The sequence below is a fragment of the Rissa tridactyla genome, chromosome 5 (genome assembly GCF_028500815.1).
Source record: "Rissa tridactyla isolate bRisTri1 chromosome 5, bRisTri1.patW.cur.20221130, whole genome shotgun sequence".
Taxonomy (NCBI): Eukaryota; Metazoa; Chordata; class Aves; order Charadriiformes; family Laridae; genus Rissa; species Rissa tridactyla.
In genome coordinates this window covers 76,199,442-76,765,396 of record NC_071470.1, presented here as the reverse complement: position 1 = coordinate 76,765,396, position 565,955 = coordinate 76,199,442, and the positions used below count along the sequence as shown (strand labels likewise).

The 565,955-nt window shown below is 45.7% G+C and overlaps 16 protein-coding genes across 45 annotated transcripts; 9 read left to right on the top strand and 7 right to left on the bottom strand.

Moving 5' to 3' along the window:
• Positions 1 to 30,566: 30,566 nt before the first annotated feature.
• On the top strand, positions 30,567 to 56,075 carry CCDC158 (coiled-coil domain containing 158). Its single transcript, XM_054203912.1, is given in 20 exon segments — positions 30,567 to 30,655; positions 31,091 to 31,200; positions 31,455 to 31,782; positions 32,123 to 32,199; positions 32,816 to 32,879; positions 34,090 to 34,236; positions 37,634 to 37,753; positions 39,237 to 39,434; positions 40,711 to 41,193; positions 41,947 to 42,136; positions 43,380 to 43,532; positions 43,980 to 44,092; positions 44,350 to 44,508; positions 46,219 to 46,311; positions 47,673 to 47,798; positions 49,847 to 50,010; positions 50,878 to 50,945; positions 52,448 to 52,660; positions 54,546 to 54,647; positions 55,814 to 56,075. Coding segments are annotated over 20 exon segments (3,072 nt in total). The 5' UTR covers positions 30,567 to 30,568; the 3' UTR covers positions 55,891 to 56,075.
• A 4,444-nt stretch (positions 56,076 to 60,519) lies between these two features.
• Positions 60,520 to 62,175, bottom strand: STBD1 (starch binding domain 1). The gene is made up of 2 exons (XM_054203913.1): positions 61,902 to 62,175; positions 60,520 to 61,768 (listed from the first exon to the last, which is right to left on the bottom strand). The coding sequence occupies exons 1-2, from the start codon at positions 62,158 to 62,160 to the stop codon at positions 60,972 to 60,974; spliced, it is 1,056 nt and encodes a 351-aa protein (XP_054059888.1). The 5' UTR covers positions 62,161 to 62,175; the 3' UTR covers positions 60,520 to 60,971.
• Positions 62,176 to 80,400: 18,225 nt separating this feature from the next.
• Positions 80,401 to 103,739, top strand: SCARB2 (scavenger receptor class B member 2). 2 transcript variants are annotated; one of them, XM_054203226.1, is made up of 13 exons: positions 80,401 to 80,620; positions 87,313 to 87,470; positions 91,235 to 91,382; positions 92,874 to 93,062; positions 93,839 to 93,930; positions 94,553 to 94,672; positions 95,597 to 95,775; positions 96,327 to 96,445; positions 98,653 to 98,726; positions 100,183 to 100,234; positions 100,904 to 101,062; positions 101,203 to 101,273; positions 102,621 to 103,739. In XM_054203226.1, the coding sequence occupies exons 1-12, from the start codon at positions 80,504 to 80,506 to the stop codon at positions 101,230 to 101,232; spliced, it is 1,437 nt and encodes a 478-aa protein (XP_054059201.1). In that variant the 5' UTR covers positions 80,401 to 80,503; the 3' UTR covers positions 101,233 to 101,273; positions 102,621 to 103,739. The 2 variants fall into 2 exon arrangements, with proteins under 2 accessions (XP_054059201.1, XP_054059200.1); XM_054203225.1 differs by lacking the exon at positions 101,203 to 101,273.
• A 996-nt stretch (positions 103,740 to 104,735) lies between these two features.
• NUP54 (nucleoporin 54) lies at positions 104,736 to 119,448 on the top strand. Of its 3 annotated transcripts, XM_054202391.1 has the most exons (13): positions 104,736 to 104,866; positions 106,571 to 106,732; positions 109,092 to 109,175; positions 109,282 to 109,416; positions 110,138 to 110,367; positions 112,986 to 113,173; positions 114,035 to 114,231; positions 115,944 to 115,998; positions 116,562 to 116,655; positions 117,169 to 117,276; positions 117,668 to 117,787; positions 118,161 to 118,271; positions 118,613 to 119,448. In XM_054202391.1, the coding sequence occupies exons 1-13, from the start codon at positions 104,815 to 104,817 to the stop codon at positions 118,739 to 118,741; spliced, it is 1,665 nt and encodes a 554-aa protein (XP_054058366.1). In that variant the 5' UTR covers positions 104,736 to 104,814; the 3' UTR covers positions 118,742 to 119,448. The 3 variants fall into 3 exon arrangements, 2 of the variants coding, with proteins under 2 accessions (XP_054058366.1, XP_054058365.1); XM_054202390.1 differs by lacking the exon at positions 106,571 to 106,732; XR_008466552.1 differs by lacking the exons at positions 106,571 to 106,732; positions 118,613 to 119,448 and having other exon boundaries at positions 117,655 to 117,787.
• A 1,362-nt stretch (positions 119,449 to 120,810) lies between these two features.
• PPEF2 (protein phosphatase with EF-hand domain 2) lies at positions 120,811 to 135,801 on the bottom strand. The gene is made up of 16 exons (XM_054202393.1): positions 135,620 to 135,801; positions 131,910 to 132,037; positions 131,362 to 131,419; positions 130,020 to 130,195; positions 128,955 to 129,069; positions 127,606 to 127,652; positions 127,001 to 127,167; positions 126,880 to 126,916; positions 126,641 to 126,790; positions 125,512 to 125,847; positions 124,434 to 124,619; positions 123,609 to 123,751; positions 122,915 to 123,021; positions 122,217 to 122,380; positions 121,680 to 121,767; positions 120,811 to 121,030 (listed from the first exon to the last, which is right to left on the bottom strand). The coding sequence occupies exons 1-16, from the start codon at positions 135,678 to 135,680 to the stop codon at positions 120,852 to 120,854; spliced, it is 2,142 nt and encodes a 713-aa protein (XP_054058368.1). The 5' UTR covers positions 135,681 to 135,801; the 3' UTR covers positions 120,811 to 120,851.
• Positions 135,802 to 140,062: 4,261 nt separating this feature from the next.
• Positions 140,063 to 154,192, bottom strand: NAAA (N-acylethanolamine acid amidase). The gene is made up of 11 exons (XM_054202392.1): positions 153,876 to 154,192; positions 152,912 to 153,076; positions 150,905 to 151,031; positions 150,103 to 150,193; positions 147,111 to 147,187; positions 145,551 to 145,723; positions 144,610 to 144,672; positions 143,952 to 144,018; positions 143,466 to 143,494; positions 142,492 to 142,573; positions 140,063 to 141,650 (listed from the first exon to the last, which is right to left on the bottom strand). Exons 1-10 carry the CDS (start codon positions 154,076 to 154,078, stop codon positions 142,498 to 142,500), a joined length of 1,071 nt encoding a protein of 356 aa, XP_054058367.1. The 5' UTR covers positions 154,079 to 154,192; the 3' UTR covers positions 140,063 to 141,650; positions 142,492 to 142,497.
• Positions 154,193 to 155,427: 1,235 nt separating this feature from the next.
• On the bottom strand, positions 155,428 to 170,993 carry SDAD1 (SDA1 domain containing 1). 2 transcript variants are annotated; one of them, XM_054202389.1, is made up of 22 exons: positions 170,806 to 170,992; positions 170,586 to 170,690; positions 169,819 to 169,917; positions 169,596 to 169,706; positions 168,798 to 168,869; positions 168,605 to 168,705; positions 167,795 to 167,852; positions 167,600 to 167,674; positions 166,712 to 166,813; positions 166,159 to 166,228; positions 165,271 to 165,374; positions 164,481 to 164,538; positions 163,825 to 163,883; positions 163,381 to 163,457; positions 162,218 to 162,315; positions 161,865 to 161,941; positions 161,346 to 161,478; positions 160,194 to 160,291; positions 159,544 to 159,734; positions 158,951 to 159,035; positions 158,382 to 158,543; positions 155,428 to 156,092 (listed from the first exon to the last, which is right to left on the bottom strand). In XM_054202389.1, the coding sequence occupies exons 1-22, from the start codon at positions 170,893 to 170,895 to the stop codon at positions 156,042 to 156,044; spliced, it is 2,076 nt and encodes a 691-aa protein (XP_054058364.1). In that variant the 5' UTR covers positions 170,896 to 170,992; the 3' UTR covers positions 155,428 to 156,041. The 2 variants fall into 2 exon arrangements, 1 of the variants encoding a protein (XP_054058364.1); XR_008466551.1 differs by lacking the exon at positions 155,428 to 156,092 and having other exon boundaries at positions 158,499 to 158,543; positions 158,951 to 159,028; positions 159,540 to 159,734; positions 170,806 to 170,993.
• Positions 170,994 to 182,051: 11,058 nt separating this feature from the next.
• Positions 182,052 to 188,576, top strand: FAM47E (family with sequence similarity 47 member E). Its single transcript, XM_054204248.1, has 7 exons — positions 182,052 to 182,414; positions 183,581 to 183,738; positions 184,430 to 184,583; positions 185,147 to 185,353; positions 186,426 to 186,575; positions 187,800 to 187,877; positions 188,487 to 188,576. Exons 1-7 carry the CDS (start codon positions 182,052 to 182,054, stop codon positions 188,574 to 188,576), a joined length of 1,200 nt encoding a protein of 399 aa, XP_054060223.1.
• A 2,610-nt stretch (positions 188,577 to 191,186) lies between these two features.
• JCHAIN (joining chain of multimeric IgA and IgM) lies at positions 191,187 to 197,652 on the bottom strand. The gene is made up of 4 exons (XM_054203961.1): positions 197,494 to 197,652; positions 193,325 to 193,460; positions 193,131 to 193,211; positions 191,187 to 192,646 (listed from the first exon to the last, which is right to left on the bottom strand). Exons 1-4 carry the CDS (start codon positions 197,555 to 197,557, stop codon positions 192,445 to 192,447), a joined length of 483 nt encoding a protein of 160 aa, XP_054059936.1. The 5' UTR covers positions 197,558 to 197,652; the 3' UTR covers positions 191,187 to 192,444.
• Positions 197,653 to 201,600: 3,948 nt separating this feature from the next.
• On the top strand, positions 201,601 to 203,316 carry UTP3 (UTP3 small subunit processome component). Its single transcript, XM_054203914.1, has one exon. The coding sequence runs from the start codon at positions 201,654 to 201,656 to the stop codon at positions 203,244 to 203,246; it is 1,593 nt and encodes a 530-aa protein (XP_054059889.1). The 5' UTR covers positions 201,601 to 201,653; the 3' UTR covers positions 203,247 to 203,316.
• A 4,648-nt stretch (positions 203,317 to 207,964) lies between these two features.
• On the top strand, positions 207,965 to 259,893 carry RUFY3 (RUN and FYVE domain containing 3). 11 transcript variants are annotated; one of them, XM_054202272.1, is made up of 19 exons: positions 208,189 to 208,294; positions 215,986 to 216,173; positions 234,966 to 235,139; positions 236,468 to 236,585; positions 238,309 to 238,410; positions 239,792 to 239,915; positions 240,574 to 240,635; positions 241,740 to 241,805; positions 241,910 to 241,979; positions 244,020 to 244,112; positions 244,821 to 244,901; positions 245,519 to 245,686; positions 246,419 to 246,516; positions 249,633 to 249,752; positions 252,366 to 252,468; positions 254,187 to 254,266; positions 255,617 to 255,644; positions 256,410 to 256,484; positions 257,421 to 259,893. In XM_054202272.1, the coding sequence occupies exons 2-19, from the start codon at positions 215,996 to 215,998 to the stop codon at positions 257,562 to 257,564; spliced, it is 1,884 nt and encodes a 627-aa protein (XP_054058247.1). In that variant the 5' UTR covers positions 208,189 to 208,294; positions 215,986 to 215,995; the 3' UTR covers positions 257,565 to 259,893. The 11 variants fall into 11 exon arrangements, 9 of the variants coding, with proteins under 9 accessions (XP_054058245.1, XP_054058253.1, XP_054058247.1 ...); XM_054202271.1 differs by lacking the exon at positions 208,189 to 208,294 and adding an exon at positions 214,902 to 215,624 and having other exon boundaries at positions 215,727 to 216,173; XM_054202274.1 differs by lacking the exons at positions 208,189 to 208,294; positions 215,986 to 216,173 and adding exons at positions 227,349 to 227,661; positions 228,093 to 228,204.
• Positions 259,894 to 260,089: 196 nt separating this feature from the next.
• Positions 260,090 to 269,267, bottom strand: GRSF1 (G-rich RNA sequence binding factor 1). The gene is made up of 10 exons (XM_054204313.1): positions 269,073 to 269,267; positions 268,558 to 268,699; positions 267,544 to 267,699; positions 267,060 to 267,200; positions 265,518 to 265,647; positions 263,204 to 263,364; positions 262,927 to 263,051; positions 262,136 to 262,271; positions 261,816 to 261,899; positions 260,090 to 260,364 (listed from the first exon to the last, which is right to left on the bottom strand). Exons 1-9 carry the CDS (start codon positions 269,265 to 269,267, stop codon positions 261,838 to 261,840), a joined length of 1,248 nt encoding a protein of 415 aa, XP_054060288.1. The 3' UTR covers positions 260,090 to 260,364; positions 261,816 to 261,837.
• Positions 268,670 to 315,714, top strand: MOB1B (MOB kinase activator 1B). 2 transcript variants are annotated; one of them, XM_054202281.1, is made up of 6 exons: positions 268,670 to 268,774; positions 297,062 to 297,228; positions 300,413 to 300,506; positions 306,707 to 306,840; positions 308,884 to 309,047; positions 309,631 to 315,714. In XM_054202281.1, exons 2-6 carry the CDS (start codon positions 297,174 to 297,176, stop codon positions 309,706 to 309,708), a joined length of 525 nt encoding a protein of 174 aa, XP_054058256.1. In that variant the 5' UTR covers positions 268,670 to 268,774; positions 297,062 to 297,173; the 3' UTR covers positions 309,709 to 315,714. The 2 variants fall into 2 exon arrangements, with proteins under 2 accessions (XP_054058256.1, XP_054058255.1); XM_054202280.1 differs by lacking the exon at positions 268,670 to 268,774 and adding an exon at positions 274,872 to 275,000.
• A 993-nt stretch (positions 315,715 to 316,707) lies between these two features.
• Positions 316,708 to 327,984, top strand: DCK (deoxycytidine kinase). Its single transcript, XM_054202282.1, has 7 exons — positions 316,708 to 316,936; positions 318,492 to 318,610; positions 320,449 to 320,642; positions 321,362 to 321,509; positions 322,955 to 323,070; positions 323,559 to 323,658; positions 326,684 to 327,984. The coding sequence occupies exons 1-7, from the start codon at positions 316,867 to 316,869 to the stop codon at positions 326,708 to 326,710; spliced, it is 774 nt and encodes a 257-aa protein (XP_054058257.1). The 5' UTR covers positions 316,708 to 316,866; the 3' UTR covers positions 326,711 to 327,984.
• A 3,706-nt stretch (positions 327,985 to 331,690) lies between these two features.
• On the top strand, positions 331,691 to 546,842 carry SLC4A4 (solute carrier family 4 member 4). 15 transcript variants are annotated; one of them, XM_054202257.1, is made up of 27 exons: positions 331,691 to 331,824; positions 342,657 to 342,783; positions 398,162 to 398,235; positions 414,354 to 414,533; positions 460,252 to 460,387; positions 466,066 to 466,226; positions 468,918 to 469,097; positions 479,893 to 479,969; positions 494,015 to 494,172; positions 502,601 to 502,688; positions 504,023 to 504,177; positions 504,621 to 504,734; positions 506,156 to 506,330; positions 510,904 to 511,037; positions 515,550 to 515,821; positions 519,564 to 519,634; positions 520,899 to 521,087; positions 523,152 to 523,265; positions 523,620 to 523,781; positions 528,283 to 528,461; positions 529,826 to 529,898; positions 533,855 to 533,923; positions 535,690 to 535,863; positions 538,242 to 538,403; positions 542,111 to 542,207; positions 544,194 to 544,273; positions 545,719 to 546,842. In XM_054202257.1, the coding sequence occupies exons 2-26, from the start codon at positions 342,773 to 342,775 to the stop codon at positions 544,235 to 544,237; spliced, it is 3,249 nt and encodes a 1,082-aa protein (XP_054058232.1). In that variant the 5' UTR covers positions 331,691 to 331,824; positions 342,657 to 342,772; the 3' UTR covers positions 544,238 to 544,273; positions 545,719 to 546,842. The 15 variants fall into 15 exon arrangements, with proteins under 15 accessions (XP_054058232.1, XP_054058240.1, XP_054058234.1 ...); XM_054202265.1 differs by having other exon boundaries at positions 342,657 to 342,845; XM_054202259.1 differs by having other exon boundaries at positions 331,738 to 331,756.
• Positions 546,843 to 556,523: 9,681 nt separating this feature from the next.
• GC (GC vitamin D binding protein) lies at positions 556,524 to 562,826 on the bottom strand. Its single transcript, XM_054202939.1, has 12 exons — positions 562,717 to 562,826; positions 561,173 to 561,242; positions 560,603 to 560,735; positions 560,278 to 560,489; positions 559,175 to 559,307; positions 558,932 to 559,026; positions 558,502 to 558,631; positions 558,181 to 558,383; positions 557,454 to 557,586; positions 557,245 to 557,342; positions 556,875 to 557,007; positions 556,524 to 556,768 (listed from the first exon to the last, which is right to left on the bottom strand). The coding sequence occupies exons 1-12, from the start codon at positions 562,823 to 562,825 to the stop codon at positions 556,715 to 556,717; spliced, it is 1,503 nt and encodes a 500-aa protein (XP_054058914.1). The 5' UTR covers position 562,826; the 3' UTR covers positions 556,524 to 556,714.
• Positions 562,827 to 565,955: the final 3,129 nt, after the last annotated feature.

Sequence of the window (565,955 nt, the reverse complement as noted above, 5' to 3'; positions counted from 1 at the left end):
CTACCCCAAGATTTAGAGACAAATCTCAGAAGTTATTTGGAATAGTTGAAATAACAAGGTTTTGGCAGCTCAGGCTGTGGGGGGAGGTTAAGCACTAACGTCGAGCGCACAGTCTTTCTTTCTTGGCCTTATCCATTTCTCCACAACCTTTTGCTTAGAGCTCAGCTTCTTAGCTCAGGCAGTAGGAACTTCTGTTCTCCTGTGGAGTGTCGGGGCGGCTAGCGGAGGGCCCCTCACGGGTCCTGGCGATGATGGTCATCACAGCAGAGTAACCTCACAGGACTCTTTTTCCCTGCCTCACTCCGCTGCAGTATCCATGGGCAAAGGGCCACAGTATCCCCTCTGGGTGGAAAGACACCATGGGCGAGAGCATCTGAGAATTAATAAATAAGAGCAGTAGCCAACAGGGAACTTAAGTGAGAAAGTCAGATTTTTTAAGAGTACTCAGTCCTATAACTAAGGACCAGGGAAACCTCTCTGGGCACTAAGTGTTCCTGCAAATCCAGTTCTCGTTTACTTTGCTTTAAAGACTGCTCATCCACTTTCCTAATGTCTATGTGACTTAAGTGATTAAGTCCAACTGGTGATATTTTAGTAGTGGGAACATTTTCCAAACACATATTGATTCTGATAAGATATTCATTATAAAGAAAATACCCTGAAGTTCACCATGTTTAAAACAAAAAGATTCAATTTTCCAGTTTAAATTCAAATTTCATTATCCGATTTGGTTTTGGAAGTTACTTCTGGGAATTGCCAAAACTAAAACTGTTATTGAAACAAACCATCTGGGTCGAGTGCAAATATTTTTTTAACATCCAGTGACCTAAAAATCCATTTTTCACTCAGCTCCCATTACCAATAATAATAAAGAAAGAGAAATATCTTTCTCCCCTACCTTCCCTGCAGATTTTTGGCAGTGCTACTTACTGGCAATGGAATATAGGGACACGACAGGCGTTACATCTGGCCAGTGTTTTACAGATAGCCAAGGAGAGCCTTGGATGACTATGCTACAGAAATAATTTCACGGATGTGTATCAGATAGAGAAGGGCTGATAAAAATGCCTTTCACACACAAGGAAGTGGAATAGGAGCACAGTTGTTTTGCAGTCTTGTGTTTGCTTGATCTTTCCCAAGCACGCCTTGACAATGCCACACTGTTTACAGCCAAAAGGTATATATAGCTGGGTATAAGTCAGTGCATGTTTATCTTCCTTACTCAGGATATAGGAAGAAAAGAGAACAGGACACGCAGATCCTTGCTGCAGTATGTGCCCAGAAGATGCACTCTGAGGGGTGAGAAGTGTAAAAAGCAATCACCTTTAGGTATGATAACACTAACATATGAAGACTGCGGGTCTTTGCTATAGCATTCATTTCCCCATGCAGCAACAAAATCTCTGTTGACTTCAAATAAACGAGGGAACATGGAAAAATTATTTTCATAAGTAATCTTACGTTTTCCGCACCTGTGGCTCATCTAAGACTTCACACAATAGATATTATACCAGTAAGAAGCATAAGGAATCCCAGAGAAAGTTGACTAAATTCACCAGTTCGGATCAGAAGAAGAGGTTATACAGTAACATCAACTCTGTTCAACTCACCAAGCAGCCAAAATGCCCAACACGCAAAGACTGAAAGCGCATCAGTCCTGTATTTAGGTGACAATGCACTTTTGGGATGTGTAACCTCATTTTGTACACCTCACTACATATCGCGCTCTTCTGCATCAGAGACTGTCACAGTCTCCAAAAATGCATTTACTCATTTGTGCCACTGCTCAGTGTTATTTTCAGAGATGTTTTCCTGGGTACTCTTGAAGGGAGAATTGCAAGCCACCGATGCTTGGTAAAAGGCAAAAATAAGTATCTCCCGCATTAAGCGCTCAGTTTCTAAAGAGGGGCTTGGTGTATGGATCTCTGCCAGCAGGTATGCGATTGCAAACATGTCTAAGGATTAGAGAAGGTGACACTGACTGTTTGACATCAAACAAGCCATTTCCAGTCTTTGGCTTGCAATGTGTACATCGCCCAGAGAGGATAACGGCTTCCGGTGTAGAATGTTTTTCTAAGCAGCACACAGCATATACAGCCGGAATGTAAATCAATAAATATTTATCCTGTGAATACTATTATTTATGAATAACATCTGATTACTCATTTATGAATAACATCTGATTACATGGCCAGTACTCATGTGGAGATGCCTTTCTTTCAAATAACGTGCCATGCAGAAGTGCTCAGACTGCCTTTTTCAGAATCACTGGTAATTGAAAAATATTAAAAGTTAGTTGCTCCTTAATGTGAGCGGTACCTCAACTTCACAAGTGCAAGAATAACAAAGGATTCATTCACCTGCATCTCTGACCTGCTGACCAACCCTTGCTTGATTCATGTTACTCCATAGGCTGCAGTGGATCAAGGGGGCCATAAAACATTTTTTGTTATCCACTGTAAAACTGTGACAGTAGCCAAGGATGAAATGAATCGCTATTTCTTGCAAGCAGAAATATGAAGCTCTTAGAGGAAAAAAAAAATAGCTCTTTGTATGAAAGTAACCCACAGTTCTGAATGACTCTGTGTTTTGGGATTCTTCTGCTGACACCTCTCACACTGGAATAACACTAGCAATGCTGCGTAATAAAACCAAGTCTGCATTTGTCAGCAGAACAACGAACGCGTTTGAGAACTGCTCATCTGAGACACATTTCCTCTAGTTCTTGTCTCGGCAACTACTGTTGCTCACACTGTACAGCACAAGGTGATTCCGATCCATCCTTATTGCTCCTATACACAAAAGGAAAAAGAGTAACAGCGCCAATTGGTGGATATCATTGCATAGCCCCATAAAAGATGTGTTTTGAAGCATCACGATTTCATTAGAAATATGAAATGCACCGGAATATTATCCAGGGATATTACCACAACCTTCATGAAAATTCTACCTCAGTACCTAAATTTTCCTAGGAGCTTAATATATCCCTTGTACTATCAAGAAAAGGTCTTAAGGGAGGATTCCGGCAAGTTTCAGCTCTATTTCACCAGAAGACAAAAGGTCAAAATAAGCCACACAGATAATAAGGAATGTCATTCATAGGTTATACAAAGCTTAAATCGCTCCACGTTCAAGCAGAGCATTATTTTGAAAGACATACTCTGACAAGAGCAGGCCATCATTATTTAGCTATAGTGTCATTCTGAGTGGCAAGAACAAGGTTACTTCCACATGCAGTAAATGGTGTTGATCCCTAACAGGCAGGGAAGAAAGAATAATTTAAAAGGGTTGAACTTTGACACTTTTCAAGCAGAATATTTTGGGGTTTGTTTTGGTTATTATTTTCATTTCAAAGTTCACCTGCATTTATTTTACAGGGTCGAACAAAACTCTTCAGTTCAACACAAACCCTGATTTTTTTTCTAGTGTTTTTGTCTTGCCACAATTTTGGTTCAGGGCCCACAAGAGCTAGTCCCTTTATATGGGCCATCAAACCAAGAATATTTCATAGTTCTATGTTCTTTAAGCTTTCCATGTATTAAAAATTAATTTTCATGTCGTGGTCAATATGCTGCAACTAAATAAAACCTGTAAATCCAAGTGAACGACCAAACTCCTGACACCGCCTGCTCCAAATGCATGTCTCCTCCTAAACTCCCCCCAACCCAGCAACACGCATATAGACAGATACACAAAAAGATAAAAGGAATTTCAAAGACCCCAGGCCAACGGAATTCTTCCTCTGGTCTCCTCCTGACCAGGGTCTTTGGGTTTCCAGTGTTTTTCTTCCTGGCTGCTGTTGGTTTTGGCAAAAGCAGTAATACTAGTAAGAATTTACAGACCCTCTGTTCTATTCCAAAACTGATTTAGCTAACACAAACCATCAAAAAAACCCCAACAAACCATCACACCTCCTTGTCAGTTGGAATTTCCACTAGTGCCTGAGGGATAGAGGAAACCAGAGCGCACACTACAAACCAGCAGGAAATATTTCTGACCATGATTAATGCTTCCTTTAGTGGTGCAACAGAATCTTTGCAGATCTTTGTGGATCCTTGGAACTGCTCCATTTACTACTCTCCAGGCCATATTTTGCTGTGAAAACCTTATTACGTAACAGAAGCATTAACAGGTTCAGAATAAAATAAGAAAAGATGTATTATCTGAAAGATCTGGAGAATGGGGGGGGGGGAAAGTTAAGAAAGGCACACACGGTTTTCCTTTCATTCCATGTGATTATGTTGTGATAATGCCCTCTACAGACCTGTCCATCACTTGCGGACTCAGGTCAGAGAAGCTCTCTGACCCGACCAGCTGGGTGAGACAAGCCAAACAATGACAAATTCAGCTTCAGTTGGTCTTGCCAGAAGGATCTCAGAATTGCCTGTTGGGCAGCTATGAGACAACCACACTTTCCTTTTGTCCATCTTCTTTTTTTTTTCCTTCTCTGTTTTTTGGTGGTTTTGTTTTTTGTTTGGGTTTTTTTTTTTTTTGATAAGGAGTTTGCAGGGATATATGCAGCGTTTGGAAAAACACCATCTCGCACGTGCAGAGAGGTGTCTTTCTAACTTTGGCTTCCTTACTTAGCTCCCACATTACCAACTTTTTGAACGTGTATTCATCCCTACCTTGAACTACTTTGTTAGGAAATACTTTACACCCCTGCTCTGGCATGATAAACTTGCCTTGCAGATTCCTAGGTATTGCTACTGAAGATGGCTGACGATATCCCTCAGTTGTAGGGAGCCTCGCAACACCAGCACTTGGATTCAATCGCCATGGGAGTCATTTGTGTCCTTTAGGTCACTTGTGAATGCCACGGGCATGATGGAAGGCAATGCTTTTATTGGAAATGGCAGGATACTACCAGCATTTTCAAATTACCCTAAAGAAAAGCAGATTCACTCTTGAGTGCTGAAGACTCAGCAACTAACCGAGGACATTTGACTGAGTATTCTGCTTGGTCTACAACTGGTCACCAAAAGCACAAGGGCAGACTACAACCCCCTGTGAATTATAAAGAGAGCTTAAAACTGAGATGATTGGATGCACAGATCAGACCTCTTAACTAGCACCATCTGTATGTTGTCACCATCAAAATGTCATAAGCATATTAGACAAGCACTGAATTTTTGTATTTACTTCGTTCCCCCTCACTCTCACATCTCTCATTTTCTGTGTTAATGGCTAGTTCTCTCTCACTGTCTATAAAACACTGATTTAAGCCAAGAGAAGAGTATGCAGTTGGTGTGCAAGGACCCCTCAAAATCCAGTTTCAGTTCAGAACCTTTCAGTTCTATATTCCAGCGTATATTCTGACTCAGCTTAAAAGCATGATTTTTTTTTTGTCCTGGTACTTTATGGGATTACAAACTATACGCACCCTCATCTGACACACACACACACATATGTATACGTAAATACAACCATTGCACTGCAGGCACTGCCATCTGCTACCAAAGCATCTCACAACAGCTACCCACAACTCTTAGCTGCTCTAGAACAAGAAAAAAATTAAGATGATGGTGCTGGTGTTGGTATGCGATTTATCCCAAACAGAATTTGTCTCATCGGATCACATTTTTTTTTCTAGTAAAATATGCCACAGACTGACCTTCTATAATATCTCATCACCAAAGCCAGAACATCTCATGGAGAAGTGCTATCACACCCTCTCCACCTCAAACTCTGATGGGTCAGTGATTCAGCACTGACTGTGAGGGAGCAGGGCTATGGAACTGAACCACTTTGTGTCATTTCTCATTGCATTTCAAAGTCTCACATCCAAGGAGTGACACCGTCGAACCTGTTAAGCTAATGAGAGCTGACAAGATCACAGCCTGAGAATAATAAAGCATATAGAACAATAGATGCTCACCCTGGTTCTCTTGAGCTCCATCCAGCAGAGGAACCTTTTGTTTTAGCAGCTGATGAGATACACAAGAAGTCGTAGAGACACAGAGTCACTCAAGCGCGCTTACTTTTGTTTCTGCTTACTCCTTTCTCCTAAACTCCAACTTCTATTGATGTGCTAGTGGCTCGCTTTCTATCAATCTCCATTAAACATTGTTATAAGATATAGAAAGATCATGTCACTGGTAGACAGGGAAACCTCTAAATGCAGTTCATTATTAACATCTGATGATTGATTAAGTAACAGTAAGTCTTAAGGAAAGCACAGATTAAAGTTCTTCCTAGGCATTTTTCTTATACCACCAGTTTCCTAGACAACTGCTGTATGTACAAGTTTCTGAACTCATACAGCAAGTAGCACAGTCTCCCCACAGTCTTGCTGCATTTCAACACTGGCCACAGGGAAATAGAGACTGAGGCATCTCCAGTTCTTATGTCTGATGTACACAGTTTGCCACCCCAAAGGACTGGACTGCAACTTAGTCTTAATGTAGGTCAGGAAGTCAGACTGCAGTTCTACTGAAAACGCTGTAGAAAAACGAAAAGCTATGATATGCCAAGGAGGAGCGATTTTTCAATCTACCCCTTAGTGAACAGGTGAAGAGGTAGGTGCTGCCTGGTAGGCCAACATCTTTTGCTAAATTAGAGAGACTTGGGAAGAAGCGCGAGGACTCTTCTTCCAAAAGTAAAAGGAACTGTTAATAAATTGGAAATATGAAGTTTTCTGGCAAGTGGGCTTGGGGAAGCGTATTGCTGTGAGTGGCCCCTGCAGAACAGCACTGAGGGGTGGGTGTGTGGGCCCCTGGGCCAAACCCAGTTGCCATTGACTAAAGCAGGAGCGGGAAGAAGGGCCTTGGGCTGGAAAAAGTGGCTGCTTTGCACTTTTGGGCAAGGATAGGCGGGGATACCCCCCCATGTCTGTGGCTGTCTTTCTGGGCTGACAAAAAGGGTAAGTTGCCCCTGATGAAGCTGTGATGGAAACCTAATCCTCTACAACAATAGCCCAGTGCTAAGAAACATCCATAGGTCTGGGCATGAGAGAAGGCGAGGACCCCTTCTATGGGCATTTGTTTCTACATCAGTCTTTTGTTGTGTCTTTCCCCCTCTCCCACCTCCTTCCCTGCTTGCTTATTCCAGCATTAGTTTGCACGGGCTGTTTGCAGAGACAGAACAACAACAGAGGTCTGCTTGGAAAGCCAGCAGAAACCTCTTAGCTTGAAATCAGAAATGTACAGAATCCCAAAAGAACAAAAATGTTTGAACTTGCCTCCCCAAAAGCGTTGTATTCATTGACTTGCAAGCAGGGGGAACAGTAGTAGTAATTTAACCTAGGGAAGAGTGCCAACAACTTATTTAATTGCAGAGTTGGTGCCAACACCACCACAATACAACTATTAATACAAGTCTGCAGTACAAGACTAATTCTACTAACCTTTTGCTGTTGCCTTATAGTCAGGTCAGCGGCTGCATCCCTTCTGTGCTGACACTATTCAACAAACACTGGCAACTGCTTTTAAGCAAACATGAAACGGAGCAGGGCAGGAGGGAGGGGAGTGGGATCATTGATAAAATGAAGATTCCCCGCACGACCCCACCCCTCTCCCTCCAAATGTTTCGCATTTCTTTCTCCATTTCAAGCCTCTCTCTTGAAACTGGCAATGCGTCTTGCCATGTATTTGCTCCTGGAAAACAGCCAGAACTTTGGTCTGAATTCCATCAGCTCATTTCCCAGTTTCTATGAGACTGCATTTGAGAAATGTGGATCTCTCTCAGTCCACTGGCAAGACTGGTCATCAATCAATGTATAAAAACATGAGGTCTGACATAAGGGACCGATCCACTTTTCTAAATGAAGTGTTCATTTAAAGAATGCCTGTTTTTACAGAAAAATAAAAAACCAGCAATAACGTATCTAGCACTACTGCAAGTTTTTAAGGACACGATTATTCCGGTGATTATGTGCCATTGTAAACATCTTAAAACCGAACACTAAATAATGCATAAACTCCATGCAACATCATTATTATATGAGGTAGTAAATTCACCAGCACATGTGCAGACTCACCCTTGCTTCACTCTTCACCCATTACCATATTTGGTTTTTTATATTTACAACTTGTGACTGCATCACAACTATAAATTCCGAACACCCGTAAGCAAATTTTTTTATTATACTCATAAACAGCATAAAGGGGTTGTCGTTTTCAGCTGTGACCTGCTGGCACTGCCATGATAGAAAAAATAAATACCGATTACAAGCTGAACAGAAAACCAAGAAAAATACTTCCGTATGACTGTAGTGAACACACTTTATCAGGAAGTCAGTAGTTCTCTATAGGTGTTAGGAAATTTTCTGCAAAATGTAGAGAACTGTACGCTCTTTCAGTTCTTCTGAAATAAACACCCCTGGCCACAACACGTATCTTCTTTGGGTATCCTGGAGGCCCTTCTGGCCTCCTTCTGCCCCATGAAACTGTTTCCAGTTTTTGAAGTGGATCTATTTGCAATTTCTTTGGCAAATATTTCCATAATGCTTTTATCTCCATTTTTACGTGAATTAACATTTGACATTTATCCATGCCTTTAAAAGGAAAAAAGTCATGAAAACTCTTATAAGTAATAGCAAATGTGAAGATTTGGCATATAGTCAAAAACTTGCCTTCAGTTAAAAGGTGAATAACTTCTAACCGTGCTAATAAAAACTGACCCTGCTGACAATACAAACCAATTCCCCGACAACTTCAGGATCACAAATTGTACCCCTATATGTCAAGTCATGTCCAGAAAATGACCTGCTACTGGTAACGGCTACTAAAACCCAGTATCTCTTCTATCTCTATTGGCTGGTGTTTAAAACATTTTAACTGCTGATACGGACAGGACAAAACTGCTTACAGCATCACTGCAGAATGTGTGACTGAATCCCAGTAGAACATGGAGCTATGACATTTGTCAGCCAAACTCGTCATTCATCCGTGCATTGGAAAATCCCCATTCTTGAGTGAGAATAGGGAATGGCTTTCAGGCTGGCAGATTATCTGGAGAGGTCTGTGGGAACCGCAAAACATTGCACCTGCCTTAAAAATGGCACCAACTCAGCACAAGACGTTTCCAGAGGGGAAAGTTAATATATGGGAGGAATGCACATAAATCCTGTTATTTCTTAATGGGATTTGGGAGCTTATTTCCCACCCCGTGCTTTGAAATGTATCCCACAGCCTATTCTATTACTGAATTTAAGCACAGTGATTTTCTTATCAGCAGGAATCATACTTCATTGGGGTTTCATTTTTTTTTTTGGTGGGATTTTTTAATGCAAGTGTGAAAAATTAATATTATGCTTGAATACCAGTTAGGATGTTAACAAGCTATGTCCTGGATAAGCTGGTCTTGTCTGTTCCTGTTGTCCTTTTCCTAATTTCAATTGACCAAGAAACCTGGAATCATCTAATTGTTTGGGTTTTTTTGAGTTCATGGCAAAGTAACAAGAGTTGTGGAAATAGATTTAGGCAGTGTCTGGCTGAAAATGGGAAGACCTGAACTCTATTTCCAGCTCAGCCACGTGAATGAACCTACACAAGCCCTCTCTTACTTAAAACAAATTCACAACATTTAGGAAGATGTTTTTCCACTTGCAGTGCTAAGTGTGATACACAGACACAGACTTTATTTCCACAGGGGAAAGACGCTTCCTGGCATTTAACAATTTCTGACCTGAGTCTCCTTAAAGTGCTAGGGTTCTGGCAAGTCCATCTGAAGTATACAGGTCAGATTTCCCTAAGAAACAAGGACCAAGTAAGTGAGCCAAAGCTGAGGGTTTTAAGTGGACCTACAAAGAAGGCAGGAACCCTTTGGTTGAGACACAAAACACAGATACGGCAGCCTATGCGAAAGGAGATTATAAAGAAAAGGAGAAACATATTTAGCACACTTAAAATCTAACACTTCCTAAATTATATTCACCTGACACACAGCAATGACCAATATCCTGCTCCAGCCAAGGCAAGTTTTCAGGGACCCTACAAATACCTAGTAATCCTTGCTCCGTCACTGGTGTGTGATAGTCGAGGCTACCCAAGGATCCGATTTCCACATCTCACACGTACTAAGTAGGCTTGGTCCTGTTCAGCACCCACGCTGGCAAGTGTTCAAAATGCAGACCACACTGCTGACTTTACAGAAGGAAACCCAAGATGTGAGGTTGATGTGGCTGTGTGCTAGGCAGGTAGAGGATGCCAAATCTTCCTGCAGACAAGCTAGTCCTGATGCTGAATTGTATTTTTCTATTATTAACTGGATATTCCATTCCAAGCATAAGGGCAGGTTTGTGTCAGACAGGAAAAGAAAGCCTCTCCTAAGTAGGATCAGCAATGCAACCTGAAGACTCTAGAATGATGGCAGAACGCCCGTTCTCTTGCTCATGCTCAAAGGTAAAGTCTGCTATCTCATCTCTCAAGTCGGGGAGAGATTTACCTCCCGGGCTGATGGATACCCGCAGATTTCAGGGTTTTCTGACGCTGGTCTTGGATGCTCTCTGCTGCCACCAGATGGTGATCCGCTCAAGGCTTTGGAAATAACACAAGTAAGTGACAAAGATTTTGTGGTTTAGCAATCTATCTCCAAAGATAGATTTCTTTGACTACCGATGTTTGTTGGCAAGCAAATTACAGTTCATTTCATTTTCATTTTCAAAGATTCCCTCCAAAGTCTGAGTAGTTCACACACAATAGATCCATGCTGGATTCATGCTCCATAGTTCTGAGCCTCATCAAAAGATCGTGAAGGCAAACGCTGATGAAATTTGAGATGAGATTAGCTCAGCTCCAGCTCTATTATCGATGATGGTTTTTCTTCCTATGCCTTGGGCTCCCAAGAAGCGTGGGAAAGGCTGAATGCAGTAGAGCCTTTCACAAGCAATCATCTATTCTGCACAAACACTGATTTAAAGAGTGCATTCTCTGGTTCCCATTCTAGGATCAGTGTAAACCTTAACTCTGGCTATTCCTGCTACAGCCAAGCGAACAAGGATACATGGCATTTTTCTGTCTAATTTATTTCATGTAAGGTAAAGCCAGGGCAGGATTTACAAAGGCTCCATTTATTGACCCTAAGGATTACATGTTGTATTTAATCACCCAGGAATCCTCTTTGTCCAAGAACATAAGAAGAAAATATTTCTTCTATTACATCTTTTTGTGACTTTGAAGGACGTTACACTGCATATGGTCCTCCGTAACTCAGGTGGTTGCCATACAGTGGTGAAGACCTGATCTTTCAGATGAGCTATCTGTGGATTTGTACCAAAACTTCACAGCTTGGGTTGATCTCTGGTAAGGAGGTAACTCTGAAGCATGACTGGTCAAACGGAGAGAGACACCTGTCAGTCATCATCCCCACCCCTTCTCAGCATAGAGGTATGACCTTTTTCAAGGGTAGTTTCCTGCCACACGCACGTTCACAATTGTTGCATCACTGCACCTTGGGATTCATCTGTGCTGATCTTTGTTAATTAGGATAACCAAGGATACCCATCCCGGTAGATGGGCTTATCACGATGCATCACAGACCAACTGGCACTAGCCCTTCATGCAGCCTATTTGCGGTGTGAAAAGCTCCTACTGACTTTGCTGGTGCAGCAGCAATGCCCAGCAAGCCTCTGCTCACGTCAGTCAGTCAGTCAGTCTGCAATTGCTAATTCAGTGCTGTGGAAGTGAACAGAAGTCTTTTTGTGCTAAAGAACGATCTCGGCAGCCTAATGGAGGGGGCTGACAATAGAAGCCTTTTCATCAAGCAACTCCCTAGCTTTAAGAAAAGGTAGACGATCCTGTCCCTTGTGCTGGCATCAGCAGTCTTTCGTGAGGCCCTAATCTGAGCCCTGAAAAACAAGGAAGAATGGTGAGGAACTGCCTCTCTGCTTTCTGAAACAATTACAGGATCAGTTCCCTTCTGTTTCTCTGAAAGCAAAGTTCTGCATCATCCAGATTTCCTTGTTGTCTGGCATCAGGCATCTGCCGTGTGTTTTGCCACAGTCTAGCAACAAGAGTCAGATGCGCAGGCAGATGATTTTGCACAATGAACCCCTTAGCTCCTCAGCAGACAGAGCACACCTTTCTCCAGTGCCAAATCTAAAAGAAGTACTGGGGAGGGGAATCGGGAAGAAATTATTTCTGTTGACCGGTCTGGTTTGGTCCTTGATCTTTTTACTACAACCCAGACAGGACGCCAGTCAGTGCAGGTCCATACTTCTTTTTGCTCACAGGAGTACTTTTTCACCTGCCTTTGGACTGAGACCAAGCACAGGCAATTTCATTGTGCTTTAGTCCTAGATGAATTACTGCCCACTTACTGCTCACTTACTGCTTTCCCCAGTGAATACAAGAAGCGAAGGAATAACGAACCTGCCAACTCTCCATCAGTCCTCTAAGCTGATGTAGTTAAATAGTAAGACATCAGCACTCAGTTTGATTCTTATATACCATTCTTATTCTGTTCTCACACAAGAAAAAAGACATTTCTAAGGAGCTGCCATATTATACACATCATCCATATCTACGGCCCTAATGCATAACCAGTGCAGAAAAAGCTCTGCAAGAAGGCATGAGCATAACAGTGGCTTTGAAATGGAAACCTTCATCAGCACACTCACACTATATTGGAAGATAAATAGTGAAAAGTGGTATTTTTTTTAAACATTAACAACACAGAGGCCCAAGCTACTCTTCAGCAATGAGGGGAAAAATAAAGTCCATATCTAACCAGACACAAACAAGTGTGGAAACTTTCAAAGAAAAATAATTTAAAAAAAGAATAATCACAGAACAAGTCACCATGCCTTTGGCTCAGTTTCATGTCCTCATGCCCAGGCCAGTAAGTCTATCATGACTCTGCCGACTTCAGACAAGCCTCTCTAATGTGAACATTGGCCATCTTTTTTGTGCTTGCAGTCTTACAAAAAGGTTAACAGTTTCGAAATCGCCATTTGCCACACACGGGGATACGGCGAATGGATGCAAAGAAACTTCGCATGTCATTGCGTAAGCTAATTTTATTTTGTTTATGGGGACTCGAGGCACTCGAGTGGCAAAAGCAATGGGCTCCTGGTACTGACCTAATGGGAGAACACTAACTCTTGAGTGTTTTGATCAGAGGCAGAGACAGGGATAAGTATCTGTGGGCCAGCTGGGGTCCAGAATGGCCTTTTGGGCTTTGTTTTCTTGAGAATGGGGGAACAATTCTCATTACACGTCACTAACTGCTCTATGAGCTTGCTCAAGTCAGGTGAACAATACATCATAACCAAAAATATTAGAGAAGTAGCACAGGCACGGGAGCCTCGTGGAAGACAGCCTGATCCAGGCTCCTGTAAGCACCGATTGATAGAGGGCTATTCATTTCAGCAGAAGTTGGATCAGGCTCCTAAGTAAGTTTAAACACCTTACAAGAATTCAGGATTATTTCTCAGGCTCCGTCCCAAGCTATTCCTATTATTATTAAACTTTTATTGCTTCCTACATCCCTGCTGAGAGGTAAACCTCTGAGTTTGTGTCATGCTTCTGGCATGAGGTCCCTGTGAATGACCTACCCTTTCCCTTTTGAATTAAGGGAACCGATGAACTACAGCACAGCATGTGAAAAGTGTTCCCACATAGCCACTACCCGAGAAAGAACGCTTTAGATGCTTTAATTCCTAGGCAAGAGAAACAACTGTTTTGTTAGTATCGTCAACATGGAGCTCAAAATAAAAGGGTATTTCAGAGGCCTACAACACCTAAAACTATTCCAAAGGTTAGTTCGCCTGGTTCCAAAATGGTTGAGACTGAATAATGTTAATTACCTCAAATTAACCTTTTTTACTTTAAATTTAAAATTCTTGCAGGAAATGAAGACGGAATGAACACTTCTGTTACCAGTTTGCCTTTACTGCCTAGAACAGTCAGGGCTTTCCTTTTTGCAATATCGACCTTACAGCTCAGGATGAGCCAAAAAAGAAATATGCAAATGAAAATCTGGGGTTTCTTCTGGGTATTATCGTGGTTTTGAGGCTAAAGGAAATCAGGTTCCAATTAAATGTTCAGCATCCCCTGCAATCACTTTTGCATTTCTCATGGAATTTCTAGTTCCAGGTAAAGAAACCACTTGTTAAATGAAATTTCCACTGTGAGCAAATCTCCCCAAATTTAGGCCAAAGTTACATGGCTCTAAATTACTAAACAGGTATAATAAAAAAAAAATGGAAGTTGAACTATATGAACGAAGATCTGAAAACAGAGAAGCGGAGGTCACTGCAGAGGATTTGACTTGTACCGTTTCTCAAGTATTAGTGACACATTTATGATACCAAGTTACCTTTTAAACACTAACGGACAGAAGAAGAAAGCGGTGATGCTTAAAAAAAGAAAAGTAGTAAAAACTTGAGAATCTTCTTGCCAAAGGAGTATTTGATAACCATGAGTAGCACATTTCTGGAGATGTAGGCTGGATTCTTTGAGGTCTACAAACTTGCAAAGTTCTCTCAGCTCGGAAAAAAATAGCATAACATGCTTGTTCTAGAGACGCTATACTCCTGCCACCAACCTCTTTTTCCTCTTCACCTCCAGAGGACAATTATTTAGTTGAAAACACGGGGAGAAGCTGTGAACAGTTCTAAGTAAAGAATTTGATGAACAGCTATTCTCTAAGCTCATATAAATGAGAAATTCTTTCCCAGGAAGAATGTCAAGACTATAGCTCCCTTTCAGACTCTCACCTACACTCCTCATTGACAACATGTTTTATACCACAGAATCAATACAAAAGGAAAAATATGTTTTGTTAATTTGCAGCCTGTGATTCATCTTTTTGGAAACTGTCCCATTGCTAACCGGTGACATTCTGGTGCCAATTTAGGTACCGGTTTTTGGACATTCCCTTGAGGCGCAGCAGAAAAGGAACGTGCAACAAACTACTTTTGCCCATTCTTCCATTCCTTTCCTTCTGGTACAACGAAAATTAATGTTGGGAAGATTCCACAAAGCTGATTTCTGAGGCTCCCTCACAAGCTTGCGCTTAGGTGGTGGACCAGTATACCACACATGATCCTAAAGCGCTGTGGCCCAAGAGGCAGCTCCAGAACTTCCTTATGTTCCCAAGATGGCTAAGTGTTGCTCTAGACAGTCAACACCCCAAGTTTCCATTTTGCTGACAAACTGTTAGCATTTACAAATTCATTTTTAGTGAAAATGATTATGTTCTTTTAAATGACCTATACAGACAGAATCATAACATATGTGATGAGTTGTATACAGCCAGTCCAGAAACAAGACAGAAAAATGTTCACTAGAGGGAATGTCAAAGCAGCTTCCTTTGTGGAGAAGGGAAAATGTGCATCAGAAGTAATAAATGTCTTTATGGTCTGCCCTCAAAACACTTTATGAAGAGACCTGTGTTGAGGACTTTGAATTAGCTGTCATAAAACTGCTTCAGTATAGGTTTGTCTTTCCACAGGGCAAAAAGAACAGCGTTAGCATAAAAAGGTCATCTGTTTTAACTACCTAAATTCATGTCAGCTGCACAACCAACATTTCTGACAAGTTGATTTAGACTTGGTGGCATGATGTGCTGAGCATCATGGCTGATTCAGCAAAGCATTTACTAGTGTGTTTTAACTGTAAGTGTGCCTAACTGTGCATTCAGCCACACACACACTGAGAAATCAGCCCGTCTTGTTGCACAGAAGCACAGCAATACATCTATACCTTTTACTGAAAGGCGGTAGATAACAACTTCTTATTTTGAAGGCCATACTAAAACTATGGTAATCAGATCTCTAAAACAGCATCTTCTACCAGCTAAGAATATAGGTCTGGTTTTCGCAACCTACGCTCCCAACTGTTGCTCCCACTGCTTTCGGGTGATTTCTTGGTATATTATTGGTGGGATAATCTGTCTTTCCAAAGAAGTGCACAGGGCTGCGAGAACCAGCTTTCATGCATCTGGGCCTTTTGTAAATTGACTTATCTTGGTTTTTAACTTCTATCACAGCCTTTGGTCCGAAGCTGAGACAGGCCAATATGCGTGGGTGCCAAATGAGCATCAGATCCTGATGGCTAGAAAGAACTATTACATTCAAACAGATTTGCTCTCTGTCTAGTATTCTATAACAATACATCTATGTTACTTTGACTGTTTTAAGTCATGTTGCAAGCTTTCATGGGTACCAGCTTAAATATTTGCTGAAATCTAAGTTTTTATTTACACTAAGGCCATTTACACCACTCTGTCAATGCAAACAGACAGTTAAGTAGACATAAATATAATGTATTTGTCAAAGCAAAATAAGGAGCCAAAACAGAAACAAAGCTCCTACCTTAATTATGAACAAACGGAAATGAAAACCTGACATCTACATTTTCTGATATTTATAGGTACTATTATTTAGGGCTGCTACGGGATCATTCCTAGCGCGTACCTGCATAAGTAGTGCAATCTTTAATGGTCCCTTTCAGCTCAAACCATTCTATGATTCCATGAGTACTCTCGTGCAAGTACAGGATTTAATCTGTAAGATGATCCAATTTATCATTTCTCCACAGTTCCTCACTACTTTACAGCACTTACTTCACAAAAGAAGTGTTACACTACCTTAGAGAAGAAAAATACTGAATTAGCTAAATAACTAATCTACAATTAATTCTGAAGAGCGCATAGTGAAATCAAACACAAGAGGAATATCTCAGCTGCAACTGGGAGACAGGAAACAGCTATAGGTGCTGTGTGAATTCCAGAAAGCACAGCTTTCACATGCAAGCAGTTCTCCAGCTCTGCATCACCAATGCATGAGAAAAACAGTGAATTGCTAACGCTGATAGCACAAACCAAGCAGTAGCTACAAGTTTAAAAAAAAGGAAAAAAAGAAAAAGAAAAGAAAAAACACCATATTTTTGCAGTGCTGTTTCACAGAAGGCAGGCACAAGTCATACAGCTCCCAGTGGCACTATGCACACTCCAGGCATGTTTGACATTAAGGGGCCCGGTTGTTGTGGAAACCAAATCCCATAGATTAATTAATGTTCAGCAGCCAGAGCCATCTCTCTTCCTCTCTGCCTCCCTGCCCCCAATTAAAAAAAAAAAAAAAAAAAAGGTGGCGCTTTTTACATCACCGAAGAATGTCAAAGCAAAAAGAAACTTTTTCCTCACAAATGCAGAACGCTGCCAATAGAAGTGAACAACCTGACTGCAATTTCAGTCCCTCACGTTTATAAAATGGAAAAGTATAACACCATTTCAGTGATGCAAGTTTTGCTTTATGTGGCTATGGCAAACTATCTCCAAGAAGGTCCTGCAAGAAAGATGATTATGTGAAATTTCTAAAATCCCTTTATGATGAAAGAACTTTTATGGAAGTCCCCCTTTTTTACCTTCAACTTGTAGATGCACTAATTGCAAATTATTTATTTCAGGTGAACAATTCAAGTGACTGACAGTCTTCCCGTGACCGTGTTTGCACAGTGAGTTGCAGGATTTGAATAACACTGATTTTGAGCATCAGCATTTTCTTTCAGCCGACATTGGTTCCGATCCTTTGAATTCCCCACATACACCCCAGTTTATATGAGGGAGTAGGATTAGACATAAGTACATATATGCACCTAGGAGCTTGCTATATAAATGCATACTATAAACAAGCAGAATGCATTAGACAGATGACACAGAAGAGAAATACGGTTAAGAGGTAAAATTTCAGAATTACCTAAATCCTATTTTCAAAACAGTTTTAGGGCCATAGGTCAAACATATTTTAGATATACATAGATTAAATTTGATGGTTTTGAAAATCCATTGTCTTCAGTATCTGCATCTTGAGGTACCTGGGTACTTTTAATTGGCCAGTTGTTTCTCCCATTATTTTTCCCTCAAAATAGCCTTGTGTGCTATGCTACTAGTTTTCTGTTGACAATATTCAATCATAAATAATTAAAATAATAAATATCTTGAAGGCATACCATACATATAATAGATATTTAGGAAGTAGAGAGTACATAGGGTGAGAAAACTGCTAACATAGCATAACATATACATACCAAATAGGTACAAGTATTTATTATTGTTTCTCCACACACACTTCTCATTAGCCAACATCACATCATGTGACTTAAAGCACTTTCTTTTCTCTTCAGAAAGGGTGGTGATGGATTACTGAACATGCTCTGATATGCTATGACTTTGTGACACGAGATCACCTCATGAGAGTCCCCTACTCACTCCCATTGCTAGTAGTGAAATAAACAGAGCCAATTTCTGCAAGCCAAGATAGTTCCTGTGGGACAAAAAATTGCACTTTGATACTTAAGCAATGCCAGGAGCTCTCATGGGTTGCTCAAATACATAGCTCCTGAGCTAACCTACTGACTTGAATAGGTGCTCGACATTTTTCAAAACCAAGCCAAATACAGTATTAAATATAACATTTCAGTGCTATTTCACAACTCCTGCCCTTTAAATTGGGCACCGCTCCTAACTTGTTCGCATTTCATTTAAAATAAGAAAAATACCTTTGAGATGATTAATGGCTCCCCGTGCTCCAGTCCACCTTTCAGTGTGAATCCCCATGGAGCGCCTCCTTGAAGCAGTGCCTCCAGGTAGATATATCTTCCTTTATGGGTAATGCTGGGCTCTGAAGACGATATGCTGGTGTTAATATTGTCTAACATCCTCAACTGTCCTATCACATACTCAGTCAAATACAAAACCCACTCAGGCAATCACAGAACAATGAAGTTGCAAATTAAACTCCCCGGAAGCCCACTACAAGTCATCCCTGAACACGTGAAACAAGAAGAGTCTGAGACGGAAAATTTTTCTTCAGAGTTGGAGTCCAAGGTGATGGGTTTAAGATGTTTCCCACCAACATTTCAGCATGCTGTTTCTCCTTCAGAATTGCGAGGTTTTACTGGCGTTTCAGCACTGTGCTTTCCGCACCCCCAGGTATTTTGGGCATGATAGCTTTGTAAAGATTTATCTTCCTGTCTTCGGTATATCAAACTTGTGCTTTTAAAGACGTGGGCAAAAAAGGAAAAAAAAAAAAAGTTTATAGATTTAAAAGCCCCTGGCCCGCAAATTGCCAAAATCCAAACAAATCCTTCATTTGTGATTGATTATCAGTCTTTTCTTCCTTTCTGCGTGCAATTTACCATTACAATGGCCTTTTTGCCTCAGCCCACTGCACTAAAAGAATGGAAGCGTCTTCTCCCTCTCCCGCTCTCAGTTACTCTGTCCGCTTACTTCACAATTTTCTGACTTGTCAAAAAAAAAAAAAAGGCTGGGGGAGGAGGAGAGAGAAAGTCCGTTCCTAAAACTATTTAGAGGGGTTTAAAATGTGAAATAACTCCATACATATTGGATTTTAAAGCGCAAAAAAGTCTATCGGGAAAACTGGAGAAGCAGGTGAAATTAATCCTTTGGGAAAAATGTTAAGATGATAGCTGAGCTCTTTTCATCTTCTGTGCTCTCCCCGACGATCTGCCAAAGCTGCAGCAGCTACTGCTGCTATGAGGGAGGGTGAGGAAGTGAGTGAGAGAGAGAGAGAGATGGATTAAGGCAAGGAAGGCAGTGCTGCCTAATTGTGCACATCAAGCATGCAATTATAAAATGCAGTGTGGAAAAGCTGGCGCTCACCCTTTTATTATGCCCCCGGAAACCACCATCTTTCTATTGTACTTGCCAAGGAATCGTAACAATCCAAACTGCCAGTTGCTGAAAATACAATGGACCTGTTCCAAATCAGCACAGTGGAGCGCTGCTAATAATTTTGCTCTCATAAAGTGCTTTTCCTCCACACAGAGCCGACCAGCTTCCCTGGACATATTTCTTTCCCCCATTTACACTGTCATAAAAGGTCAATGTTTTCCCAATATATGGAATAAGGAATAACACTAAGATCTTAGGATACTTTTATTAATGTAGGCAGTCACCAATGTCTACTGTAGAACTTATTGATGTTGATGCATCTGGTCTTGCACATATGCACGCAGGCTTAGGCATTTGACTTGTCGCTTAAACAGGTGTCGACAGCATGTATCACTGAAGGTGTTAAAAAAATTTTCTGTTTTTTATCAGCCCTTGAACAGGATGATAAAGAACATAGACCACAGACCACTCCCTTTCCTGCCGGCATGGCCGAGCAAACATGTAGTTGTGCCTATGCCTCCAAGGTGCCCCCACTTTTGATCTTATAGTGCCTGGGACGTGCGTTATTTCTCCTTCAGGCTTTGAAAGCTGTGAAGATCTTGTGTTAACAAAACCATAATGAACTGTGGGGGAAAAGCTTAGGAGCTGTGACTCTAAAACCAGAAATCTTTACATTTATTCATGCTGCCTTATTCCCATCCCCTTTAAAATGCTACGGTTTCCCCAGAGCCTTCTATTTGCCCCACGTGTCCCAGCTCTGATTCCCAATAGCCATGAAGAGGAATGCAGAAAAGAGGCCCCTCCCTTTATTTTTCATGGTAGACGATTCTCAATCCTTGCTTATATTGAGCTTTGTTCCCTCTGCTTCCCTCGCAGGGGCAGAGTTTTCATTAGCTTCACACCCTGGTCAGGCTCACAGATTGCTTTTATCCCGAACTCACCCTTTAGCCTGACTCAAATCAGATTTCTCTAGTTAAAACTCCTAGTGTTTCACTGTAAAAACCCTCATTCCATGTCATCACAAAGAGCAATTCATTTCTGTCCCTCAACAGGCCTTCTAGAGACGGGCAAAGGCTCCAGGAGCTGTCTCTTGGGGCCATACATCCTGCTATCCATAGCCATCAGGACTATTTAAGACCCCATAAGAACATGCCAACTTGTTAACAAGCCAAAGCACTTCTTCGGATTGTATCAATTTCCAATACAAAATGTTGGTCACTACACCTAATATCTGCAGACACCGGAATTTAAATAAGACCTGTATTTCTCACAGTGCCTACAGTGGCTGATGATTAACAGTTATCAATGTAATTTCTGAACTACAGTTTTAATTCTACTCCGGCACTGCAATTCATTTCAGGTGCTGAATCCAACATCATTTTTGCCAATAACTCCATCAAATTTGTCACCATTGCAAGCACATAATTTCCTCCCCTAATACCTCCAGATTTGCTAGGCCTTTATACTGTTAATCCAGCTCTAAAAAGTCACGTAGAGGTGTCTGCATGTATCAGAGATCCATGACCAGCTAGGGAAAAAGGTCTGATCAATCACCCAAAAAGGGTTACCAGATACTGTGCTGCTTTCTCAGCAGGCTCTTACTCCACACAGGAGTTAAAAATCTGCCAGGTGCTCACAGAACCCCGTTCCCACTTCTGTTACTTACGCATTTCTCATTGAGAAAACTGTCCAACCCTCACAATGCTAACCTCTTGGTGATGCCCAAAGAAACTAAAGGATTTTTGGAACGCTAGAGACAGCAGCACCTCCAGCCCACACAAGTGGGATTTAACTTCCTGCCAGACGCAAAGCAAACAAAACCACTGCAAGATAACTTAATAACATACAGCAACTATTGCAGATGAGCACTGCTGTGCTTTAGCTGAAAACTGATTATTCCAAGAAATAGATTTCAGTGCTGAATACAATTAAAGCAATATTCACCATTCACCTACACATAAACATTTCAAAGTATTAAATACAAACCTTTTTTTCTCATCTTGCCTCTGGCAAGAATCTCAAATAGCACAAGTATCTCAGCACCGTTTGTTGCAAGAAAGGAATTCTTCTACAAGCAGTTCCTATCAGGACAGACTGAGATATGCTTTGTTGGGGCACAGTAGAAGACACCTGTGTTCAGAAAAGTGCTTTCCACACAGAATAATATATTTGAATTAAGATTTTGCACAGTTTCAGTGTAAGAGAAAATACATTTGGAATAGAGTCACGTCATAACCCTTTCCCTCAACTGTCAAGTACTACACTGCTAAAGCAGGAGAAATTACCAAGGATTTTACTCTTCAGAGTCCACGATCAAATCCTATACTTATCATCAATCAAGGCACCACCTCCTTGCTGGTGGCTGCTCTTTTTCTGAATTCCTTCAAATATTCCAAGTTTCTTTTGCAAACGAAGTTCATCAGAGCAATACTGCCCCCATCTGCTGGCAGTATCAGTTGTCACAGTTTATTTAAATGCACGCATTTCACAGTTCAGTTAATAGGCATTTGCTATGCTTTTCCCTTTCAGAAAGGAAGCAGAATCTTTACTAAGTATTCAGAGTGGTGGTGTTGATCTTACCTGGGTCCCTGAGCTGCCAAGTCATTAGGTCGGATTAAAGGTAAACCTAGAAATCAAAAAAAGGAAATTCAGCTCCTAAATTTTGCACACACCTGTTATGGCCTTTTTGGCTGGGAAATTCAACATTATGCTTAGTTCAAATCTATCTGCTGTTTAGTTATATCCTGTAAGTTCAGAGGAAGCAAATTCACAACTTATTTCTAAAAAGAAGTTTTATAAAATAAAGCAGAGCTCATCTGTACTGAAGGGACTTCTGAGGAGGAGTAGTATGCCAGAATGGCTCAGTTGGACATCAAAAGAGCAGAAGTGTAACTTCTTACCCAAAAAGGGTAAAGGGACAAAAGGGGATAGAAATGTGGGTCTTCATACCTTTCAAAGATACAAACAGAGTGAACAGGTGACTTGGTCATGGTCATACACGAAGCATGAAAAGGCTGAAAAATGAAAGCAGCGCCTCTTTTTCCGAGCTCACTGGTTTTATCACAGAACAACTTCTCTTTTTCTTCCAGACAGGGCTCTGTGTAAGCTGAAGAGCTTCAGGAATTTTAAATAATAACAGACGCCTTCAAGCACCAGTGGCCGTCCCAGCTTCTTCCTCTCCACAAATCCTGAAGCCAGTCACCTAAATGAGCAGTAGGACGGAACAAAACACAAGTGTCAAAAGACACAACCCTCCTGAATCAGCCCAGGATCCCTTAAGTGGTGAATCATTCCTGCTTGGGGTAACAATCCCCCTGAAATTTTACTATATAAAAAAATTAGAAACACGTAAATAGAAAGTATGGCTTTTCCATACTTACCTCCAATCAGCTTGACCTGACTGTAACATATCTATCCACTCAACTCTGTAAAATGTCAGTCTTGCATCTAAAAGAAGAAGGAACACACATTAAGACTCTGTATGGTCTCAAAGAGATTGCAATCAACTACCAACGTTCAAAATTTGTTTCTAGACATTCCTAGGGCTAAACAGGGAAGCTCCGCTCAGATTCCAGGTTGGATTTGAGTTGATCTTCCTTCCAGGTCACAGAATAAGCCTGCTTTTCTGGACAGGCCTGAGGTAAAATATGAAAAATCAGACAGAGAAAGGGAAAGACACAGATGTCAGAGCGAAAGTAAAGAACAAAGCTGAGAAACAGAAGCAAGCTGCAAAATCCATGAATCTGCATCCTTTTTGTGTTGCAAAAGGCACTTGTCTTTGAAGTCTGAAACGAAAGAATTTTCTTTGATGAACATAAAAAAGCCTCTCCATATAATATTGCTTCTGGCACAAAATAGCTCTGGGTCCCTCAGCTACTCAAAGCAAACTGAAAAGCAACAAGCCAAGGTGAGGAATAGATCCGTCCCTCTAATGAGAGCACAAGTGCTGCCACAACTGAAGGAGGTGAATTCAGGGTATCTGAATTCAGAAATGAAGACTTTCCCTCTGCATCTGAATTTTCACCTATTTGATGTAAGGCACAGAGAATCACCCTGGTGAAAAAAGAGTTCGAATCAGGAACAAGGAATCAAAAAAAGAGTCATCGCAGTACAACACCAAAACCTTACAACACATAGGTTGTTGTTATACAAGCATTATAACTGTATTATGTTGAGGCAACTGTATTTATATTGCTGAGGCCACTTCAGCAATAACAATTCTTAATTTTCTATATATTACCGTAAACCCTTCCAGAGAAAGGGCCATTTTGCTCTCTAAATGGAATAACTTATCAAGACATACAAAAGCAGGGACATCAAAGATAAGTCCTCATTATAACACTAAATTAATCAAAGATTCCACGATTACCTGGAATTATCCTATATTATTATGCAATACCTAAAGGGGTTTCCCTTGTTGAGACTCGGTTACATGCTTTAAAAAAAAAAAAAAAAAAAAAGGAGAGAAACACAAAATGCTCAGGGCGGCCATCACCTCATTTAATTGAACAGCTATGTAGTATTTATCTCTATCATAGCAGGCTGTGTACACAATTGGACAGCTTTTAGACATACCCATCTGCTGGCATCAGAGGTTTCTGTGCTGAGCTATTTCTTGCAATTGTTTCTTGCAAGATGGATTACAGCTAAAGTCACCTGAGGCACCATGGCCATACGCTCCTATTGTAACGCCAGACGGCCCTGTGTCTGAGCTCATCCTGTAAAGAGCAGGGTAAATTCTATAGACATTTATGTTTGATATCGGGCATATGAAGAAACACAGGAGGTTCAGACAGATTAATTTCCTGACGGATGGGGTCCCCCCCAAAGAAAGATGATTATTTAACAGTTAAAGCCATTGTTAATGCCTTAAACCAAATGTGAAATGGCAGGTGGGAACGGCACGGGTATTTTCGAAGTAGAGCCTCTGTTGGCATAAATTACTCCGTCACCCTCCTCTGAAGCTATATCCCCCTGCACAACTCATAGTCCTCTCTGTGGGAGGAACGGATTATTTTAAACACAAGAAGTTCGTATTTGCATCTTGCTGGCAAACCTGTGGTGATTCTTAGATTTCTCTTCCCAGAGATATTCCCAAAGTAGGAGAAAAGCTAGTCGGGAATTACATCCTAGAAGAGTTACTGCACCCCTAGGGTGTAATTGGTGTTCAGGAGTGGCAGGGGGAAGCGGCGAAGAGGCTGGGGTGCTCAGCACCTGCACTCCCACGAAACACCAGACAAAAAAGACACCTACGGCCAGGAAAGGGAATAATACTCCACAGAAAGCACCCCGCCACAGCCCTGGTGGGGAAAAGCGATCAAGTTTCCCGCTGAAGCCGGACTTTGAATGACACTTTGCGGAGAAATCAAACCCTGGATGCGGCGTTTATTGGCTCTCCCTCACGCACATGATCAGCTCCAGAGGAGGAGTCTGTTCCCAAGGCTACCGAGTCGGGCTAAAGGGCCGGGGGCAGGTGGCTCCCAGCGGCTCCGGAGGGGCTTGGGAGCTGGGTGTGCAGCCCGGCAAAAGCAGGGGTAAGATGTTCGGTGCCCCCTTCCTTTCCCAGCCCCACACCAAGGAGCAGAACCTCGGCGCACCGTCCAAAATACAGGAGAAACAAACCTCACCAGTGTTGTCAGAGGTAGGTGGGGGCCGCCTCCCCCATGGGTTTTCATCCTTTGTGAACACCTGAGACTGTTTGTGCAGTTGAAATCTAGCTTCAGGATATTGTATAGCATATTTACTGTTAAACTCCTCTCTCTTTTTCTCCGGAGAGAAGAAAAATACATCTTTTTGGTGCTGCCTCTTTTTTCCTGCTCTTGCAACAGAAGTCCTTTCCTCGAGCTGTTTTCCATCCTCTGCGTATGTTTTTTGCTGCTGATGTAGTGATAACTCTGGAGCGCAGCGCAGCCAGGAGCGGAGACCAGAGGCCTATTTTCAGCTGGTTAATTCTTACTTCTGTCACTCAGTCTGCAGCGGTCCACATAAAAACACTTTTCGTCCTTTGTCTTTAGGTTTCTCTTTTAGCACTAAGTGAATGGGCTTTTTTTCCTCTTGTAAATTAAAGTGGTGTGTTCTCCATTGAGGAATGGTTATGTGTTTTTCTTCTTAATCAGGTATTTAAATATATAAACATATATGTTTGTCTTCTGAGTTTGCTCCCACTTAGTGTTCTCCGGCTCTCTGATGACTTTGTTTTGGGCCCAGTTCATACTGGAAACTTGTAACATGGTGCGTCTGGTATAAGCTGTTAGCTGTTATTTGGAATAACTTGAAAAGAGGGACAGCCTGTTGACGTCTGCATGTTCACTCTTGAAATAAAAATCCAAAATGGGACAGTCAGCCACATCATTTTCTTTGCTGAAGTGATTGTCTCTTGACCCTCTCTCACAGAGAACTGAAAATACATCGGGCAATCACGTTTGCAAATTCAAGAAAACTTCATCTCTGAAGAAACTGGTGTAAAAATCAAAAGAATTTAATTTTTATTTACAAACGGGATTTTTGGGGAGATGCTTTTGGCCCTGTGCCCTCTGGCAGGAGGAGGCCTCCTCTGCCCACCTTCAGGCAGCTCATGGTCCCGCTCCCAAATGTACTACCTTACTGGCCCAGTACAACGAGGAAGATGACCCAGGCCCTCTCCTACCCCGCTACGAGAGGATTTTTATCTCCAGTCTCAAGCAGGGCATCATTAAATCACCTGCCATCACACTCCAGCGGCCGTGAGGGTGCCTTAACTCCTGTGCCCGCAGCCTGAAGGGGGCACAGGTGAGCCGCCATCTTGGGGCTGAGGGTCGGCGTGGGAAGGGAAGCGGGACGGCACCGAGGCTGCGCGGGGAAGGGACGATGGCTTCCAGGCCGCAGCTTCCCCGAGGCCAGGCTGAGATGAAGCGGGCGGCTCCCAGAGGATCGGGTCCCAGTCGCGGGAGGACCCCTTCCCGGGGAGGAGGCCAGAGAAGGGACGAGAAGGTTCTCCTCGCTGTGAGGAAGCAGCCTCTCTGGGGAGGCAACAGCGGTTCCACGCCCTGATGAGTTAGAAATCCCCTCGGAGCGGAGGTACGAAGGGTTTGTAGAGGCTAAGAGGGACTGTGGGACAAACCTGCGCGGGCGGGAGGGGTCGGTTGGGGCGCTCAGGGTCTCCCTCGTTTCCCGCCACGGAGAGGCAGGTGGCTGCATGCGGCGGACATTTTGTAGGCTGGGCCCTCGCCGCTGTCGCCGCCGGCCTCGCCCTCCTTCGCTGGGCCCGGGGGGAGTGACAGGGGCCGGCCGCTTTGGGGAAAAAGGGCCCGTTGTTGTGGCGCAGTTGAACTTTCAGGGGCTGCTGTGTGAGGGTTGGAGGCAATGTTTTAACGTTATGGAAGCATTTGTGGTACTCAGCGTGTAGGATAAAGGGCTCCTTTTTTCACAGTCACCCAGGAAAATCCACCCTTTTTTGACGAGTCACTCAGGAAAATCCAAATAACACAAATAAAATCCCATCAGATACCATCTGGCTTAAAGCTACTTGCCCTCAGCAATACATTTTTCTTCAATTTCCTTTTTTTTTTCCCTTCCTCCCCTGAGGAAAAGGTTCATGGACTTGTCCCCCAAGGGCTATTAAAAGCAGCCACACTCCCAAAACTTGAGACATACAGGCCTAGACTTGCCCACCTTGGGCTCACCCCAGACTTAAGCTTTTCTTTTTTTTTTTTTTTGGGGGGGTGGCATACCTCCAAAAACCTTTTTGTGAGGAAAAAGTCCATTTGACTTTAATCATGCAGGTTGGGGTAGGCAACATTTGTTGATGAGATAAAGGCAGGTGTTTATAGGAATCATAGAATCATAGGGTTGGAAGAGATCTCTGGAGATCATCTAGTCCAACCCCTGCAATCTCGTCTTAGGTGTTTCTTGTAGAAAAATTCTGTATCTGGAAACATAGGAAAGTGGAAGTGTGTATGATTTGTCACTTAATTGTTGTTGCAAAACTTAATAGCCGATGTGAACAGGTACTTAGAAAAGCCTGAATCTGCATTCATCCTGACAAAACAAAGCATAAGAATTTAAAAAGAGAAACTATCTATCTCCCTCAATGTCCTTTAATTCCTCTTGAAGGTGGGCAAAATTCTTTTTTTTTTGCTCAAAGTCGATTCTTAATATATTAGAAACTAAAGACGGGTCTTTTTCTTCGTAGGCGCTGTTACAATGAGTGAGAATATCCAGGAGTTATGGTAGTACACAGGTTTTGGTTGTAATTAGAAAAATCCTTGTACCTGCTATCTGTCATTAGAGTAAACAGCATGCTTACCGAAAATGGAAGCCAACAGATTCCTAAGGTGTAGTCTGTATACTAATGTGACAAGAAAGTTGTGAACGCAAAATTTAAGGATATGGATGCCCAAGGCACTTGGCAGCGAAGGATGAATTGCACTGATCATTGTAGTTGGTGTGCCAGGATAATAGCTTAATTTCTATCCACGATGGAATGAGTTCTTCCTGCTGGCAATGGGATTTCTGTGCAAATAGCAGGATATAGTACTGCCCTTTGATACTGGATTTGCAGGGGTCCAGGATTCTGCCTACTATTAGATTCAGAATCATTCAGCATTGGAAAAGTGATACTTGTGAATTTAAGTGGCGTTTTAGGTGATTTTTTTTTTTTTTCCCCAGAAGGCAGTGCTTGGATTTAATTATTTTTATATACAGTTGTGTATCTAATATTTGAAAGTTTCTCCCCAAGAAGGCTCATTAATGAGTTTGAAAATTAATGGCCAGCTGAGAAGAATGGAAATGGTATTTTTCTTTCTAAAACTTTGATTTATTTATTCACTCAGACTCTGATGGATCAAATCTAAGTGTCGTGTCACCACTGCGCTTACTGCAACAGTGTGTAGTGGCAGATGTATAGAAAAATGGTCAGGGAAAAGTGGTATTTTTGCTTAGTATCTCAGTGTTCAGGGAAGTAGAATGTAAAGACTTGCTGAGTATGAATGTCTGACCCAGGTGTCAAACTTATTAGTCCTGGGGGTTTGTCTAGTCATTCTTTTAACCTGTTTATGCATTTAGGTTATACTCCACAATAACAGGACAGTGTTGATAGAACCTCCACTCTTGCCTGTAGTTGATGCCCCTTCTTTCCACTTTCAGGGTAGCAAACTCCTCGGGATGCTTTTCCCCATGCTCTGCAGCTCTGTTTGCATCTGCATCCTCTAATCTTTTTTATCAGTTACAGAATGAAAATCCAGGTTTACCAGGATGCATTAATACCAATGCAGGGAGGCAGCATAACAAGTGCAGTGCGCAGACCACAGGGGCTTGTTGCATTGGGGGGGGGGGGGGGGGGGGGGGGAGAAAGTGCTGTGTGGACAGAAGTCAGCTGTGCATGTTGTAATTGGGTCATTTGTGAACGTCGCAGTCCCTCTATGCACGCACAACAGTACTAATGCCGAATGACAGGGAGCTGCTGCCTTGCTGGTCTCATATTCCTCCCTCACCTGTAGACTTGCCTCTTAAAATATTTTACCATAATTTCAGATTCATCGTTGTCCCTTAGCTATTTTTCCTCTGTGCTTCCTCTTAGTTTTTGTCTATTTACAGCTTATAGATGATCTGCCAAAACTTGCCTATTACTCTCACTTAGACTGGATGTCTTCTCTTTCGGTCAGAAGAATTCATTTTGCCTTTTTTTTTCCCCTTATCTGTCTAATTTCTTTGTACATGCACATTCCCTCCTCCGCAGGAATGTAGCAAATGGTCTGTTGCCTGATCAATTCCAATAAAATAAGATGGTATGAATCTTGGCACAGGCTTCCTTTCTTCTGTGCTCGAGGTTTTATATAACCAAACACTTCTCTGATTCTACAAGTTGTCTGAGATGTTTCGTATTGTGCTTGAAAATTAAGTATTTGACAGATTTCTGTGGGTTTGATTGACTATATAGTTACAGTTTTGTGTCAGTAAGGTAGCGTTTTACTAGCCAGCGAGGAGAAAAAATGTGAAAATAAAAGAAAATCCCTTTTCAGAAGATAAACCAGTTTAGTTTTGTTTCTGTGATGAAGTGTTATTTTACTTGTTTGGACTTTTATACATTATGCCTGCTAGTGTCAAAACACAATAGTTCAGTTGACTACAGTGGGCGTGCAGCAATTGAAGATGTGGCGCTGTGTTGCCAAATATAAGTGCAAACCAAGAAAATAGAGTAGCATTACAAAAAAGTTCTTTGGTTTCACTTCTCTTTTCAGTTACTCGTTTCAAGTTGCATTTGTGATGCAATGCAGTGGGATACTCTTCTGTGTTCAGTCCTGCCTTTTCAGCAAATGTTTCTGTGTGCTATTCTACAGGGAGGCACTGGAAAGACAAACAAAAGAGGCTCTGAAACTCCACAAAGCAGCCACCAAATTCCCAGTGGCATCAATGATACGTTCTCTGAGTCATGAGGAATCTTTACTAAGTGGCAGTATGCCTAGCGTGGACAAGTTATTAAACAGATTTCAGAACAAGATTTGGGAGTAAATCACTAAAAACATTGCAGACTATTATGTGACTTAGAAGGACGCTCATAGGTTCATGCTTCGAGTTGAATGCTTTTTGGGCCCTGCATCTTGAACAGCTCTTGTTGACACAGAGCCCGAGGTAAAGGCAGAGCAGTTTTGAAGTGTTCTCTGAACACTGATGTTCCCCACCTAGAATGCAACCCCCTAGAATTCGTTTAGTTTGTTGTCCTTAAAAAAGATGATTCCTAGGTTAGACTATCGATAGATAGGAGCTGAAAAGCACTAATGCCCAGTTTGTACAGATGACTTTTTATTCTCGTGTAAGGACTCCTGTTTCAACACTTAAATTTCTCTGCCTTTCAGGTGCTGCCAGTCCATTTCTCGGCAACCAGAATGTTTTAGCTTCTTCCATTCTCAGCACAGTGATGGAAAACTCAGCCTCTTCTAGTAGTGGTAGCAGTTCACCTCATAGCGTCTTCTGTTCCAAATATGAAATACATACTGGTTCTGAGAAAAAAGACATGAGTGGTGCTGGCAAAGAACACATGGAAAACGTCCTGGAAGAATACTCGCAGAAAGGTAGAGATGTGCAGAAGAAGCTGAATGAAGTGAGTTGCAAATTTGGGGCAGATTTTTAAGTATAGATGAGCTTTTGTTCTTTTTTGGCATTGCTGAGTCTTTGGACAGTTTTGCCAGCGCTATTTTGAGCAGCCTTTTGGCTGCTGTAAATTGTACTTGGCCGTTGTGATTCCCACATGTCATTTGACAGACAGAAATAGGCAATGGGTAATAATGTTGTTGGCACGATCCCTGTAACAGTGTTCCATGCATAATCAGTCTACCACAGCACAATGTGACTATCTGGTTAATTAAGAAATATTTTATAAAAAAAAAAACCAAACCAAAAATAATCTCTTAATTCACATACCCATGCTGCTCTCAGCCTTATTTTTTTTGGGAGGGCAGGGTGGTGGTGTCTGTATTCAGTATTTTGGTTGGTTTATCTTGGTGTGTTTTGGTTTTTGGTTTTTTTTGTCCTTTAGACCACTGAGCTACATGAACAACAGGAAATCAATTTAAGACTGATCATTGCTGATTTGCAGACCAAACTGATGGAAGTGCAATTGGAAAGGGATGTGCTTCAGGATACCAGGTACGACAGCCAAAGCAGATGTATTACGGAGAGTGTGTATATGGCCTTGGAGAGGCACACCACGTCTCCTAAGTGAGAAACTTGCCCTCAGGAATGAAAGCAATGAGGTGATGGGACTTGGTTTAGAAAATGGTTTATTACGTAGTTGTAAAAAACAGCAGTTAATCAATGTAAGCATTACATGTATTGGTCAGGATAAAAATCCATGTTGTGAATCCTGTTTTTTAAATTGTTTCTTTGGTTTCCCAATTCAGACAAAAGGAATCCCAGAGCCAAGAGAATGTGAAAATACAGCTAAAAAATACTATTCAGGAGCTGGAAGCTGCCAACCAGCTGCAGGAAGAGATGCTGAGGGAGGCTGACAGTCAAACTGAGCATCTGAAAAAGATGGTACACAGCCACGAGGAAGTACTTCTGGAACTGCGTGGCATCCTAATGGACTATGAAGACAGCACAGGCAAGAAACTGTGTGCGCATGAGAATATTACTAGCCTACACATCCAGAACCTGAGCACAGCATTTGCTGACGTTCTGCGAGATTTAGACTCAGAGGTGTCATACCTCAAAGAGAAGGTTGTCCTGGTATGTGAAGACAGTGCTACTTTTCTTGCCAACACACTTGTGTTTGTTTTTTAGGAAATATTTTTGAAAACTCTGTGAGCTCCCACCTGAACTGGCCTCAAGGAAATGGTTATGGCATAAAGAGGCACAAATGCTGCTTTGCAGCTGAGGTGGCAGGTGCTGGTACACCAACCTTTTACACGGTCCCCAACTTGAGATTGGGTTTATTGCTGAGATTTTACCTGCATTGTGCATGTTTTCACAGTTCAAGGTGGAAGCATAAGGAAGGAATGACGCTTTGAAAACTACTGTTTAGACCATCTTTTCTTTAGGGGTTAGCATTATTATCTGTTTACAATAGGTGGAAGAAGAACTTGACTCGTTGAAAAAAGATTCACAGACGCAAAACCAACTACTGCTTCAGCAACATCAACATAGGTACATGTTCTCCATTTATTTATTCGTAAAACATAAATAGATATTTTTTTCACATTCCACAGATAATTCTTTTCTGATGATGATGTCTGGGGGGAGTGCCCGGGGGGCAGCAAGCGATGTTTTTGAGGACTTAATAATTGTTCCATTCCAGATGTTTATTTGCTCTAGACTTTGTGCTGCTCTTTCCTTCCACGCTGGCAATTTCATGTTTTATTTGCTGCCTCAAAAAATACTATTTTGGAAGAATCTGTACACCTTACTTTTGTAAGTGTAATTGGTCACTTAAGTGGACATCTAGAATTTGTTGGGAAGCTAGTTCCATTCTTAAAAGACTGAAAGCGGTCACTTTGGTGGTTACATCAGCTTTTTCTTAGTAATTTCATTAACAGCTTTGTCCTTCCTTGTTCAAGTTGTAGTTTCCCCAGCTATCCACCTGCATTATACAGTAATCTGTTCAAAATAAAAGGGTCATTAACTCGATACGTAATATTTCATTCACAATAGAACATCAAAATGATTGCATTTCTGACTACTGGAAAATCTTATTACCTCTTCAGTGGAGAAGTTATTGTTTGCCGAGACTTAAATTATAACCAGTATTTTCTTTTCAAAACAGGATTGGGTAGCTAATAAGTGAGCATGAACAGGAGGTGGCAGCACTGCCTGGTAAAGCTAACAGTGTACGCAGCAATGCAAATAATATCCAAAGCCAGATGGAGATCATTCAGTATGTTTTTTGATGATAGTGTAGAAAACGTTAAGAGTAACCTTAATCGTAGAGAAAGCTTATGCTGCTAGTATATACTCTGCCCTCCACTTTTGGTTTCTTAGTGTCTTTGTCTAAAGAGTTAAGCAGTCCTTTCATAAATTATTGAATGAATTAAAAAAGGGAAAAACCAAAAAATCATGAAACCATGCTATATAGAGTGAAGGCAAAATAGCCATGCGTTAGGCACACTCTGAGAATTGGGAGACTCAGGCCAGTTCTATTCTCAGGCTGCTGCGGTTCAGAAGAGGAGTAAGGCCAGCTAAATCAGTGGAAGCTTAAATTGGCTTGAACCGTCAGATCTGTTCTTGCTACCAGCTTTTGCAATGAGCAGTCTCTGTTATCTGAGTTGTGAACGGTTTCTGTAGAGTATGTGGCTAGAGTTAAGGGATGAAGAGTACATAAGCCACAAGAGCTGTGGCTGAGTGCAGTTTGAGGTGGCTGCATTGCACCGTGACCGTTGCCTTCTAAATGTTCTGTGGGTTTGGATACAAAATTAGTTTCCAGCAGCATTATTGGTTGAATCACAAACAAGAATGGCTAAACAGTTGGGTGGTTTGCATGCGTGTACACATAGTAACGAAGAGTAATTTTAAAGAAAGGGTAATTTTCATTTGGGATAAATAGCTGTGTTGATACTGTTGACTTTGGTAACAACTGTGTGAGAAAAAAAAGACACTAATTCTCAGCAGCCACTTGATGACTCCGATGCTCAATATATTGGTAATGAGGATGTGCCATGCAGTGTTGCAAACGTAAGATGAGATTTAAATGTCAATATGCATTGACATTTGGCTTGCATAGTTGAGGCCGAATAGGTGATAGCAAAATGCTTCTGGGTTCTGCTTGTGGAATAGTCGGGATGCATTTGAAAGCAGCCTTAGCCTTCTTAGAACTTGCTTGAAAATAAATGAGTTACCATCAGGAATAAAGATAATCAAGATTTCACTTTATCTAATTTTATGAGGTAGGTTTCAGAGAGCAGATCTAATCAGTAAGAAGGTGCAATTTTTACGTGATCCCACTGTGAATGTTAATCATGCTTCAAAGCAGTGAGTTTCAGTGGCGATACTGAATGCAGTGGAAACAACCAGAAATGTTTCACACTTTCATGGTTCTTACAGCTTATAATTTCTCCACCTAAAACTCTTCCTAGAGAACAAACTAGAAACCAAAATTCAGTGCACGCACATCAAGTGAGTCACCTGGAATCTACAGTTTCTCAGCTGCGTTCTGAATTACGAGAAGCTAAGAGGATGTATGAAGACAAGGTATGTATGGATTTGCGTGTTAGCATTAGTGCCAGTGAAACTGGATATGTGGATATCTGAAATGTTTTGGATACATAAGGGAAGTCTTTTGATAAGGAATTGCTTCAGAAGAACCTTTTGGACAATAACATAAATTACATTATCCTTAACTCTATTTGTTTGAATTATTTTTAAGAACAGGTTATCTTTCTGTAACACAAAATTGCTTTGCACAACTTATTGAACACAGAATAATTTTTCCGAATGTATAGAGAGCATACCACAAATGATGCCTTCTGGAAATGCATAAAATGATTCTGTACTACATAGATCACTCGCACGTGCAGGACAAGAACCATTGTTTCACTAGACCACTGGAGAATATATCAGCAAAAAAACAGGCAGTAAAAATAGCTTCTTATTTAAGTCTTACTGCCCAGAAGAATGCTTTGGTAACTTTGGTAAGTGGTAGGATGGATGGAAGAACATGGAGATTACAGCAGCGCTTGAGAAGCACTCAGGTGCACAGAGGTACTCCATTGTAAGTTAAGAATCGTTAATGTTTCATTGAAATCGAAAGGCTTCAGGATATAATACAGGCAGAAAAAGACAGGCTGGCCAGCACCTGTGTATTCCAGCCATTTCTTAGCCACACTAGAAAACATTAGTCTTGACAAACTTTTTTTACCACGCTTCTCCCCAAAGGCCGACTTTTTTCCAGGTACTGCAGCAGGGAATTGCTGCAGACAAATGGAGAGAACTTCTTACAGTCCCACCCCAGAATCTCTGCCATGTTACTAACTGCAGCATTTATATCCCGTTTCCATATCACATCTGCTGTGTCTTTTACTTACTTCACTGCTTTGGATTCCAGTTTTATAAACAATTTGAAAATCTTTAAATTCTTTCTGATATTTGGGGAAAGGTAATTCATGTTTTCCTTAGAAAATGACCTGAAAACAGTTGCTATCCATTCCCTTTGAAAATTAGCGGAGCTGACGATGCAGAAATGCTTGATGGATCCAAATCCATCTTAGATTACAAGTCATGAGGATTTAGGCATCCTTCTCTAAATACTATTGGAAAGGGAAAGTTAAGGTCACAGGAGTGCCGTGAAGTTTGGCAGAGCTGATAGTCTCTGATCCAAAAAGGTCTGAGACTGGAATGGCAGGGATGTGCGGGTCAAGCCTTGTGGAGCCATGCTGTACGTGTGCTTGCACCGTAAAGCAGAGCAGGAAAGCCAGTGTGTTTTATCACTTCTGTAGGTTTCCACATTTATCAATTCCATTGATTCACATGTATCAAAACTCACACTAGTCAATTCCAAAAGTGACTTCACAGCATCATAACCGAACTATGGAGAATTTGTAAATTAATCTCCATTACTGTATTTCATGCTTAAGGAAGAGTACAATATACGATATGCTTTTCATGTTAGGTCTATTTACTTGAATTCTTTTGATTTGAATCATGCAGTGCACAGCGTAGGGTCATATCACATGTATAGCGATAATTGTAGTGTATATTCGTTAGGCATATTCCCTTTCATACTGTTTACCTCATAACAGATGTAAAATTGGAAACTGGGGATCAATTTAAGGCTATTTTTCACAGTCTCCCGACTCCAAAAAATGCTGGGTTTGTATATCTATAAGAAAATATACTACTTGGTCCGATAAAAATTTGCTTTTGAACAGAAAGTGTAATACACTGAATTGCTGGGGTAGACATTAGCGAGAGAGAAGCTGGTAGCGGGAGATCATTTGATCTCAGGCCGTTATGTGAAGTCATTCCTGGGAAGGTGTGAGAGAGAATCTAAATAAAGCTTTTACAACTGTATGTCTCTTTTTTTTTTCACAACAAGCGCTCCTCCACAGCTTCTGTGGTAGGAAAACACCTTAGCAACTAAAATTTTCAAGGGAGTAGGTGAAAACTAAGGCCAGTGTAAGTTGTTGGTACCAGATAGTTACAGCAGGCAGAAAATCTGGCACTTGTCTTAGTGGATATAAATGTAAATACGTAAGTGTTCTGTTTGGATATGTCTGTGTTAATATCTTTATTAAAACATGTTGTAGACGGGTCCATCATCTCATACGCTGCCAGAAGTTGCATCCTTTCAGAGAAAGTGATTACTATTTCAAGCAAAACATGTTTTTCTGTAGATTTTTTTTTTTTTAATGTATTCCTAGGGAAGGAATATACCTCCCTGCCTTAGCTACATAAAAACTGCTGTTAGGCCTAGGTGTGTCTGAAGAACTTCACTGTATCATTAAGCACAAAGCGAATATGGCTGAATATATGCTTGGGACCAAATTCTCCCTAAATTAGCTTAGTTGTACAGGAAAGGCCTTGTGTGAGGACAGCTCTTTCTGTCGCTGTCTCTGAAAGCCCTGTTGATAATGTTGTACACAGTCACTGAGCTCCCTAGAGGGTGTACTTCAGGCTTAGATTTTCTGTGGAAATACAGAGTAGTTGTGTAAAGAGGGATTCAGGGAGAAGTGATCTAGGATTTACTGAGATTGCTCCTCCTGATGGAGGGCTCCACAAGATGAGTGAAACCCCTTTCTAAAAGGACCTCGGGCAAATAAGGAAGAAAAGGCCCTGGTAGTGTCCTTCCGCTTAGGCATTCGAGCTCTAGGAAGAGAAGATTACTGATTTTAGTTGATTTTGAGTGAGAAAAACTTCATAAGAACATCTTCAGAGCTTTCCTTGAAAACATCCTGTCATATCATCCTAATGTTCCCAGCCCCCATTTGGTGAAAGACACGAGGTTTTGGGACTAGCCCTGCATAAATGTTCCATTACTAATTGGAAAGAATTAAGCTATCGTTATAATCAGCTGAAGGAAAGAGGGGGTGGGGGGCAGAAGAGGAAGGGAAGAGATTATTGCTTTTGTCACAAACTGAAGAAACATTTTTAAGAAAGTAGAAAGGAAAATGCCCAGGTTTTGGTGTTAGCCAAAAGAGAGATTGCAGATCCTGAAGGGTTTATTAGAAGAGTGCTGTAGGAGATTTTGTGTTTTTTCTCATTGAATGATTACATATAAATTACACTTTACTTATATTGGCTTTTCTAATTAGTAGTACTGCAAATCAAGCAAGGAGCTTGAGCTTTTTTTTCTAAAGTGGCATTTGTCCCATTCCGTTCAATGTTTACCGTGTAGGTAAGGAATTTTTGAAGAGCTGTGTATCAGGGTGGAAGACAGTTCATTCTTGGGAACCTCAATTAGTTCTGCAATGAAATTGAACTTAATCACTAAAAGAAGTCAACGCGATTATAAATACGCCTAGGGAATAACTCTCCTGAGCTAGAAGATTACGTTTGGACTTCTTTCAAGTAGAACCTGAAGAAATTCAATGTACTATTTAAAATAGAATATGTTAAGGTAATTCTTAATGAATATTTGTCTTGATTCTAGGTCAAAGATCTTGAGAAGCAGTTGCACCTAGCTCATTCGGAAATAGCAGAAGCTCAGACAGAACAGGATCAACTCAGCCAAGGATCTGGGAACCTGAATGACCGGATTCATCAATTGTTGGTAAAAACAAGTGATAGTATTGAAAAAAATCTTGCTTTCTAAAAGCCTCTCCTTACTGCTGATGTTCAGATTTGCACATTGCTTGTTTCCAAAGGGCAGCAGCCTCCTTATAATTAAGTTTGAGGAATATTTTTTACTAAAAATTTGAATTAGTTATGAAGAAAGTTTCCCCAAAGGCCTTTGCCGTTAGCAATACTGGCCATTCAGAATTAAGATTAGCTTTGTCATAAATTCAAAATCCTTGAATCCTATGCAAATCATATTAAAGATGCTGAGCCGCCTTCGCTTTAACCTCACAATTTAGATTGCTGTGTTGAGGAACCTTGGTCCTTTAACATATTTTGCAAGACCTGTCCAAGATTTTCTTAACAGCACTAAACATTCCTTTGTAACTGATTGAGAATGTTCACAAAATGAACATACAGTATAAAATAAATAAATAAATAAAATTGCCACACAAGTCTGGTTTCATCACAACTGGCTTAATGTACTATAATTAGCCTTGCCTTTCTTCTTACATAAGATTATTCCTTAATGACTGAAGTTTGGGATACTGGTTTGTGTGGTTTCATTAGATTTGTTGGCCAGTTAGTGTCACGGTGCTTTTGAAGGAGATGTTGAAATGATTTCATTCCTTATGGTGTTCTCCTGTTCAAGAATATGTTAGTGTAAATCTTTTCCTACAGGTTGTACGTAGCTCTAGAGAAGACTGAAGTCAGAATAATCATTGCGTAATTGAAGGTTAGGGATCTAATTTTAGGATTCCTTTTTTTGCTGTGTGGTCGGCTCATGTTTTCATTCAGCCATTCTCTGAGCTTCCTACTTAGTTCTCTACTTTAACAATATGCAGCTAGTTAACAATAGCAAAAGTTAGGATTAGAAGTTAACCTATTGATAATTCAGTTTGGGCACATTTTAAATACATATTTTTTAAATTAGTAGCTCCAAAATGTGTATGTTCATCAGTTTTAATATTATTTACATTTTAAGTTGTCATTTATGATTTAAATTACGTACTGTTACGATTCTGTCTCGTGTGGAAAAGATATAAGCTCTGGAGCAGATGTGACAAATTACTGCATGAAATGAAACGAGCAATGAACAATCGTTAATAGTGGTAAAGAGCAGCTCTCCTTGGCATGTAATGTAGTGCTTCATTGGTTTTCATTTGATGTAGACACAGTATAATCTTTTTTCATTTTCTAGCTTGTACTGATTTTATGATAGATATAAATGACATGAAAGGCTTCAATAGCGTTGTAGCAGCAATATCTAAAGTTGAAAGTTACTGCTTTGTTGGAAGAAAACGTGTAGGAGGTATCAGACTAGTCTAGCCAATGTTCCTCTCTTTTGCTAAGTGTAAATCCACGCAGTAGTCCCTATTCAGATAGGTGACTGTAATTGAATGTTGCGAATGAGAAGAGAAAGAACAAAAAAATCCTGAATGTGATTGAAGGCGGGAGATGACTTTAATGTCTTGTAGACTGAGCTTCATAAAAAAGAGATAGAACTAAGTCTAGAAAAAGAGCAGAACAAGCGATTTTGGGATCGGAACACGGACAGCAGCGTCGCCATTGACCATCTAAGGAGAGAACTGGACAACAAAAACATGCAGTTGCAGCGCATGGAAAACACGGTGAAGGAAATGAGGACTGAATGTCACAGACAAATGGAGTGCCAGGTTGGTGAGCAGCTGCAGCGTGATGGTGTTCAGGATAGAAAATGCGCGTGCTGGGGGCTGTACTTCAGACAGGAATACTTTAACTCCAGTTACCATGGTTGGGTGGCCTCTGGAGCTCATGTGCCAACATTTTTCTTCCAAAGATGCAGATACATGAGACAGTCAGAATTTGTAGATTTTTTTTCTATTAATCTGACCTGTCCAGCCTTCATTTCTCTTTACTGATGAGGAAGTAGAAGCATTATTTTCCATTTTTATTTTTGACATACTAGGCTTAGGAGAAAATGAGTGTTCTGCTGATAGTGCGTTTGATTTTGACTGTAAACCTCCGAAACAACAATTTTGTAAATTTCCAGAAAGTTTGATGCTGCCAGACATAACAAACAAACTATTGAAGGTCCTATTTTCAGTAGCGAGCACCTCTGTAAGAATAATTAGTGAATTAAAGGCCTTCCTAATGCCTTACTTTATGTAGTGCTTAATGAAAACATAATGAAGTTTGTGTTTGTAACCCTAAGCTGAATGCAGTGCTATGTCAGAAAGAACTACTTCTGACAGAGTAGATTGTTAAACAGTGACTTACAGTACATTCCCCTTTCTTTAAGACATCAGCCCCTCAAAAACGAGCTGTAATTAGGTAACCCAGTTTGTATAGTGAGTAAAGATCAAGTTAATTCCTTTACTTTCTAGCAAACCACAGGCTTGTGGTACCTCACACATCATTCTACATTTTGTCAATTCATTCCTTCTTCCTTTAAAATCTTACCATCAGGAAGTTCATTCCTTTCTTCTGTTTCTATTTTGTACTGTCAGTGGTTCTCGAGTCACTGTACTAGGTGCTTTAAATGGCGCACATGGCTGCCTGCAGGAAAATTAGTAATAAATTTTATTCATATACATGTTTATTTTTTTTTTTTTCCAACTTATAGTGCAGTCAGTTGAGTTTTAACACTTGAGTTTATTTAACATCAACTGCTCTACATTTTTTACTAACATTGCCGGTTTGCTCATTTTTTTTTTAACATCAGTTAAACATTTTTAATTTTTTATGATTAGAAAAACAATATTCTAAGCGATACTTCATTTCTTAAAATGGAGACAGAGGAAAGAAAACCAGAAGAATCACACGTTGTTATAGACCAGACCATGCTGACCTAATTTTTCTGTAAAAGTCAGATGTTTAAGATGAGCTATAGAAAACTAGAAACGTGACAGGAAATTCTGAAGGTAGAAATGAACGTTTCTCTTGGTTGATCCTTGTATTGCTGTTATTCAGATGGCTGCAATTCAGGAAAAAAATGAAAGCGTTGGAAGAATCTCATCTTTGACTGTGCAACTGGAGTCAGCCAAGGAAACACTCTGTAAAGTTAAAGAAGATCTTGCAGCCAAACAGATCGATTTGGAGACTGCTGAGAAAACAGCGTCAAATCTGACGGCCCGTCTGCAGGAGAAAGAGAGAGCCCTTGAAGTTACCAGTGAGGAAATCAAGAAGCTGCATTCACAACTCGGCAGTAGGATACAGGAGCTCCAGCATGTAAAGAACGAAGAGGACTGTTTACGCAATGTACAGTCAGAGCGTGAAACGTTGAAACTGCAGCTGTTAGAGAAGGAAAGGATTGTTGAGATCTTCCAAAAGCAAATTGATAACATGACCCAGATCGTGGGCCAGCACAGTCGAACTGCTGGAGCAATGGCAGTTGAGAAATCTCAGCTTATAAAAGACATAAATGACTGGAAACTTAAAGTAGAAGAACTTAAGGTGTGCAAAATGATGCTATATTTATGTCTCTGTAAGACAGTAAATGTTTTCTGTTTTTAAATCTGTACCTTAATGTGCTAGTGCTGTGGTTTTAAAGCAGGTCAGGCAACGCAGCTTGAATCCCAACAGCACTAGAAGAGTTAGTGGTCAGAGAAGAATAATGCTATCACATTACCACCAAAAATGAATAATTCACTGGTGTGAAGCAGTTTCCAAAAGGCTTATGAAAGCTGGAATATAATGTGCGTCCTCAGCGATAGAATTGTCCACACCAGTAACAGAACCAGAAATACGAAGTGTTAGCAAGAAATAACAGAGAGTGAGCACTCGGAATTCCAAGCTGAGCTGGTTATTTCTCAGACAAGAATTACAGGCTGTGGTAGTCTTACACAGGTCAACATCTTCTGAAAAACTTCACTGCAGATAGGGAACTGCATCCTCTTCTGTGAGAAGATAATTCAGCGCTAGGAGTGAACATGGAGGTAGCGCTACAAGAGGATGGAAAGAATTTTTGTGTACACCTGGTAAGGTTAAACAGGCTGTGAAGCCATCGCATCAGATTCTGTTGTGCCCCTTTTTGCCTGGATTAGCAATTTTCACAAAAACGATTTGTTTATTTTAGTCTGTCTCTCTTTCCTGCCCCAAACTCTGGCAACTGAGATTTAAAGTAATGACGATGTCTGCGCATCTTTGTGGTTATTTTATATAATTACGTATATTACACATAATTACTTTTGTTTTTTGTGTAAGTAGATTGCAAAGGATGAGAAGGAAGCCAGAATACGTGAAATGGAGGCCAGACTGAGCGAGCTGGAACTGGAAAAGGTTAAACTGGTCAACACATGCAGTGAGAGACTCCATGCGCTTAATGATATGAAACTGGAAAAAGACCAACTAATGAATGAACTCCAGGCCGGTCGGAGGGAGCTGGCAGGCCTTGCAGGTAGGGAGCCTCAACTTAGCTCAGCTCTGATAGCTGCTAAATTGGGTGGATGTTAAAAATAGAGGAGCAGTTTGCTTGCTGAATCCAAATAAGGTTGCTGATACAGCAGAAGGGTCTCTACCAGCACAGGGCGGTCAGATTGCTTCCCGGAGCTAAGTCATGGTTTGGGATTCTGGCACAGAGTGATGGGAATACAATCTTTATGGCGGCCTCTCACTACACTGAGCAAAAACACTTAAACCTTCTGACTCTGGAGACCAAAGGAGCAGATCTAGTAAATTACAAAATAGAAACTTGACCACTTTTTCATTTAAGAGCACTAGTGGATCCCGTTAACCATCTGTGGTCAAATTACAGTGGAACTTTGTTTGTGTTTTGTTGTAGTTTTGCTACAGCGTTATTTAAAAGTTTATGTTTTAGCTCCTAGCACTGTTTTCCTACCTAATGTGTGGGGAAGCTGATCAAGATAATATTTAAAAAAAAAAAAAAAAAATCAGGGGCTGGACCTAAGGCAACCATGAAAATTCAGGGAGATCCTCTGTGAAATCTGCGCTGCAGACAGACAGATGATACTCTTCACGTCGTTTGCTCTCTACAGCTCCCTGTGCTCTCAGAAAACAGCCATTGGTAACTTTATAACTCAGCTATACTTCTAAAGTCGTGAAGTTTTGTAAGAATTAAACAGATGATACTGTGATTTTACATGGAAGGTCTGTCGTAGTTTTGTATGGTACTGTCAGGGTGAATGAGGTATAAGAAAGGCTTATTGGAGCAGATGACCACAGAATTAGGGCCAAGCTGGCTGGCTTGTAGCGGAGGAGTTGAAGGGAGATCTCAGAAGCGGAGTTGCGGGAGAATGCTTGAGAAATCAGATCAGTTCAGACATAAGTCTGGTTATAAGTGTGGTTGGAGAGAAGAATGACCAGGGCAAAATGCACCTCACTAATACCGTTAACTTTCACAATAGGCAGTTGGTTCTAGCAGCAGGAACGCAGCAATGTGGATTTATATCACTTTCTTGAACTGTTGCTTTGGCAAGCAACCAGAGAACACATTTGGTTTTGGTGAAACAGAAGCTTTTGCTGACATGCATTTGTTATCAGTGGATGTTATTTGCTTTATGTCTTAGCTATCTGCACATCTAATGCTCCTTTAAAGAGAGTAGGCAACAGATCACTAATCTTAGTCTACAAGAATGATGATTTTTGTCACTATAATTTCAATCTTTACTTACTTTCACCAGAGGGTTTGGAAGATTTGAAGAGAGATTACCAGGATAAAATCGAGGAGATGGAAAAGACTGCAAACAGACTGAAAATGCAGTTGAAATCTGCCCAAGCTGAACTAGAACAGACCAGGACTGCTCTAAAGATTATGGAGGGATCTGATGGCCATGGTAATTAGGGATTGCGCTTCCCAAAAATCACACGCGTTTGTCTTTTTAACAAGAGGATTTTTGTGAGTATTGATCCCTCAGTAGATGTATAGTAATACTCCACATATTTTTTTGAAGTAAATAAACAATATTGCAGATGAAAACATAGTTTTATTTTACCATTTACTGCATACTGTAAAACTTAAACCATGAGTTGAGTTTTCTCAGGTGATCTTTATGCATGCTGCCAGGGAATGCTGTCGTCTTGTGTGCGTGATGAGTCTGGTGCCACCACCTTGGACAAAACTCCAGTTGACTCTAATGGGTGGTTTCCAAACATAAGTGACTATGGGATCCTGGTTCAACTTATTCTAATATATTGCTGATAACTGACTTGCAGAGTTTTTTGGCAGAACTCAGAATGCATCATCAATGTTGTTAATTGAGAACTAACCTTGTCTTTTACAGCCATGAAAGTTGCAGTGGGAATGCAGAAGCAGATCACGGCCAAGAGAGGACAGATAGATGCATTACAGATCAAGATCAAGTTCTTGGAAGAGGCAATGACAAATGCAGCTAAGGTCACAAGAGCTCCGTGTAAAAGTATTTAACTGTATCTAGAGAAATTTTTCTTCAGATAAATGCACGCCCAAAAGCACAATTGGCCAAAGAAGGACCAAAGAGAATTTTACTTGACGTAATGGCCACCTTCACTGTCCTCCTGGTAGCATGGGTGATTAATACAAATCTTTCCAAAAAAGTTGCAGAAGACAAGTGCTGATAATGTAGTAGTTACAAATTCTTGACTTGTACTTTGTTGTCCTTATTTTGAATTCAGGAGAAGCATTACCTCAGAGAAAAGAATAGTAAACTAAGTCAAGAATTGAGCTATATTACAGCAGAAAATACCAAGATTGCTGGGGAGCTGGACATCCTGAGATCACAAGACAAACGTCAGAAGGAAAAAATAGCTAAGATGGAGACAGCCCTTGATAAGGTAATTTTAGGTAGCGGGTCAGTTCAGTGACACTTCTGGGTGCTTTCTTCTACAATTGCTGGGGAAGAGAAAATGTCTGACCTCTTACCTAGGTTGTATTTAGTAGGTCCTGTTCACGTGTACTGTAAAATACCTGAAGAGGTGTCTGTAGTTAAGACTGTCTTCTGGTTTTTTAGTGGTAAAATACTTCTATTTTCATTAAGAGAATTCTTGATTTACTCCTTACTAGCTCAGGTAAACACAAACTGCAGGGAATTTAAAGCAGATTGACCTTCCGGACCTTCCTCTGGCTCTTGGCACGGCTCCTTTCTCTGGCAAGAGAGTATTGTTCAATAAAACAGGGACTCCACTGGAAACGAATGTGAGCACACACTGACTCAACACACTTGTCCATGCTCGGTCTTTCTGGGATCTTAGTTAGCCAGCTGTGGGTCCCTCAGGGTGAGGGAAATTTTTAAGAACACGGTGTTGTTTCATTTGCCTTTTTTAGTTGAGGTTTCTGTTGCTGATACACCGGACTCATAAGGCTAGGCTCTACATTTTGGTCTGACTAGTACGTAAATCCCAGGTGCCCTACAGGTATGCTGCTGCTTTTCCGGAAGGAAGAGTCCTTTTCAGCTGCTCAGAATTCTAGTTTTTCAGGATGTAAATCTCCATGTAAGGTGGTGTTCTCAAATTCCTTTATTACTTTAAAAAAAATAATAAAATAAAAGTAATTGCGGTGCCTCCTCCCAAGCGTGGCATTTCTTACTTTAAATGCCTGATGCCGGAAACTTAACTTTGTAATATGTATCATTGTGCACAGTACTAGCTGGCTGACGGAGAAGCTGAGACACAGTGGGGGCAGGTGCTCCCTGAAAACTAGCCCATATGGTACACTAAATAACAATTCTTAGAAATTTGTAAAATTTGTGGTATGTCCTCTCCCAGGATGCTAGTACATTCCATGGCAGAGCATCTATTGTATAAGCATCAAAAAGTGTAATTGGCCATCTTGCTTATCGTGGATTGTTCAGAATTAAGTGTTCAAAAAGCTGCTGCTTGTAACCGTATACCCACAGTGCCTCGGGGAGCCTGCCCGTGCCTCAATGCCAGTCATAAAGAAGCACAGAAAGAGAGTCAGGTTTTTGCTTTAAAACCGAAGAGGAAACTCCTGCTGGAGTGATAAAAGCAGTCCGGTTTGTAAAGATACCTCTCGCTCGTTTTGTGCTCTGGCTTAGGGCTTCCTCTCTTCTTCTTGCTATCTTTCGCTCAGTGTAAAATAGCTACATTATTAGATCTTCTTACACCCTTTCAGAGTAAACTCGTTAAAGAAGAAAGACCATATGACAATTTAACAAAGAGAAGTCAATAAAGTTCCAGCCATCCTTTTTAAAAACATTGAGTATAGTTTTGCCTTGTTAACACAGTTGACTGTGCTAATCCCAGAGGTGTTCGGTAGGTCTAGGACTGTCCCTGACAGGATTAGCTCCCTTCTGTGACATTATGGCGTGCATGTTATGGCTGCGAGGACCGTAGAACCAGTCAGTTGCTTTTGTAAGCCTATCAAGAATGGTCGTCTTGCAGTATTTCTGTACTGATCGTGGTAGATGAATACAGCATCCGTATGAGTACCTTGTTTGTTTCTTTATTGGAAAGAAAACAGGAAAGAGTGTAATCCACAGAAAAGTAAGCAAAATTAATTTATCCCTCTTCGCTCCTCTCTTACAGGCATCTGTGCAGTTTGCAGAATGTCAGTGCATAATCCAGTGTCAGCAACAAGAAGCTATGCGCTTCATACTGCAGCATACTCTAGATGTAAAAGTAAGCACGTTACTGAGAAGCATGGGTATGAAGTTAGATGCCTTTACTTTGCTTTAGGTTTAACCCTGTTTATTGCAAAGTACTGTAAAAAGTTTGTGTTTTGAAACCTTTTGTTGCGTGGAATACCTCATTGCTGCGCAAGTCATGTGCGTAATTTCAGCTACTTTGAAGTAGTATTTACAGTAAGTGCAAAAAAAAAAAAAAACAGCCACAGGAATATTGGACCATACGCTTCAGCTGCTAAGCTTTGATTTCAGCATTTTCTTGCATTTTCTTGCAGCCTTAGACAAATAAAAGCTAGAAATGTTCATGGCATTATTATGAAAAAACTAATTGGAGAGACAAGGTCTGTAGGGATGCCTTTTACTAGCGTAACTGTTAGAGACAGAAAGCACTAGCAAGCTTTCAGGCACCCACATCCTTCTTCAGGCCTGAAATGAAACCAGCAACCTTAAAGGTACAACATACAGTCCGGAAACAAGGGCTCGGAGTTTAATTTGATTATGCTAATTAGTTAGCACAAAAAAAATCATTAATTTTTAAGAAGCAGAGAGAGGTGTTGGCAAGGGGAAAGGAAATACGGTCATGAGGCATCTGGGACAGGAAAAGGAAGACATGTAATTGACATCTGTGGAGCTATGTAGCATTAGTGAAAGACAGGGTACAGAGAAACTAGTGCAGTAATATAGAGCCATTATCTCTATAAAGAGCCCAGAATTTTTATTGCCCAATAGATATAGTCCAAGCTCTATTTTTACTAATGAGTTTAATAGAGAATATTATTTATCTTTGCCTTACGTTATAACCATAGACTAAGGCTGCAATGAAACTACTACTATAAACAAATGGTACGCTTGGAACAGTAGTTGTCATAAGAAATTATCGTTAATTTTAGTGACCCATCCCAGTTGCTAGTTTTGAGTAAAAAGCGATGTTATATTCAAAATACAAGTCTGCATAAGCCATACAAAAATGACTTTATGTGAACAACAGCAAAGGTGGGGAATCTTGTATTCCAAGGAAAGAAATTCTCACCCAAGTGGGGAAAAAAACGTGCAGGAACTGTGGGACAGTTGAATTTTGTAGTGGCCCTGAGATGCCCTCCGCTGGAATGGTTCCAGAGCATATGTTAAAATTCTGGATATAAATGGAACTGCCACTCTTGCACCCAGTTCAGTGACTAAAAGGGTTATGTCTGAGCATACCTAATAAATAACAGGAAGTTTTTTGAGAATTGAATGTTGCATGTTATAAAAGACTTGACTAAAAGAGATCCCCTGCTACAGAGGGCCTGCTGTCTATACCCATTTATTCCGCTTAGCTGTGCTTGGTTATTCTGCTTGGCTAATGTTTTTCTGCAGGAACTGCAGGGCCCGGGCTACTCCTCAGCTTCTGCTTCAGGCAAGCTGCGGCGCATGGTGCCTCTTTCCCACCTGCGCTCTGCTGTTGTGCCACCTTCCTGGAACTCGGCCAGCTGTGCCCCTCCTGTGAGTACTGGCCTCAAAATGGGAAACGGCACGGGAAACGGGGATATTCCAAAAATGAAAAACAACGTGGAATGCCTAAATGGGAGAGCATCTCATTTAGTAGTGTCCAAGAGAGAATTCTTAACACCAAAGACCAAATCATTTTCTGTAGCTTCTCGTACATTATGGCCTTCAGATTTTCTTTTTTTCCGTTTGCAAACTACGTGTAAAAACCAACCAGACAATAAAAAAATCGATAGATCGTAGTAGGAATTTATCTCACTTTTATCACCAATAGCATTTATAAACTATTGAAATGCAAGGTACTGATCTGGAACTAGTTTTGGGTAGTTTTGGGGTTGCTGGGTTTTTTTGGGTTTTTTTTTGCTTGTTGTAAATTACTTGCATTTGGCAGTGACAGTGGACTTGTACATAGTTCCTGATAAATTTCATGATCTGACTGACCTGTAGTAGCTTTCAACGCTTAAATCTTTCTCCAAGCTGGCCTTCACTGATTTTGACCAATTTTATCCTAAAAGACACATAAATGCCCTTCCATCCTTTTGTTTTTGTACATCTACATTTAGATTTAAATTAGATGCTAGTGTCGTTCTAATTTTTCATTACAGAAAACATCAACTCAAATCTCTCGTGCAAAAAAAAAAGTAATCTTTTGGTATTTTCTGTACAGATTTTGTATAGTTCTTCACAAGGCACTAGAGGTCTTTTCATTCATTTTTACCTCAAAATCTGTAGGAGACTACAAGGCAGTGCAGATGTTTTTCAGTAATATTTTCTGGTTTACTTTCTGATGTGGTGACAAACATGTACATCAAGGAACAAAGGACAGCTAATTCTGTGAAATTCCTGCAGCATCAGGCACTCCTATTCTCTTTTCTTTGAGTTCATCAATTTATACTTCTGAAGAGAAAGTAGGAAAAAGGACCGATTTTAATGTCGTGCCACGGTGATGACCTAGCAGGTTGTAGGAGAGCTTGATTCAGGGTCTACTTGAATCTTTTTGGTTCCTACACGATTAGTTATTGTACAAAATGAAGCCGCTCCAACACTTGAGACAGAGACTCTACCTGGTCGGTAGCTTCCTTTCTTAGCTGGGATGTGGGGAAGAAGGATTTGCTCTGACTCAGTATCACATTGACCTATTATGAAGCTGAGGATTTCTTCTCTGTATAAGCTTTGCTGAATCTGGGGTGTTTCCATTGAAAATGACATTTTTTTTTTTTTAAGTGAAAACATGTTAGCTAAATGTTTCTAGCCAGTTCCATCCACGGGTGAAGCCTAAGCCAGTGGGAGCCAGCGCTTTGAACATGTGAAGTGCTGAGTAGTGTGAAAAATCCGGTTCTTCACAGAAGGAATGATTCTCTGAACGAGACCTTTGCCTCAAGTCCTCATCAGTAAAATTAGAATAATATTGCACTTCATCTCAGAGTGTGGCCGTGATAATAAAGTGGTTTATATTTGCAGACAACTCAGCTGTTACAGAAATCAGTGCCTGCAAAACACCCTGATATACAAGTATTTCTGTCTTAGAGCTGTGTTTGTGAACTAAAGAGTAATACCTGGGATCGCAGGTTAAAAAGGAGAAAACAGAGTTGTCACGTAAGCAAAGATTACTGGTTCTGAGTACTGACAAAGGTCATGGTTGTACTGGGTGGGGGGAAGCTTTCGTAATTAAAGGCTTATTTTAATGTTTTTGACCTTGAAACAGTAGTCATAACCTTTTTACATTTATTCAAAACGTAGATGTTAGCTATGTTCTCCCTCAGTCATGTTTAGTTGCTTTACACGTCTGTCACATAACTTTCCAGACAAGAGTGCAATCATATTCAGAGGGTATTTTGACGGTCATCAAGTTATCACGATCTAGCCTCCACCACTTCTTAATTAAAATTACAAAAAATCCGCCCTGTTTCTAACTGGTAAGGCAAGAGTAGAGGGAGGAAAAAACATATGACCTTGGATGAGTATAGGTAAGCATTGAAAAAGAGAGTACCTTTAGAACTATGTGTAACTGAATGATTTTATTTTTTTTTCATTTTTTTTTTCAGATGCCTTCCAAGCCAGGCATTTTGGAAGAGGAACCATTGCAGGATCTAAAGAGGATTGTTCAAGAACTAACAAGCTTAGACAATGACATTCCCGCTGTGGATCTTGGCAAGGAATACAGCGATGGTGGGAGAAAATCGCCTTTAGCAACCAGGAGGAATACAGTGTAAGAGTAATATACTATTACTTCTGTTGTGTGCTGTGTACTTGTATTGCCTTCTAAAACTAGGGTCTGGCCATCGACGTGCTTCAGGAGCAGTATAGGATGTCCTTTTGCAAGAAAGTTGGGGTTCTGAGTTAGCTTGACATAGTCTGAAAGCTTACAAAGCTTCTGCTGTTTGCCGGGTTCCTCAGATGCTTTAGGTGGTAGGGAAATAGAAGGCGATTACACCATTTGCCTTTATTGCTTGTTTTTTGGCGTTTCTGCTTTTTCTTTCATTTAGAATTCTTGGTTTTCTGCCTTATGTAAATTGCTCTAATACACTTTTTTTAGTGAACTGGTATAACAATTTTACAATGCCTTTTCTTCACTATTAGAATGTGGCTGCCATTGCACTCTGCTTAAAAAACAAGCTTATTTTGTAAAAATGTGAAATGCAGCAATCCTACTGGCGTGGCTTTTGCTGTGATTTTGACTGCGATATGTTTTCCCATGCAGGGAGACTGCAGCTAGAGACTCTGCTACTGAAAGCATCGTGGAAAAGGATTCCTTTGGACGGTGAGGAGTGCTTTCACTTGGCTGAGTAACCTGCTTATTAAAGTACTCATTTGCCATTCAGGTTCTAAGGCTTTTTTAATACAGCATCAGTCCTGAGCTTGTTTGTATTGTTTTATTCATAATGCTAAAAGCTTCCTGGGAATTAGAAAACAAAGCTGTGGTCTTACTTTGATCCCTCTAAGAATGAGCTCTGGAACTCTTTTACATTGTTTGCTTTTAATTTACATGTATAAGATCTGGAGGTTACATATGAGAGCTTCACGTTCTTAGCATAACACATCCAGAAGGCAAGTTTTGCCATCGTTTTCTTTGCAGGGATCCTTCATGCTTACACGCTGGAGATTCTCACTTCCAAGATGTTACCCTGCCCTTTGCATCCCTTGGTAAGTTTTCACTGGCCACATTTAAGGATGAATGTGCCCTATCAATGTCAAACTGGAACATTAGAGAATATTACAAAAAAATCTAGTCCAGGTACAGTATATTTTCTTAGGTCATTTACTCAGATACCTCTTAGCAGGTGGTATAACAGTCTCTATTGCACTTCCAGCTCCATGGAGGCTGATAACCAGCACACCTAGAATGGGTATCTTCCATGGTAGTTACTCATGAATAGCAATAGTCTTTTGTAATTAGCATGGATAATATTGTCAAAGTTTGGCACCTAAATTTAAGCTCCTGAATTCTGTATTCAGGTATCTAAATACGGATGTGCTTTTCAGAGGAGTTTCGTTGCAAATTCCCTTGATTTCCTTCCAAGTACTGGGTGGTCCAGTACCTTTTAAAACGTGGTAACATGAATTTAGCAACTTAAACAGAAATATAAGGATATGGCTTTGAGCATCAGGGTTTGAAGTTACTAGTTTTAGCCGCCTTCTGTTTTCTTGACCATAGATTATCCATTCTGTGAATTTTCTGTGAAATTTGCCTTCAGATGCTGATACATTTAATTGTTCTCTGTTATTATTTAATCACTGTGCTTCGGAGATAGGCTGGAACTCCTCTGTTTGTCTTGAGGAGTAAGTGCTACGGGTCCTCTTTTTATATTTCTGAGTATTAAAGAAAATGTCCTGGGTACTTACTGGCAGCTTTCTAGCAAACCTACTGCAACATCCAGGGATTTTTCCTAGCTTCCAAAATAGCTGCAAGTATGATTTTTTTATGTAGAAGATTTGAGAAGTAGTTGAACAAGGGGAGTTCATTAGAAACTCCCTGAGTTATTTTCAAGATGTCTCAGAAGGGGCATTAGGAGTAAGGAAGCAGACTGCAGGAAGAAAAAAAGAATTGTAGTAAATCCTCCCCTCATTTGTGACATTTTTTTTTTTTTTTTTACACACACACATTGTGTGCCATATATGTGAAAATCTGTTACGTAGTCTGATTGCATATTTCTCTGCATATCTTGAGTCTCTTCCTTATGACTCTTTCTGCCAGGAATTCAAAGCCTATCAATCAGTTTTTGGAAAGGAGGGAAATGACAGACCTGCGTAAGCATTGTTTTTTCTGCTTCTTAGACCTAAGTAATGAGATCCAAGTCAGGTGGTGTATGGGGAGTCTTGGGTTGTTAGCAGCTATGATGCTCCCATCACACTGTTTTGGAAGCAAATATAGAGTGAGTAGCCAGCAGAAAAAAAGCTAGCCCTGCTTTCTCCTGGACAGGTTTAGTGGCCATTCTTCACATGACAATCACTTCGACAGAAACAAGCATGTTTTGCAAAGAGGCTGTAGTCTCCTGCTACCTTGACTACTAATAAGGAGTGGAAAGGACGAAAGAGTGCGATGAAGGGAACCCGACTGTTTAACTGTTACAAAACTAACGTCAAAGCTGGTGTGGGGGTTTCTCTTCAGGTGTGCGCTCACTGCTTTTTGCTTGGCTACCTCCTAGGAGGTACATCCACCTTCTCAGCAGCTCCTCGTTATACAGTCTCCCCCAAGAAGGTCTCTCAGGAGGAGAGATACAGAGAAAGGTCTCCAGTACACTTGCTGTTAACTTCTCCGCCCGACGACCTTGCAGCTGGCCCCAGCGCTTCACCAGAGCACAGACCGTCTGCAAAGAAAGTTTTGTCTCCAGAGGGTGCAGCCTCAGTCCCCCAGATAAGTAAGTCTGGTCCCATTCACTGATCCAAAGAGCTTGGCTGGGTCTCTTCCCAGCCAGCACAGTGAGGGAGTGACATACTCCCTTTACAGTCTTTTATAGGTTACGATTGTGGTACCTCTACTTCATACGGCATTTATTTTTTTTATGTACCTTTGTAACACATCACTTACAGAATCCATTCGTGTTGCTGAAGTTAAACACTAGTGATTCTCAAACGTACGGGGCTGACACGGGATTGATCTTCCATTTGTGGTTCCAGCAAGTGTGATTACAGTATGCAGATTTATTGAAACATTATTTACTGATGGTTCATTTTAAAGCACTGCTTTAGTGGTTCTGGCCCACTTACCTAAAAGTAACCTGTTCTTGCTTACATCAGACTGTCTTCGCCTTGTCCCCATTGTCTTCAAGTAGAAGGGTTTTTCTGTGTACACGAATTGTGAGTAAAAATGTTGCAGCTAATGAATGTATCGTACGAAGAGAAGAGAAGATAATTCCATACACCACTAAATTTAAGAACTGGTAAATTGCTTTATTCAGGTAAAGAGACTGTAGGGATGTGTAGCATCAATATTTGCAGTAACAGGCAACGCAGTTGCCAAATATTACAAATATTGCCATATTTGTAATAGTTGTTCCTGTAACACATTTAGAAAAGTTCTGGGGTTCACTGAAAATATTGATGTAAGGCTATGTCTGTGTAGCTCTGAAGTGATAAAAATAAGCTTTCCTGCATCACAAGGTACATGTGATGATGATGAAGGTTTTCAAGGTAGTCTATTAATTACTTGCCAGCGAGCCAGGCTGTCAGGACCGCTTTATTACATGTAAGTGTCAGAAAGACTCCAAAATGAGGAGATGCGGTAGGAAAAATAGGTAAGCAACTACATTTTCAAATAATACTTACCGAATGCTATTTTTAAACAGTATGATTCTCTATTTTGCAAGGTCTGAAAATATGATTTCTCTTAGAGGACAGATGAGCACTGCAGGTAGGAGTGTAATAGAGACGTTGCATGCCTAGCTCTAAGCTAGCTCTGGTACAGGCAAAAATCTAACCGTAGGTCCAAGGAGTTCAAAAGGACTGATGTTTCCTGCTTCTCAGGTGGGAATTTTTTCTGTAATTTCAACCTGAGTCATTGCTCAGTTCAATGAGAAAGGCAAGTGGCATCACTTTTTTTGTTGTTGTCTTTGGGGTTGTTTTTGATTTGTTTGTTAATTTGGTCAGCTAGTTACCTCCTTCTCTGACTCCTCCCCCCCCCCTTTTTTTTTTCTTTGACTCTTTTTATTTGAGAATTGATGCCGTTAGCAAAAATGAAACAGTCCCAAGTTCTGGTTAGAAAAGGCTCCAGGAGACTGATTGTTTGTAAAGTACTGGTGTGACTGTCAGTGTACGGGTGTTAGTGTTCAGTCAGGCAAACACAATGCTTAATAAATTCTGCACTGGTCTGGATCTTCAAAGACTTGGAATTTCTGGTTTTATTCCTGGCTTTAGTTAAGTTACATCTTTCTGTACCTTAGTCTTCCATCTGTAAAATGCAACTGACGCTGCTGCTTTCCTTCGTACAACCCTTGCAGTTTTACTGGCAAAGAGGGACTTGGAGGTTGTGGACATAAATACTATTTTAATAACATAAATCACTTCTTCATTCCCCAAATGGGGTAATTCACAGGCAAAATAGAAATGCGATTGTATTTTCACTTGAACAGAAATACAGCTAAGTTAATAACCTTGTTGTCTTACTCATTTTCTTTGCTATTGGAAGTTTTATTGTTTGAAATCTTGTTTTCTAAGAACTTTACTTTAGATTGAATGTTTAAATAGTTTATAATGACTTTTTTTTTAAATCTGTGATAACATATTGATGAATAATTTTCTCACTAGCTTCTCAGCCCATGGAAACTAGTGAGAATACACCTAGGAGGCTACAGGACAAGATGAAAAGCCTGCAAAACCTGGTGGAATCATTGCAGATAAAAAACCAAGGTGCCAGAATTTACCAAAAATATCCCTATTTTATTTGAAATACCCATACTGTCCAGAAGCTGTTCTTGTTACCTGCCAAAGCGCGCTACCTGTGGTTTTGCATGAGGTCCATTTAGATATGCCTGTTTTACTAGCAGTACCCACTTCTACATTATCCTGCTTCTAGGAGAGTAATTAGATTAACGCCACAATGCACGGTTGCTCAGACCCTTAGCTCTAATAAGCTTCAAGATCCTTAACGTTTCAAATCACGGGTGCCCTCGTGTGCTGTCGTATCCAATTAAATGAAATTTTTAACAAGCTGATCACTCTTTCGTGGGAACTGACAGATACTCTGACAGCAGTAGACTCCAAAAACATAGTTTCCCAGCAGTGCCCTCAGAAGCGTGTCCTTTCTTGCTCTATTTTTTTTTTTTTTTTTTAAATCTGAGATGACCACAGTGACGATGGAGAACTTTCCATGTTCTCCTCCTGCTCTCTTTGAAGTCACTGGTAACATGCTCATGAACTCCTGTGGTGGCAGGATGTCAAGTGGGATCGAATTGCTTTTCTCTGCACTTTTTCTTATTGCACATTCCAGTTGCTTCCACTTTGCCCCTTTAAGTCTTGCTGCGTAGACTTGGGAAATCGTTATTTCCCCAGATCATACAGTGCACACATGTCAGGGACATATAAGTGGCCTGATTGAAGTAAAACTAATAAAATTATTTGGTGTGAGTGTTCTCTTTTTTTTTCTTTGCCATCCATTAATATCTTCAGTTTGCCTGTTTTTTATATCCACATAAAAATATATATTCATATCTGTAATATATCAAGAGTTAGTATATAAAAGAGATTCGTTTCCATGAGAGTCGGACCAAAGGTATTGATTTCACACCGTCCCCTAAGAGAGATTCTGAAATCAATAGCAGCATTGTCCCCCTACTCCAGCATTTGGCGCTTTGGCTTCACAAAGCGGGTGAGGTGGTGCCTGTTTATAACTAGGGTTTCTCTTTTCTGTTAAGCCCCTGCATATAAAGAATTGCAAACTACAGTTGCATTTGTAAGGGCTTGATAAGTATAACGTGCGGGAGGGTATTAGAAAGCTTCGGGTGTCTGCACCTGAGGCCCTAATCATTTTAACGTAAGGTGGTGTTCAGATAATCCATTCTTGCTGCTATTTTCAGCCGTGTCATCGATGACCAGAACTCAGGAAAAGAAGACAGGGAAAGCAAAGGAAAAGAAGAAAAAGCTATCAAAGTGAAGACACCTTATACATTAGTGATTACTTTCACGTATGTACATTGTGTTTAAAATATGTTATATTTTTAAAGATTAATAATAAAAGTTCTTACAGTTTTGTAATTCTTGCCTGGAACCGTGACACTCTTTACATTTTTTTTTTACTTTTAAATGAGTGGTAAGTACAGAGGAGTAGAAATAATTCTAAATACAGACTCTCTCACTGGCATACATTTTCAATAGCTGCGTGCTGTGAGGGACACTGGCCCCAGGGCACCGCTCACTGCTTCACGTTCCAGTACTTCTTCCATGTGTTCTGGATCTTGCACACCATTTCAGGTCCTGTTTTTTAGGAAGTTAGGTTTTGAAATGATTTGTTGGGTTTGTTGTTTGTTTGTTTGTTTCGTTCAACTTGGTTTCCCCTCCCTCCATACTTCATGTTATTACCTCAATAAATTCTGATTCATCTAGATGTCCTGGAACTGCCGCGTATTTGCAATAGACTCAGGAAACCTGCCCGTAGCTCCTGGTAATGTTGAGATAAAGCGTTGAACCGCATACTTGCAACTGCAAGACTGCACCGTTTTCATCCTATACCATGATTCTTTTAAGCAGAATGGACTCATCGAGTGGTATTTTTTCTATAAATTTCACTGCTTATTGGCACGTTTGGCTTGATCCACAGTACAAACGGAGAGTCCACAGTCTGCCTTGGGATTACCTTTGTAAGCATAGCACTCATATTTTGACGAGTATTTTCGTGTTTTTCCTCATGATCTGCTTTTTGAAAAGCAATTATTGCCTTGGATTTGCGGCAGCATGGAATGCCATGCTTGAATTCAAGGAGCTTACCTGGTGATTTTGTCCAAACAGAATGATTTGTAGCTACAGCTACAAGGTGAGCTACAGGCTCAGCAAAAGCAGCTTCATGAGCACAAGCCATGCAGACACAAGCTGGGCTTTATTGACTTTAAAGCAACAGAACTATATTCAGAGTAGATCAAATCGCTGGTGTTTTCTTAGTTTGAGGTGTTGTTGTGGGGGAAGAAGAGATTAGTGAGTTGTTCCTAAGCTGTCTTCAGTTACTATCGACACTGGTTTGGTTTAATTCAGGTAATTGTCTATTTCCTGGCATTTTTTCATACTGATTGTGTCATTTTTTGCAACAGTGTTGCAAACTTAGTCAAAATGTTAATAAAGACATCTCTGCTTTCCTAGGAATTGGTTGCATTGAAACTGACAAGATCATTTCAGGTGGCTTGTGTACCACAGTTTGGACTTGTTATATGTATTTGGCACTACACATATATATGTGTGTGTATATATATATATATGTATATATTTGACTACCAAAGTTTCCATAAGAAAAGGGTGAGGTGTAGAGAATGAGAGTGTGTATTTACCCCATAGCCCAGCAGGGTGGAAAAGGTCAATGAAAAGTGCGCTCTCAGTCGTGTTCAAGGAGCAAAGCTAAAAAGAGTTTCAAAAAACTGTAGCCCTGTGAAAACAGAAGGGAGCAGGTGGAGAGGTACAAATAGCCAAGAGAGAAGAGAGAGCTGCCGAGCAAAAAGGCAGCTTAACATCCTTGTGCTGGAATCCAGCGGGTTTGGGAACAGGTCTGGGCTTCCTCCCTGCCACCAGCAGAAGGGAGGGAATTGGCCTGGGGAGGCAAAAGGGTCTCGTGTCCCTAGAGCAGCTATATACATCCCGGACTTTGCAGCACAAATAGCACTTTGTTATTCCGTGTCACACAGGTGGATGACAGGAGGACTGTTAGGCAAATTTTGACCACAGCAGGACACCACAGGTGGCAGCCAGCCCCCTAGAGAGAAAACCTAACGACAACCTAATATTGTTGTTGAATGGATCACGTTGAGAGACTCTGAACAGTAAGTTTAACTCCCCGAGAGAATGTGGGATGGGCATGGTTTTTGGAAAGGCACCTGCCAAGGGAATAGGAAGCAAACAAGTTGCACTGCAAGTTTCTATATGTGACTTGTAAACTGGTTTATGCCCAGTACCCATTCCAGCCTCGGGCTGTCTGCTCAGCTTAACATCCAGGTGCAGCGTTTAGCATTTGTACACTGAACTACTTCACAAATAGGAGTAGATTGCATTTCACCTAAAAGTAATGAAATTGTCTAATTGGTCAGGAGTTTGTTGTCGGCAGTATGAGCAGGAGAACTTAAAAGGCAGATTTTGCCTTTTGCAGTTTTCTGGCTTTGGCAAGCTGGGAGCGACACGGTTTGTTATTTACTTTTAGATATCCCGAGCTGCTGGCTGCTAGGCTGTTACATCCATGTAGGAGTGTCAACATGAACTTGTTTCTCACATGGAGCTTCACTGGTCTCGCAGCCAGGACACTGCGTTAGACAGATACCAGCCCATTCCAGCATAATCACTTTTATGCATCAAGGCAACTTTGTTTAAATCCACCTTCATGCCTGAGTGAACAGATTGTTGAATAATGAGGAATCACCTCTGTAACCGTAGAGAAAAATCCTAATCAGCCTCTCCAGTAATACTGAAATCCGGAGTTCTTGCTTTCACCGTACAAATAACATTAAATTTACATAGCACAGACCCTGCTGGGCATGCAGTGATGTGAATGGCATAACAATTTAGAGATTATAGCAAAAGCGCAGTGCAGGTCTTTGTAGAAACCTTGGTTGAGCGTTCAGCAAGGTGATGCAATCAGGAGGACTATATGCGTTGTCTGTGGGATTCAAGCGCAGCGTGTTTAATTAAAAAAAAAATTGTTCTTAATTTGAGAGACTTCTCAGGGTTAGCCTGTCTGAAACACGTTGATCATTGTATTAGAGAATCTATTCTGGTGTAGGTTAAGTGGCTTTCTAGTGAACATCTTAATCCAATACCACAGTTAATCTTCTCGGACAATGTGTGTATAAATACACTCAAATGGCAGTGACTGTTGGACAGTTGCTTTTTAAGTTGGCAGTATCTCGCTATTTGAAGGGCTTGCATTAATGGGGAAAAGAATTGTAAACAGCTTGAAATAATATGTTTTGCTTTGACTTCAGTGATTTCTGAAGATCAGCTTCTATTTCAACGGTACCTCTGTCTATTAGGTACATTGTTCACTTAAATTTATTGTTAGAAAAGCTAAGTGCAAAAAAATGTAATTAAGGTACCGAACCATTAGTTCCAGCACAATTTTACCTTTTCAGTTGTTACTGACTGAAACCCACACAAATGCTCAGGGGTGATGGCATGGAGTGAACTTCAGAGCTTTCCGTTTATACGCAGTAAGAACAGTCATAATAGGCAGTAGAATTATTTGTTAGAGTGAAGCAGTAGCCCCTAAAATGAAATGAGCCTCGTGTTAATATTTATTTTTCAGCCCAGGGCATGCTGACTAGGTCCTCTTTTCCTTTTAAGCTCATGTAGTAAGTTAAGTCCCATATTAGTTTCCTGTTGAGAGAATTGAGGACTAGTGTGTGCACGTCTGCCTGTGTTTAATACCATCGAAGAGGCATCAGCCACCTGCGGAGTTGTCAGCTCCGTCCGTCAGGAGAGGATGGAGCTGACATGAGAACACAAAAACTCCGCCTTGGCGATGCACTCATTTGCCTTAGTCTCCCTCTTCACCCTCTCCTTGATGCCCCCCCCCCCCCAAGATTTTCTTTTGCTATTTGGTGGCTATGCCTGCACAAACAGGCACCCCAGCCCACTCTCAGTGGACTCGTTTCACGGAGCAGCTGGTGCTGAAGTCCCAATAACACCTTTTCACACTTGATCTTCGCAGCAGCTCTAGTATTGTCCCACCAACTGGATGTCTGTTAACCATTAGATGCAGGAGGTAAGCCTCTGAAGCTCATCTCCCAGTCCCTCACCAAAACCCATTCTATTTCACATACTCACGACTGCTCCGCTGTGCAAAGCAGGAAGGAATTAGCAGAGGCAATTAGATCGGCGATGTGCTTTTGAAGTAAACGTTCCAAACCAAAGCGCTAAGTTCTGCACTTCCAGAACTACAAAACTGCGCTCTTCAAACTAAGTTGACTCTAGGGAAGTGATATTTGTAAGCTAGAGCTAGGTTCCTCACCATGGAAAGAGGAGCTTGCTGAAGTAGCAGCGTGTACTTGTAACCAAAAATAGGAAAAGCAGAGCAGCTTTCTGCTTCTCTCATATATAAAAATATCAACTGGTTGAAGCTGGAAGTATTCTACTTTATCTGGCTTACCAGAAGGCCACAATTTAAAATAAGTTTCGGGTGAAAAGCCTAGTCTTGAAAAAAACCAACCAACCAAACATACAAATTTAAGCTTAGTAGTTGCCTACAATACTGTGGTATTGTTCCTAGCTAGGAAGAATATACCACCTAACTCGGTTTCAGAAACAATCCTATTCCCTAGTCCAGGTTTTTGTAAAGCCTGATCCCACCCCGACAAAGTAATTCATTAAGCCCAGACAGCCCTTTCTGACCTTTGCTCTCCTCTCAGCAGGATGATCTGACCGAAAACCTGTCTGGTGCTGCCTGGATAGTAGGGGGTAGAGAATGACGTGCTTTTGGGTTAACACTTTGTTATTCCAAAGAGCACCAGCCACTTTTCAGGAATTCTTTAGCACTAAGATCGCAGGTAGGTAACTCGCTTCCATCACAAGTTACTAAAATGAGTCAGTTCGCTGGTCAAGTTGTAACGGACTGTCAGTCTGAAAGTGTTTATTGTTTATTAATACATAAGTTAGAACACTTAAGTTGCTACTACAGTGTAGGTAACCACACTTCCTAGCGTGCTTCAAAAGCCCTAAGCAGTCAGTACAAAGATGCATCCCCCAGCCCCACTCAAAGCAACGCAAACTCACGTCCAGGGTCCAGATCTCCCCGGACAGGCAGCTGTTTGGAATGCTGCTTGTGCCTTCATAGCCTACCTTGCACACGTTTGAAGTTCATTTTTCAGGTGGCCAAATGATTTACTGAAGGGCATGGCAGAGATCTGCTGCGCATGCAGTTTCACCAGGTTTGACAAGGAATTTGGAGAGCCCTGTGTTTGAGGAGGTCTCCTGCCGAAGAAGGGGTAAAGTTTAGGGGCTCTGTGATTAAGCAGGTTTGCCATCAGATAAGCGGCTTCCAAAATCCCATTAATGGTGTCCCCACCACCGATGAACAATTTTATCTTCGTGTTCAGTCACCAGGGTCCTATTACCGCATTCTTCCCAACGTCTGACCTTCCCGTTCTCCACCAAGATAAATTTCCACTCCACTTTGGTGTCTACTGGCAAACTAATGGATTCGGACCAGAAGCCATCCTTGTCGTACTTGAGGGGAACGTAGCTGTGCCACTGGCCAAGACACTCGTGGTCACCAGTAACACCAATCAGCTGAGCGTCAGAGTGGGTGATGTAGTGTACGCGGAAAGTCACGTGGATATTTTGAAACATGGGGGGCACAGCCGCAACTCTCTTTGCTCTCGAGTCCCCATCGGGGCAGTCTCCTTGTTCCCATTCCTTGCTCTCGGGGTCTTCCACGCTGCCGTTCTTGCCAGCCTCCTCCCAGGCCAGGTGCTCCGAAAGAACTTCCCATTCTTCATGGTCCATGCTCTCAGCTGGCTGACCCGGCTGCTCCTCGCTTCTGCCCTTACAAACACCATCAGAGGCTCCTGCCAAGTTCATCATGCACCATCCATCACTTGCCTGTCCCATCGGGCCTCTCAACTTGCCTGCCTGGCAGCCGTGCCCATCGGCTGGATGCTCCCTGGTGTCGGTGGCACCCTGCTTCGGGAGCAGCTGCTCCATCTCCAGAGGTTTGTCTGAGTCTCGGCTGCTTGAAACATGGTTAAGCTCTTTCCTTGGAACAGCCGCCAGATCCTCTCCTGCCTTCCGAGGGCTGGCCACGGCAGCAGCCTTGGTCTCCAGCAGCGCTTGCTCGCCGGTCGCCTCTAAAAACGACATTATTCAAACAGGAATGGTTTAAACAAGGCAGATAAGCCCAGCGGCAGCAAACCAAGCCCTCACTTGCAGGCTCGGGCAGACCCAGACACACCGAACACCCCGCACCACCCCGCCCGGTACCTGTGGCCGCCGCCGCTTCGCCCCTCGCCTGCGGGGACCCCTCGCCGCCTCCCTCCTCGCCTCGCCCGTCACCGTACCACAGCCAGGCGACCAGGGCGGCCAGCAGCCCCACCACCAGCGCCGGCCACAGCCCCGGCCACAGCCAGCCCCAGCCGCGGGCCTCGGCGGGGAGGGAGGCGGAGGCGGCGGCGGCGGCCGGCGGGAAGCGCGGCGGGGCGGCGGGCTGCCGCAGCACGGGAGGGCCGCGGTCGCGGGCCATGGCCGAGCGCTGGCAGCGGGGCCACCGCCGTTCCCGTCCGTCCCCCTCCCCGCCGCCACCACCACGCCCGGAGCCGCTTTAAGGCGGGCCCCGGCCCCGGGGAGGAGCCGCCGCCGGGGCGGGAGGGGGCTCCCCATGGCGCCTGGCTGGTCAGAGTTAAAAGGCAGAGCAAAGGCAGGTCAGAGTTAAAAAAGTCGCAAGTTAGGCGAGAAAAAGTTGAAAGGCTTGCTTTCTCTTCCCTCCGCATCCCCTCCTCTTTGCCGTCTCTCCCTTTTTTCCCTTCTCTGTCCTCATTTTGTCTCTGCACAAGGTCGCTGCGCTGCAAGTGTTTTGAACTACAGATAATGCAAAAATGAAGGGAGGTGACATGCAAAAGTTGAGAACCGAATGCTGGAGTTTCTTAACTATTTTTGTATGAAAGCAAGCATTGGAGCTGTAGTAACTGCGGAGGTTTATGAAGTTTCATCCCAGCAGAACCAGTGGGCTTAGATTTATATGCTCTAACAGGTGTGCTGAGGGTGACTCATTTGCTTGTACTTTTAATGCTTGTGCTGATGAAAATCCAGACTTTCTCTGGTATCCCTGAGAAGTGAGATGAATTTACTACTAATTTTGTAACTTCTGCATCATACTCTAATGACTACAATTGGATTTCTTAACATTGTTCTGCTCTCCTGTCTTCCGTATTATGCTCAGGAAGCTTGTTTGGACTACCGGGACCTCAGAGTCCATTAGCGCGGAGGGTATTTGATGTTTATTTTAATTTACCCTCATTTTACTACCTGAGTTTCCTTTTGAAGAGATGATGTCAAATTCTGTTTCAAAATTAAAAGGTTATACAGATAAATCTTACTAGGAAACAAAGAAATTTAGTAAATGTAGCTTATGACTTTGTATTTTGAATTGGTAATTCTGGAGTGACAAACTGAAAATGTTTATCAGTGTAGACTATTAACACCAAAGATTAACACCAGAGGAGGAGTTAGGGTAGACAGTTCCACTCATTTTTGACTACTGTCTTTTTTCAATCCATTCTTTTTATCTGAACAAAGGTGTTGTCATTACTTGATTTCCAAAGCCCACTGATGAGATTTTATCCGCCATCTCATTAGAAAAGAGAATGGCTAAGTGGATGTCCCAATAAGTCTATTTCCAGTGTGTGAACTTCGTAATCTTTCAGTGTCATTTAGAGCAGTGCTACCTCAGCTTAACAGGACAGTAAATGTCATTCGAATTTATAGAAGCACAAGTGTGCAGTCTCCCTGACTGATGTAGTGCACAGTGGCCTGTGCGAATACACAGAGTTCATGATCTAAATATTTTTCCTTTCTTTGCTTACCACAGTAGCTAAGCCACCTTCTCTGAAGCCCTCCTCCAACAAAGTGCTGAGCTTGTGCTTAAGTAAAAATATCTATTTTGGTACTTTGATGTGTGGGATGCGTTCAGGCATGTGCTAAACATGCCCCGCTCAGATCTTCCGCTCAATAATACAGTGAAAGAGAAGAGCTGAGAATCTAGGACCTGCCTGGGCACTTTCGCAGTGACTGTGGCTTTGGGTGCACTCTCTTTTACCACTGTTGATGCTTCAAGGTGCAGCTTAGCGTTGCCACTTAAAACAGACACTTGACTGTAATGGGTTGTGTTAACTACTGAAATTCTTTGCATAGTATATGATATTTTCGTTTACTTCTAATCCTTTTTTGTCATCTTCAAAACAGAGACAGTCCCATGCTCTGTATTTGTACACCACCTTGCTCAGCCGGGATTATCAATTAAGGCACCTACACGCTGCTGTTCTTTAGGTAGTATGTGTGTACTGCAATTTAAGATTCCTAGTCATCTCCCTGAAGCAGAGCAGACAAAAATCATTAATTATTGTATGATTACGCTAAAAGAGCATCCTTCTGCCAGCCCTCAGCACAGATGAAGAGGTAGTGTTTGGAGCTGCTAACCCCAGTATTTTTTTCCTAAATACGTTTGATGAAACAGCTTAGGAAGGAAAAGACACCAAACTAACACATGTAGAAGTGATTATAACAGAAATCCTGAAGGAACAGTTTATTTTGAAGACACAAAAATGCACACGATGAAAGACAGGGCGCTGCTTTAACGAGCAAGAAAAGAGCAAAGGTCTCCTCTGGTTCTGTTAATCTTCATGCTCATACGTGTCTCTTCTGTTGCCAGACACTTTTTCATCCAGTATCTGCAGAAGAAACTAAAGCAAAGAACAGATTGCTTTGAGTGAGTACTCGGAGAGTAATTGTTGTTGCTAGTAACGCATTTGAATGACTACAAAAAGAGGGAGTCACAAAGGACCCACCAGAGACAAGTTTGCTGCACAGCCAGTCAGGGAAGGACAGTTTTGTAACCCAGATTCCAGCGCAAGTCCTCCATGGTCCCCAGAGGGTATGTGCTATTTTTGCCCAGTCGCTTCCAGGGGCCATCAGCATCCACTGATGCAAATGCACTTTGAGTGCTGTGGGCTCCTAGACCAGGGCCGTCCTTGCAATCATCTGCTGCGGAACAGCCACAGTGTGGAGGTGAGGGAGGTTTTTGTGAGCAAGTAATCAATGATTATGATCGCAGTGGCTGCATGGGGGCGGCCAGACCTTAAATGGCTTCATAATTTGCAAACCTCCTGGTAGGATTGCACTTTAATCCAGCGTAAATCCACACTGTTGCAGAAAAGTTGTCTGACTCTTCGGCTCCCCTGTCCTCACTTTGTGCAGGCCTTCGCTTTCATCCAGCTGATCCAGCTGAAAATTAATGCAGAAAATTTTTAAAAAATGTTTTTTTTCGTCCACACAAATACTTGTGCCAACAGAGGGGAGAAAGCAGGAATGGGTGGCTAAAGGAAAGGCACACCTTTCCCTTTCAGAGGCAATGTGGATTTATGCTGCACGTAACTAGTTTTAGGTGGCTCGGTTAGGATTGTGACAATGACACCCTGTCCCAGTAGCAGTGAATTTGTGCTTTGGAACTCCTTTTAGCATGTCTATAATTTATTTTCTATTTCCCTTTTTAAAAACAGGGTTCTTGGTGAATAGTAAGGCTGAAATTCCGGAGTCACTGATCACTGATCAAGTGTCAGAAGCAGAGATGCTGAACAGAAGTGAGAAGAGTCATGGCCCAAGAGCTCACAGGATGCTGAGGACTGAGGTTCCTGTTCAGAAGCAAATGCAGAGACCATTGCAGACGGTAACTTACCCCTGGTTTTTGGTAGCCCTTCCTCTCTGGGAATTCCTGAAATGCTCACATCCCATAGAACATGGAGACCTCTGCCTCCTAAGAGAACCTCCAAAGCAGATTAACAGAAATGCTTCAAAACGTACCTTGTATTTTTTTAAAGCTTTCATTTGAACCAAACAAAGCAACAGTACAATAAAGGGGCAAGGAAACAGTTTCTCGAAGTCTCAGGGACACTACAGGGACACTCTTTCTAATTAATTCAAAATTTTAGTTTGTTCATGCGGTTGTTTCTGATGTGGCATTAGGTTGGGAGTTAGTGTTCTGTGAACACCAAGGCTTCATTGCACCATTGTTTATTCAGTAAATGTGATAGCAGTTGCTGGACTCTATTTTGAAAAGCTACATGTGACTTTGCAGAACTACCAGCCAGCTGACTAGCCTAAGATCAGGAGCCTCAGACCTGCCCCCTTTTCACATTTCAAAAGCAAAACAGTAGGGTGGGTATTTACTATTACAATTCTGCAAACAACTCTACAGCCGTAGCTGTTTTTAGGAAGTCCTGGCCCTTGTGCGCTATCTCAAATGAACTTTCTGAATTTTATTCTGCAGGCTGTGCCATCTAGCGTGGTGACAGTGAATCTCAGCTGCAGCTTAAGAGCGAGTGAGGAAGGTCCCGCTGAATCAGACCCGTGGTGCGTCTATCCCGCTATTCTGGCTCTGACAGTGGCGGTAGGGGATGCTATTTAGGGAGCGCTTTCGAGCCTGGATCCTGGCCAGGATCCACCTGGATTCGTGGTACTCACAGCTGCTGTATTAGGGATGTTGGTGAGTATTGCTCTTATACAAGCCTTGTGTGTGTACAGTACTTCTTCCAGTTTTACTTTTATAACAGAACAAAATGGAAACATGAACAAGCACGAAAGAAATAATGCAAGTTAAGGAGCCCTGTTATTCCCTGTGGCAGTACTGTCGGGGCACCTGGAAGTTCCACAGCCAACTTGAGAATGAGAGTGTGGCAGGGGAAGCTCTATGGAGGTTTGCAGAGAGCTCTCCCTGAGCGTAAGGACAGCGTGCGTAAAAAGCCCCGTGGTGTTTTTATGAAGCTCTGTTGAGGGGGGAAAGGAGAACAGGTCACAGGTGAGGCTGGAAGCAGGTAGCGGCTTTCTGATAATAGGAGCTGTCGGTGTTTGCTCATGGCCAGACCTTACGCTGTGGATTCTCGCTGTCCCAGAGTGAAAAACCAAGCCTGTTTCTTTCAGAAGTTCGCTTACATTTTGATTTTTCCATGTTTTAGGGTCAAGGTATCAGGCGCCGTATCTGCTCTTAACAACTTTGGGCTGGCGTGATTCCTGAAAAATATAGAATAAATGTGCAGTAACTCTCTCTTAATCATATTTCCTATTGATAGAGTAGACACCAAATACTAGTGCTGCGTTAAGTGTGCTTTGGTAGTTACCCCTTGCAGTAGCAGTAATGTATAATCATGTTCAGCACCATTGATTCTTTCAGTGTGAAGAATACCTGATAGAAGACTTCTGTCCTGTCTGCTATTCTTGTTTTCTAACCCGACCATTTGCTAGTGAGTTGTTTTTTCATTTGCAGCCAAAGGAGTAGGCAATTTAACTGGAAATGGTCAGATTTGCCTGGGAATATATCTCTGTAGTAAAAGTGGATGCACAGTAGAGTGGAGAAGGCAAGGAGGGGATATAGTGGGAAGGGAGAAGCACAGATGGAGCTGTGGAAGCAAGAACAGAAGTAAGCTGTTTTGTTCGTCTCTTCTTCCTGTCCCCAGTGAGAAGATGTGCCCAAAGGCAGAGCTAAAAGGAGATGGCAAAAGGAACTACATCATTTCATAGATATCTTAACCGTAGATCACAAAGCTTAGTCTAGAGTAGCTTTCCCTAGAAGCCAGGTTAAAATCTAAAATTCAAGACTCAGCTGCCCTGGGGATTTTTTTGGCAGTTGCTTGACACTTTCTGCGTTGGGTCCCCACCCAACCAGGTAGAAAAATGGGAGGTGCAAAGTATTCATATACTTCGGACCTGCATCACACTCCGGGAAGAAACCGTAACCCTGACTGCCTTTCTCTACCATCCTCTTCCTTTATTGATTGCGGGTTGCTCGTCTGTGAACGCTGAAGGCTCTTCTCTGTGCAACATTTCACGGGAGCCAGCAGGGGGCACGTGAGGAGTGTGTCTGACAGTAAAAGCTCTTCATTTCCAGACAGGGAAGAGAGGGTTTCTCTCACTTGCTATTAGCTTTTCCATACCTTCTGTCCTAGATTGGTGACCAAGAAGTTGCTTTCTGCAGTAGGACACTGAAGAATGTAGGGAGAGCAGAGAAGCAGGCAGATTAGAACCGATGGGAGTGCTGTCCTCAGAACCGGTCTTCAGAGCGGGTAATAATGAGGATACCTCAGATCCAGACCTGCTTTACATTATCAGCCCTTAAAATCTGGAAGGCAGCCAGGGAAGAGTGGGGAAAGTTGTTTCTCATAGTGAATCAGCGTGTGAGTCCATGTGGCTTACGGTCACGGTGAAGGGAAGTCAGGCATCATCAGAGCCTTTCCTTGTGTCCAAGGAATCAAAGGCACTAGGCTGAAAGGGACCTCAGGAGCCCAGTTTTGGGCTGGTGTCTGCAGGCTGCTGGTGGCCTGGAGGTCATCCACGAATGCATTTATTTTTAACTTCCTCCCCTCCGACACCCACATGGATGGCAAATGTGTTTCTGCCTGTCAGCAGGCACAGGTTCGCAACTGCTGCCAGTTACAAATGTGAATGTTTATAATTCTAATAGTAAAATCAAAGTATTGTAAGACAGTAAAGCTTAGATATCTCTTAAGGGCTTTGTTCTCCATAGCCACCAAAGTAATTGTAAAATACAAGAGGGTCTGTGGATTCTCCTCAAAAAAACTTTTTACCTTAACAATCAAGAAGCGCTGGTCTGTTTTACCCTTCTGCCATAAGACAACATCAATCTGCCGACGAATGTGTAAGCCGATCTTGAAAGACGGAAAAGCCAGAGCCTTCAGGACGATGTATTTCATTATTTAACTGTCCTTTCTGTTAGAAAATCATTGCTAGTTTTTAATCTAAATCTGTCTGCTCCCCCTGAACTCGCTTACTTGTCCCAAAGAAACATGGGAAGCAAAGTATCTCCCGTTTCTTTTTATCACCCTTGTACTTGGTTGGACCTTCTCATGCATGTCCTCAGTTATCTCTTACCTGTTTTAGAAACTCAGTTTGCTCCATCTTGGCATGTTGGTCATCGGCGTGTAATCATCCCTGTAGCTCTCCCCTTTTTCTTTTGAATTTGTTTACATCTTTCTTAAAGAACAGTAACCAAACCTGGACGCAGACATCACCCCCAGAGGTGGTCTTACCCAGACTGAGCAGCACAGGGGGTTGTCTCATGTTCGTCTTTATTCTTATGACAGGATACTTCCTTTTGTTTTTTGCACAACCAGGACGTTGCTGACATTGACAATCTACTAAAATCCCCGTGTCGTTCCCTGGCTGAACTCCTGCCTAGCCAGTTGTTCCTCACTCTGTATTTGCGCAGCTGAGAAGTTCTGCTCGGGAGAAGTCATTTGGCTCTGCTTTTTTCACTTATTTTCCAGGTTTTGTCCAACATGTCAGGGTCATTTTGAATCCACTTGAAGCCCTTCAACACCTTTGTAGTGTTTTCTAACTGTGTGTCATCTGCAAATTGAATAGATTCTTCGGAAGTACATAGGTTTTCAATTAATTTTCAAGGAAACAGTTTGTGATTCTGAGTTTGTTCTACTGTTTTTCCATATTATAATGCATTTCATCCTCGTTTAGCTGACTCAAAACATCTAACAGGTCTAATGCTGTTCTTTCCTACTTACCCATAGTAATCTGACTTGAAATTCCTTCTTGAGGTAGAGCTTATTGCTTGCCCAGGCCGCTCTCTTCCTGCATTTCCTGTGCTTTCTCTGAACTCGTGTACTGTGCCAGTAATATCAAGGAATGACACCTTTCCCTAAATCCCGTTTCCTTGTACATTTGTTTTCTGTGAGCCATTTTTTGCCATTTTTTTCCAGTTTATTGGTCACTCTCTTTGAAAGTCGTGCTTTCTGTTTTGTTGTTCTCCGTTCTCCTTTTCCGTAGCTGGTACAGTTGCATTTCCTATGCCCTTTCATGATTGGTGCCTGATGCTTTTTACCTTCCTCCTAGCTTAGAAGCAAATCCCTTCTAAGGATTTGAAGGAGGAGGGAGAAAAGACCAAGATACTGCGAGGCAGAGAAAAGAAACACCGAACCACTGGAAATCTCCTCTTGGAGCCCAGTAGAAAGGGATCGGAGTTGCAGATCTATAGATCTTGCTCAATTGAGTATTTCCCTGTGCACAATATTTTAATCTCTGCACTCTTTCGAGATAATGTGAAATGCCCCCAAATGCCTTTTTTCTTCTGTGGAAGTTCTGCGTGCGGCAGAGTAGCAGGGCCAGTGTACTGTACAGAAACAGGCTGAAACAATAATAGGACATTATTCTGTTACGTGACATTATTTTGCAAGTGATGGGGAGCAGCACAGAGCCCAAAGCATAAAACATCGTATAATACATTTGCCTAAATTCTGTGAAATGTTAAGTGTCTCAAGCTCATCTCAGGGTTCGCTGAAGTTGTGGTACGCAGTAGCTCGTAGAAATTGAATCGTAAATAAAACGTTCCAGCAAATTCATGCTGCTAGACTGTCATAGTTGTCTAATGTCGTAGAGACATTATGCTTTGACTTCCATGTAGATTCTTTACGTTGTCAGGCCCATAGAAAAATGCAGCATAAAAGACATCCAAATATTTATTTCAAAACAACTTTTAACAGAGAAATTTATCAAAGTTCAAAGTCTGAAGAGCGAAGACAAATACAAGCTCGAGTTTTGTGATAAAAAAAAAAAAAAAGGAGATCTGTGTTTGTAGCTGGCCGGTATTATCTTCTAAGTTGGAGACAGAAAACAGTTGATTCTGAGAAAATACCAGAAATGCGTTTTGAGCTCCTGGGAAAGAACAGCTTTTGAGAGGACACTCAGCAGGGAGCTGCTGTAGAGTGTGGTATCGTTTTACACTCTTTCTTACAGTGCATTACCTGTGTTGGCAAGCTTTACAGGCAAATTACTTTTTTCAGCTGGAGCATCCCACGTGTATTCTCTTAGCCTAGCTGTGATGTTTATTTACTGTGGTGAAATGAAGCTTTTTGTCATAATTGAAGGAGCCTTTAAAGCCATGCCACTGGTGTCATCAGCAGGCTCATAGAAATATGGCTTTTATATAGCGTCTTAAATATTCCCTTGGATTCAGTGCCAGGCATAACAATCTGCATTTCTAAAGAAAGATTTTGTTAAGCTTCGTCTGAAGTTTATCTAAATGAAGTATCCCATGAGCCAAGGACACGTAGGGGAGTGGAACAGAAATAAGTCACAGAGTGCTCCGGGTGAGCTTGCTTTCTTTTGCCGAGCGCTTTTCTCACCCCCAGCCTGGCTATATATTCTTCTACATTTCTTCATGTGTCACTGAGTGCAAGTATTTCATTCTCAGGAGGTTAAGGTATTTTTCGTCTTCAGCAGATGGCCAAACCTTTATAGAATTTCTGAATATGGGTGTTCATGCCCCCTTTGTTTAGATGATGCTTTCCTGAAAGCTGCAAGCGATTAGATCGTTTTATAAATCACATGATCCAATTCAAAATGAAGCTCTCAATTGCCTGAATTTGCCTTTTTTTTTCTTCTGTGCTTGCCTTGCTGCTTACCACACTCTACAGCTCTCTTGGGAAAGGATTGTCCCAAATGGTCTATAAGCTCTGGTGGTAGCCCGACCGGGCTTGATTACAGATCTGGTATCACAGAGTTGCATGGGAGTATCTTCATTGAAATACAGTTTTGCTGACATCAAATCTGCACACCCCATTCTGAAACTGTTCCCGCAAGTTCCTCTTTCCTGAGTTAAATGTTTGAAGGAGGAGGTCATTTGTCCCTTAGTCATGTGCTGCTTTGGTCTGATGACAGGAGAAAGCATGAAGTCCTTTCTCACCCACTCATGTTAGAGGAAAAGGCGAGACATGAGACAGTAATTTGTGCTTAATAAGGCAGCACTTGATGCAGTGACACCATCTTAAGACCCGGGTCACATGCTAGAACCAACCAGGGGTGTGATTTTTTTTTGCTTCCCCAAAGTATTCCCTGCTTTTCCCTGACTGCAGTGTCAAGCGATACAGCTCACCTATACAAGGTATTGCAGACTGCGCTGAAGGTCCAGCTTAATGGTTCCCATCCTAGGGACAAGGGCTACTTTTGGCTACAAGATATTAAATACTCAAAATTGAGGCAGGCAGGCACAACTAAGCGCAACATTGCACGAGGAATGGGGGACAGATGAGCTAGATTCTGCGAGATGCACGGGCCTAGAAATAGCAAAAGTGTGCTGGGTGCTTTGCCTTCCAGAGGAAGGTGGAAGTGGACAGGCAGCGCAGTAGGTTCTTGGGCAGCATTCACTCTCTCCTTCCCCAGCAATGTTTTTTTCTCAGTGCCACTTTTGCGTTGAAGAAATGGTGCAAATAATTGAAGGCAGCATTGCCCTCAACAGCTGTGAACAGCTGCACTCCTAGACCGAGGCTGGCGACCTGCCCATCCAACCAGTTGGTGAACTTTGTTTACTGTACTAGAATAAAATCCTGCTATAAGCGTAGGTGCCGGTCACATCGTGGTGCCAAAACATTGCATTCAGCAGGCGGACGGAGGGGCGGTGATTCTGAGCCACTGATCTTCTGCATGTCTCTGCACCTCCTCTGGTGGGGCTCGGTGACAGCCTACATCCGCCGAAGGGGACAGTTTGTTCCTAAGGGCACCACAGAACGGAGATGCCATAGGCTTCCTTACCAGGATTAAGCCCCGAGGAGCTCCTTCGTTTCTTTACCTCCCTGGTCTGGGCTCTTTGAACATCGTTTCCTCCATCCTTTTCCTGCACTGGTCACATAAGACCTCTGCCGTCCGGCATGTTTCCAGGCAAGCTAGTGCCTATTGTGCCTTCAGCTAGTGTTGCCCTGCCCCGGGACAGGAGCTGAGGGCTGTCACACACAAGGCCTCATTGTATAAGCTGGTAGACACGAGCTGTTTGTATCAAGCCTGACATATAAAGCATTTGTTTACTACAGGCTGCCGCCGACTAGCTGGGAGGAGGGCTGGGGGCTAAGAATGACTCATTCTAGTCTTATTTCTGGCTACCAAGTGTGCATTTAAGTGTGGTAGACACTGGGAATCAGGAAGAGACTCCCAATGTGAGGCATTTTGGTCTCTTTCCTCATCTGTGCCAATAAGTGCAGTGCGCTTAAGGACTGAGACTGCAGGATTTGTGCATGGTAAGACTCCAGAGAGCTCAGCTGTGCTGCTCTCGCTCCACTGACGCCGCCTGCTAAAAGATACTTACATTTCAGCATTTTAATTAGAGTTAGTTGATTGCCTGAGTAAATAATAATGTAATGCAGGCTAGCAAAATCATCTAATTGCAGCCTTCAATACCTATGTTTATTTCAGGAACGAGGGAAGATACCAGCCTGTGACGTAAGACAGGCTCAAAACAAAGCAGACACTGATTGCAGGTCTGCAGCCTCCCTCAAATGCACAGGCACGGTCAGCTGCAGTTGGCAGAGACTGTAAAAATCCCTTGCTTACTGTGCAAGACCTCCACTTTTACTCAGTAAAACAGTACGTAGAGGTAGCGTGCATCTAGGTTTTAATGCAGCAGCATACATTTTAAGCTGCAGAATCTGCTCTTGAGTTCTTTCAGAGCAATAAGAAGTTGAGCGTAGGCTAAGAAAAGAAAAAAACAAGACTCCTAGAGCATTGCAATGGGATTTGCAAAAGTACTGAGTCACCTGGTCCCTCAGAAGTATATGGAAAGTTTGTCTTTGACTTCAGAAGAAGAATGTTGTGGAGTGCTCAGCACGGATGTGGCAACAACACATTCCAAATCCGCTTCCCCAGAGTCTGTCCTGTCATGTTCCAGTGGAACACCCTTCACCTTTGTAATGTCAGAGTGGTGTTCATGTGGAATACGGCTCGCAGGTCATTCAAATGTGTGCCATTGATTTGCTAATTTTAAATGCGCCCTCTGTAGAACAGTTCACTTACTTACTTAAAACTGGGTATGAATCGTTCAACCTGTGCTCAGTCAGGCTGAATCCAAAATAAGGCAAATAAACATAACAGGTCTCTCGCGCTGTCCCTTCCCTTCCCGCCAGCAAATGCCGAAGTAAACTTGGCAGCACTACAAAATAAATTGACTTGTGATTTGCTTTGCACTTCCGCGCTACGTACAAAGCTCCTGTCAAATCAGAGGCCTTGAGTTTTTATCCACTGCTGCGGCATTTGGGCCCTGAAGTCCCACTGACAGTTGTAGACTAATCCTCAGTTTTTTAGGAGCTCTATGTATTGTAATATAGGAAAAAGGGTATGATCACCCTTTAATCTGTTTGAATGTGAGATTCTTCACTACTTCTGTCATGTTCAGGGTTATCATGAGATGTTTTCAAGGCTAGAGGGTAAAGCCTCTGCTCTCTAGTGTCTTGTACTGATGGGAAAGCGTGGGACTAGTAACTGACCCGTGTGACTAATCTGACTGTGTTAGCAAGGTGTCTCAGAAACCTCCCAGCCCCTTATAGCTTTCCCTAGAATAAGATGGGAAATGTATTTTCATGGTGATACAGGCTTTGTTGGCTTTCTGTTTGTAAGTAATAATGAGGGGCAGCAGGTTTATACAGCAAGAGGACACACAGTCCTGGACAGGTTTTGCATTTCAAGTGCTGGATTGATGCTCGCTTCAAGGAAGAACAGTAACTATATTGTCTTTAACTCTGGAAAGATCTCTCTCAAATGAGAGTGAAATAACTGAGAATGGTTCCTCCCTGCGTGCTGCTGCAGTTGTGCTTGTCCCGTGGCACGCAGAGGGTGTTCCCAGGAGTCCAGGGCTGTTTGCAGCGCTCATCAGCAACGGAACAAGCAAACCTGGTTGGTCCTGGAGCTGCTTCAGGACTGTATAGAAAACCGAGGGCTTGGAGAAGTTCTGTCAGTCTCCCTGGGCTCTAGCTGTCTAACCCAGAATGGCTCCTGAGGTGTCCTCGGGGCAGAAAGCGGGTGGAGGGTAGGGTTTAATGCGCAAGAATGTAAGATCAAGCACTTGGTTGTTGGCTGTTGCAATCCGCATTGGAGGAATATGCAGTCTAGCAGCTATAACTTGATTTCAGGTAGTAAAGCTTGGACAGTAGGTGTAGTGATTAGATGGGCTTGGCACTGCAAGCCAGGTCCTCAGCAAACTTGTTACGCTGTTCAGGTTATCCAGACAGTGCCACATGCCAGAGTCTCCCGTACATTCCAGTGTATGCCCTGCAGCTTGTTCTTCTTCCTTTCCTAGCAAGATCTCTGTTTCATAGCTTGGCGCATGTCATAGCCTATTTTACACGGCCTCCAGTAACATTCTCCCACCCCACAACGTATTTCCTCCCTCGCCCACCCCCTAGCATGGTTCCTTAGCAGGTGGCTCAGCAGTGAGGGCTCTAGCATTGCTTTGCGGCAGTGGTGGAAACGAGATGTGTGACTGAGCAAAGAGGACTTGGTGTGGATCCGTGCTCGATGCGGTGTGGAGAAGAGGATGGGGGCTTGTTTAGGTCCAAGGTGAAGCTTGGAAGAGTGGAGTTGAGTGAGGAGAGAAATCTGGGTGAAAAGAACAGTAAGGAAAAGGTGGCCTGAAGCAATGCTGTGTCCTCCTCCGCAGGTGGCACAGTGTAGAGCCTCTGAGTCATGAGGCTCTATATGCAGAAGCAGCTGATGAGTCAGGGAAGCAGCAAACCAAACCAGAAGCAGCTGATGGGCGTGAGTCGCTGCACTTGCTAATTTGGGTATAGGTCAAATTATGAGGAATACGGTATATGTGTCATTTTAAAATGTACTACATGATCTATATCACAGTTATGATGTGCGTGTAGAGGTGTGTGTGTATGTATGGCTTACAGTTCATGAGGACTGCGATTATTTAGCCGGAGAGTGTCAAAAACACGGGAGTCAAGCAGGACCACATTTCAGAAGGAAGAACATTTTTGCTGCTGTTCTCGTAACAGCTAAAAGTAGTAATTTCCTCAGAAGCAAAACCAAGTTCTGTAGACAAATCTCTCATCTCCTAAAAAGTCACTGTCCCAAATCTAGAAGTCAAACGGTGTTCTAAACGCAAATCCCAGCGTGGCCTGTCCGATGCACGCACTTCGTGTGCATCCCTATGCAGCTAAACTAAAAGCAAAGGCTGCCGTCACACACGCAGTAACTTTGTTCACAGGCCTTTCCGAGGTCTGTTAAACCTAGTAATTGTAGAGTAGCTCTGCCCTATAGTGAACTACTTTCCTGCCAGCAGCTAATTTGTACTGTGTGGGAAGAATAAATTAAAGCATGAGTACAGTGAAATTTGATCGCTACCCACTTACAAACCTTTCAGAAATTTCTCAACTCTCAGATGAAATCAGTATCTTATGACTAGCTTATTATTTTATTAATCACGCATGCAGTACTAGAAACATGCGTAGTATGTGTAAATTCATTGACGACAAGTATGTGTATTAGCTGTGCATGAAAGGCAGAAGAGCAAAGTCTCTGAAAACATTTTCTTTGTATATTCCTGATGCGTTTGGGTGTTTCCCAAGAGCTGCTCCTCTAAGGCTGGGAGCGTACTGCAAGTAAAGCTGCTTCTGCTGGCCTCCTTGGCCCATGCTGTGAACCGTCCAGCCAGCAGAGGCTCTTTGTGCTGAGCTGTTGGGAAACTTGATATGTTAAGGACCTGCAAGTTACCTGTTATATGTTTTATGTTGATGAGCTGGGCTGAGTTGAATGGCAGCCAAGGGTTAAATTCCTGACAGTACGCAAAAGAGAGGGATGCCCCACCTTCACAAAAGCACCTTTCTTGATAACTAGAAGATGTCAGTCCCTGTAATACTTACATCTGAATTTCTTATGCACTGTATTCCAGAGGAAAATACAGGTGGGATTCAGAAACATGGCAATGGAGATGGAAGTAAGCAGAGCACCACAGATACACAGACGAAAGACTGCAAACATCATGCAGCAGAAGGAAATGAGCAGACACGTCTACCAGAATTTCAGATAAGACAGAAACTGGTAGAGTATTTATTAAGTAAAACACTTTTCTAGTTACGATTGCATTCTCACTGTTGAGATGAAACTACACTTGGTTCTGGAAAGGCTGTTTCATGTCTCTGCCTTCAGGTCACAGCTCCTAAAGGAGGCAATGCAAGATTTGGATCCAGTTAGACCTGGTGTGAACAGGTCTGTCCACAGTGACAGACGACTGTAGCACCAAAGTCTGAAGTAAGGACAAGCATGATTCCTATCTTGGCTGGCGAAGACCAGAGATCCGTGAAGCGACATGGATGCACACAAGTAGACAGCGAAAAGTATCCTAGCCCTGCTGTCTGCTGTTTCCACCCCTTTATTGTGGCCAACATAAAACATTCACTACAGAAAGGCCTAACAGTTACTGAAACACAGGAGCAGGATTAAGGATTTGTGGGATCTGTTCTGATTTGGTTGATAGTGTGCTGTATGATTTCCTAATTCCTTCCTTGACGAGCCTTTTCCTTCCTTACGTAGACCCCAAGGAGCCAGGTAACTGGTGTTACACAAACTGAAGAAGCCACGTTGAAACCTCAGTAAGTAATGACTTTTTGTATTTCTTGAAGATTTTCCCAGTGCATGGGACAGGACTATTTCATCCATCGTTTAGTTTTTAAAAAAGGTTCTCAAATCATTTTACCACGCGGAAATCATCAGGAGAGGCCCCGAATGTTTCCCCTGAGAGCATGAAGCTTGCCCATTTTCTTGTGAGACACCGCAACATCTAGAGTAGCCCAGCAGCGTATGTGGGTGATGGGGGCAAAACAAGAGACAGCAGCTTTATGTGGCAGACTCCGTGACTGCTTGCTTGGTGTGTTCTCCTACAGTTGGCTTTCTCCAGGCCCTAACAACTCAGCGTTCTCTGATTTACCTGCCCTCTGCACCCCTTGCAACTTTACGTTTCCAAAGGGATCCTGCCGGCTACGTGCATCCATTTTGATGTGCTTCTCTCCTACAGATCCCGACATCGTGCATGGAGGCCTGTCGCGTCTGCCGTCGAGCGTGAGGAATGGCACTCAACGGGGAAGGGACAATCTGTCCCAGCTATCAGTTTGCCTTTTGTTTTTTCGCTAAGCGATTGGCAGTGAAGCCCCAGCAGGGGAGCTGGCACCTGGTACGTTTTACAAAGTAGAATTTGCCCTTTTTTTTCCCTGTATTTGTGGTGTTGGTGCAAGGCGCCCATCACGGCTGGGATCCCAGTTGTGATGGGTTCTGTACAATAACAGAAAAACACTGTGCTAAGACTTTACAATGGAGATAAGACAACAGTGTAGCACATGAGCAGAGTAGCTGTCATGAATTTCTGTAAATACTGTCATTTTAAGGGGTGGAGATTCTTGGGAATGGCCAATTAAACAGTAAAAAAGTGGAAGGAGTGGGGGGAGGGAAAATCAATAGAAGGGGTAAGAAAGGAGAAAAAACGAGGACGTGAAGTCTTTGGGTAAGCGCATTTACATGCTTTCCTGAATGTGGGCCTTATCTGCCTTTTCCCCTTCTAATGTCATCGTGATATTGGAATGGGAAGATATGCCTCTGCTTGTTTCAGGGATTTGTAATTATGACACAGTACTGTGCCTTGAGCCAGCAGTGCACCCACTGCATTCCCATGCTGCACTTCAGAGGTGGAGTCACTCTTCACGGGAATGTTTTAGATGTATCATTGCTAGGAAGCAGTTTCTTGGTTTCCAAAGGTAATTTGCCAAAAAAGAAAATCATTCACACTGAGAATCTGGAAAATCTGTATGGAGAAACGACGTGGTTCTGTGCATCACATGGGTAGATTACTGTGAAAAAATAAATCAAACCACTGAATTAAGCAAAACCAAAGCTCTGCAGAAATTACTGCTTGATCTATAAATATACATGCAGGGGTTCAGCTAACAGAATTTCAGTGGTACCGTGGGCTGCAAGAATCCTTTATCCGTTGAGGCAGCAAACCAAATTTAGCCTTTAAAAAAAATAATCTGCCATTTAAGATGTCTCAGCTTGCTGGAATTCCTTAAATATTCCTGCCTTTCTTTTGATTTTCCAGGGTTTCAGTGCTCAGATAAAACAGCATGTTCTTTAACATCATTAATAAAAAATGCTTCATGGGATAAAAATGGCTTTTGCATAACTAGAGGACTGATATCTATTCTTGTTCTACTGTGTTCATGTCTGATTTAGAGATATGGACCTGGTCGGCTTCTTACTTAAATTGGAGTGCATGTATCAGGGTATCCTCACTAAAAACCAGAAGTCAGAGAGCACCACAGAGCAGTTAAAACTACTTTAGGTGAGACGAGAAAGAGGTCTCCACTCCACTGCCTCAGCAGCCGTGGAAAATATGTTTAATGTGCTGCAGGAGGAGGCATCTGCTTGTAAAAATTGTCGCTACAGCAGGTCCCCACCAAAGGCCAGTATTTTGTGATGTAAGGGAAGGTTCATGGTTTCGGAGAGAGAATTCCCATGAGGATTTTTTTCCAGGGGGAGAATTCTATTGCTGTAGTTAAATTAGCCTTCAAAAAATATATTCTGATTATTTACTCTGTTGCTTGCTTTTTGGAGAGATGACGAAACAGATCTAAGAACGCCACTTCGGAGTGGGAATCTAAATGAAAACAAGCTGCCGGAACAATTTTTTTTTTTTTTTTTTTTTTTATTGCATGGGTGGAACCACAAAAATTCTAGTTTTCCCAAACAACTGTGAAATGTGACCTCGTAACCTTTCATAAGCAAAAGAAAAATGCACATAGTAACATAACACTGTTACTGCAATTACAATTACAGGAAGTAGTATTTATACAGGAATTATGGCGATGGGACAGGAGCCCTGTATCGCAGAGGCTTTCCTGCCTTTTGTGCAACAGGAAGGCCATGATGGAAAGCAATTAGCACACCATCCATCGCTGGGAGAGCCCCGGTTGCAGGTATCTTCCCCTCCTGCTAGCAGTGCACCAGGAGGCGATTATGGGTGGGAAGCTGGAGCAATAGTGCCCACTGTCTTTTAAAGGAGAAATGGGTATGTCAGTTACGTTATTTCTTAGGAGTGGTTTAACTGTGTTAGCGGAAGCTCAACTGTATTATCATATAACCATAGAATGGTTTGGGTTGGAAGGGACCTTTAAAGGCCATCCGGTCCAACCCCCGGCCATGAGCAGGGACATCTTCAACTACATCAGGGCTCAGAGCCCCGTCCAACCTGGCCTGGAATGTTTTCAGGGATGGGGAATTGACTTCTATGGGCAACCTGGGCCAGTGTCTCACCACCCTCATTGTAAAAAACGTGTTCCTCATATCTAGTCTGAATCTTCCCTCTTTTAGTTTAAAGCCATTACCCTTTGTCCTATCGCAACAGGCTCTACTAAAAATTATGGTAAAATCTGATCCCTGCGAAGCTTAATTCGGTCTAGAGGCAGTTTGCATTCCCAACGAGTTTTTCCGTAATCATCTTGCTGAAGAATGACCTTTAAGGTCCCTTCCAACTCTAACCATTCTATGATTCCATGAAGAATAACAGCTGGGTTTCTGCTTCTTTTCCAGAAAACCTTTTAAAAAGATGCCCGCAGCATGGAGAGACGCGCACCAGCGGATCCATCCACAGCAGACGGGAAGATTTCGGCCGTGCCAGCGCCAGCTTGTCTTGCACGCAGGAAAAGAAAATAACCCACCAAATTATTTTTGGGTAGAGTTTCCTCTTTCCTGGTAAGAAGGCTACGGCGACCAAGCCGGTGCCCTGAGCAAGGCCCTGGGTCACCGAACCTCCCTCTGGCAGAGGTGCCGTCCCTCCCCTCGCCCCGGTGCCGCGGAGAAGCGGATCCCCGCCTCCCGGACTCTCCCGTTCTTGCGGGGCGGGCGGCTCCGCGGCGCTGGTGGCTCCTCCCGGCCCGTCGGCAGGCGGGGCCAGGCGGCCGCCCGCCCCCCGAGCCCGGCCCGGAGCCTGGCGGTGGCTGTGGCGCTGGCGACCGTGTCCCTCCTCGGCTGCAGCCATGAAGTCGCTTTGCCTCGTCACCGTGGGGGTCCTTGCCATGACGCTGCTCATCGCCAGCATCTCCTTGTTGGTGGCACACGTCTTCCAGAGGGTGGTGGACCTGCAGGTGAAGCAGGTGAGAGCACGGCCCGATTCCCACCCCAGTCCCTCCCGACCGATTTATTCCCTCTCAAAATAACCCTGAGATGAGAGGGAGGGGGTTGGCGGGTGGTGTTTCTGGCTCGCTGCTTGCACCAGCTGTGGTTGGATGAGGGCAGGAGCATCCCTGGGCAGCGAACCCCCTCCTGCCCTGCACCACCCGGCTAGGCTGGGGCTCCGGGTGGAGCTCAGGCTGCCCTCGGCCTGGGCTGGGTAAAAATTGGGTAAATATGAGTAAAAATCAGTTCTCTTGAGGCAGCTTTAACAGGTGTGGTGCAGAGCCCTCTCCAGAGCAGCAGCACATGAGGTGAGCAGGGAGGACCTAAAGCACCTCTACTGTTTGGACATCCGTGTCATAGATTTCTTGCAGCTTTTGTGCAGCAGCTTGTTCTGCTGCTCCATTTACTGCTGCCTCTGGAGCACAGCCAGAGGTGCTACGGGCTGAAACACGTGGTGGTTTCCCAGTCTGGGTGACGACAGCGAGGCATTTCACCCTGTTGTTAAACGCTGCTTGTAGCACGCTTTGGGGACACCCATCCTGACATTGTTATGAATGTAGAGCCCTTCACTGTTGGCGGCCTGCCTGAGCTTTTGTTCCTCTCTCATACTGGCTCTTCGCATTTGTCCGGTGGTCCAGTGAGAAGGGTCAGCTGTGTTAGTGTTAATAACTCCCTTAAAATGCCTGTGAAGTGTGTAAATGAACAATTATTTACCTAGTCTGAGGAATATCATCCTCTCTGTCGTACTGACAGAGAAACCAAGAGTGCTAACAAATGGAGGGATTTGACCAGTGCTATTGTCTAACGGGTGCACAAAGTCTGCTGATCCCCTGTCATGCCCTAACCAATGCGCTGTTCTTTTCTTCGGGGTATTGACAGGGAGCATTTCCTGACATAGAAGCTGTATTGTCTTAACCTAAGTCAGTTTGGTTTAGCGAGCGCAATTCTAGGTCGGCAGTCAGCTTAAAGCAAGTCATGGCACTTTGAAGCGCGCCTGTAAACTTCAGGGGACAGCCAAAAAAAAAAAGGCTACCATAGGGTAAGCTGTCCTGCAGCCTGCCAGTGTGTCAGCAGCTCTTCAGGAACCGCTCCTACAGCTGCTCCTACAGTGTTTGTTCTCAGGTACGTGCCTCTGCCGTGCTGGAGTGTAGCGTGGGTAATGGATGGTTTATCCTGAAGTCATTTGATCGTCAGCCCATACCTTTCCTAGGCAGTCTGCAAGGCAGGTGAGAAGCGATACGAGTGTTAATGTATGCAAAGTTGTATGCAAACCAAGCCAAATCAGTACGGCTTTGCACAGGCATGTGCAGCTCCGCCGCCCAGATCTTGGGTCTCTTTGGAAAGGAGTCTCGTCGTCCGCCGCATCCCAGCAGAAGTTTGAGTTTCAAGTCTGTTTTCATGCTCTTCACAGAAGAGCAGGGGGGTAAAAAAAAATGGTTTGGCGGGAGAGTGTAGGACTGTCAGGAATTAGGTGTGATCCTCCTTACGCGTATTATCTCTTAGCTACACGCTCCTCACCCTTAATGGTTCATTATGTAAGAGTAAGTTGGTATTCGCTCAGCAGGGCTTTCGGTAATGCAGGATAAAGTTTCCAGAGCTCGGTCTTTTCCTGCTTACGGCTCTTCAGCTCGTGCTAGCGTACATCTGGATTGCACAGAATCAAGCCTTCTGCTCCCTGCACTAGCCACTGTCTCCCTCCTGGCCTTCTCCAGGAGCCACACATACAAGTGCAGAAGTACAGCTTTCGGGCCCAGAGCAGTGTCCTCCCAATCACTCTGCTGATTCGGCTGCTTTCCACATCTGCTTTATCCCACGTGAGCTTTTTCTCATTTGTGTGTAGTCTAGAAAGTCGCTGTCTCTTGTGTAACCACGTACGCAGCTCAGAAAATCTTGTGCAAATAGACAAATCTCAATTTGCCTTTGAAATGTGGCAAGACTTGAGCTTTTCCAGCTCTCTGCAGTCCAGGACAGTGAACATGAAACATTATCTCTGTGCTCTGGCCTGTCTTAGCCTCCTCAACCTCTCTTGTCACTGGAGGAGTTGCAGAAGGGGCAAGAGTTTGCCCTTACGGCAGGTAGTGCACGTTCCTTTGAGGGCTTTCCAGCAGTCCTGAAGCAGCTGACTTGCAGTGAAGAGCTGCCTCTGCTACAGTCTCAGCTACCCCTGAAATGGAAGACCGTGTTTTGGAGCAGCTGGAGCACCCCTGTGTCCAAACCCAGGACCTGTGAACCACTGAGGATGGGTCGGCTTTCAGCAGGGCGTTTGTGTGCTGCATCCTTTCAAGCCAAAGGCAGGGTTCTCGGATACAGAGGGGGTGTGGGAAGAGTGGGGAATCCAGCCCGGCGTCAGTTTTCACATCCCCTTGAAAATCAGCAGGCAGATGTGTAGTGACAAGGACAGTGGGCCCACCTTTCCTGGAAGGCCTTCAAATCTTGTCAATTTGTTCTTTGTCTTATTTGCCAGTCTGACTGGCTTTTTGTGAATTAGAGTGCCATCCCAGATCACGTGTCTAACTTGTCCAAAAGCTGTTCTTTCTCAGGGGCTAGCACCTGAAACGCCATCGAACAAGGGCAAAAAACCTGTAATGAACAAGAATAAATGAGCTACCTGCAGGAGAAGGGCCTTCCTTAGCTGCTAGCAGTATTTGCCTTCTGCTATATGTTAGGTATTTTATTGCCATAAGCGTGCAGTTTATGAATATACCAACCTTTGATTTATGCACCTAATTCCAAACTTGGGCAATCAGTCCTTTACCTCAAGTCTTTTCTTTATGACCCGTACCTTACACTGATCACTTAGTCTTCTAACCCCTTGAAATTTCACTGGGCTTCTGTTCCCAGCCATCTCTAGAGCTGGATTGTCTGGAGTGTTTAGGACGCAAAAGGACAGGGAAGATACCGTGTCCCTTCATTTAGTTTATGTATTGATATTTGTTGTTGTTCTTTGATGTGAAGTACTAGAGCTCCAGCGCAGTTTAGCGTGGAGGCTCAGATGAAGGATCAGTCGAGATGCTCCTTCTGAGCAGACCGTTCCCAAGGTGCAGGGTCAGAGAAGTCTGCTCATGTGTGTCTGAAAGCTTACCCTATCACTTGTCTTCAAAGCTGCAATTAAATTCTGTCATAGATGAATTCATAAAAGTATGTCTTGGAATTAGAACATTTTCAGTTCCAGGGGAAAAAAAAATATATTCATTTTCTGTGTAGGTTCCAAAAATGTTCAGTACCGTTTCCCACCCCCACTATCACTGCCAGGAACAGATACATTTGGGAGGGGAAGCTCACTTTTTATTTCCTTTGTGTGACGTGCGATCAAGACAAGGAAGCACCAAAGAACGACACAGCTGCAGATTCAGGACTGGCATGATAAATAAAGTCAGCGGGAAGGATGCTTTGGTACACTTGAAATGAGCATGGACTCCACTTGGAAAGGAGAACGCCTGCTGTGCTTCCGCATGAAGAGAGGAGGTGATATTGTCTGCTGGTTTTGGGTTGTGATCTTGCAGTAGGTGCAGCCTTGCATCTCTCTGAGGCAGGGTCTCCGAGTCTGAGGCCTCTCTAGGCTACTGCCTGCAAGACGAGTGTCTGACTTGAGGTTTCTGAATTCTTGAAGTTGTGTCTCTTGTTCCTGCATATAAACGTTGCAGAGGAAAGGTCTGGTTCTCTGGCCTTGCGCAGTACAGCAGCAATAAGGACAGCGGAGCTGTGTCTTTTACATATTTTAGATTAAAGAGGAGTCCTGTGATCTAATATCTTGCAGCCCGGCCAGCCTGGTAGCGAACACGAGCTCTGGCAAAAAAACCAAGCAATCCCAATCATGTAACATTGGATCGTGCTCTGGTGTGGAGGAAAGTCAGCAGAGCTGAATTTGAATGCCATCAGCTGAGGGACACGGACATATGTTTTGCCCAAAAATATGTGCTCATATTTTTCTCTCAGGTCCAGGCTGTGTAATATCATGTGATAGACCCAAATATCCCTGGTAACGCTTGGCGAAAAATAGAAGAGAGCTCACTGTATTTTATTATTGGAGAGTTTCCCGTGAGCCTGTCTGCATCCAGCTCAGGAGTTTGTGCATCTGGGTTTACAACTGGGGCTGTCACTGTACAGAGCTATAAATAGACACGCCATTTCTGTGGGAGATCCAAACGGTGTCATGCAGACCCAGGAAAAAAAATCACCAGATGACTCGGTTTCACTACCCTTTTGCTCTGTAGCTCATCTCCCAGAGAATCACTTATGACTTCAGAATCTCAAGAGCCTGTATTTAAAGCAACCTGCCAGAGAAAATATCCTTCATTTCATTTCATTCTTATTAATGCTCTTTGCGTGTAATCTGGTGCGTATGCGTATATAGAGAGCGTGGTAGAAATCTCCCTTAGGTTTAGTGATGCTACATCGAGTTGGGAAGCCTCTTGTTTTCAGTCTAGCTCAGGAGATTGGGGACGTGTCCTCCCTGCACATCGTAAACGTGATCCCTCTGTCATAAAGGATAGACTAGAGCCTAAATCTGGAATGGATATGACCAGGGTGCACTTTTTTCTTCAAACATTGCGCATTTAGGCTGAGTAATAGTCTCGCATTTTAGTTGCCTCATATGAGAGAAGTTTGAGCACTAGATAGGTGTCCTGAAAATGCTTCGTAGTTGTTAAGGAACAGTTCAAATTTCTAGATACGGATGGTTAAGGTCAGGACAGACAATAGTGACTCTGTTCGTCAGTGTCAAGCTTATACTCATTGTGTTACACGCACGTGAGAGTTGTGAGCTTAATGCTACTTAGGAAGGGAGCAGCCATCAGTAGTTCGTTACACCACCTCTGAAATAATTGCCTTTGGAATGTGGTCCTATGCATATGGAGAAAAGCTATCACAGTCATCTGTAGGTGTCTTAAATACATTGCTGTCTCCCTCCCAGCCCTTTATGGTGGCATCATGGAAACGGTATGCCTGATTTTGGGACATTTTCTGTTCCTGATCCTACAAACCGACTTCAGGAGGGCTCTGTCTGCATACGGGGCTGAGCCTCCTTGGCACGGATGGCAAGAAAACAGGATCAGAAGCATTGGGCTGTGTAGGAAATGGTACGTATGAGAGTGCTGGTAGTTCCAAAGAAATGCACAAAGCTCCTGAAGCATATCTAAAATATAGTATTTTTTGTGGTGTGCACAGAATACGTGGTTTGAAATCCTCAGAGGAAAGGAGTCCGCAACTGCAAAGTGCCACCAGCTGGCTTGGCTTTCATTGCCGTTCAGCAGTTCTGCTGCCATTCCCAGCTCCTGCCAATAAGTTTTCCTTTGAAACAGTCTTCTCTTTATCTAATCGTTCAAAATTAAAATCTACACGGAGAGAAAACAGCTCCTTAAGTGGGAAGGCCAAGAATGAGGCCTGAGGCAACTGTGCCCGATAAAGTTAGGACCCCATGAACAGTAACCAAGGAATGGCAGCTGTCCAGTCTGCCCTGCTTTTGAGCTTGCACTTACAATATGTGTCTTGTTTTCTCAGAAGAATAAAAAGAGCAAGTGTTGATGAGACCCATTTAATTGCAAATTACTCCCCCTCCCCCCTTCTTCCGCCTACAGGTGAAACGGTTTTCAAAGATATAGTTTTCTTTGTGCTTTTTCCTGGAAGTTCCGCTCTGCAAGCCCAATTACTCTTTACTACCACAGTAGCAGCACCAGTGTTACAACTATATGAAAAGCCTTGATTTTGGTGGTGGTGATGCTTTTATAGTTGGGGTGAATTTTATCTGAAATGGAATGGGAATAAAATGAGGGGTTGAGACCTGTATTATACGTTACTAATGGAGCTACGTACAGGTATGCTTGTGACTTTCCTTATAACATGTATATGCTCCTAGGTAAAGGAATTACCGATTCATTACGCAAGCGCTTCTGCCATAAAATAATGATTTATAGCTTTCTTCTGTAGATCCGTGTTTTTTCGGTTACAAAGTAGACTGATGTTCCGTGGGTCTGGAGATGCATGCGCTGTCCTTGCTGTAGGAAAGTAATTAAAGACAGAGGGGGAAGAATCTTTGCCCTATTCAGAGACCTCAGAAAGGTGCGAATCCTCATATGCCTACATGAAAGCAATTTCGGTCACTTGCAGGTTTTCCTCCTGGGCCACTGAGAAACAGAGTCTAATTGCTTTGGAGACAGAATCTCACAGCTGTACTGGTATCTGACGTTCTTAGGCAAAGAAATCATAAACACAAGGAATCTAAGCTTCTTTGCTGGCCTTGTTCCTCCTAAGAGGTCTCTCTTGGGACCTCTTGGCCTCCCACTGTTGAGTTTGACTTTTATGTCTAATGTTGGCGTGTTTTGTGGTATCTTACACCAGGTTGGGTTTTTGCTGGCGCGGGAAACGCAAGAGGATCGCTGGGTAATAGCTGATAAGTCTTCCTTGTGAAAAATGTCAGGAAGAAGTGTTTGTGGGAAGAAGTGGAACAACAAACCCAACAAACCTGTGCCCTCAACCTGCGAGCCGTTGTAGCGTGTGTCTGGTCGTGTTGATATTTATTGAGATGCTTCAAAGTAAAAAGTATCTATAAACACTTGTAGAATTGGCATCTCCAATCCTATTGCCTGTGCTTATGCTGAGGGCACAGAATTCCTCTCTTCCCTATAAACGTCATACAGTGTCTGTCATTAACAGCTAATCTGTCTTGTTTCAGGGAACAGTATTGAAAAATGGCACGGAAACCTTTGAAGCCTGGGAGGATCCTCCTCCACCAGTCTACATGCAGTTCTACTTTTTCAACGTGACAAATCCTTTAGAAGTGCTTCAAGGCGATAATCCTCTTGTAGAGGAAATAGGACCATACACCTACCGGTAGGACCATTTCACTATTTTCACATTTCACTAAACCTGTTGTGTATGAGGAAGCCAAAAAGTGGGATCCAGAACGCTTGGGATCGCATTAGCTCTTAATGTGTGAGTAAAAGTTTATTCAAGGGTTCATGGTCATACACCACCCAGACAGTACAACTAGACTGACACTTGGAGGGCCTGCAATCAGCTCCCAGTTAAGCCAGTGACTTCTATCAGATTTTGGGCAAGATTTGGCTTGTGCGCTGCTGTTCCTCAGCTGCTTAACACAGAGGAAGTTGTTTGCATCCTGGCCTACTGTCTTAACGAGAGAAAAAACAGTGACTGGTTGGGTGATGTTTGAGAGTCTGGGGAGAGGAGTGTTGCATAAAAGCGTGATTCATGTGTTCACCCCAAAATTAGTTCCTAGTTGAAGTTGCACAATTTACATCAGTAAAAATGTGGCCAGAAAACCAATTAGAGAGTGCCTCAGCCAGCTCTCACTGTAAAACCTGCTTAGATTCAGACATATCTACCATTTTTACAGACAGCCGCGCTTCCTAAGGCCACACGCAGCGTTGGAGCTTATCCAGCCTCTTGAGTGCTCTCCTTCTGCGTGGTATGGCTACACGCTGAACAGTCTGATTCTGCTGCACGTGGAGAGATTTTAAAGTCACCTTACAAATGAGCTTTCCTTTAGAGCTTCATTCTGCTCTGCTGCGTGCAGCAGTGTAAACCAGGAGCAGTCCTGTGGCAGGAAGCGTTACAGTCTTTGAAGTCAGGGAGGTACGAGAACCACGGCAAAAAGGTTGATTTCTCATTGTCAGTCTCACTTCGGGTCACACACGCTCACTCAGACCGGGCACGGGCTGAGTGCCAGAAGGAGTTGTCTTTGCCGAAGCTGCGAAACGATCAGAATCTGGTTGTTAGTATTTGAAAAAAATACCGTAGAATAAAAGGGAGGACCTTTGTGGTAGCTTTGGTCTCTGCCGTTCTGTTTCTGTCCTCCCACACCTCAGCTTTGCTTCACCCTCTGCCACCAGTCTTCCCGTCTCCTCTGTATTTCAGTACCGTGCCTGTTTACCCTTGGCAAACTACATGTGGTGCTTTGTATTAGATAAACCAGCAGAGCTGGAGAAAAGATGCATAAGCTTTCAAATTCCCAAGCTTTTCTTCAGGTCTCTGCAGTATAATGCTGGTAATTAGTCAGCCGTGCCTTCAGCCTGTCAGGAAGATAGATGGGGCCGGCTCTAGGTGTAATACAGCTACATGAAGCCACATAGGCCCATGCTCTCCTGCACCCTGGTACTCGGTCCCCTTTGCTAGCTTCTTTTTTTCCCTTTCCTTAGCTCAGAGTGTCTTTTGGGTTTGTGAAGCTGCATGTGATCCATGAGAGCGTGTAGTGGGCTGGCCGGGGTTGGTGGCGTGGCTGGCTTGCTCTGTGCCACAGCCTGGCTGGCAGCGGGTCGGCCGACGCAGGCTGTCCCCGAGTTGTTTATTGCCGTGCGAGGGAGGGAGGCTGCGCGTTCCAGCGCTGTGTGTTTCAGTTGCTTCTGGCTTGTTTGGTTAGCCTGGTTTTTGGCATGTCTGAACAGGATTCGGTTGTGCTGTGCTCCGTCTGATAGAAGAAAGAGGAAGGTTGGAGAGTGGAGTGATCTTTTCCCGCAGATTCTTTAATCCTTGCCTTGCTGTCACAGCCGACCGTACCAGACTGTCAGCAGTGGGGGGGGGGAAGAGAGGAGGCGTGTGGGAGGAGAGGGAGAAGGGAGGGATGTTGCAGACATACTGCACACTCGAGCCAGAGAATAAATACCAAGTTTGGCTCACAGGCCCCACGTAGCAAAGCATTAAAGACTCATTTAGGTTTCGCATGTGGCAAAACACCTAAAATGCCTTAACATAAAGTGCGTGGTGCAGTGTTTTTATAAAACAGGATATTGAGGAGAAAGGCTGGAAGTGAACTGGCCCGGACAAGCAGAGGAAAAAAATCTAATGAGCGACAGAGAGGAGATGGGACGGCTAAATGCAATCTCTTCCTGCGTATTCTTCCAACGTCCTGACCAACGTTCAGTGTAAACCCAATTAGCACAGAGGTAGATTCTGTAACAGAAATGTAGTAGTGCTTGTGTTTTCAAATCCTGCAAGCTGAATTTGCAGCATATAAAATAATTAACGATGAAGTGCAAGCTGCTTATCTGCCCCAGCCTGCTCAGTCCCAGAGAACACTTGAATATTGCCTGGTCTTGCACACATTTACAGCTTTTTGCCTTTAACCTCTGAGATCTTCCTGGTCATATCCCTAATTAGGGAGTATTATTTTCCTCTCTGGCCCTTTTAGAGTTGGAGAGGCTTCTCAGGTTAACTCTGGCCTATTTTAGGGAAGGGACTTCACAACTGTCTGTTTCCATCCCCTCATTTCAAGCCCTAGAGTGTAAAGTAGATTGCTGGACAAGAGGCTCTTGCCAACTCAAGCTGGAAGTGTTGCCAGAGCGAAATGTTCCTAGGTGGCAGGGATGCTGAAGAGCGGTAGGCGCGCTGTTTGTGTGAGGAAGATGGGAAATGGTTGGTTTCCAACAAGAATAGTTTCACAGGCCTTTCCAGTGGGCTTTAAATTTGAAGGACTGAACCAGAGTAATACAGCCTGTCACGAAGCTGCATTGACGGGTCTAGTGCAGCCAGGGTAGGATCTCGGACCTGAAATGAATGAAAAACATCATAGCACAGGGTCTTGCAGAATAATTCACCTTCGTATCTTAGGACTTAAAATTTACACGGGAAGCAAAGCGATGTAAACATCAAACCGCTCTTACGTGAATGTAGAGTTATGAAATACGGTGCCTTTCACTTAACGTGTACGTCAAAAGGATCATGCCGTGAGCAGACAACCCGCCGTTTCCCTTTTCAGGTTTGCTGAAGGCACATGCGTAGCTCAATGTGAGCCTGAGCCAGCCAGTTCTGCAGAACTGTATGTTTCTTCTCTGTACAATGGCAGTGGCAATGGACTGAATTATGGTTATGACATGTGTTTCAGGGTAATTAAGATCGGACTTCCTCGTCGGGCAAGCAGGTAGCAGTTGATGTTACTTGCCAATTGCACTTGTTTGTCAGCAATCCTGAGTTTTATGCTGCTCGTCTGAGTGCTTTGACACTAACAGAAGCAACCTCCCAGGCCATGAGAAGCTCATGGCAAAAATTCAGTTAAATTTCTGTCGTGTCTAGGATTCCTGCCTGGGAATTAAAGGAGAAGAGCTAAAATGCGTCTTGTTCTGTGGGCGTGTCACATGTAAGCCCAGAAGTCCTAGTGCAAAGTACTTTGAAGCCAGCAGAAAGATACTGGTAGGTTCTTAGGTCAGGTTAATGAGACTTACATGAAGCCCGCATCTTGTTCTGCCTGGGAGTGAATTTTGCCTGCAGCAAAGAGGCAGAAGTTTTGTTTTCAGATTGTACTTCAAGGGCTGTCCCGTATATAGCGCCTCTAAATCCTGCTGTTCTGTCTGAAATTGTTCTTTTTCCTTGGAGGTTTTTAAAGACGAGGCAAAAATATGAAGTGCAATTAACATGTGGGATGGCATTTTTGGAAGCGCCCTGCGAGGTCTGATTCAGCTGACACTGACACAAAGGGGAGTTCTGTTGCTGACAGCAGCAGTAGCCAAAACGAGTCTGCTCCTAATGAACTGAAAATCCTGCCTTCATGTGCTTAAAGCAGTAGAATAGCCATAAGTTAATTGCAATTAATGTGATGTGTATTTGTTTAACTTGATTAGAGAGCAAACTCTCTTGTTTTGCAGAGAATACAGGCCAAGAGTGCATGTTCAGTTTTTGGACAACGGTACCAAAGTATCTGCTCTGAATCCAAAGACGTATGTATTTGAACCTCAGAAGTCAGTTGGAGACCCTGAAGTGGACCTGATTAGAACAGTTAATATTCCTGCAGTGGTGAGTTCTCTTTCATTTCTGCTTGGAAATCATCCTGACACACTTTGTAACTAGCAGCTTGTTGCTTCATGCTGTCTCTGGCCTTGTGGTAGATAAAGGTGATTGAAGAAGGAGAGAGGCGGCATTACGTCCGGGGCAGGTACCGCATTCGGTTTTGGTTTGGACTGTTGTGGGGTTTTTGTATTTTATTCCTCCCTCGCCATACGCCTCTGTACTGTCAGTGCCTCACCCTTGCGCAGAGAGCTACGCGCTTCAGAGACGAGCAGAAATCAGGCTTGTGGGGTTTTCATGAGTAAGTGAAACCAGGGAATTAGTGACGCCAAACGCATAGGAGGAACTCTGACTTTGGAATGGGAAAGTTTGGAAAGCTTGGGGTTGTTTTGTCCAAATTGCAAAAATTGCCTCCCAAGTCTGCATCTCAAACTGGAAAAAAAAAAATTATAGCAGAAGAGTTTCAGATACAGATGAATGAAAAGGTGCTCTCAGAATAAAATTCAAGTTAAAACACGTGCCCCCAAACTGTGTTAGGTGAAACTTCTCTGCAAAGAAAGTTTCATTTTGGGGATGAGAGTCAGACCATGATATTTGGTCTCATACAGGGATAGTTTGAGAACAAGAGGATCTAAAGCTCATACCCTGCAAAGGAAATGAGACTGTACTAAAATACCTGTTGGTTGTGTAACTAAGCCTTCACTCCCCTTACTAGTTTAGTTGACTTCAATTACAGGGCACATTAATTTCTTACTTTTCCCCCAGCATTTCTAAAAATGTCTTGTCTGACTCTATGAATGAATACATAAATGCACTGTATATAGTAGGCGATAGGACTCGACTTACTAAAAGTTGCCAACAGTAGAGTCACTGTATTGACAATTCCTCCCAGGCATTTGAGTGGTGGTAAGTATTATCTCTCGTTCGGATTTTTGACTGTGATGCACTGTAACAGGCAGTACTAGAACTACAGGTTGGTTCACCCAGGCAATATTCCCTTCTTTTGTTTTTGCTTTTTTAAAGACGTTGTAAAGTCGCTTGTCAGCTAGAAAGGGAATAAATTTTGGTACTGTTTGCATTTTGGAGAAATGGTTATCTTTTAAAAATGGCTTTCAAAAATGTAAACCACAGCTTCCTAAGGGTGAAATTCAAAGCACGTCTTCAGCTGTAATATACTTGTGAAATTCAGGCTGTTTAGAAAGCGGTTTTGCACGTATCAGTTAAAATCCATTCGTAAGACTGTGGAAGTTAATGGCACGGAACTGAGCTGGTTGTGTGCCAGTGCCAGGCTGACTGGGAATCTGCAAGAGCACATCCCTGTGGGAGAAAAGCTGAAGAACCTGTTAGCCAGCACATTACTTGCTGCAAGTGGAAATCATGAAACTGAAAATACAGTTGAAACATGTGCAATGCTGAAATGTGTCTGTGTTTGTATGCCGCTGGTATTATTTATTCTACAGTAAATCAGACCGTTTCTCCCTTATTCCAATCCCCTGGCAGACTGCGATGGAGTGGACCAGGTCAACCCCTCTTCAGTTTGCCACAGAGGTGCTGCTGCTTCTCTACCAAGAATCCCTGTTCACAGTTCACACGGTTCATGAGTTACTGTGGGGCTACAAAGACAGGCTCCTGTCAACCATTCACCTTTTGCATCCTGAGATCGATCCAGTATTTGGCTTCTTTAATAAGGTATACAAGACTTTCTGATGCTTTAGGTGGGGAATGATGTTATTGCTACGGTGTCTGGACTGTCATTGACAGCCACTTGAGAAGGGTGTGCCTGGGCTGAGGCCAGGAGGTAGACTGCAGGGATAGCAAAAGGATGTTCCCTCTTCCATTGGGCCGTATCAAGGCACTCGCTGGTAGCACAGCTGTGAGTTTTATCTGACTTCCCTTTATCAGGTATGGATAAGCTTTCCAAGGGTGGATGCAAACCACTCCAGTGTTGGCTGCGCTCACTTGAATTACATGGGCTTTGTGGGGCCGGTTGTGCAAACTACTAGAAAACAATTCCTGACCAATTTCCTTAGTAATTGATTGAAATTGCATGTTATTTCTGTGCTGGAGCCATTACTGGCTTCCATAGTGTTTCTGGTTGTGTGTCGTTTGGGGCTGCGGGGACTCCTTGTATCTTGGAGATCATCTGCAGCACTCAGGTTATTTTCTGTGGGTTTATTTTTTTTGCTAAGGGCTGCTTCTTCAGTGTCAAATTTCAAAGGAAAAAAGGGCTAATCTAATATTATATTTCCTTCACTCGGGAGGTGTAAGAATCTAGCCCGGTCACTTCCACCTCATTTATATTCAAGGTGGAGTTGAATGAATTGCGCTTACCTCCGGGGGAGTTCTATCACTCCTAGGGAGAATTTGAAGCGATGACAGCTTAAACTCCTGCCACGCTGTTGTAGTTACCAGCCAGGTGTTACAGAATGAGTGGAGTGATGAAAAATTCACGTATCTGTTTGCAGATGAATGGAACCGATGATGGAGAATATGTTTTCCTAAGTGGGGAAACGAACTACCTTAACTTCTCAAGGATTGTGGAATGGAAAGGAAAAGAGTAAGTTTTTCGGCGTGTGGTGGCCTCTGTCAAAATCTGCCCCTTTTCACATTCTGGATGAACGTAAGCATTGTTTACAAAAAAAAGGGTCACAGAGCAGACTGCTGTGAACACTCACCTCTGAACCCCTGGCTGCCCCTTGGCAGAGGTGACCCTCTCTCCACTCCCTCCTCTGGGACACACGTCCCAGCCACCTATGGGGACAGTGTTCCCGCATCTCCACGGCCAGCGTTCCAGAGACCACACTTCCTTACGGCTCTGTACCCAGAGCCAACTTGCGCCTGGGTATCTAACACCTCCTCATGGGCAGCGTGTGTCACAAAGAAGCCAAAGATGAACCATGTAAAACATCCCTCTCCCATTAAAACATCTGCCAGCAGTTACATGTACGGGAGGAACTTGTGCAGACGTATTCTTGCTTGCCTGGCGCAAGCAAGTTTAAAGAGATAACAGATGCAATTTAAACCCGTTTTAATCCCATTTTTTGTTTGCGGAGCTGAAGCAAGAGGATTTAGCACTAGACAGGTCTGATTCTCGTTTGCTCAGACCATGAGCTGGCATTGCCTGACCACCGCTCAAAGATCTTTTAACCCCTACTCTCTCTTTGCTTCTTTTTCTTTAGGTCATTGAGCTGGTGGACAACAGAGGGATGTAACATGATCAATGGGACAGATGGGACATCCTTTCACCCACTGATTAGCAAAGATGAGAACATTTATATCTTTTCTTCTGATTTCTGCAGGTAAGGAGAAGAAAATGTCACTCAGACTTTAAAGCAGAGCAGGTACATCCATTCCTCTTGAGGTTTCATGTTTAGGCTGGTGTTTTTTCTCCCGTGATTTTATTTAAGAGTAAGAGTGTTCTGCATTTATTCATGGTATGAGGGATGAGAGAGTTACACCAAAAAAACCCCAATTTGCATCAAGTTAAGGATGTGCTATTTCAAAATAAAGATAAAGTGAAAATTCGGAAGATGACTGGAAAGAGAGACTGGACTGCCTTGCAAGGAATGGAAGGATTTATTGAACCTTGTCTCAAGCTTCTTTCCTCCAAAATCTTCCTCTGTGCCCTGCTTTTTTAGAGAACGCAGATTGCCCTCTTCAGAGATTCATGACTTGACATAAGGCTGTTTGAAATGCATCAGGATGCAGAATATCTTGATGTTTCCTTCTTCATGTTCCACCTTGTCTCCTCCCTTGCCTATTTCCCTATTTGTGAAGAACAAAACCAATCTGAAATTCTCTGTTTAGATCAATACAGATGCACGTTACACTAAATTCAGGACTTTTCAAATTGTTCTGTCTTGCCCAGCTGTGTTCCTTTCCTTGTTCTTCTCAGTAGCGTGTAACTGTCTCACACGACAGGCAATAGCAACATGGGGACCAGAGTGAGACCCTGAAACGCGGAAGGCAGGCATCAGCGTCCCTGCAGCAGCGCAGCTGGCACAGGATCGTCTATTTTGTGCAGCAGCAGAATGATGAGATGTCTATTTGCCGATCAAAAGCCTGTTAAATTTAATACAGAAGATTGTCGGAGTGGGCTTAAACCAAACCTAGCTTACTGTAAACTTAAGCTGATAGGCAGGCATCAGCAAAGAGTCATCTGCAGCAGGTGTCAGCGTGTGCGCAAGAATAACAAATGTGGGCCTGGCTTTTCTTCCTTGCAGGTCTCTGTACCTGGTGTACGACAGCTCAGGAACTGTTGCAGGCATCCCAACCTACCGCTTTGTGCCCTCTGCTATGGTCTTTGCCAACACGACGGTTAACCCAGACAACGCTGGATTCTGCGTGCCGCCGGGAAACTGCCCTGGCACTGGCGTCCTGAACGTCAGCATCTGCAAGCAAGGTGTGCTGCCAGGCGGTGGGAGCAGACTAGAAGGACATCAGTAGGGAATATATTTCTCCTTTCTATCTGAAACACATGAGGACAGTTTGGTGAGGCCTGTAGGGTTACGTCTGTGCTCAGTGAAATCAGCCAGCAACAAGCAACTGTTTGGTTGTAAAATGCAGTAGTGATCTGAGGGGATGTTCCTGTCGGATGCTGTCGGCTCCAGCAATGATTTAAATCAAGGAATCCGAAGGAAGTACCAGGATCCATACTGAACAGCTTGGGCGTTTAGCCTCTGCTCTTACCCAGGTGGCTGTCACATCTGAGTAGTTGAACAAAAACAGTGCAAAGGACTAGCATGCAAGACATGAAGCCATGCTGGTGCTGCACAAGGGAAAATTTGGCTTGTTCTGAAGCCAGGGAGTCAAGAGTGTTGATTCTGTAGCTCCAGAATGGATGTTTCCTTTCGCTGTAAACGCCACGGTGGGAAGAGTTTTGAGGTCCTCAAAGACTTCCCCAAATCCTGCTCCGCCTTTTTTAGGTGGTGACTTTCTGTTTTCACATTCCAGGTGCTCCAATATTTCTATCAGCTCCACACTTTTACCAAGCAGATCCAAAGTTTGTAGAGGACATAGAGGGCATGAATCCGAAAAAGGAGTATCATGAGACGTTTCTGGACATCAATCCTGTAAGTGCAGCATTTTTTAAAGGGTTATATAGGTGAATTCAAGCACGTGGATTTAGGTCGCCTTCTTGGACGGTGTGTAATCGACACAGTCCCATTGACCTGAAGGAAGCTGTATTAGTTTATGTGGAACTGGTCTATTAGTGTTTGCTTGTATAGAGCAAACTTTGGTGGATAGCAAGAATTAAAATACATTTCCCATTGTGCCTGTGCAATGAGAGATGCCGTCAGACGGGTAATGATGAGATGAAGGGGCTAAAGTATTTCTTAGAAGCCGATGAGGCTACTTTTCCTGTTTACCCTGCCATCCCAACCATTTGAGTATTGTCTTGACTGTGTTTTCCCCAAGTAGAAGCTAGGTATGCGGACCAAGAGAGCAAATCAATAAAGATTCATTGGATGCTGGACTCAATTTAGATGGCATGGAGTCATGAGAGGAGAGATACAGAAGCGTGGTGATTATGTTTTTCATGGAAGTTTACAGAGTTGTTGGTATTCTCACCGTGAAATACCAGAAATAAAGGGAGCTTGGAACTGATGGTCTGTGGTTTTACACTTGTGGTTTAACCCCAGTAGGCAGCTGAGCACCACACAGACGCTCACTTGCTCCCCCCCCGGCAGGATGGGGGAGACTATCAGGGAAAACTCTCTACATCTATCATCACTCTGTACAACTACTTGAAAGGACATTGTAGAGAGGTTGGTGCTGGTCTCTTCTCACAGGTAATTAATGATAGAACAAGAGGGAATGGGTTCAAGCTGCAGCAGGGTAGGCTTAGGCTGGACATTAGGAAAAAATTCTTCACAGAAAGAGCGGTCAGACACTGGAATAGGCTGCCCAGGGAGGTGGTGGAGTCACCATCCCTGGATGTGTTTAAGACTCGTTTAGATGTCGTGTTAAGGGATATGGTGTAGGGGAGAACTTTGTAGAGTGGAGTTGATGGTTGGCCTCGATGATCCCAAGGGTCTTTTCCAACCTAAATGATTCTATGATTCTGTGAAAAGTGAGAAAACTCAGGTTGAGATAAAGACACTTTAATAAGTAAAAAAAGAAAAAAAGAAACAAACAAGATCAAGGAAAACAAGCAATGCAAAAAAATCCCAGTTGATCACCATCACCCAGTCCTCGAGCAACAGGAGCCCTGGCAAACTTCTCCCCAGTTTTTCATCGCTGACCATGACGTCATATGGTAGGGGATATCCCTGATCCCTGGGTCAGCTGTGCTGGCTGTGTCCCCTCCCAGCTTCTTGCCCCCCCCACCCCAGCCTTCTCACTGGCAGGGCAGCATGAGAAACTGTGAGAAACAGAAGAGGCCTTTAGGCTGTGTAAGCGCTGCTCAGCCATACCTAAAACGTCCATCTGTTATAAACACTGTTATCATCACAATTCCAAAACATAGCCTGATGCCAGCTGCTATGAAGGAAAATAATTCTATCCCAGCTAAAACCAGTGCGACACTGATCTCTGCATCCACACATAGGAATGTAGGTCGAGGGAAAGAGCAAAATCATGACCTGCCTAGTTTACAGAAACGGAGTGCTCTGACTCATCAGGCTGTTATGTGTAGCTAAAGCAGGAGGAAATTGCATAGTTCCCCTCTTAAGGTCTAGCGCTTTGGTGCCAGGTTCTTCTTCTTACCCTGCTCCTACTTCCCAGAGTTTTTGTACTACCATAAAACAAGCTCCACGCCTCCCACCCACACTCCAGACTAAATTTTGCTGCTTGAATGAGGAAAATGTTCCTGTGCATCCGATTGCAGCTCTTACTGTAGTGGTGGCGTTACCGTGAGGAGTGTTTCACGCTTGTTATCTCTGTGGCCGTACACTCCCATAGACTGTGGTCAGGACCTGTTTTTCACTCTGTAGAAAAAAAGGTTTGTCTTGTGGTGGCAGCCTTTTCCAAAGCTACAGCTGGATCTGGAAGAAATGGGATCTCTCTGTAGCGCAAGCGTAAGTTTGCACAGCACGATGGCACCCTTATCTCTGCGCAGCCTCTTCACATCTCCTTAATTAAGAGGCAGACTGGAATGTAGGTATATGAGTTAGAAGACTGTCTTGGTGAAGGAACATAAATAATAACGCTAAGTGGGTCTTGTCTTCCCTTATCAAGCCCACACCAGTGTAAATAACAGGTTGTATTTTCCCAGTTCCTATTATTTCATGTTTACTCTTTTTTTTTTTTTGACGTTCTCATTTTTTTCATTCCTCAGCTGACAGGGCTTGTCCTGCAAGCAGCCAAGCGGATGCAGATCAACGTTCATGTCAGAAAATTACCTGAATTTTTGTAAGTGTTCTCTGCTGCCGGGTGGATATCTCAGATCCGATTTGATATTCGTAATTAATTTGTCTGCAGTGTTCAGGTGGAATATTGGGTGGCGAGAGCAAGTGAGAGAGAGAGAGAAATCCAGTCAAATCTCAATTACAAGGGGCAGTACCCTTTTTTCTTACGGAGCGAGTAAATTTTGCAGTTCCATCTGTAGAATAAAGACAGTATTCAAGAAAAGCAAGATCTTACGGACAGGTTCCACGTGGTGCTTGTGGACCAGTCATATCACACTGGTTTGTTTGCTTGGAGAGAAGGTCTGCCACAGTGGAGTGCAGCTAGAACTCGGAGAGTGGCTACCCGCTGCAATGAGGACATGCCATTCTGCTCTTCACATTTTTTAGGAGACAAAAATACTGTAGTTGCCATCATTTCTCAGCACCGGTCACATGAAAACCCAGACAGGGCTGCCCGTGCCTTTCCCCGCCAAGCACAAAATGTAGACCAAGTGGCGTGTCTCCCAGCCGAGGCAAGTCCTGTCTAAAATCGGGAGGGAGGGATCATTCGATCGGCTGGAGGGAAGTACCTTGCCTGTGACTGCGTTGCTGTGATAACGAGAAATCTTTGTACTGCAACTTTGGCACTCAGTACAACCCTGCAAACGGGAACAAGGTACAATCCCAAGTAATATGTGAGTAAAGTGCCCCTTTTCTTCTTTGTTGCAAGTGGATTCTGCTTGGTTTTCTGGGCGTTCCTGTTTGAGGGGGATGTCCCCGAGCTGCAGCTCAACTGTGCAGAAATACCATTCCCTTCATTTCGTGTCTTTCTGATATAGAGTCATAGAATGGTGATTTACTCATCACCAACGCTGTGTGGTAGCTATTCTTCCTCCTTAGCTTCTAAGCTGATGTTTATTGGCACCGCTTTGCTATATATTATAACTAAAAAAGAAGTATTTTACCTGCCCGATGCTCTCGGGAGAGTCGGCGGTATTTCTTCAAAATAGCACCACCGTGTTTTCTAGTGCCCAGGAGCCGTTCCATTAACACAACTTAAGAGTGAGCTGTTCTTTCATGTGTGCCAAATGTTGGGGAGGCTGCTCTGCGCATGTTGCTTGGACAATAGTTGCTGTGTTTTACAAACATGAGTAACTTTCAAGACCAGCTTAGCTTAGCATTCCTGCTGACTGGCACAAATCTGTCATTCAGTCGGTTATTAATGAGCCTCTTCTGGATCCCTCTCTTTCTCTCCCTACTGAGTCCCAAAATACACCATTTTTCCCAAAACAGAATTTAGTATTCGTCTTGGGAGATGGAGCTTGTTCTCTTCCAGCAGGGGGGTGGAAATTGACGATAAAAAGGAACGGCCCAGAGCTTTTTTAGGGGCAATTTCCTTGTTCATTGTTCCATTATAATCTGTCTTCAAAACCCTCCAAGTCACAAACCCATCATTTTTAGTTGTTGTTTCTTTTACACAGTGAAACAGGCAACATCCGAACGCTAATTTTCCCAGTGATGTATATAAATGAGGTAAGTATTTTTGTTATTTCTTTGCAATATTGCGGTATGTTTATGCTTGCAAAAATACCGTCTTTGAGCTAACCAGAAAAGAAAATGCTGTTATTCTTGTTGTTTTATACAGCAATGGGTAGGAAGCTGTCGCTGTTTCTTAACTAACATCCTCCTGCTGCTTGTTGACCATAGTATTAAGTTCAGCCCTGCAAAACCCTCTCAGTCAGACAGTCCTTTTAATTTCAAAGGTGTTGGCTGTGAGGAAAGGGGCTGCTCAGGTGAGGAGGCGAGAGTTCAGAAGATCACATCTTTTTGGTTTTTTTTTTGAGTAGTCTTTTGTGAATATTCCTGGGCTGTAGTTGGGTCACTGAATTCGTTGGACTCAGGGAGGACTCTAGGGGACTAGTTTTGATGATGTACGCCATTATTCCGGCCTATATTATTCCATTCCTGAACTGAGAGTTAAAAATCACTACTTTCTTTTGAAATGCAGACTAGACGATCCCTCTGGCCACACAAGGAGGGCTAAGCATTCTTAGAGGGAAAGTATATCAAGAAGCAATGAAGCAGAGGTGGAGAGTTATGGGAGTGTGGTTTCCCTGCCCTTTACAAAAATAAAGCAGTCTGATATAAAGGAAAAACAGAAATAAATCTTTTTTTTCCTCTTGATCTCTTTCTCTGCTCCAGAGTGTTCTGATTGATGAAGTATCTGCCAGCAAACTCAAGCACGTCCTGCTGGAAGCCAGTGTTGTAACTGGAATCCCCTTCGTTATCATGACTCTTGGAATTGTTTTTGGGATTGTTTTTATTGTGCTCGTGTGCAGGTCCCGGGGAATAAGTGAAGAGGTAAGTAGCATTTGAATTAGACCTTGCTTACTGTACATCTGCCTGTATTTGATTTTCTTTTCATTGATTTTACCTGTTCAGTGTCTTTCTGCACACAAACATTTTTATATGTTGTTTTTGTTTAAAATGACCTTTTCTAGGGAAGGGAAGTTTTAATAGACTCAGAATAAATGCACCAAAACAAAGGAATGGAGCTAATATAAGAAACGTGGTAAGGCAGGTCGTATCTTCTGTGCCTAATTCCCTTGCCAACGGTAGTGAAAATAAAAAAATCAGCCTGTCTAGAGGACCCTGAGAGATAAGATGCAAAAATTCCACCATATTGGATGGACAGATCGAGTCAGTGACAATCTGACAGCGTTCTCAGTAGAAGCAATTGTGTCATGTCAGTGGATTATTTTTCAGAATCATCATGCAAATTGATGACCAAAGAACAGATGAATTTTAGAGACAACAGCATGCAGAAAGTTTTATCCAGGCAGCACCGGTTTCTACATCTATTTATGAAAAGTTCTGTCACAAAATGACGTGCTGACATTACGGTCAAAAGCTGATGCCAAAATTTCACCCTAATAGGAGAGGCAGTCGAGTTCGGACAAGAGAAACTATGGATCCTTTGGCTAGAGAAATCGACTGGGTACTCTAGTAGGCTGTTTGCTCCTTGTAGTTGCTGTGGTCTTAGTGTGGCCTTGCTTGTATGGCGTTTCCTAAATGCTTTCTCACACTGTTGTAAGATAGTGCCCTCACGCCTGCCTCCAGAGCACCCCGCCACGCATGCTTTGTCTTAGGCAGTGGGACCCATCTGGGTCACTACCACCACATCTCCAGTGAGACTAGGGGTGTGATGGTAGCGGCAGCAGTGGCAGCACCTGGGCGGTGCGGTCTGCCGCCTCCTTTCCTCGAGCAGTGGCTTTGAGCAGCTGATCTTTGGCTCTCTTGGCTTCATTCTTGATTTTCTCTCTGGGTACCCATTTCATGAGCAGATGCTCTCAGGACTGTACTTCAGGTTCCTCTACAAGAGAGCCTGGTACTTTTTCCTTTGAGCTTTTGAGCCTGCCTGTGTTCCTGGCAGGCTCAGCTAGAGAGGCAAACCCATCCCATCGCCTCAGGCCCCTGTCCCAGGCCTTCCTGCCCCACCCTACACGTATAGCTTCATACCAGCTCTCTTGGGTGTTCTTGAACACTGCGCAGGGATTAAAATGACCAAGGGACACTAAAATCCGTGTTTTCCCTACATTGTTTTTGTTGCTTTTCCTGCAAACAGAAGTCATTCAGGTAGTTATAGCTCTCCCTGTGACGCCCCTCCCACCAGGGTGGTTATGGCCTGCCATCACCTGTAAGGTGCTACAGTGAGCCCGAGGTCCCTGCCCAAGCTGCCACCCACCTTCTGGCGCTTTTTTAGTGCAGTGCTGGTTCTCTTACAGGAAATTGTACTTAGAAGTAGGAGCCAAGAGCTTTTTCCTTTCCCGTTTGGAGTCTCGGCAATCCAGCTTCCCCACTGGAAGCTCTCTAATGTGCCATATTTAACTTTGCTGTGTTGCGGGTTTTTTTCTTTCAGAGTACTGAAGACGAAAGGTCCCCACTCATCAGGACGTCTTAGGAGATTTTCTTTAAACGTGTGAGCTTGGAGAATAAACTATTAGAGCTGACCTAATACCAACTACCACTACCCAGCATTGTCCACTGTGGAGAAACGATCGTGTCAAGTGTAACTTTTTGTGGTATAGAGATGGAAGAGAATCTGCACTGTCATTAAGGGAGGAGACTTTTCTTACCGGCTAAGTTACAACCTTAAAACTACATTTAAAAACAGCTTGAGATCCTGCTTTTTTCAACCACGCACTCTTTGTACCTGCACTGACAGCCATAGGCTATCATAACCACTGTTATCAGCGAAAATAAAATGGCCTGATTCGTTACAGGAACGACACGGGTAAAATTTTGAAAATGGCCTTAGGAGTGTGGGCTGCAAAGTACCTTTCTGGAAACACAGCAGGCTCCTGTATCGCCCAGGAACAACGGACAATTTTGCTCTAGGCCTAGTATTGTCTTTTCTGTCAAGTGTTGCGCGCTACTTATTACTGGTATGCACTGACTGTTTATTATTAATGTCATTGGTCCTTTCACAAAAATTATTTGTACAATTAGTCCAAAACCCCGAGTGAAAGTTTGTCAAGCCTCTGTAGTTACCAGGCTAAAAGAAGCCGCTGATTTGAAATGCTTTTCCGTACAGACCTCTTAACTGTTCTAACTCTGCACCGGATCCCATTGCATGTTAGCAATGCATCTGTCCATCGGGGTTTTTCCAACTTAAAAAACAAAACACAACACGACATTGTTCTTGATGGTGGAGGGTACAAAAATGGTGTTCTTTTTTCTCTGGTATTTGTGTCACAGTTCCCAGCTCTGTGGTTTAATGCGAGTGCAGACTTGGCAGTTACGTTTACTGTTTAGGGTAAAAGCACACCTCCATCTTAAGGTATGTATAGGGCCTTGAAAAGTCATAACACTTTTTTTACTTGTCAAGTGAAAACTTGTTTTAAAAGTGACAAAAGTATTTTTTCCCCTAATTAAAGGATTATTCTCATTAAGAAGTATTTCCGTTAGATCTAGATAGTGAAACATATTTGAAAAATGTATTACTGTCTTCTAAATAGAAGCACTGGTTTTTGCATTGCGTTGGTTTGGGGTTTTTTTCTTAGCTGGCGATTTGTTCAAGAGTTTTGTTCATCTGGAGACAGTTCCAACCAGGAAGTTTCGTGGTGACTGCAATTATTTATTATCTGGATTAGCTAAAAGCAGATAAAGAGAGCCCTGGGCTCTCACACTTTTGCAGCCTTGCCTCTTCCAGCGTGGTACATGGAAGAGACAGGGCAGGTGCACTAACTTCAGCCAAGCAGCAAAACTATTGCCTGGAGAACCACAAGCGTACGCGGTACGAGAAGGAGAAACTCAACACAGCTTTGCGCAGCCGGTTGCCTCAAAGGAGCCGTTCTGGAGACGCCTCACCATTCCACGGCGGGGGTTCAAACTGCCCCCTCTTCTCAGCGCCCCCCCACAATGCTGTTTTCTGGGCGGATGGGATGAAAGTAACGCTCTGTGGGAACACCTCGGGAGCTTTCTTGGCTCTGGCGGTCCCCGGACTCTCCTCCACAGCCCCTGTCCTGGGAGCCGGGTACCCTGATGGAGGGAGAGCCCCCTCAGCGCCTCTGTGCTGCTCACCTCCTTCCCTGGCCGGCCGCGGGAGAGAACCTGCCTCGCAGGGAAACTCCAGGTTTTTTTTTTTTGTTCCAGCTGGAGTTTTCTCTCCCAACCTGGGGCCAGACCGACGGCGCCGGGAAGGGGACGAGGACAAACCGCCGCTCCCCCGCTGGGCCCCATCCCCGCCAGGGAAGGGCTCCTCCTCAGCGGGGGGGACCCCAGCCCGCCTGGCTGCTGTGCTCAGCCCGGCGCCGCCGCGAAGCTGTGCCGGAGCAGGGCCTTTTCGTCTCCTCCTACAACAAAAACAGCTGTTTAGTCTTCTTTTTCCTTTTTTTGAGTGTCCCCGCGGGTGGAGACTCGCTATCCTTGCCCGTTCCCCCTCCCACCCCCCCGGCCGCGCGTAGTGGTACATCCCGCAGCGCTCGCCTGCCGGCGGGAGGCGGTGTCACCCGGAAGCGCTTCTTCGGCCGCGGCCGGAAGCGGCGGCGGTTTGTTTCTGGTCGGACCCGCCGGGGAGCTGCGCGTGCTTCCCGCCGCCAACCAAGCAGCTCATGGCTTTCAACTTCGGGGCGACGGCGGGCGCCGGTGCCGCCAACCCCACCGGTGAGCGCGGAGGGGCCCGGGCGGGGCGGGGCGGGTGGTGGCGGTGGAGCCTTTTTCCTCTCGCCGACGGCGGCGGGAGGCGCGCGTGCCCCCCCGCCAATGAGATCCGCGTCCCTTCAGCGGCGGGAGGCGCGCGTGCCCCCCCGCCAATGAGATCCGCGTCCCTTCAGCGGCGGGAGGCGCGCGTGCCCCCCCGCCAATGAGATGCGCGGCCCCCTCAGCGGCGGGAGGCACGGGCGGCCCCCCTCAGCGCCATTCGGCGTCTCCTCAGCGGCGGGCGGGAGGCCGGTCCCCGCAGAGCTGCCCTCGGCCGGGCTTTGGTCGCCTCTCGTCGGCGGAGCCGGTGAGACGCGAGCTCCCCGCGCTGCTTTCTCCCGCCCGCCTTCGGTCAAACGCTGTCCCCAGCGGGTTTTGTTCGTGTTTTTGTTGTTTTTTTTTTTTTTCTTTTTCTGGCTTGAACACCTGCGCAGGGGTGGCCTCTGCGTGTCGGGAGGCGTCCAGGGCTTGATCCCGCAGAAAGAGGAGTCGGTCGCTCTTAGGGCGCTTGTGGTGATGCACGGCGGTGCCTGGTTCATGCTGCCAGCTCACTGGGCTCATCGCTTTTAATGGCAGTAGCGTGTCTGCTTGGATGAGATGCGCTTGGAAGTTAATTTTTGAGCAGTGTAAAAGACAATGTTTGATTTGTAAAGGAAGAAAGACATTTTCTCTCCTATTGTTTTATTGCTGTCAGTTGGCTGTCAGTCTTGATGAAATGTGAGCCAGAGCTGTCCTTTTTCTCACTTAGTAAAATAAGTCTTTTGTTGGCTCTTAGAGTAGACCCTCTGAATAAGCCCTTTGGACCGGCCTCATCTTCGCAGCGGTTAGCCTGGGCAATACTGTTTGGGCTTTCCCTCTGATTCTGGATGGTTTAGACGCAGACTTTCTGGCCCCATCTTAAAGTAAAAAGATAATCTTGTGCTGCTTGGACACTGTTATTGGCCAATATAAGAGGGAATTCTGGGATCATACCCCAGGACTTCCCGTTGTCTGTCTGTCTGTCTACCGTGAACATTTTCTCAGCAACTCCTGGGGAGGGAATTGGGGAGCCGCTGTATTAGCCCATTTTTCTTAGCACTGAAAAACGTGGATGCATCAGGTAAGACACCAGCAGGCGCTGGATATGACAGATTTTGTGAATGTAACTCGAATAAGTCAGCCCTAGAGTATTTGAGGCACGCATGGTGCCTCAGCCGCTGGAGTTGTAATTTGTCATTATTTTGCTCTCGCTGCTCGTATGATATTAGCATGAAGATGGTTTATTCTTGCCTTCCTGATAGCTTATGAAATAACTACGCTACTATCAGCTTGATTCAGCTGCATCTGTACTAATGTAACTATCTTAGGCGGCTAAAATTGCTCTTATCAGGAATGTTGAATCACATCAATGTTTTCATCTGTAGCTTTGAATTAAGATGGGAGAAGCATTAGTTGCTTTAGTTGAAAAACGATATGCTTACAGCAGTGATGATGGAAGAGTGGGTTAAACAGAAAGCTTTTAACTGTCTTCCTTGTGTTCAATAAATGGTGTTTAGTATCTTACTCTTGTTTTTAACTATGCCTGTCTCGTCCATGGTGATGGAAAAATATTTTAGCTTTTCTTTCCTGAACCTAGCTTTTACTTAGAACTAATGTTACCTTGCTCTTTTTCTGCTTCCCGCTTGTCAGGATTTGGTGGGCTTGAAACTACAAACTCCACTGCCAGTGGGTTTAATTTTGGGGGTTTCGGATTAACTGCTAATCCTGCAGTGAATTTTAATATTGGGAATTTCAGTGTTTCCACTACCTCAACTCCACCATTCAATTTTGGTAACAGTCTGGCAAGTGCAGGTAGATAATGCATAAATACTTGTTCTGTAATAAATGTTAATAGCAGGGGTCCAAGAATTACATTCCTAACTGAGAATCTATGCTTAGTACTAATCTTCATATCCAGTGAAGCCTGGAGATAAAAGCTCTGGAAGTGCAATGGGTTTGAGAGCCATAGGCTTGTGGGGTTTTTTGCCTATTAAATTTTCAAGAAATAGCTGTTGAGGAAAAATAAAGATGTACCAAATACTCAGTCTCTGAACTGGAAATGAATTGTGGTAACCTACCAGTCTGACCCCGTCTAAAATTGAGCCTAGATTCCCCAGCAAAATGGCAACATCAATTCTCCATTCAGATCCAGGCAATCATGAACAATTGCAGAGCTGGTCCCTAAGGCCACGTTTCCTGACATGAGATTCTTGGACTACTGCAGTCATGTTTTTCATCTTCCCCTGTGTCTCCTCATTGGCCTTCCGTTGGCTGTCATGAATGCACTACACCTCAATAGTTTCTGTGGAGAAACAAATTTTATACGATCAGCACAAAATGAACAGCCCTCGCTGTGATCTCTGTTTCCTAAAGGCCGTTCTGCACCCTGAAGTAGCACACATCCCAGGCTCTCGCTAAGAGATTCTCTTACGCTTCTGGGAGGGTCTTGTGCATGATGTGTGCACTGGGTATCGGTTAAGAAAACCGTTCATGGACCCATGTAGATGCATCAGTTCTGAGCGATCAGCCAATATAATTTCAAGTTAAGTCTTTTCTGTTTCATACAAAAATGCTGAACTGTATGGATTTCTAACGCTTTTACTCGTGTAGAATTAGCCTGTGGGGTCTCGTTGCCGCTGCTCGTATAGGAATTATATTCATTCCACAGTGTCATTGCTCCCTGTGTTAGCGTACTCTTACCTGTTTTGCGCACTCGAGGGTCTGGGTTTGGTTTTATTTGGTATGAACACCATTGGACTGTTTCTTCAGCTGAATTTGAACTACTCCAGAAGAGAACTTGGATACTTGATTTTGTTTAGCAATTTGCACTCTTAGATCCTTTTGCAAGAAAGGATGACTAAAGTTCTGTGAGTACAAAACTACCTAAAAATTGTGTCATCTGATGGTACTCCTGCTAGGGTTTCTCACTTGCTGGTAGGATTGAAACTGTAACGTTAAAGGTAAAAACTTCTTATATCCACTCGCATTAACATGTTTGGTGAATGAAAATAAAATGCAATCGCACGTCAGCTGTGGTTTAAGCTTTTCATTTTGTATGTGTACTAGAGGATGGTAAGCGTAGTAGGTCTAAAGAGACTTTGGTCGGTGGGTTTTTTTTTTCTATTGACATGTGAGTTAGCACTGGCAGCATCTTTTTGATAAATCCTTTATAGCAGTCTTCATTTGAATGCATGTAAAAACAGTTTGAAATGGAGAAAACTTAGTTCTCCCGGGCTAGTCAGATGTCCACAAGGCTGCACCTTGGGCCAGTGGTGCGAACTCTGCACCATAGCAAAGAGGTTGTGGGGTGGCATCCAGCACTTGCACAGCCTCATGCGCTGGAGGGTGTCCAGGCCGGTAGCTGCCCTGTATATCAGAGCACCTCTTCTAAGGGGGCAAATGGGAAGACGGGACTTTCTCTGGCACAGTGGAGCTCAGGTTCTCCCTTAGGTCTCCTGCTAGCCAGTGACCGGTTTTCCTGAAAATCTGTGGAAGACTGAGTGCTTTTGCATCTGTCTTCCTCTGATAGTGGTTGAACCTCAAAATGAGATTTAATGGGGAGGATAATAGGGAAACTAGGCTTAAAGATAACACCTGGTAGAATTTCACCTGTGTGTAGAAGGAAATCTGCTGTGACAGCATTCCCATGTAGGCACAGCAATTGTGTGCACCCTGGCCTCAGGCTTTACTCGATATGTTTCTATTTTTGCTCTTAAGAGGTTAGAAATGTTTAAAAAGCTCACAGAACATCAGATGATTGTTTATTAAACACTTGGCAACAACATTGACTAGAAGTACTCCTGAGAATGAATTTAAAAAATACTATTATTAGTTGTGTCTGTCACTAAGGAAAGCAAGTCCTGCTGGTAGAGAAACAGGATGTTAGTTAACTGCTGCTTTTGGGTTTTTTTGGTTGGTTTTTTTTTTTTTTTTTGCTTTCTTGGCACACCGTAGATGTATTGGCTTTCTGGTTCATGTTTTCTCCCCCATTTCCTCGGACAATGAACTTGATACCCATGATCAATGTGAGCTACATGCTTGTAACATAATACATCCATCTGTCAACATCTCTTCTCATAACACCCCTTGAAGCGTGCAGTTTATTGTCATGTTACGCACAGCTGCCGCTCACAACATGCCATCAGCCTTACTTGCAAACTTTGTTTGTTAGGTGCTTTTGGAGGATTTGGGACAACTACCACCACTGCGGCACCAGCATTCAGTTTTTCTGCTCCCACCAATACAGGCACCAGCGGTAAGAGAGCACAAGCCTGAAAGTATTTGCCCTTCACAATAATGTTTTGCATTTCACAGGTACTATTCTGCTCTTTCTCTCAATAATTCTTTGCTTATTTCCCCAGGGCTCTTTGGTGCTACCCAGAACAAAGGCTTTGGCTTTGGTACTAGTTTTGGCACAGGAACTGGAACTGGCTTGGGTAGTGGGTTGGGAACGGGGCTGGGCTTTGGATGCTTTGGTACCCAGCAGCAACAGACCAGTAAGTATGGCCTTCTCTTCATTTACCCCTTCTTTAGTAATGAAAGCATAAGACTGCAACAGGTGCACAAGTAGTGGGACAGAAGTATATTATGAAAGGAGGCTGTTACACTTAACCTTGACTGATGGAGACTTCTCAGAAATTTGGCTTTTGAAATGCCTACGTTTGCAGCCCATGCCTTTTTCTTAAACTAGAGCTCAAGCAAGTTTCTGAGCTTCACCCCTGAGTTTCCAGCAGCGATATTCACCCTTTTAGTTTGGCAGTGGTAGGAAGAGTAGTTATGGAATTGATGTTGGCAGTCGTGGCATTACTAGAAAGAGGACAAAAACAGTGTTGAATTTAGTTTAAACGTGAGTTGGATAACAGCCAGCTGCAGGCTCGGAGTTCACTGAATTTATAATAACAAATGTACCCTTCAGATTTAGACATTGAAGGGGCCAGATGATGTCGTGGGTGAATATAGACATCTTGTTTAAAGAAAAAAGAATAAATCTTTTCTTCTAACTCAGCATTGGGGAAGTTCCGTTGCTGATGAAGATTGGGTGTAAAAAGACACTTTTAAAAAACATTATCTGATACCGATTTACTTTTTCTGTGCATTTATTTTGCTTCTCAACACGTGCAAAGACATGATACCAATGATACGCAGATGGAACGTGTAAGCAAGCAAGTCTGTCTTGGTTGGTAAAGGAGTTTATTTGTTTTTCTTCATCCAACGCAGCATTAGGAGGCGGCTTGTTCAGCCAGCCTGCTCAGACACCTGCCCAGTCGAACCAGCTCATCAATACGGCCAGTGCCCTCTCGGCTCCGACACTCTTAGGAGATGAGAGAGATGCTATTTTGGCAAAATGGAACCAGCTTCAGGCCTTCTGGGGAACAGGCAAAGGGTACTTCAACAATAACATTGCCCCAGTGGAGTTCACGCAGGAAAACCCCTTTTGCAGGTTTAAGGTACGGAATTGTTCAGCTGCCCGCAAACAGTTCTGAAGCAGTTACTCTGCTTGCTGAGCAACTCGTGAGCGTTAAATCGGATTTTGTTACTGTTAAGAGTATTGTGAAATAGCATTTTTCCAGGCAATGTACACAATTCTGATGTATGCTAATTAAAAGGTTTGAAGATGTATAGTTGCTGGAAATTTGGATGATTTTGAGCTGCTAGATATTGAGTGCATATGTGGATCGTGAAACTAACCTTTTTCTATGATAGCATTCAGACTATTGCGTGTGTAGCTGGAGCCCATCTCTGGAAATGAATTTTAATGTGTATTTGTTCAGGTTACAATATTAGAGAAACTATTTAAAATAACCTTCACATCTGAAATAAATTGTTAACATCTGGAATAAGAACTTCAGGGTCTTGCTTCATTGTTTTGCCTACACGAGAAAAACCCTCTATGAACCGTGCATACTATTTTAAATAGACTGGCCTTCAGCTTTCTTCTGCCTTTATCCTTGCCAGTGCTAAAGCTGACTCTGTTCCTTGTATGATATGGTCAGCAGTTCCAGATCTTGCTTCTCATGTCAGCAAGAATATGTAGCTCTTCATCCTCCGCAAATCTCGTGCCTGCTGACTTTCTTGCTGAGCTTCAGACTTGAAAGTGGATTTGGGTCAGGCCTGGTGATACCCTCCGTTCCCAAGCTGATTCTTTGAAGTGCAAACTTTCTAACCCGAATGTAGGTTAATACCTAATTAAGACTAGTTTTATAAAATCTTTGCAGCAACTGAGTGCCTGCATAACAAACGTTTGGCTTCTGTTGCGTTACCTTTTTAGGTGTTACCTTGAATGTTTTGTTGATAATGCACCTGAAAGCTTACTTCCCTGGAAGTTGTCGCCTGAAAGGGTTTTAGAGTTTTATTTACTAAAAGTATAAGTTTTCCTTTCGAGTTAGGCGATGACACAGGTTTACTTTTGTCCCTGTGGCTTGGATATTACTAATGCCGTTACGAATTCACATACCTTAAGTGAAATACTGGAAAGTTTGATGTATGCCAGCAATGGCGGATGCCAAAGAAAAACAGTGGAGAAGCTGGTAGCGCAGGTACGGGAGCAAAGAGTCATAAGCTGGTTTGGTCTGTTGCCTCTGTAAGCATCAGACATCTGATAAGAATGAAGCATTACCCGTAGGGTTTCGCAGGTGTTCAAGGAATCCACTTGTACACAACTCCAGCTCTAGAACAAATGAGAAGCATGCAGAACCAAGAAAAGTGTACTTCTAGGGTATGTGATACGGGCTGTCATTTGAAGGACCACAGTGAAGTAAAACATCTGTTACAGTTTGAAAATAATTAATTGCATATGGAAATTGTGAAAGATTTATTGATTTATTTTAGACAGAAATACCAGGGGAGCCGTGTTTGTGTGGCCTTAGTACCACTTTGCACATAATGAGATTTAGTCTTCCGTGTACTGGCAAGTCTTTCTCAACAGTGTGGGCCTCTTTGACAATTACGAAAGTGAAAGGGATGTGCTTAAAACCAAATTCTTCCTTAGCTGTCGGTGTTGTGCTCCATGACAGGATGGCCCAACCTCAGAAGGCTGATTCTGCGAGGCTCACCATCACAGGGAATTAACCTCTGCTGACAAAGACCAGGCTCTTGGGCACATCCCCCAGTGATATGTTGGTGCGACAGTTCGGAGGCAAGATGAGATGGAAACTGCCGCTCTGTTTTTTTGCTTAAAATGAGTGAACAGTTTGGGTCTTTCATACAAGTCGTGTGGAGTTTCACGGGAGCTAACAGGGTTTTTTCTGAAATGGGGAAAGCACGCTGTTGCTTAGTACAGGTGGCATCAAGTGTTCCTGTATTAGATTATGATGTTGAATTAAACAGCTAACCTTACTACACCTTTATCACAGCAAGGATAAAGATTAACATTAAACTTTATAAGCAGCTGTACAAAGAAACCGTGACACTTGCTAACACAAGGGAAACCAGCTGTCCCAAATTCTTGTGTGGGGAGCCTTACCTCATTTCTGTCTTAGTAGTAGAAATAGTTCGTGTCCGTATTTTGAGTTGTATTGCCAGGCAAACTGTCCGGATATACAGTAGGAAAATGCTAAGGAATCTGTAAATGTTTACGGTTGCCTTATCTTTCAACAAGGTTATGTCAGTAACAGTTTTTCATTCAGACAGCTGGAAATATAATGTTGTAAAACTCTTCTGGAATTCTAGTAATTTTTCTATATTAAAGTCTGGTCCTCTGGTTCCTTTTGCAACTTAGAAAAAGTGTACATTTGTAAAATGTTGCTGACTGATATCAGCTCTGATGTAGCATAAATGCCCTGCTGAGCTGGCATCTCCCAATCCGTAGCACTTTCTTTTTTTTTTTTTTTTTTTTTTTTAATATGGGGAATGGATATTTACAAAAGTTTTGTAAACACCTGAACTGTTTCAAAAACTACTCTATTGGTGGCCTTGTGAGAGAATGTTTTAAAGTGGGATTGATTTTATGTTTCTCAATCTCTGAATATGTTGTAGCTTAAATTTTGAGCCAGTTGCTCTAAAAATTGAGAGGTTTAGCCTCTTTTGTTAAGTAATATATCCCTGGGTTTTGTTTATTCATTTGCAGGCTGTGGGTTACAGTTTAATGCCCAACAACAAAGATGAAGATGGCCTCGTGGTCTTGGTCTTTAACAGAAAAGAAACAGATATTCGAAGCCAGCAGCAGCAGCTTGTAGAATCGCTACACAAAATTCTGGGGGGAAACCAGACCCTCACTGTCAACGTAGAAGGTGTTAAAACGATGCCAGATGACCAGTATGTGAACTTTACACAGTTTTGTGGTTTTTATCTGGTATTGCTTGTTATAAAGGGTTGGCATTTAGTCTACTCTGTCTTTCTTTCTCCTTGATTTTAGATCTGTTCATCCTGAGTTTGATTTCGTGTCTCTCATTCCTTCGTGTTGCTTTTTCTTAAGGCCTTAAGTCCAGTATCTTTCCTGTGTATGTTACTTAGTTTTGCTGGAGCACACAGCTGAGTACCTCAGCTCGGGTCAGGAAATAAGCTTCTCTAGACCCTGCCCAGCAGCAAAAATTGGAGATAAGGATTTTAACCATGAGGGTGGGATGAATACTGAATGTTTTCGGAGCTGTGAGGTATTCTTCACTTGGCCATGTGTAAGGTGGAAGAGCATTGGGATGTTTAGTAGTAGGATCTTTGCAGTGTTTCCTATCACAAACATTTGTTTCAGTGGGAAAGCTGTTCCGAGGCTGCTGTCTACTTTGACTTGTCTAGGGGCCTCAGCCTAGTCTGAACTTCAGACCTTCAGCCTTCTGCCTCAAGTACTTCAGTACGCTGACATTTCTGCTTCTTACTTTCCCGCAGTTTGTTCATTCTGTTTTAAAAACCAAAGGTTTTAGGTTATTCTTGATGTATCACCATGTAATGTGGTTGTTAAAACTGGCGGGGGAGAGAATGTAATTTTGTAGGGTATTATTTACAGCTTTTCCTCTTCCTTGCTGTGTAAAACCCTGCGTTTACTGGTACTTTATAGGTCAGTTAGCTAAAGGAAGTTAACAGTCAGCTGGGAGAAGGAGTAACTTCGATTTAGGGCTGTTTCTTATTGTGTTAGTTCCTGTACGCTGCTTTTTCTGACAGTATGCGCTTTGTCTTGCACAGGACAGAAGTGATCATTTACGTTGTTGAGCGCTCGCCCAACGGCACTTCAAGGAGAGTTCCCGCAACGACCCTCTACGCCCACTTTGAACAAGCCAACATAAAATCGTCCTTGCAGCAGCTGGGGGTCAGCCTCTCCATGGCCAGGACAGAGCTGTCCCCAGCACAAGTCAAACAGCTCCTGCAGAACCCTCCTGCCGGTATGTGGTCTGGGGCTGCGCAAGGGCACCGCTGGGCCCCTGATGGGACTTTTTTGGGCCTCTGGGGAAAAATACAGGTGTCAGCCCGCTGGAAAACACCTTTTAAAACTGCAAGAGTTTCCAAGGCGCTCTGACAGACATACTAATGTAGTGGTTTTAATTACAGCCAGTCTTCCCACTGAAATGCAATGTAGTTCACCAAGACAGTTAGGGTTTATCAGTAATATGCCGCACAACACCATACTACACGATTTAGTCATCATAAATCGCTTCAACTTGTCCAATTAAAAAAAAAAAGTTAAATATCAGAATAATCATGTCCTATATTCACTTCCTAATTTACAGGGGAGGTCACTTAGCCTGTGTATGGGGCCACAGATAGTATGTATACAGCTTTGTTTTAGAGTTCTTTAGTGCCATTCGTGCCATTTCATAGGATAATTGTGGCTTATTTTCTACGTCTAGAGAGTACCACATGGAGTACTTGCAGTGAACTCCCTGCAGTGGGTCAGGGAAAGCAGCCTGTGGTTTCCAGCAGGCGATATGTAGCATGTTCAGTAAGACCATAGGTTTAAAAACACAGCAAAGGTTGTGATACCTGGATTGCAAAAAGAACTTGGCCTACTCTTGCAAAAAAGTCAGAGACAAGCAGCAGTGTTTTCCAACTGCGTCGGGAAGAAGTAGTTGCTCTGGGCACAAGCGAGCTGGCTTTCCTTAATGTTGGAGGTGTATCACAAGGCCTGTGTAACAGCAGTTGGGCGCAGCTTGACTTGAGAAAGAAGCTGATTTATAGTCTGGCTAATCAAGCAGTAAGATGTGCAAGAAGATGTATTAGTGCTAAGCTCTAGAGAAGCAGTCACGCCTCAAGAGATGAGTTTTGGTATAAAGATAGTAAGTTTTACGAGGAATGATCTGGAGTGTTGTGCAATGAAGAATGTTGTTCTAGCTGACTGTTCTGGTCTCTTTAAATGGGCCTGAAATTGTTAAATTACCAGCCCCCCCTTTTTTTTTTTTTTCCTTTTTTCCTGTCTCTCTCTGGTCAGAAAGTCAATTGTTTCCCTATCAGTGTTGTCTTGTTTTTTTCCTAACATCCCTAGGTATCGGCGTTTTATACAGTGATCTGATTTGTAGTAAGGTTTGGAGAATGTAATAAGTTGCATCATGATGTTGATGTACACATACAATTGGGCTGCTTTTATTTTACATATTTACCTGTTGAAACAGTTCGTGGCAAAGCAAGAAACTGTTCTGTCAACAGATAAAATCCTTACGCGAATCGTGTTAGGAACCATGATAATTCCTACTGGGACTATTTTGCCAACTGGTTTGGTACTTTGATCGCTTAATTACTGATTTTTAATAAAATAAGCAACTTGAAGAGGAAAGATGACCCAAGTGTAGCATACAGTGGAAAAGATGGGAATTTTTCCCCTTGAAGTACGGATTGTCCGATTTGGTCACCTGTGGCTGTTCCTTTCAAAACAGCAGAAGTGCTTGACAGCCTTTTGAACTGAACTTACTGCCACAGTCAAGGACCAAGACTTTTAAGAACTACCCTGTTTTAATTAACCTCAATTTATATAGCAGTTGTTCATGTTAGCAGAGTTCAGAGGGCTTGTGTATTTCCTAGTATTTTTCCTGCTTAATAGCTGTAAGATGTGGTATCTATTCAACTTCCATACTTAAAAACTTGTTTGGTTGTTTTTTTTAAGGTGTCGATCCTATTATATGGGAACAAGCTAAAGTTGACAATCCTGATCCTGACAAGTAAGTCTAGTAGTCTGTCCGAGTATTACAGTAAGACTTGGAAAGGGGAGAAATATTTGATATTGTGTAGTACCCTTCAGGTAAGTTGTAAGAAACTTATTCTGTAATAACTTTGTCAAGTGCCGATCTCATTTGAAGCAGTGAGGATTACTAGAAATGCCTGTCTAATCCCTTTACCCGTTCGGGCGCTTAAGGGTTGTCAGGTTAAAGAGCCTTACTTCCATTATTTCGAGTTGTGGTGTCCTTCATTATACAGACTAGTTGTTGGGACGGGTTTTTTGTAACCATTATGGTTTTTTCTCTTTGTTTCTGCAGCTGAAACTAATGTGCTCTTGTACCCTCCAGTGGTTACAGATAATTTAAGATGATTCCTTTATGAAAAAGGAATAAGTTGTTAGGAATAGTGAGGACCATAGAACTTAACGAATAAGATATGCTTATGTGTTATCTTAATTTATAATAGGTCAAGATCATTTGTAACTTTAGAGTATATTACTAATTATTAATCCATACCACATGTCTAATATAAAAGTGTGTTGAAGGAAATATTTGTATTCTTGTAGGCTTATTCCTGTGCCAATGGTGGGTTTCAAGGAACTGTTGAGAAGATTGAAGGTCCAAGACCAGATGACCAAACAGCATCAAACTCGATTAGATGTAAGGTTTCTCAGCTTTATCGTGTCTGCTTGCTGTTGACAAAGGATGTGCCATTAAATGAGCCTCCCCCTGTGCCTCCTATGTGTAGAAAACTGAAAATGGAACCACGTGCATGGGACTGTGACTCTTTATCACTATTTCTTAATACATTTCTTAATTACATTTTTTGGCCTAAACCTGAGCAGTATGTTTTGGCTTTGGTTTTTTCAGGTTCAAGCTTGCTGTGTTGTTATAAGCTAATTCAAACCAGCTGGATTAAGTTGCACTGGCACAGACTCTAATTTGGGTACCCACTTCTAAGGTGCCTTCTGAAAATCCCAGTTGCATATGAAAATAAATAGAAACCAGAACAGTGGCCGTCTAGCAAAAAGCTTTCTGAAAGCCTCTTTGATGAGGATGCTAAGTTGCTGGACTGAGTACCGTTTTGAAACTCAAGGTTTCAAATTAGGACTAATGTATTCTGTTATCAGAAACTCTTATGACTTGCGGCTGACTCGATCTCCTCCTGTGCAGATAATATCAGAAGATATCAGTGAGCTGCAGAAAAACCAAACGACAACTATGGCAAAAATTGCGCAGTACAAAAGGAAACTGATGGCGCTTTCTCACAGAACATTACAGGTAACACGGATAGTCTAAATAACTCGTTCTGACACACACTCTGGTGCCAGACAGCAAACTGAGACGGGGCAGGATGACCTGTGCCATCTTGTGCATGGCCTATGTTGAAAATGAAATTCTGACTTCATCGAAACGGTATTGCTTTAAGTAGTAGGCAGAGCTGTCACGGAAAGCTTCAAGTGTGCAGCGTGTATTCCTGCTTTGGGAACTTTCTCTCTCACTTACTCAGAAGCCATGGGACCGCGCTAAGGTCTCAGAGCAGCAGACTAAAAGACAGAACTAATCGGATGAGAGACATGCTGGAGGAAGGGCAAAAAGACACGTGGAAGGGCTAGTGGGGAAAGAGGTGGGCAAAGTGTTCTCTAATGAACCTCAAAGGCTTCTTTTGTAGGTGTTAATAAAGCAGGAGATCCAAAGGAAAAGTGGTTATGCCATTCAAGCAGATGAAGAGCAGCTTCGTGTACAGTTAGATACAATTCAGTGTGAACTTAACGCACCTACACAGTTCAAGGTGAGTAGTTTAAAGAACTTTGCCACAACTCTGGTTTTGTTTCCTCACAAAAGAATGTAAGTTTTCTAAACGGTGCATATCTATTTGTTATGGAAGGATTTCAGAAGAGAAGCACAGAAGAGAAGTTACTAAGTTGTAGCATCAGGTTCTTTGCTGCATGACTGATAGGTATTTAAGTATTTTTGAGTTCTTAGAAGTATTGGAGTTGCTTGCTTTTTGCATGTCTTCCAAAAAAAATTAAAGAATTAAAAGTGGATTTAGAGTGGAAGAGTGGCATGTGCTTTCTGCGCTGGTGACTTGAGGAGTGGTACATGCTGGAGCTCTGACAGATGAGAGTGAGTTGCATTTGATTTAAGCCCGTTTGTCTTCTCAGGGCAGACTGAATGAGCTCATGTCCCAGATCAGGATGCAAAACCACTTTGGAACAGTGCGGGCTGAAGAGCGCTATTACATAGATGCAGACCTCTTAAGGGAAATCAAACAAGTAAGTATTACTGGGTAGAATCCTGGGATACTCTTTGAACTTCATAATTTAAGCCAGCTACACGCTGACTTGGGAGCTGTATCTAGATTGTCATGTTTTTGTAATTGTTCAGTGATTAAGTCCTTTTTATTGCTCTCAGTGACAGTGCATCAAGGTGTTTTACAGAGCCATTCTATGCACTTAAGCTATGAGTGCAGAAAATGCTGGTTTTCCTTATTCCAAAGAAATTATGCTAGACTTTTCAATGATGTGCCAAGGCCACCGGCCATGGCACCTTTGGGAAATATTACTTAAAATTTGTGAAGTCTACTTATGCTGCTTTTTGAACTATCTATCTGCAGCATCTGAAGCAGCAGCAAGAAGGCCTGAGTCACCTAATTAGCATTATAAAGGATGATTTGGAGGACATCAAACTTATAGAACATGGGCTGAACGAGAGCATCCCCATCAGAGGAGGAGTCTTCAGTTGACGTGGTGGATGCTGCTGCTGGGCTTATACAGAACATGTTACTCAAGTTCATGGTTCACCTTCCAAGGCTAAAACTGTTGAGGTAAAATAAAACACGTATCTTCTCGGAGCAATGGTATTTTGGCTGTTATCTTTAGAATTAGCAAAGCCTTTTCAAAGCTTTTGAACTTGACCTTTGGAAGGTTTATATTTTATAAAGCTGTATATGCTTTAATAAAAGAAGGAAAACTGAATCTGTTCAGATACTGGTTTACTATAAAACTATATGTACTATTGTACATTTTTTCTTTTTTTTTTTTCCTTTTTTTACAACAGCATAGTGCTAGAAATGCAGTGCTGAGGGAATTGTTCCACTCGTGACTTCAGTTGTGGAAAGCTTAGCCTACTTCCATGTTTTTGTCAAAACAATCAAGTAACATCGTTATGTAAACAGCTAATTTAAATCATTACAGATATGTATGTTGCTGTAACTGTCTCTGTCTCTGCAATACAAGTAGTTTACTGGGGCAAGCTGCAGGAAGTTTATGTTTCCAGTTTCTGTCCTTTCTTTGGCCTGCAACGATCTGAAGGTTATGGTTTTACCACGTTATGTATGTGTATTACACAGAGCTTTGCTGCCTCATAAATAACAACAGAATGTCTAGGTGTTGTCTTCTGCCTTTTTTTTAATTGCCAGAGAGTAATAAATTCAGTCTGACTTTGTAATAACTTGTGGATGGTGTTGGCTCTTTCTCAGCTACATCAGCAAAGAAGGGACACACTCCAGGCACACCAGGTACCAGCTACCACACCTGATAACACAGGTCTGCTTGGTAGCCTCAGTCTTCAAACTAAAATACGAAGTCATGTCCCTTAGATCCTACCTGGGACCAAGTACTGCAGAGCAGGCAGCTACTACGTGTATTGGAGAGAGCACTTCCCCCCCTCCCCCCACTAAAAAAGTCACTGAAAAGAAGATACATTATTCTTTGCAATAGGCATTTGTGAAGCAGAAAGAAACTCAAAGACGTTAGAGACAGAATTCTTTTGTTCTTTAGCCACAAAAAAAATAGATTTCTATTTGTAACATTTGAAAGGTAGAAAAACAGAAATAGAACCTCAGCATGCTAGATCGTGTATTGTTCACTTGAGAGAGTTTACTTTGGGAAATAAGGCTGCAGTACACTTGAAAAAAGTGTACGTGGAATGTTAAGGGGGAAAGGGATTAGTTTATTTTTGGAAACATAAAATACCTTAAACATGCAACACAGGCTCCAGCAGAGGCTCTACTAAGAAATCAAATGAGGCTACAATTCTCTTTTTCAAGGGCCAGGGTCGCAGTCTAAGTGAAGTCTTTTACCAAGATAAATAGGTGGTGTTTTCTTCGCAAACACTTCAATGCCCTTCCTGCTTTTTCAATTGAAAATATCTTTAACGTGCAGCATAGGCATTCTAGCAGGGGGCTACTTCATCTACTACCGTGGCCTTTGAAAAAGAACTAGTCTCAATAGATTTCTTAAAGAAGCCCCCTGCTAGAGACGGTTTTGCATGTTTGAGAGAGAGAGGTGTTTTTTTTTCAAAATGTTGCTCCACTGCACTTAGTAGCATCAACCAGAACAAACTTACCGCAACAGAACAACAGAGGGGATGTAGGTATTATCACTGAAACAGCACTGCTGCTAACAGAGTTGACAAACTCGAGAAGGTATAAACAGCCCAGAACCAGTGATCTAGAAAAAACCTGTTTATTAGAAGGCAAGCTGTGCTCAAGCAGTTGCTACCGGGTTACAATATTAAAACAAATACCTTTTTTTCCATTTTACTACACTTGAATAGACCTCTAACATTTCATGACAAGATAAACTAAGTTGCATCTTCCCTTTGAGCAGGCATTTCTACTTCAAACGCAGCTCCTTTTTAAAAAAGATCAGAACTATTATATCCGTTACCTTCCCCACGTAGATCCCAGCTGTTGGCTACGCCAGTCGCAGTTCAGTGCTACAGGTACCTGCCTTCCCTTTCCCTGCTTCGCATCTACAGGCACGCTCTGCGGTTAGGTAGGAAGCAGTCCCCCCCCCCCAGCTTCGCAGACAGTCAAGGCATTGGACATGGCAACCCTCGCCAGCTTCTCGCTACTGTGACTGTTTGACAAGGCGGAAGGCTTCTAGGAACTCGTTGAAGTCGATGTTTCCATCCTTGTTGAAATCAATGCTGCGAACTAAGTCATTGATGCCATCATCTGTGAGTTCAATGTTCATGTGGGAGCTGAACAACTTCCAGGTTTGGTGGAATTCCTCAAATGAGATGAGACCTGTGGAGAAGGAAGGCACAGCCACCTCAGCACGAGTTTCACCGTGGGCCCTACTGCCAGTCAGTCCCAGCTCAGCATGCAAGGAGGGACCCTTGCTCATGTTTGATCTCTCATCCCACCCCTGCTGCCTGCATACCCTAAAGGAAGGAAGTCACTCGCTTGTAATCTTAATTTCACGTGCTGCAACTAAATTTCCTAGCGTGCAGAACACTAGCTAAAATAAAACTTAAAGCAGTAAAGAGCCATAATACAATTTGGGAGAGTAAAAGAAGGCAAAGACTGTTGTATTTTCTCTTTCACAAGTAATTTTGTGGCAATGACTGCTTGAAAGCAGGTAAAGCTCAAGATCCTAGTATGCTGCGTTACTGTCATTGCTCTCATCACAATTTTTGTTCTGCTGAACTCCTCCCGCTGAACAAATAGTTATTAATTCTCTACGTGGACTGCACACAATCCGTCAAAATACATCACGTTTGTGGAAACTTGCAATGACATTTCAGAAGCTCCTGAGGCAATAACCCCAATTGAGGGAGGAGACGGACCCAAACTATAAACCATTAAATAAAAATGCCTTCATACATACTAAAGGGAGCACAAAAGTAGAATGAACACTATGCAGTGACCAACACCCCTCTTCACGCTTGCTTACCTGAATGATCTCTGTCTATGATCCTGAATATCGTCTCCAAGTTGGATCTGTTTCGATAAATCACTTCCAGCAAGCTTGACTGGATGTGCTGAAAGACAACGTGGTCACATTCCTTCTACCCTTCTGACAGCTCTGTGCTTCCTCTGAGCAGTTACTGCAGACCTTCCCATAAATAAAAGTGTTTACTGCTCTCAAGAGTTTGCCAGCAATGCACTTGGCGTCGTGTGTGACTTAAGAAACAGGTTTGTGATGACTGGGCCCTCTATGCAGCTCTGCATTATAGCACATCAGCAACCTAGCCCTTCCAAACAGCTTTTCCGCGCTAACAGAGAAGACAGTGACTTGGGCTACGTTTTTTAACAGTTGCAGAGTTGGTTTTGCTGGGTGTCATTAATAGACTGCGACTCAGAGAATTATTTTGGATTGTACAGGAACCGGAACCATCCACTCTCCTTCTGTACCATACTCGGTTCCACATGCTGGGGATCTCGTGAGCTGCTTTGCGTCATGCTTTGGTGGAAGGTGGCGAGTCCTTACCTCTTGGCTCCTCTGCTCCATGGCCAAGTCATCCAGCCAGGACTTGTACTCCAGCATGCCGTCTGCCGTACTGCGCACCAGCTGCGGCCTCAGCATTCGCCAGGGCAATCCTAGGTGCAAGACTGACTCCACTGCCGTTGCCCAGTTGCTCAGCGTGATCCTTCCTGTAAAGAAAAGGGAGAGTCATGGAGACCTCTGGGAGACGGGCAGCTGAAAGCACGTGAAGGCAAAGCTACCACCGTGGACAGCCCTCGCTTTCCTCTTCCCAGTGATTCCCATGGAGGTTCCCATCCCTGAGACGCCAGGAATGAAGGGGCTCTAGAGACCCCCCAGCCCTTCCCAAGTGACACGAGACAGACATGTCCCAGGTCATCTTTTCCAACGCTTGATCGATACTTCTGTTCTAATGGGTTCTCCTAGGACCAAGCCTAAATTGCTACACATCAGACTAATGATCTCTTGCTTCTCCGACACCACCTCGTTACAATGCCACTCTGAGGCATTAACAGATTTCCCAACAGAGACACTGAACACAGCAAATGAGACCGACGCTGTGGCAAGGCCTGACGCAGCCTTCCCTGTGACAGTCACTGACAACTATCAGTGCGGAGCCTCCCAACCAGCGACACACTCAACTTAGCTGCTTCAATCCTGTCCTACCAGGGAATTAACCGGAGTGTCCCCCGTCTCAGATTTACCTGTATTGTCCTTATCGTAGGCCTTGAACGCACTGATGAGGGCTGAGGTGTGAGCAAAGAGCTTTTCCCGCAAGGCTCGAAAGGCTGACTCCTCTACTCTGCTGATTCTGGAGGATGCAGAAAAGAGAGAAGCACATTAAGGACTTGCCACAAAGCGCAAGAGAAGCTGCACCTTCCCAGTCCTCTGACCTGTCTATGGATTGCCCAGACCCTCGCACAGCTACTCTGCGCAGCTACAGCTGCATCTCAGTGCTCGTGACAAGGCCCTGCATGCCTGGAACGCAGTTCCCTGCAGCTGATGCGTTGAATGCGGCATCAATTTGTGAAGTAATAAAGCAGAAGAGAACCTCAGCAAGGGTCAAAAGTTAAAACTTGACATTAAAAAGAGAAGCTTGAAAATCAGCAGTCTGTTAAAAAAAAACCAAAAAAAACAAACCAAAAAACCCCAAAAAAACAACCCCACCCCACCCCCCAAAAAAAAAAAAAGAGTCCTCTCCTGATCTTGTAACACTCCCTCCTCAACCCTTGAGCCTCCCTCAGTAATTTCTGCACAAAGTTTGAATCTTCTTCTAGCGCTATTATTTAGTAAATCAAGCTGTGAAAGTTCAGCTCTGGAGACAAACTCTTGAAACTCACAAAGTTTTCCCTTTTAGAATTTTGACTTGGTGAATACAGAGCAACTGGAAAGCCTTGCCTTTGGGTCATTGTGAGATTATGGGCTGTCTTGTTCGCTTGGTACTGAACAAAATGGGGGACAAGGTCCGGTCCCAGCTTCACGTAGGCTCCTCTGTTGCTGCCAATCTCATAGTAGTTTGAGGCTGAAAATATGGTCAGCACCTAACCTCCAGAAAAGAGAGGCGTTTACAGTCGGTACATACATATACGTGCATCGGTGAAAACAACACAACCGATCCCATCTGGAGTCAACAGACTGTGAAAGCGCTATGTTTTAGGTGGAAAAGGAAGAGCAAGGTGGCAGCTGGCCTGGAAACCTTACATTTGTGAATTCCTTGAGGGCAGCACTGGTCATATGTGGACCTGGCCACACACTGGGCTTCTGCGATTTCACCGTACTCCTGACAAGCTTCCACTCTCCACTGCAGTGAGCAGAGTCAAAAGTGCCCCTGTTCAAGTCACTGAAGTGATCCTGAATCTCCTGGGAGCAAAAGTTTGCTGCAGCGGCTTAGTAACACACTTTTGTATGCCACCTTCAGAAACAGCTGCATTAAGTGGGGGTAACGGCACAAACAGGCTCAGTTCTTTTCTCAGCTACCACCCGCAAGGACATACTGCCAACACAACAGATGCCCCCGACAGAGCACGTGGCTCTAGACTGTCCTGACCTAAGACCTCAGCTGGGAACACACTTGAGTTACTCCCACTAAGGCTGTCCAACAATTTTGCGTGTACATAACAGAGCCCCAATGGAAGAAATACAGAGCTGAGACAAGCCCCTGCAGAACCCCCACCCTGGCAGGACGGAAACCCGAGGATCCTTCATGCAATCCCCCTCACCGACCTTCCGGTTGTGGCAGAACTCGTAGCCCTCTTGCTTGCACTCGTGGGAGCGGATGAGGAACTGCAAGTTGTACTTCTCAAGGATCTTCCCTGTCACGTCAGGCCCAAAGTAGCAGCCACCACCTCGCACCGTATTTACCCTGCAGCCCTCTTGAGGCATGGGGTCACTCCAGAGAACGTCTAAAATCTGAAACGATTGGAAGAGTTCACTGAATAAAGTGTACCCAGCAGATACCACCCGTCAAAGTTTACTAAGCAAATACAGCTCTATCTCTGAATCCCTCCCTGGGCTGCTGCCATTACCATAGGGCAGGGGAGCAAATGTTTCCAGCATCCCAGCTGAACCACCACACTGCTTCGCAGGACTGTCGCTTCACTGGTCCACCACAGAGGTGGTGATATTGTTGGCCTGGAGCTAGGGGTGCCTCCGAAGTGCCTGAGGGTGTCCATAAATCAGGCCCGTTACAAGCTTCCCTTTTGCTGCCTCTAAGATTTCCAAGAGCCTTGCCTGTCTTCCTCCATCCCAAAACGCAGGTCCCACGGCAAGAATACCCAGCAGACCCTGAGGCCACGAGCAGGCTTAGTATTAAACTCTTTTGCTCTCTAGCCAGGACATTCTGCAGCCTCCAGTAATGTAAGTACCGACTCAGTAACCACTATTTGGATTAAAGTTTAATCTCTTTAACCCTGACCTCAATATACGGCTTTATGCTGATAAGGTGTGCAGTGCCGGGATGTCATATGCCATGTGAAGTAAGTGACGATGGTTTCAGAGCACACAGAAGGGACTTAAAGACAGTCTGGTCTAACACAAACGGGAAACCAAGTTCCCAGGCTCTGACCTGCCTAGCAGTCTACTCGCAGTGCTCCCCAGCTAAAACTACAAATGCAGTCTGCTCTTACCATACAAGATCACAACTCACTCCTTAACTCCACCGTGCGAAGCAGCAAAAACCTCTCTGCAGAGAGGTCTGTGCACTGACTCACAGACTTTATGCTGAGATTCCTCATAACAGAGAACAAACCTGCAAGAGACACCCACAGCCCACCGAGCTCAGAGCCCCGCTTAGACTACTCGCCTGCTTCCACTCCTCCTGGCGAGTCCAGCACGGCCCATCCAAATCCGTCAAGGAGACTACGCTGGAATAGGTGAGCTCCTCCTCCTCCGACTCACTGATGTCCACCAGCCGTCGGCACCACTCGATTTGCTCCTGCACCGTCTGCCGGACCCACCTGGAGAACTCCAGTTTGTTGGCCATGCTGGGAGCCTCGGTCGGCCGGGGCTGCGGACATAAACTGAGGGCTGCCTCGTTCCCTGCTGGGTCAGCTTCTACTTTGCTCTCCCCATTTATTTCCTGTATTTCCACATTTCTATTTGACTCCTTTCTTTTTTTCCCTCTTAATACAGATATAAACTGAAAGAGGTAAAAAAGAAAAGAGAGATGGTCACCCTACTTGGAAACCTGCATCTCCAGTTCTAATATCTTCCGCTGGCAGACTGTCAAGTGACCCAAACCTCCGAGCCCGAATTCCCTTTGGTGCCATCAAACACCGATTAATCATGTGAGATTACTAGTGCTGTCCTCTCGGATGTGCCATTCTTGGTTTACAGCTGGGGCCCCACGTCCATCCTGACTACAGATCTATCTCTTCTTCATTGACTTTATGCTGCTAGACGTTACACAAAAGGTAGAGTACATGGATTTCATCTGCAATGGGAACCAGGCAGCAGAATGAGGGAAGGAGTAATGAGTAATGCAAGTGCTTGTCAGTACATTTGGAGAAGGGAAGTAGTATTTCTCAACTCGAAAATGAAGCAGAGACAAGTTAAATGACTTATCAAAATCCTTCTGGAAATCTAGGGGGGAAAAACAGGCTAAGGAATTGTGGGACAAAGTCTCATCATCACTGTGTTTTTACAGTCGGCACTAGCACATCTATTTACCCATGCCATTACCCGCCAGTTCCCTGGCTACGATCCGTACATCCTCCAGAAGCCAAGAAAGCTTCTTCCCTTCACACCTCCTGCACACACACACTATTAAACCCAAGCAATCCACGCCAAGCCTGTACTTAAACACAGTTTGTCTAGGAATGCCATCCGTTTGATTTGTCTTGTCAACGGCCAAGCTGACGTGTAGAAATAAGCTCCTCACCGCAAATCAGCAACACTCTTGTCTCTTGCAATATCTAGGAAATAAAACCTACTTTGTTCCTTTGAATTTTCTCAAGCATGTCCAGGTCAGTGGTGTCAGAGATGCCCCCATGTATAACGAGGACTTTCTGATCAATCAGGGTGGCCAGGGGGAGCCAGCAGAAAACATTCTGAATCATCTTCAAGATTTTCTTCCCATGCACCTAGGAGGACAGGTCAGAAAGGAAAAGATGAAGCTTCAAGCCTTCAAAGTCCACGTCTCACGTGGTAAAGGAGACACAAACATGCCTACCTTGTATTTTTGCATTACTTCCTTGGTGAAACCGTAGCTAAAGGGACAGGAGAAAGGAAGTTCAGTGGGATTTCACAGCGACCCCCTTGACATCACTATCATCCCCGCACAGAACCCGTACCGTAAGTTGACCATGTGGTCCTCATGGTTCCCGCGGTTGAGATGAACCTCCTTTGGATAGATCAAGAGGAAGGTAAAGAGGATGATGAGGATCTCGAGGGACTGTTTGCCTCTGTCTACAAAGTCCCCGTTGAACACGTAGGACTTGGAAGGGGAAGGAAGGCCATTCTGTAAAAGCAAGGAACACATGGGTGTTACAAGAGAGGCCTCCCCTTGAGCTCCGTATATCTCCCTGCCCCAACTGCACATTCTCTTACTCCTGTCCCAGGTTACCTGGTAGAGTAGATCCTGACTCTTATTTTTATTCTATAGGCTCCTAGTGGGAGGAATGCACCGAGAAGTGAAAGCTGGCAGTCAGGAAGAGTTGCCAATGGTACAGCACTTAGAAAAACACCCAGTGGCACTTCCGAAATGTCCATGTATATCAGATTTCAAAGTCAGCAAAGGAGCAAGCTGCTGCTTTGTGAAGCCATTTAAAAAAAAAAAATCAAATTGACCTAGAGAATTGCATGTGAAGGGTCCAATTTTGCAAACACTTCTCAGCATGACCCACGCGATACCTCTCACAATGCCTGGCCAGCCTCCCTCTCCAAATACAGTGCCTACCTTATAAAATATGAGGAACAAGTCATCCAGCTGGCCGTGCAAGTCTCCTAACAGGCACAAAAAGACAAGTCACAGTATATTTACCTTTAACTTAAACAGACACCAATAAATCACTTCCTATGAAGTATCTCTATGAATTAATAAGCACTGAAATATTTTGGGAAGTTCAGGGTACGAGTTTCCTTACGCTGAGTCAATGTGCCCGAAGGAAAAGGACACGATGTAAAGGCTTGAATTGAAGCCTCAGAAGGACAGCAAAAAACCTACACCAGCTTATGAAGGCTCTGATTTAGAAGCTTTGTTCAGTTACGATGACACAACATGGCACAAGAAACGGAGTTTACACATTACATGGGAGAAAGCTTTGCATACAAAATAATAATCAAACTAAATTCTCCTTTAACGTGTTATTGGAGAGAGAGATTTGTTTTCCAGAAGCTGAGTGCCTGCAAAAGTCTGTGCTAAGTACATATTTTTCAGGAATATCTCAAAGTTTAAACATCAGTTTTACGGTAGGAAAATAACAGTGAAAAGCTTCGTCTCTTTCAAGTTTACTTGATAGGACTCAAAGACATGTTAGTATTCTGGATCTGAATTCATACACTGCTGCTAATGAAAACAGCCAAAACAGCTCCAGGATTTGGTTGTTTAAATAATCCCAGGCCACGGAACAGGACAGAAAATGACTGAGTTTTGAGGCCAGTCCTCGAGCGGGTGCAGTTTCTGCGATTTAGCTAAATGGCTCCAAGTTTGGGGTGACAAAACAAAGACTGATTTGAATCCAGTTAAAGAATTCGTTAAACCTTTGCTATAATGCGTAACAATTTTAAGAGCCACAGGCTATCATTATCACCCTTCCTCTTCCCTTAAACAAACGTACATCTGTTCATACCTCCTCCTCTCCTTGCATTTTTATAATCACCGCAACAGCACCACTGCTACAGCAGGCTACAGAAGCTGAATGCTACCATCTAGGGGCAGGGTTTGTTAATGATGTATCCCAAAATCTCTCGTGGAAGCCAAATGCAGACTACAGACCGAGAAAACCACCTTCCTCCAACACCCCTATCCCGTTCCGCACCAAGCAGAAATAGGGCCATGCTCCCTCCAGTCTTCAGCCTAGTCTTCCCAGCAGCTCAAATACAGCATCGTAGGGTAAACTGGGATATTTTAGATGGCCCCAGTTGCCTCTCAGTGCAACAGACGTTTTGCTTACGGACTGAATTTATGCTCCACGCTCAGTACAGAGGAGGGCATCATGCTTACGCTACCATTTTATAGCTTTCCCAACCCTTCCACGTGAGCGTTATGCCCCAGAGACTGTGCAGTGCCCTCCCACCCAGACATACCGCACACAGTGACCTCCTCACTATAGCAGGTGGAGACATGACTGATGTTTGGCAACTGCTTGAGGTGCTTCCTGGTCTCGTGAAGAAGGTTTAAGACATAGCGAGCGTGGAGCTGCTACTAGGAGAAAGCGAAGGTATTAAAAGCAGGAAATCAGTGACTTCTGAAGAGCAGCGCAGTTCTGTCTGCAAAGGCCCCAAGGCCCCACCACCATAGCCTGGATGGTAGAAACTGTGACGACAGTCAGTGCTGACCTATGGGCTTAAAAACAAGACAAGGTAAACACCACCTCCTAGAGCAGCAGAAATTCCAGCCCGGTATCACAGGTAAGAAGCTGCTCCTCTAGATCTTTCTTAGCCTTGGTATCACAGGTAAGAAGCTGCTCCTCTAGATCTTTCTTAGCCTTCTCCACATTAAACTAGGCCGCGGGCCGCTGTATGTCCTGCAGAAATACGCTCGCTCAAAGCCAGGGTGTAGGCATTTAATTTTAGTCAAGACACTAGAGATCTTTGTTTTAAAAGTCATTTTTCTTAGAAGAAGGGATATTTTGGCCGATTTTGCAGTTCAGCACCTTGACTGAGGGATGGCAGCAGAGCCCCGCCATTGTACCTACCAGGACTTGTCTCGTTAGCGCTGCTGAATTGGCACTGGTTTGCCTCATCAAAAAAATCACATTTTAAATATGGAGCAAAGTTGCATGGGACAAAACATAATCTTAATCAGCTGTTTCCATCTCGGCCATCCTATATGTTTTTATAAATTGAGGAATTGCAACCAAAAATGACAGAATGTTTTAACACAGACTGTTGTTGGTTTTTTCCCTTTTAAAATGAAATTCAGGTTAATATTGGTACACACCTACGAAAATTTTTCCACTTTGTCAAAACTGCAAAAGCGTTCCTATGGCAGGGGGAAATACCATATTATTTCCATCCCCCTTTGCTTAACAGCCTGCCAGTTTGTTGTACTCCAATCAGCTCAGCTTGTTAGGAGGGCTAAAACTAAATTATCTATCCTGCATCGCTGCACAGAGAATGGGAAAGCGTGGTTCCTTTTCGGATCCTTACTTGTTTCTGTTTGAAAGCTTCCAGCAAGGCGGTCGCGTGGTCAGGAAGGAGTGGGAAAGACAGACGGGGTCCAGTGTACGTGTCTGGCACCTGCATAGATTCATAGTCACAGTATTTTTCCAGCTCTGCCTCTTTGAAGCTTTCCCCACTTATGAACATGCGACTGATAAAATCCCCTGGATGGCAGATTGGTCGGGTTTTTTTAAAAGAGAAAGAGATAAGAAAAAGTTAAGTTGGCTCAATACACTATTATAGTAATTTGCTAAAGCAAAGCTGTTTGGTTAGGCTAGAGCTCACAAGCAATGGCAGCGGCAGAGACTAGGCTCCTTAGTTTGACACCGCTACAGGATTTGCAGTGGGGAAAAGGCGTCGGGGACAAGTTTCCATGCGCTATGTGTCAGGTAGCGCTGGCAGCTACGCTGGTGTCTGCAGAACTCTGGGAGAGCCAGGTGGACATTGGTTGCCATGGCTAATTGAAATCTTATTTTCAATGACATGCAAAAGCAAACTGGATAATAAGGGACTGTCTCCTACGCCCCACTGTTCTTTTCTAAGCTTGTACCTACATTCTCAGTGTTGCACCAAATTTGTATAAATACGCATTACTTTTTATTGCTGTAACGTCTCAGAGCCCAACTCAAGGAACAGGACATTATTGTCCTGTTTTATATAGACACAAAAAAAAATCTTCCCCGACAGAGCTTTACTGTAAAATATGGGGGGGGGGGGTGAGAAAAAGCATAGCAGTTTGAAAGGAAGGAGCGAGGACTTCAGCAGGTTATGATCAGCAAAATAGTTAATTTTGACTTACTACCGTCAGATTTCAGAGCTAAGCTCATTGGCAAGTTCGCAGCACTGAGAAATAAAATATAATGCCCTCTACAGATTCAGGAAGATACTCTATTGGTTCCCACAGCATTTCTCCATCCCCACCATGCCCCACTTATAAGTGAGAGACTAAATATAAATAAAGTAGACACCCTAGAGCACACTTCCCTAAAGATGGATTTTCTTGCTTCAGAAACGGACTCTGCAAAGCCCTGGTTACCAGGGATCACTGAAAAAAAAGGCAGATTTCTAATATTGCTCTTAGCAAACATACTGACTTTTTATTCCCCCCTTCCAGCTCCTAAGGAGCAGGAATTGCCCCACATCCCTCGCACAGCTCTGACAGTCTCCAGACAATTCACTCCCTATCCAAATTCCTGATGCCATGGCTCTTTAGACTCTCTTGGCCCCCGCTTTGGCATCCTGAAGGGCCAGCACCGGGCAGTGAATCAATACAGGGTGCAGCCTTCTGAGCTGCTGGTGCCACATCTACAAACGGCACATAGAAACTTACTCTCTTTACTGCTGCTGGGCGTGAAGTGGTCCATGAGGTAACTGAAGAAGTTGTGAAGCTGCAACAAGAGGGAGAGCCCATCATCATTCACCCTGCAATGAAATTCTGCAGAGCGGCAACTTAAGGTGATCTTCTTTCTGGAAGTAGTGTCTGTGCCCTTCTCATGTTGTCTGGCATGTACAACAAATCGTACCGTACCAATTCTAGTTTTAAATATCTCATGATAAAGTCAAAAAAGCAGCTTTACCTTCAGCCATACAGACAGAAGTAGACCTGTAAGCCCTCCCTCTCCCTGCCTGACAGCAAGGCAACTATATAAGAGAATATTCATCAAATTTTAAGTCTAACAAACCAACTAAGCTTACCTATTGTGTTCAGACGTAAGCAGGCAGGAAATCAATAGGCTAAAAAGGGGGCAGGAAACCCAGTTCTTAGCCCATTGAAGCACTTACAGGGTTACCAGCCAGTAGCCGGAAAGGAGTGAGTCTGCGGCACAAAAACCACCCTTCTATGTGTTTTCCTACATACTCTTTTCTTTGGCCCCTTACCTTGATCTGATCCTGCTCGCAGGCATACTCAATGGATTGAAAAATTCTCCAGGTGCAACGTCGGCGCATTTCCAGCCGAGCAACGTAGCGCCGATACCACTGTTGGATCAAAACGGCTGCCTTGAAAGCTAGAGGACGAAAAGAGAACCAGCCTGCTGAGCTGCAGATACCCTGACACCACTCGTTACCCAACCCTGAAAATTGAAGAGGGACCTTTCTTTTTTAGGAGGAAGTTTTCAGGAAAGGTGTTCTGATACCTAAATATTAAGGATAAAACACACTCACTTCTTTTCACCATATTGCAAGATCCAACCCTGCCTGACCAGAGACCTCTGAAGCAATTCTAAACCATCGCTACTGGCTCCTCAGCACCAGTGTTAACAACAACTTATTAGGGCCTAAAGATCCAAACACATTCTTCAGTAGTAATAGGCAATTTCCTCCCTTTCTGTCTACCTTGATGATTTTCATGTCTGTCTTACAGCCTAGGTACTCGGACTTCAGGAAACTAGAGATTTGACTGAGGCCACACAAGGAGCTGGGGGAAAGCAAGACATTGAGTCCACTTCCAGAGCCTTAAAAATACGGTGTTTGTCTACCTTCGTCTTAGCCAAATAAATACTTCAGCTTTTACAGTTCTGGACAAACTTCAGAAGCTATCTATTCTAGCATAAATGTTAATGTACCATTACCTTGGAATAAAAATAATGACAAAATTAATACCACAGTGAAAAGACAGAGACAGATCTTTGGACACTTAATGGCACAGAAACAACGAAATGCCGGGAATTTCCAGGTGCCTGGTACGGTTCAATGCACAGCCAGCACTGGAATCTTCCCTCCAAGTGATGGTTGTTTATCCTGGTCTTTAAAACATAACCATTCCTCCGCATATCCCCAATTCCAGTGTTCTTCATTAAAAGATTATTTCAGATCGGCTGTATGCGTATTTAAAATGAAGTACATCGGTGCGGTTTCCCATTTCTTTTTTCGTGTTCTGCCAGGGAACTTAATGTACTACTTTTAGAAACTCTTCCATCCTCCTTAGCTGCTCTGGACCCCGTTCGGACCGCCGAGTTACTTTACAGCACTTTGCCAGCCAACTCTGCTACTTGGCATCTCTCTTTTGTCCCTTCCTGTTCGTTTATGGAGCCCTACCCTAGAGCCCTACGTTTAAAACATTTTCTAGCGACGCTTCTCTGTGTCACCTTTAGCTGAGGGAGGGACAACGGCTCTATCTACTGACTGGCCCCAAAATCAAATGGAGATGGCAGAGTTAGAGTTAGGCCCGCTGCAGAAGCTTGTATTCCCTTGGCATCTGGTTTGGGAGAGCACTTCCACGTTGACCAAAACAGGGAGAGCAATGTGGGGTGTGGGGTAGAAAAACTTTATTAAAAAGAAGGAAATTCCCCACGCGTACCCCAAAGGCTGCTGAGTGCTGGCAAGAGACAAAGAGGTGACATTAATTCAATTAGCTGGCATTAATTGTATAACGTAAACCACCCTCCATGTACTTGAGCAGGAAACATTGACCTTTACCTAAAGAAGATATCCTGATGGCTTAGTTATCGAAAATAATAATCCTTCTAAATTACGTTACTGTTACAGCACTAGGAGCAGCAGAACACAAAAAGGGAAGAGCGATCGCTGTTGTGCAGCTGGGGAACAGAGTCGCGGTGAAGTCATGGGCAAGAAGGTAAGACTTGGCTGGCCTTAATTCAAAAATAACTAATGTATTGTTTGCCTCGGCCTTATATCTTGTTGAGATAATGCTTACTGATCTGCTGGGCTACAAAAAAATAAGAGGCTAACTTTTTTTTCTGCATTTTGGTGCTCGCGATGCTACCTCTTCAAGCCTCCTTTGTAACAGACCCAAAAACAGCTGCCTTACTCCCTGTACAGTAATTTGCCTGGCACGTAACCAGAATCACAGTCACAATCATTCTCTAAAATAAACAATTTCTGTATTCCCCTAAGAGCAGACAAACACCCAGTTACTGCGGTAGGAGTCAGATATATTTCAGCTGAATCCCAAGCAGAAATTCACAGTTATGACTCCACATATACCAGTGAAAACTAGGTCCTTTGAAACATGAAAAATAAAATCCATGAAAAGCTCGTTATCAAGCGCACAGCGAGCGTATATACCACCATCCACAGCATTTTAAGCTCCAGTTGGGCAAAGCACTGGGTTTTTTACTTTACTTTTACAGAGACTGACTCTGCAACTGAAAAAGCCGGGTATTCTAATTTACCAGCTTACCCGTGTGAGTTTCATCTGGCAGAGTTTGTACTAGTTTAGGAAAAAATAATAAAAAAGATAAAGAAAGAGATTTATCCACATTTTCTGAGGATCCAAGCAGTAAACCGAATCTTACATCGTGGTACAAGGTACTGAACGCACACCAAAGTGGCAGCACTCAAACCAAAAGATGCCTGTTCGTGCTAGCAGTGTAGTTCACGAATCCGGTTACAGGAGGGAGTCAGCATCCTCTCTCGGGTTCCCCATCCCCTTCTTCACTCAAGTGCGGGGCCGATTTAACACTGGCTACACTTTCCATAGGGAACAGCCTCTGGGCCTTGTACAACAGGGACAGGACACCGCCTGGCACGTTATACTTGGGTGGAAAGTCCTAAGCAGCTCCACATCCGCAGATCGGAAGGATTTTGAGAACCAGATGCAAGAAATTCCAAGAGGTTTTACTGTCATGGGAAACTGTTGATGAGGTATCACATCTAATGCAGAGTTTCAAACAAGAAACTAGTTTTATGTTACACTTGGTTTGTTATAGACAAGCTGTTATCATAAAATAGTCCTGAACTCTTCGTGAAAGTCCACGGTTCTCTGGCGTTCTAGGCAATAGATGAGCCTAACCTACTGTTAAAAAAGGTGGAGTTTTTCAACAAAGAAAATTTACAAACAAAAAAGGCTGAGTCGCAACAGTATCCCTGCTTTCTTCATTTCTAAACGCAATCGCTGTTTTTCATTTCTGTTTACAGTCATCTGTTTGCTTTTTTACACTTCCTTATGTGTAAAGTCTCACTCATAAGCTCCCTTTGCTCCATAGCAGACCTAAGCACACACCCAGAAAACTGATACTGTCATACAGAGGGTTTCATAAAAATAAATCATTACAGCTTTGGGAGCCATAAAAAAGTCTAGATTATTAGCAGAGATCAAGAGCATTGCGCCGAGGTATTTAGAAAAAAAAGCACACTTTTTTGTTTTTCAGCTTTTCTTAGCCACGCCGTCTTACCTTCTTTAGAACCGAATTTATTTTGGCTTTGCTAATGTTTCTGCTTTATCAGCCCTGCGCCACTAACACAGACTTTAAAAACAGAGTCCACCAGAAGCAGCGGGGTGATACCATCTATCTCGCTGTCAGCACATGGCAGGACGCGCATTAGCCAGCAATTGATTAATCCATCGGATGTTAGTTCTAACAGAACTGCTTTTTGCGGCTTCCTTCCTGGTCAGGTTTTGATCGATTTTAATCTAATCCTGGTCTAAATAGCTGTTATTTTCTCAAGCCTGTTAGTCTTCCGCCTGACAGCTGAGACTCCTTGTTGCAGAATGCTGAAAGATACCACCTTCCCTCAATACTATCTAAAGAAACAGGTAACTCAGAAAAGAAACACATCCACTGCAATCTCCCAACAGCATGTGCAGGGGCAGGCAGGAAAAGATTACTTTTCAAAAAATCACTCACCATTTTCAGACTTCTGCAGGGAGTACTTGTAGTTGGCATTCACAGAACTACCAGATCCCATGTTCTCCAACCAGCGCCCCTAGAACGTTGCAGACTGGCCCGGTATCACCAAAACCACGAGAGGGATGCAGGAAAGACCATTCGGCCAGAATCAAAACAGCTGCAACATGTTCCACAGTGACGAGAATCTATAATTAAATATGTTAACACTTAAGATCAACAAGCAGGTGTACATCTTCCACTACCAGTTTTTTTTTTCAGCTACTATTTGTCTTCTAGACAATCCGACATGAAGATTTCTGTCTCACTGTTTCAAATTTCAAGTCAGCTGTATGAATGGGAATCATTTCAGCACCTTTCCTAATTGTATAAAAATAGCAAGAGGTTGCATATCTAGGTACAATAATTGTATGGTAAATGTATAAATCAGGCATTCATGTAGTCTCATAATGCTTCACGTGCCTAATTTTAGGCTCCTGTCTCTTAGCAATACGGCAGTTTTTGAGCCGAGCCTTCATTTCAGATGCTACAATAAAAGGGATCTCCGAATCCTCACGCTACCTCCTCTTTCCTCATGCATACCTGAAGCACCTGGATGAAGGTGCTAAAACACTGCACATGACTGCAGTTGTACGCTGTATAGAAAAAAAAAACAAAAACAACCAACGTTTTTCAATACTGATCAGGAACCGTAAAAGTAATTAAGTCGATTCCTTAACAATCAGCATATGCAGGCAAATATTCGAGCATATAGCCATCTGTGAAGGATAACTCTCATTTATGAGGGTTGAACCCTCAGATGGTATTTAAATCTATTTGCAGTACAACAGCTAGAGATGACCTAAGTCTAAAATAACAATTAGCTATCATAAGAAAATAATCAGCTTTGTTAAACACTGCTTTCCTTCAGCTCGAGGACGTGCTTGAGTGTGGGAGCGTATTGTACCATCAATTGCTTACATCCTGGCCAGTATAAAAGGACAGGACAGACAGACTTTTGTAACCTCACTGCTGCGGAAAGCTCTGGTCAGAGCAAACGGCTCCTATTTCAATATGAGGTCAAACTCTAAAATCTCTCACTTTGAGGACAAACAGAATTTCATCCGCAGTCAGACATCCGCAGTCGTGTACTACTGCCAAAGCAGTCCCAGGCTGCTCGCATAAGAATTATACAGGTTTTTATTCTAACCCAGAACCAGGGGAGGAGAAAGCTGAGCCAGGGAGGGAAGAAAATTAACACCTGTAAAAATGTTAACTCTGGTGCTAGCAAGAGACCACAGCTCAAAGGATTTGGAAGGGCCAGGATAGCATGACTACAGAGGCACTTCTCCCCAGCAGCGGGAAAAGTCCTCCTTTTCTCACTTCCTGCAGTCCTTTTGCCTCCTTCAATCTCTTTCCACCTAACCCACATCTTTCCTCTCAAAATAGCTGCAGATCCGCACAAACGTTAATTGAAGGAACACGTCTGGTGTTGTATAAGGTGCACATGCACAGTGTTTGCTCCGGAAGATGAGCCGTGCTAAGCAGCGTTTCATCGCGGAAAGTTTCTAAGGCAGATGAAATGGTGAAATTCTCTACCTTGACCAGGAAGCCAAATTTCACAATGGCATCTTCACGCTAACTGGGTGACGCAACAGGAGGAAACGTAGCAATGCTCTCAACAAAATACCGGTCGCTCTAGTTTTATTCTAACAACGTTATTTCATATCGGTGTCAAAAATGGCCTGAAATCACTGCTGAATTATGCCCAATTACATCCGGTGCTTTATGGCCTTTGTGATAAAATAATGACAACTTTTGAGATTATCAACTACTCAAATGGACAATTGCACCCAGAAATGAGGATCCCTAGCATTTAAGGCTCTTATTTGTAACCTCCCGTACAAGGCAAACCCCATTTCAAGACAAACAAATTTTCAAGCTCAGAATTCCTCAGTGTATACTTGTAACTCCCATCTGTTTCTATTCAAAGACACAAATCTGAAGATTTCACAAGTATTAGCTATCCAGGAAGCAAGGATACAAACAATTCACTCTTTACCGGGAGCTTGCTTTAGAAACAGTGATCCCCGAGTGTGGTATAACCTGGCAGGGCAGCCTGAAACAGTGTGACGCAGGTTCCTTTCAGCTGAAACGACACGAGAAGGAACACTCCAGCTACTAATGGGGGTTCAGGTCACAGGACCAGATTTAAGCCAGTCCCAAGAAAAAACCCTGAAACGTCGTTAGTGTTAGCAACTGTTCCTCCACGCGGGAGGTCAACACAGCCTGCGTGTCTTCAGCACTGCTTAGGAACCTGACAGCACCGGCTTCAAAGGAAGACGGGTGCTTTGCCTTTTTGGAAGAGGTGAATGCCGCTTAAAACTCATTAAAGGGAAACTTGCACAAATACATTTGTGCCAACCACCCCAAAATAACAACAAAAGCCTAGGTAAGTTTCCTGGCTTACCATAAATCTTATTTTAACCCCTTCAAAACCAAAGCAAGCGACAGCATTAGGAATCAAGTCCTACACGCTCTGTCACATCGCTGAGTTTGTCCACGTAACAGATCCGTGCAGAATTTGGTGTTCCACCCATGCGGATCAAAGGCTTCCTGCAAGGAACACTGAAGCTAACGTGAAGATAACCGCAGAACAGGACTCCTAAGAAAGATGACACACTTCACCTATCACATGCACAATTGAATACCCAGCAACCTGACAATTTTACAGACACTTGGACAACTAAGGGAGGAGCTGAGCCGAATCTGGACAGCAATAAGAGGCTACAAGGCTTACTGAAAAATTACTAGGAAAAAACCTGACAGAAATATCAAAAGAAAACAAATTTTAAGTTCTAAACTAAAACAGCAACAGTTTGTTTAAGAGCTACACATGAATTAAAAAAAAAAAGTTTCAAATACCTCTCCCAAGAATAAAAACACTAGCTAGCACTAGGGAAAGTGTTGATCCTGCCTTGCCCTCCTAGAGTAAATACCTCTGTATGTCCCACGGGTACATCAGACTCGGCATGTCTCATAGCTGGAAACGAGATGGTGAAGCTCATTTTATTTTACACGTGCACTTACCTCTGCACCTGTACAGTTACTGCAATGCCAAAAAGGTGAATTTCAAATAGAAAACTCCCAACTGCAGTTTTATACACCTTGGCATATAAAAAGGATATTTCACCACAAACTGCGGGTGCCGAGTAACTACTTCTGAACACAAAACATTGCTACGGAGAAATGAAAAGAAAAATACAACTTACCTTGCCACCAATTTCTAACTTACGGATTTATTAAGGTAAAGACAAGAGAAGCTCTCCACTTTTTGAATTCTTGTTTCTATTCAGTACCCAAAATGATTAATAATCTCTGAAGTGACTTGCTTGATTACAGCTTCAGAAACTCCTCCTCAGAATCCGAATAATCAAGTAAACTGTTCTCTCAGGAATGCAGAACGTGCCGCATCTTTCAGAACCGGCAGTATAGAACGGGTGCGCTGTTCTGCAACAAGTTCAATTTATTTACTGCACAGTTGTTTTGAGCAACCTTCAGAATCCTCTCCCATGTGATGCTTAAGAAAGGCTACTGATCTGAAATGGATTAGGATTACCAAAAAGGATTACGAGTGAGAAAGACAGTACGTTGGCCTCTCTCATCTTAAGAGTCAGCTCTTACACTCTCTGAAGTTGCCTTTTGCTAAATGCAAATTTCTGGAGGAAAAAGAATTAAAAGTTTCACCCATTCCCAGTATTAGGCTGAGAAACCTTTCGGGCTTTGCAACTAAGGAATCTGCACCACAGAAACAAAAGGGTGGAACAAGCAAGGATAATGTATTTAACTTAGTTCTATTTAATTACTTAGCAATTCTAAGTCATGAATCCGACGGGACTCAAGAAAGCAGAATTGGCTCGAAAAAGCCATTTTACTTCCCCTTCTCTAAAAAGTGGACATGCAAAGCAGATGAAATCTCAAACAGAAGGACAATGAGCAAGCAATTCAAACAACTACAGATGATCTTCCTTTTTTAGAAAACAAATAACATACCACAGAATACCCAAACCCAATCAGCGCTACTTTTTAACGTTTCCAGCGTTGTGAAGACGGTTTTATTTAAAGCATCAACAATCCTGTCTCTCTGTCTTGTTATCAAATTCAAATTCGTACGCAAAAGCAGCTCAACACAGTTCACAGGTTAAACCCTCTAGTTTGTAAGGCATGTCATTTGCTACTTTCTTAGTGTTTATATTATTAGCTTATCATTAAATTAAGACCAGAAAGTTATGTATCCTTCTGGTTAGCAGAAAAAAGGATTCAAGTTGGCACAAATGCTTTATTTTGCTGGCAATCAGGATGTCTGAACGTTTATAAACGGACAAAGTGCAAGGCTTTAAGAAAATACTTAAAAGAAAGAAAGCAAAATAAAATATTAAAAAAGCAAAATAAAAATTAGACTACTTCTAATCGAGTTTCCTTTCTTGTTTAGATATCAGAAAACCCCACATTTCCATAATCTGCTCTCTGTCTGGGCCCGAGCAAGTTTGGAACAGCTGATGAGACAGAAACACAACAGGAGCAGACAATTGTTTCCTCAATATTCACGGATACCAAATATTTATACAATCCAGATCTGCTTGTACACGTTGAAACAAAGGCATTTGATTAAGTTTATAGACCACTGAGAACAGGGGCAGACCACCGCCAGAAGATAATCAGCCTAACGCCGCGGAGGTCAATACAACTGTAAAGTTACACCTGTACGGATGCTTTTGTCAGTACTTGTGGGTGACTTACATAAAGAAAACCTGCTGGGATCAGGAAACAGTGCCTGCCCTGTGACTTAAAGCAACGTAATTCTCAAATCCCAAAGATACCCTGACCACTGTTATTTACATCTTCCTCCAGGAACTCTCTGGTTTTCCGATTTATCGTAACATCGTTGTACGAAGTGGGTCAAGGCAAAGCTTGCAGCGCATTTATCCAGGCAGACAGAGAGGATGCAGGTAAGCAGGTTATGACACTGAGCCAGACTCAGCACAAGGAGATAAAGGGGCCACAGCTCCAGAAGGCGCTCTCAGGAACAGTTTGCATAACCAGTGCACGAATACCATAGGCAACATGGCACATATCTGGAGACGGTGCTCGGATTTAATGCTCCGATCACACCTTCTTCTCCCGGGTAAAATTCTCTCTGGCAGTAGCAGGAAGTTTGTCCAGTGAAGAACAGGAACTCTAAGCTTCACGTGAAGGTAGCCACTGGTCTTGACTCTTTCGGTCCTTCGGTATTTCTGGGGTGCTCCCAAGAAGCGTCTGAATTCAGTGTGCAGTCATAGCACCACCCGACAAACAAAAGAAAGCCCATGCCCTTGCACTACAGAAAATATTCATAATCTTTCCCTTGAAGTCAACTTTCAAACATAGAAAAGGAAAACCATCCTTTCCTAACCTCCCTGCTACCCCATCACAAGCTTCTCTCCTCCACTGGGGGGAAAAGCCTGTGTCAGACCTTCTAAAACAGCTCCTGATTTTTGATGAATAAAACCACCACAGTGTACAGCTACGCGAGCAGCTAACTGCTGCATCTCGCCCTGCGAGGCTCAGCATTAGCACAAGCCCCTCATGCATCAGGCAAAAAGGATGATGACACATTAGGAGTAACACCACAGGTCTTCACAAATCAAGCTAGCAGCTGCATATTTTTTATTTAATTATATTCAGACCCACACAGCCCACGCAAAATCTATGAAGTTTTTATTTATTAGTCAGCACATATGTACATTCAAATTGCACAACTCTTTCCAAAAACAGTAAAAGCAATTTTTAGCCATCAATATCTGCTAGAACATCAATGTAATTACAATCAAATCAATCGAACTTCCATAACAGTTCATTAACGGTATCATCTGCAATGCTTCAAAGAATTAACAAGTTATTATTTCCCGAAAGGTTCACATAATTAATAAGCCAAACCAACTGTACTGCTTGTGAGAGCGATTTTAAAAGCACATGCCACTCTTGGAAAGCTTCAGCTTTTCACTCATTTTGTCTGTTGAAATAAAAAAAAATAAATGGATAAATTAAGACAGCACAGGTTTGTATAGAGTTAAGAAAGAAACAAACTCTTCATATTCTCTAAAAGAAAGGAATTACTCTTGCTAAAATCAAACAGCCGCTATAACTGCTACAAATATACTACTAGTAATAGTTTTAAAAAAAAAAAAAATAAACTGGAACACAGCTTCTCATGCTCCTGCCAAGACCACAGAACCGGAGTTTCTTAGAATAGAAATAAACGTAACTTAATATCCTTCTCTGAACACATTAAGGCTACCACGTGAGGCACCTTCTGAGTTCAAGCACTTGGACTTTTTCTGCAAGTTCCCAGGACAAAACCCTCAAAGGACACTAATGTTCCGTCACCTGTGAGCGACAGTCACAAATTAAGCTTGATCTTTCTCCACACCAAGCACATCAACCCCTCCCCTGCTGAGACTCATTTCACTCTGGTGGGGCTTCCTCTCATAGTCAACCACCCATAGACATGTGAAATGTACCGCGGTAGTGGGACTGGTAAAAAATAACAGCTAAAACGTTCACAGAGGCAACCTCTACCTTTAGGTCACAACGCCACCCACCCCTTCCTCTCCAATAAAGCACTTTTCCTAAGATAATCTCCAAGGGTTTTGCAAAGAAAGTCTACACTTAACTCTATCTCTGAAACCACAAGGGAAGGTATTTACCCAAGGTCGATAAGCAAACCAAGGGGAGAATCAGGAATTCAGACTAGGTCACTCGAGCACCACTGCAGTGCCTTGTCCCTCAATGACTCTTAAGCTGAATTTTTTTATTTAAGTACAAGCAGCTTGGAGTACCAGCACACTACTTACACCTCTTCACTTTGCGGTTCTGATCCACGTCTGGTACTTCTGTGGAAGCGCAGCGCTCATTACTGTGGTATACACCGTGTTTCTCGTAGGGAAAGAGGAAAAGAGTGAGTGAGTGACATTCCAAAGGCAAGAAGATTAATTTATAGAACTAGCAAAGCAGCAGAACAAATTTTAGTGGAAACAAGCGTTCTGCTTCGGTACGGAAGGGTTAGGAAAAGCGGAAAAGAGACAGATAAAAATTAAGGCTGCTGGCACAAATTTTTAGTGGTTTTGTTCCCCACTTAGTAGAGCAAAGGAATTGTACTTCAACATACATTTGATCACCGTATTAAAAAAATTAGTATTGCTAATCTTAGCAGTCACACAGATGCAATCTCCGCCTTTCCAAACTTCCTCCCGTTGATAAGACAGGAGAGCAAGTCCTGGTATTAATTTTGAAGAAGCCATTGCCAAGCTCTAATGCAAAGGTGCGATTTGCAGAACATCGCAGAACAATAATGGTATACTGACATAAATATCTCTTAAAAATCCAGTAAATGGTACCTAAAAGCTACGTCCCAACTTCTTATTGCTTTCCTTTTCACACATCAAGCAGAGGTACATCAGAAACTCCAGCAAAAGCCGTTTTTCAGTGTTAACACAAATGCAACGGTTCCAAGCGCGAAAGGCACAGATGACTCAGCAGGAAGCCCAGCTGCTCCCCTAAGCAGTCACTCGTTTCACTACTACAAAGGAACTTCCCATTGCCAGACCAAGCCTAACAAAGTGTAGTTTCTTGGCTTGAGTGACAGACCAGAGAGGAAGGGTGCTGTGGAAGCGAAAACCGTGTGTCATGTGCACGAGCAGAAATCTAAGCTGGGAAACAAGATATGCAGACAGACACATGGGAAAATCCTAAGGGAATTCGTGATTGACTGAAGTGGCCTGAGGCATGGAGGGAGGCACTGATTAACATCTCTGAGTCTAATACTTACTTGTTTAAGACTGGCTTCACTGACAACACCTGTACAGAAAGTTTGAAGAGTTGTCATTTTGGTAAATGAAGAGGGAATTAAAAGACTATTTCAAAATAGCAGTAGGATGAAGTTATGAAAAGGAATAATGCAAAGTCAAGGATTTGTCTTGCTGGTTGGTTTTCTTTGGGGTTTTTTGTGTTTTTTTGTTTTGTTTTTTTAACATCAGACCTTTTACAAAAATATTTTAAAATATTTTTAAAATGCCCTCTGAAATACACAACATTTAAATTCTCAAAACTAACTGGTAAATATCACTTCTGCCCAACACTTTAGCTGCTGGCTGTAATATTTATAATTGTGCTTGAAATAAGGAACTGCACAAAGATGATGGTGATGGGATTCACAGCTTTCAAAGGCCTGACAAAAATGCAACTGCATTTCTGCTTTGAAAAATATTTTTAAGCCAAAGTCTATGTGCCATAATGCAGAATTTAAAAGGAATACCTTAAAGAGCGTGTCAAAATTGATATGCTGCTGTCCCGTAGCATTGAGAGCTTTGATGGCTGGAGTTCTGCAGGAAAACAACACCGTATTATTAAACACGCTTTAGTGTTCCAAAGGCTACCGAGCACCAATGTGACAACTTTCTCACTAAATGACTTTGCATTAAAATGCTTGCTTTGGCCTAAAATAATCCAGAGTTCTGCGTGACTGACTCTAGTCTCGCATTGCTGAAGGTGCTCTATCAGCGCACCACTGAGGACAGACCAACAGGGAATCTGCCAACAGCTTTTTGCATACTACGCAGCCAAAGGATTGCATGATGTCTGTGAGCACCTTCCTAGCGCTATCAAATACTTTTTCTCTGTGGATCTAAATCCTTTCACTTTTACTAAACTTTGCTTTATAAAGAAACTTTTGGTACGTGCCTTATCCTTGCAATTTCTCATCTTTTATGCCATTCAATGCCACACAGACTTTCCTCTGGCATATGCGAATATTGTTCCTTACCTTATGTGTTCCCTTTTGAGTGGCACTACAGAAACCGAAGGCGGCTCCTGCTCAGCGAGCTAACACGTGCTCAGCAAAGAAAACACCCAAGTCTGTAAGCTTTTTAAAACTAAAAGTGTTACCTCAACACAAAACTCCAAACTAAATTTACCTTCGATCGTCAAAAGGAGGAGGGGTAGTCCAGTGGTCATAGTTTGTCTCCACACGAAACCACCTAGAACACAACACACAAACATAAACGCAAACGAAAGGCGAATCAGTAGGTAACTAATAAAGGCCAAGAATCATTATCTCTGTATGGCCAAAAGGAAAAATAAAAAACAAACCAAAATTCAAAAGCCTCTCTTCCTGCATCTTTTACAAGCCCTGTTGTTTTACAAGATCCTGTGTTGATACACGCGGCAGCCTTTACCATCAACTACCGAACACAAATGCAAAAGGAGTGACCTCTGAAGTGCTGCTGGCATCAGTGACAAAACTACTGCTGACTACAATAAAAGCACGATCAGACCTTTAAAGGGATGATTAGAGAGAAAATTATGGGCGTGCATACGATGCAGCCCGTGGCATTCCGCTTGGAATACGCAAAGCCACGGGCCATCTGGCTGTTACCAAGCCAGTACTCACTGTACGCATTAAGCACTGGTTTTCCCCCACAGGGCAACTATTTCGGATCTCCTTCATATATGAAGCTGCTCATTTCACAAAAACGATAGGAACTGTTATTTTTGAGCCTTCAACCCTTCGACAACATTGGGTCAAAACTAATTTTGAAGTGCTGAACTTACTGGCGCGATACTTGGCAGACTGACAGGAAAAGTCTCGTGTCCTTTGGAATCTGACTAAAAAAATTAACATATACAGATGCTTTTTCCACCCTTGACCCCCTGGACTGCCCCAACCTGACAAGGTGGTGTGATTCCTTCCTTAAAGAGATGGAACTGGGATTCATTTCAGAGGCTTTCAAGCTTCCCCTGTCTAATTAGTAAGACATGCCCTGGATCTCTCAAGAAAGTTGTGTCACTAACCCCACCTATCAGTTACGAGAGAATATGAAAAAAAGTAAATTTTTTTTTTTTTTTTATTACTTACGCTCCACTTAAAGGATCGAGAGGCCAGAGATCTGCTGGCCCTCTTCTATTCCTCGTTATGACCATGCCTTCTTTAGGCGACACACCTCCTACAATATAGTAAACTTCAGCAACGATGGGAATGCCAGCTAGTCTGAGAACAGCTGACTGAAAGTCCTCTGCTCTGCTCAGGGTCTAACGCAAAAAGGAGATCACAGTGAAACAGAGATCATAGAGCACGGTCAAGCACAAAAATGAGCACCGGGACATCTTAAGAAGAAGAAAAGGTCCAGGTTTTTTTTGAAAACAGCAATTGACTGTAAAGCGCTACTTGAAAACATTTCTCTGAAAATGGTTTTCCAAAGCAACTAGCATATAAAATTGAAATATATATTACTAGTAAATGAACTCAATAATCCCATCTTTGCAGATATTCAAAGAAAACAGTAAATATACATATATATAATACACACACATATGTACGCATATCTATATGGTGAAAAGCGAAAAAAGCTGAGAAATCTGCCAGTCACAAGACAGAAGCACGTCCACACTCTGCAAATTCAATCCTCAGCGAAGTCTTTCCATCTGAATGGGACAGATGAAAGTGGATGAAAAGGAGGGAAAAAAAACCAAACCACTCCACGTCTTTGTCTTGCCAATAGTTTAAGAGGATTTAGGTAACAACGGTGAATACCGCAGAAGCATTGCTTACAGCAAGCCTGGCTTCTCCTGCCATAACCAGGTGACAAACTTAGCATAAACTGACAGTTCCACCGCAGCCAATGAAGCTGCCTTTCTCATGGCCACAACCTACTGAAGTACATCTTTAAAAATGAATGCTGTGCAGGAACTAAAAACAAATACGGAAAACATGCAGCAAACAAAATTGTTCAGAAAGATGAGGAAAACCCTGGAGAACGATTAATTATTTCTGACGGGAACACTGCCGCTAGTAGTTTCGAGTCACAGCCTCAAATCACACCTCAAACGCAAAAAAAATAAGAACAGCACAGTATACAGCAGATGTTCCAGTTCTGCAGGGAGTTTACCTGCAAACCCTATAATTCATGTTTACTGTAATTCAAGAATCTGAGAAGCAGCAGACCTGCTTTATCTTAGTAGTACCCTAACACAATATTCATAAAATGCGCTATACAAAATACCAGTCTAACTCCTTCTGCTCATCAGCGAGCTCTGCATTGTTAAAATGGTAACATATCAAATGTAGCGTAAAATAACCACTGGGTCAGATACTGACCATCTAAGAGTACGGCTGTCTTAATTTGTTTAATTACGAATCACAGCTAGCTGAAGCAGTCCCTAGCAAGGAAGTCTTTGCACAGCTTCTCAAAGACTTTTGGCATTGATTAGAGATTGCTCCCCCTGAAGGACTGGAATTGCCTCTCATACACATCACTGACTTTGTGGGGACAAACCTTGTTTCTTTTATGAAATGCATTTACTTATTGATCTATTGACTCTTCTGTGAAACTGGAAGTTGGAACATCGAGTTTACTAGGATTTTTTTAGTACAAATTACATGACTGTGAAATATGAGAAAATACCTCGGTGCACTTACATCTCGGACAAGCCAGCTAACGGGGTAATTCCGATTCAGAAAAGCAGCTATTGCATTTTCCCACCATCTACCACCCGCTGGAAAAAAAAAAAAAAGAAATTATATACATGCACGATATGTACGCTCAGTGTAATCTATCCTCCCACCTTCCTTTCTTCTTCACGTCCCATCTCTAGCTCTGCAGTCTTTCCCTACACTGCATTACAAATAAATAAGCAGTCCAATAAATTCTTTAATTCTCTAACTATACCACTACCATAAATATCAAATTTAGGCAGCTTAAACCAAACTGACAAAAAACACACCACCTGAAAGGAGTCAGAGCCTCTGCACCATCTAGAGTTCATCCACACTGTTTAGAACACTAAACACTGGATAGTGCTCCTTTTTTTTTTTTTTTTTCCCCTTTTTTTCCAGTATTACTTTAAGGTATCTATAGATAGCTCACGTAGCATGTGCTGCATAACCAGGCTAACATACCCTAGCAAGCCCTCATTTCACAAAGCTTGTCTTTCGAATGCTGTTTTCTGTGTCATTAGATTTGGATATTGAAGTACCACAGAAAGCTCGATCACAGAAAGCAGAAAGCTACGTATCTGCATAAAATGCCAACATTTCAGGAGAGGGGCTAACAAAGAACATACCATCTAGCGGAAGCTACAGGTGAAATACAAATAGACAACATAATCCTAACTGAAGTTCACCCAGGGCAGCTGGCTTAACACCCCTGCTTTCCAGAAAGCACCTCAGACCCGTAAGGACAGGAGTGATCGTTATCTTAGCTTTTTGGTGTCTTCTGGAAGGTACGATATTCCTGTGACCAGTGGCCTAAGAGGGTGCCATAAAATGGTAGGGAGTCTGAGGTACAGGACAATAAGACGACAGTGTTCAGCGCTGTACAGAGAATACACGGTATCTCAGAACTCGACAGTGCTAGCCATTTCAATCAAAAACTATCACGTTCCTTTCAGTATCGATAACTTATAGCTGCTCAGTTTTTAAACCATTTCTATTCATAGCCGAAGGATAAGCAATGAAGAGTCAAAGGTGACTGTTAACAGGGACTAGCACTTTGTAACCCGTATTTCCAAGAGGACTGCAAGTCTGTTCATACGATACAGTAGTCTACATCTGTCAGATCTAACACCACCATTAATAACCTCATTATTCATCTTACTGAAATATTACAACAATGGGGAGAATTACACAGAAATCACAAAACAGCTAAAAAAAGACGTAGCGATGGTATTTCTGTGTTACTGGAGAAAATTAGGAGAACTGAGAAAAACAGAAGGTCAAGTTTATAATTATTCATATGCCAAAAACAGAAAAAGCCAACAGAAACAATATGCTTGTCACTTGATAGCCCTTTGCCCTATTTTAAAGTCATCCCCCTTTCCAGCTATAGTTCTCATCATGCTCGTTTCCCTAAATTTTGAGTTCAGTTGTACAGGGACAGATAGAGCAGCAAGCAGTCGGCAACAGCGGATTTACGGGAGCGCAGCATGTGCGGAGTGAACTACTATTGTCTGTAGTTAAGCACATCGGCTCCTCACGGACAAGAGGGGCCCGGCACACACAGAAGTCTGCAGCACTTGATTCCTCCATCGGAATCGGGAGAACAGAATGGGTTTGTGCACGGACTCAACCACCTCACCGCTATCTCTGATGGTCCTTATCCTGAGGGTTGAAGCACACAGCTGAGAAACAGCAGGGAGAACAGGACAGCAGTGGTTCTGTCCCCAGATTGTGCCTGTTCACTGACGCAGACCTTTGGTCCGCAAGATCTCCTAAATCAAGCCTTTTACAAAGACTCAATACATTTAAGACTTCATTTCCAAGCTGCAGTTAGGATGAACTAAAAGCAGTTTGCGTCTCTCAATATCAGTCCGGGACACTCCAGTTTTGAAAGGATTAAATAACTACACTAGCATCAGAAACAGGCTCTTAAAAAAAATGAGTGTAAACTATAGCAAAAATCTAGTGAATGCAACAAGGTAGTATTAACGAAAGAAACAGGAATCAAAAGGTGCCTCCACTCCACAGCGGAACCCCTACTCACAGAGGTAATGAATGTAACATACACAGTGAATAGCGTTTGCGTAACATCTAAAAGTTTTTCGAAAACAAAAGATTGTCTAATTAAAAGAAAAATCGGTTACCACAATCAAGTGAAAAATAAACATTTATTTTAGACGTCGGTTCCAACTCGGACTACGTTGTTTCTGGCTCTAACAAACTGCTAATAAAGAACGGCAAAAACTGCCGCCTCCTTAAAGAGAAAAGAAAAAAGGAACAAAAGAAAGACAGCAGAAGGGATGGAAGAGGCAAACCCAAGCTCCGAGTGGGACGTACCTATCAACACCTGTGAAACTCAAGCGCTGACGGAAAAGGCAGTGACCCTGCCTCTGCCTTCCTGTTACGAGCCCTTCTGTGGTCAAGTTTTAGTTCTCATAGTAACATCTCTCAGCTTTGCTCTACTACCAGATCTCTCCTCAGCCGCCTTTCCAGTCTCTCCCTGCTGCCTTTCCCCTAGATCTCAGTCTTACCCTTCTCTTCCCATCCTCTCTTTCAAGCTGCCTTATGGGGACAGAGAAACACGCAATACAGAGAAAGGAAGAGAGAACTAGCAGAGCAGCTGTTTATTTGCTATACACCACCACATCTTCTTCTCTCAACGCCTGCTCTGCCACCTCCCATCAAGTCTCTTGAACAGACCGCATCAATTTGTCTCTTAAGGCTTTCCCCGAGGTTCTCTGTCTACTTTGACACTTTGGAAGCTCAGGTAACACTGCGCTGACAAACACCAGAAAACTGGCAGCATGTGTGCTTTCATCCCCTGAGGGCCAGAGAAGCCGTTCAATTTCAGCTCCTTCCAGGCAACCTTAGTCATATTTTTCCCTCTGGGAGAAGGTGAGAGAGAAGGGAAAGAGCAGGCAACAATCGACTGAAATAGTGTACGTAACAAGCGTGGCAGACAGATTTATTTTACCTCGCTGATCACCCGAGATCGTGAACTTGTGTGGACTTTGTCCAGTCCATAAGCCTACGTAACCAAGAAACGTGGTGCCTTGGTATGCTACCTGAAACCAGGAAACATACGTTATTTTAGCCTTCTACTACTTAAAATATAGGCAACAGTCTGAAGCGGCATCCTGTACTTTTTCCTTTTCCTTAAATTACAGTAAAACTTACCAAGTAAATGATAAAAAGACTCTAAGGACCAAAATTCACTGCGTTTAATTTATTAATGATCAACGACTGCTATAAAACTTTTGCTCAAGTTAGCGAGTAGCCAAGAAAAAATTCTCCCTTTGCAAAACAGACCAATGAATATTAAGAAAATCAGGCTACCGAGGACTGCACTAGCAACTTGTTCATTTTTGGATTTTTTCATCTAACACACACATATATCGGTCACAGAAATTAACAAGGCCTTAAGAAAAAGCCTGAGAATTGGCCCCTGCCAAAACTAAAGTCTTTTCTATATTCTCCGGTATTTCTTTTCTTTTTTTATCTCAAGATATTCTTCTTCAAAACATCTCCTTCCAAATAACGATCCTGAGATACTAGATTATGCTGATTTATCACCACCAAATGGATGTCCAGAAAGCCAAGAAAACCAGCGTTCATCCCGCATCCCTGGAGAGAGTGACTGTGGTGCTCCAATAATCCAGTAACCTTGCGATGGGATCCGCATTCCTACACTAAATCCCACTACGCCTACGCCGCTGCACGACCATACCCCGTTCCTTCAGGGAATACCCCCCAGCCACAGCAACCACAGATCATACCTGCCCGCTTTTTATAAACCGCACGTCAATTGTAATCTTGCTTAATATATCGACAAAATCGTAATCCAGGTTCCGACCATGGTAAATGTTTCCTTTGTCATCCTGAGCGACAATACTAGTACAGAACCTTCAAAAACAAAAAGGAGAAAGAATTATTTAAGGAAAAGCTATGACAACGCTTTCTATATTATAGTTGAACTCGCTCAACGTTTCAGGAGTAACTAAGTTTATCTTCTGCAAAGTATTTTACTAATTTACTTACTAATGTAAGCATACAAACAAGAGTTTGCATTGCATCATTAGAACTTACACTTCCCAAGCTGAAAGAATACTCTCATCCTATACTTTTTGAAAAAATTTCTTACAGGTTTTATGTTCAAATTGGGGGGGGGGGTGTATGCAGGAGGAGGGATAGGGACAGAATGGTTTGACTGAAGCTCTGCGTAACTACACAATGCTATAATATCTTACATGATTTATGCACTATACCCATATGGGAAAGTCCTTTCCCATGAAGTCTAACATACAAAACTGTACAATACTTAAATCGTCAGGTCCCACCTGGCTCAGAAAGTCAAAAGCTGCACAACTGTCCGTATCAGGACAGATATTACAGACCAGGTAGGAAGCAGCATTTCCACTTGGGAAAAACTGCCTTAGTTCATTTTATTTCTTTTCTAAATCCAGATTAAAATCTGACATCTAAAAACGTCCACAAAGTATCAGTCTGAAACTTTATAGATTTCATTTTGACCGTTACAGATTATTTCATTTCAATTTGGGCCCTGATTATTTTTAATTACAAGTAGATTAAAAAAAAAAATAATCAAGCAAAGTCCTTTCAAACGGAAAACATCAATTGTGATTAAACTGTGAGACATTTCAATAATAGTCTAACCTCTTGAACAGGAAGCGGGCTGAAATGTCATTTTGTAATTACTTTCAGTTTCGATGAAACAGGGGTTTTTGTGAAATATATCAAATTAGCAGGGATTTTTTTTCCTCTGGAGTTACAAGTTTGCCATTCCAGTGATGCATAGCACTGTCTTTCAAAAGCGTAGAGGTAAAAAAAATTTTGCAGACAAGTAGTTTGTTCCCAGTTGATGTTTTTTCTTCAGTACCGTGAGAGCTGAGAAGCTTCAAATTTCACAGGCCTTACCACAGCTAAGAACGATAAGCATCCTCTGTGAAATACTACGAAAGTTAACATTTGAATGACTACATTATCTGATATTAATCCTCATTTAAAAAAAGATCACTTTCACCGGATACCACCCGATAAGAAAATTAACAATCAAAATGGGTAGAAGTGGCTGTATGCACGTTTTTTATTGAAATCTACACAGAGCAGTATCTTTAGGATCCTTACAGGCAACACCAACTGTTCGTTATTCTCCTGCACATGCTTCCAGGGCAAAAAAAGACAGTGAAACTGAGTGGTTTTTTCTACTGAGGTTTTGTTTGTTGTCATAAAGATACTACATCCATTTTCCATTGTGCAAATGAAAAAGTTACATTATAGCCATTGTAAACATTCATCCGGAAAACGGTCTGGAAGCAACTTCATCTCAGACGAACGGTTAAAATAACTAGATCGCAACTAATTCTCCTAGCTTCCTATTTCATTAATAGGACAGTTTAAGTAACAAGAGCACATTACGTGATCTTTGAAGATAAAGGAACCCAAATCCTTTGAACGGATGGCCCTTACTTGTTAGCAGGTATTATTTTTATGCTCTTATACAGGTATACATACAGAAAAACATTACAGCTACATATCGCCCTTATTAACACATAAAAACACTGTTCTACGTTTCTTCTTCAATTCAGGATACAAACCACCTAATGAGAAGAACACCTTCCAGCAGAACGTATGAAACGGTATGAGAATGAACAGAGCGAATCATCTGCCACATGTCACCTGCCTGTCACCAGCTCTCCCGCATGGAACTAAAAAAGCATCTTCGCATCCATTTCTACCAGATTCTGTAAGTACCAGACACTCACACGGTAGACTCGTAGGCAAAGTTAAGCAGGACTCCGTCTCCAAGGCTTATTCCCAGCGCTTTGCAAAGTCCCAGAATTTCCCCCGCGAAGGGTTGCGGCATAAACAACTCCAGTTCTGCTGCTATCGTCCGAATAACTTTGTGGGCCCATTTGGGTACACGTTCACTGCAAAAAACACTCAAGGCATTAGCTGAGAAAGAAACAAGGAGGTTTGCAACTTGCGCCTGGCAGTCAGATGCTGAAGGAGTCTGCCGCTACCCTCATCAGCCTGTCCCAGATGATGCCAACCACCCAGGAGCAGCTTCTCCCATGCTTTATCAGACATCCCTGCATCCCGTCCCTCACCAAATCCCACTGTCTTCTGCGCGACCCCAAAACAGCCTGCGTGACCCCACTAAAACTTTCTGCACAGGCTTCCGATGCTTGAGATTTTTTTTATTCCTAGCTGGGACCTCCCCAATCCAATCTGTCAGGTTCCTAAGGGCATAGGCAACCACAGATGGTTTGGGTGGGAAGGGACCTCAAAAATCACCCAGTGCCACCCCCTGCCCTGGGCAGGGACACCTCCCACCAGCCCAGGTCGCTCCAAGCCCCGTCCAACCTGGCCTCGAACCCCTCCAGGGATGGGGCAGCCACAGCTTCTCTGGGCAACCTGGGCCAGGGTCCCACCGCCCTCACAGCCAAGAATTTCTTCCTCAGATCTCATCTCAATCTCCCCTCTTTCAGTTTAAAACCGTGAATTTTCGAGTTCAGACAAGTTCCGCCGTGCAGCATCCCTTCGCCCTATTCCCTCGGGCCGCGCAGCAGCGGGTCTGCCGGGGGACGACAAGGGCTCCGCGGCGGGGACCGTGGCCGCCCCGCCCGCCGCCCCACCGGGGAGAAGGGCTGCCTGACAGCGCCCCGCCCGCGGCCATTTCACACCCCCCTTTCCCCCGAGGCGGCCCCGCCGCCGCCCCGCACTCACTCGATGACCCGCGCGACGGCGGCCCGCAGGAAGGCGGGATCGAAGTGCCGCAGCACCGGCAGCCACCTCTCCTCGGCGGGGCTGTCCAGGCTCACGTTACACAGAAGCGGGGCCACCGCGGGGGGAACCGGGCTCGCCGCCGCTGCTGCTACCGCCCAGCACAGCAGCGCCAGCAGCCCCCACGGCCGGGACCCCCGCCCCATAGCGCCGGACGCGGCCGCCGGCGGACAGCCAGCCCGCCCGGCCCCAGCCCGCCCCGCCGGCTAAGGGGAAGGGCCGGGACATGGCGGCGGCCCGGGACCGCCCTCCTCAGGCACCCGCCCCGCGGCGACGAACGGCCGGCCTGCAGCCTGCGCCGGGGGAACGGCGTCGCCTCGCGTCAGGGCAGGCGAGTCGGCCGCCGCGCTCCCTCCCTGCCCAGGCTGCCCCCGCCGTAGGGACAGGATGGACAGGCAGTGATGAAATAACAGGGAAAATAAAGGTATAACCGAGCCGTTAACAGCTACGTTTCATTTTGGCAAAGAGGTTAGGAAAGGCAGGCCAAAACTCTCGTTTTTGCAAGTAGGGGAGAGGAGACAAGCCCGGGCCCAGCAGCAACAAGGCCCAGCTCACAGCTTGCTAAACCCCACTGCGAGGATGTCAACAAGGGAGAGAAGGGAAGAGAAATTAAACACTTGTCCTCTATGACAAAAAATTAATTGCTTCTCCTTTTCAGCCTCAGAAGTTACTAGGTTTTGGACACATGCCCATAAAGGGAATAAAAGAAATGGGGGAAAGGGAGTTTTATCCAAGAACATATCATACATCTCCCCTTCCTGTGGTTTCATCCCCATACCACTACTGCTCCTCTGCATCCCTTCACCTGTCCCGCTCCTACATTCTCCACCTGGCAACTCATTGCTATTATTCCAAGTAGCAATCCCTGCCTTTTCCCTCAGCAGAGAATTGAATTTGAAGGTAACATACAAAGCGGTATACAGTTATACTTTGTTCTTCTCGCCTGTCTGAAGCCTCTATAAGCTTTGTTGCTTTAGGAAGCAAGATGCAAGAACACACCACACACACCCCACCACAAATAATAGGAATTAAAATGAATACAATTACATATTCAACATAACAAACATACCTCAGCTGAATACATCCCCACATGGGATATAAACATTAACCTGGTTTCCCACAAAGAAAGGGGAAAACCACCCTCCCAATTGCCTTTCCGTTATACTGTGCCTGTGGCACCTGTTTCCGCCCCACAAGAAAATCCATTTCACACAGAATTCCGTGAGGAGTGGTATAAAAGACTCCCTCAAGTTTCCTTTAAAATAGGTGGTTGGTGAAAGTACAAACCCATTAATGGTCCCAGCAGAGGTCACAGCTGATGCACAAGTTCAACCTCTGACCTTAAGAATCCACAGATCTATGTTACTCTCATGCATACTTCAAAAATCAGACACCTGCAAGTCCCACCACGAGATGCACTGATACAGGAAAATCCCTTAGTTCTGCTACGTGTGACACAACCTTTCTATTTCAACAGCAACATAAAAACAGCCTCTCATATACTAATTTTATTCTTGTTTTCTTCATAAACCATAATGAAATTGTTCTTGCCCCTAACTGTTCACTCGAACCTACCTGTATTACAGAAGTTTGGTTTTTGTATTTAACAAGTAAAAAAACCAGCTGCTTAGAAAATAGCTTACTCGGTCTGTAAAATCACATTCCTAAGACAGGCACAGACATTATATACACACGCTTTATAGGCTGAGCCAGAACATAGTTTTCCCTTCCAATTAGTTATTCATTGATTGCTTCAAGTAAAATGTTTGGGGGTTTTTTTATAATAAGGTTATTTTAATACTTACACATACAAAGTCAGCTCTAAGTAAGTTATATTCAATAAAAGATAATTGCCTTCTTGCCTAAAATGCTTTTAAAAAAAAAAATCAAGATCCCACAAGGGTTTAGGCCTCTTCCATATGACCTATAGATGCAATATCCAACAACTTAGAAGTGTTCAATTTGTAATTCTGAACAGAAAAGAGATAAATCCATAAGGCGTTTCAGTCTTTTTTTTTTTTTTCCTTTGGGGTGGTGGTGGGTGGAAATCAGCATTTCTGGGGCTATTCCTTCACAGGTGATGAAGTACTCCCCTCCATTACTGTTTTGTTATTTCAGCAGCCGCTTTCTCTTTTTCAGAAGTGCATCTCGAAGCGCCAGCTAAATATGAGAGACGAGCGGAATATTCAGGTAAGGAAAATATTAAATAAGGAGACAATACCACTATCACATTAACAACCCCCTTGAATTTCTTCAACCGCAGAGAAAAACGCTAATAGCTTACCAGCTAAATGTGGGAGCAGTAACTGGCAAAGGCCAACTACTACAGTGGCAGAAATGCTGGGGTTATTTAGCTAAACTCAGTATAATACTAAAAGAAAGAGCTGAGCTTCAAAAAGAATGTTTCGGTACATTATTAGCAGACCCTATATAATGAAAAAATATTACAGTAACATAAACTGTTCTTCCACTGACTCATATTCAAGAGATCAAGAAGAAACTTCAGTCCAGCTGAGAGGTAAGTAGGATTAAATGGCATTTTTTCCAAGAGTATTACAAAGCTTCTTTTCAAGGGGGTAAGGAAAGATACTACAATTTTTACAAGTGCCATATCACTCTAAAGAGACTTCGTTGCGTACTTCAGAGGTTTGTTAGTTGGTAAAGGGTTTTAGCTCTGGACTATAGACAAAAGTCCATTTTATTCTACCACCAAAGAGGGCAGCAGAACACGGTATCCTATCTTTTCACAAGTATTTCCAAGTCCTTGTCAACAGAACCGATCCTGTGGCCTAACTTTACACAATCATGGAATACCAGATTGGAAGGGACCTCACGGATCATCTGGTCCAACCTTTCTTGGCAAAAAAAAAACCACTTTGGTAAAAAAATATGAAAAAATACTTCTTTCACTGTTTATCTGTTACATTTAAACTGGAAACATTAATGATGATTTCTCATTTGCAATGTTGTTTGTATGTTTTGAGAGCTGTGTTAATGTGGTCATCCTTATTTGGGGCAAGGCAGAACAATAGCACATAAAAACACTACAGAGGATATTAGTCCAAGTCCTCCTTTTAACTTAAGAGCTGTTCTCCCTACTGAGTCTATGAACAGTTTCAGTCTTGCTGCTCTTAAGGCAACCAATTGCTGACAAACACACATTATCTTTATGACATGATCCTGGAAACAACTCAAAGGAAGGTTTGTAAAAGAAGCATATGAGTATACTCTAGCATAAGACAGAACCTAGCAAGAAAACACAGAAATTAACACCACACGGAAACGAGAACCCTGCACGATTGCATTATTCTACAAGTTTTTCTTGCAACACGTTCAAAGGAGTTCCATTTTGTAACACCTTGTAAAACCTTAGACCGGCCATCTGCCAGGTTAGATAAAGGGATTTTAAGGCAGGTATTTGCTGTTAGCACAGGCTTACCCTGACAAGGTGACATACAGGAGGGCAAGGCAATACGCTTACGCCAGGGCTCTGCCAACAGCTGCCACCCACAGTTCAGGCATTGTCCCCAGCGGATCACAGGAGCAGGGAGGCTCGCTGCCCACACTCCATCCTTGCCAGTCACCTGGGGGAGCTACGTGGGCTCCCTGCCCAACACCTTCAGGAGCAAAGTCATTCCCCTGAAGTTTCTGCCTTGCCTTTTACATATCTCTTCAGCTACCCTTGGCACAGCTGCCTGTGGAAACACATTTGGCAGTAACTGCACTGCCAAATCCATGTTTGTAGCTTGCATATCCTTTCACAAGGCTGTCTTGAATCCCCCGCCAGCCCTGTGGACAGGCTTAGAGCCGAGGGAGCAGCAGAGGGCAGGGGCTTCACCACTGAGACAGCCACTTTGTGGAACTGCTGTGGCAGGCTAAAATGAATCGATTTATTTTTTTTCTGAACAGTTTCAAATAGATAACAAATTGCGTTTATGTCTGTGCTTTAAGTACCTTTGTGACAAGCTATTAGATGACCTTAAAGCCAGGACGGACAAGTCCGTAATATGACAGTAACAGGAGAAAGGTCAAAGGAAGAATATGGAGAGCAAAGAAGCACACTAAAAGCTTGACCTGAAAACCACTTCCTTCATATCAAGGAAATAGTTCTTCTGTCACAGGATTACAGCCAGGGTTCTAATATGATCTTACTTAATTTATATAAAGGAAAGCAAACCACATTATCGTCGCCTTCCTAACCTACACATGACTTCGCAACAGGGCTTGGTCTTCAATGCATATTAGAGAGAAGAGACCGCCAAAAGCATTCGTGCAATCCGATAGGATCCTCTGGGTAGGAATCAAGGGAAGCCACATAGCCCACAGACCTCGTCAGCAGTTAAACCAAAGTAAACAGCAACAACTGAGGGCACAGGATACATAGCATTCGACCTGCATTCTAAATTTATTGCTCAGACTGTCCCATCTGTTTTTAACAGTAAATGTTACCTGTTTTTCCCTGAAAGAACGCTTATTTTTTGTCCGGACGCTATGGCTGTATCTCATCATCATGAAGTTCTTGTGCTTTTGCTTTTCTTTGTTGGAAGAGCTGGCAAACGGGTTAATTCGTGTCTTCTTTTTCACAAACTCTTTTCTGTCTGTTTTTCCAGCCTAGAATAGAAAACGTAATGTAATAACAGGGGGTCATGTTCCTTTCCGTACGGTTAACATCAGCTGCTAAGATGACAGGTTCTATGGCAGTAACAATAAACACAGGCTGAATATGACTTTCTGCATGTGTCACACGTATTCTTCCATGCTGGCTCTAACTCTTAACTCACCGTGAAAACTGGGTCTGTATTTTCATTGTCACCCGGGACCAGCAGGAGGCTGTGGATTTGTTACAACCAAGATGCAGCAGCAAAAAAACTACACAAAACATTTCTCAAGAGGCAGGTGGCAGCTGGGCACCCGTCTTACAGGTGCGAACGAACGCACCACCATCTCCTTCTGCAGGAGACAAACGCAAGCCTAAATCTACGAAGACAGAGGATATATGAAATGGCCAAGTTCCTCACCATTGCAGTTGCCAATCTGGTCTCCTTGTCCGATTTAGGCTTCTTATGCAGATGTTCAATATCTCTGAGCGAAAGCAACTCTCCCCTACGCACACAAAAATATGACTTAAGGCCATCACACACAAAACTTCATCTATCAAGAAAAATAAAATGCCCTCCTGACCCTTAGTCTCTCACCCATCTCTTAGGCCATTGTTTTCCTATAAACTTTCACACAAGCTCTTTCTCTCAGACTACTCCTCACGTTTGGGACAACCCATACCAAAATCTCTCATTACTGTTTTTCAAGTCCTGCTTTAACCACAAAGTTTAAGAATCTCTGGAGATATAACCATGCCACTACTACTACAAAACCCACGCCTGTTGTTCTGAACAAGCAAAGCAGTCCCTTAGTTCCCATCCGTTCCTCGTGTCTTTTTGCCCAGCTATGAAGAAATCCCCCAGGCCAGGATCCATTCCAGGCCGCGCGGCTGTTTGCTGTCTGTCACCAGGGGATACAGGCCAACAGTAGAGCTCTGCGCCCTGATGCAATTAAAAGCTGTATCACCAAATTATAGGGAAGAGAATATGCTCCTCAACAGTCCATAACCTACCTGCCCTCCTCCTCTTCATCTATTTCAATATTCTTCCTCTTGGCAGCTTTGCCAGGGGCAGAATTAAGTTCCTTGGAAAGCTGGGCAAGACGTATTTTGTGGAATTCTTCTTGAGTTAGCAGCCTGCTTGTACTGACTGCTGCAGCTTTGGCTTTTCGTTCCTCCACAGGCATGCTTTTCACCTTCTCTGCCTTTTGGAAAAAAAAGTACAAAAGAAAAATCATCCACAGCTTTACAAACCATTTCTGTGCCGCAGTCCACAACCCTTGCCTCCCAAATACTTATGTACGGGCAATATTGTTGGGAAATGCTACAACCAGCTGTTAGGATTCTTCATAGTCTTATACCCAATATGCAGTATTAGCATGAAGAAGCAAATCCATTCCATATTTCAGAGTGAATAAAAGATCACAGCTTTGAAGCTATTTCGCACCAGGACAGAATTCCCCCATCTCTCCCCTCACCCTAACACCACACATACTTCAGCCCAGGTGCTAAACAGTACTTCAACCTCACTGATTCTGGTGAAGTTACACCACAGACCTATACATAGTTATTTATGAGCTGCCACATAAAGGTACAGAGCAAGAGAATCTTATCTGCTATAAACAAGACCGTTGTGTTTGGGGTAGAAGACACTTAGAACTCACTACTTCTTGCTGCTCCTCGTCTGAGGAGTGATGCACATCAATCCATTCTCCATCTTCGTCATCTTCTTCCTCACTCAGGCTAGCGCTTTCCCATCCGTCTGCTCAGGGGACAAAGTGCACAGAGCTGTTAACACAGATTCAGCTTAGCTACTTGAGTTTGAAATTATTTAAGATTGTATTGTAAGCTCTCACTGCCTTTCATTACCTGTCAGCTAACTGCATTTATGCCCAGGGACTTGCTTACCAAAGCTGTAGGGTCTCGGCATCCCAGCCTTAGACATTACAAAGACAGAAGATACTTCATACTTCTGATCAATATTTGTTAATGATTTTTAGAAGACAGCCACAGCTGAACAGACCAGCAGCTCCCATGCTTCCCCACTGGCAAGTTCGGCTCCCAAATTTGATCCTGCTTGCAACTGATTCAAGCTGCACGAAAACCATCACCTTTCATTTCTTAGCGCACCCACATCACAAGCACGTTCAGTTACGGACACCAATTTTTATAACTGCATATGGCAGCAACAGCTTTGTAAGCACACACTCACTCCTACAACAGACTGCTTAAAACAGCTGGTGCATTTCTCCATTACCATGTGCTGCCATCGCCTTAACACATATCAGGGCGCTTACTCCTCCAGTATGTCTCCACTGCAATATCCCCAGCTACCTCAGGCTTGATTTGCCAAACTCTTACAGCTTGATTTTCAAGTCCCTCCCAATCTTTTTTTTCCTCCCCAGTCCAGGCAGAGGTTCCAGGTTGCATGGAACATTTACACAGGAAGCAAATTAGGGAAGCCAAATGCTATTTCCAAGTAATAGTTCAGTGTTTCGTAATACACAACATGATCTTTTCTTTAGAAAGAGCTCAATACGTGAGGTTGCATAGCTGTACAATGTTCGTTCCTCTGCTTTCCCACACCTCAGTGGCTGCCATACAAACCAACAGGCAGCAACAGACTCCACTGGATAAATTGCACTTACCCAAGGGTACTATCAGTGCTTCTTAGTGGAGAAATACAAATATGTGCAAGCCATGCAGCACGTGACAGCAGCAAGCAAAATGCATCAACACTAAGTTTAGCGTCCGAATAAAATCTTAGTGACCACGATGCCCAAAATTTAAGCGGTAAAGAAAAAAAAAAGGCCAACCTTCCTCTCTGTTTCCTCCCTTTTCCTTTTGACTCTCCACATCCAGTACTTCTGCTCCTGGAATATAATCTTTGGCATCCAGTTCTCCATATTCATGGATCCTGGCTTCCAACGAGGCCTCAGTAGGCTTACCCTGTAAAGTTAACAAAAAACACATTAAGCAGGCTATTTTAGTGCACACAAATCCATGAAAAAAAGTTTGTGGGACGGGAAGGCGTGGGTGGAAAAGATAAATTATGCCTGATGAAATAAGAAAATATCTCAAATGACTAATAAGTTGAACGAACTCCAGGAAAACAGTCAAGCTTCTGTAGCACCCTCCTTCCGTCAATGCATTTGATCAGTTTGCACTAAGGAAACCTTGAAATAAGAGCACACCACATCAAAAGCAAGGGAGCAGGGGAACAACACAGATGTGATTCCACCTCATTCTCAAGAGGCATGAGCCTACTTCTCACCATCATTTTTGAGCACATGAGCCTAGGTTTATGGTGAATGTAATGCACGTAAAACGCTTACCCTGAATTTCTTCTGCAGCATCTCTGGATTCAGAGAACGGAAAAGGTGTATCAGAGTTCTTGCAGACATCATCACATCTACACAAAGAAAAAAGGAGTCAGGAATCAGTACAGGAAAGCAGAATTCTGAGCAAACTGATCAGTTTCATCAATTAGCTTCCCTGCATAACTACCCTTGACTGTTTTGTCTCCTGAGCATATACACTCAAAATACAGAGAAATGAACAGACATTGAAACAGACACCTCTCAGCTCCATATAAAAAACAATTAAGACATCACTATTATGAAGGCTGGGAGGATCAGATGGTACAGGAGAAAAAAAGATTTAAGTCACACGCATGTAACACACTTACTTTTATTTTTATGAGTCTTGTACTGAACAAGGTCTTGGAGCAGATCTTCAGTCATGGCTAACGGACATCTCGCAGTGATTTCTTTTATGGCATTGATTCTAAAAAATTGGAAGTTCATTATTTTCTGAACACCACAGTTGGGAGAGACTCCCACCGGCCCAGTAATAGACTGAGTTACCTGGAGCTTGAAGAACCTTATACAGTATTTATACAACAGTTAGCATAACAGAGAACACCACCACAAAGAGCTCTCCGTGCCATGGTTCTCCAAAATCCTCCATCTTTAGCCCACACTCTACTCTCCAGCTATTATTTAGCAGAATCCTGAGGCCTAGGATGAGACAAGTGAAGTCAGGGTCCATGCAGGCAGGAAAAGCAGTCAAACAATCACCAGGAAAAAAAATAGCCATGAATCAGTTCTGGAGTCAGCCATGAGCAGGCTAAGGACAATATAACAGAAGTCTGTGGGCTCACACAAGTTCCCTTTTAAACCATCTTCATGCACACACTTAGTACACTAAATACCCGGATTAAAACCATGCCAAGAGGAAAAGGAATAGCTCACAAAATATTCACAACGTGTCTACACACAATAGCCTGCCCCTGTGGAGCGCTTCATCCTCAAGGAGAGTTCTGCTCTCTCCTACATTCACTGACCAGAGCTTTCACAAATACCTCTCTCAACTAGTCAAAGACAGTCCATTACAGTTTCAGTAACAGCAACAGTTAAGTTTCTCATCAGCAGTGAAACTTCATTCACAAAACAAAGAGTCCTGAACTATGATGCTAGCCGCTCACTGAGTACATACAAACATATTAATTCCCAGACAAGAGCTCTGCCCTCAAAGTAGAAATAATAACATCCAGGAGGAAGAAAAATACAAGACCAAATGACAAAGCAAGAAGAAAAAAACACCATCACAAAATCCAGAAAACTTCAGTCACAGCACAAAGCACAGAAACCCGTTGTTCTGGGGAATTTAAAAACCACTGCCAACAAAAACAAGGGTAGTGTGTGATGAGATACTGTCCTAAGTCGTTTTTATTCAAGCAGGTTCTTGAAAGCATAGTTCAAGTAACAGGAACAAGTCACAGGTGGTTTAAAAAAGAAAAATGTTGTTCTACGTTAGAGAGTTTTCATTTTTGTAAGATTTTGTACCCACCCTACGGTCATGACTTCCCCAGAATTCTTGTCAGTGACAAAGTTGTTGGCAATGGTCATTAACACTGACTGGATAATCTGAAAATAAGAAAAGAGGTTAAAGAAACTTAATGCCTATTTAATCTAATTGTGAAAACTACTACATATTATTAGCAGACAACAGGGCCCTTTTCACAGGAAGACAGAGTTCAGGACTTATCACTATAGCCTGCAAGCATTCCAGACAAATTCTCTTGCAGAAATTAAGACAGACACAGGTGTTTATCTCACCTTTATACAAAACAATCCCTTGGAACTTGCAGAAGCAGCCAAAATTACCTAAGCTTTTCGAGACAAAGGGTCTGACCGGCTTCATTTTCCCCCTCCCCAGAAATGCACTCAGTTATATTCCCGTGCTGGCCTCCTGTCCCTTGTTAACATCACCAACAACAGGTGAAGTACTGACCTCAGGTGGTACGAGCTGATGCGAAGCTTGTGCAGCAAACAGAAGAATCTTTGTCACTTCTGGAAGAAAAGAAGAGTGGGAAGAAGACGCCAAAGCACACTGCTGCAGCTTACTCAGGCCAATAAACACATGCACCAAACCTGCTAACTCAACGAGCAGCTCAGTCTACATCTCAAAGCCATTTATTTCAGTCTGAAGTTATTTAGGACAACTATTTCTCCTCTCTCACCAAGCATTAGGAACTCATCCGCTCTCTACCCCAGGAGCAGTGCAGGCCCTTAACAGCCAGCAAAGACAGAAGAAACGCTCTAGACCTAGAGTGAAAGACCTGTAAAAGCAGCAAAAGGCAGTCACCCTTCGCTCAGCTACTCAGGATTTGCAAAGAACTGGGGACTCGGCAGGTTCATTTTATTCCATTGCCGGAGCTTCTCAAGTGCTCAGGTAAGGAGCATTGAGTGCACACAGCTTCCATACAAGTCCGAAGCACTCTGCGCTTCTGGCATTCGGGGCCTTTTACTTCCTTCATCCACATTTTCTGGACTACTTGTACTTCCTACCAAGCTACTGCCACCTACTCATTTACAGCATCACCTCTAAGAACTGACTGTACAATGTGACTTGACGGACAAGCAGTGTTATCTACTATTACTACTTACCTCTCTGATGGGGCTGTAGGAATCTCTGAACGAAGGGGTAGAAGTTAAAGAGAAAAAGCTGCAGAAAATAAATAAGTTGTAACAGATTAGCTTCTTGTCTTTTAACTTGAGATCACCTTCATAGACTGATATGTTGTAAAACAATGATTCTCCACAGCTTGCTCTCTAAATGCCTTGGATTTTATTGCGTGACACATTCTCCTCTCTGGAGCCTGACATACATGGAGAAAACAAAGTGACTTGCACAAAGGAAATACAAGGCTCAACCCCAAGCTCTATGAAATCCGGAGAACATTTCTTGTTAGACTGTACAGAATTCAAATTGGGGCACTATGCTGCACAATCCTACGATGTGCCGCTTCCCTTGGCCTCAGGGACACAGTCTTCTCTCCCAAACTGGAAAGACTCCAATGATTTTGATCACACTTTGGCTGTACCTCAGAGTGCATAAGCAATTGCTGGACTACTTTGAAAAGCCCTTCTCCTTTGAAGAACCTCCCAGGAGCACGCAGGTTTTAAAAAAAAAAAAAAAAAAAAAAACCACAGTCTCCTCTGTTAGAGACAGCTCAGCTCTTACTGACCAACAGCTTACTCTAGCAGAGGTCACTTAGTACCACACAAGTCTACACCACAGCACCATTCCACGAGGCCCACCGGCAACTACCTGACATACATCCGCACTTTTCAACATACAGCAAAATTAAACCTCATTTTCCAGAGGCAGAAGGCCAGAACATGCCACCACCCAAAACGGGCTAACATCGGACCATTATAAAGTCAGAGCACGTACCTCATGTATTCCAACCAGCCTAGATATTAGGTCCATGAGCATCATCTTCACTTCAAATCGTTCCTTACAGTTCTCCAGCTGCTTCAGCAGTTTCTCTGCAAAGTCTAGAAGAAGCAATAATACATTTGTAGTAGACTTCAAGAGCACAACGCAGAACTCAGTCGGGTTTAAGTTAAAAAGCCAGCAGACAGTGTGGTTTGGAATTTTTTTTAAGCCCCAGTGTCCTTACACAGGAGGAGTTAAAGGCGGCCAGAGCACTTCCCCAAATAGGTTATTTTTCTCCTCACGTGCCTAGAAGGTCTAAAACTGTGCAGAGGTTCAGCAGAGAAGAAAACTAGCAGAAGTCCCACAACACCACAAGCACAGGGTCAGTATTTAACCTCGGTTTTTTTAGATACGCTTTGGGTTCGTCTGAAAAAACCAAAACCCCTGGAGGTTCAGTAGATCAGACTAAGACCAAGTCAAGCCATATTAGACAAAACAGACTAGTAATAGGAATACATTTTTGAAGGGGGGTGAGCCAAAAGAAGCTCTAGTAGATAAACAGATTCATAAACAGTAGATAAACAAATTCACAGAAATTATGGCCTTCACACATACGAGAGAGAGAGCACCACATCCTGATCTGTAGCAACCCGAAGCAAACCATGTAATATTGCTCCTTCCTTGTCTGGCTATCTACAAGTGTTCCACTACAACAAGCACAAGGGGATTAATCTCACTTTCTTTGAGGTGCTATAAAACTCTAGGATAAAGCGCACTACAAGAATGACATTGTCACATTCATATCTACTTGTCACTTTGGTTCTCCTTGAGAGCTGTGTCTAAGTTTCAGTGTCTGGGATTAACACATAACTTGAAAAAAGACAAAATACAATACTTGCTTACCTTGGGGATCGTGAATCAAGTGAATAGCAGAAAAGTTGAACACCTCTGGCTTGCTCTTCTTCTTCTGTTTCTGCATGGCAAAAACAGTAAGAGAGACTTTTTTTTTTTCTTTCCACGAAAAAGCCGCAAGCGCTTCAGTTTCAGGCTGCTGCTAAAAGCTGCCATTTACCATTCTTCACTTCAAAAGGAGGCACTTTGGTTTTAAGAAGTAAACTATCACTCTTTTCAACAGTATTGAGTTCTCCGCCACCTGACCTAAGAGGCAAGAGCAGCCGCCTTAAGAAGTTGCATATCAAGACTCCACATACTTTAAAGTGGAGACCATACAAAGGGTGCCTAGAACACAACTAATCCGCAGCTTAGACCCTAAGTCTGTTTCAAAACAGCTCTCTTGCAGGCAAACACAGCATATGCCCGGCCAACAGATGCTAGAACACTTGAGGACCTCTACCTAGAAGAGATGACAAAAGGTGGCTAAGTCAACAGCAGCTGCAGCAAGATTTCCACGCTTGAAGGGTTAACCTGAAACACTGTCAAGTCCCTCTCTCCTCACCTTGAGAACCTTCATCGCTTTTTCCAGTTTTTTCTTGCGCTTGGTGTTTTTCTTGCTAGTTGCATACCGCATGATCAGATCTCTGGCTGTGGGAACATCGTCCTTGAGAAACAACACAAGGAAAACACGACTCAGGTGAAATCAGGCTTCCAATGGGAATCAGGGAAACAGAGCATCAATATTTTTCACAATCACACGCTATATTTGAAAACTCTCCTCCTTCCTATGTTTCATCATCCAGAGATACTAGCATTTAAAATCCTGGTTCCATAAAACTAAAACATACCTACATGCAAGAGAGACCACGAACACTTAACAGCGCATTAACACAGTAGTTTATACTGCTGGTTAATTACAGACTGCTGTTCAGTCACAGACAGATAATGATATTAGGAGGTTCTAGACTGAAATCCTGCTAGGTTATCAACCTTCTCAAGGTATCTGAATTATGTTCGTTTGTACAATAACCAAAGAGAGAACTGAAGACAACATACAGCTAAAAAACTAAGCCAGCCTCCAAAGCACCAGGTGAAAGCCTCTTCCCACAACTCTACATTACACATCTAGCAAGTCACATCTTCACTAACCAGACCGACCAGCCCCCGCTTAGGTCTTCAGAGTGAACTGCTTCCTTCACAAGGACAACAAGAAAGCAGAGAAGCTCTTAGTATTAGTCTTTAGGCAGAGAGCAAAGGCCTCCTACTATCAGCTGGGGCCAGCTCTCAGAAACACTGAACTTTTTTGTGAAGCATAGAAACATCTGGAGGAAACAAGACGGAAAACTAAGTAAAACGGAAGCGGACAGATTGGCAGAGCCAGGGTCACAAGGACGACAGACCTATCGGAGTTTGAGTAACAGGGAGGAGAAGATTTAATCACAATACGCACCTCAGATTCTGAGTCACTGTCTTGCTTCTCGTCTTCATCTTTCCCAAGGAAGAACTTCAAAGCAGCAACTAATACCTGAAAAGCAAAGTAAGTAGGACACGATGAACCGACAGGAGTGTTTACTACAGCGCTACATCCAACACCTGAGGTTAGCTCAGGTAACATCTAGTTTCAGCAAGTGATTTCTGTTCTCACCTTTGTCACTTTGGAAAAGCAGGCAGTTGTGATCACATTCACTGTTTTGGCATCATTCCTGGAATAAAAACAGAACATCACCATTTACTTCAAGTTTGGCAATTTCAAGGTTCTCAGAAAGCTAAGTCTCATTAAACATGACTGCTAACAAGCATGAAGCTTCATTAGAATCCAAGTAGATCAGCAAAGTTAAGCTTCTGCCGTTTTCTTTAATTCTTTTAACACAGCAGTGGCTTCATCTAAATAAACAGACACTTATGTTCTATCCAGTTCACGCTATGACTGAAGGGACAGAAAGAATATTAAACTCCAGTTCAATAAAGACAGCTTACCGCTTCTTCCGTTGATAAAAAGACATAGGAAAAAATCAGTGCAGAATCCTAACTTTTATCCTTCCATTATAAAATCAACCAGGTAGTTTTGAAATTAACTATGCTCTAAAAACAAAAGCCAAAATTCCTCTTTCCACTGTACATCAAGCCGTACACTAATATTGGGAGCTTTTATGTGCAAAAGCTCAACAACTGAGCTGCACCCATCTTCCATTTTGACTGCAATACACGATTTATATACCATTTTCAACTAAAACGTCAGAGATTCAACCTAAATAACTCCGAGACTTCACTCAAGACAGCATTTCTTCCAAGCTCAATTACATTCGACAAAATACGGCCCCACCGGAACACAAAGATGCTAAATCTATTTAAGTCACAGTCCCCCAGCACTGTATTTCGCACTGCACGCCATAAGCAATGTCAGGACAGGGGCCCCACGATAAACGGGGAACCGATACAAGCCTGAAAGACCTACCAAATATTCCTCCTGTAAAGTTCAATCATCACGTCCAGAGATATCTTGGCAGCAGTGGGATTGCTGTCCCTCAGCATAGTGTACATGAAGTTCTGCAGGGTCTGAGAAAAAAGTTTGCAAACACTGATTACTGTCATTCTTTCACAACATCAGGAGGTTAAATGGCAGCCTGTCTGAACACTAAAACACTTACAGTGTTTACTTTATTGTTCTTGTGTTTAGCATTGACGTTCTTGATGTCTGATACGATGTGAGTGTACAGAGTCTGTAAACAGAGAGATAACAGGGAGTAAATTACACAAGTCATGCAGAAAACAACACAGACACAGCCGTATTCCCCCAAAGGCTCCAGGTAATAACACGAGACCAAACTGATCACCACTGAGAATATTCTCTTTTAAGTTACAGTTGGAAAAAACAATGAGAAGTTATCCTTTAAAGCCTCACTTATGCTTTATTCTTATGTATTTGAAAAGCATACTTAATTTACAGTACAAACAGCGAGGCAGGAAAGCCAACGGCTCGAAGTATGGCTTAAAAGCATCCCACCCTGTTTTCTTCAGGCACATTCTGGTGGCCAGTTGTGCAATTCTGGTGGCAGAAAGCCGGCATTTCCACTTTCACAGCACAAAGCCTGAAATACAGCTTTAACTAGCAGCTGGTTTGGTTTTAGTTGTTTTACTAGAATTCGGTAAGGCCTTGTCAGACAGCAATGCGTTTGTGGTTTTCATCCGCAGACACATCCAAGCTGCTCAACTCCCAACAGGGGACAATAGCACGGTAAAGATCTTGACAGCAGCTTCATTCCTAATCAAACACACAGGTCCAGTCTTGCCTCTGGCGCTGCCAAATGCTGAAAAAGCAGAGCTATTTTGAAATCCCTTATTTTGTACCCAAGAGAAGATCCGCTGCCTGCCAGCACCACATTACTTCAGGCAAGTTGGTCAAAACCCACTGGAAGTCAAGACCCGTTTTTGCGAGCACGGCTTACTTTTCGTAGAAGCTTATCATGACACCGCAGCAGCTGGAAGAAGAGCTCCAGCAAACTCGTGGGATTTATTAGATTCTTGTTTCTTAACAAGATCAAAGCCTTACAGAACGTCTGGAAGAGAGAGAAACAGGGAATCAGAACTGAAGTTTCGTAATATTCCCCGCTTCACATCTTTGCTTAGAAATTAAAAAGCAAACCATAAGCGCTAGCGTATGGGTCTCACCATGCGCAGGTCCACATCCAGGACAGTGTGGTGGTAGGAGAGCAGCTCCTTCAACTGCTGGGGGAAGCTGGCCATGTGCTCCGGGTAGCAGTGGGCAACCTGGGCAGAAACAGAGCCGGCTCAGACCTCGAGTGAAAATCCTGGGTCACCACGTGACATCGTGTAGGCAACCAATAGAGTTATAATTGTTTGTATGATTAAATTGCATAAAAACAGCTTTAAGCCTTCCAGTTCTTAAAGGGGCTCCAGGAAAGCCGGAGAGGGACTCTGGAGCAGGGAGGGGAGGCACAGGACAAGGGGGAAAGGTTTTACACTGAAAGAGGGGAGATTGAGACAAGATCTGAGGAAGAAATTCTTGGCTGTGAGGGGAGTGGGACAGTGGCCCAGGTTGCCCAGAGAAGCTGTGGCTGCCCCATCCCTGGAGGGGTTCAAGGCCAGGTCGGACGGGGCTTGGAGCAGCCTGGGCTGGTGGGAGGTGTCCCTGCCCAGGGCAGGGGGTGGCACCGGATGGTCTTTAACGTCTCTTCCAACTCTAATCATTCCGTGATTCTATTATAGGTGCCCAGGTGTAAGAGGTATAGTGCAATTAAAAAAATCCTTTTAAAAAAATTGTACCAAGTGCTCAAAAGAAAAACTTGTGTTTCTGGGAACCGGCAACACACTGCAGAAATCCTGGTCAACGCACAGTTTTCTTGTGGCTCCGTCAGGGCTCTAAGAGCAAAACCAGAGCAACCACAACCCGCCGCGGGCGAAGCCTCCGGGCTTACCTGCGCCAGGAACATCACCAGTTCCGCCAGCTCCTTACTGGGCTTGTCCGGCTGGAAGGTGAAGATCTCCACATGGGACTGGTAGTGGTGGTACTGCTGGAGGAACTGAGCACACACGGGGGCGACCGCTGAAGAAGGGGGTACAAGCATCCCCTGCCCCCCCCCGCCAACCCTCAGCGCCCCCCAGCCCGCCTCCTCCCGCTGCCGCCCGGCTCCCTACCTCCTCGGTGTAGGATTTCGGGTCCCGCTTGATGAGGTTCTGCAGCTGGGGCAGGTTGCTGGGCAGTTTGTTTCCCTGACGGCCCGACATGGCGACACCGGGCCCGGCGAACCGCCGCTGCCTCCGCTTCCCGGCACACGTGAGCCATCAGCTGGGCGCCGCCATCTTGGACCGCCCCCTCCCCACCGGAGCCGCCAAGGGACAAACTTCTGCCAGAGGCACGTCCTCCCCGCAGCGCCCCCTGCTGGCGCCGCCGCCTCTACCGCCATGCCGAGGGGGAAGCGGCTTCTCGCCGGCATCTCTGCCCCCGGGCTGCCGGGGATTGGGGTCACCCCGGCACCGTTAAACCATACCAGTCACATTGGGTCACCGTAGCTTCCTCCTCTGCGGCTTCCCGATCCGTTTCTCCCTCTCACTTGCATTATCTCACTGCAGCGCAGCGACCCTGCCCTCACCCCAGCTGGACCGCATCATTTTGGGGGGGAAAAAGTCAGCTTGTAAACCCTAAGCACTGCCAGCAACAGTGCTGAGGAATCAGATCCAGCCCTTAACAGGTGTGTTGCTCGTGAGAGGTGCCATAAATGCACATTAGTGCCAAGCTGCCCAGGCCTAAGCACGCAACGCAGAGAACACCATCCCCGCTCCCGCACTTCAAAGCGGCACGGCGTTTTGACGCGCACAGCCACAAGCAGCACGCCCGAAGGCCATGAAGCACCGTCTACCCACCCCACCCAGGCCAATGGATATGCCCACAGCCCAGGTAGGTTTGCCCTCGGACTACGTTCTCCAGCTGGAGCACCCAGGGCGCTCACAGCCCAGAGTACACCTTCAGGACATAAAGACAAAGCGAACTCTTCAAGTGAGCCCAAGACTTGATAAGAAGATAACTTAAAAAAGCCTTACCTGTTTATGAAGAAAGGCTTCAGCAGGGCTTTGACCCGCCTGAAGTTAGTGTTAAAAAAAGCATCTTTTCTTTCCTGTTCACCACGTTGTTGCACTAAAATCATCAAACCAAAGAAAATTAGTCCTATGCTAGGTATTGGCAGGTCATATTCAGCATATCAATTATTTGATATGGAGCCTGGGGGCTTCAACTCTCTAACAAGTTCTCTGACTAAAGAATAACCATTTAATGACAAAACACGAAGTCCTGTTAATGCTTTCTCACTAAAGCCGAGGAGCTTTCAAACTCCAGCCCATTGTTTGTTTTCGGGTTTTTCTTTCTTAAACCAAATACATTCAATGCTACTTAAGCAATTTATGCAGCTGAAGAGGTAATGCCTGTACTCACATCATCTCGATACGGTCACAGGTAGTGTTGCTGAAAAACAGGCCAATTGTTTATAAAAAATTCAGCCAGACAAAGTTGTAACCCTTCTGGATGTAAAGACGTTCTCCACCCTGGGAATACAAGTTCCCTAGGGGGAAAAAAAAAAAAACAACCATTCTTTCTTCAATCTAACTTTACAGTTCTATAAAGCAACATACCTAAAGACAAACTAGCCTCGATAAGTACTACAAATACATTGAATTCTCTTCTCTTACCTCGAGTCGCACTGGAAAATCACAAGCATGGTGCAGAGAACAAGAACAAATATTTTATTTCTGATGGTCAGAATAAAAGGTTTTCTGTAGTATTCTTGAACGCCTCCCAGAGACAGGAAAGAAACAATCTACGGAGATATTTTCTAGCATACATGTCTATTCCAAGGTTTTTTCCCTAGTCATTGGTCTCGGGTAAAGCTCTACCAGCCAAACAGAGTAGGGACTTCTCAGTTTGAGAAGAAATCCTAGTAGACAGCTGACCTCACGGATTCCTTTTCAATGAAGTTGCTCACTTGTCATTATAAAAAGCTAAAACACCAGGCTTAAGTTTCACTTTCCATACTGCTTAGGAAGGGGCCAATTTCCATTGCCTGCTCAGGCAGCCAGCAGCGCTGTGCAGAGAGACTCAGGGAAGAAATCAGCTGGAAGGCAGTATTCCAAGTTCCCCAAATAATCACTGCCTGAAGAGGAGGAGCAAAAAGAAACAAGAACTGTCTAGTCAGCTCTTCTCCTGTAGGTTTGAGTACTTGCTTTTCTTTGGTGCTGAAATATACTGACTATTAAAAATCAAAGCATGTTTAAGTACTAAGCACGTACACATGCGGTCCATGGTCATCACTAACAATTCCCCTACGGTTTAAAACCCAAAGACAAGGTGACACCCATCCATAGGAGCAGTGGTGCCTTTGCACACCAGAGAGTGCTTTGTGTACGGTGAGATGAGCCCCTTCCCTTGGGCAGCGGGCTGCCAGGGGAAGAGATTCACCCAGCCGCTGGGGAGTCACGACCTCTTTCTTCTTGAAGCAACAGCCTAACAGAAATGGCCTGGGGTTGCCGTAAAAGCAGAAGGTGTTGCTAGATCACTAAATAGCTGGCCTTTAAGGGCTTTTGTGGGGACACACTTAATCCGCTTCACTGACACTAAACTAAATAAAACTGAAAGTGTATCATGTGCACACCAGGAATATGAATTAAATGATGTCTGACAGTGGTATTGCTATTCCCAGTCCTGAGCAGTGCTAAGTTATTCAGGAGAAAGCTTCTTGACCCTGGCAAAACTTAGCAACCACACCTATAAGGGAAATAATTTTATTGATATAGAATATTTTGCACCAAGCCTCAGTTAAGGTACCTAAGTACATGCCTGGCTTCAAGGCAAGAACACTTTTAATAGCCATTTTTCTGCCAGAGATGGTCTTGCTAAGTGACTACAGTCTTAGAGGAACCCACTTGATGGAACAAAACAGAGAGAGGCTTCCACAGCTCAGTGCTGCACAGCCTCCGCAGGGCAAGAGGAGGTTTAGCTTTTTCCACAGAAGCACAGGAAGATTTGCATGCTGCTCTTCCTTCCATCAGGATGGGTTAGATCTCTCTCACCCTGGTGCAGTAAGCGATGAGGGCATCGACGAAGCTGGTTGTACAGACAGCCTGAGACAATAGATTAGGTACGTCAAATCTTTTCATTGAAGATGAAACGTCCTTGCTTTCCCCGTGTTAAGGCTAGACACGCTCAGAGCCAACAGGGAGCACTTCTGGTAGTTACAGGGGAAGGGTTTGGCAGAAATATGCAGCAACACACAGGAGATCAGGACGTTTCTCCACATGCAGCATATTCCCTGGGAAAAGCTGGGAGGATTTGGGCAAGGGGCCAGCTGTGATAGACCAGATGTGAGTGAAATCAGTTTAAATAGAGCAAGGATGACTGTTCTTCCATACAAACAGTGCTCAAGCACTGTTAGGGCACGGAACAGCTGATGAGAGCCACACGAACTGATTCATGTCATCAAACAGAGCAATAAGAAAAAACTAAAAATTCGTGTGTGTTACCAATAGCTCACACTAGCATCTTCCCCCCTCCCCAGCTCTTCACCACCTAATTAGCAGCCACAGGTCATTTTCTTCAGGCCCTTATGATGCAGGGGGAGGTAGGACAGATTCCAGCCTGAGTAGTGCAAGAAAACAGTGTCTAAAGCATCTTGGAAGCAACACTCACCCCCCATCCTGTTTTCAGGGCAATACGTCTCAAATGATACATACAGAAGGGGTCAGCATTAGAAGTGAAGCCTCGAAGACAAAAACTTCTACCTCGGTGTCTTTTACTAGTTTACCTTTAGAACAAGGCAATAGAAAGCTTAGCTCTTAATTTGCACAGCTTGTTATCTCTCCTTTAAGTAACTGCTGATTTACACTGCAGAACAAACATTTACATTTTTATTTTATACAGCATACTTTACAATTAGTATTGAATAACGTCCATCCAATGATTAGTCTTCCATACAGCCAGATAGTGAGTATCAAAATAAAATTAAGGATTCAACACAACATTGTTGAGAGCTCGAAGTCATTAATATTACTTCTCATTTCAAGTGAGTCAAGACTTTCCTCACCAAAAGCCTTTTCATTTTGAGGGTAAGAAAATCACAGCCAGCTGTAAGCACCTAAGCACATAATGGCTAACAGGTTGGCAGTGGCAACCTGAAGCTACTAGCCCAGATTAGCTCTGCCTTGCCTGAAACCCTTAAAAAAGGGCAGAAGTTTTATTATCTAGAAAATAAAGGAAAATAATCTGTCTTCTCTTACCTGCTCTTCTCCTCAAACACTTTGATGAAGCCAATTTCCAAAGGGACAGTAGGTTAGGCTGTACCCCAATTACACCTATTAGAGCATAGAGGGTACTTCAGCACTTACATGCTCATACAGCTGCCAAGAATTTGATTCCTGCCTTAGTTTGAATCTAAAAAGACTGCAAAAATAAGAGCAGAACCCATAGTCAGGCTGTTACCAAATCATTGTGACAAAGAAGAGCTTTCTGCTACCCAAGAAAATATTTTAATGTTTCATATACTCATAGTACCATTCACTAATTAGCTTCCTCATTAGCATCCTAACAGGCTTAGCTTTTGTTTTCAGGTATCTTTGCTCTATTGAAAACTTCAGTATCACACTGAAATTCACTTGATTCTGCACTTCCACAGGTAAACCCTCATCTCAACAGCCTTGACTGATACCTCGCCATTCATCAAGGTTTTGTTAAAGCACAACAGAACTACACAACTGTTCTTCAATTAAAAAGACAGAAAAAGGAAAAAATTACTCTAACATAGGAGGAAGTCCTGGATTTATTGAAGTATAACACTTTTAACAAGTTTGTGAGGCAGTCACATTTTTCAAAGCAGCCATACAAGAAGGCATCCTTACTCACACCACCTTAAAAGAATCATACAATAAACTAATTTTCACCCCATATCATTGTAGAAACGGCATTATGGCTTTTGTCTCTACAAAAACTTCTACACAGGACTAGAGAAATTCAACAGAAAACCCAACAATTTGTTAGTTAAGACCAATATGTATTTACCATAAGTATAAAACAAGGTGCTTGAAAGATTATTATTATATATGCCTCAGCTGCTTTCCATGTTGTAAAATACTGCTACATTAAGCAGCTAAGAAGTAATAAATAGCTTCTTTTATAGCACTGTCAACAAAAAAACTTACTATATATTTTCTAAGCATTTACTGTTTAAGTAAATACAAAATTTAAGTTGCTATGACATCAAATATTTGAATCCTTCTGAATCATTACATAATAACAGAAAACACACAAACTCCTTCCTATACACTTACTTTCACTGAGTCTTAACAAACATATAAATTTAAAAGGCCTGTTCAAAAACAAACAAAAGCAAAAATTATACCTAGCACTCCCACAACCGCCTCAGAGAAACACAAAGCAATCATACAGCAAAGTGCCTGGGGCGAGCATTTATACCCTAAGCCCTTTCCCTCCTGCTCACTCATTGGCCTGATTTCTATGAGCTAATTAAGCCAGGGATGCTTAAATTCACAGGGGAAAGAGCTGGGTTTTCTTGTTTGCTGATGAGGGGAGTTTCTCAGTGGAACTAATTGTTTCTTAGAGAGAAAGAAGTGCAAATTTTATTTCTTGTGGGTCTTTTTGAACAAAGTTATGGATTGTATCTCTTATTTGTTGTGAGTATGATTGGTTTATCAATATGACAGATAGGGAGTGATGTTGGAAAAATTCCACAGTAGGGTTACAGACTAGAAATTTAATTTGTTTTCATTATCTGGGGTTATTTTCTAAATTGTACATATCATTATTAAATTTGAGCCTCTTTTTCTGAGGAGTACGAGCTAAAGTTGCTTTCTGGCTTATACTTAATACAAGCTAAAGAAACGTTTTAAAAAAATACTATGTTCTTATGTGAAGCTTCTAAATAGATGTGTAGCTGTTCATGAGATTATAGAGAATGAGCTTTGAGTTTCTCTCTTTTTTCTTTTTTAATTTCTTAAAGTATGGAAAAAACATGTGAGAAGTTGACTGTAAAAACATTTTCTGTAACAATTTTTTGCACAGTTTTTCTTTTTGTGCGTACTTAGTGCTTGGGCTAAAGATGCTATAAAAAATCCTGAACCCTTTTAACTTCAAACAGTGTTTTTTGTTCTTATGATAAAACAAGATATTAAGAGCTATTAGAAAATAAAGCGAAGAGGGAAAGCTAGTTGCTAGAGGACTAAAATGTTTCTCTGTAGTTTATTTCTTATGAACTTTTTCAATGGGTTAAGCAGGATTTGGGATCGTGTTGTTCCTTAATAGAGTAAAATTTTGTGTGACTATAGGCTGGGGCTTTAGAGATGAGCAGTAACTGGTTCTGTTTTGCCTGGGCCTGGCTTTCTCTCAGACTTACCGGGTTGCCCAGGGCAGGGGATGTTTGTATAAAGAAGACTTGTTCTGGCGCTTTTGTCTCAAACAAGCTCTTAAGTTGTACAGCTCTTCTTGGAGGGGCCAGAGCCTGTGAGCCCTCAGATTGATTTGGGAAAAGCAATTCTGTACCGGACTGCAGCAACTGGAAAAACAGAAAAAAAAAAAAAGTTTACCTTGCTGCAGTCAGCCCCTGTTTTTTCTATCCTATCAAGAGCTGTAAAGCTTGAACAGAGTTTTCAGGAAGCCTGTGAGGCTTTACTTAAATTTATATAGTGTATTTGATGGCTCACTTCTCACTTAAATTACATGTAAATTCCTGGCCTTCGGTTGTTACAGGCCATTGGTCTTCCTGGACTTAATTCTTGCATTTTTGTAACTGAGAAGAATGTCAGTGCTCTTCTCCTTCAGGAAAAAGGAGTAAATCTCAAAAGCCCAACATAAATATTTATTTCTGGATTATGTTACAAAGTCATAAATTATTTGCAGACTGAGACATAGTAACTGTGTCTTGTTGTTCAACAAAGTAGGGTGATGCTAGAGCATAAGCTTTGATAAATGCTCGGTCAGTTGCAGTGGGAGGATGATGCTCCAGGTTAATTCTGCTGCTGTGATGTGATCTATGTGGCACTGGAGGGCTTTCAGCCTTAGCTTTGCATGCAGTGGCATTCCTTTGTGCAGAGCAGAACTGTATGGCTGCATTAAATCATCTGAAGGGAGTACGTTTTTTTGCAAAGGTCAAAAAGTTTTGGCAAGTTCAAAACCAGAATGTCCTGAAGAGTAACCGAATAGAAAAGAACTGTTTGAAATGACAAACTGGTTTTCTAAACATTGCTTGAATACCCTAAAAGCATTGCCTTTGAAAAAATACTTTTTAATGCCTTAGGACGATTACAGAGTAGTAGCAGAGAACAACTCTAACTCCTTCTCAGACTATACTTCATAGCTGAGTTTTAAGTCTTCAGTTTACAAAAACATTGACAAAAACTAGTCAATGCCAGTGTAAATAATGCTGAAGAAACAGGTTTCTAAGTTGCAGTCAAGCAATTGCAAATCTCTTGTTTTCGGTGTTTTTCCACATCTCTCAAGCCCTTGTTGTGTGATATAAATGTGATGGCTGTAAAGGAAGTACATCCAGCATTGCAGCAAGGGGTGGAAAAGCTTGCTAAGCTTCCATCCTGAGTGCGGTGCCTGGTAATGCCTTTATCTGTTTTGTTCAGCCTTGGATCTGTGATGTTAATTTAGATTCATGAATTGCTGAAAAGGCAAGACAGATAGCCTCTTCGGTTTTGTTCTGTGGCAGCCCCAGGGTATCAAGGCTTGCTGCAAAGTGGGGGAAAACATTTTTCCATCCATGCTTTCTGGAAATTAGAAACGCTCACCAGAGAGAAAAGCTGTTGTACACAAGATTGATGCTAACTAACAGCTTTCTCTACTAGGAGGCCCCTGAATATGGACATGCTCTGTTGAGAAGGCTGAGAATTGAGCTCAAGGAAGATTAGTGGGGTGGTGACAGCACAGGGGAGCCATGGTAAACATGCCCCCCGTTAAATTTGAGTTGCCCCTTTTAGGGTGTGTGTTTGCTGTGAGAAGCATTGTGTATGGTAAAAGCCATCAAGTCTTAACTGTGCGTGGCAAGCTGGCAATGCAGACAAACACTTGAGGCGTATTTGGGATTTACTTTTTTGTTGTTTTAAAAAAAGCTATTAGTGAGTGGGAGTGACAGCTGTCTTAAACCTGTGCTGTAGATTATCACCTTCATGGGTAAGAGAATCCCCAAGTGTCTCCTGCCTAATGGAAGCCACTCTACTGTGTCTTTTTGGATTGCAGTCTCTATTTACTGAGTGTATATAATTGATTACAAATCTACCCTCCGGTCTGGCTGCTGCTTCAAGAGTGATAATACTTCAGCAGGCAAAGAATCTCTGGCTCTTTTCTTATTGCCCAGGAGAGCGTGGAAGAAAGCAATGCTGCGGCAGGGTATTTGAAAGCCAGAAAGAATATCAACCCAGTGTTTGCAGGTACTGTGATACCACCTCTGTCAACTGTTTCACTGGAGCTTCCAGTGTGCGCATAAATTTTCCAATACGCTTAGGCAGCGCAGTGAGAATTGGTTGAGGAATTAGAGGAATGTATTCCACAAGCTGTTAAGGAGAGTTACTCCAGTGTACTCTTGTTGTCCCGAGTCATTCCTTTCACATTCATCTACCAGTTTGTGTCACCATTCAAACCCACAAGAAATTAAGAGATAACACCGGACCCGACCCATGTTTCCTGCTTATATTTTTCTTGGAGAGCACTGTTAAAGAACACATTGAATAGTGTATTGCATCAGACTTTGGTTTTTCAGGCGTAAATAAGTGCTGGTGTTGAAAAGATAAGGATATGTGTTGTGGCAAAAGAAAATTCTGCTTTAATTCCAATATTTTTCACCCCAGCCCCCAAGAGTTCTCTGCATGTTTCTGTGTGTGAAGAAAGCCTTTCCTCTAGGCAGATAATGAGTTGCGAATCTGGTCTCCACAACAACCAACTGCAAACATGCCTAGTGCATTATCCCAGTAGGGATTGAAAACTGGTGCCTGCCTTGGCTGAAGCAGCACTGCACTACTACTGCGGATTTTCTTGCAGATTTTTCAGGTTTTCTAGAAATTTTCTTGCAGAATGCCACGGAGGTAACTTCCTCTACATCAGTTAATGCAGAATAAGATGTTAGTTTTCTCCTATGACATCTTCGCTGTCAGAGCTGTAAAATATAAGGTATGTACTTAGCTGTTTACAGTTCTTAATAGTACCGGCTTAGAACACATTTCATACAGAGTTAGTCAGGAAGTGCTTAATCTAGAGGCACTGGATATTGCACATACTGGTATTGCAATACTTGATATTGCAAGCACACTGATCGTCTCTAAAGGAAACTTCTTGGGTTGTTAACTTTTTTTATGCTTTGGCAAGCAAGGACTTTAAGGCACTTGAAGTAGCAATTTCAGTTACCTGTCAGTTGCTGCTTGATCATTTCAGCCAATAGAGTTAAAAAGAAATTAACTACACAAGCGTGGTGAGCAGTCTGACGTGGCATTACCGTGTACACCTTAAACCATGAAATCTAGGGGGAGGAAGTGAATTCTGTGGATGTGAGAGCAAGTGAAGAGAGTAACAGCACATCAGAACATGGGCTGAGCTGAAGCCACAGAACACTCCTTGTCTTTGAGTTCGGTTTGGTCTTTGTGTCTCAAGTCAGGCAAGCTTGACTGACTGCTGAGCTGCCCCAAGCTCTGGACAGGCTATTGAGAAGTGGAAATCTGTTAAGTAAAAGGTCATTTATGACTGTGCATTAATTTAAAAGATGAGAAAAGTGGGAATTTAACAGTCTGTTGTAGACAAGGAGCCACAGAGTTCACCTGACCACCCAAGAACTTGTGCTGTGTATCCAAAGCCTTTGTATGCCTTAGGAGATACAGCAAAGAGCAAGACAACGTCAGGGCTGCAGGGGCCTTTGGGGCTGAGTATTAGCTCGTGTGCGTATAGAAACGGATAAAGCCTTGACCAGATGTCTCTGCAGGGTCTGGGACAGTGCTGCCTTGACATAAATGCACGCAGAGGAAAAGGCAAAGGGTGTGCTGTAGTGGTGCATGCGCTGTCCTTCCTAGGCCTGGCTGCTCCAGCAGAGGTAGCTGTGGTGGCATTTTCTGCAGCAGGATTGGGAGGCTCTGCTGAGCACTTTGACCTGGAGCATCTGTGAAGAACTACCCACCTGTGCTGTGCAGCTGAAAAACTGTGGATCTGGCTTTGTATTGCTAAAGAGGTACTTGAAGTAGCTTGTGCATGCCTTTGTGGCAGCATCTCAGGGCTTTTTGTAAATAGACAGACTTCGCAGCTGCTGAATGATTTGGCAGAAAAAAAAAAGAAATGCCTTTCTAGCATTTAAAGAATAAGGGAAACAAAACAAACTAGGGTGAGAATATATTTAGCATAAAATAGTAAAACTAAAGTAGGGTCCACACATGTGTGACTCCATCAACACCTGGTATGTGCGAAATGCAGGGTGGCTGGGGTTTAGTGATGCCTGTCTCCTTTTTTGCATTAGATTTGTAGTGGTCTCTTCACGTTCCCATAGCACAGACAATGTTCTGGTGAAGATGGTAAGTGTTAAGTCTCTACTTTCTTGTGCTGCATTTAATCCTTACAGATCAAAGAGGATGTAAATGAGTTTCATAATTGTAAATCACTGTTACTGTGCTTGTGGAGTTCCTAAGATATCTTAGGAGACATTGTATCTCCACTTGGAGATACAAATAGCTGACACCTGGGAGTTAATTCAGCCTCTGACCATTTTACCAAACAGTTGGGGTCTTCTACTCCAGTTTGCCTGCTCCAGGCTGCTGTGGCCACCCTCCTATTGGTGTCCCCTGCAACAGCCTGAACCACCTTGGAAACTGCAGGTTGGATGCTACCTGCAAGCTCTGGAAAATGAAGGATGGTTCAGCTACCAACTTGTAAGTCATTCTCTGAAACTGCCAAAGCTATTTTGCTTGACACATTAAACGAATTTGGTAGGCCATGACTGAAATGTGGCCGAAAGCTGGCACAGTTGTAGTCAACTGAAGTGAGGCATTTGTGAGCCATGTTGGTGATCTTGGAAAATATTTTTATCATTGAAGCAATAGACATATGTATAAAATAACTATGTGTCGAAACAGAACCTCTAAAACATTATCAATTTTTTATTCAAAAACAAACTTCTGAAAAGCCAGGATTTTCTGTGAGCTGGAAATGCTGGGGTTTGGGTGTCCTTCATATGGATTAAGTCGGTGTTTTACAAGCTTTTCTCAAAAGCTGAGCAGCAGCGAACTGCTGGCTGGTGTGGGGAACCATGGTTGGAGATGAATATCCGCTTGTACTCTAAAAGTACTCCAGTCTTGTACACTAGAATACAGCCTTTGAGCTCTGCTTCATCTAATTTGCTTGCAGAAAGGAGAAAATGTCTTATAAGGACTTCCGAGAAAGCAGACTGAGATTCTCAGACTCCCTTAATGGTCAACGCTGGATATTCCTGAAAAAAGGTCTAGATGACTTCAGAGATGGCTTTCCTCCTCCATCTGATAACATGATTGTGTATGGTAGAAAGCGGCCTGTCTCAATTACCCTTCAGAACAGCACACTGAAATCTTCATCCACAGTTCTGTGGAAGAAAAGGAGGAAATCTTCCAGAACACAGGTCTGTCTGTCCAAACTCAGCCTGCTGCAGCAAGTCAGGAGGGATTATGTTGCACAGATAGAGTGCCGTCTGAAACAGAAGCCTGTAGTGCTCTACCCATGCCTGGAGAAAAGTACCTCCCCAAAGGTAATGATTTTGTAATCCCGATTAAATGCTCCTTTAGAGTTGGACCAGGAAACTAATCTAGTGTGCAACTACTACTGTAAATTAAAAAAAAAACCACAGCAAGTTCTGTTTCTTTCCAAAGGGAAAATAAGACAACTGATATTACAGGTAACTAAGATTTAGATAAGTCTGAATTGTCAGCAAGTAATTTGTGGGAATGGGCTAATTGAGAAATCTAGTGCCTGCCATCCCTGCCAACAGATTACAGTAAATGCATTATCTGCTAAGCTATCACCAGACATGGGTACAAATGGACATTATAGAGCAGGCAGAGAATCTAATTAGAATTGAGAAGGTAGGAGTATGCCTAAGATAGCCCAATATATCCCATTACCTTGATTTCTCAGCCTGTTTACAGAATTGTCCCTCTTTTCCCAGTCTCCAGTTACTCAAATTTGTCTGCTTCGTGCAAGCAAAAGCTAGCAGGTCCTTGTCTCTTGTGTGGCTGGGAACTTCTGGAACGTGCTTGTTTGATGTTGCAGATGGAGAACGGTGACCAAATAGAGTGGGGAAATAAGCCTTTTGCTCCTAGTTCCTCTCAAAACAAATGGGGGAGAGCTGGAAGACTTTTCCAGGGGATGTGCTACAGAAGATAAAGTCCCCTGGGTGAAGCACCTGAGTATCGTTTAGCCTTCTCTGAGGGCATATACTCACCTAAGGCTAGGATGCAAGAACATGGTGGATGGGTTCATTGGGAGGAGCCTTAGAATTCAGAAAAGGGAATTTGGTCTCTGTTCTGTGAGAACAAGCAACAGCAGAGCTCGCCCCAATCCCAGGCTGCTGTTACTGGGGCGATGGGATCATGAAATGAGGGATTGTACTGAAAGGAAGGAACCTTAAAAGCAGCTGAAGGAAAATTTCATGTGTGGTACAGCAAATTGCCATAGAAGATGAGACCAGAATTTCAGCATGATTCACAGATCTAGCAAGCAGCCTGAGTTGCAATTAATGCTTTAGGGATTTTTGAGAAAGGTGTGTAAATTGAAGCTTCTGGACTATGAACTGCTTCAACTGCTAGTAGACTTGAGGAGACTTTCATGTGGGGCAGTCCTTCACACGGCCCCCAAGCAGACGCACTCCAGTGAGGTTATTTTTGAACGCAGGCTGTGTTTTTGCTTGGCTTGTAGCTCTTGAGAGAAGATGCTGGTGTCCCCGATCCTGAAGTGCTTTTGAAGAGCAAGGCTGGCTACAGTGTCTGCGAACAGGAGAACCACCCCCTTCAGGAGGTGCTGCATCATATGGAGGACATGCAAAGCAAAGTAACAGCTTCCGAGACGGGAGTACAGTGAGTACAGGACAAGATGAAGACAGCAACACAAATGGTTCCGAGTGCCCCCTTCTCTGAAATGAGTGGGAAAAGGAATTTAAGCCCTTAACTGAAATTTACATGGATCTATTGTGGGACTAGTTTCCATTAAAAGATGGGTTCCTTTGCCTTCCTCGGTGGTACTGATAAATAAATTGTTATGCCACTAGCTGCTCAGAGACCAGTCAGGATTAGTCCCGAGTGATTTGAAAACATAAGGAGACAGCCTCACTGGTGGCTTGTTGTAGAGGCTGCATTAGCTATGGCAAAAGAAGCGCTGTCACTTTATTCTTCCCTGACCACTTTGAATAGTCACAAAAAGGCATAGTGATGGGCACATACGGTTCCAAGCTTCAACTTTTTAGGGTTTTCTATTTTGAAGGTGGCAGGTTATTTCAAGCCTTGCAGGCAAACCTTGGGACTCTGCTGTTTGATATATCCTTTCTTCTGTTTGTGAGGGTGGCCTTCACAACTGGTTCAAACTGCCCGAGCTATTTCTTGAAAAAATCATGCCGTGTTTAGTGGCCAACAGCAGCAGCTGCAATCCAAAGGCATATGTGCAAACACAGGATCCAGCTTTAGGCTGTTGTCCAAGATTGACTGTGTGGTGACACCTATCGCTGTAGCTAATCAAAGGGTGTTTCTGACTGCATTGCATTAATACCCGTAGTGGGAAGGAGTCTGGAGGCAAAGCCCTGTGTCTGTGGCTCTCCAAGAAGAAGGTAGCAGGACGAGACAAGGAGGCCGTGCTGACTGACTCTGCTCCCCTCGATGAAAACAGAAAGCGAGCGATCCGGCGTTACTGTGACTGGGTTATGTCTTTGGTAAGCACACAAAAACTGCCACCGCTGCTCTCCTTGACTCTAGAAACCTAATTGTTTCATTTAGGCTAAATGTCTTTGGACTTAAGAAGTAAAAATATGGCTCTGGATGTATGAATCTGAGATCCAAAGTCAAAACCAAGATTTCTTCTTGACTCTTAGCTCTGATGTCCTGTTGTGACTAATAGGGCTCAGGCCACCGAAATGTAAAGCAAGGAATAAGTATCGTTATACAAAAATACTGTTAAATAAGTTTGCTTCAGAAAGCGGTGTCGCTTTTTTCAGGCAAGTCATCCGTGTCCAAATGGCTATTTAACTGCCTTACCTTGGAGCAGTCCCCTTCTGTGTGAAATTAATACACCGATTCGTGTGTTGGCTCCAAACCGTCTTTGCGATTGCCACATCGCTGTGACAATGCCAATGCAAGCATACTTGTGGATCAGCTGAAACTGTGATGCTGGGTTTAATAGTACTGTAGAGTGGTGGGAGGAAATGTGTGCGAGAACATACTGGTGATGAGATGCTGCTTTATTCCCTGCTCTGAGACTGTCCTGGGGTTGTTCCAGGGAGGAGGGAACAGCAGCATGGATGAAGATACCCTCATGAGCTTGCTCAATGCCAGCTGTGAAAGGGAGGCCACTGGCCCCTCACCTTTACATGCTGTGAATTTCAACAAAGTGGAAGCAGAGAAGCCAAAGGGCCGGGAGATTTCACCTCCCCAGTTAGCTGTCAGGAGTTCTCATCACCTAAGCAGCCTGCCCTGCCAGGTTAAGGTAAAAGAGCTCACATTTACATTTGCAAAAGTCTAATTGTTTTGGATGGCTTGTGGGGAAGGGTACCCATGGGAGATGAGAAAGGAGCCTGTTTTTTTCCAGGGACCACTTGATATTTTTCTGTATTTGTATTTTAAGGATCCAGAGTACAGTTGAAAAAGGAAATGTTCAATAATTGTTACCTTTTACATGCAGCAGAGAGGTAAAATGAGAAGGACAACTAAAAGGATTATTTAGTGCTCAACCATACAGTCTTTTTGCTTGCCAAACTGTAGAGAGTTGTCCACGGTTTTGCTGATTGCCAAAGCCAGTGAAATCAACAGAAAAACATGGGTTTATGCTGTGTGAGCTTTGGATTAGGCGAAGGACATCATGTCTGACCCATCTCCAGATCTAGTTTGTTAGATGTTCCAGTTGGAGCTTCAAGAAGTCCTCAGTCCCAAGTGTGTGTGGCGCTGATGTAGGGGAGAGCAGGGGGACTGGTGGAGGTGTCAACAACTGGAAGAAGCTGAAGCATGAGGACAGTGACCTTCCAATCGTTACCTTTCCCATTACCAGCTTTTCTTCCTGTATCTTCTTATAATCATAATCAACAGTCATATGGTTGAGGTCAAAACTGGAGAAGGATTTCAGCGTAATATTTGCTGGATGATTTTTAGGTAAGAGACTGAAGCTGGGCCAGTGCTGGCTTAACTGCAAGTTTGCAGTTCTCAATCCTATAAGTAGGTTTTTTTTCACTGCTGAGAAATTTGATTTTTGAAATAGGAAAACATTTATTCAGCCTCTGACTCCCAAAGTATGACCCTCACAGACTTCCTTCCCAGGTTATCACAAAAACTAGTTTAAAAAAAAAAAATGGTCAGATGACTTGAGGGTAGGGGTTCCCAGAAACAGCTTTTGATACTTGCTGCCTTGGTGGGGAAAAAATTGCTAGCGAGGCATTCTCATCAGCCATCGCCTTCATATTGTACAGTTGTAGGATATTCAGGTTGTGGAACAGTGTCTGTCCTGCCTATGTCATGAGGGACAAATGCCAATGTGATGAAAGAACACTGAAACAGAGTTTTTGCAGGTCCCTTCCCAACCAAAAGGGGAGAAGATCAGATATGGAGCGTGGTATCTTGATCCCACAAAGTGGAGAAAACAGAAAGCGAACAAACCATTAAAAGCTCCAGAAGCAACACTCAATAGCCTTGGGAATGCAAAGAAAGGGTCTGAAAAGGTACTGTGAATGTAAAAAGTGATATCACTCTTTTCTGGTGTCACTAGGAGAGATTGTTCTCTGATGGGAATGTCTCTGGGCGCTGTATTGTGTTTGATAGCCACAAATAGATGTGGCACAGACCGTGTTATCCAAGCTGAGATAAATGCGGTTCAAACAGGCTCATCCCTTGGATTAGCCTGGCTGCAGGGCACCTGTATATGGATGATAGCTCTGGAAGGCGAATAAGCACAAATCAAGGTTTAGTTGAAATCAATGTTGTACATCCGGTTCCTTGGATGCTTTTGGCATCATATGTGGCCAAAATGTATTCCTATGCAATGGGCACCTCGGAATGCTTTAGGGTGTTTTTATCTTGGTTTTGTTTCACTGCAATACCTACCTTGACAAAGGTGCTGGATTCGGCTGTGGTACATGGTGTTATTAGGAGGGGTTTGAAGAGCAGGCAGGCTCTTCTTCAATGACTGGGTTTACTTAGATGTAGCTTTAGTTTCCTTTTCTTAAAAAAAAAAAAATCTACTTCATCTTCATGCTTACTGCACAGTAAGAAGGGAGGACGTTGCTCATGCTCTAGAGGGCACTCCTTCCAAATGCAAAACTGAGTTGCATGGGACTAAAATGATGCCAAGTGCAAAGGGCTGGTGAGCTGAATGGCAAGTGTCGCTCCTGTTTGATAACAAATTGCTGTCTGTAAGACAAAAGAGTAAGTTACGCAGACAGGATGCCTGAGAAGAGCTGAGCTCAGAAGAACACAAAAGCAAAGGTTATGGTTTTATTCATGTTGCTTAAAAATAAAGGTGAAGTTCACCATTATATATATTATTATTCATAATAATCCACCCGGTGTCCAGCTCCTCCTGGGAACAGACTGCAGATTATTGAGGGTAGGTGTGCTTACTTGGATAACGAAGAATAACTCTTCCTACATCCCTTTCCAAAGATGCTGGGGGAAATGACTGTGTAGCGCAGGACATAAGATTCCATCATCATAAATTATAATTTGCTAAAAACAGCTTTGCATTAACAAAGCAACCTCATTTCTTTGAAAAGAAAAAAAAGAAATCTGAGCTACTTAGAGCTGCTAGCAGTTAAAATATTTATTGCTTCATAAGTTTTCATGAGAGCTGGACAGATATATGCTGTGTGGTTTCTTTAGGCATGTGGAACCTATACAGAAAATTGAAATTTGACTTTTATTTTAATATACTGTGGAAATTAATTTAGGAGATGGACGTCACACAGCTGCACAGCACACAGGCCTTGAAGGAATTCCTGGAAAGAAAGGGCTACAGCAAGCCTCGGGTGAGTCATGAGAATCTGCTGAGGCTGTTGCCTGTGTCCCCATGTTGATGTGCTTGTGGCTATTGCTGGGTTGTCCCAAGATTCTGGTTGTAAAACCACCTAGATCAGGGACCTCCAGTTCTTCCCTTCTGTGTGTTGGAGCTTTTGGAGGGGAGGAACTGGTGTAACTGCAAATGGGGCTTCAGAAGGAGCTGGGGCTCAGTTCAGCAGAGGGTCTTGGAAGTGGTGCTGGGATCCCCCTGTTCGTGCTTAATGTGAAGGACCAGTACGAAGCGCTGTCCTGGGAGCAGGTGAACAGGTATTTTGATGGACGCTTGGGACTCGCACGGCTCTGCAGCTTGTGTGGCTGATGTTATCGTGTCTCACCGGCATGCGCGGAAGGCAGTGCTACGTGTTAACTGTGGGTGCAAAAGAGATTTCAACCTCTGAATGCCCAGGAAGGGACTTCACTGAGTTTCATCTCGTTATCATAAGCAACAGCTGCAACTGAGCAATATGTGCGCTGGATTTTTGGACCCTTTCTCTTTACATATCTTTACCTTTTCCTCTAATCGCTCTAAGTGTCATTTGAGGCTGCTAATCATGCTTATGTTTAATGTTTTGTTTCAGTTCCTTCTGAAAATCCTGTCTGGGGGAAATGATAGTAGAGCTCCAGAGAAGACATCCAAAGCTTGCAAGAACCTATCTAAAGAGAGATGAAAAAACAAGAGAAGGATCTTTCACAACCATGAATTAATACAGATTTCTAAATTCTCTTAAAATGAATAGAAGCTAGTAGCTGAGCTGTTCCTAAAAGAATATTCTTACCTTAGAATGAACCTAGAGGTAGCTTTGAGTTAGTTCTGAAATGGTCAGATGATAGTTTGAAGATTGGGTTTGGACTCCCAAATTCAAGGCGCAAACCACTTGGCACTGAGCAGTGCTTGGGCTCGGCTAGAAGGCACCGATGATGGCTTGTGCTGTAACATGCTGCCTTAGTTGCAGATCCTGGTCCACAAACAACTAAGTGTTTTTGAAGCATTGTGCTTACTGCTTTAGAGAATATAAATAAGTAATCTCTGAATTCTCTAAGGCACGACTGGCTGCAGTTTATATATACCTACTGAAACCTTCCACCTGAGAGCGTACAAAGTGATAGCCTTCTGCAAGACCTGAAAGATCCCACTGTGGACAAACCTTGTGCTGACAAAAGCAGACTTAATACAGCGAGACCACTAAAAATCATAGCCTGCGATCTATTACTACACCAAAAATACCTAATAGAAACAGCTGAAGCCTTTACAGAGCAGGAACTGGGCTATCCCGTAGCCCTTTGGTGTATCTGTGAGTTAAACTGCAGCTTTGCCTGGTTGGTTGCGGTCATAAGCTGCCTTCTTTGCTGAATTCCCTACTGTCAAACAATGTCTTGGACCTCAAGGATTTGTTTTGCTCGGTTTCAATGTGTGCTGTAGTTCCTACTGCTAATTAAACTTTTTTGTCAAACTGGGAACAGGATTATGAGGATAAATATCCATGCTTCAAAAGGGACTTCTAAACAAAACTAGCGAGAAATCCTTCTTCAACTCAACATTGCATAAGCAACAGAACAGTGTTTGGACGTGGACAGACCTGGGAAGAATGAAACCCAGAAGTAGCCTGTGGAGACAAAATAAAAATGTATTCCTACAAGTCAGAGAAAATGAATTTAGCTTAAATGCACTAAGATGAACTATTCAACAAACATCATATGCGGATAAAGAACCAACCTCGCCTGTGAAGAAAAAGCTGGAGCTGGCAGGAAAGTATAGCAAGCCCAAGCGGGAAGCCTTGTCCCACCATAGTCACTTGGATAATGAAACAAAGGAGTGCACACCAAGGGAGGCGTTTGTACCCCAACATCAGCACTCGTCAAAAAAATCCCACTTTGAAGTAGTGGCCACACAGTCTGAAAAACAAGATATTTACAAGCAGGACATGTTTTTAATGGCACATCTAAGACAGCCCCCAGCAAGGGGAATTTCTCTTGTCCATCAGCACCTCTTCCCCTGCCTCGAAGGTCCCAGACCCTCCCCGGTATGCTGTCAGGGACAAGCAGACCTCACTCGCTCCTGTTTTACTGTCCTGGATTTCAGGTAAGGATTCAGAGCCTGATTTAACTTGCTATGTTGCTTTGAGTTATTTAAAACCTGGCTAACACAGTCCAGTACCAAGGGAGGGGAGGGCCGTCAGCGCAGGCTTTGTGGGGGGGAATGAATCCTGCTTTATTATAAAGCTGAATAGCACACGGGGAGCTTGCAGAACACTTTGTCTTTTTTCCCAGTGGCTATTTGCTCTGCCCAAGATGGTCTAAGCAAATACCTGTTCACAGCTGCTCGGAGAACAGTCTGTGCTTTGATTTCTTTTTTTCCTGAATGCCTCTCATGAGCGGTCTGTGCTGGCATTGCTGGACTCCCAAGATGTGCTGCAGGGTGATTTCCAGTCCTGTTGTGAGTAAATGTGAATCTTCTGTTGGCTTTACAACAGGATGTGTGAGTAAATGTGAATCTTGTCGTTTAGGCGGATGGTCCCAGGGCAGAGGCTGAGCCCCAAGGACTGGCAATTTCCTGTGGCTGTAATCCCAAGAGCTGTGTTGGGAGATAAAATGCAGCCTCAACACAACCTACGAACTGACATGACAGCACTCCTAGGCTGGTGAACACCAGGACTTGGAAGACGAAAATATCTTTGAGACAAATTTCAGAGAGCTTAGTACCTAATCACTGAAACACTCAGAGCTGTGTCAGTACACGGCAGGAATCCCGTTACCTCCTTTTGCATTTTGCATTTCTTTGAATTGGCTGTCTTATTGCATGAAGGAAGGGGGGGGGGAAAATCCTTTGCTCTTGAAAATTTGCCCCCCACAAGATTGTTTTTTCTTTAGGACAGCCACCTTGCATATGAATAACTAGCCCCCAACCTACCAGTCTTAAAGGCACTTTTTCCAGTGGTGAGGTTAAAATCTGAGCTGCGGATTGCAGTTCTGAGAGTGATTTAGGCGATGTTTGGATTTTTAAACTCCAATCCTGCACTGACTCACAGGGTCTTGAAGCAGCTCGGCGATGTGGAGCTGATCCTAAAATCATAAACCAGGTCAACCTCAATCTGTCATCGTTTCAGCAAGTACATTATAGTATTTCTATCCCAGTATTTCAGGAGGCTTTGCCTGTAAGTATAAATAGTTATTTAGGGAGAGCTTTTTACTTCACTGTGAAAGAGGAAAGAATATGATTATAGACTTGGCTTTTTCTTCTGAGTTTTCATTGAACTGGAATATAACACACAGACTGCTGCAGAAAAATGTTTATTTACTGTTTCACTAACAAAGCTACAATTATCAGAATAAGGTTTTTGCTGGTTTAATATTCCAATTATGTGTGAAGACAGGTAAGGACTTTTCAGAACAGCTAAAGGTTTTTCCAATCAACTTCTGACAACAGTGAGAAACATAGCAGCCACCCCAAAGGTAATGCTGGACACCTTATGTGCTCATGTACAGGATGTCTCTGTGGGCGATACCCAGTGTAATGCATTTAAATGTAAGGTGCAATACAGAATCATCAGCTCCTTTATTAGGCGAGGGTTTCTTGTACAAAGGAAAAAAACCTGCTGGTGTGAAAGAAGGAATTGAATCCTGAACTAGGGTCCTGCACTAGCAACTGAGTCACCTTCATAGTATTTCTTGAAGCTTAACGCAGAAAAAGAAAACAAATTTGAGTCAACTTGAGCTTTCTTTTAAAATGAATTGAACTTGGAGCAGACTTGGAAGAAGGCAGCAATATCAGTAAGTAAGCACAGAAAGTGAAATATGTAACATGTCCTAGAAGACTTGACTATTCCTGGCACAGCTGAGGTGCTGGCAACTTTGCAGAACGCTTCAGGGAGGAGGCATCTTGTGATCATCTCTAAATGCACGCGAAAACTAGAAGCTTGCAATTGTCAAAGTGCTAGAAGGGTCTAGAATGCCCAATTGTAAACTACCTTTGAAATTTGAATTCTCAGTCTCATCGTTCAGATATTCTCTCAACTATGATTGTAAGACAGCCTTCTAGTAATGGCATGAGTTCTGCTAATGTAATCAAAGGGTCTCCTATAAAGGGTGTGCGGAGGTTTGCTGTAGATGGCTGAGGGAGGGAAGTACGTGGACATGCCTGCTGATGTCCATGGCAGCCTTGCTCAGATGAAGACCAATGGGAGACTGACAAAAAGACAGGTTCCCCGGTGTTGTAAATCGCTGTAGTTCCCTTGACTTCAAGGGAATTACTGATTTACATCTACTGAGGGTCCGGTCTATATGGTGATAATGTCCGAGATGTATAATAATGGCATTGTGGATGCCTGCGGGGGATATGAGAACAGAGTCTATGACAACAAGTAGCTGCTCTTGGGAGATGGCACTAGTCTGATGTTGAAAAGGATATGAAGAGGCAAGTTGGCATTACTCTGGGAGCTGATGTTTTGGACACTGTCGTCCAGATACTACGCTGCTATACATGTATTTTCTGATAGGAACGCTGACTGCGACAAGGCATTAGCATGGCAGTGGATTGAGCTAGTCAGCATAGCAGGACGCGGGTGTCAGAGCTGCTTGAACATTCCTGATCTCCCCGTGGTAGCGGAATGGGAAGGTTGTGGTGTAGCACTTGTCCCTGTTGTAGGTATAGCAGGTTTCAGGTTCGTCGCAGGAGGTGCTCTGCTGAGCCTGGTATATCTCACCACCCAGCTCAATTTCTACAGGATCGCATTTTTTGCAGCTAGAAGAGATGGAGAATAAAATAAGCGTTAGGAGGTGTGATGAAAAGCTGCCCCTGGTAAAACCCAAATCTTCCTTGCTGATCTCCAGATGTAGCTAGAAGAGTACTCTGGCCTTCCTGGGTTTTACCCAGCAACTCCCAGATAGATGCTTTTAATGTTGTTGAACTGCTTTTGCCAAGACGGATCCCTAAAAGAGAGGGTTAAAACGGCAATGTGTAATTTGCTGGTCTTTAAGATATTTGAGATGAACAGGGATCAGAATGAAACTTTCGTCTACGTGTGAAACCTTATGTGAACTAATCATGGAGATAACTTCTTGGTTTGCAACAGAATATGAAAGGTAGGCTCCATTGGGAAGAGTTTCCTCTGTGACTCTCCCTCACCTTCTCTACTGGCCTTCAAGCATGTTTATGAGCTGCTGTGGGCAATCCTGCAGGGGAGGTTAAGTCTTAGGAAATCAACTTAGCAAATAAAATTACTTACAGTTCAGTCATGCGGTAGACAAAAGTGGTTCTGAGTGGGGACAGGGGGTCAGAGATGTTCTCTCGAGCCTTCAGGGGGACTCTGCAAAGGAGGGAAGAGAACCGCTCTCATGAAAACTGCTTATTAAACGGGACTATTCTGCTGTGAACGATTCCCGATTCAACACCTCTGTCTAATACTTTTCTGCCACTTACAGGATGCGTATGTTTCTCTCCAGGATTTCTTCACCGGGATTTTCTTTGGAGGGGACAAACTTTGAGGTCACTGTTACACACTGACACTTGTTATTGACCAGCACATACTCCTCGTCCTCAGAGTTCCGTGGATAACCTGCAAGCACAGGATATGCAATCCCAGAGTTGAGAAGAAAAGACCTTGAAACCTGCTCTAGCAGAAAGCCAAGTGATGACAACACCAGAAATGCACTGTTATGGCATCTGGATTGATTAAAGTCCAGCTTGCGACAGGCACAAATGAGCCTCTTGGCAAAGATGAGTTCAGCTGTCTTCCCTGCTCAGTCTACGGTATGCTTCTGTACGTGGAGGTGTTGGGACTGGGAAGGAGCAAACAATGAACCTGGACGCTCTGTTGCTGGAGAGAGACAAATATGCAAGGGTTTCTTGTGAAACGGGAGGAAATTCCCCTTGCAAAATTTGAGCTATGCTTGGCAGCTGGCGGTTACCCAGTTCCACTCTAGTGCACCAGGACTGTTCAGCAGTCCAAACCCTAGTTTGGATCTGGCTTCTAAATAAATGCCTCTGACCTTGCCAATGTGGCAGATGTGTCAGTTTTCCTTGTGTGGTATGTTGTCCTTCAGGTCCCTGAGGGAACGGATGCCAAAAAGCACTACAGGACCCAGCAAGATGGCAGCCTGGTGACCTGGCAGTGAAAGGTAAGCGGCCCTTAGGATGGTTGTGGTTTGCAGGGAAGACTCCAGTCCTGACTTGTTTTGGTCTTCTATCTACCCTGAAGTTGAGTTGGGCAGTTGAGGACCTTCCTCAAATAAAGAACCACCAGCTTGCCTATGTCTCCTGTACTTTTAGCATGCTATTCAATATGAAACTCGGTCAAAACAGGGTAAAATATCCCATCTGTCACCCAGAGGCTTTTTGAATGTTCCTGGTGGCATGCAGCGCCTACTTACTGTGCAAGTAGATGGATTTGAAATAGCTTGTTCTTTGCTAGCTGGTTTTCCTCAACGCAGAGCCTCTGGTCTCTTCACTCAAAGCAAGCCAGCCTTGCTTTTATACGCACACACAGTCATGCCTTTCTTAAGTGGCTGTTTTTACATCCCTCTGTATTCTACAGGCTGCTAAAATCAAGTTCACAGCTGTCACTTTGCAGCATTGCTCTTCCTATAGCATCTCCAGTCTGCTTAGAAGTACCAAAACCAGTGGTTTTTGTAAGAGGTAGTTACGACTGGGCTCAGATGGACCTCAGTTCTGGGGACTGGCTTACTCTGCTTGTCCTTTGGTTTAACCATGGGGAGAAAGAAAGAGGGTAAAAGTGTCGGTCCATCGTGTTTATGGAAGATTTCATAGTCACTTTGACTTAAAAGCTGTGGTCCTAACAGCTGGATTTCTGGCAGTTGCCAAAGCATGGGTCAGCAAGGAAGCAGACGTGTTGCATAAGCTCATGTCTGTGGTTTTTTTTATTTCTATGTCCAAAGCTGCTGGGTTTTACGAACAGCAGACCCCGTTGCTATAGGGACAGTGCTCAAAGCCTGTGGGAGCAATAGTGAAGCTGGGATCCAGGAGGAGCACACCGACGCCAAGCGGTACTGTCAATTTGCTGTTGTTAGCTGCTATTGGCAGTGGCGTACCTGTCACATGAAGCTGCCTGCGAGACCAAACAAGGACAGTATTGGTTGGCAGAGCCCCTAAGTGTCTGCTCCATACAATGTAATGAAAATAGCATGCCAGGTTTTCTACCCAGGGCTTCTTAGAGCTTGCTTCCTGCCCCTACAATGTGCTGGTCTCATCTGCTTCCATTCCACTGGGTTATTTTCCGAGATCCTTACAGGCCACATAATTGTGAAAAAGGCGCCAAAGTTGTGTAAGGTGATGCCTCAGACTGACCACACAATTCACCTGCTGGTTTCGGATGCTATTTCTGTGATGGAGAGCAGAATACCTTCTGAAAAATGTTTGCTGGGGAGGTTTCTCAATCGGGAATGAAAATACCTTGCTCTCCTGCTTTGGGCAGTGGAGCAAGCGATTACGGGCATGTAAGAGACCTTGCCCTTTATGCTTTTCTTTATCCCTCTGCAGCGTGTCCCACTGCAGCAGGTGCCCATTGAGCCCTTCAGAGTAAGGGGTGGCTTTGAGAGTTTCTCTGTATAGCATCCAGCACAACTGGCCAGCTGGCCACATACCACTGCAAAACGTGCACAGAGTGTAAGTCCAGTCACGCTTCTGACGGCAGCGTGCCCCACCAAGGCAGCAATACATAATCGTATCTGACACGCGGAGATGGTCATTACTTGGAGTTAATGGTGCTTGTCTCTTTACACCCCTTATTGCAACCTCCCTTGCTCTGCATGCTTCCTCTCTGCCAACCCATCGCTCAACACGAACGTTTCCCACTGAAGCAGAAGCTTAGAATCATAGAATTGTCAGGGTCGGAAGGGACCTTAAAGACCATCTTGTTCCAACCCCCCTGTCATGGGCAGGGACACCTCCCACTAGATCGGGTTGCTCAGAGCTTCCAGCTTACTGGAAAACCCTCTTCAGTCTCGGCCTCCTTGAGTCTTAGCCTTTATTTTTTTTCATATAGAAAGTGTCTGGCTTCTTGTCCTTCACATAGAGCTTCCTCCAATGTCTGTCACTGTGTTCTAGGTAATGTTGTGTGCGTTTCTTTCTAAGCCCTTAATCCAAAGCTAATATTCAAGTCAGATCCTATTGGCTTCAAAATTTGTCCCAAAACCTTTGGGAGCTTTGTGTTAATATACTTTTATGAACCTGCAGGGTTTTTTTGACTCTGCTCTAAAAATATTGTCCTGATTTAATTCCTTGTGCAATACTCTTGGCGTCACTAACCATAAAAGTTACAGGTACTCCATATGTTATTTTTTTTAAAGCAAAATCTCAAAGCTGCAGAAAAAGAAAGTTTTATCAGCAATATTTCCGTGTATCGCTCAGTCAAATCCCTTTGGGGAGGAAGTAGTTAAATACAAAATTTTCTAATGTCCTCCGAAATGTCTGCAGGTTGGATTTTCTGGTGCATGGTTTCCTGCAAGATAGTGTTCCCTCCCTCCTCGACACTCAGCTTATTTGGAAAAAAATTTCTCATCTTCAAATATCAGTTTGTCCTGTAAAACACTGCAAAGCTCAACAAAACTCGGCTGCAGCAAAGGCATTCCAGAAATACCTGTTCGAACTTGGTTGCAAGTGCAAATAGCCACTTTAATAAAGCAGGAAGAGGCTCAATTAGCCCCAAAATACAGTAATTGCAATATAATTAGTAAAAACAGCACTCTTGTAGGTGCATGTAACTCAAATTTGACTTCCCCTCCGGGCTGCTTATGTGTGCATATATATCTCAAGCCACGGGTATGAATGGGGAAAACCAGGCTGGGCTCTGTGTTGAACTGACACAGTATTTCTCAACGTTTTCTGCCTTTTCAGTTCCTGGATTATACAGCTGGTTGCTTTTCGTAGGAAGCAGTACTCTCCAAGGACCTGCCTCGTTAGGCAACTAGATGCCCTTTCCTGAAAGCCAGAGGAAACGCAGGGATGCTGTTGCCCAGCTGTTGGGATGGTTATCCTTCAGCATGGACTTACCCTTGCCAACCAGATCCGCCATGTGAATGAGGGTGTCGTATAGAGATCTGGTATTAGTACAGACAGTACCTGTTACCCATCAAATGCACTGAGTGTGCTGGGATAACAGTCTGATTGCAGCCTCGATTGAGAGTCTCCAAGAAATTCAGTGGAGCTACATGATAAACTACAGCTTAATGAGGGAAAAAAGATGGCAGTAGCAATATGACAGGATTACCAGGAAGATTCTTAGAAGCCTTTAAATCTAGCAGGTAAGAGTCTTGCGAGCTTCCTAGCGCTGCGGGAAAGCAAGCATGCGTTTTTGCGGTTTGTTGCTTTAGAGAACCGATCAAAAATGGCTAATTGTAAAGCCTTAAATTTGCAGCTAGCCATCACTTCTTTAGCCTCAAGGCAGAAATTAAAATCACACAGCTCTGCGGTGCAGAAAGACACTGAGGCGTCCAAGAACCACTGAAGCATGACTGCTTGAGCACGCTGTGAGGTTCAAATTTTTTTGACTCTTAAAATTATTAATGGCCAATTACACAAAACCCGTCACTGGTATCTTAAGCAGTTTTCCATGCTCTTAATTTCTCACCTACCTGCCACAAGGACGAACCCCGAGGAGATGGCCAAGGCCACGCACAGCAACAAAGAGCTCTTCATCTTGCCTCCCCTTCTTTTGAAGAACAGGAGTGGAGAGCCTGTGTCTGCCTATAAGGGCGTGTGCAAATGATACAGCTCTTTGTTTCCTAAAATAAACAGCCCAGCACCGACACCGTGGAAAATGTGGCTGGGGACTGAAACCAGGCATGTTTAATGCACGGAGACCTCTAGCTTTCAAAGGTGAAGAGGGGCAGGGGGTTGCGCTATTACTGCGTGTTTTCATTATGTTCACCACCAACAAGCAATGAAGCAAAGTGCAAAACCACCCTGGTCCTTAGGGGACACCTTATGGCCAGGGCCGGTGGCACTCTCCCACCTGGGCGTGAGGAGTGTGAGGGAAGAAAGTTTCCAGGTAGCCAAAAGGTGACAGCTCTGGCTCCTAGCTTTGATAACTTGGACTTAAAGATCACTTGACTCGGGATATAAAAAGGCTTAAAGTCTTCAGGAGCAGAATCCTGTTTGCACCAGGTTCTCTGCAGACACACATTAGGGGCTCGACCTGCCCCCAAAGAGCTTGCAGTCAGAGCAGACAAGATGAGAGAGGGGAGGGGTAAAAGAAGGGGTAAAGCAACAGTAGGTCTGTGGCAAAGCTGAGCTCTTCCTCCAGCTTTGCCCACTCCGTCAAGGAGTTCCTTTCCTGTTGAATGGAAAAGGGCCTCCGTGGGATTTGTGGTACAAGAAAGGCTGAGTCAGGTCCCAGGGGAACTGTCTCAGCTATTGGGCAAGCAGATGACTCCTGAAGGAGGGGAGTACTGGAGAAGACCTGGGTTTTTTTTTTTCCTGTCCCAGATTTGGGATCACCTGTGTAACTCTGGAAAAAATAGCATTGCAGCGTAACCTGCAATGACCGGAGCTGTGTGTGTAGCGTATGTATGTGTCTTGCACAGAAAAGGCCACTAGTGAAGGGGAGCCTGGCCTTAATAGTACTCTTTAGCAAGGACCTCCAAACACCTCCATCAGGAGTCAGAGCTATTCAGAGACCCCAAAATCTGCGTTCTCAGCTTTTTCTCCCAGTGCGAACCTCTCACGCAGCAGTTGCATGATGCAATGAGCTGCTGTGTTGCATCAGCAGTGCTTACACTCAAGGTTTCTCCTCGGAGGTGGTGGGGAATGATGGGTGCGAGCCCGGTTCCTAGCAGGGCATCGGGTTATACCATAATTCTCCTTCGCAAACCTTGTTCTCCCACTAGACTTCCATTTTCAGGAGGGCAAGACTTGGTTTTCTTTCCTTCCTTCCTCCCTCCCCAGAATGTATTGCCAAGAGTTTTATGTGGAGCTCTCTTCTGAAGCAGCAGCAACGTGTTCCCTGTGCTCCATCTTCTGCAGAAGGTTAAAAATAAACCTGGCTCACCATGGCGTGGTAGGAGTGTCTATCTAAAGCACTATTTATTTCGGTCATCTTTTTTTTGTAACAAAATCAGATTTATTTTTTTTAAAGAAATATACAAGAAGGGGAGATGCAGGCAGCAGAATAAAGCCTGTGCAAAAGAGGCTGGTCCTGGTCTCCTTTGCCAAACTGCTCTGATAAAAATACGGCACTGGTAAAATCCAAGCAGAGGCATTCATGAGTATTTTTGGGTTTGACTGAGCAGAAGGATATTCTGTGTGATTCTGTTGATTTCGGTGGTCTTCCCTGCCTGCCGGTGCTCGGCATATCTGAGTTTCGGTTGCTAAATCTACATGTCTGCATGCAGTCCCTTTGGTCTGTACGCGGTGCCGCGAGAGCTATTTTTAGTCCCGTTCAGCCACCTGCATGTTTCTGGGGATTTCTATCGAGATTTCAAGCTCTTTAGGGGAAGACTTGTTTTATGAATTGTTACTTTTATGGACTATCCCCTTCTCAGTGTGTGACATGTTGAATTACCAAATATTATCTGGGGCAGCAGGCGCTAAAGGACCGTGGCAGTTTGGAAAGGGGCTGGCAAACCATCACCCCAGGTTTAAATTCTAGGCTGAGTGGGGAGGTAGACTCCCAATTTCATTGCGAAGCGGAGGCTAGTGGAGGAATAATTCAGAATTTGAAAAGAAACGGGACCCAGTCCTGTAGGCTCTGTTTCCTTGCACTTGTCCCGTGCCTCCCGTTGGCCCTGGACATGCTGAACTAGGATTTTCCAGGCAAGAAGCCGGGCAGATGCCTGGATGAAGTGGGGCAAAATAGTTGTGTCTTTGTGCGTCCTTGCTACGCTGGGTGAGGAGTGGAGAGGAGGACGGCCGTACCGCGGCATGGGGTGTCTCCAGATAACACACCGTCCACTAGCAGTCTGTCCTACGGCTTGCTTTTCTCCTCATTTTTCGCTCAGGAGCAGAGAAACTGGTGGATTAAAACAGACCTGCAGTGGTCACTGATTATGGTATTAGTAGTGGTGATTCCACTGATGCTTACAGCAAACCAGTGTGATTTGGCGTGAGCAGTTCCTGATAACTGGACGAACTCGCTCATATTGGAGGTCATCTCCAGCTTCACCAGAAGCGGATGATATTTTCAGCAAGTCCTGGAGAAGGTGTGAATGTATGTAGGTGTCATTTCTTTTCTGCTCTTAGACATTACCCTTGGATTGAGAGACAACGGGTAAATTCCATTGAAATCACGGAGGGTTTAAGTGGAAGTTGGTCTGGTTTTAAGGCTCTGAATTTTGAAAGAACAAACTTGAAAAAAAAAAATAAAAAAAATGAGGGTGCTACACTGTGAGGGCAGTTGGACGGAAACCAGGGTCAGGGACACACTGAAGGCCTGGGTTTCTGTAAGTCGAGTTAGCAGAAGTTACCTGGAGTTTTAACCACACAGAAATTGATTGGAGAATTCTCTGGAGGGACTTCACCCCAAAAAAATGGTAGGATTAAGCAGAAAGACTACAAAGCCTGATCAGGGGAGGGCTGTATTTTAGTGGCCAGCCAGTATAAAGTGAGAATTTCCACTGAGGTGTGGCTAACAAATTAAATGAGTGCTATGTCTCGTTGCCCCAAACCAAGTTATTCTTGTTCCAGGCCTGTATCCAGGGGAGGTGATACCTGAAAATTGGCACGGACAGATTTGGAAAAAGCGTCTTAGTCTGAAGCAAAAGAAATATTTGGTGCAAGCGCAAATATGGAAAATTTTGACCTGGAGGTGACTATGTGCAGAAGCTGAATGTGTCAGAAAAAAGGCTCGCGAGATTGGTCTGCCGTCAGAGATCTACCAGAATCCAAATGAATTGCCAAGAAGTGAGTAAAAATGTGCACCCCTCTCTGTTTCAGTTAATCTTAATATTTGCTTGACATGTCTTTTTCCACAAGGTGGACAGAATTTATAAATAAAACCGCACCTGTTCTGCAGTGAGAAAAAAACACCTGCACTCGTTCTAAGCAGAACTCTTCTCGCTGGGCTGTGTGGCTGCTTAATTTATCTGGGGTTCTGAGCTCCATTGGACTGGGACACCAGGAGGAGGGGAGCGGGGAGCAGCAGCTGCCTGACGCTGATCCGCAGCCCCCGGGGACGGGCTGGAGATGCCCGTGTCCCTCCAAAGATGCAGTTTGGTGGAGGGAAGGACTCGGGAGAGTTAATTTATGTACCTCGGATGTGCCCAGGGAGGCTTTCAAACATGTCGTCTTCTCTCTGAAACTTCGGTGTGGTTGTAGGGAACTGAGCCATGAGGAGTTTCAGTTAAGGGGGGACAGATGTCAGGTGCGCTTTCTGTCGCGATTTGGGGTTTTTTTTTTTTCCTCTCGTTATGGTAAGATTACTGTACAGACGGCATTTGTACGTGGAAAAAAAAAAAACCCTAAAGGAGGTAAAAAAGGCACTCTTCTATTTCTGCGTGGCATTATTCGTTGCCGACACCTGTCAGGATGGAATGGAATGGAAGGGCGGCTCCTCCCGGGGCTGCGCCTATGGGCTATTGCTCTACGGGCAATCCCATGGGAGAAGCCAACTCCCGCCGGCTCCGCACCTGGAGCGATCCCACCGGTACCTCCGGCACGGAACCGCCAGCCGTCAGCAAACACCGACGCCCGACGGCGGCGGGAACACCCGACCCGGAAGCGGAAGGGCGGCCGGGCCGGAAGCGGAAGCGCGGCGCAGAGAGCCGGAAGCGGAGCCGTGAGGACGCGGAGCGGAGCCATGAGGACTCGCCGCGGCACCGTCCTGCGGCCGCCGCCAGACCCCGCCGAGGCGGAGGATGTCGGGGAGGAGGCGCCCGGAGCGCCGGTGGAGGAGGAGGAGGACTTCCAGGAGGCGCAGTTCCGGGCGGTGATGGCGGCCCTGGAGAGCGGGGAGGAGGAGGCCGGGGACAGTGAGGAGGAGGAGGAGGAAGTGCTGGGCCTGCAGCTGCCCGAGGACAGCGAGGAGGAAGACGGTGAGGAAGACGAAGAAGAGGAGGAGGAGGAGGAGAAACAGGGTGTGGATCTTTTCATAGACCACAGCGCAGAAGAGGACGAAGGTGAGGAAGAGGAGGATGGAGAAGGTGAGGAGGATGAAGAAGGTGAAGAAGAGGAGGGTGGAGAAGGTGAAGAGGAGGAGGAAGACGAGGTTGAAGATGAAGATGGGGACCTCTCCATGGAAAGCGACTTGGAGGAGCGCCGCCAGGACACCAAGCTCCCCCATGAGCTCTCCTGGGGCCAACGCAAGCAGCTGTACTACGACACGGACTACGGGAGTGATGCCCAGGCCAAGGGCAAGCGTAGCCAGCAAGAAGTCGATGCTGAGGAGGAGGAAGAGGAGCAGGAGGCTCAAGTCATCCAGAGGAGGTTGGTGCAAGACCTGGGGGAAGATGATTACGGGCTGGATATGATCCAGGGCTATCTGGCTGAGCAGCAGAAAACCCACGATAGCAAGGGGCAGAAGATTGACAAGGATTTGCAGGCCCTTCCCAAGAAGGAGCAGCTGAAGCTGCTGAAGCAGGAGTCCCCTGAGCTCCTGCACCTGATTGAGGACTTGGAAGTCAAGCTCATGGAGCTCAAGGATGAGCTGCACCCGCTGTTGCAAATGGTCAAAAACGGCACTATCCCGCAAGGGAAGGGCAGTCGCTATTTGCAGACCAAGTATCATCTCTACCTGAATTACTGTGCCAACATCAGTTTCTATTTGGTTTTGAAGTCCAAGAGGATTCCGGTTCACAGTCACCCCATTATCGAACGGCTGGTTGCTTATAGAAATATAATCAATGACTTAGCTGTTATAGATCAAAAGTTATCCTCACAAGTTCGTATGCTTTTGAAAAGCTACTATGATAAGAAGGAAGATAAACTACGGAGAGAGAAGAAGTTTGCGGTGTTTCTCCCACTGGATGTTAAGAAAAAATCAAAGCGTGCTCCTGCGCTTCCTAATGGCCGGGCTACTGCTGACGAACCGTCAGATGAGTCAGACCTGGACGAAGAGGCTGCCCTAGAGTACTACAAGAAGATGGAGGAGAAGATGAAACTCAAGAGGAAGAGAACTGAAGACCAAGGCGCGCTTGAAGAAGAAGCGGTGCTGGAAGGAGAGGATCCAAATAAGAAGAGAGGTGTGACCTATCAGATGATCAAGAACAAAGGCCTCACGCCCAGAAGGAAGAAGATCGATCGCAACCCCAGGGTCAAGCACAGGGAGAAGTTCCGGCGAGCCAAGATTCGCCGCAAGGGCCAGGTCCGTGAAGTTCGGAGGGAATTGCACAGATACGCCGGGGAACTGTCTGGCATTCGCGCGGGAGTTAAGAAAAGCAGGAAGCTTCAATGATACTAACTTTTCTCTTTTTCTGAGAGCTGCGAGTAGCACTACTGAATCCAATAAAAATTTTGTAAAAGATCGTGTGTGTTTATCTTAACAAAACTGGGGTTGGGGGTGGTATTTGTGGTTTGGGTTTTTTTTTTTTTTTTTCAGAGGATGCTTTTCAGAAGGTACTGTCTCTAAAAGTGGCACAGGGCCCTTTACTCACCTGGCCGACATAAAGAAAAGAGGTTTTTCTTTATTGTGATGCTGTCTTTCCGCACTGTAAATACTGGCTCTGAGAGGCCATGAGGGATGTTTCAAGCAAAGGGAATGCAATGGTCTGTGTGGGATCGATGGGGAGATGGGGGTGGGATGGAGGGATCTCCAGCGGGTGGGTGACGAGGCGGGTCGTGCAACTGTCGCTGCCGTCTTTTTCCTGTCTTGTTCTGGGCCCTCCTTTTAATTCTGTAACTGAGCAGAAAGCTATTACTTAAATCTCATGAGGCCTGAGGTGCCGTTTCCCCTCTTTCTGAGTTCAGTGAGAAGCGAAGCAAGGACTTGGCTGGATTCCGTAGTTATTTGTGTCTGTGATAAACACACTCGCTTCATCCATGATGAATATATTAACTGTTGCCTGCTGCTGTAGGCCTAACACAGTATTGATACAGGACAAACAGGTAAGATGTAAGGGCGTCTTCAGTTAGAAGGTAAACTTTAAAAATATTTCTTTTACTTCCATGCCTTCTGGTGGAGAAACGTGTTTAACCCCACATTGAAGTTCTTGCTGGGAGTGGCCAGTTCCAGTTCAGGCTGTAAAGGAGGAACGATTGATGAATTTTTATTAAAAGTTTAACAAACACTGCCTCAGGTAAGACCTGCCCTTGTGTCTGGGATGGGTTTTGGGGAGCCCGTGCCTTGATTTGTCCACCAGTAGCATCTGAAAGGTAGTGCTGGCTGTTTCCTGTGTGAAATAACTTCAGGTGAATATTTTTTTTGTCAATAAATGCTATTTCACGCTGCAGAAGAGCTAGTGTACCTGGGTGGTTTGGTTGGGGTGGTTTGTGTTTTGTTTCGGGTTTTTTTTTTTTTTTTTTTAGTGTGGGATAGTCTTGGGGGAAGCCAAAATATGAGCCCGTGTTCTTGAAGCTGTGACAGGCCGGATGCTGTAATTCGAACCTACGGCTGCTCCGCTCCTTTCCTGCGAGTCAAATGTGCTTCCAGAGGTTTTGATGTAAAACTTTACGCCTGGGCCTGTTTCTGCCAGGAACGTGCTGTTGTTTGCTGACAGGAAAATATTGTGTTAATTTTGAAAGCTGAATGTTGAAGGGAGAGGTAGAAAAACAACCAACTTCAGCTGGACCGATGGGAACAGAAGTAAGGAGACTCTTTGTAGTCCTTAACTGTCCTGGATCCATGGGATGTGAAGCTATACATGGTGATTTTGGAGGGGCTTCTGGTATGGTAGGTAGATGTATAGGACAAAATAGTGAAATGACAAGTTCTGCTGACTTTCATGGCCCTGCATTCGTTTGCCCCCTGCTGCTGACAGGCCAAACAGCAGTTAAATGCTGCATAATAAATAAAAACACGTTTAAAAAAAAAAAAAACCCACCCAAACAAAACCAAACCAAAACATTTGCTCCACAGAAACGGTCTACAAAGCATTGTGAATTGATCGGCTCCAGGAAATCGCCTGGGTCACCGGGGCAAAGATGAGGCTTGCTTGAAAAGGTCACTGAACGTGTCTGCTCATTTGAGCAATGCTGTCTGTGACCTGATGGCCTCAGGTGAGCTACATAACCTGTTAGCTGTGGGGATACAGATGTCCTTCACCTGTGCTTTTGCTCCCTTTCCCTGAGCAGGCATCAACAGTGCTAGCTGTTTGCTCTTCCTGGTGAGAAATGCATAACTTACAGCCTTTTTACCGAGAAGGGAACTAGAGCTTTTCGCGAAATGATGTCGTTTATGAACTCCGCCTGGGAAACCTGATGGAGGCTGCCACTGATAATGCAGAGCTACACTCCTGAGGCTTTGCCAAGAGGTCAGTAAAAGGTGATGTGCCGGGAAAAAGAAGCAGCTTAGGTGCTTTTTCTGGGAAGGAATTGGGGTTGCATAAGAGGCATCACGTGGGATGCGGAAAATATCCTGCAGAGATGCTAACTGATCTCATTACTACAGCGCCTGCTCACGCACATTTCGCACTTTGTGCAAAAATGAAGGGCTGGCGATCTTTTGCAGATGTGTAGGCAAGCTGTAAGGATCCTTAGTGTTCCTTTGAAAAGCTTTAGGCAAGCGGAATTCTGGCAACTTCCATCTGAGCAATAAATAAGGCAAATAATAAATTAGTGTGCTGTTAACAGCCGTGCTCCCCAAAAAGGATGGGATGAAGGCTGAAGGCGAGAGGGAAGGCAGAGACAGCCAGCAGATGGCACAGCGCGACTCCCCGGACCACTGTGCAAACCCATTTTAATGAAGATTAAACACAGCATTAGGTTCGGTTGGTTAGTTCAGAGATTGGACGAAGCCGTAAATAGCTCTTTCCCGTATGATTTTATGTATGAGTGATCATGGGAAGGCTGTGATTATTAATGCTGTGGGAGGGCGGACACGGTAATATTGCTCCAAGAAACACTTCTTAAAGGGATGTTTTGTGCTGAAGGGAAATCCCTGATGGCAAAGAGGTTTTGAAGATCCCTATGAAAATGGACATGTGCAAAATAGAGGAAGGACCACAGATGACGGTCTGGAAAATAAGAGAAGTGGAGCAAGGTGATGGTTAACACTGGTTTGTTTGGGTTTTGTTTTTTTGTTTCCTTCTTCCAATAGTGTTTCTGGAGAAGGCACTGACCCTGCCAAGGGATGTGCTTCAGCCATGGGATGGCACTCGTCCTCGCCAGGATGGCAAGCGCCGGCTGCCCTGCTCGGAAAGGACCGGTGGTGGGTTTGCCTTGGCAGCACCTAGTGCAGGTTGGGACTTGTGTGCTCAGGTGACACCTGAATCACCCCACAGGGCCTTGGAGGAGATATTGGACCCCTGTCCTTTCCATCCCCTTGCTCGGAGCACGGTAATTCCAGAGGTAGTCAGTCCCCTGTGCGCTTGCACGTAAATGATTCATATTTCAGAAGCACATAGGTGGTGTGTAGGAAGCTCTAAGGAGAGGTATGAGATGCTCTGTCGTTCTTCTACACCTGGTAAACATGCTCCTTGGTGGGTGATAAGCACCCAGAGTAGGCCTGGTGTGCCTTTGGAAGCTTGGGCAGAAAATGTACGGTGGCAGAGAAGTGGACAACGCTTTCTGCATCACGGCCTGCAACTTCTGTTTATACCAGGTAAGGAAGATAGATTCAGTAACTCGCATGGAAATACATCTGTCACTGCCACAAATATTGTCAAGGCTCTCCTAGTTGTCTTTTGCGATATTCTGTCAGCAACAGTCGGGATGTTGTTTTACTCTCGCTAGTGAATAGAAATGCAAACATTCGGCTTTGAGATTTGTAAAATGGATTAAAGCATCTGTTAAATGAGTTGCAACATGTTGCATGACTTAGGGCAGCACTGGACAGAGCAGTCTCCAGGAGTCAGTTCCCATCACAGCGTTGTTTTTGCAATTTTTATGTGATGTTTAGAAAGAAAGAAAGAAGCAACGTGTTTCAGCTTAACCTAAGTGCACTGAATGCAGGGTATTTTTCATAACTGGTAGATTTAAGTTCTTTCGCCCCATGTGTTGTCAACGCCACGGTCCACATTAATTGCCCTGCCTTAATGAGAAGTCTTTATTACTGTCTTCAGAAAGATAATCTAAGTGGAGGTGCCATTGGTGGGGCCTATTTGGTAGTTCTATTGCTACTTAGTCGTTCCTTACTATTAAGTAAGGAATATATTTGGGCCTTGTATTGAAACCTCTTGTCAAAGGATCTGAAAACGCTGCTGTCGATGAGATCTTACCCTTGGGAAAGCGAGGGGGAGGCAGGAGACGGTGCTGTGGCTTCGCTTCATGGGTTAAGTTAAAGCATGTGGGAGTCTGGCTTCCTCATCTTAAGATGAAATTCTGCGTTTCCCTGTGCGTGGGCTCTGGTCCCGGGAGGTGACTCCACATGCAAGGGGGCTGCTGCCCCCTTCCCTCTGCCTTGGTGCAGGAACAGACCATGAAATACAGGGTGGGATACCGTGAAATACGGTGGCTGATGTCCAACTCCCCAGACAGCAGTCTGGCCGGCGATGGTAGCGGGGCTGGGGACCTTGTGCTAGCAGATGGCTTGTCTTTAGCTTGTTATTTTGTTGTTTTTTTTTTTTTTTTCTTGAAGTGTGAGAAAGGTGAATTGGGCGGTGATGAAAAGGCAAGCGTTAAGGGTATGAGGCTGGAAAAACAACCCCAAAACCTTTAGAAGAGGGGCGGGAAGAAGGTCCCCTCTGTACTGCCCGGCCGCCTGCGAGAGTGTGGTGGCCCGTTTCTTGCCGACCTTGCGCGATCCATCCTTCAGGCCACCCGCGCCGGGGGAGCGGTGGCCCGGGCCGGGCCAGTGGTAGCCCGGGGCGAGGGGAGAGCTACTCCCCGGGGCCGGGCCGGGCCCGCGCCGCCGCCGTGACGGCAGGGCCGGTCTCCGCGGCAGGTAGGGCGCGGTGGCCGGGGGGTCGGGAGGGGAACGGGGGGCGACGGGGGAGAACGAAACACCGCCGTCCCCCCCGCCGCGGCGGGGGCGGAGGCCGGCCGCGGCCCTGCTTCCCGGCCGGGGCGGGGCCCGGCGGCCCGGGGCGGCGATGGCGGAGGCGGAGCGGCCGCCGCTTCTGCCGCCGCTGGCGGAAAGTTCCCGGGACGGGGCCGGCGCGGAGCTGCCCCCCGCCATGGAGCGGCGGGACGAGCCCGGGGAGGAGGCGGCGGTGGCGGCGGCAGAGGAGGAGGAGGACGAGGCGTCCCCCGCCTCGCCGCCCTTCTTCCTCCTCTACCCCGGCCATGGAGGAGGCGCCGCCGCGCCGCCCGGCGTGTGGAGACCCCCGGCGGCCCGCGGCGGGGCCGCCCTGCCCGTGCTGGTGCTGAGCTACCCGGGGCCGGACGGAACCGGCGGCGCCGGCGGCCGTGAGTAGCCGAGGGGCTCCTCCCCGGGGTGCGGCGGGGCCGGGGCGGCGGGAGGTGTCATGGCAGGGCTGAGGGCCGCCGTCCGCCGGGCTCCCCCCGCCTGAGGGAGGGAGCGGCTCTGGGCAGGCATGAGCCGTCAGCGTGGGCTCCTGGAAATGGGGCGTTTTCCCCAAAACTCGCCCCCCTGAGCCGGCGGGAGGGGGGTGTCGTGGTGGCTCCCCCGAGGGCAGGGACAGCGAGCGGCAGCCTGTGTGCGCCTTTGTGAGCTCCGCGCAGCCAGCGCTGCGGAGGCGCCTCTCCTTGCGGGACCCTTTGGGAAGAGTTGGTGTTCCCGTTGGAATCGGCCAAGCTGTCTTTGGCTTGGGATGAAGCTCGGGCTTCCTCCTTCTGCCGGCGCAGAGAACAGACCCAAGGCCAGGTCACGGCGTGCTGGCCGCTCCGCGAGGTTCAGGTGCACGGCCGGGTGCGCTCTTGCGTGGGGCGTGTTGGGTGGGAAGTAGTTTTCTGCTTCGTAACGCTCTTTACAACACCCTCGTGGTGTATTTGGGTAAGCTGGAGTACTGAGAAGCAGTTGCGAGTGCGTTAAGGACAAATAAAAACCCCATGGGTGGGTGCAGATAGAAGAGATCTTTCCTTTTCCATCCATCCATCTTGAAAATAGCCGCTAGCTTATCTTCTGGGCTTGGGCAACTGAGCTGTTTGCTTTGTTGTCTCGTGGCTGAGTCCCAGGTGAGCGTTCGCTCACGCGTTAGCCGACTATTTTGAGGTGGGTATCTTTTCTTTTTTTTTTTGTCTGTCTTGAAGCTAATGTACTTTATTTAAGCCATTACTCAGCAGAGCCGTAAGCAGTGCGGGAAGAAGTCAATTTCTGTAATGCCCAGAGCAGATGAAATGACCCAACTTTGTTTTGAGCCCTATGAAGGGCTGTCTCTGACTGCCAATTTCTGTCTGCAGTCCAGAACTGCCTCCCTGATAAATTGTCATTTAAACTGGGAGCTTCCTGTCAAAACATTAATTTTTACGTTGTTTTTTTTTTTCCCTCTAATCAGGAAGTCTTCGCCCATTTTAGTCCTGTGATGTGCGTGCAAGGGACTGAGCTATCTCCGATAGAAAAGAAGCCTTTAAGAAACATACTTAATCTTAGCCAACGTGCTTTTGCAGTTCTCATTTGCATTTCAAGTTCAAGCTTTGTTGTAAGAAGGTTTCTGTGTAGATGTGGGGAAACTGAGGCGTTGAGATGGGCATGTCTGTTCACAAAGAGGGTAGTGTAAAAACTCCCTGGTTGAGCAGCGCTTTATCCCTTACTCTGCGGTGACTATTCAGGTGAGCTTTGTGAAAAAGCCTTATAAAATGTTTATTGAAGTGCCCTTGTTCTTTTCAGCCTCGGAACTAATAGCTGCCTGTGCAATACCGTATGTCAAAGCCCACTCGGTAACTGAGTGACAAATGCAGTGACAGCAGCGTCTGAAGGGAAGAGGGATCATCATCTGTTTGCATGGTGTCTTGGACTCTTTCTCCTGGGGCAAGCTCTTATCTGTAAATCACTTTTTTCATTGCCTTTGGCTTGTTTGGGTTTGTGTCTTGGGGGTTTTTCTCGGGTTCCGCTATCTGAAAAAGCGGCTCTCACTTGTTCACCGTTGAGCAGTGGATTCTGCTGCGGAGTTTTCCTTGTTCTCCGGCTGCGTCGGGATTGTTGTTGAAGCAGCGGGCAGACCTTCACTCTGGCGCAGAAGGGATGTTGTGTGTTTAACCGCTGAACTTAACCCTGGCTGCCGGGGGAGTAGGTGGCCTTGCAGGTGTCATTACTTTTTGCGTCTCCTCTAGGTGGCTGTTACTCTGTGCAGCGTTGGATTGCGGCGGCGTTAATCAGGGTCCAGGCTGTAAAGGTTGTCGTGTCTGTGTTGAGACTCCTCGGTGGCCCGTGGAGCCCCGTTTCACAGGTTCTTCTCAAGTATCACGAATTCAGGTTGCTGTAACCTGTAACAGCTCAGCATCGGCTGTTCCTGATCTGCTTCTCCTTGTTCTGCAACTTCCCGTGATTCTTCAGTGCTGGTGTTAATTTTGGAGTTAAGGTAAACTGAGGAGTGTGAAGAAGGCTATTTTTGCATCTCATGTGCGTATTAAAAATAAAAAATACATACTCTATATACTCTATGAATACTAATTCCTCTCTACATAGCTGTAAAGTGAAAGCGTCAATCTAAGTGAAGGGTGTTTCCTGCTGGATCACGAGTTCCTCCCTGAAGGCTGTCCTTTCCATGAGTAGTAATGAAAATAATTACTGTGTATCGACAGCTGTTATAGTAGAGGTAGCGACCAATATACCACAAAGTCGATATTTCGGAATCTTTTGGAGGTGTATTTGAAGTGCTGGGGATCTGAAGCCCAGCGGCAAATCTATGTGACGAATATGTCATAACAAAGAATGAAATCATAAGATTGCGTCTGTCCTACAACTTTATTTTCTCTACAGAATTTCCTGTCAGAAAGACATTTTTATTTTTTTTCCCCTCTAATCTTTCTCCCTCTTATCCAAGCTTTCTTATTTATGAGGTAAGAGAGCTGAGATGATTCCAAACGTCAGGTGAAGGCGAGAGCTGCTAAGGGAAAGAGACTGCAAAAAGCTTTTCATGCCAGCAGCCCCTGCTTTTTTGATACAGAAGATTCCAGGCAGACAGAAGGAACAAGAAGATCTATTTAAACATGCTGAGCTGCAGTAAATCCTTAGAATACTTTTTAAATACAGTAAAAGCAACTTGATTATGCTATCTTTAAAAAAAAACAACAAAAAAAATAAAACAAACCGCCCAAACAAAGCAAAACAAAAAAACCCCACTTCTTCCCTATAAGACTAAGGCAAATCAGAGGTTGCCCCCAAACCGTTCCTTGCTTCTATTGAAAGCCCACCAGATATCACGATACTTCCAGTAGACTTTTCCCTCCCCTTTTTGAATTGTACCCTCAATTATGGGAGTTACTTAAATCCTTAACTTGTGTTTCACAGTAGCTAGACAAAACCCAGTTGGTCAGTTACTCCAGGAATTAAGAAATTGTGCCACTGGTTTTTGGGTTGCTAAACTTTCTTTTGCCCACTCCTGTCTTTAGCATGCGGGGTTCAAGGTGCCACTGGTATTTGAGGTAATGTCCGTATCTGTGCTGGCAGAAGAGTCGGAAACAGACTTTGTGATGTAGATGCTTTATTACTGATTTTATCTTTGTAGATGACATTCCAGGCGAAGAGATTGCCTGGAGAGGGGTCCCTGGAGGAGCGTCAGCGCGTGCTTTGGGCAACAGCAGCTCCGTCGGCTCTAGAACCGGGCGTAGCCCTGATGCTGCTGTTGTGGTCATCACAGCTGGTACAGAATGGGTAGCTGGGCATCGTAGTTGATGCAGAGTTGGAGCTGAAGTGAAAGAAAGAGAGGGCACGGGAGCAAAAGGCATGTTCACAGGTTCGTTGGTAGGGGGTTTTTGTGTGTCGAGCAAGAGCGTGGGCAGAAAATAGGAAGATGAGAATTGTTTTGCTTGGAAACGTGGGAGCTGCCTCACTGGGCCAGACTGTCAGGCTGCCTGACCTCACAGAGCAACCACAGACAGGCTTTGGGAAAACCTGCCGGAACCCGCTCATGGTTCGTGCTTGTCTTAGACTGAGATATAAAGGCTTGTGGTTCGTCAGAATTCTTATCCTGTTCGCATGGAGTTACCTCTGGCATTGCAGTCTCTCTCAGACATGCCGAACAGCTATTTTAGAGCTCATCGGAGCTGTTTCCATCCGACGATTTCCTTCGGCAGTGGTTCCCGTTTGTATAGCATCGGTGGCTTTTTTTTATGATTCTGTGGTCTCCTGCGATTTTAAATAACCAGAAGCAGCGCGGTCATCTGGAGCAATCATCTCATCTGCCAGCTTTGCCATTTTGCTGTATGGCTGCTTTGCAATCCCTACACAGTGAGCGGGGAAAGCTTTCTCCTAATGGTTGAAACGCGGCTTGCTCGCAGGCCGGGCTTGCTGGCACCGCAAGGAAAACTCCACCCAAAGGTGCCCCGTGGTGTCCAAAAGGATTTTCAGAATTTGCTTGGGTTTTATTGCTTAGGTTATTCCAGTTTATTCACCTCTTAGAACTAAAAATGCTTTCCAGTACAGCTGAGCGTTCAAACACAAGTGGCTGATGCAGTGCTTTCCTTTCAGACGGTTAATTCTTACCTTTCCAACACAGTCGATTTCTGATTCTTTTATCTTGAAAACATTTTTGCAAAAAACTGCCCTGTTTCGTAATGTAGCCAAAGCCTCTATCCACCTTTGCCAAAGCTTGGCTAATAGGAGGGTTTTGTCAGACCAGTCGAGGCTGTCGGACTCGTTTGAGATTGAGAAGGTGATTCTGTGTTAACAACCTCCTCTTCATTTATTCCTCCGCTTGGTTTTCCTTTTGTCCTTTGACTACTCATTGAACCCTGGTGGAGCTTTATCACTTGGCCTCGAGTTGCACGGTAGTTTTATCAAAGGCTGTATGAAAATACAAATACTTGATACCTTTCCTTTGTTTCTGCATGAGATGCTGTGTTGCTTTCTAAGTTTGGGGCACAGGATGGGGGTAGGGGAAGGTTTGTCTCGCGTGTTCCTGGTGCTGATAAAAGGCTCGCGGGTCGGTAAGTCATAGAGTAGTCCCTGATCAGGGGGCTTGTGTTCCTTTTCTGAGTAAAATTCTCATTTCCCTATAGTACTGTAGCTGACATACAGACATTATCTGCCTTTCTTATGGTTTTGCTGCTTGCCTTCGCTTACCCTGAAGGCAAGCTGTCTATTCTTACACTGTAGGTGTAATTTCAGCCATGTACTGGGTGGCACCTGGCGATCACAGTCTCCTCTGGACAGCCAAACAGTTCTTAGGGCTTCAAATACCCGTATCAAAACTCTGCAAGAGAAAACGAATCAGATCGAAAAATAAATGCTGAACTTGTCATTGTTGTTTATAAAAAAAAATAATCAAATGCAACTCATGGGAGTTTCTAAGCATATGCATACTGCGGATAACTTTTATTTCTTAGAGGAGTAAAAGGTACGGTTTTACAGAGGTCAAGTAGTTCTGTTTCACTTAAGGTGGCAGTTGGTCAAAATTTGTATATTGTGTCCAAAGCTTTGTTTTGGGTAAAACATACTAATAAACTGAAATGAATCAAAGCTGAAAACCATTTTTCAAGTATTTAAAATATCCCTATGGCGTGTTTGCAGCAGGAACGCTGCATAAAGGAGCATGAAAATATAACTGAGCCGGAAGGGGCAGACTGGCTTCTTCCATTTCTTCGTGTTAAGAAGCAGCAAATGGCACAGGAGGAAAACGGCTGAAGTTGAACAGTTACTTAACTTTTTAACAAGCCTCCGCTGTGATCCCGGTATGTGGGTCACTCGCCGGTGCTGAATTTCGTTGCAGACCCCTGTTGTGAAATGGGAGCCACAGGGTTACACCTAATCCTGTTTGTAGTTCTAATCACTTCAAAACAAAGAAATTAAACGGTCCGATAATTAGTTATGTTGGATAATAGCTTGCACAACAGCTTATGGTACTTTGTTGGTTCTAAAGGGTTTGTTTTGATTATTTGCTGTTTGTGTAGACCCTTTCAAAAGGTCAGGAGGAGCGAAGCGAAGGGCTGTTCTCCTGGAGCTGTTGGCATATGCCAACTTCCGCTGGTTTTGAGCGGTGCAATGTGAATGCTAAAAGTAGAGGTTGCCATTGATGAAGGGATGCATAAATATAATACGAGTTAAAATGCTGTCAGCACGGTTTATAAACGCCATTCTCGCTTAGGGAGAAGGAACAATGGTAACTGTCGTTTGTGAAATAATTCTTCTTTGCATCACGGTAATAATACGCTGCGTGGCTCTTTGTTTGTTTTACTCTACTGGGGGGGAAAGAGTTGCTGAGTCAAAACGTTTGGCACCAAGCAGGAAGCTTTCACCGAAAGCAACCGCTTCCTCTTGCCTGTCAGAAATAACAGCTCTTAACCCTTTTCTCCAGTTTTATGAGGTTTTTATATGCTGGGTGCTTTTTTTCAAAAAGCTGTATGTGGTGGCATGCTGAACTCTGTATCAAATGATCAGTTGTTGCATTTCCCATGGCGAGGAAATAGACAGGCATCCTTTAGAGTGTTTCTTTAGGGAAGAAAAAGTGCAGAGAATAATTAAGGTGCCGTGCATAAATCGTTTGTATGTTCCTATCAACACACTTTGTTGGTGAACAGTCAGCCTTCTCTGAATTTACGCGGCGGGGGGACGACCACACGGGGACTAGGCGTCCAGTTCGGATGGATGCTACGCGTCTGCTGTCCATAAATATACTGGAGCCACGCAGGAATCAAGTAAGATAAACTAATTAGTTGTTGCCTCGTCTCGTAGTTGAAGTGGGTGGTGGTACAGTGTCCTGTGTCTCTTGATCAGGGACCTCTTGTCCCCCGGAGGTGGGACTGCGCGGGCTGGGGATGCGGAGGGCATTGAGACGGCTGGGAAGGGACAGGGCGGCGCAGTGCTGTCCTCTCATTTTTGAGAGATTGAAAGCCTGTTTCTCTGCCTGCTGAGAGGTAATGCTTCTCTATCAGCCTCACCTGGGCAGCACCACTTTTCAGATGAGGCTTTCAAAGTGTGAGATGGAGTCAGGTAGCTGTAGGTGTCTGTGGGGTTCTCCCTCATTTTTCTTCCATGTGCACGTGCCGTCCTAAAAAAGCTTAATCCTCGCTCGCTGAAGTGCTTAGAGCCTGGTCTTTTTTTTCCTCATTGTTTCCCTGAGAGGATAAATCCATCCTGTCGTTTTTTGGTGTGTTAAAAAAAATCATAGCTCAAAGGTAACCTTTGAGAAGGTTGCACAGCGACTCGAACGTAAACTGCGACTTGTGCAAACAAAGATAGTTATTTAATTCGTGTCGTGACATCCAGGCACGTGAAAGGCATACAGATGTGTCTTTGTATTCCTGGCCGCTCTGTAGCGCGGGGGCGACGGAGGAGGCGTCCGCGCGGTGCGTGGTGGCTGCTCACAAATTGCCGGGCAGAGCCTGCTGAGGAGGTGCCGCAGCTGATGAGCGCCTAATTGCTGTCCCTGCATCAGCAGCCTCTGGGAAGCAGCATCCTGGGAATTGCTTGCCCGGCGCTCGGAGCAGCCGGTCACATGAGCCTGAATTTTCGGTTCAGTTCATTAGTCAGCCATTTTGGTCGACACCCTGCTCACTGCGCACAACCAATCCTATCGGCACTTGCCGCCCTGCCTTCTCCGGGAAGAAAGGGACCAGCAGTTTGATTTCAGCAAGCCTGGACATCTCTCTCTACGCTCTGCCTTTTGTTTTTGCTTGGGTAATCATCAGAGGAAGCCATTCTTTTTCCTTCTTTTGATATTTTTTTCTTTTTATATTTTTTTTACTTTTTTTTCTTCCTTGCCTCCTGTCTTTGATGCAGAAGCCAGGTTTTCTGTGGTGGCATAGGATCGATAGCCTCTAGCATAGCTGAAGACGACGGCAGTTGGTGGAAAGGAGGGGGGAAGAGACGAGCGTGAAGGAGCAGCGCTTTTACCTTGCTTTATACATGAAAAGGCCAGAGCAGGCTGTGCGATCCTGAGCATATCTGCCCTTTAATAGCAAGGTATTTCTTATTTTCTTCTTCAGAAAGCTTTTCTTTTTAGTTCTTATTTTTTTCCCCCCCGTTGTTGTTGTACCAGCTGAGTCATCATGTCTGCTCTGACGCCTCAAAGCGACATGCCAACCCCCACCACAGACAAGATCACTCAGGCTGCCATGGAGACCATCTATCTTTGCAAATTCCGAGTGTCGATGGATGGAGAATGGCTCTGCTTGCGCGAGCTGGACGACATCTCCCTGACACCCGACCCAGAGCCTACCCACGAAGGTACGGTCCGCTTCCCTGCCTCGGCATCCCCGCGGCCCTCGCATTGTTCCCACCGCTGCACGAGTCGGGAGGGGGTGTCTGTGGGACGAGATGCCCTTCCTGGAGAACCTGGACACCGTTTGACGTATTAGAAGGCCGAACCGGTGCTTCAGATTGCCCTTAGAATTTGCGGTGTCTTTTGTAATCCACCCCTTTGAGACAGATTTGTACTTGATAGTTATTTTCTAAGATGTATCTGGAAAGATCAGGTTTGTATGCTTCAGGAAGGAAGGTACCACGACGTGTGCTCAGCGATAGATTTAATCATAATTTTACTCTTCAGACGGGGCTTATAGCTCCATTAGTCAGCTGTCAGCTTTTACAAATGGAGCATGCTGGTAAAACACAGTTTTGTCTGCGTCTGCCTACAGTCAGTGGGTAGTTTTTGGAAAGCCCCAGGCGATGAGGCAGTTATGCCTATTGTCAGGGGCTCGCACCATCACAAGTCTTCCAGCTCGCTTCTGTAGAGCCTGCTGTTGTTTATAATGGCTGGGAAGCCTGGAAAGTGGAAAGGGTCTTGCTTTCTTCTTGAAAAAGGTTTTGTGAGCTGGGTTGTTGGTGGAAACAGTTTAATAGCAGGTCACATAAAATGAGGATTGAAAGCTTTGTGAGTACTAAAAAACACAAGAGGACATCTGCACATTGCTCTACCAATAAAAAAGCGGGGAAGGAGGAGACATGATGAATTTCTGCAGGAATTTTGCACAGTAGCCAGTGCTTCTGTGGTCGCCAGCGTTGCCAGGTTTTGAGTGCCCCTTGCTGCGTGCCGAGCATTTTTCAGTCTTACAGTGAGAGGGATCCATCTTTTCCTGCCTGACCCTTTTCCAGTAACTACTGAAGTGCGATTGCACCAAGTAGTCTCGCTTGACCCGTTTGATGCTGGCTTGTCAAGTCAGTAACGTTCTGCTGGACGAGGCAACTGAAATGGTGGTGAGGATTTGAGCTTTAAAATTAATTCCCAGGTGATAATTTAATTTCCATTTGACAGCTGCTTTCGGTGGCAGCAGCCCTTGGGTTTGGATTTGCTTGCCAAATACTTAGTCACCCAGTGGGATACTAGACGGAGGATTCCAAAGCAGAGAGCACCGCTCCCTCTGAAGCACGTCCCGGGGTTTCGGAGAGGTGCTGCAGGCTCAGCAACGCAGAACCAGAGTAGCGAGTACAGGGTGAGCCAAGGGTGCAGCAATTCAACCCTCTCCCAGTTCCCGTGGGCTTGGCTGTGGCACAGGCCTGTTCAGACCTTGCTCCATCTTCCTTGTATGTTTTTGGACTCTTCGGTGCTTTGGGTTTTTTAACGGCACGTTCTAGTGTAGGTGGGCTTGATTTTTATATATTCTCTCATAAATAGTAACGTCTCTTTTGACTTGTCATGCTGTAGTCAGTAAATGACCTTCCAAACAGTCTAGGGCTCTTCTCGTAGTATAGCCCGGACAACCTTTCAGTCACACTGTGAGTCAGTTCTTTACATCCTTGCTTAGATCGCACTCTTGCCTGCCTTCGTAAACAATTCAAACACCAATACCAGACTAACCCTTCCCCCAAACCAGAAAAATAATTGTTTTTAAAGCTGTGATTACAGTCACTCTCTTGCAAGTACCAGAAAGGATTAGAAAATAGTGTTTACTCATTTCATTGCTGTATTAATTAATTCATATGTCAAAAATGGATAAAAACAGAGAACTGTATCACAGTGACCTTTATGCAGATGTTTATACATTCATAAATTAAGGCTGCTTGTTGGGAGGCAGAAAGACTGGTTGTTTTGAGGAAGGCGGGGTGGGGGGGTTGGACCCGAGTCGTATTTTCAGCAGAGATGTAAGGTCAGGAAGGAGTGTTGATAATGGAAAAGCTGACACAGCTTTATCCCTGGTGTTGGAGCTGCTGCTGCTGCATCAGCACTGCTGCTGTGCCTCCGGGTATGCGCGGGTTGAGGGCACGGGATGACGGGGCTTCCAGGCACCAAGGGCTCTCCCGAGAGGAAAAGCAGGAGACCCCAGGAGCTGAGGCTGGCGGTTCTTATAATTTCTCCATAAAACTCATGTAGAAAAGTAGGGATTATGAAGAACAAGGGTTAAAAAAAAAGGCTCTAGAGCTCTGCCAAAGGCCTAACAAAAGGTTGCTTTGTTTTCCTTATAAATCAAGACATGTGAAAAATAATATATTGCTGTAGCAAATCCACCAGCTTGCTGAAATAAGGATTTGAAGATTCCGGTTGCTGTCCCTGGGCCCTTGCTGCTTCTGGAGAGATTTTTGCCTCTGGCCTCTCTTCACTGTGTGGTCTGCTATGGCCCCCAGCAGCCATCCTGCCTTCTTCCTCCTCCTCTTCCTCCCTGCGCACCCGTCGTGCTGAGGATGAACAGAAGCCGCTCCTGGCCTCGCATCGTAGGTGTCTGCACCCATCCTTGCGTCCCGGAACTGCCAGCCCACGGTGTCGCGGCAAGAAGAGGAAGAGAGCGGTTCTGGGTAGTGAGGAAGTAAGGAGAGAAGACAGAGGGTCTAGAACAGCAGGCAGGATGGGGAAGGTTTAAAATACAGTAGGAAAATAAGATGTTAGTCTCGAGAATTTTGACCGCTCTACACTTCTGCCCTTGTGTAACATGCTGCAACGACTCGGTTGTTAAATTGTAGGGGAAACTGGTGATCCCTCGCTTCTCTTCTTTTCCCACACTTTTTCATCTGACTTGTCTTACAGGCCTTACACCTTTGAGATTTGCTTCACACAAGTGGCTATGGCTGAGTTTCTGCTTTGCTGTTTTTAAAGATGCTTTTTTTTTTTTCTTGTAGATGTACCAAAGGTAGGGCAAAAAAAGTAAAATCTCTGAAAAAACCGAATTGCACTAAACAAGAAGCTGCAGTACTTTTTTGTTTTTCTTTCCAATGGAAGTAGTTTGTTAAGAGTGGTTAGTTTTATTATTTCACTTGTTTGTTGATTTTTTTATTTCTTTTTTACAGCAGATTACTTAGGACTGACAGTTTAAGCATACAGGAGGAGGCAAAATAAGTTGATTCTTATCTGCTCTGGTTTGATAACCCTCACCAGAACACGGCGCTTTAATTCCAGTGAGACAGAGACGTCAGAAGAAGAGTTTTAAGGGTGCCGGATCTTAGAATTGGGATGTTAGGGGGAGCCAGAGGCAGATTGCTGTGCTTCCTGATTGCGTTCCGAGGGCTCCCAAGCAGAGAGGCAGAAACTGCAGCTGCTGCTTATTATTTCCGAGGCCAGACCTGCTGTCAGCCCTCTCCTCCGGAGTCAGTTTGCTGTAGCTTTCTCGGGATTAATCCCACTTGGGGCCAATTTTGTCATAGGGGCTGGAGGGATAGGGAGGGGGCTAGTAATGAAAGGGCATAGCGATAATCACAGCCTTACCCGTGGGTGTTTAAAAACAATAGGCATCCTCCCGTGCGGGTGATGTTTGCTAGTAAAACCAAGCCAAATTCTTGTTACTTCTTCAGCCAAAGGCAATATACTTTGGGAAGCGGATTCTGACCTGAGATGAAACAGTGTAACTTTGGAGTAATTCCGTTCCTGCCACAGAGTTGGAGGTTCTGAGTGTAACTCGGAGCAAAACGTAAATTTAATTCCATTTGAGAGTAGCACGTAGCAGGAGGGTAGATGCATTAGTAGACTTACTGAGTTTCTTGCAACTGCCCGTGTTCCGTAGAGCGTGTAACGTGGATGCTCAATTTAACAATAGAAGCAATTAATTTTCAACTGTTTGGGACAATTCTGTGTGTATGGAAATAAGATGATCTTGCTATATACTGTAAATCTGCTTGGCTTAGAAAAATCAGATTATTTTTTTAAAACAGTGGTTCTTATTTAGGTCATCAGAACTTTACTGTGCTATGCAGGCGTCACAACACGCAATGTGACACTAGTGGCTATTAAGCTGTCCTTTCTTAGTAAGATCTATAATGATCACCGAGGCATCTTTAGGGACTGAGGTGTGAAAAACATCTTGATTGTATTTGTCTTGCACATCCAAGAGTGCCTGTCTGTAAGGGATTGAACACCGATCTCAACCTTTGGGGGAAGTTAAGAAATGCAAAACGGCCTTGCAGGGTTTCACTGGTTGTTAAATTTCTCCTTGGAATAAGCAGGAGGAGCTTCACGTTAGAGCAGTGGAAATTTCAATCCTCATGGGATCAGCTTGTAATTGAGAACAGGAGTACATGTGATAACTGTGTGATCTGAATTTACTTGCAACTGTCAAGAATTACAGTATCCCTTTTTAAAAAAAAAAAATCCTGTTCCGTTTGCACTAAAATAGGGAATTGGGTGGTATGTTTATAGCATGCAAAGAGGAAATTAACTTTTCCATAATATAATTTTTGGTAGCGAAGATCAGATATTTTTTTTCCTTCTTTTTTGGCCAGTAATTTAAAAGATTTGGTTTCAGACACGTGCTTGGGTAAAGTGCCCTCAGTAGAAGTTGTAGAGCTCTTCTGAAAAAGCAAATGCTCTTCTCAATGCTCAAACACCTCTTGCCCATTGATCTCTCGCAGTGTTTGTTGAATCATCCTTCAGATTCTGCCTGTTCTCTCTGTTTTCTGTTCAAGTATTTTGCCATGTTTCTCTGCACATTTAAAAACACTGTAAGGAAGCAGCATAACCTTGTAAGTTAGATTTTTGGCTTGCAAATTGGCAGCCGCCTTGGCATTTAAGTTAGCATGGAGGGGGTGAGAATCTCCTTGGTTTTGGTGGGGGAGCTGTGTGACACGAGGGCTCATTTGCTGTACCAGGCTGTGCTACTGGGGGAACTGCGGTCCTAATGAAGTCGTATTGGCCCGCAGGGAGTGAAGCGCACCTAGCAAGAAACACTGGTAATTCTTCTGTTTGTATTTTCTCTAGTAGCGTGGAATAGGAAAAGTGAACTGTTGGGAGAGGTGAAATTACTCCGTGGTTTGTTCCTCTCCCATTACAAAGCCAAACTGCTGGTGACGTTGTGCTGAGAGCAGCAGGGACCTTCCACGTGTTGACAGAAGCCCCATGAGATGACTGTCTTGTTAGAATAAACCTCTTAAAATACGCGTTGTGTCAGAAACCCCTAAACAGGTCAAAAGTTTGAAGGAGCTGGAGATCAGGTGTACTGGAACAAATGTGGAGTCAATAATATGCAAGATAAATGAATTACAGTGTTAATGGCCATAAATCTTTTGAAAAGCAGTTAGGTGATGTCATCCAGACAGCACCTACTGAAAAGTACGATGATAAAGACGGTCATCTCCCCAGGGACGAGGAGGTGTCCTCCTTACTGTATTTACACTGAATCCCAAACGAGCCGGGAAGAAAAGGACATGACAGAGAGAAGGAGGACACTTGACCCTGAACCAAAGGGGAGGGCAGATCAAGGTTTTAAAAGCTCCTCAGGACAATTAGGACAATGTGCCGAGGAGGAGAGGGAGCGAGCGCCCTGTAAGGGAGGCTGACCCACGTCAGGGCTGCTCTTTTAAGTTTTGAACTTTTGTAAATATTTTCTGTTCTGTAATTAAGAAGTTGCCATCAAGAATTGTTCTCTTTGCTTTTTTTTAAGCTTCTTCAGTCTAAATGAAGTCAGAGCTGGGAAATCCGGGGCAGGTTTATTTCCCTCAGAGATAATAAGTGAAAAGTGCTGCAGAGAAACGGCTGAAGTGTCCACCGAGATGGGAAGTGAAAGATTGGGGTGGGAGGGGAAGAAGAGTAGGTTTGGGTTTTTGGTTTCTTTTCCTTTGTGCAAATTATAAAGTGCCAAAATACAATGAGAAATTTCCCATAGCAGTCACACAAGTATTATTTCCCTCTGGAAAATACTTTAATTCCATGTAATTGCACACAGCTGCAACATACAGAAATACCTGATGGTAATCATGTGGAGACAGGAATGAAAGTTAGGGTGGGATTGCACCATTAATGTATGTGGTGTACATTTGTTCTTTAATTGTCCCATATGCATAACGAAGAGTGCCCTTGCAATTCCCGAGTCCCCTGTATATTTTTTTTTTCCTTCCTTTTTTCTCTCCTCTTGGTTTGCTGCAGATGTGTGACTTCACTATTGCTGGTAGCGCGGTGCAAGCCTTAACTTCTGTCAAAATGTCCGTGGCGCAGGAAAAATGGTCGCGTCGGTCTGTGACCCCAGTGCTGCCAAGTGAGGAGTTAGCATGTGTTAACACGAGAGTGATGACAGGAACAGTTTTACCCTAAAAATATTGCAGTTTATAATAAAAACATGAGCCGCTGGTGCTGGAGCGTGGGGTAAAGCAGTTCGGGGCGGCTGGATGCTGGAGAGAGAGGCATTAGCAGAGAGAACAAAGGAGGTGGTGCGGGATAGCAGCGCGAGGGTTGAATTTCTCTGCATGGTGTGGTCAGAGGAAATAGATAAAACTGTTTTCTGCAGGGAGCGGATGGTGCCAAGGTCGGTAGCGTCAGCAAAGTGCGGCTGTAGGAGGGGGGAGATCGGGGGCTCCCGAGGCAGACTGAGGGATTTTTATGTAGTGGGTTTTAAAAACTATTTTTTCTTTTTTTTTTTTTTTTTCCTAAAGCAACTTCGTAAGTTCTGAATAGCTTGTTGCCGGCAGTCTAGGCTGCAGGCTGGCTGGTCGCTTCCTCGATTTTTCGGATCGCAAGGTGTTTGAACGCTATGCTGAAACTCTTCACGGGTCCCCTTTCTTAGTTCATGCTTCATGATCCACCTGTTTTGCAAACCTAATCTGAAAAAAACCATTACATACCTCCAATGATATTAACAGCATCTACTTAATTTTCTTTCTTGACCACTTCAGTTATTTCTTATTAAATGTATTATCGCCCCTAAGGCAAGAAAAATCATAGAATCATAGGGACCTTTAAAGGTCATCTAGTCCAACCCCCCTGCAGTAAGCAGGGACATCTTTACCTAGATCAGATTCTCATCAGAAAAATGAGATAATGCAATTTAAATAAATATAATAATGTGACTGCAGGTTTCCGTTTCATGATAAAAGTAGTATTTGTTAGAACAATGAAGGAGAATGTGCTAGCCTTAAAGAAAAAAAAAAATGATGTGAATGCAGTTTCTCGTGGAGATTCAGTATTTCTCAGTAAGCTCTTCCAACTCGCCCTTGTCTTTTGGGATGCTTTGGCCCAAAAAAGAACAGCAAGTGGCTAAAGCAGCGGACTGAAAGTGGAAAAATAGACAAATAATCCTTTAATTGACCTTCTGAAGAGCACATTTCTTCCCTTGGCACATCCCCTTCTAGAACTCGGGTAGTATTTTTCTGTTCAGGGCATAATGAGGCATCACTGGCAGGGAAACGATCGGTTATGGCTACACGTGGTGGCTGTAGAATTTCATTTACTGAGACATGAAAGCGCCTCGGGGCGAATGTGCGAAGAGCTGCCGTAATTCCGGGCACTGGGACGCAGGCGTAGAGGAGTGGTCTTGTCTCTCCTTTCTGGAGGGAAAAGAAAGAGTTCCTGGAGCCCTTTAAATATTAGGGCTTAGAGAAAAGCAACATGTTGAGTAAAAAAAGGGGGGGATTGGGAGAAAGCCACCCTTGTTGCTTGGCTTTTTTGTTTGCGGTTTGGTTTGATTCGCTTTACTTGATCATCATTCCCATTCCTGCCTTTGTTTTTCAGTCCTGACTAACTCCTCAGCAATTTGCTGGGTCTTATTTTATATGTGTCGAGATTTTTTTTTTTTTTTTTTTTTTTTTTTTTTTTTACATTTACCTCAAAACTTTTTTCACTTAGGGCAAATGACCAGGCAGGGGCAGAGGGGATTTAACACCAGTGCCTTGCCTGGATGCAGTCTGGTTGTCTGGTGTTTTAGTGTTTCTGTTGAGTGCTGTTGTGGGCAAGCTTAAAAAATAACCCCTTTCCTTATCAGTAAACAGAACATGGGGACCCGGGCCTTGGGTTTGTTTGTTTATAACTCTTCAACAGAGTTAATGTTTTCTGCAAGTGTCTGTACAAAAGCTGACAGATCTGTGCCAAGCCTTCCATGGCAGCCCAAGCGGCACAACTGACATGGCACCGCTGCTGAGGACTTTCTGCGTCAGGCTCAGTTCTCACTTCCCAAAATCGGGGCTGGGTTGTTTTTTTGGGGGGTTATTTTACTGATTTGTCATCCGCTTCTTACGCGTTTGCTAAAAACTTCTGTGATAAAAAAACCCACCACCCAAAAAACCCACATCAAAATCCCCAAACAACCGGATCCTGACCTCTTTAGTCTGTCTTTGGAGCAACTTCATTCTCATATTGTGCTTGGAAAATATACAAAGAGTGTGTGGATTCATTGCTTTGTTTTCCACGTCTGTCTTTCACATGTGGAAAAAATGCCACTGCTATACAAGAAGCCCGGAGCGTTCCATCCTCCTGGTAGCTCTCGCACAGTATTTACTAATAAAAGTAATAAAAACTGGGGGCCTGGGAAGCCGTGTGGGTTGGGGAGCTTGCGGTTCTTCTGCTAGGCTTACTGCGGGTTGTGGGAGCATACTCGTAGGGGGTATCCTGGTGTGGGCTGAGATGCTGCGTTTGAGGTGGTAATGTCCATTAAACTTTATTTCTGAATGAATTCATTCCGTGTTGGCGGTTTGAGGGGAACATACAGGGTTTCGGGCAGGTCCGGACTATGGGGGACTTCTCAGCATTTATTAAAGGGCACATACTAGGTGCTTGTGTAGGTTTATTTAAAAAAAAAATCACAGAGATATTTCGGCTGTACAGTTGGGAACTTTTGCTGCTTTGTGCTCATGAGACACCTCTTCAGAACCCCATACCACGAATCGGGTGCTGTTTCTATCCCCCTCCTGCCCGTAGAGTGAGAAGCCACAATCTTTGACTTCCCCTGCAGCTACTCAGCTGTTGCATGTAGCGTGTTTTCTCAGTGCCGTATAGCAGTGTGGCAGCTCACAGCTTACCACCCGGGCCTTTAGGCTAATAACTTCAATTTTTAACAAAAAAAAACAAAAAAAACCCCCACACACAAAAAACCCCAAAAAAACCCAAACAAACCCAAAACCGATGAAACACTCTTTAATAGCAGAATGAAATAATTTTTATGCTGGTACTTCCTCCAGCATTTATTTTTAAAAGCTTTTATTTGCATGGGAGACTGTATCCACTGGCAATATCCCATATTCCTTCATGAATTGCTCCAAATTTTGATGTAGTAGTTGCTAGGTATTGCGTATGTCTGAGAAATACTAAAGCAAAAATTAACATGAGCAAATTCAGGAAGATGAAGTTAGGAGGGAAAGTTTTGGTTTGTTTTCTGGATGTAATCACTCGCTATTCATTAGCTTCCACCTCTTTTTTAAGCATTCCTTAACTCCAGTTCCTTTCTAAAGAGCTTGCTTGTGTGTTTATTCCAGTGGGATATTCAATTCCACAATACTAATCTTCCTGGGAATCTAGTTGGAAGGAGGTAATCATTTTATGCCGGCTTAAATGTCTTGGTCATCCCGTTTTCTAAACTTGGTGCACACCAGTTACAGGCTTTAATATTTTTCCAGAATAAGGAAAAGTATTCCCCTTGTCTTAGATGTACCGTGATAAGGAGCATGGACATGAGCAAGTCGCGGGTCTTTTTGATTTATTTACTTATTTGTGTGTGTGTGTCTTGAGAGTTTTTCCCCCACTGTTGTTGGGTGGAACTTCCAGAGAAGTGGGGGAAACTGTAGAATGTAAAAGAAGAAATGAAATGTATGCAAGCTGTGGTTAGATGCATGATGAAATGAACAAAAATATGATAGAAAGTGCTAATTAAATGTGTGCTTTTGCCATTAAATGTTTACAAATCCCACGGTGCCTTTGTGCCAACGTACATTCATGCAATTCTTGCAAGCATTTCTTGCTAGAAAGAGGATAGGACTATTGCTTGTAGGGATGTAATAGAAGAAAATATTAGTGACTCCACTGACGTTGGTAAGCTAATCATAAATCTTCTCTTGGTTATGACACGTTCTTCACTGTTTACGCTTTAGATTAAGGAAAAAAACAACCCAACCCCTCAGTATTAGGTAACAGCCCGTTCAGTGGTGATGTCTGGCTTCAGTCTCGGCGTGCAGGTAGGGGTTCTGGGCTGATCAGAATCTGGTTCTGATCTTTACATGTGATGGAAACTGCTATTAAATAAATCCTTGCTCGGTTCTCCTCTGATTCGTTTTCAGAAATGCTGGAAATAACAGCTAGAAAATACTAGCTCTATTAGCTTTATGTAGTGTTGTTATGCAAAGCGTTTTTCTACAAATATTGAATTTCTCCATCAGGCTAACATTTCTGGTTTAAGTCCTAAAAAAAAAAAAAGAGTAAAGAGGTGAAAGTGACTCTGTGAGTGACTGGGTCCAAGTTGTAGCACTTCAAGGTAAGGGTGCAGTAGGGTCCAGGAAAGCGTGAGACGTGTCAGTGCCCCGCTGCGCTGTGGCCTACAGAAAGTCTCCCAAACCTCCGGAAAGCTGCAACTCCTGTAATAAAAGTCCAAAAGCTGTAAGCGTAGCACGTGGGGGAAGCGGGTGGTGGTGGGACCGTCCCCAGGGTTTCGTTCTCGCAATAGGAGGGAATTTCGCAAGCGAAACTGCCTGTTGCTCCTAGCAAGCAGAGGTGGGTGAACCTGGTGGCGTCCCTCCCTCGTCACCCATGACAAGGAGAGGAGAAATCCCTGCTGAATCATGCCCCGTTGATGGCTTCAGCCGGGGTTACGTGGGCAGGACCCAGGGCATGGTGGTTTGCTGCCGTTGTCGGTAACGTTTAGCCGTAGGGCAAGAAGTGAAGAAAACTGATGGCTAAAACCCAGCTATGTGAATAACAGAGTTTCAAAGGATGAGAAGGCTGTTGGTCAATGGTAGGAAGCTTTTGGGGATGAGTTGAATTGTTACTCGTACTGATATTTAGCCCCCCCCCTTTTTTTTTTTTCCTTTAAAGGCAGTGACTGTGACAATGGTGTTTGCCAGCCGGTGCTGGCTCCTACGGCGGGAGGAGGCTGCCGATAGCTTTTCCGTGGGAGGGAGGAGGTCCTAGCAGCGTGTGTACTTTTCTCAGGACTTTGGCCCCGTTGGCCTGTAAAGGGGAATCGAGCCTTTCTCGCGCTTTGGACGTTCGACCGATTGCAAATTAACGCTGGGGAGAGCGGGCATGTAAGTCGGGAGCTGAAAATCCCGCAGGGTTCGGACCCTCCGCGGCTTCCTCTGCCTTTGTTTTCTGGGTTTGAAACCTGGGAATGAGTGTGTGTGCTTAAAGGCGTTTTCCTTGTCCTGCCTGCTCCTCTCCAGGATAGTTTCCTCCTCCCTGTGCCCGCCAGCCCTCTGCAGGCTCCCCGCATGGAGACAGAGGGGTTTTCCTCTTCCAGGCCTCAGTGCATCATAATTGGAATGAGAACGTGAAACCCGTGCCCCGCGTCCAGGCTCTGTTGGATCACCTCTGCAAGACTTGGCACTTGGAGTGACGCTCGTAACGGAGTTCAAGCTCTGTTTAACCTGATTTAACATGTCCTCAGTATGTCCTTTTCCTGAAGCGTGCTTGCTTTTCATGTGTAGCTGTATTTCCCTCTTAGGGGGTGCTTTTTGGGGGCTGGCTATGAGGAAACTGAAGCAAATGCTGACATTGCATAAATATAAAAAAATTCCGTGCTTTGGTCTTACAAAGAAAATAACGCTTTTCTTGCTTTTCTTTTTAGGACGTGCTTTACAGAAACGTTGCTTGTCTTATTGCAGAAAGAAGCAAAGCCTCTAAAGCTTAACCGAAGCCTACCTTAATATGATTCTCAAGGAAAAAAATGCTTTGCTGTGTTGCTTTGTGCAGACTAATAAACCCTTTTGACTTGCAAATCTCTTCCCGCTATGAATTAAGTCTTGTATTATGCAAATTTCCCTTTCAGTTATTCTTTTCTTATACCTTGATTTTTTTTTTTTGAATCTTTCCTTTAGATCACGGCTTGCATGACATTTTCTTTCTTTTCCTTTCTTTTTGCTGTTTGCAAAGACTCTTGGGAGGATTTGACAGATGTGGTGGAGCAATTGCGTGCTGATGATACTGAAGGTGCGTGCCACACCGACATCTTTCAGCTATTATTTCCACTAATGATTGGCCTTTGACTTCTTATTTTGAGCCTGAGTGCAAAATACCGTTTTCCTTTCCAGTGCCGGTAGCTGTGGCTCTTGGAACGTGCTTGTCTGGTTCAGCCAGGTCGGCAGCCGGAACACGTTGTGCTCATTGTACTCTTGTGTGGATGTTTGGTTTCTGCTGTTAGCCTGGTCAAGAAAATGTCTTTGATCGCTCCAGTGTATGTATTGCTCTTGCAATTGCATCGGTTAACATTTAAAACGCATATCGTGAAGGCTTTTCTTCTGAATTCTGTCAGCCACTCCGTGGCTTCCATGTGATCGGTTTTGGTTTCTAAATTCTTATGGATATCTTTTTTGAAAACCTGTGCATGCAATGTTGCTTGAAAAACTGCTTTAAAAAATTTGGGGTATTTTTTTACTTCAAGTAGAGGTAGAAAATACGAGTCAACAAGGGGCTAGTTTACTTACATGAAATGTGTTCTGAGGTGATTATTTTCTGAGCCTGATATAAACACAACTTAAAAGGTTGTGGCAACATATGGAAGCTAAATTGTAAAAAATATTTCAGAAGTCACCCCAAAGTTTCAATTTTCTGAAGTATTGCTATTTATAAACTCGAGACTTTGCAGAAGTAACTCTAAAACTTGCATTGCAAATGTTCTATTAAAACTTGTGAAGTACTAAAAGAGAATTTTTTTTTAATAGTGCTTCTTACTTGATTCTTTAAAACGGTGCATGTGTGTGAAATAGTGGAATCCCCAATTCAGCGATGGGCTCGAGAAAACTTATAATTTGATGACTAAACGCAACTGTTGATGCTTGGGGTGAAAGCGTTTGCAGCACAAAAGGCTAAGGTACCTTTTGGAGGCAAAGGAATAAGAAGGGAATTTTCTTTTTGCGGCTGAGAAGTTTTAACTGCTCCTCATGGGGAAGAAGATAAGTTTCAGCATAGAAGGATGGTTCGGGGAATTGATCTATACAGGCCAAATTCTTTTAAAATGGCAATCTCAAATTAGAAGCTAAAACTGGAGTTCTTGATATCTAAAAGACTTATGAGCATAAGGCCTGTTACTACGAGGTCAGCAGAGGCATTTCAGCTCTTTTTGCTGATTTGCACATTGAGTATTTTCAAATGTGTTGCGAATCGCAGTTGTCACGGTGGCTATTTTACCAGAACTCTGTTTTCAGATGCTCTGAATTCAGATGCTCTGTTTTCATGATGCTGAACTCCAGTTTAAATGATGCAAGGCCTTAATTTATCTAGGGGTTTGCTTTCCACATTTATTGGAAATTATACGTGTTCATGATTTCACGAGCAGCTGGAACTAATGCCGTTCCTAATGTGAATTTGCTTAACTGAAGCTCAGTGCGCCGTAGGTGGCTGGCTGCTTCGTCTTCGAAGGCCGTGTTTGACGATGAACCTGTCTCAGTTAATCCGAATACAGTATGAACTGTCTGCAAGGTGCCCTTTCTCTTCCATACACAGAAGCAGATTTTCTAAATTTCAGGTCGCTCTAAGTTTGGGTTCTCGATTTGGTAGGGATTCAGTACATGGAGAACCTAGCTCAATTATTAATTAATTGGCATTACTTTGAGCAGATTTGTTCAAATCTACAGTGTTTCATGACTAGTTGCATTTGATCGAAGTTCTAGCTTTATTTTAGTTTCTCCTTAATTCTTTTAGGGTTAATTCAATACGAGGAGCAGTAAAATCTATTGTCACCAGGTGAGAAGTGCTTAGATCGCAGTCACAGCTTAACCCTTGGAGATTTTTCCTTGACTTTCAGATTCCTGGGTACATATTATGACTTTCAAACAAATTACAGAGGTTCTTGGTTGTTTTTGAAAATGTTGTCTCTGTGGAAGCTTCTCAGGAAGCCTTTGCTTTTGATGCTGTTAGCATGTGAATGATTGTGCCTCTGTTTTACCTCTTTAGAAACCTGGAAGTTCAGTGTTTTAAGGAAGGAGTGGTTTTTTTTTTTTAAGAGTAAAAGAAGAATTTTTTACCTGATTATTTTACCCTGTTGTTCTGGGGGGATGCAAGTCCAGTTCAGTCCTGACCACTGCCATCCCATGTGCGATCTCGCTGGTTAGAAAACACATCTGTTCTGTAGAAGCTACAATATTTAAATAGCAAATGTCTTGAGAATTCAGGATTGCTTCAATTGAAATGCAAACCGCATTGAAAGGCAAAACTTAAGGGCCAAGATTTTACCTTTTAAGGTTTACGACATGGCATGTACAGTAAAACATGGGTGGAGTTTTTGCAGTTTGAGGCAGAAAGAGAAAGTTGGAGAAGATACTGACTTGGAGAACTTCAATTGCATATCGGGGTCAGGCTGTCAAAGCAGAAAGTGTCTGGGTTGAGTTAAAGCCAGCCTCGTAATCTTGTGTAAAAGTAATCTTTGCTTGCTTACCCTGCCCTTCTGGACTCAGTTTTAAATGTGTATGTATTGCAGCCCATATGACAATGGTATAAATTCCTTAAGATTTAATTTTTGGAATAAATCTTTGGGATTTTATCCAGTTTTATCCTATATAACAGTTACTTGATTTGCAAGATGAGAATCTTAGATAAGCTGCATATGCACAGCACCATCTTTCACCGCAGGCTAATGAAGCAGAAACCTTTAATTAGTTAATGTGATAAAAACATTTTTCTGTTCTTTAGCCTGTGACTGCACTTTTTAATCATAAATGAAAACCTAGCCCTGCTTTTTTCTTTTTCCCGAAGTGCTTTCATCAGCTCAGATGTTCATTAGCTCTTAAAAGCGTTTAAAGAATCTAATTGTCTTGAACATGCGTCATATACCCCTCTATTATTCTTATTTGTTAGGGGTTTGGGGTTTTTTTATAATTAGGGTAGTATTGACCCAGCTGACACACAGCTGTCGCAGACCTCTGGGACTCGTGGAAAACCACGTGCCTTGCCTCAAAAAGCGTATGGTACCCGTGACCCCAGCATGGGTCTGCGCGAGGCAGCAGCTCTCGATGCTCTTCAGAAACGTGCGTGGGTTCCCGTGAGTACGTAAGGCAGTCGGACCCCAATTCCGAGCGGCGTCCTTGGACTCTACCATAATTCAAATTAGCTAATAACGGTAGCCACAGTAACACTTTCTGTGCATGTGGATGCATAGGAGCATCCCTTCGAAGCCTGGCCAGGCAAATAATCGTGTTCAACCCGTATTCAAAATGTATTTAAATTATATTAAGAAACCCAAACCTGTTTGCTTGTTTTACCGCTGCACCATACGTTGTCTTAGGTAATTCAGATCTACTAGAGATTTCTGCTGGTTGGTCTTGGTCAGAAGTGTGGATATACTGTAGGTGGAGTTGTGCTCCCAGAAGTGTCGAGGGAGCGGGCTGATGTGGTTTTTTTACCAGATAAGCTTATTCTGAGCAGATTTTGAACCGTGGCACAGAAGCAAAGCATAATTTTGTGACAATAGTTGTCTGCAGCAGAAGCAAGGGCAGTAGCGATGTTCATACACTCTTGAAGGGCAACTGCAATGGACGGTGTCAGAGGTGGTGTTCATTAGTTCTATGCAAAAGTACACAGAAGAAGATATATATAATTTTTTTTAATTGCGTGTACAAAAACTAGTTTTTGCAAGCGCATGTATTATTACATCTGACTTCTTGAGTGTGCATTCCTAGTAATGGTGACGCCTAGCTACGTTGCAAATCGTAAAATGGATTGCAAATCACAAGACAGGTCATCTGCTCAATGTACGTGCCGCATCTATCACCTTAAAATAGTGGTAGTTCTGCAATAAAAATCACCCGCTCAATGAAATCTTGCTACCGTCCAATGCTGCTATGAGAACTGCATTCCTAAATGGGTGCTTTGAAGCTTTCTAAACTATGAAAATAAATTCTGAATGCTTAATCTCAGCCTTTTTATAAGGTGTGAGCCAAGGCGGTGCTTGAAGAGTTAGTGAAACTCAGGGAGTTTGATCCCTTTGTCCCTCAGCAGTAGAAGCTTGGGTGGAGACACAGGAACAACTGGACTCGTTTGCCACTCCTCTGAACAAGGCGGCATTTGTCCATGGCAGCAGATGTGGCTGGAGCATGGCTAGACGTGTGGCTGCTGACGGATGGCGATTCCCCGTTGACGAGGGGGACTCGAGTATTGCTGGTGGCATGGCCACGGCGCTAGGTGTGAGGATTTCTTTGAGTCATCAACACCATCCCTGATAAAAGCAGCCTGTCCTCTGGCAGACGGGCCACCTGAAGCTGACCAGCAATGAGACCTCACCAGCCTGGGTGCCAGCAAGCCTTGGAGCTGTGGGAACCCAGCCATGGCGTGCTTCAGAGGCAGGTTCAGCAAATCTGCCTTTGTTCCCGGGTTTCAGAAATGCTCTCTCTTGATTCCCTTCCATAATTTCTCAGCTGTTTTGATTGAGGGTGTTTGTGTCTCTACGTCAGTAATTGCATTTCGTCTCCCAGCTCCCAGTGTCTCCTTGTGTCTGGCATAAGGAATTTCAGTCATAGAGTAGCAATTGCTCCTCTTCTTGCCTTTTTTGGGTTCAGCTGTAGGTTACTGAAATCAAATATTACTCCTGTCGGCTACATGCCTCTGGGTCTGCAGTGCTCTTCAACCCGCAGGACATACCCAAGGTTGGAAGGGGGAACGATCTGATGTTTCATTATTCTGTGGTTCTGTGAAGTTTTGCTCTCTCTTTGGCTGGAGGGTGGTGACAAGGTGCCTCATTGCACCGAGAGTACATTTGAGATGACAAGGAGTTTGTATTGGAGCAACTGGCCTCGTCAGTATCGGCAGCGTGATGAAGCAGGATGATGACTTGCATCATCAGGACAAGTCCTGTAGGAGACTGCAGTAGTCTCAGAAGACTGTACCCCTTGGCCTCTTTTGGCTAAGCTGTTGCATTTTAAATTGCAAGAAAACATTCCTCACAGTTGTATTCACAAGAGGTTGAGAACTGTTAACAATCCAAACAGCTCAAGTCCACCTGCCTAGTAAAGATGTGATGTTTATTCGGTGGCAAACCTACTGAATACAGACCCAGACTTCTGCAAGGCTTCATTTAGGGACTGGATCCACTAGGACGAGGGTTGCATCTTCCCCTCCTCCTTCACCATGAGAGATCTTTTAAGCAGAGACGTAGGAACTTATCTCAGCTGTTTGCTTGTTGAAATGATAGAGCCTCCCAACAGTCAAAAAGAGCTTGAGAAGAGCCCGATGGTGGTGAGCGTTGCTGTCTGGGTGGTGGTGCTCCATAGAGCCTGCAGGATCAGCCAGTCTTCCATCGCTTAGATTTCTAGACGTTTTTATGGCTGCTTTCATCAAACTTAGGTACGTGCTCACCTGCATTTTAAATAGAAATATATCTCCTTTTGTTCCAGTTGAAGGCTTTCAGTCTCTGATGTTTACTTGCTTGCTAAATGCAAGCATGCTTTGACAGTGTAGCAGATAAAATGTGTACTCTGTGCTTAGCTGTGTAGTCTTGGATGTCCTCTGGTCATGTTTCTGCTGCTGGGTGTAGTAAATTCACTTGCGAAGGTGGCAAATTGGTTCAAGATTCCGTGGCTGTTTCCGGCAGCCCTAGAATAAATGTCCCTTACAGGGATGAAACTGCTCGCGCCCAAGAACTTAAGCTCAAAAGTTGGACACGAGATCGCAGATGGGAACAAACAGAAAACACACAACTGATGGGACATGGTTTTCACGGCAAGAGTTCCTCTCCGTTACTGTGCATTTTCAGGTGTAGAGCTTAAGCACACTTTATTAGTTGTGGTCATAGGTCACAATTTCACCCTAGTTAGGGGACAATTTGTTTCTTGAGGTGTTGGGAACGCACTTGATGGTGTTTGGGAAAGGAACCACTTGGTGAAAGGACAGGTGTTGGCATGGGCACGTTACGCAGGTCAGAGGGCGGGAGGCCTGCAGGCAGGGTGTCGTTTGGAAAATGAGTGTCTGTATTTGTTTCTTGCCACTGGCAAGTATAAAGGTCTGCATATTAATAATATGGTAGAAGAAGAATACAGTCATGGAAGACCTGTGTGCGTTGGGACTTGGAGCGAGCTGTCGGAGGAGCCGTGAAGGTCAGCTCCTTACTGTCAGTGGTAAAAACCAGGAGTGTTGAGAAAACAGAGAGAGAGAGGTGGGAATTGGATCCGTGTTACATCCAAGTTTAAAAAAAAAAAAAAAAAATTGTGAGAAGGAAAGATGCAAGACAGGATAGCGACACACACGGACGGATTAAGAGTGAGAGGATTCGTGGTTATCTTTAGATGTAAGAGCAAATCACAAGTGGATGATTCGTGGTTATCTTTAGGTGGAAGAACAAATCGCAGGAGGGGAGAGTTCTTACTGGTTCGTAGCTGCTGGATGTAGCTGGGGGTTTGGGTTGGAGCAAGTGGTGGCTGTTACAGTCAGTGAAGCGTTGTCAAGATGTAAAGTACATCATCAGCAGCTGTCTTCAGACTTCTCTTTCTTGAAAATGTAAAGCTTATGTAGTTATTTGAAGCATTGAGGTGCTCTTAATGTGATACGTTGCCTATTCCCATGTCATTGTGGCTTCGGCCGTAAAGTGGTAGCTAATTTTGATTTTTCTCAACAAAAGGCCTGAAGAGAGGGCCTCACATGAAACTGTAACTGCTCCTAAAAGTGTCTTCGAAGCTGGGGGACAAAAAGAGAGAGAGATGGGATATCTTACTGCATAAAAAATAGCTTTTGTTACTCAACAGCATTTTTTTTCCTTGTCTTAATAGATCCTAATTATCTCATGGCTAATGAACGCATGAACCTGATGAACATGGCGAAACTGAGTATCAAGGGGCTGATTGAATCGGCGCTTAACCTGGGCAGGACGCTGGACTCGGACTATGCACCTCTTCAGCAGTTCTTCGTTGTGATGGAACATTGCCTTAAACATGGCTTGAAAGGTAACCTTGCCTGAGAAGGGGTCCTCCCGGGCTGGTCGTCGTAGCGTAGGAGCGAGAAAGAGCAATCTTGTTCTAAAAGTCTAGTTTTAAAAGTCCACAGTAGACTAAAGAGAGGCTGAGCAGGGTCACTGCTGTCATCCCAGCTGACTTGACGGGCCGCAGGAAGGATAAAAAATCTGCTGAAGGAGAGAAGTTAACAGTTGTTGCAGGTGCTTGCTGTTTTTAAATAGCTTTTCAGATGACTTGAGTGTAGCTAAGAGATCAGTGATAAAATCAGCTCCTTGGCAAACTCATGACTCCCTTCTTTTCTGCACTTCCTCATGCTTTAGGGACACAGTGGTCCTCTTGCTGGAAGAGGAACTGCAACACAGAGGTCCTTTCTCAATAGTTAGTTCTATCAAAAGTGAGGTTTTTGGCTTTGTGCAGTTCATGTCTTATAAGCTGCTTTCTAAAACAGCAAGCAGACGGTGTATTTACTTATATAATATGGAGTCACGACTAAAGTTGTGAAGTATGAGACTACTTTTCTTGATGTGTTGATACAGTAGCTCCAGATGAAAAGCAGAGGATATTAAATGCCCTCTCAGCGCCCACGTGTACATCCTGAGGCGCTTCTTGAGCAGTTGTGCTCAGCGTTACGTGCAGAGTAATGGATGCCGTGCTGGTGCAGGTAACGTTGTGCAAGGGAGACAGGTTCGTGTTCTTCAGCTGCTTTGTTTATCCGTTCCCCGGTGTCCCTACTGCTGGTCTTAAGTTCGAAGTTAACAGACTTCTTGGTCTTGGCACTGCTGTTGTGAAGTAGCAGTAAGAACTATGGAAGAAGGAAATTAATTTCCAGCTTCAGGACCTAGGGGTCAGTAGAAGGCTTTTCTGAAGGAGGAAGGGATGCACAGAGAAGCCCCGGCAGCTATGGAGAGGGAGCGGGTTCAAACTGGTGTGATCCTCTTCCTGGTAATGGGATGCTCAGGGAGGGGAAATTACCGTGCACACATCAAGTGTGACTTAGGGACAGGGACGGCATCCTAGCAGAGATTTTGACCTCTAGCAGCGAATCCAAGCTGCTGGTTATCACCGGATGTTGTTGTTTTGGCGTACTGGGGATGTGTGGAGTATTTCCTGGCCTCTGTTTCCATCTCTTGTTGCCTCATTTGAATGACACCGATAATAGCCACACTCGGGCATAAAAAGTCCTATTTTGTACTTCCAGCAGCAGTCCCAGAAGAATCTTTCTGGCAGTTTTTGTCTAGTGTTCATTCACTTCTGACCATGTTTGTGAATGTATTCAGTCATCACTAACAGGCTTGTTTTCTATCTTTCGTCTTTTGTAGCCAAAAAGACTTTTCTTGGGCAAAATAAATCATTTTGGGGACCTCTAGAGCTTGTAGAAAAACTTGTTCCTGAAGCTGCAGAAATTACAGCAAGTGTCAAGGATCTCCCGGGGCTGAAGTAAGTACAGTCTTTTACTGCACGAGTACCTAATGTGTTTTTTATTGTAAGAAGGATCCTGAAGAAGAGAAGGAAGGGCAAACATAACCTTCAGGAAAACATCTGCCACCTTCTGCTGATAAAAAAGGATCATGACTCTCTTTTTGTGCTTAATCAAGGAACTGCAGAAGGAGGTGATGGCATGTATTCTTTCTGTGTTGAGTTCATGGGGTGTTACGGACAGTAGTGCATTTATTGCTAGCACTAAACGAGTGACGGTGTGTCTCGGCCTTTACTGACTCTCTTTCTCAAGTCAGACTGAAGAGGAAGGGAATTGGAATGAAGGTGAAGACAGGTTAAATAGTTTTGAGGCTGATGGAGGTCATTTTTCTTACAAATAAATGCAGGTAAACTTGTAAAGTTTGTAAAAGGGAGGCTCACTCACAAGGTTGGGGAACTTACTAGCTTATGTTAAAGGGGAGAGGAAAGAAAACCACTTAAAGCATGTATTGCTTTTAAAAATTCACAGTCATTTCAGACATCACGTTCAGGTTTGCTTATTCCATGCTAAAAAGAAACTGTAACAGGCTTTCCACCTGAGGAATAGAAAAAAAAAAAAGTGTAAGAAAGCCTTTGTATGCATAGCAGGGCTAAGGATTAAATCTTCTTTGCTGAAAGAAGAGGCGGATAGATTCAGTAAGTATTTTGGGTTGGTGTTTAGCGATGTACGTATGGACGTGCAAGTGCTTTTAATGGAGATTTGTGCAGTACTCCTCCTGGAGCAGCTTGGAGCGCCACCACTGTTGTGCCAGAGCTCCTGTTACCTTTTCTTGTTGTAAAACAGGATCGAAACATTAAATAAATGGAAAGAAAGAACAGTTTTAGAATGAGTTTCTAAACCTCAGCTTTGCGTCCCTACTAACCCTTGGGAAATGTGATGTCATATTAGTGAAGTCAAAAACGGGCCAGTAACGAAGATGACTTTCATGGGCAGTTGCTGCTTATGCTAGTTAAGGTTAGAAAATAAAGTGCAGTTTGGTGTGAGACAGCTAACGGACTGCTGGACTGTGAAAGAAATTTCCTTCTAATCGGAATACTGCTCAACACGGGGGATGTACACCTTCCTTCGGAGCATCTGGTGCTGGCTCCCGGCCAGCGCGCCGGGGTGGGTGAGCCAGAGCTGTGATGCAGCATTGTCGCTTACCGTGTTTTCAAAGCCGAGAGCTTCAGATTGCCAGGAGAAACAGAGGGGGAAGAGCTGTGAATATAACCCAGTGCGTCCTGTGAGTGTGTTAATGAGCAAAATAGTGGGAGAGAACAGTACTGAATTAGTGTTTTCAGTTGGCTTTCAGGATTCTCACCCAACTTCACGCCTACCTGAAGGAGCGGTGCTTGGGCGTCTGTGCTGTACGCGTGTTGTTCTGACGTGCCTTATGCACTGACTTTGAATTAGAAGGTGACGTGTTGAAGCAGCTGATCTCTGTCTGTGCATCCAGCAGGGGTAAAGTCAGGGAAATATTTTTAGTAGAACAACAAATACGTAATTAGTTAAGAGAGAAGCGGTGATTGCTTAGATAAACTTGACTGCAGCTATGTGCACTCAAATGCCTTCTATTTCCCTGTTTTCATCAGTGCCAGCTCTATCTTTGAGATGGAGAAACTTTAGATAGGAAAGGGTTATTAAAGCTGTGTGTGAACATGCATTGCGTTACGCCTGTAACTGTTTTGTTTCTGGCCTTTGTAGGACACCTGTGGGGAGGGGAAGAGCTTGGCTTCGCCTGGCTCTCATGCAGAAGAAACTTTCAGAATACATGAAAGCCTTGATTAACAGAAAGGATCTTCTCAGGTGAGCGCTGAGCTCGCTCTTGGATTAGGTTAGGTTCACTTCTGCCCGCTTGTAAGATCTTTACGATATTTTACACCCAAATGGTAAAGTATGCATGCACTTTTTGTGAGAAATGGTAATATTTGTGAAACGCAGAGCTTCCTCTGAGGGATTAAAGATGCTTAGTCTTCCTTCTTAATTTAGAAGCTGTTACTTCTCCATTTTGTCTCAAGTATCATAGAATCATAGAATTGTCAGGGTCGGAAGGGACCTTAAAGATCATCTAGTTCCAACCCCCCTGCCGTGGGCAGGGACACCTCCCACTAGATCAGGTTGCTCAGAGCCCCGTCCAGCCCGGCCTTAAAAACTTCCAGGGACGGGGCTTCCACCACCTCTCTGGGCAACCTGTTTCAGTGTCTCACCACCCTCATGGTGAAGAACATCTTCCTAATGCCCAGTCTGAATCGTCCCAGCTTTAGTTTTAATCCGTTCCCTCTAGTCCTGCCATTACCTGACACCCTAAAAAGTCCCTCAGCAGCTTTCTTGTAGGCCCCCTTAAGATACTGGAAGGCCACTGTAAGGTCTCCTCGGAGCCTTCTTTTCTCCAGACTGAACAACCCCAACTCTCTCACTCTGTCCTCATAGGAGAGGTGCTCCAGCCCTCTGATCATCCTCGTGGCCCTTCTCCGGACACGTTCCGGCATGTCCATATCTTTCTTGTAGTTTTGTAATATCCATTAGAATAAACACAAATTTTGGTTCCAAAGAGATGATTTGGGTGAAATATTTGTACGGAGGGGATACGGTATTCTCTTTGTGCAAAATCTTGGCCCTTGGATATATTTCTCACCTTCTCACTTCATTACCATCTGACTTCGAACGTGTCATTTCACTTTGCTGTATCTCTGCTTCCCACTCATAAAACAGCAATAATTTTGTAGTTTAATTGAAAGTCCATGGGTTTGAACTATGTCTGTGTAAGTAGGATTTAATAAACATTTGGTGTTTGTTTACTCAAACACATAAATTTCTGTTAGCTGTCCGTGTAAATCCGTAGCTGACTTGAGATTAGAAAGGAGAACCCGGTATTGTCCGCTGGAAGATGTGGTGGTGGCTTGTGTTAATAAAAGGGTGTAACAAAGTAGTAAAGTATGCTACTTAAAAAAAAAAAAAAAAACAAACCAAACCTCTGATATTAAGCCCCGGTCTTAAATCTTCAACGTGCTGTACCATTACTCCAGAATCGTGCTTATCTTCCATCACATCTGCACAGCTGAGGAACCAGGTCTCCAACTTGCAATGTGTTGGCATATGAAATGTCAGGGATCCCATGCTGCTTGACATCATTTTAGTTGATTTTTAAACATGTAACTCCTGTCTTCCCTTGCCGTGCATCCTGCAGTGAATTTTATGAGCCTAATGCACTGATGATGGAAGAAGAAGGTGCGATCATTGCTGGCCTGCTAGTAGGTTTGAACGTCATCGATGCAAACTTCTGCATGAAAGGAGAAGACCTGGACTCACAGGTACTGAGTATTCAGTTAATGGGTTTTTTTTTCTGCTCTTCTTAATTGGAAAAATTTTCTGGTTTATTCATCTGAGATACAAGTTTGTTGCAATAAGTAATAGAAGACTAATATAAGCTTGTTCCTATGATTGTGGTTTTCGGTTAGATGGCGGCGCTGCGATCAGAGGCTCGGGGCTTTGGTTTTCTCTTTGCTGTTCTGCTTTGCTAGGGCCTGCACGCAGGTCACTGTGGAGCGGAATACAAATGAAAAAGGAGGCAAAAACGGGGAAGGACATAGCCAAAATGAGGGGAGAAACGAGCGGAGCGGTGAATTCACTCACGCTGTAGGATGAGATCATCGTAGCTGTTAAAACAAAAGAAAATGAGCCCGCGTGCACTTGTGTCCCGGCTTGCATAAGCAGTGTGTATACAGATATGGTGATGATGATTTGTCCTTATGTCCTAAGGCTTGCTTGCCAACTTGCTGCTTATCCTGCTATATTTATGCTTAAAATATGCCGTGTTTTCATTAATTTTTGATAGATGACTGGCAGAATGAATCCTTGCTTTAACACAACGTGTACTGATGTTCGAACTGAATGCCTCTAAACTTTCATAGGTACGGACAGTGTTTAGTCTTAGAAAAAGTGTTTAATGTAAAATGCAACTTTTTCTAGGTTGGAGTTATTGATTTCTCAATGTATTTGAAAGATGGGAACAGCACAAAAGGCAGCGAAGGGTGAGTATGCGCACAGTTGTCCTGCTTCTTGTATCTTGGTAACTCCAAATGTTGAAGTATTCGGAGTTGCCCTGTAAGCTGTTATGTTTTTAATTAAAAAGCTACTTAGACTGAATTGCTCTTGTATGATAAATCATAACATACAAATTGAAGTATTGGGAGGGATCAGGGGAAAAGGAAAGTCTCCCAGAAATTCTGTGTCTTCTTCCTTAACTGGCAATTGAAGATAAAAACACTGAAAAAATATTTTAAGATGAACCTCTGCTGAGTTAAGTCTGCCAATCTTTAAGCCCTTTTCGGTAAGCAGCTTAGTGGCCTTCGCTTCAGTTGTATGGCTAGGAGGATAGTGGTTGGGTTTTGGCACCATAGCATCCTTAGGGAGAAAAAAAAAAAATCTCCAATTAGAAAAGACCGTTAAACGTGGTAAAAGCGCTTGTGCAGCACACACCAATGGAGCTGTGCAACATGCCGAGCAAGAGGCTGAAACCAGCAGTGCGGGCACGCTGACATAGGGGTTGGGTGTCGCGATTTTCTGAGGTTCTTCAAGAGTACTTCTTCCTTCTGAGGAGCTCCTGCTAGTTTGAACTCATGTATATCTTTAATCCTTATCCCTGAGGATCAGGTGTTTTGATGCATTTATCTTATCTATACTTTCATTTTTAGAACATCCCCCAGTTAAGATTTCCTGCTGGAAGTGCGTGCAAAACACGCATTTATTGACAGTTTTCCTTGAATGGATTTTGGCAAGATGACTCTTGCCCCAATCTAAATGTAGTGCAAAACCAGGCTTTTTTCTCGGACATACTGCCGTACTCTTTGAAATGTCGTCCGCCTTAAAATCCTTCTGGTTTGCGTGTTGCAACATGCCTGAATGTCACCCAGGTGAATGGAGCAGAGAAGTCGGGGGCCAGGGGTTGATTATAAAGGTGTAGACTGCAACTCGGCTTTGTAGTTCCTTTGCATCACGTAGACTCATCCGAGACGTGGGTTATCGGTACGCGGGATATGTGGGCTGTGTCGCTGCGTTTCCTCTTAGACCTTTAACGGTGTCTCTTAGTGCTTTGACTCCAAATGGCTGAGCTGAACGATGCTTCTTTTTTCCAGAGATGGTCAGATAACTGCTATTTTGGACCAGAAGAACTATGTAGAAGAACTCAACAGACATTTAAGGTAAGACATGAATTATTTTATTCTTTTTTGTATAGTATAGCGAAAAACAAAACTGGCTTTTAAAGAAGAAGGAATTACTGTTGGGTGTTTTTTCTCTTCAACAGTGCTACAGTAAACAACCTACAGGCCAAGGTGGATGCCTTAGAAAAATCCAACACTAAACTGACCGAGGAGGTGAGTGTAATAGAAAATCATCTGATGTTTCGGAATTGGGGATTAAAAAGGTAGGGGAGGAGCTATTTCCAGATTTCTGGTGTACGTAATGATGGGTGTTTAACGATGGAACTGGAATAACTGCCCTGCCAAGGCATTACCCTGGCTGTTGCTACTAAGCATGAGGTGGAAAAATAACCGAATGTTTATGTTAAAAACCAAAAGCTGTTGAATACACATTATCCCTCTGAAATCTTCGAGTGCTTTCTGATTTTTGGAGAATGTCTTGGAATTAATTGTGTGGTGGATACGGTTTCAAATGCCGTATGGCTGATGTAGGTTATGAGGCATCCAGCTGTGACAAATATTTAAATGCCTATTTTGACAGGTGCAGAAGTTTGCTGCAGTGTAAAGATAGTGATTTAAATGTTTCGATACCTTTTCTCTAGCCTGTCACAATTTGCAAGAAACAAAGGAAAAAAATGTATAGGTAAAACATTGTTCGGTCTGAGCATGAAAAATGATGGGTGTGTGTGTCATAGGTGTAACTTGTGTTTTAAAAATGGCCTTGCAGTTCATTAGTCATGGCATAAATGTAATAAAATCTTTCTGGGGTCAGATCCCTGACCAATGGGTGATAGTAGACCTCATCCTAACGGTTTCACGGTATCCCATCCACGTGTCGCTTAGCTCAGCAGAACGATTTTGATTGGGATGTCTCGGTGCTCCTGTAGGACAACTATGAAATAGAAATTCATTTTTGCTTGTTCCCCCTCGTTAAAGGAGGTCTCTGTGTCTGGTTATTGAGCGTTTACTCTAATAGATGTATTCCAAAAGGTGAGAGGCTTTAGCCATGGAAATGAGTTTATCCACTCTTGCAATTAAGGAGTAAGAAATGTTTCTTAAAATCAAAATTTCTATTTTAAAAAGGCGGTAGAGGCTGCCTTTCTCAGTGCTACTGTAATAAGTGGCTTTTGATTTATTACCTGCAGAGTATGAGTGCCGTGCCCGTTAGGCATGGTACCCATGAGATTAATTGCAATGTTGACAGAAGTATTTTTTGATATTTTCTTTTTTTTATTATTTTACTTGCTCATGTCTTAGTGAAGTCTGCGTGCGGTTCGAAGTAAGACTTTAAGTGACACTGGAACATGCTGTGCCGAGCCGGGCTGTTTGCAGGGTGCAGCTAATGAACTGCGTCACACGCCACATCAATTTGTGTGTTTGGCTTGAGCTGTACCAAAGACTCACACTTCTATCGGGGGAATTTCTGTTTGGGTTTGTCACTTCATAACACTGCTGACCTCTTGGAATGTCACTGAGCTTTGCTGGTGTGCGAGGCTTACGTAAGTAAGGATTTACAAAGCCAGAAGGAGCTTTCTGAAGTTATGCTGGCTCAAAGCGACGTGTTAGCCTGCGGTGATATCTTCCGTGGGAACTTCTCTGAGGCAAATGTCCTGCCTCGTAAGGATGGGGTGTGCTACTCATCCTCCGTTTCCAGCCAGATCTTCCTCTTCTGGTGAGGTTCTCATTGTGCTGCTCCTGCACATTACAGCTCAGGCACTCTACCCAGCAGTGTACCCAAACTACTGAAGCTTTAGCAAACCCATGCAAGAATTTCTTCTTTGATATACTTTTTAATTGCTAGAAGTCAACAAAATTTAGCTGCCATGTGCTCATGTTTTTCCTTTTTGCTGTCTTTGGCAAGGGAAGGGGAATGGAGTGAGGGTTTCCACTGAGTTGCGCTAACCGCGTGTTATGCAGGCTCTAGCAGGCAGAGAGCCGAAGAAGTTGGTAACTTTACTGAAAGACAGAAACCAAAATAGGTTGGGAAGTCTCTGGTTTAGCTGATAGCGGAAATTCATCACACTGGCACTAATTGATGCTTTTTCAGATAGTCTTTCTCCTTGGTAGAGGCCGAGTTGTCTTCTGCTGCTCCAAATATTTTTTTTCCCTTGCTTGGAGTGTAAAAACTGAGTACAGAAAATGTGTCTAGAGAGGGGGGAAAAAAAAGGTCAAGTATGTTTTTGATATGTTACTGTTGTTCTGTTTTGTTCACAGCTTGCGGTTGCAAACAACAGGATTATTACACTGCAAGAAGAGATGGAACGGGTTAAAGAAGAAAGTTCGTACATCTTAGAGTCCAATCGTAAGGTTGGTGTGTGTGAACCCGAACTGAACCTTTCGGGCAGTCCCAGCCCAAATTCGACCGAGAAGTGTAGGTGTTTGGAAGAGACTTTATTTCCTTACGTATCTCACAAAAACTGCAATAGAGAAGAGGGACTGCAGGTGGGTCCTCCGCAGAGGTAACAGATGGACCCTGGCTGCGGTAAATCCCGCCTGGCCGTAGCTGCTGAAACCGTGAGCGTGTGCACAGCCAAGACATAACACAGCGTGTTCCTGCCTTGCTGTCAGGAGGGACGGGAGGAAGGAGGGTTTACTGAGGGGGTGGCAGAAAAACTTGGATGTAGGAGTTCTGCTTTTTTTTTGTCCTGAAACGCTGCCCTTTTGGGAAATCTGTAATCTTTTTTCGTTGATTTATTGAAAGCACTAGTAACTATGGCAGAATCTGGTTTTAGTTCTGAAACCCATAAGATGTTTTTCTGAGGTTTTGTCACTGTACTGAGTATATTGTGAAAGCCCTGAAAACGCACGGTCTGCATTTAATTCATATCCATCCAAGTGCAGTGGGGAACGGGGAGATCGAGCCACTTCACGTGGAAGCTGCGTTAACTGAATGGAGCTCTGAGTCTTGATAGTTGCAGAGTCTGTTTTCCGAGTGGTGGGGAAAGCAAATAATTGGCAAGTGCGAGGGTTAGTAGTATGTATTGGTAGGTTAATTAAGTGTCTTCATTAACTTAGGCCACTAAAGACAGAACTGCTGATGGACATGCACTGACTGAGGCACGAAAACAGCTAAAGGAGGAGACTCAGCTGCGGCTGGTAAGGAATCTCCGAGCTTGGACCTCACTACAAATGCCTCTTTCGTGTAATAATTCCATGTCAGACAACCACTTTTGAAAATGTTTGGCGTGGGGGCTTTTTTCATTGCTGCCTGCCTGCGTCTGCCTGATCGGCGGCAGTCTTGTCAGAAGCGGTGTTAATTTTGTGGCTGCGTTGATCGGTTTGAGGTCTGTTTCGCAAAATGAGCAGTCCGCTTGCGTTTCTAGGTGTGACACATCCCCTTTGCAGATAAGGATATCGCCGCTATCTGAACTGTTGTTCAGTAGAGTGCGTTCAACTGATGGGGAGAAAAATGCCTGGGCAGAATGTTTTTAGGAAATAAAAGGTCTGCCAGCTTTTCACTAGTCCCCCCCCATCAGAAAAATGGGCCCATATTGTACTTTCTGCTGTCGACATCGCTTTAATACTGGGCTGAAAATGTGGATTTGTTGTCCTTAATTGTCTGTGATGGGTCAGATCTGTAACTGTGAGGCTGTGGCAATACAGCGCGCTCCTGGGTCGTGCCTGCGTTGGCAGGAGCCCCGGTTTAAGGGTGGTTTTCTCCTGGACGGTGAGGAATGCTGCCTGGTGATGGCTGACTGATCCGGCTGTTGCAGGATGTGGAGAAAGAGCTGGAGGTGCAGATCGGGATGCGACAGGAGATGGAGCTGGCCATGAAGATGCTGGAGAAAGATGTTTGCGAGAAGCAAGATGCGCTGGTGGCACTCAGACAGCAACTGGATGATCTCAGGGCCCTAAAGCATGAACTGTCTTTCAAGCTGCAGGTAGGGAAATAACTGAATCCAATGCAGTGAATTCCAGGTAAAATTGATAGCTCTTGTTCTTCTCCCCCCCCCCCCCCCATCTATTTAAAAGGCGCTAGGCGTGGAAGGGTTAAAGGCTGTGTAGCGTACTTCAGTCTTGCTGCAAGGAAGCTGTAATCCATGAACAATTGAATGTGTTGGGGGTTAAAGAAAAATAAAGAAATTCTTCAGTTTGTTCTCATGACGATCCGGAAATGTCTGTGTTTGGCTGGGGAAAGCATCTTCTGTGCCATGGTAGCTTCTGTTCCAGTGCAATCTAATATTTAAAGGTGCACGGTGTAACTACACACGTTGCTGTCTGACGACAAAAGCAGCCTCTTAAGACGACGAGCAACACAAAAAGCTCTGGAATAAATTCTAAAATAAAATTCAGAAGAGGGAAGGGTTGCCTCTGCTCTGCTTGAGGCAATCATTCTCTGCAAAACAGCTGAATTACATGAGCAGGCGCTGCATTCACATATATTGTACGGGAAGCTTCCTTGATGATGGTACTGCCTTTTTGTGGGGTCTGGGTGTATCCCGCACCTCTGGCAGGATGTTTGTCCTTGCAATATTGACCTGGTATTTGCTTTCTGAGCACCTCCTCCTGCCTCTTTGGCTCCTGGCCCTTTCGCTTCGCGTGCCGCGTGATTTACCGTGGCTCATTTTGATTTTGCTGCTACTTCTAAAAACCCACGATGCTGCTTTTTGCAGAGTTCAGACATGGGAGTGAAACAGAAGAGTGAATTAAACAGCCGTTTGGAAGAAAAAACAAATCAGATGGCTGCCACTATCAAACAGCTTGAACAAAGGTAAAAAATGAAACTCTTACAATTATAAAGTCGTGTGTGTATTCTAGAGGTGTTCGTCTCGTGATGAACAGCCTTGTACTTTCTGAGGGAGATGAGCTTGGAAAAAATCCTCATGTGCAAGTAAATGGAGGAAGGCGAGGGGGCAGCCCGGCTGTTGCTGGAAGCCAATAAAGACAGCCCGAAGGTATAATGTCTGTTTGGGCTGGGCCAAGTTGGGTCCTAATGGCCGAGTTGCTCTCAAGTTACCCTCACGAAATTAGGAGGGCCTCGGCGTATAAGTTGGGTTGATTTGAGGAGGAGCAGCGCTGCTTTTGCCCTTCTGTCTTGTTCTCGAAGCCAGGCTTTGCGGTGGTTTGGCCAAAAGTTCAGAAATTCAGTCTCTGCGAATTGCCTTCGCTGCCACGCTAGCTCCGAGAAAATCACCGCAGCTCTCACTGGCATGTCAGGGACTTATTTAATGAGTAGGTCAACGCCCTAAATTAACGCTCTTGTTTTAGGGTTTATATTCTGAATGATTCCTTATAAAAAAAGTAGTTTTGTTTGTGGAAAATTTGTGGTTCAACATGTGTTATGATGTCTGCTCAGCTAATTGATGTGCTCTTTTTCTCTCGCTGTTCTTATTTTTCCATACTGTTTTTCATCATCCCCATTCTGACTTACTGATACAGTGAAAAGGATTTGGTGAAACAGGCAAAAACCTTAAATAGTGCAGCAAACAAACTGATCCAGAAGCATCATTAGACGTTTTTATGTCTGATCACCTCACAGCTCTGACATCAGAACCCATTTATGAGGGGAGAACTTGAGAATTGCTAAAAGCAACTGTTAAAATGTTAATTGTCACCTAAAGTTGATTTGGAAATTGCTGAATTTTTAAAACCAGTGAGTTTTCCTTCAGAGATTGAGTCGGGTATAAAATTCCCTAACTTTGCCATTTAAACTGTGTTAAAGTACCGATGAGTTGGCCAATAAACACCCCAGGAAAGCGTAAGGAATGGCAGATATGTGGCTCTGTACATCCTGGTGATGCAAACCGCATACAGCAGCACAAGTCTTCAACGTTTATGGATACTAGATGCGTTGGTCAAGCCAATGTCAGATTGGCCAGCTCCGGAAAGTCAACTAGTTTTGTGTTACCCTTTTTTGTGAAGTAGACAAAAAAAAAAAAAAAAAATAATGCATCCCTGGAAGTTGTTGAAAGTAGTTGTGTGCGTACCCCAAGCCGTCCCCCATTTCACTTCTGTTCCGTGGGGTCAGCCCCGAGCCCAAGGCCCGGGGGCGCGACTCGGTAGCTCGTCACCGTCAAGACCAGCCCTCTTGTAACCGAGACCGCTTGCAACCAATTTGCCTTAGTGACTCGGTGGGAGGCTGGGGGAATTCCGACTTATCCTTATTCCTTTAAACTTCATGTGTGCAGAGTTAGTAGCTAGGTGTCTTAGAGTAACATGATAGAGTGGTAAGTTCAGTGGAAACCTCCTTATCTTTGCATTGCCTTCTACCTCTGCCATGAATCCCTCTAGACATCCGTTGCGGTTCTTCCCGACGGAAGGAAGCTGAGGAGAGGGGTGTTTTGGTAGGTCTCTCCTCTTCCTCGAAAGCGAAGTTACACGTTTTACTAAAAAAAAATCTGATCTTTATACTCTAGCGTTTAAAAGAAACATAATAAAAAAAAAAAAAAAACCAACAAAATGTGCAGTGGTGGGGAGTGGAAACGGTAATTTGGTACTTGACTGTTCCTTGTCTGAGTAGTTAGTGGTTGAAAAGGAAGAGTTGCCTTTTACTATTACGCTTCTTCCGTTTGCTTCCCAGTTTCTGTTGCTCAATACGAATGGAATTTGCTAATGGAAGAACAGCTAAAGCTCGGAAACGGCTCCGAATAAGAAAAGAAATCGCCAATTTAACACCCCAGTGCAAAACTTTTAAGTAACTGTAGCTTGGAGTATTAGAAACTAAAATCCTCTTCCCTGTGGCCACACGTGTCACCGTGGTGGCCAGACACAGCCTTTAGGTTATAAGTGCTCCTAGAGATTGATTTTTTTTTTTTTTTTTTTTTTTCTTTTCTTTCAAGAAGGTGACATTGGAGGGTTTTCTGGGTTGAATAAGGGGTTTTTTTTGCTCTGGCGAGATGCCTGTAGAAATTCTTCGGTGCCAGTTCTCCCTTTGTGCTCCTTGGGGCAGCGGGTGGCAAACGTGACCGAAGGGCAGCTGGGGAAGGAACTTCTGCTGATTCTCACTGGGCGCATTTCAGAGCCGGGGGGGCTCAGCCCGGTCCTCCCGTACCCCCGCTTAGCTCCTGCCATGGACTCCCGCACACAAGCAGCCTTGGAGAGACCCCTTTTAAACCTCTTTAGATGCCCAAGTCGCATGCTTGAGAGTATCAACATAACCTTCAGTAACCTTTTACTAGAAACTCAGTTTAACAACCTGGGGGGAACAAAAAAAAATAATACTAAAAAGGCGGAAGCTTTCATCGAGGTATCGGAATAGCTAATTAGAACAGTTAACTCCCCTGCCCCTCCCCAGATTTCTGCTGTAGAAACAGGGGTCGGGCTGGCTTTGTTTGCTGTCCCAGTAACGCTAAAATAAGACAGAATTAAGATTCTGGCCGTTCGTGATGTCAGGCCCGAAGCGGAAATGCTTTGGTGTGCTAATGCCTGGGCGCTTGAGGTGTCAGTCGGTGGAAGAGACCAGGAAAATGCACTAATTCCCAATATAGTAGCTAACCTATGTTGCAAGTTCCAGTTACATGTGCAAAGCTGAAATGTAACGTACATTAAAATCAAATTTGACTTAAAATTCTGTGTACTTGAGGTTTGCTTTGAATCTGGATACAAGTGATGTTTTATGTTTTTCATCTAATGGCTGTAAACTGTAGTAATAGAATAAAAACTATTGAAAATCAGAGCTTCTGCCTGGTTCACCTACATCTTGCTTTTCTTTAAAAGATTTTCCTCCTTTCCATTGTTCTTACCATTCCTTATTTTGGCTTTACCTTTTCACTGGGTGTTTTTTGTTTTGTTTGGTTTTTTTTTTTTTTTTATTTGTTGCTTTAACTCGGTCTTCCTCCCCACCATGGCTTTTGTTTTTTATCACAAGTTCATGTGGCTCAAATCCAGATTGCGACAGGCAGAGAAGGACCGGCAGTTGGCCCAGCAGGACAACCGGCTCTTCAAGCAGGAGTTTGGGGACAAAATCAACAGCCTCCAGCTGGAAGTGGAAGAGCTCTCCAGGCAGCGGTGAAGACATCCTCTTTCTTCTCTATTTTCTGGGCTGTGCTTACCGTGTCTGGTAGAAGGCGGTAGGAGTTGGAGACAGAGAGAGACAAGTGGCATTTGAGGTGACAGGCAGGCAAATCTTTTAACACACCTGTCTTTAGAGTTACAACTGGAAAAATCGGATGGGAAGAAAATGCAAAAGAACTGCGTGGTCAGCAGAAACCACCAGCAAAAGTGCAAATCTTATGTGGCGGTGGAATATCAGAGGCAGGTTGCAGAAGGTCTCTTGGGTGGAAGTGAAATGTCAGGATGGTTTTTGGAAAGCGGAAATGTCCGCAGGGGCCTTCTGCACCACGGTGAGACTTGTTGGGCAATGACCTTCTCTTTTGAAAGCCTACAGCGCTAGAGATGGGGGACAGAGATGACCACCAGCTGCAAATCTGGTTTGGGAGGCTGGGGAAAATCCTCGGTCTGCGCTGAGGTCGCGTTGCGGGTTATCCCGCTCTAGGGAATGGCAGAGAGCTGGATGAGCGCTTCCAAGCGCAGTCAGGTGTCTGACGGCAATGTAGACCTCTCCAATGTCTAGTGTTGCATCAGACTTTGCACTGTAATAGCATAATTGGGAATCTCAAGCTAACAGTAAAAGCAAACTATGTGCTGCTCATTGACGGGGCTGCAGTGCTACGTCTTTGGTCTCAGTTTTGCTGGGAGGCAACCAAAAAGTTAGAAACCGAAGGTAGAGAACTTGGCGAGAGCTATCCTGTTTCCCCTTGCGGTGTCACCACTTTACCGGTATCAGGAAAACAGAGAAATCCTCTTAAAAGAGAAGAGCGTCTTCCCTTCCGCAGCCGTGACGCATCTTCTGGTTGTTGCAAGGTCACCGGGATGAATTGTGTGGAAGCGTTGCTGGCTGCATTTTTTTATTTTGTCCTCTCCTCCCCTGCTGGCACAGTGTTTTGTTTGCTTTTTTTTAAGAAGCTACAGAGGGTGCCCATGAAGCCAGCAAATGGTTTTTATCAGGAATTTGTAGGAGGTCCTGGACCTGAGCTTAGCTGTCGTCTTGGGTATAAATGGGGAATGCATTTTCTCTGTACGTGCTCCTTACACTGAGTCAGTTGAACTTAGCGTAGCTGCCTGGGGAGGAGATGTGCAAGTTGGTCTATTTTTGCATCAGTGGGACTCTTTCTGGTTCCTTCCTCGCTTTAAGCTAAATCAGGATGACGGTATGAAAATGATGGAGCCTCCTTCACTGGGAGGCTGTGCTGCTTTATTTAACGGGGTTTCTAAAGCAGAGAGTTGTGGGAGGGTGCTGCACTGGGTGGTGATTCTTGAATTGTATTCCTTTAAGAGGAAACGGGACTTTCTGCGTTTGTGGTGGTGGTGTTTTTAAATCACGTTATAAACAAGAATTCCCTCGGGCGGTTTGTTTTTTTAAATGTCAACGCGGGCGAGGATTCGTTTCTGGATCTGAGTCTCCAGCAGCTTTACTCACTTCAGTCAGGCTATGTAATTAATGAGGCTGTAGTTCATAATGAGTTATTTAAAAAACAGTTGGAGCGGTGTGGAGGCTAACGAGGGTAATAATGGGTAACGTTGGTTTTTATAGCAATGAGGATTCTGAATATATAGTACTATATAGAATACTAGTACTCTTGCCACTGCTTCTGCCAGCAGATACGCAGTTTCTAGGCTTTGATTTTGGGGCAGGAGTTGTTCCCTACGGCAGCTCCCATATTTTATTTGTCAATTACTTACTGACTTCAGCAAACAGGGTCCCTGGCACTTCAGTCCCTGCTGGTCCACGTGCCCCAAGAGCTTTGTGGCAGTTGGGCGCAGGGCGGCTGCAGCCCTGGGGATGTGGAGCTTCCTGGTGGCCCAGCGCAAAGGGTCTGGGATCCACGGCTAGATCTGGAGCGGTGCTGCTCTGCAGCCTGCTTGGGGCTGCGCCAGGGACCTCAGATGGGCTTCTTCCTCTGTCCTCCACCCGCTGGTGAGTTGTCCTGCGGAACGTGAATGTGCTGCGTTCAGCCGTGTCTTTGTTTTCAACCCGCTGGGCTCATCTCTCTTATCCCAGCCCAAGTCCCGACCTGCTGGTGTGCCGTTGCTCAACCAAGGGCGGAGCAGGTTCTCCTCCTGGAGAGGAGCCCTTGGTTGCTCCACCGGGACCAAGCCCCGCTTCCAGGTGAGATGTGAGAAGAATCACCCCAGCTCTCAGGGAGGAGCATCCCATCCGTGCCGTGTGGATGGCTTTGGGAAGCGGTCAGGGATGGTGGCTTTGGTTTCAGAGCAGTTGGCGTGCTGAAGAATGGCTTTTTGAACCGGGCACTGATGAACGGCTCTGTAATAAGATGAATAACTAAGTATTTGTAAGGATTTGCAGGCGGCATCAACAGATTTATTCCCTGCAAAATTACGCTAGAACGAGATGAAGAACTTCTAGACTTTTCCATCCTGACATAATATGGCTTAACGCACTGCGAGGCACCTTTTATTCAAAGAGGCATTTTTCAGCTCTTGAGCTGGGGTTTAATTGCTTTGGTGTAAAGAGAAGGTTAAATAGTTCATTTGCTCTCCATGTCGAGTGTTACGGAACCGTAGCCTTGACTCATAATTCCACAATATTTGGTATTCTAGGAGCCACCTGGAACTAGAGCTGAAGCGGGAAAGAGACAGATGGTCACACAGTCACCAGCGCAGCCAAGAAAACAAAAAAGGCACAAAGAATTGGCTAAGACAGGTAATGTGACTTTTATTCTTCTTGGCTTCTGTTGGAAATAGGGTTTCACTTAACTCCTCTGCTTTTTCTGAGCTTTGTTAGGCAATAAATGCATTGGGTTAATGTGCCACCGCAAAATGCAACGTTTTTACACACGCTAAATAGCCAGTTTATTGAGTTGAGCCTCGCAAAAATATTGCAAGCGTTGCATTTTATTGCAGAACGCTGATTTCTTCTTCCAAGCTGGGACCTGACAAAATCTTGACAGTAATTGTGATTTTTTTTTTTTTTTTTTTTTTTTTCCTTCACTAGTTAAATAAAACCAAGGGTAACGCAGCAGAAGAGGCGCCGTAAACATTACGTCTTACGAAAAGCAAACTTGCTTGGTTTTATTTCTTGTATTGTAATAAGGGATATTCTCCTGAAAGAGGTAAACAGTAAAACTAGGAAGACAAAAATATTTGTGGAGGGCGTTACAAATACCTTCCAGTGTTCTGGTAGTGCTGCGCATTAGTGCATTCGGTGGGTTTTTTAAAGTACAGTGTAGCGTTCTTTTTGAGACTAAAACTCACAGTCCCCAGGTGGAACTCCCTTTTTAGCGGTAAATTTGCGTTTGAAAGTGAAAATCTGCTCTGCGGCTTTTTCTGTGAAGCGAAACAGGCTCTTTTGCTGGGAATTGGCAGCGAAACAGTTGTTTTGGGGAACCGAACCTGTAACCATGCGGGCTGTGCGGGGCTAGAGGTTGGTCTGCAATTCCCACGTGCTGCTGCCCTTGAGACCTGCCTGCGCTGGGCTCCCCTGGCTGCTTGAGCCGTTCCGGGTTTTTCTTTTTTAAAAGCAATATTACTCAAAATTTCAGTGAAGTTATTTATGCATCATGATCCTTTGATCAAAAAGCGATGCTTGCTGCGGCACAACAGCTGTAATTCAGTAGAAGGAATCGGAAACTACGTGTGGCGCAGTTGGCCAGTAAAAACGAAAAGAAGAAACCCCCTGAACTGGGTGGTCTGATGTTTAAAGCGAAGGTTGGCTACTCTCCGGAAGGCAGAAAAGCTGCTTTTTTATTTTAGCTGCTTAGCTGAGAGCCCGTGGCCGGGCTTGAGCCTGTGTGGGGTTACCCTGCTGTACTCAGTAGGTGAGCGCTGTGCCACGAGTGAGGAGCCCCCGCTAGGAATAAATGGGCCGACATGCAAAAAAGCCATTTCAGAATGGCCGCTTTCTTTTTCTTTTTTTTTTTTTTTTGCCACGAAACTTGTGTGCGGTGCTTGCAGCGGTGGAAGTTTGCGTTTGCGGACATGGAGGAGCCGCGCTGAGCCTGTAGTCCCGACGTGAGAGGTGGGGAGGGTTTCTTTCCTCTCCTGGATTTGTCTCGCGGATCAGTCTTTAAAAAGCCTGTTCGGCCTGTCCACCTTTTCACCCTCTGCTGTTAAAATAAACACTGGTGACGGTGAAGTTTCTTGTACCTCCTGGTAAAAGGAGACCGTCGGACGTGTTTAAGAGTCCACCTCTAAAACATGAAGCCAGCTCTTTGTTCGCAGCAAAAGGAAGGCACGTGGAGCTGCTCGTAGGGAGCTCCCGTGGTGTTCATGCACCTTCGCGTGTCCCAGCACAGCTCCGTGCCGAGGAGGGCGGAGCGCAAGTCCCGAAGCATCGGCGTAAAATCTCCCTTGGCGGCGTGACGGGGCTGAAACCGGTGTCTCCGTATATTTAACTGACGGGTAACTGTTTCCTTTCGGCAGGATGGGAAGCTCAAAATCCAGGAAGAAAACGCTAAAGTGAAACAGCCCCAGAGAGAGGAGAACAGCGTCCTGCCCCACAAGTATGGAAGATGAGAAATCTCATTTTTGCCTTCTCCTTTCCTAAGTCCTGCTTCCCCTTCTTGGATTTCTTTGCCGATGGGAAGTTTGGAATAGTGCGACTTCGCTTTCTAAGAAAGGTTTTTCAACCTAATGCCTTTTCTTGAGGTCTTTGCTGCTTTTTCCTAGCTCTCAAAGGGAAGAAGGAGGTTCTGCTGCTTGCCATAAGTATTTCTGCACCTGAAAAGCTCTGTCTCTCTCCCATTTGCCTCTGAATTTGTTTCGGTATTAATCTGTTTAGTAATTTTTCTTACTTAATGAACCTTCGTAAGCCAAATGCTGCAGAGACCGGGACCTTTGGTACTCGTCTCCAAAGAAGGTATCTTTGTTGGTGAGGGGAAGGAGAAGGTTGGTGGATCAGGGGTGTTGGGAGCTAATAGTCGGTGGCTTCTGGACAAGAACAGAAGCTGTTGGAGAAAGAGAACTTGAAATCGTATTTCAAGGAGATGGTTGTACAAAAATGTAGTTCAGGGGGCGTGTTTCTAAACTCAGTATTACAGAGGAGGATTCTTGGTGTAGGATTTGTTTAGTGTTTGAAAGCTAAGTTTCAGATCCGCTTTTAAATGCGAGAAGACGTTTTAAAAGCCACAGGGAACAGCTCTGTGATGAGGACTCTGCTGGGAGATGGAAAGAGCCTGTTGGAAGTACTCTGGATGTCAGCGAAGCAGCGCAGTGCTCTGACAGTGAGCTGAGCGCCAACATAAAGCTAATCAGAGAAGTACTGTCCTAAAAATAGCATAAGCCCAATTCAAATCTGCTTTACCAGATATTAAAAACCTTCCAGGCCTTAGAAGCTTTCTGCCCCCGTTTCATCTTGGGTGTTTAAGCGGCGTGAGCGTCAGGCTGCCCGTGTATCTGGAAGGCCTCAAAACACGTTATGGCCGAGTTCACAGATGTGTAGGGGACCAAAGGTTTTGCACTGATGTTGAAAGCTGGTTTTAAATTGTGTTGGTACCATCTAAACAGTCTTTCCTGTGTCCATGCTCCCCTTCCTCGGCTCTTCCGAAGGCGCTGTGCAACTTTTTTTTTTTTTTTTTTGTTTCTCCTGCTCTTCCCGTTGAGGTGGGAGTGCTGTGTGTCTCAGCAGCACCAGCCACGTCCCCCCCCGCCCCGCTCTCTGCCGAAGCTTATGGCCGCCTGCCCTCCCAGGCGAGCCGACTTGGCCGCGCGGTTTTGAAGCAACGAATCCAACACTCGGTGTGGGTAGGGTTTTACAAACAGGACGAGGGAATTCTCTGATAGTCCGTGTGTTTTTCTCAAGTGACGCGGTGGCTGAAGCGCCGGCTCCACGTGACGATGTTGTTCTCTTGCAGGTCACCGAGCGGCACGCAGGACGAGCAGGTTGGTGATTCTTTTCCTTGCATTGAAATACTGAAGGGCGAGGGTCCTGAGGGCGCTCCTGGGCTGCTGCAGCAGCTTCCCTGCCCGAATACCCTCAAGTTTGTCCTTCAGGTTGTGCCTTGGTGAGGGTTTGGCTGCAGCAGCCGTTGTTCCCTAGCGGAAGAGTGCTGCTTATCTCATTAGAAAGGCTTTCACTTGGCAGCGCTGCGCCTACGTGAGTTCACTTTGCCTCCTCAGCACAACCACGTTGGTTTTTAGATGAATATTAACCCCTTTTCTTATTCCTTTGCCCCATGCCTTTGCTGGGTTGGTGGGTCTAAAAAGAGCAACGGAAGCGTAGTATAATAGAGTGTTTGTGAAAATGGTGGTGTTTAAGCTTCTTGGTCTGGGCTAGGGCTTTGCCAGTTGCTCTGTGGGGTAGAACAAAGGGGTGTTTTGATCTGTTGGTTTGTTTTGCTTTTTCCACGTATCTCAAATTGACCAGAAGCCATTCTTTCTCCCCTGGGTGCCTGGCAAAGCACAGCTAGACCCTTAACCTGTCAGTGGGATGCCGCGACAGTCGTGCGCTGTAGCCAGGGCGACTGTAGATCACCCTGCAAAGGCTCGGTGGCCCCGTGTGGCCGCACGGTGTGCTGTGGGCAGAGGGGGGTGGAGAAGACAACACGAGAACCCTTCCTCCCCGTTGTAAGAAGCAGACCAGCCACAGAGCTCTCGTACAGCTGCCGTGTAAAGCAGAGAACGTCTTGGTTTCTCCTTGGGGTTTAGGAACAGCTGTCAGGACCGGGAAATGCCGAGATGTGCCAGCTCTGCCAGGAAGAAAGCAGCCGAAGCGCAAAAAAGGTAACTCCCAAGACTTGCGTTGCCTTCTCTGTCATCTGGTGAATGTGCGTCTCCTCTGACTTGCATTTTGGAATAGCACAGGTTTCCTACTGGTGACCTGGGACAAAGAAATGAGCCCTTTTCTGAAGTCCACCGTACCCTTACAGTAAACTTGTCAAACAGTGGTTGCCTGAGGGTTCCCCGCTCTGCTCTGTGTTCAGTGGTTTGGTTTTCCTTCCCCTTAGCAGCTTTTTCCCTTTTTAGCAAAGTGGTTTTTTTCTGGGATCAATCAGAAGTGAGAATAGGAGGTGTTGACACTTGTTTGTCATCTCTCCGCTTAGGGCGCCGAGCTTTTTTTCTCTTCTTATTATTTTTCATGTAAGCCCCCCTTGCTTTCCTCACTGCTTTACGCTCTGAGTCTAGAGGGATGACAAGAGGCTCAGGGATAAGGACGTTCCGTGGGAGCGCTGCCTTCACCCAGATACGTTCCTCCACTGATGCTGAGGAGCAGTTGGGAAGGAGACAAGGCGCTGCTACAGCTGCTGCCAGTGCAGCAGGTGTCCTGGTCACACTGGTAGCCGGGGGGGAGGCATTGGGTTGTGTTTTCGCCTGGTTATGGCTAGAAAATACACGTGTGTGCCTCTTGTGACACACAGCTCCCGTAGAGCGAGTCAGTCAGACCTGGGATGGTTTGTTACTGGTAACTCTTACCTGCGTTACTACAAGCCATCACCTACTCCCATTTGACCTAAGGAGCTTTGCTATAAACTGCTCCTGAGCGCAGGAGCCAACTTCTGGTCTTCGGAGGGGACAAGAGTGGAGTTTTGGAGCGTCTTTCTCTAGCCCGGTGGAGCATTTGGTTGAGGGAATGATAATGAGAGGAAAAACGTAAGTGTCTTCGTGTTGCTTGTGTCTTGAGCGTCTCCTTAATTTCCCTGTCCTCCTCCTCTGTTCCAGAACATCTGCAAGAACTGTGGCGGCATCTTCTGCGAAGCCTGCTCGGCCAACGAGCTGCCCCTGCCGTCCAGCATTAACCCCCAGCGCGTCTGCAACCGCTGCCACGCGCAGCTCATCCAGCAGTACTCCTCCAGCCCCTTGTAGCGGACGCCGTGCAGGGAGAGCTCACCAACAAACGGTTGTGGCTGAGGATGGTTTGTGGAGTTGTTCAGGGGGAGCGTGAAGAGAAGACACTTGCCTGCGTTCTTTGGAGGCCAGATGGGAAGCAGCTTTGTGGTGTTTACAGTTTCTTGTGGCTTAAAACAGTCTGAGCCTTCCCTCTACAAAAACCTTGCCGGCTCTCGGCGCTGAGCTTGTGCTGGGGAGAGCGGCTTTGGGAATGTCCCCAAGGTGTCCCCACGCAGGGAGAACAGAGCGCCCTCGCCCCAAAATGAGCCCTGTGTGTGTCTGCGTGCGCAAGTCAGGAATGGTCGTGTCCTCAAATGTGTGGCGTGAAAGCTGCTGCTGCTAAGCAAAACCTCGCTGAAAGCACGACGGGAGGGTTTTTAATCCTCCTGTCTGGCTGCACTTGAAATCCCATTTCCCTTTCCCAGTTGCCTTTGACAATCTGGCTCAGCCATGATACGTCAGTGCCGGGTGTCCGGAGGCCAGGTGAGAGGGCCCAAAACACTTTTTGGCTTCATTCCTTGGTCTCAGCCCTCCGGCCCTGGGCTTGCTGTGCGAATCGGTGGGGGGAAATCTAACCAAGCTGTGGAAGTTCTGAAGTTCCCCTTCTACGTTTGAGGGGCTGGGGGTGCAGGGGGTGCCCGACGGGAGAACTGAGGACCTGCACTGATCTGGTGTGGGGGTGCCCCGAGGCATCTCGGGCCTTCCTCTCGGGAACCCTCATGGGGACTCGGCGACTGCGCAGCAGTGTCGAAAGCGACGGTTGTCACCGCACCTCCCACCGTGGTGTGGGAACCGGAGGCATCGGATCCCCCGGCATTTAGATACCAAATCCTCGTGATGACACAGATTTAGGGCCGCTTCGCTCCACCTCTCCCCCTTGTCCACATCAAAAAAAAAAAAACCAAAAACCAACATTGTAATAAACCTGGCATTTCGCTTTGTTATTTGTTAGACCAAAACGAAGGCGAGATGCAATGGGAATGCTTTTTGCCTACTAGAAATTCTAATTTGAAACACAGCGTAAAGAGGTTTCACACTTCACGCTAACGTCGTTCTTTGTCGTTGTTACCTCATGAAATTTTGTCCAAAAAGCGGTGGTTGGTGGCTTCCTCGTGAAGCACGGAGCACGTCAGGGTTGTGTCGGGACTGGTTTATACTGGAAGCCTGCTTCAGTCTGGAAGACCACAGAATGTTTTGTAGTCCTTAGGAAACCGGTGTATTTCTGTGTGACAAATGCATTTGGGTTTGTACAAATTTTATTAGGGGTTAGCGGTTTAATTCCTCAGGGGGGATTTTCTGTTCATTAAGAGTGGCTGGAACCTCGTTAAAAAGTGTGTCAGAGCTGAGGTAATTTCCGCGGTCGGTGCTAGTTTGTACCAGGAATTTTTCTTTCCTAGTTCCCCCCAGGCCTCGGCGTGTTCAGCCACCCAAGTTCTCCGGCCCCTCTTGGTGCCCTTGGAGCCAGAGCGCTTCCCAGGGGGGCAACTTCACATGGATTTTCTTCTTCTGCTCTTTTTTTCCACCCCTTATGAGTGTTACTCGATCCGTTTCTTTGCTGCTGTCCCGTAAAGCGGATGAGTAGTCGTAAACAGTCTTGAAATAGAAGGAAGCCTAGAACGCAAGCGTGGGCCCGCTGCTCTGCAGGGGGGAGACACCAGAGGTGAATGGAGACAGAGAATTTAGTGTGAATGGTTTTGTGTACAAACTGTACGCATTTACGAGATTACGAATTCCTGCATCCAAACCCAGCGTGACTCACGCCCCGAGCAGAAAGTGAGACCCAAACCATTTCCATGTTCGAGGACTAAACTGGAAACCCGGCACTTGCCATAAATACTGTTAACGGTGGTGTGTCCAGCACGTTGCAGCTCCGGAGGGACGGTTTGTGACTGTCCCGACAGCAGCAGCTGCTGCTCCGCTTGCTCCAAGCGGAGGCTGTGACTGTTGTTCCCGGGGAAAAGTGGGACGGCTGTTGCGCAGCGCCACGGGGTCTGGACAGACGCGCAGGAGGCAGCTGAAGGCCCTTCAGAACCCGGCTCTGCGGCTGCAAGGGCAAGGTCGGAGCGAGACGCTGCCAGCTTGGCGTCAGCACCCACCCCTTTCCGGGCATCTGGGGCTCCGGGAATGTCTCTGCCTGGAAGGACGGGATGTTGTATGGGGCGTTATGCCCCGTGATGCTGCAAACGTTCACGGCACATTTGCTCAGGCTCTGCTTGCAACGCTGGGTGGGGGCTGACGGTGGCTGTTTGGGTGGATGGGGGGGGAGCAGAGGGCGGTTTTTCTGATGTTGATTTTGTTCCATGTAATAATAAAAACTTGATCACCCGTATCCTGCCTCCCGCGTGCTTTTTCCATTCCACACTGCTTTGGCTCTGCGTATGAAGGGATTTCAAAACCAGTAATGGGTGACAGATACCGATGGAGATGGGGAAGCGCAGGGTAGGAGGGATGAGGTACTGGCGCCTGCGGAGGCGCGTACGAGGACGTTAACGTGCTCTGGTTGTGTTAATTGCAAATACTGGTGTTTTATTAATGCTTTGGACACCCTTGTGCAGTCGGAGACTCCAACTGCTCCATCCCGCAGCACTTCCCGTGCCTCCAGGACAGCTGCAGCTGCTTTTGCAACAGACAAGCTGTCCAAAGTATCTCAACACAATTTATTACATGCTTTTACACCATGCTAGAACTAAATTTTATACAGCTTATCCTTGTTATGGAGCAGAGACACTCGGGCTCGATCTTTACGCTCATACCCACGGAATGTGTTCACTTGGGCCTGAAAACAAAGGAAGAGGAAAAAGAAAAAATCACTCCTTGGCTGCAGATTATTGCTTCATTTTTTTCACGTGCACCACTGCATTTTGTTCCAAATTATCGTCTCCAATAATAGAATACCAAAATTCAGCAATACTAAAAGATCTCACCAAACAAAAGGGTGAGATGACATGAGCAGCTCCACCAGGTGACACATTTCCGTGGGTGGCTGCAGCTCACACACACACACACACACACACACACACACACGGTGGGGGGGGCGGCAGGGGGTTAATTCTGCTGGGGCCAGAAACTGTTGTGGATGTTCGTGTTCTCTTGAATCTGCCCCAAGAGCTTATCCCGGGCCTAGACTGGAAATCCAGAGATGGGGACGCTGGGCGGGTGCCTGGGGGGTGCCATCCCTCCCTGCAGCAGCCGTGGGGGCCAGGACCTCAGGGAGCAGTGACCATGGTCCCCCACTTCCAAAAGGGAATTCATGGAAGAGCTACAACTTGGCCAGGGCTGTTTATAAAGGTCACGGGAAACTTTTTTTCTTGGTACAAACATTCTGCCTCACGGCTGGGGCAGCCAGGGCCCGGGGGGGGGCTGCTGTGTGGTTTCCGTAAGGAGCGCGACCTGATGGCGTGAGAGCAGCAAGAACTGCCACATCACCCTGCGCCCGCCTCCCTCCTGCTCACACCCAACGCAGCCCACAATTTTTACCTTGTAAATGGCAAGGAGAGACACACGGTTTCTGTGCAAGTAACAAATAAAATAACAAAAAAAAAAAAAAACCAGACCCAGAAACTGTCCCAGCACAGGAAACCTTCCCCCTCCTTGTTACCATTGTGGCAAACATTACAAGCTGTTTGCACTGAAAACAGGGTGACTATCACACTTTACCATGACAGCGGATGGATTAAAATAAAAAAAAAAAAAACCAAATAAAAAAAAAAGTTACCAGAAGACTGTTACTTTGTCAAACTCCACTGTCTGTACTGGTAAGTAAGAGTCACCACCACCCCACCCCACCCCCCCAGCCTAAAGACCAGTTACTGTCAATCCATGGCTGTGGAAAATGTTTAGCCACGTTTCCTCTTCCGTGCCAGGGATACAACCCCAGCAGCACCCTTATTCACACACTTGCGGAGTTTTAAGGGGAGGAGGAGAAGACAGAAGCTCTCCCGCAGCCCCAGCTGGGCAGGGCGAGCTGCTGGGCAGTCCCAGGGCAGCGCAGCCCCCGCTGCCACCGCGGGAAGGAGCTGCTGCCCCTTGGCCGCAGGATTTCTATCCTGCGGAACCCCGATTCGCGGGCCGGAGCGTCCAGGCTCAGTGCCTGACCTCGGATGAGCCCCTTCAGCCACTCCAAATGTTAGCATTTAAGCCAGCTGAAATCCAAAGTATCAGAAATAGTAACCCTGAGGCATACGTTGCTAAAAATGGAACAGGACCAACAGAGAAGGATGCACTTACCAAATCTGAGCCCGTGCCACTGTCATGAGCAGTCTTGTTTTGCCTTCGGATGTTTGTTCAGGAATAATTCAATGGCACTGCACTCTGGGGAACAATTTGAGAGAGGCTGCCTGGGTTCGCCGATTGTACGTGCTATATTTCTTTTCTTTTTCCACAAATCAAATACCACATTACAGGGTAATTTGGAAATGTACATTTAAAACGATCCTTTTACACAGGATGTTAACGGCAGCTTGACAAGCTGCGCCAAACTGCCCAAGGAGCGGAGTCCTGGGGTTGTTAAGACACACACACACCCCCCCCACCTCCTCTTTACTTACGCAGCTGTGACCCCTCCTTAGCCATCGCGGCGACCGCGTCCTCTTGGCTCTTGAAATGCACATCCGCTTCTCCTGTGGCCTCTCCCTGGGAGTCGTATTCCACCATGATCTTTGTGGGCTTCAGCGGTGCAAAAAACTAAAAAGAAGTGGGGGCGGGGGAGAGTTTGGTGAGAAAGAGACAACAGAACAGTAATGCACCCTATTCCCCAGAAACTTGATGTTTTAACTCATAAAGCCTGTCCAGCTGCGGGGAGCTCGAGTAGCCAGCACCCCCCCCTCCCCTCTTCTCCGCCTGGGTGGAGCCGAGGGACCCATGTCACCTGTCCCACTCTCTGTGAGCTCCCAGCAGAGTCATTCTTGACACGAACAAAAAATCCTCTCACGGCACAAATATTCTGTACATGTCAAAGTCATTACGTGCAGGTACGCTCGCTCTGTGACGCTGTATACTATTAAAATAAATTAAAATTGGTATCAAAAAGATCCTGAAAATAATTTCTTAACAACCGGCTTCTCTGAAATCTAGCCAAGATGACAATCGGCTACTCGGGTCAAAGTGACGATGGTAAGAGAGCCCAGCAAGCTTTCATCCATTCTCATTTACGGAGGTGAGCGTATCGCCGTTGTGCCAGGGCTTCCCTGGGACCCTCGGCAAGCTCACGTTTCCAAACACATTCAGCCTGAAGCCTAACACAGACACAGATAAATTAAAAATCTGAAGTCACTCCGGCTGTAACAACTAATCGAGGGTTTGCATTGGCGATTTCATTCACATTTTTAGTGTTACTCACATTTATTATGTCTTGGGCACTAGCCTGGCTCGGAAAACCCCTGACGTGGACAAAGTGCAGCGGTGATGAGGCGTTCGCGGATTCTAAAACGGGCCTGGAGCTTTCTGTTCCTTCCCCGCACAGCTCTGTGGAACGGAGGGAAAAACCCCATCATTAATGCTCACAAGTCTCACCTCCCTCACGTGAAAGCTGTACGCGTGCGGGGTCACGCTCACAGCAGACGACGAGAGCAAAACGAAGTGGCCTCAAAGAAGACGCACGATAGGGAGGGACTCACTATTTTCTCCTTCAGCATCGGAGCCTCCTGTGCTGCTCAATCCCCTTTCTTCAGGAATGAACTCCTGTTCTCTTCTCACTCTGGAGTAGGTCACCATCTGCTTGTCATAAGGCACGTGCCTTTGCATTTGATGCTTTCTACTTACGTACACTTCTATATACCTAGAATTACAAGGAAAAAGATTGCGTGGCACCCCTTGCACCTCCGCAAAGAACTCAAGGTTTTGAGACAGTACCATTACTTCAGGATGTTTTGCTACCTCAGCTCTGCTCAGGTGCCAGGTGTGAGAGCCACGGGATGGCGGGCAACGGTTCTGAAGAATTAATTAATTTAAATTGCGCAGTTAGGTTTAATGAAAGCCCTTTTCAACTTGCAGTGACAGCTGCTCTCCTCTATAAACTCGCACATTGTGAGACAGAAGACCAGTCCGCTCCAGACAGTCTTTAGTTTACAGCCTTATACACAGTTGTCGTAGAAGATATCAAACACTTACAAGCCAAAAGTCTGTTCTGTCGCAGAAATAGAGATTTATTTCCTCTGAAAAAATGTTTTCTAGTTCTTTGGGTAGCATGCATCCCTTTTGAGCAGCCCTGAGGCCGTTTTCCCCTCATTGCATCTCTGCAAATTGCACTATTCCCAGCCCTACAAACCCCTAATTAAAAACCCCCAGCCCCTAAGCACATTACTGGAACTGGCAGACACACGAGATGCACAGGGTCCTATTAAATACTTCAGTGGAGCCCTAAGATTTTATTAAGATTTTAAGATACGGCTATGAAATTGGTGCGATAAAATGTACCGGGGTGCGTGTGAAAGTCGTGGGTATAATACATCAATATGTAATGCAACATTACGGGACTCCGGCAAGATCCTGCTTAGACTGGAGACAAAAAGAAAACAAACCCCCCCTTATTTGCAGGTTTAGTCAAATTATAGCACCTTATGTTACTATCTGACCACCCTGTCACTCAGAGCTGCCTGCGCTCATCTTTCAGAGAGCTGGCAACAGCACCAGCTGGGCCTCCCACAAATTCCACCAGCAGTGGTGAATTAGGCAATTTCCACAGCACTGAAGGAATAATGTGAGAATAATAATAATAACGAAGAATCTACAGGAAGGGGAGTAACCCCGCACACAGGCTGCCAGAGCTCCCGGCTCGGCCCCCACGAGCCCACGCTCAGCACTGGGCACAGCTGACAGGCATTTCTGCATAAAACTGACAGCCCAGGACAAACGAACGAGAGCAAAGTGACGTCAGGTTTGGAAACCACTCCGTTTCTTGGCTGACCACACAGAAACGGAGGTACATCAGCTGGGGTAGGTGAGCCAGATCAGCCCTTGTTTGATTGTGATGAAGAAAACGTTAACGGCAGACTGAGAATTAATTAATCTCCAATGAGGGTAGGGAAGTGTGTCAGTTAATTATTGGGCACACCTACAGAGCAGCTGTTTTCTGATAATATGGGCGGGGGGACAAGCACAAGGAAGTGCAGACTAGGAAGGGGAAATCAGGAAAGAGAAGAAAGAAAGGAAGTAGGTGCTGTGTAGAAGAGGTAAGGGTTGTGGAGGTCTTCTGCTGCTTGGTATTCAGAAAGGGAACTCAGTGGGTGCTTAAAGAAAAATCAGAAATCTCAGCAGGTTAAAAGCAATCTTTGTGGTTTTTTTTTTTTCCCTTTCCTGAGTGCAGCTCAGGATTCTGGGGAAAAAGCGGTATGTGCTTCTGCTTGAAAAAGAGAGGCTCTTGTGAGGGAAGTATGTGGCACGGGGCTCTGGAAGAAAATAGGTTAAAAATGGATTCTTGAGGAAGAAGAGCCCAGACGGAGTTGGTGACCAAAAACTGCACGGTGTGGGCCAGCAGTCAGCGTGGGGAATGGATTCAAGCCAGAGGTGAGTGGTAGTTGTGCTTCACACAACGTATTCCCCAAGGGGATTGACAAAATCGTGGAAAGCACCAGGGAACCTGGTGGAAATGCTGCAATGTCTGTAGGAGGCGCTGGATCCCCATGCGCTTGTGTAATGCTTCGGTTACAGACTATTTCAAGGGGTGCTATTAAAAAAAGAAACACGTTAAGCCATTAACAGTCTAATGCGGCTATGAGAAATATTTAGCTGTGATTTCTACTGAAATTTGAATCTAAAGTCTGAGCTCTAAGTTTTAAGGGTAGCAAAGGCAGAAGCTTTCTTTGTAATGTGAGTATGGGATAGTCGTGTAGAAGATGAGCTGTTTCACCTGGTAAGAAGCAAGCTGGGAGGCACACAGCATGCTTCAGACCATGCTCTTCTACCCTTTGTGAACCCTGGTGAAGTACCTACCTATTTCCCATATATTCCCGGTGTCGTAACAGGGCTTTAGCTGCCATTTCAGGAGCGGCAAACTGAACAAAAGCTTCTCCTGTTTTTCGTTCTCCCCGGTAGACGAAAGCTATGTCAGTGACTTTCAAACCTATAGAAGGGTTGGGGAGAAAAAGGCATTTATGTTGTCAGGAACTTGTGCCATAGCTCTGAGAGTCATCTTTTTCCTTTCTCTTCTGGTTTTGGACCAACTAATGAGGCAGTTAAATAGTTCTGAAACAACTGCTCCTGCTGGCCTACATACCTTTTTTTTAAAACTTTCTTTTAAACTCCGATTTGCTGGATTTGTTGAAGTTAGTTTTCACAGAAGGCTTAATTGCCAATAATAAATCCAGCTGAGGCTTCAAGTAACTATGAAAACAACAAGGAAACCCAAGTTCTAGACAACAAGGCCGGAGCACAGATGTTCTTGAAATTTTCTCTCATTATGATGGTAATTTATTCCCCATCTCTTCAAAACCCAGTTGAAATTCACCAAACTTCAATTCCTGTTCTGTTATCTTCCTGGGGAGCCTGTACTGCACTGAACAGCTCTATCTGACATGATACAGAGCGCACACTAGGTTGAGCTCCTACACTTTTTTTTTTTTCCAGGAATGCCTTTTCGCATACCTCTCTGTGCCTTGTTACTTTCTCAAAGGGTGTCTCCAAGCTCCTAAAAAAAAAAATGGAAATCCTTGTTCCACAGTGCTGCCCTCGTCACCTTGTTGTGATAACTCTGCTAGTAGAAGCCTTCAAATGTATTGAACCACTGGTTATCAACTGAAAACTATTATTGGTGGCCTTTGCTTTTGTTATGATGGTGGTTATCGTGAGTCTTAGCGCTACAGGGCTCTGTCTGCATGCCTGCCTGGAGTGGAAGAAGTTGGGGGGAAGAAGTGGTTCTGGTTTAGTCTACAACATCAGCTTTACCTAAGGATATGTCAATTTATTCTGCAAAACCTAGAAAGGCTTTTCCTAATGAATGCAACACTCGCTCTGCTGAGAACTGTGCAGTTAACTTTTCAAAACCACTAACAAGCCAGTGGAAAAAAAAAAAAAATCGCTGTTAACAGTTTTAACAGTGGTATATGCAATCTGTTGTGATTATATATCTGTGCATGCTCATGCTGCGTTTTCTTGTAATTTAACTACCGTACAGGTGTTTTTCCCCCTCTTAACTTTGCCAGACTACGCGCTGGTAGCAATCCAACTGCAGACAATAGGATCTAGGTTCTTCCTATCTTTCCTTCCCCCACCTCCCTAGGAGCGCTCCAAGTACTGATCCTAGGTCAGACCTGCAGAAACTCAAAGGTGCCAGAAAACCTTGCAGACAAACCCTTGCTCAGAAAGCTTTAGTTACTTCTAGCTGCAGGGGGACGACAACTCTTCATGGTGTTTCAGGTGTTCAGGGCTGCATGCGCTTTTTGCTTTCTCTCACTTAGAGGAACAACAGCCTAGGTAAGCACCAACTCGAAGAAGTAAGCGCAGCATAACCAAACAGCACAGGCTAGGCTGAGTTACCTGAGAAAAAGGCTGCAATATCATCCTCAGTGGAGCTGAATGGAAGGCCTCTGAGTAGCACAACTCCATCGTTTATGGCTTGTGACTCATCCCGCAGACTTCGGAGCAAGCCCTCCACGTCGCTATCGTGTACTTCAAAAACTGCAAGGAACACAGGCACAAAACACGTTTTAACCGCATGGTACTCAGAAGGTGGCACTCTGCATGCATTCTTCGGGGCAGCTTTTTCTCTCCTGCAAAACTTCCTGTTTCTTCCCCCACCCCATACTCTCTGGTCCTGCAATGGTGCCCCTCACTACACGAACCCCTTTGCTTTTCCAGTCCAGCCTAAGAAGTTTTGGCTTAATGGTGCCTTGTTGGCTAATTCGCTGCTCTGTTCCACATCCTGCCCTTCTTCCCACCAGCCCGCTTTATTCTCCAAGCAGTTCTTATTCACTTTATCGTGAGTTTTCTTCCACTGTAACTTCTGTCGTTTCAAACCCACCTTTCACGTAGCGTGGGCCCATATACCTCAGGTGCTTTTCCAAGGCTCTCTGGACATCCGCTTTTGACTCTAGCTCGATCAAGGCATCCCCTCTGCGTCTCCCATCCCTGTTTAAGAGGAAGTGTATGCCGTTCTCACCATTTCGAATTCTACAGCCTAGAAATCAAGGAACACACGATACAGAAACATACACAACTGCATCAAACACAGGGGTCTTCTGATTGCACATGAAAACTGAATATTTTGTGCAGAGCTATCCGCCTCAGCAGTGTAAAATACTGTCTTGAAACAAAGGATAGGAAACTCCTATTTCTAACCTGAACTCTAACAAATACTTATCACAGTTAAGAAACTGATTTGGCATCCACATCTGGATAACATACATCCTCATTTTGTTGGTAAATTTCATTGTTTCTGAGTTACTTGAAAATGAAATAAAATGCTACAGTCTTTTGGTCTCTATAGCTATGCTCTGCCTGCTATATGTTCCCTTCTCCTTGGACTTCAAACTGACTTAATTTAATTTTGACAGGTTATTAAATCATTTAAAGTCTACTGTGCAAGGATCCATCATAATATTACAGTACAGAGCAATCAGCCCTGCAAAGGTACGCCTAGGCCTATTAATTAGGACCAGAAAGCAACACTGAAGTTCAAACTAGTAAGTACAAAGCATTACAGTTTGTTTAAAAGAGGGGACCTGGGGGGGCAAAAGCCAACTATAATGGCCTTCAAAGGATTCACTTCAAATTGGACTGCCTTTACTGGGGAGACACAGGCTAAGAAGGGAAAGAATTGCTCAATTAAATATAAAATGCCATGAGTTTCTAGTCATTGTCTAGCAGTCTGGAAGCTGATTATGTGAATAATTGCAAATAATTTTGCATTAATACTAAAAACATCATCTTTCTCTGGCTCATGATCTTTACATTCTCTTTCTGCTAACTAATCATTAACCACTGGGTGCCATAAAACCACACCGAACAGTTACGCGGGAAAATTAAGGCCCCATACTATCAAAGAAGGTGAGCACGTCCTCCTCGGTGCAGGAGAAGGGGAACCCTTGCGCCCTGATGAGAAAGACGTCACTTTCTGCCTTGGGGGACTCGGGTTCCTGCTCGGAGAGGTGACCTTCCTGGGACGGAGCATCTGTAACCTGCAATCGGCAAGAAATTTAAAAAAAAGAAAAAAAAAAAAAGCCAACTCAAGAAGTGGAAGCACGCGGCTTTCGGTAGTGTACTCGGCTACGCTCGGCTTTTTGGGGAGGAGCGTGGCAACGGGCTCCTGTGGGGTGGGCAAGGGGCGGGGGGTGGTTGGTTGTGGCCGGTCCGTAGAGCTGCCTCCCCGCTGGTGGGGGGGGGTAAAGGCCCCTCCGGACCCGTCCCGAGGCGGCGGGGTCCCCTGCGTCCTCCCCGCTCCCTCCCTGGCTGCGGGGTCCTCCGCGTCGCCCCTCGCTCCCTCCCTGGCAGCGAGGTCCCCCGTGTCCCCCCGGCCGCCGCCATTTTAGGCCCGTTGGAGCGGGCCCCTACCTGGCTGTATGTGCGGACGGCAGCGCAGAGCGCAGCGGGAGCCCGCGGCGGGCCCGGCCGCGGCCCGAGGGCGGCGGCGGCGCTGAGGAGGCTGCGGGCGGGCGGCGGGCGCAGCCAGGGCGGCGGGCGCAGCCAGAGCAGCGGGCGGCAGCCCAGCAGCAGGGCGGCCAGGCCGCGGCGCGCTGCGGCGGCCATGAGCGACGGGCGGGGGCTGTGGGGCGCTCCGCCTCCCCTTCCCAGCAGCCGCCGGTGGGGCCGGGCGGAGGTGGGGGCGGGGGGGGGAGTCCTTCTCCGGGAAGGGACGTCTGGGTCGGCCGGTGCTCAGCCCTGCGTCCCGGCCGTGCCGGCTTATGGAATCAAAGAATGGTTTGGGTGGGAAGGGACCTTAAAGCTCATACAGTGTCACCCCCTGCCCTGGGCAGGGACACCTCCCACCAGCCCAGGTTGCTCCAAGCCCCGTCCGACCTGGCCTTGAACCCCGCCAGGGATGGGGCAGCCACAGCTTCTCTGGGCAACCTGGGCCACTGTCCCACCGCCCTCACAGCCAAGAATTTCTTCCTCAGATCTCATCTCAATCTCCCCTCTTTCAGGTTAAAGCTGTTCCCCCTCGTCCCATGGCTCCCCTCCCTGCTCCAGAGTCCCTCCCCAGCTTTCCTGGAGCCCCTTGAGGGACTGGAAGGGGCTGGAAGGTCTCCCCGGAGCCTTCTCTTCTCCAGGCTGAACCCCCCCAGCTCTCTCAGCCTGTCCTCACAGCAGAGGGGCTCCAGCCCTCCCAGCTTCTCCGTGGCCTTCAAGATGCCCATTTAGAGTTTCTATCACCACTAACATTCCGATATTATTTTTTTGTAACAAACAAAACAGGAAAAAAAAACCCCAAATATATTTGCAATGTCAAGATTTAAGTCAGGCTTAAGCACAACAACCCTTTTACACCCCTTCCCTGTAGACTCTTTTAAAGGGAGATTATTTTCTCCCCCTCGCTCCCATCCTAGCTTGACAGTCTTGGAGGCGGCACTGGCTGAACCTGTTTGCGAGGAACGTAATGCCTTTCAGATAATCTGGAAAAACAGTCCTGCTTGTATTGCTGCGTCTAAGAGGGACAGGGAAGAAAGAGCCGGCCGCGGCTTCTTGTAGGTGGTCACGCTGAACCCAGAAGAAGAATTTTTAGGATGAAGCAAAAAGAGCAGGAAGAGAAGAGACAAGCCCCAAAGAATGCCAACAGACAAAGGAGAGTGTGGAGGCTCAGAGCCAGGGTGCGTAGGCAGGTCTCCGAGAGGTTTTTAGGAAAGAGCATGCGCCAGGCCGTTAATTTCTCGGAGGCCTTGAATGTTTCTTATCACGGTTTTGAAAATGTTAACAAGCTATTTTAGGTCATCTTCTTGTTGCTAGTTTTTGCTTTTATAATCTATTTCTTGTAACAAACTTTCGCATGACAGACTATTACCTTGATAATGGCACGGTCTCTTGACAATAGCAGCCTGAGACTCTTTGGAATTTTCAAGGTAAATCACGTATTATGCACATTTTCAAAGGAATGTTGACCTCAGTGCTCAAGTGGTTCACATTCCAGTTTTTCACAGTCTGTGTTGGGTTTCTCTTCAAAACCTTCTTTAAATAAGCAAGCAGATTTTATAGGAGCAAAAAAATTAAGATAACCATAGGAATTCCTCTTGAACACTTACCTTTATCTGGATTGGCTTTCGTGCTTTAAGTTTAATTGAATAAGCGAATGCCTGAATCTTACGGTCCGAGGGAATGCTACGTGCGTTCCTCTCTTGTGAACCAAGCAGAGTGCAAGGAAGAGTCTCTTTAAGAGATGCGTGTCTTCCACCTATTTTTCCTTACATATATTTGCTTCCCAAGTACAGTAAAAAATATCCCACTGCTGTTTGTCTCCTATCTTGTCAGTGTGTGCGAATTACCTTTAGAGGGCACCATTTTGTTGGGCATCTGTTGGCACTGAAGTTTTCCAGGAATGTCAGAGCTTCTTTAGCAAATCTAAGGGATCAAAGCCTCTGTACCTGTGATCGGGGGGGGGGGGGGGGGGGGGGGGGGGGAAATCATCCTAGGACAATAGAATTTGCATTTATTCACTCGACAGAACTGGTGTTGAATGAGATGTAATGTTACCATAAGTAAAAATGAAAAGACTTGGAGACGCCCCCCCGTACTGCTCTTGACCAAGAAGTTAAACTTATCTACCTTTGAAGATGCCTTTTTCAACACCAAATGTTAGACAGGTTATTGGCAAGAATAATTAATACCAGCTACTCTTTACTTTGATAAGAGGAAAAAAAAAATGTTCTCAGTTGATACTAAAACAAATGCTTATCTTATATTTGGAAGCATTGCTTCTCACTCTGTGTAATCTGTCATCAAGAAAAACTGACCTTGTATTCTGTGGTGGTATTTTCCAAAATTATTTGTTTAGCTCAGATTTGTCCTGCTGAATGCTGAGACGTTTGCAGGAGACAGATAGCGTGCTTAGCCTGAGCGAGCCCACCAACTCTGGAAAACAGAAAAGAGAGTGTATTTTGCGTGGGGAAATTTCAGCAGCACGAACCCACCCGTAGACAGAGTCCACGCCATAAATACTGTTGAGATTTGTGGAGCAGGTCCTGCACAAATAGTTGGTTTCTGAGACGTTATTACTAAAGTGTATGAACATTGTAGCAGGAATTAGACATATCTGGGCACGGAAACATTTATTGTTCTCTTTGCAGTCCAGCAATAACAAGGCCGATGAGTTGTTCTGTCCCAGCCCCAGAATGATGGTGACTCTTGGGACCGCTGTATGATAACCTCACGGTTGCTGTAATTTCTTCGTGCATTGCATTTTTTGTGGAGAATAATTACAAGTACATACCACAAGTTCGATCTGATATTTATATTTAAATGCTTCACTACATTTTTATCATTGGCCTTCTAGGTATTGCTCGTTCACAAATCAAATCCCTTACCTTAATGCACAAAAAACTAAAAAATGGATGGATGCTGTCAGTTTAATCCAGAATGTGGGGAGAATATTTACAGAGCTTAGTATTTATGTACTGTAGTATTTACATTTCAAAACGATGTATTTTTTTTATTCCCAATAACGTACATATTAAGTTTAGTGATCTGAATTTTTGAACTTTCTTCAGCTAGAATGTTCTGTCTTTCCTAAGCTGTGCAGCCAGAGCTGGAAACTTCAGCCTAGGACCGAAGCGCTTTGTCAGCTTGAGGGCCTTTTCAGAGTAATTCTTTAAGCTCTACGGTGTAATGGATAAACCAAAATGACAGTCGCGAGACCGCGGGTGCATTCAGTGTGCTTTTCCTGGAGCGACTGAGCGGTTTGACCCTTACGTAAGGCTGCAGCGTGCTGCCGGTCCCTCGTGTCAGCAGCGTCTGAAGCGAGCACTTTATCTGACCCTTTGCCATCCCGAACAGACCAATATTAATGCGAGACATAAAATGTACACATTGCATAACCCTTTCTCCTGACAACCGCCCAGGCCGAGTATTTCCTCCTGACTGCTGCAGTAACAGACATTTAATTTTAACTTGCCACTAAAATAAAACACTCTGTGGGTAGAAGGAAGCGTACGGGTGGGAACAGAGAACCGAGGTTATTCATGTCCCAACGTGAATGTGCCAGAAAGATCAGCAATACTTTTTTTATTGAGTTTGATTTACGTCGCCAACTTAGTCTGACAGCGTCTGTTAAAAAGTGCCCTGAGACCCGTTTCGTGCCTGCTTTTACTAATACAGCCAAAAGGAAAATTGCAAACGTCATGAAGTGCTTTTTAATTACGCCTTTGCTGCCCAGTAAAACGCTTGATTTTGAAAGTGTCCTAAGGAGAGTAGCGTAATTTTAATTTACTCAGAAATGCACTGACCTGGCATTCTGACTTGGTCTGAAGGACGGAGCCAGAAAAGGAGAAAATGCAGTTTCAGCGTTTAAAAACATGAGAGAAGCAGACGACTGTCAATGTTGCCACGTAAGGCATTATAGCTGACACCCCTTATGTGCCGTACAGAAACTTAATGCTGTGTGGGATTGTAGCATGTTTTGATGTCCTGAATTTGCCCGATAACGAATCTGAAAGCCGTCGGGTTTTCCTCTGGCCTACCTGCAGCAGCGTGGGGTCGCCAGGGCTCGCAGAATCCCCCTGGGGCAGGAGGGGAACGCTGGGGGTCGTGCTGCCTGTCCTGTCCCTTCTCCAAAATCCAGCGGGCTTGTCATTGACCTAAATGGAGACAGATTTTCACATGAAATTATGTAATTTCTGCCACAAAGAGGTGGCACTTGGATGTGGCTAAGTCTACAGTGGAATGTGTGGTCCTCGTTTGATATTTTATTTCGAAGCGTTCTGGATGCTGCTGTCTATCTCTGTTTCCCCTGGAACATATAAACTGACTGAGACAAACCCCAAAATTAAGATGATTGTTCCTGACTTGGGGATGGGAGGTAGGGATTCCCAGACCCCGGAAACACAGCCTTCAGCTGTCATCTGGTGTCAAATGAGGTGCCGGACATGTTCTGCGATGCACTGCACGCCCTCGGTTTGAGCGTCACGAACAGCCCTCTTGCCTGGAAGAGCATGCTGTGTGATAATAACCATTGCCAGCAAAGATGCGATTGTGCTTATTTGAAAATGTATGCTGAAAAGATACTCTGACATTAAATTTCCACACGTGGGAGGACAGGGAGTTTTTAACCATGCTCACACAAGGTGAGGTGGTTCAGGGCAGAGGTCAGGGGAAGGACTTGCCGAGGATTTGTAAGAAAAACTGGATTGTTTTTTTTTACCTCAGTAATTTGCAGCTGCTCCTATCTTCACATCTGAAATGTGTCCTTTCTTAGCTGACTGCTGGCTGAGTTAAAAATTGGTCGCAAATCAAACATTTGTGTTGAAATATTAGAAGCTGTTTTGACACGTTTATTTAAAAAAAGGGTCAGGCCGTTGGGTGAGGAGAGCAGAAATGCCAGTTAAGATCCCCCTATTTTTTTATATGACTGTGGTGGTTATCTGTGGGTTGGGTACCTGAACCCCTTTGTCATGCACCAGAAGAATGAGGACAGGCCACCTGAAGAAGCCTGGATGGTATAAATAAAGAAATTGTCATGTGTTTTGAGTCCCTGGCCTGACCTGCTAAAGCAAAGCAAGCTGCTCTGGTGCTGTACCCTGCTGGCTTGCTCCGCAGGAGGCAATTTGGGGTAGAAATGAGATGAATACGGGCAGGCCGCAGTTTTCATGGTTCCCCTGTGAGATCTGGATGGGGATTTCAGGGCCAGGACTACCTAAAGGCTGCCATTTGTGTCACACTCGTGCCCAAAAAAGTATGGCCCAGTGACAGCTGCGATACACAGGTTCAACCGAGGCCGTGCCCTGTTTTTCTGTCGCCTTTGGGTCACCCATGGCTGGGGGAAACGCTTCCAAGGACTGGGCCCTGGGGCTGAGGCGGCTGCTGTGGGGTGTCTGAGGGGACAGGGGGATATGTGGAGGGACGGGGTCTGAGGGGAAAGGGAGATGTATGGAGAGACGGATGCTCGGGGAGGTCTGAGGGGAAATGGGGATATATGGAGGGAGGGGGTCTTGGGGGTGTCTGAGGGGAGAGGGGGATCTATGGCGGGACAGAGTCTCAGGGGTGTCTGAGGGACCAGGGGAAGGAGGGACACGGGGACACCCGTGCCCGGGGACAGGCGACGGCCGGCCGCTGCCCTGAGGGAAGGTGGGCGGCGGGGGGCGATGGCGGCCGGGCGGGCGGTGGCGGGAGGCGGGGGCCGTGTCCCCGCCCCGCGGCGCTCTCCCCGCACCCGCCCGCCCTGCGCCGCCGCTGCTGCCATTGGGAGCCGAGCAGCGCCGAGCCCAGCCGAGCCGCGCCGAGCCGAGTCCAGGCAGCCGCCGGTCCCGCTCCCGCCGCCATCGCCATGAGCTTCTTGTTGTGAGTAACCGCGGGGGGCTCACGGCGGCGGGTGGGGAGGAAGCTGCCCCTGCCCGAGGAGGGAGAAGAGTCCCTTCCTCCTCCTACTCCTCTAGCCCGTCCCGCCGGGCAGGGCAGCCCGCCGAGGGGACGCGGCCGCCGCCCTGAGGGAGCGGGGCGGCCGCTCCCCGCCGGCATGGCCGCTCTTCTCCTGACCCTCTTCCCTCTCCTCTCCGGCGGCGGAGCGAGCGCCCTGGCCGCTCTCTCCCTTTGTGCCCCGCTCCCCCGGGAGGCCCCGGCCGCGCTCGCGGCCGTAACGGCCGCCCCCCCTCAGCCGCGGGAGCCGTTAACGGCGGCCGGGGGCCGGCCGGCGCCTCGGAGGGCGTTTGGAGGGCGGCAGTTCGTCGTGGCAGTCGGGTTTCCACCTTCCTTATCGGCCGGGCGGCTCCGGCAGCGAGGAGATGGATTTAAAAAGCAGCCACACGGGGCCAATAAATCCGGTGGGTCGGGGAGACCTTCCCGGTGAGCGCTGTGTTGCGAGCTGTGGAAGGGCGAGAGCCGCCTTCAGGGGGAAAACCCACCGATCTGCTGGAGTTTCCCTCTTGTAACAATATTCTTTTATTTTTCCCCCCCTCATACTAAGCACGATAGGCGCGGGAGTTGTTGCCTCTGCGGTCGATAAGTTAGAACTGGACGCCGTTGACGCAGGTTGGGTGAGCAGCGGCGTGTAAAAGTTAATTCCAGGTTAGGTCATGGTTATCGGATGAAGCGAGGGTGATCTGGGACAGACGCGGGGAGCCAGCACGGATGCATCTTGCTAATGAGAAGGCAATTGTTTACTGCGGCATAAAAAAGCTCCCTTAGGAATTGGTGGCAATTTAGGTGTGTGCAAAACCTTACATTTTGCCATTTTGCTTGGTAGACAACAACTGAATGAACTTTGGTCCCTCCCCTTGGGAACAAAGACGAGGTACTTCTGACAATTAACATAAACCGGTTCAGTGACCTATTAATTAAAAGTGAAGATGTGCTCTAGGGAAAGAAGGGAAATCCAAGCAGCTGAAAAAGGCGCCCTTGCAGAGCCAAGCTCCATTAAGGCCTTCACCCCGCTGAGTGCTCTTGCACATTCAGAGTTCCGTGCGAGCAGTTAGCGGGACCGTTGCCATAATATCTGACAGTTGCTACAGGCTTATATTGATAACCAACAGATGTATATGTAGCCTGCTTTTAGAGAAGATACTTTATCTTGGGAGCTGGAGTGTTCTAGTAAATTGTGTTCTCATGGAGACAAGTAACACCGACGCTGGCTTCCTTCTAAATCTCGCTGTTGCATTTATCTTTTAACTCTGCTGTACCGAACCAGCTTGCCTGTCATTGCGCTTGTGCTGCCTTACCCCCAGAGTGGTTTTTGAAAGACACCTCTCAGCTGCGGGGTGGAAACTGCGAATGGGAGGTGGGTACAAATGTCTGTCCGTGGATTCAGGCGCGGTGCTCCTAATGAGAAGCCCAGCTGTCCCCCTCCTTCATCATTCTCAGCTGCTGCAGTGGAGAAGGGGGGGACGGGGTCTCGAGTACCTTGGTGTCCTGGGAGTCTGGTTTGCAAATTAGAGAGCCTCCCGCTCCGTGTCATTTGGCTAACTGGTAACGGAAAAGCCTGAAACCCTCCACCCTCTGTCACAGGCAATAATGAGATGCTTGTTTTTTTTTCCAGACCCTTCTGAAACCTAGGAAAGCAAACCTTTACCCCCACCTCCATTGTTTCAAGTGGTCCTGCTGGATGAAATACGGAAATGGAAACTGAAGTTATTGCATGGCAAATCTAGAAGTGCTGGCAACGCTGCCTCGGCTGTCGTTGGCAGGGTGTTGTAGACAGCACCTCATTTGCTCATCTGCAGTCTAGAAATAGATTTTCAAAAAGTAATTTTAAAATATGCCTGGTAGGCCTCAGGGAGACCAAGGAAACTTTCTTTGTTACTGGCAAGTAGTTAGTTTTTTTTTTTTTTTTTAAGTATCCAGAAAGTTAGCATCACCTTCTGTCAAGCCTGAATTTTGTGTTAACCTGATAGAGTTATTCAAAGATAGTGGTTGTATATCTTTACACTTTTACAGATTTAGTATTTGTATTTCAAGCTGCAACCATTTTCACAGGTGTGTTAATGTAGTTTTTCATAGTACTTTTTCACCCCCTTTTTCACTGAGTTTCCTTGGTATGGAGGTAGCAAAGTTGATTGTCCGTGCTGTTTTCTCTGCGTCAGTGATGCTGTTGCCTTTTTGCGAACTGACTCACAATTTTGAACTCGCAATAAAGATGTGGCAGATGAAGATTGTCCTTGTGCACTTAGACTAGAAACATTTTCTAAATTACGGTGAACCTGTCACGCAGGTTTATCGTCAGTAACTTGGCTGCAGTTTGTCAGTTTGACGCTCAAGTGCATTATCGAAAGCCGTGTTCTGCTTGCAGGCTTGCCAGTTGTCAAATAACAGGGCGATTGTGCTTGGATAACACAGAGTGCTTGGGGCCCCCCTCGCGGGCCCGTTGCATGGTCCTTGTCCGTTGACAAATCCATTGCTATTCTTCGCTGTTGCTAGGGCCAGTGACATATAAAGCTACACGGGGCGGGGGGGGGGGGAATCAAGGGAAACCATTGTCTTCTCTCGTTATGGGTAACATTATAAAAAGACTGTCTTGTGAGACGAGTCACTGAATTAATACAACTCGGGTTTGACAGCAATTGTTATTTTCAGCGCTGCTATTTTCTCTTTCTGATCTGTTTCTTCCTTTCTGAAAAGACTTTATAAACCTCTCTAATGGTTGAATAGGTTATCCTGAATCTTTAAAAAAATATTTCAAAATGGGAATTGGACTAGAAAGTACCTTCAGTTCCAAAAAGAATCAGCTTGATAAGTTCTCTCTAAAAGGAAATTACAGCATGGTTGCAGGTACTTTAGCTTACATCTCCAAGGAAAAAAATCAAAGATAGTTCTGGTAGGCGTGCCATATGGCAACACGCTTGTGTTATCCTACGCTGGCAAAACTTACGTAAAAAAGAAGCTAGATGAAAACCATTTATTTTTAAAAGGAAAAGATTCAGTTTTATCATTGAAGTTGTGAAACTGTCTTTCTTAAAAAATAAAAAAGCCATCTATGTATTAGTAAATCCCTCTCAAAATTCTCGCGTGTAGTTTTTTAATATGAGATTAATGTAAGTAGTCGTAACTGATGAGACTTTGAAAGACTAGGAGCTGATGGAAAAAGCAAGTAAGGGTGAGGACGAGTAGCTGTTGTTTGGGATGCGTATATTTATGAATGCAGGCAAAGTTAACTTGTGAACCAAACTGGGAGAAAGATGCGCTTTTCCTTCTCTGTCTTGTTATATGGCACAGTGGAACCTAGCAGCTTCTTCTGATGGTGCGCACGGGTTAATTTTTTTGTTTCAAATTTAATTAAAATCATAGTTTGTGTGCCTATGTATGTGAGGAAGGTGCGGTGGGGCATTACTTTTTTTCCCCTATATTTCTTGCAGATAAATACCAGAATCAGAGCGGGTGTGTTTGTTTCCAGATGAACAGGCGTTGTGGCCTTCCCGATTTCCCCGTCTGCTCCTGCTCTTGAAGAATATCCTGGCTTTTTGTTGTGTCCCCTTCCTCAGCTTCCCTAGAGGCTGAGTTGCTGCTACTTACCAAGTGAAAGCCACTTCTCAAGTGGGCAGTGTTTTTCACCTTAGTGTAGCTGGAGAGCAACTGAGTGCTTTGTGAGTGCTTCTTCTGTAGTTAAAAGTTGGTGTGGTATTTATCTCCTCTTTATCAAGGATTCCCACAGAAGGCTGTTAGGCACTTCTAAACTGGCATTTTGGTCATTGAAAATAAACGTGTAGGCATTTACAAACTTAGAAATGGGAAATACATGCCTGTTGAACGTTCAGATGTTTTTCTTCCTGTATTTTAAAGTACTGTTTTTCAGTTTTAGTTTGATTAGTGTAATACTGCTGTGCAGGCCGTGTTCCTAGAGCAGAGGTCAGGGTAGAGGCTCTCGACACATGAATGTATTTCTTGACTGCAAAATCTGTTGTTTAACCAGTACCGTTAGTGTTGCATTCAGTTTGGATGAAGAGTACTGGGAATGAAAAGTCTCTCGAGTTTGCTTATGAGTAAATTGGAGAGAGAACTGCAAAGCTATTGCCAACTTTTTAAAGTGTGGGTTTTTTTTTTGTGTTCTTTTTTTTTTTAAAGTCTTGGTAACAGTAATTTTGAGTTTTGGGGAAAGCAAAAGGATTCCTTAGAGGTAGAGTTTATATGGAGTCAGCTCTGATAATTAACTTTGCAGAAAGTAGCACATTTTTCTTCCTTTTTGGCTGCTTATAGCTTTCATTGGTAGTGTTAGGTTAACGGTTGGGCTCAATGATCTTGAGGGTCTTTTCCAACCTAAATGATTCTGCGATTCATTGAATTATTGGCTGTAGAAATATATGCTTTGACCTGAAATTTGTGTTTAATATTGTTGAAGCACATCACTTCACTTGTGGGGTTGACTCGGTGTTTAATTCCTGTTTTGAAATGCCTGCTGTCAAAAGATGTGCCCCTCGGCTGGCAGCTGGTCTCTCACCTGCAAGGAAGGAAGCACCAAGGAACAGAAAGCTTCACGAAACCCTGGCAATGAAAAACTTACGCAGAGGTGTTTGTGTTGCCCCTCGTGCTGCCTGTGGTACAATTCTTTTTACAATTCTTGGACTCTCTTGGAAAAGGTCTTTTAAAGTGCTTGTCACTCTGCTTCCCTCCTTGTTTATCTTCCCCAAAGACCCCAAACCAGTTTGTTAGCATGCAGTTTGCCGATAGGGTTAAGCTCACTGAGGCACTTCTCATCCTTCTAATGAGCTGGTTGAAGACGCTAAAGCAGCAGAAAACTTAATTCCTTTTTGGTGGGATTAGCTTTTTGCTAATTTAGTTACTTGGTGTCTTTGTGTAGTGACAGGAGGGATGGTGTTGGAATAATGGAAGCAGCAGGAATGTCTGGAGGTGGCAAAAGACAGGGAGGAGGCTTCTTCCTTTTTCTGTGCAAAGTGGCAATAGAATAAGCTTGTAATCGAATAAGCTTACATACTTGCCAGTAAGGTGGGTTGGGTGTCGCCGACCTGACTGCAAACTTTGGTTGGCTTTGTGTATGCGTTACTCCCTATGTAGGTAGTTGAGTTGTTGCCATTCCTCTATCGCAGACTTTGTTCTTTCTTGATGAGTTGGATGAAATGTGGGAAACTAGCGTACACTTCCAAAAAGTAGCTGATCAAATGTACGTATGATGAAATGGAAATAAATTGTAGCCCGCAGTGCATGAGTGCTGCCGGCTTATCAGTAGGGTTGGAGGAGGAAGGTGCTGTGGAGCTGAGTTTACGCTGCTGCCTGGCTTTTATTTCAGAAAGAATGAGTCTGTCCTGGAATAACAGAGCTGCGCAGACCAGTTCAGGCTGTAAGATGTCTGAGCTTGGAATTGCATTTGAAAAAAACTTTTGCTGCTGATAGTCTGTTTTGGGGAACATGTAATTGATGAAGTGAGCGATTGGTAATTTGAAATGTTCTTAGACGCTTCGGTTCTCGGTTTAGAAGCATTAGTTTGGGATGAAAAAAACCACAACATACGAAGAAAGGCATTGTTCAGTGTGAAAGTCGTGTTTACTACATCGCAGTGATGTCCGGTCTTAATTGCTTCCTAATTGTTTGCTTTTATGCCACAATTGTTTTCCCTTGTTTGTCCTTCTCTCTTTGTGTTTGCAATGTAAGCGAACCTATGCAATTAGCTGTTTACATTTGTCAGCCGAGAACAGTGGTGGAACAAGGATCACTTTCGGGGGGATTTGTGTACGCGTAGAGTGACTCGGTTTTTAATCTCGAAAAGGTGCCAAAAGCATTTGATAATTTTCTGTCAAGTCTTTGGATTTAGGAGCTCTTCACAGCAACAGACAACCATGGTGCGGACAGCCCAGGGGTCACAGTTACATCTTATGCTGTACGTGTCCCGAGCGATACATAAGTCTTTTTTTATCGTTTGAAAAAGGATAAAATATTAGAAGCATTTGTCCACCGAAGGGTGGCTTAAGAGTTGCAAGTGCCGTAATATGTTTTCGTGCCCAGGGCTGACAGAATGAAGCTGCTTGTTTTTTTTTTTTTTAGAGAAGTAAATAGCTGCATTTAATTACGCCACTTTAAGTCTTCCATAGTAAGCAGTAAGAAAGATACTGCTGCCAAAGCTATCAATAAGCCTTTGACCCACAAATCAACCTCAACTGTATGCTTTGCGATCCTTTTAGTGTTTGTAAACTAAGCCACTTCCTATTAGACATGAGCTACAATGAACTTGCTGTTTGGTTTTTGTCTTTTTTTTTTTTTTTTTTTAAAGCAGACAGAGAGGGAGATTGTGGGTTATATATTCAAATGCTGTAGAATCTGTTTTCAGCTGTAACTGAATATAACTTAATTGCTTTTCATACGCTTTGTAAATTTTTTTCTGGCCTGTGAATTTCATGAGGTGGGATTGTCAGGATCCAGTGCTTTGCTGCTTGGTCATCTCTGTGTGTGTTGCTTTTTTAAACAGAGCATCTCCTTTCATTTCGCTTTGATAGCACTTCCGTGGCACTAGTGTGATGTTGGCTGTCAGTATTGGAACCTCACCTGCTGCATGGTATGTGAACGTCACTGAAAAGAGGTTGTGATGGACCGTGCTGTGCTGTAGGAAGGTCAGCGTAGGTGAATGACGCTGCAAACGGGAAAAGTCCTTTTTGGAGTCTCTACAACGACAACTAAGGGCAAGAAAATTCTTTTTCTTTAAGTTTTCAGGGGGCTGTCTTCCAGGGGGAGGGCTGTCTTTCCCCTTGAAGACAGCTGTTGCATTTGCCTCTTCTGGAAGGAAATACATGGAATTTTAAAATTGAGCAGGGTGCTATAAATTTCCCTCCAGAGCAACAGTACGTTCTGACTAGGTTATCTAAAACCATGTGTGTGCAGCTTTTCTGGATCAGTTTAAAGCAGATCATAAATAAGTAACCGCAAAGTTCATTTTATAATTTTTAGATAATTTCCCAGAGCCAGCTTGGTGTTTAGTCTGCACGTGGATCTCTCAAATGCCTTCCCAGGACGCTGCTGCCTGGGCCAATATTTTGGTCAAGGGATTTGGAGGAGGGGAACGAGAGCTGGAGATTGGATGTCTGGAGAGGCGTGAATCCATGTGTGGTTCTCTGATAAAAAGGTTGAAACGATTTCTTAGTTAGCTTAGTAGGTGTATGCCTTCCAGGACCTGACACCTGGTTTTGGGCAGTGTACTAAAATGTGTTCTGCATCTCAGTCGTATTCTGTTTAATTCAGGTCTTTGCTTCCCACTTCAGATATGTAGCCGGAGTCAGCAGACAGTAAATTCATGCGTATGAGATGGTAATTTTGTGTTAATGAAAAGACAGTCCCCCACTGTGAATTCATGAAGGCAACAGTAATTTTTTCCTTGCAAATATATTTTGAAACTCTTAAAAGCGCTGCTTGGAAGCGAATTCATTCACTCTTCTCTTGCATTTTTTTCAGTTTTGCTTCAGGAGAAAGGTGCATCCGCTCTGGTCTAACTTGCAAATGTAAATGGTCGTTCTTCCTTTGTTCTGTCTTTTCCCATTCATCTTGAAAGCCAATTGTGGCCTTAGCTTCTTGTCCCAACTTCCCTTCTGGGTTTTTTTGTTTGTTTGTTTGTTTTTTTGTGAGGACACTTCTATCTTGTTCACCCTCTCCTCTCTCCCTTCTCCAGTTCACAGCTGTTCCTTGACAGGATTCCATTCCTTTTGTTATTCTTACATACCTCCTGTGATCCTACCCATATTTCAGTTCAGTTTTATTTGAAGTTTGCTTCTTTTCCACGTACTTGGATTTTTTTTTTTTGCTTGTCTATCCTTGCACTTCATCTTTAAATTTGGTAGCTTACCTCCAGAGTTAATTGCTTGTGTCCTAGAGATATGAGCGCTCCTGACATACGAAGTCTTAATCCCTTCCTTAGTGAAGAACATCTTGCAGATAAGAACTCATAATGCCTGGATTTGTTGTCTTTATCACAAGTCTAATTACTTTGTTTATGACAAAGAGAATAAATGAGTTTAGGTAAGCTTTGCTAAATTCCTCTTTCGCTAAAAATTGAGACATCTGATTTTTGATAGAGAAATAATTTCAATCCAGATAACGATTGGGTGAGTTTCCTATGTTGACCTTAATAAAATAACCCATATTTTGTTTTGCTAGCTGGTATTTTAATTTTGTTTTCACCAACTTTAGTAGCACAGTCCCGGTTTTGCTTGAATGGAGTAATTGTTTAGGGACTTCCTGAGCGTTCTAGATTCAGGACTCGCAATGGCCTTACTGTGGCTTTTACTTGTCATACTTTGTGGCAACAAAATACTGTTTTTTCTAATGTTGAAGTGTAACTTTTACAAAAAACCCCAAATGTTTCTAATGTCCTATTACTAACTTCTATGGTTGACAGCTCTTCATAAAATTTCTTGCTGCAGTGTGAGTGAAAAAGAGGAAAAATCTGAATGTTTAAATTCACCATAGAACAGTTCAACTGACTGTGGACTCAGCTGTCAAATGCAGGAGCTTAAATAATTTCAAAAGAAATGTTCTCCTGTGAACGTAGGAGCTATTGTTCCCCCTCAGATGCCTCAGACGGCTGGATTTTCCTGATATGATACTTTGCAAGGTATAAGCAAATTTTACTGAAGATAGTTATACGCAGCACACACAAGATCGTATTAAATATGGGGGATGTGTAAGAAATACTTGGTGATGAGATAATGCAGTGTATTTTTGGAAAGCTGTTAGATTATTCATTACTGCCTCCCGTCCATTTCGTCTTCCTGTTGTTCCCTGTGTTATTTCTTGCCTCTAATGATCGTTTTGTTATTTTTTGAATTCGGACTCGGTTTTGCCTATTAATCAACGTATGAATGTGATCTTCTGTGTATGCTTTGAGGTTTTCTGTTGGGAAGTTGCCGAGTATTTCTTATTTGCCGTGTTCATATCATCAGCCTCTTTTGCATGGGGGTTACGGTAAAAGATAGCCTTTTGTAAAGTGCTGAAGTGACGACTCCTCCATTACAATTTAGTTGTTTCTCCTTCTTTAACTTTTACCTTTTTCCTGAACACATTAACCGATTGTTCTTTTTATTGTGTTTAAAAGGATTGAAGACTGTCTTAAACTGTTTAGCTAGTCCTTTTTTTTTTTTTTTTTTTTTTTAAAAATGCCCTGCTGTGATTTCTTAGGTTGTGTGACCAGATTTGCTTTAGTCATTCATAAAGCATTGGTTTTTCAAAAGCACTGATCAGCATTTTGGGAAACCATCCATGTTCTGAGGCATGTTCTCCAAGCACTATATTTGGTGTATGAGTGAGGATCTAATTTGATTCTAGAGCCAAGCCTTTATTGCTGCAATTTATCATCCTCAGCGGCTTGTAGATCGCTTTCTGTAAAGCTCTGCTTCCTACTTTCTTAAATGTATTTAAAGGGTGTGACTATTACTGGCAGGTACAGTTTAGGATGCAGAGGCCATTAGTAATGTAAAGATGTAAAGAGAATTTAGCTGAACATAAGGAAATCTCTGTAGCAGGAGGAACAGTTTGCCATAGAAAGTAGCGTATACCTTTTGTATGAGATGCTTTTGTCCTTGTTTTATAAAATCGAAAAAGTGCTACGGTAAAGAAACTGTAGGGAGGCAAATACTGTTAATCACCTGCTTTATTTATTTGACAGGCCGCCCCATTTCCTCCCGCCCCACACGGCGGGTGATGCTCTATGGGGCTGGCAGTGTGGAAGTCTGCCCCAGGCGAGCTGCAGCTCTCCAGCCACTTTATGGTATTTCCAGTTACTTGTTGAAAATCTTGAACTCCTTCCTGCGTACTTAAACCGTTTAGTAAACTTTCTTTCTTTTATTAACATTTCCAGTATCTTTTCTTTAAACACAATCAGATGTGTTATTGAAAGAAAGAACCCAGACTTGCAGCTTTATATATTTCCTTATATTTCTTCTATTGTTTGTTAGTTGCATCCATAATGGTACTTTCTAGTTTCTGATCGTCTGTGGGTGCTGACATTCTGTGGTTGATTTGTTTCCCTCTCTTGTTGGTATGCACTTGGACTGCCAGGCCAGGACTTGCACATTATTGCCTCCCTCTTAAAAAGAAAAAAAAATTACTGTTTGGTTCCCTTATGTTCTGCATGACGTTTGAGTTGTCTAATACTGCTTTTCGTGTTTCTGTGCGTCCGCATAATGTGTGCTGTGTCATCCTCACTCCCACATGTGTTACCAAGCATTTTCCCTCTCTGTCATTGTTTTCCTTTAGAACATCACATTTTCTTGGAAAAATCTGAGTGACAGCTTTTAAGAATTCCTCAAAACTACGCAAATTTTCTTCAGCCTGCATTTGCTCTTGGGTCTCTGTCTTCCTGATGTTTATAACAAATCAGAGGGAGACTGTCTAAGGTGATTTGGATTGTGCACTTGACAGGGCTGAGTCTTTCTGCAGGATTTGATGGGTATGGAGCACGTAGGTGTACTTTCATTAACAAATATTAGTTAATCTTCTGTCACGGGCATCTAACTTTGTTTCTGAATTTGCTTGCCACTGAGCAGAACCACATGCTCTGTGGCGTGAGTTCTCCTACAGCCATCCTTGCTGCAGGGGACGTACCCCATCCTTTTCAGCAACCTTTCAGCTTCTTTCAGTAGTCTGCTATTTACAATGTGATTGAGTCCTCTTTCTTCAAAGGAAAATGCGCTCATCTACAGCAGGAATAAGCGTTCAAATGGCTTTTTAGTGCCAAGTTTTATGTATGGGAAAGGGTAGGTTTTACAAAAGAAGCGTAGTTCTTGTGTCTACCGAATGATTTATCGGTACATTCATGCAGTAAACTGAGGTGTGAACCTTCGTGGAAACTAAACTTCGAACCATAACTGGGTGAAGTTCTGACTTCTGTTTGAATTCATGCTGTGCCCTGCCTTTTAAGACAGCTAATGCTAATTGACAGGAACAAGGGTTTCCCGGGAAAAGAGGGGACCATTAGCAAGAAAATAGTGCTATTTAGTTTGCCGAGAGATTAATTAGTGACCGAAATGGTAAAGATACTGAACTCCATCTCAGTGGTCAGCAGGAAAAAACAAAGCAGTTGGAGAGGAAGGAATACTGCTTACCTTCTTCAAAGCTGCAAGTAGCCTACTCTTTAAAAGAAGTAGTACATGAATATTAGGATACTAGAATCTGCAGAAACAGATCTGGTTTTGATTATGCCTTACAGTTCCGTGATACGTGTGTGTATACGTACACGGTAAATATTAGCATTAAAATAGTTGAGGAACCTGGATCTGGTTGAAAGAACCCAACAAAACAGCCGAGACCAGTCCTCAGCTTTCTTAAAAATCTAACTTCTGTTTGTACTAAGACAGAAATGCTGTGAGCGAAGACAGCGTTGCGTTTGCCTCGGGGTAGTCGGGGGATACCTCAGAGCGTGCAGCGTAACGTGCTGGACAATGTTGATTCCTCTCCTGTAGCAGAACCTCAAATGGTATGTCAGAGGAGAACTTGGGTCTCTGCTAAAAGCTTCTTTCTTGCAAATTGGAGTGAAAACGTGTTTCAAGTGATGTTTGGTGATCTTAAAGCTCTTGAAAAAGCCTGTGGAGAAACTTGCGAGCAGCAGTGCGGTGACATTCATAAAACATGCCGAGTGAGCCTTCGGGGAGGCTGCGGATTTTATACTGCGGACGCGTTCAGTCCCTCTACTGCCTGCGTGTCTGCCTGCTTGTCTCTGCAAGTCAGTAGGGCATGCTTGGCTGAATGTGTACTTCTTCCTTTTTTCATCAAAGTTTTTCTCTGGCGGATACTCTTGTATACTCCTTTTTGTGTCTCAGGCCTGTCCCTCCTTGCGTTGCCCAGAGCTGCCGTTAGTCCTACAGAGGACAACGCTTGAGAAGTTGAGTCATTTCCGCAGCTGTTGGCTGCTCTGGGAATTAGTTTGTGTTTTTGAGTGCACAGAGCGAGCTCTGGTAGCATCCAGTGAGGGCAACTGTGACTTGCTTTGTTTGTTTTGAGGATTTTCCAGGAGATGAAAGTGTATTGAATGAACATGTTGTCAGTGAAACAAGGGAATTTATTTTGTGTGTGAGCATAGCAAACTGGTGATGATTTCCTGGTTATGGGATGGTGTTCTGGACGCTTCCTTGTTCCTTGCATTAGGAATTGTGATTACTTGGCAGAAGGGTTGCTTCCAACTGGGTGAACAGCAGGAACACCATTGCCACCTACATGGGTGGGGTTGTAGTAGACACGACTGTTATAGCATAACACCTCCCCCTTGTTTACCGGCACATTCTGAGCTTGCAGACGGAAAAACGGAGGCGGAGAGACGTAAGGAAGCGTAGGTGCCCGGCTGGGCTAGAAAACGGTCTGTGGCCACCTGACATCTTTGTGGATTTGGCACCAGGCGTGCCGCTGCAGGGTAAGCGAGGCCATGTGTCAGAATTAAATGGCCAGTTTCCAAGGGCCAGTCCCCTCTCCCCTGCTCAGAGCTCAGACATCAAAAGTTTGTCTTCAGCTGTGTTCTGGTGCACGTAAGAGCATCTGAGTTCTGATGGACGAATCTCGCATCTGCTTGATTTCACTGACTCTGAAATGTGTATGTACAGGAGGAAAAAAAAAAAAGTATTTTAAGAATGTGGACGTGTACATGTTATGACAGCTTTCAACACTGGGAGGTGGTGGTTGGGACAAGCAAAAGCAAAATCATTCCTTAAGGCTACCTTAAATAACTTTCTCCTTACTGGATGTGAATCATCTGATAAACTTCTGCTTTTTTAACATGTAGAGTCTCATGTGTAATGGTACCTGTATTTTTTAGGAGCTATTGAGGAGATGATGACTTTTTCATCTGCCTTCTCTCATACAGTCTTGTGTGAAACTTCAGTCTAGGAAGACAGCTATTTTTCCGAGAAGGGGAGGCCGGGTTTTAGTCCTTGCCTTCATGGGTAGAGAATTAAGAATCTCATAAAATCACCTATTTCGCTGTCAGTACTTTGGCAGAAAGAGGCACTATTTCAAATGAGTTGTAATGACGATGGGCGCTTTACGCCTTGAGAAGCACATTCAGGTTGAAGCCTATAGAAAATGGAACTTACTCCACGGTGTAGCAAAGAAAAAGGCTGGGATGAAGAAGGATGGATAACCATGTTTCGCTGTTAAGAAAAAAGTGGGATTTGGGGTTTTGTCTGGATTCGTATTTATTGCATTTCCAGACATCTGAAGAAGCTCTTCTTTTAGGAATAACCTGTGCTTTATTGCCATCGTTGTCAGTTCCATGTGCTGAAACATTGTTTGAAATTCCTCTGGTCTATAATACTTTTTTTTTTTCTTTTTTTTTTTTAGATAAGGGAACTGTTTGGTTCATGTTTGCTGGTGGCTTTTTTTTTTTAATTATATGATGTTCAATACTTAAAAAAAAGATGTTTGAAACTAAGCCGTTTCCTTCCTCTCCCTTCTGAAAGGACCCTGTGCCTTTTATGGAAAGTTGTTTTGTCTCTGTTACCTTGGAATTTATTTATTTAAAAATCTGAATTTCTTGTTAAGCTGCTAAGCTCAAGGACCTGGGGCTTTTGGGTGGAAAAAAACACCTGGGGCTTTTTTTTGGGGAAAAAAACACCGTAGAGCTCTGTGGGGAAGTGGGTGCTGTAGGCAGGAGCTGCTGGGTTTGCACAGAAATGTCTGGAAGCCTAATTATTGCTTTGGCAGAATGGAGTACTTTTTCCTGAAGATGCTCCACACGGCTTTCCTAATGACAGTGCTCCAGGAGGAGCAATGCCGAAATCTGGAAAGCAGTAACTTGGCTCCGACTCCTTGGGTTATAAAGCGTGGCACCGGGCTTTTGTAGCCTTGGCAACTGGCCGTGGCTTGGGCAGGCGAGAGGTGAGTTAATCACACAAAGACATTCCTTGCAAAGTGGAGGCCTCTTGGTTACCAAGTGCGGTGTTAGCTTTGGGAAGAATCATTTCTTAGGCGCCCTTACTTTAAAGGTTTCAAACTTTGATACTTCTAATTTCAGTGGCTTGCTCTAGGTGTAGTAGCCAATTTAGGTTATTGTTTTATCTCGTACTAGCTTCTCTGGGAAACTTTAGCTGTGTGCCATTGAGCTAAGTATTTTCAGTTACCGTTTCTTACGGTAGAGCATATAAACAATAAACAAGGTGTATTCTGTTTCTATAGAAATGACCATGTGTCTATTGAAATTTTTCAAGTCAGGGCAACAGATCTTCTTTAAAAAAAACAAAACAAAAAAAAACCCCAAAGAAATAAAGCAAAACAAAAGCCCTGGGTCTGGAATTGCTTTTCTAACCACTGCCTTACCTTTTGGGAGAGCAGCTTTGTGGTGGAAGGAGTTGGCAGCTCTTAACTCTTTCCCAGACAGGCTGCTTTGATTTGCTTAGCGATCCTGGCAGCGTCTGTGTTTGCTTTCATGTGAAGACAAAGTTACGCTTTTTACAGCTTCATGTTTGTGACAGTTACTTCTGTTAGATGGGAGCCCTCTTTAGAAGCGTGGTGTTTTTATTAGCGTTCAGAAAAAGATAGTAGTGACTGTATCTGAAGAATTTACGCAGAGGGACGTTTTTCAAGGTGAGAGCTATCGGCTTGTGTGCTTAAGAGTCTCTGCTTACCCGTAGGCTTGCTGGCTTTTAACTCTTGGATTGTGTTAAACAGCCTTCAAATACCTCTTCGTGTTGAGTTGTAACCCAGTATCGTATTGTCCTGAAGCACTTCAGTCTTCTGAATTCGAGGTGGCTGGGCTGATAGCTCCGTGTCTCATTTCAAACCGTTAGCCTGCTCTGTTCAGGGGGTCTCATAGTCATCTTCATGGCAAGTCATACCTTGAATAGTTGGGCTCTGGGATTTCTTATCCTGCCCCGGAGCCTGGCAGAAGCGCTCCTTTCTCTGGCCAGTTGCACCTGTAACCTCTAAGCAGGGGACTGGAGCTTCCTTAGCCATCTTTTTCTGTCCTAAGTTGATGGTTACTTTATTTGTCTTTAAACCTAAGGCATGGTGGCACGTCCAAGGAACGCAAGGTTGTGGAATGCTTGGATTTGTTACCGGCAAATTAAAGTGAACTCACTGAGAGAGACTTATTTTAAGGAGTGGGAATTTGACTGGGAAATAATTGACTTTTTGGTATTGTAAGAGCGGAGGAAAGTAATGCCTGGCTCACGCGCATCTCTTTTCAGAACAAAAATGTTGTGACTACTCAGTTTTATAAATAGAAATGCTCAAGTTAAATCTTGTTAGTGCAGATTTTGAAGATGTAAAACTTAATTTTACCTGCTGTCCTTCTGATGCTGTGGTTGTCACAGGGAAAATGTGTTTAAGTGCTGCAACTATTGATTTGATTTCCAAAAAATAGCTTGAGCTGTTAGTTTAATTATTGTGTTGACACGTTGGCTATTGGAAACTAACATGATCATAGTCTGATGTGTCTGTTCTTAGCAGGATGTTATCTTTTGAAGGCCCATGTTACTGTTTGAAGGCTTGAAATGTTTGCTTTTCTGGAATTTGGTTTTCCCCTTACAGTGTTTCTGTGTCTCGGGGTTTAAAAAGAGGTGCAGCAGGAGAAAGAAGGCAAGGAGGTACTGGGCTAAAACTTGAGGGCTTTTCTGATAAATTTGCTCGTTGGCCTTTAGTAGTGAGTCTCTGCCTCAGTTTCCCTGTGTCTAACAAGACGCTAATGATGCCTACTTCAAAGATACTTTGTGAGGATTAATTAATGCTTGCAAAGGCCTTTGAAGATGAAAAAGGAGTCGTCGAAATATGAAACGTTTCCATGCCCCAGGTAAATGATCTGTGTGCTGGCTTGAGTTTGGCTTTTTCAGAATCTCTTGAGCACTTCCATGTGTTTTGAAGGGCTTATTTCAGTTGGACCGTGGTGGTGAACGCTTTTGGGAGACAGTGAGTGGTATAGCTATACTTGCAGAGGTTATTTACTTGCACCTGCCCCCAAGGAAAGAAAGAAAGACGATGTCGCGCAACTTCAGCAATATATACCAGTCAGAAGAATATAGGTGGCAGGTGTATCCTGAAAATGCAGCGTTTTCTATTTGTTTTTTTTTTCCCCAGGGCAAGTTTCTGTCCTTTACAGTGTTTGATAAAACAGTCCAGTGATGATCCCTGTATGAAATGATTTATGGTAACGGCAGCACTCTATTCCTGAGTGTACGGGTAGCCTGAAACAGACTGGAGGAGCAGTGCTCGCTATGCTTTACGTGGAAGTTGAATGCTTGTAATATTTTGAAATAAAATGTTTATTTCCTGTAAAACATGTCAGCTTGGTACATGATGTGCAAGTAGGTGTGCAGGGCAAAAAAAAAAAAGGCTTTCAGATTCTCACATCTTCTCCAGGGTGGTGTCTCCTCATCTTCCGTTTTGCCGGTGGCATAAGTAATCACATACTTTGTAAGTGCTGCATTAGTTGAAGATGCTCTAATGAATTGTTAGTGGATTATGGTCTGGTCTTTTTCACTCGAGGAATTTGAGGAAGACTTTGGAGCACTGTCAGTGTTTCAGTGGTTGAGGTTGTGGTGCTGCAGTGAAATGGATAGGTTGGCAGCCTGGGTGGAGCAGGATTTGGGCTTCGATCTGCATCCCTACGGTTTATTGTGAAGCACGCTAGGTTCAGGGCAAGGATTTTTTGGTCGTCAGTTTGAGCTGTGTTAGACGCAACAGTCGGTAAGAGCTTGAGGTTAGTTCTGTGGTAAGAACAAGCGGTGAAGTCTCAAGTTTTATGCGTAAGAATCAGAGAATCATAGAATGTGTTGGGTTTGAAGGGACCTTTAAAAGTCATCTAGTCCAACACCCCCACAGTAAGCAGGGACATTTTTAACTAGATCAGATTGTTAAAGAGCCTAAAGGAGCCTAAAATTTTCTGGTTTAGTTCAAGTTTCCCTAGATATGCAGCAGACTTGATAGAAATAGATAAAAAGCCCCATTGAAAGACTCCAGTGCGCAAATAGTTGGGTGTGAGGACGTCTAAGCCAGGCCAGCCAAAATGCTTCTTTCCGGAGTGCGAAGGTTTAAGTGGCTCCTTTCCTGCAGTTAACAAGAAGCGTATCAAGAGTTTAGGCTGGCTATTTAACTGCTTTGATTGTAAAAGATCTGCCAGTGTTGCGTTTGAAGCTGAAGTGGGCTGTTGAGGCAGCTCGGTAAGCGGTGGAAGCAGGATGCCTGGAAATTTTCCTTTCTTCTGGAAACATCATCTTGCCAACCTCAGACAGAAGAGCCTGCAAGAATCCGCATCGTTAAAAACCCTCCCTGTCAGCAGATGACTAGATAAAATTACAGCTTCGGAAGAACTCTGGTGTTTTTGCGTACGAGCAAGTTGTGACGTCTTTGTGAGGCCAGGCGGCGTGTGGGCTTGTGACAGCGCAAAGAGCTTTGTGTGGCTCGGAGGTGGTGGCTTCCAGACTCATCCGGCTCGGGGAGGCAAGCGCTTGAAACACGTTTCCTGATTTAGTGCTAGGTGGAACTGCATCTGGCACTGCTGTAGCTGTACTTACCTATAAAAATAGAAGGGCATAATTTACTAGAAATGCTGGATGTGGGTGTGAAGGGAGCAAAACGTCCTTGGAACTGTAAGATTTTTTTGAGAAGGCGGTTCTTCTTGGAAGACTAAAAATTGGTTGTAACAAATAGTGGGGATGATGCAAGGTGTTCCCCGTTCCGTGACCTTTTTTACGTCCAAGCGAAATGGGATGTTCAGCGTGGCGTTTCTGAGGATTTCTCTGTTCCCTTTCACTTCTGCATTAATGTGATGTTTTGATGTTTCAGAAGAACTGAACGAGAGTTCAGAGACTCTTAATCAGGGAAAGGCAGGTGCTGCCGACTAGCTCGGAGCATTTTAAAATCTAAAGAGAAATTGCTCACAGGTATAGCTAAATTCTATTACGGAATGTAGCTGAAAATAAAATGCCATACTTGATCAAGACGCCTATTACTGCGTGTAATGTTGGCCACCAGACAGAAGTCTTTAGAGTTACTTTTTTCACCGAGTGCTCAAGGAGTAGAGGAAGGACCTGGAGCAAGAAGACGTTATAAATCTGTCACATGTAACAGACTGACATAGAGGAAAAAATTATTTATTTGTTTTGTTTTTTTAAGATGCTTTCATCTCAGTGTTGGGAATTGTAATGTAGGATAGCAGGAGTAAGGTGCTGCTGTGCTCGGGGCTTAGGCAGCAAGCAGAATTACTTAGTAAGGTAACCATTTGAAGGGATAGTTAACTGATGGTGCTAAGGCATAAATAAATGAGGATGGGGTTTTATTAAATAATAGGAGAGCTTCTGAACTAATAAGGTAGTTGAAATAATGCTTGCAGCAACATTGGGAACTAGACTTCCCAAGAGCAAGTGTGTCCTATAAGGGTTTTGGCTTGGAGAAGCTGTATTAGGTTGTTGAGTCCCTGAACTTCTGTTTGTCTCAAGGAGTATATGACCGTGCACACAGTTAACAGGTTTCACATATGGTGAACTGCATAAATGCATGGAATTCTGATAATTCATTGCCAAAATTGCAGGTATTTCCATAGCACGTGACGACTAGCAGCCTGCATTTATCCTAATTGCTTTTCCTTTTGGATGCCTGCCTGCCTTTCGTGTGAGACCGTTTCCTGCGCTCGTAGGATGGCTGCGCTGAATTTGAGAAGCGGTGATCAGAAAGGTAGTGGAGGCAAACGTGGAATGGCTTATTTAGAATAGTTGGTGAGACCAAATAGTTGTGTATCCTGTTGTTACAGCTTTTGCCAGCTTACGGGAAGAAACCTGCTGTTTCTTGGCAGAGGGGGACAGGGACTAAGTGACACCTAATGATTTTTCCAGTGTGTTGTGTGTTCTCTCCTTCCTTGATCATAGGAGTTCTCTGCTGGGCATTCAACAGACCGACAATAATTTGGTTTGTTATCTGGCAAGCTCAAGGTCCGGGGTAGATACGGTATGAATTCTTACGCAAAGTTTTCTCAAACTAAACTATTTTGTTTAGGGAGTTCCTTCACCATGCTTTCCTTGTGCCTTGTTCTCGAGCCTTCATCCCTTCCCTTGGTTTATTTTTGCTAAAATCCAAACAGTTTCTTGGTTTAGTTATTTTGTAACCTTTTTCCACTTACTCTTTTGTATGTTTCTATACCATCTTCTCCTCCCAAAGATTTTCTGCTGAAGCTGTAAGTGGGGTGGAATCCTCTTGGTACGTGCTTCCTCTGTCTGGATAGAGCTTTCCCCGTCCCGCTCGGGGAGCTCCCCGCACCCAGTAGTAGTCTCTACAACGAGCTTGTAGGTCTTGCCTCGGGGAACTGCACCAGACCAGTTACAGCAGTTAAGCTTTTCAGTCTTCATTATTGTATGAAAATCACAGTATTGCGAAAGAGAAGCAGATGAATGTTAGCGTTTGAGATATGGTGAAAGGAGGATGTAGGCTTTAGGAATTGGGGTTTCTGTGTTAGTGTGTGTGGGGAAGGAATCTGCTATTCTCCTTTCTCGCTTTTAACGAATGAATGAATGACCTGAACTTCGGAGTGGTGGTAAGTCTGTCGAAACCTTTGTTATGCTTTCCACGAAAGTATTAGGAGTTGGTTTCGCTCATGGTCTAGTTATGATGGAGCCAGATCAAAATCTTGAGAGCAAGTTAGGAAGTCCTGTGCTTGTGTTTAGCATGTGCTGGTTTTATTCTGCTTACACTGACAGGCGTGGAAAGATAACTATACCAGTCTCTCTTGCTCTTCAGTTGTCGTGAATGCCGCCTTGCGTCAGCCTTGTCCGTGCAGCCATACACCAAAGCAATTGCCAGATGTTTTAAGTTGTATTTTTACCCCCTATGTTGGCGTAGTGGCTATAAAGTGGATGTGTTCCTGAAGGGAAACACTCGGGTCTCTTAAGTAGTCAATTAAAAGATTTAGTTTTTTGTTTGGTGTGGTTTTTTTTTTTTTTCAGTTGCTTTTTCTTCAGCATTGGTTTGAACCTGGGCTGGCGACAAATGCAGGCAGCTGGAGGGGTGGGAGGTGAAGGGAACTCCCTGAGCCGCAAAGGCTTCTCACTCCCACTGGGAGGCAATTATTTTATTGAAGATTTGAATCTGGTATCCTTGCGTAGGGTGCGACGCAAATGACTGGGGACTGGGTGCATGTTAGAAGTGTCCTGTAACAGAATATACGGGAGCCATACATTTCCTCTTCCTATTTCTGACTTCTAGTTGCATTTAGTAGCTGACAGCGTTAGTGTTGGACCATGTAAATCTCTAACCCGCCAGACTTGTGGGATCTGTTCGATACCTGAAGATGCACCCGCAAAGATGATGTCACCTGCCCAAGTGGATTTGGGGGACTCAGTAGACTTTCCTCCTCCGTTGCTCTTGTTCAAGTCTAAACTGAGATTTAATGAACTGCTGGGCAGTTTTGTCATGTGCTTGGGAAATGACATGTTCTCGGTTACCTGTCATGATGTGTTTTGGAAAGCAAGATTTTTTTTGTTGCATTCTTTGGTACGCATTGTGTCTCTGCTAGAGCTGTTTGCATTCAGGAGTGTAGAAACAAGTGATCTTTGTTCATGTTCTGTTGATGGCTGTAGTGTGGTGTGGTGGGGAAAATAAGATGCAGAATTAAGTTTCTAGAGTGCTTCTGTGTGGCAGTGTAGCTACGCTAGCATTGCCCCAAATATAAGCTGCAACCTTGGCGTGTTCAAACATGCAGTTTAAATATTTAGTGAGCTGTGGAGAGCCCTTACAGCCTACTAGCAAAAATTTCTGTTTGGTCCCGTAAAGAGTTCGTGAAAAACTGGCAAAGTCTTTTATATAAAGAAAAGAGAACTGGATAACATTTGTAATGAAAATTCTGCTGTCTGGGTTTCGCATCTTTCCACTTTCTTTGATTGGAATTCAGAGCTCGGTTTTCCTTTTCCGACAGAAATCTTTTCTCAGCTTATACCCTAAAAGACTCACAAATATTGGCTTATTTGACAATTTTCTGCAAATATTTAGCTTTACATGCCATGTCTCGGACACGTTAGGGGTTAGTGTGCCATCCAGGCTGACTGCCGTCATTTAAAATTCAAATGTCTAAGCTTTTTTCTAAGTCCATGTTTTTCACACAAAATTATAGGTGAAAATCAATGATTTATATGAGAGTTGTAAAAGTTGTCATCCTTATTTCTTGGCTAACTGGTGGACTGAAAGGTCTGTATGCTGCGAAACCAGAGGAAAAGGACATAGAAAGTTTGTGGCAAGTGTGGAATTCTATCAGTGTTCTGCTAGAATGTTAGTTTATTTTTGAGCAACTGTATCTAAAAAACTTTAATTCCCAAACAATATCAGATACTGAAAAAGTTTTTTTTTTTTTTTAATGTTGGTAGCTAAGATAACATTCTGAATCGATAAGGCCTGCAGAAAGTACGCTTTCCTAAATAACAGCAGCTTGGTTTTGAGGAATGAACAGTACCTATTTAACACATCATACCTGATTTGAAAAGACAGGGGTCTGAACAAGCTGTCCCTGCCTCCTTATTACACTTGTGATGACATTTCATGTCTCACGAAGGTGGGTGTTGAAAAAGAACATGTTTTTTTCTGTTAAATAGATAGTATCTTTAATTACCATGAGAAGCTTCCTGACTGTTCAGAGGAAAGGTTTCTATTTGGCTGGACGGCTAGCCTTGGTATGTGACTGTCCAATTTCTGGGGAAGGAAATATTTTCGGTCGCATCTTGCCCATGATCTGGTTTGCTGAGAGAAGGAAGGGAGTCTGAGCGTTCCCAATTGTCCGGCTGGCTTAACAGTGAGCAGACAAGAAGGCAGGGTAGGGGAGAATCGTTTAATTGTTTAAAACAAGTCAAAGCACCTGTTACTTTTGCATCCCAGTTTTTGTTAACTGTCCTTTTTCGACATGAAAATATGGCAGTGGGGAAAGTATTTAATGTTAATCCTGTGCTTATGCGTGACTTGTCCGCTCCTTCCTTTTTCCCTTCCCTTTCCACAAGTTCTCTAAATATTTCCTCTTCCGTTTGCAGTGGCAGTCGCTCTTCCAAAACCTTCAAACCAAAGAAGAATATTCCAGAGGGGTCTCACCAGTACGAGCTGCTAAAACATGCTGAAGCCACGCTTGGCAGCGGTAATCTCCGGATGGCCGTTATGCTTCCAGAGGGTGAAGACTTAAACGAATGGGTTGCAGTTAACAGTAAGTGGGCTGACCTTTTTTTTTTTTTCCTGTAAGGGGGGCGTTGAATGTGGGCTGACACTTGTGGGAGGACAACTCTGTGCTCCTTTCTAGTGGGGTTGGCTCTTCTGTCCTGCACGCACCGCTCTGCTGCTGTTGGGAGAGGCGAATGTCGTATCATCGAGAGCTGACACATGTAGAGCGACTCACCCAGACAAAAACTCCTTAATCTGCTTGTGCTGAAAATACATTCCTGTTAACAAAATAATTCTTATTCTTAGTCTGAGGACTTGATTGCAAACAAGTGCTGAAGTAGAAATGTCACCGCTGTTTTTAGAAAGTAGCCTGTCAGTGCTGTCTTAATATGTTTAATCTAGTTCTTTTTCAGCTAAGCTTGTTACCCTGTGGTATAGTCGAGCCTCTGCATGCTAAGTGTAAAACCTTAATTAAGTGTGAGGGCCAGCGCTAAAAGATGTTAAAGGCTGAGGTCACGTGTATGGCCTGGATTTCCTTTTGCCGGTAACAAACCCACAGATAGATCTTTGCGATTTTCCTAAAGTTAGTTCCTTCCTTTTGTTTCTACCAAATTGTGAGCCTTTGCTCCGCTAAGTCTCTGATGTCATTATTTTTACTTCCTCTAAAGCTGTTTGTCCTAGCTCTCTCCTCTCCTGCTAGGTCAGGCCGAACAATGATGCCCAAATTAGTGTTTGCTGATTGCTTGACCGTGTTTCCTCCTCCTTCTTCTCCCAGCTGCATGAATTTGCTGCCTGCCTTCTCCTCTTAAAGAATGGATTAACGCGGGTGCTATCATGCTCCGTAGCCCGTGCAGAGTTTTGGCTGCCACAAACTCTGTGCCCCGTCTGAGTGTTTCCTCATCTTCTGTGCCTTCGGCTTGCTGTGCTTCTGTGATCGAAGGGTATTGATGGTGCACTGCAATGCAATATAAGTTACGCTCAAGATAAATGTCTTCTCATTGTTTATGTGGTTCTATTTCTTCTTGCTCTATGACATGTTTGGGAAGTGAAACTGTCGTACTGACTTCAACCTTCCGGTTCTTAATTAGCCACACAGTGCTCAGCAATATGATTTGCCACCGCTTCCAGGGAATGTTGAAATTGCTGACACCATTCTTTAGTCACACTGTATTGCAAAACTGTCTAGAAAAAACAGCCAGCCCATTTTTATGAGTAAGCATTACTAAAGATGCTGCATGTATTGCTGGCATCCTTCCCTTTTGGTGCTTCCTCCGCTCCATGTCTCTTCTCTGCTGTGCGGCAGCGGAGTTTTTCCCCTCCCAAATGACTTAACTGCTAAATTAGCTGGGTGGCAAAAGGCACACAAGCACTTGACAAAGGAGTGGGAGCTGCCTTTTGGTACCAGCTGCGTTCTTTAATGAAATGCTCCTCTTCCATGCCTCCTGCAGCAAAGTGGGGTTTTAATGTTTATTTTTTTTGTGTGTCTAGAAGCGATTAACTGATTAGATGGTCCCTTCGTTTACAGCATCTCTCTCCCACACCTAGTACTGGCTAATGGTAACTGTGAGCCCATTCCGTAGACTGAGAAATCTAATAATCTAAACTAATAAGACTGAGAAATCTAATATGCAACTTAATGTCATTGGTTTTGCCCTTCACAATAGCGAGAGCACAGGAACGAACGTGCCCTGCTCTGCTCCTTCTTGCTCAGCTCTTAGCCTCGCTGACGGTTTAACAGTACGGAGCTGACTTATATAGAGATTTTTCAACTATGTTTTTCAAATACAAAAATCAGAAGGTGGGAAGTGTGCAATCAGTTTGTTTTGAGTTTCGTTTGAAAATATTAAAAAACAGTTTCAGAAGTACATCTTGCCCCGTCTTTGTAATAGAACACCACCAGACTCTGCATTTTTTCAAGTAGAAAAGCGCTTGGAAAAAATAAACTAAACCCTCAAAACTTAAGAACAGTGAGTAAAAAGAGGAAGTGAAAAATATGCAAAGGCACTGCACAGCTTGACACATGTTGGAAAGGAGGCTGTTGCATTTTTCTTGTTTGTCAGGCGCCGCTGGCTGCGGTGGATGGGTGGTATGTCTCATGGCCTTTAGAGACTTGCAAGTGCGGGATTCACGATAATCAGTCATCTTGTCGAAGTCTGTGGGTTTTTTGAACACGCTTGCCTTGAAGCAAACATTGGGCTGTGGTCTCTGCTGGGAGGGAGCAGGGAATGGAAACTTAATTAACAGTTCTTGTGTACACTTAAGAAACAAGGGCTGTATATAACCATTTTTTGCTGCCTTCAGTGTTAACTGCCTCCTTCCCCTGCCCAAACAAACTTTAGGGTCCGCCTTGTCCTCTGCAACTTTAATCAGCCTTTCCCAATGTTTTGCTGTTTTCTGGTTTTGCTGTGCAGGGAAAAAAAAAAAAGACTTTATTGCTGGAGATGAGCTGTGCTAGGTTCATGCCATACGTTTTGTTTTTTTTTTTTTTTTTTTTTTTTTAATTTGCTTTGCTTTTTGATACCTGGGAAGTCGGATGACACAGATGTAACTTGTATCCTCAGTAACAGAGTTAAGCAAGGAACACAAATGTGGCGTATTTTTGGTGTTACCCAGAGAAGCTGTGGCTGCCGCATCCCTGGAGGGGTTCAAGGCCAGGATGGATGGGGCTTAGAGCAACCTGGTCTGGTGGGAGGTGTCCCTGCCCAGGGCAGGGGGGTGGAACTGGATGATCTTAAAAGGTACATTCCGACCCAAACAATTCTATGATTCTGTGAAATGTTCTTTGAAAAGATAGTCTTTTGGAACACAAAGCCTGAGGGATGTCAGCGTCAGCTAATGGGTAGCAGTTCTGTCTGGTTGGAAAGTTTACATTGGAAATCTTTGTTTTATTCCAGACTTCCAGTAGAATGTGGGATTCTAATAAAAGGCACCAAACTTTCAGAAAAGGAAATAACTCTGCTTTCTCTTTCCCTTTTGTTCTTTCAAATGACGGTTTTGCTTCTGGAACAATTAAATAGTTCTTACCAGAGGCCGTTCTAGAAAGTTGGTGGTTGTGTTCTGCACCTTCTTTATAATACATCTTAAAAAGCATTAACTATGAGATCCCCCCCCCCAAAAAAAAAATAATCCAGAACTTTCTTTAGCAGTGTGTGTTTTACAGTTAAGGCTGTAGGAAGCTTGTGTTGCCATTACACTGCAGCGTGTTAATTGATGGTTTAAATGTTTTACAGCTGTTGACTTCTTCAACCAGATCAATATGCTTTATGGAACCATTACGGACTTCTGCACAGAGGAGAGCTGCCCCGTGATGTCTGCCGGCCCAAAGTAAGATGATTTTTTACGCGTTCTTGAGAGTGTGTAATTTTTGAGATTATTTTGCATTTGAAAACCTGAGGCTAGCTCAGTTGAGTGCCAAAGATAAGGTCACTTCTGTGAGTAGGAAGGATGTCTTTTCTTCTTACCTGTGAGGGGAGGGGAGAATTTGAACCTTTGTTAAGGGAGGGGGGAAGAGAAAGGTGGGGCTTCGGTGTTGTTTTTTGTTTGGTTATTTTTTTCCCCCCTCTTTAGCTTGGGAAGTAAACAGACTATTGAAACTATTTTTTCCTTTTTTTTAAGATGTTAATGAGTGCTTCCCTAAATTAAGATCTGAAGTTTTTATATGCTGGCGTTCATTTAGGGCTTACCAAAATCTTCCAGGCCTTTTCAGTAGGTATGACAAAAATAAACTTGTCTACAGTAGTAGTCTGAATAAGAATCCCCTACCCTGTCCCTCAGTTGAGTTTCACTTCTTCGATTCGTCCTTACGCTTTTGTACGGACATCCCGTGTTTGTGTTTTTTGCTTGCTCTCCAGGTGATTAATAGAGGAAGATACCTGCGTTTCTAAGCCAGTGGCAAGGGAGGGCACTGCTTCCTTTTAAATTACTGAAAAATCTTAAATAAACACTAAGGAAAAACAAGCCTCTCCTCCACTTCCTCCTCTTTTATAATGGCATTTGTTGTTATTGTCTGAAGCAGTAATTGCCAGCCGGTGCACGGTGCGGTGGGGAGCTGAGGGTGCGGAGAAGGGGGCGGTTGGGCGGAGAGGGCAGGAGCTCGGCAGAGCGAAAGCAGCCAAGCGGACCAAGAAAAGCTTTGGCGCTGTGTTCTTAAGCTAAAAATGGACGTTGCTGAATGTCAAAACCAGTGTGGGCAGGCAGACCTGCTGCTGCAGAGCGGGGAGGGGTGAAAATACAAAAGGAATAATTAAGTTCACCATTATGCAGAAGGAGTTGGGATAAGCTTGTGCAATAACATGGCCCATTGTCTGCTTTGTGCTTTGGCATGCGGAAAACAAACTCTTATTTATTAAATACGAGCATGAAAATATTTTTTTGCTTTGCTGTTTGCCTGCTGAGAAGCAGTTATTTGGGGGTGGAGGTTAATTATTAAAGGTTTAGCTGTCTGGTTGCCAGAATAAACAATTCAGTTCTCTCCAAAGAGACCGATAACCATCAACCGAAATATATGTCGTGCTCAAATAGTGATGCGGCGGGATAGAAAAGAGATGCTAGAAGACAGAAGATGCGTTCTGCCGAGGTTTTAATTAGGTGATCTCGTCCGTAGGACTTGCAGAGCATTCCCCAGACTCTGCAGCCCCCCGCGTGTGCTCAGGGATGGGTTTTGTGAAAGGATCAGAAGCGTGGTGAGACCAGGAACTGGTGGTTTGTGAGGCTGGCCGTGCCTGGCAGTAGAGCATACACGGTGTTTTTAGTTTGAGTGAGCGTGGCTTTCTTTAACTTCAAAGGTGGCCTGCAAAATTTTTTTCAGGAAGGTACTGCTGGAAAATGTGTCAGCATGAAAGCAGTGATATTTACAGATATTTTTTTCTGTTTCTTACCTGTTTCCTGTTCTCTTCTGGCTCCAGCTGTATCAGTTGAAGAAGGATCGAGCCATAGGTGCTCGTTAGTGCTTCTGGGCTGAGGGTTGCTATCTGCTCCCATCCGTGGCTGAGCTGCCACCAGTATTGCATCCGCACCCACTTCAGACCAAAGAGTGGGAGGTAGCTGAAACAACTACATAAGGTCATTTGAAACAGGTTTGGCAGCCTTAGTATGAGGAGCTGGGGAGAACCAAAAGCAGCTCTGTGGCTATACAGTCTGATTTTTGCGTTCCCGCTGGAAAAGCGTCTATGGTCCGGGTATTAAAAAAGGGTTGTAAGGTGCTGGTGCGTACACAGGTAGCTGTTCAGAACTCGTCACGGCTCGGTCACAATTTTCAAAGCACAACCGTTAAACTTGTAGCAATCTATGGAAGCATTCAACCAGATGTCTAAGTGAGAGGATAACTAGAGCAGAATTGTGGTGTTTCTTGTATGCACTGCCTGGTACTGGTGTTTTTGTCTTGAAAACTCCTTTTAAAGAAAAAAAAAAAAGCAAGATCCTTGGCAACAGACAGGTCACCTAGGTTGGTGTCTGGGGTTTTTTTTGTGTTTTATTTTTGATATAGGGAGGGTTATTTCTAAAGGGCTACTTTGAAGCACATGCCTGGGGCTGTATGGCTACAGCCCACTGGTTCTTTTTGGTAGCAATCTTAAACAGAAGGGCTTGGCTGAGGCTGGTAAATTTTTGTTTTGGACTTGTCTTTGTTGGAAGGATTACTGACTTAGCCTGCATCAGGGTGTTAGGACATTGAGTTAGTTAAGGATTCACGTAAAGTTCAAGAACTTATCTCCTCTCTCTTGCTGCACAGCTTTCTGTCTAACAATTTGAAAAAAGTATCAGTTTAATTTGTTCCAAAACATATGATTACTCATGGTAATGTTCCATTCTTCTCACTGCACCAACGAACAACCATTTCTTACCCAAACAAACCCTAGTTGGTTATCGCTTGCTATTCTTGTTTCAGTCGCAGTATCACCATCAGTGCAACTGGCATGACAACACGTTAAGAACTTGCATAGGAGTAATATGTTTATTCACCAGCATCGGGTGAGGGGAATTTTCTTCTATTTTTCCTCCCTGGTTGTAAGACTTCAATAGGAACACAAAGGAGGGACGTGGCTGCTGCACCTTTCAAAGCTGGATTTCTGAACTGGGGCTCTGAAATCCATATTTAGGCTTTTGTGTGAGTACACTACGCTCACTCTTAATAGCACTGAGATCCTTCTGATTTTCCTGAGGTTCACTGCTCCCCAGTGCTTCTGTCTTCGAATGTTCAGATTGGAATCGCTGGGCCCTCCAAAGGGGACAGCTCCCATAAATCCTACCTGGGCGTAAGACGATGTAACGGAATGTTCCCGTGCAGCCTTCTGCCGTAATCAGGTCCTTGAAATACCCTGTGTCTCTCTGCAATATCAGTCCTTTGGCCTTTTTGTGACGCTCCGCTCTGCGCCTGTGTCACGTGATGACAAAACAGAAGAAGTATTTTTCAGCAGTCTCGATGGAGTACAGTTTTGCTGAGATTTAGAGATGACGGATCCAAATAAATGTCTGACAAGCTTTTAAAAAGCGTTACTGAGCCACTCCGTTTTATTGCTGTTGGACAGGGTAACAGCTTTCATTTTACTCAAGCTGGTGTTTTGGGTCTTTTTGTGTTTTGGTTTTTTTTTGGTTTTTTTTTTTTTTCCTCTTCTTTTAGGCCATGTACATGTATGGTAGAGGAGCTGGTGCTGTGATGTTTTTTATACTTAAAGATATTTTTTTTTTAGTGTGAGACACATAGTTTTTCTGTTTATAGATGGCAAATAACTTGGTTATTAATATGAGAGATTTCTCACAAAGTCCTTAGGGATTCTTAGGTTTTCTCCTGCGCTTGCTGAAGTGAGCTGTGTATTTCCTGCTCTATCCTTCACGTACTGTTTTGCCCTTAAACCTCTACTAAACTGTTGAGGTTTCTAAAAATGCATTTTCCGCAGAGGAACGACGTATCGCAGTAAGGTTAATTTGTTTCTATCACCAGAGCTGTAGCTGTTTCCTCACAAGCTTGGGCTAGAAATGGGATTGTACCCTTCATTCCCTGTAGCTGTTCAGATGATTCTGATACGTGGGAATTATCCGCATGTGTTTTGGTTTTCTTTTTTTGTTTAAGAAGCTGGGCTGGGATTTAATCTTGAAGGAAGAGTTCATTTTCTCTTCCCTTGCCATCCCCAAGCCTTTTGAGAGGCTAGGAATAACCGTGAATATTCCAGCAACTGCATGGAGCGTGGGCTGTTTGCCAGAATACTTTCAGATTCTCTATACGACTTAATTTTTGTCAGGATATCTCTGGTGTTTCTTAGGAGCTGTGTTACTTAAAGCATCTTTCAATGGCATTCCTTCCTCTGAAAAACGGAGGACTAATCCATAGTGTTGGGAGGTGAGGAGGGAGGGAGGCTTGTCGTGGATATATGTTATGAGATGATGAAATTTTTTGGTGTTTAATTTAGTTGGTGGTTTTACTCTGTCTCCAGACTGAAGCTGGCACCTCAGCCAAGTGTTGATATTTGTGCTAAGTTAACAGCGCTTAAATCTCAGTATTAGGGTGATACTGGCTGGTGAGGAATACCGATTTTTCAGAAATCCAGACACGTTTTGGTCCATTCAATGCGGATGGAATTTTTGCATGGGTTTTGAGATACAGTTTTAAAATGCTTTCACACCCTCTGATTTGCTGCCGTTATAAAAATGGGATCTTTTTATACCATTGTGAGCGGCATGCTCATAGTCACTTGTAAAACTTGTTTATTGTGAAAGTGTTCTCCCAGTTACTGCTCTGACAAAACTGTATTTGTTAAACAAAATTAGAAGCCAGATTTATCAGATACGGTTAAGCTTTGCATAAAATGATTTGTATGATCTTTAAAATAGAAGACCTTCTCCAGTGTCTGCACAACACCAGTTGGAGATAGCGAGGGAAAGTCTAAACAGTGGTGGCTGCAGCCCAAACATTGTGGTATGGTACTACTGTGCTTAGAAATAGCAATCAAATTGAGCACAGTTGAGCACGAATCCTCCATGAAAAAAGAAATATTAATCATTAATAACATATCTTTTAAAAAGAACTGAGATAAAATTCTACATGAAGTGGGTATATTTCCCGCAAAAGCATGGCTGAGCTGACATCACTATCCTTGTATGTTTTGGTTTGTTTGTTTGCTTTTTTATATTTTCTATTTGGAAAAGAGGAGTGTTGCAGCTAGCCTGAATCATTTCTGTTTGTTTCTCTGGGAGGATTTCAGAGCCGCGGAGCTCAGCAGTCCTTTCGGCTTCTGGCTTGGCAGCAGGCTCGCCCCACGGGTAGCTGTTCCCTTCTAATTTCATGAGGACTCGTTGCTCTCTGGTTGTGCACGTAAATGGATGCCGTTCCATACATTTTTCCATGGCTTTTTAAATTCCTGAAGTTAAAACAATAGCTGTAAAATGAGGGATGCGGGAATCTACTCATTAAATGTGCTACATAGAAGATGTCAACGTTACTAGCTCTGTGAATGGAAAAGGATGAAAAGAGCACACATTATACTGTTCATAGTTGTGTCAGTGGTTCGTAAAGGTGTGACATCACCCTAGAATGGAAGAATTAAGCTAAAAGACAGTTACTGGCGTGCAGCTGTCACATGGGTCAGTGATATAACTGGAGATTCTTCTGGATCTTGGTGTGCTGCACGGTAGGACTAGACCTTCAAATATCCACCTCTTCTAAGGACGGCTGTTTAGTCTAGAAGCTTTCTTGTAACTGTTAGCTAAAAGGCACTTTATACCAGCTTCCAGTTTCTTGATAGCTTTCTTTGGCATTAACCTACCTCTGAATCTATTCCGTGTCTCTAATAGGATCATGATTTGGGATGTCTGGCAAGAGCCAGTGTAGTTTGGTGGTCGGTTATGCAAAAGCTGTAAGAATATTTTTCAAACGTAACGAAATTTCATAAATGTTAGGGGTCTGATGTGTCTGGCTGCAGATGTTGAGCATTGCCACTGGGTTTGCAGTGCTTCTCTGCCAGTGGGGGTGAAGCTATGGGTGCCGTAGCACCTATTGCTAGGGCTGACTGGGGGAAATTTCACGTTAGAAGTCAGTCAGGTGCTTAGCTTTTATTTGTGGGAGAATCTCATGTAACTTCTTGATGTTTCACTTCAACTGTATGTAATGTTTTTTTCCCTTTGGAAGAGGCCGGGTTGGGGGGGAAGAGCTTTAAAAAGAACAAGTAGCTAGTGGCCTTTCAAGGTTTGGAAAACTGCTTGCGGTGCGGCCCCTTTTGATGTGCAGGGAAGCAGGTGTGATCGCAGGCTGCCACGTATGTTTTGGCAACTGAGGATGAATGAGTTGTGCTGTAATGGGTGAAGTTTTTGAAGGTCTTCATGGAGTGCAGAAGAGAGTCCAGCAAAAGCAAGATTGCGGTAGGGAGACTGGGTGGAGAGCAGATGCCTCGGGAGCGTTTGGACCTTGGTTTCAAGGAAGGACTGTGGGAGGGTGTGGGAGTGCGGGGAGCGGAGCAGGAAAGCAGCCTTCCAGACCTTGATATGAATGATTCACTTGTCTTAAGAAATGTCTCCTTGTTGTCGTCCCAACCCAGATATGAGTACCACTGGGCAGATGGGACAAACATAAAGAAACCAATTAAATGCTCTGCACCAAAGTACATTGATTACCTGATGACTTGGGTCCAGGATCAGCTGGATGATGAAACGCTATTTCCTTCTAAAATAGGTAAAGTAAATAAGTAAAATCAAACAATGTATTTGGATTATGCTTGTACAGGAATATTCAAGTCTTACAGCATTAAAAGGTGTGCTAAATAACCGACTGGAGGAGGGGAAATTTAAAAGGTTACATTATACGTATAAAGGCATTTTTATCTCTTAAGATAAAATTTATGTGGTAGTACATGAACTCTGATCCATGTGTTAGTACTCCTAATAAACATGTCACAATTTTGAATGCAGGAAGTACTGTTTCTATTTAATAACTGACCATGTTGATCGAATCTGATGGTTTTTTTCGTTTTGAAGAGTGGGTTGTTTCCTTAGGAATAAGGGTCTCAAAACCTTATAACCAGTAATCGGTACAAACTGGCAGCTTTTTTGATGCAGGAAAGATGCTTGATCCTCATGAGGGACTACTTCTAGGCCTTACCTCCAAAGAAGCTGAGTTAATGGTATTTTTTCCTTTCAAGTGAAGACGAAAGATGTACGTTTTTAAGAGGTTTCTTTCAGAAAACCAGGAGGAAAGTACTAACAACCACCAGTTTGGAAACGATAACAAGAAGAAAACCCTGCTTCTAGAGGCACGAAGGACTATTTGTTCTAAAGCTCCTAATTGGCAGTTTTCCAGCACACCGCTACTTACAGGCTTATGGTCCATTGTGGAAAAAAGAAGGGGGATCTCTTATTTGCTTTTATTTTGTGAATAGTTTCTGAGGCGTTTGACACATTTTCAGTAAGCCTCTTCAGAGTAAAAGGGCCACCTGTCAGAATCAAGTGGCATTTGATTTTACTTACAGTTGAGCAGATATGCAGAGAAGGCTGGTTAGTTTGGGAAGAAGTGACAAAAAGCTAAATCTTCCCAGCTCAACGTTTTAGTGTTTCAGGGGAAGAGAGTTCAGAGCTGGGGTAGAAGTCCTCTACTAATAGGAATAATATTAAATAGTTACAGTTGATATTACAGTTGTGTTCGAAAGAGTACACCAGGACTTGCTGAAGAGGTTTCTTTGTTTTAATTGGATGCATTTTTGAAAGGTAGCGATTCAGAAAGAGCCTTAAGGGCCGCGATGGATAACCAACTAAATAGGATGCAGCAAGCAAGCAAGCCAAGCTTAAGTAGGAGTATGAAAATTTTAGTAGTAAGGTTTTAAAGCATTGGTGAGATCACGATCGGCCTCCAGCATCCAGCTTGGTCCTTCAGACAGGACTTCAGCGATGGGAAAGACTGCAGAAGAACTAAGCTGACTGGGGAAACTGCTACGCAATGAGAAGCTAGGCAGGTTTAATCTTTTTAGATGGTTGATACATATCTTTTTTTAGCCTGCGGATGTGTCGACTAACAAGATCATTGCTGCCAGTAGCCGGTTGCGCTTTCCTAACCAATTTTAATACAACTTGTACGCTGACAAAGATCTGCTGTTGAAACCGATTTTACCTGTCCTGGGTCACTTTGAAATGTGAGGTTCATTGAAATGACTGAAAGGAGCGTGTTTCAGAGTCCTTCAGCAGGCAGTTAGGAAAGCTGTAGCCTCTGGCTAAGGGACGCTGATGAGCAGGATGGAAACAGCAGTCTTTTTCCTGGGCACGAGACAGGTGGAATGGAGCCGATTTCTGATTTCTCTTTAGCCCAGAGGGGTGTAAAACTCAGTGACGGACACCAGATCCTACTGTGACTGAATCCTGCCAGAAGGGAAGAAGATTCTCGGTCAGAGAAGGCTCTTCAGGGAACTATACTGAGGCATGACAAGACGTAGTAGCTGGAAGCTGAAGCTAGGAGGGTTCAGCATAGAGATGTGGTCAGATTTGTCTTGGGAAAAGTTCACAAGCCGCTGGTCTGCTGAAGGAAGGGAAACCTCCCCTCCAGTTTTTTAATGAGCTTGTCGCTGTGCTTCAGCCTAATAAGTGCATCGTGTGATTTATAGACGGAATTGCTGAGTGACACAGAACAGCCCTTCTTGTGCAAGAGAGAGGGTTGGGTTATAATGGCTTTCAAAATACATGAACATGGCATAAGCGTTTAAACATAAACCCTCTGTTTTCTTATTCCTAGGTGTACCATTCCCAAAGAATTTCATGTCAGTGGCAAAGACAATTTTAAAGCGTCTCTTCAGAGTTTATGCTCACATTTATCACCAGCACTTTGATCCAGTGATCCAGCTACAGGAAGAGGCACACCTTAACACTTCTTTCAAGCACTTTATATTTTTTGTTCAGGTGAGTGTGGCAGGAGCGTTATGGTTACAATTAGAGTCTGGAAAAAGTAACCCATCAGAGTAATGGACCTTCAGTTTCCTAACAGCTGGTTTGTTTGTAGGAGAGTCAACACCTCCGAGACCCTAAGACAGTGTCTTACTCCGTTTGTATGTACATTTACTGCTAGGAGCATTCAAGAACTGGAAAATTTTTCAACTAAGTATTCATGTGCTGCAAAATTGAATAACGTAAAGTGTTCCCTACCAAATAAATTAATAGAACAGTAATTCCTGACAAAAGAAAGAGGGAGGATGGTATCTGAAGCTACATTGAAAAGAGCGTGCTTGCTTCAAAGCTGTGTTCACCCTTCCCCTTACAAACAAGAGCAGCATCTTACATTTCCTTCCTTTAAGCGGGGGAAGAAATGCTGTAGGCCGTTGAACACTGATATTCAGCCAACGGCGAACAGGCAGAAAACGCTGTAGTTGCTAAGCCTGGACTGGAAGAGCCCACTACCAAATAACTTCTCTCTGAATAAGACTTCTCACCTGAGCTGCATATATAAAACTCTGTATGTATGTCTTTCTCCTCATCCCTGTTACAGGAATTCAACCTCATTGATAGAAGAGAACTTGCACCACTTCAAGAACTGATTGAAAAACTCACCTCTAAGGACAGATAAAAGGAAGAGGATTTCTTGAAATCACTTGTTTCTTTACGCGAGCGTGTGGTATTTGTTTTTTGTTCGTTTGTTTTTTTTTTTTTTTTTTTAAAAGAACAAAACAAAAACCTGTGCTGTTACTGATGACGGCCAAGGTCTACTTTCTGTGCTTTTATTAGGGGAAATCTTTTATCTGTTAGTGACACGTGGTAAATAGCTTTTCTTTGGATTTTTTTTTTTTTCCTTCTTCCCCAATTGTTGTTAATTCATTGTGGAATTTTAGCAGGTCCTGAGCGTTTGTAAAGGAAACGTGCTTGGTTGGGGGATTGACTCTGCTGGTGGATGGGTTCTTGTATTGTGTCAGTGGTTGCCCATTCTCATGAAGTCCCTAAAAGACTTGCTTACATTCTCTAAGTGCCTTGGCAGACTCACTTCTGAGGTGCAAAGCACATTCAATACTGAACATTGCTGGAAACAGAAAATATGAACTAACACCCAGGACACTTACTGATACTTCTTTTAGAAAAATATATATATATGCTTACACTAAAAAAAAAAGCCATAACTTACTGAAATCAATGATCTCCAGCTTTTAATACAAATACTTGTCTTATTTTTTTAGAGATTAATATAGAATTTTTCAAAACTAGGTATTTCTTATTAAGAAAAGCAATGGCGAAGTTCTGGTCACTAACGCGAAACGATGGAGGTGGTTGTCAAAATTACAAAGAACCTGCGCTTAGCAAGTAGTTACATGTCTGTTGCCATTGGTTTTGGCTTTTCGTAGTTGCTTTTATTTTTTTAAACAGGGAAGCATCAACCTTTGTCAGTCACTTTGCTGAAGTTTCCTAGCATTTGCCAAATGAATGGTTAGTTTGCACACACATATAGTTAGGGAAAATACTCCATATAAAAAAACGCGCTGGGGTAATACTAAGAAAAATCTGGCTTGAAAAGAAACCAGTGAAATGATTGTAAGTTATGAATGCTGGCTCTGTGGAGGAGCTCTGGTGGCCACTGTTTCCAGTGGTAGGCAGTGCATCTTGAAGGGTGTATAATTTCACGGACCGCTTTGGATTTACGTTAGTGTGGTGGTGTTCTGCCCCATTTAAAATGGCAGCCCAGCTCCGAGGAACTACAGCGGTTGGGAAGAGAGTTAGGGAATTTGTAGTGTCTTGTAATTTGGTAAGCGCATCTTCTGTTTCTGAGAAAACCTAATCAAAATGTGGCCTTCGCCCACCTGGGTTAATGTCTTTGCCTCTCTAGCCTTGTGTTTCCTCAAACCGGGAATGGGAATCGCCTGTGAGAAGTTAACCTCTGGGGGGATCCACAAGGGGATCACTTGGAGATTTCTGCTGCGATTCTATCAGTCAGGTTTCCCATTGCGCAAGCTCCTATGTCTGTCTGTCTTGTTTTTTTTAATGGATCTCGTCAAAGCCATTGGATTTTGGATTCAAAGGAACCTGTATTAGTTTCTATCCCAAGATATCGCTAGTTGCCAAATACAGTACAGTAGGGGCAGCCAGCCTTTGCTAGATTGTGACTCTGCAAAAACACAGTTTTTAGGCCTGAGTAATGTGAAGACCGTAACTGGCTGGTGCACGCTAGACTGGCTGTCGAACCACTACAATTTACAGGTGAAGCCAAGGTTAGCATGCGGCAGAAAACCGAGCTTATGCTTTGTGCGCCCTTGCTTGACTGAAAACGCTGAGTAAAGTGGAAAACACCGTGCAGCAGCCGGCAACATCTTTAAGTGGCCGTTAGTATAACCAGCTAATAAACATCTAAGCACAGTGATAAACATGGACTCATTTGGGAGACCAGAATCACTACTTCCGAGTTAAAATGATGTATTTCAGAAGCATCTGAAGGTTATTTTAAGAACTGTGTTCTCTTCAAGGGAGTTGAATTTCCTAGTCTGCTTAAACTGCTTCCTGGAGAAGCAATTGAATGTTTTGTTAACCTCTTCTGTCTCTCTTCTTTATATTTTATTTTATTTTATTTTTCCTGAACAGATGAGAACAATTGAGGAAGCCTAGTATTGAGCCAGAAACTGGCATTGTGTTCCTGTTTCACTGCTGCTTGTTTAGAAATGGAAATAGTGAGCATTGCGTGGTGAAGAAGGGTCATGCAGTGAGGTTCATACTGAATTTAGGTTTGCTACACTAATGTTAGACAGCGAGGCTGACTGCGGAGCACCTGCAGTTTAGCATTTGTAATTAAGACAGCGCTTAGTTTCATTTGAAGCTTCGTTCCGGTTCAAGAAAACGTAGAATGTATTTGGCTCCTTGGCAGATCAATGTTGCTGCCCACGATAATCTCCTCAAAGGACAAGTGAAACATTCAGTTATCCCTATGTTTTGGCTTTTTTTATGTCCTACAGAATTACCAAGTTTTCTCGATGTGTGCATGTCAAAGGAAAGGACTTTGATATTGTGTTTTTCTGGGATTGGGTTGGAGTTACCACAGTCCATGCTGAGTCAAGCTGCCGATGCAGAGAGCGCTTTCCCTCAAATGTTTTAACAAGCTCCTACTTTAAAAAAAGATGGAGTCTTATCCCTTCTCAGCCCTGAGGATCTTGACTCTTCCATGTGCGTACATACACGTGGGAGGAAAAGGGGGGAGATACTCAATGACTGTTACCTCTTCAGAGAGTTGGGGCTTGGCAAAATAGACATTAGAGGCAAAAGCAACCAGGAAGCCTTGGCAAGTGGCCTGTGACTGCAGTATTCACCCCAGTGCTTCTGTCAGTCCTTCTTGCTTGTAGGAGAGACCTGGTCTGGCAAATATTGGGTTTCGCATTGCAGTTGTGTTGGCCAGTGGAAGAGTCGGTGCTGTAGCACCTGGATGCTGCTGTCTGGAGCCGAGGGATGGGCTGGTAAGAAAGCGGGAGCTCCTGTGGGCAGAACGTCCCGTGTGTTGGACTGGGCGAGTACCATCCAGTGCTGGCTCTGGGTGCAGCACTGGAGGGCTCGCTCAGGTCAGGACCGAAGACTTAGTGTCATTTCAGAGCTACGGGAGCAATCGGCATCCACCTGACTACGCAAAAGCAGCTTAACTCCCAGATTTGAGCAGCTCTATTTTAAGCAGGCTTCAGTCATGCAGGAAGCTGAATTGAAGAACGTGCTCTTACACACGCAGCCTTTTCTGCGTGCTTCTATCTGAGGAGCGTTTAATGACTGAAAATTTCCAGCTACAGAGGCGTGAAGAGCGCTGCCGATGCAGTTTGATATTAAAAATGCTGTAAACTTTCCAACAAAAACCTCTTCGAGTTGAGTCAGTGCCGCTGAAGAGGCTGGGTGTGCGCGTTCACCGTGCTGCTGGTCAATGCTGACTGGAGAGGAGCCGTTTAACCAGTGCCAGAGCTCATGTTTCTCACATCGCAGCAAGACACGAGAGGGAGAATGGCAGAAGCCCACGCCAAGGTGCTAAATAGGAGATATCCTCCATTAGATTTCAAGCTGTCTCTTTGGTTTGGTGTCACGTACCAGCAAGAAACTCGAAAGAAAAATATTGAGAAGTGAGGATTTCCTTGGAGTGATACCTTGGAGAGCAGTTGTTCTCTTTTTTCTTTTTTTTTTTTTCTTTTGGGGGCATACTTCTGCTCTGGAAGGGTTTTGTTTGTTTGTTTGCTTTTTAAGTAGACAATTCTAGAAATCGAGAGGCGTCTGCTGCAGTTCAGCCAATCAGAATTAGAATGTCTTATGTCAACAATAAATTAGGGTATTTTTTGTATTTAGTAGAAAACACTTTTACAGAATAGTTTCTAGGCATGTAATAAAAGCTTGGAGATCATGATTTGCCTGACAGCTGTATGAACACATTGTTTAATTACACAACACTTGAAAAGTAACAACATGAAAGATATGTACGCAGTGTTTGGGATTTAGTATCCCTATGCTGTTGATATTTGCAGCTTTTAATTGTTGGGTTGTTTTGTGTGTTGGGTTTTTTTTTTGGTTGTTTTTTTTTTTTTTTTTTTTTTTTTTTTTTTGCTTCAAAAAGATGTGGGACCAGAAGCTGACAGGTATTTACACTCTTGAAGTAAGGGCAGATGGAAATGCTAAACAAAAGTTGCCACGTTTTACCAAACGGAGTCTGGTTGGAGTGAATGTGTTTCTAAAATAGTGCATTTGCTGGGGGGGAAAGGGGGGGATCCTCCCCCCCCCCTTTCGCTCCCCAAATAAAACCCAGAGCGACGAACCCTGAACAAACCCCGCGTTACAAAGGGACTCTGGTTTGTGTCCCGAGCGCTTTGAGACACAAACTTCCAGCTTTGTCCTCGCTGGGAGCGGAAGGTGCCGGTGGGGTTCAACCAGGCTGGGCTGCCAGTGCTGGCTGAGCCCTCCCAGTTTAAGAAATCCTGAAATTCTGTGGTTTGTGGTGGTTTTCGGCTACCAGCGTATTGGAGCATGTCAGTCATTTGGGTGGGAACTTCAGGAGGTCATCTACCTCGAGACGGGACGGGGCAAACTCCGCCGAGTTCAGCCACCGGTGCGCAGTCGGCACTGTTGAGATGGTTTTGGGACACATTATGTTGGCAGAAATAATTTTTCGAGTCAGGGATACAAGTTAAATCACGCAAATAGCAAATAAAAACGCCACATTCTGCTGTCGCAGGTAGCTGAAGGGAGAAAACAGGTTTCAAGGGGCAGGTGGCCCGTCTGCAAGTGTTGAGTTTCTTTTACTGCTTACTATGCAATGTCGAGCTTTGAACTTTGGCTTTGACTTTAAGACGTAGAGGAGCACTGTCCCCGTTCAGTATTTAGGACCTGAACACCCCCCCCGTCTCCCTGACACTCATTTACAGGTAAGGATACCTATTTGCTGCTATCGACTTTACCTCCCTTTCAAGTTCCTTTCCGTGTCTCGCCCCCCCCCCCATCCCTTTCTCTTGACTCACCGGACGCAATTTTACTGTAAAGACATCCTTTTGGGATACTTACTCTTCTCCTCGCTACCCTCTCCCCCCTTCCTACCTGCCAGAGTGCTGTATTACTGTATATAAACCGCCCCCTTTTAGCCGGATTATTTAAAAACCCGCAGCCCGAACACGGACTCCTGGCTTTCCCTTCATTAAACGATTCCCTGGTTCACTGAGTCTTGTTTCCTTCACTGCTCATAATTGGGTTTTTTTGTTGGGTTTTTCTTTTTTTTTTTTTTTTTTTTTTTTCCCCGAAACCGCACTCCTAAAACCACTAACAGTTTATTTATCTCTTCCTGGAGATCTCCTCCTCCGAGCTGAGACTAACATCGAAGTGTTCAACCTCTTCATTTTCCTGCTTTTCCTACAGTTTCCTCTTGCCAGGTTCAGGATTGCAGTCTAGGTAAATACGACATTTTTGTTGGAAGAACCGATTCCCGAAATCGTTTTCATAGAGTATTGTATTTTTAGGGGAAATTAATTTTTATAGCCACTAAACGATACTCATTATTTTTGTACGTTGGCGATTTCTGACGCTTTTCAGAGGCGTGTCGCGGAGGGGACGCTTTATTTTCATGGCTCTCATACTACTGGGGTGCGCTGTGGTTGTGTTGCTTAGTGCCCAGAAGCACATACCTCCCCGTGCGACGGAAGAGAGAGGAGGATTGCAATAAAAGTGCATGAGGTTTGACTAAAAGGCCATTTTTGAAGGCAAAAAAAAAAAAAAAAAATTACAAAAGCAACACTAACCTTTCCCTCTCCTTTAAAATCCTGAAATACATGGGAGAAAATGCGGTGTAAAATAGAAAATGCAAGACGAGAACCCTCGCTGTAAGCTAACTGTGCCAATATCGCTTCAGTTCTAGTCACTGATTGATATTTTAGTTTTAAATGAGGACGGCTTTTGATTAAAAATAATAAAAAAAAAAAAAAGAAAAAAGTTGAATGTCTGAAAAATCTGCACCATGTTTATTTGAGAGTTGTAAATAATGTATACAGATTGTTGTATGTGATGGGACAAAAATATTTAAAGTCTAGATTTTTTTCAATAAGAAACTGAAGGCTGTTTATAAGAGAAAATAAATAGCTATGTTTGACCATGATTGTCTTTATTTCCTTCTTGAACTTATTTCTAAATTATCTCCTACTTGTAGATAGATTTATTATTCCCCCCCGTATATTGTACACATACGAAGGTTACACACATCCAAATTAGATTTTTTTTTTAATTATTTTTTTTTTGTAATTGCCTCGTCTGAACTTGTGAATATTTGTATTGCAGGCAGCCACAATAGCAATAAAACCACCTGATACCCTTTGCCGTGCCCTGTGTCGTGACATGACTTCACCCGGTAGGGTCGGAGCCAGGTGTGGGATTCCCGTTAACCGGGGGGGGGGCCAGGAGAGCTTTGCTCCGGGGAGGGTGTCCTGTCCCAGGGCACCGGCGCCGCACCACGTACTCCGCTTTTGGCTCCACCTGGCAGCTCCCCTGCCTTTTTCTTTGGTTTTTCTTTCTTATTTTTCTCCTAAAAGCCGCCTGTGACCCGGACATCTTCCAGCGCTCCAAGGTTCCTGCCCCCCCACCCCCATCCGCATCCGCTGCCGCCTCTGCTTGCATTCACGGTGAGTCGTCCCTGAAAAAAAAGGGGTGAAAATCTGGCTCTGGCTTCCTTTCCAAAAAATGGTGCGGTTGAGGGACTGTGCGTTGGTGCCGGCTGTTGCGCTGCCTGTGCCCCTTTCATGGATTTGAGGATTTTTTGCCCTGTTTAACTCGGTCAGCCTGTATGGTCATGTGCTGTGACGGTGTTTTGGGAAACGCCTTGTTAAAGTGTGGGTTTGGTGTCTGTTTGGGGGTTTTTAGGGTTTTCAGCAATAACATTCTAAACAAGTCGCCTTGCTCTCCTTTAAACCCAACCTGCCTGTCACTTGTCAAGGTATTTCTGGACGATTTTGGACATAACTGGTTGCTCACGAGCGCCTGCCGGTGACCTCTGTGGCCTTTGCGGCCGAGAACGGAGCAACTCGTCTCAGGGGTGGCGCCCGCCCATCGATGTGCTCTTCCCATCGGCAGCTCGGCGCTCCACCGCCCGCCCTGCCCCCGGCCCGGCCCGGCGCCTTCTGCGCCCGCCGCGTTCCCTCGCCTTTCTGTCCCCCGTCGCCACCCGTACCCGGGGGCGCCCGTGGTGGCGCCAAATTCGAAGGCGGGCGCGAGCGCGACGGTTATTTCTGTTGGGGCGCTTCTCTCCGCTGCTGCCATGGCCACCCCTCCCAAGCGCGGGCGGCTGGAGGGCCGCATCAAGAAGGTCGCCGTGGAGGGCAACATCGGTGAGTGGGGAAGGGCCCTCGGCTGCGGGCACGGGCCTCCCCGCCCCGGGCCTCCCTTCTGGCGGGGCTCTGCGGCCGCCGGCACCCGGCTTTCCTCGCCGCCGCCTCCCCGCTTTTCATCAGGGCAGGAGGCGTGAGGCAGCCAGACGGAATGTGTTGTGGAGAGCCTCGAATGAGGAAGGGCTGAGAGACCTGGGGCTGTTCAGCCTGGAGAGGAGAAGGCTGAGAGGGAAACTCATCGATGCTGATCAATACCGGAATGAAGGGTGGAGGGCAAGAGGGATGGGATCAGGCTCTTCTCAGTGGTGCCCCGTGACAGGGCAAGGGGCACAAACTGGAACACGGGAAGTTCCCTCTCGACCCGAGGGAAAACTTCTTTGCTTTGTGGGTGCCAAAGCACTGGAAGAGGCTGCCCAGAGAGGCGGTGGAGTCTCTGTCTCTGGAGACGTTCAAACCCTGCCTGGACGCGTTCCCGTGCAACCTGCTCTGGGTGACCCTGCTCTGGCAGGGGGTTGGACGGGATGATCTCCAGAGGGCCCTGCCAACCCCCACCGTTCTGTGATCCTGTGCATAACTTCAGAAGCTTTACCTTGACACTGGAGGAATTAATGCTATAAAAATGATGAGATTTGGGAGGGGAAAAAAGCTTTCCGTTATGCTTTTTTTTTTTTATTTGCTCACCTTTTTGCACTGAAGTCCTGGATAAGGCTTCTCCCGCACCTGTCCTGATTGTAACATATAACACCTGCGTAAATGCAGGCTGCTAGGTCAAACTCATCATGTTCAGTACTTCTGCTAATTAACAAGAGAAGCCTGCTTGGCTGCCATAGAGAGCAGGTAAAGTTATGGGCTGTTCATAGTGAAATACTTGTTGGTTTTTTTTTTTTTTTTTTGGCAAGAGGCTGTGCTTAAAAATGGAAGATAGGAGTTGCCAGGGTCAGTTTGGCGATACGTACTTTGGTGGTTGGTAGCCAGCTCTCAAGTTTAAATATTTCTTTTTAAAATATCCTGAGCTTTTTTTTTTTTTTTCACTTGGGAGCACATTAACGACTGCTGTGCTGTAGGAAGTAACTGATAATGCATTTTTGTACTGTCATTTGAGAAACCACCACTTCTGCTTTACGTTTCTTTCGTCATCGCTTGCCTTTTTTTTTTTTTTTTCTTTCTAAAATGATTTAGGAAGGCTGCAACTTTGTGCCTGAGACCAGACCGCAAAGTATCTAAAAAAACGTTAACGCTTGGTGTTCTAATTGCAAATGTAACTTTCTAGAATTTAGATAATTGATCTGGGCTGCGACTTTTCATCAGTATTGATTTTTGTTAAATTTGGTATTGGTGTTGTGTGGTACAAAGTAAAAAAGAAAAACTCCAGTTGCTCAGTTAATTGATGATCTGTGGTACACAATCGTCTCTGATTCATGCTTGTCGTGAGGTCAAAAGTACCTGGGTGTGGAAGACTCCTTTATGGGACTTGAAACCTGAATTGTGTAGTACTTAAATGATGACACTAGGGGTGTTTTTTGACTGCCCTTCTTCCTGAATGCTTCTTCTACAGCCGCAGGGAAATCGACATTTGTGAATATCCTCAAACAAGCCGATGAGGAATGGGAAGTTGTTCCTGAGCCTGTGGCTAGATGGTGCAACGTTCAGCAAAACTTTGAAGAGGATTGCGAGGTATGGCAAAAGAAACTAAGATGAAACTTTTAAAATAAAATAAAAAAACAAACCCCAAAGCAGTCAAATGTTCTTTTAATTTCAGAAGACCTGTATATAGACTAGGTATTTTAGAAAATACATGTGACAGCAATGTTTTCGCTGATTCTTGTCGTAATGTTTGAGTTCCTGTTTTCCAGTCTGCTCGGTGTATTATAGAATAAATCTTATTCAATGTCAGGATATAAATTATAACAGCAGTAAAAGCCCGTTCTATTTTACGTGTAAAAGCAAGGGATGGAAAAAAGTTAGGCACAAGTTACTTTGAGTGACTGTGAACTGACTATGGGAGAGCAGAGGGCCGTAAACCAGCACAGTACTGCACACCCGTTTTGTTTCTAGTAAGAATATTGTACAGCATGAACAATAGCCTCTTTTTTCCTTTTTTCCTTCCCTTTTCTGAGGAAAGTTCTTAGCATTAAAGATCCTGATTATTGCTTTTCTTATATAGTTTAATATCAAAAAGTAGACTTTCGCTTTCCCATCTTAAATAAATCTGTTGTCTTCATTACCCTACAGTACCAGGAGAAGGAGAAAAAAAAAAAAAATTTCAGAAGTCCATTTTTCGGTGCATGCATGCAAAGAGATATGTATTCCTGCTTTCATAGTTGTTGGTTCTTATGAAAGTTTCACCTGAAATACTTCAGTTGGCGTAGTACTGTGCTTTTTAATACAAAGTTTTTCAAGGATATTGGAATCTTTTCCAGAGGGTGGTTCTATGCCTTTTGTTCGGTACTGATAAATAAGGGTCTTCTGACTTGGGAAAGGTCACTGTAGCTGCATCTTCTCTGATTGATTACGAAGTAGAGGGGCATACCCTGGCTAGTGGAACCAGGCCATGTCCCCTGTCCCTAGCGGACTTGTGTCCCGTGCCCGCTAGGATTCTTCCAAGCGGTTTCTAGGCACGGTTTGGGCAGTAGAACAGCCCGAGGACTCTGCCGAAAGTGCACGGCGTTATCTCCTTTTGGAGTCTGAGAAAGTTCAGTGCTGTGGGTATTGCTCTTGTGTGCCGCTCGGCCACAGCGTCAGAGCGTGGTGCTGGGCATGTTCGGTTTACTAGCGTAGGTATGGTTGCAGGGAATTAGAGATGAGGATGAACCCTGAAATTCCGTAATCTTAATTGCTATCACCTAGGTGTTGACTTCGATCTCTAGATTTTTGAAAATATGGCAGTATTTGGATTTGGTGTTAATGTAGCAAAAAGATTGGGACAGAAGCAGTCGTCTTTGGTAGGCTGTGTTTTCCAGTAAAACTGAGGTGCTTTAGCGGCTGTCTGGAGGTGTTTGATCTCCCTCGTGGGCTGAGGGAGATCTTTGGCCTGGAGTCTGTTCTGAACCTCCCAGTTCGGAAGATGAGAGCGTAATCATTTCTTCAGATGCTGCATCAGCAGCTGGTAACATAGGAATTGTAATTAATAGATGGAAAAACAAAACGAACCGAACTTTAAACTCGCACTTGTCAGAGTAAAAGGAACATGGATTTTTCTACAATGTTGTTGACTTTTTGCACTGTTAGGATGTTGTTCTTTGATTAAAACTTGTAAATAGTGATCCAAGTCCTTTGGTGCTTGAGCATTTTGACATTGCCGATTGCAGAGAGTTGCTTGTTCATCTCGGTGCCACAGGAGGAATAACATTACTGGCATTTACACCTTGTATTACAAATAGGGTTGAGAGGTAAATCATGCAATTGCAAACCTGAAATAAAGGCTGAACAGCTTTAACGTAGTAGAGCAATTCTGTTTTACCTTAATCGTCCATTTCCTCAACTTAAAGGTCACTGTATTTGTTTAAAACCAGGAGCTGACTACATCACAGAAGAGTGGCGAAAACGTGCTTCGGATGATGTATGAGAAACCAGAAAGGTGGTCTTTCACTTTCCAGACATACGCGTGTCTCAGCAGGATCCGGGCTCAGCTCAGATCCCTTGAGGGCAAACTCAAAGAGGCGGAGAATCCTGTGGTCTTCTTCGAGCGATCTGTCTACAGCGACAGGTATGCTGGTCTGAAGTCCTTAAAGGGAGGATCAAGATTCTCCAAAGTAAAAAGCAGAGCGTGACTCAGTTTTTTACCCCCTTTCGACATAATTTTGATACTATTTTTTTTTTTCTTTGTCTCATTGGCGTTGACAGCAAAGTAAAATTACTGGTTTGAGAGTTTATAGTTTTGTTGTATAACCTTCATTAACTAGATCGTTCTTTGTGGGTAGGTTTTTTATGATCTGTGTATGCGCGTTTCCCCTCAAAGAAACGAGGGGAGTAGGCATCAAGAAGAATCAAGAACAATTTCTTTTTTTGTCACTTAGTTGTGTTTTCTTTTATGTTTCTTGAAAGGGAATATTTCATATTGCTGTACCCTGTGTTTCTGGATTGGAAAGGTTAGATTAGATGACTAAATCCCTTCACGTAATCCTGAGGTGTTCACTGTGTTCTAATATATTGTAAATAAGTGACGGCAGCGTAAAAACCAGTGGTGGTTTGTACCCCAGCTGCAAATGTTACTGCTTTTTGTGGACGCTGCTGTGGGCAGCTGCCGTGGCCGTGGTTACAGGATGGGATACCAGCTGTTTAATTCCAGTCCAAGCATACATCGAAGAAATTACAGAGTTACTGTGCTCAGCTTCTTTTCTAGTTACTGTGCAGTACTTGAGGGCAAACAAAGTGATAACTGTGTTCAAGCTGATTTTTGTTTACGTAACTATTTTGTGTCTACAGATATATCTTTGCAGCTAATTTATATGAGTCTGATTGCATGAATGAAACGGAATGGACTATTTACCAAGACTGGCATGACTGGATGAATAAGCAGTTTGGTCAAAGCCTAGCGCTGGATGGGATCATTTATCTCAGAGCCACTCCTGAGGTGAGGAAGAAAAATTTATGACCGCACAGAGAACATGTTCTGTGCCTTGCCTGTAAAATTTGATCGTTGTCTATGCTTCTAGGGTATTTTTTTTTTTAATGTAGGGTTTAACTATGATTCTAGACTTGTTTTATGATAAAAGAATAATATGTTTGCAGTCAACTCCAGTAAGGTCACCATTGTGTGTCATTGCGTACTACTGTATCTTTGTTTCAAGGATTGCTTTGAATGTCTCTGGCAAGGAAACAGTTGAGCAATCTCCTTGAAGTGTAATCTTCTCAAAATCTTGAACGACCCATGTCTTTCACCGATTAGAGTTCATTCAGATTGTAGTATTCCCCTGCAGACTATAATACTTGCGTTATGACTAATACAGTCTGGAAATACTTAAACAAAGAATGTTCTTTCAAACGTAGCTTGTGCAAATTATGATGATAATGATTTTCTAATTATAAAACCAGAATATACGATGAGCAAACAAAAAAATACCACTGGAACTAAAAAACAAACATCAAAAAAAACCCCAAAAAGGAAAATTGCTGTGATAGATATAACAATTTATAGTTAATGTTGCAGCTGATTTGGGGTGTGTGTGTGTGAAGCGCTTTCAGCTGGAGGAACGGGGCTCAGCCAGATGAATGCACCTACTGTCTGTGAGGCTTTATGACACTGCTTTGATCTTTGGGCATCTAATATTTTCTTAAAAGGGGGGAGAACAACATCATGAATGTATCTTTTGAGTACGAAAGTTAGAGGAACAAGAGAAGAACACAGGAGTTTAGAAGAGCTCTAATTGCGGCAATTAACTTAAAGGTCCCTTCCAACTTTCACGCTTTCAACCTCGTTATTGTTGTAAACAACTGTGTAATGTTACATGCTAGACTTTCTCTCAGGGCTTTTTTTCCCCGGGCTTGCTGTTGAGGGCTTTTTTTTTCCCTCTTCAAGTCAATAATGTATATTTAAATTACAAAGTACAACAGCTTTGGTTGCCTTGTTATTGAAGCTTTGGATGTATTCAGGACAGGAACAAATGACTTACTACGTTTGAAAAACGCGTTCCTAAGAGCCAGAAATACATAATGAGAATTTGAAATGCCTGTCTGTAATGTCAAATGGGTATTTCAGTGCTCTTTTCCTGCAATACTCTGGTGCCCCTTCTTTTAATAAAGAACTTATTTAGACCTTTCCTCGTAGTGGAGAAATAACGGGATCCATTTCCTTGGGTCCTTGATTTTGTGGGTGGTCTGTGGGCTCCGTCAGCTGAACATGGCATAGTGTTTCTGCGCTCATAAGGTAGTACGTTGAATATTCATCTTTGGCAACGAGCCGCATCTTGAGCACAGTAGGAAGGGTTGGCAAAAAAAACTTCAACAAACTAAACTTTCTCTGTAGGTCTGCAAAAACAACCAATTTTTAAAATTTATTTTAATATCTTTTGCCTTTAGAAATGCTTAAATAGGATTTACTTGCGTGGAAGAGACGAAGAGCAAGAAATTCCCATTGAATATCTGGAGAAGCTTCACTACAAACATGAAAGTTGGCTTCAGCATAGGACTCTGCGGTAGGTTTTTTTTTTTAAATGGTTACTTAAAGATGGATAAATATTTGCAAGGATGTTCCATAATGCTTTTTCCACCGGTGAAACTACATCTTTTCCTATGATATGTGAAGTTAAACTCCAGGAATATTTCTATCTGTACTTCCTTAGCAGTATTGGCTTTACAGCATGTTAATTATTGCTAGGACCTGCAACATGCCTTGAGTTCTCTTCATATAGAGCTCTGAATGGCGCAGGATTCAGCTGCGCTAATGTTAATACACAGCTGAATTTAACTTTAACGGATGCTGGGGGAACAGAATGTTCAAGAATCAATAACATATCCTAGGAGCCACACTGTAAATTCAAGCTGCTTTATATTCAGAATTCGTGGCTGTAATTTATATATGCAGTTCTTTTTGTGGGATTCGTAATGAAAATGCTGACAAAGACTTGAATGATGTATACTTTTTTCAGCTAGTAATATTTTCTTTGTTCCTACCCCAATACAGAACACATTTTGAATATCTACAGGAAATACCTATTTTAACGTTAGATGTTAATGAAGACTTCAAAGGCAAAAAGGACAGATATGATCACATGACTGAAAAGGTAAAATTTTACAAGCAGAAGAAACCGATGATTCATTGCCAGCATGTCAAAATGAATTCAGGATACTTCTTGCATCTCCAAGTAGAGCATTCTTTGAAGTCAGACTAGACCTAGAACCTGTAGAACCTGTTTTTTTATGCTATTTCCTACATTAATTTTCCATTAAAAAAGCAAAGGGGCAGGAAATACTCCAGGCTTCTTTGCGAAGACTTTCACTAGTAGCTTTGTTTGCAAATATAATTTTTAATTTAAATAACCCTCAGCTGTTTAAAAGAACTGTTATTTGCTCCGTCCTGCCTCTAACATTGTGCAGGTATCCTAAGAAATGTGGTGGGGGTGGGAGAGGATGAGGGTAGCTGATGAGGGAGAGAGGATGAAGGCTACGCAGGTCCCAGTTGGATATCTGGAGTAAAGTCTTCCTTGTATTAGGTGTGAAAGCGTCTAATTGACAGTGCCAGTTAGTCAGTAGAAGAGTTTTGGTTCCAGGTACTGTGAAAATACAGTAGAAAACCAGTACAATGGAAAATCGAAGGATGTTTACTGAATCTGCAGCCGAATTTTGATCCAAAGCAGTGAGCCAACGGCAGACTATTTTAGGTTTGGCAGATATTTCTAGCTAAACTGTATAATCATCTTTCTAAGATATCTTAAGTCGTGGAGTTACGTTCAGATAATGGGCAGTCTTCTAGCCTGCTGCATTACTGCTTATTTTTAGTCTTGTTTATTACATTGACACCATCGTTAAGGTTTTTCCCTTCAGTTGTGTTTATAAAAGCGTTATTCAAACCCCTGCTCAAAAGCAGTGGTCTGAAACTTCAGGGAATGCTTTTCAAATGTAGCTCTTTATTTTGTTCAGGAATGCTGAATACGTATCTGAAGTATTTTCTAGTTTGATTTGAAGGCATGGAAAAAAAAAAGTCTATTTGATATGAAAAGAATTCAAGTTGAGGTTTCTATTTGCATTAAGAAGATCTAATCCTTAGCACAAAAAGGTGTAATATATTTTTTTAAAGCTAGGCCAAACCATCAGCCTCTTAACTGCTCAGGTGTCTGGGATTTGAATAATGATGAGATTCAGCTGAGGATAACTTGACTTTTATTTGAGTAGTCGCAATGAGTTGCAGACCTTAGCAACGGTATGTGCACATTTTTCCACTCTTTGGGAATAAACTGTCCTTTGATCTCCACTTATCCACTGAGAAGTAGAAGCGCTCACCTGATTAAAACCAGCTTTCATCATCTTTGCCTCTTTTAAAGCTTGTTAATTGATGGAATGACTGGACATTGCAGCTGCGAGGTGAACGCGCTTCCCATCTGCACCATGAGATAAGGCCAAGCTCAGGCACCTGAATCGGGATTTCAGAGGAGTTTAGTGCCATGTAGCTCTCAGGTTACCTGGGAACAGCCTAAGCCCTGTGTTAGCCTTATTTTTTTGGCGTTTCCTAAGTGGAGTCCCAGAGCTGCTACGTTCTTTATGAGGCTATTTGGCCTTTAGTGTATGCTTAGGTCCATCGGGGACCCAAAACCCGTATGCTTCCTTCTCCCCTCTTTTGCGACACTCGCTTTCAGAGACCCATCCTGAAACTCAGCCTAGCGTGTAAGTCGTGATAAGGTTCATCATGTAGTATTAATGTTGCTATTTTCTAAAGCAGAGGGTGGCTTTCTCTTGATGCCTTTCAAGTCCGAGTATTGGCACAGTTATGCGTTCCCTTCTCTACGCAAAGGGATTTCACCTCTTTTATTTTCCACCTCCTCGAGCCCTGAACTAGGAAGGGTCACAGCTGGAGAATGCGATCCAAGGTCTGTTTCCGTTTCACAGTGAGAATTTGGATAAAATGTTTACAGATGGCTCTGTGTATGAGAGCCTCTGCCAAAAGAATAATACCATGTTCTCCAGCAAACTGTTGATTCCTCTCTATGCAGTAGGCCAGCTTGAGTGGGCAGAGAGGAAAACGCTCCCAGTTGAGGCCGTATCACAGCGTAGTAGCTAGAACGCTCTTGAAACAGAGATAGAAGTTGTGTGCCTAGGCCCTGGATTCCTTCTGTCTTGTATCTGCTGGGTGGTTGTATTTTAAAAAAGGTGGCGCGGCCCTTGCTGCCACCTCTTCCTATCCCTGTGCTTTAAAGGGAGGGAGTAATTACGCTTTTCCTTTTGGGGAGGGGGAGTGGAGGGGACGCGACAAAAAGACATGCATACCTGTGGCAAGAAGCGCCTCCTCAGCACGTTGTCTTCCTGCGACCTGTGGTACTGACCTGAATTTAAGGTGTTCTCTTAAGTGACCACGCTTCGAAGTGTAATGCTATCCCGCTGCCTGGCACGCTGCCTGGTTTGGGTCCGGTTCTCGTGGATTATTTGAGGCGCTGTCCTGGATCTTGGTGCTCTCTGTAGGATCGTGGATTTCCAACTCGGGGTTCCAGATAACATTCTGTGGGCCAGAAGATCACTATTAGTTTTTAGGTAGCTGTAGCCATTTGAGTGGCTCTTCAAATATTGGAAATGGAGTTTGACAGCAGCTGAACTATTTATGGCATTGTTCTACGGGATCAGATTTTGTTCAAGTGCTATGGTTTTGCTAGGTATTGTTCTATTATGTATTTGCCAACCTCAAATTCCAAGGAACGTGCTAATTAGATGCACTGGGTGGTTCATTGTCATTAAACATGAACGCTGTTCTGGTAGTGGGTGTGACGTGGTGTTTTCCAAATGAGGTGGTCATTATCTTCCTCGTGTTTAGGTGAGACCTGCTTTTAAGATAATTCTTTGGCGATGTAGGGCTGTAGTTTAGGACCACAGGAGGAACAAGCATCATTCCAATGCGTCTCTCTCCACACCTGCTAAATTACAGGTACCGTGGCTGAAAAAGATCTTGGTGGACAAGAAATGGCATAGTCAAGCCTAAGATTATCCTTCCCAGTTCCTGTAGGCTGTAGTAAAGCATAACGCAAAGGAGAGGTAAATGTAGTTGCTGTATTTTTCTGTTGATAAATACTTAGTTTGATTGACAATATTTATTTCTTTTTGCAGGTCAAAGAATTTTTGAGCACGTTATAATCCTCTTTGAAGCGCGGGGCTGAGTCAAACTGTTCCAAACATCTGTGCGATCAAAGTCTGAAGTACAGCTTCTGCTTTTATAGAAGGCCTCTGGAGAGGCAGGACTCAATCCTGTTGGTGTAATTGTGAGGAACAAACAAACTCTGTGAATAGGGAAATGACTAAATAAATCAGTAGGTCTGTTCAGTATTATATTAACACACACAAATTCAGAAGATACGAGAATTCTGAGAGTTCCCAAATGTTGCGCCTGTTTCTAATCAGACCGATAAGTTTTTCTGGAGTATTTTATCGTATTTTTTTAAATTTATTTTGTGCCCAGTAGCTATTGAATTTTCAAGAAGGTTGTGGATTTTTTTCTTTAGTGGAATTGTTCGTAATGAATGTCTCATTGTTCTGAGGAAGAAAAAAGTAAACCCCATTTTTGCTGGTGAGAGCATTTTAACATAACCTGGAGTTTTATATTGTAAAGTATAAAAAAAAAAATGTTGTCTGACAATTCTGGTAGATGAAGTTCTTCACACAATACACTGAATTAAAAGAAATCCAAATATGACTGAAATTTTGTAGATATCAAATTAGTTTTATATCTGTTTTCACTGCGCACTGCATGCTAGCATGTTAAGAGGCTTTCTATTCTCTAGCATGTTTGTTTGGTGTTTTTTTTAAGGTCTTAATAAAACAGACCTGGGTTTGGTTGTTGGTAAGTCCTCTTTTCCTGTGGAGGAGTATGTTTGCTTGACGGGTACCGTAAAAGGAAGAAGAAAATTTTGCAAATGGCTCTCTCTGTAAATGACGTGTTTCTAAACCTTTCCTTAATCACATTTGGGATGTCAGAGGTGGCTTCCTGCTTTCGTTCCAGCTTCTCCATTTGCTCGCTGGGCCTTCTGGGTGCTTATACAAGATACTGCAATATTTGAAGCGGGCTGTCTGTTCTCATCTTCTTGTAGTAAGAAGGGGGAGACCTTTGTGGAGTAGCTGCTGTTTCAGTGTGTGTTGTTTTGTTAACTGAGCCACTTCTGTTTCAGGTGCAGAAAATCTGAACTACGCAGGGTACACATCTCAAGTACTGTGTTTTATGAGCTGCTTTGTTCTGCTTTAAACATTTCTGACCGATTGCACAGTTGGCTTTTGAACGCAGCATTTTACTGAAGAGCGTTTTATTGTCTACCACGGTGCCTGCTAATTTGAGATGAAATGTCGTCTTTTGTGGTGGGAATTGTGCTGGCGTTCTCTAACCGTTGACTGAAAAATAAAAGTGGTTGGAAAGCCTTTTTGAATGCTTGGTAGCGTCGGCTCCCTTGTCTCGTGAAAGAAATAACGTTGTAGATTGCTGGTACGTAATACCAGAGATCGCTGGTTCGTAACACTAGTACGATGGATGAATTTTAGATTATATATTCTCAGCGTATTTGGTGCATGAGTTTTCTAAGATTTCTGAAACACTGTGACTGGCTTCAGATTGTTTTTACGTATGGGAAATGATCTTATGGAATAGAAACAGGATTATATAAAATTTACTGATCAGTACGAGTGTTTTGTATAGTATTTATGTTATAGCGGAATGTAGCAATAGTACGGTAGAAGATCTTGGTTTGGACTTCAAGGTTGTCTAGTAAAAGGAAAGACTTTTAAGATCTTTGCTCCAGAAATCAAGTGAGGTGGAACGGATGAAGATTCGGTTCAGATTTACTTGAAACACATAGTAGAAGCCTTTAAAACATTCTTGGCAACAGTCAGAACAGTAACAACTTATTTTGACTAACAGTGCAATTATTCCTACAGTTGCAGCTGTCAAAATTGTGGATTTAATTACAGGAATTGGAATGACAGTGCTCATTGCAAGCAGTAAACAAGCCTGAGTTCTAATAAAGACTTCTTTTTTCAACCCATCACAGAGCACACAGAAATTCTGTGGCAGGTTATCTGCAGCCCGTTCCAGAAAGCTTTACAAAATCTCTTGACTGCCAAGTTTGGGTTTGAAGGAGCAAAGTCGTGCCCAATTATTAGCAAGTTTTTAATTGCTGTGGAGAGAAAACAACAACACAACCAAAACGCACACCCCAGCCGCCCCCTAGCTTCTCAGGGATTTGGAACTGGCTGGGCTGAAGTGCACGAAGCTGCAGTGATGGGTATGTAGGACAGACGGAGCAGAAAGAGAAGCGGGGATGTCCTGAGACTCTTCTGCCTGTGCCTCCGCTTAGACCTCACATCTCTAACAGTACCTCGGACTTCCACGTTTGTCAGTATTCTTTTCCTTCCTTAAATCTTTCTAAGATTTAAAAAAACAGGAATGGTGTTGGTTTTTTGCCTATTAGACATATGGAGGGGTTTTGAACTGATACTTCCTCTTTGGCGCTGGTATATTTTCAGCTTTTGAGTGGTGTGTCCCTTTCTCTCCCCTTGGGTAAGAGGTGCTTTGATGGAACTGGCTAGAAACGCTTGCTTGTTTTAATCGAGTGTCGTCACGATCGGGATGCGGGTTCTGTTAAGTTTTTTCCAGCTAGGCTACAGGTTCAAATATTGATTGGTAACGTTTGAATTGCTGTGCAAGTGTACGTGTGAGCAACGGACATAATACTGCCTCATTTTACTTTCAGTCCTTGTTGTTGTTTTCTGCATAGTGGATTTTAAGTTCTATTAATGCTTCTTAGAGCAGCAACCGATTTTGTATGTAGAACTTCATTTTGTATAATTTTGTGCCAGTTGCTTATTCCCGCTGTTTTCTGTTTATTTAAGCAGACTTCATAATAATGGACGTAGATAGAAAATGTGATTAGTGTCGAGATTACTCTGTTCTTTTCCCAGTAATTAAAGACCTCAGGAATCTGTGAAATAAAAATGATGCAAGAGAAATTCACCATAAACTGTTAAGTATAGACCGGGGAAGAACATATGTAGTAATAATTAAGTTATATCTTAGGGAAAAACAGCGTGCGATTGCTATTGCCAAGAGGTTTCAGCACAGCGAGCTGTAGGGACTCCAAGGTTGTTTTCCCAGCTCCCGTTTAGACTCGTTGCGTGACGGTGAGTAAATCAGTCTTTGCCTCTCAGTCTTTTCATCTTTAAAATATTGATAGCACCCCGTGTCTTCAGAAGGCTGGGAGCATTAGTTAGTTAAGATTGGTGTGCTGTTTTGTAGGTCTGAAGTGCTCTATTAAATAATTGAGAATGAAGGCAGCCCTGGTTCGAGATTTTCCACTGGGATAATTTGATGTCCTCCTGAAAGGGGCCGCTGGCCCAGATTCACGGCCGATAGAAATTAGTTATTTGTTTTAAAAGATATTAAAAGCCATCAGCGCAACGTCAATTATGTTAAAGTTAGTTCACGGAAAAACGTGGCCACGGAAAACTGTCACCGCTCGTGAGGAAAGGAAACTTATGACAAGTTTAATCTTGAAATAAAAACTGATGGGGAGAAGTGTGCTGCGGTCGCTGCAGTTTGTGGCAGCGGCGAAGCTGCGAGCGGGATCTGCCACACGAGGTCATCGTGTCCTCGCGTCTCGCTGAGCTGGCTGCGAGGAGGGCATTAGTGTTTTAACAGTGAATGGCTTTGGGAAAGGGAAGGGAGGAAGAGGTCACTTCCTCGCTTTGCCAGAGCAAAAACATTAAACTGATTAGTGACTACTCTACTGAATGAGCTAAATCTCGAGCTGGAGGGAGGGGGGAGTAAAGCAAGCGCTGCTGGATTGAGTGAAAGGCTAGAAAAGGCTGAGTTAACGGGAGGGGTTTTGACACCAGAAGGTCTTCCGTGCAGCCACCAGCTGTTTCTGTTCTGTGAGTGAATATTAGCGCATGGATAACACTAATCCTGGTGTGCCTGAGCGGTAACAAGTCTTCCAGCGCTGAGCCACCAGGCCCGAATGCAGACAGTGAGCGGTACTAATGCTGGCAGCGCGCTGGGAAAATAAAGCAATCATGAATTCTACTAACTGAAGCCACGCACAGTACTTAGCGTGCCAAATATAAGCCTGAACTCTGTATGGCTCCTCTGAAATTCTGATTGAAATCCAGTAGTGATGAGGAGCGTGGATTCCATACTGGGAGTAAGTGGTGAAGTGGTTTATTGTACCTGACGTTGGTATTGGGTGTAAAATCAATGTCATGTGCAGAGCCTAAAAGTCTAGGCTGTTGTGTGTTGGTGACTTGTTCTTCACTCTAGCTTTCAATCCTTGGGTACAAATAATATGACAGCGGTGTAAATAAGACTATAGCGTGCGTGTTAAATTAGAATATAGGCTATTGCCCATTTCTTGGATTTCTGCTGACTGACTTCCCAGTGTCTTAGGGTGTACGTTACATATATGTATTTCCAGAATGTCAAGGTAGTCCAGCTTGCGCCACGTGCGTTTGCTGGCTAATAGTACTGACGGACTTAGAAACTAAAGCACTTGGTTCCTGAGTTATTTACAAAGAAGTTGCGGCTGCAGTTCATTTAGGAGCACGTTCCTGTGTTCTCTCCAGATTTTTCTGTCCTGCATTTTGTGCTTTCCTCTCTGATTTCCTTCTAAGTTGTCATGACTTGTCTTTTAATAACTATTAAAAACATGATCCAGTACAAGTTGTAACAGACTTGTTAAAGCCAAAATTTCACTTGTATGCAGCGTACTTGGGGATGTGGCTTCTGCCTCTGTTCCAGTTGGGTGTCTGAGGTTTTCTAGTCCTCTTGTCTGAGCAATCCTCCTGTGTTTGCCCACTTGATTGCTGGGGCTCTTCCTAACTCCTCCTGGCTTCTGCACCGACGGTGGATGATGTATGCCGACAATATGCTCTTTTTTTCATCATCGTGTTCAGCTTTGCCTCCGCTATCTTCTTAAAATGACAGCTATTGCTGTCTGCTAAGTTTCCAGGGCACCTTTGGCTCTGTTCTCTCTGTGGAGTGAGCCCGTGGCCTTTACCCTGCCCCTCTCAGGGTGTACAGTGGCCTCAGGTCATTGACTGCTTTGTTGCAGTAGAGTTCCGGGCTGGCTCTGCTTGCGTCCTGGCTGTGCTGTGCCTCAGGAGGAGAAGACCCGCTGTCATCGGAAGGAGGACTTGACTTTTTAGGTATCTGTTCCTGGTCTGCTCCACTGCTGCTTTCATGACTGTTTATGGCAGTGGTCCAGCATAGTTGGGTAGGTGTTTCATGTGTGCTTGTCCTTGTCAATGGTTTCTTTGCTGTCTCTGCTTTATTATTATCTAGGGAATAGATGTCAACTGACTAAAAGCTTGTTCAAGTGGGGTTTCTGTTGCAGTGTACTGTGGCCGCAGTCTGACGACAGCTTGTTAGGATGCCCTGGCTTTTATGGCCTGCTTTAACTGCAGTTCTTGCTGAAGCGTCCTGTAAACATTCTGATTTCTGAATGGTAGACTTGCTGTGTATCGTCACGAAGCAATATAGCTCTGTTTTGGGGAGTTGAGCAGTTTTAGGTCTTGGAGAGTTAACTGAGATTGCTTGAGGCTGGGAGGCCTCCTTTTCTCGGGCAGTCTCTCTTATCAGCTGCCTCACGATATTGTGCCTACACCTACAATTGGGTTTTTGTAGCTAAGGAGTGCCCCTACTCTTCTTAGACGTTCAGCTGTGAAGTACTTATTGATCTCACAGTTTCAGCTCTTACCTGCTCAGCCCTTTGAAGGTGATCGCTGCTTATGCACAAGAGTAGCCTTTTCCTCGGAGGACAGTGTGATGCTTGTGGTCTAGTGGATGATTGTTCTGCTGCTTCTGGCTCCCCGTTCTGTTGAGCACTGGTGCATGGACAGGACTCATCTTTGATGATGCTAAGATGCTATGGCACGGTACGCTCTATAAATTACTTCTAATTGTATCTGCCCAGTCTGATGACTCTATCGCACACCTAAACTTGTGCGATACAGCTAGAATCTTCATCACATTCGAGGTTATTTAGCTCATGGAAGTAATGGCTTTTCATGCTATCTGTTGGTGACTTAGAGTTGGCCTAGGCACGCAGTGGGGCTGGCAGAATTTTTCTATGCCAGAGATGAGTCACTGACTCTTTCTGTCTGAAAATTTCCTTTTCTCCCAAGGCTGTTCACCCGTGATACACTCAGAGTGATAATGCATCTTGGTTTTATGTTTTATTGACGGTCTGCACTTGCCCGTTGCTCTCGGATGAGGAAATCTCCAGCATCTGGTTGCACTTTTGGCTTTAAGTACGGCTGTTAGCATTGCTTCTGGGATTGCCTTTACAATCCAGCTGGAATGATATTGGCAGTAGGTCAGAAAGCATTGCTGAAAATGTAGCAATTCTCTGCTTGCTGTGGAGCATGGACTGAAGGTCTCCGGATCTGTTGAGGTCCCTCTGCAGAACCCTCCTTTCAGCCGCTTTTTGTCAGGAATTTTCTCTGTCTCCGCATTTGTTGTGCTGTGTTTGAGGGCTTTTTGTTTGCCTGTTCTACTCGGCTTGGCTCTAGCACCGGAATATAACCTGATTCTTCTTGCCTTGGATAGGTGTAGTTGCTTTAGATCTTGGAAGACAATTCCGTAGGGGATTAGATCTGTCCTACGACGTTTCCTGCTGGCTGGAATAGTATGTCCGTTGAATGATCTTGTCTTTCACTAGGAAATACATAAGGTCTTGAAATTAGATGTAGATACTAGAATTCTCAGCCTCTCGATGTAAGTACCGATTTTCACTTCTGCTTCGTGATTTCAGGGTGTTAAGTTTGGGGTTTTTTTGTTTGTTGGTATGTTTTAGTAAAAGTCTTTATAGTCTCTGTTTTAGGGAGCACTGTGTTCATTGAACAAGGCAAGTGATATGATTTTTTTTCGAGCATGACTCCATGCAAAGTGTCTTTTTTCTTTCCGCCTCCTTTTATTTGAGATAGAAGGTGGCTTTATATCTTCAATTTTGATCTCCTGTGGCCGACTCAGTGTATGGATTTCTAGGCAAGAAAGCCTGGCAGCTAATGGTACTAGCAAGGTTTTTCCTAACATCCCGCCTTTCTGCTGTGTTTCTCCAAGTCAGTTGTTGTGAATCCCGTTAACTTGATGAGCTGCCAGTGTATTTTGTGTATCATGCGCTGACTAATGTGGTGTTAGGACTCCGAATAAAACGCAGTTGGCTTTCCTTATTTACCACAAGACCTCAGCTGCAGTGTAGCTTCCTAGAGGTGAATGAAATGAAATGCAGATGAAAATACTGTGCTTTAGATTCCGCGCGTCTGCCCTGCGGGCTTCTTCATCCACACCAGCCCTTTGGGAGCTGGTGCCACCCCCAGTCTAACTTCCACCCTTGTTTTTTCGGTGCTGCCTCTGACCTATGTTAACAGTTGCAAGGTCACAGTACTGGTTAAACAATGGCTATTACGAGTGCATGGAGTTTGGTTTTACTTTTTTTTCTTGGTTGGGTTTTTTTAAGGGGATTGTGGGCTGTTTGTAAAATCAGCTTTAATCTGAAATAATAACAGAAGCGTTAGTATTTGAAAGCCCTCACTTCTAGTTGTGGCTGTTGCTGACTGTATGTGGTCTTGGACAGGTTGTTTTTCTGAGCGTGACTCATTATTAGCACCTGTGCTGCTGATAAACGAGTGCCTTCAGATTTGTTGTGTATTTTTAACCTCTTAACTGCTGTACGAACGGCTGGGAGGATGGAAGGAGCTAGAGGGAAGTTCTTGGTGGTTTTCAAAGAGAGGGACTCGAGACTGACGTTAAGGGAAAGAAAACTCGCTGTGAATCTGGACGTAATCAGCGTGTGGATATGCCTGAAATGAAAAATAAGATGTAAGCGAATGAGTAGAGTATGCCTTTTTACCTGAATAAGATGTAATGCTAGCAGGAGCCACGATGTGGTCTCTGTAAACGACGCTCGGTGCTGCAAAAAACCAGACACCTGGGAAATGTAAAAGGTGGAAATACTTGGATGGGAGTTGTCAAAAGGGAACTGTGCTTAAAAGTTCTACTAATGTGATTTTTGCAAGCTTTTGTCTGTGGCAATGAGGACAGACTATAAATTTAAGGCCACTGGAAGATGAGAACCTGCTTCAAAAGGCTGACCGAGTTGAAGAATAACTTGTAGTTGAAGAGTTTTGGTGCAGCAGAAGCAGAGTGAGTAATACGAAGGCTGGTAACCATTTAACAAGAAGAATGGCGTGAGAGAAAGCTGAGTGCAAAGGAAAGGGAAATAAAGCCTTTAGTCTGTGGTGTTGGCTATCGCGAAGGATAAATCAGAAAATGAGTCTGGTTCAGGCTGAAGTTAAATAAGCCAACATAAGAAACGTGCTAGGTTTAGAATATTTTGCGATTAATCCGATTTTGTCCTGACGCATTGTAAATCTAGACTATCTCCATGGTATTCAGCAAATCCCACGTGCTCTCCAGGTGCTCGGCCGGGTATTTCATGTATTGATTTCTATTTAACAATCTGTAGACCTAGAGAGATGAGTTGTTTGCTGATAGCACAGAGGATGACAAATGGTCCTGGGACAGTCTTGCTCCCGTTCGATCCCACGAGCTGGAGAGGCAGACAGATGTTGGAGAGGGAGATAGTCATATGGTAGAGATGATTCTTTTCTTATTGATACGGCTTTTACAGTTTTATTTGTCTGGCAGGCTATGAGAGAGAATGAGATGCCCTGGACTAAATCTTTGGCTCATATTCATTATTGAAGCTTCGTTTCAAAATAGTTTCACAGAAATCAAACCGAGAAACAGGTCGTAAATAGAGGCGGGGAGGCTTTCTGCCCTTGCAGGGAACAGCTATGCTGTAATCTAGGGTGAGACGGAGGTATTTGTAGGCTCGCTTTGAAGTAGGCTACTGCTAAATGGAATCCATTAAGATCTCTGTAGCACGCAAAGTCCATCGAGAGTCGTAGGACACACTGTTTGGGGCTAGTGGGGCTATGCCGTCAGCAGTAAAACAAACAGTCTTTCTGCTACAGCGACAGTCGCTGCGATGTGGACGTTCTTTTTGCCGAAGAGCAACATTTCATCGACTTGCATCCGCTTTGCACAAACGCTGAGAGAGGAGAGTCGCATCCAGAGGATGGTATTTCTCTGTCCTTCAGCGACCAAAATGAAGGTTCTTAGCTTTTTTGAGAGGCCTGCGTGGCTGGCAGATTTGGAACTTGTGGACTAGCAGTTCTTAGCGCTGGTTTAGACCATTTTTACAGGTTGTGACATGCTTTTTCTGGAACTAATGTAAGCTTCCTGAGAGAAGGCTGGCTTTCTCTGTTACCGTCTGCAAATCCTTTGGCCCTTGGCCTCAGGGGCCTGCAGCCCACAGCTCACAGTTAGCGTTGTAGACAACTACAATTAGTTTGGTGGTTTCTGGAGGAGCTAGTTGTGTTGAGAGTGATGGAATTAGTAGACGTTTTTACTGTGCATTGGAAAATTGTATGATCCTTAAACCAGAAATGGGGAAAGTAAATACTTTAGGAATGTCTTATTTGAATGCCCTGAAGGCGTTCTAAGGGACAGTGCAGTTTAGGGAAGCCACGTGCAGCACCTACACGCTGCCTGTGTAGGTTACCAGGGAAACATGCATTGCACGAGTTAGGAGAGGTTTCGCCTATTTGTAAGGGGAGTATGATATTTTATCACAGTAACAAAGCTGAGTTTGAAAAATGGCTTTGAAACCCACATCAAGTTTTTCGAAAGCTAAATGAAGGAATTACTAAGACCGCCATCTGCTAATCTGACAACATATGACAAATAGATGTATTGTTTACCCCCCTTTTTTTGAGAGGATGAAGTGGAGACAGAGTGTGGAGTGGATTGTCCATTCCCTGTGTGACCTTGGACATCAGAGATGGGAACAAAATCTGTTTTGACCTCTTGCCTTGGACTGTACTGCGTTGCTTATTGAAACAACTGAGCGAGGGGCGGGTACGGGCAATGACCTGAATAAAGCAGAACGTGTCCCGTAACATGCTGAGCGAATGCGTCGAGCAGAGACTGGACCAAGTAGGTTTATAGACGTTAGAAGGAAATGGATTGATGGAATTTTACTTCCAGGTTTGGAAGTACAATGCTGAAAGGTCTCTTTAGCAGTGAGGGGTTTTTGTTGTTGCGAAAGAAGAGAAGGATAAAAATTGACCTGCTTTTCTGTAGAAGGCAACTGCAGAAATAAGTGGGAAGTGCCACATAAATAAGTGGAAAGGGCTATTACGATATATCGAGTTTATATCCCGTTCCCGATAGAAGGAAAAAGAGAGAGAGTGCAGTTTAAGGTAATCCCAGTGCTGCTGCAGCTGGAATGATCTCTGCCGCTAAGCTCTGTTACCTTGAGCCATTGCCAAAGCTTCAGTGTTCAGGGAGCAGGTGGGTGCTGGGTTCCGTCTCCCCAGTGACACAGCAAAACCTCTGGTCTGGCTCCTGCGCACGAGACAATTGAGTGGGCAACAGTGGGAGGAAAGAAAATGGAAGAGTAAATCCCTTGAGGAACTTTCTCCTTCCTTTTTTCTCCGTGTGCCGTCTAGAAGGTTTGTATGCGCCGGGCCACTTCGCAAGGGAAGCGTTGTGTGTTTTGCTCCCTGTGGATGGTGCTGGTGGGTTAAGGAGACTTGCTTTATGCCTGCAGGGGCGATGCAGTTGGTCATGCTCTGCCATCTCGATTCCATATCTAGACACTGGAGATGATGGGACAGTGCAGCCACAAGAAGGTAATGCGAGTAGGAGGAAGCAGTTTTAAGGGGGCCGGATGCTCCGGTAGCAGGGTCAGGCTCTTACACCCCTGATTGAGTCAGTGAATAAGAGCTGTTTTGAAGGGGATCTACTGATATTTTTTCGCTGCCAAATAAACATAGGTTAAAGAATGAAGAAGGCCATTATAAATCTGGCAGGCTATTTGCTCTCATGTCTTCTGCTGGCACGGTTATTTTGCTTAAAAAGAGCTTTCTGGCGGTGCAGGATTTGCCTGGGACGACTGGAGTAAGTTCTTGTAGCGAGAGTGCGCTTTCACCAGGAACGGCGATACTCGCCCTACAAGCCCTTTGCTGGTGTAAAGCGAGGTATAGCTGCATTGACAATTAGCTCACGGCATAGACCTGGCCGCAGTGTAAAGGTCTGGGCAAAGCACTTTATTTGAACTCGGTCTTAGTTAAGCACATGTTGTAAGAGAATGGGGGTTTCTCTTGGTTTTTTTTCCCTGGCATGTAGTGTATTGTCAAAGAGGAACCCATCAGGTTAGTGTGGGGGGGGGTTTGTGTGTGCTTTTTAGTAGCACCTCCCAGGTAGAACATGCTCAGAAAGGACTTGGAAAAGAGTCATTTTCGGTCCCAAACTTGACAGCGTTTTTGAGCCGCTCCTACCTCTGTTTCATGCCTTTAATTTGGTGGGGGGCGAGGGAAAGTGATTTCTAATCCAGCTAAACACACTGACTCCAAACTTGGGTTTGTTTGCTTGAGATATGCAGACGGGCTCTCTGTAAATGTTTAATGAAGGGGGTTAGAGTGTGGTTTGCTCGGACACTTGTACAGTTTGAAGTACTTGTGTTCTGCTTTGGATAGGAGTTGTGTGGTTTTTCTCTTTTTTTTCCTTCCTGGTATTTTAATTCTGCTGCGATTGAGAATAAGAGCGTTCTATTTTTAAGAGTCACTGATGGGAGATGGAGAACTGAGATGTCTAACATACAGCACAGCTTCTTGAAGAGAGCAGGTATCTAAACCTCTGTGAGAAAGCTGATTTCCCCCTCCCCAAGCAGATTCTGCTCCGGCGGGAGTCACGTCACGAGGGGCAGAACTGGGCTGACTCTTGCTGCTTTTGGAAAAAAATTACTTTAGGAATGTAAAAACAGTATTGTTGAGATACTAAGATGAAAAATGTACTGCAAATGTAAATAACGTGGAGGCAAATTGCTCTTGTTTCTGAAATAGGCATTGCTGTAGTATTTAGAGATCCATTTTGCCCTAGAGCTCTTTGTCGTCTGTCGGTAGGTATTTGGGTGTGGTTAGATCTTACTAAGAAAAGGCCAAGGGCATTATGACATCCTTGTAATGAATGGATTTGATTATAATTCACGTAGAGCAGGGAGTCTTTCTAGAGGCTGGTGAAAATCTCCACCCCAGCCCCATTTCTGATTTGCTCTCTTGTCCTACCTTCTGTTACAAATGGGTCGTTGCCCCTGGCATAATGTTGCACAACCCCCGTTTCCAGTGACTTGCAGCAATATTTTCTAATTAAATTGTTTATTGGTGTTCATCTATTTGTTTGTTTAAGGCTGAATGCTGAGTGAGGGAGATAGATGTCTCTCAAGTGGCTGAAAGAACAAGTTCAGAGGCAGTAGAGAGTCATTAAAAGGTTATTTAAGAACTTAAAAATAGCTTTGCTGAACTGTGGATTTCTTTTGATAGAAGCTCCATCAAAACAGTCACTAGTAGTATTTCAGCCTCATGTGGATTGTCTCAAGTGAACGTTTCTCATATGCTTGTAGCACAGAATTTAGTATTTGCACAGAATTGTATCTGTTAAAAAGTTCAATTTTTCCTTGTCTTTTTCATTACAAAGGTGGCCTTTGTTATCTTTTTCTGCAATTCTGGCCTCCTGAATCATAGAATCATAGAATTGTCAGGGTCGGAAGGGACCTTAAAGATCATCTAGTTCCAACCCCCCTGCCGTGGGCAGGGACACCTCCCACTAGATCAGGTTGCTCAGAGCCCCGTCCAGCCCGGCCTTAAAAACTTCCAGGGACGGGGCTTCCACCACCTCTCTGGGCAACCTGTTTCGGTGTCTCACCACCCTCATGGTGAAGAACATCTTCCTAACGCCCAGTCTGAATTGTCCCATCTCTAGTTTTAATCCATTCCCTCTAGTCCTACCATTACCCGACACACTAAAAAGTCCCTCAGCAGCTTTCTTGTAGGCCCCCTTAAGATACTGGAAGGCCACTGTAAGGTCTCCTCGGAGCCTTCTTTTCTCCAGACTGAACAACCCCAACTCTCTCACTCTGTCCTCATAGGAGAGGTGCTCCAGCCCTCTGATCATCCTCATGGCCCTTCAAATCCTTCAGCATTTTCTTATTTTTACATGACTTCTCAGCTTTGCTTGACATCTTCATGGAATTTGGCTGCCTGGGATCGAAGGGGTTATATTTGGTGGTGTCAAGTGGGGACTCTGCCAAGAGACTTACTGAGCCCTTCCTCAAAGAATATTTTTCTTCCTTTTCCTTGCTACAGATGAAAATGGTGGGATCGGGTCTGGAGTAACTCCCCATCAACTCCACTAGATGTTTGGGTACCAGCTAGAAAGTAGCAAAAAGGGCTTCCCTCTTCCAGTAGGTTCTCGTCAAGTTTACTGTGTCATTTGAGGTGTGTTGGGCAGCTCGTGTTTTTATATGACTTATTGTTGGGTTTATTTTCCATAATCATTTGGGAAAGCTGATGATTTTTTTTTTTTCCTCCTAGTCCAGGAACAATTGCTCATCCTTTCCCATCACTGAGGCAGCTGGTTGGAAATAGGCAAAGATTTCACAACTTTTCAAAGCCAACTGTATTCCTTCCCTGCTGAGAGCCCTCTGGCACTCTCCTTATCTGTCGTAGACAAAAAACGCAGCCTGTGTTAACATGCTCCGTTGCATTTCTGTCTCTGCCACCTCCTAACCTGGCACAGCCCAGGATTATTCTTTACTTTTACTCGAGGATTGTGTGTGATTGGGCTTAATCCTGTGCCCCTTTGTCATCAAGGGATGTCACCTAACTCGCTTCACGCTTCTTTATGGAAACTATTGGTCTGTTTTCTTAGCGATGCTTGGATTTGCAAGGGAGCCCAGCTTCTGTGTTGAGTGCACAAGGTGAAGTTTGCTTGGGCTTTCAGAAATGCTTCCTGCCCAGCGGTGCCTTTTAAGCCCCGGGTGGATTTGGCCACGTTCTGCATGGACTTTCAGAAGGAGCTTCTAGGTATTGTAGCGTTCATGAGAAGATGTGCCGCAGTGTGTAGTCACTCAGTGATTCCAAACGTGGAGTATTGCTCTGTAACCACACACAGCATAGTTCCTGCTCGGCAATCATAACAGCTAATTATGGTTTCAGTTTTTGCTCGCTCATGGTCGCCTTTCCTGTAATCTCTTAGTACACGGGGTCTGGGTTTTGGTTTTCTTATGGAGAAGGATTCTCTGAAGGTTTTCTGTATAGCAGCCTGGCCAACTCCTGTCCGTCCGGATGACTGAGAACCAGTGGGTGTCCCAGTGCTGAGGCATATATACCCCTCCGCTCTGCCGGCACTCTGGCAAGAAAAAAGGTGATGTGTAGAGACAGTTTCACCGTATGGTTTTGGAAGGGAGGTAATTAGGTAGCCAGCATAGTAGCAAAAACATGGCTGTACGCCCAGGTCATAGAGTTAGAGTCATCCTGGGGCTGTTGAGAGCTTTGGCGTTTATCAAACTGAGTTTGAGGTATCACAAAGTGAAAAGGAAAAACAGAAAGCAAGCTAAACTGTTTACTGCAGGCCTCCTGAGTTGAAAGCCTCGAAAGTGCTCAGCGTATTGCAAGAACATCAAATATGCCAACTGTGAGGGTGTCGTTTGTGCCCTGGGCTTTTTTCAACTGCCCCGCACTCTTTGGTCTACAAATGACTTGATTCGCTTGCGGTGTGAACCGAGTATCAAGCTCTGGAGCTGCGTTGCTCCAAGATAAGAAGGCTGGATCTGCAGGTTCCTGTTTGGTCAGTCTGAACCGAAGACAGAAATCTTGAGGTTTTTCAAATGCCAGACTGTTTTCTGCTCGTTTCCATGGTAGTGCTGCCATGTGCTTTCCATTCTTAATCGCTGGTGAGCTACAGTGACACATCTTGTTGGCTCAGAGAGGGCACTCTTTGAGGTTCAAGTGCTGTCTTTTTGGTTCAAAGAAGACCCTGCAATAACAGTTAAATGCTCACATCCCCCTCTTCTCCCCTGCTCTCTATGCTGTGAGGCTTCATGCGTAGACCAGGGAAGAACGCAGGGTACCTGGAGCTCGCCGGGCAGCTGGCCCCGGTGTTGTGCGTAGCTGGGGGGAGTCGGGAAACTCGTCTTTCGGAGAGGGAGCTGGAGTAAGGCAGTGAGATTGGGAAGCCTGGCAGTAACTCCTAAACCAGAAGATAGCTCTTGGGGTTGGTTGGTGGGCTCGCCTTGAGCAAGCATTTGAGATACTCAGCCAACTGGGCCTTCCAGCCAAGTCTTGTTTGGTGAGGATGGCAGGGATGGGTGATGGGATGTTCTTGCTCTCTGTCACCTTGGAGACCTGAGCTGTTGTGGGGAAGGGCTGTCGGAGTGTGCCCTGGGTGGTGCTTTCAGCCTAACTCATGAAAATCAATCCCATACTGATGTACTGACCCTTCTGAAATTGTCCTTGGTGCTTCTGGATTTCCCAGATTTGGCCACAGGTTAAGCAGTTTTGGGTGCGCACATGTATGTTGTGGGGTTTTATTGTTCCAGTTGGCTACTGCGGCTTTAGGCCATGTCTTTTGCTTTTACTTCTTCCTTTCACCAGTGAGTGTGGATTAGGAATAGACTGGCTAATCTGATGCTTCAATGATGGCCAAAATAGCCTTGGTCTCCCTGGTCGTTCTTGAAGTTGTAGTGGCACAACCCACCTGATTTCATCCATCTCCTTGAGAGTCTTTCCTCCTTTTTCTACTTGTGAAGAAATGGGGTCTCTGTGTGTGGGGTGTTTGCTGTATGAGAGGGGAGCAGAAGCCCAATGCTTGTGATAAAATAACAATCTTAACTGCCTTCATCAAGTCCCACAGTTGCTTGTCTCGGCCGCAGAGAGGGGGAAAAAAACCTTCTTGTTGCTCTGTGATAATAAGCTGGTCTGGTGTCCTGATGGGAATCCACCTCTAGCAGAGCCCCAGGGGCTGCACAGCTAATTGCAAAGAGTTTTAAGGTGAAGCCTGGCTCAGCCAGGCTGCTGACTGTTTCACCTGGCAACTAACGGTCCTTTTTTTTTTTTTTTATTTTTATTTGCTGCAGTTTGGCCCTGGGCCCTTTCAGAGGCCTCTGAGCACAAGATAAATAATCTCTTGTATTTGTCATAGGTACCTGTACAGTTCCTGGTGTGGCTGGCAGTCTCTGAGACTCTTGCAATCCTCCGGCGTATGCTGCTGTAAAGCTGAAAGGTGACTTACTCCAGAAGTACAAAGAAAGAGCAGAAATGCATCCAAGGTAACGGAGGAAGCCCACAGCGACGGCTGTGGTCATTTCTTTCTGACCAATTCACAACCAATGTATGCTTTAGCTGTACAAATGACTTAATATTTTGGTCGGGAGCTTCTAGCTTGCGGTTATATGACGGGAAGAGAGGAAAAAGGTTAAGGTAAACAGATATTCTCCAGTGCCTTTGGGATTTGGCTGTGGGCTGAGCAAGTGTGCCCTGGGTTGTCGACCGGTGGGAAAATATCTTGTGGGAAGAACCTCAGCAGTCCTGTGAACCTAAAGGAAAGAGGGATTAGACTCTGGGGTTGCTCCGTGCCTGGATAATGCCACAGAAGAAAAAGGAAAACTGGCCCCTGCAGAGTGTAAAAGGTAGCGTTAACAATGGGACACTGTGTCTGTGCTACTGTTACAAAAGGTTTTAGCATTTAATTACAGTTGACTTTTAAAACAGGCTTTCTTGTAGGTAAAAGAACATTTTATTATTAAATCTGCGCTTACCTTCACAGGCTCAGGGATTTTGAGTGTTTGAATTGGTCGCAGAGGCAATTAAGCCCCCAAATCCCTTTTGAGATGAGATCATGCCAGTTCTTTCCGTAACAAGGGTGTACAGTGTTTATTCCTGCTTTTTACACAACTGCCATTTGATTTTTTTTCTTTTTTTTTTTTAATTGTCTTTTGGCTCAAATAACTACAGCTAACCTCTCTTCTTTCATTGCTGCAGCCCTGTGACTGTTGCCTTGTAATTATAAGGCACCTGGGAGGAATTTAGTCTAACAGTGATCTTCCTTCAGCATGTTGTTACATCACCCATGGAAAGACCAGCGCGATAACCCTTTGTCCTAAGGAAATTGTAGAAAGTAGAGCAGCATAAGCATGCTGGAATTACTATTTTGAAAAAAACAATGTGTGGCTTTGCTAGGGAGACGACCGGATGACCTCAAATGAAACTCGCCTCATGGAGAAAGGAGGTGTCCCACCGAGGAAGTCCAAGCTTTGGAACAAAAAAGTCCAGGAAACAGACTGCTTCTGCTTAAGCTTACGCGGTCTCCTGAGATGACATAGTGAGGTAGAACCAGTGACAGCTCGGAAAGTCATGCTGCTGTTTAAAATGTGCCTTCCTACTATGATAGGATGTGCTTTAATGCTAGCTGTGATCCAAACAGCTGACGAATGACCAAAGCTTGGATACAGACTCCCTAGATTTTTGGTCCCAGCTGCCAAGCAATTGAACGGATGCCCAAACAAGAGTGATCTCAAAGGATAGTACTGTCCCACACTAAAAAAGGAACAGTCTATACCACAGACATTAGGAGTGTCATCTGAAAATTAGCGTGCTGTCCCTCTGTCTGTCTTGAGATGAGAGTTGTTAAGATCATCTGTGGTCTGAAGCACTCTGGGACCAGCAGGTTGGAAATTCGATATTTGAGGTGTCCGGTGTCCTTTAGCTCTTAACTAATGTGGAAGCTCCCTTGGTCACTGAGAGGTTTCAGACCAGTGGCCTTCAATGATGCAGGGAGCAGCTGACCTCTCAGAACTGTTAGAAATTGTTTTCTTAACTTAGTTTCCAGTTGCTAGGAATGCGCATTTTAACGTGGGCTTAGGTTCTTTGTCAGCCGGTGCTGGATTCTATAAAACTTGGAGCTGTGGAATCACGCAATATGAGGAGATGCCTGACGCTGCGTGATTGTTTTTTTTATATAAACAACTAATAATGTGTAGCTTCACTTAAATGATAGTCTTTTTCCCCAAAACGTTTTGTTTACACCTTGTTCAATAACGGGTCATATTGGTATGCAATGGCAGGTGTCTCACAAGCGTTTGACTACATTGCCTGACTATTCCTGGTTGTTTTTCCCAAAGAAGAGGAAACGCCACTGTCACAGGCTCATATGCGGTTCTCTCTCCAAAACTCTTGCATGGAGGCTGCTGAGGAAGCGTGCCAGCTCTTAGATATAGGAGCTTTATGTTAGAATGCATTAAGTAATGGTTGGAAGGTCTCAGCCACAGGAGACTATGCGAGGGGTATCTCTGGAAAGGAATCTCAATGCTGTCTGAAAACAAAAGACTCCTAAAGTTTCAGGAATGACTGTCGTTTGTGGTTATTTGTGTGGTTGCGGTTTGTCCCCTTTGGAAATGAAGCCCCACGCTCTCGGGGAGACAACCTGAATGATGGAAACTGAGGGAACTGAAGTACCTTGGTATTTCTGAGGGCGCCTCGCAAGGTGCGTACCCCTTGGAGAGGCACTCGGAATTAATTCCTAGCTCTTGAACGCGTTGGCTGAAGAAGGGGCCGCTGGATGGTGCTGTTGTCTCGTGGTTGGCCAGCATAAAAACTGGTTACTTGAGAGGCTTTACCTGTACCGTTAAGGAGTTCCGCTAGCAAACCGATCTTTTTAAAAGGTAAGGCTCTGGCGTTCAAGACTGAGAAGCATGGTGGTGATGTGTAATAATGTTATATCTTCTTAAGAGAAACTTCTGCCTCCTGGTCAAGAAGGGGAAGTTAAAGCAGCGCGGCTAGTTGTGGGCATCTGGGAGACCGTATTCATCAAGGGTATAGAATGGCGAGCAAACAAGTCAGCGCCACCACATAAAAATCCCAAGTCTGAAAGGTAGCAGGTAAGGACTTGGTCTAAACCGATGCCTCTGAGCTTTCGCCAAGTTGTAAATTTTTATTTCAAATAAGCTGCTTGCCTGAAAATCAAAAGAGCGATGAAGAGTTAAAAAAGGAAGGAAAAGTCAGAAGTTGTTTTAGGAAGACAGTTTATCCCAGAGGACAGGAGTGAGGATGTGTATCCGTGCACCGCAGGGGCGAGTCTGCACACAGACTTTTCCAGAGGTAAGGAGTAATAAGTCCAGAAGAAAAGCTACGTGTGTGTACAGCTTGTGGAGTTACTGAGGTTGAAACAAGCATTTCAGAGAAACGCAGTACCGTGCTCTGAGAAGGCTTGCATGGTCAGACTTCATTCTTGCTGTTGGCCTTGGAGCAGAATTGCCGAGTCTGAACCTCAGATCTGAGGCAGACGCTGTTGGGATCAGGGATTGCATGGAGTGAGGGTTCGAACTAAGATGACCATGGGATTCTGTTTGGCTCTAGGTGATGGTTGAAAGCCATGTCCTGAAGGAAAGTGCTTTTTAGCAGAAGGTTTTCAAACTTTAGTTTGCTCGAGTGTTGTGACAAAGATGTTGGTCAAGAGGGGGTTTTTAATATGATCAGTGTTTTTGAGTACCGTTGCTTTCACGCGCACAATCCGAGATGGCTTAAAGCGTCTGTCTTTTTCTTTCTGGAAGTGAAGAAGGGAAAGTCACTCCTTCAAAACCTGTCGATGTTTAAAATTAAAATAAGGCAATTGAAGTGTATTCTCTGACTTGACCTTTGGGCTTCCTTGAACTTAAACAGTCTGTCTTTATGTCACTTTATCTGCCTTTTACCATGCGTTTAAAATAGGGCCATTGCTAGTTGCCTGCCTAGTCAGGAGTTCAAAGTGAAGTAGTGTTTATGACACTCTGTATGTGTTTAAGGCATGGAGCTCTTTCAGAGGAAGAACTTGGAATTGGACTGCTTCCAAAATCCAGTTTTAATAAACTGCGTGTGACTTCAGAAAGGAACTATTTCTTCCGTCATTTTGTTGCTGTTGTCACAAACAGCGTGTGTATCTGTGTACGTATGCCTACATACGTGCTTTGTGCGAAGCTTTGGGATACTGACTGTTGTGACCTCTGGATTGTAAAATCCAGTTGGAGAATGCATTTGTGTAAGGACTGGCTTGCCTCTTCTTTTTATTTTGTGTCTGCCAGTTTGGGCTAACAATTTGCAAAACTCCTTGACTCCAAAGAGTGTTTGTGGAAGCTGAGAAGACGGAGGGTTAAGCATTCCCTGTAGGAATGTGGGGCTAGCTCGTGGCCTGAGATGGAGTGTTTCACATGCAGTTCTGCTTCCAGCGCTTTGTTTTCTCGGCAAAAGCTGTTGAGGATGTCACATGTGGCTGTTTTGCCCTCTGGCATTCAGGGAAGAGCTAACTCTGCCTTTTTAGCTCCCAGTCCTGGCATTCCTCGTTCAAAATTCCTGGCTGACTACTCGAAGCTTTCCTGTTCATGTCTGTGCAAAGGTTTAGGAAAGTTATTAGAAACTAGCGATAGCCAGAGGGCTGATAATATAGCTCCAAGTAAATGATTAGAGGGTGCAAGGTGTCACTCTTTTTATGTTTTTTTTAGAGTATGCTGCCAGCTATTCTGTCTGTCTGGTGGAGTTTGGACAAAAAATGACTTATTCCTGTACGAGAGAGCAGCGCTTAATGGTACGCGCACTATTGTTTTGTTACTTATCGACTAGTTTTGTTTCCTCCACTCTCGAATGAGAAACTTTGGCCGCGTGTGTTCTTGTCACGATGCCTTCTGTGACCTTGCAAAGAAAGCCAGGGAGGCTAACTGGGAGAGAGCACCTTAAAATTGCTGTGGGAACGAGTTTGAAATACGGTGTGTTCGGAGTGGCAGCAGGATAATAAAGGTTCTGCTCAGCCATGCAGAAATGCTGAGTTCACATTGGGGCGGGATCAGCTATCCAGCAATGAGCTCACCGTGGCTTCTAGTAACGGAATTTCAAGTTGTCTCAGGTTTAGTGAAAGCATGAAAGATAACAGTGAGAAAGTAAACCTGCTTTCCTTGCCCTGCTCCTTTCCCTTCTCAGCCAGAGCGCGGCACGATGAAACGGCCTCAAGTTGCGCCAGGGGAGGTTTAGGATGGATGTTAGGAAAAATGTCTTCACGGAAAGGGTTGTCAAGCGTTGGAACAGGCTGCCCGGGGAAGTGGTGGCGTCGCCATCCCTGGAGGTATTTAAAAGATGGGCAGATGTGGCGCTGAGGGACGTGCTTTAGTGGTGGGTTTTGTCAGCATTAGGTTGACGGTTGGACTCGATGATTTGAAAGGTCCCTTCCAACCCAGGCAATTCTGTGATACACTGGTCATGGGCCACGCAGTTCTGTCTCCTCATCCCAGCAAGGAGGACATCCGTGCTGTACAACACAGCTTCCCAAAGCCGCTTGGGCTGCTGGCTAGAGGGAGCTGTGCGGGTGACGAGATGCTGCTGGTAGAGGGGTAAGGAATTGAAAGAGGATGTGGGTCACATTTTTTTGAAAATTCTTGATCACATATGGGTTATGGCTTGATGCCACTGGAAAAGTAGACAGCGCTTCAGGTTTAGTCATGCCCTGTGCTTATTATAGTTGCGTTGTGGGATTCCAACAGCTTGCCAACTGCAAGTGCCTATCATTAGATAGCCCAGCAGCGGAGCAATCTTCCTCCTGGGTGGGAAGAGCCACTGACAGCTGCCCAGAGATCCTGGGTGGGAAGAGCCGATGCGCAGACAAATGACATGCTAATCCCGAGTAGGGAAAGGGGCGTGATGCCAGCCGTGCAGGACAGGGATTGTTGCCAGGCAGGTGTCTGCGGACCTGGTGGCTACCCAGAACAGGCATTTCTCTACTTCTGCCAGCGCTGGCCTGGCTTTCCCAAATTAGTAAACGCTTGGACAAAGCGTAATAGAAATAACATAGCTGGGAAGCTTACTCTGCTGTGCCCAGGTGCGTGTGAGGGTCATCGAGAAGGTTAACGCAGGCGTTTCTGCAGTGTAAGCTGCATGCAGGAAAATTCTTCTGCCCGACTTCCAGCTTGCTTGCTGAGCTCTGACTTCAAGGATAGCGGAGAGAAAGCCTGAGAGAGCTCTCCAGGGAATGAGCAGCAGGACGGGCTTCGGAAGGACAAAGTACTATGCTGAAGTTTGCTTGTCAGCAGCTGCTATCTTCTAATATGAAATTACAGCTCAAAATGTAGACAACGAATATAACAATACAGTGGTGAAAGTGAATTTCAATGCTAATGGCTGATTTTTTGTTCTGTTTTAACTCATCCCAGAGTTAACTTTGAATTTACTTACATGATTAAGGCATCACAACTGCCTGTTTTCGAGAAGGACTGGCATTTACATGCAAGCTTAAGTATATTTACGTAAGTGCGATGCGGACTATTCTTGCCAAACTATTAGAATTTCCTGGTAATTGTGTTGCTTAATTTATGGCCAACTGCGTTTAAGAATGACCTCTCCTAATGTGGTATTCAGTGACTCTATTGTAGTAGATAAACTCCCCAACTTAGCAATATGACATTTGTCTTCCTTGCATAATAGTCTAAAACCCCATTAAAACAGAAAGAAACGTATATGTTTGGATTTATTAAGTTGAGGTAGGTATAAACTCTTTCTGTCTGAATGTTGATAATGCTTATCATTAAATGGAGATGCTGGCACGTGTGTATAGGAGGCCTATGATGTGTAATAAATACAAAGCCCATAAATATTTAAGGCCTATTACATCCAATTCAACCTTTAACACATCCTTTAGTACTGTTAAGTTGAAAATAACTTAAGATCTAGGGAAACAGCTTAAAACAAATCTGGGAAACTCTGTCACCTAAGGAAAATGGAAATGAGGTTTTAAGACAATACAAACCATCATGGCGTTACCTGTAACGTTTGATTTATTAGCACGCGCTTCACGCAGAAGCCTTCAACTGCCTGCGACCAGAAGACCCTTGGCTCTGCCCACCCTCGGCCCCTAGCCCACTGCGCTCCCCCCATGCCCCGATGGCGTCTTCTTGGGCATGGCCATCGGCCACGTGCTGGGCCTGGTCTGGAAGGGCAGACCCCTGGACGGTTGGTTTGGGCAGCCTTCTCCCACTGGGAGTAACTGGGAGGTGAGACACCCACCATCAGATAGTTGATCCAGAGCATAGCTGTCTGGTGACACGTTTTAAAGTCCCGGAGTCATGTTGGGAATATCCTTTCCCTCTACCTGAGGCGACTTGGCCGAGCAGATGGTGGATCCTTGAACAGAGGTTTCAGATGGAGCATGGTTTATCAAGAAACGATGCATTCCTGCGGGGTCTCATTTAAACATGCTGAAGCTCTGGAACGTAGTTGGTGTTTATTCTCACGGGTATCTAAAAGATCTTTTGAGCAGATGTGCGCTTGCTTGCTTGCTTGGAAAATGTGTCTCTTAAGAGTTGTTTTGGGAGTTGAGAGTCAAGTCTTCTAATGGGAGGGATGACGCAGCCAACACGTCTGTAGCACTGGAACTGTGCTTCTGTCCTCAAGTTTTTACCTGTTTGCAGTGGAGAAGAAAATTCATCTTGTTTCGATGTATGTATTGGTTTGAAGGACTGAAGGTGTTCAGGATGACTGTAAAGGGGAAAGCAAGGGGTTACTGACGTACTATAAACAAGTATTTCCAGGGCTTAGGATTCCACATCTGTGGACTGTGGCGGTGCAGGCTTAGCTAGTAGTACTAACAGCCGTGGTTTTGGAGTCTTCATCTTCTGTCTTCTTCCAGTGAGTCAGCATCTATTTCTGTGCAAAAAGCCATAACATGAAACACCTTAAAAGGGCTGATCCCTACAACAATAAACAATTAAAAGGAAAAACTGAATCCTTGCTGCATTAGAAAATCAAAGCTAAATTGAGCTTCCAAAGAGCACCGTTTTGTGATGTCCTTGATAACAGCAGCAACAATAAAGGTCACGAGAGCTCTGTCATCCTGAGACGTGATGTTGCTTGCTTAGAGAAGTGGACCCCGCTGAGATTCAGATCAGGTACTTCTGATAACGGAGATGGAACAGCCGTGTTTATTTCTAGAATGTGTCAGCCAACCTGTTTCTGGTCCTTGCTCTTCTGTAACAGTCAGGTGTTTATTTACATGGTCCGAAACTCAATGACTTCTCCCGTAAGAGGGAGAATACGGCTTCTCCCGTATCTGAACACTTCGTACCTTTCCTTCGCCTTTTGCGTGCTGATGCCATGAGATCTTAGTGACAAAGATGGAAGGGGAACGGGGTGTTCCTCACCTAAGATCACACTGGTGCCAAAAAGGACGGTTTCACCCTGATCCTGGCAGCACATTCCTGCCCCCGTCCCCAGTGCGCTGCTGTGCTGGGGGAGCAGGGTAAGGTAGGATTAAGCCTCAGAATTCTTGTTACTTCCCTTCCTGCCCTCGGCATAGTTTAGAGAGGTTATTTTTCTTGGTAGGCGACCAAATCTGAGGTCCAGTATATCTTTGGACGTATTGCTTTTGAGGACATTTTGTTATTTTACAAGGAATTAAATCGTAAATACTGGTGGTGTAAAAATATAATTTTGGGAGAATATGCATATTATAAAATATCGTGATGATGTAGTGGACATAGAAATCTATCAAACTGTTTGTAAAATGGTCAGAAGTATGGTGTTTGCTTTGCGTGCTAAGCCGTACCGAAGCAAACAAAACCAATCAGGAATCCTATTGACAGACTCACACAGGTGAAGAAAGCGTGCGCTGGAAAAACTAGATGGATAAGAATGTGTCCACGCCTGGGTCTTTTGTATATTTAGACCTTTCTGTTTTAAAATATTAACAGCGAATTTGGAACTATAATATAATGATGTGATTATAACACATTTGTGGTCACTGCAGCTACACTGTCTGCAGTACCATGCTGTAACCCAAGGTGATAAATGCTGGAGGTCAGCGACTGGTGCTCTGCAGGTTGTTCCTGTCATACCCTGGGCGAGTCTGGTGCTGGTGGAATGGCTGAACAACTTGTATTTTTCTTTTCTGTCTCCTCTACTGCAGATATAACTTATTTGTGTTACTGATAGGGGTGCCGGGGCAGAAAAAGAAAAGCCTGCTTTTTCACGTCCCAGGCTGAGCGAATCTTTGATCTCATTTCGAGCCCTGCAAGCAGCACTCAAAGTTGGTGTGCACGACGATGGGTGGGTAGAAGCTTTAAAGCACTCGGAGTTGGAGGAGAAGTTACAGTCTTTTAGGGCTGAAAAACTGTTTTCCTCTTTGTCTGCTCCACTAAGTCGGCCATCGATTTATTAATTGGGAAAGGAATGGAGCAGGGAGGGATTTGGTGTTTACTGACAAGCGACTTCTTGTTCATGGTTAAATTTCCTTTTCTGGGGCTGTATGCACGGTGACTGTTATGGTGCGATGAGTGATTAAATAGGAACGACCTGTCAACAAGAGTGTTTTCTTAGGGGGGAGGATAAGATGAGAAGAGCAGGACAGCCAAGCAGACCAAAATACCACTGGAGACAAGACAGGGTGGATGAGAATGAGTTTCTCTAGTAGTGGATGGAGTATGCAGATGGGGCCAGGTGAAGGCACAGGGGAAAAGGTTAAGCCCTGAACAGAATAATCAGGTTTTCCTTCCAGATCATGCCTGCCCAGGGTAGGCAGAGGAGAAGGCAGTAAAGAGAGGCCAGATTTAAGCGAGCCCTTACAGAATAAGGGAGAAGAACACTGGATTATGAAGCCAAAGTTCAGGATATCTCCTAGAACCTGCAGGAGAGGTACTGGGACTGCCCTGTAAGCAGGGACTCTTGCGAGGATTGCGAAGAACATGGCTCCGTTGCCAAGGGAGAGGGGAATACGCTGCTTAGCAGTTGACGGGACTTTACCAGCAAAGGTTAGAAAACTGCAAAATCTGGATGCTTCTGTAGCTTTAGGTGCTTCTCCATACAACGCCAAAGACAGGCTGCTGTTGTAACGTTTCCGGGAATGCTTGGTCACAAAATAAACGCGGATGCTAAACATTACTTAAGCGTTATACCTGCCTGAGTGATTTGTTGAGAAATGTCTGTTTGTTCTGCTTGCTGCTGGAATGCGGCATGTTCTGCGAGACGGGATGGAGCTCCGGCACCAGCTATGAAAGCCGCAGCAGTTTGGGACTTAACAGGAGGCATCTGTATAGCTGCAGCACGGTCCTCGGTGTAGGACCGTGACTCCAGTGTTGTACCATTGTACGTCGGAAAAGATACATGAAATTACTTTTTCTTAAGTCCATGGGAGCTGTGTTCAGTGCTAGTTCCTAACACGGCACTTTCGGCAGCAATAAAAGAGACTGTGTTTCATTGGTGATCAGAACTGCCTTTGGGGAAATTCAGCTGCCCGAGGAGTGGACTGACTCGCGGTTTATGACATTGGCTAATGACACTAAGTGTGTTCAGAGCGACTCAAAGGAATACAGGGCTGCCACATTATAAATCTTGCTTCCTGTTTTTCCTTGAAGTTTGGGGAGAGATCCTCCCTCAGGCTTAACTAAAACCTACTTACTCTTGTAAGCTGGTTGGTAGCACAAGGTGGGAAATGGATATGCAGAAGGATGATGGGAATGAAAGAGGATCCTTTCATGGAGCTCTGCAAATTTGTTTTCCACCTCCAAAAAAAAAAAAGAGTCTGATTAGGTTCATGTGACTTTATAGCATGTGGGAGAAAATATCTATAGTTGTTGAGCCTGCAGGACTGTGTTAACCTTTAAGGTGTATGGGTTGACTGCTGGGAGCTGACGGGACAGTTGCGGTCCTCCTGTTGTGGAACACTGCAGTATGGTCAAGTGACTGAGAGAGCTCCATCTCCCTAAAAAAGCCAGAATTGCCCCTCCCTTGCTTAAGTTCCTCTGAAACTTTTTAACTGCTCCTTTTCATGCTTGTACAGCTCTGCTAGTATTATAGCTCAGTTGTGCCGTCTTCATGGTAACAATTTGTGGGAGGTTTTGAGAGGGCTTGACACTCAAATCATCCCTATTCCTGTGGCGGGGATGCTGACGCGCGGACGGCGAGTAACGTGCCTATAGCTACTGATCTCAGTGCGACGGCTGAGTGTAGGTGGTGGTGTAGCTTTTATCAAATTATCTAGGGAGAGGAAAGATTGTTTATGTTTTCCTGTAGTATGTTGGGGGTCTCTGAACATGGTTTTCTTTAGGACTCGAAGAAGTTCTTCTGAATCCAAATCTAAAGGTTTTAGGTCTCTCTTCTACAAATTTAGAAAAAGGAAAGTGGTGAGCACATTTAGATTTTATTTTGCGTGGTCGCCATGTAGTATTTTCTGTTGAGCCTGCTTAGATTTGTAAAAGGTTCTGCATGAATGTCATAGATGAAGTTCTGTGGGTTCCAATGCTAGTGACACATTCTCGCTGCTTCCTGGTATTCAGTAAAACCAGTGGACTTGAAATAAATAATGTCCAACTGCTCTAAATTTAGCATAAAATTAAGATAACTTGTTGACTAGTGTTATTGTTCCAAAGAGCGTAACGTTACCCAAGAAACCAGCAGGACTCACAGACGTGTTCTGTTGGAGAGTGTTCACACAATATCCTCCATAAACTGTTGTCTGTTGCTACGATACAATTGGAGAAGATCAAATGGTGGATAAACATTGCATAACTCATCAAAGAGATCAAGTAACGTATGTAGGTAAGGGACAGAGTTGTGGCATGGGTAGAGATCTGGGGAGGGGTAAAGATCTGAGACTGGAGAAGAGTCCCAGAAATGCCAAGTGCCAGGGAGCAACATGGAGGTAGATCAAGAACCTTGGCAGTGGAGGAAAAGAGAGGATGGCATAGCGTTAAAGCCATGTGGGCAGGGAGGAATAGACATCCGAGTTAAAATACTGGCAAAAGTTCTTGTAGGAAGCTCCACGCGTGGCACTTCTTTCTCGATCCCATGCTGTCTTAGAAGGATTTCTCGTTCTTCCCGCAAAAGGGAGTATGGAAAGCTTCCTCAGGAAATATTCATCGTAGAATCACAGAATGGTTAGTTGGAAGGGACCCTGAAGATCATCCAGTTCAAACGCCCTGGGTGGGCAGGGACACCTCGCACTAGACCAGGTTGCTCAAAGCCCCATCCATATTCCCGCAAAAATATTTATGTGAGTTGGTGTTTTTTTTTAGAATTTTGAATTATTTTACTTTATTCCATCTCGTCGTTTAGTTAGGTGCTTCGTCATTTTAAAGAGCTGACCGCTCTCTTTGTGATGACTGTTTTTTATAATGTGAATTTTTCACTCTGTCAGAGTAGCCAGGTAACAACAGTTGTCTGCGTTTCCCCAATCACCCCAGACTCCCGACGGTTGTTTGTTTCTTTCACGTATTTATGCAGATTTATTGCGTCCATTCTTGTCTTCCCGTAGCAGAAGAGATCAAACAGAAGATAAACCACTCATGCCTGCAGCAGCGCTCCCTCGTTGCCTAACTGCCTATTCTTCTTCTTCTTCCAGATGCACCTTACTCCATCCCAGAGCGGGCAGAGTGCTTTGGTAAATAGATTAGCTTTGTACTGTGTTCTCGGGGTCAACAAACGGAGAGCCTGGCAGGCTGACAGAAGAGGGAGGATTTTCCAGCAAGCTGCTAAATCACCGCTGAAGATGTGTTGCCGCTCAAACCTGAAGTTAGAGGAAGTTAGCTAAACTCTTGGAGTCGATTAGTAAGAAAAGGCTTTTGGCAGGTTTTTCAACCTGGTGCTTGTCTAAGTTGGCAAAGAATTTCAGGCGATTTCAGGAAAAGCGAATTCCCCCACTTATTTTACTGGGCGCCAACTCGGGTTCGGAGATGACACTTCCGAAATTGAGTTAAACTTCACTGCTTTTCAATACGAGGAGGTGGAGGAGAAAGACCCCGTTAAAAAGAGCTGCAGAGACGGTTTTAGAGCTCTTGTTTCTGCTGACCTTTTAATAATGCACAGCAGGACTGAAAGTAGCAGTGGGCAAGTTCCTTGGCTTCAGAAAAATGAAAGCTATTTTCTGAAGCTGGGCTGCTTCAGCCAGTGACATTTGTGGCGCATAAAATTTTACATTACCAGTCTACAAATGTGACAACTGGGTGTCAGCTCAGAGAGGAGGCAGCCGCCTTTATGTCTTTGCATCACGGATAAATTCCGCTGTGTTTTGGGTTTTGATGCCTTTAGTTTATTACCCATGCTCAAGTGTGAGAAGAAACACTACAGACCTAATGATAATCGCTTTTAATTAGATACTGCATCAACTCCTGCCGTAAATTTAAAGGATATGAAAAAATAGGATACCAGCAAGGCTAGAGTGAAACTTTGTAGGTGTAGCTGGAAGGGAAGAGAAAACAAAGATGGAAAAAGAAAATTCATGGGTGTAGAGGACCACAGGAGTTTGATATGGACGGGATGCACAAAGGAGGCACCGTTTCTGTCCAGCTCTTCCTGCATAATCACATTTGGGCCATGCTTAATAAAGGGGAGAGTGTCAATGCAAGAGTTCTCTGCACTCTCACCAGCTTGAAAGCTTCCATCCGTTCCCTGGCGAGGAGGACTTGAACGGGCAAAATCGTTGACGTAGGAAAAAGCAGCTTTTTACCAGGTCCCCTGGGCAGCCTGATAGGCTTTTTCTGCTCCTAGCTTTGCAGTACAGCTGGGAGAACTGGAAAGAGGGAATTTCTTGAAGGAAACCGGTAAAATCTGGGCTTCCTTTTTATCCCACGCCTGTGCCAGCAGCTGGGAGAAGAGAACAAAGGTATGGTTAAAACTGTGATCAGGTCGTTTGGTGTCAGTGGAGGGAAGACAGAAGAAGATGGATGGTACTGGTGGAAAGGTACTACCAGCTTAGTAACACAGTTCTTGTTTTTTGGGTTCTTTCTTTTCCGTATTTGGTAGCAAAGGAATTTTGGACAAAAATTCTGGTCGCACAGGAGTCTGAGCCATTTCAAACTGCCACGCTCTGTCCTGAATGTGAAATAGAAAACTTAGAAAACTGTTATGTAAACAGGGTCTCGCAAAATTACCTGCTTAAACAAGGTGTCATCGCGTGCCTCCTGTAACATGAACAGGAGCCAGTGGTGCTGTCCTGCAGGAGGCAGGGTTTGGATGTTATGTATTGGGATGTGGTGAGCTGTTAAGTCTCCCTGTGTCTTTTCTGTCTGCGATTGTCTCTACTGCAAAGGAAGTGCTTTAAAAGATCATCTTGTAAGTATGTAACTGGGTGATTTGTTGTTGTTGAACCGCGCTGTAGTCCATGGTTTGCGATGTGTCAGAAGAGCGAACAGCAAAAGATAAATAGGGATCCCAGAAGAGTAATAGGAATTAATAAGTGTTTTCAAGTGGTAAAATAATTTTCTTGGATACTGGGTGGTGTGGACAGAGTACTGACGGAAGAAAAATGAGGGCATCAGATCTTGTTGGAACAGTGCAGCTCCTTATTCATGATGCTTTATTCCTCCTTGTCTTTGTTTCCTTTGCTGTCATTTCCCCGTGGAGAATTCCTTTGTCTATAGGCTCTTCCAGGCAGGGGTTCTCCTGCCAAAGGCACCACAGGATTCTGGGTTCAACTGGGACAGTCCTTCAGACCAACAAATGACGGTACCGCATTTGCTGTCCCCCTGGCCGGAGCCCTGTGTCAGCAGAGCTGATGGCTTTGGAACACTGCCTTCCTCTTCCTCTGGAAAAAGCAAGCTCAAAGCTTTTCAAAACCTGAATTTTGATATTCTTAACTTGATGCATTAGGTTTGTCAGGTTGTTTTTATCTGCTGTCTACTGTAGCTTGTTTAAAATCTGCGGTGACAATAATATGCTGACAAACATAATGCTTTTTGCTTTCAGCTTTTCAAAGTTACTTTAAAAAAAAATAATCCTAAGCCTTTAATTTTGTTTACTGCTTGATGCCTTGAACTCTTCAGGCTTTCTGAAAACCAAGCTTTTTGTTTTTTAGAAAAAGGAGGAAAAAAATGTTAACAGGAAAATTCTTAAAGGGTTCCTTTTGAAAGCCTTGAGCTTATAAATGGATCAATTATGTCAAGTTTTCCTGGGAATAAACCTGCACCTTTAAGGCTGAGCACAGCTTTGCTTCCAGAAGGGCATGGCTGGGAATAGCCTCCCTCCGCCGCAGGGTCCCTGCGCTTCTGTGTGCCTCGATTTTCAGGCTCTGAGAAGGAACTCCTCCTTGCTTCTTGGACGTGGAAATTAAAGCGTAGAGAAGTTCGAGACGCTTTGCCTGGGCTTTCAGGGCAAGCCAGTGGTGTTTGCTGAAATCCAAGTCAGGGCCTCTGAGAGAAATCCCACTGGCAAAACAACTGCGAGGGACAGGTTGCTGCGCTTCCTTAGTGTTAATAACACAAATAAATGAACTCCGTTCTTCTGTGGTTCTCAAAACGCCTTATAAAAGGAGTTTAGGATCTTTATCCGCATCCTACACACAGGGAAAGCCAGGCCATATGCAACAAAATGCCGTTGCTCAGGCCATTTAGCAGGATAGTGGCATCCTGAGGAATAAATTGCACATCCTTTCTGTTCCAGATGAGTGCCCTAGCCACTAGGCGCCTCCGCCATCCCCTGCGACACCACGCTTGTGTAAGCAGCTTGTCATCGCTTGGCGGGATTCGAGGGGACTAATTGGCAGCGCTGGTAGCATGCTAGCCAGGCGAAGTGTCGTTCTCCGCGGTGCATCACGTTGCGCTGCCTGCATGTAATCTGAGATAATGGAAGCAGAGGGAAGCGATGCCTGCAAGATTATACAAGAGCCAGTGCGGTGAGGACAACGCATTTCTATAAATACAAGCTGCAGATGCCTGACCCTAACGGGAACTAGAGCAAGCCCTACAGCTGATAGGGGATTTTGGTGTTTCTGAAGGGCTGGGACGAGTATCCTCCTTTGGCAAGCACAAGCTACGACTTACACTGTAGATGTTCTTCTGTCCATTTATTTGAATACTATTTCCCCTCCTTTCCTCGCCAGTATTAATTCTGGGGTCTTATTTCCCTGCTTTCTCTCCTCCCAACTGCTTGCTTGATATCTTCTTCCCTGCTGTGGTGGGTTCACCTCTAATAGCCTAACTCTGCATCCTTCCAAGTCATTCTAAATTACCCACCTCTGCTCCGGCAGGAATGGTGACAGGTCCTCTTTAGAGCTCGTGACAGTCCTTCCCTTGATACCGACCAAAAATCAGATGAATAAAATATGCTTGGCAAGTGCATGGTAGAAGTCTTCAGACAGGGTATATATAAACTAGTAATTTTATGGCGTATGGATGTAGTAGTGCATTTTGAAGAGATTCTCAATGCTACCTCAACAATTACAGCAGATGAAATAGATTTCTTTTTTTCTTCACGTGCCTAAACAAATATGTTTGGGACTGAACTGGGTCTTTTCCAAGGGAATGTTCTGCTTCCTCGTGTTTTCAGGAGGGATTTAGAGGGCGATAGCGACACGTGGTGAAAGTGAGCAGACTGGGATGGTGCGGTGATCTGACTTCAGCCTGCCATCCCTGCGAGACAGGTCAGAAGCCCTCTGGTAGGGTGCCCAGAGGCTTGGCGAGGCGGGGTGGTGCAAACAGCTTCCTCCCCTCTTCCCAAAGCGGGCCTTGGAGAAAGAGGCGCAGAATGGGGCGTGGGGCGTGGACTAGGGGACTTATCGCTTGTAGATAAGAAAGAGAAACTGGTAGCGGCGTCTTGAACGTCCCTAAGGCAGAGCAGGTGAACTGCTGCATCAGCAGTTCTGCCTTGGCTTTCAAAGACATCTTTTGGCGATGAGCTGCCTCCTCGGGAGTGTCCTCCTGCCGCAGCTTTAACAGCCATATCCTGGCCCTTGGTGCGTGCCCTGCCTCGGCAGGGGCAGGTTTTGTGTGTCCCGTCCTGCGAAGCAGGCTCTCAGGAGAAGGAATTGGCTTTCACTTAACCTTTGTATCTCCTTCCGCAGCTTATCTTTAAAGGCACATCTCAAGCCTTCAAAGCCACAGTGTGCTCTAGTGCCCTGTTACTTGGTTGAAAACCGTGCTAGCTGTAGAAGCCAGAAATGTACATTTTAATAGGCAGTTAAAAATAGCTTTGTTTGTTTTAAAGCACCCTCCCCTACGTGGTATTAATTTCCATGGAGTTGAAGAATTTTAAATTCTCTTGGTTTCTGTGATGGCTGCACACTGAATTTGGAATATTACCCCTTCCAAACAGAGTTTTAATGACATCAACAGTAAGTTCCTTCCAATATACCGAAATCCTTACAAACTGTTATGTCTTAAAGGAGAGATAACTGCTGAATACTCTGCTCTGTTCTACTTCTATGTCTGTGCATTCTTTTTCCTTTTACTTGTACGTTTGAATTGAACACAATTCAGTTCTTCATTAGATGTTCTTGGACTGGTAGCAGTATTGCTTTGGCTTTATTCTTAAGCACAAGGTGATGTAAGGGTGCCATTCCAGCTTCCCAAAGAAAAAAAAACCAACGGCTGGTTAGCACGCTGTGGTTATGTGTTCAGGTGTATCAGAATTATAAGTTACCAGATCATTTGGCAGTACCGACTTCATCTGGAGCAGGTAGGAAAATGCAGCCATGTTTCTGTGTCATAAACCAGAACACGTGAGAGCATGCGGTAACTGAGCTGGCTGCGCCAGAAGAGATGGTATCTAGTCAGTCATAGATGTTGTTCCATAAAATGCTGAAAATCCTGCATGGGTAGGATTGTGCCATCCTGCATCCTGGGCTAGTGCTGTCTGGTGCTTTGTACTGGGTGGCTGTGGAGACCTTGTTCTGCTGCGACGTTTCCCAAACCAGGCTCGCTGGTTTTTGGCACTGTACCTTCTATTTCTCATTTACTCTCATGGTGATAGGTTTGGCAGTTGCCTTGTAGAGCTTCAAGCGGGAAGATGTAGCGATGGAGTAGGGAGACACCTTCTTGAAGGAAGGGGATGTGTGTTAAGAGCTGCCTGAGACCTGAGATACGTGTAAGGACCCTGTTAAACTTTTTTTATCCAAGTAAGCTGCGGGAGATGAGAAAGACTGCGCTGCATGGTGCTGGTCTGAATGTTATTTCGATCACTTGGCACCATTCTTTAAATCAGAAACATTTTAAAAAGTTTTGAAACTTGTTTTCCCGGTTTCCCAAAAGCCCTAGCAAAAAGGTAGCAAGGAAGAATAAGGGTTGTGAAGAGTTAATTATGGAAGGAAAATCTCTTCTGAGGCTTAACTGTAGGCTAATAATGAGTTTCCATTGCCTGGAGGTATGCTGGGATGTGAAGAAAATGGGTAAGGCTGGGTAAGGCGGAATGGGGCTAAAGCTGGTTGTGTTCCCTCCGTGCTGCAGATGAGTTAAGTCCATTCCTCTTTGTCCTTCCCTCTGTAAATCACAGACCATAGCACCTCCTCTGTGTGCCTGGTCCGCTCGGGTACTGAACATTTTGGAGCAGAGGCTGTCTCCGAGTCTGTCTTTGTACGGCACAGCAGGGTCTCAGCCCAAGCAGGATGTTGGCAAGTTCTGGGCAATAATATCCAAATGCTATAGTCAAAGCTGTCGTTACCACAGCTACGCTTGCTTCGACAACTTCAAAAAAAAAAAAAAGAGAGAGAAAGAAAAAAAGAAATAAAGAAAGCAAAAAAAAAAAAAAAAAAGTACTTCAGCCATACATGATCTGAGCTGATTCATGCTGGAAATTAAATACTTTCCAGAAGACTGGCAGTGTCCGAGGTGGAGGGGAGAAGGGATTTCCTTGGGAACAGCTTTCGAGTTTTTTATTTTATCTCATACGTTTCTCTTGAAAAGGGAGGGAAATGTGCTGTTTGCTTGTTACCAGGAGGAGTAACCACGAAGTAAGGCATGTGATGGATGTAGGTAGAACTGGAGTGCGCTCTGTGTTCTGAGAGGGTTGGCTATGGGGAGTTAATATATTTAGAAAACCTTATCCATCTTGGTGTCCGTGATACAGTTTTAGTGGAGGCACATCTTGCACCTTGAGCGAGTGGTCGAGTCCTCGCTTTTGGCTGCAGAACCAGGGTGAAGGCAAGTCGAGATGCCGTGAGGAGTAAGCAAAGCGATGTCAGGGAGGAGCACTGCGGAGTTCGTGGCTGAACCCAGAGCTTGCCAACGTCTTCAGTGCTTCTGGACATCAAGAAAAGGAGGAGGCTCAGTTCTCTTGCTTGCCCCTTGGTTGTAAAGAGCTCTTTCTGCTTTTCTCCTAGCATGGAAACATGCGCGCAAAGGTTTTAGACATGAACTTACTTAGTGCAGCAGACAGCTGGGGGGGCAAAACTGGTGTGGGGTGGGGTTTCTTTATGTTTTTTGGTGGCCGGTGTGATCTGGTCTTCATCTGGAGCCAGATGGAGCTCCCATCTTTTCAGCACAGCAAAATTCATCATTGCTTATGCTTCTCAGCAGCCTGAAGCTGCCTGTGATTGTGTTTTGTGTCCTCATACGTACGTGTGCATGCTGCTTGTAAGGCAGAGGGGTCCCACAGCAGGAGTACGGGTAAGGACTTGGATAGAAATAAGTGTAGGTGACTTCTTGAGGAACCTTGTTGCCAGGAGAAATAGATGAAGGAAGGGATTAAATGAGGTGAGTGGGGTGAAGAGTCGGGTGCTTGAAGCAAGGCTCACGGAGGCAGGAGAGAAGGCCGGACTAGCTCCGGCTGGCCCCAAGATGGGCAGGTTGGACCACAGACAGCTAGCTGACACATATTAGTTTCAATGTCACTAGGTGAAGGGCTCAGCTTACACCTAAGGCATACGCAAAGCAAACGGTAGTAGTGGGCTATTCCTGTTTGTTCTGGACCCCTTTCTGCCCTCTTTGCTGCGGCAGAAAGGTGAGGTTTTCACGGTGTTGCCCCTGCTTTTGTGGTCGCCCCGATGGTGGCCGGCATTGCTGCTCTCGCTGGGCTTTCGGTGACTTTAATGAGACGCTCCCACAGTCGATTGGTCAAATGAAGCAAAATGTCACCGGGGGGAACTATTTTGATCCCTTTCACTGGGGGGGCAGAGGGGAGGGAAGAAGGGGGCCATAGTAAATGTCATAACAGACCTGAAGTTAAGAAGCGTTCCTCCAAGCGTGGATAATGTCTGCTGGGCTCTGTCTCTCTCGTTGAGCTGGGGCGAATGTAGAAGGGGAGCCGCTGCAAACCACCGTTTCTCCTCCTGCTAAAGGAACCCGATGGACCAGCTGGTTCTGTGGACGGACTGGAGGTAGGTCTGGGCAGCCTCCCCGGGGACTGGACGCCGAGAGGCAGAAGCCTTCAGGAGGGATGCAGTGGCTTCCAGTCTGAAATCCTAACGCTTCCTTTTCCCTCTGTGGCAGAGCTGGTATTTCACAGAGGTTTTCCCATTGATACAGGACACGATGCAGGAATAAGACTCTTTTTCAAGGTCTTTTGCACCAGGTTTGGTTATCGTAAGGCAGGAGAGCTTTGTAGACAGTCCCCTGAAAGCCAGCTCTCGGGTTTGCTCGTGTGGGCATGAAATCCTGCGCCTCGCAACACGTGCGAAAGAACAGAAACATCCAGTGGAGACCTGTCCAGTTTGCCTTCTGTTATTGCTTGCTTGATTGATGCTACGTGGATGATTACAGAGTGATTTCGTGAAAATTCATTTTTTTTTTTATCCTGCGTGTATTTTGTCTGGCCTGCGCTAGCATATTACAGTTACTTCTTGGATAACATCAGTGTTGTGGTTTGTTGTCAGTGGCAAATGCTCTGGCTGAGCCAACTTTTTGATCTGCTTAAATCGTTAAGATAAGTGGCATAACATCTCCCTGGAACGTTGTGATAGCAAGATAAACTGTGTTCAGTGTTAGGAAAAGAAAGGTTGTATGTCTGTCTGTCTGTATCTCTCGGAAACTGTTGAATGTTTTTTAGGCCTTAATTTGCAGCTATAACTACCCAGCTCTAACCTGCAATTATTAACTGGGAGCGGAGCCAGCAAACGCTGCAGAGTTGGGGCTGATACTCTGAGAACCGTGGAAAACAAAGCCGGGGAGCGGGGCAGCGAAGGGCATTGGTTTGTGATAACCGCGTGTACAAGAAACAATGAGAGACAGAGGAAGACGGGGGCGCACGTATAATGGGCTCTGTGTGTCTCCGAGAGACCTAGTTAGGAAGATGTGGAATAAATAAGTCTTTGAGTCATTCCCTTTTCCATATTTGAAAGCCTCCTCAACGTGTTGTCACAGCCCATCTGCATGCTGAAGATGTGCAATTTGATAAGGTACGATGGATTGCGTTGTAAGTGTGACAATAATAAGGGCATGTCTAAACACACAGCAAATGTTTTCCTCCTCCTGTGGAAATTGTTTACCCATGATAGCAGAGTTTAGGTTTTGCCAGCTGAAGTAGTAGGTGATGACACCAAAAGCAGACGCCTCATAAAGCTGATTTCTTGTAATAAGTAAAGGAATAGTTGGTTTGTGCAAGCTTACAGGTGAGAGGAAAAATGCAGGAAGTTCGTTGATATCTCTGCAAAAGTAATGTGATTTGCTAGGACAGGAGGTGAGTGACCGCAGAATGCCGGTCGGCGAGGAGCGAGGTCACGCAGGAAGCAGTTGATGGTTAGCGCTCGATTCAAGAAAGCCCACGAGCCGTTTGGGACCAGCGAACAGCTTTCAGGGCCGTGGGGGAACCCAAGTACTGGGATATATTGCTTATGTCTCCGGAAAGGAAAAGGAGAGCTCTGGAGATGTGAGCTGGCTCCTACAGCTCCAAGAGCCACAGGGCAGTCACTGCCGCTCGCTGAGAAAACCTGGCTTGTCCTCGGCAGGAAATGCTTGTCCCCGTCCTCCAGTACAGACGGCAGAGCAGTGGTGGTGGGGTCTGGCCAGCAAACCCTGCGCTGGGACAAAGCATTCTCTTCCCTGCCACCCTTGCTGGGAAACAACATCCTCTCGCAGTGGGAGCGCTCGGGGCGGCTCTGGGCTGCAGCGCAGGTGAGAATGCGAGCAGCGTAACGCTGGCTTACGGCCAACCGCGTTTCTTCTTACCATTCTTCCTCCTTTTTATTTTTCGCTCCCCACCCCAAAGCATGGGAATGTAGTAATTGCATTTTGACCCAGTTTCCAAAATCACTGTAGCATAGACTTTGAAGCAGGGGGGGGAGCCACTTAAGAGTGAAACCCAGCCATTAGCTAGTACCAGGAACATCAGCAGGCTGTTAGAAGTATGCACTAACAGCCTTGTAGAACAACTCTTATCCTACGCGTTTTTATGGGGGGGCGGGGGGGAATTGCATTTACATTTTTTGGTATTTGATCCGTGATACGCGAAACTTAGAAGACAGAGTTCAGGTTGACTTTAGGTGAAGTACTCTAAGCATAGATGCTTGTGTAAAGTGCCTGGATTTTCAAAACTTGGCTGGAGATTTCATGGCAGCCTTTCTTGTGGTTATTTCTGGCACCTCTGGCTGCCAGTTGGAACGCGGGGCTACAGATATGTGTGGAAGTGGAAAGGAATGGGTGTGAGCGCTTGTGTCGAGTAGGAGCCTTTTAATAGAAACAGGCTTGGTTTAAGATGGGTTTTTGAAATGAGCAAAGACTTGGGGAGCAGATGTAGGTATGAAATCCAAACCAATTTCCTCATTCCGGCTATTAATACGAGAGGGGAAAAACGGTCCTTTGAAGTGATTTTCAAACACCAATTAATACCCCCCTGGAATCTCCCCATCAACTCAGTAAGAAGTCTTGATGTGAGAAGGAAGTTGGAATTTAACCTCACGAAATAAGATAGGCGGCAAAGTAGAAAGAAGAGACCAGGGAGCTGTTGTCCCGAGCGATGGGAATACAGTTTTACCTGGCTTTGGCTGCCACCGGGCCACCTCTGAGCTGGGTAGTCCATTGCATTGTGCCAGGGAGGGCGTCCCAGAAGCGGATGCTCCAGGTGGAGAGCTTGTTTCCACTTGGAACCACTGTGGAACTCTCACCCTTCTGGGATCTCACTGTAATATACGTTAAGTGTTAATACATTTCAGGGGGAAAAAGGGTTGAGCTAATGCTACTTCTAGGGAATAGGTGGCACCTGGAATAGTTGCACGATAGGCCTAGGAATGCCACCGGTGCTTGGACATGGATTACACTGGCTCTTCGGCAGTAGAGAAGGAGGATGTCAGTGCCTTGGGCTGCATTTTGCCACCGAAAGCAAGACTGAACGTGAAGACAAAATCGTGCTCTGGAAGGCAAGTCTTTGCTCCTCCACTGCAGAGAGTAAGAAGTCTGCAAGACATTTTGGAAGAAAATGCTCTAGTCTCGGAGGACCACCTGGTAGGGTGCCTTGAGGATGTCTTCTCCCTTGGTGGGGAAGGATGGGAGCTTTCAGATGGGACCACGAGTGTGGGGGGAAAACACCAGCGAAAAGTTCAAGGCTCTGAGAGATGGAGATGTTCCTCATCTGTTTGTACTAATAAAATGATATGTGAGATTCTCCAAAGGCAATATTTGATTCTGGTGTTGTGTAAGCATAAAATGAAAGCTTGCCCTTTGACAGCACTACTATTTTCTTAAAATGCTCCACCAGAACATGCTGTCCCTTCCTATCTGTCAATACTCCGTCGTGCCCTGAGTCCCGTAAAACACACAGAACACAATGTTGTCCCAAGACAGTCGTCTCCTGTTGCTACATAAATGTTGAGGTGAAGCCTGAGTTTATTAGTTTTTAAGGCAGAAGGTATTGTTTCTGCACATTTTTACTTCATACAGTGCCTTAATTTTTATTAGTCTTAAGGTGATGATGTGCCTTGACTTTATTTTGCTTGCTGGAAGCCTGAAGCAGTTGAGGCCGATCGCATACTTCATCTCTCTTGTACGCGGCAGCCTGGTCCCCGAAGCCGTTCTTGCAGGTTAGTGCTTCTGAGGTGCTTCACAACAAGGCTCCGCTGCCCAACCGTGCCCTTTGTTGCAGAGCACCAGGCGGTCCTTGCCCTTGAACTTCAGCTCAACAAATCGCCTCCTTCCCCTGGAGAGGAGATAGGGGTTTGTTCTGATGTGGGCTGTTTGCTGCAGCCTTCTTGAGGGACTGCTGCTGGAGGGAACCGCAGGAGGTATTTAAATAGGTGGTTTCAGCAACAGGTCTTGTGGGTAGATTTCTCCTCGGTGCAGTTCCTCTGAACTCGCTGGTGTTGACTTATGTAAAGCACACAGCTCAGCTATTGCTGAACGCCGCGAGCAACGGTCAGAATGTTCAACGGGGTTGGCTGGGGAGGGTCTTCATACCTAAAGGTATCTGTCCAAAGGTGGTGTGTTGCCTTTGGGTGATTTCAACTCGGGTTGCTTCACCCTTCCTTTGTCATGAATCCCTAAGATCATAGAATCACAGGATGGTTTGGGTGGGAAGGGACCTTAAAGCCCACCCAGTGCCACCTCCTGCCCTGGGGAGGGACACCTGCCACCAGCCCAGGCTGCTCCCAGCCCTGTCCAGCCTGGCCTTGAACCCCTCCAGGGATGGGGCAGCCACAGCTTCTCTGGGCAACCTGGGCCAGTGTCCCACCGCCCTCACAGCCAAGAATTTCTTCCTCAGATCTCATCTCAATCTCCCCTCTTTCAGTTTAAAACCATTCCCCCTCGTCCCATGGCTCCCCTCCCTGCTCCAGAGTCCCTCCCCAGCTTTCCTGGAGCCCCTTGAGGGACTGGAAGGTTTCCCCGAGCCTTCTCTTCCCCAGGCTGAACCCCCCCCAACTCTCAGCCTGTCCTCGTAGGATCTGGGGCTACACACTGGGAGCTGCTCCTCGTCAGCCTGGGCTCGTGGAAGCTGCTGGAGCAGAAGGCTGCTGGGCTGGCAAGAGCCTTGAGAGAACAGCCAGTTTTGTGATTGTTGTTTGCTATAAAACAGTCTGTTTCTGTTGGAATTACCCAACAAATAGTTAAAAAACCATTACGTCCTCAAAGCTTTATTTATAGAGCGCACATTTCTGGCTCAATATGACCTGCCAGTGTTTGTTTTTAAATGTTTTGTTTAGGATATATTTATATAAAAGAGGAGTGAAAGAGCAAGAGATGTGACAGTCCAAAGTAGTGAATGATAATGCCGCTGTTTAATTATTTGAAAAGAAAAGCAAACTTTTCTGATGACCCGCAATAGGCAATGGGATAACACAGTGAAGCCCTTCCCAAAGGAAAAAGAAACAACAATGAACCAGCCCTTGGTATGCAGCGTTATAAATTGTGTCCTGCGTAAAAATGACCGGGAGTTTAGAAATGAAATGACAGAAGGGAAAATATGAGTGAGTTTAACTTTATTGCAGTTACCACTTGTTCCTGGGTAGCCTTTTTCTCCTGATAAAAAGAGGTTCCCCCCAGGGGAGGGAAAAATAGGCAACACTTTAAAAGCTCATCAATGGAAATGCTGCTATTCACTGGGAATAAAAAGCGTGTATTATTAAAATAGGAAAAAGTTTACAGGTAAAGAGCTGAGATGACCTGAGAAGAAGAACCATTTAGATCAATATCTGTTGTTTAACTTGGCCAAGCAAGGGAAAAACAATGTTCCAAGAACAGTAACCCAAACAGCACTGGAAATCAATTAATGATTAATTGTCTGGAGCTAAGCAATATAGATCTCCGTGGACTTTACTATGTGGTTTCCTGTTGTGATCATTTTATAGGTTGTTTATTTTTTCTTTCAAATATGTGTCACAAGTCATCACCTGAGGAGGACGCTCTGGTGTGTATATGGGTGGATTAGATAAAGTTGGTAATTTATCAATGCAGTAGCTGTGTTACTGATGCGGCCTTTGGAATAAGAGGGAGCCACCCATGTCTTGACTTCATGGTTGCGGAGATGCCAAATTTCCCGTAAATATTCCGTCTGTGGCTTGTTCTGTCAAAAAAGTTTGGTTCTGTTCCATCAGATTTGACCACAAGGAAAGCCCTTCCGACCCAGTGGCGTAGTCCTGGATGCGTTCACCTTGTGAAGAGAGCCCTCCCCCCCAACAGGGATTCCACAAGGAAGTTGCTTTTTGCTGTATTTTGGATTTCCTACTGCTGCCTTTTGGCATCTCCAAAACGCTGCGGAGGTATCCGCCGAGCATTTCACCTCGATGGAGGCTGTCAGATAGAGGACACCTTTTGAAGAAGACTGTAATAGCTGATCTTGGGCCTTACCAGCTGGAGAGCTGTTAGGTTGGCATCCCTTAGCTGAGCCTGGAGCTACCACTGGAAGGAAAGTTCTGCTTCAGAATGACCGTACCGTGTTCCACCTTTTGGGGGCTTGGCAGTTATGTATCCCGCTGGGATTTTTTTTGCACTGGGAAAAGATGCCGTCTCGAATTAAGTGAATCCCAGTGACCTGCCGTTCAAGCTGCTCTTCCCTGCAGGATATTCGGTGCTCGAGACCAGATGCTGTCAGTGTAAGAGAGGCAAGGATGCAATTTTAGGGGAGGGGACTGAGTTTGTTTTCCTTGTACATTGTCTCCTAACCTTAATGCCTGTCGCCATCTGCTTCTTGGAAGGTATCTTCAGCCCGAGGGTAAGAAGGCTTGTTGAGGGGGCTGCTGATTTTTGATGGGAAGTTACAAGTTTTGTCTGTGCTGGTCATGTTGGTGGACTTGGCCTTGCACTGAGAGTGGGTGAGATTTCTCCACGTCCTTCCACCCAGTGATAAAAGTTTTAGAAGCTTTTCTGAGCTGGTGTGCAGTGAGAAGGATTTTGATAGACAGTGGTTAATGCTTTATAAGGATTTGGTGCTTGGAAGAATCGATCTGGACAGCAGTACAGGTGCTATACAAAAGGACTGGAGGGAGTGGTGGCCCGTGTCTCAGAACTTTGACTTTGTTCTTTTCTTTTTTTTTTTTTTTTTTTTTTTTTTTTTTTTAAGCCCAGGATGCCAATAGCTGAGGAATGAGGAAGAGAAAGAAACTCATGTAAATGACAGCGGGGGGAGAAAGTGGGGAAAGAATAAATCCTCCTGATGTAAATACAGCCCCCGTCCTTAGCAGCCCCCCCATATCCATCATACAGCAGAGAAGCGCTTCCAGTTCTGTACCCCATTTTCCTGTAGCTACAATTAGCTTTTAGCTAAGGGGGGGGTTGACTTTAGCCCTATGATTTTTCTCCTGTCCTGAGACATGGAAAAAAAAAAAATAATCTGTGTCCCTTCTGACCTGCTTTCTGCGGGAGCTCGCTCTGAAGCAGGGGGGAGGCGATGTGTTTGAAAGCACAGCAGTGCTCCAGCCGGTGGGGCCGCCCCGTCCCTGAGCCCCCTCCTCCCGTCCTCATCCTAGAGGGGCCGAGCATTTGTTATTTCAGTATCCCAATGGTTGTAGGTGGCGGAAGCGCGTGTTTCGGCCTCCTGTGCCCTGGTGCTTTTTGTGGGTGTATAAACAAACACACTTTCTTTATTTTAACAAAGCCCTTATGTTTTTGGCTCTCTGACTGGTTTGGCTTCCTGCCCTCTAGCACGGAGTGGGACACCACTTCAGGCACACAAAATCGGCTTTTTCCACTGCTGCCTGAGGTCGGGGTGCTCCAGCTGTCCCGCAGGATGCCCAGCTTGCTGCAAAGGGGACCACCCCGGACCCTCGCCTCTGCCGGGGGGAAGCGGGGATGGTCTGGGGGTGCCTGTGGCTGGGAAAGGGGGGGGGCAGGTTCCCAGCAGAGGGCCCCCGAGCAGCACGGATGCCTCGGGCGGGCTCCCTGCCTCTCCGGGGCTCCTCCTGTACTCGACAGGCACGGCAGGGCCATGCGTGGAGGAGTTGCTCTTGCTGGAAAGACGCGGGATGTTTTTGCAAGGAAATAGGAGGGTTTTGGAAAACGCAATCCTGGAAGTAGAGACCGGCAGGTCTTGGCAAAGCACAAACTTGTGTTGCTTCCCAGATGCGTAGCACACAACGCTTATTTTCATATGTTCTGATCTCTAAGTGTTTAACCTCCTATCCTTAACTAGAGATCTGCTCAAGAAGCTTTTGAGGCGAGTACGTTGGGCTATCAGAAGTGATCAGGAGTACTGGAAGGTACCAGACGCAATTGACCCCGACTGTGAAATCCCCATCGCTCTCTTCTCCTTTTGACGTGAGTGAAGAGACTGTTGTGGCCTGTGTGGTTATCAGAGGGAGCCAGGATTGCTCATTGCTCTCAAGCGGAGGTGATGTATTATTAACGATAAGCACATCAAGCACACATTGCCAAAAAAAAAAAAAAAGCAACCCAACAACCTTAAGCCGCCAGCATTCGATCCTGTCTTACATCAGCTGAATGTTTTTCAGCACCTCCTGTTTCTGCCTCTTTCGAAAGATGCAAAGTGTGAGCCGGCGCAGGGGAACTGAGTGGGAATTTGGCGATTTGCTGCGTGGGGTCCTGCGTGTGGTGTCACAGTGAGTGGGCGGGCGGGCGCTCGGTCAGGGCCTGAATTTGGGGCTCTTACGGAGTCCGAAAAGTCAGTTCCCCGTTGAACATTGTTTTCACAGGTAACTAGAAAATGCAGAACCTGCTAATCAAGTTTGAAAAGCCAATCGGTTTACTTAGGTTAGGCCTTTAATAACCAGCTGTCAGGTAATGCTTGCCGAGACGTTGGGTTCTGTGTAGTTTTCCTGGGAAGTGGATGGCAAGGATGGACAAGCCCTGTCTCTTGGTGACTTCAACACAAGTGGGGACTACAAATATGAGAGCTACAGAATTGTTTTTCATGGTTGCCCGTAGAGATCAGCGCTGTTGGACTAACTCAGCTGTACCGCTAAGGAATGTAACGGAGGGATTCATTGCATTGCGTTTGACAGCTCGGATGAGCTGCATACCTCTATCGTTTTTGAAACAAACCCCAAACCCTGATGTCCTTAGGAATAGCCGTGATCAAGGATTGAGCCCTGAAAATCTGCATGATTGGTTTTGTTGATGTAAAGAGGGTTACTTGCACGTACAAGTGTTTTCACGGTTGAGCCTGAGTTGCTTTTTGAGCAACCTGGTCTAGTGGGAGGTGTCCCTGCCCAGCGAAGGAGTTTGGAACTGGGTGATCTTTAAGGTCCCTTCCAACCCAAACCATCTGTGATTGTCAGTGATGGCTTGGCACTGACCATTTGTCAACAAACTAAAAAGATATAAAAAGCCTCTTAGACAAGTATAAATGCTTGTCTCTCTGCACTTAGTTCTTTCTAATTGAAATAGTTTTATCCTCTGAAACTTCCTGACTTAGACAGAATTACTCCTGCCTTAATCCAACGCAAATATTTTATCACTCAGTCGTCTGCACAAACCCCTGGAAATGCAGGAGCTGCCAGTTTCCATCTAGTTCAGCGTCGTCCCTGACTGACAACGCTGTGGTCAGCACAAGCGGCTTCTGAGGAACCGACCAGAAATGCTGCGAGATATATTTATGGAATAACCTGCCCATGGGGAAAGTTTTCCCCTCCCGGTTCCACTGAGCATGTGCGTTTGTGTATTCTCTAATCTCTACCGTCATCACTTGGGCTGTTCTCATTATCCGTATAGATGTCAAATGCTCTCACTGACAGCGTGCGACCTCGCAGGGAAATTGTGCGCTGGATGAGAAGGCAGAAAAAGAATTTCTGTGTATCTCGGGGAGGGTGATATCTCATCCCGTGCTGTGGTTGAGGGAGGCTTTGACTGCCTTGGTGGTGAGCGGGAGGCTGGCTTTAGCCAAGGCTGGTGGCACACCTCTTCTTCACAAAGCCTTTGTGCAGGGCTGAAGCCAGCGGAGTTGAAAGGCAGGTTTAAACAGACAGCCGAGGACTTCCCGAATGGCCCTCGTTCTTCATTGCCTGCTCTGTGAACGGCAAGCTAGCGGGCTTTCGTCCTGAGTGACGAGCTTATCTCCCTTTATTAAATCAAACAGGAAAAAATATTGGAAATGACTGGGTAGTATTTAAGAGGGAATATGCGGGCCAAAGCGTGTAAGGAATGCCAAAAGGTTCATAGATATGGCATGTCGGACAAGTCGGCTCTAGCTGATGGGGTTTTATTTTGTCAATCACAGTGACGGACAGGATTATTAGGTCATTTTGGGTGTTTGTACGTGGAGCGTACTCATTTCCAAACTTGGCCCCTTGGCTCTTGATTTAAAGACTCCTGGAAGTAGGTTTGGTAGGGTTTTAGATCATTAAATGTAGCGATGGTATATTTAAAGACTGACTTAAAATCATGCATCCTGGTGTCACAACATTTTTTAGCCAGAAAATCAAATGCATAGGTTTAAGATGAGAGTGGTTTAAGTCACAGGGAATTGCGAGGAAATGGAATTGCGATGGGAGTTATTTAGGTTTGTTACTGAAATAGCGAGCGAAGAGCCAGCTGCTGAGGAGCATCCAAGAGGTGCTTTCCCTGAGGGATCTGAACACTTGGGGGGGGATCCTAAACCCCCACTAATTGTCTAAGTGGCGAGAAGCAACAGCAATCTTCTGCGGTAGCTAACACGCCTTTTCTTCAGGGGCTTCCTGGTTCATTTATAAATAGGAGTGAAGTCGAAGGTACAAACTAACAGGAATTTCTTTAGGGAGTTAAAGCATGAAGAGAGTCCTTGACTCTGAGCCGTGGCCTACGCCTTCGGAAGAGGGGAAGGTGTGGAGTTACTGGGGTTTGGACTCGAGTATGCAAAGCTTCTCAATTGATTTAGTGCTTTGCTTTTGCTTGTTAATACAGGGACTGTCATGAGTTGAAATGAAATATAGCTCTAAGGGGTGCAAGTCATCGCTGTGCTGTCAGTGACCCACTGGAAACCCATTTAACCATTTAACAACAGGTACCTAAGGAATTTATTGTATTAAAGAGAGCAGAAAAGCTCCAGCCCTGACCAATTCCTGCGCAGGATCCTGAGATCTTTCAGGAAAACACTAAAAAGGGGGTGAGGGAAGACTGGCTTAGAGACAATGACCTGTTTTCAAGGGCTGGGGGGAGCGCGGAGGTGACGGCAGCGGAAGGGAGAGGGGGAATTCAGCAGGCGGATGGCTTCTGCAGTGCCCTTGCTCCGCTTTGCAGGTGCTGCGGTTTCTGGTGCTGCTTTTTTGCCTGTCCAATAGATTGCGTATTATTCCCTAATACAGAAATGGGACGGGTGACAAAAGCGGAGCTCGGTAGTTGAGGAGTGGCTGAAGTTGCCGTGTGGTAACCCTAAACCTGGCTGAAGAAGTGGAGTTTTTCCTCTACAGAGCTACAATAGTCTCCTTTGTTCCCCCGAGCGTCCATGTCCTTTCTGCTGATGGATTGCTGTTCTGCCGTGTTAATCGTGAGCCGTTTGCAGACTCTCGTTGTTTAAAAATATTTTATGGATCTCGTCACCTTGGCCTGGATGGGAAAGCTCAGTGCAAGAGCCGCAGCTTACTGAAGAAGGTTTGGGATATTGGAATTAGTGCTCTCCTCTAACCCCCATCTGGAAAGAACTTTTTGAAGGGCAATTAGTGTAAATAGGGTGCGTGCGAGAGAGAGAGAGAGGGGAGCTAAGACTACACGTGGGTGATGGGTGAGCCTTGTCATGCTGGAAGCTAAGGAGGAGCGGCCTGTAAGATAGTATTTCCTTGCAAAATTATAATAAACTGCTCGAATGATGTTGTCTGCATCTTTTTGCCTGTTCTTTTGCTCTGTAGTATGTGCTTTTGGCCAAGATGCTGCCTCGGTTGTGTGTTTTCGGGGGTGGGAGCGTGACCTCCTCCCTGGCAGACTGCAGCTATCCCTGCGGTGTCATCCCGTCCTGTATCCCACCACTTGCTTTGTTGGAGGGTGGCTGGGCATCTCTTGGACTGAGGAAGAGGGTGGCCACAGAAAAGTGGTTGGGGGGGGCAGCTATAAAACCCTGTAAGGGAAGAAGTGATGGAAAAAGTGCCGTGAGGTGGCTTTGGGGCAGTGTGCGGCCGCAGCCAGCCCCGCAGGGGGTTGGCGGAGGGGCTGGGTGGGTTCCCACGGGGACACCCCGCCCGCCGGTCCCCTCGGCGGAGCACCTGCCCGCGGCCGGCGGGGCTCGGGGCCGGGGAGGCGGGCTCGCCGGTAGCCCCGGCAGCCCGGGCAGACTCCTCCTCCGTCCTCCCCGCCCCGGGGCCCCGTGACGGCGGCCGAGCCGATGCGGCGGGGGATGGGATGGGACGGGATGGGAGCGGGCGAGGGGACGTCCGAGCCTGCCGAGGGCTTTAAATGCCGGCCGGGGCGGGCTCCGCCAGCACAGCCGCTCCGCCTCGCCGCTCGGTCGCCGGCCCGGAGCCGCCAGCGGGTGGGCAGGCAGGCGGGTATATAGGCAGAGGGATCGGGTATAGCTGCTGTAGGCGGGGGTGCGCGGCCATGCCCCGCTGAAGCCCCCCCACCCCCGCCGCTCCCCGCCCGCCCCGCGGCTGCCCCGCAGCCCCCCGCCCGCCGCCGCGCTGGAGCCGGAGCGCCGCAAACCCGAGCCCCGGAGGTAAGGGGTGTGGGGGGGACGGACACGGCGGGGGGGCTTGGTGGGGGGGACCCGGAGGGCACCCGGAGCACCTGCCCGCCCGGCCGGTCCCTTTGGGCAGTCAGCATCCCGGGCGGGAGGGGAGCGGCGTCCCCCCGGCGCTTGGGGCTGCGGGAACGGAGCCGCTCCGAGCGGGGAGTGGGAAGACCCGCAGGTTTCCCCCCCGCCTCGGCTTCTCTCCTGCAGAGTTCGCCTTTAGACGTGCCCTTCTCTGGTGCTCGTTAGCTTGGCGGTACTTTAAAAATTCCTCACGGTGTTTGGAAACTTTTTTTTTTTTACAGTTTCAATTTATCTTCGCTTTAGTGAGCCATCAGCAGCCGCCCGTTGAAGGAAATCCTATTTCCTCTTAAGTTTTTTAGCGTTCCACCTGGTACGTGGCCTTATGGTGATATTTTCCTCGCCCTAAAAGCAGCTGAGAAGAGCTCCCGGCTTCTTGGTTTCCCTTTTGGCAGCTTCCTGCTGAGCGCTGCAGCCCAGAGCCGCTCTGCTCCGCAGCGAACATGGAAATGAGAATTTAATCATCCTTTTGTTCACATACCTTTGGTTGGCTTTTTTTTTTTTTAATAGCAATGTTAATTATTAATGGCTTTTCCGTTTCGTTAGGAGAGCATCCTTTCAGTCCTTGCATTCAGGAGGAGCCGGTGCACCTGGAGGTGCCAAGAGGTTGCTGGCACTGTGCGGTGTGGGACGAGTGCCGGGCTCTTCGGGCATCAGGAGCTGGATGTAATCATCTTACAGAGCTGCTGTACGTAAAGTTAGGTTTTAGGGCAAATCCCAGCAGTAGCAGCTCCTCGGAGAAATACTCCATGTGCTGTAGACTCTTGCCCTTTTGGGGAGGTGCAGTTTGCTGTGCATCTCAGAGTGACTCTGTGCTTAGGCTGCTACCTGCTCAGTGGCTTTATTGTTCTGGTCGTTCCTGAAATGTACCTATTTTCCGTTTAAAAAAAAAAAGGAAGCAAACTAGCTAGCTGGATTTAACAAAATGTGCAGAGTTGGATATTGAGTGTGGGAATAGAATTTGGTATTTAGTAATCCCTGATGTGATAGTCTGCAGGAACGTGCCTGGTTCTTACTTTGTTGATAATTTAAAGGAAATTGTTCGTGCATTAAGAGCAAGGTACAGAGCCCCCCCACACACCCCAACCAAAAATCCCCAACACTTAAGGCTCCCAAACCCCAGCAACTATTTAACGATAGACTTAGTTTTGTCGTAGTAGTTTCTGATCATATGCAGAAGGATTAAATGGGGTTGTTTGCCACCTCTGTGCGTGTGCTGGTTCACGTGGATGCGCGTATGCGAACTGATTTGTCCCAGCCTGTGCCCTTCCTTCCCTGGCCTGCCCTTCTGGGCCGAGAGACCTTTCCCGGTGACTTCTGTCATGTCAGATTGTAGAGCTGAGTTCTGCGGGGCTGCATTTCAGCTGGCGATTGGAGTTCTCAGTAACTTCACCTGCCTGTGAGTGTCAGTGTGGTCTGAAGCGTGAATGTCAGTACAAGCCGCGGTGATGCTTTTCCTGTGATTTCCACCCTCCCCCCCCGCCCCGGTTAGATGCCAGTGCGAAGTAAACCCAGACTTTTAAGTTTCAAAACAAATATCATGGGAAGGATTTGCTTGTAACTTATCCTTCACTGCTACCAAGGGTGAATTTCACGTTTGTAAAAGCAGTGCCTGGACTTTTAAGGTAGAGGCTACTCTAAGCTGAATTTCCAAGATGTGAAGGGGCTGGGAACGATAGAGGAATGAGGGATATAACCTAGGAGGAGCTGTGTTGCTGCTGTCCGGAGTTGAAACCAGGGTGAGAGGGAATTATGGATTGGTTTTTTTCCTTTTTTTTTTTTTTTTTTTTTTTTTTTGTCTTTCAGTCACTGGGGGGAGGAGGAGGGATGAAGTTTTCATTTGTGTGCACAGGGCATTCCTCGCGAGTGAACACCCTGTACACATCCATTCACCTCCCAGCAAGGTCCGGCAGGTTTTTCTGTGCCTCCTAACTGGGAATAGTATTCGTTTTAACTTCTATGTTACAATTTTAAATCTTGAAGCTCCTCTGCAGTCAGAAAACACCCTCGTATTCTGGTGGTGCGTTGTGGTATTCCTCACAGCAGGGTTTTAAAGGAGTTTTGTAGAGGAGCTTTCAAGACGTGCTTTCCCAGCCCGCTGTGGGTGTAGGGCGAATGCTTGGGTCACTGATGGCTTACGCTGATAAGAAAAGGTTCAATTTGTGCACAAAGTGCAGTTGACAGGGAAAAAAAAAACCTCTTTGTGAAAGGAAAGTCTGTAACTCCTTTTGTTTTCTGATCTACCTGCTTATGGGAGAGGGCGCCTTGCTCATGTGCAGCGTTCTTCCCACAAAGGTGGAGAAGCCGTTGGTGTTCCTGTCTGAAGGATTTGTAACTGCGCTGCCACCTTGAAGAGCCGTAATAAATAACAAGCTGGAAGGTGTTTTGGGCAAGGTTGTGAATGAAAATTGCCGTGCGAGAGGGTAAAGAGAAAACCTGTTGTTGTTGTTCTGAGTTTGCCAACAGCTGTTTTCAGGTAGAAGTTCTTAGAGGCGGAGATGCTGTCCAGCCAGAGAGAAGCCATTGCAAAGGGAAGGTGTTGCCTCGACGGAGCAAAGATCTACTGGATGAAATAGGTGCTTCAGGAGGGTGGGTGCATGAAAACGCTTGCTCCCGTAAAAAAAAGTATTGGGAACAGAAAGTGATGCTCCTGTGTGCCTACGTGCCGGTCTGTTAGAGTGGATTTGCTAGTCTTCTGGGTTTTTTTTTAAATTTAATTTTATGTTATTACATTGTTGTATGTGTCCCTATCAAAACCAGCATAGCTCTTACTGGTTTGCACTCGAATGCCTTCTTATGGGTTGGGAGCACCCGAGGACTTTCGTCTGGGTTTAAAGATGCCCTGTTGAAAACAGTGTTGACAGCATTCGAAGCCTGGTGCTACGGCATCGGGTCGTTCCCTCGGTGGCGCTGGTACAAATGACTTCATTGCGTAGCGAGATAGCATCCTTGTCACGCTCCAGTGACCTGCCTTTCACATAGTTTCTTTGTGCGTGAGAGTTAGAATTTGAACTCTTGCTTTGAGCAAATTAAAAGGGTTCTGATAACTACTATCAGGTTTTCTCGTTCGAAGTCAATTAGCTGCTTCCGGCTTCAAATCCATTTAGAAGGCTCAAAAGGGAGTGCTCTTTGAAAATCCAGTAATAGCAGTTTACGGTTAATATTGATAAAGGAGCGTGTCCCTGTCATTGTGCTACTTCTGGTGGAAGGAAAGCTTCTCTTTTGTGCTCCTTCTAAATAAGAGAACTGGAATGGGGAGGCAGAACTCTTGCTCTTATCTATGTTTCAGTGTGTGGCCTGAAATTTAAATAACAGCAATAAAATTTTCAAGGTTGCGGTGAAGTCCTAGAACCGTTGAGACCAATGCTTCTGCCCCCCTGCCCTTGAACCTGGAGGTGCCGTAGCATCTCGTTTCTGCTGAGTTTGCTCAGGATTGTGTGCAGTTGGTGGCAGGAATCCTTTTTGTTGCTGTTGGACAGTGTTGAAGACAATTACGCCACCCATAAAACATGTGTGCCATAAGTAAAAAGCTACAGAACTTCAAAAATACTTGCTTAAATCTGTGCCGCAGCCTGCCGGCGTGCTTGCTCTCGGGTAAATCTCTACCATCCTCTCTCTAGACCTTCATGACTCAATACGGAATAGTGGCTTCAAGGAGGGGCCATAGTCTTTCAGGTCAAAGCTTGCATGGAGATTGAGCTCAAAGATATTATGACGTGGAGTTAGCTGTTAAGCCTTGAAAATTAGTGCCTGATTTGAGTTACGATGGAAATACCTCCTCTGAAATGAAAGCGTTAAGGACGGTGCGGTAGCCGTTGGGCATCTAGGAGGACGCGATGTCCATTGCGTTGCGTGTCTCTGACCTGAGGGGCTGCGTGGTGACCTGCCGAGCCAGGACACGCTGTGGTATCAGTTTTCCTTGTGTTTTTGAACTGGCCAACTATATTAAATGAAGAGGTAGAAATGTCACTGAATTACTCTCCTGCAATTCTTAGCTTTTCACATAAGGAACTTCTGAAGCTGCCCCAAGGACTATCAGTGGAGAGAATTTGCATGAGCGGTATGGGAGAAGCAGCAGAAAATCAGAGAAACCTACATCTCGGTTCTTGGCATTCAGTTCTCTTTGGTTTGGAATTGTGGATTTCTGTCCAAATTTCGAGCCGCGTTGATAAAAGGAGAGCGGGGCTCAGACCATACAATAGTCAGCTGTGATCCATACTGTTCGAGTGTGACGGATCCTGCTGCGCACATCAGAGGGAGTTGCAAAGGGCCCTATTTTTAGCAGGTTTTCTCACCAGAAAAATCAGAAGAGATGATTTGACATCGCCAAAATCGGAATCCTTTTAATTTGCAGCTCAAATGAACTGTCAACATCCGAATTCCAGAAATGTGTGCTGTTAGCGGAGCTAAAGCTGCTGCAAAAGTAAAACAAAGACTGGAGGGGGATTTTTGGGTTTTTTTAAATGTGTGTGTATTGTTTATATATATAAATGTGCGTCTAGAGAGAGAGAAAATGTGGCTAATTTATTAGTATTTACTAATTTATTAGTATTCATTACTCCTAGGGAAATCCTTTAAGGGTGGGGGGGGAAATCTTCCAAGTTGCAGCATTTCGTATCCTATTTTTGTTATGTGACTACATTTATAGGGGAACAGGGTCATATTTCTATTTTACTACTATATTTTCTATTTTACTACTACGCTTGCTTAATAATCTGTGTTAAATCAGACTTGAAATAAGCCTTAATTGTCCTTCTGTAAGTACTGATCCATACGTCTCCCATCTCAGAGTGAGTCTTGAAGAGCTGAACTGGGTGGTAGGAATTGTTTGCGTTACTTCTTTTAAGACTGAGGATTACCAAAATCCCTTTATTCTGTTATTAGTCATAATTATAAAAATTGCTTCATTCAATTCTACTGTTACCATAATAAATGCAAATATTTAAAAATACTCTGAAATACAAAAAGGTTGGATTGATGAGCGATATAATTTTCCTCGCCTTGTAGGCAAACTGTTCCTGGAAGGTGCATGTTTTGTCTGGGTTTCAGAGGAGAAAAGCCTGGATCCAGCCAGAGACAGAAATAAATTGCATTTCTTTCTAAATCGGAGCGGGCTTGTCTGTGTTCCTCCTTTTTACACGTCTTTCAGGGTCTGCTTTTTCAGCTTATTTTTTACATAATGTTTTCATTTCCGTTAGCTATGGATTTCTTTGCTACGTTTTTTTTTTGAGGGTGGTTTGGAACTTTTGGGTTTTGATCCGTTTGAGTTTTCCTCCTGCTAAATCTGGAACTTGGATGTTTCCGTGATCCGCCTGGCTGTGGACACAAATAATTGTGCTCAGAGCTATGGGGGCCATGGTGGGAACGGTTCCTCTTCTTTAAACCTGGGCACGGTGACTCCTGCTAATTGGTGGAATTAATGAAACGGGCTAAAATTGTATGCGATTGTTCCCCCGTGGAGATTTAATTTTACTTTCTTTTACAAGTTACCACAATGAGCTGGTGTTATGCAAAAAAATCCTAGTGGGTTTGCAGGCGCAACAGATTTTTGGCTTTTTTCACTTAAAATTGACTCCTGTGGCATATTCTGTCTTTTTCCGCTGCTGTTTTCTGAGCAAGTGGTGCAAACTTTTTGATTTTGATGATTATGTGGCTGTGTAGTCTTAAGTCAAAGACAACGGCTGTGGTCTTGTATGTCAAGTAGTCATCTTTATTAAAATTTTCATGTTTTGCCTATTTTGTATAGTAGGCACAGAAACAGAACTTGCCTATCGTTTTCAATGGTGTGTGCAATTTGAGGATTAGAGTATTGTCACCTTAAGTTTTTCTTTAAGTTTTTTTACGTGGTTTTAATCACCTCTTGAAGATTTACTGATCCGAGTCTCTTATTTGAACTCTTAACCTTGAACAGAAGGTTGCAAAAGTGAACTGCTTTTATTGTACCCGCGACTATGTAACACTTCAGATGCCTTGTCAACCCATATACATAAGCGTAAAGATCTTTCATCAAGGTTGCTAATTATGAGAAAGCTCAGCGTTTAGAATGAGGTTGGGAAACAGTGGCTCAGGAGTTCAAGGAAACGTAGCGCTTGAGCGCATTAAACCCGCTGCGTTGCACTGGAGGTGGGTGAAAGCGTGTTTCTCCTATATGGGAACTGTACGTGCGAATTTTGCTGAGGTCTGGTAGTTGGCAAATTGGGTGTTCGTGAAGTGATTTTTACCCAAATTCCTGTTAAATTTGAATAGTCTGATATCACTTCCCCGTCGGACAGTTCCTGCATTCAGCAGACAAAGAGCACGGCTCAAGAACAGTAGCCCTGTTCAATAGACCGGCCTGTGTGTCCTTCTAGGCACAAACAATAATCGCAATGAAAAAACAGATGGGCACTTTGTTCTCTTCTGTCCCCAACGAAGCTTCGTTCCAAAGCCTTAATGGCACAAGAATACAGCGTGCGGTGCCCTGGGAGTACTTCCACAGAAATTGTTTAACATCTCGTGATCTGTTAGGCTTGGGTTTGTGAGCAATAACCAAGTTTGAGGAACATTGTCCCGGGCGGTACGGTGGGCTCCGGATTCTGGGCCTTTTCTTAGAAGTCATGGGATGTTCATTTCTGTGGGTCTGTTGCCTTAATCCCGCAAAGCGCTTTATAGCACAGGTGACTTCTGGCCTTGAAGCGATTCAACTGGTTGATGTTTAAGGCTGTGTTGAAGGTGCTGTGCCGGATTGGGTCCTGTGGGAGTAGCTCCATCGGTATGAAGAGGAGAAACGTGTGGCGAGATAGTGGGGTGAGTGGAAAGAGCCGATCAAACGGGGCCAGAGGGGTGTAGGAACAAAGTCTAGATCGCAACCAAAAGCGGCTTGTGGGGTGGGGTCGGAAATCAGTTGAAGACTAGAGCAAAGTCTTCAGTGCATCTTTGATAGGGACAGGAAGGGTGGTGCTAGAGAGAGGTTGCAGAAGAGAGTATTTATTGAGAACAGAACATTTCAGTTGGAAGGGACCTGCGACGATCATCTAGTCCAGCTGCCTCGGTTGTGTTCTCAGTCACGGTTCACCTGTAGCCCTGCCAGATGGCATCACTAATTTTGTAGAAAACACGTTTTGCATAGACAGATGTTGTCAGCGGAGCGTTAACTTTAAATGCTTTCCATTTCAGAGTTAGTTTGTGTCTCCAGCGTATTTCTGACACATACATCACCAAAATGTGCTTGGAAAGAAAAGATTATTCTCCCTTAAGAGCAAGAAGTACTTCTTCAGGAATGTGATATATGCAAAGATTTTCCCATAAATGCTTCTCACTCAGGATAAAATAGTATTTAATGTTTCCTACCTCTCTATGAACGGTAAGCGATGAGTTTACATACTGAAGAGCCGCAGTTGGGTTTTTAGGAGGAGAGGCAGTTTGTCTGCCACAACGAACGCCTTCCATGTCATAGAAGCTTTGGGGTGTGTGTCGTCCTTAACGGTGCCCGGGGAAGTGGATTGCGACACCTCATTGGGGTAAATCACAGCCCTGAATATCCTCTCTCCTGTCAGACACAAGAAGCGTTTCGGTTGGCTTGGTAGAGGAAAAAGGTGAGCGTGTGCCTTTCCTAGGTTTTGAATTTGGAAGAGGCTTCCTTTGATTAAGGCGTTAATCTGCCTGATGCTTCGCTCTGCCTATGGAATTGCAAAAAGAACTCGAATAAAGTTTTGTGAATGGTTTCAACTGAAAATAGATCCATTCGAAAAGATAGAGTGCTCTTTGAAATGGGGTGTTACGTGGATGAAAACGCGAGAACCATTTGAAGAGAATGTAACTAAGCCAAGAATGCAAGAGGAAGGCTGAGTGCCCGAGGAAGCTCAGGAGGTGCCTTGTGTCACTTGGATGCGTGACCAAGGACGTGTGAGAGTGATGGTCTGAGTGGGCTGCGGGGGAGGGAGGGATCCGTACTGTCCCAGGCTCTCCTCCTCCTCCGTGGCAATGTTGCTCTTGCCCTTGAAGCACGGAGTAGGCTTTGGTGTGCAACGGGAGCGTCCATACCCCATGCCACCGAGCCTGGCTTGTGGTCCCCGCACTGGAGAGCGCTCGCTTGGACCTGGCGCCTTGCTGGTGTCCAGTGTCAAGGAGGAAGAGCGGGATCTGCTGGGCTTTGTGGTAGGCCTTGAATTTTCCGTCTTGGAAGTGCTCTGAAGCTAAGGCTGAGAGCCTGCTAGCGTGGAAAGAATGTGAGCAAGTCTGGGCTTGAGCATCGGCTTGGGCCCGTGCTTCGGTGGCAGCGTAGGCAAGCCCAGGCACCCTTCCCTGACTACTGCGGGCACTGAGCTACAGCCGTGATGCTCAGACCGCTCCGTTTCACAGCTTAGTCCTATTTGCAGTATAAAGTAAAGGAGTGGGGACGTAACTGTGGTCATCGTACTGTAGTTTAAGCCAGGATGGATGCTCTGGACCTGTGAATAAAGAAGTGAAACAGCAGGAATTGCTGCAAAAGAAAAACCTCCTTATTGCGTGAGTTTGGTTTGGATCGCCCATCACTTCCCTTTGCCAAAAATGCAATGGATAATTTTTGTTGAAAGGGAATACGCTGCAGAACAATTCCGTGGAAACCCCGACCGTATCTCACGGTGTCAGAATCCTCTCCAGACACTGAATAAAGGGAGATCATGTCTCCAGCTTTTAAAATAATTACTCGAATTAAAGATCAAGCTGGAAGAGCCCAGAGCCGGTGCAGTTCACTGAACATTAGGTGTACAGCTTAATTTATTAAAAAGCATTGCAAAACCGACTTAAGCTCATCGTGCTCAAAATATATCTCCCGGCAAGTAACCGGAATGTCCTCTGAGCCTTCAGCGGTGGAGAAATGCGGGGGTGCATCGAGATTTCTGTGAACTCTGAAAGTTTCTGTAATTACTTTTCTACAAATGAAGCCATCTTTCTTGAACCTGTTTTCGCCTTTTTAATTCTAGATGATGACTAAGACATCTTTGCGTTAAGTATTGCCGGTACGATAATGCCGTGGGTTACAAACAGCTTCGTGTTTTCCTGCGAAGCCTTGGCTTGTAACTCACTGAAGGTATCTCGTGTTTTTTACGTAAAGGTCAGTACACTGCTGGATATGACCCTTAATTTGAAATTCTCAGTAACGTCTATGAAGTTCTGAACTGTGATATCAGACCAACTTTTCTGGCCCTGTTCCCGGACCAATCATTCCACTTTGCAATAAAAAAGTGCAAGATAATGGGTGCAGATAACTGGGATTTAATATTACCGTAGACTGTTTTCCTTATACCTTTAAACAGCTGTGTTGCAATTAGGCGCCGGGCGTGAAGCTGTTCTTCGTTAACAGGTATCTCCAAGAAATTTGTGATTACGTGAAGGTTTACAAGCTGGGTTCAGCGATTGGCGGTTGTACCCCGTATTTAAGAAAGCGGCTGCTGCTGATGGGTAAGACACGTGTGACTGGGGCAGGGTCACCAAGGAGTCCCTTTTACCTCTTTTCCTTACGGAGGCTCTTATCACCAAAGGGACAAAAGGCAGCTGGGGCTGGCCGCTGTTTTACCCTCTTCTGCAGGGGAGGTTTCCAGTTGAAGATGCCAGGTGAAATCTGCAGGCACCGACTTGTTTAAGTGCGGTCCCCGGGAATCCTGGTGGGAAGGATTTCTCTTGAGTGGGGGATGCATCGGAACAGCTACGGAGGGGCCAGCTGATGACCAAGGTGGGCAGGTTATGCGGAACGGCTGCTGCCCACGCGTGTTTCAGACCTGTTACAGAAACTTGGTTTTCTGAGGTTTCTTCCCAAAGAGTGTCTGCCTCCCGTTTTTTAGGCAGATACAGGTGAAAAGGGGGATGGAAGCAGACAGTGGGTGATTGATATGAGCAGATAAGCTTGGTCCAATATGCTGGCGTATCGGATCTTAGCACCCAATTCCTGACCCGTTCCCTTCGTAACTGGACTCTAATGAGCACCACACACGAATTCTCATGCTTTACTTAGAATCAGCCTGCACCTTGTTTGTTGTAGGCCATATATCACGCAGAGTGTGTTAACTGTGGCTCTGGAAGATGCTTTTGGGTTTAGAGTTCATAAAGCAGAAGTAGGAACTCTTACATTACAGAGTTCAGGAAGCAGAAGAAAGAGAACGAGGGAGCCATAAAACATTTTTTTTATGTATCTTGCTCATGTTAAAATGCCATGGCTTGGAAGTCTCATTGGTAAAGGGCCGAGTTGCACAGGCACCTGGGAAATCTCTACTTTCCGAAGAGAACGTTTTAGGGATGTCTGGGAAGTTCGTGTTGATTGTCTAGTGCTCTGTTGTGTTGTTGGAGTCAGAAGGAGCCAGCTACTGATACAGGGAGAAGAGCTTTGGTAAAACAAGATGGTCTTAATTTTTTAGGCTGTCTCTATCCAGAATGATTTTTTCATAGTCCGTTCTTAGAGCAGATGGGGTTTTTCAGACACTGTCTGAGAAAAAATACCTATGCTAAAGTCACATTTTCTTCTCCCTACCTGAAATCTGCTTGGTCCTCTGGACAAGCTCGTTAGTCGTTACACTAGCTCATAGGTTGCTGTGGAGGACCCAGGACCTCCTACAATGTTGCTGCTTATCAGCATCTCTGTGCTCCTACCAGTTTTTTTCCTGCAAGTTGTTCTTTCACGGCAACGGGTCGCTAGGAAGGAGTTTGTAAGAAGCAGCTCCGAACGCCTTCTGGCAAGAAACTACTTTTCAGCTCTGGGTTATTGTTTTGTTCTCAGTCTTGGTTTAGGCTGATATGAGTAAGTCTATTTCGGGCTGCCCTTAAATGGATGTCATCTAGAGGACAGTCTTGTTAAAACTTGGGAGTTGCCTGCTCAGCACTTCAGTTATGCGCTCTTGGCTGTGGTTGGAGGATACAGTAAATCCAGCTTTAGGGCGCTTTAGAACCAAATTAAGAACGTTACTCTCCCATGAAGCAAAATGCCAATCCAGGAGCAAACTCATTTTGCTGGTAAAGTGAGTTTAACGTTTCTAAATGGATTGACTTTTATGCAGGATCATGCGTTGTCTGCTTTTACCACTCTGCTTTTATGCTGCGTCATGTTCCTCCTGTTGAAGTTGGTGTCCTGGTGGCGACACAACCCGTATCGCTTTGTCCGCTGACTAATGCAGCAAAAACGCAAATCATGTGGCCCTGCCTGGTCTGGGTCAAACTCTTCTTAATGGCTAATTGATAGTCTGCAGGCCTCAGTTTAAAGATCACGGGCTTGGTCCGCTCTTCCCTGGCACCACGCTTGGAAGTCAACATAGTCAGTGGGTCATGGCGGTGCGTTGCTGTCGTCGGGCTCGGAGCTGAGCATGCGGAAGGCCAAGGGGTGCCCAAAGGGAGTGACACATCTCCCTTTGCTTTTTTTTCCAGGTGCTGCCGAGGCAGTGGGTGCACGGATGAGCTCTTTTGTTAGGCTGGTGGTCGTGGCAGGGAGGTTCCCCCAGCTCTCTTCTGTCCCGGTGGCAGTCGGTGCTCTGTGATGGCTATTTATCCGATAATATTGGCAAAACCACACGTGAACCCGGCCCCTCCGGTATCACGATGTGAGATTTGGGGTAGACCGCTCTCCTTGAACAGGGTGCCGAGTCTGCTGTGGCGTGGCGGAAAGGAATTGTCACTTGCAGTCACCTTTCTGCTGAGTGATCCTCGTGGCTGTTGTTCCGAAGGGACCCGCGTCCTGCGGGTTCTGGGGCTTGTGCTGGCGTAGCTGGTATTTTGCTAAGCACTTGGCGCCGCCGAGAGACAGAATGACTCCCTGGCTGCGTGGTGCTGTGGGCTGGGGCTTATTTTCTTCTGTTGTTCTGACTGGAGCTTAAATTGGTGGAAGTGATGAAATTCTTCTTTATTTCGGTTTATTCTCAGATGGCTTTAAAATAACTTGGTTTTGCATTTCGCCCCGCTCTCTCTGGAAATGTTGTTTTCTTCATCTTCAGTAAATTTGCACTGGTTTGTTTTTTTTTTCTTTATTCCCTCCCAGTGCAGCTGGTGGAGGCAAAAAGGGCATTTAGTTTGAAAATTGGCCGTTTGCCTTTCTGACTTTCAGGTCTGCGTTAGTTTTGATTAAGTATTATTAAATTAGCATCTTAGGCGTGCACTGGGGCCGGTGCCAGTGACCTTGTTCAGAAGAGATTTTTGTCTCCTCTCCCCCGGGGACCAGTGGCTATAAGTCTTGCGGATGAGCGGTTATCGCCCCAGTGAGGATGACGTTGGCTTGGAGCACTTCACTCTCTGGAAGCCCGCTGATTTTCTTGCTTGTCAGAGATTTTTGGAGTTGTCTTTCCTGGATTTTCCTGGATTACTTGTGTGCGCTGAGGCGTGGATTGGGTGGATTGGCCTCTTCTCTCTTAGTTTTGCAGCCGTGTGCTCTGATCACACTCCTCCTGACGTCATCTCAAACGCTATCACATCCCTCCTGACTTTTGAGTAACTTGTCTAACTTGTAGAAATGGCATAATCTTGCAGGGACTTTTATCTAGTAACCACGTAAAGTTTGCAGAGATTGATTTGGGGTTTTTTTATCCTTCTTTTTCCCCCTTCCCCCAGCCTCTACTGTTTAGAAATCAGATAAAACCCTTGACGTACTCACGGTTCTCGGTCATGCGCTCTCTCCAGGTCCCAATCTATGGTTGACCAGCACGCACTGAAGTTGCGTGAGGATTTTGGGGATAAAAACGCTTACGGTTCCTGCTCGTGTAAGGCCGTTCTGTGCTGCTCGGTTGTGCCACATGGACTGTGGATGAGGTCGAGTGCTGAAGCAGATTACTGAAATCACCCATGTTAAAAATATCCTTTATGCTGGATTATGTTTTCGAAACCAGCATATCGTGAAACTGCTTGACACTTCAGAACGCCCAGAATTGGATCAGAAATGCTGTGACTGCACTCCCTGAAGTGCTGAAAGTGCATTAGCTCCCTTGGCTGCTTCAGATGTGTCCAAAACGTTTTATACAGCCGGGCTCTCTGCCTCTGCCAGTTGAGCTTTGTGCTGGATCAGGGATTGTCTGTCCTCCTCCCAGCGGGAAGCAGAAAGCCAGCATACATTCTGTACTGGGCGCTTGGCTGGGGCCTGCCCTGGCTCAGGACCGATGTTCGTGTCGGTGGTCCAGAGTTTTGTGATGCTTTTCGAATGACTTCAGCATCTCGGAGATGCTTGGGAAGGTGACGGGGAGGAAGAGGTGGGGCTCTACGAGTTGTACATTTGAAAGTATGAAGCCCGAAGGAAGGGAAAAATTCCAAACTGTAATTACAGAAGTGAAATGAAGACATAAGCCGGTCCCGCATTTTGTGTTAGCGGGGGTGTTTTGTGTGCTGGGGGTTACTGGGAGCAAGAAGAGACTTTTTCCTCCCGCAAACAGTCCCATGGGAGGGCGGGTGCAGGAGCTGCTTGCTGGGAAGCTGTGACCGAGAGTGCTGGATTGATTTCCCTGGAAAAAAACAGATCTGGGTTACTGGTGGCACTGGGTGCGCGGCCCCACCCCGCATTGTACACACGGCCTGCTCTTTTGCTGAGTGGGAAATGGACTTAAACCGAGGAACTCCCATTGCAGATGACCTTCGTCTCTGAAAAGGCAGCCTGGCAAGGCTGAGACGCCCACTTCGACATCCTGCTCTGTAGATAGGCAATGCCGTGTCTGGTCCGAGCTACCCCCACCTTGCTTTCTGAGACTCCGTGTCGGCAATATTCAGCAAGTACTGGAAGAATTTCCTATAATTGCTGTTTCTTTGCCTGGGTTCACACTTACTGCTCTTTACAACTCCCTGAAAGGAGGGTGTAGAGAGGTGGGGGTCGGTCTCTTCTCCCAAGTAACAGGCAATAGGACAAGAGAAGGCAGCCTCAAGTTGTGCCAGGGGTGGTTTATATTGGATATTAGGAAAAATTTTTACACGGAAAAGGTTGTCAAGCACTGGAACAGGCTGCCCAGGGAAGTGGTGGAGTCACCATGCCTGGAGGGATTTAAAAGACGGGCAGACGTGGCGCTGAGGGACGTGGGTTAGTGGTGGGTTTTGTCAGCGTTAGGTTGATGGTTGGACCCGAGGATGTGAAAGGTCCCTTCCAACCCAGGCGATTCTAACCGTGTATATTTATATATAGGTGTATACACATCCCCTGTCTATTACGTCCTTGGAAAGTCTTGCACCCACTTTAACGTTGTGTGCTGAGCCGGTGCGGAATACATACTTGTAATGCTGCAGGCGGTGCTCAGTCCCTGCCACCTGGTCTTGTGACACCGTACACTTAGGCCCAGATTTCTCAAAAAGAGCTCTTAGGCGAGGCTTGAACAGGGAGCAACTACTTTATAAAACTGGATTGTTTTTAAATAGACACGGGTTTAGCTGAAGAGCACATGAAATCGCTGTCATAAATCAGCCCTCTGGAGCAGTTCCCTCTCAGGTTTACTGAGCCGCAAGTCATGCGCTGAAGGATAAATCTCTTGTATACCGCCTCATTTTCTTCAAGTGGGGCAAACATATGCTGTATGTCTTCAAGTCATCTCTTCGTGTTAGCCTTCTTGTTCGGTCCCCTCCTGAAATGCGCTCTCGCCTCCTGCCGCTTTCCCGTTTTTGAATCTGCTAACCTTTTTTTTCCAAGCACGTGTTTTGAAGCAGGTGGGGGGATATTTTAGCAACTTTTTAATGCGAAAATTGAACTCTTTTTTTCCATCAGTATGCAAAACTGAAAAAAATCATAGGGCTAGCCAACTGGATGTGTAAAATACGGTCAAGTAAAAAGTGGCCGATCAGGCATAAAACCATAACAAAATCATTGCAGGACACAACATTGTCGCAGCAATAAATGGCAAAATAAAATCAGATCCCACAGGCTGTCTTCAACTAATAATTTTTAGGAACAATCCACTACTGCTTGTGGGTTTAAAACCTGACACCATTCTGCCTCTAGAGAAAACGTTTTTGTGATTTATGTGTCACGCTTTGCAGAAAATGAAGCTACAAAAATGTCTGGTTTATGTTGGCCTCGAACAGATCCATTCATAATATTTGCAGTCAGAAATGCCTTTTTCCTGTTGATGGGCTCATCTCGTGAAGCTCCTGCGTCAGTGAAATCTTGAATTCCTTTCAGAGCGTCTCTATACCCTCTTCTGGCTCCTATCTGCGTTAAATATAGCAGACGTATGCGGAAGATGTCAGGAAGCGGGTGCTCGGCGGCAGAGCCTGCCGGAGAGGGGGCTTGACCTGAGATTCCACCAGGTTCAGATCAAGCTGGAAGGAAATGTGGACTTCTCCTTGCTGGTATGTCTCCAGTCCAGCTCCATGGGTTCCTTTAAGAGAAGGAAAGGAAAGCAAACAGGCGGCTGACTTTATCAGTTTTTATAGAGCGGTGTCACTTTATGGTAAGCAATCTAAATATCATCAAACAATGGCTTCAACTGCTGCACCTACCCTAGGGTCCGGTGCCAGTAACTCCCCTTGTACTTCCCTGTGTTTTGATAATGTTACTTTCTTGTTTGCTCTTCCATCTCATTCCCACCTCAATGTTTTTCCTAGTAGTTATTTCATTTTTGGAGCGTATCCAAGTGGAACACCTCTCCCAAAGTTGTGGGAGATCTAAATTGAAATCCAAATGACAGAACTTATTGTGTCAAAATAAATTCAGCTAATTCTTACCTTGGTTTCAGGACGGTGCTCCTGGAAGCCTCACCTGTGAGTTGAGATAAACCTTTAGAGTTCTTGACGTTCCAGTCAGTAAGAGTTTTTGAAAACAAGATTTGGTTGAGAACGGAGGCTCGTGTTTAAATCCTATAATGGAACTTAATTGCACTCCCTGAGAACGCCTCTGTCGAGTGAGACATTTCATGTAACAATGAGATCACTTAATTGGGAGTTTATTAAAAACCAAAACAAGTCCCTCGCCTCACTCCCTCCTAGTTTTCAAAAATGTCTCATTAATGCCCAAACTGGTTGTAGTAACCTGAGTAGCACAGCATAGTATTGCTGAACGAATGGGCTGCATTTTCTGGAGAGACATCCATGTAGCGGAGACATTTCAAGCAAATAACCTGTTTTGGGGCTTGCATTCTCCTTGGTGTTGCCTCATTGCCCAGAGGCACCAGTAGCCTTGGTCTGTGGTTCCTCTGGAGCTTCCTGACAGACTGGGAAGACCACAGTGTGGGTGGACAGGGAAGATGCTGGAATGGACTGAATGGGCAGAAGCAGGAAGGGAAATGGCTGCCTGCAGAAAACACCATCCGAGATGCTGATGGGGAGGCCACGGCTCAGAAAGGAGGTTTCTAAGAGAACATGTCTGTTTAAATGGCCTGTTCTCAAGAACATACGGAACATAGCGTGAGATCTGACAACCAGCCTTGCGGCTGTCCACGAGGGTGTCAGAACTTGGTGGACTTCCACGAAAAGCCCTCGAGGGAGGGGAAGTCGAGGAGCTCAGTGATTTATGTGGGCTGTTGAGGGACATACCTGCCCTGTGGTTCCCTCCTCCTTGCTCCAAAGCCCTTTAGCAAGCGTGCTCCAGTCTTCAGGAACGACAGGCTTGCGTGACTGTCATGCCTGAGAGACAGGAGCAAGCACCAGCGAACCTGTGCGTTTTCACATGCCCTTTGAAAAGAGGAGTCATCCAGAATGTGCAGTTGCTTGTGAGTTGGTAGTGAGACGACACACTTGCAAAGCTTTCTTACTTCTTGCTTCCTCCTGGTTTCCTTCCTCGTGTGCGCAATTCCTCGGCAACCATCTCATCTGCATCGTGGTCCGACGCATGCCGGCAGTTCGTTGCAACTAGAAAATAGGGGTTGGTGCCGCCAAAAGGAAAAGCTTTGAGGTTGTGTACGTTCCGGCCTTTTCCTACGTGTCCTGCATTGCCGGGAAAAAGGGTGCTTTAGCACTTCGCCTGCAGATTTTAGTCTCGGAGCGTTTGTAGGTGTCTCACGGTTCCGTACGGGAGATGACCGGTGTTGCTCTGGAGAGAGAAGATGGGGTTCTCTGCTCGGACAAGGGGTCTGCAGGATGGGGAAGAGCTGAGATGAGTCTTCCCGTGTCTGCTCTACTCATTCAGTACAGCAGTCATCTTGGGTATTCATCCCCTGTTGATTATTGAATCTTATTTTAGAAGAAGCTGGGTTTACATTTGGATTTAAAAATATTATAGGGCAAGTTCTTGCCGCAGGAAGCAGAGGCTTCTGTCCTCTTCTGCTCCTGGTGAGTACAACCTTTTGCTGAGAAAGCGTGTAAATAAATGCTGTTTTCGAGCTGACAGGGGAAAATGCATCCAAGATAAATTTGGCAACGTGTTCTAAAAGTGCATCAACCAGACCGCGCTGAGTACAGTCGGAAGATCATTTTTCTGTGTGATAGAGCCCATATGCAAGTACGTGAGGAAAAAAAAAACCCACATCTAGCCCCTAAAAAGGAATCTGTCTGTTAGCTCTGTTTATTCAAGCGTTTGCGTATGGGCTGTGAGAGCATCAGTTGGGACCAAGTCTCCTTCCTGGTTTCCTGTTTGCTTGGCCACTGTGATCGCAGTATCCCAATGCTTCACGGGTTGCAGAGGAAAGAAATTAAATTATCTCTGTCTCTCTGCATTTGACAGAAGCAGCCTGTCGAGCTTATTGACTCATTCTCTTTGGGACGCATGCACACAGCACGCATACACACGCGTGGCATCTAACTTGGGTGGCTTGCCGAAGGCAGTGATTGTCACTGGCGGGGAAGCCCTTGGTGGCTCTTCTCCTGGCTGGGGTCCATGCCCTGTGCATCCCATCTGTGAGAGCCTCCAGCTCTGGCTGGTGAGTGCCTTCTTCCATCCGCTGTTGAAGGTTGAATGGTGCTGCTTGTCACAAGCAGTTTTGGTGGTGGAGAACATGTCGCGGTCCTGTGAAGGACTCTGAGCGCCGGCTCGGTTGTCATGAGCGGGCTTCTTAGGCCTCGTGGGGAGCGGTGTGGGGCTGGGGCTGTTCCTTGCAAGCCACATCACATTTCTCTTTGCTGGCTCTGGTCGTCCTGACCAGATGGGATTGGAACAAGATGATCTTTAAGGTCCCTTCCAACCCAAACCATTCTGATTCTATGGCCAGCAGCAGCTGCAGGCGTTGGGTATGCGCACATGGGCACTCCGAGGTTGTTCCTAGCAGCGCAGGGAGGGCGCAGAGGTGCAGGAGTCCTTTGGGTGGTGGCTGTTGGAGCGTCCGAGCAGATGACGTGGTCAGAGGTGGTTGTTCTGCTCTTTTCTCCCCAGCATCCCCAACCACGGTGCTCCCACTCCGCTTTATGGATAGCTGTTTTCTGGAGGAAAAGTCCTGCCAGGTAAATGATGCCGGGCTCCGGGAAGCAGATGAGGATGGTTGATAATGCATGCGCAGGAAGATCTTATTTCCCTTGCCTCCTGCCTGCAGGGGCCGGGGGGGGGCTGCTGGTGGGACGGGCACGCTGCGATTGGCAGGTCCGACCAACGGCTGCAGGTGATGCTTCTCCGTGACCCAACCTTCACAACCCTCTCTCCTCCCCGGAGCCGTTGACATGACACCCTCTGCGCCCTGGCTTATTGCAGAAGGATTGCTCTTTAAATGTGACTTTCACACGGACTCTGCATTATGCTCTCCCTTTCAGTTAGAGCCGGCTTCGTTGTTTTCTTTTTTTTTTCTTTTCTTTAAAATCCATTCAGTCCAGAGTTTGCTGGAGTTTCTTCCTGATTGCAAAAGACGTTTGAAATGGGCAGGATCGTAAAAGCTTATCAGCAAGTAATAACTCTCGTTTCTTGCTCCCCAGCTACGTTACGTGTCTGTTCGCTGGAGCGAGTTGTATCTCCCTCCTACGGTTCGCGTTGCCACATCAGCCCTCCAGCTTTATTTATGCCAAACGCTGGGTTTTCCCCTCTCCTCCCGCCATAAATCGGGCCGTTGTGAAGGCGTTGGTGTGGATGGCCGCTCAGCAGGCGGTGTCCCCGAGGCTGGGCGGTGGCAGCACTCTGTCCATCCGGAGGGATGGAGGGGAAGGAGGGGGGACCGGCTTTGGGACAAGGGGACAGGGAAGCCGAGGTGACCTGCTGCTTGAGTCCCCTCCGAAGATGTGTTGCAAGGACTCAGTGCTCTGACAAGGAGACGTGCAGGAAGACTCCGTAATCATAGAATCATAGAATTGCTGAGGTTGGAAGGGACCTTTAAGATCATCAAGTCCATCCTTTAACCTACCCTGACAAAAGCCACTTCTAAACCACGTCCCTAAGTGCCCCATCTACCCTTTTTTTAAACACTTCCAGGGATGGTGAATCCACCACCTCCCCGGGCAGCCTATTCCAATGTTTAATAACCCTTTCAGTGAAAAAGTGTTTCCTAATATCCAATCTAAACCTCCCCTGACATAACTTGAACCCGTTTCCTCTCGTCCTAATAATGCGATGGGCAAAACGGAGACTGTCAGATAAGTGTAGCCAAAGGGAAGGAGACAAGGAGTTTGAAGTAATTGGTTTTGTTTGGGTTTTTTTTAGCTTATCACAAATAATTTGGTTTTGAGCCACAGCACTTTCCTCTAGAACCCAAATCGGGTTTAATGCTGGATGCTCAGCAATGCTGTTACCTCCCAAATTCCCCAGCGCGAAGGCAGATGTACTTGCTCCTTTCTCAGGGTGGGCTCTGCTCGCTGGAGAAGAGGCTTCCCCTCTTCTTTACTGCTTTGTTCTGTTTGATTTTCTTCACTTTTTCCCATTTTATGCCCACTTGTCTGTCCATTTTGAAGTCCGGAATCCCCGTTAGTGTGAAATTGGTTTTGTTCTTTCAGAGTGGTCTGGTCTGGCAGAAGGTTTCTGGGAGCTGCATCTGCCAGTGGCCTGCAAATTGAGGTTTGAGATGCACGCTGTGTTGTGTAGGTGACGTGTGATTCCTGTTAAAATCCTATTGACACATAATGTCACCGCGAAAAACGTTCGGTACCGACCTCATTATCATCTACCCCGAGAGACCAATTACTCAAGCAGCTCGTATTTTTTTCACTTGAGTCCGTTCTCTCAGAGTACAAGACTCGCTCAGATCCAGACCCTGAACATAGACACCCAATATTTTTTAATTAATTTTTAAAAGTTTGTTTGCAGAACCTTGGAGGAGCGGTAATGAGGGTGTGGAGCTAGATAAAAAGTGTCCGAATGTCCCGTGCCTTTTACCTTACTACAAGGAGCTGGTAAACCAGGTTTAAACTAAGGCACATCTCTGTTTAGAGGCCCTAAAAACATTCCCACCCTTTTTCCTATATATGGGATGGTGAAAACACCTTTCCTTGCTTCAGTTCTTCACTGATAGGGCTCTGCCAGTTTTTCCCTGAAGACCCAAGTGAAGATTTTCTTGCTATTTCACATGATTTATTTCTTTTTTTTTTTTTTTTTTTTTTTAATTTCTGCAGCTCCAGCTTCATGTTATTTGAAAAATTCCAGGGGACTGAAATATTTCCCCCCTGTGCAAATTCATAAAGGATGTTTTCTTGCTGGGTTTTGCCCTGAAGCAATCCTGTGGTAATCTGAGAAGGGCAGAAAAGACCCAAGTTCAGGGGAGGTGGCGCTTGGGAGTCTAATCCCTAAACTCCTGCGGATTAGAGTCGGGGCGCCGCGCCAAGGCGACCCAAGCTCTATTCCTGGCCTTTTAAACCCCCCTCCCAAGCTTCTTCGCATCCGCTCTGTGCAGGTTTCGGGGAAAGCGTGGGGCTTGCAATGTGTCATAAGCAGTTTTCCAGCCCTCTGCAGCTGGAAAATGCAGCCACTTAATGTGATAAAGGGATCCAAGGGAATAGAGGTGGCAGGGTTGGGGGGAAGCGTGGGGGAATTGGAGCAGAGATTTCACTGGGTGGAGGGCAGCCGGGGAAGTCATTCCTTTTTTCTTTCCTATTACTATAGGAATAGTGTGTAGGTGCTCACATACACACATGCCGAGGGCTCCGAATGTCTCGGTGCTCAGGGAGTGGAGGCAAATTCCGGGAAACACTGGGTGCGAAGCTGTAAGAATGGATTTTACAGAGTAATAAAGCGCGTGCGGTTTGTGTTTGGTCTGGAAATCCAGTCCCATCTGTTCCAGATGTTCTCAGTTGTGTTTATAGCAAGTAGCTACTGTGCTGCTTCGGCGGGGGGGAAATACAATAAAACAAAAGAAAATCAATTGGGGTGCGCCTTCCCAACCATTGCAAACGGGCAAGAGCATCCATGCAATATGTGCTCCCTCTTGTTCCCTTAGCAAAGATGCATAAATAGTCTCGAATAATTCAGTGAATCATAGAATCACAGGATGGTTTGGGTGGGAAGGGACCTTAAAGCCCACCCAAGTGCCACCCCCTGCCCTGGGCAGGGACACCTCCCACCAGCCCAGGTTGCTCCCAGCCCCGTCCAACCTGGCCTCGAACCCCTCCAGGGATGGGGCAGCCACAGCTTCTCTGGGCAACCTGGGCCAGTGTCCCACCGCCCTCACAGCCAAGAATTTCTTCCTAACAGTAAAGAATTTCTTCCCAGGAAGAACTATGAAAGCTCCAGTTGTTCATAGAACTTCCGTGTGCGCACCTGAGCGGTGGCTTTATGTGTTTTGGTGGCAAGAGGCAGGTCCTACCCCTTCACGCAGGGCAGCAGCTGCTGGGAAATGGGACCTTTCCCAAGTCGGAGAAACTGGTTTTTCAAATCCTCTGGCTTCTGGGTCCGGGGGAGGCGTCGTGGGCAGAACCGGCCTGTGAAGGGGAGGTGGCTTTATTCCAAATGCCCTGGTTGGACCTAAACTGAGGAGCTGATGCTCATCTTCGTTTCAGGGTACGGTGCTCTACTATTTCCTGCCATCCAATAATCCAAAGGAAAAATGCGTTTTTCCATACGCTTAGTTAGTGGTTTTGAATCTGGCCTATTTTGCTGTGTTCTTTTTTCTCCGTGACGTGTTTGAGACTTGTTGTGGGAGCTGAGCCGTGGACGAGGCACCAAGGCCGAGGCCGATGGTGTGTTAGTAAAGGGGCTCGAGGGGGTGGAAAACTTGGCAAAGATGGGAGAATGGCTTTCAGAAAATGAGGCCTCTGCTCCTTTCTTTTGTGGCTGAAATAGGGTTTTTTGGGGTTATTTTTTTTGGTTCAGGTGGGCGTTGACATGCAAGGCAGATATCCTAAGCCATTTTCATTTCTTGGTATTCATCCACTCATTTTTTACACTCCTAAATTTGAATATGCCCTTAAAAAAAGTCTATAAAGTCTTTGCTGCTACTGCACCTGGAGGATCTCGCGGGATCACAAGTGGAAGCGAGATGGATGTGAAGAGGTTTTGAGCGCTTTGTCTCTTTCTGTACCAAATTTATCCCTATTCCATCTAGGGAATATAAGGAAAAGGTATTGTTTTTTGATCGTCACCCACATACGCTTGTTTCTCGCCATCGGTAGGCTACCGGCTCGCTCCCCGGTTGTATGAAGATAAAAAGCTTCCCCGGTGACTGCCCAGCAGCGAGCAGCACCTGTGCGCTTAGCCTCTAAGCGATATGAAAGGAGATTATTTAATACGGCTAGATTTTTCTTTTTTTTTCCCTTTGTTATTTTAGCATTTCCTTGTCAAACGCACGTTTGCGGATGAACCCGGGGAAAGCCCGTGCAGGGTCCTACTTTGTGGGTGAAATACGGTTCTGTGGAGTTCTGGGGCGGAGACGCGGAATTAGGAGAGGTAGAGAGAGAGAGAAGAAGTGGGTAAGCACACAGAGAGATAAGAATTGGAGAGAAAAGGGGAGGGGGAAGGCGGCAAACTCCTAAAAGCCGTCCCCAAACGGATGAATGAATGGGTGACACACATAAATGACTGCCGCCGTGGTCTGGCTGACTGTAGCTGGGTCTGCGGATAATCCGCGTATGCCAGATTTCTGTAAGGCCGGCATGTGACAGGCGGCTCGCCGCCCGCCAGACAAGTGTATTAAGAGGCTGGTCTCCCCCCGGGCATTTGCCCGCGTGTGTGTAGTGTGTGTGTTTGCTTGGGGACGCCGTTCTGCAGCCAGGGTCTTTTTGAAGCACTTCGAAAGCATCCTGGAGTTCCACAAACTCTTGGCTATTGCGTAGACAGCCCCAAACTTGCCTCTGTGTGTGCGTGTGTGTACGTCCTGTTTTAGAAAAAAAGGTGGAGGGGGGAAAAAAAACCCGACAAAAGCAACAAGAAACGGGAAAAAGAAAAAAATAAAAAAAGCCCAAAGACTTCTAGCCGGGATTACCTTTCTCACACCTGTCACCACTGATGTCCTCTCAAGGTTAGAATTGGAGCGACGTGAGGCCAGCTTAAACCGAACGGCGTTTGAGAGGAGCTCTATGAAGGCACAGCAGGCGCTGGAAGGAGAGCAGGAGAGCCCAGAGGAACATGAACAACAGCTTGCAAGTTAACCTGCCCAGGACCTGGGCTGGTTCAAACACCTCGCTCCAGGAGAAGTCTGAGCATTCCTTTTTTCTTTTCTATTACTATAGGATGGAGGACGAGGCAGTACTGGATAGAGGGGCTTCCTTCCTTAAACATGTATGTGACGAAGAAGAAGTGGAAGGTAAGAGACCTTGGACTGCTGGGGAGAAAGGGTGCCTTGGCAATTTCTGTTTGTCTGTCACGCAGCAGAGAAAAAAGGCACCTTTGTTTTTACCGAGTGATTAATCCTAAAACTGACTCAAACGGCGGTAAGCTGGAGCGGGGCAAAACTGACTTTTTAAAGAAATCCTCTTTTTCAGTTCAGGAGGGAATGGTGTTACGTGCTGCTGGCGCACATTCCCACAAAATCGTGTTTGCTGCGTTACACAGGCTGGCTGTGAAATATCGGGGCTATTGGGGTTTTTTACCTTGGTGAATACTGTTTTGGCAGCACTCGCGTGTCGCCACCATGCCTGGAAGTCCTGGAATTCGGTGGCAGGTGCCGCAGATGGAGAAACGAACTGGAAAAACCAACAGGATTTGTACCGAGGGTCCGTGGTGGACGTACAGCAGCGGGTGGATGTTTGCCTGGGTTATCCTTTTAGCGCAGGAGGCACAGGGAGAAGGTTTTTTTCCCTGTTGAGAAGGAACTTTTTAACTGAGCAAACAGTTTCTTCACTTTTTAAGAAAGGAGTCGGCTCCTTTGAAAGTGTTTTTGTTTTCTCTCTAACTAAAAATGTTGTGAAATCCCAAAGGTAAAAGGAATTTAAAGGAGTTTAGTGTAAGGTTGTTGGTGGAAGGTGATTAAGCTGATAGGAATGAATTATTTGCAGGAAATTCTGTTTTTCCTTGGTTTATGAGGATCAGTTCGACCGTGTGCTTGATAAACGAGTGGGGGAGGAGGAGGAAAGGACGATAGGGTACGTACTTTACCTAGAAGAGAAGAGTTTCACCTCCCAGTGCTATCCTTCCCTCTTGGTTTAGGTATTTAATTTTATTCAAATTTCTTTATTTGCAAACAAATGCCTGTGGCTTTGGGGTTTAAAATGTTTTGGAAGGCGCAGGGTTGCAGCCATGTCAGTGTTGCTGGTAGTGGACGGTAAAGGATCAAGCAGTAGGAAAGAAAATAATCTCCAAAAAGATGGATTTAGAACACTTCCAGCAAATCAAACCAGTCATTTCGATGGAAAAGGCTGTGTTTTCTTCTGCTCTTGTATGAAGTCATCTGTGCTCAGTAGCTATAAATCATGGCGTTGGGTTTAATTAAGCCATTTGATGTCTGCTGGCTTGGAATGAGCCTTCTGCTGGTAGGAAAATTGATACTTTGGCACAGCAGAAAGATTTGAGAGGGAGAAAACATTTATTTTACCGTCTTAAATGTTGCCGCATGCTGTTGTGGTGTGCATTGCCCCATATGGGCCGCCCCAGGAATATAATAGAAAAATTGTTGATGGTGACGAGGGGTGCGGGAGCGTCCTTTCAGCGGTCCGCGGGTGCCGTGAAAAAGGCTGTGGTTAAAGCTTTAAGTCATATTGGTAGCTGTGGTGTGTTTATCTTGGTCTTTCAACGTAGACACCCTCCTTTGATTATAATTGGGCTAACAGAGCAGTTGCAGGTGCATCTCGCGGGGCTCAGGAGACGAGGAGGTGAAGCAAGTGTTTGTAATTGCACAGGACCAGCCTCTGAGAGCTGTGGCTGCTTGTCTGAGCCTCCGGGGAGACCCGGAGCTGCGTAACCGGCTCAGTCCCTCCTTCCTGCTGAAGGCAGCGCCTTGATTCTCGCCAGGCTTCCGCGAATGACCCAGCTAAATCCCAAAAGGAGCTGCCATCTGTGGCGGGGATGGGCCGACGGTGTAGCATCTGTTGGTGTCCCCGTGTATGTATGGTGCCTGTAGGATGCTCCACAGTTCTGGAGTGGGACAGCCTTAAACTCGTAGCCCACTGGGCAAATTTGGGGCATTACCACAGTGCAAGTAATCATTAAAGGCTTTGGCACTTTGAAGAGGCCTTATTTGCCATAGAAGGGAAGACGCGTGTCCTCAGCTACACCTGATGCTCACACAGATCTGTGCCTTGTACGTGAGTACACTTAATGTATGTGTGTGTCTAATGTGCATCATCATCTGCATGGATAGGATGAGCTCTACACTCACAGAATGGTTTGGGTTTGAAGGAACCTTTTAAAGATCGCCTGGTCCAACCCCCCTGCCTTGGGCAGGAACACCTCCCACCAGCCCAGGTGTCTCCAAGCTCCGTCCAACTTGGCCTTGAACACCTCCAGGGATGGGGCAGCCACAGCTTCTCTGGGCAACCTGGGCCACTGTCCCACCGCCCTCACAGCAAAGAATTTCTTCCCAATATCTCATCTAAATCCCCCCTCTTTCAGTTTAATATCTGATGGAAGGGCTAAAACATCGGGTTGCAGACCTTTGGCGAACACTTGGTGCTTTTAAGTCTCTCTGCTGCGTTTCTGCACTGCAGGTGGAGTGGTTTCAAGGAGAGGGTTTGTCTGGAGACCTGAGGGTCTTAGCTCTGAAGTGCTCTCCATTACTTCAGCCACTTTTGGGGTATAGTTACAACTTGCTTTTCTAAAAGGCTTACAGTAGTTCTATCCTCTGTAGGAGAAGGTAACAGCGAGTGGGATTGTTACCTCCAGATGTCTTTTATTTTTCTGGTAGCCTTTTTAGCCTGCTTTCATGAGGAAATACCATACGTATCATAAAGCTGTTTGCCTCTTTTGCCTATTCTCTCTATTCCTCTCCCAATAATTTTTTTCATCTAGCAGTCGATTTTGATGAAATTTCTCAGGAAGGCTCTTTAAAGCTGCCCTTAATTTCACCGAACTTGTAGGAAAGAAAAACAACTGGGCAGAGAGGAAAGGGGAATCGTAACCTTGACGAGCAGAGAGCCGGCAGTGTGGTGGGCATTCCCCAGCTGCGGGAGTTTGCAGGAGAGAATGGGAAAACCCTACTGCGAAAGGCCGTAACACACTTAGAAAGCAGGCTGCTTTTGTTGCTTGTCAATCGGTTTGATATCAAACCCATGAAGACGGAATTTTCAAGTCGTCGTTTTGAGCATCCCTCTTTTGCACGAAGAGAGAAACGGCGTGGTGCCATTTTATCGGCAGCTGATGACCTGGCATCACGGCTCTGAGACGGAGATGGCAACTCTCAATTACCACGTCGCTCACTAATTTGATTAGGTAGCGGTGCGGGGGGAGAGGGAAGGACTTTGTTTTTTAAGGAGTGGGGGGAAAAAACGGGCATTTCTGCTCAGGAGGATGTTGAGACATTCTCAGCTTGGGGCAACTGTGGGTCGTGGCCTTGCTGAGTAAATGTAATGTTAATAGAAACCACACATACCTGACAGAAGTATGTCCCTTTGGCCTGCTTCCAGAGGCCGTTTAGTGCTTTTCTAAGATGGCACCTCAGCCTGGTCCTGCGCTGGAATGTGTTGCTATTTTATGAGTGATACCAGCTTTTGACATTGGAAAATTGTTCCATTGCAGCTCAGCCCCTACTGTCCTCAGCGGCGAGAGGGCTCCGCTGATTAATTCAGTACGGGGCGGTTAGGAAGAGCCGCAGGGATCCTGGGTCGGGGTCAGAGTGTGGAAGAGAAGCGTGGAAAGGTGAAAACGTAGGTTTTCTTGGGGGAGCTGAGGGAGAGGCGCTGCCCTAAGCTGAGCCCCCTGCGCGAGAAAGCCATTCCCATTCATTTCGAGCACCGCACGTTCCTTTCCTTGAAGGTAATGACATGCTGCTGTAATGCCACTGTGAGGAGGGCTGGTATGTGTGACATAAACAGATTACTTAATAACCGATTTTGCAAGAGGGGAAAAGTAAAGCTCCACCTTATCCTTTGAGATAAGGTATTCTTGGCTCTCTGCGCGTAACTTCCCCCCGGGCTTGCTGCCGCCCTGCCTCGGCACTGGGGAGGAGGATGCTTGGTTTCAGGTCTGACAAGTGTTGCTCCGGCTGTGGGTCGCAGGGACCAGCGCTCCTCTCGGGGGTCTTGTCCCGCCGTTCAAAGCATCCCCGAAGTAAAGACCTCGAGAATATTTCAGATACCACCGTTGTAGGAGCAAAATCAGGAAAAAATGCTGTTACAATAGAAACTTTTTCATGGGTGCTCTTAGCATTATGGGATTTACTATCTAGAGAGCCTAAAACAGGGGGTTTCTAACAAATTTCCATCACTGCTTTTCCCATTTTAGCTGCCTGCTCCCCACGCGATTCCCTCCTCTTTCCTTTCTGTTCTCGACCCTGTTGTGTCGCTGCACTTTGCTGGTGGAAGGCCGTGTGATGCCATAAGCCCAAGATAATTACTTAGAGAGAGGCTGAAAGGGCAGAGATAATGGTGAAAATCTTTACCTTTATTACCAGCAGGCAGAAGGTAGGACAAATGGGCTGTATTTTACCCTTTTACTTTGTTTTCTTTTTCTTCTCTCATCCCCGCCCTCGGTTTTTGATCGCTGACTGTAGGCAGACTTTCCCCTTTTTCAGAAATAACCAGGAGACCTGTTTCATATCAGCTAGAGTTTTTAATTGCTTTTGAAATAAATATGATTAAAAACCTAATCAGATAAAATCTCAGCACAGAATGTACTTAATTAATTTCCTTTGGTACCTTTAATTTATATGCAAAGAATAGAGCAGGCTGGATTTTGCCTTGGTAAAACTGACTCAGGCTTTGCTCGTGCAAAAGCAGAGCGAGGAGGACTTTTTGCCTTTTTGCTCTATTTCTCTATAACTTGGAAATGGCAGGCACAGATTGGGACCCAAACGCTGCCCCACACAGCTTGTAAAAACAAGACGGGTGGTTTGGATCTTCCCAGCTTTGAAGTATCTGGATGACAGATTTCGGATGAGCTTCTCGCCGGCTTTAATCCTCTGTGGCACTTTGCAGGCTACTGAAATGTGCCATTAACTGGTTTGTCGTAAATGAAAAGGTCCAGGGCTATGGCTTCGCTGCAGACTTTTGATAATACGGTAAATCCCTATGGAAAAGTTGGGAGCGGTTTTTATGCGTGTGGATTAATTAAGTCAGTAGTACAAATGCCGTGAGGTCTGTGAAATATGAGTCGCTCCTGAAGTTCAGACTTTTTTGTCATTAAGATAATATCACTTTTCAGTCATTTGTGAGCCTGCTGCTAGTCCATCTCGGAGCGTGCTTACATTGGCCATTCCCAGCAGGTGTCTGTGTTCCCCGTGGTCGCATGGGATGTTCTTCTGGTCGTTGCAGGTGTTTTTTGTCTGCTGTCAGGAGTCAGCGTTAGCTTTAAAGTTGCTGGGGTAGTGTGAGAAGGCGTGGATGCCCGCCTACTCCAAGCTCTGGGAGAAAAACTGCAATCCGAGTTGAGATGCCGATAAACTGACTTTACATAAGGTAGCGATAAGTTGGCTGTGCAGGCAGGAGAAATCGGGAAAGTGTTGTAAGAACAGCTGAGTCAATATGTGGTGTGATTTGCCCCTTGCGAAGGAAAGGTTGAGTTTTCTGTTAAGCCACGATAAGTTTTGCACTGCCACGTGCTGAGTGTAAGGTACGTGGCAGTGAAGGAAGGTGCTTCCATACCCATCTGACAACGACTGGCTTTTTCCATCGCTGATGGGTTTAGAAACAATCATCCATGCTCTGACCTGGCGGTGAAACGAATTTTGGTGAGGGCCGTGCTAATTAGAAAGGTGGCCCTCGCATGGCACCTTCGAGCCTTTGGTGGGAACAACTTCTCTGAGTGGATGTTTTCGGTTCCTGGAGCCATCCTGAAGCTGCTGGTCACTACCCAGAGAGAGCGGCCACTCGGATGGTGCTGAGCAGTCCAGTCCAGAGGCATGGCCCTCCGTTGGCTCAGTGTGCTCATGGTAACGACTCTACGGAGGTCGCTTCGTAAGCCTTCTCTTGTTTTGTGCTTCAGTTTCTGGAGATGCTGCCCAGCATGAGTGGGCACGCACGCCGGTGTTGTAGTTGAGCACCTGCTGGTTACATGATGGTGTGGTCCTCTCCTGGGTCATTTCAGTTAGGATTCAAGTCTAGGCTTGTTTGACTGTCTTCTCCCACCCATTGTATGGACCTTCTGCCCAACAGCTCTTTTTTAAGGTACGATAATACTGGATATGACACTTCAGGGTGGAGACTGAAGAAGCGATACAGCCTTTGCTCAGTCTTCAGATGTCAGCCCCGGGTGTGCTGGTGACCCTCCCTGAATTTTTCTGGGACTTGTAAAATCAAAAGGTGACACAAAAATGTTTTGGGGAGGCTCGGTCGCAGTTGTAACATCTGCGATGCCAGTGTTTGCTCTCTTTGGCAAACTTTTGCTCCCTTTTAGCAAACTCTGCCAGGGTTTTTGCCTGTTCACTGAAGTGACGGATTTTTAGGAGATGTACTCCATGATGTAAATCAAAGCATAGAAAAGTAGTGAAGGTAAGTGACACAACCCACTCATCAAACAGGGAAAGATACTGAGGCAGAAAGTGGAAGATACCTGACTCCGTGACGGGGCTGGGTTCATTCAGGCTTGCCATGTCCATCAGTCACAGCCTGAGTGTAGTTAGGGAACGCTGGAGTGTTCTTCCCTCTCTCATCTGGTGGAGCTGGGCTTAATCTGGAGACTGATCTGGTTGAACAACGCTGTGAGAACTCCCGTAGCAGTGAAAAGGGACCGAGAAGGGACATAGGAAACTCCGGTGCTTCCTCCAAGGAAGCATTGTGCCGCTGGAGAGGCATCCGGAGGCCTTTGTGTGAATGGGGCTCCCGCCGGCGAGCACCATGTTGTTTGCATTCCTTCGCGGTGCCCTGCTGCCTTTCATCACCGCGGCCTCTATGTGTTTAATTATAACTGCAGCCTTGGAGTCAAGGTTGGCTTGTAGCGGGGCTGGTTTCCTACTGATGAGGTGCCGCAGTCAAGCAGTTACGAGGACTTTCCGTGAGCTGCCTGGCAAGGCAAACCCAAGGAAACAGGATGATGGTTTAGTTAGGTCTCCACCTGGCAAGTTGCAGTGGTGTATCTGGTCCTGTTGCTGTGCCTATCCTTTGCTGTTTGCTCTTCAGGCTTTGGACAATGTGCGGCTCCACGCAGTCATCGGTGGGGATTAGGGGTTCAGGCTCTGGAAAGACCCAACGGTGTTTGCTTCAGAGTTTGGAGCGGGAATTTCATTGGTGTGCCCTCCTGCTGCACAAGCGGTGAAGGAGCAGCCCACCTCTTGTACCTGGAAAGCAATTTGAGGTTCTTTATCTGAAGCAGGGGCAGTGATTGGATGCCTTGGTCAATACACCATTGCTCGCTCTTACACTGGAGGGTGGTCTAGAACCTACCAGCCTCTACGCATTTGGTAGTGCCAAGTACAGCTTGGTATTCATGTGGTCAGCCTTGGTAATTAATGAGATGGAAATAGGGAAAACGAGGCCAAGATGGGCTATTTTGAGTGGTCGTTTGGGGCGTTTCAGAAGGGGACATAATTTTAAAGAAATAACTTTTAAGAAACTGTGTCCGGTGCTTGAGGTAGATGCCAGAAGATTCAAAGTTACCATGCTGCCGAACAGCTTGGCCTACAACTTAAATCAAGCGGTTCAGCACAGCTTCCCTCCTCTGCCCCTTTCCCCAGAGCTGTGCCTTCTTACAGTCTTCCTTTGCTTCCCGTGGAATCCGAGCGGTACTGGCCAGATTAGATCAGATCACCGCAGGACAGGTTCGGTGGCTTCTGTAACCTCTCACGGCTCCAAAGAAGAGAGAAAGAAAAGCAGCTTATGGCGTTGTGGGTAAGAGTCTCGCAATGGCTTATATAAAGCTCAGCGAGAATACCCCAAACACATGTTTATTGTTCTGTCTAAACAATGTCTGCCCGTTAATTCATTGCCAACTTCCTTATATTTCCCTGTCATGGAGCAGTACCTTGTAGCCATCATCAACGTGTGGCTTCTGGGCTTCGTGTTCTGAACCTTTCCTAGCAGTTCCTGGTGTAGTTTGTGGTGTGCTCCTCCAAACAAACAGGGTTTGTAGGATCTTCAAAAAGTCAAATGAAGACCTCATTTCATTTTGTTTCATTTTCTTTTCCTCTTTAGAGATTCTTGACTTGACTTTATGTGAGCTCTGACTTTTGGAGCCATCCCGTTCTTTGGGGCACCGTGCTAACTCACCTTTTAGACATGCTTCGCCGGAGCAGCCTCTGAATCTTGTTAGGAATCTGGCAGTTCAAGTCTGGGTCATCGATGGGTAGCGAGCGAGCACACGTTTGAAACTGAGAAGTGCAAGCTTTAGACAAATAGCCAGGAAGACTTTCCTTCTGGCTAACTATAGGGTTGTTACGTGGGAACCTTTTAAAGACTGCAGAGGTCACTTTACATAAAGATTAAACTGACCTTTTGAAGATGTTGAAGCTCTAGAAGCCAGATGTTAGAAAAGAAGAAAAAAAAAGAAAATCTCCAATTTACGTGCTGTCTTCCCCTACCCAGCTCGGTTCCTTGCCCCTGGTAGTGATTTTAGGAAGCGGCTGCGTATTAAGGTGTGACGTGCAGTAATCCAAATACGTAAAATGGTCTTTGGACAAGTTCCCTGCTCGATTAAGTAACTGCGTCTTCTTTGGTGACGCTGGGTCCTCTCTTGAATACCTTCATCTCAGCCACGAATTGGGGGTTCTGGCGGAATTGAAGACAGCCCTGTTGTTGCTGATCTTGTCCTTTCCTATTTCATCTCCCCGTTGCATAGGAGCTTGGGTTTTGTCTCTCTCGGAGCCTCTGTTTTCTTTTTTGCCCTTAACTGCATCTCTCTGATTGCAGCCTGTTCTGATGGCATTTGGTAGGTCATGAACCCCCCACTCAACATTATGCTTGTCCTTTTACAAGTATTTGGTCCCATCACCTGATGGGACTCCCTGACCCTTTTCTTTGGCCAACGGCCACATACCGTGGAAGTTAGTTGATCGCATACCACTGTTGTTTTAAAGGCCCTTCTGCCTGAGGGCCTTTGTGATCTTGGGTTTTTATCAGCTACCTGGTTACAGACTTGTGCTACTTGATTCCAGTCTTCTCCATACAAACATGGTTTCTTCTGCTTCTCCCAGCCAGTCCCTTACTGGCATCCTTTGTCCAGCTCCAGGCCTGCTATTGCTGGTCGTTTGGCAGTCTGCGCTCAGTCCCTCCAAAGACCTTGGGTTCCCTTCGTGGCAACCTCTTGCAGAGCGGTAATTTTGTGCCCAGCCATCACCACTGTAAGACTTACATGCAGGTTTCTGCACTAATTAAATCGTTACTGGGGCACAAAGATCTCAGCCTGTTCCAGTTGTGCGGGCTGCCCTCTCTTTGGAAGGAAACGCATCTTTTCTGTGGTTCTGCTGCTTGACAGGGCTATTTCGCTGTGGGGAAAAGGAGGGATTTGGATCTGATTTATCTCCAACTGGTATCTTAGCTTGTTTAGGTGTCACCCAGATTTCAACAAACACAGCGCTCAATGAATCCTTCTGCTGTTTACCCGATGGAGAATTTTTTGCTCGCCTGGAAAATCAGTCACTTGAACATCATGATGTTCTGAAAACCCTGTGGGGAGCGGGTGGTGACCCTGTGCGTGTGCCTGGTCAGAAGAGTGGTGATGGTTTGGTTCTGTTTTCTTCTGAGGCATGGTATCTTTGTCCATAGTCACGAGTGGAACAGGAACAGTGCTGGGGGAGATCATCACATTCCTTCTTTCTACTGCAGGAACCAGCCGTGTTCACTGGCAGGTCGTGAACGTCCATGTCTTTTCTCCTACCCAGAATTTACGTCATGGAAAATATTCTCTTTTGCCTGTTGTTTTTGTGGCCTGTCTTGTCATCTGTGTGGAAACGAACGCTCTTTAAGATCACTCCCGGGAAATTTTGAGGTGAAACGTGATGACTGTGCAGGAGGGACCGGGAGAGCCGTTCCTGTCCCCGTGGTGCCAACCGTTCCCTGGAGCGGGGTGTCAGGCGGGCAGTGGGTGCCATCCTCTGGGTGCCAGGGAGCCGGTCGGCGTGGAGAAGCCCGCACCTGCTCCTCTGCCACCGCCAGCACCTGCAGCCCCTTCAGAATCAGGTAGAGTTAAGGGCACTCGGCACGTGACGGCGTGGCCTTTTGTTCTTATTTCTTGAGCTGATTTGAAACTAAGCAGGGCTTAGTTTGGGACTTGCTTAGTGCTACTTTTAGTATCTCCCTTTTAAAATGGATCATCCCTGTGATTTATTTGTCCTTCTGGGCCATCAGCTTTTTCTGTCATTTCATTCCGTGGATTCTCCCACAGAAGTACCCTTCTGCCACCGCTGCTGGGTTTGAAAAGCAGCTGCTAGAAGCTGGGCTAGCCTGGCTGCAATCCCAGCGGCGTGTGGGCTAGTACCACGTCTCGCTGCGTGCCTGGCGGAACGCCGACACCTTCCTCTTGGCCACATCGTGTGCCATACCATCTTCTGCTGACAAAGCACGTGGCGGGCTGCATCCCCTGCCTGTCTCATGGGACCTCAGAGCCGTGGTAGGTGCGGGTTCCTCGATGTTTGACATCGCTACGGAGCAAGTTTTCATAAAGTTAGCAACTTGTTAGTGGTAGGAGTGAAAGCTCCTGGGGTGTGTCAAAAGCCACATCAACAAGTCAAGCTTCCCTGCCCGGGGGGGTGCTGTGTTTTAATCCCACCCAGGTAGGAGACTGATCACTAGGTGATGGAGATGGGCAGAGAAGGGCTCGCCTCCACCTGCCTGTGTCCTGTTATAGGTCAGCCATGCCCCAAGGTGAAATGGCTGGGGCATCCATCCGGGCTACAAAGATGATCAATGGACTGGAGCACCTCTCTAATGAGGAAAGGCTGGGAGACCTGCGTCTGTTCAGCCTACAGAAGAGAAGGCTGAGAGGGGATCTCATCAATGCTCATCAATATCTAAATGGTGGGTGGCAAGGGGATGGGGTCAGGCTCTTCTCAGTCGTGCCTGGTGATAGGACAAGGAGCAACGGGCGCCAGCTGGAACACGGGAAATTCCATCTCAACATGAGGAAAACCTTCTTTACTTTGAGGGTGACAGAGTACTAGAACAGGCTGCCCAGAGAGGTTTTGGAGTCTCCTTCCCTGGAGATATTCCAAACCCACCTGGACGCGTTCCTGTCCAACCTGCTCTAGGTGACCTTGCTTTGGTAGGGGGGTTGGACTAGATGATCTCCAGAGGTCCCTCCAACTCCTAAAATTCTGTGATTCTGTGATTCTGAGCGAAGCCCTTGGTTTGAGCGGCCTGAGATACCTGCCCCACTGTTCTCGGAGAGCCTGGGCACGCACGGCTGCCCAGGGCAGGAGGCGCGAGTGGCCAGAGCTCGTGGAGAAGAGCTTGGCCGTGGAGACATGTCAGTTGTAACCACATGAGCCTGTCCAAGCCTGATTTGGTTTAATGTTTCTCTCTCTGTTCTCTCTCCTTGGGAAAGGCGCCTTGAAAGTAAAAAGAAGGGCCAGGTGAAAACTGCTAATACTCAGCTCGTTTTCAGTACTTTATACATTTTTAATGTTAGGTTTTGATCTTGTTTCCTTCTAAGGTGCCAGTCTGAGTTCTTTATGGGCTGGTTGGACCAGGCTCTAAGTCTCAACAACCCAGGTCACGTGTAAGGGATTCCTTCCTATTCTTAAAAAGAGTTAGTGCTTAAAAATGGAGAGGATCATAAATAAAGTGATCTCTTTCTGTTTGTTTGCTTGGCTGTAGCTATCTAGAGCGAAAAAAGAGTTTGTTTTACGCAGTGTCAGGCTTAAAGTCTGCACTTGGTCACGGACTGAGATAGCAGAAAGCTGTAGACTCAGCTCAGAGTCCAGATGAATGCCGAGCCCTCAGGCACAAAAGGTACCAGCACATTTAGATAATCTAATCATATATGCTGATTTACCTTTTTTTGTTCCTTTTTCTTTTTTTTCCTCATGCTCAGGCTATGATTTCAGTTTGCATTTCCTGTAACGCAGGTTTTCTGGTAGTACCCTACATTTGGATCACTACCATGGCCACTGGTAATGTATTACGCGTTATGTGTTGAAATATGCAGTACCAAAGGCTTTGCAGAAAGACTGTTGTTGCAGAATGAAGCTCCCCAGAACCACCTAAATTCAAACTTCATGAGAAACCTGAGCTCTGCAGCTCTCCGTAGGTGGGTCACACATCAGGTCTATTCTGGGTGAGTCTTCTGGGAGGAGCTGGTTTCTTACCAAGGGCATGGTAGGGAGTAATAATGCTCTTTAAGGCAGATGTGGTTCCAGAACTAGCTTGGGAAACAACACCTGAACTATGGATTTCTCTCGATGTAGGGCTTTTTTTGGTCATTTGCTGCCTGTATTGTAGCATGAGTAGATCCAGGTGTTTCAAACAATATAGCTGGCTTGTGCTTCATGGGCCTTGGGATGCCCAGTTTGGGGCTGACGTGATTGCAGAGAGAGTGAGCTATTCCCCCGCTCCCAGCACACTTCTCATGCAGGCAGATCCCAAGGTCTTTTCATCACGTACATTTAACCGTGCCTTGTGTGTACACCCTGCCTCTCGGTCTCTGAACGGCTGCCATCCTTTCTTCCTTGGACAGAAAAGGATCCCCATGGATGGACAGTTGAGGCTTCATTCCAGCCTTGTGCCACAGCAACTGCAAAAACACCTAGATGGAGTTATGGCTATAGAGGTTTAGGAACCTGATGTGTTTGATGCAGGTCTTGGCTTCTCTGAGAAACCCCTGTGAAGCTTTCCGCGGGCGGTGGGGTGCGAGCACCTGGGAGGAGAGCAGCTATGTGTGGGTACAGGTGATCAGGCCGTGCCAACGCACGGATTTGACTATGCAAACACCACACGAGAAACTAATGGGTCCCTGGACCTTTACCGGGTCAGACAGCTTCAAGCCTGAAGATTTCTTACTGTTTTTATTTTTCAGTACACTTTCTTTCCTCCTACGTTTACATTTCTTTAACCCCCACGTTCCCTTAAATGGAATAACTCAGAAAAGAAATGGATGGGGCTTTGAGCAACCTGATCTAGGAGGAGGTGTCCCTGCCCGTGGCAGGGGGGTTGGAACTAGGTGGTCTTCAAGGTCCCTTCCACCCCAGACCATCCTATGATTGTATAAATAGCACGGCGTTGGACCGAGGTGGCGTGCTTGGGGTTCTGACTGATTGGGGCAGGGTGTCTGGAGCTGCTTGGATATTCTTGCAGGCAGGGAGGGAACGCTGCGTTTTACGGAACTTCAGTTGGGTAACACACGAGTGGCTTTTCACCAGTAAAACTGACTCAGAGAGTCTCCCGTGCCCAGACTCTAAATCCGGACTCTGAATCATGAGCTGCTCTTCTTTAATAGCTCTTAATAAAGCAAAAGCTGTGGTTTCAACCGAAATTTCTCTGGGGGAAAAATACCGCTCCGATCATGACTTGTTCTATTAATAATCAGATGGAACGGTTTTGCTCTGAATTTGGTGCACAGTAAAGTTTCTCCTCCGGCACAAAAGTTCAAAAGTTTTAGCTGCAGCAGGTGTAGGGTCAAGGAAGCCGCAACCCACGGCTGTCCTTCCGAACAGAGAAGGTGCCACTTGGACCCGCAGGTCTACGCCGTGCATCTCACCCGCCGCATTTTAGCGTTGGGAAGTACATGCCTCTGGTCAACCGAAACGGCTTCCCATGCTCTGCCGAGCCGCAGGGTACGAGCGTGGTGCGTGTGTGCCACCTTCAATTTCTCAGGCCTTGCCATTTGTCACGGCTGGTTCTCATGGGAAAGGCGCCGTTACCCCGGCGAGGAGGAAGTGTCTCAGAAACCCCGTGCATTGAGAGTACGTGTCAATTGTTTCCTTCCAGGCGCTTTGGGAAGGGAGCCTAGAAGTTTATCTCAGCGTTTACAGCAATATAAACAGATGCCAAGCACTTCAAGTACGCAGAAAAGGAAAATGTCCTGCTCGGCCTCCCTGAACAGCCCAGGAGGCGGGGGGTGGGAAGAGGAAAAGCAGCATTAAGTAAGTCTGTCCCTGGCAGAATAGGGGAAAGCAGCTAAGTAATGCAGATGTTTGCCTGCGTATATACAATTTAGTTTCATGTTACCAAAATCTGTACTGTGCACACGTGGTCAAAAGATTAAAGAGATTGTCCGGTTCTGTTGGCAGCATATTAAAGTATTAAGACTACAGGCTTACTATGATGTGTTTCTATTATCGAGCTGGCCGCAGGATTGAAGCGATTCAAAAAAAGACGCTGTTTTAATACAGACACGGGCATCGCCCCGTCCTTTTTCATCTGGCTTTTGGTTGGCATCTTGGCTGTAAGAACCTCGGGAAGGGCTGCCATTGCCCTCCCTGTCCTGGGGCCGCCCTGCAGCTCCTGCTTGGCTCAGATGAGATTTCCCCTTCTCGGTCCCTGTGCAGGGTTGATGCCATCTGCCACGTTAAAGCTGGTATTTCCAGTTGCTGGGGTAGCTTTCCTGGTTTCCCTTGACACGCTGGAGCTAAATGCTGTCTCCAGGTGTTGGTCTGTATGGACGGAGATGCCCGTGTAGCCGTGAACTTTTAATATCTCCGCCCAGATATCACTGGCTAAAAAGTAACTTCACCCGGAGAGATTTCCACTAACCCTTTATAGCTGTTAGTTTATATCTTGATATCACGGGCACTCTGTATCTTTATATCTGTGTATCCATTTTGTTTATTCAGTGTGGTCTTCTGCATCGTTACCGCTCATACGTAACCTTGAGCTTGCTGTACTGCAGCGGCCACCAGAAACGATGGTGTGGTCCATGCCAGGGCCACCACCGGCGCTGTCACACCACCGCGTCTGGGAGCGAGGAGGGAATTTCTTCACCAGCCTCTGCTTTCTATTACAATTTCCGCGCCACAAATTACTTTGGAGCCCTTGAGGAGCTCCCCTTGGGGTTTTTGGAGCCTTGGAGTTCCCCTTGGGGAACTCACTTAGTGATTTTAAAGTTGCTGCCGAGGAGGGCCGCTCTGGTCAAGCAGCTTTTTAGAAGACCTCGGGTGCTTTCAGGATGAAAATTCACATGCAAAAAAGGTGAAGGACTCTCTAGGCTTCACAGCCGGCCTCAGGAGCCTGTGGAATTTCAAATGGCAATTTTCTCCCTAACTTTCTCTAACTTTCTCAACCGCGTGACGCTTGTATCAAGTGACGCCTGATTTCTTTTTTGTTACTCAGTTGACTTCGTTCTTATTCCTGAGCAGAAGGGAGTCCGGCTGCCGCTGAAGAGAGGTGTAAATGTCTGCACCCACAGAGAAATATATTTGTTCCTACCTGCGTTTGTGGCTCATCCATTAGATAAGTGTACATCGGCCAGTAACGGGTCACACAGATTTATCTCTCTGCTTGGCTGCACCGAGACATTTGGTTGGGAAACCAAATTTGGTCAAAAGCGTAGAATGCAGCTATCATTTATCAGGAGTTAAATCTGCAGGAGCTGTTTTTAAAGCTTACAGTAAGATGTGTGCACCGTCTGGGCACGGAAAAAGACACGTGAAAGCTTTCTATAAGCACAAGGAGAGATATTTGTCCCGATTTGGTAGAAGCGCAGAAAGCCACGAAAATAAAACATTTCTATGAAACTCATCAGAAAGACCTAACGATTGGCAAATGCAGTTTAAGTGCTTTAGTTTGAAATGAAAGCCTATGGGAAAGGGAAAAGGCGTACTTGGCGTTTACAATCAGCATAGGAAATTTGGCGCTTGTTCTTTTATTACTTAATTTTTATTTTTGGAAAGTGTCAAGTACTTAGCAGTTTGCAGTACCTTACGTTAATCGTCCTTCCTCGTCAGCTGCGTTATAATAATACCCGAACGGTACTTTGATACGTGTTATACAAAGGGCTACAAAGCCAAGCGACGTGCATTTTATTGCTCTAAGCTCTTCAGTTAAGCTGGATCAGTTTGCGCAAGGTAGGTGTTAATCCAGCTAACATATTTGGTAAAACAAATGGGAAAATTAACGTAGAATGTTTTTGAGGAGCACTGCGTACCGTATTCCGTACTGCAGAATTAGCACCATGGCCTTCTGTGGTTTTTGTTTTCATTTTCACATGAGTCACAAGGACAGAATAATTATCAGAGAGTCTGCGCTCGCAGAAACGATAGCACAAAAAATACTTTTCCAAATGGCAGCTAAAGAGCTCTGAGCTCGCATTTGCAGACAAGAAACGTAGTCCTAATTAGCATTAGGCCAGCAAAGAAAGATACTTCGCTCGCCTGTTTGAATGAAATTTAATTTGAATGAACTGTGCCAGCCAGGGAGGCACAAACGCTACGCAGTCGAAGTTAATATTTGCTGTGCTTGTCTTCCCCAGGTCATCACACTATTTACATTGGGGTCCACGTGCCGAAGAGCTACAGGAGAAGGAGGCGTCATAGAAGAAGACCCGGGCACAAAGAAAAGAAAGAAAAGGAGAAAATCTCTGAGAACTACTCCGACAAATCCGACGTAGAGAACGCTGATGAGACAAGCAGCAGCATCCTTAAGCCGCTCAGTAAGTACCGGTTTCGGTTGTCGCTCGCTACAATGGTCTGTTGTCTGGCGATCTGCTCCTGATCCGATCGTGGAGGGGGACACTGCATCCATGAAAACAGTCTCCTCGTGTTGCAGGGTCGCAGTAGCCTTCATCAGTTGCTGTAGCTGGGAGGAGGCACAGGCGGGAGCAGACATTTCATCCCTCTCTCTCACCTGAGTTTGCTCCTGAGCTGACGCCAGCCAGGAACAGGCCAAATTTTAAAAAGCAATTTGACCCTGTGCGTAAAGGGATAGCGGGGAAAGGCAAAGACCGAGTAGATGCCCAGGCGGATCTGTTGCAGCCCTGGCTCTCGGGATGTCTGCCCTCTCTAGAATTCAAGCACCCCGTGGTTTCAGCTCTCAGAGGAGCAGGTTGATGAGGAGCACCAAGACCACTGCTGTGGCCCGTGAGAAGCATACCCACTTGGGATTTGGCTTCCTTGTGTCAATAACTTGTGGTGCTAATAAGTCTTTTGCCTTCAGTAATTAACCAGTTTTAAGTTTTGCAAAAAAAAAAAAAAAAAAAAAGAAGAATAAAATGTAGCATTAATGTATGCTTGAGTGTCTGTAGGGGTTGAATACCTGAATTTTGATAGGCAAATGAGGTCCGTTTTGGATGCTCTGCACCTCCGTTCTCTGGTTAACAGTTTCACTCTGGAGAGAGATCTTTATCAGGTGCCATCGCCGTGCTGTCACATTGGTACCATCGTAGGAGACTGTCCAAAAGTCCCATTCCTCTGTTGGCCACAAGCTTGTTGTGCAATGTGGAGGCTGGCTGCTTAAATAGAAGGGGGAGAGAGACGGTGACAGCCTGCTAAAATGGGAACATGCGCCCAAGGTTCGAATATAGGAGAAGAGCCCAGGATGTGATATAGCTCCGATTATTGAGGCTCATTTGGGATGGTTGGAGTTTCCTTAACGATCTTGTTTGTAAGTGGGAAAATGTTTCCTGTGCGAGCGAGAGAGGAGCAAGCAGGGGTTGTATGACCTGATCTTTGATTGAAGAAATACGTGAATTTTTCATTTTGAAGTAATGTTGCTGGGTAGTTGCTGCACGTAAAGACAGTAACATGGGATCAGATGAGTCAGGTCATTAGCCCAGGGCCTGTAACTCTCGGTGGCGTGGATACTTCAGAGAGCAGCAGCTGCAACGGAAGGCAAGTCCCGAAGCCCGTTTGCTCTTCGTAGCTGTAGTCGCCTGGTTGTCCCAAGGAAATTTTCTTGTCAACGCTCAGAAACCAGAAGTTAGTTTTACACTGAAAGACATCATTAGCTCTCTTCAAGAGCTCTAGGTATTTGAAGTTTAATTTTTATATTTACATCTCTGTTCTTTGGTGTGCAGGTGACCAGATATATAGAAATTCCCTTTTGGCTTCTGGATGTATGGCTATCCCAGAGGAATCGTTTCCTCGGGCTAATTGTGCCAATGGTTGAAAACCTATTTCTTCCATCAGGTTTTGATTTTCTGCCTTTCGTTTTGTTCCTCATTGTTTCTGTTTTGTGTCATTTGAGAAAGGGTTAATGGTAGTTTTTTCCTCTGTTGTTTCTACACTTTAGTGTATTCTTGTCTACTCTTTATCTGCGTGTAAAAATGCACAGGCTTTTCATCTCTCTCTCTCTCTGAGAATTTTCCCATAGAGTTTTCCGCCCTGGCCGCTTTGCATTACGTATTTTTGGCGTGGGATCATTTAAATACTGCACAATATTCCAGGTGTTCCCATGCGATAGCATTAACGCTACATCATTTGTAGCTTTCTCTGTATCGTTCACCATCTCGTGTACCCAGATACTCGATCAGGTTCTCGCAGAGACCTGCTCTTTTGCGCTGGTGGCCAGATCCTTTTACGAGCTGGCGCAGTTAATTTAGAACGCTGTAAAGGATAGGAGTAGTTCAGATGACGGTCTTGAATTTCCAAACATTGAATTACATGTTGCCTCGTATCCCCGGGTTTTTTTCCCTTCTGAAACTCTTGTCTTCATAGCTTGCTACCAACCCTTTCTTCTCTAGTTCCACGTATGTAGTAATGCCAGTTTTCCTTCAGAAATTTCTGCTGTTCCGCTTTTGACCTTCTCCATCATTTATAGACGGCTCTTTATTTCCATTTCGTTTTCTGTCTTTTCGGAGGTTGCCCATCTGAGACAGTTGTTGGACGTTCAGACCGTGCCAGCTTTAGGTGTCTCTCAGTGGCACTTTGATGAAGGCTTTTTGAGGGTCTGAATGGTTTGTGTGCGCCAGCGGCTGGGTTCGCTCTTAGGTATGGCAAGCGTGTCCAAGAGAAGGCCAGTTCTCTTCGGACAGAGAAAAGCTTAGTCCGATACTCATTACTGGCCATCATGGCAAGAAATCTCAGTTATAACCCTGGTTTTTTTAATCTTCATCTGTTAATTGTAAATGAGTTAGGGGTACGTGGCTCAAATTCAGTTTCAAAAGAGCGCTAAGAATATTAGAGACAAAGAATTGGGGGATGTTGAGCTGGAATTTTAATGGAGTTGGGAAAAAGCTGAAATGAAATACCTTGCGTATATCTGAGACGCTTTGAGCAGAGAGGATGGGGCATAAGAAGCTGCGGTATCTGTGGTTCGGTGGAGCGTGGGGCAGAGGGAAGGCGTTTGCTCTGGAGAAGGGCTGCCAGGGGAGAAGTGGTGACACCATTGTGGCCGGGAAGTTTTGGATTTTGCTTTTCTCCTTCAAAGGGGGGCAGGAGGGGGAAATAGCAGGAACTGAGCGAGATGTGAAATGCGGAGCATGGAGATAACCAGCGAGTGAGGTTCGTCTAACTTGCCTGACGTCGTTTTAGAGGGACGGGTGGTTATAAAGGCCAGCTCCGCAGGGCTTGCTGGACATGTGTGTGGGTGCACTGTGTTTCCGTGTTGTCAGGAGATGAGGCAAAAAAACCCAAGAAGTTGCTAGACACCAAAGAAAGAGGAAATCCTGAGCCCACTGTGCCCTCTTATGTGGCTCAAAACCTTTGCAGGAACAGACGACCAAGGGCACTGCAGTCCCCAGGACGAAGGGCCGACTCTGCTAATGACCTTTGCGTAACACTGGCTCTGTTAATGACCTTTGCGTAACGGACACGGCTTGGCGTGATGGCCGGCTGTACCAGGGACTGTGCTCACCACTAAAAACCGGGATCGGATTCATGGACGCTTCAGGCGCCCATCAGCGACTGGGGCTGGATGAATATCGTGCTGTGAATATAACGTGTAGGAGGCTGCCTTCAGAAGGGCTGCAGGGGGGGTGGCGGGTGTGTTTTATGAGTTTAATGAGATAATAGAAGGAAAGTGCTGTTTATGTAGTTAATGATGAGGTGAAGGGACTGAGCTGGATGACATTTCGGTCTTTTCCTTAGAATTGGAAGATTTTGGATTCGTATATTCTGTTTTGTTAACCATGTTTTAAGACAAGCAAACCTCCATTTTACATGAAGAAAACCCAAACATCTTAAGGAAAGGTACAGTGCATCTCGGTCTATAAAAATGACGGTTTACATAGCTCCTTCTCTCTGTTGATTTTTTGCAGTTATTAACTTGGCCAAGTATTAGACACCGTCAGTTCAACTTATATATAATCAGTAGTTTATTTCATCTTCAAATCAAATGGCAAGCATATAAAGTTAGATTTGCAAAATCTTTAGTAATATAGTTGTTAAAATAGTTGCTAGGAGTTTAGGAAACGGCTTGCTTGTCTCCATTATACAGAGAGCCATGTTTTTACTGAGTGGAGAGCTTAAGCCAGCTTTGGTTCGATACATCACTTCTATTTCTTGATCTCTCCCTAAGGACGGTGAAGCCTAAACGTAGGGATCTTGCCTGAAGACGAATTCTCAGCTTCTTTGGTGAAAACTGTGCAATCCAATTTTGACCAAATCTGGATTTGACTCACTGGGTCAAGCTGCTTGTCCCACAGCAAACGAACCTGATGGAACATGTCTATGGATACAGGCAGGAGAGTAAACAGGTCCAGAAATGCAAACCTTCCCTATAAACCTTTTGTTCCAGTTCAAAACCGGTCTGGCTGCGCTTCTGTATTTGGGAATTGGTGCAGTTTGGAAACGTCAGTCCTTTTTTTTTTTTTTTTTTTTTTAAAAAAAAAAAATCTGTGTCCAGTTCAGTCAGACAAGCCAAACTCTAGTTTATAAACAACCTTCAGCTCTCCCATCTGGAGAGAGTTGGGGAAGCTGAACATGTACAGATACGTTTTATCCGAAGTAAATTATTGCTTGGGAAAGATGCCTCCTGCAAAAACTTAGACGGGGATGTTCTCTGATAGACCGAGGAGGAGGCTCGAAGGCGACGTTGCCTCTGCAGAGCCCTTTCAGTATATTCCAGGCCTGCAGGGCTGTCTCTGCGCTCGGGGAGAAAATTGGAGCTCACACCCTTGTTCTCAGGCAGGACTTGCTGACACCGGGCCTCATGGAACGTGCCTTCCTTCAACCGCAGACGATTACCAATCCCCCTTCCAGGTGAAGCGTACCAGCCCCTCGTTTCTAAAAGCACCTTCCTTTAACCGGCCTGGCCCTGGTTTCCACTCCAAACCAGTAAGAAGGAAACGCTTTTTATCAGTGGTTATTTGCACCGTCCAGGAAGCTGGCAGACAAGTATTTTTGAGGTTAAAAAAATATAATAAAATATTATTGCATTCCTAGTAAGTGGTCTTTCAACACCCTTTTCTTATCTGCCTAAAACACACGTAAGAGGTGGAAAACAGATGAAGATTCATGCTGTCAGAGCACTGCAGAAGGGGAAGGATGGCATATTGAGAGACGGTGAGGAAAATGGGGTTTACAGAGGGAAGGGTTAGTGATTTATTTATTTTTTTTAGTGCTAATGGCTGGAGTACTGACCCGCCAGTATTTTGGGCATATTCCATTGGTCTGTGATGAGCTCTGGCTAATGCGCTTAGTGGGGTGGACGCAAGACTCAGCTGGGCGGAAAGGAGAGCCCCATCCCTGGAGGGGTTCAAGGCCAGGTTGGACGGGGCTTGGAGCAGCCTGGGCTAGTGGGAGGTGTCCCTGCCCAGGGCGGGGGGCGGCACTGGGTGGGCTTTATGGTCCCTTCCCACCCAAACCATTCTATGATGGTGGAAAGCCGCAGGAGGCTTCTCAGCTGGCATGGGCAGGGGTGTCAAGCCTGGTTCTGCCTTCTCAGGTCGGCCCATTGCTTGTCTCGGAGTGAAGCGGACAGTGTCGTTTGCTGTTACTTGCAAGGGATGAGACAAGGGAGGAACAAGGAAGGCAGACAGAAGGTTCTTCTTCGGGACAGGCTGTCATCTGAATCCATTTCCCTCTTCCTCATTCTTTACTACAGGCGTGGGGAGATTTTCCCATGAGGAGATGCATCTCCGCTTGATCTGGGAAGGGGTTTCTTCTCGTCGGCTGGTTGCCCTCCAGGTTAATTTGGCTCGCCTCCCTGGCTCAGACCCAGGGAAATCACGTCTCTCAGTAAGCGCTGCCGTAGCAGGCAGCGTGCAGGCACTGCGTTGACGTACGCAGCAGTACAAGGTGCCCAACGGAGGTCCCTCTGCTTGTGCAGAACTTGCTTGGGTTGTCCTTGGGCTGGCCCAGCTCTGTGCCCCGTAGACACACAGCATGTGCAGAAGGTACACGTTAACGAAGATGGGAATTTTGAAGCTCTGATAGCGTCTTTAGAACAGAAGTGCTTGGAATATGGGGTACGGGCTTGGGCCGATGTGAGCGATTGCCATGTCAGAAGAAACAGAAGTAGAAAAATGTATGGTTCTTTGGCAGAATGGAAGTTCTCATCTTCTTTTCGGTTGATCTGTGCGTGGCCTGTGGTTTCTGGAAGTAAGAAACTGTGTCTTTTCGTGACTCTGAATCCAGTGGCTGGGGTAAAGGTCCTTCCATAGGCAAAGGTGATTCCAAGCAAATGGAGAGCGAGAAGCCCAAAATACAAAATACCTGTCCCTTTCCAAACTGGCTTGGGGAATTTCATCTGTAGTCAAGGACTAGTATTATAAGCTATAAAGGAATGACTTGCAATGCTGCTCCTCAGTTCAAGCCCTAAGGCGTTTCACACCAAGCAAGTCACAAAAACGATGCTAGAAAACAAAAGGTTGAAAATTCTCTGTTCTTTGGAGCGATTTTAAAGCTAGCTGGCAGTAAATGTCCCCAGACCTTGTTTTCATGAAGTTAACTAGAGGCATCACTTGCTTTTTAATGTTAGCTGCCTGCTGACGTTACTCTTCAGTTGTAAACACGGGACGTCTTCGTCCTCGTCCCAAGTATGGTGCTTTACATGCACATGAACACATATTTCTACATGTAAATGCCCTTTCTTTAAAGACCAAGAGGGAGTCTTTGGGACTTCCCTTTGCTGAAGGGCTGTACCATTAGGTTTTTCCTCTAATGATACTGCTTCGGGCCAAGTGTAAAGGTTTTATCCCACAAGTTGTGGGGCGTAGAGACTTGCAATACTATATGGTTTACCGACTGGTTTTGTTAAAACCGCTTGCAGGTCTGAAAAATCCTTGTTGACAAAGTGAAAGATTTGTCTAAACTCAGCGTAACGCTTGGGAAAATGGAGTGGGAGGAAAGGAAATTCCGTGTGCATCCTTTACTGGAAATGGGCATTCAGGGCGCTCTGCCGGGCTCCGGAAGGGACTGGGATACTTGGCTTTGGTTGTGGATTCCGCAGGGCACTGGGACCCGAAAGCAACAACAAGGCACCCATGAAACCAATGAACTGCATGTTGTAATAGAATTTTCGTAGCACTTGCACCCATGGAGAGAGTGAAACCTGATTTTGGGCAGGAGTCAAAACGTTGACAGGTGGATAAATAGAGCTGCAGAATCTAAAATTTGGAAAACCTTTAAAGGAGGGATAAGTGGCCGGGAGCTGAGGCCATCTCTCGTTTCACACTGTTGGTTGCAGCTCTTTTGCGCGTGGTCACGCGTGGGCTAAGCTTGCCGAAGGCTTTCTTTACCGGTTGAAGGGTGTAACTGTCATCCTGTTTACAGGACACAAAACCAGAAACGAGGAAAAGAGGTAGAAAATCTGGATCTGTCTGTTGGAGTGGTTTCGAGAGGACCCGTACAGCAAGAGAGAGGGACGGGATGGTATGTCATCCCATCAAAGGTTTGTAAAGATTTGCAGTTTGCTCCGAGAAATTCCTTTTCCACCCACCAGCAGTAGTTCTTGAAGGTTTTAGTTGAAAAAAAAAAACCCTCTCTTGAGCCTTCAGATGTGGGTTAGGAGGAGCATTTTGCTGAGAGAGAAACCGTTTGCAGCGGAGTCATTTCACTACGGCGCTGCTTGAGGCTTGTGCCGTCACTCTGGATGGAGCGCATCTCTCCTGCTGGAGGTGAGGTTGGCTCTGGATGGATCGGATTTGCCGTGGAGGCAACCCCTGCGTCCCTCTGCCGCCATCCCTCGCTACGGGTTACTAACAATTCTAATTTAAAATGCAGCCTTCTCTCAAAAGTAAGTTCTGTGTAATCTGGGGCCAGGAAAGCTGGGACTCTGGAGCATCCTGCTTGCTTGAAGCTTGCTCTCAGTTTTGGGTATGTGTGCTAGGACTTTGCTGCTGAATACCTGCATTTAAGTGGTGCTCGGGAGGATGTGTGGTGTGGCGAGAGAACTGTGATTATCTCTAACAGATTGTCTGAACCTGAACCAGACATCCGTTGGCAGCGTTAGTTTTTTTTAAGGAAAACTGGATAATCAATGCTTGCTTTATCGAGATGCCTGGCGACATAAAGGGCATCGCGGCGAGCAGTCTCGTAGCACGAATTCACCATGCTGATTTGTTTAAGTGGAGGCTTTTTAGTCCAGGTACCACAGTTTGTCTGTTGCTTCTGGTTGATGTGGGACACCCTGGAGTTGATGGCATTAATGTCCTTAGTTTCCTTTACGTTATGGTTTGCTTCTTGCATAACGAAGATGTTTTTTGGTCCTTTCAGGTTATTCTGGTCTTCCAGTGGGTCTGAGTGCCTAGGTAAGAGTGGGGCGGGGGGGGTGTGTGTATAAAGTTTTCTAATGTCTGTCTGTGGAGTGCAGTACCCCTGAGGGATCCTAGACAGGTGTCCCCGCAGGCCAAGCTGCTCTGCTTTTTTGCAGAGTAGCTCACCAATGTCATCTTTATCAGCGAAGAAGGCCCACCGACGGGGCTGAAATGCCCGTTGATTCCATGATGCTCTTGTTTCTTCATCACATCCATAATTCCCGATGAAATCTAGAAGACCTGAGCATGCAGGCAGATGTTTCTGGGTCACTACCTGTCCCACCAGCAGCTACGTTCTGTTCACCTCATGCTCCACATGTCTTGAGAACCATCGTATTTTGATGTGCGCCTGCCCCTTGGCTCACGATCAATGCTTGTGAACAGCTTGCTTACACAAGGCTTGAAATAACGTCTTGCATCTTAACCAGGGCAGGAAAGCGGGGAAGTCTCTCTCGTAAATGCAATAGGTGGAATCTCCAGAGCAGCGTACTGAGGGCTGCGCTGGGAAACACGCCTGGGGAGGGAGTCTCCCGTGGGGACAGAGTGTCGAGCCTTCACGGCCAGGGAGATCTTGGCATCAGGTGAGGAACAGGCAGAAGGTTCTGTCCCTGGCACTGCTTCCAAACAGAGACAAGGCTCTACAGGAACTCTTTGAGCCCACCAGTGTGGGAACCATCTCTTTCTAGTTCTCAGTGCCATCCGTTTGACATCGACAATGCATTTGGCGGGGTTTTCCCGGCTTTCTGTGGCTTTTCCTGTTCTTACCGAGAGCACAGAATTGCCTCTTCTCAGGAACACTTCTGCACGGAGTGGTGAGAGACTGCTGGCCAAAACGCCTGTGCCTGGGACGCTTCCAGAATGGCCCCCGTTTGTCCTCAAGTTGAGCGTGAGGTGGCTATTTCATCGTATGTCTCTTAAAAAATGCATTTGGGACCTTTTTGGCTGTTCTTAAAAGGTCTTCCTACCTTTTGATGCGCAGCGTGTGTTACTATGAAGTAAATTTCTGGTATTTCTTCCCAGTTCAGAGTGCCTGCCCTGCAGGAAGAGATCCTGTATCATGAAGATGGATTTCCAGCAAGGAGTGGAAGTTGCCAGTCCAACTGTGGACAGTCCACCCATAACGAGATCGAATTAATTCAGCAAGGATATTTAAGCATCAGTTTAGGAAGGCTCAGCCTTGGTGTCTACCCTGAAAGTTCATTAAGCTAGCGGCTATAAATAGCAAGAGACAGCCACAGGATTGAAATAAATGTACCTACTTAGCAGAGCAGATGCAGCACGGTCGGGGTGTGCCAAGACTCCTCTTTCTATCAGTGTTGTGGGATTTTTTCAGCAATCCAATTTCTTTCCTGGCTCTTCAAGACATGGGGTGGCATTTTCCAAAGGCTTTTAGCTTCAGCTCCCCACAGCAGACCAGTGTTGAGAGCCTTTGAAAAATACCAAGCAGGACGGCCAAATAGCTTAATTTTTTAACATGAATATTTTACGTAGGTCAGGGAGGCTTTCTCATAATGTCAGAATCTTTGGGATTTTGGTCTTCAAGAACTGCACGGCCGGCTAGTGGATGGGTCCAAGGTGGTGGAGTCAGCTGAAGGATGCCCCTCCGATCTTCAGTGCAGCATATTTAGGTCACATGTATTTAGGGCACATGTCCCGGCCCTGGATATTTGGTTAGGGACCTTCTTCTGGTGGGTCAGACTCCTCTAAGGCAGGAGGCCTTTCATCCCAGGCATGTTGCCTCATGTTGTGGGGTGAGGAAGAAGCTCTCTTGTCTTTCACCACAGGCAATACAAACGTGGAGTTGTGTTAGGGTTCAAGATGGATGTTTTTGGGTTTATGGTGGGTTCAGAGAAGAGGCTGTGACCTCAAACAACCCAGAGGGAAGGTGGGGAGATGGGAGAGGTTACTTGAAGATGCAGCTGGCTGGCAGTTAGGAGGACGACTTCTAGGTGTGGAAGGGACAGAGAAGAGACACAGGTAGGTGGGAGGTACTTCAAGCAGCAGCAAAACCCAGCTTCCTCTCACCCATTAATTACTCCAGCTCCCATCGGTGGGAGATGGTCTGGATGCTGTTCCTCTTGTTCCTGTGGCCCCGTTCAAACTGAAAGACTCACAGCTCCCGCTGAGGCACCTGGATAGGATGAAGGCACGTGGTGACATGAGGTTGGGTCTCCATGTGAACTGTCACCCTAGGCAAAGCTTTCTTTTTTTCTCCTTGGCAAGACTACAGGCTTTTTCTCAGACAGCTAATTAAAAAAATGGCTTTCTTTGCAACACCTCTTGACTGAAGTGTCGGGCTGGTTCTTTTTCAACTTGACTTGTGCGTACGCCGATCACGTACGGCCTTCTTATGGAAACAGCTTTGTTTAAAACAGTTTGCGCTTCCCTTACGCATAAAATCCACCTTGTTTAGGTAAATGCATGGCTGAAATTGGGTTTACGCCGCGGAACGGTGCTAATCTGCCTGCTGCTCTTGGTTTGCCTTTGCTGTGCAGCTCTTGCCTGCACCCCCCGTGTTACGCTTTCCCTTTTTCCCCCAGTCTGTATGTTTTATAAAATAATTATTGAAGTGTGTTTTTACTGCCTGACGTAGAGAAAAACCCTCGTACCTTTGCCAAGCTTTCATTCCTTGCTTGTGACAGCTGGGAATGGAGCAAAGTTGTTAGGGTTTTTTTTTAATTCCCTTGCAAAGTCCAGATTTTGGATAAGCGCGATAAAAGGTAGGGCTAAACCGTTCCTCCCTCGGTAGGTGTGTACCGAGACGCCCATGCACAACAACAAAAAGTGATTTTTCCTGGCGGTGCTGGTTGTTAAGGCAAATACCGCATGCCTCTGGTGCAGAGGATGAGATCTTTTCCTGTCCAGAAAGGTACGGTCTTTGTGATTTTTTTTTTTTTTTCCCTTTAGGGTCATTTCTGACGTTGTTTTTGAGAGTAAAGGTTGGGGAAAAGAAGCGGTTGTCCCTGTATAAGTTGTGTGGATGGTAGGTCTGGTTAAATTCGGAGGAGCCGTAGGAAGTGCGCGTGTGCATACCTGTTTGGACGCGACACGAGCTTTGCCCTGCCACCAGCTGCCCTCTGTGCCTTTGGCAAGTCCCGGAAGCCTGGTGTTGAAAGTCTTCAAAGGGGCAGTTATGTCAGGGATCTCGTGTGAGCGAAAATAAATCTCGCCCTGATGTAACAGCATTTCCCACGTTAGCCTCTCCGGCTGGCACTCTTCAGAGACACAACTTTGCATCTCGCTCTGGCAAGTCCTTCGCTTAGAGAAAGCCTAAGGGAAGCTCCAGACTCTGCGCCCTGCATTTTACCCGCTCTCTTCCTCCGCTGCGCCGTCTGAAGCGCTCCCCAAGGACGAGGCGCTGAAACCCAAGGGGATAAAAGCTCTATCACTTGCGTTTCCTCTGGCCCTGCGAGCCGTCGGGGTGCTGTGGGCACAAGGCTCTGTGCACCGAGTGCTTTCCTTGGGAGAACATCTCGGCTTGTTTCCGACATCCTTCTCCTTTCCCCAATAGCAGTAACTTTTTTTTTTTTTCTTTCCACAGCAACATTTCTTTAAGTGTTTTTCCACGCGTTCCTCAGCCTCCAAAGTGCCACGGAACTGTCCTTACGGAATGAATGGCTGTTCAGCCACACAAACCAACCCAGCCACATCCTTGCCGTGGTGCGTGGTTCCTCAAAAGAAATTAGTCTGAAATTCCGTGCTCAAACTTGACTTATTTCTTGCTTGTGTGTTGTGTTTCAGACAGTGGTAATGTCCTTTGGCATTTGTGTTAGTCGCCTTGAACTGCGTGGATGTGCTGCAGCGGGGTTTGCTGGCTTACGGAGGCTTATTGAAGGGACTTAGGGGGTTGTCCTGTAGGATTGAGAAAGCATCTTGCATTTCTAGGACTTCAGTGTTCCTTCGGTTGTGATGAGGTCAGGCTTGTGCAGAGAAGCAATTCCAGTTGGAGAAAAAAAAGAGTTTAAAAAAAAAAAAAACAATCAGCATCGCAATGTGCCCATGTGAAGCCATCGCAGATGCCCGGGCCTGGAATAATGTGAATATACAGGAGAGGATTTTCCAGGATAAAACTGTTTGGACCTGAATTTTGCTTTCAGAGATTTCTGGCTGCATCTGAAGGGAGCAGCCGCTGCCATGGAAGGAGGGGGGAAGGAACGTGATCGCTTTCTGCTCAAGAGAAATGATAATGTGCTTTTGATGAGGATTATGTCTAGGGGCAGTGCATTTAAAGGCACAGCCTCATCTCTTCAGGTGTATTTTTCAAACCTGGCCCCCACTGTTTTCCTTGTTAAAAAAGAAACCACAAAATGTGCCACGGTAGTAACACCGGTATAGATGGTAGAGCTGTTGAGCAGCTCCGCTTAGGTTATTGTCAACTTTAAGCGTTCAAAATCCATGACCCTGAGATAACAAAATTAATTGGAATATCAAGTACAAATACAAAAGTAGTGTTTCAGCTGGCCGCCTGGTTTTGGTACCCGAACGCTGTCGCGCTCCTGCCATACTTCTCAGTTTTCTCTACGATTTGAAGAGCTGATGCAAATATTTTTTGGTTAAGTGGAAGTTAAGCTGCTTCTATAACTTTAACTTCCCCTTGAGAGGGGACTTAGAACGATAAATTAAATATTGAATTATTTAATAGTGAATTCACCGATGCAAAGTTTGAGATCAAATAATAAGAATTGAGCGTTGTGCCTTGGGTAAATGTGGTCTGGGCAGAACAGAGAAAAAATGACCTGCCAAATGAAGTGGTGAATCAGTCTCAAAATACCTTGGTTTTGTGGTGGGTATGAGCGATATAAAGAATTTTCATTTACTGGTCACTTCTGCCCTAATTAACTGCATATTTGCCCGCAGCTTTACGAGTAAGCCATTCTTGATTAAAAATGGCTTTTGCTGCTTTTTTCTTTACCGGGCAGTTTTGATGAGCATCAGCCAAAGGTGACACAATTAGTCACGCCAGATGTAGAGGAAAATAATTCAATATAAACTTCACATTGGGTTTAGAGCCACGGGGTGGGTAGCTGTCTGCTTTGCGGATTTAAAGTGGTTCTTCAACTTCGTCTTGAAACTTCCTAAGTTATTAAATACCAGAAAAAATGCCTCTGGGAAGTTTTGATGAGGTATCTCTTGCCACTTTGACATGGTACGCCGTTCATGTTTTAGACAACGCAAAAAAGAGGCCGGTTGTTCCTTTGACAGCACTGGGGAGAAGACCTCCTTTAACTGGAAGCTTCCTGCGCTAATCTTCTGTCTTGAACTGATAGCATGTGCCGCTATAATTACCTAAGCCACCTTAATTCTTTGCCTAATTCTGTTCTCTGCGTTCACGTGAAACTGCTAAGGGACAGAAAAGTCTAAGGAATTTACCATGTGGGGGAAAAAAAAATAAAATATCTCATTTAGAAGCATTTTGATTTTAAGCCGAAGATATTTCTGTAGCTGAGAAGGGCTGAATTGTGCAGATGATGGTTGGTACTGTAAAGCTGCCCGTTTGGGATTAAACTCGATGCAAATCCGTCGGACAGTGTGGGAACAAGCCGTGCCAGGGCTCTGGGTTTCTCTCTGTGTATATGTAAACGAGAGCTTGAAGCGCTCCAAAGCATCTACGCTGGACCTGTCCGCGGAGCCTGGTGGCTCTTTCAACATTCCCCTCGGGTTTCATACACCACGTTTCGTACAGTGGGTTTCTGACACGTGTTTTAGCGGGAAGCACGGTTTTGTTCACATGAGCCTTACCCATTAAAATGTTGACCCTTAGTCTAATTATTCTTGAAGCTGAAGCGTCCTCTTTTTTATATATTTTTAAATTTTTCTTTTCATGCTCTGAAATCTGCTTATCCGTCAGCAGAGCTGATGTAGATTTGCCCATCACTTCTTGCTTCTGCGCTAGGAAAAGGCAGGTTAAGCCACTCTTGGAGGGACTGAAACGTGGATTGCAGCTGGGGTCGGCTGGCAGGAGAAGGGTTAGAGGGTAGGGATGGGTCAACCAGGGGCTCTCCGAGTGCTTGGAGCTGTGCCGTGGAGCCGAGTCTCTTCTCATCCCAGGAGGTTCAGAGAATTATGCCCGTGACCTACTAACCTCCTCCAGTTGGGATTGTGGGCTTGGGAAATGAGCGGACAGATGGCAGCAGATGCTGCTGATCTAATGAGTAGGATCAATGGACGTTTTAGCAAAATCGTGGTGAGTGATGTAGGGATGTCTGTAGAACCGCAATGCTGCTCCCTTCTCCCTAATACCAACCATTTCTGGGCCCTTTTCCTTCTTCTCTTGGCATCCCCCCTCCTTATCTCCTCCTCCAGATCGGCCTGGCACAAAGATAATGCGGATAATTTTGATTGCACGAGGAAGCTGTTAGGGAATTAGATGATTAAGAAACGTGTGGAGGGCGAACCAGAGATCTCGAGGCCAAAAACCTGTTTTACTCGGATGCCAGTAGTTTGGTATGACAGAATGGGAGTGTTGATAAAAAGTAAAGCAGTCGTATACAAAACAGCCCGCTGATAGCAGAGGTCTTTGTGCCTCCCTACGGAACATCGCTCCAGCGTGTGCTTTGCTGGAGCTCTAGCTTGCATAAGTGGGAACCCTAAAATAAATACATTTCTGTCATCATTCACAAAAAACAAGCTTTGTTATACCCTTAGCAATGCTTTTGAGGAAAGACTTCTGTTCAGGCTGAGTCTTCTGCAGCTGTGGGTCTCATCCAAGGACCCACTCCTGGGTCCCTCTTTCCGCCCGGGTTATTTTAGGGATCGTGAATGGCCGTTGGAGCAGATGCTGGGTTGTGAATGTGTTCATGCCTTGAAGAAACAACAACTTATCGAGAGACCAGAACTGCCTTTCTTTTATCTCTTCTGACTCTCTCATTTCTTTGACTTTCTGATAAGCCAAAATGAAGTACTTCACCTGTGACCTGAAGGACTGGAAGCCAAACAACTGCCACCAAAGGAAATGGAACGACACTAAAATTTCAATGTCATAAACCTGAAGAATAAACAAGATAGGGTGGAAAAGGCCTCAGCCCTGGTATGTTAATCGTTGCAAATGATTTCCTTTCTTCTTTGTTAGCCTCAGCCATTTCCCAGAAAAATGGTATATTCATTAAAATAAACCTGTGTGATATCTGAAATGAAAGCTTTGAGAGCGGTGAGCTATTCTGCTCAGCTTTAAATCCCGATCCAACATCTGTTCAAGCAGGGGAGAGTCTTTGTTTGGATTTATTTGCTGATTTCTTACCCACTGAGTGAACTTTAAAATAATGATATTAAGTACATGGAAAATTATGTGTAGGGAAGAGCTTGGTCATCTGAAAGCTGAAGAGGAAAGCAGATGTTAACTGAAATGTAAGCGATTCTTTATAGATGTGTTTGTACTTGTATCGCCAGATTTATGTCTATAAAAAGGCAGATCCCTTTTGGTGCATTTTGCCTTATGGTTTGCGTGCTCCCTGGAAGAGTAGTGTAGACCTCAGCAGTTAAATGGAAATAAAACTATGCATAAATCAGCAGAGCCTGTCCTTCTGTTTGTAAAGAAACATATGAATGGACTAGTCTCAACCTGAGCGCGGTGTCGGGCTTGCGTTCAAGTCTGGCTTCCAACTGCAGACCTTGATATTTAAATATAGTAATGGGAACTGAGTTCATCCAGCTGAGGAGGGGTGTTTGATTTAGCTCTGAGCTATGGGTATGTAATACCCTGTGAATCGCACGGCTGTGTATGAAAGGAGAGGTATTTTGAGCAGCCTGGTCTGTGGAGACCTCCAGCACTTACTCTCTGTTGTGTTCGTGCTCCAAGAGCAGTTTCATAACGATATGAGTTACTCGGCTTGGATTTCAGGCTCTGATTAATAGCTTGGCTCCTCTCTGTTGAAGCTACGTGCGAGTTGTGTTTTTTTTTGTTTTTTTTTTTTGCTGGGTGAAGCGTGTGTCCTTATTTCGTACTTGCACTTCTGTGAGGGGAACCTGGCATCGGCAGCAGAAGCTGCGACTGCTAAATCTGCGCTTTCCCTTCCTTGGAACCAAAGAATTTTCCCGGTATCAAAGCGGTGGCAAGGGGAAGGATGCTGGAAGGTCCAAACGAAGCAGAAAGCATAGGTGTCAAAACCTGTTTGCACGCAGAAGGGAAGAGCCGGGCTCCACCGTGAGTCAGCTCTACGTTCAGCCAGAACACACAGAAGGACGGCTGAGGGTGCCTGGCCCTGGGGGAGCTGCAAAAATATGGTCTGGTGGGGGGGGAGATGGCAGAGATAACAGATTGTCTGCATGTACGCAATACAGACAATAATTATAAAAGTTTACAGTGCTACGGCGACAATTTGGTCCTTGGCTGTAGAGCACTGATAGCATTGTGGGTTTTGGGGGGGATACGTTTATTTTTGGGTTTGAAGCAGAGATGTAGCTCTTGTGATGTGAATCATCAGCCAGGACAAAAGAAGGTCACACACTGAGTGACACCACTGACAGGGAAGAGTTGGCTGTAGGCGGGGAAACGGGGCGTGCATGGCTTTTTGGGCAGGGAGGTCAGGAAAGCTGTACTGTAAAACGGAAGATTTAGATATCCAGACAACTTACCAAGCGTCCTGCACCAAATCTGGGCAGAGATAGGTGTCACACAGAGCAGGAGAAGCTAAATTAAGGTTTTGCCGTGAGTCTGTCTCCACCAACTGTGGCGGAGTGGAGGAGGATGAGCCTGGGTGAATTCCCTGTCGGAAATAAAGATGGGCTTGAAGAGCTGGGGATGGGCAGCTCCGTGGCACGTGTCCTTGCGGTGACGTTGCACCTTAATTCACACAAAAAGGGCTGAATGTGCGGGGTGACGGCTGGTGCCTCAGTGGGAGGCTGGTAACCGTGTCCTGTGGGAGCCGTTGTGTTTCGGAGCCAAACACTTGGTGGTTACCACAGTCTGTGGGTGATGGCGAGACTGGCAACCCAAGAGTAAAGCTGGGAGATGGCAAATGGTAGATCTACAAAGGTTTGGGAGGCGTTTGAGGGGCGGCTACGTGGTTGGGGTAGATCTGCTCCCGATGAGATGTGCTTCTAGAGGTTGGCCAAGTCCATGAAGGCAATGGAAACTTTGAGGCTGGGAAAGAGTTTTGTGGTCGTGGGAGGGTTTCAATGTGACTTTGGCCGTTTGGTCCTTGAGCCTCTCAGAGCTTTCTGGGGCATTTTGCCAATCTGTTGGGCTCGAGAGGCTGAAGGGAAGAGTTCTGCTTCCCGTTCCGTGCTTGCAGGCAGCTGCCAACTCGAGTACTCAGCCGGGCGCTGACTCTTCCTTGCGCTTATGGGTTTTCCTAGAGAACATGTCTGACCCCGTTTTGTTGGACTTGCTCTTATTTGGGTTTCCCTTTATCTGTCTGGGACTTGTTCTGCCTACTTTGTATATCATGGTTTTCTTGTTCCAGCCTGTCCCTATGTAAATTGCCTAGGATGGGAAACTTCAGAAGGATGAGTCTATAAGAAAAAAGAAATGTAGTCAAGTGACTTCATTCCAGCATGCATTTCATCGTGGGAATAAGAGCTCGCTCTGCAGAAAGAAAATGCTCACCACCGAACAGTATAAACTTATTTAATGGCAACAATTGTTCCTTTGGCAAAGCCTAGCTAAAGCTCTCCGGGGGGATTAGTCTCGGCTTTGCATTAAAGCTGGGCTGAAACATACTCCGCATTCCTAGTGGCAGGGAAGTAGTGCCATCCAGAACAGTTGTTTCATGTCTGCTTCAAGAAATGGGGATTATTTGGGGGTGGACTGTTTCAGATAAATGACTGTTACGGCTTGTAGAATCCCATTTGCTAATCGGAGGCAAAAGAAACAGCGCTGTAACCACAGAATACGCTCATTTGAATTATTCACATAGGTTTTTTTAGAGATAAATTTTGTCTGCTGTGTAGTTCATGTATCAACTTCAGGCTCTAAACTCCTACTTGAGGGAAATCACTCAAATATCCCATTTTGGTAGGACATTTCGGTGATTTTTCCTTTGTCCTGGCCACAGGGGTTTTGCAGGTTGTTGCAGCACTTGTATCACGCGGGGATGGCCTTAAAGCGGGGGTATGGGAAGGAGGAACAGGGTAACCACTGAAGATGTAGGGGATGAACCTTGGGGTCTATGCAAATAATTGCTGCTGTGGTCTTTTTTGGGGTTCATTCCAGCTGTGTTGCTGTGACTTATATTCAGTGGCGAAAAGGGAAGATTTCCAATTCTTTTACCCGGTCTACTTAAAGGATATATGCAGGTATATGGAAAACAGGCAGTGTTTTTTAATTAATTGTTTGCCTTGGAAATGAGATTGCTCTCTCTCTTGTGGGTTCCTTTAATGCTTTGGCAATAAATAAGAAGCTTCCAATTGCAGGCAAAACCACATTTGGGGTTAAATGTGAGCATTTTTTGCTCGTTGGACCTTTCGCTATGGAAAGAGGGATAAAATTCCAGCATCATCTTCTCGTGGGGTTCAGTCGTGCTGTCCCGTAATGATGGGAGGGACGGCAGTGGGACAGGGCCAGGCTGCCAGTACATCTTCTGCCAGCACCTTTAGGAACAGCGCAGGCAGAAACCGAGCTGTGATTCCGGACAGCACCCAGGAACAAATTTAACCCGAAGCATATATTTAGCCTGGCTGTTTTCAAGAAGATTTAAATCCATATTTAAAGCTAAGCATCTGTTGAAGTGCTGTGCAGATTGCTGATATAAATAGTTTGCTGAACTGGAGCTGCTCTATCAACGTGGGGAAGCCTAGAAGCAGGCTGGATTTCGGGAGAGCTGGGGTGCTGCACCATGATGCTCTGCAGCACAGGGATGCTGCACCCAGCGCTGGGATGATGCTCTGTAGCGCCGGGATGCTGCTCTGTGGCGCTGGGGTGATGCTCTGCAGCGCTGGGGTGATGCTCTGCGCTGCTGGGATGCTGCACCCAGCGCTGGGGTGATGCACTGTGGCGCTGGGGTGATGCTCTGCAGCACTGGGATACGGCTCTGCGGCACTGGGATGATGTTCTGTAGCGCTGGGATGCTGCTCTGCAGCACTGTGATGCTGCACCTGGTGCTGGGATGCTGCTCTGCGGCACTGGGATGCTGCTCTGCGGCACTGGGGTGATGGTCTGCAGCGCTGGGGTGATGCTCTGCAGCGCTGGGGTGATGCTCTGCAGCACTGGGATGCTGCATGCAGCAGCATCTGTTCCTGGTAGAGATTCTCCCTGTCCTTTCACCTTTTTAGTTCACTTCCGAATGAGCGAAGAGTTTCAGAACCAAAGAATTTCTTTTGTCACAAGCGGGGAGAAATGGGGCGCGGAGGGGACTGTGGATTCCCTGCCTCCTCCCCACCGCCCCAGCCGACCCTGGAGTTGTGCGGGTTCCAGCAGCGTGGCTCTGCTGAGAGCTTTGCCCCCCTCGCGGGAATTTACTGTAAACTGATGCTGGGAGGATGAGCAGGGCTATCTCCTCGCTGGAAAATTGCCAGTGTGCTCTATTATAGCTCGCCGTGGTCTCCCTTTCGACGTAGAGTAATGGAAAAGGGTGTGTTTTCTCCTCCCAGCATTGCTAACGAGGAGCACTCTCATTTTCCCCTATTATTTTAACTTGTCTTAATGCCACTAAGCTGTCACCAAATGGATTGCGAGGTGTTTTCGTTGTTTCTCCCTGCTGTGGTGGAAAAAGGGGTTTGTAAAAAAGGGGAAACCTAATGGCCAGATCCCTGTGGGCTGGGATCTTTCTCCGGTGGGATGAAGTCAGGGCGATGAGCGTCTCCGAGTCCCCTTGGAAGCGGTGATGTAGTTGCTGACCTTCTCTGTGAGTCACAAACCATCCAGGCTTCTCCCCACCTGTTGCTGGCAGGTCCTGCACGGCAAATGCCCAGCAGGAGCTGGTGGTGGTCACTGCCACCCCGCTGGTTCCTTTTGGCCAGAGCTGCCTCGGACAGCTGGGTCCATCCTGCTCCAGCAAACATTTCCTCTGCCTTTAGTTTTCATTTCCAATCTCAAAATACACTCTTTTTCCATGTGAAAGTGGATTTTTGCCCAAAACCTGTGTCTGCAGAATATAAAGCCTTTTTTGCGCTTACGGAGTGAAAAGTGCTTCTTAATTATTGGAGGGTTAAATATTAAGAAGCTGATGAAGATGGCAGCTGCGCAAGGTTTGCTAGCGAAGGTCATGTTACCCAGCTTCTGCGCAACGTTCTTCAGTCACTAGAGCAAAATAGATTTTAGCAAACTGTATCCTTGTTAATTCCTTCCCGGGAAGCTTAATCCTGGGGAGGACGTGAACGCCGTTAACAGCCCCCAGCTGGTACCGGCCTCGGAAAGTGTTGACTTTCAGGACGGCCCATATTTCACAACAGTCGGAGCTGGAGGCTCGTCGCTGAAACTTGGCACTGGCTGGGAAGCAGTGGACGGGTTCTCTTTCCCTTCGTTTTCTGAAATTGGATATAATACCTGTTGATAAAGTAAGGGTTGGGTTGGGTTTTTTTTCCTTTCTGGAGAAGAGGATATAGATTTTAGCAGTATAAAAAACAAACCTCTGGTGGATCCCTTCCTAAGATTTTCCCAAACTGCCATTCTGCCCCAGAAGCAGACGTTCCTTTAGGTGACTTAATTCCCTCTCCATGGCTAATTCTGAACATTTTGGAAGACAGTAAACATCCCTCAAGTGCAGCTGAATGTTATTTTGGGGTGGGGAGAATAATTCGTTTGGCTTTTTACGTCTACAGCTAATCTAAGGTTTGTGACTTGACTCTTTTCAATACTGCCCCGTGACTAATCTCATAGTTTTGTCATTTGTTAGCGTAATGGTGCACTTTTTTTTAAAAATGGAAAAATACTAGGGTGTTTGCCTCATCATTCCGCAGCGGTTATTGCATACTTTTAATGGCTAAAAACCTATCGATCAAAGTTCCTGTGTTTATAGCCATTTTTTGCCAAGGAATTTGGCACAGAAGGGAGCGGGGCAGAGCGATGGAAGCTGTAATGCTTTGGGGAAGAACCTGTTCATTCCTGTTGTCAAAAGGGAATGTGGCTGCTTTAATCAAATTGCAGGGCTTTGAAGATAGAAGGAGCCATCAGAAGGTGGAGTAATATTAATCCGCATGCGTAATGAGTTACGGACGGGCTGGGAGAGGAGAGGGATTGCCTGTTCGAAGATGGCGGGAATGTGGCGAGTGCTTCACCTAACGAATGTATAAACACTCCATTGAGTCATGTTTATATCGGCTCTTTATTTTTGAACCCCTGGAAATGATTATTTTACAACAGTTTCTGGGTTGTGAGGCTGAGACTGACTAAAAAAGGTGTTTCTTTTCAGGCATTTTCATCAAATGGCGGAAGTGCAGTATTTGCTCTTGGGTTAGTTTGAAATTCGGAGCCCAAGGATGTTGATTTCCTTTTTGGCTGGAGCCTGATGGTCTTTGGCACTTTGTGGAAATCAGTATTTTGGTTTGCTCCGAGGTTTCAGCTGGAAAGGAGGTCTCACGGGGAGAGCTTTGGAAGCGCCGAGGGTTGGGGTCACCTCTGGTGTCGGTGGTGAGCATCTGAGTGACTGCAGAAATCAAATCACCAGCTCCGGGACTTCACTCAAGGCTTATGCTTGTCGTCATCGCCTTTGCTTTTGGTTGAACTGCTGGTACAAAAATCAGCACGTTTTTGCTTTTCCCTAGCATGAACAGATGTCGCGTTGGAACAACCTGAGTTGTCCTACTTGTGAAACATTTAGTATCAAGTGCAGCTTTTTAGAAGCACTTAAAGGTCCTTCTGGTTTCCACGGCAAGCAATTTTACTTTTTTTTTTTTTTAAGTCCTTTTTGTTGAGAATCACATTTATGAACTGGTTTGCACATTTAAAAATGGTGACTGTTTAAGTCTGAGATCATGGCGACGGCGTGCGTAGCCACAGGCCTCGCCTTTGATTATCTTGTGTAATTTTATGTCTTTTTTTTTTGGCTGTGGGTCTGTGTGGGTCAGGCTTGTGGTATTTAGTGCGAGCGGTTTCACTTGCTGCCTGTACTTGTCTGGAGCGTTTGGAAGTGGTGGTGACGCTGGGCTTTTTTGCAAGCGTTTCAACTCCGTGCTTGTGAGAAATGGCAAGACAGAAGGTTTTTGCCTGGTCAGCTTTCGTTTGGACGTGGCACGTGTAGGAGCCGCTGCTGTCAATGACTCCTTTCTGGCAGGGATTGGTCATTTGGACACCACTACCACCGTAGCTTCAGAGGAGAGACCCTAATTACAAGTTTGAAGAGATCTTGAGACCTTTGAATGGGTGTAGGACAGCATTAGGTGGTGTTTGATGCCCTTGACGTAGAAGTGGTGGTATCTGTGAAAGAACATCCTCCCGAGATATTGTGCAAGAAGGGGTGCTGGTAGTTCCTGCCTTTCTTTCCATCATAAACGTGGATTCTGCAGGTGATCCATCTGCTGTGGACGCCACTGTGTGCCTTTGGGGAAAAGCGGAGAAGTAGTGCTCCTATGGAGGGTCTTAAGAGGGACTTCTGGTCTCTCTTGGGGTGGTCTGTGGGAGCAACAAAGAGGAGACAGCGATTCCGTGAGGGGGTGCAGAGCCCAGCCTGTTGGCAAGGGAGATGTGGGGTTTTAGCCAAGAGCAAACAACACTTTGTTTGACAAATGGTATCTTGGAGACAAAATCCTAACACTAGTATTTCTGAACTTGGGAACTCTCCCAGCAGTAAGCCAGCACGCGGACTTGTTTATGTGCTTATCTAAGAGGGTTATCTGCCCGCTTCAGGTTTTGCAGCAAGAAGCGTGTTATTTCTTAAGTAACATTTAAACCCAAGACATATCTATGCCGTGGAAAGCAAGGAAATTGGAATGGCCAGCCCTCTTTCGCAACTTCTCTGAAGACCAGGCCACGTTTGCCATGACTCGTGGGGGGAGTGGTGCCTCACCCGGCACACGGAGTCGGAGTGGTCCCGGGTTTCCCATGTGGAATTTCGCTGTAGGCACACGGGAATTAACCAGCTTTGCGTATACGCTTCCCAGGCATTATGCTTGCGATTCATTTTCATGCTGCTCCGACGCATGAATGCGTTTTTGGATTAATCCGTTTTCTGCTGTCAGGCAGTCATTTGCAGAGTGCAATTCTGGGCTTTATTTTTTTCTTCCTTTTCCCCTTTGTTGTGGTAGTGATGTTTTGTTTTGTTTTGTTTTTTTTTAATGTCTCTGCAATCCCTTCTGGTGAGGGAAAAGTATTCATTGCAGGAAAAAAGGGGAAAGATATTTCCTTGAGTGTACCACCTGCGGTGTTAGGCACGGGCTGGAGGTGAGACGGATTTTCTGGCTCACACCAGAGCAGCTTCACGTGGGTCTCCTGTCTTGGGCCAGTGAAGTCTTTGGCTGTAGCCAAGTTCATTTTGAGCCAAACTTGGTGTTGCTGTAGGTACATTGCTCTTGTAGTCGATGACAGCTTCGTTCTTAAGCTGACTGGGATGAGCTAGGACACTACCAGGGGGGTATCTAGTGGCCTCCTCGAGGTCTTGGGGCCATGGCTGACATGGCGAGCCAGAGGGTCCCTTGCACATCTGGCTGGTGATTTGGAACCATCCTCTTCCAACGCATGGAGGGCTCGGTGGAGCTTGTCCAAGTCCAACTGCAGTGGTGCTGTTCTCTGTCCTGACACTGGACAGGGGGAGCCTGTTAAAAGCCCACGCGGCAGAGACTTGGTGCAGAAGAGAAGATGCTCTGTCCTTGGAAGCCCGTGGCTTCAGAAACATAAGGTCAGTGCTTAACTCGTTGTAAAAACATCCTCCTCCGATTAAATCCAGTGTGACATTTTTGCGAGCGATGTGGGTTTGGTGTCCTTCATTTAGGAAGAACAGACAGATTTTTACATAGCAAGAGGAAGAGTAAATGTTTTGCAAGAAATATTTTGCTTCCTATCAAGGTCACGTATTTTCTTTCAGTTATGCAAAGCATGTGCTGAAAATGGGAATCTCTAGTTGAGGACAGCTTTCAAATGCAGTAATCTTAGAAAAGAAATCCTTGAGGTTTATTGCTCACAATTTCCTGTCTCTCTGGGGGATAAAAAACAAACGTGTTTTGAAGAAAAGCTTTTTTTTTTTATGGAGACCAGGTCCTCCTTTGTCTGTGACCCTGCAGTGAATCCAACCATTCCCATCTTTGACGTGATATTGTTGGCAGACGTTTGACTTCATCTCAACATCGAGCCGAAGAACCGGGGTTGTGGTTGAGGGAACAGGTATCTGAAAGAGTCGCCCGCTTCTCCGCGGCTTCTCGACTGCCACAAAGTTGAGAAACGCCTGGAAAACAGCTTCTGACTTCTTTTTCCTACACGTTCTTTTCTTGCATTTGATGGAAACACGTAGCAAATAGTCCCATGTGATGGAGTTGTCCTTAGGGTGTTGGATGAGGTTGGGATATTGAGCAGTGGACAGTGTTTGTTGCAGCCCACGGGTGGAAGAGGTGCTGGTGTAGTCCAAGTACAGCAGTTAATGAACAGCAGATTGCTGGCAGGTTTATTTTATTATCTTTTTTTTTTTTTTTTTTTTTTCTCCTGAGTTTGCTGCTGCCTGAAATCCATTTACTAAAAACTCGGGGGAAGAGAACAGATTGATGTTGATGCATGAGCACATGTGCTGTCCTCAGTTTGACTTCACATGTGCTGCTGCATCAGTCGAGGTTTCCAAATTCTTTGAACTCTTCTTTGAAAAACAGAAAGCGCGGAAGACTCGGTAACGTTTCCTGTGTACAGATGAGTGCAGCCCTTCGCAAGAGATGATTTTCTTTTTCACTAATTGCTGTAGCAAGAGCCCGTCGGTTCGTTTGTGGCCCCAAACTGCTGGCCTTGGCTCGCTCTGAAAGAAATGAAGTCCCCCCCAAGAAGTTCATTTTCCTTCTTTGAAACTTCTTCAGGGTGAGGGACATGGCAAAGGGGATTTCAGTGACACGTATTTGTGTTGCTCTTCGCTGGATCCCTGGCAAGGTTGTCGTTGAGGGTTGGGGAAACGAGGAGATTCCTCCTCTCTCTGCAGCCGCTTGGATTTACATAGAGCTTGAAGCAAATACTTTGAACCGGGGGGCAGGGAGACGTTGGGGAATTTAATTTCCCTGAAAATCAACTATGGATTTTTAACACAATTTCCCGTCTCTTTTTAAAAGTTCAATAGGCTTTAAGCCAAGCTTTTTTTTTGTTTAAAAAAAAAAAAAAAAATCCCTTCTCTCGGTGTGTATTTGCATACACAAATAAAACTGTTAAAATTCTGCTGTCTGAAATGGCCGAGATGGATCCGTCTGTGTCTTGGCATGTGCCTTACACATTCTCAACGAATTCCTTTCCCCTCCACAGCTTCCGGGCTGCTCCTTCCCCTGTTGGCTGGGGTGATGCTTCTTTTCTCCTGGAGCCATGCAAAAATGTGCACCTTGCTCTGGAGAAAAGTTAGTAGCCGAAGTAATGTGTGAGGCAGTTCGTCAGGGAGCCTGGTTTGCCTTAAAAAATAAAAGAAACTACAATCTTGGGTGTCATCAGTGGTTTCAATCAGCGAGCAGGAAGCTTTAATTTAAATAGTGGATTTTAATCTGGCTATATAGTTTTCATCATTTCCTAAAGGGAAGTTGATCCTCAATGATTGATTTGCTGTTACTCTGTCTTTCACGTGGAATCGATCATTCCATTTTGGTAGCCAAGTCACACTTAGAAATACTCGCTTTAATTCGAGAACGTAATCTACGGGTTCAGCATCTACAGGTTGTAATCGACAGGTTCAGTGTCTTAATTTTTGTGCAGTAGGAAGTAGGAACTAATGCATTTTTTTAATTGACTGGAGGCAGAACACACACCCCTAGATTTAGGCTTCTCTGCGTGGGTGTCGGCGTACAGTATAGGCATTTAGAAATTGCCGTTTTGGTGGCTGGGGATGTAGATATCTTGCACGGTCAAGCCCGGGAGGGATTCGGCAGCCCCCGAAGCACCTTCTGGCTGCTCAGCCGAATTTCTCCCTCAACTCTGCCTTCGCCTGGCTGGACTCTCCTAGGATACATGGAAACGCCACCTGAGGATGTCCGAGCTCAGGTGTCCACGCCGGTATGCGGCTGGAGATCGAGAGGGATACCTTTTCATATAACCTTTGTCAAACTCTATGTGGATGGAAACAAAAATATAAGTTAAACAATTAAAAATAGGGGAAGGGCGCCTTTGTTTGTATTGGTGCAACCACCTGGGGGTTTTGGTGTTTGGGGTTTTTTTCCCCCAGTTGAAATCACTTCAGGAATCAAGGGAAGTATTATCTGAGCTAATGAGGGAGTGGAGTTCCCCGTTCTCCTTAGATCTCATCTTCCTCCCCCTTTTTTAGCCCAGAATTCAGAACAAATAAACAGCATCTTCTGCTTTGTCACCTCCCATTTAATTTCTTTAATGAGTTGAATCATTTAATACAGTAAACTGGCAGTAATGTTCTTTCTGCGCTGTAGAAGATACCACTGTCAAAAACTGGTTTAGCACATTAGCATAGTGTCGGCTGGGATGACTAGTTAGTGATTCTGCGTAACTAGTCATGAGGGGGAACGGTTTTAAACTGAAAGAGGGGAGATTGAGATGAGATCTGAGGAAGAAATTCTTGGCTGTGAGGGCGGTGGGACCCTGGCCCAGGTTGCCCAGAGAAGCTGTGGCTGCCCCATCCCTGGAGGGGTTCAAGGCCAGGTTGGACGGGGCTTGGAGCAAACCTGGGCTGGTGGGAGGTGTCCCTGCCCAGGGCAGGGGGGTGGCACTGGATGGGCTTTACGGTCCCTTCCCACCCAAACCATTCTATGATTCTTCTGCATCCACGCAAGAAGAAAATAATTTTCCGACTTGCTGGAGTTGAGTTCTTGTCCTGTGAGTGTCCACTGCTTCTGTCACTGCCAAGGTGCGATTCTTCGTGCCTGCCCTGCTGCCAAAAGGAATAACCTGCCCATACGTGTCTTCAGAAGAGGAGATCCTGTAGGAAGACTGTTGTCATTCTCCATCATTTCCTGTAGTTCTTTGAAATGAAAGGGGAAGGTCAGAAGTCCAGCAAACTTTTCAGTACTGTTAAAACCACTTCTGTTTTTCATCCCTGTCCCTAAAATCACATGCTCTGCTTCAAAACGTAATTAACTTCCAAGAAAAGGACACAAATAGATAAAACACGAACTGCTTTCTTACCAACAGTCTAGGACATTGACAAACAAGAAAAAAAAAGATTTAAAATAATTGCAACTTCTTCCCTCTTTCCCACTACGTTCCATTTTTGCTCATCCTTAGCTCAGTAGGAGATGAATTCATTTTGGGCCCCGTGCTAAACTGGGCATGAGAAGAGGATCAAGCACACCACGGCTCTGTAATAGGCACTGTCATCTCACGGGGAGGACACTGCAGTGGAGTCGGGCAAGCCAAGTTGCATTTTTGGCTCTCTCTGTCGCTAACCCTCTGGGTGATCTTGGCCGGTTTACCTCTCCCGTTGTCCGCTTCCTTCCAAAATTGTGTGTTGGTCACAAATCTATGAAAGAACACCCTGGCCTTCTCCAGAGCTTCGCCAGCATCTCCCTTTTTTTCATCCCTCCGGTTGATTTTACTACAGGCATTCTGTGGACATCACGTGAAGATTACTTGAAAATGTTACTTGTTCTTTGCATTATTATTATTTTTTTTTAATGCAGGGCTTATAAGGGTATGCTGAGACTTGCAGTGTAGAATTTGCATTGCTGCTATTTGCAAATGCTCCGTCAGCTCCAAGGGGATGAGAAAGAAATGGTGAACATTGGGAGTAGGGACCTGAAGAAAATAGGAACTGTCTGGTTGTCACGCTGGTGTCTTAGCAGCTACAGGAAGATAACTATGCTAGAAGTATAAAATGAATTGATAAGACTGAGGTCATTTGAAGGTTAAAAATTAGCCTGTATGCAAATTAGATACGTTTTATAAGCAAGTTCTGTTGAGGCAAGTTAAAAAGGAATGCGTGGAGTTGTCATCTGTACAAAACCCCAGCTGTGTCGACGGCTGTGATGGGACAGCGTAATTGTGTTTCGGGTGGAGGACAGTCACCTGCATTTGAAAACAGGAGATGGTTTTCCTTCCTTTTATCTGTGTGTGTGTGTATATACATCTCAACAGTGTCGTTACTGCAGGAAAGGATCAGGTCTGTCCTTTTCCTGCAAGAGACAGCTGATGACGCGGTTATTCTCCCTTGGAAAGCCATGGGTGCTGACATCTCCCACCTGCACTTATGGTTGCTGGTGTTCCTCCACACGTGATGCTCGGCAGAGAGGACACACGCAGGGTGTTAGGTGGCCCGGGGTGCTGCCCTGGCCGCCGGCACTGTCTACAGGCAGAGAGGCTATTCATAGAGCTGAGAACCAGATGATTCTCGGTGTTACGTGAGTGCTGACTCCAGGGATTACGGCGGGGGGTGGTTTGAGGTAGCAGGAGATCAAGTCCACGGGACGCGCGTGCTGGCGAGAGAGCTGGGATTTCAAAAACTATCGTCTTGGAACTGAAGGATGCATTAACCTGAGGACATGTGATGGGGAGAGTTCGGGTTTGATGTACAAGCTCGTTTGTGGGTAGCGCAGAGCTTAGGCGTGCACTTGGTGTGTGGTTGCTACTTCTCAGTATTTAATTAAACTCCTGCTTTGGGGACTTTTTATTATCTCCTTTCTTACACTTGTGCGATAGCACGTAGACAGTTATAAAGGATAATCTAAGGTCCTGGCCTGTGTCTTTGCCAAAATGTAATTGTCGGGACTTGAAATTTCCATTTAGGTATCTACCTTGGGCTCACATTTCTTCTGGGGAAGAGGAGGAGGAAGGAAAGCAGGGATAAATTTCTATTTAAAATTCTAGAAACGGTTTCAGAGAACCTAACAAAAGCGATCCTTATCTCTGGAAACTTGTGTTTTACGTCGGGCGCTAGAAATGAAAACATGTATCCCGTGTGCTAGGGGCATCAGCAGAAGCTTGTATAAAGCATTTTTTGGAGAGCTTTTAGCTTACCAGCAGCACCATTTTTGTCAAAATCGATTGCATCGCTACTGAAATGGCTCATCAGCGGCTCCGTACTTGAGAAACGGGCCTCGGGAACTGTATGGAAGGCAGTTGTATGGTGCTTTGCTGTCGATGGTGAGAATTCCCTCCTGACCGGGCTGTGACCTGAGGGTTTCATCTGGAGCTCAGCCTTCTGGGGGACGTCCCTCCCCTGCTCTGGCAGAAGGGTTTCCTTGGCTTGCTGCTCCCCAGCAGTACTTGCCGGACTGGCCTTCCTGAGCCCAGACAGCAGGGAGGGAAGTGTCAGCAGCAGCGTTTGGGCCAGGGTTTTCATAAACCTGGGCCAAAGATGGGTGGAAGCCTGTGTGCTTGCATTTCCATGCCCTCAAGACGGGGTGTAGGTAGGATTGTCTCTTAATGACATCTTACCCATTCAAATCTTCTGCAGTTGTAGGTATTACCTGTCTGAGCAATGTGCTGTTTATTGTCGTTATTCCAGCACCTTCAGCTTTTCCCTCTGCCACCATCTGATCTCGAACGTGAAGCTTCTGCACCTGCTTTTCCTGTAGATTCCCTTTGGAAGGGCCAGGGTAGCCTGTTACGGAAAGCTTCAACTTACTTTCAGGGTCACGTTTCAGTGGGAATAACTTGGCGAGCACGACTTTGTCTCTCCTTATTGCCATCAAGCTGACAAGTTTGTCGTTAGCTTATCTTAAAGCAGTCTTGTGCTTTGCTTGGCTCCTGTGGGAAGCGCAGGGCGTAGGTGAACGGCTGGTTGGGGAGTTCAGCACGTCTTTGGCCATAATGTCGTTTTCTTCGCTGTCGCCGCAGATATAATCTGTTGTTAATCCCCCAGGTCTTAAACCTGTGACTCCCCAGAGAGGACCCGAAGCCTTTTGTTGATTTTGATTTGCAGCCTTATTATAGACAAATTAATGTACATGAGTGACAGCACGCCAACGAGAGACGAGAAGAAAATGAGTAATTAACATATATTGGGTATTACTGATTGCTTTTATGATTATCTGGATTTTAAGGTATTAGCTGGAAAAATAACTCCTAATCCCTTATTAAAGATAAAAGGCAAGTCATTAAAAGTAGAAGGTTGTTTTCAGTCCTGAGAAGCACTGGAAATATGTCTTGGCTCCAGCAGCAAACTAACCTTGAAAGCCTGTAATTCCGAGTTACTCAGCTTAGTTGTTCTCCTCAGCGAGGGAACTGCTGAAGTTTCCCATGTGCTGGGAGGTGGAGGGGGATGCGAGACAAAGCGACCCTTGTCATGCGAACTGCGTGCTTGGCAGCGGGACAGGGGCCTTTGAATCTCGGTATTAACCGAGCCCTGCTCAGCTGCCGGGCTCTGAACTTTCGACAGCGCAGCCCGAGGTCTCTTAACTGCGCGGCGCACTTCTGCTGGCTGGGCTGGAACTTCACGTTTCTGTTGGGGGCATGTCTCCTGTGAGGAGCTCCCATCGCACCTTGACTCCGTTCTACCTTCCCAACAGCAGTGCCTGCCCTTGTGGCCATCCGCCTTGGGTTCCGCGGCCATCCGCCTTGGGTTCCGCGTCCATCCGCCTTGGGTTCCGCGTCCATCTGCCTTGGGTTCCGCGTCCATCCACCTTGGGTTCCGCGTCCATCCACCTTGGTTCCATGGCCATCTGCCTTGGTTTCATGATCATCTACATTGGTTTCATGGCCATCTACATTGGTTTCGTGGCCATCTAGCTGTTTTCGCGGCCGTGTGCTAAGCTGAATCTGCAAAATAGACTGGTCCAAGCCGAAACTGCTGATCCCAGCAGGGAAGGGGGATGAGTGGCTGAAGCACCGGGAGCAAAACGGCGTTAAAGCTCAGGAGGGGTGATGTTCGCGTGTTGCTATTCTTAAACCCACCCAGAGTGAGCACGTGTTCCTGGGGTCAGAAGGAGAGCAGCAGCACCCCTTGCTGAGTTACAATAATTAATCATTTGCAGAAACTTGCCACACGCTAAGGCTTTCTTAATAATCAAGTATTTTTATTTTTTTTTAAAAAGTACATTCCTTATTTCTCATTAATGAAATTTGAGCAAAACTACAGAGTTTTTAAGTTTAATTCCCGTATTTTAACAGTTCAGTGTTTCAACATATCATATTTATATACTTCTACTATACTTTCCAAAAGCAATTTAAAATGCAGTGGGACCAATTAAAAAGAAATAAAGGTAGCATTTAATGACTCTGAGGAGACCAGTACTCGTAAAGCGATTTACATTTCAGGAAATGCTGTTTTGATGGAGTACGTTTTGGAAAACCCTGCTCGTTTCTGGTTTGCCCTTTCCATCCCAAGTTGTTTAAAAGATTATCACTAGTACCTAGCTGATTTGTTCTCTTTTTTGTTGGGTTTTTTTTTCCCCCCTTGTTTGTTTGTTAAGTTCTGGGCACTGCTGAAGGCCAACTGTGCTGCTGAGTGCCATGTGCTTTTGCAGATGAGGCCACTTTTTTGTGCTTGAGGAGGGATTTAAGAAGTACAGGTAGAGTTTGACTCCCTGTTGAGTCGATCAAGGTCAACTCCCTGAATGGAGAGAGGAAGCAGTTGTTGTTTTGGACTTATTTTGCTGTTTTCCTGGGGCTGCTCTTGAGGGACAGCACGTGGAGCCAGACCGGTTGTGCTGGGGCAGCCCTTGGTGTTTCAGAGTTAGTTAGCATAGAGGGTCCCGAAAAAAAAAATTTTTATGGAGTTAAGGATGTAATAACTCCAGTCAGGGTGCATCTGATAAAGGTCACTTCAGTTCTGAATGAGAATGTCCCTGCAAGAAACTTACGTGACTTCTCTAATGCATGTTAAACCAGTCGCTTTGGTTTAATTGCTTCTGGTGTCTCCGTTCAGCCCACTCCGGTACGTCTGTGTGCCATCCAGAGGGATTTGGGTGCGGACTCCTGAACAGAGCCTTTTGGGCTGCCACAGGACACACAGTTAATAATAGCTCCGTTTTACTAAAAGCCAAAGACATTGGAGTTTGGAGCACTTGGGGAGAAGAAGCCATGGGAATGCTTTGCACGGAAAAGACAGCGCATAAATTTTTCAAGTTGGATGCGGTTTTTTTGCAAATACTTGTAATATACAGAGATGGCTTTTTGTTACCTCGGTTGGTGATCTCCACTTCCAGACTATCATGCCAAGCAGATCATTAAAACCAGCATGGGGTTTTCAGTCTCTTCATTACTAAAAGTTGTTCTGAAAACCTGGCAAAGCGCTCACGTTTGGGCAGCAGATGTGATAAGTGGAGTGGAGATTAGCTATATGTGGAGTTCACTAATGGAATAGAATAAATTAGGTTGGAAGGCACCTATGGAGGTCATCTGGTCCAAACCTCTGCTCAAAGCAGGGCCAACTTGGTAATTAAGTTATTAATGTTTGTTTCTAAGTTATGATACCATGTCCAAAGCGCTCTTTTGTTGGACAGAAGTGCGGGTGGAATAGAGCCCCAAGGAGGCATGCTGATTATTTTTTTTCCTCCCAAATCACTCTGATCTCTTTGGATGCATCTGGGCTGGCAGTGCTCGGAGCAGAGAATACTTAGATGTCTTGGGGCTCCCTTTTAGCACAGGTGGTACAAAATTCTTCTTGCCGCAGTATGGTATTGAGATGCGGCCTTGGTGTGCTCTAATCAAGGAGCTGGGAGATGTGGCTGCTTGATGTTGGTCGTCTAGGGTCATCAGGGAAGCATCCCTTGGGATCCTCCTTGCCTTCCTTGTTCCACCCATTTTGTCTAAAGTGTGTTTAAAAATGCCGATCTTCCCTCTTACGTTCCTCATGCCGAGCACAAGGAATCGCATCTTCTCCTATGGTTTCATCTTCACCGCACACACCGTAAACAATGAAGTCCGTGAATAAGCCCTGTTGTGTCCCCCTCCACAGGGAGAACAACGGAGACGATGTGATCCTGTAAAATACACCATTCGCTCATGGTCCGGCCTGATTTGGGACTAAACATGGGGTCGATCATTAGGAAGGTCAATGCTTATGCAAAAATCACCCCTGTGCGTTTTGCTAATTACAAGCAGCCATTCTGTTCAGTCCCAGCCATCCTCCAACTGACCTCCTACTTGTTTTTTCTTCCCAACTGTCTAATAATTAACAAGCTACTTAATGCACGACAAAAGACCAATTAACCCTAAAGCATTTAGTGAACTACATGTAAATTAGTTGTAAAATGTTGCTGTAAACATTAAATGTTGGGCAATTACATAAACCAGTAATTGCTAAAGTTGCATTTAGGAGCTTAAAAGAAAGAAAGGAAAAAAAAAAAAATGTGCTTAAGTCGCGCTTCGGTTCCGAGAACTCTGCTAATGGTTTTGTTTTTAACTACAGCAGCCCCGAACAGGCTGTGGCAGCTCAGATTCGCCGTGTTTTTGGTAGTGGAGGAAAAATAAAGGCATGCTAACCTTGTGCACTTTTTGAACCCGCAATGTGGTTGAACAGCGGTAGAAAGGCCTCCAACGGGAGGTCTAGAAAGAAAGGGGAATCAGACGAAATAGTTTGTTTCTTACTGCTGCGGTAGGTGGTATTCTGTGGTGAAGCGTGTTAAATTAGTTGGGGTACCGATTCCTGGTGATTTCGTGGATTGCTTATTGTTTTCTTTGGTTTCAGGCTGTAGGAAATGGCCCAGACCTCGCTAAAACCTCGGGGCTGGACGGGCTGTGGGGAGGTGTGAGCACAAGGGGTCTTGGCCGCTTGCCGCTGTTGCGTTCATCTCTGTCTTCTTTCCCTCTTTCTGCAGACACCTTCGTGTCTGAGCTGCCAGGCATGTTAGCCGTCGAAAAAGGTTCAGTACCTTTCCACCCCATGGTGAAGTTTCACACGAAGAAGCTGGTTTGCCTTTCTGCGAAATCTTTAATCCTCTTAATTGGCCGCCTCTCTCCGAGGTGGTCCGGTTCACCCACCGGTTCTCCGGCTCCTGCTGCCTGATGTTCTTGCATAATTCATTTGCGTCGTACGCTCTGTGTGCTTATTCTCCAGTTTTTGGTTGAATCTTCCTTATGTTTCACGTTTGTTAGTTTTGCTTTGACCTAGGCTTGTGCTGGACTAAGATGTTCCTAGATGGTACGGTGAAGTGGGGCTTGGCCTCCTTATGCTGTGTATTTGTGCTTCCGTACTGCTTTTGAGCCTCTTTGTTGTTTTGGTAAAACTATATCTCCGCGTGGCTCGCTTTGCATTCCGTAAGTAGCCTCCAAATGCATCTTTAGATACCAGATTTCTCATTTTTCAGTGGAAAAAAAAGTTAGGTTTGTTTGAACTAGCTTTCTTCCTTCCTTTTTTGGCAGTATCCTTTTCCTGAGTATATTGATCTTAATTACAGCACAGTCACTTACGGAAAGCTGGCCTGTGCTTAGTTTGGATAATGGTCTATTATTTTTCTTGCACGCAGTTTTGCTGGTATAGATCCTGGTTGTATTCCTTTCCCCGAAGTGGAAATATCGGATACTTATATTTGGCTGATTGAATTACAGAAATTTGCTTAAAGCAGTAAAACTACCTTCCAGTATAGGTGAGTCCTGAGCAAATCTGCTGAAGCTCTTGCCTTGCCTGAGTCAATTTTCCTTCTTGTACTTGGGAGTGGATGAGAATAGCGCTCTCCTCTTCTGCCCAGTAGGCGCCAAGGTCAACCACAACATGGGGCCAGTTGACGGGCAGCCAAGGAAGGGTATACATTGCTGGCCTGACACCGCTTCTCATCAACATCTTACTGGCCTTCTCTTCATTATTTTTTTTTATTTTATTTTTTTTTCTTTTTACCAACTTCTTTTATCTCAACGTGTTTTCTTTTCTCCAACATTTGGTTTTCGCTGTTGACGCTGGCTAAAATGCCTGCTGTGTGATAGATACCCTGCTGGTCTGCCTCCCTGCCTCTTGCTCATGAGAGACCATCTACCTTTCGGGAGCTTAAATAAAAGGGCTCAAAACACGGCCCACGGCAGCATCTGGTGGAACTCTGCAACCTTCCACGTTGGCAGTGCGAGGGATAGCGAGGAGATGAGTTTTTCTCCTATTGAGCGTTGGGTTTGCAGGTCTTGGTCTACCTGGCTTCTGCTTCGGAGTAGCGAGGCACATCCAAAGGCCCAGACTTTGTCTGTGAACTGACAAGCCTGAAGTTAATGGGGTTTTTTTCCAGCGTAATCGTGTTCTGTGGAGGTTTGGCGCTCGTGTAGGAGGTGGGGGGTGAGTCTGTGAAGCTGAGAGGAAAAAGGAGGCAGAAGCTTGAACTCTGCTTGCTGTTGCAAGGGGAAACCGGTGAAGAGCAAGAGCTGCAGAAATGTCACCGGGCTTTTGAGAACAAGTTGAATCAGGAGTTTCTTTCTGGGAAGCCAGTTGGAAGGAGTGTGCTGCTGGCAGCCCGGAGCCACTCCGAGCCTGAAGTTAATGGTGGTTAATTTTTAAAGGCAGGAACGAAACTGGTTATTGTGCCTGTATCTCAATAGGGTCTTTCTGCTGCTGAAATACCGTTGCAAGAGCCCTTTTCTGAATTGTTTTGACGTGGGGAGAAAAAGAAAAAGCCCTCAGAGGAGTGATTTATCCACCGAAAGCTTTGCTTTGCCACACTGCTAACAGAGGGTGACAGTTTCATCAGGATGGTCGTAACACGTCCAGGGATGCCAAGTGAGGGAAGTGCTGGGGACGGGCTTTTATCAGGATGTGAAACACGGAATAAGCGCAGTCGCCCGAAGTGCCGGTCTGAAGAGGTGGATCTACTTGATCAAACTTGTGTTGCTGCAGCAGGGAAGTATGAGGAAAACCAACATCCAAACATGACACGGACTGGTTTTGTAACCACTCTGTCAGGCCAAATCCTGCTGCTCGCCCAGTCAATGGAAGCATTGTCTGAATTCTTACTCTGGCTTTGCAGCTTTTTAGATAAGTGGCTGTTAACCTCTAAGAGCCATAAGGGCGGTTTGTCACTGAATGAAGCTTTTCAGAAGGTGACGGGGCGGGGGGGAAGAAAAGCCGAGCTTTTTCAAAGCATCTGGAAGGAGGCTGGCGCCTTACCGCTGCTGATATTCAAGATGAGGTGGCCTCCTAAGCCCCGAATGGGTTTAGGCTACCGAATTCAAACATTAATGCTTATAGTTGGAGCAGGTCCAGAGGAGGCCACGGAGATGGTGGGAGGGCTGGAGCCCCTCCGCTGTGAGGACAGGCTGGGAGAGCTGGGGGGGTTCAGCCTGGAGAAGAGAAGGCTCCGGGGAGACCTTCCAGCCCCTTCCAGTCCCTAAAGGGGCTCCAGGAAAGCTGGGGAGGGACTCTGGAGCAGGGAGGGGAGCCATGGGATGAGGTGTCCCTGCCCAGGGCAGGCGAGTGGGACTGGATGATCTTTAAGGTCCCTTCCAACCCCAACCATTCTGTGAAGGTAGGACACCAACCACCAGCCCAGGTTGCTCCAAGCCCCGTCCAACCTGGCCTTGAATACCTCCAGGGATGGGGCAGCCACAGCTTCTCTGGGCAACCGGGGCCAGTGTCCCACCACCCTCACAGCCAAGAATTTCTTTCTGAGATCTCATCTAAGTCTCCCCTCTTCCAGTGTGAAGCCATTACCCCTCGTCCTATCACTACGTGCCCTTGTAAAAAGTCTCCATCTCTCCAGCTTTCGAGTCCCTCTCCGTTTGAAGCGGGGGCAGGCGTTCACGAAGAAATAACAACCTGCAGAACCCTCTCGGTGCATGTATTTTGCTCTCATACACCAGTTGGTCTCCTGCAATGACTGTAAGGAATAATAATAATAATAATAATAATAATAATAATAATAATAATGCACTTTTCTCTCCGTGCCTGCAGTGGACAAGGTATTTGGCAACATTTAAAACAGAGGGGGCAGAATGAAAAGAGTTGAAAGCAAAAAGCGTTGGATGCCAGAGACATTCAGTACTCCTTGAAATCCTGCCTGGCAACAGAGATGGGCTCCGTTTCAGCCGGAGACACTGGCTGAAAAGCACACGGGACAAAGGGCTCAGCACACACTGGAGCTGCAGGAATATAAAATAAAAATCCTCACACGCTTGCCCTCGGCTTCCTTCCTCTGCGGGTCGGTCCCTTCTGTCGAGCCCTCTCTGAAGACGACTTCTAGAAGGGGCTGAGATGGTCGGAGCTGACGGAGAGATTGATTGAAGGGGACAAATAGACAACGATGAACCCCTGCTTGGGAGAAGCGCTTAATAGGCAGAAAATTGGCTATTGCAGCCGGAGGGCTGGTTTTAAAGCGCAGAGAGGGAAGGGAAAGTTTCTTCTTGTCGCTACACAGAAGTTTAAATTCAGAAAAAGAGCCCAGAGTTGTTATAGCTGTGTCCTTAAAAATCTCACTGTACTCTCACCGTCACCTAAAAAAAGAGGGCACAGGTAAATGATTGCTGGCAAACTGCATTAATAGTGTGTAGGAGGGCTTGTAGCCGATGCAAGGAAATCGGGCTACTTATTCAGGGACTGCATCACATCAAAACAGCTTTAAAATTGTCTTTGAGGGAGCCGCCTTACAGGGCTGGAAAAGAAAATGGGATCTTTTTTTTGCTCACCAGAGGCACAGGAATTTTCCCTTGTGGTAGCGTACGTTGAGCAGTTGCTTTGTGCCTGCGGTGGGCTGTTGATGCCGGTGGAAAGATGGTGGGGGCGGGGGGGAGATGTGCACGATCACTAATGTGATTAAGATGTTGAAGATGCTAGAACAAGACCCCAGCGGGATTCCAGAGAGGCAAACAACGCCCGTCTCCGCAAGAGGCTGCGAAAGCCATACCGCTTTACAAAGGAAAACAGGGAAAAGCCAAAGGAAAAGAAAAACGCTGAGAATTAGGGAGCAATTTTTGAACTTCGTTATAAAAAGCAGTGACCGTGCCGCTAAATGGTTTAACTGGAGACTTGACTGTTATTCGGGTCCAAGGGAGGTGTGATGCCAGGCAGCATCCCTTATCTGTCTGACAGTGGGAAACGTTATAAAGCTCAGGAAAAAGCCAGGCTTTCTCTAGATGCTGTGTTTTTTGTATTAAAGTCTTTTTTTTTTTTTTTTTTTTTTTTTTTTGGCAACTGCTCGGTAATAGCTCCTTAAAAATGTGCTGCTCTAGCACTTTCATGCAACTTGAGGTGAGATGGCTGACCTCCAGGACTAGTCAAAAAATACCGTTCTTATCCATATTCTTTAATGAATTTCTTGTTATGTAGTTTATATCATGCCAGGGCTTATAAACAGTATAGTTTGTTACAGGATACAGGCTGTGGTAAAGAAGCACAGGCTATTTGTTTAGTAAAAACAAGTGTCAGTGGCATCGGTGCCTTTGATGTAATTAAAAACGGCACTCAGTGGATCTAGAAAATTAAAAAAAAAGTGATAGAGAAAGAGAAATTTCCTGGTTTTTCTAGCAGTTTGGAAGCTAGTCACTGCTGATTAACATCTAGCGCCAGCGTACCCACGGAGAATTGCGTGGTCCACGTACACCCGATTCCGCGCCCGTGAAATCGGCGGAGCCTGACATTGATTTGAGCAGGCAGAGCCGTGCGTTGTTCATATATTAAATATTCAGTCTGGCTCAACTTGCTAATCGCGTATCTGTGGGAGGCTATCAATAATGCATTTCGTTGGGAATCTGCAGCTGCCCTGGCTCCTGAGGTGTTACAGAGATATTATTGTTACTGTCTGCAGCGGAAAAAACCAGACAATTATTGAAGACAGTAATGGAGAGTCTCAAGTGGAACAACGTTGGGAAAAGTTCATAATTAGACTTGAGGTATAGCACGCAATGGTCTCTCCGTCATAACTGTGTGGTTGGAATTAGCAGTCGTTCTTCTTTTATAGGCAGTGCCTTTTACGTTAAGGCTGAGCGACTTTTTCGTTAGATGGTGCCGGTTGTGTTTAAAAGGTTGCCAAACCCCTTGTCCACGTGGCGCACCTTGTCCACGCAAGCACTCTGCTATAGAGGAGTTGATTTGAGACATGCTTGGAAGAAGGGTCTTTTTTTTCTGTCCCTGTATCTCCGAGGAATTTTTCAGTAAAATATCCGTAGACAAAACTTTTTGTACATGATCTCGACGGCACTGGAGACAAAGGGAGCTGAGAATGCTCAGCAAATCGTTGCGTAAAAGCTGCCGTTCTTCTGGCGCTTGAGGGAATATGTTATTAGTAAGCATTTGTCTAATACTGAAGATTTTTTGCAGATCAAAGACTTAATATATGCCACATGCTGCAGAGGAGCTTACGGTAGGACGTGTACAACCATGCAGTACAATAGTATAGCAAAAAAATGGATTGTTCAAGAGGCAGTCAGTGCTGTTCATTATGTGCTGGAAAGGGTCACGATCGAGGGATGGGGGATGTTGGCTTCAGGATGGATCAAGCGGCTTGAATAGCGTTCTCCGCTTTTGCACCCCGTAGCCGCGAGAGGGGTGGGATGTGGGTAGCGTGGTGAGTGTTCCCTCCAGGCTGCCAAGTTCCACCCATGGACAAGTCTAATCTGCCTTACCAGCAGCCAGCACCGAGAGCGGGGTCAAAAAGTCGTCGTTCCTCTTTAGAAGAAAAGAAACAAAATAAGAAAAAAAAGAAATTCTCACGCTCGCTTGGAGCGATTCGCTGGGGAGTTGGTCATCCAGAGGTGGGTTCTGGGAGACCCTAAGCAACATTTTGAGGTGCAAGCGTTTCTGTGAAGCAGATGTCACCCGCAAATATTCGTGCAGTTGACTTCTTCAGTGGCGCTCAAGGATGCTTTCGCTTGATAGAGCATTTGGGGAATCGGGAAATCCGTTCTCACCTGGGCTGTTGTGCAGAAATTGGGATTACCTAATTTGACTCTTCCGTAATGAGAATAACATTCCTTACCTGTAAAGGTGCAAGAATATTTTGGGTCCATGCGCCGTGCTGTGATGGGAGCGGTGCTCTGGAATTGCTGAGCAGTATTGCTGGTAAACCGAGATGCCGTCCTTTGCCTTTCCCCACGGCCCTGGCTCGGTGTGTCGGATGCCGTACATGACCATGTCCAAGATGATGATTTTTAGTGACTCCTGGTTTTAGGTGTGACTCAGTTTGGGTTAGTCTTTCAAGGAAGCTGATAAAACTGTGAGCCATAAAAGCCTTCCCTGCTTGTGCTTAGATAGTGCTCTTAAGTCTCACCTCGCGTTCTCTCCGTCAGATCTTACCTTGGCCTTGATTCACAAGCTTTCCTCTGTGATTTATGCCAAACCGAGTACCTGAACTAGCTCTTGCCTATACTAATCAATTCTTGCAGAGCAAGAATCTCACTGCGAAACCAAGATAGCGTCAATTCCGGTCTTATCGGCGATGTGTAGTCAGCACTGGTCCAGGTTACTGCTGCTTCTGATGACATCCCTGTTGTGAAAGGGGATCAAGGGGAGATAGTAAGTGTCCACAGTCTGCCCCGCAGCTGGAACTTGTACGAAGGGAGAATCAAAATTAAAGTGAGTTGCGATTCCCCCCCCCTCCCCCCCGCCCAGTCTTCTGTTTTTAGGAGCAGTTTTGCACCGTCTGTGTCTGCAGAGCTTGTGTTTCACTCTGTGATCTGCAAGGTGCGAAGCCAAGATAGAGAAGGGATTGTTGCTGTCAGAGGGATTAAACCAGTAAAACTGCCTGGTTTGCTGCTCTCATTGGTAATGCTGACTGGAGCGCGGGGTTTTCTCATCAGTTATCCGTAGTGGAAACTTCCCCCCCGATAGTGCCTCGAATTGCACCTAAAAACACTCCAACTTTGGGGCTTGTCTATGCAAGAACAGTCGGGAAAATGAATGGCGGTTGATCAAAGGTATAAATCATAAGGGAAATGATTAAACTGTGTAAGGTCTTGTATTGACATTAACACCCAATTAAAATTGTTTTGGGTGATGGGATTGATTTTGGAAGTGAAGTCAGCTAAACGAGAAGGAAAATGACTTTAAATCTGATAAAAGTGTCTGCCCAGGTGTTTTGCTTAACTGGCTCGCGCTGACTTCAGATTGACTGGAACCAAGTTTTGGCTGAGCGAGGGCAACCCCAGAAATTAATGGGAGTATAATCATGTCCTGTTTTAATAAGCGTATTTGGAAAGCACACTTGACAAATAGCTTTGCTTGATAATGTTACCGCAGGCTTTGAGGAAGGATTTGCGCCTGGTCTCTTGGGGATTTTTGTAGCTACTGATGTACTTCAGAGTTGACGGAGAACTTCTTGTTAGATCATAGAATCATAAAACGGCTTAGGTTGGAAGGACCTTCAGGATCGTCCGCTCCCACCCCCCTGCCCTGGGCAGGGACACCTCCCACCAGACCAGGTTGCTCCAAGCCCCGTCCAACCTGGCCTTGAACACCTCCAGGGATGGAGCAGCCACAGCTTCTCTGGGCAACCAGATGATCTCTTTGGCCTTGAAAGGAGGAAGCAGTTGATGGAGGTGCAAGTCCTAAAGGTATTTGGAAGTGTCACTGGTAAGAGCAAGCTGAAAAAACAGAGGAAAACCATGTTGGTTGAGTGGAGAAGAGGCTGTTTTACTCGCACATCAACACAAACGAGTCCCCCCATCCCAAGGCAGCATGGGCCACCTGGAGAACCAGGCTGTGACCATCTTCCACAAGGCTCCATGGGCCACCTGGAGAACCAGGCGATGCCCGTCTTCCAGCCTTGACAAGCGAGGCACTTGCAACTTGGTACTGAAGTGGGAGGTGACTTCAGGATACTCGTCGATCCGACAAAGCCCCCCGGCATTTCCGTGGGTGGCAGGGAGCCCCGCAGGCACGGTGCCGGCTCTTCCGTCACGCCGGGCAGCCAGGCACTGATGTTGGGCTGGGGAGCTCAGCTGGAGCTGATTTGAGGTTGTCGTGCTGGAAATGTGTCTCTCTCTATTTCTGAGCTCCCTGAGAGTTCTCTCTGTTGATGGAGATTGATTTTGCCTTTGGGAACCCGAGGGTATAAATTGTGCTCGTAATTGGCCTGAACTGAACTGGGAGAAACTGCTGATGTGTTCGTTCTCTTCTGCGAGTGATGGATTTTATAAGCCGCCTCATGGACCGCTTGTGACTGAAGAGGAGCGGCGAAAGGGGGAGGTTGTCACTTACGGATGGCAATACCTCTGTTTAAACGTTGCATTGGAGCATTTTACCAGTTAATACCTTAATTCCTCTCCCGTTTGGGGGAAAAATATAATCCTTGCCGTCTAAATCTGTGGATTAACTTTTTCTCCGCTACACGTGTCTGTGGATCATCAGGTTGTTTCTTGAATGAGATGGCAAGGGAAATAAAACGAAAAAGACTGAGCGGCGGCTGGTCCTGTCGTTGGTGGTGCTGGTTCCAGCAGCTCCTAAACTGGCCGGAGTAGGTCGAAGCGAAGGTGATGGTCAAGGCTGGGGGAGGCTGGCGGGGTTGGTGCTCAAAGGTCGGGCAGGGGGAGGTCTGCAGAGTTCACCCCCCTCCCCCCGGGGTTAATTGCTCTCCAGCTCTTAAGCCCGATACTCAGCTGTCGGCCCCGCGCTGAGCACACAGTGTTCGCTCCGGAGATTAGGGTGAAAATATGTTCTCCTTGCTAAAGAGAGCACATAAACAACCCATAAATGGCCCATTAACCTACAAAATCGCAATAAAGAACATGTGGTAAAGCAAGCCATAGGAGACCTGTGACCCAGCAAATTCCTTAATTGGATTTAGAACCTTATCATCTGCGCTAAATGCAGCTAATAGGAAATTAGCAAAAACAAAAGAAAGAAGAAAAGAAAGAAGGGGTGACGTAGTATGATGCATGTCCAGGTTTGGTGGGAGCATTTCTCTAATTCCTCTTGTGATGCAGTTCAGTGAGCAAAACGTTGTGGGTATTTGTGGAATTATGGTGTTATGGGATCAGGGTAACACCTCCATGTAATAAAATCACTTCAAAATGAGTGAAAAGAGAGAATTTTCCCGTTGGCTGCCAACGCTGTCTTCAGCAGCTCTAGAAGCTCCGCACTCACTTCTCTTACAGGCTCTTCCATGCACCAGCCCCTTGCTTTTTGAAGCGATAGGATGTAAATTTATTTTATTGCGATATTTAAATTCTGTTCCGAATATAAAAGTATATTGAGAGCCATCGGTGCAGGGATTGAGGGGGAAGATGATGGAATGCGCGTGTTAGGGGTGCTCTGCCAGCAGGTCTTGCTCTTCATCTGGAGGGTGACAGCCGAGTCCAGACACCATTCCACCACGAGCTGTGGTCGCCCCGTTTAACTTCCCCAGGCTCTTTTCCACCGCTGTGGTTGATTGGGGCTGGCTCTATAAAGATGAGCTCGAGCGTTACGCCTAATTGCGTTTTTAGAATAGGATAATCTCAATTATTTATACTAATGTTGGTTTTAAATGTCTTTTTAGATGCAGATTTTTTAGTCCAAATGGCTTTTGTAATGGCAAGGATGATTTTCACGTGTAAGCTTACGTGTTTGCAGATAGATTTTGGAGGCGTTCTGCAAAGTGCATCTGTTACATCCAAGCCCAAGAATCGAATACTCATTATGCACCTCACAGATTCTGAGAAATATATCTGAGAAAAAAGATAAGTTCTGATAAAACCAGAACTAGTGGTTTTATAAAAGTGCTAATTACCAAGAGGGTTAGTGTGTACTTTTCTGTAAGTAAATGTCTGGAAATTCAGCTCAGCGATATTTTTCTCTCCTGTTAGGAGCATATCGGAGGAAAGCTTTTGTTTTTGTGGGAAGTGGTGGATGTTCTCAAAGGAAGGACTGATGGGAAAGCCTTTGTGTGGCCACTCTGGGAATGTAACTGAACAATGGGCAACGTGTGGCTTAGGTGGTGCGATGGCAGAGGCACAGACCAGTTGGTCGGTGCTGGAAAGCTGTGGTAGGACGTGTTTTGAGACAGCCATGGCTAAGGTAATGGTGATTATGAAACCTTGAAATGATGAGCTTGGGACAGGATGGTGACAGGCAGTTCATCATTTGTGTTGGGGATTGGCAAGGGCTGTGCTACACAGAGCTCCAGAGAAGAGCAGTAGAGACCACATCTCAGGGAGGTGAAAATGGTTGGAGATATGCAAATGTCCCTGCTCCCGTTTAAGTGAGAGGAAGAAATCACTCTCCAGCCCCCTTAGCAGGACAGGCAGTACTCTGAAGACCTGTTCAGAGGTTGCCCTCTCTGGGGCTGGGTTGGGGTGTTGAAGAAGGGACACGTGGCTCCTCTATAAACGTTTAAAGCCAAAAGACTGGTAGGTGCTAGGGTGCCCAACAACCCAAACTTTGATAACGTCCTGAGCTGAGTGCTGCAGGGGTTTCCAGATGCGTGGCTCCATTCAAGGCCAGGTCGGACAGGGCTTGGAGCAACCTGGTCTGGTGGGAGGTGTCCCTGCCCAGGGCAGGGGGGTGGGACTGGATGGGCTTTAAGATCCCTTCCAACACGAACCATTCTGTGATTCTATGGTATGTTGTTATCCCTCCTACCTGAGTCGCAGAGCCAGTGCAGGGCGATGTACGTGGGTGCCCAGGGAATGGCAAGAGCATTTATGACTGCAGATATACTTTCAACAAAAATCTGTTTTATATTATGAAAGTATCATCACCCTAACCGATGAAGAAATGAATTTGCATCAACCTTTGCTGAGTAATTAAAGAAGAAAGTTTCTTTTTTAAAAAAAAAAAAAAAAACAAAACAAAAAGAGGAGGAAAGGGCATGTTTCTTACTGGTTCCTTTTTTCACATTGCAAATTGAGACTTTGTTTACCCTGGAAAAATCAATGGTGATTGGACACCTGGTGTAATTAATTATTTTGCAACAGACAGACAGCTGATCTTTTGAAAAGAAAGGAGTTTTTAGCAGAAGCGTTCAAAGTTCAGAGTCTGCTCTCTAATGCTGATAAACATTCAGCAGAAGGGGTGTCTGTCTTAAAATTTCACATGGTCACACCTTGGTTTTAAGGTGATATGATCAGAAAAAAGCTGTAGACCCCAAGAAGTCCTCCAGCACAGCAGCTCCTGTGGCACGAGCTCCGGTTGCCTTTGGGAGATGCCCTTCGGTCTTGGGATGCAGACAGTGATATTCTTGGTTTTTAATTTTGAATCACGCGGGTTTCTTAACCAGGAAGGGGTTTCTGCTAATTTTTCTTGAGCTACTAATGCAAACGAAGTTCGCTTGTGCTATCAATAGAGCGTGTGTCGAACATAGTTTCTTTTGCCTAAATGGGCAGTCTTTCCCCAATGGGAGCAGTTGTTTTTTTCCCGTGCATTGGTGCCTGACTAAATGCGTTGGGTCGCATTCTTCACGTATAGATGAGACAACCCTTCTCTTAAATATTCCTGCGTGGCTCTGGGGAGGTTACAGCCTGCCTTGCAGGCCAATGGTAGCCCCAACCTTGTCGGCAGGGAGGGGAAAACCAGCTATGGGATGCTGCTGTCACAGCAAGCCCCAAAAGAGTTCGGCTGAAACTGGTTTTACGTCATATAAAAAAGGGGGCGAAGGATCTCAGCTGATCAGAGTGCGAAAGGTCCTTGGGCACGCACCATAGAGCATATTGGTTTTGAGCTTGATAGCGCTTTTTTTACAAGGGCTGCAAATTGCTGTAACAGAGTTAAGGACTGTAGGAAGAAGCAAGTTTTCCTGAACTTTACTCCCAGCTTGAACTTTTAAGGAGCGAAGTGAGAGGCAAGGAAAGGGAGAGAGGGAGATAGACGTACCCTCGCTCACACCCCTCCGTCCGCAGTGACTAGGATGTCAAATGGACAGGACAGCCTGGAGAAACAGCTGAATGGCTTTGGGGAGCAGGGGAAGGAGAGGAGCCGCACGTCCCTGGTCATCTCTCAGGCCGTTAACCGCAGTATTTTCACCTCTGCAGTCTCCCCTGCTGCCGAACGCATCCGCTTCATCCTCGGAGAGGAAGATGACAGCCCGGCGCCCCCGCAGCTCTTCACCGAGCTGGATGAACTTCTGGCCGTCGACGGACAAGAGATGGAATGGAAGGAGACTGCAAGGTGGGTTGGTTTTCCCTTACCCCGAAAGGGAAGGGCAGCTGTCCAGACCCCCCATGGGAAATTCCTTCTTAACGTTAAGTTGGGGTAATATACGTGCTATAGCATCGCTTGGGGAATCCACAGTGAGGAGCCTGTGAAGTTCAAATTACTTTCCTTTGATAAAGGAGAGAATTTGGGGATTTGTTTAAATATTCCTTTAAAACAAAAGCTAGAAAAAAATATAGAGCGCCAGATTTATTTGAACGGTTTGCCTATGGAGAGCCAGCAGACGTATGGACTTCTTAGTGCTTTGCAAAGAACATCATCTTGGCCAGAGTTGTCAGAAGTCAGTGCCCGAATAAAGCTCTGCACGTGTCTCAAAACTATTTCAGTTCTGTTGCCCCGAAGTAGATTTGAGCCTGACCCCACCACACACCACAAGATGGGAAATTTTGACTGTGTCCCTCTCCTAGTGAGTTACTGATGAAATTCATTTCCATTTAAATAGGCAAAAAACCCCTAAAGGTTTTTTTCTTAAGAGGAAATTATTCAAGGTTTGTGTTAAATGCTGGATGGAGTTGCCTGCTTTGAGCTTCTTGGTTAGGTTCTCTGCCTCTTTCTTTGATGCTGCTCTTGGTTTGGTCAAAAAAACCGTGCCAAAACCATGGTCAAAAAACCGTGCCAAAAAATGGCATGTTTTTTTGATCTGGTTGACACAAGTTGCACACAGTTTATTTCTGAACACCACCGAAAGAGCCATCAGATTGGATTCGTGATCTAAAGATCTAGTTTAGCCTCTAGCCTTATGAAGTTTTGATTTTCTATTTTTTTAATGCAGTAAAAATATTTTTCTTGGGTTTGCCTTAAAAGGCAAACCCCCTAATTGCAGTCTGGTTGCTGTGAAGGCCTGGAATTGTCCCACTAGAAAGAGGTGCTCGCCCAGCCGGAGGGCAGGCGGGGGCTCTGCCTTCCCCCTTCCCAATCCCTCGCTTCACCTGGGGGTTTTTGGTTTCCTTTATTGTGGCCGGGCTAAGCCCTTTCCCCACCTTCCACTCTTAAGGGCACCTACTGTGCTCGTAGTTGTTTGGTTACCTTAATCTTCTTTACCTGCGATTTAATGAACCGCTCCACCGCCTACCCCTTTACCCCCTTATCTTTCCCTATTTTTACTTCTCGGTCTCTTGGAGAGCCTGTTTTAAAGACTTTTCACCTTTTGCTCTTTAACTTCTTACTTGTTGATCGTCCTTTTCTCCCTTTATTGCTTTTCTTCCCTCTTATCATTAGCTCAGTGCTTGCGTTTTGTCACCTGCACTGCCCACCTCTGCTTTTTACAGCAAATCATGCGTCCCTGGGTCTTTGGGAAGGGCTTTTAACGACGGTTTGTAAAGCTTTTTCATGATTCGGATCTTATCAAGCAGTCTCTCGGTCTCTCCTTTATGGTAGAAATATTGGGCAGCTCTGTTTTCCTGAAGTCCACAAATGTCAGCCATCAGAAGGAAGATGCCACTGTGTCCTGCGTGGCGTCTTCTGCTCTTCTTGGGGGAGGTTTTTTGGGAGCCCATGCGAAGGACCTTACGGAGGGATATGCCCGTGCTCGTCCTGCCGTCAGGTGGCTGTAGGGAAAAAAAGGCAGGTTTTCTTCTCTGGCAAACAGTTTCTGCTTTTATGTGTTTTCACACGTCTTTGGTGAAAGTCCTAGATGGAGCTATATATATAATTCTCACTCTTTTAAGGTCCGTGTATACATCGGGTGCTTTAAGCAAAAAGCTTCCCAACCTTCGTTCCCAACCTTGGCCTAACCTCTTGACTTGCGTGCTATTTTGTCTATAGTGATCTTGCGTAGCGTATGGTTGTTCAGGATGGTTCAGTGTCTTCCTGAAATGACTTAATCTCACCCAACAAAACCCGCTGGAAGCTTCCGAGCGGCTGGGGGACATACCAACCAGAGGTGGCCAGCGTCTGCAGCCCTTCCGTCTGGGGCTTGAAAGAGCTTCGAAGCTATCGGGAAAGAGGGTTTGTATTAAAAGGGGTTTAGCAAATCATACCATCCCTTCCAAAGCTGTTTTGGGCAATAGAAGAATACCTGGTACACATCACGGAAAATTTCTAGCAGGAACCTTAAAGCTACTGATTGAAAGACAGGGAGATTTAGTTGCCCATCCTGGACCTCGATTCCTGTGAGTTCAGCTGTCTCTGTGCCAGCTATAAACGGGCTGTGGTTGTCCCCCTGCACGTGGTGGCATTTCCAACAGTAGGTAAGAGCAGCCCGTGACCAGGGTTTGAGGATGTCGTATCCCTTGGTGCGGTCCCATTGCCTGTTAGCACATCACGGTGTTGGGCCATGCTTCACCGTAAAGGGCCAGCTTGGAAAAATGTCCTTAGCGTACCGAGGCTTTCACAGCAAAGCCCTCTAAATGCTTTAGAAATAGAGCAGTAAAAGGGAAGGTTCATTGCTGTTAAAAGGTAACCTGAAGATTTGGGTCACTGGGTGCTCCTTGATGGTTTTGTTGGCGCTTGTAATGGATTTACCTGGTGTGGATGGACAAGTTCTTGCACTACCATGCGACTGGTTGCATTACGGCGGTGGTTCCAGGATACAGAGCAAACTAGGAAAAGGCCTGAAGCAGCTGGAGGCCACCAGTCTATGGTGAGGCTCAGTGCAGTACCTTTGGGGACCAAGATGTGCCCACCACAGGGGGGGGATTGTCATTCTGTGTGGCAGGGAGGTGGTAGAAAGATCGTAAGATTGTAGAGAAAAGGAGCAATAGGACCGTGGGATGGTGGATCGGTCTTTTAAGTCATCTGTTATGGTCTTTTTTTACTATATAAGCTCTGTCAGGCGGTACATTTATATCTTTCACCCTTTTACACATTATAATATTAAGGCACCTTTTATGCGATCCTTTTTGAAGCTTTAAAAATTAAAAAATAGATGGCTCCTGCATCTTGGTTAGCAGAGATATTAATTGTCTTCACAGTATGTATCCACCGACCATACCGTCGGCTCCCAGCCACCCGTTCGAAGCGCAGGCTGTTATTCGGGAGGCGACCATGTGTGCTGGTGGCAGAGACGGAGAGGGACTCTATGAGGGAGCAGAGCCATGGGATGAGGGGGAACGGTTTTAAGCTGAAAGAGGGGAGATTTAGATGAGAACTCAGGAAAAAATTCTTTGCCGTGAGGGTGGTGAGCCCCTGGCCCAGGTTGCCCAGAGAAGCTGTGGCTGCCCCATCCCTGGAGGGGTTCAAGGCCAGGTTGGACGGGGCTTGGAGCAACCCGGGCTGGTGGGAAGTGGGGTTGGGACTGCATGGTCTTTAAGATCCCTTCCCACCCAAACCAGTCTGTGATTCTGTGATGTTTCTCGCAAGTCTCAGCCGTTTGGAGGGCTGCTGATAGGTACCTGAATTCCAAAGTCCCCGGTGCCAGGAGAACCTTGCTGGAGCCCTCAGCGTTGTTTCCAGGGCTCCAGAGGCATGACAGAACGTGGGTGGTGTGTGTCATACCTTCCTGCCGCTCTAACCTGGTCACGGGAATATTTATTGCGAGTGAAGTTCAGCTGGCAGACAGGAAGAACATATAGATGTCAAGAACAGAGCGGGGTAGAGACGAGGAAGGTGATTTGATTGTTTGTTTTCTCGAATAACAGCAGAGATAATCTTTTGCCCTCGAACAGGCCGGTGCTGCTGGGCTGCAGACAGCGTGGCTTTGGGCACTCGGGGAGCTCTGTTGGGAGCCGAACAATTCCATATTCATGCCCTAGGAAGCGTTAACCCCGCTGCTGTCTCTTTTGCCCTCTCCGCTCTCCTCCACCCTCAAAGTCCGGCACGTTTTGCCTGTGCTCAGCAGCTGCCTGTGCCACTTTCTGGTTGTGAGCGAGCTGTTCTGCAAAAGCAGATTTAAAACAAACAAACAAAAAAAAAACCAAAACAAAAAAAACCACCCACACAAAGGACAAGGCATTTGTTAAAGGTATGGAAAGCCACTTAACTAAATGCTCTCATGGGTTTGCATAGGGGGATGTAGGGCTTCAGAGGGGACGTGGAACCAAGTGTCTGAAGGTGCTCCAGGGTATTTGAAGGCACCTGGCCGTCCCTGGATCCCCGCCGGAATGGGGACGGGATTGTGCCCAAGGAAAAGAGTCATTGGAGGGACTGCGGTGATACAGCAGGTGATAGCTCAGCCGGGCTTGTGAGTTAATATTTGTTTAATTAATGTGTTTGGAGGGGGGGGTTGTAGCGAGAAAAGTAAACAGAAAGCAAATATTGATAGTCGTGAATAAGACGCTTTCACTCCAAAGACAAACACTTTGTTGTTCGGAGCCTTTGGGCTGTTGCAGGGGAAACCGTGACTCACTCGCACGTAACGTGCAGCCTTGGAAGCGCACGGATTTGCCACCAAGTGCCTTCGGTGTCCGAGGAAATACCTAGGTTTTGTGAACTAAACAGAACCGTATTCGTTTGAGATGAAATTCAATCTTTTAGCTTGAGTTAAAAAGCAGCTTCAAAAAAAAAAAAAAAAAGTCTCAAAAAGAGATTATTGCAATTGAAAAGCATAATTGATTAATCCTCAAGTAATACATTTTTCGGGATTAAATATAATTTCACTTGGTGTTAATGATACTCTTTTCAACCAGTTTATGAGCTTCCTTACCTTTATGCGTGTCTTTTTTTGTCTTATTAATCCCCTTATGTCAGCGGAATTTTCATTTTCCGCATGTATTAAACCAGTATCTCAGGGCAGGATTACAAAAGCCCTTCTGCTTTGCAATTAGGTGATATTTAAATTGCCGGCCCTTTCCCTGCCCTGCGAGCCCATTCCGAAGCCACGGCTGGCTGGCTGCAGCCAAGGGCACGGTCGGGCAGGGGGGTGAGGGGGGGCAAACCCGCTGGGGTGTAGGGGCGTAAAGAGTATTTTGCACAGAACAGGGTTCAACCTTTGCTCTAATCTTCAACTAGCGATGAGCTTTCTGGTTTGTTTGGTTTTTGCTTTTTTTTTCAAACCCACTTTGTTAAATCATTAAACAACAGCAAGAGAGCGGAGGGAAAGGACGAGCCCCTTAATTTTGTGTCTTTTCCTTTGGTGGCTCGTTTCTTCTGCTGAGAACATCTCCAGATCTGGGTGGGATGTGCTCCTCTCCTCCCCTCTTTGCCCCTGTGGCTACAGGGCAGTATTATTTGGTGCAAGTTTTCAGATTTTCTCGTCTGGATTTGAATACTCGAATATAAATCACCTTATTTCCAGAAATATTGGTGATGATGACGATTATTTTTCCCCTCTTTCTTCTTGTGGAGCTGTGGGTGCTGAGCCCTTCTCACTTGAGATAAGAGGTTTGGGTTAAGGACTGGGTGTGCAAACCGGGGAGGGGGAATGACCAGGTGTCCTCCTGGCCCGGAGCAAACATCAACCGAAGGGTGTTAGTTTAAGTCTTGGAGAAACCTATCAAAGATAAGATGTTTTACCTCCCATTTGCACTAGCTTAGGAGCAGGCAGAGCATTATCGCCACTCAGCTGACACATACCAATTCATTAAGCCTTTGCAACTTGATCATGGATTTGTGGCCTCGGAGACGCGTGGGGAAAACGCCTGTGCTTGAACTTGTCGGAATGCTGCGATGGTCCAGCCGTCCCGCTTCTTTCAGAAGTGTGTGTCTGCGAGGAGCCCCCAGCTTTAACACAGTCTCGTTGTTTTGCCCTCTTCTAGGTGGATCAAGTTTGAGGAGAAGGTAGAACAAGGTGGGGAGCGATGGAGCAAACCTCACGTGGCCACCTTGTCCCTGCACAGCTTGTTTGAGCTGAGGACGTGTATAGAGAAAGGCTCCATAATGCTGGATATGGAGGCCTCTTCTCTCCCGCAGGTGGTGGGTAAGTAAAGCCGCCTTGGCTCTATCCCTCAGCTCTTCCCTACGAATTTATATTAACCCTGGGGATGGTTTCACTGATGGTTCTCATGAGAAAGCGCTGCTTTTTCAATAAAAGAGGAAAATAAAGAAATAATCATAGAATCATAGGATGGGTAGAGTTGGAAGGGACCTTTAAGATCACCTAGTTCCAACCCCGCTGCCATGGGCAGGGACACCTATCCTCCAAGGAATAACGTGGAAAACTAGAAAGTGCATGGAGAAGGATAACAGATAAATCGAGAGTTGTTCTCAGTTCAGGACGATGAGTCAAAGAATCAACTGAGGTCGTAATTAATGCTTACCTTGAACTGCTTTTGGTCATTATATAGATTCATTTGCATCCTGAAGTAGATATCCAAGTTATATCCTAAGACATCACTGGGTGTTGGGGGCAGGGGGAGGAATAGTGTACACTGATTTAATTTATGTTTGCTGTCAGAACGGGGACGTGTAAAAGGGCAGCTCTCTCAAGACAGGTACCGACAGGCACCGCAGGTTTTGGCCGGCACAGTCGGACCCAAGGCTGCTTTCGGTTGAGATCTCTGTTTAGGATGGGGTGTTCTCCTCCAGCAAAGGAGAGCAGCCACAGACCCAGCTGATGCTTCGCTCTGCCGAACGGGTGGCCATTTCTCTGCAGTCAAAATAGCTGGGGCCTGGGATGACACTCAGTGACATTGCTGAGAGCTATACCGTGTTGCCCGTGACGTGGGAGAAGACATATGAAAATAAACTTTAAAAGTGAGCCATCCAGTGGAGGTACATTTAACCAAAACACTGGGTTTAGAAACCATTGTATGAAGAGCTGTAGAAGAGCAGAATGAAATAAAACCCCCACAAAACTCGGTGCTTTGAATTATAATCTCAGGAAGCAGGCTTAAAATTGTCCTGGCGTGATATTATCAAATATCAGGTGCTGCATTAGCTTGTAAACTTGGAACTGCAGAAGCTGCCTCTGGTGTTACCTACAGAGTTTTGAGTTTAGTTTTGTAGGTGCGTATGTGGGCACTTACCTTCCTTTATTTTTGCGTCTGTGTATCCAAATGCAGAACTTTGCAAAGTTTAAAAAAAACCAAACGATCCAAACCCTCTGAAGTTTTATGCTGAAGCTGGAGGTGCTTCAAAAGACAGCAGCTGATGTCAGCGGCCCGAAACTTTAACTCTCAAACATTCAATTTCTTTTTGAAGTCGCTTCGAGATGTCACCTTCAATATCCATCTTCACCACTCAAATTAAACCTAATTCCTGGGAGATTAAATTACTGTTTAAGTGGCTGCTGTTGCTGTAACACTGTCCTGAGTGGGGTATTTTTGCTGGTCCAGACCCTTAATCAGACAGATAGGGATGGCCAAGACGCCTGCAGACCTGCTCTCCAGAATTATCGAATCACGATCACTCGGTTGGTGTCTAGTAGTGACATGCAGGAAAATAAGACGCAACGAGCCCTCTTGATTGCTTTGTGTTATGTCAGAAACGTGGAAGGGAAGAGATACTCGCCAGATGGAGAAGGATAAACCTGATGAAGAAAGACATGTGGTTCTGCAGGAAGTATCCCAAAAATCACTAGCAAAAAATACAAACAACAAAAGCTTGCGGAAAAACAGCACTTGACCAAAATCAGCCCTTTGCCAAAGGTTTTGCGTAATGTACCTACATGCATAGAATCATCCTTTTCTAAGTTTGGGTGGAAGAACGAGGCGTTTTTCCCCGGTGATTGGAAGAGGCGTTAATTCTTGTGCAGCACACAGAGGGTGACTTTCTGACTCACTGAGTTAGTAAATGTGACGCCTCTTCTGTCTCCCCTTTCCCATAACTTTTATTATTAGCACAAATAAAAGTTACCGGTAGACAAATAAGAGCTGCCACTTCCCCTTGGGGGACAGCACATTAACTGGAGCAATGGAGGGAACAACTTAATGTGAGATTTAATGCACAAGAGAGATTCTTAATAAATTTGGCTCCCTTTTCTTTCTGTCTCCGCCGGGATGGGGGAGCAGAAAGGAGAGAATTGATGGAAAGGGAGCAGTCTCTGCAGTGGGCTGGGAGCCTTTTTGATGCCCTTAAAGGCAAAGCCGCATAATACGTGCCGTGACAATTGGAGCAAGCCCTGCCTTTTGTAGTTGCCGTCATTTTACTTCAGTTCTGAGAGTGAGTGATTTAATTAGTTACTCATCCCCGGGACTTTCGGCTATCGTTAGATTAGGTTTTATTGGGGACCTGCGAGGTGAACTCAAGTCTCGTTGCATCTGATAGAAGTTTTACCGTGTTATTTTTGGGAGCGTACAGGAACTTGCAAAATAGTTGGAGCTCGTTCACAAAAACACAGAACCATCTTATCTTGGGTCCAGTTTATTTGAAATAGGTTCAGGGGCGCATATAAAAATAACAGAAGGGAGTCTCGGTGCAAGAGGTACACGTCGGTGGCTGATGGGTTTTGCTGGATGGAAATGCTTATGTTTCCTTTCCAAATAAATGTCTAAAAGAGATTCCCGTTAAAAATAAAATGGGGAAATCTGGTGGTGGTTTTGAGATGGGAAGGAAAGCCTTCAAGAAAGTAGGGTGAAGATGATCCGTCTCTCTCCCCCTGCTCTCCCTTGATGTGGCAGTTTTGTGCTTTGTGATTAATCGTCCTCTCCCGTTTCTTTGCGTGCCGCAGAAATGATCGTTGACAATCAGATCGAGACGGGCCTTTTGAAAGCGGAACTGAAGGACAAAGTCACCTACACGCTGCTCAGGAAGCACCGGCACCAGACCAAGAAGTCCAACCTGCGCTCCCTGGCTGACATTGGAAAGACCGTCTCCAGTGCAAGTAGGATGTTTTCCAACCCTGATAATGGTAATGCAGAGGCTAACTGGCTATAGCCTTCCCTTTTAAAGCAACCCACCCAACTTGCCCGCCAAAAACTAACTGCGTTGCCTTGACAATGCTTTTCTAACCCCCCGATTAGCGTAGCGAGAGCCGTGCTGACGACACGTCAGTGTTGGGCTCTGCAGGCTGCTTTGGCCGTGGCACATCGCTCTAACCGTATCTTCACTGGACTGAGAGGGAGAGGAGAGGACGGGCAGGGTGTGGGGGACACGGCGGGGGGCAGAGAGATGCTCTCGCAGCTGGCAGGCAGGAGGTGATGGAGGAGCAGCGATAGGAAAGAGAGGTTTAAAAAGAATAATATTCCAACCGTGCCTGAACCTAAAAGGTTGATCATCTGACATGTTTGGGCAGAGAAGAAGCTTTTGTGCGCGTTCGATTTCTCTAACAGACGGTGTCGATGGCACTTCTAATCAAAAATGACGCGATAGTCACATCTAGCTTGCATTTTATTGCCGTACAATCATTGTCCAGTGTGGGTAAAGCTGATTTCCATCTTGCTTTATTCTTTCTAAAATTGTTTTGTGATGTACGTTGTGAATACGTCTCTTTCTCACTAGAAATGGCATAGTAGATGGTGCCGTGTCTATAGTGGTGTCTGTAAACGTGTGTGTGTGCGCGCATGTGGATGCAGACAGCTATAGAGGCCTTGGCACTCACTCTGGACTTACCCATACCTTGAGATTTGCAGTCATCTTGCTGGTGGTAAGCAAAAAAGAGGAGTTTTAAGCCTATTGTCACATCTTGGACTTCTGTCAGCTGCCTCCCGTTACAGTCTGGAAATTTGTTGAACAGTTATTTTATCTAAAATCTATTTTAAAATACCCAGAAATGAAAGCAAGCCAAGAAATTATATTCTTATTGCTACATTGAAGGCCTCTTAGCTTTTTGTGTCCTGCTTCTAAAACTCACCCTAACATTTCTCCCTAACCTATTATCATACTTGATTAATATTTCCTACTTTTTATCATCCTTTGCTTTTGCAGCAGGTGTGTGTGTGCATGTGAAGAGCATTCGTTGCTCTGGGTGATGCATCTTGTCGTGTACGAGTGCCTTGATAACGCAGCGATGAAGTGAATAATGCGAAGGCACGGTAACAGGAATGGAGGAAATGTCCGGGGCGTGCAACTTTTGGGTGAATATCCCTGCAGGAGTCCAACGGAGCAGAGAGAGGGACTGTGCTCTGGAGAGCACCGTAAAGAAAATTCCAGTTGTGGGGAAGGAGCTCAGTGTGGCCAGTTGAGGTGGTTGGTGAATGCTAAAGGTGGGGGAGCCTCCTCCAGAGCACTCTGCGGGAGGGGAAGGGTCCTCTGGGGCATCAAGCTGTGGCTGCCCCATCCCTGGAGGTGTTCAAGGCCGGGTCAGATGGGGCTTGGAGCAACCTGGGCTGGTGGGAGGTGTCCCTGCCCAGGACAGGGGGGTGGAACTAGATGATCTTTAAGGTCCCTTCCAACCCAAACCATTCTGTGATTCTGTGACCACCTAGCTTTGCTCTTGGCCTGCAGATCCCCACCAGCCTCGAGCAGACACCAGGCTAACTGGTAACACACACGGCTAGGAGTGCCTGTGGAGGGCCGGATCCAAGAGAGGTGGTGTTCAGGAGCTCCAGCTCAACTGTTGCTCCTCAAGCCCCTCTGCTCATTTCCCGTGAGCCTCAGGCATCAAATTTGTGGATGCCTGTCGTGGTTTGAGGTAAAACAGAATGAATTTTCTCTTTTTTTTTTTTGCCCTTAAATCAGGCAGGCACTTCAGATCCCCGGAGGATGCCTCAGACATGTCAGGACCAGGCATCCCGCGAGTACCTCCTGTTTGTTTTCAGTTGAGATTAAGAAATTACTTTCTTTCCAGTACACGCTCTGGGTCTTCCCGTTGTGTCCTCCCCACTGTTTGTACAGGAGGCATCTCCTTTCTGTTCAAAAAAGGACACGGCTGTGGCAGGTGAAACGTCTAAGTATTATTTGCAGTGGTGTCTCTAGGTATCAGTTACCACCTCCATGGCTACTACTCTTTCTGGACCTTTGAAAAGATGGACAGGTTGCCGTTGAGGGCAAGGATCCTGGACTGTGGCCAGGGGTCAAAATATGCTCTGTCTACAAGGCACCAGCCACCTTCCACCTGGGTATCGCATCTATTTTTACTGCACCATATGCTTGTAACAGCCTCCCCTTTTTTCAGCAGCTGGTGAATGTCTAATTCTTCCTTTCCGGGGTTAAAGTCATTCCTTGAGGAGCCATCAAAACCTCGGGGTGTTAAATTAAAACTTACTTAGGAAGTTTGAAGGTAAACGATACACAGTTGAAGTCCTTGGTCCAGCCCCTGCTTATTTTTCATGGCCAAGGGTGTCCTTTACTCAACTCCTGGGTGACTTCGTTTTTCCTTCATTTCTTCTTCTTGTTTGAAGGGTCCTGTCTCAATTGGACTGCTTCTCAAGAAATTCTTCCCTGGCTCTGCTCAGCCCGCTGGCTGACCATCAGCCGCTCCTGTCGTGTTGTTTTGCCTCTGTTTCCCCACCCGGGATGTTTATGTGTTACGAGAATGTAAAAGGCATTATGTTCCGCGACAGTTTGAGACTTAAGGAGGGCGATACAAAGGGAAATACTTCATGAATAGTTGTTGCTGTTATTTATTATTTACACGGTAATGAAAAAGTAACTCCAGAGTGGTTTTGATGGAATTATACCACCCTCCCTGGAGCTCAATGGGTGCCTCTCATGTGCTTCTAAAGGCAGAGTTTGTCCTTTAGACAGGTAAAAATTTAATGAGGCCAACAGGAGTGCAGCTGTCTCTCACCATGGCTAATCACAGTAATGAAAGTGCCATCAGCCCCGAGAGCTCCGAAGGTTTTCTTTCCAGATAGGGATTTCCTTTCAGTGTCTACCTTTCATTTCGGCGTCGGTGAAACTTTCCATGCAATATTGATGCCGCCACCAGCCCCTCATCGGTTCCTTCTCGCCTCCGCGCACAACGTCGGTGCCTTGGCTTTCTGCTCCAGCGACCCTTCCTGCCGCTCTAGCAGGGGCCACTTCTCCTCTCCAGTTCACCCATCAAAACACACCGATGGGATGGACAGACAGAGCACCCTCCTCATTTAATGGACACGGCTGTTGTGTGTTCGTTAAGGGTTGTTAATGAAACCATCTCTACTGAAGCTGCACCAGGCCCTGCTGCAGGTTATGTATAAAAATATCACGCAACTTACTGGCCCTTACTGGGCAATCATAATTGATTTGGAACCTGTGGTTCTGATAGGTACCTAATTGTATTAAATTACTCTTAAAAACATTTCTTGAGGAAACACTTTAGCATAATGTCATTCGCATGGATGGATTCGCCCATGATTTTCCTTTTTTTTTTTTTTTTTTTTTTCTGGGCAGTTAGACTTAAAACCCAAATTAAATAATGACAAATTTCTTCGAGGGTATTTGTTCGATCTGAAATCTGGAAATATCCTCTGGGCCGTGGCTCTCAAAGATATTGAGGTGCCTGTGTCTCGCGGCTTTCATCGAGCTTAAATGACTAAGTCTTAGGGGCTCTAAAATTTTCTATGCCTGCCTTATCTTCATGATAAGCTTGTATAGACTCCCCTTATGGTATTATGTTCAATAATAATGTGTCCTAAGATATTCTTTATGCATAAAGGAGGAAAAAAAGTAAATAAGAAGAAGTAGCTAAGACTTAGCCTGTGAAAATGAGTGTATTTTCACTCCGTTGCATATTATTGTGAATTTCTCTACAAAGCGTTGCAGTCTGCGGCTATTGCCACGTTCTTATTCCCTTCTTCTGAGATGGCTGAGCCCTGAGCAGTTATGTGAAATGCATATAGAAATTCAGCACGCCAAGAAAGGGTGATTGAACCTCCCGTGTCCCCGCTGCGGTGACTGCTCCCGGAGTGTCTCCGCTTGCCCCTCACCAGGGTGGCCCTGGCATCTTCCGTCCCATCCTGTATTTCACTGCTCTTATTCAAAGATAAGGCAATCAGATTGGCAGAAACACAGCATTTTTGAGCGGCAAAGGTGTGCGCTGAATGCCTTTTATTCAGCACTGCGTCATAAAGATTGATGTTTGCATCACGCTTGTGGGGGAGGATGTTTCCTCAGAAATCCTTTTGCTCTTGGGAAAGAAGTTGGGCAAAAGGTGGTAATTTCTTGCGTGACGCCGGATGGAGGAGGATAGATCAAAGCACTCCTTTCCTTCTCCATTCAGCAGGAAAATGATGATTATCAAAAAGCCGAGCAGACAAAGCTGTAGCAAATAATTACTCAACGTTCCCTTAGAAAGACACCACCCTTTTCCTTTCTTTTCTTGGTGGAAGGTTGAGCTGGATGAAGCGTTCAACTGAGGACATTGGGATTTTACATTTCAATTGATCTCCTGCAGGGTTTTTTGGGCAGCTTTTGCGTGTGTCTTGTGTTGTTGACTGCCTTTCCAAGAGTTCTTTGTGTCCTTTCCTGGCAGCGGGTAGAAGCCCTGCCATAAATAAGGTACGGCTGGCGACTCTCCGGCAGCCTGTGCCCTGCTGGGACACCTTTGGGTTGTAACGCGGGGCTTTGCCGCTCGAAAATGAGAACGGTGGTCACCGTGGTCACTGTTCCTCATGCCGGTGCCCGAGGACTGGCTCGTCGGTGTTTACCAGCGCTTGGGCGGTGACATTTCCTATGCATTTTTGACATTTTTGTTTCAAAGCTTCCCTGCCCGCCAGCCTTTTGTGTAATTTAACACCGGTGAGAGCCTTTGGGAAAAACATGGAAGAGAAGTGGTTGAACCGTACTAAACCTGAGGCTGTAGAAAACTCTGATGTCTTTACGTGTGAGTATTTAACCGCATCAATAATGGCATGCTACCCATCACCGTGTGGATGGTGTCTGTGCTGCCCGAACACTTAATGAACGTTATTTATTTTCATTTGGAAAGGGTTAAAATAGCACTTAGGCCGTCTGCAACACGTTGGCTGATGCTCTGAGACAAGGATAGCTAGCAACAGATGAAAACTTTCTCCTCTAATGTTTCTATGCTAACTTAGAGTTTAGTTTTATTCAGCTGTTTTTCATACCAATTGCACCCTCAGTCCCTTTTGAGAGTTGAACGATGGGGTCAGGTGAATAACAGGAGGAGAGAAGTTTAAGGCAGAAATGAGATGTTTTCAAGGGACGCTTGAAAACACCCCCGACATGTATTTAGGTGTTTGCCTTCTTTGAAGCACACATTTCCAAGCCCGAATTGGTGTGCCTGGCTACGTACATGGTCAGGATGCTCCAAGTTGGCTCCTACAGGGAAGTGACCTGATTTATATTTTCTTACAGGAGTGCTGTGTGTCTGCCGTTCTCCCCGTCCGCACCACGGCTGGGGACGGCTCAGCACCACTGGCACTCACCTGCCTTACTCGGTTGCTTGAAATCTGCTTCTAAAATGCCTGAATTTTAGACAGCAGGGCTGGGAAGCTGGCTCCAGACCTGCCAGCTGGTCACGGAAGGGTGGAGCTACGGAGGAGATGTGCTCCAAATGAATGGGCTTCCCACTTTGGTCCCCGATCAATTCATTTGTGTGTTGCCGCGACTGTTCAAACACCCTGTCTCCTACCCGGCTTGCTTGTGCGATTGCTTGAGCATTTCGTTCTGGCCTTTTTTTTTTTTTCTTCTTCTTCTTTTTTTTTTCTTTTCCTTTTTTTCCTTTGACTTTTTCAACTTTGCTCTCTTCCTCCTCTTGGCTGCCGCTCCCGTCTCCCGCTTGCGCCGCACAAGCACGCAGCCCACTCGAGAGCTCCGTGCCCTGCCTGGCCACCCGCACCCTGGATGATGAGATGGGAGTGCAGCGCAGCCCCAGCGTGGGATGGCTCAGTAAGTGTGGGCAGGGGACGGACGGGAGGGCGGGCGGGCTGGGGGACAGCAGAGGAGACAACGGGGGATTCCCACCTCTAACGCTTGCTGCTGCATTAACACTGGGACGCCTGCGGAATGGCTGCTGCTCCGGCTGTCCGTGTTACCCACACTATCGCCTCCCGCTGCTCTGTTTCACTCGGATTGGATATTAGGAAAAATTTCTACGCTGAAAAGGTTGTCAAGCATTGGAACAGGCTGCCCAGGGAAACGATGGAGTCGCCATCCCTGGAGGTATTTAAAAGACGGGCAGACGTGGTGCTGAGGGACGTGGGTTAGTGGTGGTTTTGTCAGCGTTAGGTTGATGGTTGGACACGATGATCTGAAACGTCCCTTTTGACCCAGGCAATTTTATGGTTTACTTTGGTTTTTTTTCTTCATCTGGGATGAAACAGGTAGGTCAGCCTGCGCTCCCCCTCAGACGGTGGTCCCCTCCTACGCCAACCGGAGGGATTTCCGCCATCTGTCTGGCTCTTCAAAGGGCTTCATGAGTTTTGCTACCAATGCAGCATTACAAATGCAAAGAGCTTAAAAATTTTAATTTCCATATAAATTAAATACAAAAATATGCTCCCTTTGTCACACAGCGAGCCGGCCCCGCCAGCTTTATCTCTCGGTGATGAGCTGGACTTTTCTCTGGCCCCGCTTCTCTCCGATGATCCTTTGTAGACCGCCAGCTTTATCTCTCGGTGATGAGCTGGACTTCTCTCTGGCCCCGCTTCTCTCCGATGATCCTTTGTAGAACATTAGTCACCAGCAGCCTTGCTGGTGGTGGAGGAGCGAGCTGTTCCTCCAGCAAGGCACCGCTTAGTGCACCGATGGCACAGAGGCGTTCCTTATAGGCCGTAGCGACCTACAGAAATCTGAATTTCAGGATATTCCCCGTGAAAGATGACTATCGAGTCTGTTAGTAGGATGAGGTAATACCGTGGAGGGGTTGGGACTGTCTGCACCAGCACGGCCAAGGAGAGGATCGCGTCGCCTTTGCCAGAGAGAGATAGTGATGTAAATTAGACCTGAATCAGGAAATGATTCTTAGTTAGCAAACTGCCTACGGGTGAACATTGTGTGCTGAGGAACTTCTCACTCCGCTGGTTTGCTCAGGGCTCGGAGAGGCTGGGAGGCTTCTTGTGTCCTTCTGCCCCCATGGTTCCTCTCGATTCAGAGAAGCTGCTCACCCAAGGACTCCCAGTTTTTCACGGTTGGCTTTTTCCCCTCTTTCAGGTCTTCCCCAGAAGTGCTGTTTCTGGGCTTACCCCAGAGACTGGGATTACCTTGGGTCGCCGTAACCTCCCAATGGTTGAGTCTGCTGCAGAGAGCTGCTCTTATGAGCAGGATTGTTATACGAACATTTACAAAATGAGTATTGGACACGTCCTTCCTGGTTTTGGGCCTTCAAAGGTGCACAACCATTAGGAACCTGAGTCAGAAGGGATTTAGGCTGTACAGATTTGGGCCACAACGTCCACAAAGCCAAATGGCTTTTGAGCCAACGTTGCACGTGTTGCATCTTGCATTTCTAGCAGCATTTTTCTGTTAGTGACTTTGTTTGGCAGCCAAGATAAATTCAGGAGTTTGGGGAAAACTTCTAAATGCAGGCTGGGATACTCTCAAGTTCCTTAGGTCAGCAAAGCTGGTAAAAGGTGAAGCTTGTGGTTTCCAGGCTGGTCTAGAGATCGTCAGAGTCAGTACTGAGTGGGGCTGGTCTGAACTTGAGGACCTTGTAAGGCGCCTTCAAAAGCTGAGATGCACAGACACCAAACCTGAGGGCAGAACAGTCATTCTGTAGTCAAGGTTATGTTGGTAGGGAGGCACGGTATTTGCCAAATCAAGGGGTTCAACTGGAAAAGGCAGGCACGTGTTTTGGCACGTGGGTCTGTCCAAGTCAGGATTAAATAGGAGGTGCCGTGAGAAGAGCTGCTGTGAGTTTGATGTGGTTATGTTGCCTATGCTGCGAGAAAGAGCCTGCTAGCAAGAGGCGATAAAGTCATTAGCCACTTCCATGACATATAGAAAGAAGGAGAGTTATCTCCTAAGGATCATTGAGCCTTGGGCATCTAATAAACAAAAATAGACCTAGAAATTTGGAAAACCACCAAAGCAGTCTGCAGAAAATTAAGGGATACCTTCAGCAGATGCCTTTCTCTACGGCTGCATAGCGCAGCTCTTCTGAATAAAGTGCATTGAAACACCATTGAATGACTCTATAAAATAAAATCATTAGTATTTTCTACCCTTGCTCAAAGGTTTTTGGAAGCCATACTTTCTTCCCTCTCGGATGGAGTCATTAGCCATGCCAGGACTCAGGGCCCTCGTGGTAGGGCTTGAACAAGAGGAGTTCAATCTCCGCGGTGCCATCTCGCCGTGCGCAGCAGAAGAGCGGCTCTCCCAAACCCACGAGTGGCTTTGGGCAGCGTGGGATGCCCAGTCCTGAGAGCGGCCCACCAGTGTCCCCGTCACTGCGGGTCTTGGAACTTCTCCAGATCTCTTCATCTCTGCCCAAGACTTTCGTGTTTAATTTCCCTCACGGGGTAGCGCTCAGGTGTTAGAAACTGATAGAAACTTTGCTTTGACTCATCGAGCTGCGTGACACCAATTATCGGCCTGAACAAGCTTCGCATTTTTAAAGAAAGTGCTTCTCTGATTCCTTATTTGATATTGTTGGCTCAGATTTGCAAAGCAGCCATGCATACCTCCGCAGCGAGCTTCAATCTTTCATTTTAATTTATGGGTGCGTTATATACTCGTCAAAGATTTCCCAGAATTGGCACTGTCGGTGCAACCTTTAAAAGATAATTAATTGCACCATGCAAGAAAAAGGAGCCCTGGGTTTCAGTAATAGGCTTCGGGATAACCTGGGTTTATTTTGATTTTTTTTTTTTGTCCAGCTTTGCTTTTTACCAAATAGAAGTATTTATTAAATAGTCGCATCACAGAAGGTGTTACGAACAAGGCAATGTCTACGCCATGTAGCAGACTCAACATCGGTCAGCAGCTTTGATCACTTTTTTCCTCTTTTCTTTATGTGTTTATTTCCTGCCTACAGGTTGATATCAAACATTCCACCAAAATTTATAGACGTTTCTAAGTCTGGCTTGCTAATAATTAATTAAGAGAAGGGTTACTAATATAGGTAGGCTTCCAAGTGGCATTTCTCACTCTATGAGTAAACTTATTGGTAAAAAATATTGGTAAAAACTTTGTAGAGGCAAGTGGGGTCTTAAATCTGGCTCGCAATAACAGCAGGAAGAGGAAAAGCTGGGGATCCCCCTTTTATAGTATCTAATTTATCTAATTGTGCTTGGCTTTTGCTGTGTTGAAGTTCCGGAATGTGGCAATAACACACAGCAGGTGTATTGTGATTCCACCTGGATCATAAAGAATGCTTGAAGTCTGTCTCCACATCTGCGGAATATATTGGAAAGAAAACCCAACTCTGGGAGTCCAGATCTTTTTCTTCTCACTCCTTTTTTTTTTCTTTCTTTCTTTCTTTCTTTCTTTCTTTTTTTTTCTTTTTTTTTTTTTAATTTTTTTTCATTCTTTATTTTTCTGGGTATGCTGATTTATTATAGACCTTGTTTGCACTGGGAGCTGATGAACACTGAAAACTTGGACGGTCATTTCGGTATGCATATCGAAGCATAAATTTAATCAATATTGTCTCAAAACATAGGCTAAGTTGGGAAATGCATGAGTGCCGTCTCTTTTTGAGTATTCTCTGTCTTTGCAGTTAACATTCAGGGACAGAAACTCTGTGATAGCAGCTCCTGTTGCTGTGCTTCTGGTTCCTGCGAGCGTGGGTGAGAAGGGATGGGGAAATTTCAGAAGAAAATGCATACTGCCTGCTGTGGTTTATGATACTCTGTCCACCCCAGAAGTCTTTTTTTTTTTTTTTTTTTTTAATTAAATTATCTTTCTTCTTCTACAATGATGCCTGTTTCTGGGTTTCTTCAGTTTTAACTACAGATGCTGGGATTGTAGAGCTGAACCCTGAAATCATGGGGCTTTTTTCCAAGTTGTGTAGAACTGTTTCCATATGTTCTGCTGGTCTCCGAGAACGCAAGAATGAGTAGGATAAGTAGTCCATGAGGGAGCAAGCAGCTCCTGACTATTTGTGGTGGTTTGCGGTGTTTGGCTGCCAGCGTGTCAGGATTACCGACGAGCAGTTGTCTTTGAAGAAGAACTGGAGGTGAACTGCTTCAGCTCTTTGTCTCTGGGGGCGTTCTTCATCTCTCAGGGGTGTTCTTCATCTCTTGGGGCTGTCTGGTGTGAGGAATTGGTGGCTTTTGGCCTATCAGTGTGGTGTACACGTTGTTTTAATCCATAAAATGCCTAAGGTTCATGAGCTTAGTTAATGAGCTTACTTGAAGAAAGGTAATTTTTCATTATTGGCTGTTTTGAAGGACCAGGAGCTGCCAGCCTCCCTCGCTGCGTGAGCTGCCCACCAAAATCTGGGATGCTGAGGAACTCAGGGCAGATGCCATCTTCATCGGAGAGCTAAGGCAAGGGGTTGGCAGGCCAGAGTGACCACCAAGGTCCCAGCCCTGTTGAGGGATGGGTTTGTGACTGGGTCCAACGCGACCCAGCAGCATCAGGGTCGGCAGCCTCTTGCTGCTTTGCTTTTTCTTCCGCAGGCAGGAATTATGGAAAGTCTTTAGGTTCTTTTGCTGTCCTAGGAGTCGTGGGAACGCTGTGGGTCAGAGATGACGAGGCGTTAGCATCTTCCTATCCCATGTGCCACGTAAAGTCACAGAAAGCAGCCTGTCAGGGTCCTAAATTCCCCACATCGACCTCCCTTGTGCAAGGAAGGGTGTTGCTGTAGCCTGAGCCTCTGTGTTTTTCTGGCCGGGGCGAAACGGGCGCTTTAATTGGTGTCGACATTGTTCTTACAGGCAGCCCAGCCATGACTCACAGAAACCTGACTTCCACCAGTCTGAACGACATCTCTGACAAGCCCGAGAAAGATCAGGTAAGCTTTAGCCTCAGACTCCGCTTGGTGATGTGTACAGTTAGGAGCTGCATGTTGGGGAATACCATAAAACGGAAGGAGAAGAAGAGGGTGAACAAGGTGAGTAGAGTATTTCCGAGTCCCGTGATTGATCCCCCACTTTGTGAGCATCAGCTCTTGAAAACAGCAGGTTAAACTCTGGCGAGGCCTGAAGCAGGTGACACCGTGTACATGACATCTTGCTGTTACCCATGAGAAAGAAGGGAAAATATCCAGATTTGATGTGTTTTGGATCCTCTTCCTGCTGAGAAGAGGGTCTTCAGGGGTTACAGCGAGGACCTGCAGAGGAGTAAGGTCCTGCAGCACCCCAGGGCGTGTGTCCGCAAGGGCCATGGGGCAGATGAGGAGCATGCAGGGGAAGGTGTCCCCGCCACAGCAGCTGGTGGAGCAGAAGATGCTACCTCACCCGGAGCAACCCTTTCCATCGCTTCTGAACGGCAACTGCGGAGACAGGAAACCGTGGAAGGGCAGCTCCAAAATGGAGATGAGTAATTAACTTAAAATTGGCCTTCAGTGCCAAGTCTCTGAGAATTTAATCGAGTTCTTAGACTAGGGCAATGTTTGCGGTATATCGTATGGGCTGCCTTTGTGCGTGTTCTCGTCCTTTCTGAGGGCTGAAGAGTCTGACGGGTAAGAGTGAGTTTATTTCAACTCTTAGAAAACTGGTGGCTGAATAAGGTCTCTGTGCAAATTTCAAAAAACCTTTGTCTTGGTTCAAAAAGTGGGTTATTCTCAAAGCGTGACTGTTTCTTTCGGAGAATCTTTTTTTTTTTTTTTTTTTTCCCCTGTGTCTTTCAGTTTTCTCTAGTCTAGTTATTCTGAATGCAAATGAGAGTTACTTGGGAAAACGATTTGGGTAACGCAGTAAATGCTGGCCAGCTGAGAATGACTCGAGTCCTTCCAGTGGTGGCTGGTCGCGATCTTCTCTGAGCGCGGTTCTGCCTTAAAGGGGCACAGCAACATAATCAATATAGAAAAGTGAGTTCAGAGTAATTAAAGATTTCAAAAAGAAATATGTATTTACGTAAATAAACGTACTTTCACAGAAAAGGGAGGGGGGGCAACGTGTTTTCCATTGAGCTCCGTGTCATTCAAAGTTGTAGCATACATCTATATTGGTTGGTTTTGCCAAATATCTGTTTCCTTTAATATATGCAGCCACACCTGGGGAAAGAGTAGGATTGTAAAATAGCTTTTTGTTCATTGGAAAGACTATGTTTTGTTTTTTTTAATCACGTTATAATTGGGGTCTTACAGACTAGCAGAAAACTAGGTCTGAATGCTGTAGCAGGCTCTGTAGATCTCAGTAGTGCAAACAGCCTGAATTGCCCCCCCCACCCCCCCCGCTGAAATGTCTCCGGACACATACAGACAATAGACTTTTTGTGTAGAATTGCATATAAAAATAGATGTTTTGGTATTGCTAATAGTGCAATCTGTTGATAAATCCAGTTTGGATGCGCGCTCCAGAGTCTTTACCTTATAACGTAGATAATGCTTGTCTGTTTGTAGTGAAAACCGTTACTTGCAAACTAACTAGTTCCAAAAAGCCGCTTAGTTAATTAGCCCGTGTCCTGCTGATGAACTCTGCACAATGGAACCCTTGTACTGGTCGCCTTTCAAAGCAGGCCTGAGAAATCACCTTACATCTCAGTTTTCGTTACCGATTGACTGAAACTCCGGTCTTGATGAAGTTTGTGAAATTGTGGCCATGCCTGGCAACTTTCTGGAGCAGAACTTTGCGCACCGTACCGGAGGCAAGGGAATAGTCCGTCACGTTTTGACAACAGGAGCTGGAAAGAGAAGAGATTTCCTTGCCTTGACAGCAGCGTGGCTGGCTTTCATTATTTTGGTGTCCCGTCTGGAAGGTTGACAATTAACGAGGCCATATAGCGAGGTATGAGTCTCCTGGAGAAAGAGGCTATTCCCGCTTTCATTTATTTGTGTGTAATAAGCTCAAATAAGAGCTGCGACAGGTTGAAATCAGTTTATAACAGTTCCTTGGAGCAGGACTGGGACCTAAGCTCTTTCATCGATCGCTATTTTTGCTAAGATAAAGGAGAGTTAAAGGAAGAAAGGCTTTGAGCAAACTTCTGTATACCTTCAAAAAATTTCTTGCCTAGCTACATCCTTAATTTTCAGTCCTGCAACCTTTACAGGCTGCCCAGGGAAGTGGTTGAGGCACCATCCCCGGAGGTGTTTAAAAGACAGGCAGACGTGGTGCTTAGAGATGGGGTTTAGTGATGGTTTTTGTCAGTGTTAGGTTGATGGTTGGACTAGATGAGCTGCAAGGTCCCTTCCAACCCAGGCGATTCTGTGATTCCATGATTGTATACCGCTAATTGGAATGGTGCAGTTAGCAATGTAGTGGTATTATAGCCAGAGTACTCCTTTAATGTGTGTTTCAGTAGGCTCTTAGTGAGCAGAAAGACACCTCAGTAAAATTAACGTAGAGGTTCTGGATGCTCTCTCTTCCAACTCTTATTGTTGCTGTCTCCATCTCTTTCTCTTCATGGAGGCAGTGCTGGTGGCCAGTCCTTTGTAGTTGCAGTATGACCTCAAGCCCTCCATTTTTTAGGTTGGTGGGGTGGGTTTTGTCATTGTCACCCACATGACAACGTGGAGAGGGACACAGGACAATGCCGTAGGACAGCCCTTGCCCTGTGCGCTCATCTAGCTGGGAGCAGCTGTGACATTTCGAAGCAGCCGTACCTTCCAGTACTTTGAGCCTACCTTGGAAAGTCTTCTTACCCAACCAGCAGCCTCCAGCCCCATGAGATTTAACTTTCTCCATCCGGAGATGCTCTGTCTCTGCGTAGCAACAGTTCCCTCATATACTTTTGGAAAAGCAGGTGGGTCTGAGCATCACCTGCACCTTCCCTGCTCCTTCCCTCTTTGTGTTGTAAGGTGCAGGTTGAAAACTGGCGTCTCCCATTGTCCGACGCTGGTAATTCTTTGTTTTTTGGGGTCGTTCTCTGTGGAGCCACACCAGGAGCAGATCTCTTGGCACACCGGGGTTGCCTCACCCCCAGTGAGCACTGAATTTTTCCATTCAACTCCATGTATGCAACAACTGGTGGTTTCCAAGGATAGCCTTTGAGGTTAGAGGCAGGAAAAGGAACCTGGAAGAGGTCAGAAGAGGACACTCTGGCAGGGGGAAGGCTCCGTGCAGAAGAGTGGCATGTGTTGGCGTGTTATCTAATACGCTTGGCCACTTCTCTCTCCTCTTGGAGCTGTTACTGGCAACCGTGCTTGAGCGTGGTCACCTGGGCCAGCCTGCTTTCAGGTGGCTCTGGCTGTGGTTGTTTTATTTAGATAATCCAATTAAGGAGCAGTAAGCAGCTGGGACCTCAGCGACAAAGGTGAAAGCCCAGACTGATCCCTCCAAACATAGGCACTTCTTTGAGGTGCCTGATGTCGAGCCCGGTCTCCTGGGCTTATTTTTCAGTCTCTGGGGAGAGCTGGAATTGCAGAGGGGGTTCAGGTTTCAGGTGGGCTGGTTGCCTCTTGGACAATTGCCTCGCTATCTACAGAAGAAGCCCTGCCAACGTAGACAAACTCTGGAGAGGCTTCAGCTAGGACAGATGCATTTATGCATTGACACCTGTGCCACGGCAGCACCTGGGTGAGGTGGGTGCTTCTGTCACAGCAGGGTGGAGAGGTGCTAAAATTGCTTGAGGTCTCACCGAGGGCATGGCGGTGGGGGGTACTAGAGAGCACTGGACGTGCTTAGGTTTTCCCTAGAGATCTGTTGGAGAATCCTCCCAGACGATGCCCTCCCTGAGGTTTGCAAGGGTCTTCTTTGTCCTGCCCTGCGGAGAAATCAGGCAGGACGCCGATGTTCAAAGGGGAACGTGCGGTGGAGGTGGGACAGTTGGACAGAGGGACAGTAAGGGATCAAGAGGAGCGAGGGAAGACAAGAATCCTCAGCTTTCCCGTGACTGTGTAACGAGGAGCGGGGCTTTGCTTCGCTACAGGGACGCAGGACCTGGTCAGATGTCCCCGTCCAGCTCGGTGGCGTTCTCGCAGATTGCAAAGATGAGTTAGAAGACAGACAGCACTGAGGATGAGGGACAATGTTTGTGGTCGTCCCAAGGCACGCTGACATGAGTACAACAAGCGGTAATAACAAGAGATACGGTGTTAGTAAAATCATAGATATCTCTGAGCTTTACCTGTATTAAGGATTGCGAGGCTGCGTCCTCGACCCTTAGGGAAGGGCTGGTTTTATCCTTACTTTGGATTTGCTTTGATCTTGCTTTTGTTTTGTTTTTCTCATACTCTTTGCCTTCTTAATACACTTTTCAGAGTTAATCTTCTTACTGGGTGACCATTAAGCTCTTTCACAAAGAAAAGGAACTTAGAATCCCTCTTGGAAAAAGCTGGAGTTGGGAAAGAACAGAGGACGCTCAGGCATTTTCCGAAGGACCAGCCGAAAAAGTGGTGCCCGTTTCCTAAACTCCAGGGCAAAGAGCCATCCCTGAGAGAGGAAGGGTGGAATTCTCTTCCTTATGTTTGAGACCGGATGAAATAATTTTGCCATCAGAACAAGATGGGGTGAAATCATAAAAAGATGTGGAAATCTGAAAGTAATAAAGTCCTGGGTTATTTGTAAGGTTGGGATGTCTGCTAAATTAAAGATGTCGTGTTACTCTTTTCCCCCTTTAATTTATGGGAAGCAAATGATTGTAAAGCTGAAAGAAGAGGAAGGGCCAATTACCAAAATGCGGAGTTTGCGGAAAATCTTTTAACTGCGGGATTACTCATCACAAAAGTTGCACCAATACTATTGATTCGGCTCCCGTGGGCCCGCAGCAGACAAAAGACGGTGCCCCCCTGCCTCGGACGGGAGGCTGGTCGTCATGCCTGGTGGTCTGTGGAAAGGGAAGTTACTAAGGCAGTGGTTTGTTGTTTATTTTGATAGCGCAGAGTCGGATACAGTCGATGGCAGCGCAGTTTATGGACACCAAAACTTTGCTGTCGGTACAGGGTTTGCCGGTGTAGAACAGGCTATAGAGAGGATCCGCAGGCAGCAGCGAGCCGGGATGGCTGGTTGAGCAAAAGCATTTCCTCCAAGAGACCTCTCAGCCTTGATTTACTCTTATCACGTTATTTTGGGGCATTGGGATCTGCTGACGGTCACCAAAGGGACGATCCCAGCTGAGCTCGTGGGATAAAAAGCACTAACAGGCTGTTTATTGATGTCTACAAGAGGCCAAGGTTTGTGGGGGAAGAAGTGAAGAGGGAAAGAGAGACTTTGTTCCCCTTTTCACTGCCACGCTCAATAAACTGAATAAAGAAGGGGAGCTCCGAAGGAAATCTTCCCTTTCCCCCTCCAGCCTGTGTGGGAAGGTTGTCCCGGAGCTAAAGAAAAGGCTTTTGATTGATTCCTCCTGCCCCTCTCCCGTCTCCCAGCAGCGCTGAGCACCCAGACAGCTCTGCCTGGTTAGGAGCCGATTATTTATCGATATTCAAGTCAGATAATTTGCACAAGCCGGCTCCTCTCTGCCGTGACGGCTTCGTTCATTGTACTGGTTTACACTGGGATGGCAAAAGGGACTGGTTGGGCATCCCCAGTGTCTCGCAGAAGACGCCAGGGCCCTGACCCAAACCGCTCTGCCGATAAATAGCTGCATTAAAGGCCACCGAATTTTGCTGGTTTATCATGGTTTTGCTTTGGGCTTGTTTGATGTTTCGGCAGTTTATAAGGATAATTAGGGGAGGGGAGGTGTGTTCCCTTTCGTTGTGTTTGTGTTGGCAGAACACCGCTGCTGAGGTAGCGGTGCAGAGAAGTGATTTGCCTTCATTTGTCTCATTTTATGAGGTGTTGGCTGCAGTTAAGGGACTGGTCATTTGCATCTAGATAGACCAGCAGCGGCGCTTTTGGACAATTTATTTTTCTTTTCTGTTTTCCAATTAATAAATCGGCGTGGAGGCTTCCTGGGCTCTGAGCTCTCTGTTGACAGATACATCACTGGTACTGGAGTGGTGTTTGAAAGACCAGGACTTCTCACGGCAGGACAATTCCTCCAGCTCTTGAAGGCTGAGCCGTTTGCTCAAGTTTTTCCTCTAACACCATCTTGAATAACGCCAAACTGAAAGACCTAACAAAGGTTTCTCAAGCTGTCAAAAAAGACATCCCCGTGGTTGACCCTGCTCTGGTCCACAGCAGAGATGGGGGCAGAAAAAGCAGGTGTTCCTGGTGGGCTCTCCAGCAAACCTGGAGAGGGCGAGGGGGAGGTACACGTGTGTGTGCATGTAGGTCGTCCAACCAGATGGAGTTGGAAAAGATCTAACGCTTCTGCTGGTTTAGGTGCGTCTTAGCCAAGTTTAGGTGCATCTTAGCCAAGTTGTACATCTTCTCTGTATTTAATGCAAACAAGCTTTTCTGATCTACTTGTGTCTCTCGGCCCCTTCCCAGTTTGGATTGCTCTCATCTGAACTCCTGCCACTTGCCTTTTGTCCTGGAGGGTGGAAGGAGAGCACTGGGCGACGGCAGCAATTTGTCTGTGCAGGGCACCCCAACCTTCACTCTTTGTTGCTGGTGGCATCCCATGCTCCTGTCTGATTTTCTTTTCATTAAAGGCTCGTCTGCAGGTCACAGGGATTGCCAGTGCAGGTCTCACAGCCTGGACCTCCTGGAACCCCCTACGTGGGTGACCGGTACTGACGAGAAGTCATCCTTCTGCTGCTATGAGCTGTGTACGACAAGAGATTGGGGTTTTTCCACACGACCTGATGTGGCTACACGAGTAAAAATTCCACGTGTGGGTTATGCTACCTCGGGAAGGTTGGCTTTGTGCTCCTGGTTGCCCAGCTCTCCACCATCCGTTCTTCTGGTGCAGATAACAACAGCCATTTGCCCCGTGCCGCCGGAGTGTTTTTCTGGTGTGACTTTTCCATTCTCTCTTGTGTTCAGCGCACATCAAGATAGGGCAGGTTGGGTTGGAACTAGATGATCTCTAAGGTCCCTTCCAACCCAAACTGTTCTATGATTCTGTGATTTTCTGTGCGGTTTTCAGCTTTCTAGCCAGTTTCGAACTGTGCTGCCACGTGCTGGCCTGTAGTTGCAGGATCTGAGTCACAAGTAGCTTCAGGAGAATGTTTATAAAAGCGTCCCCGCATGATTAATCTGTGGAAATATTAGTGACCTTGCGTATGCTTCGTATGACTTACACCGTGGTTGGGCTGAGCTCTCCTTTGGCAGCGCGGCTTGGAGTTTCACCCTGCCTGTCCTGTGCAAGACATCTTGAACCAAACCGTGCCTGCGGCCACGTCCCTTCTCAGTCTGAGGAGCCTTTTGGGGACGACAAGGTTTTAATCCTCTTGGCGATGCCCAGGGGACGGTTTGTCATTTATGGTGGTAGAGCTGGGATCGTAAGTTGGCCCTTGATTCGTGCAGTCTGAATAACTTGAAAATATTTCAAATCACTTTTTTAGCTTTATCTGTGAATGAAAGTGATTGAGAAGAGTCAAGTACAGCCTTTACTAGTCCCTTCATTGCCGTGGTGCGAGGGGACCGAAGGAAGCTGGGGAAGTTCCCGCTGCCGTTCCCGCTTCGGTCCCTCCTCCCGTGAGAAATCCTTTGGCCGTGCTCTGTTAAAATGTCCTTGGCAGCTCCCAGTGGCTGAATCGCTAGGAGTTTTTAATGGTCCAGATGTAAAAGAAAGGGGACGTTTAAAGAAAATCTGTTTTATCAGGGACCGGTTATTACTGAGCTGATGCAACAGCATCTAGAAAATGAATATATGGTGATGTAAGGGGCGTTTACAGACCTGGCGCTATCTCCGCTTTCGAAGGGCTTGTGCATGGGACAAAAATGGGCTCTGAATGAAAATGGTCAGTCGGGGAGAGGCACAAACCCCTCCTTATTTGTTGTGGGGTGCCCAGTGTTTATTCAAACCGGTGTTTCCATATCAACAGGGAATCTGTGCCAAAGCCAGCTCCAAAGTTTGAAAAGAAGCCGGCCGCCTTGAGAGGAACCCTCCGGCCTTTGCTGGGGGAGCCGTGGACGGGGAGGGTGCTGGTGGGATCCCACTCTTCAGAGTGCAGGCCGGTGATGAACGGTGGGAGGGAGTCGCCGCTTTTCCCGTTTGGACAACGTCTCATCTCCACAGTCACAAGCAGCCAGTCCTAATTTTTAGGTCTGTCAGCCTGGATGACCTACTTTCACTCCACGGTGCTCAGGGAAAAATGACCGTCTTCCAGTACAGGCCACTGCCACCCTTCTGAAGGAAAGGAAAGGTTTCTAGGAAGTTCGGTAAACTGGAATTTCATTTATTTTGGCCTTTTTTTTTCTCGATGCAGAGAGCGGTTTAGCTGGTCTCGTTTCTCCCCGCACCTCTACAGCGTTCCTGGGTTGTGGAGTTCCGTGCATAGACGAAGCGCGGAGAGATGGAGGTATCCCTTGAGCTCAGCATTCATGGGATAATTTATGGGCAGGTAATCTTAAACATATAGGTGAACAGATGCAGAACAAGGGAGAGACAGGGGCGGATTCAGATTCCTGGGGGAATTAACCTTTCCGAAGTACAAAAGCTCTGTGTGTCTGTGCTCCAGCATGGGAACCCCGTGGTGAAAAGCGATGCTGTGCTGAGGTGAGCGCACATCCCCCTGCGCAAGGGAAGCAGAAGACAGAGGGGAATTTTTAAATGGCCTCTGTTAAATAATGCAGCCCTCGCCTTTTCTTGCCCCACGTCCCCACGGAGGGTTTTTTTTATCCCGAGCCTTCGATCGTGCTCCGGGGCAGCCCGGTGCCACCATCCAGGTCCCCCACGCTGCGCTTGGCTTTGATGTCACGGGAATTTGGGGAGCTGGATCCCTTCTCCCTGTGATCAGGGACCGTGGAACCTTCCTTGAGTTACACAAAGCAGTCCGGCTCCCCATGGTAATCTGCATGAGCCGCCTTTAATTTGAATGCTCGGGTTTTGCCTTACTTTGAGTGGGGAAAGAGCTGCGTTTAGTTTGGGTTTTGCTGCGCCCCGAGCTAAGCAGGAGCTGGAGCCTGCGGCCAAATCCCACCCTGACCTTCACGTGGGCTCCTTGTCCCCACATCAAGCGCTGGCTCTTCTTAGTAGCGCGATTCTGGAGGTTGTTGAACGTGGCAAACTCGGAAATGGTGTGTGGGAGAGTGAAAAAGAGCAGGTTGGAACAACAGACTGTTGGAGACGCTAAATATAATCTAAGGGTCTTCAGCTTGGAAAAGTGTGGCCTGGGGAAGAGGAGGGAGATTAGTAACGTGACGAAGGGCGTAAAGAAGAAGAGGAGGGGTGGAGCGTTTTCCCCACTGGATGGGATAGCCCTGGGAGCTTTGCTTTCCCAGAGCCAAAAGCCTGGAAACTGTATTTTTGATATTTGCCAGACAGATAGCATTCCCAATTTCTCGTGCTGGTGCCGTTTGCTTTGGTCGCTTAATTCCAGTGAGGATGGCAACTAAATGCTGCTAAACGGGAAGGGGAATTCGAGCTGTCTGTCTGTTTATAGCTTCCTTAGGTGAAGTCGATGCCTGGCCCTTTCATTCTGATTTTGTGTTATTAATAGTGTTAATGGAAGGATGAGGCAGGGATTATTACTTGCCTACTGTATCTGTGTATCGGCGTTGGGCCTGAATAATATTTTTCTTTGTTTTTCCTTTTGCTGTGGGGCTTCCCTGCAGGCGCTGTCAGGTGAGGAGGGTGGTGGCAACCCATAGGGGCAGGTGCTCTGCCCACAGCAGAAAAGGTCACGCCAGCCGTGGCCTCATGCTTCACTAACAGGTTTGCTTTGGTCTCAGCCCTCCTCTCGCTTAGGGCTGATTTTTCAAACAGCCACAGAAGCTTTACGTTGTGTAAAATAGGTGTAAGAAGGCTGTGTCCCATCCCAGCTCATCAGGACCGCTCTCCCCATCAACCGGCATTTAATTCCAAGCGACGCTGATGGTTTGAGCAGCGTGGGTCCAAGGCATTGATGGCGATGCTCCGTGTGCTGAGGTGTCCGGTTGGTGCCTCATAGAATCGTAGAACCATAGGGTTGGAAGGGACCTCTGGAGACCATCTAGTCCAAGCCCCTGCCAGAGCAGGGTCACCCAGAGCAGGTGGCACAGGAACGCGTCCAGGTGGGTTTGGAATGTCTCCAGAGACAGAGACTCCACCACCTCTCTGGGCAGCCTGTGCCACGGCTCTGCCACCCTCACAGTGAAGCAGTTCCTCCTCATGTTTAGGTGGAACTTCCTATGCTCAGGTTTATGCCCATTCCCTCTTGTCCTGTGGCCGGGCCCCACTGAAAAGAGCCTGGCCCCATCCTCCTGACACCCACCCTTTAAGTATTTATAAGTGTTGATAAGGTCCCCCCTCAGCCATCTTTTTTCTAGACTGAAGAGACCCAAATCCCTCAGGCTTTCTTCATAAGAGAGGTGTTCCAGTCCCCTCATCATCTTGGTAGCCCTTTGCTGTCCCCTCTCCAGCAGTTCCCTGCTGTCCTTCTTGAACCGGGGAGCCCAGAACTGGACACAGTACTCCAGGTGCGGCCTCCCCAGGGCAGAGCAGAGGGGCACGGCGCAGAGCTCCATCCCCAAAAAACAATGGATTCCAAGCGTTCCTAGGCTTGTGACCTCCCTTTCCAAGGAGGCTGTGGCTGAACAAATGGTGTGTTCTACCTGAACTCCAGCTCACGCAGCCGGAAGGTTTGGTTTGGCAACTCTTCCTTAGGCGAGGGGTGATCAAACTCGACTGTGACACGTAGGGATCTCCGAGACATCAGCGCCCGCACGTTCCTTCCAGGCTCTTCTGCAAAGGCTGGAGCCTTTGATGATTTACAGTATGATTTACAGTAATGCCACCAGCTAAAGGGCTTCTCTGTGTACAATTTTAGTACTTCATCGTGGGCTTTTGGTTAGCTTTGTGTTTCTGGTGCTTCAACTAATGACTCATTTAAAGGAGTTTCCGCTTGCCTTGGGTATTCTTTTGCCTGCAGACTATTTGCTGGGGTCCCGGGAGCCGTATGTTCGCTCAGCCGAGGGCTCTTTTTCACCTTCTCTTGCTCTAGGGTGTCGGGCAGCTCTGCTCTTAGTTGGGCTAGGTGCTCCTGAAAGAAAGGAAGAGGTTTTCCATCCTTTATGAAATATTTGGTGCTGAGCGATGTAAGAAATCAGTCCGACTTGGTCCCTTAGGACCCAAGGAACAGATGCAATAAAAGCCGCGTGGACTTAGGAATTGCTCTCATTTCCGATAAATCTTAAGTGGTGCTGCTGATAAGAGAGCGTTACGATGCATTTAGGGAAAGTGTGATTTTTCAGGTTGCCATGCCTTTTGGCAAGGGCAGCCTTGGAGACCTGTGGCCTTTAACGTAACATTAGCGGTCGGGTTTAGCAGAGCGTGGGGAAAGTGAATATAGTGTTTCCATCTGCGCGGCTTCCCTCCCTCCATCCCTGCTCTCGGGTGCTGCCGAGGACTCAAATCCTCCTGAAGATTTTTTGGGGAATGGTTCAAAACGGAGTGTAAGTGCTGACTGCACCCTTCCCATCACCTCGCTGATAAATGATTTAGGAAAGCGGCGAGCGGTGCTGCAAAACTCCTTCGGAGCAAAAAACACTATAAGGGTAGCTCTTGAAAATCATCCACGCTGTTTGTTCTCGAGGTGCTGCGGGTCGGTTCTGGTTCAGAAAGGCACCTGTGGTGGGGCCAACACCGTGCTTGTTCAGCGACCCCCGTAAGCCCGCCACCAACCTGTTCAGCAAAGTTGGACTGTTTATTGGGGGTTTACCACCTCCCCGTTATTTCTTATTTATCTCCAATTACCTCCAAAACACTCTTCGTGGAAGAACTGGTGGCACTTTTCCAGGCTTCCTCCGCAGAGCTCCTTGATGCTTATTTGATATTTGCTCTGGTTGTAATCCTGACCGAAGCAGGGTTGTTCCAGCAGTTTTCTTCTGGCTGAATCAATAATCCATGCCTTTTCGTGAGACTTTTCCCCCCGCTTTTTCTGCTTCCTCGAGCCGCCTGGCAAAGCTCGTTACGGCTTCGTAGCCCAGTTGGGTGTTTTTCCCCCCTCCCCGTTGGCGTTTCTGGCAGTACATCCTCCCTCCCCATTCACCCTCCGCCAGACAAACCCAGAACATCTCCAACCATTCCCTGGGGCGAGGCGGGGGGGCGGTTGGGAACGAGCTATAAGGGCAGGGTGGTTTGTTTGTTTGTTTGTTTTTCCCCAAAGCCTTCAACTTCGAATTAATTCTGCTGATGATGAAGTTAAAGAACAAAAAGCCCTTCTTGGACCTGCGGATGCGCCGAAATCCCTGGGTGCTAAGGCAGACGGAGGGGTGCGGATAAGAGGGGGGGGGCGGTGGTGTCCTCCACCAGCGTGGCCAAGGCTGCAGGAGCTTTGCTGGCGCATCCTGCTTGAGCTAATTTAATAAAGGCCATTTTGTGCCCGGCTACAGAGATCTCAAGAGCCAGGAAGGCAGCAGAAAAGAGCCAGGAGAGGCTGATTTTTAAAACTCAGCTGCTGTAGTGTTTTCCCATTATCAAATCAGAAGCAATTAATGCTATAGTTGGACATCGTTAATATTTTTTTTTCCCCGCTAGAGGATGCATGTTGCAGAGCCCTGTGGGCCCGCTGTGGTGCAATTACAGTACATGGGTGCAGAGCCGAGAGGAATAACCTTTGGGCTGTAAGGAGCTATTTTTAGCATGAAGCTATAGCTACGCTTTGGGAGAAGGCGTAGAAACGAGAGTAACCCTGGCAGCGGGCTGACGAGAACGACACTGGTCAGTGGATTTCTTCTGGCATGCCGGTTTAATGGTGATGAGCACGGAGTTGGACCTCGGATACCATTTGGATGCCTTGGGAAGGATTGCTGGAAACTAATACAGCTTTATAGGTCATCTTCTTAGCTCACTTTCCTGCAGTTTTGATGGCTTCTCCGGCTAGACCTGGTGCTTTTATTTTCCTCAGAAACCCTCTCTGGTTTCTCTCTCCTTCACGGATGTCCCTTCTCACTGCACTTCTTCCCAAGGCTTTCTCTTCCTTCTGACCCTTGGCAGGTGAGGAATGTAGTAGCCACCCACCATCGTTCTGTAGAAGGATGGAGAAGGGGGTTTCTCCTGGACATAAGGTCTCTAATGGTGGCACATGTTCTGTGAAGAATGGAGAAGGGGGTTTCTCCTGGACAGAAGGTCTCTAATGGTGGCACAAGTACTTCTGTCCCACTTTGGCCGCGCCCTGCTCTGTCTCTGAGGGCAGCAGCCTGTGGGAGGGCTGAGGGCTTGGCGGCGATGGTGGGAAGCAGGAACGAGCCAGTCTCTCACCCAGACAGTTATTGACACCGCTGGTGTAGTTTCAAAACCAGCACGCCAGCTACTTTGGCCCGGTGACTCCTCATGTGCTGGCCTGCACAGGCGATGGGAACAACGGCTTCGGACAACCTCAAGCAAATCTTGGATAAAGGCAGACGCCACAGGCTCCTAAAACGTGCTCCTAAAAGCCTACGCTAAGCTTATTCTTTCCCTTGGAACTTGAAAAAACATGTACACAGTGAAATGCAGGTGCCCAGCTCCTGGCGTCCATCCTTCAGGGTTAGTTTTCCTCAGGCCAGTCGTTTCTGTAGCGGTGACCGCAGATCGTGGAGTTGCACTTTCATGGGTAGAAAGCACCTACCCTTCCCCATCGTGCGGATGGCCATGCAGCAGGGGGATGCAGTGCTTCTTCCCGAAACCCTGCCCAGACCTACTCATCTTCCTCAGTGCTGCACACTGTTTTTCTCTCCCCAAAAATACCATCTCAGGTCTGTAAGCAGCAACAGCAGCTCCGAGAGGCATAATCTTCTCAGCATCATCTTGGTTCCAAGCACCAATATCATCGTTCTTCTGGGATGCATCTTCTTAGTGTTTGCATCTCAGTAGACTTTGTTGGGATGATACGCACTGGCCAAATTTATATTCTGACCAAGGAGGAAACGTGGGTGAAAACTGGGTAAATTTTATGGCACGTTCCTGTTTGCATGCCTAACAAGCCTTAATTTTCTTTCCTTCCAGCTGAAGAATAAATTCATGAAGAAGTTGCCTCGTGATGCTGAGGCCTCCAATGTGCTGGTGGGGGAGGTCGACTTCTTGGAGAGTCCTTTCATTGCCTTCGTCCGGCTGCAGCAGGCGGTCATGTTGGGTGCTCTGACTGAAGTCCCCGTACCTACCCGGTAAGAGAATTCAGCCCCCAGGCAGGGGACGAGAATTGGAAAATGCATTTCTACCTTCTAAAATAAAAAGACCAGGCCAGAAGAAGACATTCTCCATTTCTTCCCATCATGTGATTATTGCAATCAAGGATTATTGATTTAAAGCAGCGAAACTCACTGTAGCTGCTTCATCATTTTCAGGTCCTGAATTTGGTTATAAGATATAAGCTGTCAAATAAACACACTAACTTCACAACTTAGCAGTAAAGGGCACTATCGATGGGAAATTTAACTGCTGGGGCTTTTTTCCTGCCCCTTATGATTCCCCCACCACAAAACACACTCTGCATACCTCAGGTTCCCTCTGCGTGTTTTAGCAGTTAATATTTTTCCTCTTAAAAACTCAAATTAGGTGAAGGATGCGATTTTGGCCCTGCTGAGACAAAAAAAAAAAAAGGAAACCTGGGGGGATATATTTCTGTCGGGGTGGTCACGCTCCATGTTGCTTTGCAACACAGAATGGTTCAGAGAAAAATGTCATGTATTTTATTTATTGTGACTCATGTTGCGAATTAATCTGAGTCTCGCAAATATGAATATATCTTCTTAAATCTTGGAATTCACTGCTTGAAACTGCATAACCGTACAGTGAGTGTACATATCGACCAAAGTCCTGTTTGAATTCTTAGCAATATTACCCATAGTTATACAATTGCATAGCATTTATCATGTAATGCAGTAGGGAAGAATTACCACTATAGACGTCCAGAACGTGTGCTGTACGTGAGCATTATGTAGTAGCACGCCACCAAGGTAAGAACCGTAAAAAATATGACTATTAAAAGTTAATGAAGTGCACCAAGAGCCAGAGCAGAGCAGAGTTTCGAGGGGAAGGGCCAGAGAGGCTGGAGGTGGGGGGTCTGCAACGTCCCCTCTCACCTCCCCACCACGCACCTGGGCTCCGGCATCCTTCTGGTATCACCTTACAAAGGCTTTACTTCACATTTTCCTTGTAATCACAGAGTTCAAATTGCACCTTTTGCTAATGTGCAAATACATATTTTATGTGAGGGGTTTCAAGGGCTTTCAGTACAGAGTGAAAGTTGTAATTCGAGTAATGCCTGGAGGGTTTGAGGGTGTCTCAAGTGATATTTTGTGAGAAGAGAGGTAGTACCGTGACAAAACACGTGGCTAGTGCATTGCTGAGACTGGAATGAATCACAGCCCTTGTGTGGAATGACAGTTATATGGTTATTATAATCTATACCTTATTTCCATGTGCAAAACAAAGGAAAAAGATGATCTAGTTTTGCTATTTAATTGCCTTCTAGTAATGCAGCACGGTTTGTATTTCTTCAAGTTTGATTAAGTGGCTCCTTACAATAACCACGTCAAGAACCATTTGCACACACCGGGTTTTCTGGTAGGAGTATGAGGGGATAGAACTGGTTTAATTTTATAAAAGGTTATTCCTCCTTCCTCAGCATTACTGAGCTCTCTATTCATCAGTATTTCAGCTTCGAAGTCTACTCCCACTTACTCTTTTTTTTTTTTTTTTTTTTTTTTAAAAAAAAACACATCTCCGAATGCTTTTCGGCAGACCTAAAATTAGGTATTGTTTGTTTTGGTAGTGGGAGCCACGAAGTTAGATCGAGGATTGCTGAACAACCTCATTACTCAATAGCATTAATCAAGACAATATGTCCTTCCATGCCAACATTTTTTCCAGGAAATACTATTATCTGTTTACTGTCCTCCAAACCAAATTCTAGCCCTAATCAAAGCAGAGAGGCTCATTTAGATGGCTTTCCTGAGTAATGAAGAGCCATTTGCGATGGCTGCATCCTGCGCAATCCAATCAAGGAAATCCCATCAGGGCCCAGACGAGCTCTGATGGAGCGAGCGTCTCCTCGGTCATCTCTCACGGCGTCCCTGCGGTTGGACCTGCACTTAACAGCCCACAAGATGCTGGAGCCTTCTCTCCCTTGGCGCTTTTCCTTTTATTTTGTTAAATAGGGAAATGGTGGAGTCACCGTGCCTGGAGGTATTTAAAAGACTGATAGACGTGGTGCTGAGGGACGTGGTTTAATGATGGTTTTTGTCAGTGTTAGGTTGATGCTTGGACACGATGATCTGAAAGGTCCCTTCCAACCTCGGCGATTCTGTGATTCTAAATTACCAAGTTCCTGGTAAAATTGTCAAAACTGACCCACTGTTTCAGCGCTGTGGGTTGCTGCAGGAGTGTGGTGACCTCGGTCTATGGAGTAACCGCAGCACGACCTGCATCTCTGCTTCTGCCTCTCTCTTGAGAAAGCACTGGATTATTTTTATATGGGGCCGGCGGGGGGTTAAACACACGGATTTCAGCACAGGGCTGTGGCCATGCTGGTCTGTGACATGGAGAGGAGGTGGCCTTCACGTGGCCATCTATGCCCATGGTGACATCCGTGGCTGGAGGTGCCTTTGCACAGCAATCCAGGTCACGTTTCTGCATTAGGTGGAAATCTCATGCTCTTTAGCAACTACAAATACACCGAATATGTCGCAGGAGCCAGCAAAGTGCCTTGCCCTGAAGAGGTGACGGTCACGGGGCTTGGTGGATCAGCAGCGGAAGGATGGGGGGAGCCCTCCCGAGGGGCTGGGAGAAAGGGGGAAGCATCCCCAGCAGTGACATGGTGTCACACAGCGTGCAGAAAGGCATGAAGCCATCTCGATGGCTTTGCAGAGCACTGACCGGGCAGGGTTTGCGGGGAGAGGGCAGCGGTAGCTTACATAGGACTGTCGAAGAATCAGGGCATCGGCCGCATCCCTTAGCTGGACCTCGGTCTTGTGATGGAGATTTAAATGTGACACCAAGCCCTGAGAGGTGAAAGGCTCATGATATCTATATTCCTTGCTCTGTTTTGGCTTATTCTTGTTGACCCAGGACTGTAGGAAGAAGAAGGATTGTTACGGTGTGCATAAGGTAGACAGTATTCAGCATGTAGGCTTCCACTTAAATGGAATTTCTGCTATTGGTTCTTTTGGGTTTTTTTTCTTCCTCCACACATTCTTTGGCTTGGATTTTTCTTGTAAGTTACAGAATTTTGTGTGCTTTGTAGAAATAGGATTTCCTGTGTAGAAATGACTCTTCCTTGGATATGTAAATTCTCTCTGTATTTTTTTCCTTCACGCTTCCTTGCTAAGGCTTTGAAGTATTTCCTTTACTTGAAAGTACATTTGTATTTAAAAGAAACCAGCAAGATCTGATGAACTTTCCAGGAAAAGTTTCTCAGCAGGGTGCTTTCATACAGCCCTAATAATAAAAATCGGGGATCTGAGATGGGTATAGGGGGACCCCAGCTTTTCACTGTGTCGAGTTTTCTTTTTACCGATCGGATTGAAAAAACCTTTAGAGACTTGGGTTTTCTCAGGTGGAATGTAATTGCGCGGTGCTATGAACTCCTCGTTTTGGCAAGCACTTGGCTACAGCGCTTGCACCACGGCTTGGGTATGGCTGCTTCTCCTCTGGACAAGGTAATAGATGTGTAGCTTTTTATGTTCGTAAAAGAGATGCGCAATTATGTGTTGAGGTCTGCTGCGTTAATGTAATGTTGATGGGGGAAAAAAAAAAGATGAAGAATGAGCAAGGGAAAGATTTTTTTTGGAGATAAGCTGCACAGACTTGCACAGTCTAATATGTAGTGCTGGGAAATTGCCTGCGTCTACAAGTCTCAAATGAAATGAAGCAACTTGCCCAAAGGTCACTTAGGAAGCATGTGGCAGAACCAGGAGTCAGATTCTCCTCGCTTCAGCTTTTAACTCCAAAGGCATCTTTTCTTCTTTGTAAGCGAGTGTGTCTTGCCTCTCTTCAAATGTGTGTCTTGCTCGTTAATTACAGCATTGAAATGGTTTTCGGGGCTGTGTCCTTTAGCAGTTTTTCCAGCAGAAGGACTTGCTCTGGGAAATGGGAGATCCGGCAGCAAAGGATTATCTTTGTCTGTCTGCCTTCGTGTGTTGGACACCAAGTGAGAAGCTTGCCGTGTTGGTACAGTGCCCAAAACTTGAGGGATCACCTGTGGGAAATAGAAGACGGACCAAACACTTCACCATCTCCTTTTGTTACTGCAGTCTGAAGTTGTGCTCCTTTCATCAGTGGTCCAAGCCATAGATTCTACTGGAAAAACACATCAAGAGGCTGTTCTTTCAGCCCTTGAGTCCATCAATGTGTATCTCTATTGGAAATGCTGGATGCCTTGCAGGCATCTCACATGGTGTCCAGCAACAGAAGGGCTGCTTCCCCTCACCCCTCTCAAAAATAACATTTTCTTCAGGACCTTTCTTAGTTTCCTTCCTGTAGGTGCCTTTTAACCCTTACAGAGTTGCTGCTCTTGCTTGCTCCAGATTTGGGAGGTAGGCATGGATGAGCAGGCTCAACTTGAATCTTGTTTTAGTTGCTCTTCCTCTTTATTTTTTAATTTTTTAATTTTTTTTTGGGAGGGGTGCTGAGGGGGGAGCACGGGACACACAATGACCTTGTCTCCTGCCCCGATGGTCAGCTTGTGGAGAGACCGTGGTGAGGCTTGGTCCTGGGACAGTTTTCACCATGACCCTTAACCTGTGTGGGAACTTGATAGTCCTGGACGTTATTAATTTCTTGCAGGGTGTCCCAAATGGATGGCAAAATATTAGTGCTGCACTGACTTTGTGGTCACTCCCCACCTCCTAAGTGTGCTCTTCATGTGATTTTGGGGAGGTTTCTAGCCAAATTTCTCAGGAGCACAGCACGTAAAGCCTCGTTGCTTCCTGGGGCAAACTAGGTGGAAGTTCTGCCCCACGGTCTCTGGTGTCACTTCCCGCCAAGGTCCAGGAGGGTTGTGTTCGCTCTTAGCAGGTTGTTAGCTCCACAACCCCATGGTACCGGGCTTGGGCACAGTATTGCTGGTTTATGCACGTTTAGATCCTCCGCGTGCATTGGCTGGGTTTACGGTGTGTTGGCCAGGGCACGTTTGTCCATTTCGAATTGGAATTACTCCTCTGGGAGAATGAACTTACTCTTGTTGGGTTTGGTAGCATAGTCCATATGATTAAAAGGTGAATCAGCCATTATCGGTGGTCATCATCTGCTTACGAAGGGCAAAGCGTGCAAAAACGAGAGGAGGAATAGTGCTTTAGGTAAAACAAAATAATAAATTACTGAGTTTCTGGGTCATTATCAGCTTGGAAGCAAAGGATTCGGAGCGCTTGGTGTGGTCATACGAAGTTCAAGACCAGGTGTCCTGGGTGCGAGGGCTGTCAGCCCTGTCTGTAAGCCGTTGTCCGAGGCGTTCAGGAGAAACAGTGAATTTTTTTACTGCTTCAGAGAGCCTTTGAGCTCAGTGGTATGAGGTGAGACCTCATGTTCTCTGCGTTGAAGCATCCTTAGCAATGCTAGGTATCAGAAGTGGACATCTGATAACTCGGCACGCGTTTGCACGCAGCAGAGAGGAATTCTGTGCTGGCCTTCATCTTGGCAGAAGAAGAGGAGAGGACTATGTTGCAGCTAGAAGGGAGGGCTTTCTCAGGCGGAAGTATTCATTAACTAAATGATATTAAATGCATGCAAACACAATCTCATCCAGACCACTAAAATGCATTAATGTTGTTGTGTTTGTAATATTTTGGTCCTTTAAAAGGTCTCATTCTACATGCTGAAGGCAATTCTGAGCTGAATCGGTCAGGACAAAAGAATTTAGAAATTGTCACAAGCTGCTTGTTTTCAAGAAGATTTTAGTAAATGCAAGAGCGTTCAGGTACCTCTGTTAGGCGTTGGAAGAGAGCCAGCTGGTGTAATTATTTCAGAAGATGGTTAGAAAATGTCTCGCTCCCCTGGAAAATGAGGAGAACAGCAACTTCTGAAGTTAGGAGCCTTTTTTTCAACTTAATGTATTTGGATAATTTGCATCCTAGGGTTTTAAAAGAGTTGGCTGAGGAACAGTTTGTCTTTCATGTTGTTTTGTAATAACTCGTGAAAGACAAGGAAAGTTCCAGGAGGTAGGAGGAGAGCAGAGGACATGACCTAGGCGTGTATGGCTTACTCACCTCCCTGTGAACCTTAGGGAAAGCACTCGAAAGCCTCGGAAAGAACTTGATTAGGAAGCGTTACTTTTAGTAATACCAATTAATATGTATTTATGGATCCCGTCCTCCTATCTTGATGCCTTTTTTTAATAGGGCTTTAGATTTTTTTAAAATACGAAGTACTTGTTTGGATATAATATATCTTATAAGACATTTGAGTTAGTACCTCATGATATTTTGATTCAGGAGGCTAAAATAATACTAAATACGGTGGTTGTAAGGGGAGAAGTACTCCTGGTGAGGTGTCACAGTTCTCTACCCTCTTCTGTTTCACGTTTTATCAGCAGCTTTTGAGAAAACATATAGTTAACGTAGGTTATTTCATCTGTGTATTTGCACTGCCAAAACTGCCAGCTCTTGGATGATTTCCCTGAGGAAGATGCTGATACATCAGAGAAGGTTTGCAGAAGAGCCGTCAAAGTGACTAAAGAGAGGAGAAAAGCCTCCAATGGCTTAGCCTGACTGACAGACGGCTACGGGGGACTGGATCAATAGGGGAGGATATTTAAAGGAATTAAATTATCGAGGGTTCTTCAATCTCGCTATGGGAGACAATCGAAATTTGTGCCTGGAAGTTGGAGCTAACCCAAATTCACACTGGAAGGTAATGCAAAAGGTTTTAGATGAGGCAGCTTAGCAAAGGTTATAGTGTGTTTATTTTCCATTACTGATTGAAAGGTATGGCTGTAATTGGAAAAAGGCTCAATTCAGGCAGTTTTAAAGTTGTTTTGGGCAGCTATTAGTGTTTCTGTTTGAGCTTGCTGAAAATTGCCCCAATAATTCCCAGTCTTTGCTAAATTAGGTGAAATGGAGAAGTTGGTTTCCTGCCATGTGACTTCTTTTGTTGCTAATTGCAAGGATGAGTTGATGTGCGAGACAGAGAGACGTTTATCTCGAGGTCACTAGTTAGAGTCCGGCTGAATGCCTCAAACGAGACCATCTGAGCGGCATGGTTGGTCTCCATTGAAGTCCCACAGGCCACCGAATGTTGGCCACGATGTGAGATGGCCAACAGAAGGAACAGGGCTTTCTTCACAAACCAATTGGCAAGGTGAAGAGATGAGCATGAAGACAGATGTATTTTCATGTCATAGCCGTGAACCAAATCTTTTTTCCTGGGACAAATCCGAACAGGGGATTTATAGGAAGCTCATGTTTCTACAGCCAAGGCTGTAGATGTTGTGTGAGTAAGTAACTGCCAGCTTGGCACCTGTCTACAGCATGAAATCAACTTTAGAGTATTTCTACAGGAGGTAATGGCTTTTACCATTTCAGCATTGATACAAAACATAATTTAGGAACCATGAGTGTTTAAGATAAGGCTTAGATCTTTCCTGAATTAAGTATTATTTGAATGGTGGTGGTTTTTTTTTAGTTTTTCATTCCAGGCCAGGAGGATCTAGGTACCTTTGAAGATCCAACCAACCTTGAGGCCATACTTAAAACTTTTTCTAATGAGTGTCAATTAAGAGGTTGGAAAATCCAGTCACCTTTCACCAGCATTCCCATTATTCTGGCACAACTGCTAGACAATTTTATTGCCAAAACCATCCATTTCCCATGTATAGCCTTTTCCATTACGGAATCTCATTAGAACATAACGCCATGTGGGCGAGTCCTCATTCATAGCACGTTAGCACTGACAAAAGCAAGGGCAGGAAAGATCAAGAGCGGTAATTTCCTATCTCCAAAGTTCATATCGTGGTGTTCTTTCAAACTTCGTTAGCAGTGACTTGGGTAGAATTGCTGCCCAAAGAGATCATGTAAGAAACGAACTCCTAATACCTTGTAGATATAGTCACCCTCGCTGATGGTGCCTACCATTGGAATAGGTTTACGCCTTAAATTGCCTCCGTAACAACTAAGCTGTTAATAGCGTCTTCCCTCTGTACCAGCAACATGTGAGCAAGTAAGTCACTATGGAGGTGGATGGGCTTTCTGTGGTGCACAGGGCATGGATTCCCAACCGCTCAGCGCTAGAGCCGCATCTGTCGTGCGTAGTTCACTTCCAGGCACTGGGCATTGGAAGAACATCCTTTCTTCACCTCATCCCGAAGTCTAGGTTGCTGGACGGTAGCGTCTTCTGCGTAGGGTTGTGATAGCATTTGGCCACAGTGGTCTCAAGGCTACTTTTAAGGCTTTTGGGGAGAAAAATTCTGGGTAGTGTCTTGCTTGTCCAAGTAAGCACGATGGGCTGCAGGGTGTAACCTCTGCTCCCAACTTAGCTGGAGGCCACTGGATCTCTAACAAGGGCCACAGCTTTTTTAAGCTGAATTTCCATCTAGATATTGTGTAAGTGATAAACAATCCATTTTTTTATCCTGAATGAGAACAATCTTTGTTTTTTCAGATTTCTCTTCATTCTACTGGGACCGAAGGGCAAAGCAAAGTCCTACCATGAGATCGGCCGAGCCATCGCCACTCTGATGTCGGATGAGGTAGGTGTCTTGACATCTCCCGTGTGAGATGGTTTCTCCCAGGTTTCACTTCATGAGCTAATAATGATGTCCTTTCCTCCAGCGTGGTCGACTGGAATGGACGCATAGGTAGGCTGCACATAAGTTTGAAATATCCAAATATCACTTCCTAATTCCATCTGTTCACATAATTATTTCATCTGGCTTCATGTTTTTGTAAAAGCATGACTATAGGAAGTTTTTGCCCATCGTGCGTATTTTCCTGCTAGCAGTCGCTCTTTCAAATAGACTGTGAATTAATCTCTGAATTACTGTTGTCGCGGTGCGCGCCTGGTGTCACATTCCAGGATGCCAGTAACCCGCAGCTACGCTCCAGGTAATTACCGCAGAAATGGTCACACCCAGGACGTGCCGTTGTGTGTTGCTCTGGATCCCAGAGCACTTCTTCATTCAGGCACTGCTTATATATTATCCATGAGTAGCTAGCAATTACTTGCTAATCATACACCTCGTTGAGACGATGGGGCTTTCAGTATTCATTTACGGCTTCTTTCTTCCAGTGTCCCGTGGGCTCTGCGCATCTGGGCTGATTTACGTTGTGTTTGTTTCTTGCTTTCTCCATATGTTGTTCTGGTCTCCTACAGTTCCCTTAATTACCGCTCGGCTGGTCTCAACTCTTCTGTTTTCTGTCATTCCATAGCCCCAAAGCCCTCCTTCCTACCCCTGACTGTTCTTATTAAGTCTGTCATGTGGGCTGAGCCACCTTCACTCCGAGCAGTCCAGAAGATTTCTGTAAAATTCAATATTAATGCTCTTTTTCCTCTCCTCTCTCATTCACTCTTCATCAATAATACTGACTCTTTTAGCAAAAGTAGTTTGTGCTTCTTGTTTTTATTTTTGAGTAAATATTGTCATCGTTTCTAGGTCACAGGGTTGAAAACTAACCTATTTTTTGATAGAGTGAAGTAGGTAGGAAAAGAGGATCGACCCTTTTTTTGTGGCTTTGTAAAAGTGGCTTCTCAAAGGATAATCAAAACTCCTTATTTATAGGAAAAGGAAAACTTTTTTTGGGTAAGCAAAATGGTTAATTGCTTTAGTAACATTTTTAGAAGGTTAGAAACAGATATTTTGCTAAAAATTAGAAATATGCTGTTAAGAAAAGAACTTCTATTGTTGAATGACCAGCCAAAGGAAGGGGCTTTCCTGAGGTTCACACACCCTTGTGCCGAGTGTCCTGATACTTTTTGGAGAACGAATAAGTTGGGTTTGTAGAATAAAACTTGGTAGTTGCCTCTGGAGTCTGGGCTACAGGAGATGCAAACCATATCCCCATGGAGTCTGTCTTTTCCTTGCAGGTGTTCCACGACATTGCCTATAAAGCCAAGGACCGGCAGGACCTGATCGCTGGCATCGATGAGTTTCTGGATGAAGTCATCGTGCTCCCCCCAGGGGAATGGGATCCGGCCATCAGGATAGAGCCCCCCAAGTCTCTTCCTTCTTCAGATAAAAGGTAATAGCAGGAGATAGGCGGTTTTAGCTCCGTCAGGAAGGACAGTATGCATCAGTTCTGAAAAGGCGATGGGAAGAGCTGCTGCTTTGGGTGCACCAGGTTTATTGACCACCTGCGGCATGACCTGCATCTTATTATTTAGATATTTTCAGGTCTTTCTTAATAGCTGGAGGGAGGACGTTCTTGCAGTTCTTTTAAGGTGATGTTGTAGGCATATTATAACACCCATCGTGGTTATCCAGCCTCTTTGGGGTTCTGCTTGGTCTTTCTGACACGCTACATTCCACGCTGGCTGCCACCAGGTCAGCCTTCTGGTCTCCTTTGTACAACGCGGCTTCAGGATAGGTTGTGTGACGCTCATTTGGAGGAGCTGTGTGTGGATTATGTTTTGTGGAGCCCGTGGGCAGTGCAGTGAGCTTCAGTTTGGCTTGCCTTCTTTCTAGAAAAAACATGTACTCTGGTGGAGAGAACCTGCAGATGAATGGAGACACGCCTCATGATGGAGGACACGGTGGTGGGGGCCACGGGGACTGTGAAGAGCTTCAACGAACTGGCAGGTGGGTAACGCACCGCTCAGCGTGATGGATCTGGTGTGACCCAAGCAAGGTGGCAGCGCTCCCCTGGCCAGAACCGTTTCACCCCTTCTGCTTTCCATCCCGACATAGTGTTTGTGTAGGTCGAGCTGGGACCCCAACATGTGTCCTGGCGTTTTTAGTGCCCAGTATGAGACTGTCTGAAGGGTTCTGGACGTCCAGCCTCAGCAAATTACAAAGTGTCTTAAATGAGGCACTCAAAAATGAAAGAAGGCCCAGGTAGGTGTTGGCTGTTGAAAGTCTGTGAAGTTAGATGAACCGTAAGGGGGGTAACCGTGGCGGGCGCAGCTACGGTTTCCACTTGGATTACTGGAAGTGCTTTAGCCAAAAGCAGAGACGTTCCCTTTTCCAGACATTCCTGCAGTGGTTGAATTGCACAGACGAAGGCTTTTACGGGGTAGAAATACAGAAGGTAACAGAGCCCGAGGCCTTACTCTGCTTTAGTACTCTGCGTGTGTGCCATGTAAAAGTCCACGAGAGTGGGAATGCAGTTCAGGTGGCCATAAAATGGTGTGCTCAGCATTTCAGGGCCAATACGCAGGTTTTCATGGTGGCATTGTGCCCTCCCTCCCACTCTGTATTTATTTAAGTTCTAGGAGAATATCTAAATTCCAGGTGAAAAGTCTGAAATTACACCTTGGCGCATACAGGTCAGTCGATAACGTCCTGATTCTGGGTCAGAAAGTAATGTGTGCCTGTCTGCCACCGTCCTCTCTGCGTACAGAGCCCCTGAACAGTCCTGGCGGTGGTGGTGAACTGTCTACACAGGAACAAGAGGCAAAACAGGAACGTTTTTCATGCTGGCAGCATCAGAGCCGCGTGGAGTGTATAAGAGTTAAATACGGTCTTGCCTGTGACGGTACAAAAAAAAATACATCTGCAAGTGAAGCTGTCTCGTGCTCCAAGATGATTTCACTTACTTGCGTTTTTACTTCTAGTTCTGTCTCTGGTTAACGGTTTGAAGCGTTTTTCCATTTAGCAGATGGTTTGGCTCACCCAACCCCTGTGTCTGCCACGTGGAGAAATTTAGGCAGGGATTTAGACTAGAGTTAATATATTTTATTACATCAACCAATGTCGTTGGGAGAAAAACACCCCAACAGGCAAGATTCCTGAACTGCGAACTTCAGGGGTCTGTTTCAGCAGAAGTAGGGCTGATGTTCCTGAGATTTGTCTCTTTCCAGCTGTATCACACGCTCAAGATTTTATCTTTCCTTACAGCATTATCTCAGTGATATCCCTGGACCGATAAGACTAGTATGTAATGTGATGATCTCACCCCTTTCTGATAATACTTCATTTCTGGCAACGTTTCCGATTACTTATCTCGGTGACTTTCACTGGGAAACATTTAGCCACGAGTCTTCTCTTGCTTGTCTTTTCAGATTCTGTGGTGGCTTAATCAAAGACATAAAGAGGAAAGCGCCGTTCTTCGCCAGCGACTTCTACGACGCTTTAAATATTCAAGCCCTTTCAGCCATTCTTTTCATCTACCTGGCCACAGTGACCAACGCTATCACTTTCGGAGGATTGCTTGGCGACGCTACGGAGAACATGCAGGTCAGCAGGAGCTTTTCAAAGCAACAAAGATGTCGTTTGCCTTTTGCTGGCTACAGTCAGAGGGCTGTTTGGCCACCGACAAAGCTTGAATTCTGGGTACAATTAATAGAGGTATCCTGTGTTTCCGCTGAAAGTTGAGTTGCTTTCTCTGCTGTTGGAGGGCTGTCCTTTGAAAAATTGTACAAGAGTTACCTTAAATGGTGTTTGAAAGATGGCTAGGCCACAGAGAAGGCCCTGGCTCCTTCCATAGAGAGAAGTTCCTCTGATCTACTCTGTGTTTGTGTCTTGGTTGGATCGGCTCAGTCCACTTAAGTTGACTAAGTCTGATTCAGACTTTCCATGTCATCAGAGCACAGCGCTGTGTCCTCTGTGTGACTCTTACAAGCCCTGGACTTCTGCCTCTCGGGCGAACAGAAAATCCTAAAATTCATAGGAAGGCGAGTAAATCAAGAGACGTGACAGAGGAGGGAAAATGCGAGTTCTTTAGAAAGATGAATTTTGTAATAGTGGAAGCTCAGATCCTGAGAACCATTTTGCGTATCCAGAGATGGGCTGGGTGGAGATAAACGCTGGGGCTTCAAAGGTTGGCTCAGTTTTAGATGAAGCCTAAAGGAAAGGGGTTCTGTATTGAGACTGCTGTAGGTCCTTCGTGATTCTGGAGCAGAATTACACTCTATCCATGTGCTTTAGTATTCCTTTGGCTTTTTGAAGAGGAAGAAAAGATAGGAGGTTGTATTTAGATAGATTCAGTGCAGCCACATTGCATCTCCTAACAATATTTAAGCTCGCAGTGATAATGTCTGAATTATTAATTTAGGGAGGTTTAATTAAACCAAACATAGAAAAAGGGGACACCTATCTGGAGCTCTAGACTGCCCCGTGATAAATTACAGGGTAGAGTAAGATTCAGTAGTTGGTGGAATGCCAAACTTCCCTCCCCACTGCATAAATACAATTTACCTCTTCCAAAACTCGACTCCTCGGCAGTCATGCAAGCAGATGCGTGATGCACAATTAAAAAGAAATAATAGCAAATAGTGGCAGAGAACGGAAAAGCCTCCAGGATCCACCAGCGAGCATCGCTCTTCTGTCTGCTCTGCACCTATCTGAGGTACGGTCTTCCAAGTAGGAGGAGGGAAGGGAAAGTGTTACCTGGTTCCAAATCTAGTGCCCGTAATCACTTTATTGTGTCCAGGAGTCTCTTCCGTTAACCTTTGTATCCTATGAACATTTATTACTGAGGAGCAAAATATTTTTTTTGCCACTGAAAGTGGCAGTATAGTTTCTTAATGCTCATGAAAAAAAAAATAATGATTAGACTCGTTTAGATGTGGTGCTAAGGGATATGGTGTAAGGGAGAGCTTTGTAGAGTGGAGATGATGGTTGGACTCGATGATCCCAAGGGTCTTTTCCAACCTAAATGATTCTATGATTCTATGATTATTTTAAAAAGCACCGCCTTGCATTTCAGGAAGTTGGAGGGGTGACAGGAGAAGGTAGGCCTCCAGGAGAAGAGCCAATAATCCCTGTGTTCCTGGGGGACCCTTGTGCCACCTGCCAAGGGCTGACGCATAAATGTGTTTTGTTAATACCTCTCATGCTGGGGTGAGGTTATTCTCCCAAGAACCTCACGAGCCTTCTCGCTGGGCTTATAACCGAGTGTGCAGCCTTCCTCCGATTTAAAATGGTGTTCATTTGTCGAATGTGACAGTCTCATTTCGCCAAAGTGTGTCTCAGACGTGCTGTGAGCTCACATACTCTGTCCCCGTGGCCGCCCGCTCCCCGTAGCCAGTTTGTCATTAAACTTCAATTCACAGAAGTGCAGGAAAATTGTCACTGAGTTGCTAGAAAAACCAAAATCCCTCCGGTCAGTCCACAACATAGCCACAGCTCAATGCAGGAGAACACTGACTATTATTTTCTAATTTATCCACTTCAACATTTACTTGCCTCTCGCATAACAACGACTAGTTGAATTTACTGGATTTTATTTATGTACTGATTAAAAAGTGAAGTACCAGCAGGTTTTTTTGAACCGTTTGCTGGTGGACGAGAGGTTTAGAGAGTCTGGGCACAACTGGCTTTTCTTTTGCCACCTCACTTCTCCAAACCGTTCACCACCCTTGTTTGAAAAGGCGTTGGGTCTTTTGGCTGCTGCAGGAGCCTGGAAAGGGTTTTGACGGCAGGTGGAGCAGAACTGCATGTTCTTCACCCCTCTGTCACCAGAGCCGGAGCGAAGCATCCCAGAGCTCCAGGGACCTGCTCGGTGGGATTGGAGACCAGGTTCATGTCAAGCGATGCTAAAACCGTTGCGTATTCCCGCAGTGGGAAAGCGTGGGTTTGTGTAAGATACGTAAGGGCATGAGCTGTGCCAAATCTTTTTCTCTGAAATGTAAGGGAAGGTTGCGCCGGCTTCTACGGCGGCGGTACAGCACTAGAAGCCCAGATATTTTGTCCTCATAGAAAATGGTAGTTTTGGGTCTACCGCATCACGGTTTATACTTCTTGTTTCTTGTAAATAATTCTGTGACTACCGCTGGGTCAGGCACTAAAAACCGCCCGTCCCGCGCCGCCTGCCCTGGAGAGCTTGACACGGCCAACGTTTCTTTAAAAGCTCACTTCAGAGTTTTATGTTTCTGAGAAAAGACACTATTCTTAGCTACAGACACATGGAGGAATGCAGGGAAAAGAGATTCCAGATGCGCTGGCTGCGAGGGCCCTCTCCGTGAGTAATGCGGGAGGAGCGAGGGGGATCAGCTGTGCGAATGCCGTTCCTTGCCCTGGGAGCAGTTGTCTCATCCTCACCGGGCCCCCAAAGGCTCGCAGGCTCCCGTCCGTGTCCCCTGTCAAAGCCTGTTGTGGAGTCTCCTCTGGAGATATTCAAGACCTGCCTGGACACATTCCTGTCCAACCTGCTCTGGGTGGCCCTGCTTTGGCGGGGGGTTGGACGAGATGATCTCCAGAGGTCCCTTCCAACCCCACCGCGCTGTGTAACCCTTGTACGTGGTTGCAGGGTGTCAGAGCAACCAGATCTCCCTTGTGCTGGTGCCTGCAAGGGCCAGGGCTGAGCGATGGGGGTCACCGATAGCACTTAGAAATGGAAAGGACCAAGGATGTCACCTCCTGCCAAGGCCAAGGTCGTTTCCGTCCCCTCTCCGGCAGCTTCTCTGCACAGCCATCATGCCGCTGCTTTAATTACCCAGCAATAACAGCGCTTGACCACTGGTATTTTGAGATCATGTTTGTGGCCAGAAAAAAAATGGTTTATGATTGCTTTAGAGAAAGTTCTGCTAGTAATTTAGTAGATATAAAAAATAACGTTCTGCTCTACATAGTAACATACTGGTTGGACCTATGACAGTATGAATATACTTGCCTCAGTGTAAAGAGTAACTTGGGTCTTTCCAAGAAAAAAAGCCACAAAATTGAATTTAAATTCTTCCCGATGCCACTGATAAGTCACAGAAACTGCAACTCCGACCCTGCTGTTTATCTTGGGTGGGAAGAAGGATCTGCTTGTGCCATTAATTGCTGGTCACTCGGCACGTGCAGTATTAATGAGGCTGCTGATCCAGACGCAGCTACGACGAAGCACATAAAGGGCTTAAATGTGCCCTTGGCTGTTGGGTGAGTATTCCTGGAGAGGGTGCATGTCTTGCTCAGTAAAAGATGATGCTCTCGTTGTTCCTTTAAAACTCAGTCAAGTGTAAACAGATGAGTTTCCATAAGAGCAAATGAGGCAAGGTCCAGCAAATTCTGCCGTTTTTGTAGAAGGACGCACGCTCGGTCAATAATCACGTTTTATTGCCATTTATATTTCATCCACATTTTGCATTTTAAAAGCAGATATTGTCCAGCTATAGTTGGACGTGAAAATCCAAGAACGCATCAGGCGTGCTCTTTTATCCTTCTCCAGCAAAGCTGTTTTGCCACACATGCCAAAGGTAATTGTAGAGCCTGTTAAATAGGGAATTTATGACTTGCTGGTGACATCTGATGAACTTGGGTCTCAACACGCCTGCTGGATGAAGTAGCCTTGTTTGGTTTGTGTCTTGCTTACTAAAACAGTTACTTGAAAGAGAGGCATCTTGTTTATGTAGAAAGAGCGTCCGCTCAATTGGAGAAAGAAAAAACACACACCCCCCTCGGTTGTCCTGGAGGATGTCGGCGCTGTCTTCTGGCCATCCTCTGCCCTGCAGACAGGCAGTGTTACTGTCAAAGACGTGGGAGATGTTCGAGGAGTTCTCAAGTCTTTCAAGTGGTCTTTGAAAACACTCCCCTCCCCTCGCCAAACAGAAAATAGAATATAGCGTTATTAAACTCTGGGCCTCAGAAATAAGAAGTTGGTGTGTGTGGGGTGTTGTTGGTTATCCTGACTAACTATGAATTGTGTGGGATGAACACAACTTTGCGTGCAGCCGCGGGAGAGGGCTGAAGATGGTCCTCCCTTAGTCTCGGACGTAGCGGCATACAGCACACGACCGGTCGCTGATGAAACTCCTCGTTTTCTTGCAACAGCGCTGATAGAAGGGGCTATTCAGCAGAACTCACTTCTCCCCTGTGTCTACCCTAGGGCGTGCTGGAGAGCTTTCTGGGCACAGCAGTCACCGGTGCGATATTTTGCCTTTTTGCTGGTCAGCCTCTCACCATTTTGAGCAGCACAGGACCCGTCCTTGTCTTTGAACGGCTCCTCTTCAATTTCAGCAAGTAAGTACAGGGGTGGAGGAGGGAGGAGGGGAGGAATGTCTCACACTAATGAAACACTAGCTAGGGAATGAGATGGCTAGCGGTGGGGAAGGAGGGGATTTAGTGCATGGAATGAAACATCTCTTTGTGGCTCGTTGAGACTGCAGCGCAATCACATCGGGGATTTTCCCAGGCACGCATGTCCCAGGGCACTGCCCGCTGTGGGGGTGCCTATCTCCTTGGGGCTTCTTGGATGTTCTTGGCCAGGTCTGTCCTCCATGAGAAGCTGGCACTAGTTACCATCAGCGTCCTTTTCTTCCCCAGCCCCAGCATGGGCTTCCCTGGCTGCTTCCCATAGGAGCAAAGAAAGGAACCCAACGCTTGGTGATTTCACTAACAAAATCCCGCAGGTCTCAAGGTTACCAAAAATTTGTCCTTAAATTAGTATTCATTTGAAAGAATCGCTGTTAGACCAAGCTGGATGGGGCTTGGAGCAACCTGGTCTAGTGGGAGGTGTCCCTGCCCATGCCAGGGGGTTGGAACAAGATGATCCTTAAGGTCCCTTCCAACCCAAACCATTCCATGATTCTATACTTATAAAAGCAAAAGTGTCTGTGATAGAAACAGCTCTCGATCTCTGTTTGTCCCCAGAATTCCTCGGTGGAGCTTTGCTGCCTCAAATGCTCTTGGGTTTGTTTCTTTTTCCTTTTCCGTGTTTTTTTCCTTTTTTCCGTGTTAACGTTGCTGCAGTGATGATAGCTGACACCCAGAGCTGAAGGCGGCCCCTTTTGTTAGGTGTTCTCATCTACTATTCCCACATCTGCAACCCTGCCAAAATATAATGAGAATCCCTGCAGGAATCGGCGTATTCGTTGGGGATTTTATGCGTAGGACTGAGGGTACTTTGGACGGTGCTTTGCAAGGAGATCATCGTAGGTTATACAGAAAACGCCCCAAATGGCTCGTAGCCCTCCCTTGCCCATCAGGGAGTGTTCGCAGCACCGCAAGTTGTGAAAGACTTTCGTTCCGGTACACAAAACCAAGAGCTTTTGGAGTTTAAGGCGTTACTGGGCTTCCTTTCAAAAGCAGTCGCCTGTGACGTGGAACAGCTCTTTGGCCGTTGGCGGTTATTTTTAGAAAAAGTCTATTGAATTATTAAGCTGAGCGTGGCTGCAGGTCGCAATAAGGCAGGAGACATGGTATATGTTTGGCCGTTTAATTGTATCTCCTTCCTCATTACATGTAATCTCTGCGGGTAGTTACTCAGAAATAATTGAGAGCATGGAATCGTGCCTTTCCTGTGAATACCCCACGTGTCGGAGAAGTCTTTTGAGGCACGGAGCTTCTGCTGAGGCAGACAGTGTGTTTCCATGTGTCCCCGCCTACACAGTGGGCTCTTTTGGACTGAGATGATTTATTTGATGATTTGATTCATTGATGATTAGCTCCCGGGATAATACCTGCGGCAGTGTGAGCCGTGGCTGGGAAATAGCACAGGGCGAGAGGAAACGGGCAGGGTCTGATTATTTTATAATCAGGGTTTGAAGCCCAAATGACTTCACAGAACGCTCCGACTGCAAAAAATGGGCAGAAAAGTAGATTAGCCCAGGGGGGAAAGCTGGAAGCTGCCGACTGGCGAGAGCTCCACAGCAGAGCTAGAGGGGGGCACCTTTCTTTTCTTTCTTTGCCTGGAATAAATGCATAAAATCAGGAATAAACATGCTATAGCTGTTGGCATCTGGCAGGCAGGTCACAGCCCAGGTGCAGCACGCGGAAGGAAGGCAAAAAGCAAGATGGAAAAACACTTTGTATGGATTTGGGAGCGTGAAGGTGGTTATTTTTAACCCGAGGAGGAGGTGGTGGTTATAAAAGCTGTTGTCCTAACGACCTGCCGGAGCAGAAGGGCGTGATTTTTCGAGGGAATCTGTCTCACAAGGAAATTGGAATCAAGCGCTGTGATTTTTCAATAATGCGTTTGTGGTGGTTCGTATTCGCAACACCCTGTTCCCTGCTGGGAGCAAAAATTAGAAAGACTTCCCATCTACCGATTCATTTAAAGTTTGACTCCGTGTGTGTGTGTGTGTGTGTGTGTGTGTGTGTGTGTACCCAGATGTGCATCTGCGTTGTGGGCAGAGTGGGTTGATGCTACAGGACACCCCGCGTCAACTCGGCTCCCAGACAAGGTCTCTCCGATGCCGGTTGTGAAATGAATGCGGGTTTCCGAGCGGGAAGCGAGGCGCTGGGCTCCCCAGGGAAGCAGGACCCCAGCCCTTCTGCCTCCCAGCCACAAAAGCGGGGCTTTTGGGCAAGTTTCCCCTCCAGAAGGAAAATTAATCACGGCAGAAGTACTTAGGGTGTTGTAGCGTGTGTGTGAAATGGCCTGGGCTTTTTCATTCACTCTCTGAGCTTCAGAAGGGCTGCAGGACTTTGAGGGGTAAAATGAAAAAAAAGAACAAAACACAACAACAAAAACTTTAAAACCTTTAGAAGTTCTTCAGTGGTGTGCAGTCAGGATGCCATCTGGGCTTCTGCCAGCCGGTCGGATGGATGGCAGCTCCCGCTCTCTGAGGCGCTGGCTCCGGATGTTTCAGAGAGCTGTCACTGGGGTCTTTTATTATTATTATTATTTTCCTTTCTCTTCTTCTAAATCATCACTTTGTTTCTTCCTTGCTCCTGACCCCTCTTCCAGGTCAGACTCTCAGTGTGAGAAGGCTGCAGCCTTCCCTGAGATGTTTGTCTACGGTGAGGAGAAAGCCTGGCAGAGGCTTGGTTGGAGTGGAGATGCCCGACCATGTCCGAGCCTTCGTGATATCCGACCCTGGCTCCTTACGGAAGCGCGTGACGCTGCCCAGCAGCCAGCCTTTAGCTGGCACCCTGCCTGGTCTGCAGCCTTCTCTCCCCTTTTGCAGTCACGAGGCTGTGGTTCCCCCGGGTCGAGGTGCTCTTTTGTTCTCCGCGGTTTTATACCCTGCAGGAGAAAATGGCCCTCGAGTCCGGCTCTTGGCCAGGATTGCTGCTGGTGGTGGGGCACAGGGGCTTGGGGCACCCCGTTCAAAATTGGACATGGGAGAGATGCAAGGACATTTTTTTTCTGTTATCACCCGAGGTTTGAGGGAGTCCATCTGCAGTGGGGACTTGAGTAAATGGTGGGACCAGCCCGTAGCCGGCTCTGGAGGCATCCTGTTCTGCCAGGTTGCAAGCACCCTACCGAGTGTTTTGTCCCCCTGCGCTCGGAGCTCAGCCCTCTCCAAGGCATGCGCGGTTCTCCGGAGGAGCCGCTGCTGTCCCACGCCTGTCCCCTCGCCGCAGACGGTCCTGGAGGTGTTGGGCTGCAGGGCGATCCAGCAATCTCCTCCTCCTCCTGCCTCAGAGAGGGACTTGAAGGCGCTTTTCTGCTGTTATGTTTTGGAGCTGTGGGTGGTTATCTGGTGTAGCTTGCACTCCTAAGGTGTCTTGAAGGCGGCATGTCTTGAAGGCAGCATGTCTTGAAGACATTGAAGCATCTTGAAGACGTCTTTTGCTGCTTTTTATTTAAAGGCAGGCTCACAGGGAGAGACATTCAGTTTTTCTTACACCGCTTCATGTAGTTGGGGGAAGGAAGGGATAAACTCCTGGGCCCTGTCCCCTCCCCAGAGCTTTCCGATGCTGTTAGAGGCTTTGCTCTGAGACCTGCCGCAGAAACTGCCCTTCCTCCTCTGTCCTTCAACACTGCAGGGATCCTGGCTTCCAGGGAAGATGGGCTGGCCGGGGCTGCTGGCCCCACCACCTCCCGCTCCCTCCCCAGAGCAGGCATTACCTCCCCGGCGGGGATTTATCTGCTCAGGCGTTTGCTTTTCGCCTTTGTTTGGTCCTGAGAGCCTGCCTTTCGACTCCACGCCGTCAGGGCATGGCAGCCTCAAGGGACAAACAGACTTCTCGGGAAGGAACGATGGAGTTCCTCCATTGTTCTCCACAGCCTGCCACATCCTGGCACTGGGGTTCATCATCTTCTGCCACGTATTCCTGGATCTTCTCCTGCTGATGTTTTGGTTTCTGCTGATAGCACAAGGGCTTGAGAGATGGAAATGCAGGCTCCCAGGTGCAAGGCTTGGCAGGAGATTGCTTTTCTGAAGACTTGTAAACCGTGGTTAGGTCTTCAGCTGGTGGAAAGGTGTCAGCATTGAGCTGCTCTTGGTCTGGACAGCTGGATGTTTGGGCCTTTACAGCTCTGTGGGTGTTTGCCAAGGGAGGATTTTTACTGGGAAGCCTAGAAAGAGCTTGAATTCACTGGTAGCATTTATCAGCGGAGGCGTAAGTGAGACCGATCACTTCTGCATGGTTTTCTGCCGCCTCGGCTATTAAACTGCAGACGTTTATGGAGTTGGCTGGCTGAAAACAGAGAGCCTGGCCGTTGGGGATGCTCTCACTGAGTCTAAATGAGCACAGGTCCCAGACCCTGTGCAGTCACCACTTCTCTTGGAGAAGTCACCATCCTGCATGCATTTATCTAACCCTGGTATTTTTTGCCTTCCTGCCACCCCTGTCTCGTTGCAGAGACAACGATTTTGACTACCTGGAGTTTCGTCTCTGGATCGGCCTTTGGTCAGCCTTCCAGTGTCTCATTCTCGTCGCTACCGACGCCAGCTTCCTCGTCAAGTACTTCACCCGCTTCACCGAAGAAGGTTTTTCCTCCCTGATCAGCTTCATCTTCATTTACGATGCTTTCAAGAAGATGATTAAGCTGGCAGATCATTACCCAATCAACTCGGAGTTCAAGGTGGACTATATCACGCATTACTCTTGTGCCTGTGAACCATTAGATCCAGGTAAGAGAATGTTTAATTAGCTCTTCAATTTGCAGATAGGAGATTGCCTTTCCTTTCTTTTTCTGTTGTGCTGCAGTCCCGATAAGAAACAGATAGATTAATCCTTCTTCAGATATCCTATCTTAGCCTTTTTTTGAAGCCGGGGGTGAATTTCGCCCTATGTGGTGACTGGAATGATTTTGTAGCCGACATTCCTGGGAATCCTCCATGTGAGCATCACTACCAGTGGAGAAGCTGTCTCTGTCCCCTCGTCTCCTTGCATCCCCGTGGCTGTTCATGATGGAAGGCATTCTTCTGAGAAGGTTGTGCAGGGACAGAAGTGGTGACCGTGGTCACTGCCACGGTGACCAGGTGACTCGCAGTATCCGCCGTGTCGTTTTGTTAAGTGCGGGAGCTGGATTTATTCAGGGCGTTACGCAAACATGGGTGGTTTTCCACCTCCTGGCTGCCTGTATGAGTGGAAAAGCAGAAACAGTTCCTGGCTGGAGCGGAAGGGAAGCATATGCAGGAGTTCAGCCTATCACTAGAGCGTGGGCTGCAAATAGCCACCATACATATAGATCTGGTGACGCAACCGGGAACAAAAGGTTACAAAACCCAAATACAAAGAGAAGCGCGCTGGCTCGTACCATGAGGGAAGCTGTGGCCGCTCCCAGGATCCCTCAAACAATGGGGAGTGAGTAAGAAACTTGGTTTGCGCTCAAAGCAAACTTCAGGTTATCTGGACATACCTGTCAAACAGGAAAAGCTTCTCGTTGCTGCTGCCCGCCTCTGTGCGAAAGGTGTCGGGAACCGGATCCCTGGGAGCTGGGTGCCCACGTGAGCTATCAAATGTAGGATCTCTGCAAGCGCTTGGATGTCAGCCTGGTTCTGCTTCCATATGAATGGCGGGGTGGTTTCTTTTTTGAGGTAGGACGATGGAGAATGGTCAACGCTGAGTTGAAAGTCTCCACTTCCCATCTAAACGCCTCCGGGACAGACCCGGGGCAAACGTGGTGGTGCAGCTGGGATGTGTAGAGGAAACGGAACCGCGTGGCAGAAGCCCACACGTAAAGATGACCTTATCGTCATCATCTACGAATGATTCATCCTTAGTTTTTCAAGTAGCATTGGATAAACCTTGAGCAGGAGGAGTGACCAGGTAGTACTGGGGCAGGTAACCCTCCAACCCCACCGAGCTCTCCCGCACCGACCTGCCCCAGTCTGCGGCACCTCAGGCACGAAGCGCTCCAGAAGCTGCCAAAGTTGAGGGAGAAGATGTGAAAGAGCAAACTCTCTGGGAACGGAGCAGCTAATGGAGCGATCCCATATTTAAACTCAGTCCAGGACAAGCTCAAAAAGTCATCTGAGGCTTCTGTGCGTAAAGCAGCAGGTGCTGGAGTTACGGTACTGGCAGAGCCAGTGGCACTGGCTGGGTGCCTTTGGCTATTCTCCGCACCGCGGCGTGGCCTTCCACAGTGGATTTGGTGCACGTAAGCACGGAATTTTCCAGTGGGCTGTTAAATAGCTGCTGGCATGTCAGTCCTGACACTGACGGTTCAGCCTTTCGCGGGTCCGAAACACGCCGAAACACGTGTGTGTCTGCATGGCCAGGGCTCTGCATGAGCCCAGGGAGCGTCCCTCGGCAGAAGACAGCACAGATTTAATTCCTGCTCCTTCAATCCGCCGGTTTCCACATCAGCTGCTCGTCACAGCTACAGAGGAGGTTTTTCCTTCTCTTAATTTTTCTCTCTCAACATGCAAGAGTGAACCAGTGGCCGTTTTGGCTCAGGACAAAGGGGAGAAGGAAGATAAGCGAGGAGATCCACACTGACCCCAAAGCAAGCTGCGATCCCAGCGGCATAGCGAATGCCTTGGAAACAAAGCCCCAGAGTGTGGAAGGTCTCGCAGCAGCAGGTTTTGTAAGCAGATGCCAAAGGGAGCATTAGGACATCAGTTAGCCTTTATGCTAATGTTTCCTCCCGGAAAGTCTGGAAGCTTTCTCTCCTGCATGAGGAAATGGAATAAAAATGCCCAGATTGGCAAAAGGGGGTGCCTGGTTCTAGGAAGCGAAGCGTAATGTGGTGGCAGGTGCTTCCTTTCCGGTGGTTTTCCTCTAGTGCAGATGATGCCTGTTGGGGTATTTAAGCAGTGCTTGGTAAGCTGTCGGGGCTTCTGCTGGAGATTTATTTGCTTTTTGCCAAAGTAAGTGGAGGTTATTGGTTATTTTTTTTTGGTCATGCCACAGGGCGAAGGTGACGCCTCTTTCCTCGTGCTCCGCTTCAGGCTTTTTACTGTTGGTTTTAATCTCTGTGCCATTAAGATTTGGCTCCAGAGTTGGTGCATCAGCCCTTAGCTTGCATGGCTCAGGAGCAGCGTCTCACCAGCCCCACCACACTTGCCACAGGATGGTAAAATAACGCCTTTGAGGGCCCCGGAGATGGTGGGAGGGCTGGAGCCCCTCTGCTGTGAGGACAGGCTGAGAGAGCTGGGGGGGTTCAGCCTGGAGAAGAGAAGGCTCCGGGGAGACCTTCCAGCCCCTTCCAGTCTCTCAAGGGGCTCCAGGAAAGCTGGGGATGGACTCTGGAGCAGGGAGGGGAGCCTTAGGATGAGGGGGAATGGCTTTAAACTGGAAAAGGGGAGATTTTGATAAAAGATTAGGAAGAAATTCTTGGCTATGGGGGCGGTGGGACAGTGGCCCAGGTTGCCCAGAGAAGCTGTGGCTGCCCCATCCCTGGAGGAGTTCAAGGCCAGGTTGGACGGGGCTTGGAGCGACCTGGGCTGGTGGGAGGTGTCCCTGCCCAGGGCAGGGGGTGGCACTGGGTGGGCTTTAAGGTCCCTTCCCACCCAAACCATCCTGTGATTCTGTGGTCCCACCAACGCAGGGAAGACGCCGGCAGCAAAATCTGCAATAATGCTTTGAGGCACATCAAAATCCAAGTCATGGATCTTACTCGTCAAGGGCTGGGGGAAGATTGCCTACATCTATAGATGTCCCACTGCTTATTTAGACTGTGGTGTCATTTCAGTAGCAGAGAAGACAAATGCACTTAGTCTTTCTCCAGCTAAACAAATGTGAGCTATGCGATACTTTAATACGACTTAAATATTCTCGTCAGACATGAGAGTACGTGCAAAAGCTAAATAAAACATGAGGACGTAGTTGACAAGCCTATTTTCAGGAGGGATTGCATTTCTAAATGAAATTTCAAATAAATGATTTATAATCTCGCGAAAACAAAAGGAGCGCATGTATCGTTGTCACAGTGAATGCTGCCCCTCTTTTCAAACAAATTATCCCCATCCTGCTGATTTCAATTGCGCTTCGTCTTTTTCTATTAGCTCAAAAAATGTGTTTTGTGCTGGATTCTGAAATGCATTTTGCTTTTCTGGATAGCTTTGGGGTTGTGCATTAATTTTAAACTAATACTTAGGAGTGTTCTGTGGATATTTTTTTTAATCCAGAAATTGTTAGAAAAATATCGCAAAACCGTGAAATATTATATTGTCTGTCTTGTTTTCTATATTTTTTTTACAATGAACTTCAAAAAAACCCCACTTAGGTTTGAATTATGTTTCACTTCACCTTTTCTTTCCGATTTTTTTCAGGGATTGATGACTGCTGCTTTTGAGTCAGTCTGGAACAGTACTTTTGACTCGCATTGCAGTTTGATGGAGCTAACAAGGGATTTAATAGTTGAAATTTCCTTTCCTTCTTTGCATCACGCTTCACGGTATTCCTTTTTCTGCCCTCTCTTTGCAGTTAATAGCTCGTTGTTTAACGGGACAATGGTGCCGTCAGCCGATGAGCCCTTCTATTCCTCTGCGGAGGCGGTGAGTGCCCTTTGGGAGGACGGGGATTATCTGATCTGGGAAGGCTGTACGTGCCGCGCGTTTCTGCTGGACCCTGCCAGCGGATCAGGAATTGGTCGCAGGGAGAAAACCCTCCCGCGGACACTGTGAAAACGTGACACTGCCCCTTTTGGCACCCTCACTTGATGCTCCAAGGTTTTCTCGTAGTCCTGTGTACGGAATGCTGTTGTGCACAATTTGATAATAGCCACCACTTTCATGCGGGTCTGATCTGTGTGTGTTGGCAGGATGCACGTGGTTCTCCTGGGGGATTAGTCGGATCCTTGCGTCCAGGGCTGCAATGGTAGGAGGGTTCTGGCCACCTCATCCTTTGGAACGTCCCCTTTCCATACAGTTCTTGGATTTTTCTGTAGCTGACCCTGACTTTTCCACATTTCACTTATTTGGAGGATGAAGAGAAAGAAATGGAGCTTGACAGGGCCAGATGTGTTTGTGTTTGATGCAGGGGAAGTGAGTTGAGACACAGAATGACAGCTTTCTGCTGAAGAACGCAGACCCTGCCTGTCTGTGTTTCTTTTCATGTGGTGGCCACTCTTGTGTGGCATCAAGTGTCCCAGCGGGCAGGGAATGGTTTCTGAGCTGGGCACCATCTGCAGGCACTAGGAGCCCGAGACACAAACCTGAAGGCCAAGAGCGTTGCCCGAGGGGGTCAGTTACAGGGTGAAGAAATAGCAACGAGGTCTCCCGATGGCCAGGCTGCACCTCGTGTGCCCATTACTGCTCCTTGGCCACCTCCGTTGGCTGGCTGCGGTCCCTGAGCATCTGAGGTGGCTGCTTCTGGAAGGGCTGGAGATGAGGAACGGCCGGAGATGAGAGCCACCTTCTTCTGCAGAAAATAATGCCTGGGGAAGTGCTGAGCAGCCCCCAGCTCCGAATCAGCCCAACCATCAGGAGAAGAGTGCCTGTTGCCTCTTCTGTTCCATTAACAAGAAGGAGTCTTCTCGGGTTTTGTGGGTTTAGCATTTGATGGTTGGTCTTGGGAGAAGGGAGGCATGCCTACGAGGAAGGCGAAGAACTGAGGGAGGCCTCAGCCTGTCCTTGCTTCCCAGGTAATATCATCCTATGTCCAGGTTAAAATCCGTTCTACCTGCGCACAAGCACAGGGGTTTTTAGCCTCCTGCTCCATCCCTCTCTTTTCCTCCCAGTATTTTTCCTGATGTTCAGTCCCCGTTCCTATCCTGGCACAAGCGCAGCGTTATGGAAATGTTCTTTCTCTTTCCTGCAGTACAACACCACCATTGACTGGTCATCTCTGACAACAAAGGAGTGCTTGAAATACGGAGGACGACTTGTGGGCAACAACTGTGGCTACGTCCCTGACATCACCCTCATGTCTTTCATCCTCTTCTTTGGCACTTACACCTGCTCCATGGCCCTGAAGAAATTCAAGACCAGTCGCTACTTTCCAACCACTGTAAGTATCTCCTTTCACCCCAGCAGTCTGGTTTTTTTACTCTTTCGGAGTGCAAAGATCAGCCTTCCCTTTGGTATCACTGTCGCCCGCAGAGGGAGAAACGCTTTGCAGGGAAGCCAGGTTGATTTGGTTGAGGTAAAAACATGGTTAACCAAGGCGTGTCCGGGATTGCTTCGCTGTCACTCTCTCGACGTTTCTGGAGGGCATGAGTAAGCAGCAGAAGAGCCAAAATGAGCCATGATCTGTCGTGGGGAAGTGGCAGTGATTTTCAGGGTGCTGACCACAAGACTTCCAAGCCGAGATACGCAACGATGTAGTTTATCAGCCTTAAGAAATCGGAAGAGTCCTTCAGGCCGTTTTCAGTGTAGGATACACAGCTTAATGTGATGTACTGCCTCTGGGGCAGGATGCGGGGACGTTCTAACAGAGATCAAACGACCAAAAGGGGCTATTAATCGTTAGGGCAGAAATTTCCCTGCTTATAGCCAGAGTATTTGGGGAGGATAAAAGAAGCCCTTCACTTTGTCACTGAGTAAAAGTGGGTAAGCCAGCTGTCCATGTAGGACAGGAGAACAGATGCGTCTTTGATGTTACCAAGTAGCGTTTGAAATACTTAGGAATCAGTGCAAAAATGTTGAACTCGACTACGGTCCGTGCCCGGCCTGCCTGTTATGGTAGGGACCTAAAGCAGAAACTCCCTTTCTTCTCTGAGGGTCAGATGCAAAATAAGGATGAGCTGAAAAACCTCTGCATGGATTTAAACAAGGTTTTTCTCAGTTTACACGCACCTCTCAGGTGCATCTGCTTCTTTTGTCTCCCCAGCTAAAGTTACCACAACATGCGCATGAGCTGGTGGTTTCCATATGTACCAAAGCCCTGTTTCCCTCTGAGACCTGACCCCCCGCCCTGTTTTTGGCATCTTGACACGCGGGGATTTACCCTGCATGGATGTTTACTCTTCTGCTGTGTTACAAACCTCTATTATTTTTAATAAAAAAGAAACAAATTCCATCCGGGCTGGAATGTGGCTCAATTTATCTGTAACCGTGTGAGCCCAGGAAGCCTGGAAGGAACAACAGCTCTACAAGACCCCACAGATACAGACAAGCACAGTGGGTCCTGCCCGGTTAAATTTCGGGGTCTGACCAGTGGCAGCTTTAAGTTGTCATATTCCGATGACGTACGGCATGTTGAGGGTTTCGCTGAGAAGCGTAGTTTGTTTTCCTGTCTGCTTAAGTTGATTTATTACTTGAACAGCAAACAGTGTAAACTCTGCCAGGACATCTCATCCGTCGTGGAAGTTTGGGTCTTCCCATCTTCTAAAGGGAAGTTTGTGACTGTTTCCATTGTCTGGTGTAAAATACCATTTCTTCCCTTTCTCATTTTTTTAAAATCCGCGTTGCGAAGTCAGTCATGTTAAAAGAATGGAGTCTGGGGATAACATGGTATGTTTTGTTAAAGCTGCGTACCGTAGGAACCCTGTGATAACATGAGAAGCTCAGCTCGTGTCAAAAAAGCCATCTGTGGCCCTGCATAGAAAAACATGGAACACGTGGACCCTAAAGAATCAGACATGAGAAGGCAAGCAGAAGGAAACAATATTTTACATGTCTAAAAAAGTCACAGTTTTTTTAGGTTTGTTTACAAATGTTCATTATCTGTAATATTGGAAGCTGAAAGTCCTTTCAGACGCTGCTGGGGAGGAGCTAGGTCTCCATACCACTGGTTGGTGGCTGCCGTCGAACGTAACATCACTGAGACTGCCTTGAAAAATTAATGTGGGAGTTTCTTAGAATAGCAGTTTTCTTTTTCCTTGGGCTTAGTTTTCATACTTCCATTTAGGCTTAATTGTTTGGCTTTCAGACAAAGCAATAAAGTACCAAAGGCACATTTAGGCAAATGGCGCCAGACGTGACAACGCATGGTTTTGTTTCTACAAAAGAAGGAACGATGAGCTTGGATTGCCACCAAATGCAAGCCTGGAGTATCACGTCGAAACTAAAGCGTGGGTGAAATGGCGTTTCATGGTGCTAACTACCGTTCTGATATCAACTTCTGTTTCAGGCCCGGAAGCTCATCAGTGACTTTGCCATTATCCTGTCCATTTTGATTTTCTGTGGAATAGATGCCCTGGTAGGTGTGGACACACCAAAACTAATTGTGCCAAGTGAATTCAAGGTACGTCATTGTCAGCTTTGTTCGGTGGCCTTTGGAAGAGATTCCCTTTTCCCCCCATCTGCCCTGTATAAAATAACTCGCCCTCAAAGCAGGAGAGTTGTCAGCTTTGTGAAAAAGGACCGTTTTACTCAAATGGTGTCCTTTTTATTAGCATCATTTGGGTTGGCTGATGTATCTCCTAAATCCTGCCTCCATACTTTGAACATTTTGTTGCTGTTAATGGGAAGGATGAAATTGTCTCAAACCTCAAGTGTCTCCCCGTAGCCCCATTACTGGAAGTACAAGTGAATTTGGGATGTCGTCACTCCCGTATGGCAGCTCTAATGCAAGTTTTCCTTTCCTTGCCCTTAAAAGCCAACCAGTCCCGAGAGGGGTTGGTTTATCCCACCTTTTGGAGGGAACCCGTGGTGGGTGTACCTGGCAGCAGCGATCCCTGCACTGCTGGTGACTATCCTCATCTTCATGGACCAGCAAATCACAGCCGTCATCGTCAACAGGAAGGAGCACAAGCTCAAGGTGGGTGTGCTTCGTGTCTTGCACACGGACAAAGAGCTGCCCGGTGTTTTTCTGTGCTAGAGATGGAGGAGGGCCCGTGGCAGTGTTGAACGTACTTGCCACCTCAGAAACATCATTGCTGGTGTTTAACAACAATATTTATTTTGTTGACTAGCGTAGAGTTTTTGCCGGGAAAACCACTGATTCAGTTGAAATCTTGAGTGTTGCACAAACAGCGTTTGCCTTCCTCCTAAAGCAAGAACCCTGTGCAGGGCCAACTTGCAATGTCTCGTTCAGTAAACACTTCCTAATTTTGATTGGCTTCACCATCCTGTGGCCCGAAGTGTTCCCACATGAGAAGCTTTGGGATTGCTCCTCCCTTTTCCTTCGCAAACAGGTCCCGTGCCAGGAATAGGCGGATTTCACCAAACCAGCCAGCTACCCCTTCCCTAGGGGAAGGAAAAGACTTAGACCCATCGCATCCTACTCGCTGCTCATAGAATCATAGAATTGTCTAGGTTGGAATGGACCTTTAAGATCGTCGAGTCCAGCCATCACCAAAATGACCACTAAACCATGTGGCTAGAGCCAGAAGAAATTAGAGCAGCCCTCCTTTGAGAGGCAGATTTTTTGTTTAAAGCCCCTTTTCATGTCAACATAAACTCGTAAGTTTTCTTAAAATCTTTACAATATTTTGCTCTTTCCTTGCAAGAGCTTCACTCTCCAACTGTCAACATTGGAGAATAGCAAAGGAAGCTTCTAAATATCGGCTAGGAAAGAAGATCCGCGTCTATCCACGCGTTTAAAGTTATGTGCTTGACCGCTGTATGCGTCCACCTGGTGCGCTCTGCTTTTCCATTAAATTCATTAACTTCCATGCAGTCAGAAACTGGTTGATGGCTGACATTCCCCATCTTTGCTTGTGTAGGGAAAGCTCATGCTGTCCGCTGTGCCCAGCAAATACGCTTTTACATACTACCAAAACTGTTAATTCCTTTAAAACAAGTCCCCGGGTCTGATGTTAAGGAACACCTAGGAAGGGTAGGGTGCTTCCCAGTGAGGAGGCTTGGCAGACGTTCTTTCTGGCGTTATTTTCAACAAGGCGTTCAGGAAGAGGATTGGGGCCAGCAGAAGGGTCTGATGGCTCGCTGTCTTACAGCTGGTGTGAAAAACTGCTGGGTTTTGGCAGTGCCGGTGCTGCCAAATCATGCTTCGCCTCACAGACTCTAGTTCTCCAGAGAAACTAGTCCCAGACTCAACTCCAGCTAACTCAAACCTCTCTTCTAGCATCAAATGACTCTTAACATCTAATTTTCCGCTTACCGCCTTCCTCCCTCAAAGACACGCGCCTATTCCCTATCATCTGCTGCTGTTTTTAAGGAGAAAAAGTTGCTTTGTGGTTGTTGTCGGCTTTCTTCCTGCGCTCCTGTCATAGACTATAAGGGGAGACTTTATGAATCTGATGCATGGGCGTGGAAAGGAAAAGGAGGGTGGCCAGAGTGGCTCCACCAGGTCCACATGGATCTGCAGAGAGTGCCCGTTTTCGGGTGCCCAGGCTCGCGGTGGGGGGAAATTGTGAGCTTGGAAGGGCTTCCTCTCTCGGGAGCTCTGCTTTAGCCTAAGCCGGGACCTAATTTTAATTTGCGCAGCACCGTGTTATTGCATCCGAGCCAAAAATCTCTCTCACCTTATCGCTACGGGCAAAGTCGCTCTGGATCTCACAAGCCCCTCTTACCGTGTTTGTCGTGTAAGACGATCGCTGGCGGACGTTCCCAGCCGTGGGCGGAACAAGGTTTCTTTGCGTTGCGGGCACGGCATGGGGGTGTGGCTGTCACCCGCTCCGAAGGAGGTTTTGGGGCGCTGGGACGATGGCAGGACCCCTCCTGTGGTGACTATGGCCAGAGGTGGCCCAAGTATGACAGCTGCGTTGGCCGTAGAGTGCCGGAAAATGCTAGCAATAAACTGAAGAGATTTGGGACATACCAAGGGCATAGCCACAGTTGGATGTTATTTAAAGAAGAGCTTTATATCCGCTGACTTATAACAGCCTAGGATGGAGTCATGTTTTTAAAATAAACTTTCCAGACCGGCGCTATGCGGTTTTTCATGCCTGTAGGCTTTTTCCTTTCCCTGCACGGTCAGTTCTGTTGAAAAATATTAAATTCCTGTAAAAGAAGGCTCTCCCTTCCTGCTAATGGGACAGGTTTCAAGCGGTCGAACCCGTGAGAGGGAAGAGTCCCTCAAAACACAGGTAGTGCTGGGTCATTATGTAAATATCTATTGAGATGCAATTGAGAGCTTGAGTTGGGAATGGAGCTTTTTCTTGAAGAAGGGGAGGATGTTTCAATTCATATGGTCACTGTGGACATTAGACAACCGATGTGTGATTTACGACCATCGTGAGCCTGACCTGGAGGAGAAAGTCAGAGTGACAGGGGATGGGAAAGGTTTGTGCGCAGTGACGAGTGCTGGCGGATGGTTTATGGGACCGGTGTAAAAAAAAAACCAACCTTAGAACATCGCTTTTTACCATCTGGATCTGGGCAGATAAACTCAATACCGTGCCCACGTCTTCCTCGGGGGGAGGCTAACCATTGACACGATATCGGGTTTAGGTCTGTCTCCTGCACCTAACTAAGCAGACATAGTGTTTTCTTAATCGCTGGAAGAATACATTCACTGTTCTTGCCCCGCGAAGAAGAGGCCCCTCATCTCCTCAGCTTATAGGCACTGAACATGGTTATGCTATCAGCGCTGGGTGCACTTTTTCAGTAACAAGGTATAAACACTCCAGCAAAGTGCTGCTTAATATAAAAATTTATTTCCTGCTTCCTTTGTTAAGGTTGTGAGCACATGCTTTTGTTTAATTGGGGGTTCTCAAGCCCGACCCTGCTACTCTGCACCAAAAAACACCTCCGTACACAAAATCTCCTGTAGGCCAAAAGAAGGATGGGGTTTTTTTTCCCCTAGTGCCTTGCTAAAGCATGGGCTGGGTGTCACTGAGTGTCCGTCCCCGTGCTGCCAGCCAGCCAAGGTAAGCAGCGCCCGCATGAGGAAAACAATGAGGACTATTCAAGATGACTTGGGTTGCTTTCCCTCCTGGGTCACCAAGTGGGTCCAGCTCATTCACTCTTTCCAATAAAATCAAATTGAACAGGATTAAAAAAAGGTTAATCTTCTTTACAATAGCAAACCTTGCAGATTTGTCGAGTGTTTTTCTGAAGATCCCTTTCTTTGGTGGCTCTTTTGTTTCTTCACATCTTCTCTTGGCGCTTGTGACTGGTGGATTTCCTGTGTTAGTTCATTAAAGGGTTGAAAAAAGAGAAGATCAGAGGTCTTTAAAAAGGAATAAAGAATGAGGGCAGCTTTCTCCTTTCGATAGGGTATGAGCCCATCAGCTGGTTTTGTGGCTTTTCCCAAGAGGGCCTAGGGTTGAGGAAGATGCCTCCAGCACCAGGCCATGACCAGCAGGGCTCAGACCAGTTGTGAGGTCCCAACCGTGAGATCCCACAGTCACTTCCTATCCTAAATACAGGACCTTAGGCTTTGGGCTGGTTTTCAAGGGTGGTTTGGGTATTTAAAGCTCTGTGCACACCCAAGCTGTCGCTTACACCAATGCAAGATAATTTGGCGCAGAAAGGTGCCAATCCTGGCCTCCCACCGTGGCAGAAGTAGTCCTGTAGCAGAGCAGCAGGACAGATAGCGGCTCCCGCCATCGCAAGCCGCTCTCCTGCTTTGCAGACCATCTTCTTGTCCACTCGTCCGCTCCAAACTCTCTTGCTGCCCTGTCTTGCATTGTGAAAATGGGTCATCGGGTTTTCGAACGTGCCTTGGGATGGCAGCAGGGGCTGGGATGGTGCTGGGCGTTGGATTGCTGGTCCCTGTGTTCTGCTGAAAAAAATGGGGCCACACTGTAAAAATAGCACTTTATAATGGGGTTTCATTTTTGGTTTTTAAGAGGCAAGGCAGAGCTCCTTCAAGAGCACTGTAAACCCATTATAACCAAGAGAGTTGTGTGTGTGTGTATATTTATATATTTATATATAAAAAAAGTATATTGAGAGCTTGCTTGTTTAGAAGATACAATGCGTATCTCACCAAATATTTTTTGGTGAAGGTGGTGCTCTCAGATTGTCTCCAGCTCGTGGTCTGCTGTCTCCAGTCCCTTTGCAAAGAGCTCTTGGACTGGTCGCAGGCCTTGGCTTGTACCAACTTGACCTCCCAGCACTTCATAGTGTACACAAGGGCCTTGGTCTTCTGCCAGGCTGCTTGCAGGTCTGCTGCTCTCCTCTGCTGTTGTTGTCAGAGCTTGCTGCAACTGTAACACTTACCTGTTTTCCCTGTATGTGTGGATAATTCATCCCTTAATGCGTCCTGCTTTGCTATTTCTTATGACGATTCTGGCCAAAAGATGCCGTAGAAGGAACTGCCTCTTGCTTGATGTGTCTCTGTTCCCGGAGCCCTGGACGATCCGTAGATATTGAGACTAACTAAGCTGAAGGTTGTCTTTCTTCCTTCACAGAAAGGTGCTGGATACCATCTGGATTTGTTCTGGGTGGCCATTCTGATGATCATATGCTCCTTCATGGGTCTGCCCTGGTACGTTGCTGCTACCGTGATCTCCATAGCTCACATCGACAGCTTGAAGATGGAGACAGAAACTTCGGCCCCTGGAGAACAGCCCAAGTTTTTGGGAGTGAGGTATGTCAAACCAGAAAGGCCTTAATTGCCTTGTTTGCCTGCAAAGATCAGTTTGTACTATAAATGGTCTTGCCTCGAGCAGGACGCCTGCAGAGGTTCAGGGGGAATAGCTCTTGGATTTGCTGTAGATCTTCAGATCGGCTGCGTTTCCTTACAGCTTTTTTTTGTCGGTGGAGGATATATCCAGTTAGAAATTCATCTGGCCTAGACCATTTGCAAATACCCTTTCTTGAAAAGCAAGAAAACTGTCGCACGACGTGCATGCCCGTAGATGGGGGAGAGCCTGTGCAAGGGGAGAAGAGGAAGGAAACTTCGCCCCGGAGCTTAGACTTCTTCTCGATCCGCTTTGGAGCACGCACGTCAAAGTCACCCCAAAATACCCAAAGCTTCCCAGAGCGAGCTCTAGTGCCCCCGGCACACCGCAAAGCGGTTGCGAAGAATTTTCTGCTGCTTTCTTTGTATTTCCAAGCCCGGCTGTGAGATTTAGCAGCGCAGGTCTCTGGCAATGCCTTGGACAAATCCCCGTGTAACTCCTCAAAAGCTGGTTCGGCCAGATCGGGTGCAGTTTTTGAGGAAGGAGATAAATTTACTGCAGGTTTCCTTATCCGTGGAAATCAAAACAGGCATTCATTAGCAAACATAATGGTAAAAAAATGTAAACCTGTCATGCCTAGAGCAATCAGCTCTACTTAATCAAGCAATTTTTCCTGTGTTTGTTTGCCTTAATTAAGTGGGGTGAAGTGTTTTCAATAGGAGCTCTTCTGGCAATCAGGCCGCTTGTAGAAAATAAAAAATTTAAATGGAAATTTAACAGCCTAACTTTCAGTACTCTGAAATATTACCTGGGGAAAGTCTTTTTGGATGTAGGGAGCGGTTGCGGGTGCCGATGAAGGCACATGTTCGGCACCCCACGAAGGGCCCGGACCATTTATCCAACTGTTGGAATACCATGACCAGGACTCGAAATACGCTGCTAATCTAAGAGCGGAGGGCCGGTGATTTATTACCTATTTGCGTGCTGTGAATACTGCCGGGCAGAGAATTTGGATTGCTAGTTAACAGTTCCTAATGTTTAACGTGTAAACACGCTCCGCCTGACGCGGTAGCAATGCGCTGTTGATCCACAAACAGCGGAGCTATTGCAGGGTGCAAACACCGATCTGATATTTAAAAAAAAGAGATTTATGAGGCTGGAGCGGGATCCAAGGTACCTGCCCTGACGCTGTGGGCCTGCGATGGCCGCTCTGCTTTGAAAACTGGGGCTGCAAAAAGGGGTGTTAGGCTGGTTTTGAGCGCTCGGAGAGGGGGAATAAAAGCAGAGGGAAAGCTGGAGCCATGCTGCTCACCCCATGGTTTTGTTTCAGGGAGCAGAGAGTCACCGGGGTCATCGTTTTCATCCTGACCGGCGTGTCTGTCTTCATGGCGCCCATCCTGAAGGTAAGGACATCACCTTTCCCGCTTTCCTTTGGCTCATGCAGCCGAAGTAAGGCCACAGCAACTGTCAGGCTATTTTTAAGCTACTAAAAAAGCTCACTGAAGCGTGGAAAAGGAGATTAGCGAGAATTACTCGCGCAATTTTACAATTTTCTGGAAGCTTCCTTTTGGAAGGAAAAAATGACATCGTTGTGGCGTGCTAGATAGTAATAGCGACAAAGTTCAGGGCTGGTGGTCTTGGGGGCTGTGAGTTTGTTTCATTTAAAGTTTGTTTGTTTTTTTTCTTCTGTGTTTGCATAAAGTTAAGTTTCCTTTTATTTTACACTCTTATACCTCTGCCGTGCCTGTGGTTTGTGGAAAATATGTTGTGGATAAAGCTTGGGAGCATACTGGTGGCCTGATGGAAGGATGGTTGGCAGCGCGGTAGAGTTGCTGTGTGGAAGACGCGGGTTACCAGATGGATACGTAGGTTTAAAAGTATATTTGCATTTATTTGAGTGTGTGCGCATCTTGACACGTACACCTGAAGAAAATCTTCATTTGGTGCTTACTGATAGGGTATATGCATGGCCCACTGAGAGAAGGTGGGGTTTTTTTTCGTGAAAGAGAATACGCAGAACTGGTGGCAATGAGCAGAGCCTACAGCTGATGATATTAGCCCGTGGGTACAGTTTTGGCCCAAAATCTTTGGGATTTGGGACCGCTGCTGTAGCAGAGCTGAACCCTCCCCAGGCACACACACCTCAGCAGTGTGAGGCTGCTGCAGCATGCCCGTTTTTTTGTAAAAAAGCCAGCACAACAGTCACATTTTCACTCTTTTGGGCCGGATCTTCCTGAAACAGCACATCCCTTATTGCTCAGAAGCGATGCCCGGCTTAGCAGTATGGAAAATGTGTTTCTGGAGGAAGCAGTGCAATTAAATGTGATTTCTTAATCTCCTGGATTTTTTTTTTCTCTTGTGAGTTTAGCCAAGGCTCTGAACGGATGTGCTGCTGATGGACCGTTTAATCTAGGTAGCTAGCTATTTTCCAAGACCTGAAATTTGTCGGCACGTGGCCACAGAGAAACGTTGGCCTTGGTGGATCATCGGATCATAGAACGAAACTGGAAAACCTGCTTATCCACGGCTTGTGGAGGATACTGCCTTCTTCTCCCGGGATGATGGTTTCAGTGGCGCCGAGCGCAGGAATACTGTACAACAGGAGATGTCAGCTCTGCAAGTCCATCTCCAGGGACCCGTAGACCGATGGTACGAGCAGAAGATGTCAAAATGGGGAACATACGTACTGAAACAGTGTCACCGGGCACCGTAACACCGCGACGGAGCAGACGGGTGTCTGGAGAAGCGTTTCTGGAGGAGGCCGCTGAGTTTTTGGTCACGAGGAGGTTGGAAGCCACGGGGCCTGTGAAGCACCGCTAGATGTGAGCCTGAAGGGGCGGAGGCAGAGAGCAATGGTGCCGCCTGTCTATAAAGTGGAGAAAGTGGCTTTACAAGTCAAGTGCGTTCCTATTCTTGATTTCTAAGGTTGTTTAGACAACTAGCAACTTTTTGTGCCTTGGTAACAGTTTCCTCCTCTGCACAAACAGGCATTTCCATGCCCTTAATTTAATGCCTGATTGCGATAATTCTGTTCGTTAGCTCATGTGACCTTTCCCTGCAAGGTCTCTCTTCCTCTATTCCACCGGGGTCTGTTATTTCCCCTCTTATTGCCTCGTTCGTTAATTGCTTGCCTGTGCTTCCCCTAAAGGACGCGTGTGGGGGAAGATGCCGGCGGGAGGACGCCTGAGGATAAAGCGGCACGCTCCTCGCCCACGTGCCAGCGAGAGAAGTCCCTGGCAGCGCGTCAGGACCTTTAGCAAACTCCAGTGGCAGGGTCTCCTGCCCCAGAGGGCTTTGCTTTGCTCAAGGCATTGCAGAACATTTCAGCCTCCTCACGCCAGCGGCAAACTGAACGTTAGCGATCCCCAATCCAATATAAGAGGCAACCCACAGAATAATCCCAGCTCTTGTTTTTTGTGGCTTTTGCGGTGTTTGCTCTGGTTTTTGGAACGTTGCGGATGTTTCTGCTCAGTTAATGGCAGATCTCCCCAGAAACATCCTCAGCCCTGCTAGGAGAATGACAGGCACTTTCCTATAAATACATTTTTAATTCTCTTGGCTCGCAGCAGGTTTGCTGGGAGCGCCGAAGCCAGCAACCCCATAGCTAGTGAATACTTTGCCAAAAGAAAGTCTTCCAAAAGGAAAGCGCCGCTTGCTACTCTGCGGGATAATGTGCCGAAGTTTCATCTAGGGGTGATTTACAGGATTAATCATCGTGGAATGGTGAAATAATATTTGGACGTTTTTCTTTTTTTTTTTTTTCTTTTTTTTTTTTTTTTTTGGAAAAACAGAAAGAAATAGAAGGAGAGGGAAAGAGGGCAGTGTAAATGAACTAAAAAGCTAAATTCTGAAAGCCTCTTACCCAACTTGCTGGAGGAGATATTATCCTATCTCGTCTAATCCCTCGGACCCAGTGATCCCTTGGACACCCCCATCTCTGTGAACCCCGCGGCGGCACACGGTGATGGCAGACAGTCGAAACCAGCTCACTCAAGGAAGCAAATACATCCAATATAAGGGTGAATTAGCAATCCAGAAGCTCGCAGGAGGTGATAGGGAACGAGAATCAGGGGAGGGAACGGAAAAAAAGTAGGCAGGGAAGCTTTGATCTGGGATGGCGCATGGCCCGGTGACTCGGGTGCTCATGTGGCCCAAGGGAAACGCACGCGTTCAGGATCAAGGCCTCCAGGGATATGTGCTTAGCTCTATGTTTTTGACCCAGTAAACGATGAATAAGGTGAGGAATACGACAAAACAAGGAATAACTGTCGTGTTATTTGCCTCTTTAGCGAGTTCCATGCAGGGATTGGAAAGCAAACGTCCCTCCGTGGGAGCCTTGGCCGTGCTGTGGCTGCCATTCAGTGGCAGCCGCCTGTCACTGCACAAAGGCTTTCCTTCGTCAACGGCGGCAGAGCTCTTCCCGTCCTTCCTGGCTTCAAATAAATCGCACAAAGGCCGTTATTCAGCTCCCGCGTGTGGTTTGTGCCCAAGTATTCCCAGTCAGGTCACGCCAGGCTGGTTGCCCGCAGTTCTGTGGTGGGGCCGAGAAGCGGTTCCTCCTCTTGGCAGCCGCGTGGTGGCTTTTGCCATGGTGGACAGCTTTGTGCTTCAGGTCGGAGGGACAGATGCACGTTCTGGGGAGCGTGTGTGGTGGAACCTTGCACCTTCCTCCCTTCTGAAGAAAGATATCCCCGATGGCAGGACCGGTGATGGAGGCACGGGCAGCACTTAGCACTTGAAGGAGCAGAAGTGGATGTTTGAAAGGACAGTTCCCGGCAGTGGCTAAACTCACAGCCCTGTGTTTGTGAATAGTTATGGATTAAAGTGGGTGACAGATGGAGCGGTCAGAGACTTGGTTGGCATGACTGTCATTGCTGAGGTGGGACTCAAGAGAAGAGCCTTTCTGGACGGATTTCCACAGCTTACTGAGCTGGACATAACCACAGGATGGCGCTGCCTTTTCTTCTTCTCTACCTTCTACTTCTCGTCTCACCAGAAACCAGGAGGTGAAAAGCAATTTGAAGCTTACTCGAACACATTTACCCTGCCTCTTCTTGAACTTGCTGACTGGCTGGCTCAGTTCCCTTTGGTTCTTGGAGAGACGTCCAAGTCCCAGTGAAGCGGAAGAGCCCAGGGCTTGTCCGGCCCCTGCCCTGCTCCTCAGCCCTCCAGTGATTGCACAAATGTTCTTGTGGCTCTCAAAACACAGCAGAAGGATTGCTCGCTTTCTTACTCTGCACTGTCCACTTGTAGGTGCAGTGAGTTGATCACAGGGTAGGAATTACGTCCTTCTGCGTGTTAACGGTGCACTGTGTATGGGGAGGGTGTTCACTCAGTTTCTCCTGCTCTTCCCCCGCAGTTCATTCCCATGCCTGTGCTCTATGGCGTCTTCCTCTACATGGGCGTCGCTTCCCTCAACGGTGTGCAGGTGAGTGACTGGCCCAGGTTGCCCAGAGAAGCTGTGGCTGCCCCATCCCTGGAGGGGTTCAAGGCCAGGTTGGACGGGGCTTGGAGCAACCCGGGCTGGTGGGCGGTGTCCCTGCCCAGGGCAGGGGGGTTAGAACTAGATGATCTTTAAGGCCCTTTCCAACCCAAACCATTTTGTCATTCTGTGATTCTGTGGGTCCATCCAACACTGGGCCGTCTCCAGAAGATGGTAATTATTAACCAGCGTGGGGTTTCTTTCACAACCCTCCACCCTTTCCCTTCTCCTTTTCCTTCCCAATAAACCCGGGGAGGGTAGCAACTGTTTACAAACATTGCCACGAGCTGGCTGTCCTGACATCCAGACCAAAGGGGAGCCATCTGCTCAGTGGGAGAGCAGCCAAGCCCGAGCCCTGTAAGCGATGGGGGGTGCTTTGTGAAGACCCGGGGTCCATCTTCTCACCCCAGCCGAGTGATGCCAAGGGCAGCGTATGCTTGCAGAGGCCCCGAGCTCCTTCCCGGGGTGGTTCAGGGCATCTGACACAGATTGAAGGAAAACAAGGGCAGATGATTGATGGCAGCGAGGCTGTTCTGCAACATTAAGGAGCAGGAACATTGCTGCTTTGCCAAGGATGGGAAGCCAAGCCCCTTTCTTTGTCGTTGAGGAAATACTCCGTAAAAAGCCTTTCTCACAACGCGGCGTCTGTTGTTGGCCCTAGGAGGCTGGAAGCGGTTTTGTTGCTTTCTGGCACCCTATTAATTGTGGCCTTTCTTTTTAGCACTTGGTTGTGCTCTAAGGGGAAAAGACTGCCTGTTCTGCGAGCACCATGAGAATTTCCTCGGGTGTTCGTCAAAACGGCCCCGGCTTTCATTCCCCGGTGTGAGATCCATCTGGTCTCAGCAGCGGGCAGTGAGCCCGCGTTCAGGCAGGGGACAATGAGGGGATTGTCATTTTCACCCTGGGGTTGGTTCTCCTGGAGGGGTTTTCTCCTGCTTCCCCGCCCAGGTGGTCAGGGGACTGGGCAGCATGTTCTCCCCTGAGCAAGGATGTTTTTCATTCAATGAGAAATCACGATTTTGGTTTAACTCCAAGTCCAGCCGGTCCAGCACGGGGCAAGGGACGCTGCCCCAGAAGCTCCCTGTCTTCCTCACTCCTCAGTTAGGTTCCTTTCTGTTCTCTGGTAATGTGGCGTCTGCCCTCATCTCTGTTGACCTCTGCTGCCAATTTATTTGGAAAGAAAGTGGGGGTTTTTAAATGACGAATGTCTTTCCTTGGCAGGAGCAGGGCAGGGGAGGGTGGCAGAAGTGACCCAGAGTTTGATGCTGATGGTAGTTTGGGCATACAGCTTGTGAAAGCCACAGCAGATCAGGCCCACTCTTTCGAAGCCAGAGGAGCAATCTCCACCGCCACCTTCGTTCCTTGGTTTGCACACTGATGACCAGAGCACATGGAGTCTTCTCCTTAACATAAAGGCCCCTCAAGGCCTTGCTTTGAGAGGTGCTTCGCTCTTGTATCTCTGTTTGGTTGCCAAATATAGTGGAGACCTAGGACCTTCACTTGAGACAACTGAGTTAACGTGTTTGGCCCACCCCGTGTTAAGCCCAAGTCGGTCAGGATAGAGGAGGTGTGCTGGGTTTTCTTCTGGGTTTCTCTTATGGACGGAAAGCAGGTTGATTCAAGGGCACCCTTCATAGTGGATTAATGCTTTTGTATCTCTTTTTTTGTGTTTCCTGGGTTTCATTTAAATGTCTGTTTCTCTTCCTTTCCAGTTCATGGATCGTTTGAAGCTGCTCTTGATGCCTCTAAAACACCAGCCCGACTTCATCTACCTGCGCCACGTCCCGCTGCGCAGGGTCCATCTGTTCACCTTCCTGCAGGTGGTGTGCCTGGCCCTCCTCTGGATCCTCAAGTCGACCGTGGCTGCTATCATATTCCCTGTCATGGTGGGTGATGTTCTCCTTCACATCCCTCCCTTCCACAGCCTGCACCTTCCACCCATGGCCATACCTTCCCATCCACGGGCAAATCCAACCTCTCCTTGTCGAATCCCTAGCTCCAGGCTCTGCCTCCATTCGTGGCGCTGATGTAGGACTACACGGGGTCAGTGTTGCGGTGGCAGCCTTTACATAAGTCCTCCGGAGGAAAACGAGCCTGGAAAGTTAATTTTTTTCCAGAAGGGTGTAGTTAATTGTGACCGTTCCTGGCTGCCAAGGTTAGATTTACCATGTTTTCTCCTTGAGCTGCAGGAACGAATGAGAGGTGCATAGTTTTCCTTTTTTAGTCAGCACTAATTACCGGGCAGAAAACGTCTCCCTTGCTTTTAAATAGCACAAATTGACAAAACCAAGAATGGGGCTCGCCGTTAAGAGGTGTGCCAAACAGAGGGAAAGGATTAGCTAAATTAAGAGCAAAAGAAAGAATGTCTTTTTCCTTGAACTCGAGTAAAAAGACAATGACGTTGATTCCTGTGTTTCGCATCGGAGGATGACATTTAAGTTTGTAGGATGCGCATTCTCTTCCTGATAATGCACATCTGAGTCACGTAAACACTTATTTGGGATGTTGAGAGATCAAATGTTCATCACACAGAACATTTTATTTAAGAATAAAACGCGCTGTTTCTAAAACACACACTGTGCGGTCAGTCTGGTACAGTATTTCTACGTCAAGGAAGGGGAATAGTGAAACAGCTTTCTGCGCATGTAATTTATTACTAGAGCCGTAGACACAACTAGGCACTTACACCAAATAAAAACCAAACAAGTGTTAAGGGGGGTTTATACGTATATATGAGGCCGAGTGGATGGAGTGTGGATCCAGCGGGACCAGAGCTGCCCGCGCAGAGATCCTGCCGAGCCTGGTCTCTGGCCTGCAGATGGGTCAGACTGCTGCAAAGTCAAAGCTTTATGAAACTCCCTTAAGAAATCTGGGCCCAAAGTCCCCTAGTGTCAGGTTTAGGGACAAGTAAAAAGTCAGTTGTGGGTGCAGTTAGGAACGGCAGTGCCTATTTAAGGGAGAGAAGGAGGGAAAGCAGAAAACAGAACGAGGACAAGCGTTTGTTCTCTGGTGCCGGTGAAATGAGAAAAGATGATGCAAGTGAAAGAATCCTCCAAATGTTCTTGCTGGGACACATGCTCATATATAAAGGTGTTAAAAATCAGCAGTTCCCGCTGACACGCCGTTCCGTTGCGTTTTCATGGCTGTGTTGTACTGCTGTTGAAAGCTGAATCCAAGATGCGGACAGATGCTCTTTCTCTTTGCCCGGAATAGAGAGGATCTGAGTGAACCCAAAGTCTGCTGAAGTTCGTTAGAATGGTGCAAACCCGGTGAAGCTACAGTCGCAGCTTAGATGTAGCTGGATCTGGTGATAAAACCTCAATCATTTGCACTCATGAACAAAAAGACTATGAAAAGCCAATTAGTGAAGATCCGGCTGATAGGCAAGCCTCTGTTTATTTGAAGGAAAAGCATTTTAGTACAGAAGTAATACGTGATGGGATAATTGTGGGTGTCTACATGGCATCTTTCCATCCCCTGAGTATTTTCTCGGTTCTGTAATTGCGTCTGAAGCTACGCAAGTCAGCGCTGGAGATCCTTTCCTAGGAATTGTTTGTGCCGTTGAGCATCGTTGCTCGGAACAAACTCTTCATCGTAAAGGCAGCCTTCGGTTGTCAGGAATGGGGTGTATCTTGTAGTAGCCGGGTTGAGGAGCTTTCAGTCTGTTGCTGTACCCTTTGGTAAAGAGTAGGTGGGATGTTGGTAGGCATCTGGTGGTGGTGTTAAGCCCAGCGTCGATGCAAACGCCTGTTTCAGACACATCCCTTCTCTTTTTCCCAGCGCTTTGGATTGCAGTCTCGCACAGAAAAAGCTTTTCCTCCAGTTTCACGCAGCCACAATCCTAGTAAAGTTTATTCTGCAAACTCTGAGGGCACAGTTTGGCCTTCGTCTAATTCCTAAAGAGTTCTTAGATCTGAGGAAACGGTGAGAAAAAAAATACAGACAGTTACCCAGGCCGCCCCCGTGAACCTGCATACTCATTTTTTGTCTCTGTTATTTTGCCTGATGCCTGTCAGTTAAAGGTGACCTTTGTCTCTACAGGAGTATTAAGTGATTACGTACTTTTTTCTGTAGGTTGCTCCTGTTTATTGTGGCGTGAAGCGGCCACAGTTCCAACTTTCAGGTTGATCGAGATAGCCCAGGTGTTCCCCTTGTTCTCTGTATGTTCACGTACAACCAGAACTAAAAGCGTGTGGGATTAAGAAGCAGCATCAAGAGGAATGCGCAGGCTGTTCCCAATTAAAGTCCCTCTCTGCTTTTTCAGATCCTGGCACTCGTAGCAGTCAGAAAAGCCATGGACTACCTCTTCTCCCAGCATGACTTAAGCTTTCTTGACGACGTCATTCCAGAAAAGGACAAGAAAAAGAAAGAGGATGAGAAGAAGAAGAAAAAGAAGAAGGGCAGTATGGACAGTGACAATGACGATGTAAGGAGCTTTCTGCCCTTGTCAAATTACTCCTTTCTAGGTAGCTGACCCGGGGGGACGGTCCCTGTCCCCCCCATCTCTGGGGCTGGGGGTTTCCCGGCCTCATTTGAAGCCGACCCACTCAGTCTTTTGCTGCTGCAGCAAATTGGCCCCGAAAAAAAACTTCTTTTCTACGTTGCCTTCCCTTTTCCAGACGTCGCCAGCCTGTGGTAGGTGGTATTTGCCTTGCCAAGAATGCAATCGCGCTTCCCACAAGAGCACTAGATACCTGCTGAGATGTCGTGCCCTTTGCTAGAACGCCTTTCATCGCCCTGCCTTGTTTATCTTCCCCTCCTCCGCCTTTCTCCCCCGTCGTTGTCTTTTACATTTTAGGAGGAGAACGGTTTTCGCCAGCAGCTCTGTTACTTCTGAATGTACTCTGGGTTTCTTTTTCAATATTTCTTTTAATTATTTAAAAGCACGAAAGGATGTGACTTGTCATATTGCAGGAAAGGCTGCTTTCTCTTGATCATACTCACGACCTAAGTATTTTCAAAGCATCCATGCCCTTCCGCAGCGTACTCTTTAGTCCTATCTCAGGTCGCAGCGTGCCCTAAAATAGTGAAATGTAGCTGCTTATGTCATTTTTAAGTGCGGTGACCCGAGTAGACCAGATCCACGTGCCTTAGACCATGCTATTTTTTACTGTATACATAATAAGAAGAAATGCGGTCCTCATGCCTTTAAACGTTCGCCTACCCAGGTCTGGCGTGAACTTAAATCCTATAAATTTACATTGAAGTGCTAAACATCCTGGTTATGTAGGACTTTGTACAGCAAGTGTGAACTGCCTTTGGAGAGCTGGCGGCCCCGCTCAGCATTACCTTTGGCAATGTGAAAAGGGAGCCAGGCTTTAACGATTTCAGGCTAAGGGGAGAGTACAAAGCACACCGTCACTTGTTCTGCTCATGTAACCCTCCAGGGTTCATGAAGAAGGGTTTTTCCCATGGTGGAGGCAGAGGAAGGAGGGTCACGGGTGCGGGGTTGCGTGTTTGGAGGGTTTCTGCTTGGGTATTGTCCGCACCCTTCCCTCACTGAGCGGATCTACCGAATCAGCCCTCCTTGGGGGTTAGACGATACATCTGGCGTCTTCAAAAGGAATGGGGCGGCTCCAGGAGTTCCCCCAGAGCATCCCCGTGCCTGATCGTGCTCAAGGGTGGGAGGAGAAAAGAGGCAACCTGGGTCCTGGTGGGGGGACAAGCCAGAACCTGAGTCCTTTATGGGAGAGGGGTGGAACACCTCTGCGGATCTGTGCTGGAGCCAACAAAGTCGGGCTGCTCCGATAACAAAATACGCAAAGTCCTTTTTATGAAGAATATATGCTGTGTAAAGTAGAGTGTGTACGCTGCAAGAGACAAAACCGGGCATTTGTTAGGTGAGGGTGCAGCGCGGCAGGAGGTAACCTGGATCCAGACCTTGTTCGATCAAGCTGAATCCCAGCTGGGAAGACGGGCAGATTTCAGACAGCAAGCTCCCCTCTCCTGAAATGAGGGAAAACACCCCGTTGTATGTAGCGAATAGTCAGCAAAGGGTTGGCTCCATCCCCTCCTCTTAACCGATTTGAATCCAGCAGCATCGTACCCTGAGCCATGGCTCCCCTATCTCCAGAATTTTTTAAGCTATCTCCTCTCTTCTCAGGCTTTTCATGAATTTCAGGTACAGTAATTGATCTAATGGGTAAGAGAATTTATGCAAAATGTTGGTTCTTAACTCTTCTTGGTTTGTTTTTTTGGTTTTGTTTTCTTTTCTTGTCTTTTCTTTTCAGCACTTGCTTTTACCAGCTTCCTGAATGTAAAGCACTTGGCGTTTGATTATTTTCACCCTTTCCCTTCCAGAAATATGCCCCCCACCAAGTTAATCCAGTGGGATTTGTTGGGCAATCAGAGTTCAGCAAAGAGGGTTTCTGGGCGTTGCTGGTGCAAGTGGGGTTAGAGGAACGAGTCGGGCAAAGCCTGGCATCAGGAGACCACGCTCGGCACTCGTCAGGACTCACCTGAAGTTCTCATTGGGGTTTACTGGCAATCAGGGGCAGCGAAAAAATAGCTGCAAAGAATGATTTTCAGTTCATCTCACCATTTCTCCCTCCGCCATCTCTAAAAAGTATGAACTAGTGCAGCCGATTGCCGCATTTGCCTAATGAAAACTCAACGCCTTGGTTTTCTCTCGGATTCTACGTCAAAAAATGCATGACCCAAGAAAGGCCAGACAATTTGAGAAAAAAAAACCCAATAATTTTGGGCTGGTATGTTTAGTTGCAGAGTCAGAAGTGCTGTGTAATGGTCTCATCTCCCCTTTGGGGTGTTTTTGCCAAGTGCAGATAGTTTTTCCGTCTCTTGTAGATGGTGAGGTTTAAAGCAGACCGTGAGCATCAGCGCTGCCGTTCCACAGACCTCTTAAATTTCTTTATTGGCACTGAAACGGCGGTAACACTGGGGAGGCTACCCAAGCTCTGCTTACAGCAGGACCCAAAGGGAGGGGGGATTTGGGGGTGGCTTTATCGCCTCACTGCTTTTCTCCGAAGTCGTCTTTATTTGAGCTATGCTTATCCCTCAGCCTCCTAAAAATACTCCCGAGGGAAACGTTTTGCTGTTGGAGTGTGAAATACTGCACTGGATGTCACTTATGTTAAAAAATAATTAAAATAATAATAATAATAATCGAGGGAGAGGGATTCTCTGGCCTCTGTAATGTTTTCCTGCCCTGACTTGAAGTTCTCCCTCCCTCCCTCCTCCCGGGGGTCGTGCTTGGTGCTGTGTCTCATTCTCTCCAGGAGCAAAGATGCATTAACGTGTCTGGCAAATATCACCCTAATTCCTTTGCCCGGTTATGCAATTATGAGCCTTTCCTGGGTTAGGAGAAAGGACACTTATTTTAAAAAAAAAGCGGAATAATTCCAGGTATCTTCTACAGAGCATAAGCAGGTGGATTATTGAAACCAGTGGGGTGTAAATCAGGCTGGTACCCGAGCTCTGGAGCATCCCACGTGCGGCTTCTCCCTGTGGTTGTGCCTCTTGGCACCTGCTTTGCCGCTTCTCTGGCTGGGAGCGCGGAATTCTTACAGGGGCCCCGGATTCCATGGCCTATTCTACTGTAATTGAGCCTGGGTTTGACTCGACTGAAGTCAAAGGGGGAGCTGAGACAGCCCAGTTGAAGGAACCTTTGCCGTACGGTGTCTGGCCCTCGTCTTTGTAGAGCAATTGGGAAGAAAAAGGGGGTCTTACAGAAATCGCGGCGGGCTAAAACGTTTCGATGAGGTTTCCCAGAAGCCAGTGCCCCGCTATTTCTGCCCAGGAATGCGTTTTCCGTCTGTATTTCACCCGGCTGACTCCAAGTTGAATTGGATGGTGTCTTATACGCTGGTGGGGAAGGAGCGGGCGAGGTGGGGGAAGGGGAATATAAAGATTAGACAAGGTCATTTCTCCAGTCTGTTCCACTTCCCCAGTGTGAAGGAAGCAGGAAAAGTGGGGGGGTGCAGTGGGGAACCAGTGGAAACCAGCAGGCAGCTAAGCTGGACCGTGCTTTTTTTTATTATTTTTTTTTTCTTCTTCTTTTCTTTTCCTCCTTCCTACAGAAGCTATATGAAGGATAATTTTATATTGGCGGGAGACGATAAGAGAGAGAGCGAGCGGTGAAAATATTCTAAGATCTTTTACACGTTTCTTTCACAGTCTGACTGCCCCTACTCAGAAAAAGTCCCAAGTATTAAAATACCAATGGACATCATGGAGCAGGAACCTTTCCTAAGTGATAGCAAACCTGCCGACAGTGAGTAGAACTAACCTCTTGCATGCCTGCTTGACTCTGCCTTGCAGTACAGAAATATATATATTTAGAGTGATTTTTTTTTTTTTTTAAATAAACCCCACCTTTCCTATTACTTGAGAAGTACTTTGTCTTGGTTTTGGTTTTTTTTTTCCTCCTCTTTCTTACTTTCCAGGCCTCTGATTTAATAACAGATTTTGGGTTTGTGAGCTTCCCCCCCCCCCCCCCCCGCCTTCCTTTGCTCGTTACAAATCTGATGTTGTTCCTTCTGGTGCCTCCAGCTTAAGTGCTTTTGTCCAGCTCCTAACAGGTCGCTTGGCCACTCGCTCTCTCCTCCTCTCTTTCCTCTGAACTTGTCCCGGTTTGTCTTCGCTCTGCTGATGGTTTGATTTATTTTTATTTTTTTTTTCCCTCTGAGCCTGGTGTTCTGGATTTGCAGCATGTCTAAACTGCATCGCTGTCCCCTTGCTGTTTGTTTCCTTAGGTGCCAAGCGGTTGCAAAAATCAGCGCTTAAAAGAGTAATTAAGCGCGTCATTGATCCGCATTAAACTGACAAGGCAGTGATCAGTTGACCATTAACGTATTTCCCTTCTTAGGTGATTTGCTTTTGTGCTATTCTGTTCCTTCTTAATTTCTTACGTTCATATCCATAATTCCGATTATTACGATCTTCGTTTTCAGTCATTTTCGCTTTTCAAGTGATAGTCTTTTAAGTGAGGAATCAGGAATACCATCTGACCTCAGCTTTATTGCCTTTGCGCTGACTTTTTAAAATACTCCGAGCGATGGGTGCCCTCTGGAGATAAATAGGCTGTTTTGTCGTGAGAGGGGAGGGGAGAAATACGAATAAATTAGTAACAAATCAGTACTGCGGCAAGGCTGGGGATTTCTAGCGGTAGGACCCAAAATCACAGATCTTTAGATCTTTAAGCTGGTATTTAAGAGCTGGTACCCAAGTCCCTTGCCTTTTGGTGGCACTTAAATACCTTAGGTGATGCTAAGCATCGCTCTGTGATTTTTAGGTGCAGGAACACTTAGAGAACGGCGTTATAAAACAAAGGCAAAGAGAAAGAGATGTTTCCCTGATTATTTAGATAGCCTCGTGTTTTGCTGATAAGGAACAGGAGGGAAACCAGCCTCAGACAACCCGGCAGATCCTCCTCCTTTTTCTGGGAGACTGCCCTGATGTGCTAAAAACACATTGCATCCTAAATGTTGCGCAGGATTTTATGATCAGGTGCGCTGTTTCACCTTTTTCAGCATCTTTAAAGCTGAAATAGTTCAGGAAAAGTTAATTGGGCCGCAAACCTGTTTGTTGGAATGCCCTTCAAGACAGCAGGGGGTGAGTCACCCCTGAGCCGCGCCGTAGTTGGTTTGCGTATTTGCACATTTTTATGATCCACTTGTCGATCTGCTGGTTTTTGATTAGAAACAGTGCAAAAAATAAATGAAAAAAAAAATAAAAATCAGGCCCTTGGACTAGAAAAAGTAGCCGGAATCCAGCATCACTGTGGTATTGTCCTTGAACATAACTGTGCTCTGCGATTCCAAGCATATTATTAAGAATACTACTGATGTTAGCTTTCCTTCAGCCATAGGAAGAATAGGATTATTATTAACAGAGAGGACACTTCCCCAGGCTGGGTCAGGCAAGGAAAAGCCACTATGGGCACCAAGCCACCTATTTTCTCACCAGGAGGTTGGGTGCGACGGTGGGGAAGGAGCACAGGGTACCCAAAGAGGTGTAGAGGAAAGGTAAGTGTCAAGGTGGGGAAAGTTTTGGGAAATGAGTCTTTTGGCCGTGTTGGCAGTTCAAGGGGTTTTATCTTGGAGGAGAGAGAGAGAGAAATTGAGCGTTCACCTGGCGGGCAGTCAGCGGTAAGAAAGCGTTGCCAAATAGCTGAGAGTATGGTGGAGAAACAGGCTGGGTGGAGGAGCCATCAGTGCTGCAGGCAGCGACAAACGAGACTTTCTTCCTTCCCCGACAGGAGAAAAATCACCAACATTCCTTGAACGCCATACGTCGTGCTGATACAATTCCTTTCCTTCGGTCACACACCATGCCAAGGTAAGCACCCAAAAAAATGCACTTGATAATGATTCCTCAAAAGCGTCTCAGCTACCCCTCAGCGCACCCAAAGTCAGCGCGGCAAAGTTTTGTCCCCCACAGGAAACTCTTAAAAAGCACTTGGAGAAAATTCCCTGTGTAGGGTTGCAGCATAGAGTCACAGAATTGTCATGGTTGGAAGGGACCTTTCAGATCATTGAGTCCAACTATTCACCTAATGCTGCCAAAGCCACCACTACCCCGTGTCCCTTAGCACCACGTCTGCCCAGTTTTTAAATACCTCCAGGGATGGCGACTCAACTGCTTCCTCAGGCGGCCTCTTCCAGTGCTTAATAACCCTTTATGTGAAGACCTTTTTCCTAATATCCATCCCTAGTTGATGGCCAACACAGCCCTACAGGGCTTGGGATGGGGGGTGGAGAGCCTACAGGCTCCACCAGCCTTGCTTAGACCCCAGCTGAAGAACCAACGGCTGCTTTGGGTTCTAAACCGGAAGAAAGGTGCGGAGCAACTGGGAGGAGTCTAAAAAACACATCTGCAGGGGAAAAATTAAATGAATTGGGATTGTTTAGCCTTTAAAAAAATAGAAGAGACAGACATGGAGAGGAAATTGCTGTTACGCTTTCCTTCAGTCACGTAACAGGATGTTACGAAGGGCAAGTAATCCATTTTCCCATGTCTGCGGTAGAAAATAGAGTAAGTAATAATCTTAAATTGCAGCAAGGAAGAGGTAAGTAACAATTTTTCAGAGCTGAGCCCCTTGGGGCCACCTCGGACCTGCCAGTGCCAAGAGTCGGATCTAGACCAAGGCAGCGATAGTCCTTGAAACGTCAAAGAAATATCTACGCTTCCCGGTGTTAGAGAGTGTGAGATTAATCTCAGTGCCTATAACCAGATTATTCCAAAGGCAGTTTAGGAGCGTTGCCACAGCGCAGCGTGAAGCACAAATGCTGGATACTTGGATCTTCTCGGTCAATGAAATCGGTGGTTTTACCTTCTGAAACAGACAGTGTTGAGACGAACTCATTAAAATTATCTTATGTGATGTACGGGCCTTATCTTAAGCCCAGCTGTATATTGCCACTGCCTGACAGGGTTATTTTACTCGGTATCTGTATGCTGCCGGTTCCAAAAAGCTGTATTGTATGAGCCAATGCAAGGAACCGGTACTGGGAGTTGAGCATTTATTCCATTTTTTAGATGTGACACTCTCTGTTGGATGTCCCATTAAGTCCCAGGACCTGCGGTTTTCCCGGTTTATGCCGCTTGCCCCTCTTGTTTTGTTTGTAAAAGGCTGGTTTTCTCTTGCAAGATGATTTTTCCCTGGGATTTGGTCAGCGGGAGGCTGGGCTAGCAGGAGCCCTGGGCATGGCAGCCCCCCTCGAGAAGGGCTGAGGACCCGACGGGAGTCCCCACACTCACCCCATCTCTCTTTTTCTTCGCAGCCCTCCACGAACTCCAGTAAAAGTTGTGCCTCAAATTAGAATAGAACTTGAGCCTGAAGACAATGGTTATTTCTGGAGGAGCAAGGGAACAGAAACTACTTTGTAATTTGTCTGTCTGTTAAATCTTTTACGGAATTTATTTTGCCACTAGCCAAATATTAAACCCCGCTCTCCCCGCCTGCGTAGGTAAAAAAAAAAAAAAAAAGACATCCTTGCCCCTGCAGATCTCGCCTCCTCTCGCCCCGTTTCCCCACGCCGACCAAGACTCGTTTTGCCTTCTCTGTCGCTCTGACACGCAAGCGTCTCCCGGCCACAAGCAGAGGCCAGAAGCGTTAAGGATTCCCTGTCGTCGTACCGGCGGTTGATGGCCCGGGGGTGCTGGGGCGACTTGAGTCTCGTTGAACCGGTTGTTTGTCCGATTGTCCCTTTGTCGTCTGGCAGAACAAAAAAAAAAACGACCTCCAGGCTAAGCCGACATCTCGCTCACGCTGCTCGAAGATGCTGGAAAGTGCTGCTAACACGAACTCGCTCGTACAGCCTCGTGCTCGTAGTTAACGCGGGAAGGGGAAGGAAAAGGTACTTCGCTCCCAGCACAGACAAACCATTGCCATCGTTGTAGCATGCGTTCTGAAATGTCCCTTTCCTATGCAATTTTTTTTTTTTTTTTTTTTTAAAGAAACACTTTAATGGACTTAATCCGTCAGGTACATTGAAGAGTGTTATTTTCCTAGATTATTTTGTTTAAATTATGGGGGCCTAACCTACGACTTTTTTTTTTTTTTTTGTCAATTTTTTTAACCTTTTTTTAATTACTGTAAAGAAAAATGAATTTTTTCCTGCAGCAGGAAACGTATAGTTATGAGTAGTTCTACCTCTTATTTCTAGATGCCAGGCTTTCTGTAAAAAAAAAAAAAAAAAAAAAAATGTATTGTACCATATATAATGTGATTTTTACAAAAAAAAAAAACCACAAAAAAACACCACAACAAAACCACAATGCCACACCACAATCTCCAGGATATGGCATAGGGCTGGATCAGTTTGATTAACACCTTCTACTTTGAAGCATCTGTTTTACTTAGGGTTGTGTGATTTTCTTTTTTTTTTTTCTTTTTTTTTTTTTTTTAAATAAATAATCTAACTTCGCTATGAAGGAGACGGGATGTAACTTAAATCTCTTGTAATTTAGGCAGAATCTTAAATGTAAGGGTGGTAAGCGAAATGCTGACCGGCGACCGGCGTCGGTGGACAGATGCTGATTGTACTCGCGTTGTTGACTTCCTACGCGGTATCGTTCCAATTTTTTCTTTTGAAACCCCGGTGTGTGCGTGTGGGTGGACGTGCGTCCACCAGAAGACCCCGGGTGGACTTTGGGCACGATGGCGGTGCAATGGAGGAGAAGGACAGCTGAAGATGGCCCACTGGGATGCTCATCCCGACGCTCGTACTGGCCAGGCTCACCAACACCTGCGTCCTCTAGCTTCCCACATCACTTTGCCATCATCTACAGAATTTACCCGAAATTTTGACGGCTCGGCCCTAGACTCGTCCACCCGTACACGGCGATGCATCAGCACCAAGCAGGCTGTCCGTGGGCACAACCAGGTTTTTGGTTTTAAACCAAGGAAGCAAATACCACCTTGGGAGAGGTGATTGTACTCTCTGGAGCGCATCTGTGAATGTACTTGTGTGTGCGTGGAAATGCGCATTTGGGAAACTGGGCTTCACCAAGACCTTTTTTTGATGAAACGTGAGGACTACGTATAACACACTAGAAGCTTCATGGAAGGAAAAAAAAAAAAAGAAAAAGGAAGAAAAAAAACAAAGCCGGGGGGGGGGGGGGGGCAGGGGAGAAAAAAAAAGCCCAGCTGTAAAGGCCAATTCCCCAGTGGAAAAAAATCCCACCGCAGAGGACAGGCGAAACCAAAGTCTGTGTTGGTTAAGTAAACAGAATTTTATGACGGTGCTGAGACCTTATATGCCAAATTTTAGCGTCTGCTCGCTCGTAGTAGCCATATCAGCAAGGGGATTTGCAGAATAGGGCTACTCTTTTCTTTCCCAGATGTGCTGTAGAAGCAGCTGGCCACCTTGCTTTCACGGAGGTTGAAGGATGAGTTGTTGAGGACCGTGAGAGCTTGAGCTGGACCTGCTGCAAGCGGTCGTTGCTGCGGAAAGAGGATGGAGCCGCACGCAGACGTGCACACACCTCCCAACATTCCTCGAGGGCTCTCAGTTTCGGCTCCCATGAAATGTGTGTTGACTCTGAGATGGACATCCTGGCAACCCAGCCCAAACCCGCTTGGGAAAGGCTGGGGAGATGTTGGAAACGGCCGGGAAAGGAGTGTTTCCGTGATCCCTCCGCTGCCGGGCCCCGCGAGCTGGAGGACAGAAAACCTGGGAAACGCAACGCCAGCTTCAACGAAGGGTTTCCATCCCTTGGTGAACTCAAGTCCCTGGCTCCCAAAGGGGAGACGGACTCGAGCGTCACCTATGGAGTACGCGGGAGATGCTCGTGTTTTGCCCAGACCTTTGCTTTGTAGGAATCCCAGTTCCGGAGGGAGGAAAGCTCCAACCGGATGGAGAGAGAGAAGCAGCTTTTCCCGCTCCACGGGCACCCATGCACACACCGTCCCCATCTGCTGGCACCTGGTGATGGGTCTCCCCAAAAATGAGGTCTTCCACTTTTCGAACCCTGTTAAAATGTACTTGAAATGTATTGACTGCTGATCTAGATCTTTCTCTCTCTTTTTTTATTTTATTTTTTTTTATTATTTTAACCTGAGGGAGCTGTTGTACAGGGGGGTAGCGTCGCTGAAGGGGACGGGACAAAGTTTTCTGTAGCTTGCCATGAAAAACTCACAATTCCGGCGGCAGGAGCTGGAAGTATTTCCTTTCCTGGTGCCCGACACTAGCCCACTTTATTGGTGGTTGTGTCTCTTGTTGGGTTTTCCTACAAAAAAGGAAAACAAAACCCAGCACAGAGAGAAGAGACAGCTTTGTCCCGGCCCCGGGAACGTGGTGGCCGTCTGCCTCTGTAGCCCACACTTCTTTGTTGTCGTGGCCGATACATCTTTGTATTTTTATTTTATTTTATTTTTTGAATCAACACGCACTTTCAGATACTTTTATTATTGTTTTTAATTCTCGTTAAGTCTGTACTTGCTTTGGAGGAAAGACTAAAAACTTAGGATAAAATGAAGTGGATCAAGATGGTGGAACAAGAGGAAAAAAAAAGAAGCAGAAAACATTTCAATATATTAAAATGATTTTTTTTCCAGTAATATAAAACATGAAATTCCTTATAACATTATAGTATTTTACAGTTTTATGAAGCTTTCTATTGTGACTTTTATGGAATCAAAAGATGAAGATGATGAGATATTTTAGCATTTATATTTTTCAAAATTAAATGTATACTGAAAATAAAGTAACTTTATGCATTTATTGGAGAGCTGGTGTGTGTGTTTTTCCTCGTTACATACTCAGTCGTGTTTGATTGAATCAAGATCCCTGTGATCTGTTGTTGGAATCACCTTTTCCAAGGGAGGATTCACGGCGGCTCTCCGGCGGGCGAGGATGCTGAGGAAAGGTCCCACAAATACACATGAAAAATGTAGGGAAAGTCTCTCTAACAAACCATGAAGGAGTTTAGGATGTATCGTAGAATCACAGGATGGTTTGGGTGGGAAGGGACCGTAAAGCCCACCCAGTGCCACCCCCTGCCCTGGGCAGGGACACCTGCCACCAGCCCAGGCTGCTCCCAGCCCTGTCCAACCTGGCCTTGAACCCCACCAGGGATGGGGCAGCCACAGCTTCTCTGGGCAGCCTGGGCCAGTGTCCCACCGCCCTCACAGCCAAGAATTTCTTCCTCAGATCTCATCTCAATCTCCCCTCTTTCAGGTTAAAGCTGTTTCCCCTCGTCCCATGGCTCCCCTCCCTGCTCCAGAGTCCCTCCCCAGCTTTCCTGTAGGCCCCCTTCAGGGACGGGAAGGGGCTGGAAGGTCTCCCCGGAGCCTTCTCTTCTCCAGGCTGAACCCCCCCAGCTCTCTCAGCCTGTCCTCACAGCAGAGGGGCTCCAGCCCTCCCAGCATCTCCGGGGACTCCTCTGGCCCCACTCCAACAGCTCCGTGTCCTTCTGATGTTGGGGACTCCAAAGCTGGAGGCAGCACTCCCACGTTGGGTCTCCCCCAAGCAGAGCAGAGGGCTAGGATCCCCCCCTCGCCCTGCTGCCCACGCTGCTGGAGGTGCAGCCCAAGGGGGGGTTTCTGGGGTGCCAGCGTGCGTTGCCCACTCATGGCCACCTTCTCATCCACCAACACGCCTGAGTCCTCCTCAGGGCTGCTCTCCAGCCATTCTCTGCCCAACCTGCGTTCGTTCTTGGGCTGTAAAAGTGAGCTTTATTGATAGAAATCCTCTTGAGACAATGTATTGAAGCTCTTTGGGGAGTGAAGTATAACTTTTTCCAGACGTCAATGGGGTAGTAACTGAAGGCAGCGGCCAGGTGCAGATCCCAGCCCCGGACCAGCTTTTTTTTTGTGGGTCCTTTTCCAGCCCGTTCCTTGCTGGGCGGCACATGGGCAGCAGGCTGTGAAGAAAGCAAAGCATGGTCAGAAAGGTGCTGGTGGAGGTGGGGGCTCCCTGAGACCCCGCTGTTGGAGCGAGGGCACCCTCCCCAACCCCGCTGAAGATCATTTTGGGATGCGGAGAAGCCCCTCAAAGGGCTTGATGCTGCAGGACCCTGAGTCGAATCCCGGATTAGGTAAGATTGTGGAAAATGGGACCAGTAATAATGGACGTGCACCCCAAATCTAGGGATTGTGGTGACCATGGTGGTGCCAGGGGCTTGGTCCTGGGCAGTGGTGGCTGGTGGGGCTGGGTAATCTCCTGTTCCTGCTCCCATCAAGCAAATACCCCCATCAAGACAGCTAAAAAGCATCACTTGGGGCTTGTATAGACAACGTACTGCGCAGGTTACGTTGCCTGATGGAGATGTCCCCAGGCCAGGACACGCTGCCCTCCTCCCTGTGCGGGCACGGGTGGTGCCCATGGCCTTTCAGGATCTGTCTGTTGGGTTGATCTCCTGCCCCACTGCAGGCATGGGTCTGCGGGGCTCCCCAGCACCCCCTGTTTCACGTGCTCCAGGGGAGGGATGCTCACCATACACATACAAGGGTAACTTCTGGTGACAGCTCCATCCGGCCAACGCTAGCAAAGCAAAGAGCAGGGCTGGAAAACGATGACAACCACTAGAGAAACCCTTGGCTAAATTTTTTGTGGTGGGAAAGGGGTGAGCGGCCATCAGCGTCCACTTTTGGAGACTGCGCTTGGGGGCCCAAGAGCGTCGTGGCCATGGGGCTGTGCCGGGAGTGGGGCTGTGACTGACGGGGGGAGTGAATCCCTTCATCCTTTCACATGGGTCTTTCTCATTATCCAGCGGGCAATTCCCTTGCATGACATGGCGATTCTGAAGCTTGTGAGCCACCACGTGCCTGGCCCTACAGCATCCCGGCGGTGGTGGGGTGCTCCTCCCACAGGTGTCCCCTTCGATAAGCGCCAGCCACTGTGGTTTTTGCATCAGAAGCATTTAGAAAATGGTCAATAGTGCTCTCACAATGTGGCCGGAGCTGTCATGGTGGCATGTAACCCCCATGGATGGCCCGGGGAGATGGGTTCCTCCTCCTGGGGCCGCTTGGTTGCTCCAGCAAAATGCTTGCCCACAGGACGATGCTCCCCAGGACAAGGGGAGGCGTGTGATGGAGATGTCCTGGGCGTGCGACTCATCAGCTTTATCAAGCGCTGGAACAGGGCAGTGGTGGAGTCACCATCCATGGAGGGGTTTAAAAGTCGTGTAGATGTGGTGCTGAGGGACATGGGTTAGTTTTAACCTGGCGGTGCTGGGTTAACGGTTGGACTTGGTGATCTTAAAGGTCTCTTCCAACCAAAACAATTCTATGATGGGGAGCAGGCATGGTGAGCTCCGGCAATCCAGCCCCGGGGTTGTCTGTGGGTCCCTGCAGACTGCCAGGGGGGGTTGGCAGCCTGGGGACACCCGGGGTCAGCTGCCCAGATGGCCTGATTTGGGGCTTGATTTGCCCTTCCCAGCTCTCCTGGGGGTGGGCACTTGGCAGTTCTGAGTTGGGCAGGGGGAGCCCAAGCTGGAGGAGATGTTTGTCGAGGACCATGCGAGCCCCTGGCTTGGAGTGCTCCACCATGGTGCTGCCTCATCCTATCATTTGGTGGGCAATGGGACCCTGGGCTTTGGATGATGCCCCTTGCCTGGAGGAACAGCCATGGAGCCGGATCCAGAGGGCAGCCAGGAGGTCCTGGAGCAGCACGGCATCTCCCTGCCCACCTCTGCCACCTGCAGACAGGTAAAAGTGAGCCCAGCATGGCCTGGGCTCCTCCAAGGGACCTCTGGTTTCTGGGATGAAACTTGTCATGACTAAACTTTGCTTTTTCCGCGCATTGTTCCTTGGCCAGGAGTAACCATCGGTGAGGACGTGGGGCAGGGGGAAGAGCAACCACCAACATCTCTTGGGCTCCACCAGCATTCCGAGCGGCCATGCCAACGAAGGAGAATTGAAACAGGGCACCAACTCCTCCAGAAGCCCCGTCCCTTCCTGCCGCAGGAGGCGGTGGGGTTGTTAAAACACTTGTTACGGGTATTTTGAGCTAACTTTTTAATAAGGAATGTGGGTGGGATGTGGTTTTGGGGAGCGAGCTGCAGGTCCCCAAAGCCTTATCCCCTTGGCTGCTGCTCTCCCGAACCCGACCTGGCAGCCTTGGTTGGGGCGATGCCAAGCTCTGCGCTCTTAAACCAGCACCAAAAGCCATTTATTGTCCAGCATCTCTCTCTTTTTGTCAGAGTGGGAAGCATTTTGTGGCATTTTGGGGGACTCTACTATATTTCGGGGAGCTATTTCTGCATTGGGGTACCAGCATCATCCCTGGGAGCCCTGGGTGAGAGCGGGACATGAGCATCACCCGCGAGCTGGTCCCCTCCTTCATAAATTGCTCTTTAGCTGCTCCCACCTGGCCAGAAACCTTTGCCGAGCTTCTTTCTGGTGGGTGTTTGGGGTGGCAAAGCAAGAGGAAAGCGCTGTACACCATACAAAAAGAAAAATAAAAATAAAAGGAGGTACGAGCCCGTTTGCTTGTTGGGTTTTTTGTTTGGTTTTTTTTTTTTTTGGTGGGTTTGAAGTCGGTGGCGGGGATGGGGGTGGCCCAGAAGAGCCAACTCGGGCCTGAAGAGCTGGCGAAAGGTGTCGCTGGGAAAATAAACTGCTCCGTGGGTCTCAGAGGCAGATAAAACTAATACTTTCAAGCTTCTTTTTTTTTTTTTTAAATTTTTATAGATGTGGTAATTAATAATGATAAAAAGAAAAAAAGAGAGGCAGAAGCTGGTCAGTTTAATTTTGTACTGGAAAAAAATTAAAAAAAAAAAAGGAGATGGAATTTGGTCAGTTTATTTACTTCTCTACTGGGGGTAACCTGCTCTTCTGGAACAAATCACTTGCCCCCCCCCCCCATTAGGCGGGGAGGCAGAAAACACCCCGTGTTCCCCCAAAAGGCTGGGCGATGCTGAGGACTGGAGGGGTTTTTTTCCCAATTTTTAGGGGAAAACCCACCCTGCTGGGGGGCAGTGAGTGAACACGACCGTGTTTTCCCCTCCGCAGGAGCCGGGGCACCGCTGGATGGGCTGCGGGCGCCAGCGACGTAAATGCCGGGAGTTGGTTTATCTGGCGCCGCTGGTTTTTAGTGCCCCCCCCCAACCTCATGTCCCCCCTCGTCCCCTCGCTTTTACTGATGTTACCCCCGCCCTGCCACACGTTGCTGCTTAATTACAGCCGCGCCAATTAGAGATGGCTGGGGTTGGGGGCGATAACTGCTTGGTAGAGGGTTTTGGTTGTTGGTGTTTTGGTTTTTTTAATTTGTCCTTGTTGCATCGCCCACCCCGGCTTTGGAAGGTGTCCGGGCACCCCGATCTCCGGGTGATGAGTGGACAGATTGGCCAGGAAGGGTTCTTCTCAAAAACCAAGAATTTAAAAAAGAAAAAAAAAAACACAACAACCCCAAAACATAATAAACAGGGACTTTCCTGCTTCTTGCAAATCTTTGGGAATGGTTAAAGAGCTGCCGGGATAACAACGCAGGAGGCAAATCTGCCTCCCGAGGGCAGGAGGAAGGAGACCTGGGGAAAAAAAAAAAAATTAAAAGCAAAACCGTACAAAAAGCCCCGCTGGGATGGAGGGTAGGGAAGGAGAGGGGTCTCTGCCCGAGCTGGAAGGGGATCCCTCGGGATTTCCTGCCCGGGTCGCTGCTCCCGCACGGCGCCAGCCAGCATGGCCTGTCCCAGAAATTGATGGGTTTTAATGAAAAAAAAATGTTGTGTTTTATCAGTTGGCTTTTTTTCTTCTTTTAAACAGCGATTGATTATTTCGGGGGTTGGTTCCCCCTCGCCCCCGCTGAGGTCCCCACGTCAGCAATGACAGTGGCCTTGCCGTTGTGGGCTGCCGCCGGCAAAGATTTGGGTTTCCCCAGGCTCTGTAGGGGCTCAGGGTTTTTTTTTTTTCTGATTTTTATTTTTTCTCTGCTGGCGCGGTGCAACGCGCAGCTCCTCCGTCCGAGAAGGTTTAGGGTCCTCTGGGTGACCGCGGGCACCTTCTCAGACGCGTCCTTGGTGCTGGGTGGGATGGAGAGAAGATGCTGAGGAGTGCCCGTGAAATCCGTAACAACGGAGGCTTTTAGGTCTTTAACGGCTCGGTGCTGTCACTTGCCTGATCCGTCGGTGGGGAGGAAGGTGTGGGAGAATTGAGCTTTCCCATCCGTAATTAAAGCTAATTTATTAATGCTAACAAACACGCTCAGTAAATAAATACGGAGGGCAGAGCGTGTGTTGTCGCCCGACGCCTCCTGCCGTGGCGGGCAGCGTTTTCTTACGTGGTTTTAGGGCCAAAAGCCCTGCCCGGCCACCGCGCCGGCGGGGATGAGGTGGGATGGGATGGGATGGGACACGTCTCTCCTGGTGTTTTGTTCCTGCAGAGGCGGCTCGTGGTCCCAGGAGATACCCCGGGATTTATTTGGGGTGTTTCTTCTTAAATTTGCCGTCCCTGCGTGGCGTTTTGGGGCGTCCCCGTGATGCCCATCAGCGCGGGGAGGGGTTCAGGATCCCGTACCTGCTCTCGGGCAGATGGATAACCCCCGCGGCGGTCGGTCGGGCACGTGTGCAGGTGAGGGAACCGCAAACAGCTCAATGTCCTCACGCCCTTCGGCATCACCTCCTGATTGCCAGCGAGGGCTCCGGGCTTTTAAAGCCCCTGGCAGCCCAGAGGACGAGCGAGCGGCGAGCGATGCCTGCTCCCGAAAATAACGTAGCTTGGCTTTCCGCTCTCCCCACCGTGCCCAAGCTTTCCACGTTGGGAAATACCCTTGGGGTATCGCAGTGCGTGTGTCTCACCCGGAAAACTGCTATGATAATAAGCACTGGTTGTTTATTTTCTTCTTTTTTTTTTTTTTTCTTTTAAATCTATCAGCACATTTCCTAGAAACAGGTGATGCTCTTGGCTCGCTTAAACATTTTTTTTCTCCAATTTTTCTCGGAAACCGAGGAAGTCGCTGGAATTGTTAGCCCTTTACCACATCGCAGCCTGAATTTGAGGGATGCAACTAAAACGCGACGCTGGAAGGGAGCGAAAGCTGGGGCCGGTCACTGGCACCTGGTGTCTGATGGAGAATAAAGGGTTTTTATGGGGACGGTGGGACCCGACGCACGGCGGTGACCGGGGTTGGTACCTGGCAGGAGAAGACGAAGTGGAACCCCATCTCCATCGCAGCCATGTACCGGGGAGGGGAGGGAATCCGCCGGCAATGCCGGGCGTGTGGATGAGGTTTGTTTCTCTCGCCCCAACAGAGGAAGGTAAAAACAACCGGGCTTCCTTCTGGTTTTCACCCAAGGCCGGGTCTGGTGAGCGTGGCAGTGCTAATATTGTCCACAAAGGAATGACTCTAAGGGCCTTAATTAGCTTTAAATTGATTTCCCCGCATTCTGACCGTTAACCCCCGGCCCCTTGCAGAGTTTTCCCTCTGCGGATGGAGCCCCTCTGCCCCGTTGGTGAGGCCGGTGCCGCTTTTGTGTCGCTTTATCTCAATTATTGCTCTCTCTTGACCACTGCTTCAGCTCATCCCTGTGTTACTGCTTCAGCGCGGGCTGTTTTAATTCGCTGCTTTATCTTTGCACGGCACAGCTCCGCGCGCCGAGGCATCGTTGGCCGCTTGCCTTCGTATATTTTGATCTCGTTTTCATGTAAAAAAAAAAAACCCTGCCAAATTTGGGCCTCGGGGTATTTTCCCGTCATTTTCCCGGCTGGGTTCGCCATCCTCCTGCCTCCCACCCTGGGATGCTTTGCCGGCAGCACCCCCAAAACTCAGCGGGTGTTCGGTAGGGGGGTCTAGGGGGCAGGGGAGGGGGGTTTTGGGGTGCAGAGGGGGGAAATGGGGCTGCAGGGGAGCCCGGAGGCCCCATCGCAGGTAGTGGGCTCATGCCTCCAGCTAGCTGGATATCCAAATACCCGCCGACACCCCTCTTTGGGAGCACTTGATGAGTGTTTTCGGTGGTGTTTCTTAATTCTTTTAGGCCATTAGCTCCCAGGACCGGAGCTGGGACCTCCTCCCGCACGCAGAGCTGGGGCCGTGCCCCTTCCCATCCCTCCCCGCCGGCCCGGGGGTGCGAAAAGCCTTGTCGGCAGCAGCGAGGGTGCTTTTTGAAGTCTTTATTGCGGCTGCAGGAATACATCAGGAATGCTCAGTGGCACCTTCCTCTCCCAGCGGGAGGACCAGCAGCCATCTGCCGGGCATCCTCCATCTCCTTTTGATCTCCCGCTTCCCTGCGGCCGTCAGCCTTTTCCCCAGCCCCATAACTCCCCCCCTCCATCCGTGCACGGCCGGAGAAGTGGTCCCCGATGCCGGCGTGGCCGGACCCGCAGCCGTTCGCCTGTGTTTATCCCAGCAGGCAGGACCCCCCGTCGCACGCCTCCCCCAGCTCCGAGCTCACCTGAAAAAAAGGAGGGGGGGTGGTGGAAAGGAGCCGAGGGGCAGCGCCGGGGCTGGAGATGGTGTGATGGGGGCAAGGTGAGGAGGGGGGGGGGATAGGGCTTTACCTTGTCGGCACAGTAGAGGGGGGGTGAGTTTGGGGGGCAGCAGGTGGAGGCGAAGTCGGCTCGCTGCTCCACCAGCTGCCCCAGCAGCTCGGGGCTGGCGTCCGCCATCGTCCGTGCCAAGCTCTCCCGCAGCCTGTGGCGTGGGTTTTAGCAGGGATTCGGGGTCGTTAAATACCCATATGGCATTTTTTTTTTTTGCGGGGGGGGGGAGGAGCACACGCCGAACAGGGTTGGACGCCCTGCAAGGGGTGCGTTTTGCGCCCCTTTCGCTGCTATTGAGGCTCAAGAATGCACATCCTCGAAATTTTGGCCAATTGCACCCGCCGACCCGGTTTTGGTGGTGGGGAGTAAGGGGGGAAAAAAAGCTCACCTCTTCTTGAAGTCGAGGAAATTCAACTGGGTGTACTGCCCGCAGAGCTGCTCGGCCTTTTCCAGGAAGGGGGGCAGCTCTTCTCCCATCCGCAGGCGCTGGGTTGGCAGAGGGTGGCTGTCACCAGGCTGGGAAAAGCCTCTGCGGGGGGGATTTTTTAGGGGGGGGACACACCAGGGCGAGCCAAGGGAGCCATCCCTGCCCCTCACCTTGCTGTCCAGGCAGGCGTGGGGGTCCTTGGCAGAGCAGCACTCCCCCCTGGCTTTTTCGGAGGCGTCGTATAGCTTGCCGAGGACGGCGTCAGGGATGGTAGTGTGCCTCCGGGCCAGCTCAAACAGGTACCTGGAGAGGGGAAAAAACACGTCGTTGAATTAGTTTTTATTACTGTTTGGAGTTGTGTGAGTTTTTACCACTTAAACATCAATTTATTTATTTTTTTTCTTCGGAAGGACCTGACGCAGAAAAAGGTGTCGTAGCCGTAATTTCGCGTGTGTGCCCTAAAATCATTGCATCGCAGGATGGTTTGGGCGGGAAGGGACCTTAAAGCTCATCTCATTCCACCCCCTGCCCTGGGCAGGGACACCTCCCGCCAGACCAGGTTGCTCCGAGCCGCGTCCAGCCTGGCCTTAGAACGCCTCCAGGGTGTCTGTGAGGTTTAAAAAGTTTTTCTCCGGCCTGTGCGTTCCACAGGAAGGTGTTTCCATCCTCTCCTGCAGATGCCAAGCTGCAGTCATCCATTTTCGGTACGAGCCGTCCTATATCTCGATGACCCACTCAACGTGGGACGGGCGCATCTTTGTGCAGCCCCCGGGCGGGGGGTGAGAGTGGAAGGAAGAGAGGATGCTCCCCCCGGTTCTCCTAACAATAACCAAACCGTATAACGAAGAAAAGGGTGGTTGGGGGGGTGTCAGCTCATCCGCTGCGGGTTCCACTCACCTCTTGGCACGGCGAGCCCCCTCCTCACCGCAGAGCTGCCCGTCGGTGGGCTTCGGGGCCGGCGGCAGCGTGGGGGCGGGCGCCGGTGGCAAGGCAGAGATGCAGAAATAGTTCTGCACCAGGTTTTTCCCCTGGCAGCAGGTGGCAAACCTTTTGTCCCGGGGCCCCAGCGCGTCGCAGGCTTTGGCCGTGTGCTCCGATAACTGCGAAGAAGGGAGTGGAGGGTCGCGCCGGGGCTCGGCACATTCCCGGGATGGGAACCCCTTGGCTTGCGGCTCGGGAGGTGGGTTTTGGGGTGGGCCTCCTGGCCCCCCCCCCTACCTTCTTGGGCATGCAGTCCTCATCCACCGAGTCGCAGCACTGGGAAAAGACCTCGGCAGCGTCTTCTGCCAGGGGGAAAAGGTCCTCGAAGGACGCGCTGGGCATCTTCTGAGCCAGCGAGGCCAGGTAGCTGTGAGGGCAACGGGGCGTTGCGGGGGGCGCGGGGAGCTCAGCTCCAATTTCCCCTTGAACTGCCCCAAACGGGGGGTTTTGCCTCACAGGGGCGCAGCAGCGGGGGGGCAGGGGGAGATGGTGGTGAGCCATGGGGCTCGCTCTGCCCCTGCGCTATAGGGGATGCTGCAGCACGCTTGGTTTTACGCCTTGATCCGAACTTGTCTTTGGGAACGCTGCCTGCCAATGGGCTCCGCAGCTGGAAATGGGAACGGGCTCGTTGACCGTGGAGAGAAAGGGCCATTCCTCCCCCTTTTACCTTACGGTGACTTTGTCCTTCCCGTACGCCGCGAAGCGGGAGCACACCCGGTTTGACATCAGGGTGAGGAGGGAAAGGGTTTTCCTTTCCAGTTTCTGCCACACAAGAAAAGATGACAGAGGTGTCCTCCGAGGGAAACAGAAGCCCTTCCCTGCCACCCCTCCCCGGCCCATCGGCACGGTGCTCGCCCGGCTCCGCAGGGAGCAGGGATGGGGACAAGCCGGGGGGTCCGAAGGGTCTCACCTCCTTCAGGAAGCAGGCGGTGGGCGCGGGGGAGATGCAGCAGGTGGAGACCATGGAGAGGAAGGTGGTGGTGGATCCCAGGAGCACGGGCAGGGGTGCTTGGCCGTAGCTGCTGGAGTACTCGTGTAGAAACCTGCGGCAGCAGTAGGTTGAGGAGACCCGGCACCGCGGCATCAGGTGCTGGGCTGCAGGAGATGTGGGGGCTTGGGGGTGTTAGTGCTCCCCGGGGATGGCATGCCCTCTCCATTGCACCAAGCAATGGTGGCCCCTCTCCAGCCACTTGCACAGGCGACGGCAACCCTCATCCCTTTGGTAAGATCCTGTTCCTGGCACTTGTGCAAGTGCAGGACACCCTGATGTTTTATTCTGTTGGACCGGTAGCCCCATGGCCACCGAAAGCAGAGGGATGAGACTGGGAGAGGTTTGCTTGGTGGGCACCCAGGTGTTGGGTGGCACCAGCCCGCTCCTGGGCTCAAATGGGCATTATCATAGAATCACAGAATGGTTTGGGCGGGAAGGGACCGTAAAGCCCACCCAGTGCCACCCCCTGCCCTGGGCAGGGACACCTCCCACCAGCCCAGGTTGCTCCAAGCCCCGTCCGACCTGGCCTTGAACCCCTCCAGGGATGGGGCAGCCACAGCTTCTCTGGGCAACCTGGGCCAGGGGCTCACCACCCTCACAGCAAACAATTCCTTCCTGATTTTTAATCAAAATCTTCTCTCCTCCAGTTTAAAGCCGTTCGCCCTCGTCCCATGGCTCCCCTCCCTGCTCCAGAGTCCCTCCCCAGCTTTCCTGGAGCCCCTTGAGGGACGGGAAGGGGCTCGAAGGTCTCCCCGGAGCCTTCTCTTCTCCAGGCTGAACCCCCCCAGCTCTCTCAGCCTGTCCTCACAGCAGAGGGGCTCCAGCCCTCCCAGCATCTCCGGGGCCTCCTCTGGCCCCACTCCAACAGCTCCGTGTCCTTCTGCTGTTGGTGCCCCAGCGCTGGAGACAGCACTGCAGGGGGGTCTCCCTGGAGCCGAGTAGAGGGGCAGGATCCCCCCCTCACCCTGCTGCCCGCCGGTGCTGGGGGTGCATCCGGAGGGCTTGTCCCCACCCCGCCCTACCTGTCCGCGAAGTCCTTGGGGTCCTTCTGGAAGGCCTGGCAGAGCTCCTCGTTGGAGGGCTGGAGGTAGCGGGGCAGCTGCTGGGGGGAGTGTCGCAGGGCGGCCAGGCACAGCTTCTGCTCCAGCCCCTCCTGGGCGCAGCAGCCGGCCGTGCCGGGGTGGGACGGGAAGGGCGAGCTGCCACCGCAGGATTTGGCCGACAGAGCTGAGGACTGGCGGGATGGAGAGGAGGTTACGTGCCGGGGAGAAGTCCCGTCCTCTTCCCATCCCCTCCCGAACCCCGGTTTCGGGAGGGGTTCCATCGCCAGGTTTGGGTCAGGCTCACCCCGGCATCGTAGCAGGAGGGGTCGGCACTTTCGGTGCAGCAGGTTTCGGCCAAGGAGACGATTTCGCGGACGAGGTGGGAGATCTCCTCAAAGGTGGCGTTGGAGTATTTCCTGCTGTTGGCAATGATGGTCCTGGGAGCAGGGAGCAAGGAGAGGGTGAGTTGGCAGGCATGTTTCTCTTAAAAAAATAATTAAATCACGTTGCAGCATCGTTCTGATGGCTTTAACCCCATCAGCTGGAGAGGAAGAGCAAGAAATAGCAGCGTATTCCTCGGAAAACAGCCAGGAAAGACCTGGAGGGGGGTCTCAGGCTGGGGGCTGCCCTTTCCCAGAGGATCCTGCGCCAGCTCTGTTAAATAATTCCTAATTATTTAGGCACCTAATTGGTTTTGAGCCATTCAACAACAAAGCAAACTTTTCTCCTGTTCAGAGCAATCAGGGTCCTCATCTGCAGGGAGTGAATAAATCTCCTTTCTAGTATTATTTTTATTTAATTTTGGGGGTTTTTTTTTGGTCTTGGCTTAGGTACCGAGTGTCCTGGGAAGGCAAACACGGCAGGAGGTACCTACAGGGTTCGGAAGTTCTCCTTCCCCAGGATCTTGAACTCCTGGCAGACTTTGTCCCGGACATAAGCTTTACCTGTAAGGGCAGAAAAAGGAGGATTTTTGTGAGCAGGATTTGGGCTTTGGCTCTCTGGGGTGGTGGGACCCGGTGGTGGGAGAACGCCGGCAGTGCCACCTCCCTTCGGGTGGCAATTGCCAGCAACCTTGCTCCTTGCAGAGGAAAAAAAAACCAAAACAGCATGGAGAAAACAAAACAAAACAAAACAAAACAAAAAAACTACGGAAAATAACTAAGGTCTTTTGCTTTTTGTCGGGGAAAATGATAATTTGGGCAACGGTCTGTTCCTGCTTAATTCCCTATTTCGCTCTGGCGCCGTGCTTCCCTCCCCGGCAGCGCGGGAAGGAGGGATGCCACGCCACCACAGCATGCCGTCTGAAGCCTGCGGGGCTCCGGCTTTATTCATTTGAGGATTGTTATTTTTTTTTTTTTTTAACACCTTTCCTTCTTTTCTCAAGTGGGACCCGGTGGTGATTCCTGGGGGGAGACGCCGGCACGGTGCTGCAGACCAGCGAAGGATGCTGTGTCCCCCCTGCCCCCTGCAAGGGGCAGGCGAAAAACCTTGTCCAAACGGACTTTTTGCCACATTTTAAATGGGTGCTGCTTGTTTTTCTGGCGGGATTTGGAAGCCACAAGGGCTGGGAGCTCTTGGAGATGGGACCGTGGAGGGCAGGAGCCCCCAGCGGCAGAGGCATCCCCGGCGACTCCCTCATCCCGGGAAAAATGCTATCGATTTTTGCTACAAACCACATTGGTTAGACTTTGGTACCGGCAAGGTAAATACTGATACTGGTGTATTTACTGGTATGAAGAGTACGGAGCGGGGTCATCCCCCCAAAAACAAAGGGTTATGCGCCGTTACACCGAAGGTCACATTGCTCCGGTGGGAAAGGAAGGGAGCTGGGGGGGGTGGCTTTTGCCAGGCTGGAAAAAAGGGGAAGCGCTGGTAAAAGGCTCTTTCCTCGCAGGAAGAGCGGCTGCCAGTCCTGCCGTTAAGCGCCAACTTGTCGCATTTCTTTTCATTTCCATAAAGCGGTACAGGAGAAGTTAAGTTTGGAGGGTTTTGAGTCTTTTTTTGGCAGGGGGAGGGTTCCCTGTGGAGCTGTGAAGGCAGGAAAGGGGGGGCACGGAGCATCCTTTCCACCCCCTGGGGTGGAAAACGGTGGGAAAGTGAAACAGTGCTTGTGAAGGGGCTCAGAAAATCTCATTTTTCCCTTGTTGGGGGAAGAAGCCGGGCCCTGCGATGCCGTCCTCTCCTCCTCCCTCCATCCCAGCTCCTCCAGCATCACCCCAAGGGGTGTCCTGGGTACCAAACCATCACCCCTCACCTTCCCTTCCCTCCCTCTGATTCCTGCCCGGCGATTTGGCAGCCGGTTGAGGAGAGGGGAGGCCACCAAAAAAATGTTGGAGCTGCTGGACCAGCCCCCCTCACCTTGTCCCCCTTGTTCCCCAGGGGACGTCAAAGCCCCCGGGGCGGGAGAAATGCCCTTACCTCGGTGCATGGCATGCGTGGTGGCCAAAAGCAGCAGCAGGCCGAGAGCTGGCCTCATCTCGGGGCTGGTTTCCCTCCTCCTGACGAGAATCGGTGCCGGGAGACCCATCCCAGCGTTTATAGGGACGTCGTGCCCACGGCCGGGTGAATGATTAATCCCGGCGGCAGGGCAGAGGGCGAGCATCCTTGGCCTGCCCGCCACAGCCTGGCCGCCGGCGCCTCCAAAATCGGACCAATTTTAATCATTAACTCAGCAAAACGGGGATGCGCCGCTTGGGGGGACCTCGGGAAGGGTCTTCCTACCCGTGATGGATGGGGAATGGTCCTCCCAGCCCCCGTGCGAGGAAGGAGGCATCGCTTTTGGGGGGCAAGCACAGCAAACTCCCCTCCCCCCCCAGGGCGGTGATGGGGTGGGGACACGGCGAGGCGACGGTGGCCCTGCTCCGCAGTCACCGCGTTCCGCTGGCGTTGGGTCAGGCTGACTCCCACCCAAGCGGACCGCGGAGCCACGGGGGTCAGGAGCAGCTTACTTAGCCAGCCTGAGGAAGGCAGTCGACGGGCATCGTGGCCCCCGGCTGCTGAAAAAATAAATGTCTAGCAAAATTTGCCCCGGGGTTTGTGGTGTTTGCTGAAGAAACTGGCTCCTCCCGGGTGGCTTCCCATGGGCAGACAGACCGGTGTTTTTAGACCGGGGGAATAATAAAACCAGGAAGAATGGCGTGGGGTGGCTACCGGGGGAGGATTCAGGGCCACCAGAGATCGCAGGAGGGTTTGACGACGCTGCGCTTGGGGAGGAAACCCCAGGAGAACGGGCTGTTTGGGTGTAAACACAAATATTCGCTCTCTTTTGTGACTATGGCTGATGAACGGCCACCCGTCCGGCTGGTTTGGAACGAAAATCGGGATAATGGGTGTCTGGGTGCTTCAGGGTACCTCTCTGTTTGCCCCCCCGCCTCCGCTTGGATGCTTCGGGAAGGTGCATGTATATGATGCCAAATGACAGGAGACGTAAGGTACATACATAAAACTCCCCATATACGAGGTTTCCCCTCTCTCCGGTGTCCTATTTTCGGCAGGAAAAGTCCGTGAAGAATTAGAGAGGGGGAAATCCCCCTCTAAAGGAGAAACTACCCAAGCCTCAACGTAAAACACCCGCTTAATGCAATGAAAAGCTGTGTATTTGCCAGGGAGGTGGCGGGCCTCCCTCCCGCCCCCACCCAGCGGCGCCTCAGGTGGTGCCCACCCGCAGAAAAAAAAAAAACAAACCCAAAAGCCCATATTCCTCCCCCAAAAAATGAATAGCTGGGGGTTTATTATCCCGCTCAGGACTGCTGCTCTGGGGCAGGGGGAGGCGGGGGGTGTGTGCAAAAAAATAGCAAAACCCGAGTAGTCCTGATTGAAACCCACGTCAAAAAGGATTTTTCCTTTTTTGTCGACTCGGAATTTCCCACCTGACCCCCCCCCGCTTCACGTATTTTACTTCAAGAGCGAGAAAAAGGAGCTAGAAGCAGAAATACGCACGCGGATGGGGACTCAAGCGGCCGCTGTGGCCTCTTGAAGGGGTAATAAATACGGAGCTTATACAAAAGGCTGATTTCTTACCCCGAAAGGGCAGCCTTCGTTAGCGTTAATAAGGACAAACACTTCTCTGGAGTGACTTCGGAGAGGAGCCATCGAGACACAGCGACACGTTTGAGCTTCGTCTGGAAAGAGGACAGAAAAATCTCTTTTTTTCCGGGACAAACCCAGCGGCTGCCCCGATGTCCGAGCGCCGCGCTGGGGAGCTGGGAATCGCTTCCCGTCGACGCCGAGCGGATTTCTGCGCCGTACAGATCAGCACCTCTCCCTCTTCCCTGATCACGTCCCTCCCTCATAAAGCGCTCCTGCAAGACGGCCTGGGGGGCCGGGGCAGCCTCCGAGACGTGATAACCAGAAAATAACCTGAAAAATCAGCGTGTAATGGGAACAGCCCCTGCTGCTGGAAGAAATCTCCTTTTTTTAGTAAAGAATAACCTGCGCCCACCCCGCGTGAGGTGCCGCTTCCCCCCTGCCGCGTTGGCTCCCACCCAAATCTCTGCCAACGCTGCTGTCACCACCCAATAACAATCACTTTGGGAAACCCCCCCCAAACCCACGGACGGGGACGGGGCCCCGGGGGGCAGCTCTGCTCCAGTGGGGGGTCACTGGGGCAAAGCCCCCGCTCCGGGATTGCGTCACCACCCGGCGCCGTGACGTCATGGCGCGTCACCACCTGCCCCTTCTGCCCCCCCGAGACCCTCCCCACGGGGAGCAGCCCCCCCAAAGCCCCCCCGGGCCGGGGGCACCCCCCAGGCTGTGCCGGATGGACGGAATCGGGGGGGTTTGGGCACCCCTCAAACTGCCCCGGGGTTTGGGGGGGGGGGGGACACACGCAGCCGCCGCTGCCGCAGGAGGTGCCCGGGGCGAGCGGGGGGCTCCGGCCCGTCGCCAGGAAGGTGGCCAGTGTGGCCACCAGCGTGGGTGCCACGGGACACCCCAGGGGTCCCCGGGGGGGTACGGGATGGGGATGCTGCGGGACCCGGGAACAGCCTGTGCCCCCCCGAAGCCCCTGAGCCCCCCCGGCGGCGGCTGCTGCCCCATTCCCTGCTCTGGGGGGGGTCCGTTGAGGTTATTTTTAACAGAAACGGGGAGGGCGATGGGAGAAATCCGCATCTCGGGGGGGTTGGCGGCGCCTGCACGGCCCGTGCCCCCGCTGGGGCCCCCCCAGGCGAAGGCACCGGCCGGGATAAAACCGGCCGGAGCCTGGAAAATGAGAGACCCCCCCCCGACCCCCGGGGAACGGGCCCCGGAACGGGGCGGGGGCACCGGGGCATCGCCGTGTGCCATCGCCCCCGGGAAAAGGGTCTGGGGGGGGCTGTGCCTCTGCCCCCAGCCCCAGGGACCGGGGCTGCCCCAGGGAGGGAGAAATGGGGGGAAACCCCGTCCTGCCCCGCCGTGGGGGGGCTCTCGGGGCTGGGCGGGCTCCGTCCCCCCCGCTGCGTCGCCCCGGTTATTTGTCACCCAGCGATGTCCCCATCCCACTGATGTCCCCATCCCAGCGGTGTCCCCATCACACAGTGTTCTCACTGTCACAGCAATCTCCCCCCATCGCTGATGTCCCCCATCACAGCGATGCCCCCCCCCGCCAACAGCGACGTCCCCATCACAGCAATGTCCCCATCACACCTATGTCCCTCATGACAGTGATGCCCCCTCCATCA

Coding starts and splice junctions, on each gene's coding strand:
- STBD1 (XM_054203913.1), bottom strand. CDS start 62,160: ATGGCCCGCGACCGCGGCCCTCCCGTGCTGCGGCAGCCCGCCGCCCCG. Junction 61,769..61,901: donor CGAAGCGGCGGCGGCCACAG/GTACCGGGCGGG, acceptor TGTCGTTTTTAG/AGGCGACCGGCGAGCAAGCG.
- SCARB2 (XM_054203225.1), top strand. CDS start 80,504: ATGAAGTCGCTTTGCCTCGTCACCGTGGGGGTCCTTGCCATGACGCTG. Junction 95,776..96,326: donor CGTCAGCATCTGCAAGCAAG/GTGTGCTGCCAG, acceptor TTCACATTCCAG/GTGCTCCAATATTTCTATCA. Junction 101,063..102,620: donor CCCGGGGAATAAGTGAAGAG/GTAAGTAGCATT, acceptor TTTTTCTTTCAG/AGTACTGAAGACGAAAGGTC.
- NUP54 (XM_054202391.1), top strand. CDS start 104,815: ATGGCTTTCAACTTCGGGGCGACGGCGGGCGCCGGTGCCGCCAACCCC. Junction 104,867..106,570: donor CGGTGCCGCCAACCCCACCG/GTGAGCGCGGAG, acceptor CCCGCTTGTCAG/GATTTGGTGGGCTTGAAACT. Junction 109,176..109,281: donor CACCAATACAGGCACCAGCG/GTAAGAGAGCAC, acceptor TTATTTCCCCAG/GGCTCTTTGGTGCTACCCAG.
- PPEF2 (XM_054202393.1), bottom strand. CDS start 135,680: ATGGGATCTGGTAGTTCTGTGAATGCCAACTACAAGTACTCCCTGCAG. Junction 131,420..131,909: donor GCGAGCAGGATCAGATCAAG/GTAAGGGGCCAA, acceptor CTCTTGTTGCAG/CTTCACAACTTCTTCAGTTA. Junction 125,848..126,640: donor AGAAAATTCAAAGGAACAAA/GTAGGTTTTATT, acceptor TACCTCTTTCAG/TTTATATCTGTATTAAGAGG.
- NAAA (XM_054202392.1), bottom strand. CDS start 154,078: ATGGGGCGGGGGTCCCGGCCGTGGGGGCTGCTGGCGCTGCTGTGCTGG. Junction 151,032..152,911: donor TTTGCCTACGAGTCTACCGT/GTGAGTGTCTGG, acceptor TTGTTTTTGAAG/GTTCTGTACTAGTATTGTCG. Junction 147,188..150,102: donor GATCTCGGGTGATCAGCGAG/GTAAAATAAATC, acceptor TTTTTTTTCCAG/CGGGTGGTAGATGGTGGGAA.
- SDAD1 (XM_054202389.1), bottom strand. CDS start 170,895: ATGTCGGGCCGTCAGGGAAACAAACTGCCCAGCAACCTGCCCCAGCTG. Junction 170,691..170,805: donor CGAAATCCTACACCGAGGAG/GTAGGGAGCCGG, acceptor GTGTGTGCTCAG/TTCCTCCAGCAGTACCACCA. Junction 166,229..166,711: donor AAGCGATGAAGGTTCTCAAG/GTGAGGAGAGAG, acceptor TTTGCCATGCAG/AAACAGAAGAAGAAGAGCAA.
- FAM47E (XM_054204248.1), top strand. CDS start 182,052: ATGTCTTATAAGGACTTCCGAGAAAGCAGACTGAGATTCTCAGACTCC. Junction 184,584..185,146: donor GTGACTGGGTTATGTCTTTG/GTAAGCACACAA, acceptor GGGTTGTTCCAG/GGAGGAGGGAACAGCAGCAT. Junction 186,576..187,799: donor CAAAGAAAGGGTCTGAAAAG/GTACTGTGAATG, acceptor AAATTAATTTAG/GAGATGGACGTCACACAGCT.
- JCHAIN (XM_054203961.1), bottom strand. CDS start 197,557: ATGAAGAGCTCTTTGTTGCTGTGCGTGGCCTTGGCCATCTCCTCGGGG. Junction 193,461..197,493: donor GGGGTTCGTCCTTGTGGCAG/GTAGGTGAGAAA, acceptor CTGTGCTTGCAG/GTTATCCACGGAACTCTGAG. Junction 193,212..193,324: donor GAGAGAAACATACGCATCCT/GTAAGTGGCAGA, acceptor CCTCCTTTGCAG/AGTCCCCCTGAAGGCTCGAG.
- UTP3 (XM_054203914.1), top strand. CDS start 201,654: ATGAGGACTCGCCGCGGCACCGTCCTGCGGCCGCCGCCAGACCCCGCC.
- RUFY3 (XM_054202270.1), top strand. CDS start 207,979: ATGGCGGAGGCGGAGCGGCCGCCGCTTCTGCCGCCGCTGGCGGAAAGT. Junction 235,140..236,467: donor CCTTAAACATGGCTTGAAAG/GTAACCTTGCCT, acceptor CGTCTTTTGTAG/CCAAAAAGACTTTTCTTGGG. Junction 240,636..241,739: donor AGCACAAAAGGCAGCGAAGG/GTGAGTATGCGC, acceptor TCTTTTTTCCAG/AGATGGTCAGATAACTGCTA.
- GRSF1 (XM_054204313.1), bottom strand. CDS start 269,267: ATGGCCGCCGCAGCGCGCCGCGGCCTGGCCGCCCTGCTGCTGGGCTGC. Junction 268,700..269,072: donor CCGTCCGCACATACAGCCAG/GTAGGGGCCCGC, acceptor TGCCGATTGCAG/GTTACAGATGCTCCGTCCCA. Junction 267,201..267,543: donor GGGCCCACGCTACGTGAAAG/GTGGGTTTGAAA, acceptor TGTTCCTTGCAG/TTTTTGAAGTACACGATAGC.
- MOB1B (XM_054202280.1), top strand. Junction 297,229..300,412: donor CGAATGGGTTGCAGTTAACA/GTAAGTGGGCTG, acceptor AATGTTTTACAG/CTGTTGACTTCTTCAACCAG. Junction 300,507..306,706: donor GTGATGTCTGCCGGCCCAAA/GTAAGATGATTT, acceptor GTCCCAACCCAG/ATATGAGTACCACTGGGCAG.
- DCK (XM_054202282.1), top strand. CDS start 316,867: ATGGCCACCCCTCCCAAGCGCGGGCGGCTGGAGGGCCGCATCAAGAAG. Junction 316,937..318,491: donor CGCCGTGGAGGGCAACATCG/GTGAGTGGGGAA, acceptor CTTCTTCTACAG/CCGCAGGGAAATCGACATTT. Junction 321,510..322,954: donor ATCTCAGAGCCACTCCTGAG/GTGAGGAAGAAA, acceptor TTTTGCCTTTAG/AAATGCTTAAATAGGATTTA.
- SLC4A4 (XM_054202257.1), top strand. Junction 460,388..466,065: donor GAATGGAAGGAGACTGCAAG/GTGGGTTGGTTT, acceptor GCCCTCTTCTAG/GTGGATCAAGTTTGAGGAGA. Junction 523,266..523,619: donor TTGTGCCAAGTGAATTCAAG/GTACGTCATTGT, acceptor TGCCCTTAAAAG/CCAACCAGTCCCGAGAGGGG.
- GC (XM_054202939.1), bottom strand. CDS start 562,825: ATGGGTCTCCCGGCACCGATTCTCGTCAGGAGGAGGGAAACCAGCCCC. Junction 558,632..558,931: donor AAGGACAAAGTCACCGTAAG/GTAAAAGGGGGA, acceptor TTGCCCTCACAG/CTACCTGGCCTCGCTGGCTC. Junction 556,769..556,874: donor CCCTCTACTGTGCCGACAAG/GTAAAGCCCTAT, acceptor CCTTTTTTTCAG/GTGAGCTCGGAGCTGGGGGA.